Source organism: Orbicella faveolata, unplaced genomic scaffold (assembly GCF_042242905.1).
Source record: "Orbicella faveolata isolate gen_17 unplaced genomic scaffold, um_ofav_v1 contig_27, whole genome shotgun sequence".
Taxonomy (NCBI): domain Eukaryota; kingdom Metazoa; phylum Cnidaria; class Anthozoa; order Scleractinia; family Merulinidae; genus Orbicella; species Orbicella faveolata.
Window position 1 is genome coordinate 536653 of NW_028301555.1, and position 576716 is coordinate 1113368.

The 576716-nt window shown below is 38.9% G+C and overlaps 28 protein-coding genes, 17 long non-coding RNA genes, 1 other non-coding gene and 25 pseudogenes across 66 annotated transcripts; 42 read left to right on the forward strand and 29 right to left on the reverse strand.

Annotated features, from left to right (window-relative positions):
* The first annotated feature begins 13056 nt into the window (after window positions 1-13056).
* Window positions 13057-21339, forward strand: LOC110044588 (uncharacterized). Of its 2 annotated transcripts, XM_089296896.1 has the most exons (6): window positions 13058-13127; window positions 16706-16789; window positions 17323-17378; window positions 18651-18990; window positions 19794-19931; window positions 20416-21339. In XM_089296896.1, exons 4-6 carry the CDS (start codon window positions 18678-18680, stop codon window positions 20886-20888), a joined length of 924 nt encoding a protein of 307 aa, XP_089153022.1. In that variant the 5' UTR covers window positions 13058-13127; window positions 16706-16789; window positions 17323-17378; window positions 18651-18677; the 3' UTR covers window positions 20889-21339. The 2 variants fall into 2 exon arrangements, with proteins under 2 accessions (XP_089153021.1, XP_089153022.1); XM_089296895.1 differs by lacking the exon at window positions 16706-16789 and having other exon boundaries at window positions 13057-13127.
* LOC149107014 (uncharacterized) lies at window positions 13082-117729 on the forward strand. Of its 2 annotated transcripts, XM_089296893.1 has the most exons (5): window positions 108520-108594; window positions 112496-112551; window positions 114342-114681; window positions 116190-116327; window positions 116810-117729. In XM_089296893.1, the coding sequence occupies exons 3-5, from the start codon at window positions 114369-114371 to the stop codon at window positions 117283-117285; spliced, it is 927 nt and encodes a 308-aa protein (XP_089153019.1). In that variant the 5' UTR covers window positions 108520-108594; window positions 112496-112551; window positions 114342-114368; the 3' UTR covers window positions 117286-117729. The 2 variants fall into 2 exon arrangements, with proteins under 2 accessions (XP_089153020.1, XP_089153019.1); XM_089296894.1 differs by lacking the exons at window positions 108520-108594; window positions 112496-112551 and adding an exon at window positions 13082-13127.
* On the forward strand, window positions 35438-36310 carry LOC149107015 (uncharacterized; annotated as a pseudogene).
* LOC149107016 (roquin-1-like) lies at window positions 48101-51120 on the forward strand (annotated as a pseudogene).
* Window positions 53225-57393, forward strand: LOC149107017 (uncharacterized). The gene is made up of 3 exons (XR_016209277.1): window positions 53225-53342; window positions 56340-56394; window positions 57376-57393. It is a non-coding gene; the product is annotated as an uncharacterized LOC149107017 (long non-coding RNA).
* LOC149107018 (uncharacterized) lies at window positions 57403-61082 on the forward strand (annotated as a pseudogene). The gene is made up of 3 exons (XR_016209275.1): window positions 57403-57725; window positions 59781-59918; window positions 60390-61082. The product of XR_016209275.1 is annotated as an uncharacterized LOC149107018 (transcript).
* Window positions 63319-76312, forward strand: LOC149107019 (uncharacterized). Its single transcript, XM_089296427.1, has 4 exons — window positions 63319-63506; window positions 64585-64924; window positions 74382-74519; window positions 75409-76312. Exons 2-4 carry the CDS (start codon window positions 64612-64614, stop codon window positions 75873-75875), a joined length of 918 nt encoding a protein of 305 aa, XP_089152553.1. The 5' UTR covers window positions 63319-63506; window positions 64585-64611; the 3' UTR covers window positions 75876-76312.
* LOC149107020 (uncharacterized) lies at window positions 64968-73862 on the reverse strand. Its single transcript, XR_016209276.1, has 2 exons — window positions 73771-73862; window positions 64968-66705 (listed from the first exon to the last, which is right to left on the reverse strand). It is a non-coding gene; the product is annotated as an uncharacterized LOC149107020 (long non-coding RNA).
* Window positions 76932-83808, reverse strand: LOC149107021 (uncharacterized). The gene is made up of 3 exons (XM_089296428.1): window positions 83678-83808; window positions 82433-83191; window positions 76932-80097 (listed from the first exon to the last, which is right to left on the reverse strand). Exons 2-3 carry the CDS (start codon window positions 83166-83168, stop codon window positions 79982-79984), a joined length of 852 nt encoding a protein of 283 aa, XP_089152554.1. The 5' UTR covers window positions 83169-83191; window positions 83678-83808; the 3' UTR covers window positions 76932-79981.
* On the forward strand, window positions 83897-94487 carry LOC149107022 (roquin-1-like). The gene is made up of 7 exons (XM_089296426.1): window positions 83897-83978; window positions 85513-86370; window positions 87351-87398; window positions 88466-88618; window positions 90802-90934; window positions 91830-91915; window positions 92986-94487. The coding sequence occupies exons 2-7, from the start codon at window positions 85579-85581 to the stop codon at window positions 93094-93096; spliced, it is 1323 nt and encodes a 440-aa protein (XP_089152552.1). The 5' UTR covers window positions 83897-83978; window positions 85513-85578; the 3' UTR covers window positions 93097-94487.
* Window positions 98366-100004, reverse strand: LOC149107023 (arylsulfatase B-like). Its single transcript, XM_089296429.1, has 2 exons — window positions 99495-100004; window positions 98366-99051 (listed from the first exon to the last, which is right to left on the reverse strand). Exons 1-2 carry the CDS (start codon window positions 99570-99572, stop codon window positions 98824-98826), a joined length of 306 nt encoding a protein of 101 aa, XP_089152555.1. The 5' UTR covers window positions 99573-100004; the 3' UTR covers window positions 98366-98823.
* Window positions 101966-105504, forward strand: LOC149107024 (roquin-1-like; annotated as a pseudogene).
* Window positions 105481-107524, reverse strand: LOC149107025 (uncharacterized; annotated as a pseudogene).
* Window positions 117730-123503: 5774 nt separating the features above from the next.
* Window positions 123504-127432, forward strand: LOC149107026 (uncharacterized; annotated as a pseudogene).
* Window positions 127433-132129: 4697 nt separating this feature from the next.
* Window positions 132130-134075, forward strand: LOC149107027 (uncharacterized; annotated as a pseudogene).
* A 10595-nt stretch (window positions 134076-144670) lies between these two features.
* On the forward strand, window positions 144671-148735 carry LOC149107028 (roquin-1-like; annotated as a pseudogene).
* Window positions 148736-149928: 1193 nt separating this feature from the next.
* Window positions 149929-158543, forward strand: LOC149107029 (uncharacterized; annotated as a pseudogene). The gene is made up of 6 exons (XR_016209386.1): window positions 149929-149975; window positions 152972-153026; window positions 154008-154347; window positions 156413-156550; window positions 157022-157497; window positions 157857-158543. The product of XR_016209386.1 is annotated as an uncharacterized LOC149107029 (transcript).
* Window positions 158544-159662: 1119 nt separating this feature from the next.
* Window positions 159663-173011, forward strand: LOC149107030 (uncharacterized). Its single transcript, XM_089296760.1, has 4 exons — window positions 159663-160177; window positions 161256-161595; window positions 171017-171154; window positions 172044-173011. The coding sequence occupies exons 2-4, from the start codon at window positions 161283-161285 to the stop codon at window positions 172508-172510; spliced, it is 918 nt and encodes a 305-aa protein (XP_089152886.1). The 5' UTR covers window positions 159663-160177; window positions 161256-161282; the 3' UTR covers window positions 172511-173011.
* LOC149107031 (uncharacterized) lies at window positions 161831-170497 on the reverse strand. Its single transcript, XR_016209388.1, has 2 exons — window positions 170406-170497; window positions 161831-163377 (listed from the first exon to the last, which is right to left on the reverse strand). It is a non-coding gene; the product is annotated as an uncharacterized LOC149107031 (long non-coding RNA).
* LOC149107032 (uncharacterized) lies at window positions 163334-166062 on the forward strand. The gene is made up of 2 exons (XR_016209387.1): window positions 163334-163410; window positions 164946-166062. It is a non-coding gene; the product is annotated as an uncharacterized LOC149107032 (long non-coding RNA).
* A 569-nt stretch (window positions 173012-173580) lies between the features above and the next one.
* On the reverse strand, window positions 173581-180435 carry LOC149107033 (uncharacterized). The gene is made up of 3 exons (XM_089296761.1): window positions 180319-180435; window positions 179076-179834; window positions 173581-176734 (listed from the first exon to the last, which is right to left on the reverse strand). Exons 2-3 carry the CDS (start codon window positions 179809-179811, stop codon window positions 176619-176621), a joined length of 852 nt encoding a protein of 283 aa, XP_089152887.1. The 5' UTR covers window positions 179812-179834; window positions 180319-180435; the 3' UTR covers window positions 173581-176618.
* A 1471-nt stretch (window positions 180436-181906) lies between these two features.
* Window positions 181907-246802, forward strand: LOC149107034 (roquin-1-like). The gene is made up of 6 exons (XM_089296762.1): window positions 181907-182987; window positions 239427-239474; window positions 240543-240695; window positions 242879-243011; window positions 243897-243982; window positions 245308-246802. The coding sequence occupies exons 1-6, from the start codon at window positions 182196-182198 to the stop codon at window positions 245416-245418; spliced, it is 1323 nt and encodes a 440-aa protein (XP_089152888.1). The 5' UTR covers window positions 181907-182195; the 3' UTR covers window positions 245419-246802.
* LOC149107035 (uncharacterized) lies at window positions 183936-185374 on the reverse strand. Its single transcript, XR_016209402.1, has 2 exons — window positions 184940-185374; window positions 183936-184174 (listed from the first exon to the last, which is right to left on the reverse strand). It is a non-coding gene; the product is annotated as an uncharacterized LOC149107035 (long non-coding RNA).
* LOC149107036 (uncharacterized) lies at window positions 185952-187021 on the reverse strand (annotated as a pseudogene).
* On the reverse strand, window positions 198842-221071 carry LOC110042576 (uncharacterized). 2 transcript variants are annotated; one of them, XR_016209400.1, is made up of 5 exons: window positions 220937-221071; window positions 219093-219165; window positions 218825-218904; window positions 202770-202941; window positions 198842-199830 (listed from the first exon to the last, which is right to left on the reverse strand). It is a non-coding gene; the product is annotated as an uncharacterized LOC110042576 (long non-coding RNA). The 2 variants fall into 2 exon arrangements; XR_016209401.1 differs by lacking the exon at window positions 220937-221071 and adding an exon at window positions 220067-220085.
* Window positions 221141-227347, forward strand: LOC149107037 (uncharacterized). Of its 2 annotated transcripts, XR_016209406.1 has the most exons (3): window positions 221141-221472; window positions 222178-222940; window positions 226772-227347. It is a non-coding gene; the product is annotated as an uncharacterized LOC149107037 (long non-coding RNA). The 2 variants fall into 2 exon arrangements; XR_016209405.1 differs by lacking the exon at window positions 226772-227347 and having other exon boundaries at window positions 221153-221472; window positions 222178-223011.
* Window positions 227387-233095, reverse strand: LOC149107038 (uncharacterized; annotated as a pseudogene).
* A 1531-nt stretch (window positions 246803-248333) lies between the features above and the next one.
* Window positions 248334-249129, reverse strand: LOC149107039 (arylsulfatase B-like). Its single transcript, XM_089297230.1, has 2 exons — window positions 249016-249129; window positions 248334-248572 (listed from the first exon to the last, which is right to left on the reverse strand). Exons 1-2 carry the CDS (start codon window positions 249091-249093, stop codon window positions 248345-248347), a joined length of 306 nt encoding a protein of 101 aa, XP_089153356.1. The 5' UTR covers window positions 249094-249129; the 3' UTR covers window positions 248334-248344.
* A 2612-nt stretch (window positions 249130-251741) lies between these two features.
* Window positions 251742-255284, forward strand: LOC149107040 (roquin-1-like; annotated as a pseudogene).
* LOC149107041 (uncharacterized) lies at window positions 254942-257315 on the reverse strand (annotated as a pseudogene).
* Window positions 257316-263305: 5990 nt separating this feature from the next.
* Window positions 263306-269040, forward strand: LOC149107042 (uncharacterized). The gene is made up of 4 exons (XM_089296812.1): window positions 263306-263853; window positions 265644-265983; window positions 267493-267630; window positions 268113-269040. Exons 2-4 carry the CDS (start codon window positions 265671-265673, stop codon window positions 268586-268588), a joined length of 927 nt encoding a protein of 308 aa, XP_089152938.1. The 5' UTR covers window positions 263306-263853; window positions 265644-265670; the 3' UTR covers window positions 268589-269040.
* Window positions 269041-270145: 1105 nt separating this feature from the next.
* On the reverse strand, window positions 270146-271264 carry LOC149107043 (uncharacterized). Its single transcript, XR_016209502.1, has 2 exons — window positions 270934-271264; window positions 270146-270628 (listed from the first exon to the last, which is right to left on the reverse strand). It is a non-coding gene; the product is annotated as an uncharacterized LOC149107043 (long non-coding RNA).
* Window positions 271265-272946: 1682 nt separating this feature from the next.
* Window positions 272947-277848, forward strand: LOC110044586 (uncharacterized; annotated as a pseudogene). The gene is made up of 4 exons (XR_016209427.1): window positions 272947-273279; window positions 275045-275182; window positions 275249-275254; window positions 276871-277848. The product of XR_016209427.1 is annotated as an uncharacterized LOC110044586 (transcript).
* A 1727-nt stretch (window positions 277849-279575) lies between these two features.
* LOC149107044 (uncharacterized) lies at window positions 279576-282486 on the forward strand (the record flags this gene model as incomplete). The annotated part of the gene is made up of 1 exon (XM_089297105.1): window positions 279576-282486. A coding segment is annotated over one exon (915 nt), but the record flags the coding sequence as incomplete, so codon positions are not given.
* Window positions 282487-296621: 14135 nt separating this feature from the next.
* On the forward strand, window positions 296622-300636 carry LOC149107045 (roquin-1-like; annotated as a pseudogene).
* Window positions 300637-305724: 5088 nt separating this feature from the next.
* LOC149107046 (uncharacterized) lies at window positions 305725-320229 on the forward strand (annotated as a pseudogene). The gene is made up of 6 exons (XR_016209527.1): window positions 305725-305776; window positions 307050-307389; window positions 308193-308330; window positions 308818-309243; window positions 318567-318725; window positions 319615-320229. The product of XR_016209527.1 is annotated as an uncharacterized LOC149107046 (transcript).
* A 5040-nt stretch (window positions 320230-325269) lies between these two features.
* On the forward strand, window positions 325270-327169 carry LOC149107047 (uncharacterized; annotated as a pseudogene).
* A 6054-nt stretch (window positions 327170-333223) lies between these two features.
* LOC149107048 (roquin-1-like) lies at window positions 333224-339301 on the forward strand (annotated as a pseudogene). The gene is made up of 6 exons (XR_016209532.1): window positions 333224-333640; window positions 335177-336024; window positions 336951-336998; window positions 338117-338271; window positions 338677-338687; window positions 339247-339301. The product of XR_016209532.1 is annotated as a roquin-1-like (transcript).
* A 3681-nt stretch (window positions 339302-342982) lies between these two features.
* LOC110044587 (uncharacterized) lies at window positions 342983-348981 on the forward strand (annotated as a pseudogene). The gene is made up of 4 exons (XR_016209374.1): window positions 342983-344003; window positions 345023-345361; window positions 347432-347569; window positions 348049-348981. The product of XR_016209374.1 is annotated as an uncharacterized LOC110044587 (transcript).
* Window positions 348982-349271: 290 nt separating this feature from the next.
* Trnas-uga (transfer RNA serine (anticodon UGA)) lies at window positions 349272-349344 on the reverse strand. The gene has a single exon. It is a non-coding gene; the product is annotated as a tRNA-Ser (tRNA).
* A 1250-nt stretch (window positions 349345-350594) lies between these two features.
* Window positions 350595-363400, forward strand: LOC149107050 (uncharacterized). Of its 2 annotated transcripts, none has more exons than XM_089296727.1 (4): window positions 350595-350611; window positions 352478-352817; window positions 361470-361607; window positions 362497-363400. In XM_089296727.1, exons 2-4 carry the CDS (start codon window positions 352505-352507, stop codon window positions 362961-362963), a joined length of 918 nt encoding a protein of 305 aa, XP_089152853.1. In that variant the 5' UTR covers window positions 350595-350611; window positions 352478-352504; the 3' UTR covers window positions 362964-363400. The 2 variants fall into 2 exon arrangements, with proteins under 2 accessions (XP_089152853.1, XP_089152852.1); XM_089296726.1 differs by lacking the exon at window positions 350595-350611 and adding an exon at window positions 351272-351399.
* LOC149107051 (uncharacterized) lies at window positions 353965-356180 on the forward strand. Its single transcript, XR_016209381.1, has 2 exons — window positions 353965-354639; window positions 355078-356180. It is a non-coding gene; the product is annotated as an uncharacterized LOC149107051 (long non-coding RNA).
* A 722-nt stretch (window positions 363401-364122) lies between the features above and the next one.
* LOC149107052 (uncharacterized) lies at window positions 364123-370270 on the reverse strand. Its single transcript, XM_089296728.1, has 2 exons — window positions 369520-370270; window positions 364123-367182 (listed from the first exon to the last, which is right to left on the reverse strand). Exons 1-2 carry the CDS (start codon window positions 370253-370255, stop codon window positions 367067-367069), a joined length of 852 nt encoding a protein of 283 aa, XP_089152854.1. The 5' UTR covers window positions 370256-370270; the 3' UTR covers window positions 364123-367066.
* Window positions 370271-370898: 628 nt separating this feature from the next.
* On the forward strand, window positions 370899-383167 carry LOC149107053 (roquin-1-like). The gene is made up of 7 exons (XM_089296725.1): window positions 370899-371064; window positions 372602-373445; window positions 374423-374470; window positions 375484-375636; window positions 377580-377712; window positions 378597-378682; window positions 381683-383167. The coding sequence occupies exons 2-7, from the start codon at window positions 372654-372656 to the stop codon at window positions 381791-381793; spliced, it is 1323 nt and encodes a 440-aa protein (XP_089152851.1). The 5' UTR covers window positions 370899-371064; window positions 372602-372653; the 3' UTR covers window positions 381794-383167.
* A 1526-nt stretch (window positions 383168-384693) lies between these two features.
* Window positions 384694-385489, reverse strand: LOC149107054 (arylsulfatase B-like). Its single transcript, XM_089296732.1, has 2 exons — window positions 385376-385489; window positions 384694-384932 (listed from the first exon to the last, which is right to left on the reverse strand). Exons 1-2 carry the CDS (start codon window positions 385451-385453, stop codon window positions 384705-384707), a joined length of 306 nt encoding a protein of 101 aa, XP_089152858.1. The 5' UTR covers window positions 385454-385489; the 3' UTR covers window positions 384694-384704.
* A 2342-nt stretch (window positions 385490-387831) lies between these two features.
* Window positions 387832-391384, forward strand: LOC149107055 (roquin-1-like; annotated as a pseudogene).
* Window positions 391047-393404, reverse strand: LOC149107056 (uncharacterized; annotated as a pseudogene).
* A 995-nt stretch (window positions 393405-394399) lies between these two features.
* Window positions 394400-403618, forward strand: LOC110044590 (uncharacterized). The gene is made up of 5 exons (XM_089296983.1): window positions 394400-394474; window positions 398376-398431; window positions 400222-400561; window positions 402071-402208; window positions 402691-403618. The coding sequence occupies exons 3-5, from the start codon at window positions 400249-400251 to the stop codon at window positions 403164-403166; spliced, it is 927 nt and encodes a 308-aa protein (XP_089153109.1). The 5' UTR covers window positions 394400-394474; window positions 398376-398431; window positions 400222-400248; the 3' UTR covers window positions 403167-403618.
* A 1105-nt stretch (window positions 403619-404723) lies between these two features.
* Window positions 404724-405834, reverse strand: LOC149107057 (uncharacterized). Its single transcript, XR_016209505.1, has 2 exons — window positions 405504-405834; window positions 404724-405206 (listed from the first exon to the last, which is right to left on the reverse strand). It is a non-coding gene; the product is annotated as an uncharacterized LOC149107057 (long non-coding RNA).
* A 1682-nt stretch (window positions 405835-407516) lies between these two features.
* Window positions 407517-411629, forward strand: LOC110044592 (uncharacterized; annotated as a pseudogene). Its single transcript, XR_016209500.1, has 4 exons — window positions 407517-407849; window positions 408827-408964; window positions 409031-409036; window positions 410652-411629. The product of XR_016209500.1 is annotated as an uncharacterized LOC110044592 (transcript).
* A 1578-nt stretch (window positions 411630-413207) lies between these two features.
* Window positions 413208-414693, forward strand: LOC149107058 (uncharacterized; the record flags this gene model as incomplete). Its single annotated transcript, XM_089297106.1, has 1 exon — window positions 413208-414693. A coding segment is annotated over one exon (1005 nt), but the record flags the coding sequence as incomplete, so codon positions are not given.
* Window positions 414694-418107: 3414 nt separating this feature from the next.
* LOC149107059 (uncharacterized) lies at window positions 418108-425036 on the forward strand. The gene is made up of 7 exons (XM_089296808.1): window positions 418108-418947; window positions 419056-420117; window positions 421074-421314; window positions 421608-421704; window positions 422019-422329; window positions 423101-423352; window positions 423871-425036. The coding sequence occupies exons 1-7, from the start codon at window positions 418829-418831 to the stop codon at window positions 424408-424410; spliced, it is 2622 nt and encodes an 873-aa protein (XP_089152934.1). The 5' UTR covers window positions 418108-418828; the 3' UTR covers window positions 424411-425036.
* A 990-nt stretch (window positions 425037-426026) lies between these two features.
* On the reverse strand, window positions 426027-428825 carry LOC149107060 (uncharacterized). Its single transcript, XM_089296807.1, has one exon. The coding sequence runs from the start codon at window positions 428803-428805 to the stop codon at window positions 426112-426114; it is 2694 nt and encodes an 897-aa protein (XP_089152933.1). The 5' UTR covers window positions 428806-428825; the 3' UTR covers window positions 426027-426111.
* A 6227-nt stretch (window positions 428826-435052) lies between these two features.
* On the reverse strand, window positions 435053-448587 carry LOC149107061 (uncharacterized). The gene is made up of 3 exons (XM_089296729.1): window positions 448191-448587; window positions 446950-447709; window positions 435053-436771 (listed from the first exon to the last, which is right to left on the reverse strand). The coding sequence occupies exons 2-3, from the start codon at window positions 447683-447685 to the stop codon at window positions 436704-436706; spliced, it is 804 nt and encodes a 267-aa protein (XP_089152855.1). The 5' UTR covers window positions 447686-447709; window positions 448191-448587; the 3' UTR covers window positions 435053-436703.
* On the reverse strand, window positions 440203-442930 carry LOC149107062 (uncharacterized). Its single transcript, XR_016209377.1, has 2 exons — window positions 442646-442930; window positions 440203-442248 (listed from the first exon to the last, which is right to left on the reverse strand). It is a non-coding gene; the product is annotated as an uncharacterized LOC149107062 (long non-coding RNA).
* Window positions 442929-443764, forward strand: LOC149107063 (uncharacterized). Its single transcript, XR_016209378.1, has 2 exons — window positions 442929-443123; window positions 443548-443764. It is a non-coding gene; the product is annotated as an uncharacterized LOC149107063 (long non-coding RNA).
* A 1533-nt stretch (window positions 448588-450120) lies between the features above and the next one.
* Window positions 450121-450969, forward strand: LOC149107064 (roquin-1 pseudogene; annotated as a pseudogene).
* Window positions 450970-451710: 741 nt separating this feature from the next.
* LOC149107065 (uncharacterized) lies at window positions 451711-453314 on the reverse strand. The gene is made up of 2 exons (XR_016209449.1): window positions 452880-453314; window positions 451711-452113 (listed from the first exon to the last, which is right to left on the reverse strand). It is a non-coding gene; the product is annotated as an uncharacterized LOC149107065 (long non-coding RNA).
* A 567-nt stretch (window positions 453315-453881) lies between these two features.
* Window positions 453882-455696, reverse strand: LOC149107066 (uncharacterized). The gene has a single exon (XM_089296875.1). The coding sequence runs from the start codon at window positions 454956-454958 to the stop codon at window positions 453936-453938; it is 1023 nt and encodes a 340-aa protein (XP_089153001.1). The 5' UTR covers window positions 454959-455696; the 3' UTR covers window positions 453882-453935.
* Window positions 455697-466900: 11204 nt separating this feature from the next.
* Window positions 466901-489119, reverse strand: LOC149107067 (uncharacterized). 2 transcript variants are annotated; one of them, XR_016209375.1, is made up of 5 exons: window positions 488985-489119; window positions 487141-487213; window positions 486873-486952; window positions 470828-470999; window positions 466901-467889 (listed from the first exon to the last, which is right to left on the reverse strand). It is a non-coding gene; the product is annotated as an uncharacterized LOC149107067 (long non-coding RNA). The 2 variants fall into 2 exon arrangements; XR_016209376.1 differs by lacking the exon at window positions 488985-489119 and adding an exon at window positions 488115-488133.
* A 74-nt stretch (window positions 489120-489193) lies between these two features.
* On the forward strand, window positions 489194-495395 carry LOC149107068 (uncharacterized). Of its 2 annotated transcripts, XR_016209380.1 has the most exons (4): window positions 489194-489520; window positions 490226-490375; window positions 490904-490988; window positions 494820-495395. It is a non-coding gene; the product is annotated as an uncharacterized LOC149107068 (long non-coding RNA). The 2 variants fall into 2 exon arrangements; XR_016209379.1 differs by lacking the exon at window positions 494820-495395 and having other exon boundaries at window positions 489200-489520; window positions 490904-491059.
* LOC110044502 (proteasome activator complex subunit 4-like) lies at window positions 494778-499856 on the reverse strand. 3 transcript variants are annotated; one of them, XM_089296734.1, is made up of 6 exons: window positions 499428-499856; window positions 498484-498600; window positions 497440-497484; window positions 495990-496138; window positions 495413-495539; window positions 494778-495072 (listed from the first exon to the last, which is right to left on the reverse strand). In XM_089296734.1, exons 5-6 carry the CDS (start codon window positions 495454-495456, stop codon window positions 494922-494924), a joined length of 195 nt encoding a protein of 64 aa, XP_089152860.1. In that variant the 5' UTR covers window positions 495457-495539; window positions 495990-496138; window positions 497440-497484; window positions 498484-498600; window positions 499428-499856; the 3' UTR covers window positions 494778-494921. The 3 variants fall into 3 exon arrangements, with proteins under 3 accessions (XP_089152860.1, XP_089152861.1, XP_089152862.1); XM_089296735.1 differs by lacking the exon at window positions 497440-497484 and adding an exon at window positions 496233-496312 and having other exon boundaries at window positions 495413-496138; XM_089296736.1 differs by lacking the exon at window positions 497440-497484 and having other exon boundaries at window positions 495413-496138.
* A 62-nt stretch (window positions 499857-499918) lies between these two features.
* LOC149107069 (uncharacterized) lies at window positions 499919-501866 on the reverse strand (annotated as a pseudogene).
* Window positions 501867-504836: 2970 nt separating this feature from the next.
* LOC110058270 (roquin-1-like) lies at window positions 504837-513094 on the forward strand. Its single transcript, XM_089296731.1, has 6 exons — window positions 504837-505212; window positions 505711-505758; window positions 506828-506980; window positions 509168-509300; window positions 510188-510273; window positions 511599-513094. The coding sequence occupies exons 1-6, from the start codon at window positions 505171-505173 to the stop codon at window positions 511707-511709; spliced, it is 573 nt and encodes a 190-aa protein (XP_089152857.1). The 5' UTR covers window positions 504837-505170; the 3' UTR covers window positions 511710-513094.
* Window positions 513022-524311, reverse strand: LOC110045937 (arylsulfatase B-like). Its single transcript, XM_089296724.1, has 7 exons — window positions 524002-524311; window positions 523644-523730; window positions 522621-522832; window positions 518148-518359; window positions 517229-517449; window positions 515298-515563; window positions 513022-514854 (listed from the first exon to the last, which is right to left on the reverse strand). The coding sequence occupies exons 1-7, from the start codon at window positions 524282-524284 to the stop codon at window positions 514627-514629; spliced, it is 1509 nt and encodes a 502-aa protein (XP_089152850.1). The 5' UTR covers window positions 524285-524311; the 3' UTR covers window positions 513022-514626.
* Window positions 524260-538888, forward strand: LOC110045939 (arylsulfatase B-like). Its single transcript, XM_089296730.1, has 6 exons — window positions 524260-524674; window positions 525133-525219; window positions 528536-528747; window positions 532794-533014; window positions 533852-534108; window positions 534657-538888. The coding sequence occupies exons 3-6, from the start codon at window positions 528689-528691 to the stop codon at window positions 534879-534881; spliced, it is 762 nt and encodes a 253-aa protein (XP_089152856.1). The 5' UTR covers window positions 524260-524674; window positions 525133-525219; window positions 528536-528688; the 3' UTR covers window positions 534882-538888.
* Window positions 538889-541088: 2200 nt separating this feature from the next.
* Window positions 541089-546721, reverse strand: LOC110045941 (arylsulfatase J-like). Its single transcript, XM_020751599.2, has 7 exons — window positions 546600-546721; window positions 545798-545884; window positions 544952-545163; window positions 544417-544631; window positions 542877-543097; window positions 541985-542247; window positions 541089-541599 (listed from the first exon to the last, which is right to left on the reverse strand). The coding sequence occupies exons 1-7, from the start codon at window positions 546706-546708 to the stop codon at window positions 541348-541350; spliced, it is 1359 nt and encodes a 452-aa protein (XP_020607258.2). The 5' UTR covers window positions 546709-546721; the 3' UTR covers window positions 541089-541347.
* Window positions 546722-547092: 371 nt separating this feature from the next.
* On the forward strand, window positions 547093-561975 carry LOC110045928 (sialin-like). Of its 3 annotated transcripts, none has more exons than XM_089296721.1 (11): window positions 547093-547145; window positions 547268-547572; window positions 548932-548965; window positions 551864-552063; window positions 552494-552581; window positions 553649-553744; window positions 554535-554671; window positions 555560-555709; window positions 558238-558370; window positions 558949-559193; window positions 559915-561975. In XM_089296721.1, exons 2-11 carry the CDS (start codon window positions 547294-547296, stop codon window positions 560131-560133), a joined length of 1581 nt encoding a protein of 526 aa, XP_089152847.1. In that variant the 5' UTR covers window positions 547093-547145; window positions 547268-547293; the 3' UTR covers window positions 560134-561975. The 3 variants fall into 3 exon arrangements, with proteins under 3 accessions (XP_089152847.1, XP_089152848.1, XP_089152849.1); XM_089296722.1 differs by lacking the exon at window positions 547093-547145 and adding an exon at window positions 549702-549786 and having other exon boundaries at window positions 547467-547572; XM_089296723.1 differs by lacking the exon at window positions 547093-547145 and having other exon boundaries at window positions 547467-547572; window positions 551908-552063.
* A 1310-nt stretch (window positions 561976-563285) lies between these two features.
* Window positions 563286-564422, forward strand: LOC149107070 (uncharacterized; annotated as a pseudogene).
* Window positions 564423-566327: 1905 nt separating this feature from the next.
* LOC149107071 (uncharacterized) lies at window positions 566328-568694 on the forward strand. 3 transcript variants are annotated; one of them, XR_016209492.1, is made up of 4 exons: window positions 566328-566391; window positions 566516-566580; window positions 567652-567700; window positions 568305-568694. It is a non-coding gene; the product is annotated as an uncharacterized LOC149107071 (long non-coding RNA). The 3 variants fall into 3 exon arrangements; XR_016209493.1 differs by lacking the exons at window positions 566328-566391; window positions 566516-566580 and adding an exon at window positions 566587-566722; XR_016209491.1 differs by lacking the exons at window positions 566328-566391; window positions 566516-566580 and having other exon boundaries at window positions 567339-567700.
* A 4784-nt stretch (window positions 568695-573478) lies between these two features.
* LOC149107072 (uncharacterized) lies at window positions 573479-576106 on the reverse strand. Its single transcript, XR_016209557.1, has 3 exons — window positions 576037-576106; window positions 575808-575867; window positions 573479-573822 (listed from the first exon to the last, which is right to left on the reverse strand). It is a non-coding gene; the product is annotated as an uncharacterized LOC149107072 (long non-coding RNA).
* Between the last annotated feature and the right edge of the window lie 610 nt (window positions 576107-576716).

Here is a 576716-nt window from a genome sequence, read left to right on the forward strand (position 1 = left end):
TAAATTTCTCTTTTTTAGTTTAAACAATATCTCTTTATTTCTTATATCTGCTTTTAGTTCGTGCAATTAGTTAATTTTTTCCGATGGGCTTAGCCAGAGATTGAATTTCTAATTTCTGAGCAAATTGTATTTTAAAAGAGGGCAACTTTATCAAAACTGGTTTCCTTCAAGTTTTTTACGGTTTACGTTTGTGGATCTCTTCTTAATTTAGGCTCACAAACTTGAAAAACAAAATTAATGGCCAAAAATTAATTTCAGTCTGAAACACCTCCACAGCCGGTCTACTGTCAACTGAATATTAATTTCGATATGGCTTCCTTTTACACCCAACATTGGGTGACTATGTGTTATATTTTTTTAAAACTGTGGCTACAATACCAAAGTCAAACGGTACCAAATTGTTTCAATGAACTCATATTTGTCACTTTTGTGCTTTCCTCGTGAATTCCCCGACCACTAGTACAGAATAATAACAGTTATAATAAATGATCCCACGTGGTTTGTTTATTTGTTTGTTTGTTTGTTTTTTGAGGATGTAAACAAACTTTTATAACGAGCGTGCAAAGTATTTTTATCCTCATACAACAATTTTTTTAGCAACGTTCTATTCAAGGAAAACTACAAACTCCATCGAAACCGCTTGCTTTCGGCTCTAGTTGCAACTGACTTTTGAGAATTTCATTTTTTATTTGTATAGTCTGTAAGAGTATTGAGGACGGAAGAATATGGTTCTTTTGTTAAAACTAGACATAACTAATCGATGATCAATGACATCAATTGGTAATCAATGAGTAATCGATGAGTAATCAGTTGATTAGTCATTGATTATTGGCGATGATCAATGAGTAATCGATGAGTAATCGAAGCCCAAAAATTTTGTGGCCTATCGATTACTCATCGATGACATCGATTACTCATTGATGTAATTGATTACTCATTGATGTAATTGATTACTCATCAATGACCCATCGATTACTCATCGACTGTTATACTGCGCACGAAAGACACTTGCTTTCTTGTACCATTTCTTTCGTTTGTGATTCTTTTATCTGTGTTAGATGCATTTTTCCTTGTATCTGAAGCTCCTGTTGACGATGTCGAGACGCAAAGTGCTAATCACAAATACAGATGATTCTCAATTGTGCAATATTTCACTTTACCCAACTCTTTATTTAATAACGAAACAACTGAACAGTAACCAACCAGTCTGAAAATGAAACTAACAAGAACGCTGACAAGAATCGACTACGTGGTTATCGACTTTTTTTTGTGGGTGTTTGTCAGCAAAGTAAAACTACTTCGGCTTAGGGAAACATCCGTCATAAGCATTTACATAACCAGCTTGAGTATTGAATATTTGTACAAGTTCCGATTTTTTGGCCTTTGAGATAAACGCGATTCCTTTATCTTTTAAGAGTTGTTTTGGAACCGCTATTGTCATATTTTTCGCAGGTCCCTGTTTCATACGTTCTATTGTTTCATTCTTTTCTTTCTCTTGAGCTTCCTTCAATTTCTTTTGTTGCACCTCCAGTCTCTGTCGGTGGCTCTCGATTTCTGAAAGAATTTTGTCATCGAGTAAAAGAATGCCTTCAGAAGACGGAGTTGCTGGAATCTTTTGGACGAACTGACAAGAGTCCAGGACGGTGTATTTTCGTGAACGGAACATCTCGTTTGAAATCTTTGTAGAATTTTGACAGTCCAAGCTACAAACAAAAGAATTAACCACTAGTCTAATATGGTCCGTTTTCGATATTTTCCAATCAAATAATGGATGGGCATTTTTTCCTCTTGTTGGAATGATTGTCATTCTTTTAATTTACCCAACAAGAAAGTCATGTTTGTTCCACAAGCAGACTACTTCTTTGCGCCTTAGGTTTGGGGAATCAGTGTTCTCCCCACTTGAGAGAAACACCTCGTAGCGTTTATCGTGAGCAACAAAAAAACGATTTTGGCGTCCGGTTGAAGGAATATAAAGCCTCCCTTGCTGCCAGGCTAGAAATTCGGAAATATGGTAGATTTGTCCCTCGTGGCACACATATGAATGAGGACTTCTTTGAAGGTGTTTTGAGCCAGCATTAGCATCCGTCTCTTTTAAGTTTTTAAGTTTTTTTCTTCGCCAAATACGTTTGCAGCCACAAGATGATATTGATGAGTAATGGATGAAATCAATGACTTAGACTAGTCGGTATTTGGATGAAGTCCTTCTCACAAAAATCAAGAAGCATTACTTAGTAAAAGCTGGTAACAAGAGTTTTCTGAAGTAATCTGACGTGCTGAAAACGAAAATGCTTGTTACCAAAGTTCATTTTGTGATCTTCAGTCTGAAAATGACGTCAGAAAATTGACATTTCAAATGATGTCATCGCAATGATAAAAGTGTACAAAACGGGAAACTACTGAGTTAAATGTCACAAATTTGGATTTTCTAGAGCCAGTTCAGTTATAATATGTTACATGCTTCCTATTTTGAAGAATGTAAGACTTGCCTGTCTCGTGGGCCAATGTATGACGTCATTTATGTTTTCAATATATTCTCTCACACAGAGAAACACGTTCTTTTCAACTGGCCGAATTAAAACAGAAAAGTGTGTCATATGCAGTGCTATTTTGGGTTCAACGGGGCTTTTTTTCAATGAAGTTGATGGCTACGCATTTGAATGTGAAAACAGAAACGCCTTCACGGTCGCGCTTACCTAATTTCGCTCTCACTGTCTGAGTCCAGTCCAGTGGTAAGGAAGCCTGGTTACTCATCTTCGTTGTTTAGTATGCTTTCGCTCGATTTCTGGCCAAGTAGAAAGCTGTTCTAAAGCTGTGAAATGTTGGAATGGATCCAGTTGTGACCCTAAAGAGAACTTTGGAAGTTGACTTGAAGCTGTGCATCTTCTGTCAGAAGCGTAATAAGCCAAACTAGGACGATGTAAGAGAAGCTACAAGTTACAGCAAAAATTTTGTTTACGAAGCGACGACTAAACGAAGAAAGTATGGGAACGTAGCAAACAGAGAGGTTATCGATCGTCTGGTTGATTTACTTGGAACAAATGACGATACTTGTATTGTTCTACGTTTGGAAACCATATGAAATGATCAGGCTTGGTCGAAGAATGCATCGAGAGTGGACTGCTTGGGCCAAATGCAACCGAACATGTCATGAATAGAAAATCCTACAAGAGAGCTATGCGTGCCCACAAGATTACTCTGCAGTCATTGTGGCGGCAGCTGATGCTGTTACGCCGCAAAATATAATAATCGCCGCAAAATGTAATACTAACGCAAAATGTAATAACAATCGCCGCAAAATGCAATACTAACGCAAAATGTGATAACATCAACGCAAAATGTAATAAAGTTATCAACGCGAATTGTAATAACTTTCCAACGCAAAATGTAATAACTTTTTAAACGCAAAATGTAATAACGTAAATTGTAATAACTCCTGAATTGCAAGTATGTTTAACTTAGTCAAAAATTAGTAACAGTATCGTGATTCTGACTTTTCGGAACCTAAGTTATAACCTGTATATTAGGTCTACTGGTTTTATTATGAATTCTACACACCCTCGAATCAAAATAAGAAAGATGTTCCTTTGCCATGTTGGTTGAACGAGGAAGGGGTGTGCGTGGGGGAGCAGGAGGACCTTGTTTTGTGTGAAGCTTCATGAAATTATCCGCAAATGCATGTTCTTTTTTCTCATACAAAGGTATGGCTGATTGATTTTGCCATTGATTGATTGCCATGAGATTTTTAAAGAAACTTTGGCTTCCCAGTGAGAGGCTTACCTTAATTTAAATAACACATGATTGAAAGTCAGTGTAATTGCCGTGAATCTCTCTGTAAGCAGTTGGTAAAGGGGTAGATAAAAAGAGAAAAGTCCAAAAGAAAAATTAAAACCCAAAAATGTAAAAAACAAGAATATAATACGCAAATTATAGCGCGTAAAAACACCCGAGGCCTCGTCCTCGACTGAGTATAATACGCAGCACAGCGTAAAAGTATATTATAGTACTCTTGAGCGATCTCATTTCCATTTGGGAAGCCCAAGCTTAAAAATAGCCTTAACAAAGAAATACACTCTAGCTTCCCTTACACCTCATTGGCCCTCTTGCTTCAGGGAGGACCAATAGGAAAGCTACAACTTCGATCCCAACCACAAACTATCCTGATATAAAAAGATCACCAAACAACTATTCGAGCGGAACTGAATTGAGAAACTTCTCTAACTTTCCCTGAGTAACATTGAATTTAAAGTTGTCACGCTCCAAACAGCAGCTGAAGAGATTCGTGAAGAATCGAAACCAAGCGGTCCTGTTGAAGCAACTATGATTTCAGACAACGAATTACTGCTAAGTACATCTGGTGACGAGGATGTCGACTACACAGCCCCCAAAACGCCTTCTTACTGTCCTCCAACGGACACCGAAGAACACATGGCGGAGGATAAACAAAATGATGTTTACGTAAAAGCATCTATACTAAACCTCCGATTATATCATACAAGAGAGACAAATCTCTAAAAGATACGCTCGTTACAGCGAAAATTTAATTGAAGGCTAAAATGCATCGCTATCGCAATTTACGAGGGGAGTCCGTGTAGGCCTGTCATATCTTTTGTTTTGAACATACTTGCAATTCAGGAGTTATTACATTTTGCGTTAAAAAAGTTGTTACATTTTGCGTTGAAAAGTTATTACATTTCGCGTTGATAACTTTATTACATTTTGCGTTGATGTTATTACATTTTGCGTTAGTATTACATTTTGCGGCGATTGTTATTACATTTTGCGTTAGTATTACATTTTGCGGCGTTAATTACATTTTGCAGCGTAACAGATGCCTTTTCTGTTAGAATTCTGCCAGAAATCGTACCCAGATCGCTTCCAAGAAGTATCTGCTCTTGCTTGCTCTCCCGAAAATGCTGCAGCACTGATAACATCCCTGAAGTCACCATGAGTGAAAAAGATGCTCGACGAAATCGTCGCACAAAGATCCGAGGAAAATGTCAACTTCAAGTTTTGGTGGAACTACATGGAAATGGTATCTGTTCTCCTTATGTTCACTCGGGCTCAGAGAGAGGGGATATGGGACCTGTACTTGCACAGTTTCCGCCAGATGTTGCCATATTTTTTACAGATATGACCATCTGAATTATGCAAGATGGGGATCAGTGTACATTGGAGAGATGGAGCAGTTGCCAAAGGAAGTCTTAGAAGAGTTCAAAAAGGGGAACTTCGTTGTCAAATGGAATGAAAGCAAGTTCAACCAGGTCAGTCCCGATCGCAGCCTTGAATAGCTGAACGGGATAGGGAAAAGAGGTAGAGGAATCGTGGGCATAACCAAGACGTCATCAGCATTGAATGGCTGGACGGGATAGGGAAAAAAGGTGGAGGAATCGTGGGCATAACCAAGACGTCATCAGTATTGAGTAGGTGGGCTCTTTGCTATAACGTAAGGTTGCAGATAGCTGAAATACACACACGATGTTTGGATTGCACCAAGAAGACAAGTTTTCTCACAATGAATTTACTCCTGGGAGGAAAGATCGTGACAAGAAGGATGAATGTTCATTGCTCACCATTCTCAAGCAGTTCAAGGTATTTTCACCACCAGAACATCCAACCTGTCTTTATAACATTGCTACTAAAGATCTTGTCACTGATGAAATTCAATTCTCGCTGTTAAATGCTAAAGAGCTTGGTCAGCAACAAATGAAAGAATTCGTGGAGCAAAGGTTGCCAAGCGTCTCTCAACAGCAGCAAGATAGATCATCAAAAGTGGGATTCTGGGACACAATGCATGAGAATAACGCTCCAACTATTGACAAAGAGAAGAACAAACCACAATTTTAAGGGCCGGCCGAAATGTCCTTCAACGCCTTATCATTGCTTATGAAGCGGAACTCAAAGTTGATCTCCACAGTGTGCTAAAATATGAGTTGATGCCTGTACCAGTCGCGTTAGCAGACATGAATGGCAGTCTCAGAACGGGGCAGAAATCTGTCTTGGCAGACTTAATTACAAGTGGAATAAATTGCCCAAGAGAAATAGAGCTTCAAGGCAGCTCAGGTCTATTAATAGATGGTCTGGCGTTAGTTTCTGCAATTGGGAGACCATCTGATGCTCAAACGTTTGGGGGACTTTGCAGAGAGCTTTCAAGCAGCATGCCTTCAAGCTGGATCACGCTATCAGCAAATCCACGTCATATTTGATCGGTATCAAGAAGATTCCATCAAGTCAGGAACGAGAGAAAGACGCACAAAGTTTACTCGCCCTATCCGAGTGCTATTGACGATGGCAGTGTCCCTCTCCCTCACAGTTGGCCAAACTTCCTTGCATTGCCAGATAACAAGTCAGATCTAGCCAGGTTCCTGTCGGAACACTTCATTGTGAACGCACCCCCAGACAAAGTTGTTGTAGCTGCTGGTGGATTTGTAGATGGAAGTGCAATTTGTAGAGGGAAGTGCAATCATCAGAGAGAGCAATCGACCTGTCTGCTCTAAAGGCAACCCACGAGGAAGCAGATACACGTCTGATGGCTCACTGCGTCAACAGCAGTCTTGGCAACGTAGTTGTATCGGCAAGGGATACGGATGTCTTGTTGCTTCTTATTGCACATGTCCCCCACATCCCTTGTCCTAACCTGTACACACACCTGTACATGATGTCTGGAACAGCTACAAAGTGAAAGTATTTCAACATCAGGGCTATCTACGGAAATCTCTCAGCTGGTTCTGTATCCTCTCTTCTGCCTTTTCATGTCTTAACGGGTTGCGACACAACGTCATTCATATGCAACCAGTTAAAGAAATCAGCTTGAAAAGTATTCCTAAAGCAACAGACACTTCTTTCCTCTCTAGGAGAGGGAGAGCTAACCGAAGAAAAGATGAAAGAAGTCGAGGAATTTGGTTTGTAAAATGTACAAATTGGATAGCATTGGATCAGTTGACGAGGCCCGAGCTATTTTGTTCTCGAAGAAAGGAAAGCCAGAGGCACTGCCACCGACAAGTAATGCTTTATTACTAAATGTAAAGCGTGTTTACTATCAGGCAATTGTATGGAAACCAGCGCACTGCTCAGAGCCTCATCTTCCAGATCCTTAAACATTAGGGTGGAAGAAGATCACTGATAACAAACTTGAAGCACTCCTAATGACACAAGATCCGATTCCGAAAGCCCGCCAGGAAATAATCTCATGCTCATGCTCTACTGGATGCACAAATCTCCGCTACAGTTGCAAGAAGGCTAAATTGGTTTGTACCAGTGTTTGTGGGCGCAAATCGAACAATGTCAATATACATTCCTGTAAAAACACCGACACCCAATGAACTCAGTGATGTATTTCACTATAGAACATGATGCGCGTACCTTTGTTGACAACAAAGTCATCAAGTTAAGGTTTGAAAAATAACCCTTTGGAATGAATTTTTCCGATATTTATCCGTAACAGAAGGCATAGTCTTTAAATTGGTGTATGAGGCAAAAACACACGCATTATCATGGGCTAAGTTGTAAGGGATCCTTCTCTGTTTATGTGCGACAGAGTGGAAGTCTTCGTTTACGATTAGCTTTGCTTTAATGGACTTGTGTTTGCCCAGGTACAGGCTTTCTTTGTGCGAATGCAAATAACCGGGTATCTGTGGGGCGCACTGCTATCTTGTTGACCGTGATTTCGGTGGAGGGCCTTTCTGGTTATTTTTGCCTTTACACGTGCGAGTGAAATGACCCTTTTTTGAACACAGGCCACATGTCTTTTCAAAGGCGGGGCAGTTTGATCTTGGCCCTTTGTGGTCTATACCACAGAATTGGCATGCCTTTCCTTTTTTTTTCGTCTTGCGGTGGCTTGGGTTTGTGTTTATCCTTTGGTGTCCGGGTTTTCTTTGGGTGAATTCTGTTAACTCGCTCTTGAACCGGTGCAAGCTTTTGCTCCATATCCTGAACTTAGCGATCGTTATCTTCTTTGTTCGCCGCGTGCTCCAGTAACTGTTGGAATGTATATCTTTTCACCATTGCTTCCCGGCGGAGTTTCTTGTCGCGCATAGTCTGCAGGATTTTGCTTCAAATCACGTCATCCAGGTCCGTGAGCCCACACTTGGCTACTTGAAGCCGTAATCGCACACGATACTGCGCCACTAATTCACCTTCTTTTTGACACATTTTCTCCAACTTGCTACGGACACAGTCGGGGTTGACCATGGGAATTGAATGAAATGGTTGTCGAGCTTGGCGACGATGTGCTCGTATTCATTTTGCAGCTCGGCTGATGACGCTCTCGAGGGATTCAACTTCGCGGAGATGACCACACTCCTGCGCGACCTCACCCATCAAGGAGCTAAATGGCAATGGTCGCAAACCGAGCAGGCAGCATTCGAAAAACTCAAGGCCACACTATCAAGTGACACTGTCTTAGGATACTATGAAACCGATCAGGACACGAAGCTTCTGGTAGACGCCGGACCCAATGGCCTATGGTTGGTTCTCATGCAGAAGAAACCCCAAGGATGGAAAGCCGTTGAGTGTGCTAGCCGTAGCCTGACAGAAGTTGAAAAACGGTACCCCCAGATCGACCGCGAAGTCCTTGCCATCCGTTGGGCTTGCGAACGCTGCTACAAGTACCTGATCGGAAGTTCATTCGTCGTTGAAACTCACCACCAGCCCCTGATTCCTCTCTTCAATAATCCGCACAGCAGCACACCCATGAGAATTGAACGCCGGCTGCTCTACCTGCAACAATTTGACTACCAGCTAAAGTACTGCCCCGGTAAACATAATGCAGCAGATTACCTCTCAAGGCACATGCTTCCCCTCACTGAAAGCGAGATCCAAACAAGCGAAGCAAGAAAGCAGGTCGTTCACAGCATTATCACTGATACAGCACCCCATGCCATCTCTCTGGCCAATATTCAAGCAGCAACGAGGAAGGACAAGGATCTCAGGAAGCTCATTCCGCTTATTCAGGTTGACAATCATCGTGCTTGCAAATCTGATCTAGACCTGGCGAAGTACGCACTGGTGTTTCGTGAGCTCAGTTATATAGAAGGTGTTGTAACCCGTGGTCACCAACTGGTCATTCCAAAAAGCCTACAGGAGCTGGTCATCAGCATCTGCCATGAAGGGCACCTCTGAATTGTAAAAACCAAGCAGCTCCTGCAATCAAGGGTATGGTTTCCAGGAATCGACAAGAGCGTGGAAAGAAAAATCGGTAGCTGCATGCCCTGCCGGGCCAGTGCCAACAGCTCCCAACGTGAACCTCTGAAGATGTCTCCCACACCGAAAGGACCATGGTTACAAGCATCGGCAGACTTCTTTGGCCCGTTTCTCACAGGTGAAACGGTTCTGATCGTTTTAGATGCATATTGGAAGTACCCTGAGGTAGCAATCGTTTCCGTCGTTGCTGCAAAGGACACCATCCCAGCATTAGAGCGTATCTTTGCCACTCATGGGATACCGGAAGTCCTGAAAACCGACAATGGGCCCCCTTTCCAAGGCCACGCATTTCAGTCATTCGCGGAAGATAAAGGTTTCACACATCGAAAAATCACACCCTTGTGGCCGGAGGCTAATGGTCGTGTAGAAGGTTCATGTAAAACCTTGGCAAGGTCGCAAGAACTGCCCACCGTCAAGGAAAAGATTGGAGGAGAGAGCTATATGTCTTTTTAGCCAATTACAGAGCCACAACTCACCCAAATACTAGGAAGAGCCCTTATCAGTGATGCATGAACAGAACTGTCAGGATCAAACTCCCAACCATGGAAACCACTCCTGACACGGAAGCCATGCAGAAGGACAAAGATTCAAAGGCGAAGATGAAAGCCTACGCTGACCAGAAACGACAGGTTAAACCGCACGACCTGAATGCTGAAGATATCACACTGGTGAAACAGAGAAGGCTTAACAAAGCCAGTCCGCATTTCGAACCTGTACCATACACAATCCTGGATGTCAAAGGTTCCATGATCACCGCCAGGCGAGCAACTGATCAGAAAGAAGTAGCCTGCAATAGCTCCCATTTCAAGAAACCACCCAACCTGCCAGGAAGTACCATACCTGACACCGAACCAGTACCCCCGATGAGCAAGTGCCACTCGACTTCGAAGGACCGGAGGTCTGTCAACCCGCCTCAACCTCAGCACCCCAAGAGGAATCTAGTCAGGCACACTTAAGCGAAACTAATGGTAATCAAGACAACGCAACGCTTGCAGCAGCAGATCAACCTGCCCCTTCACCACCCGTATCCTCCCGCAGTGGTAGACTAATCAAGAAACCTGGCTGAACGAAAGACTATGTGATAACTTAAAAAACTCTGCTGATATTAAAACCTTTGTAGCCAAGTTAATATATTTTATATAGCCATTCGTTTTTCATACTGCAGCGGATTGCACGATTCCGTTGTTTTCATCGTTTCGCTGTTAGCATTGTCTTTGTTTTTTCCCACCATGATTTTAATTATTGCTTGTAACTACCCGAGGAGAGATGTAATGTCGATACGTGTAGGTCAGCGGTGTCACATACGGGACTCACATTTTTTAAGTAGTTTTCCGAAGCACATGTTGTTGTTGTTCGGAGCATCATGGTTGCTGATGAATAAAAGTTGTGTTACTGAAACACTGGACTAATCCATTGGCGTAAACATTATAACAGTTGAATGGCCCTTTATATGGAAAACGCTTGGTTCTTTCAATTTCGGATCGTCGTTAATAAGCTGGATCAAATTGTGCTACCGCAACATAGAAAGCTGCCTCCTTAATAACGGATGGGCAAGCAATTACTTCACCCCTGAAAGAGGAGTCAGAGGAAACAGGAGTCATTCTTTGCGCAGAAATATTAGCCAACAACATACGAGAAAACAAAGATATAAAAGGGATCACTGTGCGTGGAAATGAAATCAAGATTAGTCAATATGCTGACAATACTACTATGATTTTAAACGGCTCTCAAAAGTTCTTCACATCTGCCTTACTCGACCTAGAGCTTTTCGGTGCGATATCTGGCTAGCGGCTTAACAACAAGAAAACATAAATTGTCTGGATTGGGGCTGGCGCTGGGCGTCAAGATAAATTATGTCCCGAAAAAGACTTAAAATGGGTTACAGGCAAACTTAAGAGGCTGTCTCTGTAAGAACCGACCACTGATTTTACTTCGAAAATTCGATTTTTCTCATAAGCTGGGATTTCGAAGCTCTTACCTAGTCAATCACTAAAATGGGTTTTGTTTCATTAAAAATTCCAATTGAAGTTTTCTAGGATTGATTGAAGTTCGGTCCGCTCGACACAAGTTTCATGCCCGCCGAAACTGGAAAAATAACACATATTGCTGGCGCTCTAAAAAAATTAATATTCGCTCAAAAGTCTCAATTCTTTTTTTTCAACTATAGATATATCATAGCAGTCTGTTTAGCCATGTTGCAATTATAATTCAATGTTGTTCCTACAACGGTTAAAAGAAGATTTTCTACCCGTTAAATCGAGTTTTGAACCAAACGCGAAAATAGCTCTACTTTGAAGGCACGTTTTAAAAATGTGGCACCTGTTTGAAACTGCTGAACTACCTGAATAGAAAGTATAAGTGGCCCTTAATTTAAAACAATAATAAAATTTGTCTGCCCACTAGGTTTTCAAAACTAACGACCGCTTAATTACTATTTCTAAGTTTTGTCGAGTTTTGAAAGAAGAAATGAAGAAGTGTGTAATGAGAATTACCGCTATAGACTTACGAAAGGTGAACAAAAACATATCCTGAATCAAAACAACAAGATCTCCCGCATTTAGCCGCTGAGCCGTTTATAACTAGTCGTTCAATACGAATCCTTTTCTTCGGCCGTTCGAACGCTTAGCATCATCCGTTTCAAAATGGTTTTTAGCAGTTCGAACGGATGGCATCATCCGTTCGAAATTTTTCGTTAGCCGTTCGAATGGCTGGTATCATCCGTTTAAAATTTCTCCCTTGCCGTTCAAACGTTTACAGCATCCGATCGAAATTTTTCCATGGCCGTTTGAACGATATTTGAAACCGTTTTAAACGGCTGGAACATCCGTTTCTCATCCGTTCGAGCAAGATCAATAAAGACAGGTGGAGTGTTTCCAGTTCTTCTTTTAAAACCGGGAGTCATTCAAATGTCATCCGATTAATAACGAAGTATATATAGATCCCTATTGAAAGCAAATTAAGAGTTAATGTCGATTAGAATCGAAAAAAAAATTTAAAAATGTGGCCTCAAACCAAAAAACTAGTAGTGTCTCAAATCTCCCGATAATTATAACTTGACAAAAGAGACTTCAGGCACAACTCTCCTTGCGCTTTTATTTTTGTGGGATATTATGAATCTCTTTTATAAACGTCGAAGATTTGTTTGCACAAAATTATAACTGTTGCACTTGTGAAATGTACACCATTCTTGTCTAGAGATGGCATCAGAGTTTCTAATCTGTTACTAGGTGCTTTTAAGGGTATTTTAACTCCTACAACAATTTAATAAAGCGTACGTCTCTTTTAAAAAGACTAAAAACAAAAACCTCGTATTTCATTAGCTTAGAAATTATAAAGTAGGACTTTTTTTTAACTTCATTCGAACCAACCGATCTAAAATTACAATCACGTCGCTCGTGCGTGACAAAAATGAGGGCTAAAGAAGGGATTTTTTAATTTATTTCCTTTTCTAAGGTTGGCGTTCCTTTTATTTCAAATTCAGACAAAATGATTTCACCTGCCTTCCTCGAGGAAAAGATATAAATAGAAAAAGCTGTTTATTGTTAAACACAACGGGGAGAAAACGCTTGCTGTGGGAAATGAAAGGTCATTATTGTTCCCTTGGGCTGAATTCCGGTAAATAAAATGTGTGAAAGTAAATTGAAACAGGGCGAGCAAAAGCAGTGAAGGGAGCTGAAGTATTTTCAATTCTCTTGCGAACAATGGAGGTCATGCAAACGTCATCCATTAATTAATATCAAAGTAAATATTGATCCCGATTCAAAGAATATTAAGCGACAGAGAATCGCAGAGCTAATAAGGATGATATGCCTCATGATGAGGACTAAGTACTGACTCCATTAACTTAAGATCACCTTGTCAATATATCTTTCAGAGTCCTACGCAGAGGACCTCGGATTCAGTTCTTTTCAATTCCTGCCCCAGTTAGGGTAAGAAATGTCTCTATCTTGCCACAATTGTACTACTGGTCACTTATAAAAGCTAGGCTTTTTTTAGGTTTTAATTTTCTTCTTGTTACGGATATATATTTATGACGTGTTGGGAAATACAAAATGTATGTGCTAAAAATTATTGGGAATTGCTTCTGGGGTTTCACTATATCACAGTAGCTTGCCACAATTCTACTACCAGTCACTTTTAAATTTTTTCAGGTTTTAATTTTCATCTTGTTAAGGATAGATATTTATGACGTGTTGAGAAATACAAAATGTATGTGCCAAAAATTATTGGGAATTGTCTCTGGAGTTTGACCATACAATAACTCAATGATTGGTGTGACACTGAGAATTTCACGTCCTAAACCGAAGTTTAGTTGATTAAAAAATATTGGTAATAATCAGTAAAAGCTAACTTCTAGCTATATAGCAAGATCTCGATTTTGCTCCACGGCTTTGTCATGGCAGACGTGTCTTTATTTTTTAACATCAAGAAGTTTTAATTATGTCAATTTCCTTTGGTTCCAAAAAACAAGCTAAGAAGTACAACATAAAAACGTATGCGCGCGATCAAAACTACGTCAGTTGAATTGTTTGAGTAAACCGTTGTTTCAGGCTGTAGTACACAGGTGCAATCTATCTGCTTAACAAACCCAAAAGAAAAATGAAACGACTGAAAACAAGTCATCTTTAAAGTGACCCTATTAACACCTTAATATATCCAGACGTTTAATGGAAAAAATGTCTCCTTTAGCATGAAAAGAATGTATCTTTATGCCTGAGAGGTATTTTTCCTAAAACTTTTCGCTTTGACTTTAGCGTAAACAAGGAGATCAATAAAAGCCATCGAAGAAAATTTTTTAAACATGTAAAATACAGCAGACCCGAGACGGTCTTTGAAAAAAAACCTTACTTTTTCAGTCCGTCTAACTTCAGCAGGTTCAAATCTTATTCTTACTGCTCTCAAGAAGTGCAAGATAAGACTGGAGATTTCGCTGGAGTATACGTTTTGTGTTGGCTTTATTTTTTAAAGAATTTTCAGTGTACCTACCGTCTTCGAAAAAAAAAAGATTTGCATATCAAAAGCCATCAATGTTTAATACAAAGCGGAAAAACGGATCCGAATGAGCAAATGTTAATATCGATAAGCGAGAAGAAAAGAGGAAGATCAGTTATAGCACTACGCGATAGCTCTCTTACAATTTTCACCTTATCAGTTAAAGAAGTTTTTTGAAAAAAGAAAAGAAATGTTTACTTTCCAACAATGGGAGAGCCATTGTTGATAAAGGAAAGCATCAACCCTTTATTATTTATTTATTTCTCTTTGGAAAACTCAAACTCAGAATATTACAAATAAATCAATTGACGCGGTATTACGATTTCATAAGTAAAATTTCTGCTGTTTATCAAGTCTCAAACGTAGCGTGTACAGTGGATTTTCTGACGGGGTTTGTGAACTCAAGATTCATAGGAAATAGACTGCATGCAAACGTTTGCAACTTGGCCCTACGAAAAGACAGACAGTACATAACTTTGTATTAAGATAAACTTGGTGTTCTACTCTGAAGAGAGATGTTGGACCATAACAATATTAATGCTCTCTATTGAGTTTTGTCGAAGTGCTTGATCTCTGTAACAAAACTTGCGTTGGAGGTCATGCACACTGCGTCGACGAGTGGTATGCAAAGTTCAGCACGTTTGCGAGGAGACGGACTCGGCTCCGCGATGGAAAACAATTGTTGTGTTTTCTAGTCTGTGAAAAGCTAAGCTATTTCTAAGTTTTGTCGAGTTTTGAAAGAAGAAATGAAGAAGTGTGTAATGAGAATTACCGCTATATATAGACTAACGCAAGGTGAACAAAAACATATCCTGAATCAAAACAACAAGATCTCCCGCATTTAGCCGCTGAGCCGTTTATAACTAGTCGTTCAATACGAATCCTTTTCTTCGGCCGTTCGAACGCTTAGCATCATCCGTTTCAAAATGGTTTTTAGCAGTTCGAACGGATGGCATCATCCGTTCGAAATTTTTCGTTAGCCGTTCGAATGGCTGGTATCATCCGTTTGAAATTTCTCCTTTGCCGTTCGAACGTTTACAGCATCCGATCGAAATTTTTCCATGGCCGTTTGAACGATATTTGAAACCGTTTTAAATGGCTGGAACATCCGTTTCTCATCCGTTCGTTAGCACGGATGTCTGTTACTGTACGTTTTCGCGTGAGAGATCGTACTTTTGTCGAGGACTTTTTAGTTGACTACAGAGTCAGAGTATATCTCGGTGCATTAATGCATCGTTGAGCAGTTCTAATGTCTAAAATAAAAAATGATAAAAAACAGAAAGGAAGAGCAAGATTAATAAAGACAGGTGGAGTGTTTCCAGTTCTTCTTTTAAAACCGGGAGTCATTCAAATGTCATCCGATTAATAACGAAGTATATATAGATCCCTATTGAAAGCAAATTAAGAGTCAATGTCGATTAGAATCGAAAAAAATTCAAAAAATGTGGCCTCAAACCAAAAAACTAGTAGTGTCTCAAATCTCCCGATAATTATAATTTGACAAAAGAGACTTCAGGCACAACTCTCCTTACTTACGCTTTTATTTTTGTGGGATATTATGAATCTCTTTTATAAACCTCGAAGATTTGCACAAAATTACAACTTTCGCACCATGATGTACACCATTCTTGCCCAGAGATAATGACATGAGACTTTCTAATCTGTAACTAGGTGCTTTTAAGGGTATTTTAACTCCTACAACAATTTAATGAAGCGTACCTCTCTTTTAAAAAGACTATAAACAACAATCTTGTAAGTCATTAGCTTAGAAATTGTAAAGTAGGACCTTTTTGAGCTTCGTTCGAACCAACCGATTGACATAAATGAGGGCTAAAGAAGGGACTTTTTTATTTATTTCTTCTTTTAAGGTTCGAGTTCCATTTATTTCAAAACCAGCCAAAAGAATTTCACCTGTCTCCCTCGAGGAAAAGATATAAATAGAAAAAGCTGTTTATTGTTAAACAGAAAGGGGACAAAACTCTTTGGGATGAGTAAATTCTTGCATTAGCGCTAAAAATTATTGGGAATTGCTTCTGGATTTTGACCATATAATAACTCAGTCATTGGTGTCACATTGAGAATTTCATGTCCTAAACCGAAGTTTAGTTGATTGAAAAACAACGACAATAACTAGTAAAAGCTGACTTCTAGCTATATAGCAAGCTCTCGATTTTGCTCCATGGCTATGTCATGCCAGATGTGTCTTTATTCTTTTCACCAAGAATTTTTCAATTATGTCAATTTCCTTTGGTTCCAAAAGTCAAGCTAAGAAGTACAACATAAAAACTTGTAAGCGCGATCAAAATTACGTCGATTGAATTGTCATTTCCAGTAAACCGTTGTTTCAGGCTGTAGTGCACAGGTGCAGTCTACCTGCTTAACAAACCGAAAAGAAAAATAAAACGACTGAAAACAAGCCATCTTTAAATTGACCTTAATACCTTAATATACCCAGCCGTTTAATGGAAAAAGCGTCTCCTTTCAAATGTAAAGAATGTATATTTATGTCTGACAGGTATTTTCACTGAACACTTTTCGCTTGGACTTTGGCGTAACCGACAAGGAGATCAATAGAGTGTGCGTTCCGTTTATTTCAAAGGTTGGAGTTCCGTTTATTGTTAAACACAAAGGGGAGAAAACGCTTTGGAATGAGTAAATTCTAGCATTAGCGAAGGGTAAGATCGGTTATTTCGGCTCTCGACATTTTTGTCAAAGACTTCCTTGGCGACTAAACAGCAGAAATATTTCTCGTGATATCAATCCAGTTAACTCCCGCCCCAATTTCTGGGAGTAAGAGAAGATCTTGCTGTGGTAAATGAAAGCTCATCATTGCCCCGTTCGGCTGAATTTTGGTAAATAGAATTTGTAAAAGTAAATTTTTAAATTTATTTTTTAAGAATTTATAAATGTAAAATGAAACGGAATGCAATGAAGGCAGCTGAAGTATATTCAATTCTCTTGCGAAAAACTAAAGACGTCATGCGAATGTCATCCATTTAATATCAAAGTAAATATTGATCTCGATTCAAAGAAAATTAAATGTCAGAGGAGAGCCACTAAGAATGATCTGCCTCATGAGGGCTAAGTACTGCGTGCAATTCATTAAGATTACATTGTCAATATATTTTTCAGAGTCCAGCGCAGAGGACTTGAGATACCAGTTCTTTCAAATTTCTGGTCTAGGCGAGGTAAGAAATATGTATATCTTGACACAATACTACTACCGGTCCCTTTTAACAGCTATGTATTTCTTATAGTTTTGCGATCTTTTTGTTTTTAAGGAAGTAAATTTATGACGAGCTGAGTAATATGTGCTGTTTTGGGAATCGCTTTCGAAATCGGGTGTTTGATTATGTAATAGCTCGATGATCGGATCCAACATATTGAGCTGAAGTTTTGTCTGATTGAAAAACAATGGCAATAAATGACAATTAAAAGAGAACATTTCGCAAGCTCTCGATTCTGCCCTATATCTTTAATTGTCATCGGGAAAAGTGTCTTTAGTTCTTCTGACAAGACGTGTCAATTATACCAATTTCCTTTGGTTCCAGTAAGACAAGCTAAGAAATAGAATATAAAAACTTATGCGCGAGATAAAACGCGCTTATTACGCAAAATTTTGTCTGTCCCGAAAAAGGCTAACATATGTTTTCTTAAGGGTGCGTTTTTTAAGAAAACCCAAGATTGGATTCTTAAATCTGAAAACGGATTTTGCGTTTCTTTTCTAAACAGGTTGATCCAAGATCTCTGGGATCATGGTGCGTCAAAGGAACCGAAGAATCCACTCTGAGCTGGACAAGGATTCTTCGGTTCCTTTGATGCACTATGCATGATCCGAGTGATCTTGGATTGATCTGTTTAGTAAAGAGCGCAAAATCCGTTTTCCGATTTAAGAATCCAATCTTGGATTTTCTTAAAGAAACGCATTCTTACTGGTCATATATTTTCATGGTCCTAAGTTACTGCTACAAAAAAAGTACTTGTAACATATATTAGTAACACTTGACTGTTTATTGTATTTCAATTGGCCCTACATGTACAGCTGACCAGTTATCATAAGAAATGCGATATTAGAAACAAATCTACGTTTGCACTGCCTCGAAAATTAAGTTACAAACTGACAACTAATTTTCTGTCGATTTTTAGAATCTCCCACCGGTTTACAAACTTTATGTGAGAGTCTTTTCGATACTTCGGATAAGTGCCTCTGTGCTACTCAAGAGGATCAAGCTAAGAAATAAAGATTGTCAAAAGGATATGACAACCTTTGCTACTTCTTCCCGTCTAAATTAAGGAGGTTATTAATTTCTGCCGTGCACAAACGAGGACAGCAATGGTTGGGAACCTCGATCTTTTTAGTGATTAAATTAAACAGACGCTTACAACAAAACTGAATCACAGTATTAGCGTTATTTAGTAGCAATTAAAGGTCATTTTGAACGCTTTTATTTCGCTTGTAGCAAAGTCACCGACGCATTCAATTCAATATGAATCCCAAGTTCTGGCTTTCAGTTGCGTTCCTGATGTCCCGAATCGGTGTATTTCAAGCTGCTCTCCAATGCCAAGCAACGGAATACTCCATTGGAGGAATGTTCCTCAAGGGCCACACGTTTAAAACAAGCAAGGTTGGATGGCCTGTAGGGTGCTATTTGATGTGCGAAGAAGAAGTTACGTGTCAAAGCTACAATTTCGTTATTGGTCATAAAGTTTGCGAACTGAACAATCGAACTAAAGAAGCGAGACCTGAAGATTTTAGGCCGGATCAGACAAGGTTCTACATGAAAAGGGCAAAAAACAGAGGTACACTTCCATTCTCCTTACTTGCATGTTTGTCTCATTTTTTCAATGCAGCCATTTTCAATGCTAGCGTCCGTGGCGAGCGTAATTTTGAGTGCGGTTGCGGATTCTCCTATCGGAGCGGCGAAACCACCAGGAGAAGAGGTGAGATGTCCGTGTACATGGCTTCGGCGCAATGGACGTGCCAAAACTTTTTGCTAACATCCCACAGGGCAGAGGAAGGAATCACGACTGTATGTAAAACATACGAAACATTCCACCCAAACAAACCTCCCATACCTGACCTCTACCTCAGAGAGATGTTAAAGCTTCTCTTAAAAGAAAACTCTTTTCATTTTAGCGGAAACACATGATACCGCAACGACTACAGAAATGGCGGTCTCCTTGGCCAACATTTTCACGGCCGCGGTAGAAACAGAAATCATTAACCGCAGCCATATAAATCCGATCAATGAAAAGATATTTCGATGATGTCCCTTGTCTATGGAACATAAACAATAAGGAAATAAACACGTTTACTATAGAGCTGATGAATAACTATCATGCACATCAGTGACCGTAAAATTCACGCCTGAAATTTCAGATAAAGAAATAATTTTGTTGGATACATGCTTACAGTATACAGGGGAAAAAGATTTAAGAAAGAGCCTATTCTCATCCAATAAAAAGAATAATTTTTCAGCATCGTCTAACGAACATAAGAGGGTTACGAATAAGGTTTATCTGTTATTAGTTCCTCTTGTTTCTAAAATAACTTGAAGCAAAATTACTTACGGGATCTTTTATCTTTTTATTTTATCTCACAGTCCCTCTTGGTTCCATCCAAGAGTTTCCTGCTGAATCGTGCAGTGAGATCAAGGCCAGTGAAGGAAATGAGATGGTTAACGGGAATTACTGGATATACTCTGATGGAAATGCTCAGACAATCCTGGCTCGCTGTGAAGGTACGACCATTTAGTTTATTGATAAAGAAGAAGTTCAACCTCCTAGCACCTGAAAAAAACATTATAAAAATTTGCAAGACACTGGAGTGGCTTAGTCGATTAATCGATCAACCAATAAATTTTGAGGGCAAACAGTCTTTTTGCTTTCGACGGCACAGGTATAAATTAAAGTGTCCAAAAAATTCCAGAGGTGAGTGCTGATTCGCAGAAATATTGAATTTTTGTCCGCCTGTGGGAGCGATCGGTAACGATCTTAACCTTTGTGTTTAAAGAAACTGGTTTTACCTCTGAAAATTTCCCTCAATATACCTAGGAGTTACTGGTAATGAAAAAAAAAATCAAATTGTTTCATGTTACCAGATGACTTTAAAAAAGATTTATAACATTGATCTGATTGGCCCCTGAGCCTTAATATTAAGAGTGTGCCACAGGATCGCAACGTAAGACATGGATGCAAATATTTTTCTCTGAAAATTTATTTTAGAGAACTGGCAGAAATTAAACACAGAACCCGTTTGTTTTGGGGCGCGACAAGGCTCGTATGGTGCCTTTAACATCACAAAGAGTGGATTTCTCAAGACAATGAAGCTCGTCCGCAAGTCGGGTTCGATAAAATGCAACCCAAAAGACAAGGCATCCTACTGGGGCTGCAGAAATGAACTCGTGTATGGCAAAAACGGTTTACTGACTATCATTACCAATGCAAAGAGAGAAGCCATCCTGCCACCTGCTGGAGACCTGAAAGCCGGGTGTAACGACGAAAAAGACTTTTACAGTCTTAATGGAACTAACCACACATCTCCAGAGCTCGTTTTCCCGGACCTTCCTAACAAGCTGCCTGTGTCACGCAATCAGGAGTTGCAGATATGGTACGGACAGGATTGGATCGATTGTAGTGAAGATAACAACAGTAACGCAACATGTGTTGATGTGTATGCGTGGTATGCTTTAACATGAGCCTCTGACTTATCCGAAGCAGTAAGTGTTTATAGACACTGAAAAATTAACGTAAACGCCGCTCATATTTATCTTCTCTTGTATTGAATCTTGTAACTTAGCGCACAAATGCAGGAAGACATTCACGGAATAAAATGCTAAGAATAGTGGAAATATGAAAGTAGCGTCGAGCAATTACCAAGACGACGAAGCATTGTATGTACTATACTATTTTTACCTGGCTGTAAGGGCTAATGTAGTAATTACACATCTAGGCTCTCACGAAAGTTTTTGAAGCTCCACTTCTTCTCCAACAGCAGTCTCATTCCAAACTACAGTACATGTATCAAACATGAAGTATAAATATCAATAGTTATCGGAATGTATATTAATTAGTTTATATATGTGCATTCTTTGTATTAAAATTTACTATTCTTGCTGTTAAAAATATTAAAAAAAGATGTTGAATGTTTATAGTGGTCGACGCGCTTAACTACAACTAGCCACAGTTCTCAGGCATGCCACTTAAGGAGAAGCACATTTTTTCCAAAACTTTCTTTTTTTATCCATAATTCTGTCCAACTGACCTATCTAAGTCTCTAACGAGCAACATTTGGGCCGGTAAATGATCTTATGCATTTTAGCTTAACCATAACAGGCTTAAAAATCCCAACAGGGGGAGGGCACACCAGTTGGCTATTTACAAGCATAACAGAGGAGTTGAACTAGGGTCTGTGGGGAAGCAACTCCAGCTTTAATAGTGGTCAGAGCGAGACTTGAGCCCGCGACCTCCGGATTTCAAGTCCAGCGCCCTACCAACTCGGCCACTCTGCCTCCAGAGCTTTTAACTTTTGTCAGGTCACGCTATGTGACGTGTTACAATCATTTCCGGTAAGATGCCTTGCCTCCAGGTTGAAGTTCATTTTCGTGGACAGGTCTGCTTTCCTGTAATGCATGTACCATAGTTAAAGTTTTTGCATGAGCACTGACTTCGTTTAGGCTCTAATACTGGTCTCCTTCACCATTTGCAAATCTTGATTGGCAGTTCTAAAGGGTTTAACGTAACCCGCCTCCTGGCTCAAGAGCTGGCGAGTGTTAGACAAGGATTTAAATATTCTTATTAAATATCGGCCATTTAGCGATTGAACCGTTGTTGATGTACTGTTCAATAGAAGTACCGTTAACCAGTGTCGTAGGCCCATTAGTAAAACTAATGCAATCAAACTAACTGTAATCACAAGTTGTGATTACAACAAGTAAAACTAATGTAATCAAACTAATTGTAATCACAAGTTGTGATTACAATTTAGCTCTGTATTGACTTGGCAAAAGCATAAACTATATTAAAATACCAACCTTTCTAGAACTTTCTTGGAAACAACATGAAGGCGTGAGTTCACCGTCCTGTAACATCACTTTTCATTCAGTGTTTTCTTTATTTGGAAATTTCACTACGTTGCTGATGCGATTGTCAAGCAGCCGTTACTATACAACCGATCTACACTGTTAACACTAAATTGCAATAGCAATGGGCGGGGGGGGGGGGGGGGCGGAGGGTACTTCCGTATATTAGGAATAGATGCGTGCCGCGAAAAGTTTTACTGAACCCAACCCAAAGCCCTGGCAACGAGGTTGACTAAGCCCTGACCCCCTTTGAGGATGATCAATTGAAAATTGATACCCTATTTAAGGCCCAAACCAAGAGGAAATGCAAACCCGAAACATGGCACCCCGTTCAAGGAAAAAAACAAAAACTAAGAATGGCATGAACAGGTCAACTTTATTTTGTTTTGGTAACATTGGAAGTTAAGTATCGAGAAGAACATCTGTTTTTCGTTTCGCTGGGAATTTACGCACTGGAAGTTTAGTTAATGTAATTTAGGTACACTGTCTAAGGATTAGGCGGAGGGTGGGACATGATTGACATTTCAGACTTCATATCGGACGGCTCTCAGCGAAAACCCTTTGCCGAAGATGGCAGCCCTCTATTCCATGTCAGTGTAACTAAACCGACCGCGGATGAACGGATGAAGAACAGAAACGTGAAGGAAGACTATCTTTCCTGCTGTATTTGAAATTTCGAGGCGACTGGAGCATTTGGAGACCTTTCCCTTCAGTGGACTCGTTAGGCTGGGATCACTCAGTACCCAAACTTTGGAAAGGATATCCAGAGGACAAAATAGTGAAGCTAACTGAAACCATCTAAATGTCAATAACCAATGTCAATGGCCTATAACCGTTAGGTGAGAGAGCTTCCTGTAATGAATATCACTTACTTATTTATTTATTTATTTATTTATTTATTTATTTTTTTATTATTTATAAACCTCCCACGCCAAACAAGGAAACACACCTCAAGTACGGTACGTATATTTTATTTATACTGCTTCGTGTCTTTAAGACTTGAGAATAGAACCGTTTTTCCGGGCAATAAAAATTATTATGTTTCAACTGTTTTGAGACTTCAGTATTACTGCATTGTACGACCGCTCAGTTTGCGAGCTTGGGCTACCTGTGTTTTGGACCGCATGTGAGGCCAAAATCATGATGCGGTGACATCTCGAAGGAAAACGAACGCCTACCTTGGTAAATGCCATGGTTTGTAATCCTTTCGGATAGCTTTCATGTTGAATGTGACGTGGATCTTTTGGTTTTGCCCGTTTTCTCTGACACGGATACTTGAATCACTTTGTTGTACCAGCAACGCGCAACTTTGGGTCTTTTCTGCCTCAAGAATAAACTAATTTTTTTATACTTGACTAGAATAACCAAGGTCTTGGTAAGTGATATCAGCCTCAGCTTTCAGTTTCGGCTGATGAAATAATTGTTTATTATTGGTGGATAGCAGACCACGCAAAATTTGAGATCCTTTTCAGATTTGCGTCAGTTGATTGATTGGCAAAAAAGGAAACGTGAGAAGAATGCTAATAAAAATGATGCAGGAAAAGCAATACATTTCGTGTCTCGTTCGTCAGAAAATAAGGATTCAAAACAGTGAAAATCTTGGATAACACCTCGGCGAAAACCTTTTCATTTCTGCTTCGGAAATTGGTGATAAATGTTATATTAAATTTGAAATTTGTATCTCGGCCATAAGTTGTGGTACGGTCCTATTTCTTAAAATAAGTTTGCCCGCGGTTTTTCAAGAAAAATATGTCACTACCAAAAACTGATTAGAGATGAGTAACCTTTGGCGAGGAAGAAGACAAGGGATGAGGAAGAACGGTTATCTTTATCTATGTCAGAGATTTCTTGGGCGAATAATGATATGAAATATTTCTCGCGATATCAATCGAGTTGACTAACACCCTAATTTAATGGATTAACAGATCCGGCTAAAGCAACATGTTACTTTTGTCTTAGGATGTCGGAATAGTTTAATGCATCTTCGCCTGTAATAATAGAAATTTATTGAGTTAGGGTTTCTTAATATCAAGAATGATCTAGAATAAGTTGAGTTGAAAAATATCGGTAAAAGAAAACTTGAGCTTTTCGTTAGGACAAAGAAACTTGTTAATATCAGCAGGTGGACGCATTAAAGGGTCCAGAGCATAGAGCGAAGGTATGTAATTTGTTACCTTATTTCCAACACGGAAATCTAAAAAAGTGGATGCCCGAGTTCTTCTGCTTTTCAGTCTGAAAGAAATATCAACATAGAGTTCTAAGAAGGTATACTAGAACCTGCCGCAGGCGTGGAACCATTCTATTAGCTTTCCTTTGTTGCCCAATATTCTTTTAGTTCAAATTAATATTTACTTTGATGCTAAATGGATGACATTTACGTGAGTTTCCCTTTGCCAATATAGTTAGAAATACTTAATCTACCTTCACTGTTCTTCCTGTTTCATCTTTTCTTTATATTTTTCATTCACCGCCGGGCATCAATCAATTACGAACTTGTTCGATTATTGATCGAACATGACAGCATCGCTTAAATAGTTTTATGGCCTTGAGTATCTGTCAACAACAAAGCTGCCTTCGCTTCTAGAACTTGTAAGATATAACACACTTGGCTGGAAAAATGAAATATTTACCACACATGTTTAACTGAATGGCAACAAATTTTTGTTGAGAATTTTAAAGTGATGTATTAACGAACACGTCATCACCACCCTTAACGCGCTTGCAAATTTTGTTTGTACGGCAATAATATTATAATTTTAAGAAATGGACAACAACTTTAAGTTTACAGCAAGACATGTTTCGAACGTTCAACGAAAATCTTCAGTTGTGACTTCGTTTACAAGTTCGGTTGAATTAACACAAGCAATGGCGTATAAGTAAAACGTGATACAATTCAAAATTTCGAAAAAATTAGCGTACAATTTTAAGAAGCGCGAGACATGGAACAACACTTGCGCGAGTACTACACTTAATACAAGGGAAAAAATTGTAAAAAATAGAAATAATCACAATGATTATAACACAAAATGTTATCAACAAAAAATATAAAATAAACCGCTACTAAATAAATGTATATAGATAAAGAATAATATCAGAACGAGAGAGTTAAGTCAGCATGTTTCAGCTGCTTATTTAAAGTGGGATTCTCCCATTTGATGTGCATTGCTTCCTTCAACATAAGTTCTAGTTTGCTGGATACACAATCCACGATGGAAAAGCAGTTCTTATAAGCTAAACACCGACATGCCTGGGATTGCTGCAAATGCTGATATACGTGTGAGTTCCTGTCCCTGCTCAGATGCTCACGAACGCGCGTCGAAAGATGTCAGCTACTCTCGCCGATCTAACAGGCGTTACATCCTGCACACGAAAACTTGTAGACAACGCACGAACGGAGATCGAGAGGAACAGGATCCTTAACACTAAACATACTACCAACTTTAAAAGAAGAAAAAGCTAACTTAATTTCGATGTTATTAGGACAATAGCGCTGAACGAGTTTGCGTAGCCTTTTCTATGTTTCTCTGGTGAAGGAGGCTACATAGGGTAACTTTAAATAATAAGTTGAAACGGCTTGCTGAACCTGAGAGCTAGCTGATGGGCGGATTGTAGCTCTACTGACGCGTCTATTGATGACCTTTTCTACAATGTGAACAGGGAAAAGGTTCTTCCGTAGAATAAGGGTAATAATAATATGAAAGCCTAGCCAAGAATTGTTCATTTTGTAAACCCTGTCCACCAGTGTTCTAACAAGACCCATTTTGTAGGAAAATGAAGTGACACTAAAATACTTAGTTAGGAGCCCCGTGAAAGTTTTCTTACGGAAAACAGATGTCTGGAGATTGAGAGGGTTGTTATTGAATTGACCAAGACATCCAAGAAAGCAAACTTATCATCTACTGACTTCCATCTCCATATATAGTAAACCGTATGTTAGGGTGTTGGGAACTGATGTAATTGTAAAAGGAAAAAGCATCTTGTTCCCTCTCAAATACACAGAAAGTGCCATCGACATATCGCCGATAGAACAAAATCTTAGAGCCCTTGTAGTTTTCTATCCAATCCTTCTCATTATGCCCCATGAAAAGGTTAACTAAGACGGGGGCAAGGGGCGAGCCCATAGACACACCATCTACCTGATCATAATAAGAACCTTTAAACAAAAAGTGAGTTTGGGCTGTGGCAAATCGTAAAAGGGTTTTAAGCTCGGTGGCACTTAACTTAATGTCCATATTATCCTCCTTCATGCAGCGAACCGCTAGACCAATGCACTTATTCAAGGGTATGTTGGTAAATTAACTTTCAACGTCGAATGAAACCACAAAATTACCCGATAAAGGTATATCTTGGATTTCATTAACAAAAGAAAAGCTATCCTGAGTGCAATAATTAGTAGGGATGTAGGGTTGTAATAGAGAGCATAGATACTTAGCTAGTTCATAGTTATAGGTCCCAATCGACGAGATTATAATCGAGTGGAACACGTAGTTCTACATGAAAACGAAGTTCGCTTCATTCAATGCCATTGATATTTTATTAGCTGGCAGCAAAGACGGAAGAAAGTACCACAGAGAACCTCTGGCATCAGGCTGTTTTAGACCTCTAAGCGAAGATAAGGTACAAAATGACAGATAATTCTTTATCGATTTTTAGAGTCTTCAAACGTTCCCTTGACCACATACAAGTAGCGAACTGGGACCTTTTCGTTACACTAGTCAATGTCCTGCGTGCGATGGTTTAGAGCTGGAGTCTCTTAGATGCTAACAACAACATGGATCCTCCATGGCAACTAATTAAGATAATTAGCATGTCATTTTGAACGTTTCTATTTCGCATGTAGCAAAGTCACTGCCGCATTCAATTCAATATAAATCCCAAGTTCTGGCTCTCAGTTGCGTTCCTGATGTCCCGGATTGGTGTATTTCAAGCTGCGCAATGCCAAACAGCGGAATACTGAATTGGAGGAATGTTCCTCAAGGGCCACACCTTTAAAACAAGCAAGGTTGGATGGCCTGCAGGCTGTTATTTGATGTGCGAAGCAAAAGTCACGTGTCAAAGCTACAATTTCGTCATTGGCAAAACCTCTGTGAATTGAACAATCGAACCAAGGAGGCCAGACCTGAAGATTTCAAGCCGGATCAGACAAGGTTCTACATGAAAAGGGCAAAAACAGAGGTACACTTCGATTCTCATTTCTTTTGTTGCCCTTTTACAACTCAGTCGCTTTAAATGCTATTGGTTAGCATGTGTAGCTGGCTTGTTTCACCAAGCGGACTCTCCAATGGGAGCGGAGAAGGCGCGAGGAATGATGGGAAGCGGTCAAGCTGAAATGTTTTCTTCGTGGCCTAGGCGCTCTTGTTAGCGAAACAAAGCACTCGTGTACGAAATTCTACGAGCTAAGCAAACATTCGACCTAAATCAATTCAAACAAATTGTTATACCCGTAGTCTAGTAATCAAAAATTATGAGTGCGGTCGACGCCGTTTCTTTAATATATATATACCTTATGATTTCAGTAGCTGACTTTCAACCTCTGTCTATTGCTAAAATCATCATTTTTTTTATCAGCAACCGAACTTTTACAGGCAGATATGTTATAGTGTCAAAATCCATTCCAATGAAGTCAGTGAAGAGGTCCGCTGTGTAAAATACGATGTTCTCACGATAAACATCCCAAAGCCAAGGCGATTCAAAGTCGTGTTCCTGAACATATAAAATAAACTGTAATCACGAGATAGTCTTTAGATATCCAATTGACGATGCTCAGACTTGCTCAGATTCCAACGAAAACCACGAGGTGGGTGGTAGTTTTTTGCGCATATGACGTTTGACGTCGTTCAAAATGGCGCAGAAAATGCAGACCTTCAACGAAAAAAATGTTCAAATAGGTCACCCTCGATACAACAGGACACTCAGGATTATGAACTGCGTTCTGCGAACGCAATAAAAAATGTGCACACACTTTTCCACCAACGTCCAATGTACATAAGATGGTTAAAATGCTTTGCCAGCAATTGCATCCGTACGAGTTTAACAGTTCCTTATTAGGGTGATAAAAAGGACCACAAACTGCAGTCAAAAGTTCTCATTTAGTAAGCAGTATAATGGCTAGGAGCTTCATCGGAGTTAGACAAAGAAGATAAAGTTCATTTCTTGTTAAGTTGCCAGCCGCTGCGTTGACATGACGGAGCGAGGTTAAAACGATCTTTTGGGTAACACTGATTACTTGAAGTAAAATTTCTCGTATCCAACTAACGGTTACCAATAGGTCATATGTGGTCGGGGAAAGCGGCCTCGCACCCATTTCTTCGTCAGAAGTAACATATAACACGAGACAATACTCCATTTTCGCGATAAATCAAAATTAATATTCTAACATGATTCCGAAGCTCTCTGCCCAAAATTGAGATAATTCTAATATTCGTGTTTTTTTGTTTTTGTTTTTTTTAATTTTCAGGTGGCGCTGAACCCTATGTACAGAATTTTTTTAAACTTTGCCAAAAGTTGCGTTTTATGCAGATGCTTATTAAAATTTGACAATATAAAAAGATTTCACCGTGCCGATTTTCAATTATAAGTTGCTATGGTAATCTATTGTGTCACGAAAATGACAACAACGTGTTCACCAAAGATTGGGCAGTTTTTTGATACCATGATTGTAGCATCAAGTGATAAAGAGTGGTCATAACGACCCATCAAAATCTAAGTGCTGGAAACTGTTTTGAGTCACCTTAAGCTCTTCTTGTAAACATTTGAAAAAAAATTACTCTGACAGATCTTTTGTTTTATCACACAGTTCCTCTTGGCTCCATTCAAGAGCTTCCTGCTGAATCGTGCAGTGAGATCAAGACCAGTGAAGGAAATGAGATGGTTAACGGGGATTACTGGATATACTCTGATGGGAATGCTCAGACAATCCTGGCTCGCTGTGAAGATACAGAAGTTAGCTTTAATTCTCAGGTACCCATTTATACACCTGGGTGGAGAGAGGGACTCTGAAAGTAAAGTGTCTCGCCCAAGAACACAGCACAATGTCCCCGGCCAGTGCTTGAGCATGGACCGCTCGATCCGGAGACCAGCGCACTAACCATCAGGCCACAGCGCCTCCACAGTTCGGTCCAGTGACGAAACCAAATTCGAACCAAGCAACAAAATGTCAACCCGCCAGCTCGGTCCAGTTGAGACATCAGCAGTCTAGCGACTACAATGTTTTCAAACAAAGTGTGCATGACCTAACTCTAAAACTAGTGGCAAGAATGTAAGAAAATATTTAAAAACCCATCAATTCAAAGTGTCTGCGCTGAGTTCAAAGTATGTTTAATTGTTGTATTGTCCGTGTGCTTTTCAAGTCAATAAAATTCAAATATGCATTTTTTGTTTGTTCCAACCGGGTATTCACAATGCTCAACCATGATTGGTGAGATTACGAGCAGACTCAGGCCCTTATTGCTCAAACTCGTGCTGTGATTGATTGAACTCTCTCGTTGCTCTGAAATAAGTAGTGCGTAGTCGATCAACCAAACAATCTAGGGGAAAGCAGTCTCTTTCTCCAATGGCATAAGTGGGCTAAATGAGTTAGAAGGGTTTGGAATAGGATCCAAATGTACGACGCGAAACAAACTCCTGATGACCATAAACGTGTCTGTTGGAAAAACTCTAATTGTACGATCTGGCAGTACTTACTCTTTACTGAGATCTTGTTTTGTCTAGTTAGAGTGCTTCTGATTGCCTTGATGTATAATTTGGTCGATTCTAATCACTTTCCATGTTAAATACTTTTTTTACCATTAGTATTGTATATTTTTTAATAATTTTTTTTTAGGAAACTGGCAGAAAATAAACAAAGAATCCGTTTGCTTTGGGGCGCGAGATAACCAGTTCGGCGCCTTTAACATCACAAAGAGTGGACTTCTCAAGACAATGAAGCTCGTCCACAAGTCGGGCTCGATCATATGTAACCGAAATTCCCCATCCTACTGGGGATGTAGTTCAAGCCCCTACTATAGCAAAAACAGCTTAATGACTATCATTACCAATGCAAAGAAAGAAGCCATCGACCCTGCCACCAGCTGGAGACTTAAAAGCTGGCGTAGAAAACAAAAACCACTTTTACAGTCTTAACGGAACTACCCACACATCTCCAGAGCTGATTTTCCGCGATCTTCCCATTCAGGTGTCTGTGTCACGCAATCAGGAGCTGCAGATATGGTTCGGACAGGATTGGACCGATTGGAGTGAAGAGAATAATAGTGGAACAACATGTGTTGATGTGTATGCGTGGTATGCTTAATATCACATGAGCCTCTGACTTATCTGAAACTGTCAAAGCCAAAAAGTTGACTGAAGTTTAATTTCACAGACAATAAAAACGTGAACGTAAACTCAACTCTTATTAATCTTGACTAGAATTAAAATCTTGTTACTTCAGTGCGAAAAAATGTTATAAGTCACTAAAGAATCTTACATAAGAATCTTCGTTCACAAGAGCATATAAAAACAATTCAGACTTTGATTAAGCTACAAAAATATGTTCTGAATATTGAAAGAGCATAGATAAAACACGCAATGTATGTGCTGTCGTTTTTATAAAATGTCGGCCAGCGCTAAGGGTGAACACAAACCAATATTAACTACAGTAGTGCAAGGGTGCTAAGAAAAGTTTGTAAGTGACACATATTTACAAAAAGTACTTATTCAAGTCAAACATAAAGCATAAGTAACTGTAGACACTGGAATGAATTTTAACCGGTTCATCAGTATTCGTCAGAAAAATATATATACTTGTCTCGCTTTTAAGTTTTATCCTGTGTATATCGTGACCTACGTCTTAACGCTTTTCTCCTTTTCTTTTTCTCCTTTTATCTTTTTTGCTGCAGTGGTGGACCTTCTACTGGGCTTGCAACCAGTGGAACAATTCCCGAGAAAGCATCATCGAGACGGGCAATTCTCAATAGCCAAGTGCAGTTGAGGGAAAATTTGCTCAAAGCTTTTCAATCAAATTTCTAAACATTTTCGTGCATACTTAATTGTATTATAATAATTGACCCAATCACTCTGATCTGGGTATCATTGGAAACTGGATCTCTTCCTCCTTCAGAACTTGAGTATAAGTGACGCCGATTTGGACGAAGGTGATGACGTCAGAAGTAGAACAAAGGCCAACGCTCATCACAGCAGGTAACTGCCGATACAGGTGTCAATGGGTCAAGGGAGATAGGGTATCTGTGAAGCCTGTGAAGTAGGTCGTAAAGTGTCCAAAAGAAAAACAAACCTGAATTGGCCTTTTTCCCGTAAAATTACTTTCTGATAGCTTCGAGTACTTCTCACGTAATTCAGTCGTTGGCAAACTCAACTGAACGCAAAAGGCATTTCGACACCTTTTAATTAACACTATTTAATCATATCTTATCTACAATCCTTAAATGTGTTCTTCTTCAGTTCTGATTAACAATCTTTTCTCCGCTTGCTCTTGATATCTTTCTTTAGATTTATTACATGTCAACTTATTTAATTAAATTGCCTTCTTCTAAATCGTGAAAGCTTCGCTTTACGTGCATTTTTTAAACATGCCTCTGCTGAATAAGTATTTAAAACATAATCATTGGATTTGATTTACGGTGATAATAAATGACCCTGATCTTAGTACAACTATATTGATCACTTGAATCATCATTAATTAAAGCTGAAATTAAGGAACAGAAAATATGCACGGTGTTTCTATCGAGTTCTAGTATAAATCTAGATCTACTATCTACTATCGTTCGGAATGCCGTTGTCTGATTGGCTACACTACTCACTATCTGTATTCTGTAATAGATAGTGAGTAGCGTAGCAGTGTGCCGTTGTTGACAAAATGAAGGCCGCTTTTCGGCGTTTTCGAAGTGTCTGTGAAGACGATTTAGATAAAGTTTTGAACCACTAGTAGATTTATATTCAAACAATTAGATTATTCGCTCTCGATTTCTATGCGCATACCTGCCAACTCTCCCGGTTTTGCCGGGAGTCTCGAAGTTTTTCATCAAATCTCCCGGTCTCCCGGTTAGAGCACCAAATCTCCCGGGAAATACGTAACGTGGCTTTTTTCGATTTTTTTTTGTTTTCATCAATTTCGTTATTTTCGAGAATCCAAAAAGGAAAATAAACAAGAAGTGGATTTAGTGCCCTTATTTGAGCTGTTCTCAATCGGAAAACATCGGAAAACGGGAAACAGAGCGATCAAATCGATATATATTTAACGAGAATCGTAATTGGTCAGAAATCAACCAATCCAATCGCACAATACATGGAAGAAAGTTGGCGCGGTTTTCGCACGTTGTTTACAGTCGAAGCGAAGATTGCCAGCATGGATTTCGGTTCGCTGCAAAAAGAATTCTTAGGTGCCCTTCCCTCGGGCTTTGAGGGAGTGAAGAGACTTGCTTCGCAGGAAGTGAAGGAGATTCCTCTAGTTGACGTCCAGCCATCAGTAAACACTCGAGGTAAGCTATTTTTGTGGGTTTTTTGAAAATTCAAGCGCTTTGAAATGTGAGCGGGTCAGAGCTGCAAGTCGCGATGTCAAATAGTTTTAAATTAATAAAACTTCACTTCTGAAAAATTCATGAATTGGAAACTTTAGGCACTAGGCAGAGGATTTGAGGGCCTAATGTTTCCAATTCATGAATCCTGCAGAAGCACAGTTTATGAATATTATTTAAAATCAGATTTCCATATAAACTTTGTTATTTTTAGACCTGTTTTCCTTCTTATTTTTTCCGATGGAAAGTTCAAGAGAATCCAAAGGATTTCAGGAACAGAAACCGACTGCTTGCTGTCTAAGTACGAACGTGTGAAGTTTGTTGTGTCAATGATTTGCTAAATTTGTTCGATCTAGAATTTATAGTGGAGGTAATGCACGGTGAAATTTAATACAAAGAAAACAGGCACACAGGGTTTGCAAAATCTGCCCGTTTGCCGTATAAGGCCAAGTAAAAAAAAAAAAAAGAAATGTTTCTCGTCCGGATTTTTATAGAAAAGCGAGCGGGCGGGCGCTTTTTTTGTTATTTGGTATTTCCACCATCGTCAAATTCTCCACAAGCCAACTTGCAAAATAAATCCTGCAAGGTAATTTAGCTATCCAGTACGGCCCTAGCGTACCAAGGCTTTAAAATTTTGACCTGAGTTTGTGTTAAAACGCAGACAAAAGCCACGTCTTACAAAATTTTAAGTTGTACTTACCTCTGTTGGTTTTTGTTCGTTCCAACTTTTCCAATAAAAAAAGAGAGGCCTATTGAATTCAACGATCAACTTGTATCGCCAAAGATCAGGAAACGTTTTAAAATGCTGTGTGTTTGTTTAAGCTTGGCCACCAAAACATCCCGATCAACCAAGATATCTTTAGTCCGGGCAAATCGACTCTTATATCGGGCGAATCGACTTTTAGTCCGGGTGAATCGACTCTTAGTCCTGGCGAAACGACTCCGGGCTTTCGGGCTTTCGGGCGAAACGACCACAATTCTCTACATGTTGTTTATGTGAAAGGAGGCTGTGAAGAAACAATGTTTGTCTTAAAAATAAAAACTTTCTCTTTCAAAAGGTTTTAAGAATGTGAGGGCAGAAAAGCTCCTCCCAAGTCATGGCCCAAAATGTGTAGAACCGACGCAAACTTGTGGCGATGGAAATTGTCTATATAGGGCCATGTCAAGGATCATATGTGGTAATGAGGACAGACACGTAGAACTGCGCACGAGAACATTTATAGAACTTTGCATGAACAAGGAAAAGTATTTAAACGACGGCTATTTTGAAAGAGTTGACTGGTTTAGATGACTATGTGCAAAACTTACTGGGGAGTAGCTTTGACTTATCGTCCAAAACCAAAGAAAAACCGAATGCTGAACGTCAACGAGAAGGCTTTGAGGCTGGAATTGTCGAAACCATCAAGCCTGGCTCGTATTCAACCATGTGGCATGTTTTTGCACTCAACAACATCCTGGGTTTTCCTATTCAAACCGTTTACCCGGAAGTTAAAGGCTCTCTCATCAATCGAAATTATGTGAATGTCCTTATCACGCCTTCGCAGATACAGCATCCGAACGCAGCATATATAATGTGGACACACACAAGTAATGTCGACCTTCATGGTTGGACCCCAAACCATTTTGTTCCATTGATACCAGTACCACCAGCAGTGGGCGCAGCTCAAGCGAAACCATCAGCTCCTCCCCTTACCTCAGAACCCAAAGCATCAAAGAAAAGAGCTCAAAGTCCACCCTCTGCACCACCTGCTACTCCCAAGAAATCGAAGTACACGGGATGGTTTTTGTATAAAACACACTTCTCCAACACATGAACCCAGCAGTGGCCATGCATTGTTGCAGTACATGGAATGCCAACCAAGTTTCGTTGTACAGCATGCAACCGGACCTTCTCCTGTGCAAAACAAGGGATCAAGGATGTAAAGGATCACTTGGACACCAAGGCACATCAAAATCGCGCAAAACAGCTACAAAAACAACCCACACTGTTCCAGACCTGTGCTTCTACCCAAAATGACATTGACAAGGTATCGCTACACTTATATACGTAATATGTATATGTAGTATCTCATTCACGATTTATGCGCGTTTCTTGTCCCGTTTTACTTTGCCTTTTCATTTTGGTTTAAGGCTAGACAGATCCGCGATGGGACAATAAAACACAGTACCTAGTGTGTGTTAATTATGCTATTTATTAATTAATACTTTTTTATATCCATTTTAGATAGTTTAAGTTAGGTGTCCCCTATTAGCACTAGATGTAATCGGACACAATAATAAAGTCATTATTATTATTATTATTATTATTATTATTATCATTATTATTAACCGACTAAATACATGTTTTTTTCTTTCAAAGGTAACTTCGGCAGAAGTAAAGGTGGCCATGGCAATGGTCAACAATAACATCCCCTTTGCAGCAGCGGATACATTTAACTCCCTGTTCAAAGATATTTTTCCCGACTCTAAAATCGCCAAAGAGGACGCATCAGGAAGGACAAAGACGACATGCATTGTGAACGGGGCGCTGAAGCCATATTTCCGGTAAAAAAAAAAAAAACATTTTCACTTGTGGTTATTACTGTAAGTCACATCATTAGCGCTAAGGGTTCAGTGTATATTTTTCATTATTTTTTTTTCCTACGCAGAAATTCACTGGTGGAGGTTATGAAAAATGCCCCGTATTCGCTGGCGACTGATGGTTCTAACGATAATGGTCTCAAAAAGATGAATCCCCTGACGGTGCAAATACACGATGTGAACCTAAAGCGGGTGAAGACCAGCTTGTTGGACATGTGCTTATCTAGTGGCAGCACGGCTGAGATGCTTTTCCAAGGAATCGATGAGTGTTTAGCCCGCCACAAAATCCTATGGGAAAACTGCGTTGCATTTTCCATGGACAACACTAATGTTAACCTGGGGAAAAACAACTCCATCTTGACGCGCGTCAAGCAGCAGAACCCATCAGTATACTTCAATGGATGCCAGTGCCATGTTGTGCACAATACCTCCTCGGCTGCAGCCAAAGCATTCAATGCTGAGACCGGATTTGACGTGGACGACCTCCTAGTCGACATTTACTTCTGGTTTGTCCATTCTACGAAGCGAAAATGCAAGCTGGCAGAATATGCTGATTTCTGCGATCAAGGATAGCGCAAGATCATCAAACACGTCAGCACGAGATGGCTTAGCTTGGAGAAGGTGATCATGCGAACCCTGCTGCAGTATCAGTCGCTGTAAACTTATTTTCTCTCGGAAGATGTTTCCGCTGCTCGATTCAAGAGGCTCCAGACTGCCTTCAACAACCCCATGACAGAGGTTTATCTGCTATTTCTGCAGTCGGCGTTGCAGATCTTTGTTAATCTCAACCTCTTTCTACAAAACGAGGAACCTCTAATCGGTGCCATCAATTCATCCCTGACGAGGTTTCTAAAGCTTCTTGCCCGCAAGTTCATCTCTCCTGGGATCGTTAAGGCGTCCTCATCCTTTAAGCAGCTCCTTGATGTTGAGCAATATTTGGCTTTGTGACAAGGACTGCACTGAACAACTTTGTCAGTTCCGGTGACATTGGCGCTGAGGATGAGAAGCGGTTCTATGAGGGGCAAGGTCTTTCTTCATAGAAGCTTTCGAGTATGCTGTGAGCCATATGCCAGTAAATGATGAGCTTCTCGTCAATGCTGAGATGGTGTACTTTGAGGAAAGGGAAAAGCTTGAGCCCTCCATGGTGGAGTACTTTGTACAGAGGTACAGTACTAAGGTAAAAGTACTTAAATCGACAAGTGATTGTTTGGAAAAAGTCTATAAAACCCTTAATTCCAGGAGCTCGAAAAATTGTTGGAGTTAAAAATTCCCTAGGGCCAATTGTTTGCAATGGGAATTTACTCGTCTTCATTTTCACCTTGTAGATAAAGCTGTGCGCACTTTGCTCTGCACAGGTGGCACTGCGACTACGGCTGTCTCAGGAAAACAGTTACCAAGCGCTTCTCAATGACTGGTTTCCATTGTAGGTACCCAAACCTTCTGCCGTTTACATCAGCGAAAGATCTGGAAGAACTGACTCAGGAGGTCCACGACTTTGCCACAATGGACGGAGAGGAACTTCCAAAGTCAGTCAGGGAGTTGGCCAATGTCAATGAAGGTGGGAGCCGGCTAACACCCGACATCGTTTGGGGCCATCTGCAAGAGATGACTACCCTGGACGGCCATAAGCGTTTCCCTCGGCTCTCCAAGATTGCTCTGCTTGTCCTTACCATACCGCACTCGAATGCTGGTGAAGAAAGGGTCTTCTCTATGATAAAGAAAAATTTGACGTCTTTAAGATCCTACTTAGATCGAGAGGAAACCCTGGGCAGTATCATGACGAATAAGATGGAGTCCCTTAACAGCCCTGGAAAAATCGAGCTTCCGCCCAATGTACTAAAAGCAGCAAAGAGCGCTACGAGGCTGTACAACAAGGCCAATTCGTGATTATCAACTTTAACTGCTTAGTTTAATACACTTTTTTCGTTCGGGGATGATGTTTTCCCTTTTCGAATCGTGTGTCATTTATCAAATGTACACAATATTTCTTTGTTTCCATATATCTGTCGGTGAGTGGCGAAAACAAAAAAATAAAAGGAAGAATTTACACAAGCATCCCACGTGATTTGAAATGGGAAACCATTACGCCCAAGTGAAAAAGGTCTATTACGATCGCGTTGTTGTTAGCGAAGAATATTCATTGTCGTAAGAAGGTGCGTCTGATAAACGCATTCCAGAAAGTACCGTTGAACACTGATCGATTTTGTTTTCAATGCACGTTTATTACGTCCAAGAGGAAAAGTATATTATGATCGTGTTATAATGATACGAAGGACCCTGTCAGTAAAAACTCTGCTTTAGAGCAGACATTGTAATGCAATAAGTAGACTTTTCAACATAGATCATAACGATAGCACTAAGATGTTGAAAGAAGATATAAAACTTTAGAATCACTGAGCAACTTAACATTTAAGATTATGAAAAATAAATGCTGCTCTAACCGAGAGACGTTGGGAACATCCGGAAGGCACTCGGGCATCGTTGAAAATGACATTATTAGAATGCAAAGATTTCTAGACGTCTCCAGATTTTTGTACCCTGGGGGTTGGCAGGTATGTATGTGTGATAGAATTCTCGAGCTCATATTCTAATGGATTAATAGAAACACGCGTGGAAGCTTGGGACAACGTCAAATGAGTGCGGGAATAGCTTTTTCAAGTTCTCCCAAACTTCCACGAAAGTTGCTACAAAGACGGAAAACATGTTTTCTATTTCGCTCATAAAATTCCTAGATGAAAAAAGAGAAAACTTGTTTACTTTGATCATCAAAACGTAAATTTTCTTCGCTCGCGCCATCATTACGTCAACAGCTCTATTCCTCCATACGGCCGGAACGCCTGAAATCGGAACTGAACAATCAGGATTCAGCAGGAGGGAAAAACTTTTCTGTTCTGACGTCAATGTAAGTTATCAGGAATAGCGTTGAAATCAGGCAACTTTTCTCACTGAAGATGGCATTAAATATTCACGAAAAGGGTTTTACGATTCCCAAAACCATATGAAAAGGCCATATGAAAAATATGAAAAAAAAGTGAGAAAAAAAGTGAAAAGTATGAAACGTTTTGTGTCTCCAAGCTTCCCATTTGGCGCCAAAAATTGGTCGCCGGCGTCCGGCACGGCACCTCGCTCGCAGTTCGTCGAGTGTCGCCAGTTAGGGTAATAGTTGTGTTTTTTTGAACAAAATATGCTGTTCCTCGTCAAATTAAACCCGGAATTCTCAAGTGAAATATTAGAAGAGGCCAAAGCAACTTGAGCATTGCCTTTATTTTTGTTAGCTTTGAATAAAAAGGCTATTATCTTGTCGATTCGGTAGGATAGCTTACTTTTGACTGCCGCTCGTACTGCGGGCGCAGCCACCGTATGCAAGGATGTTACTATCGAGGTAACAAAAGAAAAACGATTTTAAGCCTATCAGCGCACGTATTTTCTATGGGCTATTTTCTAAATGAGTTTAACATTGTCCCACGCTCGTGTCGTGTTGATTAATTCACCTTCACATTTCATTACTGAGCTTAAAATTCACCATCTTTATTAACTTATCACTACTCACGATGAATTCGATAGTGTTGATCCTAGCAGTATGCAGGACACCTGTCATATATGAACTCAGTTAAATGACCTTGCTCTCCATGACTTCTCGTAGCTCAGTGGGTAGAGCGCCCGCCCGGTGTTCGGGAGGTCATGGGTTCGATTCCTGTCGGGGACTCAGAATTTTTCTTTGTCCCACGCTCGTGTCATGTTGATTAATTCACCTTCACATTTCATTATCGAGCTTAAAATTCACCATCTTTATTAACTTATCACTACTCACGATGAATTCGATAGTGTTGATCCTAGCAGTATGCAGGACACCTGTCATATATGAACTCAGTTAAATGACCTTGCTCTCCATGACTTCTCGTAGCTCAGTGGGTAGAGCGCCCGCCCGGTGTTCGGGAGGTCATGGGTTCGATTCCTGTCGGGGACTCAGAATTTTTCTTTGTCCCACGCTCGTGTCATGTTGATTAATTCCCCTTCACATTTCATTACCGAGCTTAAAATTCACCATCTTTATTAGCTTATCTCAACATTGAATATAGTTTATACTTCGGTAGCTCTTTTAACTAACTTTTCTCATTTGTATTACAAAGTGATCGGGTCGAACCTACAAAATTGCCTAAAATTGCCTCATAGTCATGCTGGGCTACAATGTAACGCAAAATGTGAAAAGTTAACCACGGTAAACGGCTATTGTGATATCCAGACTAATTCAAAACGTAGAACTCAAACTTTGTTAAGTAAAACTAAGCTTTAAACTGACTATAAGGGTGTTTAAGGTAATATTTTTACTCATAGATGAAACACTTCCGAGGCTAATGTTTCCAGACGTCTCAAGTTTCATGTAATTCTCGTACGTTTAAACTTTATACTGGCATGGTCTCACAACATTCATCAATCATTATTGACATAGCCAATCATAAAATATTACACCACAAGTAAATCTACACTGTACTTCCTTTAAACATTTCTCCATTTGTGGTGTCGACAATCACAGAAAATGCCACCGGTGTTATTCAAACCCCAAGTTGAAAAATAGTGTCACTTCAGGGGCGTAGCTAGGAGTTGGAGGTGGGGGTTTCCTGGGGTGCCCGTGACCTCACTTTTGTAAGCTTTTTTTAAGCAAACAATTTAAAGCAGGTGGCGAAAACGACATGACAATCTGGTGAGTACCCTCACTTTGACACGGTGAGCCCCCCCCCCCCTCCCTCCCCCTTTGAAAAATCCTGGCTACGCCCGTTCACTTAATCATTATTTTACAATTTCTCAAAGCAAGCAAAACAGTGCTCTGATTTACACAATGTTAAATGTAGCTCCCCTTCGTTCCCCGACCCACTTGACCAAAACAAGAAGCTGTTTTTACTCTGTGAAATTCTAACGCAGTTGAATTCCGAAATCTCTGCAAAAGTTTAATATCATAATTTGCTATGAACCTACTTCTGCACGTTTTCAAAGGAAAATATAACTGTGTATAAACGGTCTCAAAGTGAAAAGCCAAACTATACACATGTTAACAAGTTCCGATGAAAAATTGCTTGCCTTAAAATTCAAGCAGTTTTGTAAATCATGACATAATAATATCATGATGACATGACTATTAAGAAGGAAAACTAGTCTGTACAAAAAGTTACCCTTAAAAAACGATCCGGTCTTTGCTTTTTGTTGTTTTTGTTTTTATAACACCTAAGCTTTGAAGTAAAGTAAGTCTAATGAAGATTTCTCTCAAATTTGAAGGCCGTCTTGTGTATCATAACACATAATATGGTGACATGACTATTTAAAAGGAAACCAACTAATCTTGTTACTTGTTAAGGTAACGACGTAACGGGTAACGCGTGACTGCAGTATCTTTATTATTATTATTTGGATAGCTAGAGTAACACCCCCGTTAGCCTAAATAGCGCTCTGGTTTGACTAAACAGCGTTTCGGTAAGCCTAAAAAGTGCTACTAGATAACTCGGACTCGACCTTAGCTCTCAATATTACGCTGACTATGTCCTTCGTTTGTGTAGTTTCCATTCCCAGGAGAGAAAGGAAAACAGTAACGTGTCAATCGGGTACCTCTTTGAACCATCCACATCTTCATCTCTGTATAGCGAGTCGTTTGAAGGGGAACGTAACCTAGCGTAACCTCCAGATCTTGTTGAGGATGGCATTTCTGCGGATATAAAAGAAACGTACTTTTAAAGCCTGTTTGAACACGACTTATTGAACGGGTATGGTTGTATCAGTGTAAACATTAGATTAATATGTACTAAGTTTCAGGCGGCTTACTGTTGTTCAGGGGTACTGGTATATGGCAAACTTTAATCTGGGTCATAACGTTTTGGCTTTAAAGTGATCGCTTTAATATTCTTTCTTTGGTTATAATTTCGTGGAATTCGGTTTAACTGGGAAAAATAGTAGTAGAGTTTAAGTTGACACTGCTTTTCGGATAAAATCGCTGTCAGTCAGCAATGTTACTGATATCTATGTTTTTTTTTTGTGAAATTTCTGGAGTCAGTTTATTTGTCTTACATGTATATACCCTAACCAAGTTTTAGCAGAATCAGCGTGGCGGAAGTTATAAATTATAAGTCCATCTAAATTCAGCCCTATTGCAACCTTGAACTTCTGCAAGAGAGTTGACCTCTCAATATTTCCTTACTATTGAAATCAGTGTGCCAAGCTGATTGGTGATCATGTGAACCATTAAATAGTCCAGTCCTTGAGCTCTTCCTTTTCCGCTCTGTTTAGAAGTTGAACCCAGCCAGGAGGAGAGAAAGTGCATAATTGTAAGTAGTTTGTAACAATTTAGCTTTGAAATTATGGCACGCCCATGTTCTAAGCCTTCGAACCACGCGAACAAGAACCTTTTCAATGAAGTTCTTTATCTCCACTTGCAGACCCTTAACCTTCCGATGACTGGAACTCGTGCCAGAACGCTTGAAAGGCTTAGGCTGGCCACAAATTCAGAACCGGCGGCCATCCAACGCCGCCCCAGAGATCGCCCTCGATCGGGTCGAGTGCACAAAAACAAACCTACGGCTTCAAATGTACGCGGACGAACGCAGCCCATTGTCCTTACCGAGTAGACCGACGCAGAGACCCACAGTTCCCACAAAGAATGGCAGTCGGATTTCGACTCAGCAGTCGAAGAAATATTCGAGGACTTTGTTCCACAGGTCCTCCAGGATGCGGTGTTTCCGCCAGCTCAGATGTCGGCCATTCAGAAGACCTTTTCGACCTCGGTTGACGAAGCTTTGTGGGTCTTTAACAAAAAGGAGGCTTAAGGTTGTTTTACGGACGATCTTCGCGCTCCCAATCCTAGCACCCTGATTACAGCGACCCCTCTGGGCTTGCATCGTCCTCTGGGAAAAAGCCTCGAAGACTCCGCGCCGGCACCATCGGCGGAGGATTGCCCCAACCAGAAAACCTCGCCGCCAAGCCCTTGTCTGCTTTGACTCGACCAGTACAACAAACCCTCCGGACATTCATTTGCATGGTTGATTGCCATCAAATCCTGGCTACAATGCTGGAAACCTAATGAAAGTCTGCTTGGAACTTCAGAAATGATCGTAAAACGCCAAAATACTAGCGTGTCCTTTGATCTGTTTAAATCCCCTTCGATAAACTATAGTTTATTTCGCTGTGAAAAAGATGAAATGTTCGTAAATCTACGAGCGCGGACTGGATTAGTAAAACTGCATATTTACTTTGAAAGCGTTGGCGTTGACGTGAAAGCCCAACAGTTCGCGTTGTATTTCTCGCCCCAAGGGTGCATGTTCAGTTTCTTATCAACTTTTTAATTTATTACCGACACCGATTATCTCTTAAGTAGATCTCCAACTGATGTTTGGGTTCAAAGTTCGCAGCCTTGATCGGAATTTCCGCAAACAAAAGAAAAGGAATGTGCCCTTGGTTTCAGCAGACGTTCGTGGCGGGGGGGACGGGGGGTTTTTGAGGAGATTGCGCGACGAGCTCAAAGAGTGTCTGCGTAGGAGCGTAGGAGCGTCGCTGCGGCTCAGGCAACCACGCCCAGTTAAACTGCCTTGGTCCCAAGCAGTGTGGAAGCAGCAACAGGTTAGCCAACAGCGTGCATATTGCAGCAAGAAATAAGGTGGAGCAGCGCCATCTGGAGTGCAACCCTACAGTATCCACCCCACTTAATGTAGATAAATTAGTGCCTGTATTAGTTAATCACCCTAATAGCTCTTTTGTTGACGATTTAATCAATCCCCTGCGGTATGGTAGTCGCATTGGTTACCTCGGCCCCATCAAAACACGATTGTCGTGTAACTTCAGTGGCGGATCTGGGGGAGGGGCCCGGGGACCCGCCCCCCTCCTCCCCTATTTTGGTTAAAAAAAGAAGAAATGACAGAAGTGAAGAAAAGCCGGCAGGGCAAGTAAAACACAACCGGGTCCCCCCTTAGCTCAAGGTCTGGATCCGCCACTGAACTTGATAACAGTCTCCCAAAATCCCGACGTCGTTTCTGAAAGCCTAAATAAGGAAGTGCATTTGGGGAGAATCGCGGGTTCCATTCCTTCCTCCCTCTACCTAACTTGGAGTGTCATCCCATGGGTGTAGTCCCTAAAAGGCACTCTGTAGAATTTCCCCAAGGATTCCGCAAAAAGCGCGGGACGTCCGCATGAGAGCCTTATTTAACCCACTGACACCCGGAGATCTTCGGGAAATAAACACTTTTTGGACATTTTGGACATTTTTAGCCTAGATATAAGCTTAATTAGCTCTAATCTACTCAAAAAGGCATTTGTAACAAAACAGCATGCCTTTCTTTCCATGAGTATCGCGTTCTGACATTTTTCCTTAAGCATGAGCAAAAATCAAAATTTCGAGTTTTTGGACGAGAAAGTGATCTACGTCTATTTTGCCTTTCATTTTTCTCCTTTTCCTGTCTTTTTGCTACAGTTGTCGACCTACTACTGGGCTTGCTACCAATCCGGGAAAGCACCATCGAGACGGGAAATTCTTACAACAGAGTAGCCAAGTGTAGTAGAGGAAAATTCTGCTCCGAGTTTTTCACTCAAATTTCTAAGCATTTTCGTGCATATTTCACGCTCAATTGATCCAGTCACTCTGATCTGGGTATCATTGGAAAGATCTTTTCCTCCTGCAGATCTTGACTATAGATGATGCCAATTTTAGTCAAAGGAGATGACGCCAGAAGTGGAACAAAGGCCAACGTTCGTCGCGGGCGGTTACGGGCAGCACGGGTGACAATGGATTATGCGTCACAGCATTCGCATAGGAGCAGCGGCGGCTGCCACAGCTGCGAGCCTACCAGTCTGATTAAGTTAAGTGTTAGGTCGCTGGTCGTCAGCTTCTTAGCAGATTTATATACGCACTCCAGAATCAGTGGTACTTTCTGTCGCTCCAAAAATGGCTGGCGGCTCGGCCAAGTTTCCTTAGTTGTGGCCTTTCTTTGGGGGGGGGGGGGGGGGGGAGTGGAAGCGTGCCTTGCATGCATCTGTGACAGTTACTTCTGCGTAGCGACTTCCCCCAAGCTTTGGCATAGCTTGCGTCTTGCCATCTTATACCCTTCCCTTTATCTTGTCCGATCCAGCCTGTGCTGTGCTGGGGAGATAAGAAAGGCTCTGCCAATACTCTTGTTCTGTTCCCATATTAGTGGGGAATAAGTAAGGCTTTAATTTTGTGCGCCTATCATGAAGTCGCTTCAAACCTGCCACTGGGCTGTGTCCCCTAAGACTAATATAAGCCATATAGTTGCCTTCGTATTTTCTTGTCGTTACCTTTTACCTCATGGTTGCGTTACATCCTACACTTACTTGATTAAGCGAAATAGTGACATTATTCTATATATGCAAAAGGTTTCATCTACATATATATGATGATAAAGAACCTGGAGTGAGGTCTCTCATATTCCTCCAACCTGTCAGGTCCTTGAAAAGTTACGCGAGTGCTAGTCAAGATCATTGTGGGATTATATGAATGTGAAAGGAACATGTTAGAGACGGATCCGGGGGAGGGATTGAGGGGGTTGACACCCCCTCTCCGAGTAGCATTTAATTTGTTATTTGTTCGACTTGATCACAAAATAGTTCTATGTGGTACTGAATGGTGTTATAAAGGTGATTTGTTTCACTTACACCAATTTACTGGTTGTCAAGATAGGAAAAGAAAATGTACCAGTTTGGCAACTAGTACTACACTATTATTTTGGATTTTCTGGGAATTAAAAGGGAAACTCCAGGGGTTATATCATACCTTTACAAACTTTTTTCAAGTGTCAGAGATGCTGAAAATGGTGATTTAAAGGTTAAATCAGAACATTTTTTCCGGACACACGGCCAGGGAACCCCCTATAGAGGCTCGTGCCTGCGGGTGCTTGCCATCCATGCAGTGGTGTCAAAAGGTGAGGTGTACTGAACCCCCTTCCAGGAATTCCCGAATCTGCCCTGGCATGTGTGGCAGTTATTATAAATTTACACCTCTATAAGAAGGGACTATGAATTAAATGATGTGGTCTTTATACCACCCGGCATTGACCCCCTGCATATAAAAACATTACACCCCTAGAAACCTGCTCAAGCATCTTACGGCATAGCTTATGCCTTGGTTAAGACCCCCTGCCAAGTTTAAGACTTTTTCCTCTGAAAACAACATTCATGTTTTTTGTCCTGAGGCCAGATCAAAATGAACATTAATAGGAATTCAGTGTCCTTAAATCGCGTGAAAAGATATTGTTAAGGTGGTCACATGTCTGATGATGTCATAATCTTGGCAATAGAAAGTCCTCAAATGGGGGGATAATGGTTAATAAGCAACATATCAGATATCAATAATTCTTTCAAGAAACTTGTGATCTCTGCATGGAATGGTGAGAGTTTTTATTCTCACAAAAAGGACATTTTCATATTTTTTTTCTCTTTAGAGACAAAATATGTCACAATTGACTTGTTTTACTTAGTTAGAGTAGTTTTCAATTAAGTGCTGTAAAACCAAAACCAAACCAACTACTCACTGATTAAACTACTCAGCCAATCTCAAACCGATTAGTAAAACCAAAACCAAAGTAATTGCCTGATTGCTTTCGACACTCAATTGAAAACCACTCTATCTCTTAAACAATAAACCACTGTCAACCATTCCAGCGGGAGTCATATAAGGGACAACAAGACAATTACCGCACGCCATCATCCTCTTTAAAGATAAAACTTGCCTGCCTCAATTTCGTTAAATTTAGAAAAAAAAAGTCCTAAACACTTTCATCAGTCATTTATCTCCAAACCCGCCACCTTGTCCAAATTCAGCAATTTGTTGTCTCCAAATCCCTCCTTTTCAGCGGACCTGGAGTTTCATCTCAGTTAAAACCCTTTTATACAATACTAACCTTCAATGTTATAGTAGTGTTCACAGTGGACCAGGTTTCCATAAATTCTCTTCCAGAAATGGTAGCGATCCGGCCCGGTGGCAATCACACTGCGGAGATGCTTACCAAAACCCACTGCGTAATTTTTTGTATTTTGCAGAACTTCCTCGTACCCAGACTTCTTTGTAGAACTTCCTCATACCCAGACTACTTTGCAGTACTTCCTCGTATCCAGACTTCTCTCTCTCGTTACCATAGACAAGCTATCAGTATAAACCAAGGCTTATTCTGAGGTAAATATTTCAATTATATTATTGTTTTAGAGTACGACACACGATGCGTAAGAATGATTTGTTATAAGCCACATGTCAAATTGTTTATAAAGATGACTTTGAAATGGAATTTTTCGTTCCGTCGTCCAACTAATGGCGCAATTTGTGCTTTCTAATTAATATTAGCTTTTCGTCTAGCGCGCTTCATTTTCACATGCTAAACTAACCGTTTAGATGTGGTGTAACCATAGCATAACTGTTTTTTTTTTAGAATTTCTTATTTGTCGAGATGTTAAGTTTACTAGGAGAATATATAATTGGTCTCAGACTTACAAACTGTTCAGGAATTTTAATGGAAGATGTAATGCCAAATGGTTAGTTTCTCTTTAGTTAAACAATATTGATTTAAGCTTTACCCTTTCACGCTAAAGCATGAATCAATTGTTGTAAAGTAAACAATTTGACTGACGTCCTATCGTAGGCGAGTTCTAACCCTTTTTCTGTTACAGAAGACATTTATTATCAAGATATGGACTACAAATAACACGTATCGAAAGTTTGACTGCATTTACAATTTAATGATACAATTTATCTTATGGACGGTGCCTACTTTTGTTAGTGCGCATACTTTCTGCACATCGCGCAATGCATGGTTTAAGCGCCATGCGCGCACTGGGGTTGGCATTGACGCAATCAACTACGCTACCAAGTACACGACTAACAGAAAGCAAAATTTTCCTACTGTGACCAAATCAAGTTTAATGAACCTGTACTTAAACCAGGAGAGAATACCAAAATAGCAGCATATCGCTGACCACTAACTGTTAACGTCATCCAGCTGAAAAACTAGCTGTTTCCTGTGGAAAATTATACTGAAATCCAACTGTAAACATGAACCTGCAGATGGCGTAGGGCGCACACAAAACAAGTGCGAAATACGCAAATGTTTTACTTACCGGGGAGGTTACAGGAAAAAATGTAACGGGTACCGTAAAAGTTTCAAAAAAGATCAATAACTTTAAAAAACGCTTGGTTACCCCCACATTTTATGTTATGAAATGGAAGTGGCAAGCCTATTCAACACCTGATTAGTTTCTGGTTGTGAGCAAAAGGTATTTAGACTATATTTCAGCTGAACCAGAAGAAGACTGTCAGAGACGCTAAAAGGGCTGTTGCAACAATTTTGTTATTAAAAACATACGAAAAATGGTTTTTATGCTACCACTTACCATGCAGTTTTAAGATCTTTATAAATGTGTTTGCTTTTCTGTTAGTAAAGGCAAATTCGAAGGAAATCTGTGAAAAATATCCTCTCCTAAATTTTTCAGAAAATGCTGATGTCAGCATTTTTGAGATTCAAGGCTAATTATCTCGAAAAAATGCGTGGCTACCCCAACATTTCTTTGTGGAATCTCCAATAGCCTTTGCAAAGGTCTGCTTTTCCCACATGGTCCTTATCTGGCGCAAAAACCTTTGTATTTAGTATGCACCGTCCTTAAAGAGTGTTCTATTTATTTTTATTATCCCAGGAGACTTGTAGTAATTACATACATATCGAGCGACAAATATCACCTGCAAAATAGCTGAATCTATCAGTCATGGCCATTCAAACTTCACAGTGGACAGAGTTTCTCCTGTGTCCTATATGCAACTACCAATTTGACGACTGCAATCGGCAACCAGTCATCTTGGGATGTGGACACACGCTTTGCATTTCCTGTTTGTCAAAGCTGTCTAAAACACAATGTCCATTTGATCACGTTCATACCGATACGGACATCTCCAAGCTCCCATTTAACTATGCTTTGCTTCAGCTAGCTGGAGTGGAAATACCAGAAGACGAACTCCCCCCACAGAAAGTGTACAATGCTGCTTAATACAGAGCATCCAAACGTTGTATTGAGAAGCTTGCATTGTTGTTAAAGCCCTTCACTGGTGCTGCAAATGAGACAGCTAGTGGAACAAGTAATGGTTGCAATCGGGGCTCTTTTAACAATCTCCTGTCAAGACCAATTCAACAAAAGCTTGTGTCTCTAGTTAACTGTCAGCTCGGGAAAAGGACTGTAACAGAGCTTGTGCTATTGCATCAAAACAAGTCAAAGTTGCCTTCCCACCTCTGGGCTGCTATGCGGGATCGTGGTTGTCAGTTTCTGGGACCAGCAATGCAAGAAGAAGCTTTAAAACTAATTTTGTTGGCTCTTGGGGGTGGAGAGGCTTTGTCTAGGAAAGTTTTAGTTCTGTTTGTGGTCCAGAAGCTGAAATCGCGGTTTCCACAAGCTTCCAAAGCAAGCATTGGTCATGTAGTGCAGTAATGCTGTACAGGGCATCATGCTTTAAGGTATTCATAATCGTAATGAACCAGGATTGGCACTATGTTAAGTTAACTGCTCTCTGAAATTTGTAAAATCTCCTACCACCTCCCTGGAAAATTCCTCAAAATGGTCTATTTTCCGTCTACTCCTGGAAGCTCCTGGAGTTTAAAAAGGCATTTTTTTTAAACATTTATAACACAAAAAGTCTGAGTTCTGGGTCCTGGAATTATTTTTAATTTGGAAAACCTGGAATTCAAACATCATTAAGTTAGAAGTCCAAACCCTGTTGTGCTCCATCACTGAATTAAGTTGAACTCTGCTATTTTGAATGCTTAGAAGAAAATAGTAAAGATGTAGTTACATTGTATGTACTTACTGAAGCTCAGGAATGGATGGAAAATATGATTTGTCCAGAGGTTATGGTTAGAGACCGAGTGCAGAGAGCTCAAGATCTGTGCTTAATGACCAAGAGCCAGATATTTTTGAGTAACATCAAATTACAGGAGAAAAGAGACTGACAGCCGATATTCTCCCAGTATGGTCCTGAACAAGCTTGGTTAATAACTAATTAACAGATTTATTTCATGACTGAAAATTTTAGAAAATCTTTACCGAAGAGTAAATATTGCTGGATCATTCATTTAGTTACAGGACAGTGCTGGTCCTCTATTTAGAGAATATTGGACCAGCAATGCAGCAATGAAGCAATCTGTTTGGTTGATTTTAGCAGTTATTTACTCAAAGAGTATACTCACATCTACCATTCCATGTACATGTGGGCCAGCTATCAGCCCTTGGTTGCTAAAGTTAAAAAATGTTTACCATGACATTAATTTAAAATGTTAATGTTAATGCCTCTTACTGTAAACGTTTTGTTAGTTAAACCTGCGTGAGCTACATTTTGTAATATAAGAATGTATTATTATCGATGTTAATGCTAAGATTTTTCTCAGGTTGAGAGAAAAGACAATGAATCAGCTCTGTTTCAGCTAGACGAGCAGGTACAGTATGAGATTGTTTTTACTTCATTGTGAGATTAAGCCAATCTCAGGACTCGATAAAATCCCCAAAAGGGCAGGGGCTCAGTTATATATGGGGTTGAGACTCTGCACTGAGATTGAAGCCCTTGCGCTTTATCACCCTTTGATGAATCAGCCATTATATTAACTTCTTTTGAACAGCCTAATGGTAGTCTACCATATTGTACTTTGTAGTTCAAATTTGACATGAAATTTGAACCATTTTGAATAGATCCAACCTGAAATGGTACCCTTTTGTGCCAAGACTCACTGCATAGTCCATTGTGGTTAGTAACCATCCCGAGATCAGAGATAATCAAAGCACTCATTACCATTATTCACTGGTTTGGTTTAATGGTTCATGATTTACACGCCTTTCTCCCTTAAGAGATACCAAGATCATATTTTGTGGGTGTGGCTTGAAATGTTTTTCACCCCTAAAAGGTACCAATTATAATGCAACAGATTGCCTCCTTTTTCTTTGGCTCAATACCCTAAAGGGTACCGTAAAAGTTCCTGCAGTGGACCTTTTGAGACTGAACACCCTTAGAGGTACCAAACCGCATTTTCAACCCCTAAAAGTGCGATGAGCATCCATATTCTTTTTATATGAGAGAGCCTTCTCCCCCGCCGCCCTCCCCCCACCAGGCCTTTCTGGTGTTCTCCTGTCATCCCATGTGGGTAAACTCCGAGAAAGTGCAATCTATTAATTAAATAGTACAGCAAAACCAACCAACAGACCAGCAGGTAAATACACTGTTGGCTACACATTGACCATGATCTAATGATTGATGCACTGTACCAGAAGCTGGTCAATCTTTGAAAATGGCTTTTACTTTGCATTTGCGTGATGCTTATAAAATAAGGACTTTTTTGTCGGTACGTTAAATTAAATGGTCAAACAATAGACAGCTCACTCATGATTTCTTAATTGACTTTGACAGTTGGTTCAGAACTTTGATTGCCCACTAAGAAACCTCCAGCTCATTGTCCAATTATTACTTTTCAAATGAATTAAGAAAAATAGTAGCAATTAATAATTTATGTAAAGCCTAATGTCCTCTTTTAAAAATTTATGTTTATTTTGTATCAGTGTCGTACATGTAATGGTTTGCGGAAGACGCATGATGCACAGATAGTAAAAATTGCTACAGAAGCAGGTCTGCACATTTCCCCAGACCAGTGGTCCTCACTGCTGTATATGGTGACCAAGATCACAGGTCTCACATGCAGTCAATTATTGACAAGGTTTGTGAACTATCAACAATTTTGTTGAGAGAATTGTAAATTGCAAACTGGATTTTTTTCTGTTGATTTAAGTATCAGCAAGTTTGAGTAACTATTACTATATAGATTCTAAAATTAAATTTCCTAGTAAACACGGTCAAAATGTACAAACTACTAGTAAATTCTGTTTCTTTGGGGTAATTAAGAACTTTTCCGAGAAGTAAGCAGTTTTCTTGGAGTGGAGCTCAATAAAAACTGTGAGCTTCAAGGAGCAGATATGTCCAAGGACAAATATCTGAGTATATTTTTAAAGTCAAATGGAGGCTATCACTATTGGATGAGAACCTGTGAAAAACCTGTGAAAAACCTACGAATTATCCTGAGAAAAAACCTGTGAAATACTAATTTTCATGTGTTTTTTCAAAGGCTTTTCACAGGTTTTTCACAGGGCGTGAAATTTTGAAAACCTGTGAACAGGGCACTTTTCACAGGGTCAAAACCTGTGACAAAACCTGTGAACAAACCTGTGAAATAAAACCTGTCAAATAAAACCTGTGAAAAAAACCTGTGAAAAAACCTGTGAAAAAGAATCTTGTTCTAGAGCTTTTTCACAGGTTTTTTCACGGGGTCTAAAATCTCAAAACCTGTGAACAGGCACTTTTCACATGGTCACAACCTGTGAAAAAAACCGTGAAAAATGACTGTGTAATAGAACTGTGAAAAAACCTGTGAAAGATAATTTTGGTTTTGAGCTTGTTCATTGCTACATGTACACTTGCACTGTAGTGTCTAAAATTTCAAAACTGTGATTATAATAATCTGTGGGACATTTTCCAAAGTGTTAAAGCCTGTGAAATAGAATTTTGTTTTGGAAGTTTTTCACAGGGACTGAGGAATACATTTCACATGTTAAAAATGCAAATTAACCAACAGTTTATTCACATTTGCTGCACAAGCATAATTTGATCATATGTTAATTTTATACCTATTTTGCAGTGTTATTCCAATAAGAGAGAGACTGTATGCTGCTGTTGAATTTGAGTACAATTAGAACATAAATTACACATTTGGCTTTGATTTACCACAGTTTTGAAATAAAGGCAAACCTACAACTTTCACACAAATTTTCCGTAGATTTGCCCACGAAACCAAAAAAAGATTGGCCTGGATTGTCAAATTTTCCATGAACAATTTGACAACTCACATGCGATTTCCATGCCAACTTGCTGGTGATAACTCAACAGGTTGCTAAGTTAACCACATGCACGGTGCAGTGCAAAACAGATTTCAATCATGCAAAATTCAAAAAGTTTCACATTTTCACGGCCTTTTAAGCGTTAATTTTTGTTTCAGAATTATTTCAAAAAAGTTTTTTTCAAATACGTTTCACTTTTTTTCCAGTGAAACGTCTTGATAGCTTATTCACAGCTTTTTTTTTCACAGGTTTTTTGAACATATTTTCAGTGAAATTTCTTCACAGGTTATTTCACAGGTTTATTCACAGGTTTTAAAAGTGAAATTTCTTCCTATTTTGTTCACATGTTTTTTTCACATGTTTTTTCACAGGTCTTAAAATTCACAGGTTTTTTCACAGGTTCTAGATTTTGTGATTTTTCTACAAAATTTAGCCCTTGCAAAATTCACAGGTTTTTTCACAGGGTGTTTCATTTAACACGACATATGCCTTTACAAAGCTACAGATGAACTCTCTATCGGGGTTTTGATATGTAATAATGTTTGTATTAATTTTGACTTGCATTATATGTCTGCTATACTAGCTGCGTTGGCTTTATTTCAAAGCAAGATAAAACAATTTCACCCGCCTTTTTCTAGGAAAAGATGTAAATAGAAACACAACGAGGTGCTTGCTGTGGCAAATGAAAGGTCATCATTGTTCCGTTGGGCTGAATTCCGGTAAATAAAATGTGTGAAAGTAAATTGAAACAGGACAAGCTAAAGCAGTGAAGGCAGCTGAAGTATCTTCACTTCTCTTGCGAAAAACGAAAGTCAAATGGTAAAATAAAAGAAGACGAGCAAAAGCAATAAAGGCAGGTGAAACATTTCCAAGTTACGCAAATGTCATCCATCAGTATCAAAGTAAATATTTATCTCGATTCAAAGAAAATTAAAATAAAGAGAATCGGAGAGCCAATAAGGATGATATGCGTAATGATGAGGACTAAGTACTGACTACATTAACTTAAGATCACCTTGTCAATATATTTTATATCCTACGCAGAGGACCTCGGATTCAGTTCTTTTCAATTTCTGCTCCAGATAAGGTAAGAAATGTCTGTATCTTGCCACAATTTTACTACCGGTCACTTTTAAAAGCTACGCTTTTTCAGGTTTTAATTTTCTTCTTTTTAAGGACATTATATTTATGGCGTGTTGGGAAATGAATGTGCTACAAGTTATTGGGAATTGCTTCTGGAGTTTGACCACATAATAACTCAATGATTGGTGTCACATTGAGAATTTCATGTCCTAAACCGAAGTTTAGTTGATTGAAAAACAACGGCAATAATTAGTAAAAGCTGACTTCTAGCTATATAGCAAGCTCTCGATTTTGCTCCATGGCTATGTCATGCCACATGTGCCTTTATTTTTTTCATCAACAATTTTTCAATTATGTCAGTTTGCTTTGGTTCCAAAACTCAAGCTAAAAAGTATAACATAAAAACTTGTAAGCGCGATCCAAATTACGTCAATTGAATTGTTCCAGTAAACCGTTGTTTCAGGCTGTAGTGCACAGGTGCAGTCTACCTGCTTAATCAACCGAAAAGAAAAATGAAACGACTGAAAACAAGCCATCTTTAAATTGACCTTAATACCTTAATATACCCAGACGTTTAATGGAAAAAGCGTCTCCTTTCAAATGTAAAGAATGTATATTTATACCTGACCGGTATTTTCACTGAATACTTTTCGCTTTGACTTTGGCGTAAACAAGGAGATCAATAAATGCAATAGAGGGAAATTTTTTGAGCATGTAAAATACAGCAGATCCGTGAAGGTTTTTGAAAAAAAAAAAACACTTTTTTAGTCGTTCTAACTTCAGCAGGTTCAAATCTTATTTTTTCTGCTCTCAAGAAGTGCAAGAAAAGACTGGAGATATCGCTGGAGTATACGTCTTGTGTTGGCTTTATTTTTCAAAGAATTTTCACGGTGTACTTACCGTCTTCAAGAAAAAGATTTGCTTATTAAAAGCAAATTAATGTTTAATACAAAGTGGAAAAACGGTTCCGAATGAGCGATAAGCTCGAGAGGACAAGGGGACGATCATTAATAGCTCTTGACACTAAATTAAACCCACACCACGCGAAATTAAAGTTCGCTTACAATTTTCACCTCAATAGCGATAAAAGGTGTTTAAAAAAGAAACAAAATGTTTCCTTTCCGAATTTACGTTGGATGGGACTGCCATTGTTGATAAAGGAAAGCATCAACCCTCTATTATTTATTTCTTTCTCTTTGGAAAACTCAAACTTAGAATATTACAAATAAATCAATTGACGCGGTATTACGATTTCATAAGTAAAATTTCTGCTGTTTACCAAGCCTCAAACAAAGCGTGTACAGTGGATTTTCTGACGGGGTTTGTCAACTCAAGATTTATAGGAAATAGACTGCATGCAAACGTTTGCAACTTGGCCCTACGAAAAGACAGACAGTACATAATATTAAAATAAACTTGGTGCTCTACTCTGAAGAGAGATGATGAACCATAACAATACTAATGTTTCTTATTGAGTTCTGTCGAAGTGCCTGATCTCTGTAACAAAACTTGCGTCGGAGGTCATGCACACTACGTCGGCGAGTGTTATGCAAAGTTCAGCACGTTTGCGAGGAGACGGACTCGGGTCGGCGATGGAAAACAACTGTTGTGCTTTCTAATCTGTTAAAAGCTGAGCTATTTCTAAGTTTTGTCGAGTTTTGAAAGAAGAAATGAAGAAGTGTGTAATGAGAATTACCGCTATAGACTTACGAAAGGTGAACAAAACACATATCCTGAATCAAAACAACAAGATCTCCCGCATTTAGCCGCTGAGCCGTTTATAACTATAGTCGTTCAATACGAATCCTTTTCTTCGGCCGTTCGAATGCCTAGCATCATCCGTTTCAAAATGGTTTTTAGCAGTTCGAACTGGCATCATCCGTGCGAAATTTTTCGTTAGCCGTTCGAATGGCTTGCATCATCCATTTGAAATTTCTCCTTTGCCGTTTGAACGTTTACAGCATCCGATCGAAATTTTTCCATGGCCGTTCGAACGATATTTGAAACCGTTTTAAACTGCTGGAACATTCGTTTCTCATCCGTTCGTTAGCATGGATATCTGTTAGTGTAAGTTTTTGCGTGAGAGGTCACACTTTTGTCAAAGACTTTTTAGCCGACTACAGAGTGAGTGTATATCTCGGTGCATTTAATTTAATGCATCGTTGAGCAGTTCTGTTGTCTAAAATAATAGTGATAAAAATCAGAAAGGAAGAGCAAGATCAATAAAGACAGGTAGAGTATTTCCAGTTCTTCTTTTAAAAGCGGGAGCCATTCAGATGTCATCCGATTAATGACGAAGTAAATATTCATCCCATTTGGAAGCAAATTAAGAGTGAAAGTCAATAAGAATCGAAGAAAATTTTAAAAAATGTGGCCTCAAACTAAAAAAATAGTAGTGTCTCAAATCTCCCGATAATTTGACAAAAGAGATTTCGGGCACAACTCTCCTTACTTACGCTTTTATTTTTGTGGGATATTATGAATCTCTTTTATAAACCTCGAAGATTTGCATAAAATTACAATTTCCGGACTTCTGAAATGTACACCATTCTTGCCCAGAGATGACATGAGAGTTTCTAGTCTGTCAAAGACTTCCTTGGCGACTAAATAGCAGAAATATTTCTCGTGATATCAATCCAGTTAACTCCCGCCCCAATTTCTGGGAGAAGATCTTGCTGTGGTAAATGAAAGCTCATCATTGCCCCGTTCGGCTGAATTCCGGTAAATAGAATTTGTAAAAGTAAATTTGTAAATTTATTTTTTAAGAATTTATAAAAGTAAAATGAAACGGAATGCAATGAAGGCAGCTGAAGGATATTCAATTCTCTTGGGAAAAACTAAAGGCGTCATGCAAATGTCATCCATTTAATATCAAAGTAAATATTGATCTCGATTCAAAGAACATTAAATGTCAGAGGAGAGCCAATAAGAATAATCTGTCTCATGAGGGCTAAGTACTGAGTACAATTCATTAAGATCACATTGTCAATATCTTTTTCAGAGTCCGGCGCAGAGGACTGGGATACCAGTTCTTTCAAATTTCCGCTCTAGGTGAGGTAAGAAATATGTATATCTTGACACAATACTACTACCGGTCCCTTTTACAGCTAAGTATTTTTTACAGTTTTGTAATGTTTTTGTTTTAAGAAAGTAAATTTATGACGAGCTAAGGAATATGTGCTTTTTTGAGGAATCGCTTCCGAAATCGGGTGTTTGATTATGTAACAGCTGGATGATCGGATCCAACATCTTGAGCTGAAGTTTCTCTGATTGAAAAACGATGGCAATAATTGATAATTAAAAGAGAACATTTCGCAAGCTCTCGATTCTGCCCCATATCTTTGATTGTCATCGGAAAAAATGTCTTTAGTTCTTTTGACAAGACGTGTCAATTATGCCAATTTCCTCTAGTTCCAGTAAGACAAGCTAAGAAATAGAATATAAAACTGGGCAAGGATTCTTCGGTTCCTTTGACGCACGCAAAAGCAAAATCCGTTTTCCGATTCTTACTGGTCATATATTTTCATGGTCCCAAGTTACTGTTACAAAAAAGTACTTGTAAGATATATTAGTTACACTTGACTGTTTATTGTATTTCAATTGGGCCCTAAAGCTGACCAGTTATTATAAGAAATGCGACATTAGAAAGAAATCTACGTTTGCACTGCCTCAAAAATTACGTTATAAAATGACAACTAATTTTCTATCGATTTTTAGAATCTCCCACCGGTTTACAAACTTTATGTGGGAGTCTTTTCGTTACTTCGGTAAAGTCCCTCTATGCTACTCAAGAGGATCAAGCTAAGAAATAAAGATTCTCAAAAAGATGTGACAACCTTCAAGTTTGCTACTTCTTGCCGTCTAAATTAAGGAGTTTATTAATTTCTGCCGTGCACAAACGAGGACAGCAATGGTTGGGAACCTCGGTCTTTTTAGTGATTAAATTAAACAGACGCTTACAACAAAACTGAATCTCAGTACTGGTGTCATTTAGTATCAATTACAGGTCATTTTGAACTTTTTTATTTCGCATGTAGCACAGGCACTCACGTATTCAATTCAATATGAATTCCAAGTTTTGGCTCCCAGTTGCGTCCTGATGTCCCGGGTTGGTGTATTTCAAGCTGCTGTCCAATGTCCAACAGCGGAAAACTCCTTTTGGAGGAATGTTCCTCAGAGGCCACACCTTTAAAACAAGCAAGGTTGGATGGCCTGCAGGGTGTTATTTGATGAGCGAAGAAGTCACGTGTCAAAGCTACAATTTCGTCATTGGTCATAAAGTCTGCGAACTGAACAATCGAACCAAGGAAGCGAGACCTGAAGATTTTAGGCTCGCCGGATCAGACAAGGTTCTACATGAAAAGGGCAAAAACAGAGATACACTTCCGCTCTCCTTACTTGCATGTTTGTCTCATTTTTCCAATGCAGCTATTTTCAATGCTAGTGTGCGTAGCGCGCGTAATTTTGAGCGCGGCCTGAGGATTCTCCGATCGGGGCGGCGAAACCACCAGGAGAAAAGGTGGGATGTCTGCGTACGTGGCTTCGGCGCAATGGACGTTACAAAACTATAAGCTAACATCCCACAGGCCGGAGCAAGGAATAACGACTGTATGTAAAACATACGAAACATTGCACCCAAACAAACCTCCCATACCTACCTCTACCTCAGAGAGATTCTAAAGCTTCCCTTAAAAGAAAAATCCTTTCATCTTAGCGGCAACACATGATACCGCAATGACTACAGAAATGGCGGTCTCCTTGGCCAACATTATCACGCCCGCGGTAGGAACAGAAATCATTAACCGCAGCCATAAAAATCCCCCGGCAGGGTCGTTCGAAAGCCGGTTAACGCTAACCCAGGATTAGAATTTAACCGAACTATTAATTTTGCTTGTCTAAAAATGGTTTTTTATTGCTCACGTTTTGTGTGGCGTAAGCTTAGTCAAGCTCAAAACTGAAGGACAAACATGATAACCAAAAAACCTCACCGAAAAAGATATTTCGATGATGTCATTTCTCTATGGAACATAAATAAAAAGGAAATAAACACGTTTATAAAGCTGGTGAATAACTATTATGTAATTCACGGTTGAAATTTCAGATAAAGATATAATTTTGTTGGATACATACTTACAGTATACAGGGGGAAAAGATTTAAGGTGATTCCCTAGTAAAAGAACCTGCCATAGATTTCCAATGAAACTTGGTATGCTGTTGTTACAGGACAAGGAGATATTAAAAAACGTAATAAAAAGAGGGGGTCACCGTGCTTGTTTTTTCACGCCACAATGCTGACAAATACGGTTACTTAGGTGACTTTTGGTAATCTCCGTGGGCAACAAATAACCTCGATTATTTTTCAAAGCAGCGTTTTATATCACACAGAGTTTGAATTTCTTTGATTGTTTATTCTTCTGCGTCCCAAAAAGCTGTTGGGTCCGTTATGTCTCCCTGTGTAGTATTTATTTCATTTGCCAGAAAAGTAGCCATAAATTTCTGCTATTTTTTTCTCAGTTATTGAGGATATTGTTCTCATTGAAATTATGAACTGAATAAAAACTGGGGGTCACCGTGCTCGTTTAAGAGAAAAAGAGCATTGCTTTCGCTATCGAGCCTAGTTTGAGGGAAATCTCTTACGTTTTGCACGCGCATGCCCTCATGTGCGCGCGCTAATGACAAGAAAATCGTGCGCAGTAGGGATGCGCAATGCAATACCAAGGAATCACCTTAAGAAAGAATCTATTCTCGACGTGCGCGTGCACTTAAAACCGACAGAAACTCTCCAATACACGCACTTCACCTCCTGGCACCCTCGAGGCGTCCGGATCATGGGCTTTTTTAAAGGCGAAGACTTTCGACTTCTGAGAACCAACTCTCTTCAAAAGCTACATTTGAAGAAAACATTACCCAATTCAAACGCAGATTACGCAACAGAGGTTACCCAGTGCAAAATAAACAAAACAGGTCCAAAAGAATTTTGCAGTTTGTGACAGAATTTCGTTGGTAGTTTGACACCTCAGTTTCTCCCACTAATATTACGGCCTCTACTTGCCTAATGTTAAGAAAATATGAGTATATGGCATTTAAAAGAAAATCAGCCCTTGCTAAGAGAGGTCTCTAAAGACCCTTCCCTGCTTTTATACAGAAAAGGGAGATCTTTGAAAACGTTCTTCGTTGAAGCAAAGCTTTAGAGGTCAAAGTTTCTTCTTTTCAATAGGAGTCGTGTTTGGCCTATCAACCATTTGTAGCATCAATCCGAAACAAAGCACTAGCATGTAAAATCCCAAAAGCCACATAAGCGTTTGCCTGAAATTAACTCAACCAATAAAAAGAAGAGGGTTACGAATAAGGTTTATCTGTTATTAGCTCTTCTTGTTCATAAAATTACTTGAAGCAAAATTACTATCTCAAAATTACTTTATCTTTTTATTTTATCTCACAGTCCCGCGTGGTTCCATTCAAGAGCTTCCTGCTGAATCGTGCAGTGAGATCAAGGCTAGTGAAGGAAATGAAATGGTTCACGGGGATTACTGAATATACTCTGACGGGAATGATCAGAAAATCCTGGCTCGCTGTGAAGGTACGCCCTTTTAGTTTATTGATAAAGAAGTTTAACCTTTTAGCACCTCCAAAAAATTTAAATTTGCAAGAAACCGGAGTAGCTCAGTCTGTTGATCGATCAACCAATAAATTTTTGAGGGCAAACAGTCTTTTTGTTTTCAACGGCACAAGTATAAATTAAAGCGTCCAAAACAATCCAGAGGTGAGTGCTGATTGGTAGAAATATTGAATTTTTGTCCGCCTGTGGGAGCGATCGGTAACGATCTTAACCTTTGTGTTTAAAGAAACTGGTTTTGCCTCTGAAAATTTCCCTCAATATACCTAGGAGTTGATGCTAATGAAAATTAAATTGTGTCATGTTAGCAGATGACTTTAAAAAAGATTTATAACATTGATCTGACTGGCACCTGACCCTTAATATTAAGAGTGTGCCACAGGATCGCAACGTAAGACATGGATGCAAATATTTTTCTCTGAAAATTCATGTTAGAGAACTGGCAGAAATTAAACACAGAACCCGTTTGCTTTGGGGCGCGAAATGACCAATACGGCGCCTTTAATACCACAAAGAGTGGACTTCTCAAGACAATGAAGCTCGTCCGCAAGTCGGGCTTGCTCAAATGCAACCCGATAGACCCGGAATCCTTCTGGGGCTGCTCACATGTACCAAGGTATGGCAAGAACAGCTTACAGACTATCTTTACCAATGCAAAGAGAGAAGCCATCCTGCCACCTGATGGAGACCTGAAAGTACATGAGTGTAACAACAAAAAAACACTTTTACAGTCTTTATGGAACTACCCACACATCTCCTGAGCTCATTTTCCCGGACCCTCCTAACAAGCTGCCTGTGTCACGCAATCAGGAGTTGCAGATATGGTACGGACAGGATTGGAGGGATTGTGGTGAAGGTGACAACAGTGGCGCAACATGTGTTGATGTGTATTACCAAGACGACGAAGCATTGTATGTACTATACTTTTTTTACCTGGCTGTAAGGGCTAATGTAGTAATTACACATCTAGGCTGTCACGAATAGTTTTTTAGGCTCGACTTTTTCTTCAACAGCATTCTTATTCCAGACTACAGTAAATGCATATTAATTAGTTTATACATTTGCATTCTTTGTATCAAAATTTACTATTCTTGCTGTTAAAAATATTAAAAAAAGATGTTGAATGTTTATAGTGGTCGATGCGCTTAGCTACAACTAGCTACAGTTCTCAGGCATGCCACTTAAGGAAAAGCACATTTTTTCCAAAACTTTCTTTTTTTTTATCCATAGTTCTGTCCAGCTAACCAATCTAAGTCTCTCACGAGCAACATTTGGGCCGGTGAATGATCTTATGCATTTTAGCTTAACCATAACTGGTTTAAAAATCGCAACAGGCGGGAGGCACTCCAGTTGGCTATTTACAAGCATAACAGAAGAGTTGAACTAGGGTCTTGTGGGGAAACAACTCCAGCTTTAAAAGTGGTCACAGCGAGACTTGAGCCCACGACCTCCGGATTTCAAGTCCGGCGCCCTAACCACTCGGCCACGCTACCTCCACAGATGTTACAATCATTTCCTGTAAGATGCCTTGCCTCCAGGTTGAAGTTCGTTTTCGTGGACAGGTCTGCTATCCTGTAATCACATGTACCATAGTTTTTGCATGAGCACTGACTTCCTTTAGGCTCTAATACTGGTCTCCTTCACCATTTGCAAATCTTGACTGGTAGTTCTATAGGGTTTAACTTTACCCGCCTCCTGGCTCAAGAGCTGCGAGTGTTAGACAAGGATTTAAATGTACTGATTAAATATCGGCCGTTTAGCGATTGAACCGTTGTTGATAAAATGTTTAAGACAGTACCGGTAGTCAGTATTTTAGGTTCGTTAGTAAAATTAGTTACAAGTTGTGATTTAGCTCTGTATTGACGTGGCAAAAGCATAATCTATATTAAAATACCAACCTTTCTAGAACTTTCTTGGAAACAACATGAAGGCGTGAGTTCACCGTGCTGTAACATCACTTTTCATTCAGTGTTTTCTTTATTTGGAAATTTCACTACGTTGCTGATGCGATTGTCAAGCAGCCGTTACTATACAACCGATCTACATTGTTAACACTAAATTGCAATCGCAATGGGCGGGGGGGGGGGGGGGGTACTTATATTTGGAATAGGTGCGTGCCGCGAAAAGTTTTACTGAACCCAAAGCCAAAGAACTGGGAACGAGGTTGACTAAGCCCTGACCCTATTTGAGGATGATCCAATTGAAAGTTGATACCATATTTAAGGCCCAAACCAAGAGGAAATGCTAACCCAAAACATGGCACCCTGTTCAAGGAAAAAAACAAAAACTAAGAATGGCATGAGCAGGTCAACTTTATTTTGTTTGGGTAACATTGGAAGTTAAGTATCAAGTAGATAATGTTTTTTTCGTTTCGCTGGGAATTTACGCACTGGAATTTTAGTTAATACAATTTAGGTACTCTGTTTAAGGATTAGGCGGAGGGTGGGAGATGATTGACATTTTAGGCTTCACATCAAACGGCTCTCAGAGAAAACCCTTTGCCGAAAATGGCAGCCTTTTATTCCATCTCAGTGTAACTAAACCGACCGCAGATGAACGGATGAAGAACAGGAACGTGAAGGAAGACTATCTTCCGTGATGTTGGTGGAATTTCGAGGCGATTGGAGCATTTGGAGCCCTTTCCCTTCAGTGGACTCGATAGGCTGGGATCACTCAGTGCCCAAATTTTGGAAAGGATATCCAGAGGACAAAATAGTGAAGCTAACTGTAACCATCTAAATGTCCACAAATCGGCCCATAACCGGTAGGTGAGAGAGCTTCGTGTACTAAATATTATTATTATTTATTATTTATAAACCTCCCACGCCAAACAAGGAAACACACCTGAAGCACGGTACGTATATTTTATCTATACTCCTTCGTGTCTTTAAGACATAAGAATAGAACCGTTTTTCCCGGCCATGCAAATTATTATATTTCAAGTGTTTTGAGACTTCAGTATTACTGCATTGTACGGACGCTCAGTTTGCGAGCTTGGGATAACTGTGTTTTGACCGCATGTGAGGCCAAAATCATGATGCAGTGATATCTCAAAGGAAAACGAACGCCTACCTCGGTAAATGCCATGGCTTGTGATCCTTTCGAATAGCTTTTATGCTGAATGTGACGTGGCTCTTTTGGTTTTGCCCGGTTTTCTCTGACACTGACACTTGGATCACTTTGTTGTGTCAGCAACGCGCAACTTTGGGTTTCTTCTGCCTCGGGATTAAACTAATTTGTTTATACTTGACTGGAATAAACAAGGTCTTGGTAAATGATATCAGCCTCAGCTTTCAGTTTCGGCTGATGAAATAATTGTTTATTATTGGTGGATAGCAGACCACGCAAAATTTGAGATCCTTTCAGTTTCAGATTTGCGTCAGTTGATTGATTGACAAAAAAACGAAACCTGAGAAGAATGCTAATAAAAATGATGCAGGAAAACTGCGCAATACATTTCGTGTCTCGTTTGTTAGGAAATAAGGATTCAAAACAGTGAAAATCTTGGATAAAACGTCGGCGAAAACCTTTTCATTTCTGCTTCGGAAATTGGTAAGAAATGTTAGATTAATTTTGAAATTCGTATGTCGGCGATAAGTTGTGGTACGGTCCTATTTCTTAAAATAAGTTTGCCCGCGTCTTTTCAGGAAAAATATGTCACTACCAAAAACTGATTAGAAATGAGTAAACTTTGGTGAGGAAGAAGACAAGAGAAGAGGAAGAACGGTTATCTTTATTTATGTCAGAGATTTCTTGGGCGAATAATGATATGAAATATTTCTCGCGATATCAGTCGAGTTGACCAACACCCTAATTTAATGGATTAACAGATCCGACTAAAGCAACATGTTACTTTTGTCTCAGTATGTCGGAATAGTTCAATGCATCTTCGCCTGCAATAATAGAAATTTATTGAGTTACGGTTTTTTAATATGAAGAATGATCTAGAATAAGCTGAATGAGAAATATCAGTAAAACAAAACTTGAGCTTTTCGTTGGGACAAAGAAACTTGTTAATATCAGCAGGTGGCCGCATTAAAGGGTCCAGAGCATAGAGCGAAGGTATGTAATTTGTTACCTTATTTCCAACACGGAAATCTAAAAAAGTGGGCACCCGAGTTCTTCTGCTTTTCAGTCTGAAAGAAATATCAACATAGAGTTCTAAGAAGGTATACTAGAACCTGCCGGAGGCGAGGAAACATTCTATTAGCTTTCCTTTGTTGCCCAATATTCTTTTAGTTCAAATTAATATTTACTTTGATGTTAAATGAATGACATTTACGTGAGTTTTAGGCCTCGTCCGCGAAAATTAGGTGCAAAATGACAGATAATTTTTTACCGATTTTTGGAATCTTCAAACGTTCCCTTGAGCACATACAAGTACGTAGTGAACTGGGACCTTCTCGTTACACTAGTGAATGTGATGCGTGCTATTAAACGGGATCAAGCTGAGAAAAATAGATCCAATCCATTCTGTCTAAATTAAACATGTCAATAATTCCGTTCCCGACAAAGGAGAGCAATTGTGCAGAGCTGCAGTCTTTTAGATGCTAACAACAACATGGATTCTCCATGGCAACTAATTGAGATCACTAACATGTCATTTTGAACGTTTCTATTTCGCTTGTAGCAAAGTCACTGAAGAATTCAATTCAATATGAATCCCAAGTTCTGGCTGTCAGTTGCGTTCCTGATGTCCCGGATTGGTGTATTTCAAGCTGCTGTCCAATGCCAAACAGCGGAATACTCAATTGGAGGAATGTTCCTCAAGGGCCACACCTTTAAAACAGGCAAGGCTGGATGGCCTGCAGGCTGTTATTTCATGTGCGAAGAAGAAGTCACATGTCAAAGCTACAATTTCGTCATTGGTCATAAGGTCTGTGAACTGAACAATCGAACAAAGGAAGCGAGACCTGAAGATTTTAAGCCGGATCAGACAAGGTTCTACATGAAAAGAGCAAAAAACAGAGGTACACTTCCATTCTCCTTATTTCTTTTTTTTTTTTTTTACCCTTTTACAACTCAGTCGCGTTAAATGCTATTGCTTAGCATGTGTAGCTGGTTTTGTTTCAGCAGCACGGACTCTCCAATGAGAGCGGGGAAGCCGCGAGGAATGATGGGAAGCAGTCAAGCTGAAATGCTTTTTTTTCGTGGTTTAGACAATTCAACCAATTTTTATACTCGTAGTAATCAAAAAACATGAGTGCGTTCGACACCGTCTCTTTAATATATATACCTTATGATTTCAGTAGCTGACTTTTAACCTCTGTCTATTGCTAAATTTTACAATAACTGTCTAATTTCTTGCGCGCTGATTGGCTCATTTTTACCATCAATAAGAGTACAGACGGATAAAATTTTAATTTATGCAAGCTTTCAAGTTCAACTTCCAGCTGTCAAACTGTCAACTTTTTAACCAATGAGATTTTGTGGACTTTTTCAAGAAGCCAATCAAAAAGCGAGAAAAGCTATTGACAATGTTCGCGTCATTTTGAATAACATTTACTTATCCCTTTGTTTACGGCAAGTTCACGGCGTTTACGGCGGCCATTTTGGGGTCTTGTTATTGTAAAAAACAAATTGACGTCAGTTTTTTAATTCGTCAGTCCTCTTATTGATGATAAACTTTGTCATTACATTGTCAAAGTTTACTGCGGAAACCACTCGCCTGCGGCTCGTGGTTCCACAGCCACTTTGACAATGTTATGACGCAATTTATCGCATAAAAGACTGACGTTAATTTGTTAAATCAGCATTTTTTATTAGCAACCGAGGTTTTACATGCACGTATATTATAGTGTCAAAATCCATTCCAGTGAAGTCAGTGAAGAGGTCCGCTGTGTAAAATACGATTTGTTGATACGTGCGTGGGCGCCTGTTTCCATAGACTCACAAAAATATTTACAAAAGCCTTCTAATTTCGTGCTAAATATTTTCACGGGTAATGTTTAAGCGTAAAAGCTAATTTGGAAATGTTTACTTTTTACGTACATTATTCTAAGCTGGAAGCACAAATATAAGGAAACTTTTGCAATCGCGAGCAGTCCTTTATCATCAGTTGTAGCAGCAGTATGGTTAGGAACTTCATCTGAGTTAGACAAAGAAGGTAAACTTTTTTTCTTATAAAGTTGTTAGCCGCTACGTTGACATGACGGAGCGAGATTAAAACAATCTTTTATTAAACTGGTAACACTGATTACTTGAGGTAAAATTTCTCGTATCCAACTAACGGTTATCAATACGTCAAATGTGATCGTGAAAAGTAGCCTCGCACCCATTTCTTCGTCAGAAGTAACAAATATTACACGAGACAAGCAAAACATTGGTTGAATCATCACTGCCAGTGTGACGTCACGTTTCGCTTGGATGAAATTCAAAATGGCGCCCAGTGGGTGAAGTACAAGAGGTTGATAAAAATGCGGAATTTCGCTCCGATATTCTGCCCCATTTTCTTAGGTTCGTTAATATGTGGTTTATATTACATTGAGGAATCTTTATTTGGTACTTTTTGGCGGCCAAAATATTCAAAAGGGAGATAATTTGATCGAGAACTTTCTGTTTTGAAGCCAATTTGTCGAGCAAAACTGTTAGCTGGTTGACCTTTCGAGGGCCACTGCATAGCGAAGCAGAGCCACTTTGACCCAAGAATAGGAGGTTCGGCAGAGAGTATACTTGGCTTCTTGTATGTGGAATTTCAGTTCTTCAGTGCTCGTGGTTCGTCTCATCAATCCCTTCAAAGTGCAAAGAGTGGCTGTGTGGAAAGAACAGCCATGTTTCAGATTATGTAAGTTTTCACCTTTGTCGTACTACAGTTTACATTTAGAGCAATATCCGTAATTTGGTTAATAGTTATGGCTTGATTAGTGATTCGGATCTATTTTATTTTGATTTTATTTGGGAAGAGGAGCCTTTTATATGCTAGGTCTGCAGCAAATATTAGAGTTTTATAAACCTGCGAGCCAGCAAGCCATGCGAGCCAAAGGGCGAGCCATGCGAGCCATGCGAGTCATGCGAGTCATGCGAGTCATGCGAGTCATGCGAGCCCTAGTAAAAATGTTAAGATTTTTTATTTGTTTCATTTACACTCACATGAGAACAAGAACAAGAGCAACGGAACAAGATGAATAAGATCGCAATATTAAATTCTTGCAATATTAAATTCTAAGGGAAGGGAGAACCACATGCAGCAGTCAGCCAACCGACAAAGTTTTGGTAACTCTGATTCACTAAAGAGCGAACCTGTTAAAATTACGCGATTCACTCACCATTCTTGACGCCAATACACGGAGTTGCCCTGAAGTACTGTTCTCTTTATTCTTGAATGATTTTCAACGTGGATATCAATGAATGACAGGTGCCAATGGATACCATTCACTTACCCATTCGAGTAGCGGTGGGGCGGTGGAGCCGTACGTTTCTCTCAGAAAATTTCTTTACTTTAGTCCTGAACCTTAATAAATTTTTGACGCATCGTTTTTATTTTTTGCGGATCCTGGGCGATTTGATTACACAAAATTTTCTCCAAACAACAAAAATATGAAACAAAGAAAAAAATTCATCACACTCAGGGTAGCCATTACTATGACGCAAGACTTGGCACGATGTGCAGATGTTTAGAGCATTTTTCATATTTGCCGCACCAGCAATAGTTCCGGTAACCGAAGCGAGATTAGGATTTTCTTTTGGGAATATTTCAATTGTAAGCACTTTTGTAGCTAAATTTTTATTTAAAATTAATTTCCCAGGCCCGAAAAGAGAGAGTACCCTAGGAGCGAGGTTGTACCGTTTATACTCGTCCCCAGGGTCATCTCCACTTTCAAGATGGCGGGCGAGCGGTTTATAGCGATAGTTTAGTGATAGTCGGGCGCGAGATCTATGTTTCTTGGCGAAAAGTCGACGACCTCCCAGACCAGTTGAAGAAAAAAAAATACTCGCATAAATGGCTCGCATGACTCGCATGACTCGCATGACTCGCATGACTCGCATGACTCGCATGACTCGCATGACTCGCATGACTCGCATGACTCGCATGACTCGCATGGCTCACACCGTGGCTCGCAGATTTAGCAGACCCCAAATATTATACCAAGAGACCATATTTTCTCTTGATTATACATAGTTATGTTACATGAAAAACTCAGCTTAGTTCCTTGCCGGCGGCCTAATTGTGACTAACTTTTCCCTGATTTTAGTTTGGAATTTGATATTTTAAAAATTGATAAATGCTGTTAATCCAATAGATCCATCAGAATCTATTGATTTGCAAGGTGATAATCAGCTAATAGTCCCCATTTGTTCATCTAAAAGTTGTAGCCCACTGAAAACAGGTTATTAAAGACACTTCTTGTTTTTTGCAGGGAATGTCACTGGAAGGAACATATCATAATGCACAAATTTCCTTCCAGAATGCCACACCTGGCAGCACTTAGGGATTCTGATGAACATTTTCCCTTTGAAGGCTAATGCCCCCTCCCCCCCTCCCCAGATGATAAACTGGCATGGAGTTTTTAACTCACCTAAGTTTTGATTTTTAAAAATTTCTTTATCACCTGTCAAAACATGCATATGAGAGCTATGATTTGTTTCATATGTTTAATCATGCTGTCAAATTTACAAGTTCCTGCTTTATTTTTGAACCCCCTTAAGCACTTTGCCACACCTCTAGTTAAACTCCCATTGATTGACAGCCCAAGATATTTCCTTTAAAGGCACAGAGTCATACAAAGGCTTACCACAGCTTGATTGTCAGTATAAATCAATTGACAAGTTCAATTTGGAATTAATTTGAGATACCAAATTTACAATAGTTTTAATTAATTGATGTGAAGTTAAAAAAATGTGACTTTTCTGTTATATCAGCAACTAAAATAGATGTCACCAACCTTATTGACTTAAACACCATAATGAAGAAAAAGCTAGGGTGGTGAAATTCAACCATTTTTACACAAGGATAACTGAGCATTGAGCTATGAAGACAAAAAACAGAGCAAAAGACGGGAAATTCTCTGGAGCTAACATCAAGGTTTTCGGCACTGACTGCTATCACACTAACCACATATAAAACCACTAACAGTGGATCAGGCACGACATGTATGGCCATATATGGTCAGAATGAGAGCATAGCTGCTAAGCACACTGGAGGAGAATGAACCTTATGGACCTCCGGAGTCTGAGGGAGAAATTGATTCAGTTAATCAATCATTCTTTTATTTGGTAATGCAGGTTTTATGAAAAGTAGCCTTCATTCAGTGTCCACTCCATGGACATTATCCAAGGACAAATGTGCAGGCAAAAATATTTGATGGATTAAATGGCACATAGAGTCATAATTGAAACTATAGGCTGAAGTGGACCTGTCAAGAGCAGGAGATGATTATAAAAGCAGAATAAATAAAAAGAGCTAATAGGAATAAAACTTGTTAAAATTAAAAAAAATTAATTAAATAGAATAAATGTCTGACTGTCTTTACAGCATTTCAGCATTCTAACACATTTTTTAGCATTTGCTGTCGTTTATTTTGAACGCTATGCAGCAATATCTATTTGGTGACATTTAGTGGAGGGTTGTTTTTTAGTTGGAATATGATGAGAACTTAACTGGCAGTCCCGCTAAAAGCGGTCCACTCGACTTCGGGACCAAAAATAATTTTCCTTCATTTTTTGTCACTGAAAAGGGTTTGACACATATATATTATTATTATTAGCAATTTATTATTTTCCAATTCCTTATTTTTGCTTTGCTACGAGCCAAAATTGAATTTTGGCCGAACTGAGGTTGCCGACCGTGATCAGAAAGGTAAAATTCACCGATTTTGTGAAGCGTGCTACGTCGCCTAAAATGTAGCTCACGGAATTTCGTTTCCGTACGAAATTTAAGGTACATTCATTACTTTGACTGACGAAATATGGAAACTTTTCGAAAAATTCTAACCTTACCAGCGAGGCTGGAAGACACCCTACTCCGAGGCCTTTGATCACCTACTAAAATTTAGCCAAATTTGACGGGGAAAATCTCAAAAGTTGGGTCTAAATGAAGCCTAAAAAGCACAACACAGTAAATTTCATACCTTGATAAACCGTTCTATAAGTTCAAACCGGTGGGTATCTCCTTGGATTGCACGCGAGAACCGATTAAAATCTGCCACAGTCAGTGTGTTTACAGAGCTATCGCTCGTGTTAAAGCTCATTTGCATAACCCTAGCAACCGGTGAAAATACATCTTCTTCCGTTCAGGTTCGTTTGTCGACCTTCTGAGTAGTGGCAAATAGCTTCCTTTAATACTTGTGTACACTCTAGATCCAGTTTTGAGATGAAGGTTGCGTTAAAGTTGATCAATTCTCAAGACTTACGAGACTCCGAAAGTAAATAATGGCGCCGGTCTGCACAAATTAACCGTAGCCGTCGTCCTGACCCTTCCATAAATTCTGCCGCAGAGGTAGCACTAGGAGAAGAAGAAAATCGTAAGTTTTCATTTATCGTTTAATGGCAACTGAATCCTGTACTACTGCCAAGACTACTGGGAGCTTGAGGGCTATGTGTCCGAATTTGAAAAACAACAACAATGAACACTTGCCGGTTGCATCGCTGCGAAATGAACCTGAGTGAACACGACACGCTTGAATGGAACTATGTTTTGCGATGAATGATGGGCTTTACTTCTGTTTTATGCTTGATGCTTGTCTTTTAGTATCTTGCACAGCGCATAAAATAAACTTCGGGATCCGTTTATCGGGTCGTTTATACAACGAAAGCTGCACCGGCTTCGTCAAAATGTCACACAATTTGTAACGTGACCAATTACCCGGGATGGTACAATCGTTGTAACACAAAGTGAGAAATCGGCCTCTCAACATCTGCACGCGCTTTGATATGGACGTTTTTTGGAAGGTTTCTTAGTCCCATCTTTTGATTTTCTTCCATTGTGTTTTCTTTGAAAAACGAACGGCTGATAACGGGAAAGGAAAAGTGAATTTTAGGTCCATGCCTGCTTCCTCCGCCCTCATGTATTAGCAACTCCTTATACTTTCTGAGGAAAGGTAGATAAAAATTGAAAAGGTGCAAAGACTGTCGTCGTTCAGTCATACTGAAAAGATTGCACTAGCCCAAAAAATTAATGGGTGGCTTTTTCATTATCAATCATTTTTGAAATGAGCAAATCTTACCAAATCTGATCATCGACGCGTACGGGTAGGGGATTTGCCCTTGGCCCCTGGTAATTAGCCCAGGGGGGGAGGGGGGTACTTCCAGAAAAGTTGACTGGGGGTGTGCGGCCCACTTCCCAAAACCCTTACCCTCTTTATGACCAAAATCTGCGTTTTTTGCTACCCTATTTATGACCTGACCAAAAATTCGATAACCTATTTATGACCGTTGCGGCTGACACAGTTGCCCTAAATATACGTTATGAAGGGCTTTTGTTGAAGGTCTTATTGATAATGATGAAAAGGTAGCTTCTGCTAAGAAACATACCCAATTCAAGACTAGAGTGCTAAAACCATACCCAATTTATAACCAAAATGGCCAAAATCGATACCCTATTTATGACCCAAACGGCTGGAAGACCCTACCCTTTGGGACCTCACATACAGATACCTATATAGCCCGTATAAGGGAGTACCCCCCTCCTAGGTAATTGGTCACGTTACAACTAACTTGTGTGACATTTTGACGAAGCCGGTGCAGCTTTCGTTGTATAAACGGATCCCGAAGTTTATTTTATGCGCTGTGCAAGATACTAAAAGACAAGCATCAAGCATAAAACAGAAGTAAAGCCCATCATTCATCGCAAAACATAGTTCCATTCAAGCGTGTCGTGTTCATTCAGGTTCATTTCCCAACGATGCAACTGGCAAGTGTTCGTTGTTGTTGTTTTTCAAATTCGGGCACAAAGTCCTCTTTAGCTCCCAGTAGTCTTGGCAGTAGTATAGGATTCAGTTGCCATTAAACGGTAAATGAAAACTTACGATTTTCTTCTTCTCCTAGTGCTACCTCTGCGGCAGAATTTATTGAAGAGTCAGGACGACGGCTACGGTTAATTTGTGCAGACCGGCGCCATTATTTACTTTTGGAGTCTCGCAAGTCTTGAGAATTGATCAACTTTAACGCAACCTTCATCTCAAAACTGGATCTAGAGTGTACACAAGTCTTAAAGGAAGCTATTTGCCACTACTCAGAAGGTCGACAAACGAACCTGAACGGAAGAAAATGTATTTTCACCGGTTGCTAGGGTTATGCAAATGAGCTTTGACACGAGCGGTAGCTATGTAAATGCACTAACTGTGGCAGATTTTAATCTGTTCTCGCGTGCAATCCAAGGAGATACCCACCGGTTTGAACTTATAGAACGGTTTATCAAGGTATGAAATTTACTGTGTTGTGCTTTTCAGGCTTCATTTAGACCCAACTTTTGAGATTTTCCCCGTCAAATTTGGCTAAATTTTAGTAGGTGATCAAAGGCCTCGGAGTAGGGTGTCTTCCAGCCTCGCTGGTAAGGTTAGAATTTTTCGAAAAGTTTCCATATTTCGTCAGTCAAAGTAATGAATGTACCTTAAATTTCGTACGGAAACGAAATTCCGTGAGCTGCATTTTAGGCGACGTAGCACGCTTCACAAAATCGGTGAATTTTACCTTTCTGATCACGGTCGGCAACCTCAGTTCGGCCAAAATTCAATTTTGGCTCGTAGCAAAGCAAAAATAAGGAATTGGAAAATAATAAATTGCTAATAATAATAATATATATGTGTCAAACCCTTTTCAGTGACAAAAAATGAAGGAAAATTATTTTTGGTCCCGAAGTCGAGTGGACCGCTTTTAGCGGGACTGCCACTTAAAGGGATGAAAAGACTACAATGCAGCCTTGAAATTCTTGGAAGCTTAAGAAATAGGAGCCATTACAACATGGCAATGCAGGACAGTTGCAACATCATCAGCCTGTTCCAGGCTCTTGGCCTCTTTCTCTACCAGAACCCGCTCAGCCACGTTTTTCGATTATGCCCACTGACCGAGAACCAGGAACAGGCTACAGCATCATTCAAGATGTGGCATTGTTCAGGAATAAGCCAAGTTATCAGGTTATGACGAAAGATAAATAAATCATACAGCAAAATTGATTTCACCATAACTGTAGTTATGTTTACACCAAAATTGTACACTAAAATGTAAGTGGCAAAAAGAAAACCAAAAACAGCTTACTCACGCTAACTCGAATTTGAACTTTGTTGTGAATATGAAATTACAACACTGAACACCGCAATTGCAGTGGACAGCAATAGGTCAGCAGTTCCAACGAGTCAGAAAAAAAAGCCAACAAACCTTCACAACACAAGCCAACAAAGCTGCTGTATGATTAAAGCCAACAAATTTCACCATACAGCAGGCACAATTAAAACACAAAAGGCAAACGAAGTTGAAACACAAAGAATTGCATTTGAAGGCCTGATAACTACCACCAAAAGTGCTCCAAAACAGACAAAAGCCGATCACATCGCAGGGAAATTTTGGTGGAAATCAAGAAATAAACAACATCTCAACACTCAAACGGATTGATGAGAGGAGCGGCTGGTTCAATCGACACAGAGATACACGCGGATTAAACGTATACTATCGACCCATAAAACCTCCTATTGACAAGACTATTGGTAAGACATTTAAGAGACAAAACGCGAACGTTTTACGTGGACTTCTCTCGTCCCGTTTTCAAGATGGCGGTCCCGCCACTTACCCGCAACAAAATTCAACAAGAATACACGATAACGCGCGCACAAAACTAAAACAGATAATGCACACAGACAAAAAAATAACAAAAAACTGTACACACCTACACTAAGTTAGTAAACAAAAGCGATCTTAGGCCTGTTTTTTGTCTTTCCTAACCTCTGTTGTCCTTCTTCAATGGCGTAATCTGAATAGGCTACTCGAGGCGCTCGCTCGTTGCTATGTGACGTCACACTGGTAGCGATGAGTCTGTCACGAATCAATACCGAAAAACAATAGAGTCACCCCCTCCCTCCTGCAAAATTCTAAAATGATTCCGAAGCTCTCTGCCCAAAATTGAGCCGGATAATTCTAATATTTTTTTCTTTTAATTTTCAGGTGGCTCTGAACCCTATATGCATATTTCTTTAAAACTTTGCCAAAAGTTGCGTCTTATGATGCTTATTAAAATTCGACAATATACAAAAATTTCACCGTGCGGGTTTTGAATTATAAGTTGCTATGGTAATCTGTTATGTCACGAAAATGAAAACAACGTGTTCACCAAAGATTGGGCAGTTTTTTGATACCATGATTGTAGCATCAAGTGATAAAGACTGGTTATAACGACCCATCAAAATTTAAGTACTGGAAATTGTTTTGAGCCACCTTAAGCTCTTCTTGTAAACATTTGAAATAAAATTACTCTGACAGATCTTTTGTTTTATCACACAGTTCCTCTTGGCTCCATTCAAGAGCTTCCTGCTGAATCGTGCGGTGAGATCAAGGCCAGTGAAGGAAATGAGATGGTTAACGGGGATTACTGGATATACTCTGATGGGAATGCTCAGACAATCCTGGCTCGCTGTGAAGGTACAGATGTTAGCTTTAATTCTCAGGTACCCATTAATACACTTGGGTGGAGAGAGGCACTTTGAAAGTAAAGTGTGTCCCCAAGAACACAGCACAATGTCCCCGGCCAGGGCTCGAACCCGGACCGCTCGATCCGGAGACGAGCGCACTAACCATGAGGCCACAGCGACTCCACAGTTCGGTCCAGTGACAAAACCAAATTCGAACCGAGCAACAAAACGTCAACCCGCCAGCTCGGTCCAGTTGAGACATCAGCAGTCTAGCGATTACAGTGTTTTCAGACAAAGTGTGCATGACCTAACTCTAAAACTAGTGGCAAGAATGTAAGAAAATATTTAAAAACCCATCAATTCAGTGTCTGCGCTGAGTTCAAAATATGTTTAATTGTTGTATTGTCTGTGTGCTTTTCAAGTCAATAAAATTCAAATATGCATTTTTTTTGTTTGTTCCAACCGGGTATTCACAATGCTCAACCATGACTGGTGAGATTACGAGCAGACTCAGGCCCTTATTGCTCAAACTCGTGCTGTGATTGATTAAACTCTGTCGTTGCTCTGAAATAAGAAGTGCGTAGTCGATCAACCAAACAATCTAGGGGAAAGCAGTCTCTTTCTCCAGTGGCATAAGTGGGCTAAATGAGCTAGAAGGGTTTGGAATATCATCCAAATGTACGACGCGAAACAAACTACTGATGACCATAAACGTATCTGTTGGAAAAACTCTAATTGTACGATCCAGCAGTACTTACTCTTTACTGAGATCTTGTCTTGTCTAGTTAGAACGCTTCTGATTGCCTTGATGTATAATTTGGTCGATTCTAATCACTTTCCATGTTAAATACTTTTTTCACCATTAGTATTGTATATTTTTTATTAATTTTTTTTTTTAGGAAACTGGCAGAAAATAAACAAAGAATCCGTTTGCTTTGGGGCGCGAAATAACCAGTTCGGCGCCTTTAACATCACAAAGAGTGGACTTCTCAAGACAATGAAGCTCGTCCACAAGTCGGGCTCGATCATATGTAACCGAAATTTCCCGCCATCCTACTGGGGCTGTAGTACAAGCTCCTACTATAGCAAAAACAGCTTAATGACTATCATTACCAATGCAAAGAAAGAAGCCATCCTGCCACCAGCTGGAGACTTAAAAGCTGGCGTCGAAAACAAAAACCACTTTTACAGTCTTAACGGAACTACCCACACATCTCCAGAGCTGATTTTCCGCGATCTTCCCATTCAGGTGTCTGTGTCACGCAATCAGGAGCTGCAGATATGGTTCGGACAGGATTGGACCGATTGGAGTGAAGAGAATAACAGTGGAACAACATGTGTTGATGTGTATGCGTGGTATGCTTAATATCACATGAGCCTCTGACTTATCTGAAACTGTCAAAGCCAAAAAGTTGACTGAAGTTTAATTTAAACAGACAATAAAAACGTGAACGTAAACTCAACTCTTATTAGTCTTGACTAGAATTAAAATCTTGTTACTTCAGTGCGAAAAAAATGTTATGTCACTAAAGAATATTACATAAGAATCTTCGTTTACAAGAGCATATAAAAACAATTCAGACTTTGATCTAGCTACAAAAATATAAGTTCTGAATATTGAAAGAGCATAGATAAAACACGCATTGTATGTGCTGTCGTTTTTATAAAATTTCGGCCAGCGCTAAGGATGAATACAAACCAATATTAACTACAGTAGTGCAAGGGTGCTAAGAAAAGTTTGTAAGTTACACATATTTACAAAAAGTACTTATTCAAGTCAAACATAAAGCATAAGTAACTGTAGACACTGGAATGAATTTTAATCGGTTCATATTTGTCAGAAAATATATATACTTGTCTCGCTTTTCAGTTTTATCCTGTGAATATCGTGACCAACGATCTTAAGGCTTTTCTCCTTTTTATCCTTTTATCTTTTTGCTGCAGTGGTGGACCTTCTACTGGGCTTGCAACCAGTGGAACAATTCCCGAGAAAGCATCATCGAGACGGGCAATTCTCAATAGCCAAATGCAGTTGAGGGAAAATTTGCTCAAAGCTTTTCAATCAAATTTCTAAACATTTTCATGCATATTTAATTGTCTTATAATAACTGACCCAATCACTCTGATCTGGGTATCATTGGAAACTGGATCTCTTCCTCCTTCAGAACTTGAGTATAAGTGACGCCAATTTTGGTCGAAGGTGATGACGTCAGAAGTGTAACAAAGGCCAACGCTCATCACAGCAGGTAACTGCCGACACAGGTGTCAATGGGTCAAGGGAGATAGGGTATCTGTGAAGCCTGTGAAGTAGGTCGTAAAGTGTCCAAAAGAAAAACAAACCTGAATTGGCCTTTTTCCTGTAAAATTTCTTTGTAATAAGTTCGAGTACTTTTCACGTAATTCAGTCGTTGGCAAACTCAACTGAACGTAAAAGGCATTCGACACTTTTTAATTAAAAATATTTAATCATATCTTATTTACAATCCTTAAATGTGTTCTTAGGTCTTCAGTTCTGATTAACAATCTTTTCTCCGCTTGCTCTTGATATCTTTCTTTAGATTTCTTACATGTCAACTTATTTAATTAAACTGCCTTCTTATAAATCGTGAAAGCTTCGCTTTACGTGCATTTTTTAAAACATGCCTCTGCTGAATAAGTATTTAAAACATAATCATTGGATTTGATTTACGGTGATAGTAAATGAGCCTGATCTTAGTGCAACTATATTGATCACTTGAATCATCTTTAATTAAAGCTGAAATTAAGAGATAGAAAACATGCGCGGTGTTTCTATCGAGTTCTAGTATAAATCTAGATCTACTATCTACTATCGTTCGGAATGCCGTTGTCTGATTGGCTACACTACTCACTATCTGTATTCTGTGATAGATAGTGAGTATCGTAGCAGTGTGCCCTTGTTAACAAAATGAAGGCCGCTTATCGGCGTTTTCGAAGTGTCTGTGAAGACGATTTAGATCAAGTTTTGAAACACTAGAAGATTTATACTCAAACAATTAGATTATTCGCTCTCGATTTCTATGCGTGATGAATTCTCGAGCTCATATTCTAATGGATTAATAGAAACACAAGTGGAAGCTTGGGACAACGTGAAATGAGTGCGGGAACAGCTTTTTCAAGTTCTCCCAAACTTCCACGAAAGTTGCTACAAACATGGAGAACATGTTTTCTATTTCGTTCATAAAATTCCTAGACGAAAAAAGAGAAAACTTGTTTACTTTGATCATCAAAACGTAGATTCTCTTCGCTCGCGCCATTATAACGTCAACAGCTCTATCCTTCCATACGGCTGGTACGCCTGAAATCGGAACTGAACAATCAGGATTCAGCAGGAGGGAAAAACTTTTCTGTTCTGACGTCAGTGTAAGTAATCAGGAATAGCGTTGAAATCAGGCAACTTTTCTCACTGGAGATGGCATTAAATATTCACGAAAAGGAATTTACAATTCCCAAAACCATATGGAAAAGCCATATGAAAAATATGAAAAAAAAAAGTGAAAAAAAAAAAGTGAAAAATATGAGACGTTTTGTGTCTCCAAATTAAACTTCCAATTTGGCGCCGGCAGCACCTCGCTCGCAGTTCGAGTGTCGCCAGGTAGGGTAATATTATTGTTGTGTTATTTTGAACAAAATATGCTGTTACTCGTGAAATTCAACCCGGAATTCTCAAGTAAACTATTAGAAGAGGCCAAAGTAACTTTAGCATTGCCTTTATTTTTGTTAGCTGCGAAGAAAAAGGCTATTATCTTGTCCATTCGGTAGGACAGTTAACTTTTGCCTGCCGCTCGTACTGCGGGCGCAGCCGCCGTATGCAAGGATGTTTCTATCGAGGTAACAAAAGAAAAACGATTTTAAGCCAATCAGCGCACGTTTTTTCTATGGGCTATTTTCTAAATGAGTTATAGATTGAATATAGTTTATACATCGGTAGCTCTTTTCACTAACTTTTCTCATTTGTATTACAAAGTGATCGGGCCGAACCTACAAAATTGCCCAAAATTGCCTCACAGTCATGCTGGGCTACAAGGTAATGCAAAATGCGAAAAGTTAACAGCGGTAAACGGCTATTGTGATATCTAGACTAATTCAAAACCTAGAACTCAAACTTTGTTAAGTAAAACTAAACTTTAAACTGACTGTAAGGGTGTTTAAGGTAGTATTTTTCCTCATAGACGAAACACTTCCGAGGCTAATGTGTCCAGACGTCCCAAGTTTCATGTAATTCTGGTACGTTTAAACTTTATACTGGCATGGTCTCACAACATTCATCAATCATTATTTATATGGGCAATCATAAAATATTACACCACAAGTAAATCTACATTGTACTTCCTTTAAACTTTTCTCCATCTGTGGTCTCGACAATCACAGAAAATGCCACCGGTGTTATTCAAACCCCAAGTTACAAAATAGTGTCACTTCAGGGGCGTAGCTAGGAGTTGCGGCGGGGGGGGGGGGTGGTCCTGGGGTGCCCGTGACCCCCCCTTTTGTAAGCCTTTCTTAAGCAAACAATTTACAACAGGTGGCGAAAACAACATGACAATCTAGTTAGTGCCCTCACTTTGACACAGTGTGACGCCCCCTATCCCCCTTTGAAAAATCCTGGCTACGCCCGCGCACTTAATCATTATCTTACAATTTCTCAAAGCAAGCAGAAAAGTGCTCTGATGTACACAATGTTAAAAGCAGCTCCCCTTCGTTCCCCGACCACGTGACCAAAACAAGAAGCTGTCTTTACTCTGTGAAATTCTAATGCAGTTGAATTCCGAAATCCCTACAAAAGTTTAATATCATGTTTTAAAAAATCTATCTGCAATGAACCTACTTCTGCACGTTTTCAAAGGAAAATATAACTGTGTATAAACGGTCTCAAAGTGAAAAGCCAAACCATACACATGTTAACACGTTCCGATGAAAAATTGCTTGCCTTAAAATTCAAGCAGTTTCGTGAATCATGACCAGTAGCCATAATCGGGGACTGTCATGACATAATAATATCATGATGACATGACTATTGAGAAGGAAAACTAGTCTGTACAAAAAGTTACTCTTAAAAACGATCCGGTCTTTGCTTTTCATTGTTGTTGTTTTCATAACACCTAAGCTTTGAAGTAAAGTAAGTCTAATGAAGGTTTCCTTCAAATTGAAAGCCGTCTTGTGTATCATGACACATAATGACTATTTAAAAGGAAACCAACTAATCTTGTTACTTGTTAGGGTAACGACGTAACGGGTAACGCGTGACAGGAGTATCTTTACTATTATTATTATTTCGATAGCTAGAGTAGCACTCCAGTTAGCCTAAATAGCGCTCTGGTTTGACTAAACAGCGTTTCGGTAAGCCTAAAAAGTGCTACTAAATAACACAGACTCGACCTTAGCTCTCAATATTACGCTGACTGTGTCTGTTATTCATTTGTGTAGTTCCCATTCCCAGGAGAGAAAGGAAAACAGTCACGTGTCAATCGGGTACCTCTCTGAACCATCCACATTTTCATCTCTGTATAACGAACCGTTTGAAGGGGAGCGTAACCTAGCGTAACCTCCAGATCTTGTTGAGGATGGCATTTCTGGGAATAAAAAAGAAACGTACTTTTAAAGCCTGTTTGAACAAGACTTATTGAACGGGTTTGGTTGTATCAGTGTAAACATTAGATTAATATGTACTAAGTTTTAGATGGCCTAATGTCAGGGATACTGGTATATGGCAAACTTTAATCTGGGTCATAACGTTTTCGCTTTAAAGTGATCGCTTTAATACTCTTTCTTTGGTTATAATTTCGTGAAATTCAGTTTAACTGAGAAAAATAGTAGTAGAGTTTAAGTTGACACTGCTTTTGGGATAAAATCGCAGTCAGTCAGCAATGTTACTGATATCTATATTTTTTTGTGTGTGTGAAATTTCTGGAGTCAGTTTATTTGTCTTACATGTATATAGCCTAACCAAGGTTTAGCAGAATCAGCATGGCTTTCATAGCATAGTTGCTTTCGTATTTTCTTGGCGTTACCTTTTACCTCATGGATGCGTTACATCCTACACTTAATTGATTAAGCGAAATAGGGACATTATTCTATATGCAAAAGGTTTCATCTACATATATATGATGATAAAGAACCTGGAGTGATGTCTCTCATATTCCTCCAACCTGTCAGGCCCTTGAAAAGTTACGCGAGTGTTAGTTCAGATCATTGCGTGACTATATGAATGTGAAAGGAGCATGTTAGAGACGGATCCGGGGGAGGGGTTTAGGGGGTTGACACCCCCTCCCAGAGTAGCATTTTATTTGTTATTTGTTCCACTTGATCACAAAATAGTTCTATGTGGTACTGAATGGTGTTATAAAGGTGGTTTGTTTCACTTACACCAATTTACTGGTTGTCAAGATAGGAAAAGAAAATGTACCAGTTTGGCAACTAGTACTACACTATTATTTTGGATTTTCTGGTAATTAAAAGGGAAGCTCCAGGGGTTATATCATACCTTCACAAACTTTTTTCAAGTGTCAGAGATGCTGAAAATGGTGATTTAAAGGTTAAATCAGAACTTTTTTTTTTAGACACACAGCCAGGGAGCCCAATATAGAGGCTTGTGCCTGTGGGTGCTTGCCATCCATGCAGTGGTGTCAAAAGGTAAGGTGTACTGAACCCCCTTTCAGGAATTCCTAGATCTGCCCTGGCATGTATCACAGTTATTATCAATTTGTACCTCTGTAAGAAGGGACTATGAATTAAATGATGTGGTCTTTATACCATCCAGCATTGACCCCATGCATATAAAAACATTCCACCCCTAGAAACCTGCTCAAGCATCTTAAGGCATAGCTTATCCCTTGGTTAAGACCCCCTGTGAAGTTTAAGACTTATTCCTTTGAAAACAACATTCATGTTTTTTTTTTTTGCCTTGAGGCCAGATCAAAATGAACATTAAAAGGAATTTAGTGTCCCTAAATCGCATAATAAGATATTGTTAAGGTGGTCACATTTCTGATGATGTCATAATCTTGGCAATAGGAAATCCTCAAATGGGGCGAGAATGGTTAATAAGCAACATATCAGAAATCAATGATTCTTTGAAGAAACTTTAATGATCTGTGCATGGAATGGTGAGAGTTTTTATTCTCATAAAAAGGACATTTTCATATTTTTTTCTCTTTAGAGACAAAATATGTCACAATTGACTTGTTTCACTAGTTAGAGTAGTTTTCAGTTGAGTGCTGTAAAACCAAAACCAAACCAACTTACCAATTAGACTAACTCAGCCAATCTCAAACTGATTAGTAAAACCAGAACCAAAACCCAGGTAATTGCCTGATTGCTTTCGACACTCAATTGAAAACCACTCCATCTCATAAACGATACTGAACCACTGTCAACCATTCCAGCGCAAATCATATAACGGACAACAAGACAATTACCGCACACCATATCGTTTCAATTTACACATATAAAATTTGTTGTATGGCAGCTCGCTTGCCTCAGCCATTTCCAATTTAACTTTAATCCAATCAAACATTGATTACAGGTCAAGAGACCTAACTAATAAACATTAAAACCAACAATGAGTTAACTTTATGTTCTATATTGTTAACCAAGTTTGAAGGTGTTTTGGTAAATTGCTGAAGCTATATGATTGTTTTCAGTTGTTTCCAATATGCCTACATGCTTGAGATGTTTTGGAATGTAACATCTCCTCTTATTCTGGCAATTATTGATTGGATGCGTTTTGAAACTTACATCAACCTGTTCTTTAAGAATCAGCTTCACAAAAGGGGGGAAAGTGAGGGGGGGGGAGGGTGGGGAACTTATTTCAAATTTTGGCCCTGGAAGTACTTATTTGAGAAATTTTGGGAGAATTAAAAAAAAAGAAAACATAAAAGTTATAACAGTGCAAATTGATAGTCTCACCTTGTAGATTAATGCTTCCACCAGCCTCCACGAAATCTCCAAGTAACTTGTCCAGAAGTTTATTTGCCTCAGTCTTTACTACATAAATGAAGTTGATCATGTAGAGAACCATAACAAATACTTTAATGACAACAGTGGCAATGTTGAAATCTGCTTTTCCCTCGTAATGTTGATCGTAGCAGGAGAAGGTCTGGTTGAATCGCACTGGTGTTGGGTCAGTTGAATAAAGTGAACACTTGTACACCAGAGGTGAACTAAATTCATATTTAGACTCTATAAAATTGTACCAAAAACAAAAATATATTGTTGATAGGCCAACACAAAAAAGTTGAACACCCAGGGACAACAGTTGCTTCCTCCTGAACTTGTCTGGTGACCAGTTGAGTGGTGAATTAACTGATTGCTGTGACTCCTCATTCTGAATCATTCGATTGTGCTTGAACTTCCACAAGTACCTTGTATTTTGAATCATGGTAATTATCCAAACGGGAAATAAACCGCCATCCAATGTAAACATAACATAAAATTTTACACCCAGATCTAAAGTGAAGTTGTCATAACAGCGCTGTTCAGTGGAAACATTCCATGTGGGGACACAGCTGAATACTTCTCTGTCATCTGCATTAATGCTTTGTTGAAAACCAAATATTGCGAAGTCGGAGATTACAAGTGCAAGATATGGAATGAGTCCAAGCACTATCTCTGATCGAAGTATCAGTTTAAGTAAGTCCTTCATTGCAGAAAATCACAGCTTCAGATCTAGAGTTAAGAAAGGGAAAATAAGCACTTTAGCTTATCATATCACTCTAGCTAGGCCTGTAGCTAAACCATTTGCAGACCCTTGCATTTCAAATTGAAGCCCCATCAGGGGGTTCCCATATCCCGTTAATTTTTGGCCTAAATATCCCGTACATGTCCCGTTAATTCCAGTTGCAAAAATTAATAAATGATTTTCCTACTCAATATTGCGTTTTATCCCATTTTGCACTCGCAATCTCTTTGCATATTTATGGCTCATAAGCCGGGCCAACTCTTTAAAGTCGAATCATTCTCTTTAAAGTTAAAACTTGCCTGCCTCAATTTCGTTAATTTAGAAATTAAAGTCCTAAACACTTTCATCAGTCAAATATCTCCAAACCCGCCATCTTGTCCAAATTCAGCAATTTGTTGTCTCCAAATCCCTCCTTTTCAGCGGGCCACTCCTGGAGTTTCATCTCAGTTAAAACCCTTTTATGCAATACTAACCTTCAATGTTATAGTAGTATTCACAATGGATCAGGTTTCTATAAATTCTCTTCCAGAAATGGTATCCGGCCCGGAGGCAATCACACTGCGGAAATGCTTACCAAAACCGACTGCGTAATTTTTTGTATTTTGCAGAACGTCCTCGTACCCAGACTTCTTTGCAGTACTTCCTCATACCCAGACTTCTTTGCAGTACTTCCTCGTAACCAGACTTCTTTGTCGAACTTCCTCGTTTCCAGACTTCTCTCTCTCTCTCGTCACCAGAGACCAGCTATCAGCAGAAACCAAGGCTTATTCTGAGGTAAATATTTAAATTATATTATTGATTTAGAGTACGACACACGATGCCTAAGAATAATTTGCCATAAGCCACATGTCAAATTGTTTATAAAGATGACTTTGAAATGGAATTTTTCGTTCCATCGTCTAACTAAGGCCATAATTTGTGCTTTCTAATTAATATTAGCTTTTCGTCTAGCGCGCTTGATTTTCACAGGCTACACTAACCGTTTAGATGTGGTATAACCATAGCATCACTGTTGTGTTTTTTTGAGAATTACTTATTTGTCGACATGTTAAGTTTACTAGGAGAATATATAATTGGTCTCAGACTTGTTCAGGAATTGGTCTCAGGTCTGTTCAGGAATTTCAATGAAAGATGTAATGCCAAATGGTTAGTTTCTCTTTAGTTAAACAATATTGATTTAAGCTTTACCCTTTTACGCTAAAGCATGAATCAATTGTTGTAAAGTAAACAATTTCACTGACGTCCTATGGTAGGCGAGTTCTAACCCTTTTTCTGTTACACAAGACATTTATTACCAGGAGATGGACTACAAATAACACGTATCGAAAGTTTGACTGCATTTACAATTTAATGATACAATTTATCTTAAGGACGGTGCCTACTTTTGTTAGTGTGCATACTTTCTGTACATCGCGCAAGGCATGGTTCAAGAGCCATACGCGCTGGGGTTGGCATTGACGCAGTCAACTACGCTACCAAGTACACGACTAAAAGAAAGCAAAATTTTCCTACTGTGACCAAATCAAGTTTAATGATCCTATACTTAAACCAGGAGAGAATACCAAAATAGCAGCATATCGCTGACCGCTAACTGTTAAAGTCATCCAGCTGAAAAACTAGCTGTTTTCTGTGGAAAATTATACTGAAATCCAACTGTAAACATGTACCTGCAGATGGCGTAGGGCGTGCACAAAACAAGTGCAAAATACGCAAATGTTTTACTTACCGGGGAGGTTACAGGAAAAAATGTAACGGACACCGTAAAAGTTTTCAAAAAAGATCAAATTAACTTTAAAAAATGCATGGTAATACCCCACATTTTATGTTATGAAATGGAAGTGGCAAGCCTATTCAACACGTGATTAGTTTCTGGTTATGAGCAAAAGGTATTTAGACTATATTTCAGCTGAACCAGAGGAAGGCTGTCAGAGATGCTAAAAGGGCTGTTGCAACAATTTTGTTATTAAAAACATAGGAAAAATGATTTTCATGCTACCATTTACCATGCAGTTTTAAGATCTTTATAAATGTGTGCACTTTTCTGTTAGTAAAGGCTAATTCGAAGGAAATCTGTGAAGAAACATCCTCTCCTTCCTTTCTCAGAAAATGCTGATGTCAGCATTTTTTGAGATTCAAGGCTAATTATCTCGAAAAAATGCGTGGCTACCCCAACATTTCTTTGTGGATTCCAATAGCCCTTGCGAAGGTCAGCTGCTTTTCCCACATGGTCCTTTAATCTGGCACAAAAACCTTTGTATTTAGTGCGCACCATCCTTAAAGAGTGTTCTGTTTATTTTTATTATCCCAGGAGACTTGTGGTAATTACATGCATATCCAGCAACAAATATCACCTGCAAAATAGCTGATATCAGTCATGCCCATTCAAACCTCACAGTGGACAGAATTTCTCCTGTGTCCTATATGTAACTATCAATTTGACGACTGCAATCGGCAACCAGTCACCTTGGGATGTGGACACACGCTTTGTATTTCCTGTTTGTCAAAGCTGTCTAAAACACAATGTCCATTTGATCACGTTCATACTGATACTGACATCTCCAAGCTTCCATTTAACTATGCTTTGCTTCAGCTAGTTGGAGTGGAAATAACAGAAGACAAACTCCCCCCCATAGAAAGTATACAACACAATGCAGCTCAATACAGAACATCCAAACATTGTATTGAGAAGCTTGCATTGTTGTTAAAGCCCTTCACTGGTGCTGCAAATGAGACAGCTAGTGGAACAAGTAATCGTTGCAATCAGGGTTCTTCAAACAATCTCCTCTCAAGACCAATTCAGCGAAAGCTTGTGTCTCTAGTTAATTGTCAGCTTGCTGTCCCTGATGGTCGAGTGAGGGCCATTTGTGCTGCCAGAAGCCTCGGGGAAAGGACTGTAACAGAGCTTGTGCTATTGCATCAAAACAAGTCAAAGTTGCCTTCCCACCTCTGGGCTGCTATGCGGGATCGTGGTTGTCAGTTTCTGGGACCAGCAATGCAAGAAGAAGCTTTAAAACTAATTTTGTTGGCTCTTGAGGGTGGAGAGGCTTTGTCTAGGAAAGTTTTAGTTCTGTTTGTGGTCCAGAAGCTGAAATCGCGGTTTCCACAAGCTTCCAAAGCAAGCATTGGTCATGTAGTCCAGTTGCTGTACAGGGCATCATGCTTTAAGGTATTCATAATCTTAATGAACCAGGATTGGCACTATGTTAAGTTAACTGCTCTCTGAAATTTGTAAAATCTCCTACCACTTCCCTGGAAAATTCCTCAAAATGGTCTATTTTCCGTCTACTCCTGGAAACTCCTGGAGTTTAAAAAGGCATTTTTTCTAAAAACATTTATAACACAAAAAGTCTGAGTTCTGGGTCCTGGAATTATTTTTAATTTGGAAAACCTGGAATTCAAACATCATTAAGTTAGAAGTCCAAACCCTGTTGTACTCCATCACTGAATTAAGTTGAACTCTGCTATTTTGAATGCTTACGAGAAAATAGTAAAGATGTAGTTACATTGTATGTACTTACTGAAGCTCAGGAATGGATGGAAAATATGATTTGTCCAGAGGTTATGGTTAGAGACCGAGTGCAGTGAGCTCAAGATCTGTGCTTAATGACCAAGAGCCAGTTATTTTTGAGTAACCTCAAATTACAGGTCAGAGAAAAAATACTGACAGCTGATATTCTCCCAGTACGGTCCTGAACAAGCTTGGCTAATAACTAATTAAGAGATTTATTTCATGACTGAAAATTTTAGAAAATCTTTACTGAAGAGTAAGTACTGCTGGATCATTCATTTATGTACCGCTGAGGACAGTGCTGGTTCTGTATTTAGAGAATATTGGACCAGCAATGCAGCAATGAAGCAATCTGTTTGGTTGATTTTAGTTATTGGCCCTGCTGAACTAACTTAGTCGTGGTAAATGTTAGCAGAGTTATTTACTCAAAGAGTATACTCACATCTACCATTCTGTGTACATGTGGGCCAGCTGAGCCCTTGGCTGCTAAAGTTAAAAAATGTTTATCATGACATTAATTAAAAATTTTAATGTTAATGCCTCTTACTGTAAAAGTTTTGTTAGTTAAATCTGCGTGAGCTACATTTTGTAATATAAGAACGTATTATTATCGATGTTAATGCTAAGACTTTTCTCAGGTTGAGAGAAAAGACAATGAATCAGCTCTGTTTCAGCTAGACGAGCAGGTACAGTATGAGTGTTTTTACTTCATTGTGAGATTAAGCCTTTCTCGGGACTCTTAAGGATAAAATCCCCAAAAGGGCAGGGGCTCAATTGCATGTGGGATTAAGGCTCTGCACTGAGATTCAAGCCCTTGTCCTTTTATCACCCTTTGATGAATCAGCCATTATTTTAACTGAAATTTGAACCATTTTGAATCGATCCAACCTGAAATAGGTACCCTTTTGGGCCAAGACTCAATGCATAGTCCATTGTGGGTTATAGTAACCATCCCAAGATCAGAGATAATCAAAGCACTCATTACCATTATTCACTGGTTTGGTTTAATGGTTCATGAGTTACAAGCCTTTCTCCCCTAAGAGATACCAAGATCCTGGTTTGTGGGTGTGGCTTGAGATGTTTTTCACCCCTAAGAGGTACCAATTATAATGCAACACATTGTCTCCTTGTTTTTACTGGCTCAATACCCTAAAGGGTACTGTGAAAGCTTCTGCAGTGGACCTTTTGAGACTGAACACCCTGAGAGGTACCAAACTGCATTTTCAACCCTTAAAAGTGCGGTGAGCATCCATATTCTTGTTGTATGAGAGAGCCCCCCCTCCCACTGGGCCTTTCTCGTGTTCTCCTGTCATCCCATGTGGGTTAAACTCCGAAAGTGCAGTCTATTAATTAAATGGTACAGCAAAACCAACTAACTGACCAGCAGGTAAATATACTGAGTCTGACATCGTGTTGGCTACACATCATTGACCATGATCTAATGATCTATGCACTGTACGAGAAGCTGGTCAATCTTTGCAAATGGCTTTTACTTTGCATTTGTGCAATGCTTATAAAATAAGGACTTTTTTGTCAGTGGGTTAAATTAAATGCTAAAACAATAGACAGCTCACTCATGGTTTCTTAATTGACTTTGACAGTTGGTTCACGACTTTGATTGCCCACTAAGAAACCTCCAGCTCATTGTCCAATTATTTTAACTTTTCAAATGAATTAAGAAAAATAGTAGCAATTAACAATTTATGTAAAGCATAATGTCCTCTTTTAAAAATTTATGTTTATTTTGTATCAGTGTCGTACATATGATGGTTTGCGGAAGACGCATGATGCACAGATAGTAAAAATTGCTACAGAAGCAGGTCTGCACATCTTCCCAGACCAGTGGTCCTCACTGCTGTATGGTGACCAAGATCACAAGTCTCACATGCAGTCAATTATTGACAAGGTTTGAGAACTAGTAACAATTTTGTTGAGAGAATTGTAAGTGGAGTCATGGCACTGTTTGAAACTCAATTATATCAGAGGAACCAAATCTTTTACAACTATAAATTGCAAACTGGATTTTTTTCTGTTGATTAGTATCAGCAAGTATAATTTGAGTAACTATTACTGTAGATTCTAAAATTAAATTTCCTAGTAAACACAGTCAAAATGTTCAAACTACTAGTAAATTCTGTTTCTTTGGGGTAATTAAGAGCTTTTCTGAGAAGTAAGCAGTTTTCTTGGAGTGAAGCTCAATAAAAACTGTGAGCTTTAAGGAGCAGATATGTCCAAGGACAAATATCTGAGTATATTTTTAAAGTCAAATGGAGGCTATTGCGTTCATTATCCTGCAAATATTAATTTTTTTTAAAATTATTGGGGAATATCACATGGTGGCCTCAAGGTTAGTGAGCTTGCTCCAGATCGAGCGGTCCAAGTTCCAGCCCTGGCTGGGGATTCAAGATTGGGCCAGACACTCCTCTCACAGTGCCTCTCTCCACCCAGCTAGGTGTATAAGTGGGTATGGGTGAATTTAATGCTGGGGGTAACCCTGCGATAGACTAGTGTCCCAACCAGGGGGAAGTAGAAATACTCCTTGTCACTTCCTGCTCACAGAGACAGGGATGAGCTCTCATCTGATGGGCCACTTGGCTGATATGCAGACTTAAACCTTAATTACCTTCATCACTTGGAAAGTTAGGGCACGTTCAGTCATTTGATTTAGACTAATCACATGCGGGCAAAAACATTTGATGGATTAGATAATGTACATGTACCTCTGAGTTCTAAAATGTATTACCAGTAGTTCAGCCGTATCCGTGTCAGTTCTAAATGTATAAGACTTTGACAATCAGAAAAATTTTTATACCTAAATTTACCTAATTTCTGGTATGCTTTGATGACATTTCAGGGGAGTTTGCTTGAGACATGGTTTGTATTTGGGCAAGTTTGGTTGAGCCAAAATTACCATAGCGAGATCAAACAAGCCTGACATGTCTCCAACCCGGGGGGGGGGGGGGGGTGTTTTGGGAATTTCTGGGTGGGGATGTGCTGCTGGGACCCTGGAACCCTTAGCCTATACCAGAGCTAGTTCAGCTGAATTTTGCAAACCTATACTAGAGTGAACTCCCCAAATCCCCCCATCTATCAACACTGTTGAGGCTGATTTGCGTAAATTTAAACTTGCCAATTTGATCTTTTTCATATTTTTGAGCGGCATTTCCTGGTTTCCTTACTCTAGATAAAATCTATCCTAGAGTAAACTGCTTGAAAACCATACCCTTCACAGCGGCTCATACCTATATAGCCCATATATGGCAGTGCCCCCCCCCCGGGCCTCCAAAGCATACCAAAAGGGCCCCCCCCAAGGCCACCAAAGCATACCAAAATTCAGCCTAGAGTGAACTCCCCAAATCCCCCCATCTATCAACACTGTTGAGGCTGATTTGCGTAAATTTAAACTTGCATATTTGATCTTTTTCATATTTTTGAGTGGCATTTCCTGGTTTCCTTACTCTCGATAAAATCTATCCTAGAGTAAACTGCTTGAAAACCATACCCTTCACAGCGGCTCATACCTATATAGCCCATATATGGCAGTGCCCCCCCCCCCCGGGCCTCCAAAGCATACCAAAAGACCCCCGCCAAGGCCACCAAAGCATACCAAAATTCAGCCATCGTGTCAAAAAGCCTTGATATCATGGCCAGTTTGGTTGAGCCAAAATAACCATGACAAGATCAAACAAGCCTGAAGCATACCAAAAAGGTATGGTTAGGTATGTTGTACCTAAATCCAGCCATCATGTCAGGAAGCCTTGCTATTTATTAATCAAATTTACTGTAATTCTATTTTGGCACATCAAAAAAAAAAAATCAAAAAAGAAAATTAAAACTAAAATATCTTGTCAATTAGGCCTTCATTTTGCAGGATATCAGGACAGTAGACACGGTTTCTGATTGGCTAGTTGCAAATTTTGATGGTTTACGATAATAAACAGTTAACACACTTGGGCAGATAATCTGATAACTCTTAACTGGTGACTTGTTGATTTTTTAAAGTCCCTGGATTGCATTCCCAGCAGTTCTATCTCAGTGTTATTTCTAAATTAAACCATGGTTAATCCATTGCATTTCATTCTGTTTTAGCTACAATCACCAGCCTCGTTTTCTGACAGCATTGAGCAGCTCATCATTTCTCTTCAGAGATCTGGGGATCCTGCCAATCTTTGCCAGATGCAAAAGCAGTTTGAATTGCTGTCCCAGATTGATGCCTCTACAGGTTTGACCCTCAACCTTTCCTCTTGCAATTAACAGTGACTAGAGCTAAGTTAAACGATCTTGAAAATATATTTATTGGCAATATTATCTAACGTCCCTGGGAAGGATACTCCCACATAAAAAAGAATAGGGGGGGGGGGGCTCACCCTACCTTTTAAGGGTTAAAAAAGAGGTTTTGGTAGCTCTTAGGGTATTCAGCCTCAAAAGGTCCAAAGCTGGAGCTTTCACAGTACCATTTAGGGTTAGGGGGGAAAAGAATTTCAAGCCACACCCAAAAAAAACAGGATATCGGTACCTCTTGGGGATTCTTCTTCAAATTTTGTATGAGCACCCCCGTCCTTTTTATATGGGATCCCCTCCCCCTCCAGACCAACATCGTTTTTCTTGCAAAGGTATATCAAATAGGGTTAAATCATAGTGAATCATATTTATACCGTTAAAGTCAAGTGCACATATTTAGCATTTTTAAGAGAAAACTAATGTACTGGACAATTCTCTGCTAACTAGAATTAATTCTATAAAATAATTTTAAAATTTGGGTGCTGTTAGCCTCCTCCAGGCAACTGAACACCTGGAATAGACTATGGTGCTGTCAAAATACAACCACTGCTTGTGAGGTAGTGCACTTATTTAGCAATGAGTCAAAATTGGCCCATTTTGTGCCTGTTGAAATTTTAGAATATTGGAACTGAAATATACAGTAGATTCTGAAATATAATTTCTGTTGAAGTACACATAAAATCACTCTGAAGTTAAGGAGAAAACATTTTCTAGGGAGTTATCTGAAAAATTGCCTCCAGATATCCAGAGTGTCACCCACTTAAGCCAGATCAACAACATCTTCAAAAGCTGGCTACACTTCTGATAATGTACCTTTGTTTGGTTGTCTTCTGCAGAAGCAGCATGTCCAGAGTGGAATGAGTTAGAACAAGCTATGAGTTCAGTGTATTCTGTGGTTCAAGGACTTGTTGAGTTTTTAAAGGTTGGTTAATGTTATCAAATGTTTTGACTGTTTGCTTCTGTTTAATATTATGAGCTCAAGATTTCCATGGGGTGATAGTTGACGAGGCTAAGGGCTGAATCAACTGTCACCTCACGGAAATGGATAACAAATAGTCTAATATTATTGTTTTGATAGAATTCTAACTAAAATTCCTTCAAGTAGTGATTTCCAGTTATTATTAGTATTGAACTTCATTTTATATAATAATTAAATGAATACGCGCGCTCTGATTGGTCAATCAGCTATGGTTTATTGTGCCAGTAAACTCATGGAAATTTCGCGTGTCTTCTGAATTATTATAATAAAAGCAATAGACCACAAGTTTTTATGGTATACAGGCTGATAAACCACTTAAGATGGTGGAAGAACACGAGAAGAATTCGTAAATCACTCGCCTGCGGTTCGTGATTTACGAATTCTTCTCGTGTTTTTCCAACATCGCGCGTGGTTTATAAGCCTATTGCTTAAATATCTCGCAGTTACTACGCGCGCTGTGACCGGTCAATTTAGGGGGCCGTATTCTACTCTACGGCCCGCTAATAATTTAAAGCTGTTTCTGTTGCCAAAATGTACTGTGATTTACCGCCAAGTGCTCTTTAATAACATTTACAGCAGGTAAAATTTTAAAACTTTCGTTTACTTTAAATTGTGCTTTAAAACGTGCTAACGACTTAACAACGATTTTAAATTGGCTCGTTTTGATTTCGACGTGCGTGAGAAATTTGAAGCCGTTCCTTGCGAATAGAAATCATTCCAGAACCCGTCTGACACACCGTAGAGATACAGTCAATATCTTAGTAACCTCTTGTTCTCGGTCCGTACAGACTGTAACTTACTGATCCTCATTTTTCCTGTTTGATTTATGGTCTGCGCGCTTCGCGCTTAGTTAACTTATAATCCTGGCATAGCGCTTCGGTTAACTTTAAATCCTAGTTTAGCGTTGACCGGCTTTCGAACAACCAGGCCCAGGTCTGTTAGGTGTGACTTTTATTGTACCTTGACAGAATTTATGTGTCCAGTGTCTTACAGGTACATTTTTTCCTCTTCAGTCTCCCAACAACAGCAGATATAAATCCAGGATGTGTCGGAATCACGCCCGAGGAGGATGTCCCAAGGGACTTCATTGCCCATTTGCACATTCAGAGGAGGAGCTGAAATAATAGGTGTCCTCGCATTACTTTCCATAGTAGAATCTTGTTTCGAGTGGCCGCGCTCTTTTGATTGGCAATCCGGGGGAAATCAGTACATGAGCCAGCATTAGTCACCCCAGCTACTGTTGTTGCGTATGTTCAGAAACCATTATTGAATTGAACGCAGACATACCCAAAAACCGGTTTTAGGATTTCCTAGTCCAGGTTTTTGATTGGCCGTTCGGTAAATAAACGCTGACCGACAACGCGCGGGCTCTGGCAACGGAATTAGACTCTGGATAGTCCTCCGGGCTACGATCCTCAGTTAAAAAAGCGTCTTCATCGATATTTGAGTTCTATTCCAAAAGTTTGCCGAGAAGCGAGCATATTTAAGAACCAACAGACATCTTAAGCGATTATTTTACAATATTCTGGGCTCAATATTAAGTACTTTGTTAGGGATTATATGAAAATGAAATTGAAATCCAAGACCAATAGTTTGGTGAATCAGTGATAATATAATATTCGGTACCGTGATCATTTGATTGATTTTTCGTACAAATGTGCTTTTACTTTTTTCTATTGTAGCACGACGAGGCTAATAAAATACAACAAAAAAAGTTTTAAATCGTTGCAGCTGTAAAAATTACTGTCAAAACAAAATTTAGTTAGATTTCAAGGAAATTCCTTGATTCTTCCAAGAAATATAATACATGTAGTACTCTTAACGCGTACATGAAACGACATGATCTTAAGTTTAAATAAAACATATTCTTTAATAATTATTTGGATATGATCCAGTGATATCGTGGTTCTAATCTAAAAATAAATGCCAACGAGCGAGATTATTAACCGCACCTTTTCATTACTTTGCAAAAAAAAATCCCGCAGTGCATAGACCTTATCATTTTTTGGAAGCCATCTTGACGGGTAGGCAATACGCGTCAGAAATAACAGTGTATGTATGGGAATCCGATGGCAAATAACATTTGGTAACAATCGAATTCTGAACAGTCTATGAATAGCGAAGTCAATGTACGAGGCATAGTATTGCTTTAACTAAATTTGAGGGGTGTAGTTGTGCTAGAAAGCGTTCAGTCACCGTTGTAATTTTTTATACATTATATCTGTTATATTTTTTCCGCTGCGAACTTGTAAGCCGCGTACAAGTTGCCAAGCCGTCACGATCGCTCCCAAACCCGTGATAGTTAAGGTCCATTCAATTTTAGCACCAAACGTTTGTTAACAGAGATCTTGGGTGATTACCTCAACTTATTTTGTGTACAGTATTTAGCAGTTTGTTATCGTTGGCGGAAAAATTTAAATTGAATCCAAAACAAATGGTGTAGTGAATGAAAATAATTTAATATTCCGTACCGTGATCATCTGAAGCTAATAAAGTAAATACAAGATTCCATTTATGTCGAGTATGTCATAATTGTTGCCAATCAAAAACTGGTTAAAATCCAGCTAACATGATCAACAGGTGACGTTTATTCCTGTGCTATGCTAGCAGTAAAGTTCTCTGTGGGGACAGAGGAAAGTGCAGGCGTATTAATTATTGGCGCGCGAGTACACATTTTCGTATTAGACCGCCATCTTGGATTTGGTAACTGGGGGGATTGGGGCGAGGGAAATTTACCGAGGGAGAAGTTGTGAGGTGGATAAATGGGCGAGGGGGAAGGGAAAGGAAAAAAAAAAAGAGAGGTGGCCGTTATGGGGAGGTAGGCGTGTAATATGGGAATCCTTGTTTACAATATTTGCCTCATTAGCATATGGAATCAGTTTCTGATGGAGCTACAAATAAGTCAGTTCTGAATATTAAAAGGTCATAATACGATTAACTCTGCCAATGAATATGAGCCTGATTTATTGCATACTTTTTGTGCAAAACAGGTTTAAAAACTGCAATTTTACAAAGAATGTATGAGCTCATTAGCGCTCTTGCCACCTACTTTAATTTGGAGTTTTTGAAAGACTATCTCCTTGAATACACCCAAGGAGCTTAACATTTCACTATGTATTTTCATACACTCACCAGCTCTTTAGCTGCCTGGAGTCAATTCATATCTAACATGTTTCCTTCTGCGCGCAAAGCCGTATGCTAATGAGCAAATATGTAAAAAAAAATGACGTCAGCATGAATCCCCCTATACCACGCCTTTTTGAGTTATTTTTTTGTAAAAAAAATACCTCTTAGTCGGCGCGTCGGGTATGTTATGGACGGGTCAATGGGTGAGTGAGTGAGTGAGTGAGTGAGTGAGAGATGTATGTATGTCACACCAATCAGATTGGATCTACTATGAACAGCCAATCAGATTTCTTGTTATAAAGGTAAATGGTACGTGAGAAACACAAGGTATGTATAAACGCAAGGACTTTGGTAATTGAAAAATAAAGAGTGACGTGTTTGTTGCCGGTTTGTGATTTTTAGCCCGGTTTGGAGTGGAGTGTGACAGTTACATACGTACATTGGGTTGTTTTAGAGTGCATAATTTTCAGTGTAATGGTGGCTAGTTATGAACGAGATGAGTCTTGAGTTTTGAAGCAGTTCATGAGTTAGTAGGCAAATGGCACGAGATATTTTTATTTTTAATTACAAAGGGTAACTTGATACTTTTGTTTTTCACAAGGAGTTAATTCAATTAGAGGTCACGAATAGTCGGTTCTAGTTCTTAGGACATGTTTTAGAGGAGACGAGACTATTTAGATTTGAAGCAGTTCTAATGTTTACAATAGTAAGTGCAGGTAACGATTGTTTTGTTCTTATTACATGCAAATATAACGAGATATTTTAATTTTTTTAGTTACAATGGGTAATTTGACACTCTTGTTTTTCACAAGGTAGTAAATTCAATTAGAGCTGACGAATCGTCGCGACTTGTTCCCACGAGATGTTTGCTATTTTTAGTTACAAATGGTAACTCGACACTTTTGTTTTTCATATGGGAGTAAATTCAATTAGAGCTTACAAGTTATCGGCTATTGTTCCCAGGATATTAAACAAAAAAGAAGCTTTCCTTTCTAGAGTGTTTTTACGTCTCTGCAGTAGCAGTTTAATATTTTTATTTGATGGGCATTTTATGACATTCTTTTCAGTCCGATATTTTTAAAGGTAAAAAGTATGAAAACTGTTCAAATGTTCTTTGAAGACTGTGTGGCACCAAGTTAAAGTACAATTTAATCAAATCAGACTTTCAACGTGTCAGAGAGGTTTTTTTCTCTTTTAAATTTTCGGTGAAGTAGTGTTGTTGCGTTGTGTTGTGAAAAAAGGGTAAACTTACTACTCGTATAAAATGCGAAAAGTTCTCTTAACTTGAGTATTTTTGAGCAAACATTCCTCTTGGGGGCTGGAAGGGCTCCCGAGGGGGTACTCCCAGAAAAATTGGTTGGGGGTGTGCGGCCCGCTTCCCAAAACCCTTACCCTATTTATGACCAAAATCTGCGATATTCCTTACCCTATTTATGACCTGACCAAAAATTCGAAACCCTATTTACGACCTGACCCTCAAATCAAAACCCTGTTTCAGACCTGCGTTATAATTAGCTCCCTAGTTCAAACCAATGTTAAATTACCGTAAACATATAAATTTGTGAAGGGCTTTTGTTGATTTTCTTTTCGATAATGATGAAAAACTGGCCTCTTCTTAAAGCATACCCATATCAAGGCTAGAGTGCAAAAACCGTACCCTATTTATGACCAAAATGGCGAAAATCAGCTAAAATCGATACCCTATCTATGACCAAAACGGTTGAAAAACCATACTCTTCGGGACCGCACAGACCTATATAGCCCATATAAGGGAGTTCCCCCCCCCCCCCCGGGGGAAGGGCTACGTGATCGGTGAGTGAGGGAGTTATGCATGTGCGCGTGTCAGACCAATCATAGTGTGGGTTGTATCAAAGAACGAATCAAATTGCCGTTAGAAAATAAGATGGTATCGACATTAATCTGGAGACGTGTCAGATTACTGTAGTTTGTTCAGTCAAACATTTTATGGCTTAGGGTCTGTTCGCACTACGCGAAATTTTGTTTGATTTGCCAAAAAATCTGTCAACACGCAGCCATTTCTAGTGCGGACGATATTTTGAACCCACGAAAATTTTTGCAAGCGCAACGAAAGTTCAAAGATTCCGTCGACTAGCTTTGGAGGCTGTAAAAATTTTTGTCAGGCGAGAAAATCCTTTGTTCCTTGACATCCATCCGTCATTGGGTCATCAAACATATGGATTACGAAGCGAACGTGACCGTATGACTTCCCGCCATTTTAATTGAGCTAGATGCATCCGCACAGAAGCAACATCGATCCATGGTACTTCAATTATTATGGCTCGCAATGCTACCAAGATCAAGATCAGGGTAATCAAAGTTATTATGATTCCCAAATCGCTACGCAACAGCAGTACTTCTTACAGTTTCCATCGGAGCCAACTCGAGAGGATTCACAATGCATCCACATCCGCTGAACACAGCATTCACATCAGTAACATCCACTGAAGATCAGACGACTGCTGCAGCTACTGGAAGCACAGAAAACACGAAAAAGGGAACAAACAGAAAAAACCCCAAGTATGAAACCTTCCCCTTTAAGACATGTCACGACATCTTGATAGTCAATTGATCAAATTACTAACTGACATCCGTCACTTAAAAAAAAATTTCGCATCTTCATGTGCGAACAGGATTACGAAAACACAAAATTGGTGATTACAAAATTTTCATTTTTTTTGCAAACGCTAAACTCAAATTTTCGTCTTAGTGCGAACAGGGCCTTACTATTTAGTTACCTTACCATTACCGATGTAACATCGTATGTACATCATAAACTCCCAGTTTCTTTCTTGCTGTACATCGCAACCAAAAAAACTTGTCAAATCAACCAAATCAGTACTGTAAACAGTTCCATGAATGCTCCTATCTCCGAGACTTATAGTTCACAAAAAAATAACTCTTGCACGCCTTGCGTGCCTATGTTTTTTTCAGTCGGGGGTGTAACTATTTTTTTTTTAAAAAGGCCGTATTTTAGCATATAAACACGAAGCACAATCGAGACGCGTTTTAGTGGCCGTTGCCGTTGTGGAGAGGTGGGCATTGTAAACAGTTTAAGATAACAGTAGGGAGTTTAAGTAATCACGACGGCGACGCTGAGGGTAACGTCGATTAAAAAATGAATTTATATTTTACCTAGGAACCTCGTGGTATTCTAAAGTCATTTACTTTGTTTATCAGTGTCAAAACTATCGCGAAACTGAATCTGGGACACAGCGATTAATTTGAAATAGAAATTTTAAACAGCCGTCGTGGTTCACGTTCTCTGCACAACGCAGAATTTGGTCATTTCACGTTGTTGTTTTGCAGAGGACGGCAAAGAAATGTACCAAGAATTATAACGCACGTGCACAGCTATTGTTCTGCACATTAAACGTTTTGCTTAGCGATGTTGCCGTTGCCGTTGCCGTCGCCGTTTTCTTAAACTTTCTAGTGAATGTATGGACTGTCCACCGGGACCAAAAGAAAGAAGCCATTGTGAAGAGGTGGCCGTTAGTGGAGTTGCGATTGTAGCTGATAAGGTAAATTTTAAAATCGCTCAAGCGAGCTGGCGAAGCTGAACACTAGCGGTGTTAGATCTAACCAAACGAACCCACTGCCAACCGAAATACCTTAATAAAGTGGAAATTAAATTTTTTCAAGTCAGGGCATTTTGTGCAGCGGTAAACGAAGAACAAGTCAGTGAATCCCCCCCCACCCCCGCACCACTAACTTCTCCAAGGTGTCCAGCAACCATTTTTCCTTGCAACAACCCAAGCTTCCGGATCCGTCGGTTTGTTTAATGGCGGTACAGCGGTCTGCTTGTAAAACTGTAGCCTCTCTTGCAATTTGTTTACCACATCCGGGAGCTTTTGGCTGAGGTCTGTGTGTTCTGTAGGGTCAGCAGTAATGTTATAAAGGGCAAGTTTTATCAGTCCTCTTGCCTTATGGAAATTCTAAAAAGGAAAAAGACACGAATTATAAGCATAAGTTCTCCGTAACTAAGGAAACAATTATACTAACATCATTCCTTAATAGTTTAAGTACTATTTTCGTTTACAACATGGAAGACTGAAAATAAGTTCTTACATATCATGCCAAGCAGAACCTGGCAATGAAATTAAAAGAATGTTTTCACGTAGGTTTATATTTACCAAACTGTAGGTACGCTTCTCAGCATACACACTCAGCTAACTGGTTTTGTAGATTTCTTATAAAACAGGTCAAAACAATTTCACTTGATGTGTTATGACGCAACGCTTTCTAATCAGAAGCCCATGGGCTACTGTTTCAACTGAAAGTTTGAGCAGACAATAGACAGATCACTGGGCTAACAGGATGCGTTATAACATGGTCCGTTCTACAATATCCGGGCTTATACTTTAATTATTTTACTGACCGTATCCTTGGTACTTATATCCCCCAGTTCAGGCGGTTTGAACCATGTTGAATTAGAACATGACATCAGTAACTTCATGTCGCCCACACGAATTGCCGCGCCCTGGTACAGTGGGTCATCTACTCCATCTCATTATAAAGTTGCTCTTCTGGTGCCAAGTCAATGTTCAGAAGAATCTCAGTTCTTGGAGATGGTTTTCCAATAGAAATTGTGTCCCAGACGTCAAAACCATCCACGGGAACCGAAGAGGTATCAAGTTTGCCTCCTAGGATGGAAAAAATGTGAAATATTTCAGGGGCGGTTGAAGGAACTCTTGATATTGTGGGCTTGGGAAGGATTTCACACTTACATTCAGTTAACACTGATGTGAAGTTTATATGAAATAATTCATATATGAACTGCGGTTGTGGATGAAAGTGAAGAATGATCATCGCAGTTAATTTTCCAATTTAAGCAATTGGAAAGAAGAAGCCTGAAAAAAAAAATTTAAAAAAATCAGGGCTTCAACGGGATTCGGACCCGTGACCTCCGCGATACCGGTGCGATGCTCTACCAACTGAGCTATGAAGCCACACATTGGGAGCGAGGTCAATTAATCGAGTTCATATCTTCCCGTGAGGAGTAAAATGATGTGAAGTTTATATGAAATAATTCATATATGAACTGCGGTTGTGGATGAAAGTGAAGAATGATCATCGCAGTTAATTTTCCAATTTAAGCAATTGGAAAGAAGAAGCCTGAAAAAAAAAAAATCAGGGCTTCAACGGGATTCGAACCCGTGACCTCCGCGATACCGGTGCGATGCTCTACCAACTGAGCTATGAAGCCACCCATATGTGTGGCTTCATATGTGCTATCAGCTATCAGTATAAACCAAGGCTTATTCTGAGGTAAGTATTTCAATTATATTATTGCTTTAGAGTACGACACACGATGCCTAAGAATGATTTGTTATAAGCCACATGTCAAATTGTTTATAAAGATGACTTTGAAATGAAATTTTTCGTTCAGTCGTCCAACTAATGGCGCAATTTGTGTTTTCTAATTAATATTAGCTTTTCGTCTAGCGCGCTTGATTTTCACAGGCTAAACTAACCGTTTAGATGTGGTATAACCATAGCATAACTGTTTTTTTTTTTTAGGATTTCTTATTTGTCGGGATGTTAAGTTTACTAGGAGAATATATAATTGGTCTCAGACTTACAAACTGTTCAGGAATTTTAATGAAAGATGTAAGGCCAAATGGTTAGTTTCTCTTTAGTGAAACAATATTGATTTAAGCTTTACCCTTTCACGCTAAAGCATGAATAAATTATTGTAAAGTAAACAATTTGACTGACGTCCTATCGTAGGCGAGTTCTAACCCTTTTTCTCTTACGGAAGACATTTATTATCAGGAGATGGACTACAAATAACACGTATCGAAAGTTTGACTGCATTTACAATTTAATGATACAAATTATCTTATGGACGGTGCCTACTTTTGTTAGTGCGCATGCTTTCCGCACATCGCGCAAGGCATGGTTTAGGCGCCATGCGTGCGCTGGGGTTGGCATTGACGCAATCAACTACGCTACCAAGTACACGACTAAAAGAAAGCAAAATTTTCCTACTGTGACCAAATCAAATTTAATGAACCTGTACTTAAACCAGGAGAGAATACCAAAATAGCAGGGTATCGCTGACCACTAACTGTTAACGTCATCCAGCTGAAAAACTAGCTGTTTCCTGTGGAAAATTATACTGAAATCCGACTGTAAACATGTACCTGCAGATGGCGTAGGGCGCGCACAAAACAAGTGCAAAATACGCAAATGTTTTACTTACCGGGGAGGTTACAGGAAAAAAATGTAACGGGTACCGTAAAAGTTTAAAAAAGATCAATAACTTTAAAAAACGCTTGGTTACCCCCACATTTTTATGTTATGAAATGGAAGTGGCAAGCCAATTCAACAGCTGATTAGTTTCTGGTTGTGAGCAAAAGGTATTTAGACTATATTTCAGCTGAACCAGAGGAAGGCTGTCAGAGACGCTAAAAGGGCTGTTGCAACAATTTTGTTATTAAAAACATAGGGGAAATGGTTTTTATGCTACCATTTACCATGCAGTTTTAAGATCTTTATAAATGTGTTTGCTTTTCTGTTAGTAAAGGCAAATTCGAAGGAAATCTGTGAAAAATATCCTTTCCTAAATTTTTCAGAAAATGCTGATGTCAGCATTTTTTGAGATTCAAGGCTAATTATCTCGAAAAAATGCGTGGCTACCCCAACATTTCTTTGTGGAATCTCCAATAGCCTTTGCAAAGGTCTGCTTTTCTCATATGGTCCTTATCTGGCGCAACAAACTTTGTATTTAGTATGCACCGTCCTTAAAGAGTGTTCTATTTATTTTTATTATCTCAGGAGATTTGTAGTAATTACATACATATCCAGCGACAAATATCACCTGCAAAATAACTGAATCTATCAGTCATGCCCATTCAAACTTCACAGTGGACAGAATTTCTCTTGTGTCCTAAATGTAACTACCAATTTGACGACTGCAATCGGCAACCAGTCACCTTGGGATGTGGACACACGCTTTGCATTTCCTGTTTCTCAAAGCTGTCTAAAACACAATGTCCATTTGATCTCGTTCATACTGATACGGACCTCTCCAAGCTTCCATTTAACTATGCTTTGCTTCAGCTAGTTGGAGTGGAAATACCAGAAGACGAACTTCCCCCCCACAGAAACTGTACAACACAATGCTGCTCAATACAGAGCATCCAAACGTTGTATTGAGAAGCTTGCATTGTTGTTAAAGCCCTTCACTGGTGCTGCAAATGAGACAGCTAGTGGAACAAGTAATGGTTGCAATCGGGGCTCTTCAAACAATCTCCTCTCAAGACCAATTCAGCGAAAGCTTGTGTCTCTAGTTAACTGTCAGTTTGCTGTCGCTGATGGCCGAGTGAGGGCCATGTGTGCTGCCAGAAGCCTTGGGGAAAGGACTGTAACAGAGCTTGTGCTATTGCATCAAAACAAGTCAAAGTTGCCTTCCCACCTCTGGGCTGCTATGCAGGATCGTGGTTGTCAGTTTCTGGGACCAGCAATGCAAGAAGAAGCTTTAAAACTAATTTTGTTGGCTCTTGAGGATGGAGAGGCTTTGTCTAGGAAAGTTTTAGTTCTGTTTGTGGTCCAGAAGCTGAAATCGCGGTTTCCACAAGCTTCCAAAGCAAGCATTGGTCATGTAGTCCAGTAATGCTGTACAGGGCATCATGCTTTAAGGTATTCATAATCTTAATGAACCAGGATTGGCACTATGTTAAATGAACTGCTCTCTGAAATTTGTAAAATCTCCTACCACTTCCCTGGAAAATTCCTCAAAATGGTCTATTTTCCGTCTACTCCTGGAAGCTCCTGGAGTTTAAAAAGGCATTTTTTCTAAAAACATTTATAACACAAAAAGTCTGAGTTCTGGGTCCTGGAATTATTTTTAATTTGGAAAACCTGGAATTCAAACATCATTAAGTTAGAAGTCCAAACCCTGTTGTACTCCATCACTGAATTAAGTTGAACTCTGCTATTTTGAATGCTTAGGAGAAAATAGTAAAGATATAGTTACATTGTATGTACTTACTGAAGCTCAGGAATGGATGGAAAGTATGATTTGTCCAGAGGTTATGGTTAGAGACCGAGTGCAGAGAGCTCAAGGTCTGTGCTTAATGACCAAGAGCCAGATATTTTTGAGTAACATCAAATTACAGGAGAAAAGAGACTGACAGCCGATATTCTCCCAGTATGGTCCTGAACAAGCTTGGTTAATAACTAATTAAGAGATTTATTTGATGACTGAAAATTTTAGAAAATCTTTACCGAAGAGTAACTATTGCTGGATCATTCATTTATGTACAGGACAGTGCTGGTTCTGTATTTAGAGAACATTGGACCAGCAATGCAGCAATGAAGCAATCTGTTTGGTTGATTTTAGCAGTTATTTATTCAAAGAGTGTACTCACATCTACCATTCCATGTACATGTGGGTCAGCTGTCAGCCCTTTGTTGCTAAAGTTAAAAAATGTTTACCATGACATTAATTTAAAATGTTAATGTTAATGCCTCTTACTGTAAACGTTTTGTTAGTTAAACCTGCGTGAGCTACATTTTGTAATATAAGAATGTATTATTATCGATGTTAATGCTAAGATTTTTCTCAGGTTGAGAGAAAAGACAATGAATCAGCTCTGTTTCAGCTAGACGAGCAGGTACAGTATGAGATTGTTTTTACTTCATTGTGAGACTAAGCCAATCTCAGGACTCGATAAAATACCCAAAAGGGCAGGGGCTCAGTTATATATGGGTTGAGACTCTGCACTGAGATTAAAGCCCTTGCGCCTTGTCACCCTTTGATGAATCAGCCATCATATTAACTTTTTTTGAACAGCCTAATGGTAGTCTACCATATTGTACTTTGTAGTTCAAATTTGACATGAAATTTGAACCATTTTGAATAGATCCAACCTGAAATGGTACCCTTTTGTGCCAAGACTCACTGCATAGTCCATTGTGGGTAATAACTATCCCGAGATCAGAGATAATCAAAGCACTCATTACTATTATTCACTGGTTTGGTTTAATGGTTCATGATTTACAAGCCTTTCTCCCTTAAGAGATACCAAGATCCTGTTTTGTGGGTGTGGCTTGAAATGCTTTTCACCCCTAAGAGGTACCAATTATAATGCAACAGATTGCCTCCTTTTTTGGGCTCAATACCCTAAAGGGTACTGTAAAAGCTCCTGCAGTGGACCTTTTGAGACATAACACCCTTAGAGGTACCAAACCGCATTTTTCAACCCCTAAAAGTGCGATGAGCATCCATATTCTTTTTATATGAGAGAGCCTTCTCCCCCGCCGCCCTCCCCCCACCAGGCCTTTCTGGTGTTCTCCTGTCATCCCATGTGGGTTAAACTCCGAGAAAGTGCAATCTATTAATTAAATAGTACAGCAAAACCAACCAACAGCCCAGCAGGTAAATACACTGTTGGCTACACATTGACCATGATCTAATGATTGATGCAATGTACCAGAAGCTGGTCAATCTTTGAAAATGGCTTTTACTTTGCATTTCCGTGATGCTTATAAAATAAGGACTTTTTTGTCGGTAGGTTAAATTAAATGGTCAAACAATAGACAGCTCACTCATGATTTCTTAATTGACTTTGACAGTTGGTTCGGAACTTTGATTGCCCACTAAGAAACCTCCAGCTCATTGTCCAATTATTACTTTTCAAATGAATTAAGAAGAATAGTAGCAATTAATAATTTATGTAAAGCCTAATGTCCTCTTTTAAAAATTTATGTTTATTTTGTATTAGTGTCGTACATGTAATGGTTTGCGGAAGACGCATGATGCACAGATAATAAAAATTGCTACAGAAGCAGGTCTGCACATTTCCCCAGACCAGTGGTCCTCACTGCTGTATATGGTAACCAAGATCACAGGTCTCACATGCAGTCAATTATTGACAAGGTTTGTGAACTATCAACAATTTTGTTGAGAGAATTATGAATTGCAAACTGGATTTTTTTCTGTTGATTTAAGTATCAGCAAGTTTGAGTAACTATTACTATATAGATTCTAAAATTAAATTTCCTTTTTTTTTTTTTTATTAAATTTTTTTTTTTTTTTATTGCAAAACACAGGGAAAAAAAACAACTTACAGTTCAACTACTTACATTACTTATGGGACAATTACCTACATCACTTACTGGATAATTACTAACAATACAATTACTTACATTACTTACACTACAATAAGTTACATTGTATTAATCAATTAATTAATTAATTAATTAATTAAAAAGACTACTTACTACTTACATACAATACACGTTACTTACAATACTGACAAATGCAACACTTGTTAAGGTTGACCTACAGTACAATAATATCCGTGCACAGTGTTAGCCTTAGGGTTTTCTTCATTTTTTTTTTTTTTTTTATACAGTTGCTTGTTGGTAAATACGTTTAATTATTATTATCACCCACTTAGATTTCTAAAGATTATCATTTGACGCTGCTCCAGTTTTGAGGCTGTTGTAACATGCCAGAAAGACAGAGAAATGTTTCATTTCAGGGGGCAAGTTGCGTGTCCTACACGACCATATATAATATCTCGTCACAAGAAAATTAAAATTAAGTTTCTGTTTATTCTTTGATTTGTCTGGCCTTAGGCCTAAGACTATATTTAAAGAAAGGTTGTATGTTCTCAACGCAAGATTTTGGCTTACAAGAAGCTCCTTAAAGTTTTGCCAGAAGGTAGAGACAACTCTACAGGACCAGAAAAGATGAATTAGGCTTTCCTTCTCAGTTTTGCAGAAACTGCAGAGATCGTTATCTTTTATTCCTACTTTTTTAAGAAAATCATTAGTCGCCAGTCGTCTATGCAGCAATTTGAATTGAAATACAATTAGTTTTATAGATTTTGTACACTGAAAAGCTAGCTGGTACGCCGCACTCCAGTCTATTGGTTCATGGGCTTCAAAGGCATAATCCGTAGCCCATTTTTCTTGACTCTTTGTTTAAGACCAATTATTTTTTTATAGGCCTGTCTGCTTGGTTTACTTGCTTTCATAAATTTCGTATAAAAGCTTTCGTATTGTATATTTATATTATTGTGTAAAGGTATTTTGATTTTTTTTAAAGCGGATAACAGCCCATAAAAAGCAAGATAATTTGTTTCAGTGATACCATACCGATCTTTGAATTCAGAAAAGGATAGGAAGGTGTCTGAATCTTTCATCAAATGCGAAACCCTGTTAATCCCTTTTTGCTGCCATTTTTTGCAGAAGATTGGTCTGTTATCGATTCTTATAAGGGAGTTGTGTCAAAGGCTCTGAGAGCGAAAATGGTCTGTATTATTCTCGTAAGTGATTTCAGTCCAGATATTTAAGATTTCCACAATAAATGGATAGGATAAATTGACATACTTTTCTAGTAAATTTCCTAGTAAACACAGTCAAAATGTACAAACTACTAGTAAATTCTGTTTCTTTAGGGTAATTAAGAACTTTTCCGAGAAGTAAGCAGTTTTCTTGGAGTGGAGCTCAATAAAAACTGTGAGCTTCAAGGAGCAGATATGTCCAAGGACAAATATCTGAGTATATTTTTAAAGTCAAATGGAGGCTATCACTATTGGATGCGAACCTGTGAAAAACCTATGAATTATCCTGTGAAAAAACCTGTGAAATACTAATTTTCATGTGTTTTTTCAAAGGCTTTTCACAGGTTTTTCACAGGGCGTGAAATTTTGAAAACCTGTGAACAGGGCACTTTTCACAAGGTCAAAACCTATGACAAAACCTGTGAACAAACCTGTGAAATAAAACCTGTGAAAAAACCTGTGAAAATACCTGTGAAAAAGAATCTTGCTCTGGAGCTTTTTCACAGGTTTTTTCACAGGGTCTAAAATCTCAAAACCTGTGAACAGGCACTTTTCACATGGTCACAACCTGTGAAAAAACCCGTGAAAAAAAACTGTATAATAGAACTGTGAAAAAACCTGTGAAAGATAATTTTGGTTTTGAGCTTGTTCATTGCTACATGTACACTTGCACTGTAGTGTCTAAAATTTCAAAACTGTGATTATAATAATCTGTGGGACATTTTCCAAAGTGTTAAAGCCTGTGAAATAGAATTTGTTTTGGAGCTTTTTCACAGGGACTGAGGAATACATTTCACATGTTAAAAATGCAAATTAACCAACAGTTTATTCACATTTGCTGCAGAAGCATAATTTGATTATATGTTAATTTTATACCTATTTTGCAGCGCTATTCCAATAAGAGAGAGACTGTATGCTGCTGTTGAATTTGAGTACAATTAGAACATAAATTTCACATTTGGCTTTGATTTACCACAGTTTTGAAATAAAGGCAAATCTACAGCTTTCACACAAATTTTCTGTAGATTTGCCCACCAAACCAAAAAAAGATTGGCCTAGATTGTCAAATTTTCCATGAACAATTTAACAACTCACATACGATTTCCATGCCAACTTGCTGGTGATAACTCAACAGGTTGCTAAGTTAACCACATGTATGGTGCAGTGCAAAACAGATTTCAATCATGCAAAATTCAAAAAATGTTTCACATTTTCACGGCCTTTTAAGTGTTAATTTTTGTTTCAGAATTATTTTAATAAAGTTTTTTTCAAATACGTTCCACTTTTTTTTTGCAGTGAAACGTCTTGATAGCTTATTCACAGCTTTTTCTTCACAGGTTTTTTGAGCATATTTTCAGTGAAATTTCTTCACAGGTTACTTCACACGTTTATTCACAGGTTTTAAAAGTGAAATTTCTTCCTATTTTGTTCACATGTTTTTTTCACATGTTTTTTCACAGGTCTTAAAATTCACAGATTTTTCACAGGTTCTAGATTTTGTGATTTTTCTACAAAATTTAGCCCTTGCAAAATTCACAGGTTTTTTCACAGGGTGTTTCATTTAACACGACACATGCCTTTACAAAGCTACAGATGAGCTCTCTATCGGGGTTTTGATATGTTATAATGTTTGTATTAATTTTGACTTGCATTACATGTCTGCTATACTAGCTGCGTTGGCTTTATTTCAAAGCAAGATAAAAGAATTTTACCCACCTTTTTCTAGGAAAAGATGTAAATAGAAACACAACGAGGTGCTTGCTGTGGTAAATGAAAGGTCATCATTGCTCCGTTGGGCTGAATTCCGGTAAATGAAATGTGTGAAAGTAAATTGAAACAGGACAAGCTAAAGCAGTGAAGGCAGCTGAAGTATCTTCACTTCTCTTGCGAAAAACGGAAGTCAAATGATAAAATAAAAGAAGACGAGCAAAAGCAATAAAGGCAGGTGAAACATTTCCAAGTTACGCAAATGTCATCCATCAATATCCAAGTAAATATTTATCTCGATTCAAAGAAAATTAAAATGAAGAGAATCGGAGAGGCAATAAGGATGATATGCGTAATGATGAGGACTAAGTACTGACTACATTAACTTAAGATCACCTTGTCAATATATTTTCAAGAGTCCTACGCAGAGGACCTCGGATTCAGTTCTTTTCAATTTCTGCTCCAGATAAGGTAAGAAATATCTCTATCTTGCCATAATTTTACTACCGGTCACTTTTAAAAGCTACGCTTTTTCAGGTTTTAATTTTCTTCTTGTTAAGGACATTATATTTATGGCGTGTTGGGAAATACAAAATGAATGTGCTACAAATTATTGGGAAATGCTTCTGGAGTTTGACCATATATAAACTGAAGTCTAGTTGATTGAAAAAAAAACCGGCAATAATCAGTAAAAGCTGACTTCTGGCTATAGAGCAAGCTCTCGATTTTGCTCCATGGCTTTGTCATCCCAGATGTGTCTTTATTTTTTTTATCAAGAAGTTTTAATTATGTCAATTTCCTTTGGTTCCAAAAATCAAGCTAAGAAGTACAACACAAAAACTTGTAACTGCGATCAAAATTGCGTCGATTGAATTGTTTGAGTAAACTGTTGTTTCAGGCTGTAGTGCACAGTTGCACTCTATCTGCTTAACAAACCCAAAAGAAAAATTGACCTTAATACCTTAATATACCCAGACGTTTAATGGAAAAAGTGTCTCCTTTCGCATGTAAAGAATGTATATTTATGCCTGACAGGTATTTTCACTGAATACTTTTCGCTTTGACTTTGGCGTAACTGACAAGCAGATCAATAAATGCAATAAAAGAAAATTTTTTAAACATGTAAAATACAGCAGATCCGAGAAGGTTTGTGGAAAAAAAAAAAACACTTTTTTTAGTCGTTCTAACTTCAGCAGGTTCAAATCTTATTTTTTCTGCTCTAAAGAAGTGCAAGAAAAGACTGGAGATATCGCTGGAGTATACGTTTTGTGTTGGCTTTATTTTTCAAAGAATTTTCACGGTGTACTTAGCGTCTTTAAGAAAAACATTTGCATATCAAAAGCAAATTAATGTTTAATACAAAGCGGAAAAACTGTTCCGAATGAGCGATAAGTTCGAGAGGACAGGGGGGAGATCATTAATAGCTCTTGACACTAAATTAAACCCGCACTACACAAAAGCTCGCTTACAATTTTCACCTTAATAGCGATAAAAGGTATTTCAAAAAAGAAACAAAATGTTTTCTTTCCGCATTTACGTTGGATGGGACTGCCATTGTTGATAAAGGAAAGTATCAACCCTTCATTATTTATTTATTTCTCTTTGGAAAACTCAAACTCAGAATATTACAAATAAATCGATTGACGCGGTATTACGATTTCATAAGTAAAATTTCTGCTGTTTACCAAGTCTCAAACGTAGCGTGTACAGTGGATTTTCTGACGGGGTTTGTGAACTCAAGATTCATAGGAAATAGACTGCATGCAAACGTTTGCAACTTGGCCCTACCAAAAGACAGAGTACATAATATTAAAATAAACTTGGTGCTCTACTCTGAAGAGAGATGATGAAGCATAACAATATTAATGTTTCCTATTAACTTCTGTCGAAGTGCCTGATCTCTGTAACAAAACTTGCGTTGGAGGTCATCCACACTGCGTCGACGAGTGGTATGCAAAGTTCAGCACGTTTGCGAGGAGACGGACTCGGGTCCGCGATGGAAAACAATTCTTTTGTTTTCTAGTCTGTTAAAAGCTAAACTATTTCTAAGTTTTGTCGAGTTTTGAAAGATGAAATGAAGAAGTGTGTAATGAGAATTACCGCTATATATAGACTAACGAAAGGTGAACAAAAACATATCCTGAATCAAAACAACAAGATCTCCCGCATTTAGCCGCTGAGCCGTTTATAACTAGTCGTTCAATACGAATCCTTTTCTTCGGCCGTTCGAACGCTTAGCATCATCCGTTTCAAAATGGTTTTTAGCAGTTCGAACGGATGGCATCATCCATTCGAAACTTTTCGTTAGCCGTTCGAATGGCTGGCATCATCCGTTTAAAATTTCTCCTTTGCCGTTCAAACGTTTACAGCATCCGATCGAAATTTTTCCATGGGCGTTTGAACGATATTTGAAACCGTTTTAAATGGCTGGAACATCCGTTTCTCATCCGTTCGAGCGAGATCAATAAAGACAGGTGGAGTGTTTCCAGTTCTTCTTTTAAAACCGGGAGTCATTCAAATGTCATCCGATTAATAACGAAGTATATATAGATCCCTATTGAAAGCAAATTAAGAGTTAATGTCGATTAGAATCGAAAAAAATTCAAAAAATGTGGCCTCAAACCAAAAAACTAGTAGTGTTTCAAATCTCCCGATAATTATAACTTGACAAAAGAGACTTCAGGCACAACTCTCCTTACTTACGCTTTTATTTTTGTGGGATATTATGAATCTCTTTTATAAACCTCGAAGATTTGCACAAAATTACAACTTCCGCACCATGATGTACACCATTCTTGTCCTGAGATGATGACATGAGAGTTTCTAATCTGTAACTAGGTACTTTTTGGGGTATTCTAACTCCTACAACAATTTAATGAAGCGTACCTTAAGCGTACCGTAAGTCATTAGCTTAGAAATTGTAAAGTAGGACCTTTTTGAGCTTCGTTCGAACCAACCCATTTAAAATTGCAATAAAGTCGCTCGTGAGTGACATAAATGAGGGCTAAAGAAGGCTCTTTTTTATTTATTTCTTCTCTTAAGGTTGGAGTTCAGTTTATTTCAAAACCAGCCAAAAGAATTTCTCCTGTCTCCCTCGAGGAAAAGATATAAATAGAAAAAGCTGTTTGTTGTTAAACACAAAGGGGACAAAACTCTTTTGGATGAGTAAATTCTTGCGTTAGCGCTAAAAATTATTGGGAATTGCTTCTGGATTTTGACCACATAATAACTCAATCATTGGTGTCACAATGAGAATTTCATGTCCTAAACCGAAGTTTAGTTGATTGAAAAACAACGGCAATAACTAGTAAAAGCTGACTTCTAGCTATATAGCAAGCTCTCGATTTTGCTCCATGGCTATGTCATGCCAGATGTGTCTTTATTTTTTTCACCAAGAATTTTTCAATTATGTCAATTTCCTTTGGTTCCAAAAGTCAAGCTAAGAAGTACAACATAAAAACTTGTAAGCGCGATCAAAATTACGTCGATTGAATTGTCATTTCCAGTAAACCGTTGTTTCAGGCTGTAGTGCACAGGTGCAGTCTACCTGCTTAACCAACCGAAAAGAATGAAATGACTGAAAACAAGCCATCTTTAAATTGACCTTAATACCTTAATATACCCAGCCGTTTAATGGAAAAAGCGTCTCCTTTCAGATGTAAAGAATGTATATTTATGTCTGACAGGTATTTTCACTGAACACTTTTCGCTTTGACTTTGGCGTAACCGACAAGGAGATCAATAAGGTTGGCGTTCCGTTTATTTCAAAGGTTGGAGTTCCTTTTAGTTCAAAACCAGCCAAAAGAATTTCATCTGCCTTCCTCGAGGAAAAGATATGAATAGAAAAAGCTGTTTATTGTTAAACACAAAGGGGAGAAAACGCTTTGGGATGAGTAAATTCTAGCATTAGCGAAGGGTAAGATCGGTTATTTCGGCTCTCGACATTTTTGTCAAAGACTTCCTTGGCGACTAAACAGCAGAAATATTTCTCGTGATATCAATCCAGTTAACTCCCGCCCCAATTTCTGGGAGTAAGAGAAGATCTTGCTGTGGTAAATGAAAGCTCATCATTGCCCCGTTCGGCTGCCAGTGGTAAATAGAATTTGTAAAAGTAAATTTTTAAATTTATTTTTTAAGAATTTATAAATGTAAAATGAAACGGAATGCAATGAAGGCAGTTGAAGTATATTCAATTCTCTTGCGAAAAACTAAAGACGTCATGCGAATGTCATCCATTTAATATCAAAGTAAATATTGATCTCGATTCAAAGAAAATTAGATGTCAGAGGAGAGCCAATAAGAATGATCTGCCTCATGAGGGTTTAGTACTGCGTGCAATTCATTAAGATTACATTGTCAATATATTTTTCAGAGTCCAGCGCAGAGGACTTGAGACACCAGTTCTTTCAAATTTCTGCTCTAGGTGAGGTAAGAAATATGTATATCTTGACACAATACTACTACCGGTTCCTTTTAAGAGCTAAGTGCTTTTAATAGTCTTGTAATGTTTTTGTTTTTAGGGAAGTAAATTTATGACGAGCTAAGGAATATGTGCTTTTTGGGAATCGCTTCCGAAATCAGGTGTTTGATTGTGTAATAGCTCGATGATCGGATCCAACATCTTGAGCTGAAGTTTCTCTGATTGAAAGACAATGGCAATAATTGATAATTAAAAGAGAACATTTCGCAAGCTCTCGATTCTGTCCTTACCTTTAATTGTCATCGGAAAAAGTGTCTTTAGTTCTTTTGACGAGACGTGTCAATTATGCCAATTTCCTTTGGTTCCAGTAAGACAAGCTAAGAAATAGAATGTAAAAACTAATGCGCGAGATAAAACGCACTTACTATGGAAAATTTTGTCTGTTCCGAAAAGGCCAACATATGTTTTCTTAAGGGTGCGATTCTTTAAGAAAACCCAAGATTGGATTTTTAAATCCGAAAACGGATTTTGCGTTTCTTTTCTAAACAGATTAATCCAAGATCACTCGGATCATGGTGCGTCAAAGGAACCGAAGATTCCACTCTGGGCAAGGATTCTTCGGTTCTTTCGATGCACCATGATCCGAGTGATCTTGGATTGATCTGTTTAGTAAAGAACGCAAAATCCGTTTTCGTATTTAAGAATCCAATGTTGGATTTTCTTAAAGAAACGCATTCATGCTGGTCATATCTTTTCATGGTCCTAACTTACTGTTACAAAGAAACTACTTGTAAGGCCCCAGTTATATGGTCTCGGGTAACCGAGACAACCCTAGCCCCAAGGCAACTTTAGCGAGCGTTTATATGTGAAAACGTACTCCCTGTAGGCCGAGTCAAAGTTGACCCTGCGTGATTATTCATAACCCTTATTGAATAATCAAATGTGTAAATATCCCTCTTTTTTGGAGTTTCTCTCGATCATTCGATCACAGTGGGTTTTGCTGAGTTAATTTTCACTTCTTTGATATGAATTTCTGCTTTAAATCCTAAATCTAGGCAATACGTGTCACTCGCCACGCCGAGCGATGTCCCGGTTAGGCGAGTCAAAGCGTTGATATGAAGAAAAGTTGTCTCGCTTGCCGGGGTTACCTTACCTGCCGAGGCGAGACAACTCGCCCACCCGAGTTGTCTCGCCCCCCGAGACGGGTTCACGATCCTAATGTAAACGGTTGGTTGAATTTTGCAGAGAAATAAGCTAAAAGTTACCTCGGCCAGGGTAACTCGGGGGAAGGCTTATCTCAGGTACCCGAGACCATATAAATGAGGTCTAAGATATATTAGATACACTTGACTGTTTATTGTATTTCAATTGGGCCCTAAAGCTGACCAGTTATCATAAGAAATGCGATATTAGAAAGAAATCTACGTTTGCACTGCCTCGAAAATTAAGTTACAAAATGACAACTAATTTTCTGTCGATTTTTAGAATCTCCCACCGGTTTACAAACTTTATGTGAGAGTCTTGTCGTTACTTCAGATAAGTCCCTCTGTGCTACTCAAGAGGATCAAGCTAAGAAATAAAGATTCCCAAAAGGATGTGACAACCTTCGCTACTTTTACCGTCTAAATTAAGGAGGTTACTAATTTCTGCCGTGCAGAAACGAGGACAGCAATGGTTGGGAACCTCGATCTTTTTAGTGATAAAATTAAACAGACGCTTACAACAAAACTGAATCTCAGTACTGGTGTTATTTAGTATCAATTACAGGTCATTTTGAACTTTTTTATTTCACATGTAGCACAGGCACTGACGCATTCAATTCAATATGAATCCCAAGTTTTGGCTCTCAGTTGCGTTCCTGATGTCCCGGATCGGTGTATTTCAAGCTGCTGTCCAATGCCAAACAGCGGAATACTCAATTGGAGGAATGTTCCTCAAGGGCCACACCTTTAAAACAAGCAAGGTTGGATGGCCTGGAGGGTGCTATTTGATGTGCGAAGAAGAGGTCACGTGTCAAAGCTACAATTTCGTCATTGGTCATAAAGTCTGCGAACTGAACAATCGAACCAAGGAAGCGAGACCTGAAGATTTTAGGCCGGATCAGACAAGGTTCTACATGAAAAGGGCAAAAAACAGAGGTACACTTCCACTTTCCTTTCTTGCATGTTCGTCTCATTTTTCCAATCAGTACAGCTATTTTCAATGCTAGCGTCCGTGGCGAGCTTAATTTTGAGCGCGGCTGCGGATTCTCCTACCGGAGCGGCGAAACCACCAGGAGAAAAGGTGGGATGTCTCCGTACATGGCTTCGGCGCAATGGACGTTGCAAAACTATATGCTAACATCCCACAGGCCGGAGGAAGGAATCACGACTGTATGTAAAACATACGAAACATTCCACCCAAACAAACCTCCCATACCTAACCTCTACCTCGGCGAGGTGCTAAAGCTTCTCTTAAAAGAAAACTCTTTTCATTTTAGCGGCAACTCACGATACCGCAATGACTACAGAAATGGCGGTCTCCTTGGCCAACATTTTCACGGCCGCGGTAGAAACAGAAATCATTAACCACAGCCATATAAATCCCCGGGCAGGGTTGTTCGAAAGCCGGTTAACGCTAACCCAGGATTAAAAGTTAACCGAACTATTAATTTTGCTTGTCTAAAAATGTTTTTTATTGCTCACGTTTTGTGTGGTTTAAGGTTAGTCAAGCTCAAAACTGAAGGACAAATATAATAACCAGAAAATCTCACCGAAAAAAGATATTTCGATGATGTCATTTCTCTATGGATCATAAACAAAAAGGAAATAAACACGTTTATAAAGCTGGTGAATAACTATTATGCATATCAGTGACCGTAAAATTCACCGCTGAAATTTCAGATAAAGAAAAAATTTTGTTGGATAGACGCTTACAGTATACAGGGGGAAAAGATTTGAGAAAGAATCTATTCTCGACGTGCGAGTGCACTTAAAACCGACAAAAACTCTCCAAGACACGCACTTCATCTCCTGGCACCCTCCAGGCGTCCGGATCATGGGCTTTTTCAAAGGCGAAGACTTACGACTTCTGAGAACCAACTCTCCTCAAAAGCCACATTTGAAGAAACATTACACAATTCAAACGCGGATTACGCAACAGAGGTTACCCACTGCAAAATAAACAAAGAAGACCCAAAAGAATTTTGCAGTTTGTGACAGAATATCGCCATCTTTGCCTAATCTTAAGAAAATATTCTTATGAGTAAATGGCATTTAAAAGAAAATCAGTCCTTGCTAAGAGAGTTCTCTAAAGACCCTTCCGTGCTTTTATACAGAAAAGGGAGATCTTTGAAAAACGTCCTTCTTTAAAGCAAAGCTTTAGAGGTCAAAGTTTCTTCTTTTCAGTAGGAGTCGTATTTGGCCTATCAACCATTTGTAGCATCAATCCGGAACAAAGCACTAGCATGTAAAATCCCAAAACCCCACGTAAGCGTTTGTCTGAAATTAACTCAACCAATAAAAAGAATACTTTCCAACATCGTCTAACGTACATAAGAGGGTTACGAATAAGGTTTATCTGTTATTAGCTCTTCTTGTTTATAAAATTACTTGAAGCAAAATTACTTTATCTCAAAATTACTTTATCTTTTCATTTTATCTCACAGTCCCGCTTGGTTCCATTCAAGAGCTTCCTGCTGAATCGTGCAGTGAGATCAAGGCCAGTGAAGGAAATGAGATGGTTCACGGGGATTACTGGATATACTCTGACGGGAATGATCAGAAAATCCTGGCTCGCTGTGAAGGTACGGCCTTTTAGTTTATTGATAAAGAAGTTTAATTAACCTTTTAGCACCTCCAAAAAATTTAAATTTGCAAGAGACCGGAGTAGCTCAGTCTATTGATCGATCAACCAATAAATTTTGAGGGCAAACAGCCTTTTTGTTTTCAACGGCACAAGTATAAATTAAAGCGTCCAAAACAATCCAGGGGTGAGTGCTGATTGGCAGAAATATTGAATTTTTGTCCGCCTGTGGGAGCGATCGGTAACGATCTTAACCTTTGTGTTTAAAGAAACTGGTTTTACCTCTGAAAATTTCCCTCAATATACCTGGGACTTGATGCTAATGAAAAAAAAAAATTCAAATTGTGTCATGTTAGCAGATGACTTTAAAAAAGATTTATGACATTGATCTGATTGGCCCCTGAGCCTTAATGTTAAGAGTGTGCCACAGGATCGCAACGTAAGACATGGATGCAAATATTTTTCTCTGAAAATTCATTTTAGAGAACTGGCAGAAATTAAACACAGAACCCGTTTGCTTTGGGGCGCTAAATGAGCAGTACGGCGCCTTTAACATCACGAAGAGTGGACTTCTCAAGACGATGAAGCTCGTTCGCAAGTGGGGCTGGGTCAGATGCAACCCGAAAGACACGAAATCCTTCTGGGGCTGCTCAAATGTACTAAGGTATGGCAACAACAGCTTACAGACTATCATTACCAATGCAAAGAGAGAAGCCATCCTGCCACCTGCTGGAGACCTGAAAGTACAAGAGTGTGACAACAAAAAACACTTTTACAGTCTTAATGGAACTACCCACAGATCTCCTGAGCTCATTTTCCCGGACCTTCCTAACAAGCTGCCTGTGTCACGCAATCAGGAGTTGCAGATATGGTACGGACAGGATTGGATCGATTGTGATGAAGGTGACAACAGTGGCGAAACATGTGTTGATGTGTATGCGTGGTATGCTTTAACATGAGCATCTGACTTATTCGAAGCAGTAGGTGTTTATAGACACTGAAAAATTAACGTAAACGCGGCTCATATCTATCTTCTCTTGTATTGAATCTTGTAACTTAGCGCACAAATGCAGGAAGACATTCACGGAATAAAATGCTAAGAATAGTAGAAATATGAAAGTAGCGTCGAGCAATTACCAAGACGACGAAGCATTGTATGTACTATACTTTTTTTTACCTGGCTGTGAGGGCTAATGTAGTAATTACGCATCTAGGCTGTCACGAAAGTTTTTGAAGCTCCACTTTTTCTCCAACAGCAGTCTCATTCCAAACTACAGTACATGTATCAAACATGAAGCATAAATACCAATAGTTATCGGAATGTATATTAATTAGTTTATATATGTGCATTCTTTGTATTAAAATTTACTATTCTTGCTGTTAAAAATATTAAAAAAAAGATGTTGAATGTTTATAGTGATCGATGCGCTTAGCTACAACTAGCCACAGTTTTCAGGCATGCCACTTAAGGAAAAGCACATTTTTTCCAAAACTTTCTTTTTTTATCCATAATTCTGTCCAACTGACCTATCTAAGTCTCTAACGAGCAAAATTTGGGCCGGTAAATGATCTTATGCATTTTAGCTTAACCATAACAGGCTTAAAAATCCCAACAGGCGGAAGGCACTCCAGTTGGCTATTTACAAGCATAACAGAGGAGTTGAACTAGGGTCTGTGGGGAAGCAACTCCAGCTTTAATAGTGATCAGAGCGAGACTTGAGCCCGCGACCTCCGGATTTCAAGTCCAGCGCCCTACCAACTCGGCCACGCTGCCTCCAGAGCTTTTAACTTTTGTCAGGCCACGCTATGTGACGTGTTACAATCATTTCCGGTAAGATGCCTTGTCTCCAGGTTGAAGTTCATTTTCGTGGACAGGTCTGCTTTCCTGTAATGCATGTACCATAGTTAAAGTTTTTGCATGAGCACTGACTTCGTTCAGGCTCTAATACTGGTCTCCTTCACCATTTGCAAATCTTGACTGGCAGTTCTAAAAGGTTTAACATAACCCGCCTCCTGGCTCAAGAGCTGGCGAGTGTTAGAAAAGGATTTAAATATTCTGATTAAATATCGGCCGTTTAGCGATTGAACCGTTGTCGATGTACTGTTCAATAAAAGTACTGGTAACCAGTGTTGTAGGTCCATTAGTAAAACTAATGTAATCAAACTAACTGTAATCACAAGTTGTGATTACAACAAGTAAAACTAATGTAATCAAACTAATTGTAATCACAAGTTGTGATTACAATTTAGCTCTGTATTGACTTGGCAAAAGCATAATCTATATTAAAATACCAACCTTTCTAGAACTTTCTTGGAAACAACATGAAGGCGTGAGTTCACCGTGCTGTAACATCACTTTTCATTCAGTGTTTTCTTTATTTGGAAATTTCACTACGTTGCTGATGCGATTGTCAAGCAGCCGTTACTATACAACCGATCTACATTGTTAACACTAAATTGCAATAGCAATGGGCGGGGGGGGGGGGGGGGGGAGGGAGGGTACTTCCGTATATTTGGAATAGATGCGTGCCGCGAAAAGTTTTACTGAACCCAACCCAAAGCCCTGGGAACGAGGTTGACTAAGCCCTGACCCTCTTTGAGGATGATCAAATGAAAATTGATACCCTATTTAAGGCCCAAACCAAGAGGAAATGCAAACCCGAAACATGACACCCCGTTCAAGGAAAAAAACAAAAACTAAGAATGGCATGAACAGGTCAACTTTATTCTGTTTTGGTAACATTGGAAGTTAAGTATCGAGAAGACTATCTGTTTTTCGTTTCGCTGGGAATTTACGCACTGGAAGTTTAGTTAATGTAATTTAGGTACACTGTCTAAGGATTAGGCGGAGGGTGGGAGATGATTGACATTTCAGACTTCATATCGGACGGCTCTCAGCAAAAACCCTTTGCCGAAGATGGCAGCCCTCTATTCCATGTCAGTGTAACTAAACCGACCAAGGATGAACGGATGAAGAACAGAAACGTGAAGGGAGACTATCTTTCCTGATGTATTTGAAATTTCGAGGCGACTGGAGCATTTGGAGACCTTTCCCTTCAGTGGACTCGTTAGGCTGGGATCACTCAGTACCCAAACTTTGGAAAGGATATCCAGAAGACAAAATAGTGAACCTAACTGAAACCATGTAAATGTCAATAAATCGGCCTATAACCGTTAGGTGAGAGAGCTTCCTGTAATGAATATCACTTATTTATTTATTTATTTATTTGTTTATTATTTATTAACCTCCCACGCCAAACAAGGAAACACACCTCAAGTACGGTACGTATATTTTATTTATACTGCTTCGTGTCTTTAAGACTTAAGAATAGAACCGTTTTTCCGGGCAATACAAATTATTATATTTCAACTGTTTTGAGACTTCAGTATTACTGCATTGTACGGACGCTCAGTTTGCGAGCTTGGGCTACCTGTGTTTTGGACCGCATGTGAGGCCAAAATCATGATGCGGTGACATCTCGAAGGAAAACGAACGCCTACCTTGGTAAATGCCATGGCTTGTAATCCTTTCGGATAGCTTTTATGCTGAATGTGACGTGGATCTTTTGGTTTTGCCCGGTTTTCTCTGACACGGATACTTGAATCACTTTGTTGTGCCAGCAACGCGCAACTTTGGGTCTTTTCTGCCTCAAGAATAAACTAATTTTTTTATACTTGACTAGAATAACCAAGGTCTTGGTAAGTGATATCAGCCTCAGCTTTCAGTTTCGGCTGATGAAATAATTGTTTATTATTGGTGGATAGCAGACCAGGCAAAATTTGAGATCCTTTTCAGATTTGCATCAGTTGATTGATTGGCAAAAAACGAAACGTGAGAAGAATGCTAATAAAAATGATGCAGGTAAAGCAATACATTTCGTGTCTCGTTCGTCAGAAAATAAGGATTCAAAACAGTGAAAATCTTGGATAACACCTCGGCGAAAACCTTTTCATTTCTGCTTCGGGAATTGGTGATAAATGTTATATTAATTTGAAATTCGTATCTCGGCCATAAGTTGTGGTACGGTCCTATTTCTTAAAATAAGTTTGCCCGCGGTTTTTCAAGAAAAATATGTCACTACCAAAAACTGATTAGAGATGAGTAAACTTTGGCGAAGAAGAAGACAAGGGAAGAGGAAGAACGGTTATCTTTATCTATATCAGAGATTTCTTGGGCGAATAATGATATGAAATATTTCTCGCGATATCAATCGAGTTGACTAACACTCTAATTTAATGGATTAACAGATCCGGCTAAAGCAACATGTTACTTTTGTCTTAGGATGTCGAAATAGTTTAATGCATCTTCGCCTGTAATAATAGAAATTTATTGAGTTAGGGTTTCTTAACATCAAGAATGATCTAGAATAAGTTGAGTTGAAAAATATCAGTAAAAGAAAACTTGAGCTTTTCGTTAGGACAAAGAAACTTGTTAATATCAGCAGGTGGACGCATTAAAGGGTCCAGAGCATAGAGCGAAGATATGTAATTTGTTACCTTATTTCCAACACGGAAATCTAAAAAAGTGGATACCCGAGTTCTTCTGCTTTTCAGTCTGAAAGAAATATCAACATAGAGTTCTAAGAAGGTATACTAGAACCTACCGGAGGCGAGGAACCATTCTATTAGCTTTCCTTTGTTGCCCAATATTCTTTTAGTTCAAATTAATATTTACTTTGATGTTAAATGGATGACATTTACGTGAGTTCCCCTTTGCCAATATAGTTAGAAATACTTAATCTACCTTCACTGTTCTTCCTGTTTCATCTTTTCTTTATATTTCTCATTCACCGCCGGGCATCAATCAATTACGAACTTGTTCGATTATTGATCGAACATGACAGCATCGCTTAAATAGTTTTATGGCCTTGAGTATCTGTCAACAACAAAGCTACCTTCGCTTCTAGAACTTGTAAGATATAACACACTTGGCTGGAAAAATGAAATATTTACCACACATGTTTAATTGAATGACAACAAATTTTTGTTGAGAATTTTAAAGTGATGTATTAACGAACACATCATCACCACCCTTAACGCGCTTGCAAATTATGTTTGTAAAACAATAATGTTATAATTTTAAGAAATGGACAACAACTTTAAGTTTACAGCAAGACATGTTTCGAACGTTCAACGATAATCTTCAGTTGTGAATTCGTTTACAAGTTCGGTTGAATTAACACAAGCAATGGCGTATAAGTAAAACGTGATACAATTCAACATTTCGAAAAAATTAGCGTACAATTTTAAGAAGCGCGAGACATGGAATAACACTTGCGCGAGTACTACACTTAATACAAGGGAAAAAATTCTAAAAAGTAGAAATAATTACAGTGATTATAACACAAAATGTTATCAACAAAAAATGTAAAATGAACCGCTACTAAATAAATGTATATAGATAAAGAATAATATCAGAACGAGAGAGTTAAGTCAGCATGTTTCAGCTGCTTATTTAAAGTGGGATTCTCCCATTTGATGTGCATTGCTTCCTTCAACATAAGTTGTAGTTTGCTGTATGCACAATCCACGATGGAAAAGCAGTTCTTATAAGCTAAACACCGACATGCCTGGGATTGCTGCAAATGCTGATATACGTGTGAGTTCCTGTCCCTGCTCAGATGCTCACGAACGCGCGTCGAGAGATGTCAGCTACTCTCGCTGATCTAACAGGCGTTACATCCTGCACACGAAAACTTGTAGACAACGCACGAACGGAGATCGAGAGGAACAGGATCCTTAACACTAAACATACTACCAACTTTAAAAGAAGAAAAAGCTAACTTAATTTCGATGTTATTAGGACAATAGCGCTGAACGAGTTTGCGTAGCCTTTTCTGTTTCTCTGGTGAAGGAGGCTACATAGGGTAACTTAAAATAATAAGTTGAAACGGCTTGCTGAACCTGAGAGCTAGCTGATGGGCGGATTGTAGCTCTACTGACGTGTCTATTGATGACCTTTTCTACAATGTGAACATGGAAAAGGTTCTTCCATAGAATAAGGGTAATAATAATATGAAAGCCTAGCCAAGAATTGTCCATTTTGTAAACCCTGTCCACCAGTGTTCTAACAAGACCCATTTTGTAGGAAAATGAAGTGAAACTAAAATACATAGTTAGGAGCCCCGTGAAAGTTTTCTTACGGAAAACAGATGTCTGGAGATTAAGAGGGTTGTTATTGAATTGACCAAGACATCCAAGAAAGCAAACTTATCATCTACTGACTTCCATCTCCATATATAGTAAACCGTATGTTAGGGTGTTGGGAACTGATGTAATTGTAAAAGGAAAAAGCATCTTGTTCCCTCTCAAATACACAGAAAGTGCCATCGACATATCGCCGATAGAACAAAATCTTAGAGCCCTTGTAGTTTTCTATCCAATCCTTCTCATTATGCCCCATGAAAAGGTTAACTAAGACGGGGGCAAGGGGCGAGCCCATAGACACACCATCTACATGATCATAATAAGAACCTTTAAACAAAAAGTGAGTTTGGGCTGTGGCAAAACGTAAATGGGTTTTAAGCTCGGTGGCACTTAACTTATTGTCCATATTATCCTCCTTTATGCAGCGAACCGCTAGACCAATGCACTTATTCAAGGGTATGTTGGTAAATTAACTTTCAACGTCGAATTAAATCATAAAATTACCCGATAAAGGTATATCTAGGATTTCATTAACAAAAGTAAAGCTATCCTGAGTGCAATAATTAGTAGGGATGTAGGGTTGTAATAGAGAGCATAGATACTTAGCTACTTCATAGTTATAGGTCCCAATCGACGAGATTATAATCGAGTGGAACACGTACATGGAAACGAAGTTCGCTTCATTCAATGTCATTGATATTTTATTAGCTGGCAGCAAAGACGGAAGAAGAAAGTACCAGAGAGAACCTCTGGCATCAGGCTGTTTTAGACCTCTAAGCGAAGATAAGGTACAAAATGACAGATAATTTTTTATCGATTTTTAGAGTCTTCAAACGTTCCCTTGACCACATACAAGTAGCGCACTGGGACCTTTTCGTTACACTAGTCAATGTCCTGCGTACGATTGTTCAGAGCTGGAGTCTCTTAGATGCTAACAACAACATGGATTCTCCATGGCAAGTAATTAAGATCACTAGCGTGTCATTTTGAACGTTTCTATTTCGCATGTAGCAAAGTCACTGCCGCATTCAATTCAATATGAATCCCAAGTTCTGGCTCTCAGTTGCGTTCCTGATGTCCCGGATTGGTGTATTTCAAGCTGCTCAATGCCAAACAGCGGAATACTCAATTGGAGGAATGTACCTCAAGAGCCACACCTTTAAAACAAGCAAGGTTGGATGGCCTGCAGGCTGTTATTTGATGTGCGAAGCAAAAGTCACGTGTCAATGCTACAATTTCGTCATTGGCAAAACCTCTGTGAATTGAACAATCGAACCAAGGAGGCGAGACCTGAATATTTCAAGCCGGATCAGACAAGGTTCTACATGAAAAGGGCAAAAACAGAGGTACACTTCGATTCTCGTTTCTTTTTTTGCCCTTTTACAACTCAGTCGCTTTAAATGCTATTGGTTGGCATGTGTAGCTGGCTTGTTTCACCAAGCGGACTCTCCAATGGGAGCGGGGAAGCCGTGAGGAATGATGGGAAGCGGTCAAGTTGAAATGTTTTCTTCGTGGCCTAGGCGCTCTTGTTAGCGAAACAAAGCACTCGTGTACAAAAATTCTACGAGCTAAGCAAATATTCGACCTAAATCAATTCAAACAAATTGTTATACTCGTAGTAATCAAAAATTATGAGTGCGTTCGACGCCGTTTCTTTAATATATATACCTTATGATTTCAGTAGCTGACTTTCAACCTCTGTCTATTGCTAAAATCATTATTTTTCATCAGCAACCGAGCTTTTACAGGCAGATATGTTATAGTGTCAAAATCCATTCCAATGAAGTCAGTGAAGAGGTCCGCTGTGTAAAATACGATTTGTTGATATGTGCGTGAGCGCCTATTTCCATAGACTCACAAAAATATTTACAAAAGCCTTCTAATTTCGTGCTAAATATTTTTAAATTAACTGGTAATGTTTCAGCGTAAAAGCTAATTTGGAAATGTTTACTTTTTACGTAGGTTATTTTAAGCTGGAACCACAAATATAGCCAAACATTTGCAATCGCGAGCCCGTTTGTCGTAAACATTCGAAGGAGCGATTTTCAGTTAAGAACAAAGCATATAGAAACAACTGAAAAAAAGAAAAAACATTCAAATTAAATGGGACGCAAATGAATGGCCCGGTATCCTGCCAAGTACTTTTCCACCGATTCCAAACAATATTCGAATGGATCTGTCGCGATTGGAACTAATCAACAAATGCAATCAAACTTCAGCCAATGAAATATAGCTGTTCTCACGATAAACATCCCAAAGCCAAGGCGATTCAAAGTCGTGTTCCTGAACATATAAAATAAACTATAATCACGAGATTGTCTTTAGATATCCAATTGACGATGCTCAGACTTGCTCAGATTTCAACGAAAACCACGAGGTGCGTGGTAGTCTTTTGCGCATATGACGTTTGACGTCATTCAAAATGGCGCAGAAAATGCAGACCTTCAACGAAAAAAATGTTCAAATAGGTCACCCTCGAGACCACAAGACACCTAGGATTATGAACTGCGTTCTGCGAACGCAATAAAAAACGTTCACACACTTTTCCACCAACGTCCAATGTACATAAGATGGTTAAAATGCTTTTCCAGCAATTGCATCCGTACGAGTTCAACAGTTCCTTATTAGAGCGATAAAAAGGACCACAAACCGCAGTCAAAAGTTCTCACTTAGTAAACAGTATAATGGCTAGGAACTTCATCGGAGTTAGACAAAGAAGATAAAGTTTATTTCTTGTTAAGTTGTCAGCCGCTGCGTTGACATGACGGAGCGAGGTTAAAACAATCTTTTCGGTAACACAGATTACTTGAGGTAAAATATCTCGTATCCAACTAACGGTTACCAATAGGTCATATGTGATCAAGGAAAGCGGCCTCGCACCCATTTCTTCGTCAGAAGTAACAAATATTACACGAGACAATACTCCATTTTCGCGATAAATCAAAATTAATATTCTAACATGATTCCGAAGCTCTCTGCCCAAAATTGAGATAATTCTAATATTCGTGTTTTTTTTTTTTTAATTTTCAGGTGGCTCTGAACCCTATGTACAGAATTTTTTTTAAACTTTGCCAAATTAAAGTTGCGTTTTATGCAGATTCTTATTAAAATTTGACAATATAAAAAGATTTCACCGTGCCGTTTTTGAATTATAAGTTGCTATGGTAATCTATTGTGTCACGAAAATGACAACAACGTGTTCACCAAAGATTGGGCAGTTTTTTGATACCATGATTGTAGCATCAAGTGATAAAGAGTGGTCATAACGACTCATCAAAACGTGCTGGAAACTGTTTTGAGTCACCTTAAGCTCTTCTTGTAAGCATTTGAAATAAAATTACTCTGACACTGAGATCTTTTGTTTCATCACACAGTTCCTCTTGGCTCCATTCAAGAGCTTCCTGCTGAATCGTGCAGTGAGATCAAGGCCAGTGAAGGAAATGAGATGGTTAACGGGGATTACTGAATATACTCTGATGGGAATGCTCAGACAATCCTGGCTCGCTGTGAAGGTACAGAAGTTAGCTTTAATTCTCAGGTACCCATTTATACACCTGGGTGGAGAGAGGCACTCTGAAAGTAAAGTGTCTCGCCCAAGAACACAGCACAATGTCCCTGGCCAGGGCTTGAACATGGACCGCTCGATCCGGAGACCAGCGCACTAACCATGAGGCCACAGCGCCTCCACAGTTCGGTCCAGTGACGAAACCAAATTCGAACCGAGCAACAAAATGTCAACCCGCCAGCTCGGTCCAGTTGAGGCATTAGCAGTCTAGCGACTACAATGTTTTCAAACAAAGTGTGCATGACCTAACTCTAAAACTAGTGGCAAGAATGTAAGAAAATATTTAAAAACCATCAATTCAAAGTGTCTGCGCTGAGTTCAAATTATGTTTAATTGTTGTATTGTCTCTGTACTTTTCAAGTCAATAAAATTCAAATATGCATTTTTTGTTTGTTCCAACCGGGTATTCACAATGCTCAACCATGATTGGTGAGATTACGAGCAGACTCAGGCCCTTATTGCTCAAACTCGTGCTGTGATTGATTGAACTCTCTCGTTGCTCTGAAATACGAAGTGCGTAGTCGATCAACCAAACAATCTAGGGGAAAGCAGTCTCTTTCTCCAGTGGCATAAGTGGGCTAAATGAGCTAGAAGGGTTTGGAATAGGATCCAAATGTACGACGCGAAACAAACTCCTCATGACCATAAACGTGTCTGTTGGAAAAACTCTAATTGTACGATCCAGCAGTACTTACTCTTTACTGAGATCTTGTTTTGTCTAGTTAGTGCGCTTCTGATTGCCTTGATGTATAATTTGGTCGATTCTAGTCACTTTCCATGTTAAATACTTTTTTTTACCGTTAGTATTGCATATTTTTTAATAATTTTTTTTTTAGGAAACTGGCAGAAAATAAACAAAGAATCCGTTTGCTTTAGGGCGCGAGGTAAGCAGTTCGGCGCCTTCAACATCACAAAGAGTGGACTTCTCAAGACAATGAAGCTCGTCCGCAAGTCGGGCTCGATCATATGTGACCGAAATTCCCCGCCATCCTACTGGGGCTGTTGTACAAGCCCCTACTATAGAAAAAACAGCTTAATGACTATCATTACCAATGCAAAGAAAGAAGCCATCCTGCCACCAGCTGGAGACTTAAAAGCTGGCGTCGAAAACAAAAACCACTATTACCGTCTTAACGGAACTACCCACACATCTCCAGAGCTCATTTTCCGCGATATTCCCATTCAGGTGTCTGTGTCAGGCGATCATCAGCCTGAGATATGTTCGGACAGGATTGGACCGATTGGAGTGAAGAGAATAATAGTGGAACAACATGTGTTGATGTGTATGCGTGGTATGCTTAATATCACATGAGCCTCTGACTTATCTGAAACTGTCAAAGCCAAAAAGTTGACTGAAGTTTAATTTAAACAGACAATAAAAACGTGAACGTAAACTCAACTCTTGTTAATCTTGACTAGAATTAAAATCTTGTTACTTCAGAGCGAAAAAAATGTTATAAGCCACTAAAGAATATGACATAAGAATCTTCCTTTACAAGAGCATATAAAAACAATTCAGACTTTGATTAAGCTACAAAAATATAAGTTCTGAATATTGAAAGAGCATAGATAAAACACGCATTGTATGTGCTGTTGTTTTTTTACAATTTCTGCCAGCGCTAAGGGTGAATACAAACATTATTAACTACAGTAGTGCAAGGGTGCTAAGGAGCAAAGCACCTCGCGAGGTGATATGCTTCTGGTTACACATATTTACAAAAAGTACTTATTCAAGTCAAACATAAAGCATAAGTAACTGTAGACACTGGAATGAATTTTAACCGGTTCATATTTGTCAGAAAAATATATATACTTGTCTCGCTTTTAAGTTTTATCCTGTGTGTATCGTGACCTACGTCTTAACGCTTTTCTCCTTTTTCTCCTTTTATCTTTTGCTGCAGTGGTGGACCTTCTACTGGGTTTGCAACCAGTGGAACAATTCCCGAGAAAGCATCATCGAGACGGGCAATTCTCAATAGCCAAATGCAGTTGAGGGAAAATTTACTCAAAGCTTTTCAATCAAATTTCTAAACATTTTCGTGCATATTTAATTGTCTTATAATAATTGACGCAATCACTCTGATCTGGGTATCATTGGAAACTGGATCTCTTCCTCCTTCAGAACTTGAGTATGAATGACGCCAATTTGGACGAAGGTGATGACGTCAGAAGTGGACCAAAGGCCAACGCTCATCACAGCAGGTAACTGCTGACACAGGTGTCAATGGGTCAAGGGAGATAGGGTATCTGTGAAGCCTGTGAAGTAGGTCGTAAAGTGTCCAGAAGAAAAACAAACCTGAATTGGCCTTTTTCCTGTAAAATTACTTTCTGATAGGTTCGAGTACTTCTCACATAATTCAGTCGTTGGCAAACTCAATTGAACGCAAAAGGCATTTCGACACCTTTTAATTAACACTATTTAATCATATCTTATTTACAATCCTTAAATGTGTTCTTCTTTAGTTCTGATTAACAATCTTTTCTCCGCTTGCTCTTGATATCTTTCTTTAGATTTATTACATGTCAACTTATTTAATTAAATTGCCTTCTTCTAAATCGTGAAAGCTTCGCTTTACGTGCATTTTTTAAACATGCCTCTGCTGAATAAGTATTTAAAACATAATCATTGGATTTGATTTACGGTGATAATAAATGACCCTAATCTTAGCACAACTATATTGATCACTTGAATCATCATTAATTAAAGCTGAAATTAAGGAACAGAAAACATGCACGGTGTTTCTATCGAGTTCTAGTATAAATCTAGATCTACTATCTACTATCGTTCGGAATGCCGTTGTCTGATTGGCTACACTACTCACTATCTATTCTGTGATAGATAGTGAGTAGCGTAGCAGTGTGCCGTTGTTGACAAAATGAAGGCCGCTTTTCGGCGTTTTCGAAGTGTCTGTGAAGACGATTTAGATAAAGTTTTGAGCGACTAGTAGATTTATACTCAAACAGTTAGATTATTCGCTCTCGATTTCTATGCGCATACCTGTCAACTCTCCCGGTTTTGCCGGGAGTCTCGAAGTTTTTCATCAAATCTCCCGGTCTCCCTGTTAGAGCACCAAATCTCCCGGGAAATACGTAACGTGGCTTTTTTCAATTTTTTTTTTGTTTCATCAATTTCGTTATTTTCGAGAATCCAAAAAGGAAAATAAAACAAGAAGTGGTTTTAGTGCTCTTTATTTGAGCTGTTCTCAATCGGAAAACATCGGAAAACGGGAAACAGAGCGATCAAATCGATATATATTAAACGAGAATCGTAATTGGTCAGAAATCAACCAATCCAATCGCGCAATACATGGAAGAAAGTTGACGCGGTTTTCGCACGCTGTTTACACTCGAAGCGAAGATTGCCAGCACGGATTTCGGTTCGCTGCAAAAAGAATTCTTAGGTGCCCTTCCCTCGGGCTTTGAGGGAGTGAAGAGACTTGCTTCGCAGGAAGTGAAGGAGATTCCTCTAGTTGACGTCCAGCCATCAGTAAACACTCGAGGTAAGCTATTTTTGTGGGTTTTTTGAAAATTCAAGCGCTTTGAAATGTGAGCGGGTCAGAGCTGCAAGTCACGATGCCAAATAGTTTTAAATTAATAAAACTTCACTTCTGAAAAATTCATGAATTGGAAACTTTAGGCACTAGGCAAAGGATTTGAGGGCCTAATGTTTCCAATTCATGAATCCTGCAGAAGCACAGTTTATGAATATTATTTAAAATCAGATTCCCATATAAACTTTGTTATTTTTAGACCTGTTTTCCTTCTTATTTTTTCCGATGGAAAGTTAAAGAGAATCCAAAGGATTTCAGGAACACAAACCGACTGCTTGCTGTCTAAGTACGAACGTGTGCAGTTCATTGTGTCAATGATTTGCTAAATTTGTTCGATCTAGGATTTATAGTGGCGGTAATGCACGGTGAAATTTAATACAAAGAAAACAGGCGCACGGGGTTTGCAAAATCTGCCCGTTTGCCGTATAAGGCCAAGTAAAAAAAAAAAAAGAAATGTTTCTCGTCCGGATTTTTATAGAAAAGCGAGCTAGCGGGTGCTTTTTTTTTGTTATTTGGTATTTGCACCATCGTCAAATTCTCCACAAGCCAACTTGCAAAATAAATCCTGCAAGGTAATTTAGCTATCCAGTACGGCCCTAGCGTACCAAGGCTTTAAAATTTTGGCCTGAGTTTGAGTTAAAACGCAGACAAAAGCCACGTCTTACAAAATTTTAAGCTGTACTTACCTCTGTTGGTTTTTGTTCGTTCCAGCTTTTCCAATAAAAAAAGAGAGACCTATTGAATTCAACGATCAACTCGTATCGCCAAAGATCAGGAAACGTTTTAAAACGCTGTGTGTTTGTTTAAGCTTGGCCACCAAAACATCCCGATCAACCAAGATATCTTTAGTCCGGGCAAATCGACTCTTATATCGGGCGAATCGACTTTTAGTCCGGGTGAATCGACTCTTAGTCCTGGCAAAACAACTCCGGGCTTTCGGACTTTCGGGCGAAACGACCACAATTCTTTACATGTTGTTTATGTGAAAGGAGGCTGTGAAGAAACGATGTTTGTCTTAAAAATAAAAACTTTCTCTTTCAAAAGGTTTTAAGGATGTCAGGGCAGAAAAGCTCCTCCCAAGTCATGGCCCAAAATGTGTAGAACCGAAGCAAACTTATGGCGATGGAAATTGTCTATATAGGGCCATGTCAAGGATCATATGTGGTAATGAGGACAGACACGTAGAACTGCGCACGAGAACATTTATAGAACTTTGCATGAACAAGGAAAAGTATTTCAACGACGGCTATTTTGAAAGAGTTGACTGGTTTAGATGACTATGTGCAAAACTTACTGGGGAGTAGCTTTGACTTATCGTCCAAAACCAAGGAAAAACCGAAAGCTGAACGTCAACGAGAAGGCTTTGAGGCTGGAATTGTCGAAACCATCAAGCCTGGCTCGTATTCAAGCATGTGGCATATTTTTGCACTCAGCAACATCCTGGCTATTCAAACCGTTTACCCGGAAGTTAAAGGCTCTCTCATCAATCGGAATTATGTGAATGTCCTTATCACGCCTTCGCAGATACAGCATCCGAACGTAGCATATATAATGTGGACACACATAAGTAATGTCGACCTTGATGGTTGGACCCCAAACCATTTTGTTCCATTGATACCAGTACCACCAGCAGTGGGCGCAGCTCAAGCGAAACCATCAGCTCCTCCCCTTACCTCAGAACCCAAAGCATCAAAGAAAAGAGCTCAAAGTCCACCCTCTGTACCACCTGTTACTCCCAAGAAATCGAATTAAACGGGATCGTTTTTGTTTAAAACACACTTCTCCAACACATGAACCCAGCAGTGGCCATGCATTGTTGCAGTACATGGAATGCCAACCAAGTTTCGTTGTACAGCATGCAACCGGACCTTATCCTGTGCAAAACAAGGGATCAAGGATGTAAAGGACCACTTGGACACCAAGGCACATCAAAATCACGCAAAACAGCTACAAAAACAACCCACTCTGTTCCAGACCTGTGCTTCTACCCAAAATGACATTGACAAGGTATCGCTACACTTATATATGTAATATGTATATGTAGTATCTCATTCACGATTTATGCACGTTTGTTGTCCCGTTTTACTTTGCCTTTTCATTTTGGTTTAAGGCTAGACAGATCCGCGATGGGACAATAAAACACAGTACCTAGTGTGTGTTAATTATGCTATTTATTAATTAATACTTTTTTATATTCATTTTAGATGGCTTAAGTTAGGTGTCCCCTATTAGCACTAGATGTAATCGGACACAATAATAAAGTCATTATTATTATTATTATTAAACGACTAAATACACGTTTTTTTCTTTCAAAGGTAACTTCGGCAGAAGTAAAGGTGGCCATGGCAATGGTCAATAATAACATCCCCTTTGCAGCAGCGGATACATTTAACTCCCTGTTCAAAGATATTTTTCCCGACTCTAAAATCGCCAAAGAGTACGCATCAGGAAGGACAAAGACGACATGCATTGTGAACGGGGCGCTGTGGTTATTACTGTAAGTCACATTATTAGCTCTAAGGGTTCATTGTATATTTTTTATTATTTTTTTTTTCTACACAGAAATTCACTGGTGGAGGTTATGAAAATGCCCCGTATTTTGCTGGCGACTGATGGTTCTAACGATAATGGTCTCAAAAAGATGAATCCCCTGACGGTGCAAATACACGATGTGAACCTAAAGCGGGTGAAAACCAGCTTGTTGGACATGTGCTTATCTAGTGGCAGCACGGCTGAGATGCTTTTCCAAGGAATCGATGAGTGTTTGGCCGGCCACAAAATCCCATGGGAAAACTGCGTTGCATTTTCCATGGACAACACTAATGTTAACGTGGGGAAAAACAACTCCATCTTGACGCGCGTCAAGCAGCAGAACCCATCAGTATACTTCAATGGATGCCAGTGCCATGTTGTGCACAATAACTCCTCGGCTGCAGCCAAAACATTCAATGCTGAGACCGGATTTGACGTGGAAGACCTCCTAGTCGACCTTTACTTCTGGTTTGTCCATTCTACGAAGCGGAAATGCAAGCTGGCAGAACATGCTGATTTCTGCGATCAAGGACACCGCAAGATCATCAAACACGTCAGCACGAGATGGCTTAGCTTGGAGAAGGTGATCATGCGAACCCTGCTGCAGTATCAGTCGCTGTAAACTTATTTTCTCTCGGAAGATGTTTCCGCTGCTCGATTCCAGAGGCTCCAGACTGCCTTCAACAACCCCATGACAGAGGTTTATCTGCTATTTCTGCACTCGGCGTTGGAGATCTTTGTTAATCTCAACCTCTTTCTACAAAACGAGGAACCTCTAATCGGTGCCATCAATTCATCCCTGACGAGGTTTCTAAAGCTTCTTGCCCGCAAGTTCATCTCTCCTGCGATCGTTAAGGCGTCCTCATCCTTTAAGCAGCTCCTTGATGTTGAGCAATATTTGCCAGATATGTTGCGTCTTCTTTCCTTTTCTTAATATTGTTTGACTCACTTAGAGGCCTGTGTGCAGATTAATTTTTTTTTTATTCAGATTCCTTGATCGACATTGGCTTTGTGTCAAGGACTGCACTGAACAACTTTGTCAGTTCCGGTGACATTGGCGCTGAGGATGAGAAGCGGTTCTATGAGGGGACAAGGTCTTTCTTCATAGAAGCTTTCGAGTATGCTGTCAGCCATATGCCAGTAAATGATGAGCTTCTCGTCAATGCTGAGATGGTGTACTTTGAGGAAAGGGAAAAGCTTGAGCCCTCCATGGTGCAGTACTTTGTACAGAGGTACAGTACTAAGGTAAAAGTACTTAAATCGACAAGTGATTGTTTGGAAAAGTCTATAAAACCCTTAATTCCAAGAGCTCGAAAAATTGTTTGAGTTAAAAATTCCCTAGGGCCAATTGTTTGCAATGGGAATTTCCTCGTCTTTATTTTCACCTTGTAGATAAAGCTGTGCGCACTTTGCTCTGTACAGGTGGCACTGCGGCTACGGCTGTCTCAGTAAAACAGTTATCAAGCGCTTCTCAATGACTGGTTTCCATTGTAGGTACCCAAACCTTCTGCCGTTTACATCAGCGAAAGATCTGGAAGAACTGACTCAGGAGGATCACGACATTGCCACAATGGACGAAGAGCAACTTCCAAAGTCAGTCGGGGAGTTGGCCAATGCCAATGAAGGTGGGAGCCGGCTAAGACCCGACATCGTTCGGGGCCATCTGCAAGAGATGACCACCCTGGACGGCCATAAGCGTTTCCCTCGGCTCTCCAAGATTGCTCTGCTTGTCCTTACCATACCGCACTCGAATGCTGGTGAAGAAAGGGTCTTCTCTATGATAAAGAAAAATTTGACGTCTTTAAGATCCTGCTTAGATCAAGAGGAAACCCTGGGCAGCATCATGACGATTAAGATGGAGTCCCTTAACAGCCCTGGAAAAATCGAGCTTCCGCCCAATGTACTAAAAGCAGTAAAGAGCGCTACGAGGCTGTACAACAAGACCCATTCGTGATTATCAACTTTAACTGCTTAGTTTAATACACTTTTTTCGTTCGGGGATGATGTTTTCCCTTTTCGAATCGTGTGTCATTTATCACATGTACACAATATTTCTTTGTTTCCATATATCTGTCGGTGAGTGGCGAAAACAAAAAAATAAAAGGAAGAATTTACACAAGCATCCCACGTGATTTGGAATGGGAAACCACTACGCCCAAGTGAAAAAGGTCTATTATGATCGCACTGTTGTTAGCGAAGAATATTCATTGTCGTAAGAAGGTGCGTCTGATAAACGCATTCCAGAAAGTACCGTTGAACACTGATCGATTTTGTATACAGTACAGCTATTTCAATGCACGTTTATTACGCCCAAGAGGAAAAGTATATTATGATCGTGTTATAATGATACGTAGGACCCCGTTAGTAAAAACCCTGCTTTACAGATATTGTAATGCAATATGTGGACTTTTCAACATAGATCATAACGATAGCACTAAGATGTTGAAAGAAGATGTAAAACTTTAGAATCACTGAACAACTTAACATTTAAGATTATGAAAAATAAATGCTGTTCTAACCGAGAGACGTTGGGAACATCCGGAAGGCATTCGGGCATCGTTGAAAATGACATTCTTACAATGCAAAGATTTCTAGACGTCTCCAGATTTTTGTACCCTGGGGGTTGGCAGGTATGTATGTGTGATAGAATTCTCGAGCTCATATTCTAATGGATTAATAGAAACACGCGTGGAAGCTTGGGACAACGTCAAATGAGTGCGGGAACAGCTTTTTCAAGTTCTTCCAAACTTCTACGAAAGTTGCTACAAAGACGGAAAACATGTTTTCTATTTCGCTCATAAAATTCCTAGATGAAAAAAGAGAAAACTTGTTTACTTTGATCATCAAAACGTAAATTTTCTTCGCTCGCGCCATCATTACGTCAACAGCTCTATTCCTCCATACGGCCGGAACGCCTGAAATCGGAACTGAACAATCAGGATTCAGCAGGAGGGAAAAACTTTTCTGTTCTGACGTCAATGTAAGTTATCAGGAATAGCGTTGAAATCAGGCAACTTTTCTCACTGAAGATGGCATTAAATATTCACGAAAAGGGTTTTACGATTCCCAAAACCATATGAAAAATATGAAAAAAAAAAGTGAGAAAAAAAGTGAAAAGTATGAAACGTTTTGTGTCTCCAAGCTTCCCATTTGGCGCCAAAAATTGGTCGCCGGCGTCCGGCACGGCACCTCGCTCGCAGTTCGTCGAGTGTCGCCAGTTAGGGTAATAGTTGTGTTGTTTTGAACAAAATATGCTGTTCCTCGTCAAATTAAACCCGGAATTCTCAAGTGAAATATTAGAAGAGGCCAAAGCAACTTGAGCATTGCCTTTATTTTTGTTAGCTTTGAATAAAAAGGCTATTATCTTGTCGATTCGGTAGGATAGCTTACTTTTGACTGCCGCTCGTACTGCGGGCGCAGCCACCGTATGCAAGGATGTTACTATCGAGGTAACAAAAGAAAAACGATTTTAAGCCTATCAGCGCACGTATTTTCTATGGGCTATTTTCTAAATGAGTTTAACATTGTCCCACGCTCGTGTCGTGTTGATTAATTCACCTTCACATTTCATTACTGAGCTTAAAATTCACCATCTTTATTAATTTATCACTACTCACGATGAATTCGATAGTGTTGATCCTAGCAGTATGCAGGACACCTGTCATATATGAACTCAGTTAAATGACCTTGCTCTCCATGAGTTCTCGTAGCTCAGTGGGTAGAGCGCCCGCCCGGTGTTCGGGAGGTCATGGGTTCGATTCCTGTCGGGGACTCAGAATTTTTCTTTGTCCCACGCTCGTGTCATGTTGATTAATTCCCCTTCACATTTCATTACCGAGCTTAAAATTCACCATCTTTATTAGCTTATCTCAACATTGAATATAGTTTATACTTCGGTAGCTCTTTTAACTAACTTTTCTCATTTGTATTACAAAGTGATCGGGCCGAACCTACAAAATTGCCCAAAATTGCCTCACAGTCATGCTGGGCTACAATGTAACGCAAAATGTGAAAAGTTAACCACGGTAAACGGCTATTGTGATATCCAGACTAATTCAAAACGTAGAACTCAAACTTTGTTAAGTAAAACTAAGCTTTAAACTGACTATAAGGGTGTTTAAGGTAATATTTTTACTCATAGATGAAACACTTCCGAGGCTAATGTTTCCAGACGTCTCAAGTTTCATGTAATTCTCGTACGTTTAAACTTTATACTGGCATGGTCTCACAACATTCATCAATCATTATTGATATAGCCAATCATAAAATATTACACCACAAGTAAATCTACACTGTACTTCCTTTAAACATTTCTCCATTTGTGGTGTCGACAATCACAGAAAATGCCACCGGTGTTATTCAAACCCCAAGTTGAAAAATAGTGTCACTTCAGGGGCGTAGCTAGGAGTTGGGGGTGGGGGTTTCCTGGGGTGCCCGTGACCTCACTTTTGTAAGCTTTTTTTAAGCAAACAATTTAAAGCAGGTGGCGAAAACGACATGACAATCTGGTGAGTACCCTCACTTTGACACGGTGAGCCCCCCCCCCCCTCCCTCCCCCTTTGAAAAATCCTGGCTACGCCCGTTCACTTAATCATTATTTTACAATTTCTCAAAGCAAGCAAAACAGTGCTCTGATTTACACAATGTTAAATGTAGCTCCCCTTCGTTCCCCGACCTACTTGACCAAAACAAGAAGCTGTTTTTACTCTGTGAAATTCTAACGCAGTTGAATTCCGAAATCTCTGCAAAAGTTTAATATCATAATTTGCTATGAACCTACTTCTGCACGTTTTCAAAGGAAAATATAACTGTGTATAAACGGTCTCAAAGTGAAAAGCCAAACTATACACATGTTAACAAGTTCCGATGAAAAATTGCTTGCCTTAAAATTCAAGCAGTTTTGTAAATCATGACATAATAATATCATGATGACATGACTATTAAGAAGGAAAACTAGTCTGTACAAAAAGTTACCCTTAAAAAACGATCCGGTCTTTGCTTTTTGTTGTTTTTGTTTTTATAACACCTAAGCTTTGAAGTAAAGTAAGTCTAATGAAGATTTCTCTCAAATTTGAAGGCCGTCTTGTGTATCATAACACATAATATGGTGACATGACTATTTAAAAGGAAACCAACTAATCTTGTTACTTGTTAAGGTAACGACGTAACGGGTAACGCGTGACTGCAGTATCTTTATTATTATTATTTGGATAGCTAGAGTAACACCCCCGTTAGCCTAAATAGCGCTCTGGTTTGACTAAACAGCGTTTCGGTAAGCCTAAAAAGTGCTACTAGATAACTCGGACTCGACCTTAGCTCTCAATATTACGCTGACTATGTCCTTCGTTTGTGTAGTTTCCATTCCCAGGAGATAAAGGAAAACAGTAACGTGTCAATCGGGTACCTCTTTGAACCATCCACATCTTCATCTCTGTATAGCGAGTCGTTTGAAGGGGAACGTAACCTAGCGTAACCTCCAGATCTTGTTGAGGATGGCATTTCTGCGGATATAAAAGAAACGTACTTTTAAAGCCTGTTTGAACACGACTTATTGAACGGGTATGGTTGTATCAGTGTAAACATTACATTAATATGTACTAAGTTTCAGGCGGCTTACTGTTGTTCAGGGGTACTGGTATATGGCAAACTTTAATCTGGGTCATAACGTTTTGGCTTTAAAGTGATCGCTTTAATACTCTTTCTTTGGTTATAATTTCGTGGAATTCGGTTTAACTGGGAAAAATAGTAGTAGAGTTTAAGTTGACACTGCTTTTCGGATAAAATCGCTGTCAGTCAGCAATGTTACTGATATCTATGTTTTTTTTTTGTGAAATTTCTGGAGTCAGTTTATTTGTCTTACATGTATATACCCTAACCAAGTTTTAGCAGAATCAGCGTGGCGGAAGTTATAAATTATAAGTCCATCTAAATTCAGCCCTATTGCAACCTTGAACTTCTGCAAGAGAGTTGACCTCTCAATATTTCCTTACTATTGAAATCAGTGTGCCAAGCTGATTGGTGATCATGTGAACCATTAAATAGTCCAGTCCTTGAGCTCTTCCTTTTCCGCTCTGTTTAGAAGTTGAACCCAGCCAGGAGGAGAGAAAGTGCATAATTGTAAGTAGTTTGTAACAATTTAGCTTTGAAATTATGGCACGCCCATGTTCTAAGCCTTCGAACCACGCGAACAAGAACCTTTTCAATGAAGTTCTTTATCTCCACTTGCAGACCCTTAACCTTCCGATGACTGGAACTCGTGCCAGAACGCTTGAAAGGCTTAGGCTGGCCACAAATTCAGAACCGGCGGCCATCCAACGCCGCCCCAGAGATCGCCCTCGATCGGGTCGAGTGCACAAAAACAAACCTACGGCTTCAAATGTACGCGGACGAACGCAGCCCATTGTCCTTACCGAGTAGACCGACGCAGAGACCCACAGTTCCCACAAAGAATGGCAGTCGGATTTCGACTCAGCAGTCGAAGAAATATTCGAGGACTTTGTTCCACAGGTCCTCCAGGATGCGGTGTTTCCGCCCGCTCAGATGTCGGCCATTCAGAAGACCTTTTCGACCTCGGTTGACGAAGCTTTGTGGGTCTTTAACAAAAAGGAGGCTTAAGGTTGTTTTATGGACGATCTTCGCGCTCCCAATCCTAGCACCCTGATTACAGCGACCCCTCTGGGCTTGCATCGTCCTCTGGGAAAAAGCCTCGAAGACTCCGCGCCGGCACCATCGGCGGAGGATTGCCCCAACCAGAAAACCTCGCCGCCAAGCCCTTGTCTGCTTTGACTCGACCAGTACAACAAACCCTCCGGACATTCATTTGCATGGTTGATTGCTATCAAATCCTGGCTACAATGCTGGAAACCTAATGAAAGTCTGCTTGGAACTTCAGAAATGATCGTAAAACGCCAAAATACTAGCGTGTCCTTTGATCTGTTTAAATCCCCTTCGATAAACTATAGTTTATTTCGCTGTGAAAAAGATGAAATGTTCGTAAATCTACGAGCGCGGACTGGATTAGTAAAACTGCATATTTACTTTGAAAGCGTTGGCGTTGACGTGAAAGCCCAACAGTTCGCGTTGTATTTCTCGCCCCAAGGGTGCATGTTCAGTTTCTTATCAACTTTTTAATTTATTACCGACACCGATTATCTCTTAAGTAGACCTCCAACTGATGTTTGGGTCCAAAGTTCGCAGCCTTGATCGGAATTTCCGCAAACAAAAGAAAAGGAATGTGCCCTTGGTTTCAGCAGACGTTCGTGGCGGGGGGGACGGGGGGTTTTTGAGGAGATTGCGCGACGAGCTCAAAGAGTGTCTGCGTAGGAGCGTAGGAGCGTCGCTGCGGCTCAGGCAACCACGCCCAGTTAAACTGCCTTGGTCCCAAGCAGTGTGGAAGCAGCAACAGGCCAGCCAACAGCGTGCATATTGCAGCAAGAAATAAGGTGGAGCAGCGCCATCTGGAGTGCAACCCTACAGTATCCACCCCACTTAATGTAGATAAATTAGTGCCTGTATTAGTTAATCACCCTAATAGCTCTTTTGTTGACGATTTAATCAATCCCCTGCGGTATGGTAGTCGCATTGGTTACCTCGGCCCCATCAAAACACGATTGTCGTGTAACTTCAGTGGCGGATCTGGGGGAGGGGCCCGGGGACCCGCCCCCCTCCTCCCCTATTTTGGTTAAAAAAAGAAGAAATGACAGAAGTGAAGAAAAGCCGGCAGGGCAAGTAAAACACAACCGGGTCCCCCCTTAGCTCAAGGTCTGGATCCACCACTGAACTTGATAACAGCCTCCCAAAATCCCGACGTCGTTTCTGAAAGCCTAAATAAGGAAGTGCATTTGGGGAGAATTGCGGGTTCCATTCGATTCCTTCCTCCCTCTACCTAACTTGGAGTGTCATCCCATGGGTGTAGTCCCTAAAAGGCACTCTGTAGAATTTCCCCAAGGATTCCGCAAAAAGCGCGGGACGTCCGCATGAGAGCCTTATTTAACCCACTGACACCCGGAGATCTTCGGGAAATAAACACTTTTTGGATATTTTGGACATTTTTAGCCTAGATATAAGCTTAATTAGCTCTAATCTACTCAAAAAGGCATTTGTAACAAAACAGCATGCCTTTCTTTCCATGAGTATCGCGTTCTGACATTTTTCCTTAAGCATGAGCAAAAATCAAAATTTCGAGTTTTTGGACGAGAAAGTGACCTATGTCTATTTTGCCTTTCATTTTTCTCCTTTTCCTGTCTTTTTGCTACAGTTGTCGACCTACTACTGGGCTTGCTACCAATCCGGGAAAGCACCATCGAGACGGGAAATTCTTACAACAGAGTAGCCAAGTGTAGTAGAGGAAAATTCTGCTCCGAGTTTTTCACTCGAATTTCTAAGCATTTTCGTACATATTTCACGCTCAATTGATCCAGTCACTCTGATCTGGGTATCATTGGAAAGATCTTTTCCTCCTGCAGATCTTGACTATAGATGATGCCAATTTTAGTCAAAGGAGATGACGCCAGAAGTGGAACAAAGGCCAACGTTCGTCGCGGGCGGTTACGGGCAGCACGGGTGACAATGGGTTATGCGTCACAGCATTCGCATAGGAGCAGCGGCGGCTGCCACAGCTGCGGGCCTACCAGTCTGATTAAGTTAAGTGTTAGGTCGCTGGTCGTCAGCTTCTTAGCAGATTTATATACGCACTCCAGAATCAGTGGTACTTTCTGTCGCTCCAAAAATGGCTGGCGGCTCGGCCAAGTTTCCTTAGTTGTGGCCTTTCTTTGGGGGGGGGGGGGGGGGGTGGAAGCGTGCCTTGCATGCATCTGTGACAGTTACTTCTGCGTAGCGACTTCCCCCAAGCTTTGGCATAGCTTGCGTCTTGCCATCTTATACCCTTCCCTTTATCTTGTCCGATCCAGCCTGTGCTGTGCTGGGGAGATAAGAAAGGCTCTGCCAATACTCTTGTTCTGTTCCCATATTAGTGGGGAATAAGTAAGGCTTTAATTTTGTGCGCCTATCATGAAGTCGCTTCAAACCTGCCACTGGGCTGTGTCCCCTAAGACTAATATAAGCCATATAGTTGCCTTCGTATTTTCTTGTCGTTACCTTTTACCTCATGGTTGCGTTACATCCTACACTTACTTGATTAAGCGAAATAGTGACATTATTCTATATATGCAAAAGGTTTCATCTACATATATATGATGATAAAGAACCTGGAGTGAGGTCTCTCATATTCCTCCAACCTGTCAGGTCCTTGAAAAGTTACGCGAGTGCTAGTCAAGATCATTGTGGGATTATATGAATGTGAAAGGAACATGTTAGAGACGGATCCGGGGGAGGGATTGAGGGGGTTGACACCCCCTCTCCGAGTAGCATTTAATTTGTTATTTGTTCGACTTGATCACAAAATAGTTCTATGTGGTACTGAATGGTGTTATAAAGGTGATTTGTTTCACTTACACCAATTTACTGGTTGTCAAGATAGGAAAAGAAAATGTACCAGTTTGGCAACTAGTACTACACTATTATTTTGGATTTTCTGGGAATTAAAAGGGAAACTCCAGGGGTTATATCATACCTTTACAAACTTTTTTCAAGTGTCAGAGATGCTGAAAATGGTGATTTAAAGGTTAAATCAGAACATTTTTTCCGGACACACGGCCAGGGAACCCCCTATAGAGGCTCGTGCCTGCGGGTGCTTGCCATCCATGCAGTGGTGTCAAAAGGTGAGGTGTACTGAACCCCCTTCCAGGAATTCCCGAATCTGCCCTGGCATGTGTGGCAGTTATTATAAATTTACACCTCTATAAGAAGGGACTATGAATTAAATGATGTGGTCTTTATACCACCCGGCATTGACCCCCTGCATATAAAAACATTACACCCCTAGAAACCTGCTCAAGCATCTTAAGGCATAGCTTATGCCTTGGTTAAGACCCCCTGCCAAGTTTAAGACTTTTTCCTCTGAAAACAACATTCATGTTTTTTGTCCTGAGGCCAGATCAAAATGAACATTAATAGGAATTCAGTGTCCTTAAATCGCGTGAAAAGATATTGTTAAGGTGGTCACATGTCTGATGATGTCATAATCTTGGCAATAGAAAGTCCTCAAATGGGGGGATAATGGTTAATAAGCAACATATCAGATATCAATAATTCTTTCAAGAAACTTGTGATCTCTGCATGGAATGGTGAGAGTTTTTATTCTCACAAAAAGGACATTTTCATATTTTTTTTCTCTTTAGAGACAAAATATGTCACAATTGACTTGTTTTACTTAGTTAGAGTAGTTTTCAATTAAGTGCTGTAAAACCAAAACCAAACCAACTACTCACTGATTAAACTACTCAGCCAATCTCAAACCGATTAGTAAAACCAAAACCAAAGTAATTGCCTGATTGCTTTCGACACTCAATTGAAAACCACTCTATCTCTTAAACAATAAACCACTGTCAACCATTCCAGCGGGAGTCATATAAGGGACAACAAGACAATTACCGCACGCCATCATCCTCTTTAAAGATAAAACTTGCCTGCCTCAATTTCGTTAAATTTAGAAAAAAAAAAAGTCCTAAACACTTTCATCAGTCATTTATCTCCAAACCCGCCACCTTGTCCAAATTCAGCAATTTGTTGTCTCCAAATCCCTCCTTTTCAGCGGACCTGAAGTTTCATCTCAGTTAAAACCCTTTTATACAATACTAACCTTCAATGTTATAGTAGTGTTCACAGTGGACCAGGTTTCCATAAATTCTCTTCCAGAAATGGTAGCGATCCGGCCCGGTGGCAATCACACTGCGGAGATGCTTACCAAAACCCACTGCGTAATTTTTTGTATTTTGCAGAACTTCCTCGTACCCAGACTTCTTTGTAGAACTTCCTCATACCCAGACTACTTTGCAGTACTTCCTCGTATCCAGACTTCTCTCTCTCGTTACCATAGACAAGCTATCAGTATAAACCAAGGCTTATTCTGAGGTAAATATTTCAATTATATTATTGTTTTAGAGTACGACACACGATGCGTAAGAATGATTTGTTATAAGCCACATGTCAAATTGTTTATAAAGATGACTTTGAAATGGAATTTTTCGTTCCGTCGTCCAACTAATGGCGCAATTTGTGCTTTCTAATTAATATTAGCTTTTCGTCTAGCGCGCTTCATTTTCACATGCTAAACTAACCGTTTAGATGTGGTGTAACCATAGCATAACTGTTTTTTTTTTAGAATTTCTTATTTGTCGAGATGTTAAGTTTACTAGGAGAATATATAATTGGTCTCAGACTTACAAACTGTTCAGGAATTTTAATGGAAGATGTAATGCCAAATGGTTAGTTTCTCTTTAGTTAAACAATATTGATTTAAGCTTTACCCTTTCACGCTAAAGCATGAATCAATTGTTGTAAAGTAAACAATTTGACTGACGTCCTATCGTAGGCGAGTTCTAACCCTTTTTCTGTTACAGAAGACATTTATTATCAAGATATGGACTACAAATAACACGTATCGAAAGTTTGACTGCATTTACAATTTAATGATACAATTTATCTTATGGACGGTGCCTACTTCTGTTAGTGCGCATACTTTCTGCACATCGCGCAAGGCATGGTTTAAGCGCCATGCGCGCACTGGGGTTGGCATTGACGCAATCAACTACGCTACCAAGTACATGACTAACAGAAAGCAAAATTTTCCTACTGTGACCAAATCAAGTTTAATGAACCTGTACTTAAACCAGGAGAGAATACCAAAATAGCAGCATATCGCTGACCACTAACTGTTAACGTCATCCAGCTGAAAAACTAGCTGTTTCCTGTGGAAAATTATACTGAAATCCAACTGTAAACATGTACCTGCAGATGGCGTAGGGCGCGCACAAAACAAGTGCGAAATACGCAAATGTTTTACTTACCGGGGAGGTTACAAGAAAAAATGTAACGGGCACCGTAAAAGTTTCAAAAAAGATCAATAACTTTAAAAAACGCTTGGTTACCCCCACATTTTATGTTATGAAATGGAAGTGGCAAGCCTATTCAACACCTGATTAGTTTCTGGTTGTGAGCAAAAGGTATTTACACTATATTTCAGCTGAACCAGAAGAAGACTGTCAGAGACGCTAAAAGGGCTGTTGCAACAATTTTGTCATTAAAAACATACGAAAAATGGTTTTTATGCTACCACTTACCATGCAGTTTTAAGATCTTTATAAATGTGTTTGCTTTTCTGTTAGTAAAGGCAAATTCGAAGGAAATCTGTGAAAAATATCCTCTCCTAAATTTTTCAGAAAATGCTGATGTCAGCATTTTTTGAGATTCAAGGCTAATTATCTCGAAAAAATGTGTGGCTACCCCAACATTTCTTTGTGGAATCTCCAATAGCCTTTGCAAAGGTCTGCTTTTCCCACATGGTCCTTATCTGGCGCAAAAACCTTTGTATTTAGTATGCACCGTCCTTAAAGAGTGTTCTATTTATTTTTATTATCCCAGGAGACTTGTAGTAATCACATACATATCGAGCGACAAATATCACCTGCAAAATAGCTGAATCTATCAGTCATGGCCATTCAAACTTCACAGTGGACAGAATTTCTCCTGTGTCCTATATGTAACTACCAATTTGACGACTGCAATCGGCAACCAGTCATCTTGGGATGTGGACACACGCTTTGCATTTCCTGTTTGTCAAAGCTGTCTAAAACACAATGTCCATTTGATCACGTTCATACCGATACGGACATCTCCAAGCTCCCATTTAACTATGCTTTGCTTCAGCTAGCTGGAGTGGAAATACCAGAAGACGAACTCCCCCCACAGAAAGTGTACAATGCTGCTTAATACAGAGCATCCAAACGTTGTATTGAGAAGCTTGCATTGTTGTTAAAGCCCTTCACTGGTGCTGCAAATGAGACAGCTAGTGGAACAAGTAATGGTTGCAATCGGGGCTCTTTGAATAATCTCCTGTCAAGACCAATTCAACAAAAGCTTGTGTCTCTAGTTAACTGTCAGCTTGCTGTCGCTGATGGCCGAGTGAGGGCCATGTGTGCTGCCAGAAGCCTTGGGAAAAGGACTGTAACAGAGCTTGTGCTATTGCATCAAAACAAGTCAAAGTTGCCTTCCCACCTCTGGGCTGCTATGCGGGATCGTGGTTGTCAGTTTCTGGGACCAGCAATGCAAGAAGAAGCTTTAAAACTAATTTTGTTGGCTCTTGGGGGTGGAGAGGCTTTGTCTAGGAAAGTTTTAGTTCTGTTTGTGGTCCAGAAGCTGAAATCGCGGTTTCCACAAGCTTCCAAAGCAAGCATTGGTCATGTAGTGCAGTAATGCTGTACAGGGCATCATGCTTTAAGGTATTCATAATCGTAATGAACCAGGATTGGCACTATGTTAAGTTAACTGCTCTCTGAAATTTGTAAAATCTCCTACCACCTCCCTGGAAAATTCCTCAAAATGGTCTATTTTCCGTCTACTCCTGGAAGCTCCTGGAGTTTAAAAAGGCATTTTTTTTAAACATTTATAACACAAAAAGTCTGAGTTCTGGGTCCTGGAATTATTTTTAATTTGGAAAACCTGGAATTCAAACATCATTAAGTTAGAAGTCCAAACCCTGTTGTACTCCATCACTGAATTAAGTTGAACTCTGCTATTTTGAATGCTTAGAAGAAAATAGTAAAGATGTAGTTACATTGTATGTACTTACTGAAGCTCAGGAATGGATGGAAAATATGATTTGTCCAGAGGTTATGGTTAGAGACCGAGTGCAGAGAGCTCAAGATCTGTGCTTAATGACCAAGAGCCAGATATTTTTGAGTAACATCAAATTACAGGAGAAAAGAGACTGACAGCCGATATTCTCCCAGTATGGTCCTGAACAAGCTTGGTTAATAACTAATTAACAGATTTATTTCATGACTGAAAATTTTAGAAAATCTTTACCGAAGAGTAACTATTGCTGGATCATTCATTTATGTACAGGACAGTGCTGGTCCTGTATCTAGAGAATATTGGACCAGCAATGCAGCAATGAAGCAATCTGTTTGGTTGATTTTAGCAGTTATTTACTCAAAGAGTATACTCACATCTACCATTCCATGTACATGTGGGCCAGCTGTCAGCCCTTGGTTGCTAAAGTTAAAAAATGTTTACCATGACATTAATTTAAAATGTTAATGTTAATGCCTCTTACTGTAAACGTTTTGTTAGTTAAACCTGCGTGAGCTACATTTTGTAATATAAGAATGTATTATTATCGATGTTAATGCTAAGATTTTTCTCAGGTTGAGAGAAAAGACAATGAATCAGCTCTGTTTCAGCTAGACGAGCAGGTACAGTATGAGATTGTTTTTACTTCATTGTGAGACTAAGCCAATCTCAGGACTCGATAAAATCCCCAAAAGGGCAGGGGCTCAGTTATATATGGGGTTGAGACTCTGCACTGAGATTGAAGCCCTTGCGCTTTATCACCCTTTGATGAATCAGCCATTATATTAACTTCTTTTGAACAGCCTAATGGTAGTCTACCATATTGTACTTTGTAGTTCAAATTTGACATGAAATTTGAACCATTTTGAATAGATCCAACCTGAAATGGTACCCTTTTGTGCCAAGACTCACTGCATAGTCCATTGTGGTTAGTAACCATCCCGAGATCAGAGATAATCAAAGCACTCATTACCATTATTCACTGGTTTGGTTTAATGGTTCATGATTTACAAGCCTTTCTCCCTTAAGAGATACCAAGATCATATTTTGTGGGTGTGGCTTGAAATGTTTTTCACCCCTAAAAGGTACCAATTATAATGCAACAGATTGCCTCCTTTTTTTTTGGCTCAATACCCTAAAGGGTACTGTAAAAGTTCCTGCAGTGGACCTTTTGAGACTGAACACCCTTAGAGGTACCAAACCGCATTTTCAACCCCTAAAAGTGCGATAAGCATCCATATTCTTTTTATATGAGAGAGCCTTCTCCCCCGCCGCCCTCCCCCCACCAGGCCTTTCTGGTGTTCTCCTGTCATCCCATGTGGGTTAAACTCCGAGAAAGTGCAATCTATTAATTAAATAGTACAGCAAAACCAACCAACAGCCCAGCAGGTAAATACACTGTTGGCTACACATTGACCATGATCTAATGATTGATGCACTGTACCAGAAGCTGGTCAATCTTTGAAAATGGCTTTTACTTTGCATTTGTGTGATGCTTATAAAATAAGGACTTTTTTGTCAGTGGGTTAAATTAAATGGTCAAACAATAGACAGCTCACTCATGATTTCTTAATTGACTTTGACAGTTGGTTCGGAACTTTGATTGCCCACTAAGAAACCTCCAGCTCATTGTCCAATTATTACTTTTCAAATGAATTAAGAAAAATAGTAGCAATTAATAATTTATGTAAAGCCTAATGTCCTCTTTTAAAAATTTATGTTTATTTTGTATCAGTGTCGTACATGTAATGGTTTGCGAAAGACGCATGATGCACAGATAGTAAAAATTGCTACAGAAGCAGGTCTGCACATTTCCCCAGACCAGTGGTCCTCACTGCTGTATATGGTAACCAAGATCACAGGTCTCACATGCAGTCAATTATTGACAAGGTTTGTGAACTATCAACAATTTTGTTGAGAGAATTGTAAATTGCAAACTGGATTTTTTTCTGTTGATTTAAGTATCAGCAAGTTTGAGTAACTATTACTATATAGATTCTAAAATTAAATTTCCTAGTAAACACGGTCAAAATGTACAAACTACTAGTAAATTCTGTTTCTTTGGGGTAATTAAGAACTTTTCCGAGAAGTAAGCAGTTTTCTTGGAGTGGAGCTCAATAAAAACTGTGAGCTTCAAGGAGCAGATATGTTCAAGGACAAATATCTGAGTATATTTTTAAAGTCAAATGGAGGCTATCACTATTGGATGAGAACCTGTGAAAAACCTGTGAAAAACCTACGAATTATCCTGGGAAAAAACCTGTGAAATACTAATTTTCATGTGTTTTTTCAAAGGCTTTTCACAGGTTTTTCACAGGGCGTGAAATTTTGAAAACCTGTGAACAGGGCACTTTTCACAGGGTCAAAACCTGTGACAAAACCTGTGAACAAACCTGTCAAATAAAACCTGTCAAATAAAACCTGTGAAAAAAACCTGTGAAAAAACCTGTGAAAAAGAATCTTGTTCTAGAGCTTTTTCACAGGTTTTTTCACGGGGTCTAAAATCTCAAAACCTGTGAACAGGCACTTTTCACATGGTCACAACCTGTGAAAAAACCCGTGAAAAAAGACTGTGTAATAGAACTGTGAAAAAACCTGTGAAAGATAATTTTGGTTTTGAGCTTGTTCATTGCTACATGTACACTTGCACTGTAGTGTCTAAAATTTCAAAACTGTGATTATAATAATCTGTGGGACATTTTCCAAAGTGTTAAAGCCTGTGAAATAGAATTTTGTTTTGGAAGTTTTTCACAGGGACTGAGGAATACATTTCACATGTTAAAAATGCAAATTAACCAACAGTTTATTCACATTTGCTGCAGAAGCATAATTTGATTATATGTTAATTTTATACCTATTTTGCAGTGTTATTCCAATAAGAGAGACTGTATGCTGCTGTTGAATTTGAGTACAATTAGAACATAAATTTCACATTTGGCTTTGATTTACCACAGTTTTGAAATAAAGGCAAACCTACAACTTTCACACAAATTTTCCGTAGATTTGCCCACGAAACCAAAAAAAGATTGGCCTGGATTGTCAAATTTTCCATGAACAATTTGACAACTCACATGCGATTTCCATGCCAACTTGCTGGTGATAACTCAACAGGTTGCTAAGTTAACCACATGCACGGTGCAGTGCAAAACAGATTTCAATCATGCAAAATTCAAAAAGTTTCACATTTTCACGGCCTTTTAAGTGTTAATTTTTGTTTGAGAATTATTTCAAAAACGTTTTTTTCAAATACGTTTCACTTTTTTTTTCAGTGAAACGTCTTGATAGCTTATTCACAGCTTTTTTTTCACAGGTTTTTTGAACATATTTTCAGTGAAATTTCTTCACAGGTTATTTCACAGGTTTATTCACAGGTTTTAAAAGTGAAATTTCTTCCTATTTTGTTCACATGTTTTTTTCACATGTTTTTTTCACATGTTTTTTCACAGGTCTTAAAATTCACAGGTTTTTTCACAGGTTCTGGATTTTGTGATTTTTCTACAAAATTTAGCCCTTGCAAAATTCACAGGTTTTTTCACAGGGTGTTTCATTTAACACGACATATGCCTTTACAAAGCTACAGATGAACTCTCTATCGGGGTTTTGATATGTCATAATGTTTGTATTAATTTTGACTTGCATTATATGTCTGCTATACTAGCTGCGTTGGCTTTATTTCAAAGCAAGATAAAACAATTTCACCCGCCTTTTTCTAGGAAAAGATGTAAATAGAAACACAACGAGGTGCTTGCTGTGGCAAATGAAAGGTCATCATTGTTCCGTTGGGCTGAATTCCGGTAAATAAAATGTGTGAAAGTAAATTGAAACAGGACAAGCTAAAGCAGTGAAGGTAGCTGAAGTATCTTCACTTCTCTTGCGAAAAACGAAAGTCAAATGGTAAAATAAAAGAAGACGAGCAAAAGCAATAAAGGCAGGTGAAACATTTCCAAGTTACGCAAATGTCATCCATCAGTATCAAAGTAAATATTTATCTCGATTCAAAGAAAATTAAAATAAAGAGAATCGGAGAGCCAATAAGGATGATATGCGTAATGATGAGGACTAAGTACTGACTACATTAACTTAAGATCACCTTGTCAATATATTTTTAAGAGTCCTACGCAGAGGACCTCGGATTCAGTTCTTTTCAATTTCTGCTCCAGATAAGGTAAGAAATGTCTGTATCTTGCCACAATTTTACTACCGGTCACTTTTAAAAGCTACGCTTTTTCAGGTTTTAATTTTCTTCTTGTTAAGGACATTATATTTATGGCGTGTTGGGAAATGAATGTGCTACAAGTTATTGGGAATTGCTTCTGGAGTTTGACCACATAATAACTCAATGATTGGTGTCACATTGAGAATTTCATGTCCTAAACCGAAGTTTAGTTGATTGAAAAACAACGGCAATAATTAGTAAAAGCTGACTTCTAGCTATATAGCAAGCTCTCGATTTTGCTCCATGGCTATGTCATGCCACATGTGCCTTTATTTTTTTCATCAAGAATTTTTCAATTATGTCAGTTTGCTTTGGTTCCAAAACTCAAGCTAAAAAGTATAACATAAAAACTTGTAAGCGCGATCCAAATTACGTCAATTGAATTGTTCCAGTAAACCGTTGTTTCAGGCTGTAGTGCACAGGTGCAGTCTACCTGCTTAATCAACCGAAAAGAAAAATGAAACGACTGAAAACAAGCCATCTTTAAATTGACCTTAATACCTTAATATACCCAGACGTTTAATGGAAAAAGCGTCTCCTTTCAAATGTAAAGAATGTATATTTATACCTGACAGGTATTTTCACTGAATACTTTTCGCTTTGACTTTGGCGTAAACAAGGAGATCAATAAATGCAATAGAGGGAAATTTTTTGAGCATGTAAAATACAGCAGATCCGTGAAGGTTTTTGAAAAAAAAAAACACTTTTTTAGTCGTTCTAACTTCAGCAGGTTCAAATCTTATTTTTTCTGCTCTCAAGAAGTGCAAGAAAAGACTGGAGATATCGCTGGAGTATACGTCTTGTGTTGGCTTTATTTTTCAAAGAATTTTCACGGTGTACTTACCGTCTTCAAGAAAAAGATTTGCTTATTAAAAGCAAATTAATGTTTAATACAAAGTTGAAAAACGGTTCCGAATGAGCGATAAGCTCGAGAGGACAAGGGGAAGATCATTAATAGCTCTTGACACTAAATTAAACCCACACCACGCGAAATTAAAGTTCGCTTACAATTTTCACCTCAATAGCGATAAAAGGTATTTAAAAAAGAAACAAAATGTTTCCTTTCCGAATTTACGTTGGATGGGACTGCCATTGTTGATAAAGGAAAGCATCGACCCTCTATTATTTATTTCTTTCTCTTTGGAAAACTCAAACTTAGAATATTACAAATAAATCAATTGACGCGGTATTACGATTTCATAAGTAAAATTTCTGCTGTTTACCAAGCCTCAAACAAAGCGTGTACAGTGGATTTTCTGACGGGGTTTGTCAACTCAAGATTTATAGGAAATAGACTGCATGCAAACGTTTGCAACTTGGCCCTACGAAAAGACAGAGAGTACATAATATTAAAATAAACTTGGTGCTCTACTCTGAAGAGAGATGATGAACCATAACAATACTAATGTTTCTTATTGAGTTCTGTCGAAGTGCCTGATCTCTGTAACAAAACTTGCGTTGGAGGTCATGCACACTGCGTCGGCGAGTGTTATGCAAAGTTCAGCACGTTTGCGAGGAGACGGACTCGGGTCGGCGATGGAAAACAACTGTTGTGCTTTCTAGTCTGTTAAAAGCTGAGCTATTTCTAAGTTTTGTCGAGTTTTGAAAGAAGAAATGAAGAAGTGTGTAATGAGAATTACCGCTATAGACTTACGAAAGGTGAACAAAACACATATCCTGAATCAAAACAACAAGATCTCCCGCATTTAGCCGCTGAGCCGTTTATAACTATAGTCGTTCAATACGAATCCTTTTCTTCGGCCGTTCGAATGCCTAGCATCATCCGTTTCAAAATGGTTTTTAGCAGTTCGAACTGGCATCATCCGTGCGAAATTTTCCGTTAGCCGTTCGAATGGCTTGCATCATCCATTTGAAATTTCTCCTTTGCCGTTTGAACGTTTACAGCATCCGATCGAAATTTTTCCATGGCCGTTCGAACGATATTTGAAACCGTTTTAAACTGCTGGAACATTCGTTTCTCATCCGTTCGTTAGCATGGATATCTGTTAGTGTAAGTTTTTGCGTGAGAGGTCACACTTTTGTCAAAGACTTTTTAGCCGACTACAGAGTGAGTGTATATCTCGGTGCATTTAATTTAATGCATCGTTGAGCAGTTCTGTTGTCTAAAATAATAGTGATAAAAATCAGAAAGGAAGAGCAAGATCAATAAAGACAGGTAGAGTATTTCCAGTTCTTCTTTTAAAAGCGGGAGCCATTCAGATGTCATCCGATTAATGACGAAGTAAATATTCATCCCATTTGGAAGCAAATTAAGAGTGAAAGTCAATAAGAATCGAAGAAAATTTTAAAAAATGTGGCCTCAAACTAAAAAAATAGTAGTGTCTCAAATCTCCCGATAATTTGACAAAAGAGATTTCGGGCACAACTCTCCTTACTTACGCTTTTATTTTTGTGGGATATTATGAATCTCTTTTATAAACCTCGAAGATTTGCATAAAATTACAATTTCCGGACTTCTGAAATGTACACCATTCTTGCCCAGAGATGACATGAGAGTTTCTAGTCTGTCAAAGACTTCCTTGGCGACTAAATAGCAGAAATATTTCTCGTGATATCAATCCAGTTAACTCCCGCCCCAATTTCTGGGAGAAGATCTTGCTGTGGTAAATGAAAGCTCATCATTGCCCCGTTCGGCTGAATTCCGGTAAATAGAATTTGTAAAAGTAAATTTGTAAATTTATTTTTTAAGAATTTATAAAAGTAAAATGAAACGGAATGCAATGAAGGCAGCTGAAGGATATTCAATTCTCTTGGGAAAAACTAAAGGCGTCATGCAAATGTCATCCATTTAATATCAAAGTAAATATTGATCTCGATTCAAAGAACATTAAATGTCAGAGGAGAGCCAATAAGAATAATCTGTCTCATGAGGGCTAAGTACTGAGTACAATTCGTTAAGATCACATTGTCAATATCTTTTTCAGAGTCCGGCGCAGAGGACTGGGATACCAGTTCTTTCAAATTTCCGCTCTAGGTGAGGTAAGAAATATGTATATCTTGACACAATACTACTACCGGTCCCTTTTACAGCTAAGTATTTTTTACAGTTTTGTAATGTTTTTGTTTTAAGAAAGTAAATTTATGACGAGCTAAGGAATATGTGCTTTTTTGAGGAATCGCTTCCGAAATCGGGTGTTTGATTATGTAACAGCTGGATGATCGGATCCAACATCTTGAGCTGAAGTTTCTCTGATTGAAAAACGATGGCAATAATTGATAATTAAAAGAGAACATTTCGCAAGCTCTCGATTCTGCCCTATATCTTTGATTGTCATCGGAAAAAATGTCTTTAGTTCTTTTGACAAGACGTGTCAATTATGCCAATTTCCTCTAGTTCCAGTAAGACAAGCTAAGAAATAGAATATAAAACTGGGCAAGGATTCTTCGGTTCCTTTGACGCACGCAAAAGCAAAATCCGTTTTCCGATTCTTACTGGTCATATATTTTCATGGTCCCAAGTTACTGTTACAAAAAAGTACTTGTAAGATATATTAGTTACACTTGACTGTTTATTGTATTTCAATTGGGCCCTAAAGCTGACCAGTTATTATAAGAAATGCGACATTAGAAAGAAATCTACGTTTGCACTGCCTCAAAAATTACGTTATAAAATGACAACTAATTTTCTATCGATTTTTAGAATCTCCCACCGGTTTACAAACTTTATGTGGGAGTCTTTTCGTTACTTCGGTAAAGTCCCTCTATGCTACTCAAGAGGATCAAGCTAAGAAATAAAGATTCTCAAAAAGATGTGACAACCTTCAAGTTTGCTACTTCTTGCCGTCTAAATTAAGGAGTTTATTAATTTCTGCCGTGCACAAACGAGGACAGCAATGGTTGGGAACCTCGGTCTTTTTAGTGATTAAATTAAACAGACGCTTACAACAAAACTGAATCTCAGTACTGGTGTCATTTAGTATCAATTACAGGTCATTTTGAACTTTTTTATTTCGCATGTAGCACAGGCACTCACGTATTCAATTCAATATGAATTCCAAGTTTTGGCTCCCAGTTGCGTCCTGATGTCCCGGGTTGGTGTATTTCAAGCTGCTGTCCAATGTCCAACAGCGGAAAACTCCTTTTGGAGGAATGTTCCTCAGAGGCCACACCTTTAAAACAAGCAAGGTTGGATGGCCTGCAGGGTGTTATTTGATGAGCGAAGAAGTCACGTGTCAAAGCTACAATTTCGTCATTGGTCATAAAGTCTGCGAACTGAACAATCGAACCAAGGAAGCGAGACCTGAAGATTTTAGGCTCGCCGGATCAGACAAGGTTCTACATGAAAAGGGCAAAAACAGAGGTACACTTCCACTCTCCTTACTTGCATGTTTGTCTCATTTTTCCAATGCAGCTATTTTCAATGCTAGTGTGCGTAGCGCGCGTAATTTTGAGCGCGGCCTGAGGATTCTCCGATCGGGGCGGCGAAACCACCAGGAGAAAAGGTGGGATGTCTGCGTACGTGGCTTCGGCGCAATGGACGTTACAAAACTATAAGCTAACATCCCACAGGCCGGAGCAAGGAATAACGACTGTATGTAAAACATACGAAACATTGCACCCAAACAAACCTCCCATACCTACCTCTACCTCAGAGAGATTCTAAAGCTTCTCTTAAAAGAAAAATCCTTTCATCTTAGCGGCAACACATGATACCGCAATGACTACAGAAATGGCGGTCTCCTTGGCCAACATTATCACGCCCGCGGTAGGAACAGAAATCATTAACCGCAGCCATAAAAATCCCCCGGCAGGGTCGTTCGAAAGCCGGTTAACGCTAACCCAGGATTAGAAGTTAACCGAACTATTAATTTTGCTTGTCTAAAAATGGTTTTTTATTGCTCACGTTTTGTGTGGCGTAAGCTTAGTCAAGCTCAAAACTGAAGGACAAACATGATAACCAAAAAACCTCACCGAAAAAGATATTTCGATGATGTCATTTCTCTATGGAACATAAATAAGAAGGAAATAAACACGTTTATAAAGCTGGTGAATAACTATTATGTAATTCACGGCTGAAATTTCAGATAAAGATATAATTTTGTTGGATACATGCTTACAGTATACAGGGGGAAAAGATTTAAGGTGATTCCCTAGTAAAAGAACCTGCCATAGATTTCCAATGAAACTTGGTATGCTGTTGTTACAGGACAAGGAGATATTAAAAAACGTAATAAAAAGAGGGGGTCACCGTGCTTGTTTTTTCACGCCACAATGCTGACAAATACGGTTACTTAGGTGACTTTTGGTAATCTCCGTGGGCAACAAATAACCTCGATTATTTTTCAAAGCAGCGTTTTATATCACACAGAGTTTGAATTTCTTTGATTGTTTATTCTTCTGCGTCCCAAAAAGCTGTTGGGCCCGTTATGTCTCCCTCTGTAGTATTTATTTCATTTGCCAGAAAAGTAGCCATAAATTTCTGCTATTTTTTTCTCAGTTATTGAGGATATTGTTCTCATTGAAATTATGAACTAAATAAAAACTGGGGGTCACCGTGCTCGTTTAAGAGAAAAAGAGCATTGCTTTCGCTATCGAGCCTAGTTTGAGGGAAATCTCTTACGTTTTGCACGCGCATGCCCTCATGTGCGCGCGCTAATGACAAGAAAATCGTGCGCAGTAGGGATGCGCAATGCAATACCAAGGAATCACCTTAAGAAAGAATCTATTCTCGACGTGCGCGTGCACTTAAAACCGACAGAAACTCTCCAATACACGCACTTCACCTCCTGGCACCCTCGAGGCGTCCGGATCATGGGCTTTTTTAAAGGCGAAGACTTTCGACTTCTGAGAACCAACTCTCTTCAAAAGCTACATTTGAAGAAAACATTACCCAATTCAAACGCAGATTACGCAACAGAGGTTACCCAGTGCAAAATAAACAAAACAGGTCCAAAAGAATTTTGCAGTTTGTGACAGAATTTCGTTGGTAGTTTGACATCTCAGTTTCTCCCACTAATATTACGGCCTCTACTTGCCTAATGTTAAGAAAATATGAGTATATGGCATTTAAAAGAAAATCAGCCCTTGCTAAGAGAGGTCTCTAAAGACCCTTCCCTGCTTTTATACAGAAAAGGGAGATCTTTGAAAACGTTCTTCGTTGAAGCAAAGCTTTAGAGGTCAAAGTTTCTTCTTTTCAATAGGAGTCGTGTTTGGCCTATCAACCATTTGTAGCATCAATCCGAAACAAAGCACTAGCATGTAAAATCCCAAAAGCCACATAAGCGTTTGCCTGAAATTAACTCAACCAATAAAAAGAAGAGGGTTACGAATAAGGTTTATCTGTTATTAGCTCTTCTTGTTCATAAAATTACTTGAAGCAAAATTACTATCTCAAAATTACTTTATCTTTTTATTTTATCTCACAGTCCCGCTTGGTTCCATTCAAGAGCTTCCTGCTGAATCGTGCAGTGAGATCAAGGCTAGTGAAGGAAATGAAATGGTTCACGGGGATTACTGAATATACTCTGACGGGAATGATCAGAAAATCCTGGCTCGCTGTGAAGGTACGCCCTTTTAGTTTATTGATAAAGAAGTTTAACCTTTTAGCACCTCCAAAAAATTTAAATTTGCAAGAAACCGGAGTAGCTCAGTCTATTGATCGATCAACCAATAAATTTTTGAGGGCAAACAGTCTTTTTGTTTTCAACGGCACAAGTATAAATTAAAGCGTCCAAAACAATCCAGAGGTGAGTGCTGATTGGTAGAAATATTGAATTTTTGTCCGCCTGTGGGAGCGATCGGTAACGATCTTAACCTTTGTGTTTAAAGAAACTGGTTTTGCCTCTGAAAATTTCCCTCAATATACCTAGGAGTTGATGCTAATGAAAATTAAATTGTGTCATGTTAGCAGATGACTTTAAAAAAGATTTATAACATTGATCTGACTGGCACCTGACCCTTAATATTAAGAGTGTGCCACAGGATCGCAACGTAAGACATGGATGCAAATATTTTTCTCTGAGAATTCATTTTAGAGAACTGGCAGAAATTAAACACAGAACCCGTTTGCTTTGGGGCGCGAAATGACCAATACGGCGCCTTTAATACCACAAAGAGTGGACTTCTCAAGACAATGAAGCTCGTCCGCAAGTCGGGCTTGCTCAAATGCAACCCGATAGACCCGGAATCCTTCTGGGGCTGCTCACATGTACCAAGGTATGGCAAGAACAGCTTACAGACTATCTTTACCAATGCAAAGAGAGAAGCCATCCTGCCACCTGATGGAGACCTGAAAGTACATGAATGTAACAACAAAAAAACACTTTTACAGTCTTTATGGAACTACCCACACATCTCCTGAGCTCATTTTCCCGGACCCTCCTAACAAGCTGCCTGTGTCACGCAATCAGGAGTTGCAGATATGGTACGGACAGGATTGGAGGGATTGTGGTGAAGGTGACAACAGTGGCGCAACATGTGTTGATGTGTATTACCAAGACGACGAAGCATTGTATGTACTATACTCTTTTTACCTGGCTGTAAGGGCTAATGTAGTAATTACACATCTAGGCTGTCACGAATAGTTTTTTAGGCTCGACTTTTTCTTCAACAGCATTCTTATTCCAGACTACAGTACATGTATCAAACATTAAGTATAAATATCAATAGTTATCGGAATGCATATTAATTAGTTTATACATTTGCATTCTTTGTATCAAAATTTACTATTCTTGCTGTTAAAAATATTAAAAAAAGATGTTGAATGTTTATAGTGGTCGATGCGCTTAGCTACAACTAGCTACAGTTCTCAGGCATGCCACTTAAGGAAAAGCACATTTTTTCCAAAACTTTCTTTTTTTTTATCCATAGTTCTGTCCAGCTGACCAATCTAAGTCTCTCACGAGCAACATTTGGGCCGGTGAATGATCTTATGCATTTTAGCTTAACCATAACTGGTTTAAAAATCGCAACAGGCGGGAGGCACTCCAGTTGGCTATTTACAAGCATAACAGAAGAGTTGAACTAGGGTCTTGTGGGGAAACAACTCCAGCTTTAAAAGTGGTCACAGCGAGACTTGAGCCCACGACCTCCGGATTTCAAGTCCGGCGCCCTAACCACTCGGCCACGCTACCTCCACAGATGTTACAATCATTTCCTGTAAGATGCCTTGCCTCCAGGTTGAAGTTCGTTTTCGTGGACAGGTCTGCTATCCTGTAATCACATGTACCATAGTTTTTGCATGAGCACTGACTTCCTTTAGGCTCTAATACTGGTCTCCTTCACCATTTGCAAATCTTGACTGGTAGTTCTATAGGGTTTAACTTTACCCGCCTCCTGGCTCAAGAGCTGCGAGTGTTAGACAAGGATTTAAATGTACTGATTAAATATCGGCCGTTTAGCGATTGAACCGTTGTTGATAAAATGTTTAAGACAGTACCGGTAGTCAGTATTTTAGGTTCGTTAGTAAAATTAGTTACAAGTTGTGATTTAGCTCTGTATTGACGTGGCAAAAGCATAATCTATATTAAAATACCAACCTTTCTAGAACTTTCTTGGAAACAACATGAAGGCGTGAGTTCACCGTGTTGTAACATCACTTTTCATTCAGTGTTTTCTTTATTTGGAAATTTCACTACGTTGCTGATGCGATTGTCAAGCAGCCGTTACTATACAACCGATCTACATTGTTAACACCAAATTGCAATCGCAATGGGCGGGGGGGGGGGGGGGTACTTATATTTGGAATAGGTGCGTGCCGCGAAAAGTTTTACTGAACCCAAAGCCAAAGAACTGGGAACGAGGTTGACTAAGCCCTGACCCTATTTGAGGATGATCCAATTGAAAGTTGATACCCTATTTAAGGCCCAAACCAAGAGGAAATGCTAACCCAAAACATGGCACCCTGTTCAAGGAAAAAAACAAAAACTAAGAATGGCATGAGCAGGTCAACTTTATTTTGTTTGGGTAACATTGGAAGTTAAGTATCAAGTAGATAATGTTTTTTTCGTTTCGCTGGGAATTTACGCACTGGAATTTTAGTTAATACAATTTAGGTACTCTGTTTAAGGATTAGGCGGAGGGTGGGAGATGATTGACATTTTAGGCTTCACATCAAACGGCTCTCAGAGAAAACCCTTTGCCGAAAATGGCAGCCTTTTATTCCATCTCAGTGTAACTAAACCGACCGCAGATGAACGGATGAAGAACAGGAACGTGAAGGAAGACTATCTTCCGTGATGTTGGTGGAATTTCGAGGCGATTGGAGCATTTGGAGCCCTTTCCCTTCAGTGGACTCGATAGGCTGGGATCACTCAGTGCCCAAATTTTGGAAAGGATATCCAGAGGACAAAATAGTGAAGCTAACTGTAACTATCTAAATGTCCACAAATCGGCCCATAACCGGTAGGTGAGAGAGCTTCGTGTACTAAATATTATTATTATTTATCATTTATAAACCTCCCACGCCAAACAAGGAAACACACCTCAAGCACGGTACGTATATTTTATCTATACTCCTTCGTGTCTTTAAGACATAAGAATAGAACCGTGTTTCCCGGCCATGCAAATTATTATATTTCAACTGTTTTGAGACTTCAGTATTACTGCATTGTACGGACGCTCAGTTTGAGAGCTTGGGATAACTGTGTTTTGACCGCATGTGAGGCCAAAATCATGATGCAGTGATATCTCAAAGGAAAACGAACGCCTACCTCGGTAAATGCCATGGCTTGTGATCCTTTCGAATAGCTTTTATGCTGAATGTGACGTGGATCTTTTGGTTTTGCCCGGTTTTCTCTGACACTGACACTTGGATCACTTTGTTGTGCCAGCAACGCGCAACTTTGGGTTTCTTCTGCCTCGGGATTAAACTAATTTGTTTATACTTGACTGGAATAAACAAGGTCTTGGTAAATGATATCAGCCTCAGCTTTCAGTTTCGGCTGATGAAATAATTCTTTATTATTGGTGGATAGCAGACCACGCAAAATTTGAGATCCTTTCAGTTTCAGATTTGCGTCAGTTGATTGATTGACAAAAAAACGAAACCTGAGAAGAATGCTAATAAAAATGATGCAGGAAAACTGCGCAATACATTTCGTGTCTCGTTTGTTAGGAAATAAGGATTCAAAACAGTGAAAATCTTGGATAAAACGTCGGCGAAAACCTTTTCATTTCTGCTTCGGAAATTGGTAAGAAATGTTAGATTAATTTTGAAATTCGTATGTCGGCGATAAGTTGTGGTACGGTCCTATTTCTTAAAATAAGTTTGCCCGCGTCTTTTCAGGAAAAACATGTCACTACCAAAAACTGATTAGAAATGAGTAAACTTTGGTGAGGAAGAAGACAAGAGAAGAGGAAGAACGGTTATCTTTATTTATGTCAGAGATTTCTTGGGCGAATAATGATATGAAATATTTCTCGCGATATCAGTCGAGTTGACCAACACCCTAATTTAATGGATTAACAGATCCGGCTAAAGCAACATGTTACTTTTGTCTCAGTATCTCGGAATAGTTCAATGCATCTTCGCCTGCAATAATAGAAATTTATTGAGTTACGGTTTTTTAATATGAAGAATGATCTAGAATAAGCTGAATGAGAAATATCAGTAAAACAAAACTTGAGCTTTTCGTTGGGACAAAGAAACTTGTTAATATCAGCAGGTGGCCGCATTAAAGGGTCCAGAGCATAGAGCGAAGGTATGTAATTTGTTACCTTATTTCCAACACGGAAATCTAAAAAAGTGGGCACCCGAGTTCTTCTGCTTTTCAGTCTGAAAGAAATATCAACATAGAGTTCTAAGAAGGTATACTAGAACCTGCCGGAGGCGAGGAACCATTCTATTAGCTTTCCTTTGTTGCCCAATATTCTTTTAGTTCAAATTAATATTTACTTTGATGTTAAATGAATGACATTTACGTGAGTTTTAGGCCCCGTCCGCGAAAATTAGGTGCAAAATGACAGATAATTTTTTATCGATTTTTGGAATCTTCAAACGTTCCCTTGAGCACATACAAGTACGTAGTGAACTGGGACCTTCTCGTTACACTAGTGAATGTGATGCGTGCTATTAAACGGGATCAAGCTGAGAAAAATAGATCCAATCCATTCTGTCTAAATTAAACATGTCAATAATTCCGTTCCCGACAAAGGAGAGCAATTGTGCAGAGCTGCAGTCTTTTAGATGCTAACAACAACATGGATTCTCCATGGCAACTAATTGAGATCACTAACATGTCATTTTGAACGTTTCTATTTCGCTTGTAGCAAAGTCACTGAAGAATTCAATTCAATATGAATCCCAAGTTCTGGCTGTCAGTTGCGTTCCTGATGTCCCGGATTCGTGTATTTCAAGCTGCTGTCCAATGCCAAACAGCGGAATACTCAATTGGAGGAATGTTCCTCAAGGGCCACACCTTTAAAACAGGCAAGGCTGGATGGCCTGCAGGCTGTTATTTCATGTGCGAAGAAGAAGTCACATGTCAAAGCTACAATTTCGTCATTGGTCATAAGGTCTGTGAACTGAACAATCGAACAAAGGAAGCGAGACCTGAAGATTTTAAGCTAGATCAGACAAGGTTCTACATGAAAAGAGCAAAAAACAGAGGTATACTTCGATTCTCCTTATTTCTTTTTTTTTTTTTTTTACCCTTTTACAACTCAGTCGCGTTAAATGCTATTGCTTAGCATGTGTAGCTGGTTTTGTTTCAGCAGCACGGACTCTCCAATGAGAGCGGGGAAGCCGCGAGGAATGATGGGAAGCAGTCAAGCTGAAATGTTTTTTTTTCGTGGTTTAGACAATTCAACCAATTCTTATACTCGTAGTAATCAAAAAACATGAGTGCGTTCGACACCGTCTCTTTAATATATATACCTTATGATTTCAGTAGCTGACTTTTAACCTCTGTCTATTGCTAAATTTTACAATAACTGTCTAATTTCTTGCGCGCTGATTGGCTCATTTTTACCATCAATAAGAGTACAGACGGATAAAATTTTAATTTATGCAAGCTTTCAAGTTCAACTTCCAGCTGTCAAACTGTCAACTTTTTAACCAATGAGATTTTGTGGACTTTTTCAAGAAGCCAATCAAAAAGCGAGAAAAGCTATTGACAATGTTCGCGTCATTTTGAATAACATTTACTTATCCCTTTGTTTACGGCAAGTTCACGGCGTTTACGGCGGCCATTTTGGGGTCTTGTTATTGTAAAAAACAAATTGACGTCAGTTTTTTAATTCGTCAGTCCTCTTATTGATGATAAACTTTGTCATTACATTGTCAAAGTTTACTGCGGAAACCACTCGCCTGCGGCTCGTGGTTCCACAGCCACTTTGACAATGTTATGACGCAATTTATCGCATAAAAGACTGACGTTAATTTGTTAAATCAGCATTTTTTATTAGCAACCGAGGTTTTACATGCACGTATATTATAGTGTCAAAATCCATTCCAGTGAAGTCAGTGAAGAGGTCCGCTGTGTAAAATACGATTTGTTGATACGTGCGTGGGCGCCTGTTTCCATAGACTCACAAAAATATTTACAAAAGCCTTCTAATTTCGTGCTAAATATTTTCACGGGTAATGTTTAAGCGTAAAAGCTAATTTGGAAATGTTTACTTTTTACGTACATTATTCTAAGCTGGAAGCACAAATATAAGGAAACTTTTGCAATCGCGAGCAGTCCTTTATCATCAGTTGTAGCAGCAGTATGGTTAGGAACTTCATCTGAGTTAGACAAAGAAGGTAAACTTTTTTTCTTATAAAGTTGTTAGCCGCTACGTTGACATGACGGAGCGAGATTAAAACAATCTTTTATTAAACTGGTAACACTGATTACTTGAGGTAAAATTTCTCGTATCCAACTAACGGTTATCAATACGTCAAATGTGATCGTGAAAAGCAGCCTCGCACCCATTTCTTCGTCAGAAGTAACAAATATTACACGAGACAAGCAAAACATTGGTTGAATCATCACTGCTAGTGTGACGTCACGTTTCGCTTGGATGAAATTCAAAATGGCGCCCAGTGGGTGAAGTACAAGAGGTTGATAAAAATGCGGAATTTCGCTCCGATATTCTGCCCCATTTTCTTAGGTTCGTTAATATGTGGTTTATATTACATTGAGGAATCTTTATTTGGTACTTTTTGGGGGCCAAAATATTCAAAAGGGAGATAATTTGATCGAGAACTTTCTGTTTTGAAGCCAATTTGTCGAGCAAAACTGTTAGCTGGTTGACCTTTCGAGGGCCACTGCATAGCGAAGCAGAGCCACTTTGACCCAAGAATAGGAGGTTCGGCAGAGAGTATACTTGGCTTCTTGTATGTGGAATTTCAGTTCTTCAGTGCTCGTGGTTCGTCTCATCAATCCCTTCAAAGTGCAAAGAGTGGCTGTGTGGAAAGAACAGCCATGTTTCAGATTATGTAAGTTTTCACCTTTGTCGTACTACAGTTTACATTTAGAGCAATATCCGTAATTTGGTTAATAGTTATGGCTTGATTAGTGATTCGGTTCTATTTTATTTTGATTTTATTTGGGAAGAGGAGCCTTAATTTTCTTTTATATGCTAGGTCTGCAGCAAATATTAGAGTTTTATAAACCTGCGAGCCAGCAAGCCATGCGAGCCAAAGGGCGAGCCATGCGAGCCATGCGAGTCATGCGAGTCATGCGAGTCATGCGAGCCCTAGTAAAAATGTTAAGATTTTTTATTTGTTTCATTTACATTCACATGAGAACAAGAACAAGAGCAACGGAACAAGATGAATAAGATCGCAATATTAAATTCTTGCAATATTAAATTCTAAGGGAAGGGAGAACCACATGCAGCAGTCAGCCAACCGACAAAGTTTTGGTAACTCTGATTCACTAAAGAGCGAACCTGTTAAAATTACGCGATTCACTCACCATTCTTGACGCCAATACACGGAGTTGCCCTGAAGTACTGTTCTCTTTATTCTTGAATGATTTTCAACGTGGATATCAATGAATGACAGGTGCCAATGGATACCATTCACTTACCCATTCGAGTAGCGGTGGGGCGGTGGAGCCGTACGTTTCTCTCAGAAAATTTCTTTACTTTAGTCCTGAACCTTAATAAATTTTTGACGCATCGTTTTTATTTTTTGCGGATCCTGGGCGATTTGAATACACAAAATTTTCTCCAAACAACAAAAATATGAAACAAAGAAAAAAATTCATCACACTCAGGGTAGCCATTACTATGACGCAAGACTTGGCACGATGTGCAGATGTTTAGAGCATTTTTCATATTTGCCGCACCAGCAATAGTTCCGGTAACCGAAGCGAGATTAGGATTTTCTTTTGGGAATATTTCAATTGTAGGCACTTTTGTAGCTAAATTTTTATTTAAAATTAATTTCCCAGGCCCGAAAAGAGAGAGTACCCTAGGAGCGAGGTTGTACCGTTTATACTCGTCCCCAGGGTCATCTCCACTTTCAAGATGGCGGGCGAGCGGTTTATAGCGATAGTTTAGTGATAGTCGGGCGCGAGATCTATGTTTCTTGGCGAAAAGTCGACGACCTCCCAGACCAGTTGAAGAAAAAAAATACTCGCATAAATGGCTCGCATGACTCGCATGACTCGCATGACTCGCATGACTCGCATGGCTCACACCGTGGCTCGCATGGCTCGCTGGCTCGCAGATTTAGCAGACCCCAAATATTATACCAAGAGACCATATTTTCTCTTGATTATACATAGTTATGTTACATGAAAAACTCAGCTTAGTTCCTTGCCGGCGGCCTAATTGTGACTAACTTTTCCCTGATTTTAGTTTGGAATTCGATATTTTAAAAATTGATAAATGCTGTTAATCCAATAGATCCATCAGAATCTATTGATTTGCAAGGTGATAATCAGCTAATAGTCCCCATTTGTTCATCTAAAAGTTGTAGCCCACTGAAAACAGGTTATTAAAGACACTTCTTGTTTTTTGCAGGGAATGTCACTGGAAGGAACATATCATAATGCACAAATTTCCTTCCAGAATGCCACACCTGGCAGCACTTAGGGATTCTGATGAACATTTTCCCTTTGAAGGCTAATGCCCCCTCCCCCCCTCCCCAGATGATAAACTGGCATGGAGTTTTTAACTCACCTAAGTTTAGATTTTTAAAAATTTCTTTATCACCTGTCAAAACATGCATATGAGAGCTATGATTTGTTTCATATGTTTAATCATGCTGTCAAATTTACAAGTTCCTGCTTTATTTTTGCACCCCCTTAAGCACTTTGCCACACCTCTAGTTAAACTCCCATTGATTGACAGCCCAAGATATTTCCTTTAAAGGCACAGAGTCATACAAAGGCTTACCACAGCTTGATTGTCAGCATAAATCAATTGACAAGTTCAATTTGGAATTAATTTGAGATACCAAATTTACAATAGTTTTAATTAATTGATGTGAAGTTAAAAAAATGTGACTTTTCTGTTATATCAGCAACTAAAATAGATGTCACCAACCTTATTGACTTAAACACCATAATGAAGAAAAAGCTAGGGTGGTGAAATTCAACCATTTTTACACAAGGATAACTGAGCATTGAGCTATGAAGACAAAAAACAGAGCAAAAGACGGGAAATTCTCTGGAGCTAACATCAAGGTTTTCGGCACTGACTGCTATCACACTAACCACATATAAAACCACTAACAGTGGATCAGGCACGACATGTATGGCCATATATGGTCAGAATGAGAGCATAGCTGCTAAGCACACTGGAGGAGAATGAACCTTATGGACCTCCGGAGTCTGAGGGAGAAATTGATTCAGTTAATCAATCATTCTTTTATTTGGTAATGCAGGTTTTATGAAAAGTAGCCTTCATTCAGTGTCCACTCCATGGACATTATCCAAGGACAAATGTGCAGGCAAAAATATTTGATGGATTAAATGGCACATAGAGTCATAATTGAAACTATAGGCTGAAGTGGACCTGTCAAGAGCAGGAGATGATTATAAAAGCAGAATAAATAAAAAGAGCTAATAGGAATAAAACTTGTTAAAATTAAAAAAAATTAATTAAATAGAATAAATGTCTGATTGTCTTTACAGCATTTCAGCATTCTAACACATTTTTTAGCATTTGCTGTCGTTTATTTTGAACGCTATGCAGCAATATCTATTTGGTGACATTTAGTGGAGGGTTGTTTTTTAGTTGGAATATGATGAGAACTTAAGTGGCAGTCCCGCTAAAAGCGGTCCACTCGACTTCGGGACCAAAAATAATTTTCCTTCATTTTTTGTCACTGAAAAGGGTTTGACACATATATATTATTATTATTAGCAATTTATTATTTTCCAATTCCTTATTTTTGCTTTGCTACGAGCCAAAATTGAATTTTGGCCGAACTGAGGTTGCCGACCGTGATCAGAAAGGTAAAATTCACCGATTTTGTGAAGCGTGCTACGTCGCCTAAAATGCAGCTCACGGAATTTCGTTTCCGTACGAAATTTAAGGTACATTCATTACTTTGACTGACGAAATATGGAAACTTTTCGAAAAATTCTAACCTTACCAGCGAGGCTGGAAGACACCCTACTCCGAGGCCTTTGATCACCTACTAAAATTTAGCCAAATTTGACGGGGAAAATCTCAAAAGTTGGGTCTAAATGAAGCCTAAAAACCACAACACAGTAAATTTCATACCTTGATAAACCGTTCTATAAGTTCAAACCGGTGGGTATCTCCTTGGATTGCACGCGAGAACCGATTAAAATCTGCCACAGTCAGTGTGTTTACAGAGCTATCGCTCGTGTTAAAGCTCATTTGCATAACCCTAGCAACCGGTGAAAATACATCTTCTTCCGTTCAGGTTCGTTTGTCGACCTTCTGAGTAGTGGCAAATAGCTTCCTTTAATACTTGCGTACACTCCAGATCCAGTTTTGAGGTGAAGGTTGCGTTAAAGTTGATCAATTCTCAAGACTTGCGAGACTCCAAAAGTAAATAATGGCGCCGGTCTGCACAAATTAACCGTAGCCGTCGTCCTGACCCTTCCATAAATTCTGCCGCAGAGGTAGCACTAGGAGAAGAAGAAAATCGTAAGTTTTCATTTACCGTTTAATGGCAACTGAATCCTGTACTACTGCCAAGACTACTGGGAGCTTGAGGGCTATGTGTCCGAATTTGAAAAACAACAACAATGAACACTTGCCGGTTGCATCGCTGCGAAATGAACCTGAGTGAACACGACACGCTTGAATGGAACTATGTTTTGCGATGAATGATGGGCTTTACTTCTGTTTTATGCTTGATGCTTGTCTTTTAGTATCTTGCACAGCGCATAAAATAAACTTCGGGATCCGTTTATCGGGTCGTTTATACAACGAAAGCTGCACCGGCTTCGTCAAAATGTCACACAATTTGTAACGTGACCAATTACCCGGGATGGTACAATCGTTGTAACACAAAGTGAGAAATCGGCCTCTCAACATCTGCACGCGCTTTGATATGGACGTTTTTTGGAAGGTTTCTTAGTCCCATCTTTTGATTTTCTTCCATTGTGTTTTCTTTGAAAAACGAACGGCTGATAACGGGAAAGGAAAAGTGAATTTTAGGTCCATGCCTGCTTCCTCCGCCCTCATGTATTAGCAACTCCTTATACTTTCTGAGGAAAGGTAGATAAAAATTGAAAAGGTGCAAAGACTGTCGTCGTTCAGTCATACTGAAAAGATTGCACTAGCCCAAAAAATTAATGGGTGGCTTTTTCATTATCAATCATTTTTGAAATGAGCAAATCTTACCAAATCTGATCATCGACGCGTACGGGTAGGGGATTTGCCCTTGGCCCCTGGTAATTAGCCCAGGGGGGGAGGGGGGTACTTCCAGAAAAGTTGACTGGGGGTGTGCGGCCCACTTCCCAAAACCCTTACCCTCTTTATGACCAAAATCTGCGTTTTTTGCTACCCTATTTATGACCTGACCAAAAATTCGATAGCCTATTTATGACCGTTGCGGCTGACACAGTTGCCCTAAATATACGTTATGAAGGGCTTTTGTTGAAGGTCTTATTGATAATGATGAAAAGGTAGCTTCTGCTAAGAAACATACCCAATTCAAGACTAGAGTGCTAAAACCATACCCAATTTATAACCAAAATGGCCAAAATCGATACCCTATTTATGACCCAAACGGCTGGAAGACCCTACCCTTTGGGACCTCACATACAGATACCTATATAGCCCGTATAAGGGAGTACCCCCCTCCCAGGTAATTGGTCACGTTACAACTAACTTGTGTGACATTTTGACGAAGCCGGTGCAGCTTTCGTTGTATAAACGGATCCCGAAGTTTATTTTATGCGCTGTGCAAGATACTAAAAGACAAGCATCAAGCATAAAACAGAAGTAAAGCCCATCATTCATCGCAAAACATAGTTCCATTCAAGCGTGTCGTGTTCATTCAGGTTCATTTCCCAACGATGCAACTGGCAAGTGTTCGTTGTTGTTGTTTTTCAAATTCGGGCACAAAGTCCTCTTTAGCTCCCAGTAGTCTTGGCAGTAGTATAGGATTCAGTTGCCATTAAACGGTAAATGAAAACTTACGATTTTCTTCTTCTCCTAGTGCTACCTCTGCGGCAGAATTTATTGAAGAGTCAGGACGACGGCTACGGTTAATTTCTGCAGACCGGCGCCATTATTTACTTTTGGAGTCTCGCAAGTCTTGAGAATTGATCAACTTTAACGCAACCTTCATCTCAAAACTGGATCTAGAGTGTACACAAGTCTTAAAGGAAGCTATTTGCCACTACTCAGAAGGTCGACAAACGAACCTGAACGGAAGAAAATGTATTTTCACCGGTTGCTAGGGTTATGCAAATGAGCTTTGACACGAGCGGTAGCTATGTAAATGCACTGACTGTGGCAGATTTTAATCTGTTCTCGCGTGCAATCCAAGGAGATACCCACCGGTTTGAACTTATAGAACGGTTTATCAAGGTATGAAATTTACTGTGTTGTGGTTTTTAGGCTTCATTTAGACCCAACTTTTGAGATTTTCCCCGTCAAATTTGGCTAAATTTTAGTAGGTGATCAAAGGCCTCGGAGTAGGGTGTCTTCCAGCCTCGCTGGTAAGGCTAGAATTTTTCGAAAAGTTTCCATATTTCGTCAGTCAAAGTAATGAATGTACCTTAAATTTCGTACGGAAACGAAATTCCGTGAGCTGCATTTTAGGCGACGTAGCACGCTTCACAAAATCGGTGAATTTTACCTTTCTGATCACGGTCGGCAACCTCAGTTCGGCCAAAATTCAATTTTGGCTCGTAGCAAAGCAAAAATAAGGAATTGGAAAATAATAAATTGCTAATAATAATAATATATATGTGTCAAACCCTTTTCAGTGACAAAAAATGAAGGAAAATTATTTTTGGTCCCGAAGTCGAGTGGACCGCTTTTAGCGGGACTGCCACTTAAAGGGATGAAAAGACTACAATGCAGCCTTGAAAATTCTTGGAAGCTTAAGAAATAGGAGCCATTACAACATGGCAATGCAGGACAGTTGCAACATCATCAGCCTGTTCCAGGCTCTTGGCCTCTTTCTCTACCAGAACCCGCTCAGCCACGTTTTTCGATTATGCCCACTGACCGAGAACCAGGAACAGGCTACAGCATCATTCAAGATGTGGCATTGTTCAGGAATAAGCCAAGTTATCAGGTTATGACGAAAGATAAATAAATCATACAGCAAAATTGATTTCACCATAACTGTAGTTATGTTTACACCAAAATTGTACACTAAAATGTAAGTGGCAAAAAGAAAACCAAAAACAGCTTACTCACGCTAACTCGAATTTGAACTTTGTTGTGAATATGAAATTACAACACTGAACACCGCAATTGCAGTGGACAGCAATAGGTCAGCAGTTCCAACGAGTCAGGAAAAAAAGCCAACAAACCTTCACAACACAAGCCAACAAAGCTGCTGTATGATTAAAGCCAACAAATTTCACCATACAGCAGGCACAATTAAAACACAAAAGGCAAACGAAGTTGAAACACAAAGAATTGCATTTGAAGGCCTGATAACTACCACCAAAAGTGCTCCAAAACAGACAAAAGCCGATCACATCGCAGGGAAATTTTGGTGGAAATCAAGAAATAAACAACATCTCAACACTCAAACGGATTGATGAGAGGAGCGGCTGGTTCAATCGACACAGAGATACACGCGGATTAAACGTATACTATCGACCCATAAAACCTCCTATTGACAAGACTATTGGTAAGACATTTAAGAGACAAAACGCGAACGTTTTACGTGGACTTCTCTCGTCCCGTTTTCAAGATGGCGGTCCCGCCACTTACCCGCAACAAAATTCAACAAGAATACACGATAACGCGCGCACAAAACTAAAACAGATAATGCACACAGACAAAAAAATAACAAAAAACTGTACACACCTACACTAAGTTAGTAAACAAAAGCGATCTTAGGCCTGTTTTTTGTCTTTCCTAACCTCTGTTGTCCTTCTTCAATGGCGTAATCTGAATAGGCTACTCGAGGCGCTCGCTCGTTGCTATGTGACGTCACACTGGTAGCGATGAGTCTGTCACGAATCAATACCGAAAAACAATAGAGTCACCCCCTCCCTCCTGCAAAATTCTAAAATGATTCCGAAGCTCTCTGCCCAAAATTGAGCCGGATAATTCTAATATTTTTTTCTTTTAATTTTCAGGTGGCTCTGAACGCTATGTGCATATTTCTTTAAAACTTTGCCAAAAGTTGCGTCTTATGATGCTTATTAAAATTCGACAATATAAAAAAATTTCACCGTGCCGGTTTTGAATTATAAGTTGCTATGGTAATCTGTTATGTCACGAAAATGACAACAACGTGTTCACCAAAGATTGGGCAGTTTTTTGATACCATGATTGTAGCATCAAGTGATAAAGACTGGTTATAACGACCCATCAAAATTTAAGTACTGGAAATTGTTTTGAGCCACCTTAAGCTCTTCTTGTAAACATTTGAAATAAAATTACTCTGACAGATCTTTTGTTTTATCACACAGTTCCTCTTGGCTCCATTCAAGAGCTTCCTGCTGAATCGTGCGGTGAGATCAAGGCCAGTGAAGGAAATGAGATGGTTGACGGGGATTACTGGATATACTCTGATGGGAATGCTCAGACAATCCTGGCTCGCTGTGAAGGTACAGAAGTTAGCTTTAATTCTCAGGTACCCATTTATACACCTGGGTGGAGAGAGGCACTCTGAAAGTAAAGTGTCTCCCCAAGAACACAGTACAATGTCCCCGGCCAGGGCTTGAACATGGACCGCTCGATCCGGAGACGAGCGCACTAACAACGACGCCACAGCGACTCCACAGTTCGGTCCAGTGACGAAACCAAATTCGAACCGAGCAACAAAACGTCAACCCGCCAGCTCGGTCCAGTTGAGACATCAGCAGTCTAGCGATTACAGTGTTTTCAGACAAAGTGTGCATGACCTAACTCTAAAACTAGTGGCAAGAATGTAAGAAAATATTTAAAAACCCATCAATTCAAAGTGTCTGCGCTGAGTTCAAAGTATGTTTAATTGTTGTATTGTCTGTGTGCTTTTCAAGTCAATAAAATTCAAATATGCATTTTTTGTTTGTTCCAACCGGGTATTCACAATGCTCAACCATGACTGGTGAGATTACGAGCAGACTCAGGCCCTTATTGCTCAAACTCGTGCTGTGATTGATTAAACTCTGTCGTTGCTCTGAAATAAGAAGTGCGTAGTCGATCAACCAAACAATCTAGGGGAAAGCAGTCTCTTTCTCCAGTGGCATAAGTGGGCTAAATGAGCTAGAAGGGTTTGGAATATCATCCAAATGTACGACGCGAAACAAACTACTGATGACCATAAATGTGTCTGTTGGAAAAACTCTAATTGTACGATCCAGCAGTACTTACTCTTTACTGAGATCTTGTCTTGTCTAGTTAGAGCGCTTCTGATTGCCTTGATGTATAATTTGGTCGATTCTAATCACTTTCCATGTTAAATACTTTTTTCACCATTAGTATTGTATATTTTTTATTAATTTTTTTTTTTAGGAAACTGGCAGAAAATAAACAAAGAATCCGTTTGCTTTGGGGCGCGAAATAACCAGTTCGGCGCCTTTAACATCACAAAGAGTGGACTTCTCAAGACAATGAAGCTCGTCCACAAGTCGGGCTCGATCATATGTAACCGAAAATCCCCGCCATCCTACTGGGGCTGTAGTACAAGCCCCTACTACAGCAAAAACAGCTTAATGACTATCATTACCAATGCAAAGAAAGAAGCCATCCTGCCACCAGCTGGAGACTTAAAAGCTGGCGTTGAAAACAAAAACCACTTTTACAGTCTTAACGGAACTACCCACACATCTCCAGAGCTGATTTTCCGCGATCTTCCCATTCAGGTGTCTGTGTCACGCAATCAGGAGCTGCAGATATGGTTCGGACAGGATTGGACCGATTGGAGTGAAGAGAATAACAGTGGAACAACATGTGTTGATGTGTATGCGTGGTATGCTTAATATCACATGAGCCTCTGACTTATCTGAAACTGTCAAAGCCAAAAAGTTGACTGAAGTTTAATTTAAACAGACAATAAAAACGTGAACGTAAACTCAAACTCTTAGTCTGGACTAGAATTAAAATCTTGTTACTTCAGTGCGAAAAAAATGTTAAGTCACTAAAGAATATTACATAAGAATCTTCGTTTACAAGAGCATATAAAAACAATTCAGACTTTGATCTAGCTACAAAAATATAAGTTCTGAATATTGAAAGAGCATAGATAAAACACGCATTGTATGTGCTGTCGTTTTTATAAAATTTCGGCCAGCGCTAAGGATGAATACAAACCAATATTAACTACAGTAGTGCAAGGGTGCTAAGAAAAGTTTGTAAGTTACACATATTTACAAAAAGTACTTATTCAAGTCAAACATAAAGCATAAGTAACTGTAGACACTGGAATGAATTTTAATCGGTTCATATTTGTCAGAAAATATATATACTTGTCTCGCTTTTCAGTTTTATCCTGTGAATATCGTGACCAACGATCTTAAGGCTTTTCTCCTTTTCTTTTTATCCTTTTATCTTTTTGCTGCAGTGGTGGACCTTCTACTGGGCTTGCAACCAGTGGAACAATTCCCGAGAAAGCATCATCGAGACGGGCAATTCTCAATAGCCAAATGCAGTTGAGGGAAAATTTGCTCAAAGCTTTTCAATCAAATTTCTAAACATTTTCATGCATATTTAATTGTCTTATAATAACTGACCCAATCACTCTGATCTGGGTATCATTGGAAACTGGATCTTTTCCTCCTTCAGAACTTGAGTATAAGTGATGCCAATTTTGGTCGAAGGTGATGACGTCAGAAGTGTAACAAAGGCCAACGCTCATCACAGCAGGTAACTGCCGACACAGGTGTCAATGGGTCAAGGGAGATAGGGTATCTGTGAAGCCTGTGAAGTAGGTCGTAAAGTGTCCAAAAGAAAAACAAACCTGAATTGGCCTTTTTCCTGTAAAATTACTTTGTAATAAGTTCGAGTACTTTTCACGTAATTCAGTCGTTGGCAAACTCAACTGAACGCAAAAGGCATTTCGACACCTTTTAATTAACACTATTTAATCATATCTTATTTACAATCCTTAAATGTGTTCTTCTTTAGTTCTGATTAACAATCTTTTCTCCGCTTGCTCTTGATATCTTTCTTTAGATTTCTTACATGTCAACTTATTTAATTAAACTGCCTTCTTATAAATCGTGAAAGCTTCGCTTTACGTGCATTTTTTAAACATGCCTCTGCTGAATAAGTATTTAAAACATAATCGTTGGATTTGATTTACGGTGATAGTAAATGACCCTGATCTTAGTACAACTATATTGATCACTTGAATCATCTTTAATTAAAGCTGAAGTTAAGAAAGAAAATATGCACGGTGTTTCTATCGAGTTCTAGTATAAATCTAGATCTACTATCTACTATCGTTCGGAATGCCGTTGTCTGATTGGCTACACTACTCACTATCTATTCTGTGATAGATAGTGAGTAGCGTAGCAGTGTGCCCTTGTTAACAAAATGAAAGCCGCTTTTCGGCGTTTTCGAAGTGTCTGTGAAGACGATTTAGATAAGTTTTGAACGACTAGTAGATTTATTCTCAAACAATTAGATTATTCGCTCTCGATTTCTATGCGTGATAGAATTCTCGAGCTCATATTCTAATGGATTAATAGAAACACGCGTGGAAGCTTGGGACAACGTCAAATGAGTGCGGGAATAGCTTTTTCAAGTTGTCCCAAACTTCCAGGAAAGTTGCTACAAACGCGGAGAACATGTTTTCTATTTCGCTCATAAAATTCCTAGACGAAAAAAGAGAAAACTTGTTTACTTTGATCATCAAAACGTAAATTCTCTTCGCTCGCGCCATCATTACGTTAACAGCTCTATCCTTCCATACGGCTGGCACGCCTGAAATCGGATCCAGGATTCAGCAGGAGGGAAAAACTTTTCTGTCCTGACGTCAATGTAAGTTATCAGGAATAGTGTTGAATTCAGGTAACTTTTCTCACTGGAGATGGCATTAAATATTCACGAAAAGGGATTTACGATTTCCAAAACCATATGAAAAAGCGATATGAAAAATATAAAAAAAAAAGTGAAAAAAAAAATGTGAAAAATATGAAACGTTTTGCGTGTCCAAGCTTCCAATTTGGCGCCAAAAATGGGTCGCATGCGTCCGGCATGGCACCTCGCTCGCAGCTCGTCGAGTGTCGCCAGGTAGGGTAATAGCTGTGTTATTTTGAACAAAATATGCTGTTCCTTGTCAAATTAAACCCGGAATTCTCAAGTAAACTATTAGAAGAGGCCAAAGCAACTTTAGCATTACCTTTATTTTTGTTAGCTGCGAAGAAAAACGCTATTGTCGATTCGGTAGGACAGCTAACTTTTGACTGCCGCTCGTACTGCGGGCGCAGCCGCTGTATGCAAGGATGTTTCTATCGAGGTAACAAAAGAAAAACGATTTTAAGGCAATCAGCGCACGTATTTTCTATGGGCTATTTTCTAAATGAGTTTAACATTGAATATAGTTTATACATCGGTAGCTCTTTTAACTAACTTTTCTCATTTGTATTACAAAGTGATCGGGCCGAACCTACAAAATTGCCCAAAATTGCCTCACAGTCATGCTGGGCTACAATGTAACGGAAAATGGGAAAAGTTAACCGCGGTAAACGGCTATTGTGATATCTAGACTAATTCAAAACCTAGAACTCAAACTTTGTTAAGTAAAACTAAACTTTAAACTGACTGTAAGGGTGTTTAAGGTAGTATTTTTACTCATAGATGAAACACTTCCGAGGCTAATGTGTCCAGACGTCCCAAGTTTCATGTAATTCTCGTACGTTTAAACTTTATACTGGCATGGTCTCACAACATTCATCAATCATTATTTATACGGGCAATCATAAAATATTACACCACAAGTAAATCTACATTGTACTTCCTTTAAACATTTCTCCATCTGTGGTCTCGACAATCACAGAAAATGCCACCGGTGTTATTCAAACCCCAAGTTACAAAATAGTGTCACTTCAGGGGCGTAGCTAGGAGTTGCGGCGGGGGGGGGGGTCCTGGGGTGCTCGTGACCCCCCCTTTTGTAAGCCTTTCTTAAGCAAACAATTTACAACAGGTGGCGAAAACAACATGACAATCTAGTTAGTGCCCTCACTTTGACACAGTGTGACGCCCCCTATCCCCCTTTGAAAAATCCTGGCTACGCCCGCGCACTTAATCATTATCTTACAATTTCTCAAAGCAAGCAGAACAGTGTCTGATGTACACAATGTTAAAAGTAGCTCCCCTTCGTTCCCCGACCACGTGACCAAAACAAGAAGCTGTCTTTACTCTGTGAAATTCTAATGCAGTTGAATTCCGAAATCCCTACAAAAGTTTAATATCATGTTTTAAAAAATCTGTCTGCAATGAACCTACTTCTGCACGTTTTCAAAGGAAAATATAACTGTGTATAAACGGTCTCAAAGTGAAAAGCCAAACCATACACATGTTAACACGTTCCGATGAAAAATTGCTTGCCTTAAAATTCAAGCAGTTTTGTAAATCATGACCAATAGCCATAATCGGGGACTGTCATGACATAACAATATCATGATGACATGACTATTGAGAAGGAAAACTAGTCTGTACAAAAAGTTACTCTTAAAAACGATCCGGTATTTGCTTTTTGTTGTTGTTGTTTTCATAACACCTAAGCTTTGAAGTAAAGTAAGTCTAATGAAGGTTTCCTTCAAACTGAAAGCCGTCTTGTGTATCATGACATATAATATGGTGACATGACTATTTAAAAGGAAACCAACTAATCTTGTTACTTGTTAGGGTAACGACGTAACGGGTAACGCGTGACAGGAGTATCTTTACTATTATTATTATTTCGATAGCTGGAGTAGCACTCCCGTTAGCCTAAATAGCGCTCTGGTTTGACTAAACAGCGTTTCGGTAAGCCTAAAAAGTGCTACTAAATAACACAGACTCGACCTTAGCTCTCAATATTACGCTGACTGTGTCTGTTATTCATTTGTGTGGTTCCCATTCCCAGGAGAGAAAGGAAAACAGTCACGTGTCAATTGGGTACCTCTCTGAACCATCCACATTTTCATCTCTGTATAACGAACCGTTTGAAGGGGAGCGTAACCTAGCGTAACCTCCAGATCTTGTTGAGGATGGCATTTCTGGGAATAAAAAAGAAACGTACTTTTAAAGCCTGTTTGAACAAGACTTATTGAACGGGTTTGGTTGTATCAGTGTAAACATTAGATTAATATGTACTAAGTTTTAGATGGCCTAATGTCAGGGATACTCGTATATGGCAAACTTTAATCTGGGTCATAACGTTTTCGCTTTAAAGTGATCGCTTTAATACTCTTTCTTTGGTTATAATTTCGTGAAATTCAGTTTAACTGAGAAAAATAGTAGTAGAGTTTAAGTTGACACTGCTTTTGGGATAAAATCGCAGTCAGTCAGCAATGTTACTGATATCTATATTTTTTTGTGTGTGTGAAATTTCTGGAGTCAGTTTATTTGTCTTACATGTATATAGCCTAACCAAGGTTTAGCAGAATCAGCGTGGCTTTCATAGCATAGTTGCTTTCGTATTTTCTTGGCGTTACCTTTTACCTCATGGATGCGTTACATCCTACACTTAATTGATTAAGCGAAATAGTGACATTATTCTATATGCAAAAGGTTTCATCTACATATATATGATGATAAAGAACCTGGAGTGAGGTCTCTCATATTCCTCCAACCTGTCAGGCTCTTGAAAAGTTACGCGAGTGCTAGTCCAGATCATTGTGGGATTATATGAATGTGAAAGGAGCATGTTAGAGACGGATCCGGGGGAGGGGTTTAGGGGGTTGACACCCCCTCCCAGAGTAGCATTTTATTTGTTATTTGTTCCACTTGATCACAAAATAGTTCAATGTGGTACTGAATGGTGTTATAAAGGTGGTTTGTTTCACTTACACCAATTTACTGGTTGTCAAGATAGGAAAAGAAAATGTACCAGTTTGGCAACTAGTACTACACTATTATTTTGGATTTTCTGGTAATTAAAAGGGAAGCTCCAGGGGTTATATCATACCTTCACAAACTTTTTTCAAGTGTCAGAGATGCTGAAAATGGTGATTTAAAGGTTAAATCAGAACTTTTTTTTTTAGACACACGGCCAGGGAGCCCAATATAGAGGCTTGTGCCTGTGGGTGCTTACCATCCATGCAGTGGTGTCAAAAGGTAAGGTGTACTGAACCCCCTTTCAGGAATTCCTAGATCTGCCCTGGCAAGTATCACAGTTATTATCAATTTGTACCTCTGTAAGAAGGGACTATGAATTAAATGATGTGGTCTTTATACCATCCAGCATTGACCCCCTGCATATAAAAACATTCCACCCCTAGAAACCTGCTCAAGCATCTTAAGGCAATATTAGGTTATCCCTTGGTTAAGACCCCCTGCGAAGTTTAAGACTTATTCCTTTGAAAACAACATTCATGTTTTTTTTTTTTGCCTTGAGGCCAGATCAAAATGAACATTAATAGGAATTTAGTGTCCCTAAATCGCATAATAAGATATTGTTAAGGTGGTCACATTTCTGATGATGTCATAATCTTGGCAATAGGAAACCCTCAAATGGGGCGAGAATGTTAATAAGCAACATATCAGAAATCAATGATTCTTTGAAGAAACTTTAATGATCTTTGCATGGAATGGTGAGAGTTTTTATTCTCATAAAAAGGACATTTTCATATTTTTTTCTCTTTAGAGACAAAATATGTCACAATTGACTTGTTTTACTAGTTAGAGTAGTTTTCAATTGAGTGCTGTAAAACCGAAACCAAACCAACTACTTACCAATTAGATTAACTCAGCCAATCTCAAACCAATTAGTAAAACCAGAACCAAAACCCAGGTAATTGCCTGATTGCTTTCGACACTCAATTGAAAACCACTCCATCTCTTAAACGATACTGAACCACTGTCAACCATTCCAGCGCAAATCACATAAGGGACAACAAGACAATTACCGCACGCCATATCGTTTCAATTTACACATATAAAATTTGTTGTATGGCAGCTCGCTTGCCTCGGCCATTTCCAATTTAACTTTAATCCAATCAAACATTGATTACAGGTCAAGAGACCTAACTAATAAACACTTAAAACCAACAATGAGTTAACTTTATGTTCTATATTGTTAACCAAGTTTGAAGGTGTTTTGATAAATTGCTGAAGCTATATGATTGTTTTCAGTTGTTTCCAATATGCCTACATGCTTGAGATGTTTTGGAATGTAACATCTCCTCTTATTCTGGCAATTATTGATTGGATGCGTTTTGAAACTTACATCAACCTGTTCTTTAAGAATCAGCTTCACAAAAGGGGGGAAAGTGAGGAGGGGGGGAGGGTGGGGAACTTATTTCAGATTTTGGCCCTGGAAGTACTTATTTGAGAAATTTTGGGAGAATTAAAAAAAAAAAACATAAAAGTTATAACAGTGCAAATCGATAGTCTCACCTTGTAGATTAATGCTTCCACCCGCCTCCATGAAATCTCCAAGTAACTTGTCCAGAAGTTTATTTGCCTCAGTCTTTACTACGTAAATGAAGTTGATCATGTAGAGAACCATAACAAATAATTTAATGACAGCAGTGGCAATGTTGAAATCTGCTTTTCCCTCGTAATGTTGATCGTAGCAGGAGAAGGTCTGGTTGAATCGCACTGGTGTTGGGTCAGTTGAATAAAGTGAACACTTGTACACCAGAGGTGAACTAAATTCATATTTAGACTCTATAAAATTGTACTGAAAACAGAAATATATTGTTGATAGGCCAACACAAAAAAGTTGAACACCCAGGGACAACAGTCGCATCCTCCTGAACTTGTCTGGTGACCAGTTGAGTGGTGAATTAACTGATTGCTGTGACTCCTCATTCTGAATCATTCGATAGTGCTTGAACTTCCACAAGTACCTTGTATTTTGAATCATGGTAATTATCTGAACGGGAAAGAAAAAGCCATCCAATGTAAACATAACATAAAATTTTACACCCAGATCTAAAGTGAAGTTGTCATAACAGCGTTGTTCAGTGGAAACATTCCATCTGGGGACACAGCTGAATACTTCTCTGTCATCTGCATTAATGCTTTGTTGAAAACCAAATATTGCGAAGTCCGAGATTACAAGCGCAAGATATGGAATGAGTCCAAGCACTATCTCTGATCGAAGTATCAGTTTAAGTAAGTCCTTCATTGCAGAAAATCACAGCTTCAGATCTAGAGTTAAGAAAGGGAAAATAAGCACTTTAGCTTATCATATCACTCTAGCTAGGCCTGTAGCTAAACCATTTGCAGACCCTTGCATTTCAAATTGAAACCCCATCAGGGGTTCCCATATCCCGTTAATTTTTGGCCTAAATATCCCGTACATGTCCCGTTAATTCCAGTTGCAAAAATTAATAAACGATTTTCCTACTCAATATTGCGTTTTATCCCATTTTGCACTCACAATCTCTTTGCATATTTGTGGCTCATAAGCCGGGCAAACTCTTTAAAGTCGAATCATCCTCTTTAAAGTTAAAACTTGCCTGCCTCAATTTCGTTAATTTAGAAATTAAAGTCCTAAACACTTTCATCAGTCAAATATCTCCAAACCCGCCATCTTGTCCAAATTCAGCAATTTGTTGTCTCCAAATCCCTCGTTTTCAGCGGGCCACTCCTGGAGTTTCGTCTCAGTTAAAACCTTTTATGCAATACTAACCTTCAATGTTATAGTAGTATTCACAATGGATCAGGTTTCTATAAATTCTCTTCCAGAAATGGTATCCGGCCCGGAGGCAATCACACTGCGGAAATGCTTACCAAAACCGACTCCGTAATTTTTTGTATTTTGCAGAACTTCCTCGTACCCAGACTTCTTTGCAGTACTTCCTCGTAACCAAACTTCTTTGTCGAACTTCCTCGTATCCAGACTTCTCTCTCTCTCTCTCTCGTCACCAGAGACCAGCTATCAGTAGAAACCAAGGCTTATTCTGAGGTAAATATTTCAATTATATTATTGATTTAGAGTACGACACACGATGCCTAAGAATAATTTGCCATAAGCCACATGTCAAATTGTTTATAAAGATGACTTTGAAATGGAATTTTTCGTTCCGTCATCTAACTAAGGGCATAATTTGTGCTTTCTAATTAATATTAGCTTTTCGTCTAGCGCGCTTGATTTTCACAGGCTACACTAACCGTTTAGATGTGGTATAACCATAGCATCACTGTTGTGTTTTTTTGAGAATTACTTATTTGTCGACATGTTAAGTTTACTAGGAGAATATATAATTGGTCTCAGACTTGTTCAGGAATTGGTCTCAGGTCTGTTCAGGAATTTCAATGAAAGATGTAATGCCAAATGGTTAGTTTCTCTTTAGTTAAACAATATTGATTTAAGCTTTACCCTTTTACGCTAAAGCATGAATCAATTGTTGTAAAGTAAACAATTTCACTGACGTCCTATGGTAGGCGAGTTCTAACCCTTTTTCTGTTACACAAGACATTTATTACCAGGACATGGACTACAAATAACACGTATCGAAAGTTTGACTGCATTTACAATTTAATGATACAATTTATCTTAAGGACGGTGCCTACTTTTGTTAGTGTGCATACTTTCTGCACATCGCGCAAGGCATGGTTCAAGCGCCATGCGCGCTGGGGTTGGCATTGACGCAGTCAACTACGCTACCAAGTACACGACTAAAAGAAAGCAAAATTTTCCTACTGTGACCAAATCAAGTTTAATGATCCTATACTTAAACCAGGAGAGAATACCAAAATAGCAGCATATCGCTGACCGCTAACTGTTAAAGTCATCCAGCTGAAAAACTAGCTGTTTTCTGTGGAAAATTATACTGAAATCCAACTGTAAACATGTACCTGCAGATGGCGTAGGGCGTGCACAAAACAAGTGCAAAATACGCAAATGTTTTACTTACCGGGGAGGTTACAGGAAAAAATGTAACGGACACCGTAAAAGTTTTCCAAAAAGATCAAATTAACTTTAAAAAATGCATGGTAATACCCCCACATTTTATGTTATGAAATGGAAGTGGCAAGCCTATTCAACACGTGATTAGTTTCTGGTTATGAGCAAAAGGTATTTAGACTATATTTCAGCTGAACCAGAGGAAGGCTGTCAGAGACGCTAAAAGGGCTGTTGCAACAATTTTGTTATTAAAAACATAGGAAAAATGATTTTCATGCTACCATTTACCATGCAGTTTTAAGATCTTTATAAATGTGTGAGCTTTTCTGTTAGTAAAGGCTAATTCGAAGGAAATCTGTGAAGAAACATCCTTTCCTTCCTTTCTCAGAAAATGCTGATGTCAGCATTTTTTGAGATTCAAGGCTAATTATCTCGAAAAAATGCGTGGCTACCCCAACATTTCTTTGTGGATTCCAATAGCCCTTGCAAAGGTCAGCTGCTTTTCCCACATGGTCCTTTAATCTGGCACAAAAACCTTTGTATTTAGTGCACACCATCCTTAAAGAGTGTTCTGTTTATTTTTATTATCCCTGGAGACTTGTGGTAATTACATGCATATCCAGCGACAAATATCACCTGCAAAATAGCTGATATCAGTCATGCCCATTCAAACCTCACAGTGGACAGAATTTCTCCTGTGTCCTATATGTAACTATCAATTTGACGACTGCAATCGGCAACCAGTCACCTTGGGATGTGGACACACGCTTTGCATTTCCTGTTTGTCAAAGCTGTCTAAAACACAATGTCCATTTGATCACGTTCATACTGATACTGACATCTCCAAGCTTCCATTTAACTATGCTTTGCTTCAGCTAGTTGGAGTGGAAATAACAGAAGACAAACTCCCCCCCATAGAAAGTATACAACACAATGCAGCTCAATACAGAACATCCAAACGTTGTATTGAGAAGCTTGCATTGTTGTTAAAGCCCTTCACTGGTGCTGCAAATGAGACAGCTAGTGGAACAAGTAATCGTTGCAATCAGGGTTCTTCAAACAATCTCCTCTCAAGACCAATTCAGCGAAAGCTTGTGTCTCTAGTTAATTGTCAGCTTGCTGTCCCTGATGGTCGAGTGAGGGCCATTTGTGCTGCCAGAAGCCTTGGGGAAAGGACTGTAACAGAGCTTGTGCTATTGCATCAAAACAAGTCAAAGTTGCCTTCCCACCTCTGGGCTGCTATGCGGGATCGTGGTTGTCAGTTTCTGGGACCAGCAATGCAAGAAGAAGCTTTAAAACTAATTTTGTTGGCTCTTGAGGGTGGAGAGGCTTTGTCTAGGAAAGTTTTAGTTCTGTTTGTGGTCCAGAAGCTGAAATCGCGGTTTCCACAGGCTTCCAAAGCAAGCATTGGTCATGTAGTCCAGTTGCTGTACAGGGCATCATGCTTTAAGGTATTCATAATCTTAATGAACCAGGATTGGCACTATGTTAAGTTAACTGCTCTCTGAAATTTGTAAAATCTCCTACCACTTCCCTGGAAAATTCCTCAAAATGGTCTATTTTCCGTCTACTCCTGGAAACTCCTGGAGTTTAAAAAGGCATTTTTTCTAAAAACATTTATAACACAAAAAGTCTGTCAGTTCTGGGTCCTGGAATTATTTTTAATTTGGAAAACCTGGAATTCGAACATCATTAAGTTAGAAGTCCAAACCCTGTTGTACTCCATCACTGAATTAAGTTGAACTCTGCTATTTTGAATGCTTAGGAGAAAATAGTAAAGATGTAGTTACACTGTATGTACTTACTGAAGCTCACCCTTGTGAGATGACTTTAAGAATTCCTAGGAATTCCTAGGAATTTCCTAAGAATTCCTAGGAAAAAATTCCTAGGAATTCCTAGGAATCTAAGGTGTGAATTTTCACGGTAATTCGGACTCGGAATTCCTAGGAATTCCAAGGAATTCCAAGTTTACATAGAGCTGACTTGGAATTCCTAGGAATTCCTAGGAATTCCAACTGAAATATACTCACCTTGAAAATTCCTTAAAATTCCCAAAAATTCCTAGGAATTTCTGAGAATAACTTGGAATTTGTAGGATTTTTTGAGAATAGGTTGGAATTTTTGGGAAAATCTGAGAAAAACTGGGAATTTTGTATCATTTGTAGGCCAGACAAAATTTTGATGATAAATGCCTAGCATTAAAATAACAAATAAAGTCACTGATATCACATCAAACAGGTTTTAAATGAATGGTTTATTACATTGGCTCTCATGAATTTAAACATAAGAATAATCATCCTGTTTCTTTTTCATTACATCAAGAATCAAAAGTAAAACTGAAAACAGATATGAAGGTCAAACTTTTACATGTTTGATAAAAAGAGAACTTTTTCAAATAATTTACTTTTTTAGTTTACAAATCCAACAATTTTCCATACACAAGATTTTACCTTAAATTATTGTTATTGTGTGGAACATATCTGGATTTTCATGATTGTAAGGAATCAATGATAAGAACAAAACTGAGACATTCCTTAAAATTAAAAAAAGGCTGAGTTTGGGCAAACTTAGCTGCTGTTCAGTTATTTCTGTTGATTCTGCAGCTAGCCTCTTCATCTTCATCTTTGTTGTATGACACCTAAAACAAAATTTAAAAAAATACATTACACTGCGATATATATGAGGTACTGTAAGACTAAGATCCAAATATTTATGTGCTCACAGTTTAATACATGCAGCTAATTAAGGCCTGACTGTAAGCTGGTTGAAATGTTAAAAGAGAAGACTTGATAATTGTGAAGGTGCTTGTATACTATTGATAAATATGTTACATAAATCTTGAGCTTACAGTAGACTAAATCAAGGTTTTCCTTCTTCTATAAGTGTATCAACAACACTCGAATTGGAGGATATATATCACGGTTTTTAGCCAAATTTAGACATTAGAAATATTAAAAAAGACACTTAAAACATTAAAGGAACATTGAAATAATAGAGTAAACGCAAAAGAATATACGGATGGACAAAATTGAAGATCAACACGGATTGCCATACAGTCAGGCTGAAACACACAGGAGACATATCAAACTCATGCAGACTGTGGCTGCCTCGTTGGAGTTTTTGTCAAGAACTTTGACTGGGATCAGCGAGAACTGCTATATTTGTTTCGTTTGAACAAGTGTGGCGAGAGAAACGACTTGTTATTCGCAAATCAAATTGTTTAGGCATGCCCTCTGGGCAACCTAAATTGTTTCAACCTTGCTTTAGCCAGAATTCATTTCATGCCATGACTGAGTGACCCACTCGTGTATGATTCGTGATGACAAAGTTCATTCAAAAGCTTTTGTCGAAATAAAAGAAGTTACTTTGTATAATATAGGGTTACTTGAATTTGATTACTCACCAAATAATTTTGTATACAGCTAATCTGCCCTTTGAATTTTTCCCTGTTGAAACATCCACAGTAAGACTTTCTTTTAGCTCCAAATCTTCGCCAAGAATAACATGTTTCTCATTAATGACACTCACGCTGTTTTCTTATAGTCACAGGACCGCAGAAAAAACCATTTTGATATAATTTTGGAAGTGAAATCTACTAATACGCACGAGCGATCAACTGTTAACGCTAAATTCAAAGATGGGCGCCAAAAGAGAATGACTAACGCGATCTTTGTCACGCTCAGTCACGAGGATAGTCACGTGAAAATTCGCGTGCTGTGATTGGTTCAGTTGATCAGTTGAGGAGAGAATGGAAACTGGAGAAGAAGGAGAGAGAGACTGGCAACAAGGTTGCCAGACCAGTAGCTTTCGATAGTAACTCTGCTTCCCTTTCCACGCTGTGTTGGTGGTCCTTTGAAAGATGGGTCTTGCTTCAAAAGGAAAAAACTACACAAACTTTTTACGAAGAAATCGAGGAAACTGGAACGTAGTTTAACTAGTTGATCTGTTCCCGACGGTTGTCAAGATAACAAAGGATCGTGAGGCACTTAAATCAAGTTCACTGCAAAGGTAAGGAATCCAATTTTATAGGGATTTTCTGTTATGATAAGCTATAATTCTAAATGAATCAAACTAAGCAATCCATGCATGGCTTAACTGCAGAATACCCTGCCACTTCAAAGCTAACCCCCAAAATTGACTGGATACGCGGATACGCGGATACGAGGATGGAAAGAAGAGAGACCCTGGGGACGAAGCTTTGAGCAATAGGAGTGGATACGCGGATACGCGGATACGCGGATATGAACTTCGCGGATTAAAAAACAGAACACTACTCTAATAGTTCTGTCGGAAATACTATTTTACCATTACACTTATCCTTTAGTCACAAATTCTAGTTCAACGGTTATAAAACAAAAGATTACTCTGATCGTTCTGTCAGAAATACAATTTTACCATTACGCTTATCGTTTAGTCAGAAATACTATCAGAAATACTAGTTCAAAGCAAACTTTCGTGTCCAACTATTCTAATTTGTAAACACGTGCAACATCCTTCAGAAATACGATAAACAAATCTTTTCCACGGTTAACATACCGCCAAATAAATTCGGCCAGATATGACGAATAATGTTCTTTCTTCCTTCCATGCGTAGGAAGGTTCACTTTCATCTGCCTCCAGTGTCCTTCCTGTTTATTTGTGTCATAACCCTCAGGACTAACGAACTCTACAGAGTGGTTTACAGTTTTGTGAATGTATCCGTACTTATCTAGGTTCACATACGCTTTCCAGCAGTCGCTCACTATGGTGGTGCCTGGTTCAATCCATTCTTGTACATGCTTCAATAATGTCCTTCAGTCCTGTCTTCCACGCATACAATGAAGCACTTTCTCGATTCCTCTTCGATTCCGCCGAAAACCCACTGTCCCTCCACTACATGCCCGCGATGATACTTTCTCTTTCCAATCTTCGATTCGTCTATTTGTACAACTTTTCCAGGTCCTCCAAGTTTCTCTCGGTTTTCAAACAGTGTCACTTCACAAAGTTCGCGACAAAACATGTCCCAGTCCACTGCAGTGTGGGAGCCAAGGCCAAGTTGCTGTTTAATTTGCCATTGCTCTAATCCTTGGCTCCACCAGTACGTAAATTTTATAACCTCTTCTATGGACAGGTTGGACTGTTCAAACCAGCTTCCTTCTCTGATGCTCTTTTCTGTTCTGTGCCTTTTTCGCCCAATTTGCCTCCTGCATTCCCAAACATAACCATCAGAACGGTCACTGCACTCTCGAAGCTTCATTTCGGAACAGCAAATGTCACATATACGATTTGTCGCAAGAAGCTTTTCTTTTTTTAACCATTCAATGGTGTAGTCTTTCGTCCAAAGGTGATTTCGAAGCAGTTCATCATACGTCAAGAAACCAGTTTCGTTATTACGCCTTCCATAACTTCCTATAGAATGTGAACATTGTACACCTATTTCTTTACGCTCAACGGCCGCGCACCCAACTTGTATTCCTATTTTTCTTTTATGAGTCACAGAGTACATTTTCTTCCAATTTTCTCTTTACGCTTCTGATAAACGTGCAACGCATTACAAAATGTCCTTACCCTGTTTTCCGAATGCAAATTGACAACAAATGACCATTAATATTTCCATTCGCTTTCTGTTTCTTACACCGACAATAACTTCACACGCTTTGTTATAAGACATCTGATAAACGTATAGCGCATTAAAAGATGTCCTTATCCTATTTTTCATATGCAAAATTTACAACAAATGATCAATAATATTCCTTCCGCTTTCTGTTTATTACACCTACAATATCTTCGCACGCTTTGTCATAAGAGAAGACATTTGTTACAGCTTCTATTATTCTTCATCAACAAACAATACCACCAATCCCACTGGGCACAGGCAAAACCCAAACAATAACTTTGCGCTGTAACAATAATTGAAATCAGCCCAGTCAAACAACCAAAGACAATATTTTATGGTTTAGATAGCTTTCCTTTTGTTATATTCATTTACCCCCACACGAACTCACGGTAATATTATTAAACGTACGTTCTTATACAATTCAACTTTCTCTTTAACTTTATCGCACCTCGGTAATTCAATAGCACGGAAACCTCCTACAAATAAAACATATAAATATGACCTTGTTTCCATACCTTTTTACTCTAATTCCTCTTTATGTTTTCAAATTCATTATCTGTAATTATCAACAATTTTTCATTTTTGGTGTCAAAAAAAAAAAAAATGACATGTTTCGCACATTTATGACACAATAAGCCCCTATAGCGTTTCAACAATAGAAACAACAAAGCAAATGATACGCTAACATGCCGACAAATAAATCCTACACAACGTTCTCTCGCCCATAGTCAAGCTGCACTGGCAATACTAACAACTACTTGATCTTGTAAAGATGTCTTCTTCTCGTCTTGCGAAGTTGCGAAAACAACCAGACAGCACCTGGGCACTACTTCAAAAATAAACAACAACAATAGAAACAACAAAGCAAATGATACGCTAACATGCCGACAAATAAATCCTACACAACGTTCTCTCGCCCATAGTCAAGCTGCACTGGCAATACTAACAACTACTTGATCTTGTAAAGATGTCTTCTTCTCGTCTTGCGAAGTTGCGAAAACAACCAGACAGCACCTGGGCACTACTTCAAAAACGTTTAATCGCGCTCCCGGATCCGTTCGAAAAACTTTCTCTGCCTAATGTTTGGAACTTCATCGTCAACAAGTCTCATTCCTTGAGCACTAATCCAGGATACGTATCCACAAGTCTTATCACCACGACAACTTTCATTGCTGGATCAGCAAGTACACTTGTCACTGGCACACAAGAGATGCCTCTAAACATCTATTCAATCTTCGTTGGTCCACCGACGACAGGGAAATCACAAGCCATTAAAGAATGTGCTGTTTTTCCGATGGTTGCAGTGGTCAGGGAAACAGATTCCTCATCTCCAGTAATTCAAAAGTGCACATCCTCAGGACTTATAAAGACAATCGCTGACAACAAAAAGGGATTCCTCTTGTCCGGTGAGATTTACGATGTCTTATTTAAATTACTGAAGTCCGACGAAGAGAACGCCACTGGAGACGTGCAAGTTCTGTGTCAGCTATTTTCTGGAGAGGAAGCTTCATACAGGTACGCCACAGAAAGAACGCGCGAGATTGCATCAAACACGCCTTTTTCCATACTTGGTGCTACACAAGTTCCGTTTGCCGCCCGCCTTGTCACGCTATTAGACCAGGGACACGGTCTTATTGACCGATTTTTAATAACATTTCCAAAATGCCTCAGGCCATCCCCACAAGAAACGAACCAAGCAGTGGAAGCATTAAAGGAAAGTGCCCTTTCAAATTGTGAAGATATATTCATAGAAATCGCTAGATTGCATACATCGCGCTCAAGCTACACACTGACGCAAGAGGCAAATGACACTGTCAACGGTCTCAATGAAGAGTTCATTGCAGAAGTCAATGAAGCCATTACAGAAGGCAGGACCCCGCCAAAGACAAAAAAGATCGACGTAATTCTGCGCGTAGCTGCCGCACTCCATGTCTTCAACCATGTCGCTTCGCAACTTCTCGAGCATACACAACCCACACCGCCAGCAGACAAGATTGAAAGATCAACACTCCTCAGTGCCATTGATTACGTTACTTGGGCCGAATCACAGAAAGAAATTTTTGTTGAGGTAAGCATTGTACATAGTATTTCACTTCCCCTCATCCTATCTCTCTGAGATACAAAACATGTAAACAAAACACAGGTCTTCCTTTATAATACAACGTGATAACATCCAAAAACGCGCAGCCGAATAGCCATAGTCACGTAAGTAGCGAAGTGTCAATTTCTCGTTCTAAAAACGTGAAAAAAGAAAGTAATACACAAACTGTGTAGTCGCGTAGCAAGGCTTAAAGATTTGTTTATAGTTCGAGTGGCCGGGTATTCTGCAATTTCTCCCCCACGTACATACCCTGCCATACACACGAATTTCCACGAGACCGCTTACGCCGTACCCAGTCGGTAACTAATTTGAAATGCACGTAATTTTAAATAATGTCACAATGGCGTACCTATGCATTGTGCTTGCTACACCGTACGCAGTGTTGTCTTTTAACGACTACTTTACCAACGGAAAATAATAACCCGTAACATGGAGAGTACAGTCTACGTTCTTTTAAGAGTCAGAGCCCAACAGAGCTAAACAGAATGTATGTTTTCCGTTTTAAAAATGATAGTTTACGTAAAATAAGCTAAAATAGCACATTTCACAAAGAATTTCCAACCGATGTTGTGCTTCGAAAAAAATTACCCTAAGATCACACAGCGAAGAACCTAAGAGCGCGCCTAGCAATAAAAAATGTGAATACAAATCATTCGTTCTTTAAAACAACGACCACGCTTTCCAATTCATACGAGTATAATAGCGCACATCTGTATTTTTTTGACCACAAAAACAAACATGTCCCCCTTTTTTATGTGATATTTTTAGTTCCTGGGCGAGTTGATAACACCAACACTGGACGACGAAAAACCGCAGCCGACAGCATTAGCAGTGAAGACCGCCTGCATCCTATTCTCCGGACCTGTCTTCACCTTCAGGGCATTCAAGCAGAGCGCCACTCGAAAGTTGCGTGGGATTGCGGAAGCAGAATTTCGAGATGCCATAGTCAGTTTGGAAAACTCTGGAATGGGAAAAATCTTTTCCTTCAGGATCCCGCGAACCACAAACCCTGTCACAGTTTTTGTGAAGAATAACCCAGATTCAATAACATGGCCGAGTGATCTGTGCTCACAAACAGAGTTTCGGCAAAGATACCAGTTACCAACGCATCGCAGTGTCACTCCTGCCATCAAGAGAGGGTTAGAATCAAGAGGCCATGTACCCTCAGGCTTTTTCAGTGATTAACGACGATCATACGAACTATGTACAACACATTCCCATATCTTTTTGAACTAATTTTTGTCGTAAATGATATTCTGGTTCCATCGGTTAAGAACATTTTCCAATCAATATAAACTATGTAAAATATTTTCACATGTAGTTTTCGAAAAAGTTTTCATTAGTTAATGTGATTATTACATTTCAGATTGGCGTGCTACAGTCAAAATGGTTTTAAATATTAAAACATTTTACACTTCATGGATCAAAGTATCTTCGTCCATTAATACTTCGAATCTTGGATTATTTCTAAGGGAGGGCTGGTGTTCGCCACCACGTATCCACGTATCCGCGTATCCACTTCAATATACACTTGGATTATTTCTAGGGGAGGGGTGCTCTTCCTAACCACGTATCCACGTATCCGCGTATCCACTTCAATATACACTTGGATCATTTCTAGGGGAGGGGTGGTCTTCGCCACCACGTATACACGTATCCGCGTATCCACTTCCATATACACTTGGATTATATTTAGGAGAGGGGTGGTGTTCGCCACTACGTATCCATGTATCCGCAGTCTTCAAGGAAGCAGCTTTGAAATGGCAGGGTATTCTGCAGTTACTCCAGTTCTTCAATGGTTCTCACAGATTCAGTTCGCTTGTTTCGGTTCGACAAAATCAACCATCGTTTACGTCTTTGTTGCACCATTAGCCGATCATCGTCAGTTAATTGTACAGTATATCTTTCTTTAAATCTGGAATATTGCTGCAACAGCCGATAGCACCTCTGGAAGGCGTTTCTGCGCACTTTTCGAATGTGTATTGCACCATCCTGAAGGAAATGAGAGGACGTGAGATATCCAACCTTCCTGGGTAGACGTCACAAGAGCCGCTAGACCCATTCTCCTCAAACTCGGTCGTGAAACAAAATGACGGTGTTTTGGAGCTATTTTCGAGATTTCGTCGGGGCACAGAAAATCGAGGATTTAACGGAATCCAAAAATTTTTTCGCAGAACTATTTCAAATAACAAGGAGATTCGTTTTAGCGAAAAAAAATTTTTGGGGTTAGGTGCACTTTAAACTTATCAATCTGAACATAATATAGTAGTAGCAAAAAAATATTGCAATTGCATTGATTGACTGTTCACGGATGGGACGTGTTTCTATAGTGGGACCCAGGTTGACTGAATTTACAACCAAACAGACTGGTGGGGTCGAGTTGATGTGGTTGGGTACCTAACAAACTAGAGATGTCTGGGGTCATGTTTCCCCGGGGACATTTAAAATTATAATAACTTCAGAGAGGTTCTAGGCTTTCTGGTAGAATATTATGAACCCATTATGGATGCTGTCAGTGTACTTTATGTTAATTATTAGCGCGCGCTCCATAAACGCCATAGTCTTTGGCTGACCTTCTTTGAAACCATATCTTTTAGCATGCACCCTTTTCAAGTTCCTACCGCCCCCTATCTCATAAAAAATAATCGTTCCCTTTATGCCCAAAATTTAAAGAAATTATAAGAATTTGCCAGGGTGTCATTGACGATATTCCTTTGTTGATGATCTTGCTTATTCTTATCACCTGAATTCATCCCGGAACTAAAGAGTTCTCAGTAATTTTCACCCAGGTTCATTGCCAGCGAGATCCAGGCTGGGTGACCAGACTCATTATAGCAATCAACAGCTTCGAGGCGCACAAAAGAATACTGGAGCTGTGAGAGGAATGGGCAGTTTTTTCCGCCTCTCCCTCTACCCCCAAATGAGCTAATAAATATGCGAATTAACTTTTTAGGAAGCGTCACAAAGTTTGACCGCTGCAGCTTTAATACTGTTTAATTTGAAAGTTTGACATCGACGAGGGCACGCACTAGGAGTCCCCCTCCCCCCTCCCCCGCCCCCTCACCCACTCCACCGGCTAAACAGGGTTAAGAGAAACGAGATGTCCATCAGTTTACGGAACTAAAGAGTTCTTAGTGATTTTCACCTACATTCATTCCAAGCGAGATCAAATCCATACCTTCGAGGCGAATAAAAGGCTACTGGAGCCGTGAGAGGAATGGACGGTTTTTTCCTGCCTCTCCCTCCACCCCTCAAGTTAGCTAACAAAAATGCGAATTAGCTAACAAATGTAGAACATGTGTTCTAGTAAACTGAAAAACTTCTCGATTGCCGACAGTGTGGCTAGTAAGGACCTAGTAAGCCACACAAAAATAAGGGCAATATGATCGAATGCTTATTTTCTATACCGGACTGGCATCTAAAAATTCTGCATTAAGGTGGTTCACTGAACAGAGAATTTAAATGGTTACAATACAGTTCATTGGACAGAAAATGTATATTTGTATTCACACTTGTCAAAACAGAATAGGAAAAGTAAAACTTGTCCGAAAGTGCATGCCTTCCTTCCGGTGATCATGTGGTATCCTTTCAAGCAACGCGTGAATATAAATTTTAAATTGTCTCTAAGCTTAGCTCAGAAAGTATTGTACACTTTAGAGCGGTTTTCATCTAACTGTCGAAAAGTAGTTGAATTGCTTTTCCGTTACTACGCTATGCGATGGGCTCAAAAAACTTGTCAAAACAGAATAGAAAAAGGCGCCCTTTCTTAAATATAACTCAACGAAAAGTTAAACCAAAATCAATGGTGACTCACTCGCACGCGTTTTCCCGCGCTTCACGTCAGCTACAAGTATTCAGGTCGAGTGTTGATTGGTTCACTGTATTGTCCGTAATCCTTGTGAATGGCTTGAGTGATAACTTTGGTTTTATAGTTTTAGGAAAACCGCTGTAAATGGAAAAATAACAACTTAACATGATATTAGAGATTCAAAAATATTGTTTTCCTGTTCTGGAATCATGATGTTAAAAAGCTATAAAAAGAACGAATTATTGTACTCAGAGCGCAATTTAAAATCTTAAAAAGTGGGATATTTCGTTCGGATCTACTGAACTTCGTCAGCCACAATACAATTTGAATGTTAAGAAGAGTTCATGACGGTCTCGAGGGAACTAACATGGTGTCATAGATGCTGGCTAATTCGAAGCCATTGTCTCTGTTCTAAGAGGGCTTACGTAATCGGACTCGATTGCCTCCTTTACGCGGCATTTGAACGTGTTGCTTTCCGAGGCAAGAACTTCTGTTTTGCTAGAATCCGACTGAATGTCCTGTGAACTGGCAATGTTCATGAACAGCTGACGAATTCCTCGAAAGATGTTCCTTTACTCGAGTTTCTAATAAACAAGAAGTTTCGCCAACATATTCTTTGTCACATTGTTCGCAATGAGTGTGATAGACTGTTCCACTCTTTTTAAGGTTTCCTCTTTTATCCTTAATAAAAACTAGTTGAGATCTTAAGGAATTGAAAGGCTTGTGGACAAGTGTGACATCGTGTGATTTAAATGATCTTTGTAGGCGTTGTGAAGCGCCCTTGATGTATGGTACTGCAGCATATATTCTCTTCTTGTTAACAGTTTCCTCGGACTCTTTCAAACCAGATCCAGTGTTCGGTATTGTTAGCATCCAAGCAGGATAGTTTTTTTTAAAAAAACATGATACTATTTTAATAATAAATAATAATAATAATAATAATAATATTGACATTGACAATGACAATGACAACGATAACGATAATGATAACGATGACTATAATGATAATGATAATGATAATAATGTCAGGATATTATTTACAATGAAAAAGAAGAAAATGGTGCAGTTCAGTACACTTTAGGAGTTTTATAAAAACAAATTACAAGCGCAACTAATTGCATTTCTCTTTTTGAGATATTTTCAATTTTTTAGATCAAAGACGTGAAAGCCAAATGTAAAATTTAGAAAAGAAAACAGACAAAACCCAAAAAATTAAGATTAATCAATCTTTCAATAAACCCGCTTGTTTACAGAAAAAATTTCTTGTACGAGTTTTATAGTTCACAACTAAATTTTCTCTTATTCTTATTGAATTAAATTAATCACTTGACACTACAGTGTGCACCGCCGGAGAAACACTATCTGTCCGTAATGCCTGTCCGAGGAAAATACCCGGATTGATGGCATTCGTGCAGGAAATTTTTTTTTAGAAGCGGGCTTATAGGAAAAAATTGACAGACGTAATTTAACCTGCGATAAGGCGTTCTTTTTAAGCGATGACGTAGTCGTCGCTTATAGCTGGCAAGCTTCATTCCTTTGGATAAGTGACTTCGCACTTTTTTCGGGTTCCGCTTATGTCGCGCACGATTTGCCCCTCTGTGAAAGCGAAATGCGCTCTGGGAGCTAGTAAATAAGACACACCTTTGCGGCCGACCTTTGGAGTTTGTAGGATCCGCGGAGTGCCTTTATTTTCAGTTTTAAAACGGAGATTTTGAGTGTGGATTGTGATCGAGTATCCGAAAAATTTGCGCTCACGAACACACTCAAAATAAGAACATATTGTCCATTTATACAACTTTAGATCGACAAGCAAGTCGCACACGCGATAGGTCAAAGGTCCACATTAAATTTACGTATTGGTGAGCGTTGTTTAGGGCAGACCCAGGGCCACACCTCTGCCTGTCTTGAGTTGAATTGAATGAGGACTGTCAGAGCACTGTATGAGCACTGAAATATCTGATTCAAACTTATGTGTGTGGCACACGCGACAGATTAAGGGTCCACGTTAAATTTACGTATTGGCGAGCGTTGTTTAGGCCTGAACTAAACTTATCTGTGGACTGAAATATTGGTGAAATTGAACTTGAATTGAAGAATAGCATTGAAGAAGTTCCTGTGAAACCAGTTAAGATAGCAGAAAGCAATGGAGAATAGTGTAACGAAAAGGTGAGCTACCTGAAGGTTTTGTCTTGATCAGAACTGGTTATGTAGCTTAGATCATGGTCTCTTTAATGTCTTTAATGCAATACAGAGCGGCGGTTGGGTTAGGGTAACCCGAAAACACCGACCCCCCGGTCCGCGGACCCCCACAACGGACCGGGTCCACGGACCAGCCTACGGACCGGTCCATGGACTACCCCTACGGACCCCCTCTACGGACCACCCTAAAATAGTGGGAAAATAATAAATAAAGATTTCACTTATGGGTTTTCTAATAGATTCAGGCTCGTGTCGGTGATTTTTCGAGTGTTACACTGTGCAAATGTAACAGACTTGGGTTTTTAACACCCCACCCCCCTCCCAAAAAAGAGATGCCTAAAAGCTGTTTTCAGCGTAAGGAGATGCCGATGGTAAGAAGGAAAGTTCTTACCTTCCATTCGTGGCTCAATCTGGCTATGGAAGATGTATATTTTAGGCCGTTTATTCATGTTTGTATCTGTTATTCCGCTGAGCAAATTGTGAAGCCTGGAACGAGGTCACGAACCCACGGGAGAATGGGCTGAAAAAATGGCAGAGGTGAAAGAACACAAATTTCGAGGCTTCCCGGAGGCTTCCCCGTACGTGTCTTTCGTATACTTAATGGCCACACCAAAGGAAATGGCAGTGTGTAATGATATAAATTGCACCCGAGCCTGAATCCAGGTCTGTTACATTTGCACAATGTAACGTTCGAAATTTCGCCGTCACGAGTAATCTATTAGACAACCCGTGACTGAAATATTTATTTATTATTTTTATTATACTTTGTGGGGTGGTCCGTAGGGGGGAGTCCGTGGACCGATCCATAGGTAGCCCGCGGACTCGGTCCGTAGTGGGGGTCCGGGGACCTGGGCTCGGTGTTTTCGGGTTACCCTTTGGGTTACACAACATTGATTTGAAAGCCAAAGAATACTCAAGTCATGTAACAGATGTAAGAGGGAAGTTCTGGTCTATGCTATTGTTTATGTTTTACCTGGGGGCAATATATCTTCCAACTTTAAAAAAAGTAATTCGCTCGTGGCAAATGAGTTATTGTGCAAGGTTTGGGTTCACTCAAATGTGTGTGTAGGCATATTGTAAAACGGCATATTGTAAAACATGGACTGGAGTGGACTGAACTGGATTTGTAAAACATGGAGTGGATTTGTAAAAGGTGGATTTGTAAAAGGTGGATTTGTAAAACATGGATTTGTAAAAGGTAGATTTGTAAAACATGGATTTGTAAAAGGTGGATTTGTAAAACATGGATTTGTAAAACATGGATTTGTAAAACATGGATTTGTAAAAGGTGGATTCGTAAAACATAGATTTGTAAAAGGTGGATTTGTAAAACAGATTTGTAAAACATGGATTTGTAAAACATGGATTTGTCAAACATGGATTTGTAAAACATGGATTTTTAAAACATGGATTCGTAAAACATGGATTTGTAAAAGGTGGATTCGTAAAACATAGATTTGTAAAAGGTGGATTTGTAAAACATGGATTTGTAAAAAATGATGATTTAAAATTAAAGCGCGCGATGAGAACAGTACGGATTTTTTTTTCGCGCAGATCAAATCGAGAGTGATAACAATGGGGTGGCAGGCCTACACAGCTCCTATCCACGTGTAATAGCCGCTTTGAAAGTTTTGCACGAAATGGTATATCTTTAAGGATCTGCCCCTTTTGTATGGTACGACAGGGGGATCTTTGAATACTTCGCTAAGCAATAATCTTGTGCTTTTAGGAGGACATTTCACCAGAGTAGAGCCGTAAGAGGTCATAGGTCACCGTCTGTGTGGTTTCCGCTGTAATTGACACCCGTGATAAGAAGCAGCATAACTTGCAACAGTTAATCAAACAGCCCGACCCGGCGTAATAATACAAAATGCAAGTAACCAACATGTTCACAGAATATTTCAAACTTTGTCCCTCCAGAGCTAATATTTAGAGAGCTTAAAACACATCTTGCAACACAAATGAGCCAAAAAAAAAAAAAAAAAACCCTAGCGCGTGGCAAAAAAACAGAGATGTTAAACTCTACAATTTACACGTAGATAACAGCGGAAACCACACAGACCCATGACCTTTAACGGCTCTACTCTGGTGAAATGTCCTCCTAAAAGCACAAGATTATTGTTTAGCGAAGTATTCAAAGATCCCCCTCTCGTACTATACAAAAGGGGCAGATCAAAGCGGCTATTACACGTGGATAGGAGTTGTGTAGCCTGTCACCCCATTGTTATCACAAGGATCTGCAAACAAAATAAAGTTTAATGTTTTACGTTTGTTTTACAATTTTTTTACAAATCCACCTTTTGCACAAACTAAAAATGCAAAGATTTACGGAATTAAATAACATTGGATTTTGTTAGCCGCTTGAACAAACTTCTGGTTAATTATATTGTAGGATAACATCCGGTTTTCTTTCAATACTGTTACCTTCTTGCCGCTTATTGTCCCATGGGTGCCACAATCTTTAGCTTTTATTGCACGGTTTCCGATTTGATCTGCGCGAAAAAAAAAATCCGTACTGTTCTCGACGTGCGCTTTAATCTTAAATCATCGTTTTTTTACAAATCCACGTTTTACAAATCCATGTTTTACAAATCCACCTTTTACAAATCCATGTTTTACAAATCCACCTTCACAAATCCATGTTTTACAGATCCACCTTCTACAAATCCATGTTTTACAAATCCACCTTTTGCAAAATCCACCTTTTGCAAAATCCACCTTTTACAAATCCACCTTTTGCAAATCCATGTTTTACAAATCCACCTTTTACAAATCCATGTTTTACAAATCCACCCTTTACAAATCCACCTTTTGCAAATCCACTCCATGTTTTACAAATCCAGTCCACTCCACTCCAGTCCACTCCTAACCCTAAACCCTATTTGAGAGAAAGTGAACTATAAGACAGCCAATTTTTAAATTTCTTTTTCGAATTTTTACGCTTTCTTTCATATATTCTGTCTAGGACATTTCTGACGGTGTATACAAACTGAATAATCCTGAACTCGCGAGATTCGTAGGTTGAATATTAAGTCGTTTGTTAATCGACGTTGTCTTTGGCGTTGTTGCCGTTGCTACTTAAACTGCTTTCTGCTACTTGGACAACGAGCGTCTGCCTGCACTTTTGATCATCTGTTTTTTCGGTTGCCTAGCTTGCGTTTGAGCGTTTGTTTTCTTTGTACTCGTTTGTCTAAACATTTCTCTGCCGGTCATTCAGTTGTTATTGTTTGTGCAGGGGACATCCGTTTCTTATTTAAACTGCTATTTAAGTTTCGAAATGTATTACCGAGAGCCCAAGCTCCCTTGCTTGTTATCAAAATATCAAAGAAGAAATCCCTACAGCGTTGGAGGTTTTCCTTTGTTTTGAAACGAAACGAAACGAAACGAAATGACATAAACAGATCCTCCACGAAAACATCCACTCAACGCGCGAGTAATATCCGCGTAAGAACTGGGTACAACTTAAAATAAATTAAGAGGGATGACCTTGGATGTAAGGCCTACAGGGGGTATTCACTCTCTTACCTTGATAATCTCTTGCCAGAATCTGAATGCCTGCAGCGAATTGACTTCAAACGGACTACAAACTCTCAAACAAGACTCTACTTCCAGACTAAGTTTATTCCAAACCGGCATAGCTTGATTACAAATGTGAATTAGCGAATGTAAAACAAAGTTACATTGAACTGAGGCTCTTTATTGTTATGTGAACATCAGCTATTCTCTAGAATACCGTGCAGTAAAAAAAACCTTTGCAGTACAAGGTAGTATATGTGTGTTTTTACAAGCTACAATCCTCGCCACAAGTCTTGTCAAGTCTTCGCTTTCAACGTGTACAATAGCAGTTGACTTCTGTTAACTAGAACCGTCAAAACAAATGTTAAAACTTTTAAGTATTGTTAGAAATGACAGAAATGGCTAAAAATTAGCAGGGAAACAATGTTTTACGCACATTTTTGATTAGTCTTCAAACAATGTATTTAGTTAGGGTCATTACGAATACAAACTTAAAAACGAAATGATATTTTGCTAACAAAATGGGACAAAAGATCGTAAAAGAGTACTGTTCTGCACTTAAGCAAAGGGGTTCGAGTACAATTACAGTAAATGTAACGGGCTAATCCAGGGGAATCAATTTTGGTGCGAGTTAGGGCGAGATTCGAGTTAGCGATAGTTCGACTAACAAGGAGTCAACTGTAATTCAAATCCCTTCCCCTCCCCCGCCCCTTAAAATGTTGTCCCTGTGGGCGTCAGTTGACTCGACCCAAGTCCGAATATTGTTTTGGAACAGATGGCGTAGAAAGTAGTAAAAAAATGATCATTTACTGGTAATAAAGTTGACCCACGTGAAAGTAAGTGTTTTAAGTCTTTTGGCCAGGATTGTAGGGTGACTTCTTTGTGATCCATATGTTTATGTTATCTCGGTTTAGAAACATATCTACTTTTGAGACACTCATTTGCCTATGAATTCCAGTTTACAGTCAGACCTATTCATAAGACACTCAGACAACAACACAAAAATCTATCACAGTCGTCAATGGTAATGCACCCCATCAAATACTGATAACTACGGAAGCAAGACAACAAAACCTGCAAAATATTGAGAAGAAAGTTTAGAGACATTACGGTTAATAACTGAGCAAAAATGGATCAGCCGTTAGAGAAGTCTCTTTAAGATACATTTTAAAGACCCTCTCAATTGTCTGAATGGCAGCTTTTCTATCCCTGTATTCTATGTCATAACTCGTGAAATCCCCACGTACCCTTTTGTATATCTCCAGTAACCTGAATAAGGTACCGTTACGCCGCAAAATGTAACACCTAGGGAAAATATAACATTGACGCGAAATGCAACAACCTTTAAATAACTGCCACAGCTCTTGACCCAGAATAAAACAATTTATTTTATTCTTTAACAAGAGATGTAACAACGCAAAATGTAACAACCTTCTCGATATATTATAAATTACTAGTAAAGCTTAGGGACGTTCGCGCGAAAATTTCCTGTCAATAGATTTTTTTAAAATTTTTACTGCAGTCAGATAATGAGTTACTTGTGTCAGAAATGCAAAAAAAAAAAAAAAAAAAAAAAAAAAAAATAGACGGTCACCACTTCGTTTTGGAGATAAAGCGTGTGGGAACATACCTTGAGTTTGAAAAATTGGCGCACGTAATTCAGCATGGTCTACGGGGGTTTATAATTCAAAATATCGAGGGTGATTCAACGGAGGCAAACGATCTTTGTCATATTTTGTAGAGGTGGGTCTGTTGCGTAAATAATTCCAAATTTTCCAACGTTTTCACAAAACTTAACCATTCAAGAGGCATTTGAAACCGCCGAAAAGATAAACGAGGAGCTAAAAAGGACGGAATTTTGCAAAAAAATTCAAACTTCTAGTTGATTGATTTTCTTCATTTTTTCACTAAACGTAGAAAATTGGTAGAGAAAATGATCCATCAAAAGAAGAACAGGGGTCACCAAACGTCCAAGATCGTTAAAAGCAGACAAAGCTATCATCTGCCTCATCATTGTTCATTTTATTACTTAGCGCGCGCTCTCATGTATAACGTGGCGTGTGAATTTGCGTGCGCAGTAAGGATCCGCAGAAACAATTAGCGCGAATGTCCTTAATTTCCAATCACCCTGCAAGCATTTCCTCCTTATTCACTGTGTTTGGGTGGCTACACTTGGTCACAGCAACCTTCAGCACAGCTTTAGCTATTATCCTATGATGGTCGAAACCTCATAAACTTTAAAAACCGCTGTTTATGTTACTGTCAATACCAATAGAGGTAAAGTGGGAAAGAGGAGCAAAGGGTCACAATAGTTGTTACATTGTAGAAATAATTGTTCACCTTTCTCAGTGCTATAGTTTACCCAGTCAATATACTAGCCCATCAGTTTTTTTTCGAATAACGAAGACATTGAGCAGGGCTCCAAGGTTCCTTCTTCTACGGTGTGTGATAACAGAAATAAAAGCAATTTGCTAACATCATAACGTGACTTCTAACGTCTCTAACTGTGACTGATAGGTGTTAGTAATTATTCTTGCCTTCGGACATGTTGTGTTGTTGTTTATCGTTAGAGGATACCAAGTTGTCGTTCATCCTTAGAGCACGGACGGACGGACACACACTTGACATGACAAACACGAACAATTCTTCTAAAACTACTAGAGTATGTGCACGTGACGTCATCAAATTCTCAAATCCAAAACTAAAGAGCCCCTAAAGGTTCTATCCTCATCAGGCATAAGAGGTACAAAATTTATATCCGTTAACAACTTTCCAAATCAATGGTGTGCTTCGTTTGGAAACCAGCGCATTTTGAATTTCAGAGTTATGGCGGCCAATGACATGAAGCTAAGATCGCGTATGTCGAAAAATATACATTTATCTCCTGATTTTTAGCTAATTTAGGAGTTAAAGTATTAGGAAAAGTGCCAATGTAAACGTTTTTTGGTTCGGTTCAGATAATCAGTTGACTAGATAGCCAAAGTAAGTTCCAGATGTTTACACGGCTATTTTCCGGCCGCCATATTGGAGGACTAAGGAGGTCCTCCAACATGGCGGCTCCATATTAGACTTTATAATTTTGCGCGGAACATTTCGACGAATATCTCAATTTTGGGACAACGCACACACCTTAAACTGGGAGAACTGTCTTCTTTATTTATCGTCTATAATATCACAATTTCTTGACTTTATCCACTGAATGGTTTTTGATTATATTTTTTATTGCGTGACAATGGACACACTCTATTCAACGAGAGGAAATTTTGAGCTGGTCATGTGACCAGTGACTAGTAAGTTTATATACTTTGACTGGCGATAGGCGATGTTAAGCTTGACAAGAAGACTAATATGTCTAAATCTCCTTTATATACTAAGATCAGAGTTGTTACATTTTCCGTGGTTACATTACGCGTTAAAGAGGTTGTTACATTTTGCGTCAAAATTCGTTACAATTCGAGTGATAGATTTTTTTTACATTTTTCGTTAGTTGTTACATTTCGCGGCGTAAGGGCCCCTTTTTCTACGGAGCATTCATCCGGTGGAGTACTCCCACAGGCTTAAAACCCTACTTTCGCCGATGAGGTAAACTACTGTGTTTGATATAAAAGTCAAACGTCTGGTTCAGATAAGTGGGTTAACCAGGCTTGTGAATCAGGAGCACGTGCGTGACTTATGGCGTGACTACGTGACTAGGTGAAAATTCACTCTTATCAATATTAATGGACGATTAAAGAAGCTGAAACAAAGGTAACAAGACATTGATGAAAGCTCAACACTGGATTGAAATTTTGAAGGTTTTCTCTTCTTTATGGATGGAAATCGGAAAGTTTCCAGAGGGGTAAAAGTCTGTATGCGAGCCAAGTGGCCCATCAGGCCGGAACTTATCCCGGTTTCCGTAACATGAAGCGACTAGGAGCATTTCTACTCCCCCCTGGATGGGAAAGGAAAACCCACTAACTAGAAGACAAAACCAAGAAGAAAATAAACCGCGATTATTTATGTTTAGTTCCTACCTTTTTCTAGCAGCCACAGCTTCAACCACAGCAACCTGTAATACAGCTGAAGAATTCGAAGCAAGTTGATATGAACTTCATACATTCCCAAAGGAAACCACAGCACGCTATGAAATCGTCCGTGCGATTATCAGCTCCTGAGATGCCGGCAGGTGCTACTCTCGTCATTTTGCTGAAAGTGTCAAAAATTAAAGACCGTAAGCAGAGAAAGTGTTTTTGACGGAGCTGGGCAATTAAGAAAAAGCACTCTAGAGCTAGAGGACAACTGCAGTGTGCGTCATTCCTCTGGAACAGACCCTTCCCTGAGAATTTTGTCAGTCTTAGCCTATTCTCTTCAAGAAAATTGAATTCAAAACAAAACAAAAACACAAAAACCGGCGCTTCCCGTACTCGTTTAGGAGAGGCAGCAGCTTGTATATTCGCAATAATTCCATAATAGTTCCGTGATCATTAATACATATTTGTACGATTTCTTCCTACGTTCACGTATTCAGAGCCTGTTTCTTATTCTGCAGTGGGAATTGCTCTGTATCAAGAGATCATCAAGGTAAGCGAGTGAATCCCACATATAGGCCTTCTACCCGAGGTAATCCCTCTTAAGTTATTTTTAGACATGGTACCCAGTTTTTTCGCGGATCGATGCTACTCGCGCGTTGCGTGGATGTTTTCGTGAAGGATCTGTTTATGTTTCGCTTCGTTTCGTTTGAAAGCGAAGGAAAACCTCCCATGTTCTGGGGAATATCTTCTTTGATATGTTATCTACAAGCAAAGGAGCTTCGGCCCTCGCTATGTTATAATACCTTTGGAAACTTTAACAGGAGTTTCAATAAGAGACAGATGTCTTCCCTGCACAAACAGTAACAACTGAATGAATGGTAACAACTGAATGAACGGCAGAGACGAGTGCAAACCAAAACAAACGCCAAAACAAAACTAGTGGGATCATAAAACATTCCTTTGAGAATGGAATTTTTCACTACTGCATTTCCTAAGTGAACAATTATTATCTTCTCGCTTTTTACAACAAGTTAGAAAAGATAGAAAGCAACTGCACTCCTTAAAGATCACTGCAAAATTTCTATTATCTCACAGGCAAATCGATCCCTTCTTCAGTTTCCTAAACCTCCGCACTGAAAGAAATCCAACCCAAAGTTAAACAGAATCAAAAAAAGATCCATGATTCAAAAAGGTTCTTCCATTATTGCCTATAGCTGAAGGCCTATGCAAGCGCTTGCAACATTCTGAGGCCGAAATTTGTAGCGTCGTTATATGTTGCTGCTTTAAATTTGGAATGCTTCAAACAAGTCCCAACATCTCCTTTGTTGCGTAATCATTGAGGCGTAGCTCAAAAATGTGGCGCGCGTTCCCGACAGTGTTAGATTCGTTTACGTACACATCGATCACACTTTGTCCTTGGTAAACGTAGCCGTGGAGAATTTGATGTCAGCATTTTGCATTTAATTGTAATTGCACCATCTAAGGTGTTTTTGAACAATTCTTTAGTTAAACGCAAAACTCATCTTATGTTAGAAAGGCCTCGCCCTTATTAACAAAACGGGAAAAAATTGTTGCCTATTCAAAATGAATACGAAACACTTTATCTCAAGCAATGGAAAGTTTCATACTGGGCTTGATTTATTGGAAACGGGCAAAACACCGAGTATGGCTTCAAGTATTTCTATTTATGACCACTTTGCCTTCCTGGTCACTGATTCCCCTGACCTTCGTTGTGAAATCGAAGTTAAAAACTCTCTTTCCCTCACTGTAAACAGAAATAGCGAAAAACTTTGGCTTTACAGCTAAAAGGTAAAGGGTTACTTGGCGACAAACAGCTTAGACGTCGCATAATCCAAACGAATGATTAACTACATTAAGAAAAGCTCATTAGAAAGGATACAAAAACCAGGGTCGTTGAGCAAAAGTAACGAAGTCCATCGTTGATTGGCCCTTAATGGCGTTAACTTACTGAATCTAATACTCATCTTGTGCATTTGTTCAATTAACAAAAGTCTGACAAGGGTAAAGTAGTGATAGGTTTCGTTTACTATAAAATATGTGCATTATTATGCAATTAATCATAACAATTACAATTTCCTCAAATGTAATTGGTGCATAAACTGCTGTATTTTGCTCTAATTAATCTGCAAAGCTGTAATCGGACAGTGTAATCGGACAGTTGGCTGTAATCGGACACCTGTTACATGAGCCAATCATTTTAAGTCCTCTCCACTAAATCCACCAATCACAACATTGATTACAACTACTATGGTAACCAATTCAAGAGACTGACTTTGTAAAATTGTGGAGGTTTAGTCTCTGGTGACTGTTTTGAAAGAAACTTAACAGCCATTTTGCAAACTGTTCTCCATATTTTTAATTATAATATTTAAAAATGACTATTAAACGCTCTTTTTCAAATGAATTTTTGCTTTTGTGGGAAATTGTAATTGTTATGATTAATTGGTAACAAATCGTGATTAACAAATCGTGATTAACAAATCGGACTCCCGCTACGCGGTCGTCCGATTTTGTTAATCACTCGTGTGATTACAGACCAAATTGGACTCCACTCAGTCCTGTTACCATTATTAATGGATAAATACAATACTTCCGCGTTTCTCGGAGGTTGTCGATCAGTAACCGCACAGACATTACTGTTAGCTATAGAAAATAATACTTAGTATTAGGATGCAAAGTCATACGCTTAAAAGAATGAAGTATTCAGTCGAAAATCTGCACGATAATCAGCAGAACAGGGTCAGAACAGGAAACCAACAAAAGAGCTCCAGAATTACTCAATGCACTGCTCAATCCCTTATTCACATCTTATGTTCTTTTATATTTCAAATAGTTTTGTGGAGGTTACAGACTTAACCCCGTCTCTTCCATCTTCCATGCCAATTCGACGCCTCCTTTTCGCTCTTCTTTAACATTTAACAGGACTTCAGACGTAAATACAGATGCTTAATCCGTTGGAATACTCCCCAGTGTCTAAGTTCACTAGCTCCCTCGTGGTGTAAGTATTCAGTCAGAGTTTATTTTTATCGATGGAAAAAAACGTTTCATATACTCGACAGGTAAAAGGCGTAAAAGTTTATTAAGTTTCAAATACAATGGGCCATCGATCGATCAACGGACTTTGTATTCTACGCGCGTAATCAATCAAATTATTTTTCCTGGTTAGTATGGTTTGCACGAATTGAAAGCCTATATCAATTTGTTCAGTAATTTCCCAAAACTTGCGAGCACCCAGCTAGTACGTAGCAAAATATGATTCTTTTCACGAGTACTGAAAGATGGAGGGAAGTGCGGGCTCATTTTCGGAACAGCGGCTAATGTAGTTGCTTTGGCCGAGGAGCTCTGGGTACTCAAGTCCGTTAAAATTACAAGTTTCATGCTCAGAAGTTACACGTCTATTGAACCAAATCAAAGCTCGCTTCTTTTATGGTAGGAGTAGCCTTAAACGAAATCTTCTTACCACGATCTCAGATCGGTACGGCTTTTTCTGCCCAGATCTCGAGTTTCGTACGGTGAACAGAGTGAACCCATTGACTCGCGTGAATCTGCATCAAACAAGGCATAACTAGCTGTGCTGCTGGGATTGGCTGAACCGCGATAAGATCTTATTATGTGGGTGTCTCAAAAACTAAGACCTAAGACCTAAGACCTAAGACTCCCTCTGAATCTCAGAAACTAAGACCCAAGACTCCCTCTGAATCTCAGAAACTAAGACCTTTGAAAAATTCACAAGGTGTCAATTTTATTTAAGTTAACCTTTTGCAGAGCCAAAAGAATGAAACAACAACCATGATGACTTTATTTCTAATTTATAAGCAATATCAGAAGTTGCTTTGAGGTGGATATAACCAATTAGAAAGCGGAGGCAGTCAAATATCCGAGGCTGCTATGTACTGGAGGACAGTGTCTTTCATTTCTAGTACTATGAATTTCGTGTAATCTACAATTAATAGCTAATTGATGAAGCACTTGAAATCTTCTTAGGCAATGTTTTTTACATATTTGTTACACTAAAGGTGGCTTACAAAAGTTTCAAGTATGTGTCAATGCTTCGCCAATTCTTCTTTGAAAAAAAAATGAAACTGCCATTTTTTCTGTTTTTTTTTTTTAGATGATCGAGTCAGGAAAAAAAATAGAAACGGATTGAAAACATGTAAGGCAGCCAGTTGTGGACTACTGAGGCTTGAGAGAACGAGCAGCTTGAACGCCGCCATTCTTTGCCTCTGCACAAACTTCGCCAAAATTTCCCGCGCTAACTTAAAGAAAAATGATTGACATGGTCTTGTTTTCATAAGAGCGGACCTCTGAGGAAAAAACATAAAGTTCAAAAGGTCAGTCTGCGAGAGGCGATTAGTGGATTTCGATCTTTTTTTAGGCCGTAAAAAGCAATCATGAAAACCATCAATGACGCTTAGGGCCAACGACGAACTGCAAAAATGACCTTCGCCCTCTGTCTTCACTGTTTGTACCGTGCTAGAGTGAAAATACTCGTATTGGTGGTGAATAAAGGAGATGTTTTTCTTCGGATTTTTGCACTGTCTGATTTGGTTAACGATTAAGAGTCCCTGTCCATAAATATGGAAAATAACTCGGCAAGGGTCGAAAATCCGATTTCGCTCATATTCCTATGGTAGATAGGCTAGGGCATGACAAAAACTACTGGATAGTCTTTTTGACAAAATATCCTTTTATTTCAAAAAAATATGCAAATTACCAAAGTCCGTTAAAATCGTCATTGGACGCACTATTTTATTAAACAAGTTTGAGAGCCTCGCATGCAAAACCACATCATTCTTCCGTCTTTAAAACACTCAAATATTTTTGTGCAATGTTCAATTGTGTGCTGGGTTGATTTTAAGGAATGTTGCGGTTTTTGTTGGGTGCAAAATAATTAAATTTCGAAGACATGTATTTCATTCACTTAAAAGTACTTCGTAAAAATAATTGATTTTCACCATGTTCGAAACCTTCAAATGGATTAAGCTTCTAGTGGTTGAATCGCAGAAGGATGGTCTACAGATTCCTGTAAAAATTTCTTTGGGCAAATGATTGTGAGCGACGCGAGAGCTTTTCAAAGTACGTTAAAAATGCAGATATTTGACCAATCCGTCGTCAAATTTCAATCTACGGGTTAGACATATATTTTAGCAAGCGCCACATGTCTTGAGCTATATTAAGTTGAAATAGACACAGAGCTGATAATTTCGAAATGTTCTAACCTTATTTGCTGTAAAAGGCAGGTCCAAAAGCCGATTTGACGTGTTTCTGTCACCATTCGTCGCACATAAAGCAGAAGTTTGCTTTTGTTTACACAACGTCCGATGTACATCGCCAACTGTCAACTTATCTAATGGTCGAATACCATGAATCTCTGACCCTCTTTCGACACATATGATCACCACTGCATCTAAGTCAAAAACGGTTAAGTGATTTGTAGATAGTTGCTTGCCTTGCACTACACCAAAATATTACGTTTGATCATCGTTTGATCTCTTGCTGCTTGAATCCTTGCTTACAGCGGTTCCTTATTTGTTCGTCACGCAATGCTGTCATCCCATTTTAGGGGGTAGGGGTAGGACAATTTCTAACCTAATACGTAAGGCTCCGTAAGGCTCGGAACCAAAGGAAGCACACAATCTTGTTGAGTAGGAAGAGAGTAAATTAAGCAATGAAAAGAATGAATAGTTAACCATTACCCGTGTTGTTATCTTTTACTAGACAACCGCCACCTACCCGCCCTGCGTAAACACTGTAACGCTAAACTCGTACCTAGGTCTTTTCGCGCTGTGCAATTATTTTTGGTTTACATATAATACAGTGGGCTACCCTCGGGGAAATGGGAGGTGGCCGCTTAATAGGGGTTGGCCGCTTAATAGAGGTTGGTGTGCCTTGAATATTTTTTCACCATCGGGCTATAAATTTAGCTAAATTTCTTAGTAAACATGGAGTCAATTCAAGACAATCATGATAGCCGTCATTCTCGGAGACCGAGGGGCAGTTAGTGGGGACAGGGAAAAAGTGTAAACGGGTCTTCTCATCCGTTTAGACTTTTCCCCGCTCCCAATAACTGGCCCTGCGTCTCCGAGGATGACGTCTAGTAGTGGTGCGTCCAATGACGATTTTAACGGACTTTGGTAATTTGCATATTTCTTTGAAATAAAAGGATATTTTGTCAAAAAAACTATCCAGTAGTTTTTGTCATGCCCTAGCCTATGTACCATAGGAATATGAGCGAAATCGAATTTTCGACCCTTGCCGCGAAATTAAGAATTTGTCTGATTTTTACAGGCAGGCACTCTTAAGCGGAAACTGAACACAAGATCAAAAGTGATCACTGAGATAATTTTTGCCGTTTCCGTCTACCGTAAACGTCATGCTGAACCTGTCTATGCTTGGAGTAAATTTTAATGGCTTCAGTGGCATAAAACGAAATAGAGCAAATGTAAGTACTAATGTATTAACTAACATTTCACTTTTTTTCCCAAAGCGGATGAAATTCACGTCGGTTGATGTGCGTGATTCGCGTTATTTTTAGCGCAGCTATCCGAACGGGAACTACTGAAAGCCCATTCACCAAAACCAAACAATTTGTTTGGTTTCCAAAATAACACCGTTGCCGATTCAAAGAAAACTAGTTTTTGAGATTTAGGAGATATGTCCAGAAATGCAGATAGTAACGAAAATGGCAGATTTGACGAAATTCAAAGGGGTCGTGGGTCTTAGTTTTTTGAGATTCAGAGGGGGTCTTAGGTCTTAGTTTTTGAGATCAAGAGGGGGTCTTAGGTCTTAGTTTTTGAGATTCAGAGGGGGTCTTCGGTCTTAGGTCTTAGTTTTTGAGACACCCCTTAACATGTTGCTTAACTTTGAGCATATTGTCCAGTTTTGAAATGTCAGCCAGATTGGCGCAAAACAACGTTTCTTTTTAATGAAAGAGAGATTCCAGCTAGCGGAAAATCTACGAAGTGCTCGCTCGCAAGACAAATTTGATCACTGCTTGTGCTCGCAAAAAGAAATGTACTGCTCGCAAAAACCATTCGATACCCGTAAATTTATCTTCAGTTGTAAGGGTCTGTCAGGTTTGTGTCCTGTCGATGTATGATCATATTTTGCACTTCTGAAAACCAGATCGATAAAAAATCTCCTATTTTGTAAATGACATTGACAAAATAAATGAAATTGACTTGGTAAATAGAATGTTTCTTTAGCTAACAATTCGAGACACGCTTTTAACATACTCCGGCAACAAAGTTCAACAACTGAAAATAGCAGTTTTAAATATAAACGTGCGAGTTATCGAATCTCCTAACGTGTTCACAATGATGGCTTAGAAATTCAGTCAAGCACAAGACATACCGTAATCTAATTTGATAATAAAAGCTTAACTTGAACCTGGTAGACATCGATCTAGAATTTCCATTCACTAAATTTAGCATCCTATCACAACACAAATCGATTTTCATTATCTTTTCTCCCGTTACTGTTATTTTTGATTTGATTTTCACTGTTTTATGTGGTTTTTGTTAAAAAGGAAAACAAAATGCTGTGTAATGAATTGAAATTCTTCTGGTCGGCGATAATGTATAGGACTGGTATAGATTTCTCATTTGAAGAATGTTGATTTAAGAGCAAATGCACAGAAAAATAGAGCAAAATGCAAAAATTGCGGCCACGGTCAAAAATGAAACCAATCTTAATTTTCAATTTGTAATGAGGTATTAACGAGTTTTCAAAGGTTTCGGTGTTTCTTTCTCAAAATACGGCCGGATTTTCGAATTATTTGAGAAAATCGATTTTCGCACTCCCACTGGCGAAAAATAGCAGAATAATTACCATAAATTGACATTCGTGTAAATGTCTTTTCGTAAGTAGTAAAGTCTATATCATCAGGAAGAAAGAAACTGATTTAAAAGGAGAAGTATCTGACACTTAATTTATGCCTGCTTTTTTGTTCTAGATGATGCTTCTTGCCACGAGAAAACACATTCTTTGATAAGGCTCCACCGCAGTCTCAGCAAATCGAGTTTCACTTCATAATTACAAACCGACTATTCGATACGTGGCCATCGTTCAATCGGGCTCGTTTTTTGGCTATAACGTGTCTAAGTGTTCTCCTTACACATCATATAAAAATCAGGTTTTAAATGAAACTATGGCGCTAAACTCTGCTTCACAGCTTATAAAGGATGACTTACTTTTACATGCCGTACAGCTATTCTCCATTTTATGCTGCGGTCCAGATTTTGTTGAGGAAAGCAACTTAACGGTAGTTCATTCGGTCAAGGGTCACGGCTTTAAAGTCACGGTAACGTCAGTCAGTAGGGACTTTAAGCAGCGGGAACGCGGACGGCAACGGGGACGCCGAAACCTGTGAGAAGGCTGGGGAGAGAAGGCCGTTGTGGCAGGAATTCACAAACATTAAGCAGTACCGTCCGAAACCGCGGTTTCCGCACTGTCAAGCTTATTGACATTATTCGTCCTCTGTTTATCAGGATGAACTAGGATGACTTCATTGAAAGAAGTTCGCAATCAACTCTTGATAATCACGATGAAGGTGTGTTAAACGATGACGAACTTCTACTCTTGTACGATTTAAACCGGTCGAATGATCTCGACCAACCTTATGATTCCTTTCCTGATTTTAACTTCGATGGTTTGAAGACGATTGCCGGTCCGAATTTCGCTTCCACAAACGCAACTTGCCCCTTCTCGCTGAGCTGTACAATGAAGTAAATGAACTTATTATCAGCAGATGTTTAATCAGACTGGCGCGACAGATCAGTGTGCGGACTGATAAAGATCTAGGTAAACCACTGATCTTACGACTGAAAATGGAAACAGCTACGCAAGTTTTAATGGTGTCTACCCTTTTAAATTTGTTAGAATTTCACCATAATGAGCCATTTGACATTTGAGTACTTCTTGAAAGGAAAAATTTCGATTGAAATTCGTGTAAGTTGTCTTTATTTACATAAGCTTTCAAAAAGATATTTCACGGTACTCACATGTTCGCCGACCGGCTTGAGTTGAATTCAGATTTCTCAACGTTTCTTTAAAATGAAATATGTCACATAACAAGAGAAGACAAGCATTAAAGTTCCTCGAAATTAGTAACACGGGTTATTTAGCGTTGACACAGCAGAGGAAACGAAAGCGAAAACTCACGTTTTCAGACAACGCGAAATGTGCTTCACTCACGTCGGGCCCGAACGCAGAACGTCAACTTGTTTCCCGCCAGTCATGCGCAGTGGACCTTTTGGCTTTTCCCTGATCTCATGGCGTTCCCGTCGCCGTCCGCGTTTTCTTTGCTTAAAGTCCCTAGTGACGCTCCTTCACAAACGGCTGTAACGCACACCGATGGAAATGAAATTTTCAAGATCTGGAAATGCATTCTAATACCACAACAAATTTATTTCATCTATTCTTACAATTTGTGGCCACGCGGGAAGCTCAGATTAAACAGTTGGATTTGATGTGTTTTTTTCTGTACTTATTCGATGGCGGCTATTTCAATGGTGGCCATTAATGTGTGGGACATAAGTTAATACAGGATCATAATTTCTTGGCAGGATTATAATCTCTTGGTTAATGTCGTTAAGTTGGGAGGGAAGGGCTTAAATATAACCGGATCCCGGGAGCTTTTTAAGGTCGAAAGGGGGGGGGGGGGGGTGGTGGAGCTTCTCAATGGCAGTTTACCGTACCCTTTCTATGTTATTTGTATCTTGCGGTCTCAGTGTGACCGCGTCATCTTTATGCTCCAAAAATTCTTCACATGATACCATTTCCACATTACAAAGTGAGAAAGTACTTTATGGTGGATAGCAGCTACACTTCTTCAAAAAATCTTCAATTCGACAAAGGTAGGTGTCGAAATATCTCGATTACAGCTAAGCAAAGGAACCACTTCTACTGACTCCGGCAGTGATATCTCACGTATCGGAACAGCAATGGCCGCCAACAATGGTGAGAAACGAACACGCCTCGCTTCTAAGACGGACTGTTCAATTACGCCAAAATAGACCCTTGATCAAAAGTTGTTGATTTCACCTCTCTTTTTCCATGCCAGGAGCGTCACGCATTGTAATGACAGCGCATAAACAATTCACTAGATTAGAAACTTTGGAAATAGCATTATTTTCAGATTCAGGAAATGGGTACCTGTCTAATAGGAGAATATTTATATTCAGCACATAATTATTATCAGCGTTTTCCTTTCTGAGCAAGATCACTATTAGACACCGAGGCGAACGTGGAGCAAGGACGATCCACTCCCCCACCCTTAATGGTGCTTTTTTTCGTTCCTTCCAAAACATCTGTTCTGTCGGAAAACATCAGAAATTCAAGTGATTATTGTATAGAGGCCAAACTCTTTTCTGTCACTTCTGTTTGCTCCGTGTTGGACAATTTATCGAACAAGTTTGTATGTCGATTGTAAAATTTCATGATAGTTTCCGGGAAAATTAAAGCTAATTTGATTTCATAATTCAATTTGAATGTTTATACAGGCGTAATGGTGCACTACTGATTCTCTGAGATAAAAGTATATTTGGGCTGTGGATTTCTTGCCTTGTGCCTTTTTTCAACCCGGATTCAAAGTTCAGTAATCGGCTAGTTTTCATTATTGTAAACTTCCGAAAGTAACGACACTCGTTACTTTCGACTTTTGGGGCTCGTTACTTCGGAGAGCAAAAAAGTTATATGAAGTTGGCACGACTGAGCTCTGTTTTACGAAATAAAAGATAAATTTCGTTAAAACAGTTGTTAAACATGAAATCATATTCTTCGTTGCAGTTTGAAGCTATGTTTCTGCCACATGGGTAAGCTGCTTCATACCTAGACCGCGTTGTCAGTGGTCGGCAGGAAAGCTAGTCAGATACTGTAAACTGTTTCAACAATATCTCAGTGCGTTGGCCGAGTTTTCAAACGTTCCTTTTACTGAATAGTATACGCACCTGTTGAAATGATACAGAGTTGTCAATATCAATTTAAAGAAAAGTTCTTGTTAGTATACGTTCCTGTTACTTGATGAGAATTCTACGGTTTTTGTGTTAGCACGGCGCAACATAAACTGACGAAGCACAAATTGACATTTCACAACGCTTCGTGGCATAAGCGATACTTTCTCTTGTTGTAGCGTGCCTATGATCACACGGTAACTTTCACCTGACTATTGATTAGCAAAAAAAATATACCACTAAACCTTAAACTCACTGTTTTCGGCGGGGGAGGTGGGGGGTGGGGTGGGTGGGGTGCTTTATGGGTGGGCTCGCTACTTTAGGGATTTATTAGCGGTCACAAATTTTCGACGTTACTTTCAGGGGCCTCGCTGATTTCGGGAGGTTGTTACTTTGGGACGTTTACGGTAACCAAAAAGTGCAACCATGTCTGTATAGTGCAAACGGGCTTATAGGCATATTTCGGGAAACCTGGTCACAAACTAAGGCCACCGCGAAATGTTTCGCTTCCCATCACCCAACCGACGACAGCCTTTTTTTTTTTGGACGAATAAAGAAAATTTAGGCTCATTGCCTTCTCCCTTTTTTCTGGCGTTTCCATGTTTAGTACCTTTCATAAACATCTGCAAGTGACTCTGACATCTAAACGACGTCTTCGAACACCTATGAAAGTGAGAGTGGCGAAATGGAATTCATGGCCGTGAAGATATAATCAAGGTTCGCCTGGAATAATTTATTTGTTAATTTTTCTTGTTAAAATTGTCTCAGGGTAATTGCATGTCATTCCGTGCATCAGCTAACAAACACTTTACACGTGGGAAAATGGTGATAGTATATCATTGAACCCGACATGCATTACAGGCTGAATCTAGTAACATAATGGAAAGGTCGTGACACTGGCCGTACAGTTGTTGTTTCTAAGAGGTGTATGGATATACTCAGGAACTTTATACAATTAATAGTTTCATGGAAGAACATTTATCTCAGGTTCAAGGGATGATTTATCATAGTTCATAAAATATTCTATTCAGTAATAAAGAATACGCCATCACCTGGTGACCTTTGTAGAGTCTCAGTGATTAGTGATGAAACGTAATCCTAATCCAGTTTGTATCGGGAATTTTTGGGACGGATTTGTTCACCGATTTGCCCCCATCCCCACAGCAGGGACAAATTTACACCATGGGCACATGCACGCAGTCATGTATTCGCCGTATAGATTCGAAGTATGTATGATTTCTGCAAAGCTGCATGTATTTTGACCCGCTAGCCTTCGAAAACAAGTAACTAAACCCTGCGTCATGTTTTGTGGCTCGGCGACTGCAAATGGCTATGAGTTGTAGCAAGAAAACAAATCATCCATGTAGCTCGCAAATGGCCGTGATGACCTCAGATCTGTGTACAGAGACTAAATTTTCCGATTTGTATCTCGGCAAATTCGTTGTGCTCATAATTGGTTGAAAGAAAACAAACTTTCCGTCCTGTGTAACTCGCCTAAAGGCCGTGTTTTGTGGCCAGAATGGTTAATTCACCTTTTTCATTTGTGAAAACAAGATTTATATTCGAGTAATGTAAACAAATACTAACAATGAAAAAATTTAAAAACATCTGGCGACGCACTGTCTTGCAGGCTCGCTGGTCAAAGCTTTATTTTCTCAATTAAGAAATGTTTGTTACAAGTGTTGGCGATCTGAAATTGAATTCTAAGTGTCGCCAACAGTTCAAATGCCTTTCCTGGAAAATATTTTGTCCAGTACAAGTTAATACTTAATTAATTAAAAACACTTTTACCGCAGGCTTCAACTTCACGTGCAAATCGTTATCTGTCATTCGATCAAACTTAGTTTTCTATCGAGCCATTTGAACGCCACCAAAGTAGACCAAACATGCAAAGTACTCGCGTGAACGCACTGCTCTAATCTTTGATTACTACTACTTTTATATAATATAGTCCTTTGTGACTACATCCATCGCAGCATCAGATTAAGAGAATTAAAAACCTTAAATCAATTGCTATTGGAAGCGGATTGTTTGAAGCAACAGTTTAAACCGCTTCAGTGTTTCGTTACCGTGACAATATACAAATTAGTTGGAATTTCAAAAAAAATTCTCAGATTTTGGTAGCGTTTTTCAAAGCGCCCGCTGAAAAACCCAAGCAAATGCTTATATCTCGTGCAAGAAGAGTATTTCAACATCTTAGAGCCATAAAATGAGCTCGATTCGAGCTCTGCCACATAACGAAAAGTCTTTTTGCAATTGTAGACTAATACTTGCTTTACAACGGCTATTGTCACATCATCAAAGGATATGTTTTTCACAGTGACAGCTGTCATCTGCAACCGAAGGACAGACAAATATAGAGTGCCAAAAACTTCTTCTTTTAATAGTAGTATCTAATTCCCGAAGATATAATTTTAACTATTAACGCGAGGACGTTTTTGCAACGCTATATTTTACCAATTTATTCGGCCATTTTTTGGCCAGAGAGAGTGCAAAATCCATTTTCCCAAGTATTCCTGAAAGTAGGCCGTATTTAGAAAAATGAGCCCCAAAACTTTCGAAAACTCATAAATACCTCTCTATAAACTCGAAACAAAGGTAAGTTAAGTTTTGACCGTGGCCACGCTTTGCTCGATATTTCTGTGCATTTGCTCTTAATTGCTACCCTTGCTAACTTTGTGTTTCACACTGTATTTACAATTAATTTACTTATTTTCGTTTTGTTCAGTGCCTTACAGTAATCAGATCTAATCTCTCCTTACAACAACAGAGCAAAATTAAGCGAGCAGGTCGGCTGAAATAAGGAATTGCCAATGACGCAATTATTTTGTTACTGAAACAAATTCTCTCAGTTCGCACTATAAGAAAAACCATATACACCAGTAAGGAGAATTTGTGTCACATTAGGACAGAACGAAAACCAAGTAACTACAAACGTTCGTACTTCTATCTGTTTTTTTTTTTTTGTTGTTGTTGTTTTGTTTTTTACTTAAAGACTTGGAGAGCAAGTTACAATGCCAGAGTTTTCTTCGCCGGTTTGTTTGTTTCGAGAAATCACCAAAATGTGAGTGACAAAGTCTATTGCCGCTTAGGAAAAAGTGCGAAGTCCGCAACAGGCAAAGCTTACACTGAATGAGCAATTTTATCAGACGGCTCTCTTTCCGAATCGGAAATCAATTTTCTGTACCGCAAATTTGAGGATTCAAAGCCTTCGGGAATTTTTCGTTCTGTTTGAAGAGACTGACACGAGATCTTTCGAGTTCGTATACACACTTGAATTGTTTTAACATAAAGATGCGCTAAGCGAAAGTTAATTAATTTTCAATGATAGCGAGACGAGTAACTTGTACGTACTGTACTTACAGTTCTCCTTTATGGCGGAATCTAAGACCATCCAAGAAATTCTAAATTTCACTTCGTTATTTGGGTAATGCCGTGAATCGAAATTGTAAAGCAAACGAGATTAAAAATTAGAATGGTCTCTGCGAAGCGTTATTTGAGGACGTGATCTGTCCACATTCCGAAGTGTCTACAATTTGAATGACTTGTCATCTTAGAATGCTTAAATCAACAAAAAGGTCAACACACGAAGTGATGACCAAAGTTTTAGAACGTTCCATCACTATACAAATACTATTTAGCAGCCCTCCATTTTGACCTTCCTTCCTATTTAAGCCAAAAACTGTCTATTTAAAAAAATAATGATTTGTTTTTCACTGCTTTATCAAGGTATGCATTATGTTCTTATTAATTACTGGACTGTAAAAGAAAAAGAAGGCTTTAAGAAAAGCAAAAACTAAAACACGGTCTTTAGTAAAGCGCTCGGTTTATCATTGTGGCAACTGCTTCAGTCTTCACCTTAGAGGCAGATCAGCATCTTATTTCTCACGACGTATCTCAACAAAGTCCAGTGAACAGGTCTAAAGAATTCTTAAACTGATCACCCATGCCAAGAACCATAAGAACTCATCGGAGAAGTGCAAGAGAGATAATTTGTATGTTTTCATGTTGGTAATCAAAGGACAATGTGCACGTCAGTGATTGCATGACTGCCTGAGTAATGTTACCACGAAATCCGAAAAAAAAAAAAAAACTTTTGATGGTTTTAAACGAGACCTTGGAAAGCGATAGTCAATAAAGTTCACTGATTCAATAATGGACACGTTCCAAGTTTTTAATCGCGACGATTTAACTGCATAAGGAGATTGTTTTATTAGTTGTTTTTTTTTTCTTTTACAGTGACCTTTGTACGACAAACATCCACTTTCGTAGTTTTCCAGTTGCCTAGCTATCATGACTAGAGAGAAAACCTTGTTTGGAACAAACTCGTTTGGATTGCGGCTATTCGCTTTATCGTGAAGTTCGGCCGCAAGGCATTCGCGGCCAGAAAGTGTATTGCCGGTTTTTATGTACATGCGATGTCATATTCCAAAATAAGAAATTACATATCCTTCTGAGGTTTTAGTTCATCAGATATATATCCTCTAAAAACTTCATGTTTCACAATTGCGTTCAGTGCCTTACGGTGATCAGATCTAACTTCTCCTCACAACAACAACGCAAAATTAAGCGCGTAGGTCGGATGAAATAAGGAATTGCCATCAAGACACATCAACACATTCTTTTGTCACTAAAAGGAATTCCCACAGTTCGTAGAAATAGATATACACCAGTAAGGAGAATTTGTGTGTCACATCAGGACCTTATCAAAACCAACCAATTACAACCATTAGCACTTCTACCTGTTGTTCTTTGACTGAAAAACTTGGTGAGCAAGTTATATGATGGCGGAGGTTTCTTCGCCGGTTTGTTTGCTGCGGAAAATTACCAACTAAAATATGCGCGACAAAGTTCATTGCATAATAGTACAGTGGGAACTGAAACACAGAGAATTTTAATCCAAAAAAAGCAAACCAGATTAAAAGATGTGCAATTTTGTAAGATGATAGATTGATTGTTTTCGTGCTGTGGGGCGATCAAGGCCAAAAAATGAATATCTTTTGAAATTAAAGCCAGTGAGACTTGAGAGCGCGAAAGCAAAGTAGTAGGATTAAAATGCCTCTGAACAACAAATGTGCAAAATACCTGGAACAGACTCAGCTGTCGCAACTGTTTAATTGGTTTTGCTGATCTGTTCTCCTGTTGTTTCTTCAAATGATCAAAATCTGCAATAACAATCCAATGAACACTGACGTTAACACAACCTTCGTAAACGACACTTTGGAGAAGTAGAATTTTCCTTAGACTTCTTACAGTGTTAACAACAAACATCAGACGAACTATTTAATTAGGCAATCGAACCCTGAAACGTGAATCTATCACCACATTGTTAAACAAATGATGAAGTTTCTACCTGCTGATGTTTCTGCTCCAATCAGCACCCTAAAGGAATCGCCACTTCCTCCTTTCTCTTCTTTACCAAACACCTGTGAAAAAATCAGGAAGCTTCAACGTCGGATCGAAGGAAACGGAAAGTGCTGATGAAGTAATATTTAACTGAGAGGACACACTCTTCATATTACAATCTTGGTCAGAATAAAATAAAAAAATAAAACCATCCCTCTCCCCGAATCAAAAAATCAACGATGAAGCGGAGCTAAACCTAAAATGCGCCATTTTTTTGTCATTGAAATGGGGAAAGGGGTGGTCTTAATTTCTCATTGAAATTGTCCACGATTGTTTATTTTCCCCCTAGTAACGCTGTGACAATCGTTTGTCTGTTGTGTTTATAGAGAAAAGTGATTCGCCGCAGTGATTACCTTACGTGTCTCAAACACTTACAGTGTATCATTCGGTGCAATTGAACTTCCTGAAACCAATTTATCTTCAATTTTAAGTTTGTGTTCTGTCGCTGTGCATGCAGGCTCGATTACCAGCCGCTTTTCGAGGAACATAGACCGACTCGAGAAATAGCGGCGGCAATAGCGCTTACTCTATTAGCATAGCTTGAACACCACACTGTAAATTACATCGACGAAATGAAATTGACTCAGAAAATGGAATGTTTCAGTAGGTAGAGACAATTCTAAACACACCTTTTTACATACTCTTACATACTATAGGTTCAACAATAGAAACTAGACTGAAGTAGACTTCTACAATTTCCCTTCACTAAATTTAACATTCCGTCACAACAAGAATCGATTTCCCTCATATTTTCTCCCCTTTCTGTTATTTTTGATTTCATTTTCATTGCTTCATGTGGCTTTTGTTAATACGACCCCCTCCCGCCAAAAAAGCAACAACATTTGAATAGTGTCAATTTCCAGCCCTAGCTTCATAAGAATTGTAAACTTTCTGTTTCGCACTTACTTACAATTAATTTACCTATTTTCGTTTTGTTCAGTGCCTTACAGTAATCAGATCTAATCTCCCTTTACAACAACACTGCAAAATTAAGTGAGCAGGTCGGCTGAAATAAGGAATTGTCATTGACGCAATTATTTTGTTACTGAAACAGATTCTCTCAGTTCGTACTGTAAGATATACATATACACCAGTAAGGAGAATTTGCGTGCGCGTCAGGGCAGAACCAGAACTAACTAATTACAAACATTCGTACGTACTTTAATCCATTGCTTTTTGACTATATGGTTAGCAAGTTATAATGCCGGAGTTTCTCCGCCGGTTTGTTTGCTACGGGAAATCATCAAATGTACATTGCACAATAGTGGAAAAGTACGAGCTTTCATAATGAGAAGTTTCGCAGCGACTAAAACCTACAACTGGCCATTTTCTTAGACAGACCTTTTTCGACAGAGAACTTGATCTTCTGTACGGTACTGAGAATTCAAAGACTTCGCCGGAATTTCTCGTTTTGATTGCAAAGATCAGACACGCGAGATCTCTCGAGTTCGTATCCTTGATAAGTTTGCCTCTATTCGTATTTTTTTAGACCTAAATATGCTAAGAACACGTAGTCAAGAGGGCACTAGAGTGGAACCCACAGGGGAAGCGAAAGAGAGGGAGACCCCAAAACAGCTGGAGGCGCACGAGAATGGCAGAGTTGGCGGCGAAGCATGTTACGTGGAATGAGGCAAAAGGCACTGCACAAAATAGGGTTAGGTGGCGCGCGCTAGTTGAGGACCTATGTTCCACTTAGGAACGAAGAGGATTAAGTAAGTAAGTAAATATGCTAAGAAAAACGCAATTTATGCAATCAGGATAAGGAGACATGTATGTATATACTGTACTTACAATTGTCCTGTATGGCGGAATCTAAGACCGTCCCAGAAATTCTGAAGTTCACTTCGTTCTTTGGGTGATGCCGTGGATCCAAATTGTGAAGCTAACGAGATTGTGAAGCGCTATTTGATCTGCCCACTTTCCGAAGTCTTAAAAAAAAAATGAGTTGTCATCCCATAATGATGCTCGGATTAACAAAAAGGTTAACATATGAAGTGATCATCACTATAATTAGCTTTCATATCATGACTTCCCTTCCTCATGTTTAAGCCAAAGAAATAATGACTTGTTTTTCACTGCTTTATCAGTGTTTCTAAAAGTTACTGGCAGCAAAAAAGTAGAGTTGAAGAAAAAAGTAAAAACGAAAACACGGTCTTTAGTAAACCGCTCGATGCATCCGTTGCGACAACTACTTCAGTCTTCACCTTATAGTCAGATCAACATCTTATTTCTCACGACATATATCGGAGAAGGGAATAACAGTGATGGCAAAGAAAGCCTAAAACGGCAGAGATCACCAAAAATCACAACGGACACACAGGAAATGAGTAAGTTTTATAAGTCTTGCGTGTAAAATGTTCATATTTCGGAATATTTAGCGTTCTAAATCGACCGTATTACGTTCCCCATACTTTCCCTTGTAAAGCGTTCAAATTTGTCACGGCTCCTCACGTAACCTAACACCGCGTCAGTTCAGACTCGACTCGGGAAGAAGTTTCTCAAGTGCTTCTTTTCGCCGAATGTTTACTTGTAATGACCCGTAATCGATAGGAAGATGCTTAGCTAGATATTTGTTGTTGATTTTGAGTTGGGTTGAGACAGAGAAATGGCGTTAGTGTTTTAGTGGATGTTCATGAAATGGCCATAAATCGTAACGTTCTATGTAAACAATACGCCAGCACAGAAAAAATAATTGCTCTCACTATCCATGTTAGAATAATATGCAGGAATTACATTAGGGACAAATGGCCATTTTTGCAGGGGGTCCCCTTAACTTGAAGGGAATAAAATATTTTGACCCACTTTTCTGTGCCCAATCATTCACTCCCCAAACCCAACATTTGTGCCAAGTTTGAGCGAAATCGGTGAATTGAGCTGTGTCACCTCCTGCCTGGTTCCCCTGGTTTTGTCGTGACACCACCCTTAATAAATGCAGTTTACGATAAAAAATCTAATTTGCGAGTTTTTCCACAGGCAACTTTTTGAGATTGCTAATGGGAGGTAACCTTAATTTATATTTCGCTTTTCTCGAGACGTGAGCTTGGCACTCCCGTGATGTGAGGCAGAGGGGAGAGAGCCTGGGAACGAGGATGTATCCCATCATACACTAAAAGCACAATCTAAGATCACGTGTTCAAAAGTATGATTCCTTCGAAAAGATGGCGGGTATTGTGTCTTCCAGGGTAAGACATTTTGGCGTTTTTTCTGTTTTTATTTGCTCTCTCTGTGGCTTGTTCTTATACTATCATTAGCAAAATTTACTCCTTTATACTGAAAACTAACTTGCAGCGTAAGGAAGCGTTTTTAGAGGGTAAATTCGAGCACATGGCAATAACATTAACACTACGTACCACAGTCAGTACATAAGCTACTAGATCATTAGGCTGGTCTTCAGAGCAAATAGTGTCCAAGAGCAAATAGTTGTGTATATTTTTTAACGCTAAATTTTAGCACAGTGTTTTAAAGATAGATTCTGTCGATAAAATAATTTGTGTTAGTGTTTACAGTGGACCATTTTCCAGATTGGGGAATACGACTTAATTTTGTAAGTGATGTATAAGCTGCCTTATGTAAGGAACTAGGGAAACTGCAAACCGAAAATTATAGGACATTGTACTCAATGCAAAGACAACTCAACTCAGGATTTTTTGCTGAAATGTTTAGAATTATTTTGTTTTCTTTATTTTTCTTTCTTTAAAATTCATTATCAGGGGTTTCAATAAGATTTTTAGCTGGTGGACATTAGACTATGACAGCCAGGCAGAAAAAATGTAAGGCCCGATGGGCCTTGCAAAGGTAGGGAGCAGAAAATTTTGAAATTCTAGGCTTGCACAGATGCTTGCAAGAATTTTTAAATTCTCTGTTTTTTTTTTTTTAAATACAGTGAATGGTGAAAAATGTACCGTTAGCAAACCATGCGAACAGCGTTCTGGATTGACTTTTGTGATGTACGAGTTTCCTTCTTTCCATCATTTTAAAAGCGAATTAATAACTCAGAATAAAGGTTTCAATGTCCAGGAGAAAGATGAACCTGAGCGTGATACTATTCTTTATTTGGTGCAAACAGGTTATATTTTTTGTCTGCTGTTTATAGAAAAATGAAACTTGAGACTCGAACTTGGTCATGTGCTGGGAAACCAGTGAAAACACCAAACCAATTGAGATGACTATCAATAATTTTGTCGCTTAATTTCTAGCCTTTCACACTTTATAGACAGAAAAAAAGAACATTTTCAAGTATATTTTCGAAATTATAGAGCATTTTCACGTGACATCATCAAATTCTTAAATCCAAAACTAAAGAGCCACCAAAGTTTTTCTCATCAAGCATAAGAGGTATTAAAGTTATATCTGTTTACAACTTTCCAGCTGAATAGCGCCCTTCATTTGGAGACCAGCGCATTTTGAATTTCAAAGTTACATGTATGGCGGTGCGTGACATAAAGTTTGTCGAAAAATATGTATTTATCTCGTGATTTTTAGCTATTTAAGACATTGTCGTATTTGGAAAAGTACTTGTTTAACTGTTTATTTGTTCAGTGCAGATAATCATTGTAAGTTAACCAAAGAAAGTTCCAGATGTTAACACTATTTTCTGGCCGTCATATTGGTGTACCACAGAGGAACACCAACATGGTGGCTCCATACTAGGCTCTGTAAATTTGTGCAGAACGTTTCCACGAATAAAGTATCTCAACTTTGGGACAACGCACACACCTTAAACTTGGAGAAATGTCTTTATTTATTTTCTGTAATATGACAATTTCTTGACGTTATCCACTGCATGGTTTTTTATTTTATTTTTTACTGCGTGACAATGAAAACGCTCTATTATGTTAATTTCGCTTTAAATCTAAATAGCAACGAACCATGAACTGGCAAGTTTCGCAGTAATTGGATTTCACGGTTAATTTCAAACCATTAACTCTTGCAGGGAAATGTGGAAGTACATTTAATATTTTATTGTGCAAGTAAAAGGTTTTGAACAAGAAGACTGTACTAATCAAAACAGGCTCCTAGGTTGAAGTTTCCTGTTAATGTAAATGAATATGTAAATAATTCACTTCTCCTAAGCAAGATTATCCACGAAAAACTTTTTACTTCTCACTTCACAGTGCTACTTTGACACAAAGTAAATAACACCCTTTCAATGTGTCGCGCCCCAACGTTTATTTTGCATGAAACTCCACCTACTTCTGGACCTTTTCTTTGCGGGAGCAGAAAATTATTGAGTTATTTGCCGCATAATTTTGACACTTTTCAAGTGGGTTTTTGTGCATAACATGTTTCTGCAAAGCATCATTGGGCGAAATTGCAGGCCAATTTGAAGATACAACAGAGATAATGTGTACTTTTACCGGCAAAATCGTGTTTTGTATGACTTGAAATAAGCTTATTTTTTTAGATGACTGTTAGTCTCGGGGAAACAGCATAGGGCAACAACATTACTATATAAATTATCGGTGAAGTAGCCGGGCAAAGTTCTCTTCACAGTGGGTCAATTTGTCTGGTACCCGGCCCTTAATGTAACCGCTGTTCATTATCATTTTGCAAAACAAAGGAAAACCATGAGATGATAAATATTATGCCTCTATGTGAAATAAATCATACACACGACAAGAATCTTTGGAACTACACGTACATGTGTACAAAAACTACTGTATTTACGGAGGGTAACGATTGCCTCAGTTGGTCTTCATTGTAGTTCTGAGAATTTGGTAGCACATCAAGAAAATATCTCCTAGTCGATTTTGTTTATCGTTCTCGCTATACTTCTCTGCTTTTCCCTTTTTGAAACACCTTTTGTAAACCAGATATTGATCTTAGAAATGTAAACTTTCAATATCTAGAGAATAAACAACCGCTGATCTGTTGTTAAGGTGGCACTTGAAAAAATTGAGAGTTGTGTAGTATGTTCAATAACCTGAAGATATTTAACGTAAGTAACGCTTCGATTTACAGCGAAAGATGACTATCTCCGAGATCACATGATTTTGGAATGCAGTTTGTAATCTTTGAACTTTTAGCCTTCCGAATTAACAAAACTTTCGTTACCTTTGGGAAATCTTCGGAAGTCTTCGCAGATCTTCGAGTGATCTCCAGAGTTTTATCGTCGGCCATCTTTGGAATACCTCGGAATCTTCGTATTTCTTTAGAAATCTGCGTTGTTATTTGCAAACGACGTTTTTGGCGAGAGTCTTGATACTCGTTTTAGAGTGTGTTTCAGATTGTTGAACATGTTTGCAGATAATTTCATGATATAATCGTGTGTTCATGTGATTAATGCAGATGACCATCCGTACTCCTTTCAAAAGTAATTTTCATTGTCCTGGCATTTTTCTGCTTTATTGAATTATGTGTTTGAAGCTTTATTCGATGAGAATTTAATGTTTGAAGATAATTTGAATTCTGGCAAGACAATTTATTTAATTGTTGTAGAGAGAAGTTCGTTGTCGTACCGGCCATTTAAATCGCATTTTGCCTTAAAACAACCCACCCAGAGATAAAACTGTCGCGTTTTGACCACAAAGATTTAGATGGTGTTGCCAAATATAGTGCCACCGTAAAAACTCAACGTTGTTTATTCACTTAAAATATTTCCCGAAATCATTTCGACCAAAATGGTGGCTACCAGAATCGAGATCTCAGATTAATTACGGTCGAAGGTTAGCTATTGAATTATATGTATCAGTCGTTCGAAACAAATAAATACTACGACTTTTTCTGCTAGAAAAAAAAAGCCTCGTCAAGCAATCCTTACAACAATATATTGCCACCATTTTAATCGAAAGTTATGAAATTAAAATTCTTATCTCGTTGCCATCTCCATTGTTGAATAACATTAACTCCTCGTGTATTTCAGTCTCTTCTTTCGTTCGGCGGGTCATCCTCGCCGTTAAGCCATTTCTTCTGCTTAAAAAGAAGAAAATAAAGAGAAAAATAATTTTTTTCTCGAGACAAATGTATTTCCAAGTTACACTGTTGCTACCAGGGCCCGAAGGAGCGACCAAAGCTCGTATGACCTGAGAGCAACGGGTAACGAGAAGAACAGGAAATAGCAAACAAATTCAGCACAAACATCTTACGAACTAATCGCGCAAAATTATTTCTTAATCCTTCTCTGAAACTTTCCATCGTAGAGATTACGGCAAAACTACGACTCTTTGGTTTATGAACGAAGGTGTTTACAACACAGCAAAGAGAATATTATTGCGAGCGAAAGGAAGAACTTAACTTTAGGAAGGTAGAAATTGTTCCGTTGGCGAAGGGCAACAAGATTAAATTATATACTCACCATTAATGTTTTAATTCATCCATCTCGTCCTGCTGTACATGGAGGAGGCCCTTACTATCTTGAAACTTTCGAGCAAAATGAAAAATTGTTCAAGTTGGTGGATCAGGTAACAAACCATCACTTACACATGTAAGGATGCAACCTTAAACAATAATTAGAGAGAAATTGCATTACTACGGTGCAATGTTTAATAGCTTTTTACCATAGTATGTGAAACATCAGACTTAAAAGACCTCGGTCACAGTTTTTCACTATGGACCTCTCAGCCGAAAAAATAACATATAGTCCTCTCACAAACCACAAGCTTGACCTGCTGATCTCAATTATTTCAGATATCTACACTCACCAAAGCCTTCCTAAAGTCATTAGGGTCGATTCCAGGGAGCACCAGCTGTAGCAATGGTAGAACATGGCTGTGGCCAGCCGGGTATGACTCATCTGCCCTGACAAGTGCTTCCACTCTTATTAAACACTGCTAGCATGATGGCAGGCTTGAAGCACTCTACAAATGCTGTCAGGTCATCATCCTTCAGCTTAGATTCTTCTGGAATGGGGGTCTCCCAAGAAGTCTTTGGAAATCTCCCTCTAATGAAAAAAGAAATTAAACAATTTATGGTGGTACATGTAAGTTTAACATAGTCAAATGTAAGTAAAACTCTTATATACATGCATATGTACATACATACATACTGTATACTGTATTTAATACTTCATTACCTCTCAAATTTTTAAGTAGCTAAAATACGTAAAATAAGCTAATACACGTACATGTACATGTAGCTTTCGCAAGGTGAAATTCAGATACAGTGGCCATATAGTCATGTAAATCATCAACATGTACATGTGGTTGTAATGTGCAAACAAGTACGTGTAGTGTGATGTCTGAATAAAATTCCATCAAAACTGAACATTGGATACAATGTACCTTAATTTTTGTACTTCCAGAGTTTTAACAGGATTAATGGTCATTGGATATCAGCCATTTAAATACACACCAACTCAACTGGGGGTAGCTGGGTCTTTATTGCCCAAGACCATACGTGATGCTCCCCCTAACGGGGATGTAAATAGAAGAACAAAAAAAATTACAGATTTGCACTAAATTCTAATAACGTTGATTGCTCACTGATCGCAAAGGGAATGCTTACTAATATGGCAACTGTTCACTTATACTTGCCGGGCGTGGCATGGAATTTCTGCTGCAGTATTCAATTGTGACGAACAAGTCTATCACTCACATAACATGCACAACAAACATGGTGAACAAAATCTGTCTTGTACATGAACACGTATGTGTCAAGTCTTCATGCGGTCATATTAATCACAGAATTTAGCAGGTGAAACCTTTCGAACTGAACTTCTTTATAAGAAAACTTTACCTAGTAGATTGTCAAACCAGGTAAGCAAAATCTTCCTCACAGCCAGTTAATTTGTGCAGTGCCCGGCCCTTAATGAAACCCCTGATGTCGGCATTTATGATCAATAAACAAATTACTACCTACTTGAACCCACTGTTGTGCTTTTCAGGCAAGAGTGTTGTTGGCAAAAACAGAGAAAAGTAAAACATTGCTTTGCTAAATGTAACATCATAATGACGCATCAACAACTCCACTCATCGAGCATCTCTTGGGTGGAGTCTTCTGAAAAATACCTGAAAACAAGACAGGCAGGTTCAATGTTGTTCTGATCCAGTACATAAGAAGAGCACTGCCATTTCACTCTGGTTTTGGTAATATGCAGTTCACCTGGGAAAATAGTCCACTTTAAAGTTAACCAAGGCTGCTGAATAACAAGACTAAAGATGTATCTGTACAGTTGTCTCCATCTGAAGTGAAATATTTGTAAATATGGGTGAGAGCATGAACTAAGGGCAACTCTGCATGTTGTTTCATCTTACACTTCATCACCTTGGTGCTGGTATTTTGTGGATAATTCACTTCAGATTGAGGGATCTATGTCACTATGTCACGGTTTGCACATTGAAAAGTTAAACCTAGATTTTTCAAGTTCGTCGTTTGAAATTTGTGTCAATCCCTTCCTTACAGTATTTCTTTATTGTTTATTATTACATGTAGCTCTTTGGTGTTTTTCTATATTTTAGCTAATAAACTATTATTTTCAGGTTTTCTTCAGTTTAAAGGTAATAAATTTTGTACATGGCCAAAGACACTAACACAGTACATATACCTGTACAGATGATGTTGCACATGACCCTTTTTATTCAGCAGTCTCAATTAACTCAAAACTGGACTATTGCCGCAATACAGACACGCTCTCAACTTGAACTGGGATGCTACCCTATTGTATCTAATCCCCTGCAATTCTTATGGTTGTCTTCAGCAGACAGTGCACTCTCGTAAACCTAAATCAAACTCTTGAATAAGTGACGTTAGTGCTTAAACTCAGACTGTCTAGTAATTGATTTAATATTTGAAGTATGGGTCAAGTAAAGGGTAGTTTAAAATCCCTGTTTCTTGAAACAGTTTTGTAGTAAACTAAATGTACATGTTGATTAGACAGAATTTGTGTGCATGTAAAATCGTCCCATAGTAACATGGTACATGTACAAATGCTACATTCTGTAGATAGGTACATTTACACAGTGCGCCATACTATTTAAAAATATACCCAATCAGAATAGAGTAAAGGTGTTGTATACTCGACAGTAATACATCTAACTTTCCCAGCATGTGCCGAGTTAATTGTGTTTGCCACTGTATTTCCTATGGCATGGTATTAAAATAATAGTTACATGCAACATGTTCTTTGGTATACCTGTACTACATGTATGAAATATCCTACTTGGCACTTGTATGATCTTCTTGGTATACAAACTCACCAAAAAATCTTGTGTGTAAACCAAGGAAATGCAAGTGACTCATGGGATATTCCATGGTAAACCCTTCAAAAAACACTGCATAACTAGTATACTGTACATTTTGTACAACTTACACTCTTGAAACACGGACCACATGTTTCACTGTCTCTTTAAGTTCTCTGGTAGATAATAGAAAATAATAAATAAAAAAGTTTGTTATTATTCACGTGTCATACACATAACACTTAAAACAATACAGACTGTAAAGGTGTGAGACTGGAGGACGACGTTCTTTTGCTTTATCAGCAGCAAGACTTTGGAGTAATGTGCCTCTAAATACCAGAAAATCAGACTCTGATAAGTCCTTGAAAACTCATTTATTTAAAACGATCTTTGCAGCGCAGCAACATTTAGACAATTTTAGGATTTAGCTTTTGTATCTATTTATATCTATATTAAACGGAAGTTTCTAATATTATTGTTATTCAACTATTCGCATCTCCCATAACTTTAGGTTTTTCATCTTTGTTATATTATATATTTGTATTCATAGTATTGTTCATTTTTCAGTATGTTTTTTTTTATTTTCCGAGGGCCACAAGTTTATTAGACTTTGGCTATTAACTGTTAACCCTCCTTAAACAACGTCTTCATTATTATTATCATTATTAGTAATTATTATTATTATTATCATTATAAGTAATTATTATCATTATTATTATTATTATTCTAACTATTAAAAGGGCCTCCAGGTGAGTTGTTAACCAAGTACATGTAATGTTCACTTTTATTACTATCATTATAATAAGAAATTTTAATATTTTTGCTTGAACTTTCAGTTGTGTAATCAAGTATAAAATGTACATGTATAGTATTTAACATACTGTAGGCAAGAAAATCAAATGTTCTTGGGTCATGGCCCAAGCCACACTTCATTGCCCACTGAACCCTGTGGCATGATATTATACATGTGGGGATCGAAATTTGTAAAAGTTGAGCTTAAATCTTTAACTTGTATTGGAAATCCACTCTATAAAAATTTCACACACAGGAAGTGTTGAAAGTCTTATATTAAACAATTAGTTTATGAGCTTGAGATTTCTATCATGTGATAGCGGACGAGGGCGCAAATTGTCTTGAATTGCACAAGAAAAGCATCAAAAGGTCTCAAAACTTACATGGGATGTTTCTTCAGTCCAGCCACTTCATATTTTGAATGAAATGTAAAGTCCACCAGGTCATAAAGAGATCGTCATGGCAGAAGAAGGTCATCTCTTGATATAAGTTCTCACTTCCTAAAGGGAATTGATAGAAAGTAGAGAAGTTACATGATGTACTTAATAAGACTAGGTACATGCATGTACATGTATACCTTCACAAATGTTTTGAATTTATTGTCGCTTGGCTTTGAATTTATTATACACAATGTAAGTGAGAACCAACCAAGTAAGAGACACGATGTGAATCTCAGTAATCAATAGCATCATGCAACGCCTGTGAACATTCAGCTACAGTATGTAGTGGCCAGTGCGGCCAACACTTACACCATAACTCTGTGTCTGTTGCATGAAATGAATAGGAGTATTTCTCTTCCCTTCTGGATAGAATGCTATTGAAAATAGATGTACATGCACCTACGGTTATCAAGGCTGTGATCAAAGGAAATGAAATCCTGGGTGCACAGCACTTAAGCTTATTTGAAAAAAGTAAGTTTTTCCAGTTGCCCAAAGGCCAACGTTAGTGGCCTGTGGGACCCGGGCACCTCTAGAGCACAGCCCTGGAACTTATGGTGCTAATCTTATTTTATTTTATCCTCCGTGTGCAATGAAATGAATTTATACCCTTACTTGAGGGAAGGCATCGGCATCCTACCTGAGGCCTGTCTAAATTACAAACGTGTATACTGGGACTCAGTCAGCCTCATTGCACAACGATTTTGTAATCGAAATTTCACCGCATGTACCTATATCTGTACACGTACCTAAGTTCGATAGATACTTAATCACTGGCTGCTGGTAAAAGTGCAATCACACTAGTATATTCAGCGTGCATTATACTCTTAGTATTCACTGTATGCAATAGCCAGCAATCGCAAGCACTATTGGCATTTTGGCAGTTTTACCGATTCGTTGTGATCCTCGAACGCTCCTTGATAACAAGTATGGCAGACCAGAAAGAAGAGGACAAACGAATCATTACATGCGCGGCATGCAAGATTCCCCACAGCATCCACATTTGTGGTCTGCCTGGACCTCACTGCCCGGGTACGCAAGGCCTCCCAGCTACCGAGGCGTCAACCAGCTCTGAAAATTTTGCAGGAGTCATCAGGCGCGGAAAACGAACTCACCAGCGCAGCAGCCGATCAAGCCCATGTTGCAAGCGACATTACCGTCGATGAGGAAGCTATGCTACAGGCGAAACTAAAGCAACTCCGGCTTAACTGCAGAATACCCTGCCACTTCAAAGCTAACCCCCAAAATTGACTGGATACGCGGATACGCGGATACGCGGATACGAGGATGGAAAGAAGAGAGACCTTGGGGACGAAGCTATGAGCAATAGGAGTGGATACGCGGATACGCGGATACGCGGATATGAACTTCGCGGATTAAAAAACAGAACACTACTCTAATAGTTCTGTCGGAAATACTATTTTACCATTACACTTATCCTTTAGTCACAAATTCTAGTTCAACGGTTATAAAACAAAAGATTACTCTGATCGTTCTGTCAGAAATACAATTTTACCATTACACTTATCGTTTAGTCAGAAATACTATCAGAAATACTAGTTCAAAGCAAACTTTCGTGTCCAACTATTCTAATTTGTAAACACGTGCAACATCCTTCAGAAATACGATAAACAAATCTTTTCCACGGTTAACATACCGCCAAATAAATTCGGCCAGATATGACGAATAATGTTCTTTCTTCCTTCCATGCGTAGGAAGGTTCACTTTCATCTGCCTCCAGTGTCCTTCCTGTTTATTTGTGTCATAACCCTCAGGACTAACGAACTCTACAGAGTGGTTTACAGTTTTGTGAATGTATCCGTACTTATCTAGGTTCACATACGCTTTCCAGCAGTCGCTCACTATGGTGGTGCCTGGTTCAATCCATTCTTGTACATGCTTCAATAATGTCCTTCAGTCCTGTCTTCCACACATACAATGAAGCACTTTCTCGATTCCTCTTCGATTCCGCCGAAAACCCACTGTCCCTCCACTACATGCCCGCGATGATACTTTCTCTTTCCAATCTTCGATTCGTCTATTTGTACAACTTTTCCAGGTCCTCCAAGTTTCTCTCGGTTTTCAAACAGTGTCACTTCACAAAGTTCGCGACAAAACATGTCCCAGTCCACTGCAGTGTGGGAGCCAAGGCCAAGTTGCTGTTTAATTTGCCATTGCTCTAATCCTTGGCTCCACCAGTACGTAAATTTTATAACCTCTTCTATGGACAGGTTGGACTGTTCAAACCAGCTTCCTTCTCTGATGCTCTTTTCTGTTCTGTGCCTTTTTCGTCCAATTTGCCTCCTGCATTCCCAAACATAACCATCAGAACGGTCACTGCACTCTCGAAGCTTCATTTCGGAACAGCAAATGTCACATATACGATTTGTCGCAAGAAGCTTTTCTTTTTTTAACCATTCAATGGTGTAGTCTTTCGTCCAAAGGTGATTTCGAAGCAGTTCATCATACGTCAAGAAACCAGTTTCGTTATTACGCCTTCCATAACTTCCTATAGAATGTGAACATTGTACACCTATTTCTTTACGCTCAACGGCCGCGCACCCAACTTGTATTCCTATTTTTCTTTTATGAGTCACAGAGTACATTTTCTTCCAATTTTCTCTTTACGCTTCTGATAAACGTGCAACGCATTACAAAATGTCCTTACCCTGTTTTCCGAATGCAAATTGACAACAAATGACCATTAATATTTCCATTCGCTTTCTGTTTCTTACACCGACAATAACTTCACACGCTTTGTTATAAAACATCTGATAAACGTATAGCGCATTAAAAGATGTCCTTATCCTATTTTTCATATGCAAAATTTACAACAAATGATCAATAATATTCCTTCCGCTTTCTGTTTATTACACCTACAATATCTTCGCACGCTTTGTCATAAGAGAAGACATTTGTTACAGCTTCTATTATTCTTCATCAACAAACAATACCACCAATCCCACTGGGCACAGGCAAAACCCAAACAATAACTTTGCGCTGTAACAATAATTGAAATCAGCCCAGTCAAACAACCAAAGACAATATTTTATGGTTTAGATAGCTTTCCTTTTGTTATATTCATTTACCCCCACACGAACTCACGGTAATATTATTAAACGTACGTTCTTATACAATTCAACTTTCTCTTTGACTTTATCGCACCTCGGTAATTCAATAGCACGGAAACCTCCTACAAATAAAACATATAAATATGACCTTGTTTCCATACCTTTTTACTCTAATTCCTCTTTATGTTTTCAAATTCATTATCTGTAATTATCAACAATTTTTCATTTTTGGTGTCAAAAAAAAAAAAAAATGACATGTTTCGCACATTTATGACACAATAAGCCCCTATAGCGTTTCAACAATAGAAACAACAAAGCAAATGATACGCTAACATGCCGACAAATAAATCCTACACAACGTTCTCTCGCCCATAGTCAAGCTGCACTGGCAATACTAACAACTACTTGATCTTGTAAAGATGTCTTCTTCTCGTCTTGCGAAGTTGCGAAAACAACCAGACAGCACCTGGGCACTACTTCAAAAACGTTTAATCGCGCTCCCGGATCCGTTCGAAAAACTTTCTCTGCCTAATGTTTGGAACTTCATCGTCAACAAGTCTCATTCCTTGAGCACTAATCCAGGATACGTATCCACAAGTCTTATCACCACGACAACTTTCATTGCTGGATCAGCAAGTACACTTGTCACTGGCACACAAGAGATGCCTCTAAACATCTATTCAATCTTCGTTGGTCCACCGACGACAGGGAAATCACAAGCCATTAAAGAATGTGCTGTTTTTCCGATGGTTGCAGTGGTCAGGGAAACAGATTCCTCATCTCCAGTAATTCAAAAGTGCACATCCTCAGGACTTATAAAGACAATCGCTGACAACAAAAAGGGATTCCTCTTGTCCGGTGAGATTTACGATGTCTTATTTAAATTACTGAAGTCCGACGAAGAGAACGCCACTGGAGACGTGCAAGTTCTGTGTCAGCTATTTTCTGGAGAGGAAGCTTCATACAGGTACGCCACAGAAAGAACGCGCGAGATTGCATCAAACACGCCTTTTTCCATACTTGGTGCTACACAAGTTCCGTTTGCCGCCCGCCTTGTCACGCTATTAGACCAGGGACACGGTCTTATTGACCGATTTTTAATAACATTTCCAAAATGCCTCAGGCCATCCCCACAAGAAACGAACCAAGCAGTGGAAGCATTAAAGGAAAGTGCCCTTTCAAATTGTGAAGATATATTCATAGAAATCGCTAGATTGCATACATCGCGCTCAAGCTACACACTGACGCAAGAGGCAAATGACACTGTCAACGGTCTCAATGAAGAGTTCATTGCAGAAGTCAATGAAGCCATTACAGAAGGCAGGACCCCGCCAAAGACAAAAAAGATCGACGTAATTCTGCGCGTAGCTGCCGCACTCCATGTCTTCAACCATGTCGCTTCGCAACTTCTCGAGCATACACAACCCACACCGCCAGCAGACAAGATTGAAAGATCAACACTCCTCAGTGCCATTGATTACGTTACTTGGGCCGAATCACAGAAAGAAATTTTTGTTGAGGTAAGCATTGTACATAGTATTTCACTTCCCCTCATCATATCTCTCTGAGATACAAAACATGTAAACAAAACACAGGTCTTCCTTTATAATACAACGTGATAACATCCAAAAACGCGCAGCCGAATAGCCATAGTCACGTAAGTAGCGAAGTGTCAATTTCTCGTTCTAAAAACGTGAAAAAAGAAAGTAATACACAAACTGTGTAGTCGCGTAGCAAGGCTTAAAGATTTGTTTATAGTTCGAGTGGCCGGGTATTCTGCAATTTCTCCCCCACGTACATACCCTGCCATACACACGAATTTCCACGAGACCGCTTACGCCGTACCCAGTCGGTAACTAATTTGAAATGCACGTAATTTTAAATAATGTCACAATGGCGTACCTATGCATTGTGCTTGCTACACCGTACGCAGTGTTGTCTTTTAACGACTACTTTACCAACGGAAAATAATAACCCGTAACATGGAGAGTACAGTCTACGTTCTTTTAAGAGTCAGAGCCCAACAGAGCTAAACAGAATGTATGTTTTCCGTTTTAAAAATGATAGTTTACGTAAAATAAGCTAAAATAGCACATTTCACAAAGAATTTCCAACCGATGTTGTGCTTCGAAAAAAATTACCCTAAGATCACACAGCGAAGAACCTAAGAGCGCGCCTAGCAATAAAAAATGTGAATACAAATCATTCGTTCTTTAAAACAACGACCACGCTTTCCAATTCATACGAGTATAATAGCGCACATCTGTATTTTTTTGACCACAAAAACAAACATGTCCCCCTTTTTTATGTGATATTTTTAGTTCCTGGGCGAGTTGATAACACCAACACTGGACGACGAAAAACCGCAGCCGACAGCATTAGCAGTGAAGACCGCCTGCATCCTATTCTCCGGACCTGTCTTCACCTTCAGGGCATTCAAGCAGAGCGCCACTCGAAAGTTGCGTGGGATTGCGGAAGCAGAATTTCGAGATGCCATAGTCAGTTTGGAAAACTCTGGAATGGGAAAAATCTTTTCCTTCAGGATCCCGCGAACCACAAACCCTGTCACAGTTTTTGTGAAGAATAACCCAGATTCAATAACATGGCCGAGTGATCTGTGCTCACAAACAGAGTTTCGGCAAAGATACCAGTTACCAACGCATCGCAGTGTCACTCCTGCCATCAAGAGAGGGTTAGAATCAAGAGGCCATGTACCCTCAGGCTTTTTCAGTGATTAACGACGATCATACGAACTATGTACAACACATTCCCATATCTTTTTGAACTAATTTTTGTCGTAAATGATATTCTGGTTCCATCGGTTAAGAACATTTTCCAATCAATATAAACTATGTAAAATATTTTCACATGTAGTTTTCGAAAAAGTTTTCATTAGTTAATGTGATTATTACATTTCAGATTGGCGTGCTACAGTCAAAATGGTTTTAAATATTAAAACATTTTACACTTCATGGATCAAAGTATCTTCGTCCATTAATACTTCGAACCTTGGATTATTTCTAAGGGAGGGCTGGTGTTCGCCACCACGTATCCACGTATCCGCGTATCCACTTCAATATACACTTGGATTATTTCTAGGGGAGGGGTGCTCTTCCCAACCACGTATCCACGTATCCGCGTATCCACTTCAATATACACTTGGATCATTTCTAGGGGAGGGGTGGTCTTCGCCACCACGTATACACGTATCCGCGTATCCACTTCCATATACACTTGGATTATATTTAGGAGAGGGGTGGTGTTCGCCACTACGTATCCATGTATCCGCAGTCTTCAAGGAAGCAGCTTTGAAATGGCAGGGTATTCTGCAGTTACTCCCAATGCATTGTGTGCTCTTTAAAAACCCCAAAAGCCGAAATTCACCTAAAAGGTTTCAGATCGACCTGAGAAAACGAGATAAATTCTGCAAAATAAGCTTAAGCTTGTTGTAAGTGCACCAAATCTATTTTGAGAGCCCACGTGTTTCAACACCCAGTCAGCACGATGCAGCAAGTAGAAATTTGCAATGCTTATCATTTTTTCCTTTGAATTATTTATAAGGATTAACATTATATGAGATCTATAGTCTTTTCAATACATCAAGATGTAGGTTTTTTTTATTTGTCATTTATTTATGTCAGTTATTTATTTGTTTCCCACTGACTCATAATCTTTTTTATTCTTTTGATTTTGTTGTGTCATGAATTAAAGTGACCGCGAGGACAAGGAAATACAAGAAACATATTGATGATCCCACTATACCCATACCAAAATCTACAAGATTTGACCACATAAATTGCTTAAAGCAGTCTTCCCAGGCCAGTTGATGTCATCTCTCTCTCTTGCATCACTTTTTCCTGGAGATCATTTCCAGCACCATGAACAGAACACCTCAGAGTTTTCGGCTCGCCTGAGTGAGATGGCTATTGACAGAAATGTTGTGGATGACTTTGATGGACTATGGAGTCAACCTTTATGCAAGAATTGAAGCTTCACAGAAGCATTTGATGAAATTGAGTTGCCTATACACTGTACCTGAAAAGACTACAGAAATACCAATTGATGTAATACACACAACAACTCAGATTTGTCCACAGACAGTGATTCAGATAATGATGTTGAAGTTTCTAGTTCTGACTCCTCTGAAGAAATTGAGAACTCTGACACTGACGGCCATTCACTGGACTCCCCTGATGAAAGTGAAACTAATTGTTCACAAGAAAAGAACATTTTCTGCCAAAGAATATGCCTGTATGGCTATTCTGGCCTTAATTTCAAGACATTGTATGACAATGAGAGGCTACTAAAGATATCCTTGTTTTAATGAAACTACGGGTAATTTATCCAGAGAATGTCACAGTACAGTTTTGTACAGCAAGCGTGTGGAAACTGTGAGCTTTTCATTTCTGACATCTGTGAGAGATGTCTTCCTCTTTTTCCTAAAGTCATAAAGGATCAAGTCAAAAATTGTTCAACAGTGGGCTGTGATGGGTATGTGTGTGAATCTACAATTATATTAAATATATACATGCATATATATACTTTTGGTTTTATTGGAATTGTAAATAATATATATACATTTATGCTGACAGGAATTTTTTGCCTAATCTATTTATCAGATCTGAGAGCATCCACTTTTCTATCAGTTATACTCTGGGTGTTTGATTTAAGGGTCCATACGGGCACATATACACTAACAAATCAGGTTGGATCTAAAAAGCAATGTTATGAGTGCTATAGTTTTATGTTGAGTTGTCAGACTTAAACTGGAATTAATGTAGTAACATTTGTTTGGAAATAATTACCTTGGAGCTTGACAACAATAAAAAGGTATGGAACTCCAGGGAAATGATCCTGTTGATTTTTACTAATTCACAGAAACTGATTCATGCACTGAGTTCATCTTTAATTTTGACATTTTGGGAAATTTATAGAAATTTCAAACACAATATTTCATGTGTTTTAGCTGTTCCCAAAAATTCCCAGTCATACTTTTCACTATTCCCAAATATTCCCAGAAATTCCAAGGTCTTGGATTAAGCATAATTTGCATGGCTTGGAATAACTTGGAATTCCTAGGAATTCCCAATAATTCCCAGTCATACTTCCACTATTCCCAAATATTCCCAGAAATTCCAAGGTCTTGGATAAAGCATAATTTGCATGTCTTGCAATAACTTGGAATTCCTAAGAATTCCTAGGAATTCCTAGGAATTCCCAGACTACTGGGAATTTATTTCGCAGGGGCGAGGAATGGATGGAAAATATGATTTGTCCAGAGGTTATGGTTAGAGACCGAGTGCAGTGAGCTCAAGATCTGTGCTTAATGACCAAGAGCCAGATATTTTTGAGTAACCTCAAATCACAGGTCAGAGAAAAAAGACTGACAGCTGATATTCTCCCAGTATGGTCCTGAACAAGCTTGGCTAATAACTAATTAAGAGATTTATTTCATGACTGAAAATTTTAGAAAATCTTTACTGAAGAGTAAATATTGCTGGATCATTCATTTATGTACAGGACAGTGCTGGTTCTGTATTTAGAGAATATTGGACCAGCAATGCAGCAATGAAGCAATCTGTTTGGTTGATTTTAGTTATTGGCCCTGCTGAACTAACTTAATCATGGTAAATGTTACCAGAGTTATTTACTCAAAGAGTATACTCACATCTACCATTTTGTGTACATGTGGGCGAGCTGAGCCCTAATGGCTGCTAAAGTTAAAAAATGTTTATCATGACATTAATTAAAAGTTTTAATGTTAATGCCTCTTACTGTAAAAGTTTTGTTAGTTAAATCTGCGTGAGCTACATTTTGTAATATAAGAACGTATTATTATCGATGTTAATGCTAAGACTTTTCTCAGGTTGAGAGAAAAGACAATGAATCAGCTCTGTTTCAGCTAGACGAGCAGGTACAGTATGAGTGTTTTTACTTCATTGTGAGATTAAGCCTTTCTCGGGACTCTTAAGGATAAAATCCCCAAAAGGGCAGGGGCTCAGTTGCATGTGGGATTAAGGCTCTGCACTGAGATTCAAGCCCTTGTCCTTTTATCACCCTTTGATGAATCAGCCATTATATTAACTGAAATTTGAACCATTTTGAATAGATCCAACCTGAAATAGGTACCTTTTGGGCCAAGACTCAATGCATAGTCCATTGTGGGTTATAGTAACCATCCCAAGATCAGAGATAATCAAAGCACTCATTACCATTATTCACTGGTTTGGTTTAATGGTTCATGAGTTACAAGCCTTTCTCCCCTAAGAGATACCAAGATCCTGGTTTGTGGGTGTGGCTTGAGATGTTTTTCACCCCTAAGAGGTACCAATTATAATGCAACACATTGTCTCCTTGTTTTTTCTAGCACAATACCCTAAAGGGTACTGTGAAAGCTTCTGCAGTGGACCTTTTGAGACTGAACACCCTGAGAGGTACCAAACTGCATTTTCAACCCTTAAAAGTGCGGTGAGCATCCCCATTCTTGTTGTATGAGAGAGCTCCCCCTCCCACTGGGCCTTTCTCGTGTTCTCCTGTCATCCCATGTGGGTTAAACTCCGAGAAAGTGCAGTCTATTAATTAAATGGTACAGCAAAACCAACTAACAGACCAGCAGGTAAATACACTGAGTCTGACATCGTGTTGGCTACACATCATTGACCATGATCTAATGATCAATGCACTGTACGAGAAGCTGGTCAATCTTTGCAAATGGCTTTTACTTTGCGTTTGTGCGATGCTTATAAAATAAGGACTTTTTTGTCAGTGGGTTAAATTAAATGCTAAAACAATAGACAGCTCACTCATGGTTTCTTAATGGACTTTGACAGTTGGTTCACGACTTTGATTGCCCACTAAGAAACCTCCAGCTCATTGTCCAATTATTTTAACTTTTCAAATGAATTAAGAAAAATAGTAGCAATTAACAATTTATGTAAAGCATAATGTCCTCTTTTAAAAATTTATGTTTATTTTGTATCAGTGTCGTACATATGATGGTTTGCGGAAGACGCATGATGCACAGATAGTAAAAATTGCTACAGAAGCAGGTCTGCACATCTTCCCAGACCAGTGGTCCTCACTGCTGTATGGTGACCAAGATCACAAGTCTCACATGCAGTCAATTATTGACAAGGTTTGAGAACTAGTAACAATTTTGTTGAGAGAATTGTAAGTGGAGTCATGGCACTGTTTGAAACTCAATTATATCAGAGGAACCAAATCTTTTACAACTATAAATTGCAAACTGGATTTTTTTCTGTTGATTAGTATCAGCAAGTATAATTTGAGTAACTATTACTGTAGATTCTAAAATTAAATTTCCTAGTAAACACAGTCAAAATGTTCAAACTACTAGTAAATTCTGTTTCTTTGGGGTAATTAAGAGCTTTTCTGAGAAGTAAGCAGTTTTCTTGGAGTGAAGCTCAATAAAAACTGTGAGCTTTAAGGAGCAGATATGTCCAAGGACAAATATCTGAGTATATTTTTAAAGTCAAATGGAGGCTATTGCGTTCATTATCCTGCAAATATTAATTTTTTAAAAATTATTGGGGAATATCACATGGTGGCCTCAAGGTTAGTGAGCTTGCTCCGAATCGAGCGGTCCAAGTTCGAGCCCTGGCTGGGGATTCAAGATTGGGCCAGACACTCCTCTCACAGTGCCTCTCTCCACCCAGCTAGGTGTATAAGTGGGTATGGGTGAATTTAATGCTGGGGGTAACCCTGCGATAGACTAGTGTCCTAACCAGGGGGAAGTAGAAATACTCCTAGTCACTTCCTGCTCACAGAAACAGGGATGAGCTCTCATCTGATGGGCCACTTGGCTGGTATGCAGACTTAAACCTTAATTACCTTCATCACTTGGAAAGTTGGGGCACGTTCAGTCATTTGATTTAGACTAATCACATTCGGGCAAAAACATTTGATGGATTAGATAATGTACATGTACCTCTGAGTTGTAAAATGTATTACCAGTAGTTCAGCCGTATCCATGTCAGTTCTAAATGTATAAGACTTTGACAATCAGAAAAATTTTTATACCTAAATTTACCTAATTTCTGGTATGCTTTGATGACATTTCAGGGGAGTTTGCTTGAGACATGGTTTGTATTTGGGCAAGTTCGGTTGAGCCAAAATTACCATAGCGAGATCAAACAAGCCTGACATGTCTCCAACCCGGGGGGGGGGGGGGTTGTTTTGGGAATTTCTGGGTGGGGATGTGCTGCTGGGACCCTGGAACCCTTAGCCTATACCAGAGCTAGTTCAGCTGAATTTTGCAAACCTATACTAGAGTGAACTCCCCAAATCCCCCCATCTATCAACACTGTTGAGGCTGATTTGCGTAAATTTAAACTTGCCAATTTGGTCTTTTTCATATTTTTGAGCGGCATTTCCTGGTTTCCTTACTCTAGATAAAATCTATCCTAGAGTAAACTGCTTGAAAACCATACCCTTCACAGCGGCTCATACCTATATAGCCCATATATGGCAGTGCCCCCCCCCCGGGCCTCCAAAGCATACCAAAAGGCCCCCCCCCCCAAGGCCACCAAAGCATACCAAAATTCAGCCTAGAGTGAACTCCCCAAATCCCCCCATCTATCAACACTGTTGAGGCTGATTTGCGTAAATTTAAACTTGCATATTTGATTTTTTTCATATTTTTGAGTGGCATTTCCTGGTTTCCTTACTCTAGATAAAATCTATCCTAGAGTAAACTGCTTGAAAACCATACCCTTCACAGCGGCTCATACCTATATAGCCCATATATGGCAGTGCCCCCCCCCCGGGCCTCCAAAGCATACCAAAAGACCCCCGCCAAGGCCACCAAAGCATACCAAAATTCAGCCATCGTGTCAAAAAGCCTTGATATCATGGCCAGTTTGGTTGAGCCAAAATAACCATGACAAGATCAAACAAGCCTGAAGCACACCAAAAAGGTATGGTTAGGTATGTTGTACCTAAATCCAGCCATCGTGTCAGGAAGCCTTGCTATTTATTAATCAAATGTACTGTAATTCTATTTTGGCACATCAAAAAAAAAAAAAATCAAAAAAGAAAATTAAAACTAAAATATCTTGTCAATTAGGCCTTCATTTTGCAGGATATCAGGACAGTAGACACGGTTTCTGATTGGCTAGTTGCAAATTTTGATGGTTTACGATAATAAACAGTTAACACACTTGGGCAGATAATCTGATAACTCTTAACTGGTGACTTGTTGATTTTTTAAAGTCCCTGGATTGCATTCCCAGCAGTTCTATCTCAGTGTTATTTCTAAATTAAACCATGGTTAATCCATTGCATTTCATTCTGTTTTAGCTACAATCACCAGCCTCGTTTTCTGACAGCATTGAGCAGCTCATCATTTCTCTTCAGAGATCTGGGGATCCTGCCAATCTTTGCCAGATGCAAAAGCAGTTTGAATTGCTGTCCCAGATTGATGCCTCTACAGGTTTGACCCTCAACCTTTCCTCTTGCAATTAACAGTGACTAGAGCTAAGTTAAACGATCTTGAAAATATATTTATTGGCAATATTATCTAATGTCCCTGGGAAGGATACTCCCACATAAAAAAGAATGGGGGGGGGGGCTCACCCTACCTTTTAAGGGTTAAAAAAGAGGTTTTGGTAGCTCTTAGGGTATTCAGCCTCAAAAGGTCCAAAGCTGGAGCTTTCACAGTACCATTTAGGGTTAGGGGGGAAAAGAATTTCAAGCCACACCCAAAAAAACAGGATATCGGTACCTCTTGGGGATTCTTCTTCAAATTTTGTATGAGCACCCCCGTCCTTTTTATATGGGATCCCCTCCCCCTCCAGACCAACATCGTTTTTCTTGCAAAGGTATATCAAATAGGGTTAAATCATAGTGAATCATATTTATACCGTTAAAGTCAAGTGCACATATTTAGCATTTTTAAGAGAAAACTAATGTACTGGACAATTCTCTGCTAACTAGAATTAATTCTATAAAATAATTTTAAAATTTGGGTGCTGTTAGCCTCCTCCAGGCAACTGAACACCTGGAATAGACTATTGTGCTGTCAAAATACAACCACTGCTTGTGAGGTAGTGCACTTATTTAGCAATGAGTCAAAATTGGCCCATTTTGTGCCTGTTAAAAATTTAAAATATTGGAACTGAAACATAGATTCTGAAATATAAGTACTGTTGAAGTACACATAAAATCACTCTGAAGTTAAGGAGAACGCATTTTCTAGGGTGTTATCTGAAAAATTGCCTCCAGAAATCCAGAGTGTCGCCTACTAGCCAGATCAACAACGTCTTCAAAAGCTGGCTACACTTCTGATAATATACCTTTGTTTGGTTGTCTTCTGCAGAAGCAGCATGTCCAGAGTGGAATGAGTTAGAACAAGCTATGAGTTCAGTGTATTCTGTGGTTCAAGGACTTGTTGATTTTTTAAAGGTTGGTTACTGTTATCAAATGTTTTGACTGTTTGCTTCTGTTTAATATTATGAGCTCAAGATTTCCATGGGGTGATAGTTGACGAGGCTAAGGGCTGAATCAACGGTCACCTCACGGAAATGGATAACAAATAGTCTAATATTATATTTTTGATAGAATTCTAACTAAAATTCCTTCAAATAGTGATTTCCAGTTATTATTAGTTGTTAAGAGACTAATAGTTGCGTGACCGTGACATGTTGTGTTACCCGAGTTACCAGTTGACATGTAATACGAGATTTTGTATTTTGAGCCTTTTGTTTTGTTCTGTCGTATTATCGAGATCGTGTTGTAAGAAAATATTCGCATACCGTCATCGCGAGGAGAATAAACGTACAAGTTGGACCCGTTTCAGTTACTTCGTTGTTTGTTTCGTCATTTTACGATTGGTACCGTCAACCGATTACAACATTAGTATTATTATTCATTTTATATAATAATTAAATGAATGCGCGTGCTCTGATTGGTCAATCAGCTATGGTTCATTGTGCCAGTAAACTCATGGAAATTTCGCGTGTCTTCTGAATTATTATTAATAATAAAAGGAATAGACCACAAGTTTTTATGGTTTACAGACTGATAAACCACTTAAGATGGTGGAAGAACACGAGAAGAATTCGTAAATCACTCGCCTGCGGCTCGTGATTTACGAATTCTTCTCGTGTTTTTCCAACATCGCGCGTGGTTTATCAGCCTATTGCTTAAATATCTCGCAGTTACTACGCGCGCTGTGACCGGTCAATTTAGGGGGGCGTATTCTACTCTACGGCCCGCTAATAATTTAAAGCTGTTTCTGTTGCCAAAATGTACTGTGATTTACCGCCAAGTGCTCTTTAATAACATTTACAGCAGGTAAAATTTTAAAAATTTCGTTTACTTTAAATTGTGCTTTAAAACGTGCTAACGACTTAACAACGATTTTAAATTGGCTCGTTTTGATTTCGACGTGCGTGAGAAATTTGAAGCCGTTCCTTGCGAATAGAAATCATTCCAGAACCCGTCTGACACACCGTAGAGATACAGTCAATATCTTAGTAACCTCTTGTTCTCGGTCCGTACAGACTGTAACTTACTGATCCTCATTTTTCCTGTTTGATTTATGGTCTGCGCGCTTCGCGCTTAGTTAACTTATAATCCTGACATAGCGCTTCGGTTAACTTTAAATCCTAGTTTAGCGTTGACCGGCTTTCGAACAACCAGGCCCAGGTCTGTTAGGTGTGACTTTTATTGTACCTTGACAGAATTTATGTGTCCAGTGTCTTACAGGTACATTTTTTCCTCTTCAGTCTCCCAACAACAGCAGATATAAATCCAGGATGTGTCGGAATCACGCCCGAGGAGGATGTCCCAAGGGACTTCATTGCCCATTTGCACATTCAGAGGAGGAGCTGAAATAATAGGTGTCCTCGCATTACTTTCCATAGTAGAATCTTGTTTCGAGTGGCCGCGCTCTTTTGATTGGCAATCCGGGGGAAATCAGTACATGAGCCAGCATTAGTCACCCCAGCTACTGTTGTTGCGTATGTTCAGAAACCATTATTGAATTGAACGCAGACATACCCAAAAACCGGTTTTAGGATTTCCTAGTCCAGGTTTTTGATTGGGCGTTCGGTAAATAAACGCTGACCGACAACGCGCGGGCTCTGGCAACGGAATTAGACTCTGGATAGTCCTCCGGGCTACGATCCTCAGTTAAAAAAGCGTCTTCATCGATATTTCAGTTCTATTCCAAAAGTTTGCCGAGAAGCGAGCATATTTAAGAACCAACAGACATCTTAAGCGATTATTTTACAATATTCTGGGCTCAATATTAAGTAGTTTGTTATGGATTATATGAAAATGAAATTGAAATCCAAGACCAATAGTTTGGTGAATCAGTGATAATATAATATTCGGTACCGTGATCATTTGATTGATTTTTCGTACAAATGTGCTTTTACTTTTTTCTATTGTAGCACGACAAAGCGAATAAAATACAAAAAAAATGTTTTAAATCGTTGCAGCTGTAAAAATTACTGTCAAAACAAAATTTAGTTAGATTTCAAGGAAATTCCTTGATTCTTCCACGAAATGTAATACATGTAGTACTCTTAACGCGCACATGAACAAGATGATCTTAAGTTTAAATAAAACGTATTCTTTAATAATTATTTGGATATGATCCAGTGATATCGTGGTTCTAATCTAAAAATAAATGCCAAGGAGCGAGATTATTAACCGCACCTTTTCATTACTTTGCAACAAAAAATCCCGCAGTGCATAGACCTTATCATTTTTGGAAGCCATCTTGACGGGTAGGCAATACGCGTCAGAAATAACAGTGTATGTATGGGAATCCGATGGCAAATAACATTTGGTAACAATCGAATTCTGAACAGTCTATGAATAGCGAAGTCTATGTACGAGGCATAGTATTGCTTTAACTAAATTTGAGGGCTGTAGTTGTGCTAGAAAGCGTTCAGTCACCGTTGTAATTTTTTATACATTATATCTGTTATATTTTTTCCGCTGCGAACTTGTAAGCCGCGTACAAGTTGCCAAGCCGTCACGATCGCTCCCAAACCCGTGATAGTTAAGGTCCATTCAATTTTAGCACCAAACGTTTGTTAACAGAGATCTTGGGTGATTACCTCAACTTATTTTGTGTACAGTATTTAGCAGTTTGTTATCGTTGGCGGAAAAATTTAAATTGAATCCAAAACAAATGGTGTAGTGAATGAAAATAATTTAATATTCCGTACCGTGATCATCTGAAGCTAATAAAGTAAATACAAGATGCCATTTATGTCGAGTATGTCATAATTGTTGCCAATCAAAAACTGGTTAAAATCCAGCTAACATGATCAACAGGTGACATTTATTCCTGTGCTATGCTAGTAGTAAAGTTCTCTGTGGGGACAGAGGAAAGTGCAGGCGTATTAATTATTGGCGCGCGAGTGCACATTTTCGTATTAGACCGCCAACTTGGATTTGGTAACTGGGGGGATTGGGGCGAGGGAAATTTACCGAGGGAGAAGTTGTGAGGTGGATAAATGGGTGAGGGGGAAGGGAAAGGAAAAAAAAAAAGAGAGGTGGCCGTTATGGGGAGGTAGGCGTGTAATATGGGAATCCTTGTTTACAATATTTGCCTCATTAGCATAAGGAATTCAGTTTCTGATGGAGCTACAAATAAGTCAGTTCTGAATATTAAAAGGTCATAATGCGATTAACTCTGCCAATGAATATGAGCCTGATTTATTGCATACTTTTTGTGCAAAACAGGTTTAAAAACTGCAATTTTACAAAGAATGTATGAGCTCATTAGCGCTCTTGCCACCTACTTTAATTTGGAGTTTTTGAAAGACTATCTCCTTGAATACACCCAAGGAGCTTAACATTTCACTATGTATTTTCATACACTCACCAGCTCTTTAGCTGCCTGGAGTCAATTCATATCTAACATGTTTCCTTCTGCGCGCAAAGCCGTATGCTAATGAGCAAATATGTAAAAAAAAAAATGACGTCAGCATGAATCCCCCTATACCACGCCTTTTTTTTTCAGTCGGGGGTGTAACTATTTTTTTTTAAAAAAGGCCGTATTTTAGCATATAAACACGAAGCACAATCGAGACGCGTTTTAGTGGCCGTTGCCGTTGTGGACAGGTGGGCATTGTAAACAGTTTAAGATAACAGTAGGGAGTTTAAGTAATCACGACAGCGACGCTGAGGGTAACGTCGATTAAAAAATGAATTTATATTTTACCTAGGAACCTCGTGGTATTCTAAAGTCATTTACTTTGTTTATCAGTGTCAAAACTATCGCGAAACTGAGTCTGGGACACAGCGATTAATTTGAAATAGAAATTTTAAACAGCCGTCGTGGTTCACGTTCTCTGCACAACGCAGAATTTGGTCATTTCACGTTGTTGTTTTGCAGAGGACGGCAAAGAAATGTACCAAGAATTATAACGCACGTGCACAGCTATTGTTCTGCACATTAAACGTTTTGCTTAGCGATGTTGCCGTTGCCGTTGCCGTCGCCGTTTTCTTAAACTTTCTAGTGAATGTATGGACTGTCCACCGGGACCAAAAGAAAGAAGCCATTGTGAAGAGGTGGCCGTTAGTGGAGTTGCGATTGTAGCTGATAAGGTAAATTTTAAAATCGCTCAAGCGAGCTGGCGAAGCTGAACACTAGCTGTGTTAGATCTAACCAAACGAACCCACTGCCAACCGAAATACCTTAATAAAGTGGAAATTAAATTTTTTCAAGTCAGGGCATTTTGTGCAGCGGTAAACGAAGAACAAGTCAGTGAATCCCCCCCCCCCCCCCCCACCCCCGCACCACTAACTTCTCCAAGGTGTCCAGCAACCATTTTTCCTTGCAACAACCCAAGCTTCCGGATCCGTCGGTTTGTTTAATGGCGGTACAGCGGTCTGCTTGTAAAACTGTAGCCTCTCTTGCAATTTGTTTACCACATCCGGGAGCTTTTGGCTGAGGTCTGTGTGTTCTGTAGGGTCAGCAGTAATGTTATAAAGGGCAAGTTTTATCAGTCCTCTTGCCTTATGGAAATTCTAAAAAGGAAAAAGACACGAATTATAAGCATAAGTTCTCCGTAACTAAAGAAACAATTATACTAACATCATTCCTTAATAGTTTTAGTACTATTTTCGTTTACAACATGGAAGACTGAAAATTAGTTCTTACATATCATGCCAAGCAGAACCTGGCAATGAAATTAAAAGAATGTTTTCACGTAGGTTTATATTTACCAAACTGTAGGTACGCTTCTCAGCATACACACTCAGCTAACTGGTTTTGTAGATTTCTTATAAAACAGGTCAAAACAATTTCACTTGATGTGTTATGACGCAACGCTTTCTAATCAGAAGCCCATGGGCTACTGTTTCAACTGAAAGTTTGAGCAGACAATAGACAGATCACTGGGCTAACAGGATGCGTTATAACATGGTCCGTTCTACAATATCCGGGCTTATACTTAAATTATTTTACTGACCGTATCCTTGGTACTTATATCCCCCAGTTCAGGCGGTTTGAACCATGTTGAATTAGAACATGACATCAGTAACTTCATGTCGCCCACACGAATTGCCGCGCCCTGGTACAGTGGGTCATCTACTCCATCTCATTATAAAGTTGCTCTTCTGGTGCCAAGTCAATGTTCAGAAGAATCTCAGTTCTTGGAGATGGTTTGCCAATAGAAATTGTGTCCCAGACGTCAAAACCATCCACGGGAACCGAAGAGGTATCAAGTTTGCCTCCTAGGATGGAAAAAATGTGAAATATTTCAGGGGCGGTTGAAGGAACTCTTGATATTGTGGGCTTGGGAAGGATTTCACACTTACATTCAGTTAACACTGATGTGAAGTTTATATGAAATAATTCATATATGAACTGCGGTTGTGGATGAAAGTGAAGAATGATCATCGCAGTTAATTTTCCAATTTAAGCAATTGGAAAGAAGAAGCCTGAAAAAAAAAATTTAAAAAAATCAGGGCTTCAACGGGATTCGGACCCGTGACCTCCGCGATACCGGTGCGATGCTCTACCAACTGAGCTATGAAGCCACACATTGGGAGCGAGGTCAATTAATCGAGTTCATATCTTCCCGTGAGGAGTAAAATGATGTGAAGTTTATATGAAATAATTCATATATGAACTGCGGTTGTGGATGAAAGTGAAGAATGATCATCGCAGTTAATTTTCCAATTTAAGCAATTGGAAAGAAGAAGCCTGAAAAAAAAAAATCAGGGCTTCAACGGGATTCGAACCCGTGACCTCCGCGATACCGGTGCGATGCTCTACCAACTGAGCTATGAAGCCACACATTGGGAGCGAGGTCAATTAATCGAGTTCATATCTTCCCGTGAGGAGTAAAATGATGTGAAGTTTATATGAAATAATTCATATATGAACTGCGGTTGTGGATGAAAGTGAAGAATGATCATCGCAGTTAATTTTCCAATTTAAGCAATTGGAAAGAAGAAGCCTGAAAAAAAAAAATCAGGGCTTCAACGGGATTCGAACCCGTGACCTCCGCGATACCGGTGCGATGCTCTACCAACTGAGCTATGAAGCCACCCATATGTGTGGCTTCATATGTGCTATCAGCTATCAGTATAAACCAAGGCTTATTCTGAGGTAAGTATTTCAATTATATTATTGCTTTAGAGTACGACACACGATGCCTAAGAATGATTTGTTATAAGCCACATGTCAAATTGTTTATAAAGATGACTTTGAAATGGAATTTTTCGTTCAGTCGTCCAACTAATGGCGCAATTTGTGTTTTCTAATTAATATTAGCTTTTCGTCTAGCGCGCTTGATTTTCACAGGCTAAACTAACCGTTTAGATGTGGTATAACCATAGCATAACTGTTTTTTTTTTTTAGGATTTCTTATTTGTCGGGATGTTAAGTTTACTAGGAGAATATATAATTGGTCTCAGACTTACAAACTGTTCAGGAATTTTAATGAAAGATGTAAGGCCAAATGGTTAGTTTCTCTTTAGTGAAACAATATTGATTTAAGCTTTACCCTTTCACGCTAAAGCATGAATAAATTATTGTAAAGTAAACAATTTCACTGACGTCCTATCGTAGGCGAGTTCTAACCCTTTTTCTCTTACGGAAGACATTTATTATCAGGAGATGGACTACAAATAACACGTATCGAAAGTTTGACTGCATTTACAATTTAATGATACAAATTATCTTATGGACGGTGCCTACTTTTGTTAGTGCGCATGCTTTCCGCACATCGCGCAAGGCATGGTTTAGGCGCCATGCGTGCGCTGGGGTTGGCATTGACGCAATCAACTACGCTACCAAGTACACGACTAAAAGAAAGCAAAATTTTCCTACTGTGACCAAATCAAATTTAATGAACCTGTACTTAAACCAGGAGAGAATACCAAAATAGCAGGGTATCGCTGACCACTAACTGTTAACGTCATCCAGCTGAAAAACTAGCTGTTTCCTGTGGAAAATTATACTGAAATCCGACCGTAAACATGTACCTGCAGATGGCGTAGGGCGCGCACAAAACAAGTGTAAAATACGCAAATGTTTTACTTACCGGGGAGGTTACAGGAAAAAAATGTAACGGGCACCGTAAAAGTTTAAAAAAGATCAATAACTTTAAAAAACGCTTGGTTACCCCCACATTTTTATGTTATGAAATGGAAGTGGCAAGCCAATTCAACACCTGATTAGTTTCTGGTTGTGAGCAAAAGGTATTTAGACTATATTTCAGCTGAACCAGAGGAAGGCTGTCAGAGACGCTAAAAGGGCTGTTGCAACAATTTTGTTATTAAAAACATAGGAAAAATGGTTTTTATGCTACCATTTACCATGCAGTGTTAAGATCTTTATAAATGTGTTTGCTTCTCTGTTAGTAAAGGCAAATTCGAAGGAAATCTGTGAAAAATATCCTTTCCTAAATTTTTCAGAAAATGCTGATGTCAGCATTTTTTGAGATTCAAGGCTAATTATCTCGAAAAAATGCGTGGCTACCCCAACATTTCTTTGTGGAATCTCCAATAGCCTTTGCAAAGGTCTGCTTTTCTCATATGGTCCTTATCTGGCGCAACAAACTTTGTATTTAGTATGCACCGTCCTTAAAGAGTGTTCTATTTATTTTTATTATCTCAGGAGATTTGTAGTAATTACATACATATCCAGCGACAAATATCACCTGCAAAATAACTGAATCTATCAGTCATGCCCATTCAAACTTCACAGTGGACAGAATTTCTCTTGTGTCCTAAATGTAACTACCAATTTGACGACTGCAATCGGCAACCAGTCACCTTGGGATGTGGACACACGCTTTGCATTTCCTGTTTCTCAAAGCTGTCTAAAACACAATGTCCATTTGATCTCGTTCATACTGATACGGACCTCTCCAAGCTTCCATTTAACTATGCTTTGCTTCAGCTAGTTGGAGTGGAAATACCAGAAGACGAACTTCCCCCCCACAGAAACTGTACAACACAATGCTGCTCAATACAGAGCATCCAAACGTTGTATTGAGAAGCTTGCATTGTTGTTAAAGCCCTTCACTGGTGCTGCAAATGAGACAGCTAGTGGAACAAGTAATGGTTGCAATCGGGGCTCTTTGAATAATCTCCTGTCAAGACCAATTCAGCGAAAGCTTGTGTCTCTAGTTAACTGTCAGTTTGCTGTCGCTGATGGCCGAGTGAGGGCCATGTGTGCTGCCAGAAGCCTTGGGGAAAGGACTGTAACAGAGCTTGTGCTATTGCATCAAAACAAGTCAAAGTTGCCTTCCCACCTCTGGGCTGCTATGCGGGATCGTGGTTGTCAGTTTCTGGGACCAGCAATGCAAGAAGAAGCTTTAAAACTAATTTTGTTGGCTCTTGAGGGTGGAGAGGCTTTGTCTAGGAAAGTTTTAGTTCTGTTTGTGGTCCAGAAGCTGAAATCGCGGTTTCCACAAGCTTCCAAAGCAAGCATTGGTCATGTAGTCCAGTAACGCTGTACAGGGCATCATGCTTTAAGGTATTCATAATCTTAATGAACCAGGATTGGCACTATGTTAAATGAACTGCTCTCTGAAATTTGTAAAATCTCCTACCACTTCCCTGGAAAATTCCTCAAAATTGTCTATTTTCCGTCTACTCCTGGAAGCTCCTGGAGTTTAAAAAGGCATTTTTTCTAAAAACATTTATAACACAAAAAGTCTGAGTTCTGGGTCCTGGAATTATTTTTAATTTGGAAAACCTGGAATTCAAACATCATTAAGTTAGAAGTCCAAACCCTGTTGTACTCCATCACTGAATTAAGTTGAACTCTGCTATTTTGAATGCTTAGGAGAAAATAGTAAAGATGTAGTTACATTGTATGTACTTACTGAAGCTCAGGAATGGATGGAAAGTATGATTTGTCCAGAGGTTATGGTTAGAGACCGAGTGCAGAGAGCTCAAGGTCTGTGCTTAATGACCAAGAGCCAGATATTTTTGAGTAACATCAAATTACAGGAGAAAAGAGACTGACAGCCGATATTCTCCCAGTATGGTCCTGAACAAGCTTGGTTAATAACTAATTAAGAGATTTATTTGATGACTGAAAATTTTAGAAAATCTTTACCGAAGAGTAACTATTGCTGGATCATTCATTTATGTACAGGACAGTGCTGGTTCTGTATTTAGAGAACATTGGACCAGCAATGCAGCAATGAAGCAATCTGTTTGGTTGATTTTAGTAGTTATTTATTCAAAGAGTGTACTCACATCTACCATTCCATGTACATGTGGGTCAGCTGTCAGCCCTTTGTTGCTAAAGTTAAAAAATGTTTACCATGACATTAATTTAAAATGTTAATGTTAATGCCTCTTACTGTAAACGTTTTGTTAGTTAAACCTGCGTGAGCTACATTTTGTAATATAAGAATGTATTATTATCGATGTTAATGCTAAGATTTTTCTCAGGTTGAGAGAAAAGACAATGAATCAGCTCTGTTTCAGCTAGACGAGCAGGTACAGTATGAGATTGTTTTTACTTCATTGTGAGACTAAGCCAATCTCAGGACTCGATAAAATACCCAAAAGGGCAGGGGCTCAGTTATATATGGGTTGAGACTCTGCACTGAGATTAAAGCCCTTGCGCCTTATCACCCTTTGATGAATCAGCCATCATATTAACTTCTTTTGAACAGCCTAATGGTAGTCTACCATATTGTACTTTGTAGTTCAAATTTGACATGAAATTTGAACCATTTTGAATAGATCCAACCTGAAATGGTACCCTTTTGTGCCAAGACTCACTGCATAGTCCATTGTGGGTAATAACTATCCCGAGATCAGAGATAATCAAAGCACTCATTACTATTATTCACTGGTTTGGTTTAATGGTTCATGATTTACAAGCCTTTCTCCCTTACGAGAGACCAAGATCCTGTTTTGTGGGTGTGGCTTGAAATGCTTTTCACCCCTAAGAGGTACCAATTATAATGCAACAGATTGCCTCCTTTTTTTGGCTCAATACCCTAAAGGGTACTGTAAAAGCTCCTGCAGTGGACCTTTTGAGACATAACACCCTTAGAGGTACCAAACCGCATTTTTCAACCCCTAAAAGTGCGATGAGCATCCATATTCTTTTTATATGAGAGAGCCTTCTCCCCCGCCGCCCTCCCCCCACCAGGCCTTTCTGGTGTTCTCCTGTCATCCCATGTGGGTTAAACTCCGAGAAAGTGCAATCTATTAATTAAATAGTACAGCAAAACCAACCAACAGCCCAGCAGGTAAATACACTGTTGGCTACACATTGACCATGATCTAATGATTGATGCAATGTACCAGAAGCTGGTCAATCTTTGAAAATGGCTTTTACTTTGCATTTCCGTGATGCTTATAAAATAAGGACTTTTTTGTCGGTAGGTTAAATTAAATGGTCAAACAATAGACAGCTCACTCATGATTTCTTAACTGACTTTGACAGTTGGTTCGGAACTTTGATTGCCCACTAAGAAACCTCCAGCTCATTGTCCAATTATTACTTTTCAAATGAATTAAGAAGAATAGTAGCAATTAATAATTTATGTAAAGCCTAATGTCCTCTTTTAAAAATTTATGTTTATTTTGTATTAGTGTCGTACATGTAATGGTTTGCGGAAGACGCATGATGCACAGATAATAAAAATTGCTACAGAAGCAGGTCTGCACATTTCCCCAGACCAGTGGTCCTCACTGCTGTATATGGTAACCAAGATCACAGGTCTCACATGCAGTCAATTATTGACAAGGTTTGTGAACTATCAACAATTTTGTTGAGAGAATTATGAATTGCAAACTGGATTTTTTTCTGTTGATTTAAGTATCAGCAAGTTTGAGTAACTATTACTATATAGATTCTAAAATTAAATTTCCTTTTTTTTTTTTTTATTAAATTTTTTTTTTTTTTATTGCAAAACACAGGGAAAAAAAACAACTTACAGTTCAACTACTTACATTACTTATGGGACAATTACCTACATCACTTACTGGATAATTACTAACAATACAATTACTTACATTACTTACACTACAATAAGTTACATTGTATTAATCAATTAATTAATTAATTAATTAATTAAAAAGACTACTTACTATTTACATACAATACACGTTACTTACAATACTGACAAGTGCAACACTTGTTAAGGTTGACCTACAGTACAATAATATCCGTGCACAGTGTTAGCCTTAGGGTTTTCTTCATTTTTTTTTTTTTTTTTTTTTTATACAGTTGCTTGTTGGTAAATACGTTTAATTATTATTATCACCCACTTAGATTTCTAAAGATTATCATTTGACGCTGCTCCAGTTTTGAGGCTGTTGTAACATGCCAGAAAGACAGAGAAATGTTTCATTTCAGGGGGCAAGTTGCGTGTCCTACACGACCATATATAATATCTCGCCACAAGAAAATTAAAATTAAGTTTCTGTTTATTCTTTGATTTGTCTGGCCTTAGGCCTAAGACTATATTTAAAGAAAGGTTGTATGTTCTCAACGCAAGATTTTGGCTTACAAGAAGCTCCTTAAAGTTTTGCCAGAAGGTAGAGACAACTCTACAGGACCAGAAAAGATGAATTAGGCTTTCCTTCTCAGTTTTGCAGAAACTGCAGAGATCGTTATCTTTTATTCCTACTTTTTTAAGAAAATCATTAGTCGCCAGTCGTCTATGCAGCAATTTGAATTGAAATACAATTAGTTTTATAGATTTTGTACACTGAAAAGATAGCTGGTACGCCGCACTCCAGTCTATTGGTTCATGGGCTTCAAAGGCATAATCCGTAGCCCATTTTTCTTGACTCTTTGTTTAAGACCAATTATTTTTTTATAGGCCTGTCTGCTTGGTTTACTTGCTTTCATAAATTTCGTATAAAAGCTTTCGTATTGTATATTTATATTATTGTGTAAAGGTATTTTGATTTTTTTTAAAGCGGATAACAGCCCATAAAAAGCAAGATAATTTGTTTCAGTGATACCATACCGATCTTTGAATTCAGAAAAGGATAGGAAGGTGTCTGAATCTTTCATCAAATGCGAAACCCTGTTAATCCCTTTTTGCTGCCATTTTTTGCAGAAGATTGGTCTGTTATCGATTCTTATAAGGGAGTTGTGCCAAAGGCTCTGAGAGCGAAAATGGTCTGTATTATTCTCGTAAGTGATTTCAGTCCAGATATTTAAGATTTCCACAATGAATGGATAGGATAAATTGACATACTTTTCTAGTAAATTTCCTAGTAAACACAGTCAAAATGTACAAACTACTAGTAAATTCTGTTTCTTTAGGGTAATTAAGAACTTTTCCGAGAAGTAAGCAGTTTTCTTGGAGTGGAGCTCAATAAAAACTGTGAGCTTCAAGGAGCAGATATGTCCAAGGACAAATATCTGAGTATATTTTTAAAGTCAAATGGAGGCTATCACTATTGGATGCGAACCTGTGAAAAACCTGTGAAAAACCTATGAATTATCCTGTGAAAAAACCTGTGAAATACTAATTTTCATGTGTTTTTTCAAAGGCTTTTCACAGGTTTTTCACAGGGCGTGAAATTTTGAAAACCTGTGAACAGGGCACTTTTCACAAGGTCAAAACCTATGACAAAACCTGTGAACAAACCTGTGAAATAAAACCTGTGAAAAAACCTGTGAAAATACCTGTGAAAAAGAATCTTGCTCTGGAGCTTTTTCACAGGTTTTTTCACAGGGTCTAAAATCTCAAAACCTGTGAACAGGCACTTTTCACATGGTCACAACCTGTGAAAAAACCCGTGAAAAAAAACTGTATAATAGAACTGTGAAAAAACCTGTGAAAGATAATTTTGGTTTTGAGCTTGTTCATTGCTACATGTACACTTGCACTGTAGTGTCTAAAATTTCAAAACTGTGATTATAATAATCTGTGGGACATTTTCCAAAGTGTTAAAGCCTGTGAAATAGAATTTGTTTTGGAGCTTTTTCACAGGGACTGAGGAATACATTTCACATGTTAAAAATGCAAATTAACCAACAGTTTATTCACATTTGCTGCAGAAGCATAATTTGATTATATGTTAATTTTATACCTATTTTGCAGCGCTATTCCAATAAGAGAGAGACTGTATGCTGCTGTTGAATTTGAGTACAATTAGAACATAAATTTCACATTTGGCTTTGATTTACCACAGTTTTGAAATAAAGGCAAATCTACAGCTTTCACACAAATTTTCTGTAGATTTGCCCACCAAACCAAAAAAAGATTGGCCTAGATTGTCAAATTTTCCATGAACAATTTAACAACTCACATACGATTTCCATGCCAACTTGCTGGTGATAACTCAACAGGTTGCTAAGTTAACCACATGCATGGTGCAGTGCAAAACAGATTTCAATCATGCAAAATTCAAAAAATGTTTCACATTTTCACGGCCTTTTAAGTGTTAATTTTTGTTTCAGAATTATTTTAAAAAAGTTTTTTTCAAATACGTTCCACTTTTTTTTTGCAGTGAAACGTCTTGATAGCTTATTCACAGCTTTTTCTTCACAGGTTTTTTGAGCATATTTTCAGTGAAATTTCTTCACAGGTTACTTCACACGTTTATTCACAGGTTTTAAAAGTGAAATTTCTTCCTATTTTGTTCACATGTTTTTTTCACATGTTTTTTCACAGGTCTTAAAATTCACAGATTTTTCACAGGTTCTAGATTTTGTGATTTTTCTACAAAATTTAGCCCTTGCAAAATTCACAGGTTTTTTCACAGGGTGTTTCATTTAACACGACACATGCCTTTACAAAGCTACAGATGAGCTCTCTATCGGGGTTTTGATATGTTATAATGTTTGTATTAATTTTGACTTGCATTACATGTCTGCTATACTAGCTGCGTTGGCTTTATTTCAAAGCAAGATAAAAGAATTTTACCCACCTTTTTCTAGGAAAAGATGTAAATAGAAACACAACGAGGTGCTTGCTGTGGTAAATGAAAGGTCATCATTGCTCCGTTGGGCTGAATTCCGGTAAATGAAATGTGTGAAAGTAAATTGAAACAGGACAAGCTAAAGCAGTGAAGGCAGCTGAAGTATCTTCACTTCTCTTGCGAAAAACGGAAGTCAAATGATAAAATAAAAGAAGACGAGCAAAAGCAATAAAGGCAGGTGAAACATTTCCAAGTTACGCAAATGTCATCCATCAATATCCAAGTAAATATTTATCTCGATTCAAAGAAAATTAAAATGAAGAGAATCGGAGAGGCAATAAGGATGATATGCGTAATGATGAGGACTAAGTACTGACTACATTAACTTAAGATCACCTTGTCAATATATTTTCAAGAGTCCTACGCAGAGGACCTCGGATTCAGTTCTTTTCAATTTCTGCTCCAGATAAGGTAAGAAATATCTCTATCTTGCCATAATTTTACTACCGGTCACTTTTAAAAGCTACGCTTTTTCAGGTTTTAATTTTCTTCTTGTTAAGGACATTATATTTATGGCGTGTTGGGAAATACAAAATGAATGTGCTACAAATTATTGGGAAATGCTTCTGGAGTTTGACCATATATAAACCGAAGTCTAGTTGATTGAAAAAAAAACCGGCAATAATCAGTAAAAGCTGACTTCTGGCTATAGAGCAAGCTCTCGATTTTGCTCCATGGCTTTGTCATCCCAGATGTGTCTTTATTTTTTTTATCAAGAAGTTTTAATTATGTCAATTTCCTTTGGTTCCAAAAATCAAGCTAAGAAGTACAACACAAAAACTTGTAACCGCGATCAAAATTGCGTCGATTGAATTGTTTGAGTAAACTGTTGTTTCAGGCCGGCGTCGACAAAACCTGGATCGGATCGGACCGGATCACGGATCGGATCACGGACCGGATCACGGATCGGATCACGGATCGGATCACGGATCGGATCACGGATCGGATCACGGATCGGATCACGGATCGGATCAAGGAAAAAAAATTCAAAATTCAAGATTCAAAATTCAAAATTTTGTTGAGCAAATTACATTAGAGTGACTACTGTAAGCAGAACGTTTTGTTCAATTCAGGTGTGATATTCCTTTATTCTTTTATAATATCAAGCCAACTGGGAGCTGGTCACAGATGAATTTTTTCAGGCTGTTGGGTTTTGATTGCGATGATCAATCATGTCTTCATATCTTTCTCCGCAGTTCAGATAAATGATATTTCGTATATTCCCTTGCATCAAAGGTAAACTGTCATAAAACGCGGTGGTAATAATAGGACGAACGTACATGTATGAATCGAAACACAAAAACTAAAAACACTAATAATATTAAACACCTGATGCTTTCAAACAATTTCCGTTTCTGAGACAAGTCTATACTTTTACAAGATGTGAGTTTGGAATACGATATTTCGTACTGGAATAATACGAAACAGACCATTTGTATTTCAAGGAAATACAGCTGTTTTACAAAAAAATATAGGAATAACATTGATAGTGTGAACGATAACGCAACCCGAGAATAGACAACATTTTAGGAGTTACGTCACGATTTTTAAAGTCTTTTTAGGGTCGTAAAGAGTTGCCTTTATATGGAATAAAACCTTAAAATGATCGTGTTCTAGGATAGAAAGCACTTAAGAGGCAAGAACAAATCAAAACAGAATGAGGATCGTTAAGGATGGTAAAGATTAACGAGGACTGCAAATGACGAACTTGAAAAACTAGGCTAGTTTTTTCAAGATGCGCAAATCGTGACGTAGCTCCTTTAAAGCAAGTCATGTCCTTAAGCGTTCGTACGTAAGCTTTCTCATTAACTGTAACGCTAACTGTAACGCTCACATCTGACACGAAAAAGTAGCCGAGAATTAGCTACTGATACTAACAACAATTTCAAAAACGAGAATGGGAGGTTCACGCAAGCTTCAAGCCAACTAACGTTCAAATATAACTACATCTGCCTGTTCATTACAATTTAAATAGTAGGCGCTTCTGTGGCTTTTTAAATGACCTCTTGTCATTCTCTGTAATTAACATGTCATTGCGTCAAATTCGAGATTCTTATTTTTATTTAACATATTTTAGTTTTCCACTTTTATTTTTTATTATCTTATACACGATTTGATTTTTTTTTTTTGCTTTAAAACGTTTTTTTTTTCTGTGATCCGATCCGTGATCCGATCCGCGATCCGATCCGCGATCCGATCCGTGATCCGATCCGTGATCCGATCCGTGATCCGATCCGTGATCCGATCCGTGATCCGGTCCGTGATCCGATCCGTGATCCGGTCCAGTCCGGTCCGGTCCGATCCTGGTTTTGTCGACGCCGGTTTCAGGCTGTAGTGCACAGTCGCACTCTATCTGCTTAACAAACCCAAAAGAAAAATTGACCTTAATACCTTAATATACCCAGACGTTTAATGGAAAAAGTGTCTCCTTTCGCATGTAAAGAATGTATATATATGCCTGACAGGTATTTTCACTGAATACTTTTCGCTTTGACTTTGGCGTAACTGACAAGCAGATCAATAAATGCAATAAAAGAAAATTTTTTAAACATGTAAAATACAGCAGATCCGAGAAGGTTTGTGGAAAAAAAAACACTTTTTTTAGTCGTTCTAACTTCAGCAGGTTCAAATCTTATTTTTTCTGCTCTAAAGAAGTGCAAGAAAAGACTGGAGATATCGCTGGAGTATACGTTTTGTGTTGGCTTTATTTTTCAAAGAATTTTCACGGTGTACTTAGCGTCTTTAAGAAAAACATTTGCATATCAAAAGCAAATTAATGTTTAATACAAAGCGGAAAAACTGTTCCGAATGAGCGATAAGCTCGAGAGGACAGGGGGAAGATCATTAATAGCTCTTGACACTAAATTAAACCCGCACTACACAAAAGCTCGCTTACAATTTTCACCTTAATAGCGATAAAAGGTATTTCAAAAAAGAAACAAAATGTTTTCTTTCCGCATTTACGTTGGATGGGACTGCCATTGTTGATAAAGGAAAGTATCAACCCTTCATTATTTATTTATTTCTCTTTGGAAAACTCAAACTCAGAATATTACAAATAAATCGATTGACGCGGTATTACGATTTCATAAGTAAAATTTCTGCTGTTTACCAAGTCTCAAACGTAGCGTGTACAGTGGATTTTCTGACGGGGTTTGTGAACTCAAGATTCATAGGAAATAGACTGCATGCAAACGTTTGCAACTTGGCCCTACCAAAAGACAGAGTACATAATATTAAAATAAACTTGGTGCTCTACTCTGAAGAGAGATGATGAAGCATAACAATATTAATGTTTCCTATTAACTTCTGTCGAAGTGCCTGATCTCTGTAACAAAACTTGCGTTGGAGGTCATCCACACTGCGTCGACGAGTGGTATGCAAAGTTCAGCACGTTTGCGAGGAGACGGACTCGGGTCCGCGATGGAAAACAATTCTTTTGTTTTCTAGTCTGTTAAAAGCTAAACTATTTCTAAGTTTTGTCGAGTTTTGAAAGATGAAATGAAGAAGTGTGTAATGAGAATTACCGCTATATATAGACTAACGAAAGGTGAACAAAAACATATCCTGAATCAAAACAACAAGATCTCCCGCATTTAGCCGCTGAGCCGTTTATAACTAGTCGTTCAATACGAATCCTTTTCTTCGGCCGTTCGAACGTTTAGCATCATCCATTTCAAAATGGTTTTTAGCAGTTCGAACGGATGGCATCATCCATTCGAAATTTTTCGTTAGCCGTTCGAATGGCTGGCATCATCCGTTTAAAATTTCTCCTTTGCCGTTCAAACGTTTACAGCATCCGATCGAAATTTTTCCATGGCCGTTTGAACGATATTTGAAACCGTTTTAAATGGCTGGAACATCCGTTTCTCATCCGTTCGAGCGAGATCAATAAAGACAGGTGGAGCGTTTCCAGTTCTTCTTTTAAAACCGGGAGTCATTCAAATGTCATCCGATTAATAACGAAGTATATATAGATCCCTATTGAAAGCAAATTAAGAGTTAATGTCGATTAGAATCGAAAAAAATTCACAAAATGTGGCCTCAAACCAAAAAACTAGTAGTGTTTCAAATCTCCCGATAATTATAATTTGACAAAAGAGACTTCAGGCACAACTCTCCTTACTTACGCTTTTATTTTTGTGGGATATTATGAATCTCTTTTATAAACCTCGAAGATTTGCACAAAATTACAACTTCCGCACCATGATGTACACCATTCTTGTCCTGAGATGATGACATGAGAGTTTCTAATCTGTAACTAGGTACTTTTTGGGGTATTTTAACTCCTACAACAATTTAATGAAGCGTACCTCTCTTTTGAAAAGACTATAAACAACAATCTTGTAAGTCATTAGCTTAGAAATTGTAAAGTAGGACCTTTTTGAGCTTCGTTCGAACCAACCCATTTAAAATTGCAATAAAGTCGCTCGTGAGTGACATAAATGAGGGCTAAAGAAGGCTCTTTTTTATTTATTTCTTCTCTTAAGGTTGGAGTTCAGTTTATTTCAAAACCAGCCAAAAGAATTTCTCCTGTCTCCCTCGAGGAAAAGATATAAATAGAAAAAGCTGTTTGTTGTTAAACACAAAGGAGACAAAACTCTTTTGGATGAGTAAATTCTTGCATTAGCGCTAAAAATTATTGGGAATTGCTTCTGGATTTTGACCACATAATAACTCAATCATTGGTGTCACATTGAGAATTTCATGTCCTAAACCGAAGTTTAGTTGATTGAAAAACAACGGCAATAACTAGTAAAAGCTGACTTATAGCTATGTAGCAAGCTCTCGATTTTGCTCCATGGCTATGTCATGCTAGATGTGTCTTTATTTTTTTCACCAAGAATTTTTCAATTATGTCAATTTCCTTTGGTTCCAAAAGTCAAGCTAAGAAGTACAACATAAAAACTTGTAAGCGCGATCAAAATTACGTCGATTGAATTGTCATTTCCAGTAAACCGTTGTTTCAGGCTGTAGTGCACAGGTGCAGTCTACCTGCTTAACCAACCGAAAAGAAAAATGAAACGACTGAAAACAAGCCATCTTTAAATTGACCTTAATACCTTAATATACCCAGCCGTTTAATGGAAAAAGCGTCTCCTTTCAAATGTAAAGAATGTATATTTATGTCTGACAGGTATTTTCACTGAACACTTTTCGCTTGGACTTTGGCGTAACCGACAAGGAGATCAATAAGGTTGGCGTTCCGTTTATTTCAAAGGTTGGAGTTCTTTTTATTTCAAAACCAGCCAAAAGAATTTCATCTGCCTTCCTCGAGGAAAAGATATGAATAGAAAAAGCTGTTTATTGTTAAACACAAAGGGGAGAAAATGCTTTGGGATGAGTAAATTCTAGCATTAGCGAAGGGTAAGTTCGGTTATTTCGGCTCTCGACATTTTTGTCAAAGACTTCCTTGGCGACTAAACAGCAGAAATATTTCTCGTGATATCAATCCAGTTAACTCCCGCCCCAATTTCTGGGAGTAAGAGAAGATCTTGCTGTGGTAAATGAAAGGTCATCATTGCCCCGTTCGGCTGCCAGTGGTAAATAGAATTTGTAAAAGTAAATTTGTAAATTTATTTTTGAAGAATTTATAAATGTAAAATGAAACGGAATCCAATGAAGGCAGCTGAAGTATATTCAATTCTCTTGCGAAAAACTAAAGACGTCATGCGAATGTCATCCATTTAATATCAAAGTAAATATTGATCTCGATTCAAAGAAAATTAAATGTCAGAGGAGAGCCAATAAGAATGATCTGCCTCATGAGGGCTAAGTACTGCGTGCAATTCATTAAGATTACATTGTCAATATATTTTTCAGAGTCCAGCGCAGAGGACTTGAGATACCAGTTCTTTCAAATTTCTGCTCTAGGTGAGGTAAGAAATATGTATATCTTGACACAATACTACTACCGGTTCCTTTTAACAGCTAAGTCCTTTTAATAGTCTTGTAATGTTTTTGTTTTTAGGGAAGTAAATTTATGACGAGCTAAGGAATATGTGCTTTTTGGGAATCGCTTCCGAAATCAGGTGTTTGATTGTGTAATAGCTCGATGATCGGATCCAACATCTTGAGCTGAAGTTTCTCTGATTGAAAGACAATGGCAATAATTGATAATTAAAAGAGAACATTTCGCAAGCTCTCGATTCTGCCCTTATCTTTAATTGTCATCGGAAAAAGTGTCTTTAGTTCTTTTGACGAGACGTGTCAATTATGCCAATTTCCTTTGGTTCCAGTAAGACAAGCTAAGAAATAGAATGTAAAAACTAATGCGTGAGATAAAACGCACTTACTACGGAAGATTTTGTCTGTCCCGAAAAGGCCAACATATGTTTTCTTAAGGGTGCGATTCTTTAAGAAAACCCAAGATTGGATTCTTAAATCCGCAAACGGATTTTGCGTTTCTTTTCTAAACAGATTAATCCAAGATCACTCGGATCATGGTGCGTCAAAGGAACCGAAGATTCCACTCTGGGCAAGGATTCTTCGGTTCTTTTGATGCACCATGATCCGAGTGATCTTGGATTGATCTGTTTAGTAGAGAACGCAAAATCCGTTTTCGTATTTAAGAATCCAATGTGGGATTTTCTTAAAGAAACGCATTCTTGCTGGTCATATCTTTTCATAGTCCTAACTTACTGTTACAAAGAAACTACTTGTAAGGCCCCAGTTATATCGTCTCGGGTAACCGAGACAACCCTAGCCCCAAGGCAACTTTAGCGAGCGTTTATATGTGAAAACGTACTCCCTGTAGGCCGAGTCAAAGTTGACCCTGCGTGATTATTCATAGCCCTTATTGAATAATCAAATGTGCAAATATCCCTCTTTTTTTGAGTTTCTCTCGGTCATTCGATCACAGTGGGTTTTGCTGAGTTAATTTTCTCTTCTTTGATATGAATTTCTGCTTTAAATCCTAAATCTAGGCAATACGTGTCACTCGCCACGCCGAGTGATGTCCCGGTTAGGCGAGCCAAAGCGTTGATATGAAGAAAAGTTGTCTCGCTTGCCGGGGTTACCTTACCTGCCGAGGCGAGACAACTCGCCCACCCGAGTTGTCTCGCCCCCCGAGACGGGTTCACGATCCTAATGTAAACGGTTGGTTGAATTTTGCAAAGAAACAAGCTAAAAGTTACCTCGGCCAGGGTAACTCGGGGGAAGGCTTGTCTCAGGTACCCGAGACCATATAAATGAGGTCTAAGATATATTAGATACACTTGACTGTTTATTGTATTTCAATTGGGCCCTAAAGCTGACCAGTTATCATAAGAAATGCGATATTAGAAAGAAATCTACGTTTGCACTGCCTCGAAAATTAAGTTACAAAATGACAACTAATTTTCTGTCGATTTTTAGAATCTCCCACCGGTTTACAAACTTTATGTGAGAGTCTTGTCGTTACTTCAGATAAGTCCCTCTGTGCTACTCACGAGGATCAAGCTAAGAAATAAAGATTCCCAAAAGGATGTGACAACCTTCGCTACTTTTACCGTCTAAATTAAGGAAGTTACTAATTTCTGCCGTGCAGAAACGAGGACAGCAATGGTTGGGAACCTCGATCTTTTTAGTGATAAAATTAAACAGACGCTTACAACAAAACTGAATCTCAGTACTGGTGTTATTTAGTATCAATTACAGGTCATTTTGAACTTTTTTATTTCACATGTAGCACAGGCACTGACGCATTCAATTCAATATGAATCCCAAGTTTTGGCTCTCAGTTGCGTTCCTGATGTCCCGGATCGGTGTATTTCAAGCTGCTGTCCAATGCCAAACAGCGGAATACTCAATTGGAGGAATGTTCCTCAAGGGCCACACCTTTAAAACAAGCAAGGTTGGATGGCCTGGAGGGTGCTATTTGATGTGCGAAGAAGAGGTCACGTGTCAAAGCTACAATTTCGTCATTGGTCATAAAGTCTGCGAACTGAACAATCGAACCAAGGAAGCGAGACCTGAAGATTTTAGGCCGGATCAGACAAGGTTCTACATGAAAAGGGCAAAAAACAGAGGTACACTTCCACTTTCCTTTCTTGCATGTTCGTCTCATTTTTCCAATCAGTACAGCTATTTTCAATGCTAGCGTCCGTGGCGAGCTTAATTTTGAGCGCGGCTGCGGATTCTCCTACCGGAGCGGCGAAACCACCAGGAGAAAAGGTGGGATGTCTCCGTACATGGCTTCGGCGCAATGGACGTTGCAAAACTATATGCTAACATCCCACAGGCCGGAGGAAGGAATCACGACTGTATGTAAAACATACGAAACATTCCACCCAAACAAACCTCCCATACCTAACCTCTACCTCAGCGAGGTGCTAAAGCTTCTCTTAAAAGAAAACTCTTTTCATTTTTAACGGCAACTCATGATACGGCAATGACTACAGAAATGGCGGTCTCCTTGGTCAACATTTTCACGGCCGCGGTAGAAACAAAAATCATTAACCACAGCCATATAAATCCCCGGGCAGGGTTGTTCGAAAGCCGGTTAACGCTAACCCAGGATTAAAAGTTAATCGAACTATTAATTTTGCTTGTCTAAAAATGTTTTTTATTGCTCACGTTTTGTGTGGTTTAAGCTTAGTCAAGCTCAAAACTGAAGGACAAATATAATAACCAGAAAATCTCACCGAAAAAAGATATTTCGATGATGTCATTTCTCTATGGATCAAAAACAAAAAGGAAGTAAACACGTTTATAAAGCTGGTGAATAACTATTATGCATACCAGCGACCGTAAAATTCACCGCTGAAATTTCAGATAAAGAAATAATTTTGTTGGATAGATGCTTACAGTATACAGGGGGGAAAGATTTGAGAAAGAGTCTATTCTCGACGTGCGAGTGCACTTAAAACCGACAAAAACTCTCCAAGACACGCACTTCATCTCCTGGCACCCTCCAGGCGTCCGGATCATGGGATTTTTCAAAGGCGAAGACTTACGACTTCTGAGAACCAACTCTTCTCAAAAGCTACATTTGAAGAAACATTACACAATTCAAACGCGGATTACGCAACAGAGGTTGCCCACTGCAAAATAAACAAAGAAGACCCAAAAGAATTTTGCAGTTTGTGACAGAATATCGCCCATCTTTGCCTAATCTTAAGAAAATATTCTTATGAGTAAATGGCATTTAAAAGAAAATCAGCCCTTGCTAAGAGAGTTCTCTAAAGACCCTTCCCTGCTTTTATACAGAAAAGGGAGATCTTTGAAAAACGTCCTTCTTTAAAGCAAAGCTTTAGAGGTCAAAGTTTCTTCTTTTCAGTAGGAGTCGTGTTTGGCCTATCAACCATTTGTAGCATCAATCCGGAACAAAGCACTAGCATGTAAAATCCCAAAAAACACGTAAGCGTTTGCCTGAAATTAACTCAACCAATAAAAAGAATACTTTCCAACATCGTCTAACGTACATAAGAGGGTTACGAATAAGGTTTATCTGTTATTAGCTCTTCTTGTTTATAAAATTACTTGAAGCAAAATTACTTTATCTCAAAGTTACTTTATCTTTTCATTTTATCTCACAGTCCCGCTTGGTTCCATTCAAGAGCTTCCTGCTGAATCATGCAGTGAGATCAAGGCCAGTGAAGGAAATGAGATGGTTCACGGGGATTACTGGATATACTCTGACGAGAATGATCAGAAAATCCTGGCTCGCTGTGAAGGTACGGCCTTTTAGTTTATTGATAAAGAAGTTTAATTAACCTTTTAGCACCTCCAAAAAATTTAAATTTGCAAGAGACCGGAGTAGCTCAGTCTATTGATCGATCAACCAATAAATTTTGAGGGCAAACAGCCTTTTTGTTTTCAACGGCACAAGTATAAATTAAAGCGTCCAAAACAATCCAGAGGTGAGTGCTGATTGGCAGAAATATTGAATTTTTGTCCGCCTGTGGGAGCGATCGGTAACGATCTTAACCTTTGTGTTTAAAGAAACTGGTTTTACCTCTGAAAATTTCCCTCAATATACCTGGGACTTGATGCTAATGAAAAAAAAAAATTCAAATTGTGTCATGTTAGCAGATGACTTTAAAAAAGATTTATAACATTGATCTGATTGGCCCCTGAGCCTTAATGTTAAGAGTGTGCCACAGGATCGCAACGTAAGACATGGATGCAAATATTTTTCTCTGAAAATTCATTTTAGAGAACTGGCAGAAATTAAACACAGAACCCGTTTGCTTTGGGGCGCTAAATGACCAGTACGGCGCCTTTAACATCACGAAGAGTGGACTTCTCAAGACGATGAAGCTCATCCGCAAGTCGGGCTCGGTCAGATGCAACCCGAGATACCCGGAATCCTTCTGGGGCTGCCCAAATGTACCATGGTATGGCAAGAACAGCTTACAGACTATCATTACCAATGCAAAGAAAGAAGCCATCCTGCCACCTGCTGGAGACCTGAAATTACACGGGTGTAACAACAAAACACATTTTTACAGTCTTAATGGAACTACCCACACATCTCCTGAGCTCATTTTCCCGGACCTTCCTAACAAGCTGCCTGTGTCACGCAATCAGGAGTTGCAGATATGGTACGGACAGGATTGGAGGGATTGTAGTGAAGATAACAACGATGGCGCAACGTGTGTTGATGTGTATGCGTGGTACGCTTTAACATGAGTATCTGACTTATCCGAAGCAGTAAGTGCTTATAGCCACTGAAAAATTAACGTAAACGCTGCTCATATTTATCTTCTCTTGTATTGAACCTTGTAACTTAGCGCATAAATGCAGGAAGACATTCACGGAATGGAATGCTAAGAATTGTAGAAATATGAAAGTAGCGTCGAGCAATTACCAAGACGACGAAGCATTGTATGAACTATACTTTTTTTACCTGGCTGTAAGGGCTAATGTAGTAATTACACATCTAGGCTGTCACGAATAGTTTTTGAAGCTCTACTCTTTCTTCAACAGCATTCTCATTCCAAACTACAGTACATGTATCAAACATTAAGTATAAATAGCAATAGTTATCGGAATGTGTGTTAATTAGTTTATACATTTGCATTCTTTGTATCAAAATTTACTATTCTTGCTGTTAAAAATATTAAAAAAAGATGTTGAATGTTTGTAGTGCTCGATGCGCTTAGCTACAACTACCTACAGTTCTCAGGCATGCCACTTAAGGAAAAGCACATTTTTTTCCAAAACTTTCTTTTTTATCCATAAATCTGTTCAACTGACTTAAGTCTCTAACGAGCAACATTTGGGCCGGTAAATGATCTTATGCATTTTAGCTTAACCATAACAGGCTTAAAAATCCCAACAGGTGGGAGGCACTCCATTTGGCTATTTACAAGCATAACAGAGGAGTTGAACTAGGGTCTGTCGGAAAGCAACTCTAGCTTTAATAGTGGTCAGAGCGAGACTTGAGCCCGCGACCTCCGGATTTCAAGTCCGGCGCCCTAACCACTCGGCCACGCTACCTCCACAGATGTTACAAGATGCCTTGTCTCCAGGTTGAAGTTCATTTTCGTGGACAGGTCTGCTATCCTGTAATGCATGTACCATAGTTTTTCCAGAGCACTGACTTCGTTCAGGCTCTAATACTGGTCTCCTTCACCATGTGCAAATCTTGACTGGTAACCCGCCTCCTGGCTGAAGAGCTGGCGAGTGCTAGACAAGGATTTAAATTTACTGATTAAATATCGGCCGTTTAGCGATTGAACCGTTGTTGATGTAATGTTTAAGAAAGTACCTGTAGTCAATATTTTAGGTTCGTTAGTAAAACTAGTTACAAGTTGTGATTTAGCTCTGTATTGACGTGGCAAAAGCATAATCTATATTGAAAGACCAACCTTTCTAGAACTTTCTTGGAAAAAACATGAAGGCGTGAGTTCACCGCGCTGTAACATCACTTTTCATTGAGTGTTTTCTTTATTTGGAAATTTCACTACGTGTTTAGCTGATGCGATTGACAAGCAGCCGTTACTATACAACAACGCAATAACAATGGGCGAGGGAGGAGGGTACTTCCGTATATTTGGAGTAGGTGCCGCGAAAAGTTTTACTGAACCTCAACCCAAAGCCCTAAGAACGAGGTTGACTAAACCCCGACCCTATTTGAAGACGATCCAATTGAAAATTGATACCCTATTTAAGGCCCAAACCAAGAGGAAATGCAAACCCAAAACATGGCACCCTGTTCAAACAAAAAAACAAAAACTAAGAATGGCCTGAACAGGTCAACTTTATTTTGTTTTGGTAACATTGGAAGTTAAGTATCAAGCAGATAATTTGTTTTTCGTTTCGCTGGAAATTTACGCACTGGAATTTTAGTTAATATAAATTATACCCTGTCTAAGGATTAGGCGGAAGGTGGGAGATGATTGACAGTTAAGGCTTCACATCGGACGGCTCTCAGTGAAAAGCCTTTCCCGAAGATGGCAGCTTTCTATTCCATGTCAGTGTAACTAAACCGACCGCGGATGAACGGATGAAGAATAGGAACGTGAAGGAAGACTATCTTCCGTGATGTATGTGGAATTTCGAGGCGATTAGAGCATTTGGAGACCTTTCCCTTCAGTGGACTCGTTAGGCTGGGATCACTCAGTACCCAAACTTTGGAAAGGATATCCAGAGGACAAAATAGTGAAGCTGACTGAAACCATCTAAACGTCCATAAATTGACCCATAACCGGTAGGTGAGAGAGCTTCCTGTAATAAAAATTATTATTTATTTATTTATTTATTTATTATTTACAAACCTTCCACGCCAAACAAGGAAACATGCCTCAAGCACGGTACGTATATTTTATTTATACTCCTTCCTGTCTCTAAGACTTAAGAATAGGACCGTTTTTCCTGGCCATACAAATTATTATATTTCAACTGTTTTGAGACTTCAGTATTACTGCATTGTACGGACGCTCAGTTTGCGAGCTTGGGATAACTGTGTTTTGGACCGCATGTGAGGCGAACATTGTGATGCGGTGATATCTCGAAGAAAAACGAAGGCCTACCTCGGTAAATGCCATGGCTTGTAATTCTTTCGAATAGCTTTTATGCTGAATGTGACGTGGATCTTTTGGTTTTGCCCGGTTTTCTCTGACACTGATACTTGAATCACTTTGTTGTGCCAGCAACGCGCAACTTTGGGTTTCTTCTGCCTCGGGAATAAACTAATTTGTTTATACTTGACTAGAATAACCAAGGTCTTGGTAAGTGATATCAGCTTCAGCTTTCAGTTTCGGCTGATGAAATAATTGTTTGTTATTGGTGGATAGCAGACCACGCAAAATTTGAGATCCTTTCAGTTTCAGATTTGCGTCAATTGATTAATTGACGAAAACACAAAACGTGAGAAGAATCCTAATAAAAATGATGCAGGAAAACTGAGCAATACATTTCGTGTCTCGTTTGTCAGAAAATAAGGATTCAAAACAGTGAAAATCTTGGATAAAACGTCGGCGAAAACCTTTTCATTTCTGCTTCGGAAATTGGTGAGAAATGTTAGATTAATTTTGAAATTCGTATGTCGGCCATAAGTTGTGGTACGGTCCTATTTCTTAGAATAAGTTTGCCCGCGTTTTTTCAGGAAAAATATGTCACTACCAAAAACTGATTAGAGATGAGTAAACTTTGGTGAGGAAGAAGACAAGGGAAGAGGAAGAACGGTTATCTTTATCTATGTCAGAGATTTCTTGGGCGAATAATGATATGAAATATTTCTCGCGATATCAATCGAGTTTACCAACACCCTAAATTAATGGATTAACAGATCCGGCTAAAGCAACATGTAACTTTTGTCTTAGGATGTCGGGATAGTTTAATGCATCTTCGCCTGTAATAATAGAAGTTTATTGAGTTAGGGTTTCTTAATATCAAGAATGATCGAGAACAAGTTGAGTTGAAAAATATCAGAAAAAGAAAACTTGAGCTTTTCGTTGAGATAAAGAAACTTGTTAACATCAGCAGGTGGCCGCATTAAAGGGTCCAGAGCGTAGAGCACACGGGAATCTAAAAAAGTGGGTACCCGAGTTCTTCTACTTTTCAGTCTGAAAGAAATATCAACATAGAGTTCTAAGAAGGTATACTAGAACCTGCCGGATGCGAGGAACCATTCTATTAGCTTTCCTTTGTTGCCCAATATTCTTTTCGGTTCAAATTGATATTTACTTTGATGTTAAATGGATGACATTTACGTGAGTTCCCCTTTGCCAATATAGTTAGAAATACTTACTCTGCCTTCACTGTTCTTCCTGTTTCATCTTTTCTTTATATTTTTCATTCACCGGGCATCAATCAATTACGAACTTGTTCGATTATTGATCGAACATGAAAGCATCGCTTAAATAGTTTTATGGCCTTGAGTATCTGTCAACAACAAAGCTGCCTTCACTTCTAGAACGTGTCAGATGTAATACACTTGGCTGGAAAAATGAAATATTTACAACACATGTTTAAAGAATGACAACAGATTTTGTTGAGAATTTTAAAGTGATGTGTTAACGAAGACGTCATCACCACCCTTGACGCGCTTGCAAATTGTGTTTGTAAAACAATGTTATAATTGAGTGGATTACGTACACGAGAACGAAGTTCGCTTCATTCAATGTCACTGATATTTTAGTAGCTAGCAGCAAAGACGGAAGAAGAAAGTACCACAGAGAACCTCTGGCATCAGGCTGTTTGAAGCACCTCCGCAAAAATAAGGTACAAAATGACACATAATTTTTTATCGATTTTTGCAATCTTCAAACGTTCCCTTGAGCACATACAAGTAGCGAATTGGGACCTTCTCGTTACAGTAGTGAATGTGATGCGTGCTATTAAACGGGATCAAGCTAAGAAAAATAGATTCAATCCATTCTGTCTAAATTAATCATGTCATTAATTTCGTTCCCGACAAAGGAGAGCGATGGTTCAGAGCTGCAGTCTTTTAGATGCTAACAAGAACATGGATTCTCCATGGCAACTAATTAAGATCACTAACATGTCATTTTGAACGTTTCTATTTCGCTTGTAGCAAAGTCACTGAGGCATTCAATTCAATATGAATACCAAGTTCTGGCTCTCAGTTGCGTTCCTGATGTCCTGGATTGGTGTATTTCAAGCTGCTCTCCAATGCCAAACAGCGGAATACTCAATTGGAGGAATGTTCCTCAAGGGCCATACCTTTAAAACTAGCAAGGTTGGATGGCCTGCAGGTTGTTATTTCATGTGCGAAGCAGAAGTCACATGTCAAAGCTACAATTTCGTCATTGGTAAAAACCTCTGTGAATTGAACAATCGAACCCAGGAGGCGAGACCTGAAGATTTCAAGCTAGATCAGACAAGGTTCTACATGAAAAGAGCAAAAAACAGAGGTATACTTCGATTCTCCTTATTTCTTTTTTTACCCTTTTACAACTCAGTCGCGTTAAATGCTATTGCTTAGCATGTGTAGCTGGCTTTGTTTCAGCAGCGCGGACTCTCCAATGGGAGCGGGGAAGCCGCGAGGAATGATGGGAAGCAGTCAAGCTGAAATGTTTTTTTCGTGGCTTAGGCAATTCAACAAATTGTTATACTCGTAGTAATTAAAAAATATGAGTGCGTTCGACCCCGTCTCTTTAATATATATACCTTATGATTTCAGTAGCTGACTTTTAACCTCTGTCTATTGCTAAATTTTACAAAACTGTCTAATTTCTTGCGCGCTGATTGGCTCATTTTTACCATCAATAAGAGTACAGACGGATAAAATTTTAATTTATGCAAGCTTTCAAGTTCAACTTCCAGCTGTCAAACTGTTAACTTTTTAACCAATGACATTTTATGGACTTTTTCAAGTAACCAATCAAAAAGGGAGAAAAGCTATTGACAATGCTCGCGTCATTTTGAATAACATTCACTTATCGCTTTGTTTACGGCAAATTTACGGCGTTTAGAGCGGCCATTTTGGGGTCTTGTTATTGTAAAAAACAAATTGACGTTAGTTTTTTATGCGTCAGTCCTCTTATTGATGATAAATTTCGTCATTACATTGTCAAAGTTTACTGCGGAACCACTCGCCTGCGGCTCGTGGTTCCACAGCCACTTTGACAATGTTATGACGCAATTTATCGCATAAAAAACTGACGTCAATTTGTTAAATCAACATTTTTCATCAGCAACCGAGGTTTTACATGCAGATATATTATAGTGTTAAAATCCATTCCAATGAAGTCAGTGAAGAGGTCCGCTGTGTAAAATACGATTTGTTGATACGTGCGTGGGCGCCTGTTTCCATAGACTCACAAAAATATTTACAAAAGCCTTCTAATTTCGTGCTAAATATTTTCACGGGTAATGTTTAAGCGTAAAAGCTAATTTGGAAATGTTTACTTTTTACGTACATTATTCTAAGCTGGAAGCACAAATATAAGGAAACTTTTGCAATCGCGAGCAGTCGTTTATCATCAGTCGTAGCAGCATTATGGTTAGGAACTTCATCTGAGTTAGACAAAGAAGATAAAGTTTTCTTCTTATAAAGTTGTTAGCCGCTACGTTGATATGACGGAGCGAGGTTAAAACAATCTTTTATTAAACTGGTAACACTGATTACTTGAGGTAAAATTTCTCGTATCCAACTAACGGTTACCAATACGTCATATGTGATCATGAAAAGCAGCCTCGCACCCATTTCTTCGTCGGAAGTAACAAATATTACACGAGACAATACTCCATTTTCGTGATAAATCAAAATTCTAACATGATTCCGAAGCTCTCTGCCCAAAATTCAGATAATTCTAATATTTGATTTTTTTAATTTTCAGGTGGCTCTGATCCCTATGTAAATATTTTTTTCAAACTTTGCCAAAAGTTGCGTCTTATCATGCTTATTAAAATTTGACAATATAAAAAAATTTCACCATGCCGTTTTTTAATTATAAGTTGCTATGGTAATCTATTTTGTCACGAAAATGACAACAACGTGTTCACTAAAGATAGGGCAGTTTTTTGATACCATGATTGTAGCATCAAGTGATAAAGATTGGTTATAACGACCCATCAAAATCTAAGTGCTGGAAATTGTTTCGAGCCACCTTAAGCTCTTCTTGTAAACATTTGAAATAAAATTACTCCTGATAGATCTTTTGTTGTATCACACAGTTCCTCTTGGCTCCATTCAAGAGCTTCCTGCTGAATCGTGCAGTGAGATCAAGGCCAGTGAAGGAAATGAGATAGTTTAAGGGGATTACTGGATATATTCTGATGGGAATGCTCAGACAATCCTGGCTCGCTGTGAAGGTACAGATTGTAGCTTTAATTCGCCGGTACTCATTAGTACACCTGGGTAGAGAGAGGCACGCTGAGAGTTAAGTGTCTCGTCCAAGAATGCAGTACAAGGTCCTCGGCCAGGGCTCGAACACGGACCACTCGATCCAGAGACGAGCGCACTAGTCATGAGGCCACAGCGCCTCCACAATTCGGTCCAGCGACAAAACCAAATTCGAACCGAGCAACAAAATGTCAATCCGCCAGCTCGTAGCCTGCGAGCAGGCTCACCTTTGAGTCACACGCGCGAGCGGCGAAGAGCAAAGCGAACCGATGGAGTCTGGTGAAGAGGCGCCAAGAAAGTGAGCCTGTCCTGATCTCTGTAAGTTTTTCATTTCTGCTTCGTCTGAGCGAAGTGAAATACCATTGGTCGAAAAGCGGGAAAGGCGAGAAAACTGTCAATTTGTTATGTTTGATCAGGAGCGATTAAATCCCCATGGAGTCGCTAATTTACCGCACAATAAAAAACAAGTCTTCCACATTTGGAGTCAGTATTTCTGGTTAAATTTCAAACTAAAGAGGGAGCAGGATATAGCAGTTGAAAGTATGTTAATGAATCAAGACGTACTTGTCCTGTTGCCGACTGCATATGGGAAGAGTTAAATATTACAAACGCATGTGATTGCAATCGGACAACGAAACAACACGAAGGCGTTTGCCCGTTTACCAGCATCGTCAAAGATCAGATTGCCAAAGCAAGATCATTTGGAATCAAGTGTGTTTCCTTAGTAGACATAAACTTTGACAGTTTTTCTTCGGCAAAACTTTATCAACAACGGATATCGCGCCCACCCGTTGCTTTGAAAAAAATTTACAATTTTCCCGAGAAATCTGAGCTGCCAAAGGTCATACTTCCGGTGAAAATTAATTGACGTATTCTTTTCTGCGGTTTCCGGGATGGATTTAAAAATTTGCAGAGATCAGAGCAGGCTCACTTTCTCGCCTCGCGGCTACCCCGCGCGCGCTTGTACTCCAACGTGAGCCTGCTCGCAGGCTAGCCAGCTCGGTTCAGTTGAGACATCAGCGGTCTAGCGACTACAATGTTTTCAAACAAAGTGTGCATGACCTAACTCTAAAACTAGTGGCAAGAATGTAAGAATGTGTTTAAAAACCTATCAATGCAGAGTGTCTGCGCTGAGTTCAAATTAATATGTTTAATTGTAGTATTGTTTGTGTGCTTTTTAAGTCAGCAAAATTCAAATGTATTTTTTGTTTGTTCCAACCGGGTATTCACAATGCTCAACCATGATTGGTGAGGTTACGAGCAGACTCAGGCCCTTATTGCTCAAACTCGTGCTGTGATTGATTGAACTCTTTCGTTGCTCTGAAATAAGAAGTGCGTAGTCGATCAACCAAACAATCTAGGGGCAAGCAGTATCTTTGTTCTCCAGTGGCATAACTGGGTTAAATGAGCTAAAAGGGTTTGGAATAGGATCCAGATGTACGACGCAAAACAAACTCCTGATGACCATGAACGTGTCTGTTGGAAAACCTCTAATTGAACGATCCAGCAGTACTTACTCTTTACTGAGCTCTTGTTTTGCCTAGTTAGAGCGCCTCTGATTGCCTTGATATATAATTTGGTCGATTCTAATCACTTTCCATGTTAAATACTTTTTTTACCATTAGTATTGTATATTTTTTAATAATTTTTTTTTTAGGAAACTGGCAGAAAATAAACAAAGAGTCCGTTTGCTTTGGGGCGCGAGATAACCAGTTCGGCGCCTTTAACATCACAAAGAGTGGACTTCTCAAGACAGTGAAGCTCGTCCACAAGTCGGGCTCGATCATATGTAACCGAAATTTCCCTCCATCCTACTGGGGCTGCAGTACAAGCCCCTACTATAGCAAAAACAGCTTAATGACTATCATTACCAGTGCAAAGAAAGAAGCCATCCTGCCACCAGCTGGAGACTTAAAAGCTGGCGTTGAAAACAAAAACCACTTTTACAGTCTTAATGGAACTACCCACACATCTCCAGAGCTCATTTTCCGCGATCTTCCCATTCAGGTGTCTGTGTCACGCAATCAGGAGCTGCAGATATGGTATGGACAGGATTGGACCGATTGGAGTGAAGAGAACAATAGTGGAACAACATGTGTTGATGTGTATGCGTGGTATGCTTAAAATCACATGAGCCGCTGACTTATCTGAAACTGTCAAAGCTAAAAAGTTAACTGAAGTTTAATTTAAACACACAATAAAAACGTGAACGTAAACTCGACTCCTATTAATCTTGACTAGAATTAAAATCTTGTTACTTTGGGAAAAAAATGTTTTAAGTCACTAAAAAATATTACATAAGAATCTTCGTTTACAATAGCATATAAAAACAATTCAGACTTTGATTAAGCTGCAAAAATATAAGTTCTGAATGTTGAAAGGGCATAGATAAAACACGCATTGTATGTGCTGTCGTTTTTATAAAATTTCGGCCAGCGCTAAGGGTGAATACAAACCAATATTAACTACAGTAGTGCAAGGGTGCTAAGAAAAGTTTGTAAGTTACACATATTTACAAAAAGTACTTAGCTTATTCAAGTCAAACATAAAGCATAAGTAACTGTAGACACTGGAATGAATTTTAAGCGGCTCGTATTTGTTAGAAAAATATACATTACTTGTCTCGCTTTTCAGTTGTACCTGTGTACATCGTGACCTACGTCTTAAGGCTTTTCGCCTTTTCTTTTTATCCTTTTCTGATCTTTTTGCTGCAGTGGTGGACCTTCTTCTGGGCTTGCAACCAGTGGAACAATTCCCGAGAAAGCATCATCGAGACGGGCAATTCTCACAACGGAATAGCCAAGTGCAGTTGAGGGAAAATTTGCTCAAGCTTTCAATGAAATTTCTAAACTTTTTCGTACATATTTAATTGTCTTATAATAATTGACCCAATCACTCTGATCTGGGTATCATTGGAAACTGGATCTTTTCCTCCTTCAGAACTTGAGTATAAGTGATGCCAATTTTGGTTGAAGGTGATGACGTCAGAAGTGGAACAAAGGCCAACGCTCACCACAGCCGGTAACTGCCGACACAGGTGTCAATGGGTCAAGGGAGATGGGTATCCCTTTCTTGTCCCTATAGCCCTTTTCACGTTTCTTAGCCGGCGGGTTTTGGCAAGAGAAATGAAGGGCCCTTCGTTTCGCATGCTAAGGCCCTGCCTGCTAAGAGACGCGAAAAGGGCTATGGGGACGAAAATAGGATATTCCAGAATGTGGACAACCTGTGAAGCAGTCCAAAAGAAAAACAAACCTGAATTGGCCCTTTTCCTGTAAAATTACTTTCTAATAATAAAATCTTAAAAAGGTTGTTGTCACTGACTTAAAAATCTTAAAATAGACGTTTCGGCTAAAATACTATAACCTTCTTCAGTGATGAAATGAATGTTATCGGCGTCTAAATGTAAATGAGATGTTTATAAGAATGTGAGGAACTCGCGAGGGATCAATTTAGCATTTTGTAAATGTCTGGAATATGCGCGTGGTCATTAATTTAGTTCGGTTCGCGGGTGGAATGCCACGCTTCCAAGAACAATCTACGCGACCACAAGGGACAGCGGTCTATGACCTTGACATTACTAAAATCAAATTCGTGGTTGTTTTTCATACAGTGTTGCGCCAAAAGAGAGTTCTTGTCACATGTGAGGACGCTCTTTTATGTTTTTTTGTTCTGGATCTCAGTGCTCTGGATGTTTGACCGATGTAAAGTTTTTCCACAGTTTTTACAATTGATTTTATACACGCCACCAGTTGACAGGTCTTGATCGAATTTGTCCTCCGGTTTCTTCAGGATCGAACCAACCGTCTTGACGGGTTTATCGACGCATGAGATCATGGTGTCTTTTGATGTTGTATCGCTTTTCACATCTATCCCCACGGCACTGGCACTCGAGGTGACTAAGGCCAGACTTGAGTCCGATTCGACCATCCCCGAAAGAACCAATAGCGAACTTAAGCAGCGACGTTTTTGAGACGCGGACGGCAACCGGAAGAGGAGTAGAGCTAATTCTGGCGCGCTTCTGACCTGTGGGATCAACTGGAAAGTTGTCGTGTTTGTATTTTACACCAAACTTTCCTGACCAAAAAGCTGTAGTGAACACCTGGAACGAGAACTTTTAATTTCTGGTTAGCGTCCGCGTCGCAAAAGCGTCACTGCTTAAGTTCGCTAATACGTCCGTGGACAACATCATGAATTTGTTTGAATTCGTACTTGACAACAACTACTTTGTCTTTGGTGGTGTTTTCTACAAACAAATATTCGGCTGTCCCATGGGTTCACCTGTAAGCGCTATCTTGGCAAATTTGGTGATGGAACACGTCGAAGAGAGAGCGTTAAGTACTGCATACCCCCCCCCCCCCCCCCCGCAAGTGGTGGTACAGATATGTCGACGATAGCCATGTTTGCCTCGCCAGTGAGCATCTCACTGAATTTCACTCCCATCTTAACTCGATCAACCAGCACATCAAATTCACAGTCGAAGAAGAGAGTGATAGATCCATCGCATTCCTCGACACGAAGACAACTAGAAATACTGATGGATCAATTAAAACCAGTGTTTACAGAAAAGCAACCCATACCGACAAGTATCTCCATTTCAACTCTCACCACCCTTTACAACACAAACGCTCAGTGGCCAGAACCCTTCTTGACAGAGCAAAGAATATTCCGTCGACTGACGAAGACAAAAAGTCCGAAGTACAACACGTGGTGGACGCACTCAAAACCAATGGTTACACGGACCAATTTTTAAAAAGCTGCCAAAGAACCAAACCACCTAAAGCATTAAATCAGCCCCAAAATAATCAGCTACAAAGCCACAGAGGCTTTGTTACTTTGCCATATTTTCAAGGAATCTCTGAAAAAATTGCAAGAACTTTGGGAAAATTCGACGTAAATGTTGCTCATAAACCCGTCAAAACGGTTGGTTCGATCCTGAAGAAACCGGAGGACAAATTCGATCAAGACCTGTCAACTGGTGTTGTGTATAAAATCAATTGTAAAAACTGTGAAAAACTTTACATCGGTCAAACATCCAGAGCACTGAGATCCAGAACAAAAGAACATAAAAGAGCCGTCCTCACATATGACAAGAACTCTCTTTTGGCGCAACACTGTATGAAAAACAACCACGAATTTGATTTTAATAATGTCAAGGTCATAGACCGCTGTCCCTTGTGGTCGCGTAGATTGTTCTTCGAAGCGTGGCAGTCCATTCGCGAACCGAATTCAATTAATGACCACGCGCATATTCCAGACATTTACAAAATGCTAAATTGATCCCTCGCGAGTTCCTCACATTCTTATAAACATCTCATTTACATTTAGACGCCGATAACACTCATTTCATCACTGAAGAAGGTTATAGTATTTTAGCCGAAACGTCTATTTTAAGATTTTTAAGTCAGTGACAACAACCTTTTTAAGATTTTATTACTATGCCTGACTACAACTACAGTATTTTTAAATACTTTCTAATAAGTTCGAGTACTTCTCACGTAATTCAGTCGTTGGCAAACTCAACTGAACGCAAAAGGCATTCGACACTTTTTAATTAACAATATTTAATCATATCTTATTTACAATCCTTAAATGTGTTCTTAGGTCTTCAGTTCTGATTAACAATCTTTTCTTCGCTTGCTCTTGATATCTTTCTTTAGATTTCTTATATGTCAACTTATTTAATTAAACTTCCTTCTTATAAATCGTGAAAGCTTCGCTTTACGTGCATTCTTTAAACATGCCTCTGCTGAATAAGTATTTAACACATAATCATTGGATTTAATTTACGGTGATAATAAATGACCCAGATCTTAGTACAACTATATTGATCACTTGAATCATCATTAATTAAAGCTGAAATTAAGAAATAGAAAACATGCACGGTGCTTCTATCGAGTTCTAGTATAAATCTAGATCTACTATCTACTATTGTTCGGAATGCCGTTCTCTGATTGGCTACACTACTCACTATCTATTCTGCGATAGATAGTGACTAGCGTAGCAGTGTGCCCTTGTTAACAAAATGAAGGCCGCTTTTCGGCGTTTTCGAAGTGTCTGTGAAGACGATTTAGATAAGGTTTTGAACGACTAGTAGATTTATACTCAAACAATTAGATTATTCGCTCTCGATTTCTATGCGTGATACAATTCTCGAGCTCGTATTCTAATGAATTAATAGAAACACGAGTGGAAGCTTGGGACAACGTGAAATGACACCGCGGAAATACTTTTTTGGGGGCGCGATACAGTATTTTGCTGGTCAGCGGTACACCTTAACAAAACTACAAAATGTCTGCAACTTTTACATTGTTTTCACAGCGAGTCTTGTCGACAGTCAAAAAGATACAAAACTTAGAGCGCACACTGTAAACTTAGCTTTTAAACTCCGCTCATTTGTTGGATAGTTCTCAGTTAATATTATATATTGTGCCAAAGACAAACTGAACTTGCACACGGTGTGAAATTGTTGTTGTTTCGTGAGAGTACATGCTCGCAAGTGGCGAGCCAGTGGCAATTTACGTTACGATGTGCGCTAAGGCTAAAACTAGGCAGCTTTTATGTTGCTGTAGCGGTATTCTGAGGACATCAACTTCTCAAGTTTGTTGAATTGATGGGCTTTAACCGTATGAATCGGTATGTAAACGGCATTTCGATCAAATTCGTCGGGAAGACATGCTCGTGTTCGATTGGGGGCACTCGCGTAAGTAAACACGGTCATCCTGTCCTCACTCGATATCACCGAATTATAGACCAAGTTGGCCGAAATCGAAGCAGTACTTCGTATAAATCTTAGACACGTTGGTGTAACAAGTGTAGGACTGAATCCCCAAAAGGGTTCAAAATTTGGCCTCAACTCGAGGAAGAATTCACCAAGGTATGTTTCATCATAAAATATCCAATTTTAATCATACTGTACTTCAGGAAGCTTGAGGCTGACGAAAATAAAATTTTAAATTTTCATGTTTATTATTGTTTCTTTGTTTCTTGTCATAATTTCGAATTGTTGCAGTTCTGTATTTTGCTTATAGCGCCTCTAAAGTGTGAAAATTATTTTAAACTAGTTGCATAGCTATTAGAGTTTAGAAAAAAAAGCTATTTAGCTATTAGAAAAAACCACAAGAAGTACATGACATCTGATTATCTTAAGATGGCAGAAGACATGGAATACAAAGCTGTTTAAAGGATAATTAAAAATACATGCATATGTTATTGTAAGACAATAAAAATACCATAAAATCTGGGTAATGACAACTTCCAGTTAAAACTCAATAAATGAATTTCATTTTTAGTTATAAATAGGCTATCCCCCCTGTATTCACACAACAATCTTCTGATTATAAGGCCACCCAGACAATTTCTGACCACATTACCTTAGAGCCTGAGACTCTGTATAACTTTCTAAAATTAACATTTGTTTACATATTACTATTATCTGGATTTCCCAATAGAAAACTTCTTCTATTGTACATTTTTTTCTATTCTGGCTCAGCAAAAGTCCTTTTAGATACTGTCCATGGATGATTTCCACAACATCAATGCTGTAAAAACACCAACTGAGAGAACACTGACCACTGCTCTCCATATGGCAACTCCTCTCCTGACCATTCAGCCATCTGTTGATGGTGGGGAGAGGCAGGGGGCAGGAATCCGGAGAGAAATGCAAAATGCTAATTTGTCATTCATTAAGGCTTCAAATATTTTCAAAAACAAGAACTGAAAATGTTACTTGACTTTCATTTAGTGTCTTTAGAGACTTCTAGGCCGACGGGCAAAGAAAAATTCACCCTTGGGCTCAAAATGAGGCTCAAAATGAAACCCTTTGACAGTGGTTACGTCATAGCTGGTCATTCACTTGAAAGACGTGGGTAAGAGTAGCAAGGCTGAAAATGAAGGAAAAAAAGAAAAGGAAATGCCTAAGGACTGTGCAGCTAAATGACTAGGATGTGTTTTGAGTCTCTTAATTTACAGGGGACAGGAGCAGGACGAACAAGGGTGGGAGTCAAGAGATAGAGGTATGGAAAGTGGGAGAACAGGGTATGGGAAGTGGGAGGTTCTGACTCCACTGTCCCTTCCCCCACTTGATGCAGTACCTTGTCCCTAAGTAAAAGGTAAAGTCTGCATAGAGCCAAGTGACCCATCAGGCCAGGCTTATCTTGGTTTCTGTAGCATGAACCGACTAGGAGTATTTCTACTACCCCCTGGATAGGATGCTAGTTGATCACAGAGTTACTCCCAGGATTAAATTCACCCGTACCCATATGTACACCTTTGTGGAGAGAGGCACCGTGAGAGTAAAAGTGTCTTGCCCAAAAACACAACACAATGTCCTTGACCAGGGCTCAAACACGAACCGCTCGATCCATTGCTGAGCGCACTAACCACAAGGCCACCGCACCTCCCACCTTGTCCCTTAGGCCTAACCTTAACCCTAAACCTAAAAAAAAGGAGTCTGTAGATTTCACTCAACTTTACCTCTTTTATCACTTGTGTATTTGAGACAATTTCTAATTTCCTCGCTTTCTGCCATTCAGTTTACTGTACCAAAGCCTGATTTTAAGTGATTCGCAACTACTGACGGAACTTGTTTTTGCAACTTACAACTTCAGACTTTGCACAAAATTTCTCACTGGAGAAAAGCAATGTTGTAGAACTTAAGTGATGAACTAAATGTAATAAATATTAATTTGTAAGAAATGTATCTGTTCTTTAATACATGCTTTTGTGTCTAGTATCTGAGTTAGATGCAGCGAAGATATATTACCAATGGTTTGTAGAAGACAGTAAGCCAATTCGGAGACACAGTGGCATAAACAAACCCACTTGTTAGCCAATTTATCACAGGAAAAAAAATAAATACATATAATTACATATATATAATTTATTGCCATCAGGTACTATAATGTCTTGTAATAAAGTGGTTACAAGTTAAGTAAGAATCTTACAGAAGGGAGGATGATACAATATTATTACTAAGGGGATCATAATTAATTTCATATTGATTCAAAGCATGTGATATGTACATGTTGATTGCAATGTAAAAATTATTTTGTAGTGATTGAGCAAAGCTCATCTGAATTAAATTAAATGAAAGGAAAAACAATAACAGTCAAATATATATAATGTAGGCTTAAACAATCTTTAATGATACAGAAATATCTTGTGAATGAAATGAACAAATGTAACAAATGTTTTATTCTGACAGCAAACGACAGGTACAAAAAATTTACTTCACCCGTTCCAAAAGGCGCAGAAAGTCAGAAAGGTGATAGAAACGCCAAAACGCCAGTCTTTAAAGACAAATTCTTATCAAAGTTTCTTGGACGCGTTCCGAAATATAATCTCAATGAACAAGCGCCACACGTCGGCGCAAAGTGAGTGTGAATAAAACGGTCCCGACTTACATGTAGTACCTTAACCATTTCGCGCAAATTACACTTTAAATCCAACCAGTCTTCAAAATCCTTGCAAAACCTGCATACAGGACCAATCTTCTGCTTTGCTGGATACCCATCGTTGATTTTGACAATTCTGAGGCGAGGGCGGCTGAAGCAACGCGATCCACATTCTCGTCCCCAGTGCTACTCGTCTTAAAATGTCGTTGACGACATACGCCGTTTCTCCGACCACGTGACCAAAAGAAACGGAGGCTCTGGGGACGAGAATGCGCGATCCACGCTTCGTCCGCTCGAGCTGGCTCGAGTCAGCAAACTACACATTACTCCACACAAAATGACTCCCCTGTACCACTATTCTTTACGAACATTGCTTGAGTATTAAAAACCCATTTAAGGGCGTCAAGCTCACCAATAACGAGAAGTATCAAGGATATTTTCAACCTTAAAACGAAGCAAAACACCGATCTCAGAGAACTGATCGATCGCAGGACAACACAGCCCGATGGTGATGACCACTGACCAGTTACTGTGACGTCAAAAAACGTATTTCCGCGGTGTCACGTGAAATCAGTGCGGGAATAGTTTTTTCAAGTTGTCCCAAACTTCCACGAAAGTTGCTACAAACACGGAGAACATGTTTCCTATTTTGTTCATAAAATTGCTAGACGAAAAAAGAGAAAACTTGCTTACTTTGATCATCAAAACGTAAATTCTCTTTGCTCGCGCCATAATTACGTCAACAGTTCTATCCTTCCATACGGCTGGCACGCCTGAAATCGGAACTGAACAATCAGGATTCAGCAGGAGGGAAAAACTTTTCTGTTCTGACGTCAATGTAAGTAATCAGGAATAGTGTTGAAATCAGGCAACTTTTCTCACTGGAGATGGCATTAAATATTCACGAAAAGGGATTTACAATTCCCAAAACCATATGAAAAAGCCATATGAAAAATATGAAAAAAAAAGTGAAAAAAAAAAAGTGAAAAATATGAAACGTTTTGTGTCTCCAAGCTTCCAATTCAGCGCCAAAAATTGATCGCCAGCGTTCGGCATAGCAACTCGCTCGCAGTTCGTCGAGTGTCGCCAGGTAGGGTAATAGTTGTGTTATTTTGAACAAAATATGCTGTTCCTCGTCAAATTAAACCCGGAATTCTCAAGTGAACTATTAGAAGAGGCCAAAGCAACTTTAGCATTGCCTTTATTTTTGTTAGCTGCGAAGAAAAAGGCTATTATCTTGTCGATTCGGTAGGACAGCTAACTTTTGACTGCCGCTCGTACTGCGGGCGCAGCCGCCGTATGCAAGGATGTTTCTATCGAGGTAGCAAAAGAAAAACGATTTTAAGCCAATCAGGGCACGTATTTTCTATGGGCTATTTTCTAAATGAGTTTAACCAGGAGCCATAATCGGGGACGGAGACCGTAAGTCTTGGGATCCGCGCGCACCTATGATATGGGACAATTTTTCTATTTTTAGAACAAATTGCGCCATCCTGACGTCATATATCCGCGCGGATCTACGCACGTGTCGGGGCCTCTCGCGTGGATGTTCTCACGTTGCGTGATCAAATGGTGAGAATTGCGAGATTCTCTTGCAGATTTTTCACAGCGATGGCGGGGAATAAGGCAGGGAATAAGGCGGGGAATAAGGCAGGGAATATGAACCAGGTCTCTTATATGTAGTTTTATGCCCTGAGCTAACGGAAAAGGTGGGTTTTTCAGGGTCGAAAACAAGACTTCAATCTCGCGCTGGGAATGAATAATAAGATCTGCTCGCGCTAGTTGTAAGCTTACGCGTATATGCTTTTGCGTTTGTTTTGACTTAAGAATATAGCAAGAAAACTCTCTACTCTGGTATCGAGTTAATTTGTGAGTTTCTCAGACAATGCTTAATCATAACCAAAACCTGATTTTCATGGTTTCTTATTGTTTCTGCTTGTTTGGCGAGTTTGCCAAAGTCTTTGAAAGGGAAGTCTGACGCGTACAACTAGCTCTTTACATAGATAGTGCAGCTCGTGCACTTTCAAGTCCGAGTGGGTGTTTTCAATTGTCAAAAAATCTTGAGAAAGATTTGTTTCGTTATCTTTTGTGCTGAGATGCTGCAACAAATTTCACGAACGCAAAACGGCCACTATCATCATGTGTGTTTCTTCAACAGAGTGAAATTTTACATTGCGAAAATGAAAATAGACAAGGAGTTTTGATAACTCGATCAACAAAATCGAAATCGTTATTCTAAGTTGATTAAAGAAAGCGTCATCGTAACTTTGTTGATTATTTCTGCTTTATTCACATATTTTCAGCTTAGCTTTATGTTCTCAAACATTTATCAATCTTAAACACGTTTAAAAACTATGGAGTTATTGTTTGAGTTCGATGTACGTTTTCACATGAAAGTGCGGCGGAAGTACAATTTGTCATGTTTAGTGACTGTACAAAACACGCATCGGTGGGCGTTCTCATTCGTCGACAAAAGACAATTTACTAGATTTTTACACAAATAAAACTGAGCAGTATCTACGGACGTAAAGTTATTGGGCCTTGATGAAACATCAAGCGTTGCTTACAATTCAGGCGAAACTCAAACTAGCAATTGTTTTGTTTTACTTTTCGGTCGCGATAGACTGGCAAATTCCTCGCAAGCGTGTGGTAAGAGGAGCTAAGAAACTATGAAGTCCTGAAACTCTGCTATATCTAAATATATCCAGCTAGTGTTTTGTTGTGTCATGGAAAAGCTGTTAATCTTCAACATATGTGAAATTTACAGTGGAGTAATGTACAGCTCATGTAAAAGAAGCATCGGAACACAACTTGGTCAGCGATATATATAAGCTTAAAGCGGAACATACCTAAATTCGACACTGTCTTACTTCACTCCAACTGGAGCAGCTTACGACGAAAATATTTAAGCAAAATTCCAACAGACGTAAACGCGTTGAGTTGTGGGCCAAAAACATGAAAAAGTTCGGGAATTTCGGACGCCATTTCCCCCGCGCGACATCCGCAAAAATCCTCGCAGCATGTACGCGCGTGTGCCGCAGGCGATGGCGCAATTTGTTCTAAAAATAGAAAAATTGTCCCATATCATGGGGACAGCCCCAATACTAGAAATGGCGCGCGCTTACGGTCCCCGTCCCCGATTATGGCTCCTGGTTTAACACTGAATATAGTTTATCCATCGGTAGCTCTTTTAACTAACTTTTCTCATTTGTATTACAAAGTGATCGGGCCGAACCAACAAAATTGCCCAAAATTGCCTCTCATTCATGCTGGGCTACAATGTAACGCAAAATGCGAAAAGTTAACCGCGGTAAACGGCTATTGTGATACCCAGACTAATTCAAAACGTAGAACTCAAACTTTGTTAAGTAAAATTAAGCTTTAAACTGACTATAAGGGTGTTTAAGGTAACATTTTTCCTCATAGACGAAACACTTCCGAGGCTAATGTGTCCCGACGTCCCAAGTTTCATGTAATTCCGGTACGTTTAAACTTTATACTGGCATGGTCTCACAACATTCATTAATCATTATTTATATGCCGGGCAATCATAAAATATTACACCACAAGTAAATCTACATTGTACTGACTTCCTTTAAACATTTCTCCAGTTGTGGGGTGGACAATCACAGAAAATACCACGGTGTTATTCAAACCCCAAGTTACAAAATAGTTTCCTTTAGGGGCGTAGCCAAGAGTTGGGGGGGGGGGGGGGAGGTCCTGGGGTGCCCGTGACCCCCTGTTGTAAGCCTTTTTTAAGCAAACAATTTACAGCAGGTGGCGAAAACGACATGACAATCTAGTTAGTGCCCTCACTTTGACACAGTGTGACGCCCCCTATCCCCGTTTGAAAAATCCTGGCTACGCCCGTGCACTTAATCATTTATCTTACAATTTCTCAAAGCAAGCAGAACAGTGCTCTGATGTACACAATATTAAAAGTAGCTCCCCTTCGTTCCCCGACCACGTGACCAAAACAATAAGCTGTTTTTACTCTGTGAAATTCTAACGCAGTTGAATTCCGAAATCTCTACAAAAGTTTAATATCATGTTTTAAAAAATCTATCTGCTACGAACCTACTCCTGCACGTTTTCAAAGGAAAATATAACTGTATATAAACGGTCTCAAAGTGAAAAGCCAAACTATTCACATGTTAACACGTTCCGACGAAAAATTGCTTGCCTAATACCCAAGCTTTGAGATGAAGTAGGTCTTGCAGGTTTCCTTAAAATTCAAAGCAGTTTTGTAAATCATGACATAATAATATCATGATCACATCACTACTGAGAAGGAACACTAGTCTCCGCAAAAAGTTACCCTTAAAAACGATCCGATCTTTGTTCTTTTTTTGTTTTGTTTTTAAAACACCAAAGCATTGAAGTAAAGTTAGTCTAATAAAGGTTTCCTTCAAATTGAAAGCCGTCTTGTGTATCATGACACATAATATGGTGACATGACTGTGTAAAAGGAAAACTAATCTATAAAAAACGTTACTTGTTAGGGTAACGACGTAACGGGTAACGCGTGACAGGAGTATCTGTTTTATTATTATTTGGATAGCTAGAGTAACACCGCCGTTGGCCCAAATAGCGCTCTGGTTTGACTAAACAGCGTTTCGGTAAGCCTAAAAAGTGCTACTAATTATAAATAACAAAGACTCGACCTTAGCTCTCAGTATTACTCCGTTACCCATTATGTGTTTTACTAAGAACACAAGAATTCTACTCTATCCGATAGTTCATATGTCAAGGCAGATAAAAATACTGCTGACTCTGTCTGTCATTTATTTGTGTATTTTCCATTCCCAGGAGAGAAAGGAAAACAGTCACGTGTCAACCTGGTACCTCCATGAGAAAATAACGTCGGCTGCAGATCTTGTTGAGGATGGCATTTCTGGGAAGAAAAAAGGAATGTACATTAAAAGCCTGTTTCAACAAGACTTATTGAAAGGGTGTGGTTGTATCAGTGTTAACATTAGATTAATATATGCCAAGTTTTAGGTGGCCTACTGTTGTTCAGGGGGACTGAACAAACTTTAATTTGGGTCTTTAAAGTGATCGCTTTAATAGTTTGGTTATATAATTTTATGGAAATCGGTTTAACTGGGAAAAATAGTATAAGAGTTTAAATTGACACTGATTTTGGGATAAAATCGCAGTCAGTCAGCCATGTTACTGATATCTACGTATTTTTTGTTAAATTTCTCGAATCAGTTTACATTGCCTTACATGTATATACCCTAACCAAGTTTTAGCAGAAACAGCGTGGCGGAAGTTATAAATTATAAGTCCATCTAAATTCAGCCCTATTGCACCCTCGAACTTCTGCGAGAGGGTTGACCTCTCAATATTTCCTTATTATTGAAATCAGTGTGCGAAGCTGATTGGTGATCTTGTGAACGATCAAATAGTCCAGTCGTTGAGCTCTTCCTTTCCCGCTCTGTATAGAGGTTGAACCCAGGCAGGAGAAGAGAAAGTGCAGGATTGTAAGTAGTTTGTAACAATTTAGCTTTGAAATTATGGCACGCCCATGTTCTGAGCCTTCGTAACCACACGAACAAGAACCTTTTCAATGAAGTTCTTCACCTCCGCTTGCAAAATCTTAACCGCCGCCCCAGAGATCGCCCTCGAGTTGGTCGTGTGCACAAAAACAAACCTACGGCTTCAAATGTACGCGGACATACGAAGCCCATTGTCCTTACCGAGCAGGCCGACGCGGAGACCCACAGTTCCAATAAAGAAAGGCAGTCGGGTTTCGACTCAGCAGTCGAAGAAATACTCGAGGACTTCGTTTCACAAGTCCTCCAGCATGTGGTGTTTTCGCCAGCTCAGATGTCGGCCATTCAGGAGACCGTTTCGACCTCCGTTAACGAAGCTTTGTGGGTCTTTGACAAAAAGGAGGCTTAAAGTTGTTTTACGGACGATCTTCGCGCTCCCAATCCTAGCACCCTGATTACAGCGACCCCTCTGGGTTTGCATCGTCCTCTGGGAAAAAGCCTTGAAGACTCCGCGCCGGTACCATCGGCGGAGGATTGCCTCAACCAGAAAACCTCGCCGCCAAGCCCTTGTCTGCTTTGACTCGGCCAGTACAACAAACCCTCCGGACATTTGTTTGCATGGCTCATTTCTATCAAATCCTGGCTAGAATGCTAGAAACCTCATGAAAGTCTGCTTGGAACTTGAAAAATGATCGTAAAACGCTAAAATACTAGCGTTTCCTTTCATCTGTTTAAATCCCCTTCGATAAACTATAGTTTATTTCGCTGTGAAAAAGACGAAGTGTTCGTAAATCTACGAGCGCGGACTGTATTGGTAAAACTGCATACTTACTTTGAAAGCGTTGGCGTTGACGTGAAAGCCCAACAGTTTGCGATGTACTTCTCGCCCCAAGGGTGATTGTTCAGTTTATTATCAGCTTTTTAATTTATTACCGACATCTCCAACTGATCTTTGGGTCCAAAAAGTTCGCAGCCTAGATCGGAATTTCCGCAAACAAAAGAAAAGGAATGTGCCCTTGATTTCAGCAGAGGTTTGTGGCGGGGGGGGAGGAGGTTGACGAGATTGCGCGACGAGCCCAAAGAAGGTCTGCGTAGGAGCGTAGGAGCATAGGAGTGTCGCTGCGGCTCAGGCAACCACGCCCAGTTAAACTGCCTTGGTCCCAAGCAGTGTGGAAGCAGCAACAGGCCAGTCAACAGCATGCATATTGCAGCAAGAAATAAGGTGGAGTAGCGCCATCTGAAGTGCAACCCTACAGTATCCACCCAACTTAATGCGGATAAATTAGTGCTTGTATTAGTTAATCACCCTAGTAGCTCTTTTGTTACCGAGTTAATCAATACCCTGTGGTATGGTAGTCGCATTGGTTACCTCAGCCCCATCAAAACACGGGTGTCGTGTAACTTCAGTGGCGGATCTAGGGGAGGGGCCCTGGCGCCTGCCCCCCCCCCTTATTTTGGGTAGAAAAGAAGAAATGACAGAAGGAAAAGAAGCCGGCAGCGCAAGTAAAACACAACCGCCCCCACCCCCCCCCCCCCACCCTTAGCTCAAGGTCTGGATCCGCCACTGAACTTAATATCAGCCGCCCAACATCTCGACGTCGTTTCTGAGAGCCTAAATAAGGAAGTGCATTTGGGGAGAATTGTGGGTTCCATTCCTCCCTCCCCTCTACCTAACTTGGTGTGTCACCCCATGGGTGTAGTCCCTAAAAAGCACTCTGTATAATTTCCCCGAGGATTCCGCAAGAAGCGCGGGACGCCCGCATGAGAGCCTTATTTAACCCACTGACACCCGGAGATTTTCGAAAAAAAAAACACATTTTGGACACTTTTAGCCTAGATATGAGCTAAATTAGCTCTAATCTACTCAAAAAGGCATTTGCAACAAAACAGCATGCCTTTCTTTCCATGACCATCGCGTTCTGACATTTTTGCTCGGGCATGAGCAGAAATCAAAATTTCGAGTTTTTGGACGAGAAAGTGACCTACGTCTATTTTGCCTTTCATTTTTCTCCTTTTCCTGTCTTTTTGCTACAGTTTTCGACCTACTACTGGGCTTGCTACCAATTCAAGAATTCCGGGAAAGCACCATCGAGACGGGAAATCCTTACAACAGAGTAGCCAAGTGTAGTAGAGGAAAATTTTGCTCCGAGTTTTTCACTCAAATTTCTAAGCATTTTCGTGCATATTTCACGCTCAATTGATCCAGTCACTCTGATCTGGGTATCATTGGAAAGATCTTTTCCTCCTGCAGAACTTGAGTATAGATGATGCGAATTTTAGTCCAAGGAGATGACGCCAGAAGTGGAACAAAGGCCAACGTTCGTCACGGGCGGTTACGGGCAGCACGGGTGACAATGGGTTATGGGTCACAGCATTCGCATAGGAGCAGCGGCGGCTGCCACAGCTGCGGGCCTACCAGTCTGATTAAGTTAAGTGTTAGGTCGCTGGTCGTCAGCTTGTTACCAGATTTATATACGCACTCCAGAATCAGTGGTACTTTCTGTCGCTCCGAAAATGGCTGGCGGCTCGGGCAATTTTCTTTAGTTGCGGCCTTGCTTTGGGGGGGGGGGGGTGGGGGTGGAAGCGTGCCTTGCATGCATCTGTGACATTTACTTCTGCGTAGTGACTTCCCCCAAGTTTTGGCATAGCTTGCGTCTTGCCATCTTATACCCTGCCCTTTATCTTGTCCGATCCAGCCCGTGCTGTGCTGGGGAGATAAGAAAGGCTCTGCCAATAGTCTTGTTCTGTTCCCATATTAGTGGGGAATAAGTAAGGCTTTAATTTTGTGTGCCTATCATAAAGTCGCTTCAAACCTGCCACTGGGCTGTGTCCCCTAAGACTAATATAAGCCATATAGTTGCTTTCGTATTTTCTTGTCGTTACCTTTTACCTCATGGTTGCGTTACATCCTACACTTACTTGATTAAGCGAAATAGTGACATTATTCTATATGCAAAAGGTTTCATATAACAAACGGTAAACGCCATAGCGTGCTTTATTGAGTTATGGATGCACGCGGGAGGTTCTTAAGCACGAGAGAAGCGTAAGAGTCGCACGAGGCGATAGCCGAGTACGACTCTAGCTTCTTGAGTGCTTAGCAAACCTCCCAAGTGCATCCATAACTCAATAGTGCACGCCATGGCGTTTACCATTTGTTTTATAACATAACATTGAGACATTGGAACAACAGAAGTCCTTTTATTGAGCTATATCACAAAAAAATGTTCGTGTAGTCTTACATGACAAGAGAAAACAAGCGCGCGAAAATTCATCCATGATAACCGACTGCACACCAGTAACTCGATAAAGTTTCATCTTCAGACAACTGTGAAGACAGTTTCGCATTTCTGGCAGAAGGACGTCGGTCATTACTTTGGAAACAATGTCTGTCAAAAGATTTGCTTTGTAAACATTAGCACACACGTCAGCAGCGTACACCCATGGGCAAATAGTAGACGCTGAATTAACCAATCAGAGCGCGCGCTTTGCTTTAGTTATGTTATAACTACATATATATGATGATAAAGAACCTGGAGTGAGGTCTCTCATATTCCTCCAACCTGTCAGGCCCTTGAAAAGTTACGCGAGTGCTAGTCCAGATCATTGTGGGATTATATGAATGTGAAAGGAGCATGTTAGAGACGGATCCGGGGGAGGGATTTAGGGGGTTGACACCCCCTCCCCGAGTAGCATTTAAGTTGTTATTTGTTCCACTTATACCCTCTATAAGAAGGGACTATGAATTACATGATGTGGTCTTTATACCACCCAGCATTGACCCCCTGCATATAAAAACATTCCACCCCTAGAAACCTGCTCAAGCATCTTAAGGCATAGCTTGTCCCTTGGTTAAGACACCCTGCTAAGTTTAAGACTTTTTCCTGTGAAAACAACATTCATGTTTTTTGCCCTGAGGCCAGATCAAAATGAACATTAATAGGAATTCAGTGTCCTTAAATCGCGTAATAAGACATTGTTAAGGTGGTCACATGTCTGATGATGTCATAATCTTGGCAATAGGAAGTTCTCAAATGGGGAGGAGAATGGTTAATAAGCAACATATCAGATATCAATAATTCTTTCAAGAAACGTGTGATCTCTGTATGGAATGGTGAGAATTTTTATTCTCACAAAAAGGACATTTTCATATTTCTTTTTTCTCTTTAGAGACAAAATATGTCACAATTGACTTGTTTTACTTAGTTAGAGTAGTTTTCAATTAAGTGCTGTAAAACCAAAACCGAACCAACCACTCACTGATTAGACTACTCAGCCAATCTCAAACCGATTAGTAAAACCAAAACCAAAACCAAAGTAATTGCCTGATTGCTTTCGACACTCAATTGAAAACCACTCTATCTCTTAAACAATAAACCACTGTCAACCACTCCAGCGGGAATCATGTAAGGGACAACAGAACAATTACCGCACGCCATCATCCTCTTTAAAGATAAAACTTGCCTGCCTCAATTTCGTTAAATTTAGAAAAAAAAAAGTCCTAAACACTTTCATCAGTCAAATATCTCCAAACCCGCCATCTTGTCCAAATTCAGCAATTTGTTGTCTCCAAATCCCTCCTTTTCAGCGGACCTGGAGTTTCATCTCAGTTAAAACCCTTTTATACAATACTAACCTTCAATGTTATAGTAGTATTCACAGTGGACCAGGTTTCCATAAATTCTCTTCCAGAAATGGTAGCGATCCGGCCCGGTGGCAATCACGCTGCGGAGATGCTTACCAAAACCCACTGCGTAATTTTTTGTATTTTGCAGAACTTCCTCGTACCCAGACTTCTTTGTAGAACTTCCTCATACCCAGACAACTTTGCAGTACTTCCTCGTAACCAGAATTCTTTGCCGAACTTCCTCGTATCCAGACTTCTCTCTCTCTCGTCACCATAGACCAGCTATCAGTATAAACCAAGGCTTATTCTGAGGTAAATATTTCAGTTATATATATTGTTGCTTTAGAGTACGACACACGATGCCTAAGAATGATTTGTTATAAGCCACATGTCAAATTGTTTATAAAGATGACTTTGAGATGGAATTTTTCGTTCAGTCGTCCAGCTAATGGCGCAATTTGTGCTTTCTAATTAATATTAGCTTTTCGTCTAGCGCGCTTGATTTTCACAGGCTAAACTAACCGTTTAGATGTGGTATAACCATAGTATAACTGGTTTTTTTTTTAGAATTTCTTATTTGTCGGGATGTTAAGTTTACTAGGAGAATATATAATTGGTCTCAGACTTACAAACTGTTCAGGAATTTTAATGAAAGATGTAAGGCCAAATGCTTAGTTTCTCTTTAGTTAAACAATATTGATTTAAGCTTTACCCTTTCACGCTAAAGCATGAATCAATTGTTGTAAAGTAAACAATTTCACTGACGTCCTATCGTAGGCGAGTTCTAACCCTTTTTCTGTTACAGAAGACATTTATTATCAGGAGATGGACTACACATAACACGTATCGAAAGTTTGACTGCATTTACAATTTAATGATACAATTTATCTTATGGACGGTGCCTACTTTTGTTAGTGCGCATACTTTCTGCACATCGCGCAAGGCATGGTTTAAGCGCTATGCGCGCGCTGGGTTGGCATTGACGCAATCAACTACGCTACCAAGTACACGACTAAAAGAAAGCAAAATTTTCCTACTGTGACCAAATCAAGTTTAATGAACCTGTACTTAAAGCAGGAGAGAATACCAAAATAGCAGCATATCGCTGACCACTAACTGTTAACGTCATCCAGCTGAAAAACTAGCTGTTTCCTGTGGAAAATTATACTGAAATGCGACTGTAAACATGTACCTGCAGATGGCGTAGGGCGCGCACAAAACAAGTGCAAACTACACAAATGTTGTACTTACCGGGGAGGTTACGAGAAAAAATGTAACGGGCACCGTAAAAGTTTAAAAAAGATCAATAACTTTAACAAACGCTTGGTTACCGCCACACTTTATGTTATGAAATGGAAGTGGCAAGCCTATTCAACACCTGATTAGTTTCTGGTTGTGAGCAAAAGGTATTTAGACTATATTTCAGCTGAACCAGAGGAAGGCTGTCAGAGACGCTAAAAGGGCTGTTGCAACAATTTTGTTATTAAAAACATACGAAAAATGGTTTTTATGCTACCATTTACCATGCAGTTTTAAGATCTTTATAAATGTGTGTGCTTTTCTGTTAGTAAAGGCAAATTCGAAGGAAATCTGTGAAAAATATCCTTTCCTAAATTTTTCAGAAAATGCTGATGTCAGCATTTTTTTGAGATTCAAGGCTAATTATCTCGAAAAAATGCGTGGCTACCCCAACATTTCTTTGTGGAATCTCCAATAGCCTTTGCAAAGGTCTGCTTTTCCCACTTGGTCCTTACCTGGCACAAAAACCTTTGTATTTAGTATGCACCGTCCTTAAAGAGTGTTCTATTTATTTTTATTATCTCAGGAGACTTGTAGTAATTACATACATATCCAGCGACAAATATCACCTGCAAAATAGCTGAATCTATCAGTCATGCCCATTCAAACTTCACAGTGGACAGAATTTCTCCTGTGTCCTAAATGTAACTACCAATTTGACGACTGCAATCGGCAACCAGTCACCTTGGGATGTGGACACACGCTTTGCATTTCCTGTTTCTCAAAGCTGTCTAAAACACAATGTCCATTTGATCACGTTCATACTGATACGGACATCTCCAAGCTTCCATTTAACTATGCTTTGCTTCAGCTAGTTGGAGTGGAAATACCAGAAGACGAACTTCCCCCCACAGAAAGTGTACAACAAAATGCTGCTCAATACACTGGTGCTGCAAATGAGACAGCTAGTGGAACAAGTAATGGTTGCAATCGGGGCTCTTTGAACAATCTCCTGTCAAGACCAATTCAGCGAAAGCTTGTGTCTCTAGTTAACTGTCAGCTTGCTGTCGCTGATGGCCGAGTGAGGGCCATTTGTGCTGCAAGAAGCCTTGGGGAAAGGACTGTAACAGAGCTTGTGCTATTGCATCAAAACAAGTCAAAGTTGCCTTCCCACCTCTGGGCTGCTATGCGGGATCGTGGTTGTCAGTTTCTGGGACCAGCAATGCAAGGAGAAGCTTTAAAACTAATTTTGTTGGCTCTTGAGGGTGGAGAGGCTTTGTCAAGGAAAGTTTTAGTTCTGTTTGTGGCCCAGAAGCTGAAATCGCGATTTCCACAAGCTTCCAAAGCAAGCATTGGTCATGTAGTCCAGTAATGCTGTACAGGGCATCATGCTTTAAGGTATTCATAATCGTAATGAACCAGGATTGGCACTATGTTAAATTAACTCCTCTCTGAAATTTGTAAAATCTCCTACCACTTCCCTGGAAAATTCCTCAAAATGGTCTATTTCCCGTCTACTCCTGGAAGCTCCTGGAGTGTACAAAGGCATTTTTTTTTTTTAACATTTATAACACAAAAAGTCTGAGTTCTGGGTCCTGGAATTATTTTTAATTTGGAAAACCTGGAATTCAAACATCATTAAGTTAGAAGTCCAAACCCTGTTGTACTCCATCACTGAATTAAGTTGAACTCTGCTATTTTGAATGCTTAGGAGAAAATAGTAAAGATGTAGTTACATTGTATGTACTTACTGGAGCTCAGGAATGGATGGAAAATATGATTTGTCCAGAGGTTATGGTTAGAGACCGAGTGCAGAGAGCTCAAGGTCTGTGCTTAATGACCAAGAGCCAGATATTTTTGAGTAACATCAAATTACAGGAGAAAAGAGACTGACAGCCGATATTCTCCCAGTATGGTCCTAAACAAGCTTGGTTAATAACTAATTAAGAGGTTTATTTCATGACTGAAAATTTTAGAAAATCTTTACCGAAGAGTAAATATTGCTGGATCATTCATTTATGTACAGGACAGTGCTGGTTCTGTATTTAGAGAATATTGGACCAGCAATGCAGCAATGAAGCAATCTGTTTGGTTGATTTTAGCAGTTATTTACTCAAAGAGTGTACTCACATCTACCATTTCATGTACATGAGGGCCAGCTGTCAGCCCTTGGTTGCTAAAGTTAAAAAAATGTTTACCATGACATTAATTTAAAATGTTAATGTTAATGCCTCTTACTGTAAACGTTTTGTTAGTTAAACCTGCGTGAGCTACATTTTGTAATATAAGAATGTATTATTATCGATGTTAATGCTAAGATTTTTCTCGGGTTGAGAGAAAAGACAATGAATCAACTCTGTTTCAGCTAGACGAGCAGGTATAGTATAAGAGTGTTTTTACTTCATTGTGAGATTAAGCCAATCTCAGGCCTCGATAAAATACCCAAAAGGGCAGGGGCTCAGTTATATATGGGGTTGAGACGGCATTGAGATTCAAGCCCTTGCGCTTTATCACCCTTTGATGAATCAGCCATTATATTAACTTCTTTTGAACAGCCAAATGGTAGTCTACCATATTGTACTTTGTAGTTCAAATTTGACATGAAATTTGAACCATTTTGAATAGATTCAACTTGAAATGGTACCCTTTTGTGCCAAGACTCACTGCATAGTCCATTGTGGGTAGTAACCATCCCGAGATCAGAGATAATCAAAGCACTCATTACCATTATTCACTGGTTTGGTTTAATGGTTCATGATTTACAAGCCTTTCCCCCTTAAGAGATACCAAGATCCTGTTTTGTGGGTGTGGCTTGAAATGCTTTTCACCCCTAAGAGGTACCAATTATAATGCAACAGATTGCCTCCTTTTTTTGGCTCAATACCCTAAAGGGTACTGTAAAAGTTCCTGCAGTGGACCTTTTGAGACTGAACACCCTTAGAGGTACCAAACCGCATTTTCAACCCCTAAAAGTGCAATAAGCATCCATATTCTTTTTATATGAGAGAGCCTTCTCCCCCGCCCCCTCCCCCCCCCCCCCCCAACTGGGCCTTTCTGGTGTTCTCCTGTCATCCCATGTGGGTTAAACTCCGAGAAAGTGCAATCTATTAATTAAATAGTACAGCAAAACCAACCAACAGCCCAGCAGGTAAATACACTGTTGGCTACACATTGACCATGATCTAATGATTGATGCCCTTTTCCAGAAGCTGGTCAATCTTTGAAAATGGCTTTTACTTTGCATTTGTGTGATACTTATAAAATAAGGACTTTTTTGTCAGTGGGTTAAATTAAATGGTAAAACAATAGACAGCTCACTCATGATTTCTTAATTGACTTTGACAGTTGGTTCGGAACTTTGATTGCCCACTAAGAAACCTCCAGCTCATTGTCCAATTATTACTTTTCAAATGAATTAAGAAAAATAGTAGCAATTAATAATTTATGTAAAGCCTAATGTCCTCTTTTAAAAATTTATGTTTATTTTGTATCAGTGTCGTACATGTAATGATTTGCGGAAGAGGCATGATGCACAGATAGTAAAAATTGCTACAGAAGCAGGTCTGCACATTTCCCCAGACCAGTGGTCCTCACTGCTGTATATGGTGACCAACATCACAGGTCTCACATGCAGTCAATTATTGACAAGGCTTGTGAACTATCAACAGTTTTGTTGAGAGAATTGTAAATTGCAAACTGGATTTTTTTCTGTTGATTTAAGTATCAGCAAGTTTGAGTAACTATTACTATATAGATTCTAAAATTAAATTTCCTAGTAAACACAGTCAAAATGTACAAACAACTAGTAAATTCTGTTTCTTTGGGGTAATTAAGAACTTTTCCGAGAAGTAAGCAGTTTTCTTGGAGTGGAGCTCAATAAAAACTGTGAGCTGTAAGGAGCAGATATGTCCAAGGACAAATATCTGAGTATATTTTTAAATTCAAATGGAGGCTATCACTATCGGATGAGAACCTGTGAAAAAGCTGTGAAAAACCTATGAATTATACTGTGAAAAAACCTGTGAAATACTAATTTTCATGTGTTTTTTCAAAGGTTTTTCACAGGTTTTTCACAGGGCGTGAAATTTTGAAAACCTGTGAACAGGGCACTTTTCACAAGGTCAAAACCTGTGACAAAACCTGTGAACAAACCTGTGAAATAAAACCTGTGAAATAAACCTGTGAAAAAACCTGTGAAAAAGAACATGATCTTGTTCTGGAGCTTTTTCACAGGTTTTTTCACAGGGTCTAAAATCTCAAAACCTGTGAACAGGCACTTTTCACATGGTCACAACCTGTGAAAAAACCCGTGAAAAAAAACTGTGTAATAGAACTGTGAAAAAACCGGTGAAAGATAATTTTGGTTTTGAGCTTGTTCATTGCCACATGTACACTTGCACTGTAGTGTCTAAAATTTCAAAACTGTGATTATAATAATCTGTGGGACATTTTCCAAAGTGTTAAAGCCTGTGAAATAGAATTTTGTTTTGCAGCTTTTTCACAGGGACTGAGGAATACATTTCACATGTTAAAAATGCAAATTAACCAACAGTTTATTCGCATTTGCTGCAGAAGCATAATTTGATTATATGTTAATTTTATACCTATTTTGCAGTGCTATTCCAATAAGAGAGAGACTGTATGCTGCTGTTGAATTCGAGTACAATTAGAACATAAATTTCACATTTGGCTTTGATTTACCACAGTTTTGAAATAAAGGCAAACCTACAACTTTCACACAAAGTTTCTGTAGATTTGCCCACCAAACCAAAAAAAGATTGGCCTGGATTGTCAAATTTTCCATGAACAATTTAACAACTCACATGCGATTTCCATGCCAACTTGCTGGTGATAACTCAACAGGTTGCTAAGTTAACCACATGCATGGTGCAGTGCAAAACAGATTTCAATCATGCAAAATTCAAAAAATGTTTCACATTTTCACGGCCTTTTAAGTGTTAATTTTGTTTCAGAATTATTTTAAAAAAGTTTTTTTCAAATACGTTTCACTTTTTTTTTCAGTGAAACGTCTTGATAGCTTATTCGTAGCTTTTTTTTCACAGGTTTTTTGAGCATATTTTCAGTGAAATTTCTTCACAGGTTATTTCACAGGTTTATTCACAGGTTTTAGAAGTGAAATTTCTTCCTATTTTGTTCACATGTTTTTTCACAGGTCTTAAAATTCACAGATTTTTCACAGGTTCTAGATTTTGTGATTTTTCTACAAAACTTAGCCCTTGCAAAATTCACAGGTTTTTTCACAGGGTGTTTCATTTAACACGACATATGCCTTTACAAAGCTACAGATGAGCTCTCTATCGGGGTTTTGATATGTTATAATGTTCGTATTAATTTTTACTTGCATTACATGTCTGCTATACTAGCTGCGTTGGCTTTATTTCAAAGCAAGATAAAAGAATTTCACCCGCCTTTTTCTAGGAAAAGATGTAAATAGAAACACAACGAGGTGCTTGCTGTGGCAAATGAAAGGTCGTCATTGTTCCGTTGGGTGGAATTCCGGTAAATAAAATGTGTGAAAGTAAATTGAAACAGCACAAGCTAAAGCAGTGAAGGCAGCTGAAGTATCTTCACTTCTCTTGCGAAAAACGGAAATCAAATGGTAAAATAAAAGAAGACGAGCAAAAGCAATAAAGGAAGGTGAAACATTTCCAAGTTACGCAAATGTCATCCATCAATATCAAAGTAAATATTTATCTCGATTCAAAGAAAATTAAAATAAAGAGAATCGGAGAGCCAATAAGGATGATATGCGTAATGATGAGGACTAAGTACTGACTACATTAACTTAAGATCACCTTGTCAATATATTTTTAAGAGTCCTACGAAGAGGACCTCGGATTCAGTTCATTTCAATTTCTGCTCCAGATAAGGTAAGAAATGTCTCTATCTTGCCACAATTTTACTACCGGTCACTTTTAAAAGCTACGCTTTTTCAGGTTTTAATTTTCTTCTTGTTAAGGACATTATATTTATGGCGTGTTGGGAAATACAAAATGAATGTGCTACAAATTATTGGGAAATGCTTTTGGAGTTTGACCATATATAAACCGAAGTCTAGTTGATTGAAAAAAAACCCGGCAATAATCAGTAAAAGCTGACTTCTAGCTATATAGCAAGCTCTCGATTTTGCTCCATGGCTTTGTCATCCCAGATGTGTCTTTATTTTTTTCATCAAGAAGTTTTAATTATGTCAATTTCCTTTGGTTCCAAAAATCAAGCTAAGAAGTACAACATAAAAACTTGTAACCGCGATCAAAATTGCGTCGATTGAATTGTTTGAGTAAATTGTTGTTCCAGGCTGTAGTGCACAGTTGCACTCTATCTGCTTAACAAACCCAAAAGAAAAATTGACCTTAATACCTTAATATACCCAGACGTTTAATGGAAAAAGTGTCTCCTTTCGCATGTAAAGAATGTATATTTATGCCTGACAGGTATTTTCACTGAATACTTTTCGCTTTGACTTTGGCGTAACTGACAAGCAGATCAATAAATGCAATAAAAGAAAATTTCTTAAACATGTAAAATACAGCAGATCCGAGGTTTTTGGAAAAAAAACACTTTTTTTAGTCGTTCTAACTTCAGCAGGTTCAAATCTTCGTTTTTTCTGCTCTAAAGAAGTGCAAGAAAACACTGGAGATATCGCTGGAGTATACGTTTTGTGTTGGCTTTATTTTTCAAAGAATTTTCACGGTGTACTTACCGTCTTCAAGAAAAACATTTCCATATCAAAAGCAAATTAATGTTTAATACAAAGCGGAAAAACGGTTCCGAATGAACGATAAGTTCGAGAGGACAGGGGGAAGATCATTAATAGCTCTTGACACTAAATTAAACCCGCACTACGCAAAAGCTCGCTTTCAATTTTCACCTTAATAGCGATAAAAGGTATTTCAAAAGAGAAACAAAATGTTTTCTTTCCGCATTTACGTTGGATGGGACTGCCATTGTTAATAAAGGAAAGTATCAACCCTTCATTATTTATTTCTTTCTCTTTGGAAAACTCAAACTCAGAATATTACAAATAAATCGATTGACGCGGTATTACGATTTCATAAGTAAAATTTCTGCTGTTTACGGCCAAGTCTCAAACGTAGCGTGTACAGTGAATTTTCTGACGGGATTTGTGAACTCAAGATTCATAGGAAATAGACTGCATGCAAACGTTTGCAACTTGGCCCTACCAAAAGACAGAGTACATAATATTAAAATAAACTTGGTGCTCTACTCTGAAGAGAGATGATGAAGCATAACAATATTAATGTTTCCTATTAAGTTCTGCCGAAGTGCCTGATCTCTGTAACAAAACTTGCGTTGGAGGTCATGTACACTGCGTCGACGAGTGGTATGCAAAGTTCAGCACGTTTACGAGGAGACGGACTCGGGTCCGCGATGGAAAGCAATTGTTGTGTTGTCTAGTCTGTTAAAAGCTAAGCTATTTCTAAGTTTTGTCGAGCTTTGAAAGAAGAAATGAAGAAGTGTGTAATGAGAATTACCGCTATATATAGACTTAAGAAAGGTGAACAAAAACATATCCTGAATCAAAACAACAAGATCTCCCGCATTTAGCCGCTGAGCCGTTTATAACTAGTCGTTCAATACGAATCCTTTTCTTCGGCCGTTCGAACGCCTAGCATCATCCGTTTCAAAATGGCTTTTAGCAGTTCGAACGGATGGCATCATCCGTTCGAAATTTTTCGTTAGCCGTTCGAATGGCTGGCATCATCCGTTTGAAATTTCTCCTTTGCCGTTCGAACGTTTACAGCATCCGATCGAAATTTTTCCATGGCCGTTTGAACGATATTTGAAACCGTTTTAAACGGCTGGAACATCCGTTTCTCATCCGTTCGAGCAAGATCAATAAAGACAGGTGCAGTGTTTCCAGTTCTTCTTTTAAAACCGGGAGTCATTCAAATGTCATCCGATTAATAACGAAGCATATATAGATCCCTATTGAAAGCAAATTAAGAGTTAATGTCGATTAGAATCGAAAAAAATTCAAAAAATGTGGCCTCAAACCAAAAAACTAGTAGTGTCTCAAATCTCCCGATAATTATAACTTGACAAAAGAGACTTCAGGCACAACTCTCCTTACTTACGCTTTTATTTTTGTGGGATATTATGAATCTCTTTTATAAACCTCGAAGATTTGCACAAAATTACAACTTCCGCACCATGATGTACACCATTCCTGCCCAGAGATGATGACATGAGAGTTTCTAATCTGTAACTAGGTGCTTTTTGGGGTATTTTAACTCCTACAACAATTTAATGAAGCGTACCTCTCTTTTAAAAAGACTATAAACAACAATCTTGTAAGTCATTAGCTTAGAAATTGTTAAGTAGGACCTTTTTGAGCTTCGTTCGAACCAACCGATTTAAAATTGCAATTAAGTCGCTCGTGAGTGACATAAATGAGGGCTAAAGAAGGGACTTTTTTATTTATTTCTTCTCTTAAGGTTGGAGTTCCGTTTATTTCAAAACCAGCCAAAAGAATTTCACCTGTCTCCCTCGAGGAAAAGATATAAATAGAAAAAGCTGTTTATTGTTAAACACAAAGGGGGCAAAACTCTTTGAGATGAGTAAATTCTTGCATTAGCGCTAAAAATTATTGGGAATTGCTTCTGGATTTTGACCACATAATAACTCAATCAGTGGTGTCACATTGAGAATTTCATGTCCTAAACCGAAGTTTAGTTGATTGAAAAACAACGGCAATAACTAGTAAAAGCTGACTTCTAGCTATATAGCAAGCTCTCGATTTTGCTCCATGGCTATGTCATGCCAGATGTGTCTTTATTTTTTCATCAAGAATTTTTCAATTATGTCAATTTCCTTTGGTTCCAAAAGTCAAGCTAAGAAGTACAACATAAAAACTTGTAAGCGCGATCAAAATTACGTCGATTGAATTGTCATTTCCAGTAAACCGTTGTTTCAGGCTGTAGTGCACAGGTGCAGTCTACCTGCTTAACAAACCGAAAAGAAAAATGAAACGAATGAAAACAAGCCATCTTTAAATTGACCTTAATACCTTAATATACCCAGCCGTTTAATGGAAAAAGCGTCTCCTTTCAAATGTAAAGAATGTATATTTATGTCTGACAGGTATTTTCACTGAACACTTTTCGCTTTGACTTTGGCGCAACCGACAAGGAGATCAATAAGGTTGGCGTTCCGTTTATTTCAAAACCAGCCAAAAGAATTTCATCTGCCTTCCTCGAGGAAAAGATATGAATAGAAAAAGCTGTTTATTGTTAAACACAAAGGGGAGAAAACGCTTTGGGATGAGTAAATTCTAGCACTAGCGAAGGGTCGGTTATTTCGGCTCTCGACATTTTTGTCAAAGACTTCCTTGGCGACTAAACAGCAGAAATATTTCTCGTGATATCAATCCAGTTAACTCCCGCCCCAATTTCTGGGAGTAAGAGAAGATCTTGCTGCGGCTGAATTTTGGTAAATAGAATTTGTAAAAGTAAATTTTTAAATTTATTTTTTAAGAATTTATAAATGTAAAATGAAACGGAATGCAATGAAGGCAGCTGAAGTATATTCAATTCTCTAGCGAAAAACTAAAGACGTCATGCGAATGTCATCCATTTAATATCAAAGTAAATATTGATCTCGATTCAAAGAAAATTAAATGTCAGAGGAGAGCCAATAAGAATTATCTGCCTCATGAGGGCTAAGTACTGCGTACAATTCATTAAGATTACATTGTCAATATATTTTTCAGAGTCCAGCGCAGAGGACTTGAGATACCAGTTCTTTCAAATTTCTGCTCTAGGTGAGGTAAGAAATATGTATATCTTGACACAATACTACTACCGGTCCCTTTTAGCAGCTATGTATTTCTTATAGTTTTGCGACCTTTTTGTTTTTAAGGAAGTAAATTTATGACGAGCTGAGTAATATGTGCTGTTTTGGGAATCGCTTTCGAAATCGGGTGTTTGATTATGTAATAGCTCGACGATCAGATCCAACATATTGAGCTGAAGTTTTGTCTGATTGAAAAACAATGGCAATAATTGACAATTAAAAGAGGACATTTCGCAAGCTCTCGATTCTGCCCTATATCTTTAATTGTCATCGGGAAAACTGTCTTTAGTTCTTCTGACAAGACGTGTCAATTATACCAATTTTCTTTGTTTCCAGTAAGACAAGCTAAGAAATAGAATATAAAAACTTATGGGCGAGATAAAACGCGCTTATTACGCAAAATTTTGTCTGTCCCGAAAAAGGCTAACATATGTTTTCTTAAGGGTGCGTCTCTTTAAGAAAACCCAAGATTGGATTCTTAAATCTGAAAACGGATTTTGCGTTTCTTTTCTAAACAGGTTGATCCAAGATCTCTGGGATCATGGTGCGTCAAAGGAACCGAAGAATCCACTCTGAGCTGGACAAGGATTCTTCGGTTCCTTTGATGCACTATGCATGATCCGAGTGATCTTGGATTGATCTGTTTAGTAAAGAGCGCAAAATCCGTTTTCCGATTTAAGAATCCAATCTTGGATTTTCTTAAAGAAACGCATTCTTACTGGTCATATATTTTCATGGTCCTAAGTTACTGCTACAAAAAAAGTACTTGTAACATATATTAGTAACACTTGACTGTTTATTGTATTTCAATTGGCCCTACATGTACAGCTGACCAGTTATCATAAGAAATGCGATATTAGAAACAAATCTACGTTTGCACTGCCTCGAAAATTAAGTTACAAACTGACAACTAATTTTCTGTCGATTTTTAGAATCTCCCACCGGTTTACAAACTTTATGTGAGAGTCTTTTCGATACTTCGGATAAGTGCCTCTGTGCTACTCAAGAGGATCAAGCTAAGAAATAAAGATTGTCAAAAGGATATGACAACCTTTGCTACTTCTTCCCGTCTAAATTAAGGAGGTTATTAATTTCTGCCGTGCACAAACGAGGACAGCAATGGTTGGGAACCTCGATCTTTTTAGTGATTAAATTAAACAGACGCTTACAACAAAACTGAATCACAGTATTAGCGTTATTTAGTAGCAATTAAAGGTCATTTTGAACGCTTTTATTTTGCTTGTAGCAAAGTCACCGACGCATTCAATTCAATATGAATCCCAAGTTCTGGCTCTCAGTTGCGTTCCTGATGTCCCGAATCGGTGTATTTCAAGCTGCTCTCCAATGCCAAGCAACGGAATACTCCATTGGAGGAATGTTCCTCAAGGGCCACACGTTTAAAACAAGCAAGGTTGGATGGCCTGCAGGGTGCTATTTGATGTGCGAAGAAGAAGTTACGTGTCAAAGCTACAATTTCGTTATTGGTCATAAAGTTTGCGAACTGAACAATCGAACTAAAGAAGCGAGACCTGAAGATTTTAGGCCGGATCAGACAAGGTTCTACATGAAAAGGGCAAAAAACAGAGGTACACTTCCATTCTCCTTACTTGCATGTTTGTCTCATTTTTCCAATGCAGCCATTTTCAATGCTAGCGTCCGTGGCGAGCGTAATTTTGAGTGCGGTTGCGGATTCTCCTATCGGAGCGGCGAAACCACCAGGAGAAGAGGTGGGATGTCTCCGTACGTGGCTTCGGCGCAATGGACGTGCCAAAACTATATGCTAACATCCCACAGGCCAGAGGAAGGAATCACGACTGTATGTAAAACATACGAAACATTCCACCCAAACAAACCTCCCATACCTGACCTCTACCTCAGAGAGATGCTAAAGCTTCTCTTAAAAGAAAACTCTTTTCATTTTAGCGGAAACACATGATACCGCAATGACTACAGAAATGGCGGTCTCCTTGGCCAACATTTTCACGGCCGCGGTAGAAACAGAAATCATTAACCGCAGCCATATAAATCCGATCAATGAAAACATATTTCGATGATGTCCCTTGTCTAAGGAACATAAACAATAAGGAAATAAACACGTTTACTATAGAGCTGACGAATAACTATCATGCACATCAGTGACCGTAAAATTCACGCCTGAAATTTCAGATAAAGAAATAATTTTGTTGGATACATGCTTACAGTATACAGGGGAAAAAGATTTAAGAAAGAGCCTATTCTCATCCAATAAAAAGAATAATTTTCCAGCATCGTCTAACGAACATAAGAGGGTTACGAATAAGGTTTATCTGTTATTAGTTCCTCTTGTTTCTAAAATAACTTGAAGCAAAATTACTTACGGGATCTTTTATTTTTTTATTTTATCTCACAGTCCCTCTTGGTTCCATCCAAGAGTTTCCTGCTGAATCGTGCAGTGAGATCAAGGCCAGTGAAGGAAATGAGATGGTTAACGGGAATTACTGGATATACTCTGATGGAAATGCTCAGACAATCCTGGCTCGCTGTGAAGGTACGACCATTTAGTTTATTGATAAAGAAGAAGTTCAACCTCCTAGCACCTGAAAAAAACATTATAAAAATTTGCAAGACACTGGAGTGGCTTAGTCGATTAATCGATCAACCAATAAATTTTGAGGGCAAACAGTCTTTTTGCTTTCGACGGCACAGGTATAAATTAAAGTGTCCAAAAAATTCCAGAGGTGAGTGCTGATTCGCAGAAATATTGAATTTTTGTCCGCCTGTGGGAGCGATCGGTAACGATCTTAACCTTTGTGTTTAAAGAAACTGGTTTTACCTCTGAAAATTTCCCTAAATATACCTAGGAGTTGATGCTAATGAAAAAAAAAAAATTAAAATTGTTTCATGTTACCAGATGACTTTAAAAAAGATTTATAACATTGATCTGATTGGCCCTTGAGCCTTAATATTAAGAGTGTGCCACAGGATCGCAACGTAAGACATGGATGCAAATATTTTTCTCTGAAAATTTATTTTAGAGAACTGGCAGAAATTAAACACAGAACCCGTTTGTTTTGGGGCGCGAGAAGGCTCGTATGGTGCCTTTAACATCACAAAGAGTGGATTTCTCAAGACAATGAAGCTCGTCCGCAAGTCGGGCTCGATCAAATGCAACCCAATAGACAAGGCATCCTACTGGGGCTGCAGATATGAACCCCTATATGGCAAAAACGGTTTACTGACTATCATTACCAATGCAAAGAGAGAAGCCATCCTGCCACCTGCTGGAGACCTGAAAGCCGGGTGTAACGACGAAAAACACTTTTACAGTCTTAATGGAACTAACCACACATCTCCAGAGCTCGTTTTCCCGGACCTTCCTAACAAGCTGCCTGTGTCACGCAATCAGGAGTTGCAGATATGGTACGGACAGGATTGGATCGATTGTAGTGAAGATGGCAACAGTAACGCAACATGTGTTGATGTGTATGCGTGGTATGCTTTAACATGAGCCTCTGACTTATCCGAAGCAGTAAGTGTTTATAGACACTGAAAAATTAACGTAAACGCCGCTCATATTTATCTTCTCTTGTATTGAATCTTGTAACTTAGCGCACAAATGCAGGAAGACATTCACGGAATAAAATGCTAAGAATAGTGGAAATATGAAAGTAGCGTCGAGCAATTACCAAGACGACGAAGCATTGTATGTACTATACTATTTTTACCTGGCTGTAAGGGCTAATGTAGTAATTACACATCTAGGCTCTCACGGAAGTTTTTGAAGCTCCACTTCTTCTCCAACAGCAGTCTCATTCCAAACTACAGTACATGTATCAAACATGAAGTATAAATATCAATAGTTATCGGAATGTATATTAATTAGTTTATATATGTGCATTCTTTGTATTAAAATTTACTATTCTTGCTGTTAAAAATATTAAAAAAAGATGTTGAATGTTTATAGTGGTCGACGCGCTTAACTACAACTAGCCACAGTTCTCAGGCATGCCACTTAAGGAGAAGCACATTTTTTCCAAAACTTTCTTTTTTTATCCATAATTCTGTCCAACTGACCTATCTAAGTCTCTAACGAGCAACATTTGGGCCGGTAAATGATCTTATGCATTTTAGCTTAACCATAACAGGCTTAAAAATCCCAACAGGCGGAAGGCACTCCCGTTGGCTATTTACAAGCATAACAGAGGAGTTGAACTAGGGTCTGTGGGGAAGCAACTCCAGCTTTAATAGTGGTCAGAGTGAAGTCCAGCGTCCTACCAACTCGGCCACGCTGCCTCCAGAGCTTTTAACCTTTGTCAGGTCACGCTATGTGACGTGTTACAATCATTTCCGGTAAGATGCCTTGCCTCCAGGTTGAAGTTCATTTTCGTGGACAGGTCTGCTTTCCTGTAATGCATGTACCATAGTTAAAGTTTTTGCATGAGCACTGACTTCGTTCAGGCTCTAATACTGGTCTCCTTCACCATTTGCAAATCTTGACTGGCAGTTCTAAAGGGTTTAACATAACCCGCCTCCTAGCTCAAGAGCTGGCGAGTGTTAGACAAGGATTTAAATATTCTGATTAAATATCGCTAGTTTAGCGATTGAGCCGTTGTCTGTGTACTGTTCAATAGAGGTACCGGTAACCGGTAAGTGTTGTAGGTTCGTTAGTGAAACTAGTTACAAGTTGTGATTGCAATTTAGCTCTGTATCGACATGGCAAAAGCATATTCTATATTGCAATACCAACCTTTTTAGCCCATTCTTGGAAAAAACAAGAAGGCGTGAGTTCACCGCGCTGTAACATCACTTTTCATTCAGTGTTTTCTTTATTTGTAAGTTTCACTACGTGTTTAGCTGATGCAATTGTCAAGCAGCCATTAGAAAACAACCGATCGGTATTGTTAACACTAAATTGCAATAGCAGTGGTGGGGGGGAGGGTACTCCAGTAAATTTAGAATAGGTGTGGGCCGCAAAATGTTCTACTAAACCCCATCCCAAAGCCCTGGGAACGGGGTTGACTTGTCCAAACCCAAAACATGGCGCCCTTTTCAAGGAAAAAACAAAAACTAAGAATGGCATGAACAGGTCAACTTGATTTTGTTTTGGTAACATTGGAAGTTAAGCATCAAGCATATAATTTGTTTTTCGTTTCGCTGGGAATTTACGCACAGGAATTTTAGTTAATACAATTTAGGTGCCCTATCCAGGGATTAGGCTGAGGGTGGGAGATGATTGACACCTTAGCCTTCACATCGGACGGCTCTCAGCGAAAACCCTTTGCCGAAGATGGCAGCCCCTATTGCATGTGAGTGTAACTAAACCGACCGCGGATGAACGGATGAAGAACAGAAACGTGAAGGAAGACTATCTATCCTGATGTATTTGAAATTTCGAGGCGATTGGAGCGTTTGGAGACCTTTCCCTTCAGTGGACTCCTTAGGCTGGGATCACTCAGTACCCAAACTTTGGAAAGGATATCCAGAGGACAAAATAGTGAAGCTAACTGAAACCATCTAAATGTCAATAAATCCGCCTATAACCGGTAGATGAGAGAGCCTCTTGTAATAAATATTATTTATTTATCTATTTATTTATTTATTATTTATAAACCTCCCACGCCAAACAAGGAAACACACCTCAAGTACGGTACGTATATTTTATTTATACTGCTTCGCGTCTTTAAGACTTAAGAATAGAACCGTTTTTCCGGGCCATACAAATTATTATATTTCAACTGTTTTGAGACTTCAGTATTACTGCATTGTACGACCGCTCAGTTTGCGAGCTTGGGCTACCTGTGTTTTGGACCGCATGTGAGGCCAAAATCATGATGCGGTGACATCTCGAAGGAAAACGAACGCCTACCTTGGTAAATGCCATGGCTTGTAATCCTTTCGAATAACTTTTATGCTGAATGTGACGTGGATCTTTTGGTTTTGCCCGGTTTTCTCTGACACGGATACTTGAATCACTTTGTTGTGCCAGCAACGCGCAACTTTGGGTCTTTTCTGCCTCAGCAATAAACTAATTTTTTTATACTTGACTAGAATGACCAAGGTCTTGGGAAGTGATATCAGCCTCAGCTTTCAGTTTCGGCTGATGAAATAATTGTTTATTATTGGTGGATAGCAGACCACGCAAAATTTGAGATCCTTTTCAGATTTGCGTTAGTTGATTGATTGGCAAAAAACGAAACGTGAGAAGAATGCTAATAAAAATGATGCAGGAAAAGCAATACATTTCGTGTCTCGTTCGTCAGAAATAAGGATTCAAAACAGTGAAAATCTTGGATAACACCTCGGCGAAAACCTTTTCATTTCTGCTTCCGAAATTGGTGATAAATGTTATATTAAATTTGAAATTCGTATGTCGACCATAAGTTGTGGTACGGTCCTATTTCTTAAAATAAGTTTCCCCGCGTTTTTTCAATAAAAATTTGTCACTACCAAAAACTGATTAGAGATGAGTAAACTTTGGTGAGGAAGAAGACAAGGGAAGAGGAAGAACGGTTATCTTTATCTATGTCAGAGATTTCTTGGGCGAATAATGATATGAAATATTTCTCGCGATATCAATCGAGTTGACTAACACCCTAATTTAATGGATTAACTGATCCGGCTAAAGCAACATTTAACTTTTGTCTTAAGATGTCGGAATAGTTTAATGCATCTTCACCTGTAATAATAGAAATTTATTGAGTTAGGGTTTCTTAATATCAAGAATGATCTAGAATAAGTTGAGTTGAAAAATATCAGCAAAAGAAAACTCGAGCTTTTCGTTAGGCCAAAGAAACTTGTTAATATCCGCGGCAGGTGGACGCATTAAAGGGTCCAGAGCATAGAGCGAAGATATGTAATTTGTTACCTTATTTCCAACACGGAAATCTAAAAAAGTGGATACCCGAGCTCTTCTGCTTTTCAGTCTGAAAGAAATATCAACATAGAGTTCTAAGAAGGTATACTAGAACCTGCCGGAGGCGAGGAACCATTCTATTAGCTTTCCTTTGTTGCCCAATATTCTTTTAGTTCAAATTAATATTTACTTTGATGTTAAATGGATGACATTTACGTGAGTTCCCCTTTGCCAATATAGTTAGAAATACTTAATCTACCTTCACTGTTCTTCCTGTTTCATCTTTTCTTTATATTTTTCATTCACCGCCGGGCATCAATCAATTACGAACTTGTTCGATTATTGATCGAACATGACAGCATCGCTTCAATAGTTTTATGGCCTTGAGTATCTGTCAACAACAAAGCTGCCTTCGCTTCTAGAGCTTGTAAGATATAACACACTTGGCTGGAAAAATGAAATATTTACCACACATGTTTAACTGCAACAAATTTTGTTGAGAATTTTAAAGTGATGTATTAACGAACACGTCATCACCACCCTTAACGAGCTTGCAAATTATGTTTGTAAAACAATAATGTTATAATTTTAAGAAATGGACAACAACTTTAAGTTTACAGCAAGACATGTTTCGAACGTTCAACGATAATCTTCAGTTGTGACTTCGTTTACAAGTTCGGTTGAATTAACACAAGCAATGGCGTATAAGTAAAACGTAATACAATTCAAAATTTCGAAAAAATTAGCGTACAATTTTAAGAAGCGCGAGACATGGAATAACACTTGCGCGAGTACTACACTTAATACAAGGAAGAAAATTGTAAAAAATAGAAATAATTACAATGATTATAACACAAAATGTTATCCAAAAAAATATATATAAAATAAAGCGCTACTAAATAAATGTATATACATAAAGAATAATATCAGAACGAGAGAGTTAAGTCAGTATGTTTCAGCTGCTTATTTAAAGTGGGATTCTCCCATTTGATCTGCATTGCTTCCTTCAACATGAGTTGTAGTTTGCTGGATGCACAATTCACGATGGAAAAGCAGTTCTTATAAGCTAAACACCGACATGCCTGGGATTGCTGCAAATGCTGATATACGTGTGAGTTCCTGTCCCTGCTCAGATGCTCACGAACGCACGTCGAGAGATGTCAGCTACTCTCGCCGATGTAACAGGCGTTACATCCTGCACACGAAAACTTGTTGACAACGCACGAACGGAGATCGAGAGGAACAGGATCCTTAACACTAAACATACTACCAACTTTAAAATAAGAAAAAGCTAACTTAATTTCGATGTTATTAGGACAATAGCGCTGAACGAGTTTGAGTAGCCTTTTCTATGTTTCTCTGGTGAAGGAGGCTACATAGGGTAACTTAAAATAATAAGTTGAAACGGCTTGCTGAACCTGAGAGCTAGCTGATGGGCGGATTGTAGCTCTACTGACGCGTCTATTGATGACCTTTTCTACAATGTGAACAGGGAAAAGGTTCTTCCGTAGAATAAGGGTAATAATAATATGAAAGCCTAGCCAAGAATTGTTCATTTTGTAAACCCTGTCCACCAGTGTTCTAACAAGACCCATTTTGTAGGAAAATGAAGTGAAACTAAAATACTTAGTTAGTAGCCCCGTGAAAGTTTTCTTACGGAAAACAGATGTCTGGAGATTAAGAGGGTTGTTATTGAATTGACCAAGACATCCAATAAAGCTAACTTATCATCTACTGACTTCCATCTCCATATATAGTAAACCGTATGTTAGAGTGTTGGGAACTGATGTAATTGTAAAAGGAAAAAGCATCTTGTTCCCTCTCAAATACACAGAAAGTGCCATCGACATATCGCCGATAGAACAAAATCTTAGAGCCCTTGTAGTTTTCTATCCAATCCTTCTCATTATGCCCCATGAAAAGGTTAACTAAGACGGGGGCAAGGGGCGAGCCCATAGACACACTATCTACCTGATCATAATAAGAACCTTTAAACAAAAAGTGAGTTTGGGCTGTGGCAAAACGTAAAAGGGTTTTAAGCTCGGTGGCACTTAACTTAATGTCCATATTATCCTCCTTTATGCAGCGAACCGCTAGACCAATGCACTTATTCAAGGGCATGTTGGTAAATTAACTTTCAACGTCGAATTAAACCATAAAATTACCCGATAAAGGTATATCTTGGATTTCATTAACAAAAGTAAAGCTATCCTGAGTGCAATAATTAGTAGGGATGTAGGGTTGTAATAGAGAGAATAGATACTTAGCTAGTTCATAGTTATAGGTCCCAAGTCGACGAGATTATAATCGAAGATTTCAAGCCGGATCAGACAAGGTTCTACATGAAAAGGGCAAAAACAGAGGTACACTTCGATTCTCATTTCTTTTTTTTGCCCTTTTACAACTCAGTCGCTTTAAATCCTATTGGTTAGCATGTGTAGCTGGCTTGTTTCACCAAGCGGACTCTCCAATGGGAGCGGGGAAGCTGCGAGGAATGATGGGAAGCGGTCAAGCTGAAATGTTTTCTTCGTGGCCTAGGCGCTCTTGTTAGCGAAACAAAGCACTCGTGTACAAAATTCTACGAACTAAGCAAACATTCGACCTAAATCAATTCAAACAAATTGTTATACTCGTAGTAATCAAAAATTATGAGTGCGTTCGACGCCGTTTCTTTAATATATATACCTTATGATTTCAGTAGCTGACTTTCAACCTCTGTCTATTGCTAAAATCATTATTTTTCATCAGCAACCGAGCCTTTGTAGGCAGATATGTTATAGTGTCAAAATCCATTCCAATGAAGTCAGTGAAGAAGTCCGCTGTGTAAAATACGATTTGTTGATTCGAGCGTGAGCTCCTGTTTCCATAGACTCAGAAAAATATCTACAAAAGCCTTCTAATTTCGTGCTAAATATTTTTACATTAACTGGTAATGTTTCAGCGTAAAAGCTAATTTGGAAATGTTTACTTTTTACGTACGTTTTTCTAAGCTGGAAGCACAATTATAACCAAACATTTGCAATCGCGAGCCCATTTGTCGTAAACATTCGAAGGAGCGATTTTCACTTAAGAACGAAGCATATAGAAACAACTGAAAAAACGAAAAAACATTCAAGTTAAATGAGACGCAAATGAATGGCCCGGTATCCTGCCAAGTACTTTTCCACCGATTCCAAACAATATTCGAATGGATCTGTCGCGATTGGAACTAATCAACAAATGCAATCAAACTTCAGCCAATGAAATATAGCTGTTCTCACGATAAACATCCCAAAGCCAAGGCGATTCAAAGTCGTGTTCCTGAACATATAAAATAAACTATGATCACGAGATAGTCTTAAGATATCCAATTGACGATGCTCAGACTTGCTCAGATTCCAACGAAAACCACGAGGTGCGTGGTAGTCTTTTGCGCATATGACGTTTGACGTCATTCAAAATGGCGCAGAAAATGCAGACCTTCAACGAAAAAAATGTTCAAATAGGTCACCCTCGAAACCACAAGACACCCAGGATTATGAACTGCGTTCTGCGAACGCAATAAAAAACGTGCACACACTTTTCCACCAACGTCCAATGTACATAAGATGGTTAAAATGCTTTGCCAGCAATTGCATCCGTACGAGTTTAACAGTTCCTTATTAGAGCGATAAAAAGGACCACAAACCGCAGTCAAAAGTTCTCACTTAGTAAGCAGTAGAATGGCTAGGAACTTCATCGGAGTTAGACAAAGATAGCCTGCAGTGCAGGCGTCTTATTGGGGCGAGTTAGCGTTACAACCTTGCGACCGCCTTTTTACACCGCCATGTTAGACGGTGGGGGATGGGGGAGGGGAAAAATGAGAAGACGCCTGCCCGAAAAGCCCGTTAAAATGCGAAACACCTCCTGATTAGTTGCGCTTCACTGCATTTCCGAAAATGAGCGGGTAACCAATCAAAATGAGGTTTTCTCGACACCGGAAGTCTCACAAGGGTACACACCACGAGAAGTTTGTGCTAAGCCGCAGGATGTCTTGCATTCTCACAGACGTACGTGTTGCGCTAACGACTTCAGACGTACAGAGTATTTTAGAAATACCGGCAACTGATGAGATCCACATGGAGGATCGAAACCATGGTCTTGCCTGAACTAAGCCGAACAATGGCATATAAAACACGCAAAACAGTTAACGGGACTTGCGCGTAAACAGCTACAATTGAATCATGTGGTGCCAGAACAACCAAAGGAGGAATAAACCTATACATCGAGCAAGAGAAACATAAGCTCGATCAGATAGCTGCAAGAAACATAAGAATGTCTCTAGACAAACGTATAGCTTTCTCAAAGTAAAGCTACAGCGTCTCCGAAGTAAATCGTACGAGAACAAATATGATATCCGTGATAAGGATCTACCTACTGTGCTTGTAAACAGTTCTAGTCACAGCCGGGCCCGGTGTCACAATATAGAATGCAAGTAAGCAACATGTTCACGGTAAATTTCATATTTTGTCCTTCAAAAGCAAATTCATGGAGACTTAAAAGCATATCTTGCAATAGAAATGAGCCTAAACAATGCATAAACACATGGCAAATTACAGAGGTGTCAAACTCAACGAGTCGACATGCAGATAACAGCGCAAACCATGCAGACCTTTGACTTATAAAACTTTGCCATAGCACGATCTAACGGCTCAACTCCGCTTAAAATTCCTCCTTATTACGCAACATGAAAGAAAGGTCGAGTGACCGAACAGAGAACGGCAAATGTGCAAATGTCACGAACCGTAGAAGTCGTGTAGGCTAGTCAACCCCATTTTACGTAAATATTAAGCTTTTCCCAAAGCCAGTGGGTAGCACTGCCAACAGATCTTTTCCGGATACCAGTGTTGAAATTGCGTCTTTTTGCTCCGTTCGTAATTCGCGAGACATTCCAAGTTCACATAAACGCTTGAGAGATTCCTCGAGAGCGGAATCGAAACTAACAACATCACTTTCGACAGAGTTTGCCATGTTTCTTACCCGCACGAACGAAACGAAACTGACTGATAGACAATTGACAGGCAGGGTCAAGCCGCACCAATTAGAAACTCCGTTCGTGGGCGAACGGAGTTTCCTAAAAGAACAATGACCTCGGGCAGGCGAGATTTTCTTCGCTCCACCCCTCCCCTATCCTTCCTCTTGCCTATCATTCACCCCCTTGGTAAAACTTTCTTTCTCTCCCCAGTCTTCCACTGCATGAAAAATTCAAGATGGCGGCTAAACTTTTTACGATGTGAGCGCTCGCTCGAAAAAATCTCGCCTGCCCTGCAGGCTAAGACAAAGAAGATAAAGTTCATTTCTTGTTAAGTTGTCAGCCGCTGCGTTGACATGACGGAGCGAGGTTAAAACAATCGTTTCGGTAACACTGATTACTTGAGGTAAAATTTCTCGTATCCAACTAACGGTTACCAATAGGTCATATGTGATCAAGGAAAGAAGCCTCGTCGCACCCATTTCTTCGTCAGAAGTAGCACATATTACACGAGACAATACTCCATTTTCGCAATAAATCAAAATCAATAATCTAACATGATTCCGAAGCTCTCTGCCCAATATTGAGATAATTCTAATATTCGTGTTTTTTTTTTCAATTTTCAGGTGGCTCTGAACCCTATGTACAGAATATTTTGTAAACTTTGCCAAAAGTTGCGTTTTATGCAGATGCTTATTAAAATTTGACAATATAAAAAGATTTCACCGTGCCGTTTTTGAATTATAAGTTGCTATGGTAATCTATTGTGTCACGAAAATGACAACAACGTGTTCACCAAAGATTGAGCAGTTTTTTGATACCATGATTGTAGCATCAAGTGATAAAGAGTGGTCATAACGACCCATCAAAAAGTGCTGGAAACTGTTTTGAGTCACCTTAAGCTCTTCTTGTAAACATTTGAAATAAAATTACTCTGACAGATCTTTTGTTTTATCACACAGTTCCTCTTGGCTCCATTCAAGAGCTTCCTGCTGAATCGTGCAGTGAGATCAAGGCTAGTGAAGGAAATGAGATGGTTAACGGGGATTACTGGATATACTCTGATGGGAATGCTCAGACAATCCTGGCTCGCTGTGAAGGTACAGAAGTTAGCTTTAATTCTCAGGTACCCATTTATACACCTGAGTGGAGAGAGACACTCTGAAAGTAAAGTGTCTCGCCCAAGAACACAGCACAATGTCCCCGGCCAGGGCTTGAACATGGACCGCTCGATCCGGAGACCAGCGCACTAACCATGAGGCCACAGCGCCTCCACAGTTCGGTCCAGTGACGAAACCAAATTCGAACCGAGCAACAAAACGTCAACCCGCCAGCTCGGTCCAGTTGAGACATCAGCATTCTAGCGACTAGAATGTTTTCAAACAAAGTGTGCATGACCTAACTCTAAAACTAGTGGCAAGAATGTAAGAAAATATTTAAAAACCCATCAATTCAAAGTGTCTGCGCTGAGTTCAAATTATGTTTAATTGTTGTATTGTCTCTGTACTTTTCAAGTCAATAAAATTCAAATATGCATTTTTTGTTTGTTCCAACCGGGTATTCACAATGCTCAACCATGATTGGTGAGATTACGAGCAGACTCAGGCCCTTATTGCTCAAACTCGGGCTGTGATTGATTGAACTCTCTCCTTGTTTTGAAATACGAAGTGCGTAGTCGATCAACCAAACAATCTAGGGGAAAGCAGTCTCTTTCTCCAGTGGCATAAGTGGGCTAAATGAGCTAGAAGGGTTTGAAATAGGATCCAAATGTACGACGCGAAACAAACTCCTGATGACCATAAACGTGTCTGTTGGAAAAACTGTAATTGTACGATCCAGCACTACTTACTCTTTACTGAGATCTTGTTTTGTCTAGTTGGAGCGCTTCTTATTGCCTTGATGTATAATTTGGTCGATTCTAATCACTTTCCATGTTAAATACTTTTTTTACCGTTAGTATTGTATATTTTTTAATAATTTTTTTTTTAGGAAACTGGCAGAAAATAAACAGAGAATCCGTTTGCTTTGGGGCGCGAGATAACCAGTTCGGCGCCTTTAACATCACAAAGAGTGGACTTCTCAAGACAATGAAGTTCGTCCACAAGTCGGGCTCGATCTTATGTAACCGAAATTCCCCGCCATCCTACTGGGGCTGTAGTACAAGCCCCTACTACAGCAAAAACAGCTTAATGACTATCATTACCAATGCAAAGAAAGAAGCCATCCTGCCACCAGCTGGAGACTTAAAAGCCGGCGTTGAAAACAAAAACCACTTTTACAGTCTTAACGGAACTACCCACACATCTCCAGAGCTCATTTTCGCGATCTTCCCGTTCAGGTGTCTGTGTCAGGCGATCATGAGCTGCAGATATGGTTCGAACAGGATTGGACCGATTGGAGTGAAGAGAATAATAGTGGAACAACATGTGTTGATGTGTATGCGTGGTATGCTTAATATCACATGAGCCTCTGACTTATCTGAAACTGTCAAAGCCAAAAAGTTGACTGAAGTTTAATTTAAACAGACAATAAAAACGTGAACGTAAACTCAACTCTTATTAATCTTGACTAGAATTAAAATCTTGTTACTTCAGTGCGAAAAAAGTGTCATAAGTCACTAAAGAATCTTACATAAGAATCTTCGTTTAAAAGAGCATATAAAAACAATTCAGACTTTGATTAAGCTACAAAAATATAAGTTCTGAATATTGAAAGAGCATAGATAAAACACGCATTGTATGTGCTGTCGTTTTTATAAAATTTCTGCCAGCGCTAAGGGTGAATACACACATTATTAACTACAGTAGTACAAGGGTGCTAAGAAAAGTTTGTAAGTTACACCAGGAGCATATCACCTCGGGAGGTAATATGCTTCTGGTTACACATAGTTACAAAAAGTACTTATTCAAGTCAAACATAAAGCATAAGTAACTGTAGACACTGGAATGAATTTTAACCGGTTCATATTTGTCAGAAAAATATATATACTTGTTTCGCTTTTAAGTTTTATCCTGTGTATATCGTGACCTACGTCTTAAGACTTTTCTCCTTTTTCTCCTTTTATCTTTTTGCTGCAGTAGTGGACCTTCTACTGGGTTTGCAACCAGTGAAACAATTCCCGAGAAAGCATCATCGAGACGGGCAATTCTCAATAGCCAAATGCAGTTGAGGGAAAATTTGCTCAAAGCTTTTCAATCAAATTTCTAAACATTTTCGTGCATATTTAATTGTCTTATAATAATTGACGCAATCACTCTGATCTGGGTATCATTGGAAACTGGATCTCTTCCTCCTTCAGAACTTGAGTATGAGTGACGCCAATTTGGACGAAGGTGATGACGTCAGAAGTGGAACAAAGGCCAACGCTCATCACAGCAGGTAACTGCCGACACAGGTGTCAATGGGTCAAGGGAGATAGGGTATCTGTGAAGCCTGTGAAGTAGGTCGTAAAGTGTCTAAAAGAAAAACAAACCTGAATTGGCCTTTTTCCTGTAAAATTAAGGTTCGGGTACTTCTCACATAATTCAGTCGTTGGCAAACTCAATTGAACGCAAAAGGCATTTCGACACCTTTTAATTAACACTATTCAATCATATCTTATTTACAATCCTTAAATGTGTTCTTCTTCAGTTCTGATTAACAATCTTTTCTCCGCTTGCTCTTGATATCTTTCCTTAGATTTATTGCATGTCAACTTATTTAATTAAATTGCCTTCTTCTAAATCGGGAAAGCTTCGCTTTACGTGCATTTTTTAAACATGCCTCTGCTGAATAAGTATTTAAAACATAATCATTGGATTTGATTTACGGTGATAATAAATGACCTTAATCTTAGTACAACTATATTGATCACTTGAATCATCATTAATTAAAGCTGAAATTAAGGAACAGAAAACATGCACGGTGTTTCTATCGAGTTCTAGTGTAAATCTAGATCTACTATCTACTATCGTTCGGAATGCCGTTGTCTGATTGGCTACACTACTCACTATCTATTCTGTGATAGATAGTGAGTAGCGTAGCAGTGTGCCGTTGTTGACAAAATGAAGGCCGCTTTTCGGCGTTTTCGAAGTGTCTGTGAAGACGATTTAGATAAAGTTTTGAGCGACTAGTAGATTTATACTCAAACAGTTAGATTATTCGCTCTCGATTTCTATGCGCATACCTGTCAACTTTGCCGGTTTTGCCGGGGGTCTCGAAGTTTTTCATCAAATCTCTCGGTCTCCCGGTTAGACCACCAAATCTCCCGGGAAATACGTAACGTGGCTTTTTTCAATTTTTTTTTTCATCAATTTCGTTATTTTCGAGAATCCAAAAAGGAAAATAAAACAAGAAGTGGATTTAGTGCTCTTATTTGAGCTGTTCTCAATCGGAAAACATGGGATATAATTCATGGTAGGCCACCCATATAGTCTCCCTGCAGTTTTCTTCTATTTACTGCCATTTGCTTGCGGTTAGCATTTAAATATTGTGTTTACTTGCAGTTGGCATTTATTTACTACTGTTTGCTTGCGGTTAACATTTAATTACTGCTGTTTGCTTGCGGTTAGCATTTAAGGAGTAAAGGAGAAGGCGATTATATGTGGCCTACCATGAATTATCCGCCGAAAACATCGGAAAACGGGAAACAGAGCGATCAAATCGATATATATTTAACGAGAATCGTAATTGGTCAGAAATCAACCAATCCAATCGCGCAATACATGGAAGAAAGTTGACGCGCTTTTCGCACGCTGTTTACACTCGAAGCGAAGATTGCCAGCACGGATTTCGCTTCCCTGCAAAAAGAATTCTTAGGTGCCCTTCCCTCGGGCTTTGAGGGAGTGAAGAGACTTGCTTCGCAGGAAGTGAAGGAGATTCCTCTAGTTGACGTCCAGCCATCAGTAAACACTCGAGGTAAGCTATTTTTGTGGGTTTTTTGAAAATTCAAGCGCTTTGAAATGTGAGCGGGTCAGAGCTGCAAGTCACGATGTCAAATAGTTTTAAATTAATAAAACTTCACTTCTGAAAAATTCATGAATTGGAAACTTTAGGCACTAGGCAAAGGATTTGAGGGCCTAATGTTTCCAATTCATGAATCCTGCAGAAGCACAGTTTATAAATATTATTTAAAATCAGATTTCCATATAAACTTTGTTATTTTTAGACCTGTTTTCCTTCTTAATTTTTCCGATGGAAAGTTAAAGAGAATCCAAAGGATTTCAGGAACACAAACCGACTGCTTGCTGTCTAAGTACGAACGTGTGAAGTTCATTGTGTCAATGATTTGCTAAATTTGTTCGATCTAGGATTTATAGTGGCGGTAATGCACGGTGAAATTTAATACAAAGAAAACAGGCGCACGGGGTTTGCAAAATCTGCCCGTTTGCCGTATAAAGCCAAGTAAAAAAAAAAAAAAAGAAATGTTTCTCGTCCGGATTTTTATAGAAAAGCGAGCGGGCGGGCGCTTTTTTTGTTATTTGGTATTTCCACCATCGTCAAATTCTCCACAAGCCAACTTGCAAAATATATCCTGCAAGGTAATTTAGCTATCCAGTACGGCCCTAGCGTACCAAGGCTTTAAAATTTTGGCCTGAGTTTGAGTTAAAACGCAGACAAAAGCCACGTCTTACAAAATTTTAAGTTGTACTTACCTCTGTTGGTTTTTGTTCGTTCCAACTTTTCCAATAAAAAAAGAGAGACCTATTGAATTCAACGATCAACTCGTATCGCCAAAGATCAGGAAACGTTTTAAAATGCTGTGTGCTTGTTTAAGCTTGGCCACCAAAACATCCCGATCAACCAAGATATCTTTAGTCCGGGCAAATCGACTCTTATATCGGGCGAATCGACTTTTAGTCCGGGTGAATCGACTCTTAGTCCTGGCGAAACGACTCCGGGCTTTCGGGCTTTCGGGCTTTCGGGCGAAACGACCACAATTCTTTACATGTTGTTTATGTGAAAGGAGGCTGTGAAGAAACGATGTTTGTCTTAAAAATAAAAACTTTCTCTTTCGAAAGGTTTTAAGGATGTGAGGGCAGAAAAGCTCCTCCCAAGTCATGGCCCAAAATGTGTAGAACCGAAGCAAACTTATGGCGATGGAAATTGTCTAAATAGGGCCATGTCAAGGATCATATGTGGTAATGAGGACAGACACGTAGAACTGCGCACGAGAACATTTATAGAACTTTGCATGAATAAGGAAAAGTATTTAAACGACGGCTATTTTGAAAGAGTTGACTGGTTTAGATGACTATGTGCAAAACTTACTGGGGAATAGCTTTGACTTATCGTCCAAAACCAAGGAAAAACCGAATGCTGAACGTCAACGAGAAGGCTTTGAGGCTGGAATTGTCGAAGCCATCAAGCCTGGCTCGTATTCAAGCATGTGGCATATTTTTGCACTCAGCAACATCCTGGGTTTTCCTATTCAAACCGTTTACCCGGAAGTTAAAGGCTCTCTCATCAATCGGAATTATGTGAATGTCCTTATCACGCCTTCGCAGATACAGCATCCGAACGTAGCATATATAATGTGGATACACACAAGTAATGTCGACCTTCATGGTTGGACCCCAAACCATTTTGTTCCATTGATACCAGTACCACCAGCAGTGGGCGCAGCTCAAGCGAAACCATCAGCTCCTCCCCTTACCTCAGAACCCAAAGCATCAAAGAAAAGAGCTCAAAGTCCACCCTCTGTACCACCTGCTACTCCCAAGAAATCGAAGTACACGGGATCGTTTTTGTATAAAACACACTTCTCCAACACATGAACCCAGCAGTGGCCATGCATTGTTGCAGTACATGGAATGCCAACCAAGTTTCGTTGTACAGCATGCAACCGGGCCTTATCCTGTGCAAAACAAGGGATCAAGGATGTAAAGGACCACTTGGACACCAAGGCACATCAAAATCACGCAAAACAGCTACAAAAACAACCCACACTGTTCCAGACCTGTGCTTCTACCCAAAATGACATTGACAAGGTATCGCTACACTTATATATGTAATATGTATATGTAGTATCTCATTCACGATTTATGCGCGTTTGTTGTCCCGTTTTACTTTGCCTTTTCATTTTGGTTTAAGGCTAGACAGATCCGCGATGGGACAATAAAACGCAGTACCTAGTGTGTGTTAATTATGCTATTTATTAATTAATACTTTTTTATATTCATTTTAGACAGTTTAAGTTAGGTGTCCCCTATTAGCAGTAGATGTAATCGGACACAATAATAAAGTCTAATCAACAATGATTTAGATAAACATATACAGGCAAAAACTAACGATAGACAAATCCGACGTTTCGGCGACATCTTGGCGCCATTGTCGCCGAAACGTCGGATTTGTCTATCGTTAGTTTTTGCCTGTATATATAATAATAAAGTCATTATTATTATTATTATTATTATTATTATTTAACGACTAAATACATGTTTTTTTCTTTCAAAGGTAACTTCGGCAGAAGTAAAGGTGGCCATGGCAATGGTCAACAATAACATCCCCTTTGCAGCAGCGGATACATTTAACTCCCTGTTCAAAGATATTTTTCCCGACTCTAAAATCGCCAAAGAGTACGCATCAGGAAGGACAAAGACGACATGCATTGTGAACGGGGCGCTGAAGCCATATTTCCGGTAAAAAAAAAAAAAAAACATTTTCACTTGTGGTTATTACTGTAAGTCACATCATTAGCGCTAAGGGTTCAGTGTATATTTTTTATTATTTTTTTTTTCTGGGCAGAAATTCACTGGTGGAGGTTATGAAAAATGCCCCGTATTCGCTGGCGACTGATGGTTCTAACGACAATGGTCTCAAAAAGATGAATCCCCTGACGGTGCAAATACACGATGTGAACCTAAAGCGGGTGAAGACCAGCTTGTTGGACATGTGCTTATCTAGTGGCAGCACGGCTGAGATGCTTTTCCAAGGAATCGATGAGTGTTTAGCCCGCCACAAAATCCCGTGGGAAAACTGCGTTGCATTTTCCATGGACAACACTAATGTTAACGTGGGGAAAAACAACTCCATCTTGACGCGCGTCAAGCAGCAGAACCCATCAGTATACTTCAATGGATGCCAGTGCCATGTTGTGCGCAATACCTCCTCGGCTGCAGCCAAAGCATTCAATGCTGAGACCGGATTTGACGTGGAAGACTTCCTAGTCGACATTTAATTCTGGTTTGTCCATTCTACGAAGCGAAAATGCAAGCTGGCAGAATATGCTGATTTCTGCGATCAAGGATACCGCAAGATCATCAAACACGTCAGCACGAGATGGCTTAGCTTGGAGAAGGTGATCATGCGAACCCTGCTGCAGTATCAGTCGCTGTAAACTTATTTTCTCTCGGAAGATGTTTCCGCTGCTCGATTCAAGAGGCTCCAGACTGCCTTCAACAACTCCATGACAGAGGTTTATCTGCTATTTCTGCAGTCGGCGTTGCAGATCTTTGTTAATCTCAACCTCTTTCTACAAAAAGAGGAACCTCTAATCGGTGCCATCAATTCATCCCTGACGAGGTTTCTAAAGCTTCTTGCCCGCAAGTTCATCTCTCCTGGGATCGTTAAGGCGTCCTCATCCTTTAAACAGCTCCTTGATGTTGAGCAATATTTGGCTTTGTGACAAGGACTGTACTGAACAACTTTGTCAGTTCCGGTGACATTGGCGCTGAGGATGAGAAGCGGTTCTATGAGGGGCAAGGTCTTTCTTCATAGAAGCTTTCGAGTATGCTGTGAGCCATATGCCAGTAAATGATGAGCTTCTCGTCAATGCTGAGATGGTGTACTTTGAGGAAAAGGAAAAGCTTAAGCCCTCCATGGTGCAGTACTTTGTACAGAGGTACAGTACTAAGGTAAAAGTACTTAAATCGACAAGTGATTGTTTGGAAAAAGTCTATAAAATCCTTAATTCCAGGAGCTCGAAAACTTGTTTGAGTTAAAAATTTCCTAGGGCCAATTGTTTGCAATGGGAATTTCCTCGTCTTCATTTTCACCTTGTAGATAAAGCTGTGCGCACTTTGCTCTGCACAAGTGGCACTGCGGCTACGGCTGCCTCAGTAAAACAGTTATCAAGCGCTTCTCAATGACTGGTTTCCATTGTAGGTACCCAAACCTTCTGCCGTTTACATCAGCGAAAGATCTGGAAGAACTGACTCAGGAGGATCACGACATTGCCACAATGGACGAAGAGCAACTTCCAAAGTCAGTCGGGGAGTTGGCCAATGCCAATGAAGGTGGGAGCCGGTTAACACCCGACATCGTTTGGGGCCATCTGCAAGAGATGACCACCCTGGACGGCCATAAGCGTTTCCCTCGGCTCTCCAAGATTGCTCTGCTTGTCCTTACCATACCGCACTCGAATGCTGGTGAAGAAAGGGTCTTCTCTATGATAAAGAAAAATTTGACGTCTTTAAGATCCTGCTTAGATCAAGAGGAAACCCTGGGCAGCATCATGACGATTAAGATGGAGTCCCTTAACAGCCCTGGAAAAATCGAGCTTCCGCCCAATGTACTAAAAGCAGCAAAGAGCGCTACGAGGCTGTACAACAAGACCCATTCGTGATTATGAACTTTAACTGCTTAGTTAAATACACTTTTTTCGTTGGGGGATGATGTTTTCCCTTTTCGAATCGTGTGTCATTTATCACATGTACACAATATTTCTTTGTTTCCATATATCTGTCGGTGAGTGGCGAAAACAAAAAAATAAAAGGAAGAATTTACACAAGCATCCCACGTGATTTGGAATGGGAAACCACTACGCCCAAGTGAAAAAGGTCTATTATGATCGCGCTGTTGTTAGCGAAGAATATTCATTGTCGTAAGAAGGTGTGTCTGATAAACGCATTCCAGAAAGTACCGTTGAACACTGATCGATTTTGTATACAGTACAGCTATTTCAATGCACGTTTATTACGCCCAAGAGGAAAAGTATATTATGATCGTGTTATAATGATACGTAGGACCCCGTTAGTAAAAACCCTGCTTTACAGATATTGTAATGCAATATGTGGACTTTTCAACATAGATCATAACGATAGCACTAAGATGTTGAAAGATGTAAAACTTTAGAATCACTGAGCAACTTAACATTTAAGATTATGAAAAATAAATGCTGTTCTAACCGAGAGACGTTGGGAACATCCGGAAGGCATTCGGGCATCGTTGAAAATGACATTCTTACAATGCAAAGATTTCTAGACGTCTCCAGATTTTTGTACCCTGGGGGTTGGCAGGTATGTATGCGTGATAGAATTCTCGAGCTCATATTCTAATGGATTAATAGAAATACGCGTGGAAGCTTGGGACAACGTGAAATGAGTGCGGGAATAGCTTTTTCAAGTTCTCCCAAACTTCTACGAAAGTTGCTACAAAGACGGAGAACATGTTTTCTATTTCGCTCATAAAATTCCTAGACGAAAAAAGAGAAAACTTGTTTACTTTGATCATCAAAACGTAAATTCTCTTCGCTCGCGCCATCATTACGTCAACAGCTCTATCCCTCCATACGGCCGGAACGCCTGAAATCGGAACTGAACAATCAGGATTCAGCAAGAGGGAAAAACTTTTCTGTTCTGACGTCAATGTAAGTTATCAGGAATAGCGTTGAAATCAGGCAACTTTTCTCACTGGAGATGGCATTAAATATTCACGAAAAGGGATTTACAATTTCCAAAACCATATGGCAAAGCCATATGAAAAATGTGAAAAAAAAAGTGAAAAATATGAGACGTTTTGTGTCTCCAAGCTTCCAATTTGGCGCCGGCATGGCACCTCACTCGCAGTTTGAGTGTTGCCAGGTAGGGTAATATTATTGTTGTGATATTTTGAACAAAATATGCTGTTCCTCGTCAAATTAATTAAACTCGGAATTCTCAAGTGAACTATTAGAAGAGGCCAAAGCAACTTTAGCATTGCCTTTGTTTTTGTTAGCTTTGAAGAAAAAGGCTACTGTCGTGTCGTTTCGGTAGGACAGCTAACTTTTGACTGCCGCTCGTACTGCGGGCGCAGCCGCCGTATGCAAGGATGTTTCTATCGTGGTAACAAAAGAAAAACGATTTTAAGCCAATCAGCGCACGTATTTTCTATGGGCTATTTTCTAAATGAGTTTAACATTGAATATAGTTTATACATCGGTAGCTCTTTTAACTCACTTTTCTAATATGTATTACAAAGTGATCGGGCCGAACCTACAAAATTGCCTCACATTCATGCTGGGCTACAATGTAACGCAAACTGCGAAAAGTTAACCGCGGTAAACGACTATTGTGATATCCAGACTAATTCAAAACCTAGAACTCAAACTTTGTTAAGTAAAACTAAACTTTAAACTGACTGTAAGGGTGTTTAAGGTAGTGTTTTTCCTCATAGACGAAACACTCCCGAGGCTAATGTGTCCAGACGTCCCAAGTTTCATGTAATTCTGGTACGTTTAAACTTTATACTGGCATGGTCTCACAACATTCATCAATCATTATTTACATGGGCAATCATAAAATATTACACCACAAGTAAATCTACATTGTACTTCCTTTAAACATTTCTCCATTTGTGATGTCGACAATCACAGAAAATGCCACCGGTGTTATTCAAACCCCAAGTTACAAAATAGTGTCACTTCAGGGGCGTAGCTAGGAGTTATGGGGGGAGGCGGGTCCTGGGGTGCCCGTGACCCCCCTTTTGTAAGCCTTTTTTAAGTAAACAATTTACAACAGGTGGCGAAAACGACATGACAATCTGGTGATTACCCTCATTTTGACACAGCGTGAGGCCCCCCCCCCCTTTTAAAAAATCCTGGCTACGCCCGTGTGCACTTAATCATTATTTTACAATTTCTCAAAGCAAGCAGAACAGTGCTCTGATGTACACAATGTTAAAAGTAGCTCCCCTTCGTTCCCCGACCACTTGACCAAAACGAGAAGCTGTTTTCACTCTGTGAAATTCTAACGCAGTTGAATTCCGAAATCCCTACAAAAGTTTAATATCATGTTTTAAAAAATCTATCTGCTATGAACCTACTCCTGCACGTTTTCAAAGTAAAATATAACTGTATATAAACGGTCTCAAAGTGAAAAGCCAAACTATACACATATTCACACGTTCCGACAAAAAATTGCTTGCCTAATACCGAAGCTTTGAGATGAAGTAGGCCTTGCAGGTTCCCTTAAACTTCAAAGCAGTTTTGTAAATCATGACATAATAATATCATGATGACATGACTATTGAGAAGGAAAACTAGTCTCTGCAAAAAGTTACCCTTAAAAACGATCCGATCTTTGCTCTTTTTTTTGTTTTCTTTTTAAAACACCTAAGCTTTGAAGTAAAGTAAGTCTAATAAAGTTTTCCTTCAAATTGAAAGCCGTCTTGTGTATCATGACACATAATATGGTGACATGACTGTGTAAAAGGAAAATAATTTGTACAAAACGTTACTTGTTAGGGTAACGACGTGACGGGTAACGCGTGACAGGAGTATCTGTTTTATTATTATTTGGATAGCTAGAGTAACACTCACGTTAGCCTAAATAGCACTCTGGTTTGACTAAACAGCGTTTCGGTAAGCCTAAAAAGTGCTACTAATTACAAATAACAAAGACTCGACCTTAGCTCTCAGTATTACTCCGTTACCCATTATGTGTTTTACTAAGAACACAAAAATTCTACTCTATCTGATAGTTCATATGTCAAGGTAGATAAAAGTACTGCTGACTCTGTCTGCCATTTATTTGTGTATTTTCCATTCCCAGGAGAGAAAGGAAAACAGTCACGTGTCAACCTGGTACCTCCATGAGAAAATAACGTCGGCTCCATATCTTGTTCAGGATGGCATTTCTGGGAAGAAAAAAGGAATGTACATTAAAAGCCTGTTTCAACAAGACTTATTGAAAGGGTGTGGTTGTATCAGTGTAAACATTAGATTAATATATGCCAAGTTTTAGGTGGCCTACTGTTGTTCAGGGGCACTGAACAAACTTTAATTTGGGTCTTTAAAGTGATCGCTTTAATAGTTTGGTTATATAATTTTATGGAAATCGGTTTAACTGAGAAAAATAGTATAAGAGTTTAAGTTGACACTGATTTTGGGATAAAATCGCAGTCAGTCAGCCATGTTACTGATATCTACGTATTTTTTGTTAAATTTCTCGAATCAGTTTACATTGCCTTACATGTATATACCCTAACCAAGTTTTAGCAGAAACAGCGTGGCGGAAGTTATAAATTAAGTCCATCTAAATTCAGCCCTATTGCACCCTCGAACTTCTGCGAGAGGGTTGACCTCTCAATATTTCCTTATTGTTGAAATCAGTGTGCGAAGCTGATTGGTGATCTTGTGAATGATCAAATAGTCCCGTCGTTGAGCTCTTCCTTTCCCGCTCTGTATAGAGGTTGAAACCAGGCAGGAGAAGAGAAAGTGCAGGATTGTAACTAGTTTGTAACAATTTAGCTTTGAAATTATGGCACGCCCATGTTCTGAGCCTTCGAAACCACACGAACAAGAACCTTTTCAATGAAGTTCTTCACCTCCGCTTGCAAAATCTTAACCTTCCGATGACTGGAACTCGTGCCAAAACGCTTGAAAGGCTTAGGCTGGCCACAAGTTCAGCACCGGCCGCCATCCACCGCCGCCCCAGAGATCGCCCTTGAGTTGGTCGTGTGCACAAAAACAAACCTACGGCTTCAAATGTACGCGGACATACGAAGCCCATTGTCCTTACCGAGCAGGCCGACGCGGAGACCCACAGTTCCCACAAAGAAAGGCAGTCGGGTTTCGACTCAGCAGTCGAAGAAATACTCGAGGACTTCGTTTCACAAGTCCTCCAGGATGTGGTGTTTTCGCCAGCTCAGATGTCGGCCATTCAGGAGACCGTTTCCACCTCCGTTAACGAAGCTTTGTGGGTCTTTAACAAAAAGGAGGCTTAAGGTTGTTTTACGGACGATCTTCGCGCTCCCAATCCTAGCACCCTGATTACAGCGACCCCTCTGGGCTTGCATCGTCCTCTGGGAAAAAGCCTCGAAGACTCCGCGCCGGTACCATGGCGGAGCATTGCCCCAACCAGAAAACCTCGCCGCCAAGCCCTTGTCTGCTTTGACTCGGCCAGTACAACAAACCCTCCGGACATTCGTTTGCATGGCTCATTTCTATCAAATCCTGGTTACGATGCTGGAAACGTAATGAAAATCTGCTTGGAACTTGAGAAATGATCGTAAAACGCTAAAATACTAGCGTTTTCTTTCATCTGTTTAAATCCCCTTCGATAAACTATAGTTTATTTCGCTGTGAAAAGGACGAAGTGTTCGTAAATCTACGAGCGCGGACTGGATTAGTAAAACTGCATATTTACTTTGAAAGCGTTGGCGTTGACGTGAAAGCCCAACAGTTCGCGATGTACTTCTCGCCTCAAGGGTGATTGTTCAGTTTATTATCAGCTTTTTAATTTATTGCCGACATCTCCAACTGATGTTTGGGTCCAAAAAGTTCGCAGCCTAGATCGGAATTTCCGCAAACAAAAGAAAAGGAATGTGCCCTTGATTTCAGCAGACGTTCGTGGCAGGGGGGGGGGGGGGGGAAGAGGAGGTTGACGAGATTGCGCGACCAGCCTAAAGAAGGTCTGCGTAGGAGCGTAGGAGCGTAGGAGTGTCGCTGCGGCTCAGGCAACCACGCCCAGTTAAACTGCCTTGGTCCCAAGCAGTGTGGAAGCAGCAACAGGCCCGCCAACAGCATGCATATTGCAGCAAGAAATAAGGTGGAGCAGCGCCATCTGAAGTGCAACCCTACAGTATCCACCCCACTTAATGTGGATAAATTAGTGCTTGTATTAGTTAATCACCCTAAAAAAAACACGGGTGTCGTGTAACTTCAGTGGCGGATCTAGGGGAGGGGCCCTGGCGCCCGCCCCCCCTTATTTTGGGTAAAAAAGAAGAAATGACAGAAGGAAAACAAGCCGGCACTCAAATTTCTAAGCATTTTCGTGCATATTTCACGCTCAATTGATCTAGTCACTCTGATCTGGGTATCATTGGAAAGATCTTTACCTCCTACCTTTCATCTGCATCAATGCTTTGTTGAAAACCAAATATTGCAAAGTCTGAGATTACAAGCGCAAGATATGGAATGAGTCCAAGCACTGTCCCTGATCGAAGTATCAGTTTAAGTAAGTCCTTCATTGCACAAAAATCACTGCTTCAGATCTAGAGTTAAGAAAGGGAAAATAAGCTCTTTTGCTTATCATATCACTCTAGCTAGGCCTGTAGCTAAACCATTTGCGGACCCTTGCATTTCAAATTGAAGTCCCATCAGGGGGTTCCCATATCCCGTTATTTTTTGGCCTAAATATCCCGTACATATCCCGTTAATTCCAGTTGCAAAAATTAATGATTTTCTTACTCAATATCGCGTTTTATCCCATTTTTCACTCGCAATCTCTTTGCATATTTATGGCTGATAAGCCGGGCCAACTCTTTAAAGTCGAATCATCCTCTTTAAAGTTAAAACTTGCCTGCCTCAATTTCGTTAAATTTAGAAAGTAAAGTCTTAAACACTTTCATCAGTCAGATATCTCCAAACCCGCCATCTTGTCCAAATTCAGCAATTTGTTGTCTCCAAATCCCTCCTTTTCAGCGGGCCACTCCTGGAGTTTCATCTCAGTTAAAACCCTTTTATGCAATACTAACCTTCAATGTTATAGTAGTATTCACAATGGATCAGGTTTCTATAAATTGTCTTCCAGAAATGGTAGCGATCCGCCCCGGAGGCAATCACAGTGCGGAAATGCTTACCAAAACCGACCGCGTAATCTTTTGTATTTTGCAGAACTTCCTCGTACCCAGACTTCTTTGCAGAACGTCCTCATACTCAGACTTCTTTGCAGTACCTCCTCATAACCAGACTTCTTCGCAGTACCTCCTCGTAACCAGACTTCTTTGCAGTACTTCCTCGTAACCAGACTTCTTTGCCGAACTTCCTCGTATCCAGACTTCTCTCTCTCTCGTCACCAGAGACCAGCTATCAGTAGAAACCAAGGCTTATTCTGAGGTAAATATTTAAATTATATTATTGATTTAGAGTACGACACACGATGCCTAAGAATAATTTGCCATAAGCCACATGTCAAATTGTTTATAAAGATGACTTTGAAACGGAATTTTAGTTCCGTCGTCTAACTAATGGCATAATTTGTGCTTTCTAATTAATATTAGCTTTTCGTCTAGCGCGCTTGATTTTCACAGGCTAAACTAACCGTTTACATGTGGTATAACCATAGCATCACTGTTTTTTTTTTTTTTTGAGAATTACTTATTTGTCGACATGTTAAGTTTACTAGGAGAATATATAATTGGTCTCAGACTTGTTCAGGAATTGGTCTCAGGTCTGTTCAGGAATTTCAATGAAAGATGTAATGCCAAATGGTTAGTTTCTCTTTAGTTAAACAATATTGATTTAAGCTTTACCCTTTTACGCTAAAGCATGAATCAATTGCTGTAAAGTAAACAATTTCACTGACGTTCTATGGTAGGCGAGTTCTAACCCTTTTTCTGTTACACAAGACATTTATTACCAGGAGATGGACTACAAATAACACGTATCGAAAGTTTGACTGCATTTACAATTTAATGATACAATTTACCTTAAGGACGGTGCCTACTTTTGTTCGTGTGCATACTTTCTGCACATCGCGCAAGGCATGGTTCAAGCGCCATGCGCGCTGGGGTTGGCATTGACGCAGTCAACTACGCTACCAAGTACACGACTAAAAGAAAGCAACATTTTCCTACTGTGACCAAATCAAGTTTAATGATCTTATACTTAAACCAGGAGAGAATACCAAAATAGCAGCATATCGCTGACCACTAACTGTTAAAGTCATCCAGCTGAAAAACTAGCTGTTTTCTGTGGAAAATTATACTGAAATCCAACTGTAAACATGTACCTGCAGATGGCGTAAGGCGTGCACAAAACAAGTGCAAAATACGCAAATGTTTTACTTACCGGGGAGGTTAGAGGAAAAAATGTAACGGGCACCGTAAAAGTTTTCAAAAAAGATCAAATTAACTTAAAAACATGCATGGTAATACCCCCACATTTTATGTTATGAAATGGAGGTGGCAAGCCTATTCAACACGTGATTAGTTTCTGGTTATGAGCAAAAGGTATTTAGACTATATTTCAGCTGAACCAGAGGAAGGCTGTCAGAGACGCTAAAAGGGCTGTTGCAACAATTTTGTTATTAAAAACATACGAAAAATGGTTTTTATGCTACCATTTACCATGCAGTTTTAAGATCTTTATAAATGTGTGTGCTTTTCTGTTAGTAAAGGCGAATTCGAAGGAAATCTGTGAAGAGACATCCTTTCCTTCCTTTTTCAGAAAATGCTGATGTCAGCATTTTTTGAGATTCAAGGCTAATTATCTCGAAAAAATGCGTGGCTACCCAACATTTCTTTGTGGATTCCAATAGCCCTTGCAAAGGTCAGCTGCTTTTCCCACATGGTCCTTTAATCTGGCACAAAAACCTTTGTATTTAGTGCGCACCATCCTTAAAGAGTGTTCTGTTTATTTTTATTATCCCAGGAGACTTGTGGCAATTACATGCATATCCAGCGACAAATAGCTGATATCAGTCATGCCCATTCAAACCTCACAGTGGACAGAATTTCTCCTGTGTCCTATATGTAACTATCAATTTGACGACTGCAATCGGCAACCAGTCACCTTGGGATGTAGACACACGCTTTCCATTTCCTGTTTGTCAAAGCTGTCTAAAACACAATGTCCATTTGCTCACGTTCATACTGATACAGACATCTCCAAGCTTCCATTTAACTATGCTTTGCTTCAGCTAGTTGGAGGGGAAATAACAGAAGACGAACTTCCCCCCCCACAGAAAGTGTACAACACAATGCTGCTCAATACAGAACATCCAAACGTTGTATTGAGAAGCTTGCATTGTTGTTAAAGCCCTTCACTGGTGCTGCAAATGAGACAGCTAGTGGAACAAGTAATCGTTGCAATCAGGGTTCTTCAAACAATCTCCTCTCAAGACCAATTCAGCGAAAGCTTGTGTCTCTGGTTAACTGTCAGCTTGCTGTCCCTGATGGTCGAGTGAGGGCCATTTGTGCTGCCAAAAGCCTCGGGGAAAGGACTGTAACAGAGCTTGTGCTATTGCATCAAAACAAGTCAAAGTTGCCTTCCCACCTCTGGGCTGCTATGCGGGATCGTGGTTGTCAGTTTCTGGGACCAGCAATGCAAGAAGAAGCTTTAAAACTAATTTTGTTGGCTCTTGAGGGTGGAGAGGCTTTGTCTAGGAAGGTTTTAGTTCTGTTTGTGGTCCAGAAGCTGAAATCGCGGTTTCCACAAGCTTCCAAAGCAAGCATTGGTCATGTAGTGCAGTAATGCTGTACAGGGCATCATGCTTTAAGGTATTCATAATCGTAATGAACCAGGATTGGCACTATGTTGAATTAACTGCTCTCTGAAATTTGTAAAATCTCCTACCACTTCCCTGGAAAATTCCTCAAAATTGTCTATTTTCCGTCTACTCCTGGAAGCTCCTGGAGTTTAAAACGGCATTTTTTTTAAACATTTAAAACACAAAAAGTCTGAGTTCTGGGTCCTGGAATTATTTTTAATTTGGAAAACCTGGAATTCAAACATCATTAAGTTAGAAGTCCAAACCCTGTTGTACTCCATCACTGAATTAAGTTGAACTCTGCTATTTTGAATGCTTAGGAGAAAATAGTAAAGATGTAGTTACATTGCATGTACTTACTGAAGCTCAGGAATGGATGGAAAATATGATTTGTCCAGAGGTTATGGTTAGAGACCGAGTGCAGAGAGCTCAAGGTCTGTGCTTAATGACCAAGAGCCAGATATTTTTGAGTAACATCAAATTACAGGAGTAAAGAGACTGACAGTCGATATTCTCCCAGTATGGTCCTGAACAAGCTTGGTTAATAACTAATTAAGAGATTTATTTGATGACTGAAAATTTTAGAAAATCTTTACTGAAGAGTAAATATTGCTGGATCATTCAGTTATTTACAGGACAGTGCTGGTCCTGTATTTAGAGAATATTGGACCAGCAATGCAGCAATGAACAATCTGTTTCGTTGATTTTAGCAGTTATTTATTCAAAGAGTGTACTCACATCTACCATTCCATGTACATGTGGGTCAGCTGTCAGTCCTTGGTTGCTAAAGTTAAAAAATGTTTACCATGACATTAATTTAAAATGTTAATGTTAATGCCTCTTACTGTAAAAGTTTTGTTAGTTAAACCTGCGTGAGCTTCATTTTGTAATATGAGAACGTATTATTATCGATGTTAATGCTAAGATTTTTCTCAGGTTGAGAGAAAAGACAATGAATCAGCTCTGTTTCAGCTAGACGAGCAGGTACAGTATGAGATTGTTTTTACTTCATTGTGAGATTAAGCCAATCTCAGGACTCGATAAAATCCCCAAAAGGGCAGGGGCTCAGTTATATATGGGGTTGAGACTCTGCACTGAGATTCAAGCCCTTGCGCTTTATCACCCTTTGATGAATCAGCCATTATATTAACTTCTTTTGAACAGCCTAATGGTAGTCTACCATATTGTACTTTGTAGTTCAAATTTGACATGAAATTTGAACCATTTTGAATAGATCCAACCTGAAATGGTACCCTTTTGTGCCAAGACTCACTGCATAGTCCATTGTGGTTAGTAACCATCCCGAGATCAGAGATAATCAAAGCACTCATTACCATTATTCACTGGTTTGGTTTAATGGTTCATGATTTACAAGCCTTTCTCCCTTAAGAGATACCAAGATCATATTTTGTGGGTGTGGCTTGAAATGTTTTTCACCCCTAAAAGGTACCAATTATAATGCAATAGATTGCCTCCTTTTTTTTTTTGGCTCAATACCCTAAAGGGTACCGTAAAAGTTCCTGCAGTGGACCTTTTGAGACTGAACACCCTTAGAGGTACCAAACCGCATTTTCAACCCCTAAAAGTGCGATAAGCATCCATATTCTTTTTATATGAGAGAGCCTTCTCCACCACCCCCCCCCCCCCCCCCACCGGGCCTTTCTGGTGTTCTCCTGTCATCCCATGTGGGTTAAATTCCGAGAAAGTGCAATCTATTAATTAAATAGTACAGCAAAACCAACCAACAGCCCAGCAGGTAAATACACTGTTGGCTACACATTGACCATGATCTAATGATTGATGCACTGTACCAGAAGCTGGTCAATCTGTGAAAATGGCTTTTACTGTGCATTTGTGTGATGCTTATAAAATAAGGACTTTTTTGTCAGTGGGTTAAATTAAATGGTCAAACAATAGACAGCTCACTCATGATTTCTTAATTGACTTTGACAGTTGGTTCGGAACTTTGATTGCCCACTAAGAAACCTCCAGCTCATTGTCCAATTATTACTTTTCAAATGAATTAAGAAAAATAGTAGCAATTATTAATCTATGTAAAGCCTAATGTCCTCTTTTAAAAATTTATGTTTATTTTGTATCAGTGTCGTACATGTAATGGTTTGCGGAAGACGCATGATGCACAGATAGTAAAAATTGCTACAGAAGCAGGTCTGCACATTTCCCCAGACCAGTGGTCCTCACTGCTGTATATGGTGACCAAGATCACAGGTCTCACATGCAGTCAATTATTGACAAGGTTTGTGAACTATCAACAATTTTTTTGAGAGAATTGTAAATTGCAAACTGGATTTTTTTCTGTTGATTTAAGTATCAGCAAGTTTGAGTAACTATTACTATATAGATTCTAAAATTAAATTTCCTAGTAAACACAGTCAAAATGTACAAACTACTAGTAAATTCTGTTTCTTTGGGGTAATTAAGAACTTTTCCGAGAAGTAAGCAATTTTCTTGGAGTGGAGCTCAATAAAAACTGTGAGCTTCAAGGAGCAGATATGTCCAAGGACAAATATCTGAGTATATTTTTAAAGTCAAATGGAGGCTATCACTATTGGATGAGAACCTGTGAAAAACCTGTGAAAAACCTACGAATTATCCTGGGAAAAAACCTGTGAAATACTAATTTTCATATGTTTTTTCAAAGGCTTTTCACAGGTTTTTCACAGGGCGTGAAATTTTGAAAACCTGTGAACAGGGCACTTTTCACAGGGTCAAAACCTGTGACAAAACCTGTGAACAAACCTGTGAAATAAAACCTGTCAAATAAAACCTTTGAAAAAAACCTGTGAAAAAACCTGTGAAAAAGAATCTTGTTCTGGAGCTTTTTCACAGGTTTTTTCACGGGGTCTAAAATCTCAAAACCTGTGAACAGGCACTTTTCACATGGTCACAACCTGTGAAAAAACCCGTGAAAAAAGACTGTGTAATAGAACTGTGAAAAAACCTGTGAAAGATAATTTTGGTTTTGAGCTTGTTCATTGCTACATGTACACTTGCACTGTAGTGTCTAAAATTTCAAAACTGTGATTATAATAATCTGTGGGACATTTTCCAAAGTGTTAAAGCCTGTGAAATAGAATTTTGTTTTGGAAGTTTTTCACAGGGACTGAGGAATACATTTCGCATGTTAAAAATGCAAATTAACCAACAGTTTATTCACATTTGCTGCAGAAGCATAATTTGATTATATGTTAATTTTATACCTATTTTGCAGTGCTATTCCAATAAGAGAGAGACTGTATGCTGCTGTTGAATTTGAGTACAATTAGAACATAAATTTCACATTTGGCTTTGATTTACCACAGTTTTGAAATAAAGGCAAATCTACAGCTTTCACACAAATTTTCTGTAGATTTGCCCACCAAACCAAAAAAAGATTGGCCTGGATTGTCAAATTTTCCATGAACAATTTGACAACTCACATGCGATTTCGATGCTAACTTGCTGGTGATAACTCAACAGGTTGCTAAGTTAACCACATGCACGGTGCAGTGCAAAACAGATTTCAATCATGCAAAATTCAAAAAGTTTCACATTTTCACGGCCTTTTAAGTGTTAATTTTTGTTTCAGAATTATTTTAAAAAAGTTTTTTCAAATACGTTTCAGTTTTTTTTTCAGTGAAACGTCTTGATAGCTTATTCACAGCTTTTTCTTTTTACAGGTTTTTTGAGCATATTTTCAGTGAAATTTCTTCACAGGTTATTTCACAGGTTTATTCACAGGTTTTAAAAGTGAAATTTCTTCCTATTTTGTTCACATGTTTTTTTCACATGTTTTTTCACAGGTCTTAAAATTCACAGGTTTTTTCACAGGTTCTAGATTTTGTGATTTTTCTACAAAATTTAGCCCTTGCAAAATTCACAGGTTTTTTCACAGGGTGTTTCATTTAACACGACATATGCCTTTACAAAGCTACAGATGAACTCTCTATCGGGGTTTTGATATGTCATAATGTTTGTATTAATTTTGACTTGCATTATATGTCTGCTATACTAGCTGCGTTGGCTTTATTTCAAAGCAAGATAAAACAATTTCACCCGCTTTTTTCTAGGAAAAGATGTAAATAGAAACACAACGAGGTGCTTGTTGTGGCAAATGAAAGGTCATCATTGTTCCGTTGGGCTGAATTCCGGTAAATAAAATGTGTGAAAGTAAATTGAAACAGGACAAGCTAAAGCAGTGAAGGCAGCTGAAGTATCTTCACTTCTCTTGCGAAAAACGAAAGTCAAATGGTAAAATAAAAGAAGACGAGCAAAAGCAATAAAGGCAGGTGAAACATTTCCAAGTTACGCAAATGTAATCCATCAGTATCAAAGTAAATATTTATCTCGATTCAAAGAAAATTAAAATAAAGAGAATCGGAGAGGCAATAAGGATGATATGCGTAATGATGAGGACTAAGTACTGACTACATTAACTTAAGATCACCTTGTCAATATATTTTATATCCTACGCAGAGGACCTCGGATTCAGTTCTTTTCAATTTCTGCTCCAGATAAGGTAAGAAATGTCTGTATCTTGCCACAATTTTACTACCGGTCACTTTTAAAAGCTACGCTTTTTCAGGTTTTAATTTTCTTCTTGTTAAGGACATTATGGCGTGTTGGGAAATACAAAATGAATGTGCTACAAGTTATTGGGAATTGCTTCTGGAGTTTGACCATATAATAACTCAATGATTGGTGTCACATTGAGAATTTCATGTCCTAAACCGAAGTTTAGTTGATTGAAAAACAACGGCAATAATTAGTAAAAGCTGACTTCTAGCTATATAGCAAGCTCTCGATTTTGCTCCATGGCTATGTCATGCCAGATGTGTCTTTATTTTTTTCATCAAGAATTTTTCAATTATGTCAGTTTCCTTTGGTTCCAAAACTCAAGCTAAAAAGTATAACATAAAAACTTGTAAGCGCGATCCAAATTACGTCAATTGAATTGTTCCAGTAAACCGTTGTTTCAGGCTGTAGTGCACAGGTGCAGTCTACCTGCTTAATCAACCGAAAAGAAAAATGAAACGACTGAAAACAAGCCATCTTTAAATTGACCTTAATACCTTAATATACCCAGACGTTTAATGGAAAAAGCGTCTCCTTTCAAATGTAAAGAATGTATATTTATACCTGACCGGTATTTTCACTGAATACTTTTCGCTTTGATTTTGGCGTAAACAAGGAGATCAATAAATGCAATACAGGGAAATTTTTTGAACATGTAAAATACAGCAGATCCGTGAAGTTTTTTGAAAAAAAAAAAACCACTTTTTTAGTCGTTCTAACTTCAGCAGGTTCAAATCTTATTTTTTCTGCTCTCAAGAAGTGCAAGAAAAGACTGGAGATATCGCTGGAGTATACGTCTTGTGTTGGCTTTATTTTTCAAAGAATTTTCACGGTGTACTTACTGTCTTCAAGAAAAAGATTTGCTTATCAAAAGCAAATTAATGTTTAATACAAAGTGGAAAAACGGTTCCGAATGAGCGATAAGCTCGAGAGGACAAGGGGAAGATCATTAATAGCTCTTGACACTAAATTAAACCCACACCACGCGAAATTAAAGTTCGCTTACAATTTTCACCTCAATAGCGATAAAAGGTATTTAAAAAAGAAACAAAATGTTTCCTTTCCGAATTTACGTTGGATGGGACTGCCATTGTTGATAAAGGAAAGCATCAACCCTCTATTATTTATTTATTTCTCTTTGGAAAACTCAAACTTAGAATATTACAAATAAATCAATTGACGCGGTATTACGATTTCATAAGTAAAATTTCTGCTGTTTACCAAGCCTCAAACGAAGCGTGTACAGTGGATTTTCTGACGGGGTTTGTCAACTCAAGATTCATAGGAAATAGACTGCATGCAAACGTTTGCAACTTGGCCCTACGAAAAGACAGACAGTACATAATATTAAAATAAACTTGGTGCTCTACTCTGAAGAGAGATGATGAACCATAACAATACTAATGTTTCTTATTGAGTTCTGTCGAAGTGCCTGATCTCTGTAACAAAACTTGCGTTGGAGGTCATGCACACTGCGTCGACGAGTGTTATGCAAAGTTCAGCACGTTTGCGAGGAGACGGACTCGGGTCCGCGATGGAAAACAACTGTTGTGCTTTCTAGTCTGTTAAAAGCTGAGCTATTTCTAAGTTTTGTCGAGTTTTGAAAGAAGAAATGAAGAAGTGTGTAATGAGAATTACCGCTATATATAGACTAACGAAAGGTGAACAAAAACATATCCTGAATCAAAACAACAAGATCTCCCGCATTTAGCCGCTGAGCCGTTTATAACTAGTCGTTCAATACTAATCCTTTTCTTCGGCCGTTCGAACGCTTAGCATCATCCGTTTCAAAATGGTTTTTAGCAGTTCGAACGGATGGCATCATCCATTCGAAATTTTTCGTTAGCCGTTCGAATGGCTTGCATCATCCATTTGAAATTTCTCCTTTGCCGTTTGAACGTTTACAGCATCCGATCGAAATTTTTCCATGGCCGTTCGAACGATATTTGAAACCGTTTTAAACTGCTGGAACATTCGTTTCTCATCCGTTCGTTAGCACGGATATCTGTTAGTGTAAGTTTTTGCGTGAGAGGTCATACTTTTGTCGAAGACTTTTTAGCCGACTACAGAGTGAGTGTATCTCTCGGTGCATTTAATTTAATGCATCGTTGAGCAGTTCTGTTGTCTAAAATAATAGTGATAAAAATCAGAAAGGAAGAGCAAGATCAATAAAGACAGGTAGAGTATTTCCAGTTCTTCTTTTAAAAGCGGGAGCCATTCAGATGTCATCCGATTAATGACGAAGTAAATATTCATCCCTATTGGAAGCAAATTAAGAGTGAAAGTCAATAAGAATCGAAGAAAATTTAAAAAAATGTGGCCCCAAACTAAAAAAAAATAGTAGTGTCTCAAATCTCCCGATAATTTGACAAAAGAGATTTCGGGCACAACTCTCCTTACTTACGCTTTTATTTTTGTGGGATCTTATGAATCTCTGTTATAAACGTGGAAGATTTGCATAAAATTACAGTTTCCGCACTTCTGAAATGTACACCATTCTTGCCCAGAGATGACATGAGAGTTTCTAGTCTGTAACTACGTGCTTTTTGGGGTATTTTAACTCCTACAACAATTTAATGAAGCGTACCTCTCTTTTAAAAAGATTATAAACAACAACCTTGTAAGTCATTAACTTAGAAATTGTGGAGTAGGACTTTTTTTTAGCTTCGTTCGAACCAACCGGTTTAAAATTGCAATTATGTTGCTCGTTCGTGACATAAATGGGGGCTAAAGAGGAGATTTTTTATTTATTTCTTTTTTTAAGGTTGCCGTTCCGTTTATTTCAAAACCAGCCAGCAGAATTTCATCTGCCTTAATCGAGGAAAAGATGTAAATAGAAAAAGCTGTTTATTATACACAAAAGGGAGAAAACGCTTTGGGACGAGTAAATTCTAGCATTAGCGATGGGTAAGATCGGTTATTTCGGCTCTCGACGTTTTTGTCAAAGACTTCCTTGGCGACTAAATAGCAGAAATATTTCTCGTGATATCAATCCAGTTAACTCCCGCCCCAATTTCTGGGAGAAGATCTTGCTGTGGTAAATGAAAGGTCATCATTGCCCCGTTCGGCTGAATTCCGGTAAATAGAATTTGTAAAAGTAAATTTGTAAATTTATTTTTTAAGAATTTATAAAAGTAAAATGAAACGGAATGCAATGAAGGCAGCTGAAGGATATTCAATTCCCTTGCGAAAAACTAAAGGCGTCATGCAAATGTCATCCATTTAATATCAAAGTAAATATTGATCTCGATTCAAAGAAAATTAAATGTCTGAGGAGAGCCAGTAAGAATAATCTGTCTCATGAGGGCTAAGTACTGAGTACAATTCATTAAGATCACATTGTCAATATATTTTTCAGAGTCCGGCGCAGAGGACTTGGGATACCAGTTCTTTCAAATTTCCGCTCTAGGTGAGGTAAGAAATATGTATATCTTGACACAATACTACTACCGGTCCCTTTTACAGCTAAGTATTTTTTATAGTTTTGTAATGTTTTTTGTTTTAAGAAAGTAAGTTTATGACGAGCTAAGGAATATGTGCTTTTTTGAGGAATCGCTTCCGAAATCGGGTGTTTGATTATGTAACAGCTGGATGATCGGATCCAACATCTTGAGCTGAAGTTTCTCTGATTGAAAAACAATGGCAATAATTGATAATTAAAAGAGAACATTTCGCAAGCTCTCGATTCTGCCCTATATCTTTGATTGTCATCGGAAAAAATGTCTTTAGTTCTTTTGACAAGACGTGTCAGTTATGCCAATTTCCTCTAGTTCCAGTAAGACAAGCTAAGAAATAGAATATAAAAACTGGGCAGGGATTCTTCGGTTCCTTTGACGCACCATGATCCGAGTGATCTTGGATTGATCTGTTTAGTAAAGAACGCAAAATCCGTTTTCCGATTCTTACTGGTCATATATTTTCATGGTCCCAAGTTACTGTTACAAAAAAGTGCTTGTAAGATATATTAGTTACACTTGACTGTTTATTGTATTTCAATTGGGCCCTAAAGCTGACCAGTTATTATAAGAAATGCGACATTAGAAAGAAATCTACGTTTGCACTGCCTCAAAAATTACGTTATAAAATGACAACTAATTTTCTATCGATTTTTAGAATCTCCCACCGGTTTACAAACTTTATGTGGGAGTCTTTTCGTTACTTCGGTTAAGTCCCTCTATGCTACTCAAGAGGATCAAGCTAAGAAATAAAGATTCTCAAAAAGATGTGACAACCTTCAAGTTTGCTACTTCTTGCCGTGTAAATTAAGGAGTTTATTAATTTCTGCCGTGCACAAATGAGGACAGCAATGGTTGGGAACCTCGATCTTTTTAGTGATTAAATTAAACAGACGCTTACAACAAAACTGAATCTCAGTAGTGGTGTTATTTAGTATCAATTACAGGTCATTTTGAACTTTTTTATTTCGCATGTAGCACAGGCACTCACGTAGTCAATTCAATATGAATCCCAAGTTTTGGCTCCCAGTTGCGTCCTGATGTCCCGGGTTGGTGTATTTCAAGCTGCTGTCCAATGTCCAACAGCGGAAAACTCCTTTGGAGGAATGTTCCTCAGAGGCCACACCTTTAAAACAAGCAAGGTTGGATGGCCTGCAGGGTGTTATTTGATGAGCGAAGAAGTCACGTGTCAAAGCTACAATTTCGTCATTGGTCATAAAGTCTGCGAGCTGAACAATCGAACCAAGGAAGCGAGACCTGAAGATTTTAGGCTCGCCGGATCAGACAAGGTTCTACATGAAAAGGGCAAAAACAGAGGTACACTTCCGCTCTCCTTACTTGCATGTTTGTCTCATTTTTCCAATGCAGCTATTTTCAATGCTAGTGTGCGTAGCGCGCGTAATTTTGAGCGCGGCCTGAGGATTCTCCGATCGGGGCGGCGAAACCACCAGGAGAAAAGGTGGGATGTCTGCGTACGTGGCTTCGGCGCAATGGACGTTACAAAACTATAAGCTAACATCCCACAGGCCGGAGCAAGGAATAACGACTGTATGTAAAACATACGAAACATTGCACCCAAACAAACCTCCCATACCTACCTCTACCTCAGAGAGATTCTAAAGCTTCTCTTAAAAGAAAAATCCTTTCATCTTAGCGGCAACACATGATACCGCAATGACTACAGAAATGGCGGTCTCCTTGGCCAACATTATCACGCCCGCGGTAGGAACAGAAATCATTAACCGCAGCCATAAAAATCCCCCGGCAGGGTCGTTCGAAAGCCGGTTAACGCTAACCCAGGATTAGAAGTTAACCGAACTATTAATTTTACTTGTCTAAAAATGGTTTTTTATTGCTCACGTTTTGTGTGGCGTAAGCTTAGTCAAGCTCAAAACTGAAGGACAAACATGATAACCAAAAAACCTCACCGAAAAAGATATTTCGATGAGGTCATTTCTCTATGGAAAATAAATAAAAAGGAAATAAACACGTTTATAAAGCTGGTGAATAACTATTATGTATATCAGTGACCGTAAAATTCACGGCTGAAATTTCAGATAAAGATATAATTTTGTTAGATACATGCTTACAGTATACAGGGGGAAAAGATTTAAGGTGATTCCCTAGTAAAAGAACCTGCCATAGATTTCCAATGAAACTTGGTATGCTGTTGTTACAGGACAAGGAGATATTAAAAAACGTAATAAAAAGAGGGGGTCACCGTGCTTGTTTTCACGCCACAATGCTGACAAATACGGTTACTTAGGTGACTTTTGGTAATCTCCGTGGGCAACAAATAACCTCAATTATTTTTCAAAGCAGCGTTTTATATCACACAGAGTTTGAATTTCTTTGATTATTTATTCTTCTGCGTCCCAAAAAGCTGTTGGGCCCGTTATGTCTCCCTCTGTAGTATTTATTTCATTTGCCAAAAAAGTAGCCATAAATTTCTGCTATTTTTTTCTCAGTTATTGAGGATATTGAAATTATGAACTGAATAAAAACTGGGGGTCACCGTGCTCGTTTAAGAGAAAAAGAGCATTGCTTTCGCTATCGAGCCTAGTTTGAGGGAAATCTCTTACGTTTTGCACGCGTATGCCCTCATGTGCGCGCGCTAATGACAAGAATATCGTGCGCAGTAGGGATGCGCAATGCAATACCAAGGAATCACCTTAAGAAAGAATCTATTCTCGACGTGCGCGTGCACTTAAAACCGACAGAAACTCTCCAATACACGCACTTCACCTCCTGGCACCCTCGAGGCGTCCGGATCATGGGCTTTTTTAAAGGCGAAGACTTTCGACTTCTGAGAACCAACTCTCTTCAAAAGCTACATTTGAAGAAAACATTACCCAATTCAAACGCAGATTACGCAACAGAGGTTACCCAGTGCAAAATAAACAAAACAGGCCCAAAAGAATTTTGCAGTTTGTGACAGAATTTCGTTGGTAGTTTGACATCTCAGTTTCTCCCACTAATATTACGGCCTCTACTTGCCTAATGTTAAGAAAATATGAGTATATGGCATTTAAAAGAAAATCAGCCCTTGCTAAGAGAGGTCTCTAAAGACCCTTCCCTGCTTTTATACAGAAAAGGGAGATCTTTGAAAACGTTCTTCGTTGAAGCAAAGCTTTAGAGGTCAAAGTTTCTTCTTTTCAATAGAAGTCGTGTTTGGCCTATCAACCATTTGTAGCATCAATCCGAAACAAAGCACTAGCATGTAAAATCCCAAAAGCCACATAAGCGTTTGCCTGAATTTAACTCAACCAATAAAAAGAAGAGGGTTACGAATAAGGTTTATCTGTTATTAGCTCTTCTTGTTCATAAAATTACTTGAAGCAAAATTACTATCTCAAAATTAGTTTATCTTTTTATTTTATCTCACAGTCCCGCTTGGTTCCATTCAAGAGCTTCCTGCTGAATCGTGCAGTGAGATCAAGGCTAGTGAAGGAAATGAAATGGTTCACGGGGATTACTGAATATACTCTGACGGGAATGATCAGAAAATCCTGGCTCGCTGTGAAGGTACGCCCTTTTAGTTTATTGATAAAGAAGTTTAACCTTTTAGCACCTCCAAAAAATTTAAATTTGCAAGAAACCGGAGTAGCTCAGTCTATTGATCGATCAACCAATAAATTTTTGAGGGCAAACAGTCTTTTTGTTTTCAACGGCACAAGTATAAATTAAAGCGTCCAAAACAATCCAGAGGTGAGTGCTGATTGGCAGAAATATTGAAATTTTGTCCGCCTGTGGGAGCGATCGGTAACGATCTTAACCTTTGTGTTTAAAGAAACTGGTTTTGCCTCTGAAAATTTCCCTCAATATACCTAGGAGTTGATGCTAATGAAAAAAGAAAAATTAAATTGTGTCATGTTAGCAGATGACTTTAAAAAAGATTTATAACATTGATCTGATTGGCACCTGACCCTTAATATTAAGAGTGTGCCACAGGATCGCAACGTAAGACATGGATGCAAATATTTTTCTCTGAAAATTCATTTTAGAGAACTGGCAGAAATTAAACACAGAACCCGTTTGCTTTGGGGCGCGAAATGACCAATACGGCGCCTTTAATACCACAAAGAGTGGACTTCTCAAGACAATGAAGCTCGTCCGCAAGTCGGGCTTGCTCAAATGCAACCCGATAGACCCGGAATCCTTCTGGGGCTGCTCACATGTACCAAGGTATGGCAAGAACAGCTTACAGACTATCTTTACCAGTGCAAAGAGAGAAGCCATCCTGCCACCTGATGGAGACCTGAAAGTACATGAGTGTAACAACAAAAAAACACTTTTACAGTCTTTATGGAACTACCCACACATCTCCTGAGCTCATTTTCCCGGACCCTCCTAACAAGCTGCCTGTGTCACGCAATCAGGAGTTGCAGATATGGTACGGACAGGATTGGAGGGATCGTGGTGAAGGTGACAACAGTGGCGCAACATGTGTTGATGTGTATGCGTGGTATGCTTAAAGTAACATGAGCCTCTGACTTATCCGAAGTAGTAAGTGTTTATAGACACTGAAAAATTAACGTAAACGCGGCTCATATTTATCTTCTCTTGTATTGAATCTTGTATCTTAGCGCACAAATGCAGGAAGACATTCACGGAATAAAATGCTAAGAATTGTAGAAATATGGAAGTAGCGTCGAGCAATTACCAAGACGACGAAGCATTGTATGTACTCTACTTTTTTTACCTGGCTGTCAGGGCTAATGTAGTAATTACACATCTAGGCTGTCACGAATAGTTTTTTAGGCTCGACTTTTTCTTCAACAACATTCTTATTCCAGACTACAGTACATGTATCAAACATTAAGTATAAATATCAATAGTTATCGGAATGCATATTAATTAGTTTATACATCTGCATTCTTTGTATCAAAATTTACTATTCTTGCTGTTAAAAATATTAAAAAAAGATGTTGAATGTTTATAGTGGTCGATGCGCTTAGCTACAACTAGCTACAGTTCTCAGGCATGCCACTTAAGGAAAAGCACATTTTTTCCAAAACTTTCTTTTTTTTATCCATAGTTCTGTCCAGCTGACCAATCTAAGTCTCTCACGAGCAACATTTGGGCCGGTGAATGATCTTATGCATTTTAGCTTAACCATAACAGGTTTAAAAATCCCAACAGGCGGGAGGCACTCCAGTTGGCTATTTACAAGCATAACAGAAGAGTTGAACTAGGGTCTGTGGGGAAACAACTCCAGCTTTAAAAGTGGTAACAGCGAGACTTGAGCCCACGACCTCCGGATTTCAAGTCCGGCGCCCTAACCACTCGGCCACGCTACCTCCACAGATGTTACAATCATTTCCAGTAAGATGCCTTGCCTCCAGGTTGAAGTTCGTTTTCGTGGACAGGTCTGCTATCCTGTAATCACATGTACCATAGTTTTTGCATGAGCACTGACTTCCTTTAGGCTCTAATACTGGTCTCCTTCACCATTTGCAAATCTTGACTGCTAGTTCTATAGGGTTTAACTTTACCCGCCTCCTGGCTCAAGAGCTGCGAGTGTTAGACAAGGATTTAAATGTACTGATTAAATATCGGCCGTTTAGCGATTGAACCGTTGTTGATAAAATGTTTAAGACAGTACCGGTAGTCAGTATTTTAGGTTCGTTAGTAAAATTAGTTACAAGTTGTGATTTAGCTCTGTATTGACGTGGCAAAAGCATAATCTATATTAAAATACCAACCTTTCTAGAACTTTCTTGGAAACAACATGAAGGCGTGAGTTCACCGTGCTGTAACATCACTTTTCATTCAGTGTTTTCTTTATTTGGAAATTTCACTACGTTGCTGATGCGATTGTCAAGCAGCCGTTACTATACAACCGATCTACATTGTTAACACTAAATTGCAATCGCAATGGGCGGGGGGGGGGGGGTACTTATATTTGGAATAGGTGCGTGCCGCGAAAAGTTTTACTGAACCCAAAGCCAAAGAACTGGGAACGAGGTTGACTAAGCCCTGACCCTATTTGAGGATGATCCAATTGAAAGTTGATACCATATTTGAGGCCCAAACCAAGAGGAAATTCAAACCCAAAACATGGCACCCTGTTCAAGGAAAAAACAAAAACTAAGAATGGCATGAACAGGTCAACTTTATTTTGTTTGGGTAACATTGGAAGTTAAGTATCAAGTAGATAATCTTTTTTTCGTTTCGCTGGGAATTTACGCACTGGAATTTTAGTTAATACAATTTAGGCACTCTGTTTAAGGATTAGGCGGAGGGTGGGAGATGATTGACATTTTAGGCTTCACATCAAACGGCTCTCAGAGAAAACCCTTTGCCGAAAATGGCAGCCTTTTATTCCATCTCAGTGTAACTAAACCGACCGCAGATGAACGGATGAAGAACAGGAACGTGAAGGAAGACTATCGTCCGTGATGTTGGTGGAATTTCGAGGCGATTGGAGCATTTGGAGCCCTTTCCCTTCAGTGGACTCGATAGGCTGGGATCACTCAGTGCCCAAATTTTGGAAAGGATATCCAGAGGACAAAATAGTGAAACTAACTGAAACCATCTAAATGTCCACAAATCGGCCCATAACCGGTAGGTGAGAGAGGTTCGTGTACTAAATATTATTATTATTTATTATTTATAAACCTCCCACGCCAAACAAGGAAACACACCTCAAGCACGGTACGTATATTTTATTTATACTCCTTCGCGTCTTTAAGACATAAGAATAGAACCGTTTTTCCCGGCCATGCAAATTATTATATTTCAACTGTTTTGAGACTTCAGTATTACTGCATTGTACGGACGCTCAGTTTGCGAGCTTGAGATAACTGTGTTTTGACCGCATGTGAGGCCAAAATCATGATGCGGTGATATCTCAAAGGAAAACGAACGTCTACCTCGGTAAATGCCATGGCTTGTGATCCTTTCGAATAGTTTTTATGCTGAATGTGACGTGGCTCTTTTGGTTTTGCCCGGTTTTCTCTGACACTGACACTTGGATCACTTTGTTGTGCCAGCAACGCGCAACTTTGGGTTTCTTCTGCCTCGGGATTAAACTAATTTGTTTATACTTGACTGGAATAAACAAGGTCTTGGTAAATGATATCAGCCTCAGCTTTCAGTTTCGGCTGATGAAATAATTGTTTATTATTGGTGGATAGCAGACCACGCAAAATTTGAGATCCTTTCAGTTTCAGATTTGCGTCAGTTGATTGATTGACAAAAAAACGAAACCTGAGAAGAATGCTAATAAAAATGATGCAGGAAAACTGCGCAATACATTTCGTGTCTCGTTTGTTAGGAAATAAGGATTCAAAACAGTGAAAATCTTGGATAAAACGTCGGCGAAAACCTTTTCATTTCTGCTTCGGAAATTGGTAAGAAATGTTAGATTAATTTTGAAATTCGTATGTCGGCGATAAGTTGTGGTACGGTCCTATTTCTTAAAATAAGTTTGCCCGCGTCTTTTCAGGAAAAATATGTCACTACCAAAAACTGATTAGAAATGAGTAAACTTTGGTGAGGAAGAAGACAAGAGAAGAGGAAGAACGGTTATCTTTATTTATGTCAGAGATTTCTTGGGCGAATAATGATATGAAATATTTCTCGCGATATCAGTCGAGTTGACCAACACCCTAATTTAATGGATTAACAGATCCGGCTAAAGCAACATGTTACTTTTGTCTCAGTATGTCGGAATAGTTCAATGCATCTTCGCCTGTAATAATAGAAATTTATTGAGTTACGGTTTGTTAATATGAAGAATGATCTAGAATAAGTTGAATGAGAAATATCAGTAAAACAAAACTTGAGCTTTTCGTTGGGACAAAGAAACCTGTTAATATCAGCAGGTGGCCGCATTAAAGGGTCCAGAGCATAGAGCGAAGGTATGTAATTTGTTACCTTATTTCCAACACGGAAATCTAAAAAAGTGGGCACCCGAGTTCTTCTGCTTTTCAGTCTGAAAGAAATATCAACATAGAGTTCTAAGAAGGTATACTAGAACCTGCCGTAGGCGAGGAACCATTCTATTAGCTTTCCTTTGTTGCCCAATATTCTTTTAGTTCAAATTAATATTTACTTTGATGTTAAATGAATGACATTTACGTGAGTTTTAGGCCCCGTCCGCGAAAATTAGGTGCAAAATGACAGATAATTTTTTATCGATTTTTGGAATCTTCAAACGTTCCCTTGAGCACATACAAGTACGTAGTGAACTGGGACCTTCTCGTTACACTAGTGAATGTGATGCGTGCTATTAAACGGGATCAAGCTGAGAAAAATAGATCCAATCCATTCTGTCTAAATTAATCATGTCAATAATTCCGTTCCCGACAAAGGAGAGCAATTGTGCAGAGCTGCAGTCTTTTAGATGCTAACAACAACATGGATTCTCCATGGCAACTAATTGAGATCACTAACATGTCATTTTGAACGTTTCTATTTCGCTTGTAGCAAAGTCACTGAAGCATTCAATTCAATATGAATCCCAAGTTCTGGCTGTCAGTTGCGTTCCTGATGTCCCGGATTGGTGTATTTCAAGCTGCTGTCCAATGCCAAACAGCGGAATACTCAATTGGAGGAATGTTCCTCAAGGGCCACACCTTTAAAACAAGCAAGGCTGGATGGCCTGCAGGCTGTTATTTCATGTGCGAAGAAGAAGTCACATGTCAAAGCTACAATTTCGTCATTGGTCATAAGGTCTGTGAACTGAACAATCGAACAAAGGAAGCGAGACCTGAAGATTTCAAGCCGGATCAGACGAGGTTCTACATGAAAAGAGCAAAAAACAGAGGTACACTTCCATTCTCCTTATTTCTTTCTTTTTTTTTTTTTTACCCTTTTACAACTCAGTCGCGTTAAATGCTATTGCTTAGCATGTGTAGCTGGTTTTGTTTCAGCAGCACGGAATCTCCAATGAGAGCGGGGAAGCCGCGAGGAATGATGGGAAGCAGTCAAGCTGAAATGTTTTTTTTTTCGTGGCTTAGACAATTCAACCAATTTTTATACTCGTAGTAACCAAAAAACATGAGTGCGTTCGACACCGTCTCTTTAATATATATACCTTATGATTTCAGTAGCTGACTTTTAACCTCTGTCTATTGCTAAATTTTACAATAACTATCTAATTTCTTGCGCGCTGATTGGCTCATTTTTACCATCAATAAGAGTACAGACGGATAAAAGTTTAATTTATGCAAGCTTTCAAGTTCAACTTCCAGCTGTCAAACTGTCAACTTTTTAACGAATGAGATTTTGTGGACTTTTTCAAGAAGCCAATCAAAAAGCGAGAAAAGCTATTGACAATGTTCGCGTCATTTTGAATAAAATTTACTTATCCCTTTGTTTACGGCAAGTTTACGGCGTTTACGGCGGCCATTTTGGGGTCTTGTTATTGTAAAAAACAAATTGACGTCAGTTTTTTATTCGTCAGTCCTCTTATTGATGATAAACTTCGTCATTACATTGTCAAAGTTTACTGCGGAAACCACTCGCCTGCGGCTCGTGGTTCCACAGCCACTTTGACAATGTTATGACGCAATTTATCGCATAAAAGACTGACGTTAATTTGTTAAATCAGCATTTTTTATCAGCAACCGAGGTTTTACAAGCACGTATATTATAGTGTCAAAATCAATTCCAGTGAAGTCAGTGAAGAGGTCCGCTGTGTAAAATACGATTTTTTGATACGTGCGTGGGCGCCTGTTTCCATAGACTCACAAAAATATTTACAAAAGCCTTCTAATTTCGTGCTAAATATTTTCACGGGTAATGTTTAAGCGTAAAAGCTAATTTGGAAATGTTTACTTTTTACGTACATTATTCTAAGCTGGAAGCACAAATATAAGGAAACTTTTGCAATCGCGAGCAGTCCTTTATCATCAGTCGTAGCAGCAGTATGGTTAGGAACTTCATCTGAGTTAGACAAAGAAGGTAAACTTTTTTTCTTATAAAGTTGTTAGCCGCTACGTTGACATGACGGAGCGAGGTTAAAACAATCTTTTATTAAACTGGTAACACTGATTACTTGAGGTAAAATTTCTCGTATCCAACTAACGGTTATCAATACGTCATATGTGATCGTGAAAAGCAGCCTCGCACCCATTTCTTCGTCAGAAGTAACAAATATTACACGAGACAAGCAAAACATTGGTTGTATCATCACTGCCAGTGTGACGTCACGTTTCGCTTGGATGAAATTCAAAATGGCGCCCAGTGGGTGAAGTACAAGAGGTTGATAAAAATGCGGAATTTCGCTCCGATATTCTGCCCCATTTTCTTAGGTTCGTTGATATGTGGTTTATATTACATTGAGGAATCTTTATTTGGTACTTTTTGGTGGCCAAAATATTCAAAAGGCAGATAATTTGATCGAGAACTTTCTGTTTTGAAGCCAATTTGTCGAGCAAAACTGTTATCTGGTTGACCTTTCGAGGGCCACTGCATAGCGAAGCAGAGCCATATGATTTTGACCCAAGAATAGGAGGTTCGACAGAGGGTATACTTGGCTTCTTGTATGTGGAATTTCAGTTCTTCAGTGCTCGTGGTTCGTCTCATCAATCCCTACAAAATGCAAAGAGTGGCTGTGTGGAAAGAACAACCATGTTTCAGATTAGGTAAGTTTTCACCTTTGTCGTACTACAGTTTACATTTAGAGCAATATCCGTAATTTGGTTAATAGTTATGGCTTGATTAGTGATTCGGTTCTATTTTATTTTGATTTTATTTGGGAAGAGGAGCCTTAATTTTCTTTTATATGCTAGGTCTACTGCAAATATTATACCAAGAGACCATATTTTCTCTTGATTATACATAGTTATGTTACATGAAAAACTCAGCTTAGTTCCTTGCCGGCGGCCTAATTGTGACTAACTTTTCCCTGATTTTAGTTTGGAATTCGATATTTTAAAAATTGATAAATGCTGTTAATCCAATAGATCTATCAGAATCTATTGATTTGCAAGGTCATAATCAGCTAATAGTCCCCATTTGTTCATCTAAAAGTTGTAGCCCACTGAAAACAGGTTATTAAAGACACTTCTTGTTTTTTGCAGGGAATGTCACTGGAAGGAACATATCATAATGCACAAATTTCCTTCCAGAATGCCACACCTGGCAGCACTTAGGGATTCTGATGAACATTTTCCCTTTGAAGGCTAATGCCCCCTCCCCCCCTCCCCAGATGATAAACTGGCATGGAGTTTTTAACTCACCTAAGCTTAGATTTTTAAAAATTTCTTTATCACCTGTCAAAACATGCATATGAGAGCTACGATTTGTTTCATATGTTTAATCATGCTGTCAAATTTACAATTTTCATTTTTGCACCCCCTTAAGCACTTTGCCACACCTCTAGTTAAACTCCCATTGATTGACAGCCCAAGATATTTCCTTTAAAGGCACAGAGTCATAGAAAGGCTTACCACAGCTTGATTGTCAGTATAAATCAATTGACAAGTTCAATTTGGAATTAATTTGAGATACCAAATTTACGATAGTTTTAATTAATTGATGTGAAGTTAAAAAAATGTGACTTTTCTGTTATATCAGCAACTAAAATAGATGTCACCAACCTTATTGACTTAAACACCATAATGAAGAAAAAGCTAGGGTGGTGAAATTCAACCATTTTTGCACAAGGATAACTGAACATTGAGCTATGAAGACGAAAAAACAGAGCAAAAGAGGAGAAATTCTCTGGAGCTAACATCAAGGTTTTCAGCACTGACTGCTATCACACTAACCACGTATAAAACCACTAACAGTGGATCAGGCACGACATGTATGGCCATATATGGTCAGAATGAGAGCATAGCTGCTAAGCACACTGGAGGAGAATGAAGCTTCTGGACCTCCGGAGTCTGAGGGAGAAATTGATTCAGTTAATCAATCATTCCTTTATTTGGTAATGCAGGTTTTATGAAAAGTAGCCTTCATTCGGTGTCCACTCCATGGACATTATCCATTCCGAGAAGATAGGAACAGATAATGTCCAAAGACAAATGTGCAAGCAAAAATCTTTGATGGATTAAATGGCACATAGAGTCATAATTGAAACTATAGGCTGATGTGGACCTGTGAAGAGCAGGAGATGATTATAAAAGCAGAATAAATAAAAAGAGCTAATAGGAATAAAACTTGTTAAAATTAAAAAAAATTAATTAAATAGAATAAATGTCTGATTATCTTTACAGCATTTCAGCATTCTAACACATTTTTTAGCATTTGCAGCATAATGCAGGTTTTATGAAAAGTAGCCTTCATTCGGTGTCCACTCCATGGACATTATCCAAGGACAAATGTGCAGGCAAAAATATTTGATGGATTAAATGGCACATAGAGTCATAATTGAAACTATAGGCTGATGTGGACCTGTCAAGAGCACGAGATGATTATAAAAGCAGAATAAATAAAAAGAGCTAATAGGAATAAAACTTGTTAAAATTAAAAAAAATTAATTAAATAGAATAAATGTCTGATTGTCTTTACAGCATTTCAGCATTCTAACACATCTTTTAGCATTTGCTGTCGTTTATTTTGAACGCCATGCAGCAATATCTATTTGGTGACATTTAGTGGAGGGTTGTTTTTTAGTTGGAATATGATGAGAACTTAAGTGGCAGTCCCGCTAAAAGCGGTCCACTCGACTTCGGGACCAAAAATAATTTTCCTTCATTTTTTGTCACTGAAAAGGGTTTGACACATATATATTATTATTATTAGCAATTTATTATTTTCCAATTCCTTATTTTTGCTTTGCTACGAGCCAAAATTGAATTTTGGCCGAACTGAGGTTGCCGACCGTGATCAGAAAGGTAAAATTCACCGATTTTGTGAAGCGTGCTACGTCGCCTAAAATGCAGCTCACGGAATTTCGTTTCCGTACGAAATTTAAGGTACATTCATTACTTTGACTGACGAAATATGGAAACTTTTCGAAAAATTCTAACCTTACCAGCGAGGCTGGAAGACACCCTACTCCGAGGCCTTTGATCACCTACTAAAATTTAGCCAAATTTGACGGGGAAAATCTCAAAAGTTGGGTCTAAATAAAGCCTAAAAAGCACAACACAGTAAATTTCATACCTTGATAAACCGTTCTATAAGTTCAAACCGGTGGGTATCTCCTTGGATTGCACGCGAGAACCGATTAAAATCTGCCACAGTCAGTGTGTTTACAGAGCTATCGCTCGTGTTAAAGCTCATTTGCATAACCCTAGCAACCGGTGAAAATACATCTTCTTCCGTTCAGGTTCGTTTGTCGACCTTCTGAGTAGTGGCAAATAGCTTCCTTTAATACTTGTGTACACTCCAGATCCAGTTTTGAGGTGAAGGTTACGTTAAAGTTGATCAATTCTCAAGACTTGCGAGACTCCAAAAGTAAATAATGGCGCCGGTCTGCACAAATTAACCGTAGCCGTCGTCCTGACCCTTCCATAAATTCTGCCGCAGAGGTAGCACTAGGAGAAGAAGAAAATCGTAAGTTTTCATTTACCGTTTAATGGCAACTGAATCCTGTACTACTGCCAAGACTACTGGGAGCTTGAGGGCTATGTGCCCGAATTTGAAAAACAACAACAATCAACACTTGCCGGTTGCATCGCTGCGAAATGAACCTGAGTGAACACGACACGCTTGAATGGAACTATGTTTTGCGATGAATGATGGGCTTTACTTCTGTTTTATGCTTGATGCTTGTCTTTTAGTATCTTGCACAGCGCATAAAATAAACTTCGGGATCCGTTTATCGGGTCGTTTATACAACGAAAGCTGCACCGGCTTCGTCAAAATGTCACACAATTTGTAACGTGACCAATTACCCGGGATGGTACAATCGTTGAAACACAAAGTGAGAAATCGGCCTCTCAACATCTGCACGCGCTTTGATATGGACGTTTTTTGGAAGGTTTCTTAGTCCGATCTTTTGATTTTCTTCCATTGTGTTTTCTTTGAAAAACGAACGGCTGATAACGGGAAAGGAAAAGTGAATTTTAGGTCCATGCCTGCTTCCTCCGCCCTCATGTATTAGCAACTCCTTATACTTTCTGAGGAAAGGTAGATAAAAATTGAAAAGGTGCAAAGACTGTCGTCGTTCAGTCATACTGAAAAGATTGCACTAGCCCAAAAAATTAATGGGTGGCTGTTTCATTATCAATCATTTTTGAAATGAGCAAATCTTACCAAATCTGATCATCGACGCGTACGGGTAGGGGATTTGCCCTTGGCCCCTGGTAATTAGCCCAGGGGGGGAGGGGGGTACTTCCAGAAAAGTTGATTGGGGGTGCGCGGCCCACTTCCCAAAACCCTTACCCTCTTTATGACCAAAATCTGCGTTTTTTGCTACCCTATTTATGACCTGACCAAAAATTCGATAGCCTATTTATGACCGTTGCGGCTGACACAGTTGCCCTAAATATACGTTATGAAGGGCTTTTGTTGAAGGTCTTATTGATAATGATGAAAAGGTAGCTTCTGCTAAGAAACATACCCAATTCAAGACTAGAGTTCTAAAACCATACCCAATTTATAACCAAAATGGCCAAAATCGATACCCTATTTATGACCCAAACGGCTGGAAGACCCTACCCTTTGGGACCTCACATACAGATACCTATATAGCCCATATAAGGGAGTACCCCCCTCCCAGGTAATTGATCACGTTACAACTAACTTGTGTGACATTTTGACGAAGCCGGTGCAGCTTTCGTTGTATAAACGGATCCCGAAGTTTATTTTATGCGCTGTGCAAGATACTAAAAGACAAGCATCAAGCATAAAACAGAAGTAAAGCCCATCATTCATCGCAAAACATAGTTCCATTCAAGCGTGTCGTGTTCATTCAGGTTCATTTCCCAAGATGCAACTGGCAAGTGTTCGTTGTTGTTGTTCTTCAAATTCGGGCACAAAGCCCTCTTTAGCTCCCAGTAGTCTTGGCAGTAGTACAGGATTCAGTTGCCATTAAACGGTAAATGAAAACTTACGATTTTCTTCTTCTCCTAGTGCTACCTCTGCGGCAGAATTTATTGAAGAGTCAGGACGACGGCTACGGTTAATTTGTGCAGACCGGCGCCATTATTTACTTTTGGAGTCTCGCAAGTCTTGAGAATTGATCAACTTTAACGCAACCTTCATCTCAAAACTGGATCTAGAGTGTACACAAGTCTTAAAGGAAGCTATTTGCCACTACTCAGAAGGTCGACAAACGAACCTGAACGGAAGAAGATGTATTTTCACCGGTTGCTAGGGTTATGCAAATGAGCTTTGACACGAGCGGTAGCTATGTAAATGCACTGACTGTGGCAGATTTTAATCTGTTCTCGCGTGCAATCCAAGGAGATACCCACCGGTTTGAACTTATAGAACGGTTTATCAAGGTATGAAATTTACTGTGATGTGCTTTTTAGGCTTCATTTAGACCCAACTTTTGAGATTTTCCCCGTCAAATTTGGCTAAATTTTAGTAGGTGATCAAAGGCCTCGGAGTAGGGTGTCTTCCAGCCTCGCTGGTAAGGTTAGAATTTTTCGAAAAGTTTCCATATTTCGTCAGTCAAAGTAATGAATGTACCTTAAATTTCGTACGGAAACGAAATTCCGTGAGCTGCATTTTAGGCGACGTAGCACGCTTCACAAAATCGGTGAATTTTACCTTTCTGATCACGGTCGGCAACCTCAGTTCGGCCAAAATTCAATTTTGGCTCGTAGCAAAGCAAAAATAAGGAATTGGAAAATAATAAATTGCTAATAATAATAATATATATGTGTCAAACCCTTTTCAGTGACAAAAAATGAAGGAAAATTATTTTTGGTCCCGAAGTCGAGTGGACCGCTTTTAGCGGGACTGCCACTTAAAGGAATGAAAAGACTACAATGCAGCCTTGAAATTCTTGGAAGCTTAAGAAATAGGAGCCATTTCAACATGGCAATGCAGGACGGTTGTAATATCATCAGCCTGTTCCAGGCTCTTGGCCTCTTTCTCTACCAGGACCCGCTCAGCCACGTTTTTCGATTATGCCCACTGACTGAGAACCAGGAACAGGCTACAGCATCATTCAAGATGTGGCATTGTTCAGGAATAAGCCAAGTTATCAGGTTATGACGAAAGATAAATAAATCATACAGCAAAATTGATTTCACCATAACTGTAGTTATGTGTACACCGAAATTGTACACTAAAATGTAAGTGGCAAAAAGAAAACCAAAAACAGCTTACTCAGGCTAACTCGAATTTGAACTTTGTTGTGAATATGAAATTACAACACTGAACACCGCAATTGCAGTGGACAGCAATAGGTCCGCAGTTCCAACGAGTCAGGCAAAAAAGCCAACAAACCTTCACAACACAAGCCAACAAAGCTGCTGTATGATTAAAGCCAACAAATTTCACCATACAGCAGGCACAATTAAAACACAAAAGGCAAACGAAGTTGAAACACAAAGAATTGCATTTAAAGGCCTGATAACTACCACCAAAAGTGCTCCAAAACAGACAAAAGCCGATCACATCGCAGGGAAATTTTGGTGGAAATCAAGAAATAAACAACATCTCAACACTCAAACGGATTGATGAGAGGAGCGGCTGGTTCAATCGACACAGAGATACACGCGGATTAAACGTATACTATCGACCCATAAAACCTCCTATTGACAAGACTATTGGTAAGACATTTAAGAGACAAAACGCGAACGTTTTACGTGGACTTCTCTCGTCCCGTTTTCAAGATGGCGGTCCCGCCACTTACCCGCAACAAAATTCAACAAGAATACACGATAACGCGCGCACAAAACTAAAACAGATAATGCACACAGACAAAAAAATAACAAAAAACTGTACACACCTACACTAAGTTAGTAAACAAAAGCGATATTAGGCCTGTTTTTTTGTCTTTCCTAACCTCTGTTGTCCTTCTTCAATGGCGTAATCTGAATAGGCTACTCGAGGCGCTCGCTCGTTGCTATGTGACGTCACACTGGTAGCGATGAGTCTGTCACGAATCAATACCGAAAAACAATAGAGTCACCCCCTCCCTCCTGCAAAATTCTAAAATGATTCCGAAGCTCTCTGCCCAAAATTGAGCCGGATAATTCTAATATTTTTTTCTTTTAATTTTCAGGTGGCTCTGAACGCTATGTGCATATTTCTTTAAAACTTTGCCAAAAGTTGCGTCTTATGATGCTTATTAAAATTCGACAATATAAAAAAATTTCACCGTGCGGGTTTTGAATTATAAGTTGGTATGGTAATCTGTTATGTCACGAAAATGAAAACAACGTGTTCACCAAAGATTGGGCAGTTTTTTGATACCATGATTGTAGCATCAAGTGATAAAGACTGGTTATAACGACCCATCAAAATTTAAGTACTGGAAATTGTTTTGAGCCACCTTAAGCTCTTCTTGTAAACATTTGAAATAAAATTACTCTGACAGATCTTTTGTTTTATCACACAGTTCCTCTTGGCTCCATTCAAGAGCTTCCTGCTGAATCGTGCGGTGAGATCAAGGCCAGTGAAGGAAATGAGATGGTTAACGGGGATTACTGGATATACTCTGATGGGAATGCTCAGACAATCCTGGCTCGCTGTGAAGGTACAGATGTTAGCTTTAATTCTCAGGTACCCATTTATACACTTGGGTGGAGAGAGGCACTCTGAAAGTAAAGTGTGTCCCCAAGAACACAGCACAATGTCCCCGGCCAGGGCTCGAACCCGGACCGCTCGATCCGGAGACGAGCGCACTAACCATGAGGCCACAGCGACTCCACAGTTCGGTCCAGTGACAAAACCAAATTCGAACCGAGCAACAAAACGTCAACCCGCCAGCCCGGTCCAGTTGAGACATCAGCAGTCTAGCGATTACAGTGTTTTCAGACAAAGTGTGCATGACCTAACTCTAAAACTAGTGGCAAGAATGTAAGAAAATATTTAAAAACCCATCAATTCAAAGTGTCTGCGCTGAGTTCAAAGTATGTTTAATTGTTGTATTGTCTGTGTGCTTTTCAAGTCAATAAAATTCAAATATGCATTTTTTGTTTGTTCCAACCGGGTATTCACAATGCTCAACCATGACTGGTGAGATTACGAACAGACTCAGGCCCTTATTGCTCAAACTCGTGCTGTGATTGATTAAACTCTGTCGTTGCTCTGAAATAAGAAGTGCGTAGTCGATCAACCAAACAATCTAGGGGAAAGCAGTCTCTTTCTCCAGTGGCATAAGTGGGCTAAATGAGCTAGAAGGGTTTGGAATAGGATCCAAATGTACGACGCGAAACAAACTACTGATGACCATAAACGTATCTGTTGGAAAAACTCTAATTGTACGATCCAGCAGTACTTACTCTTTACTGAGATCTTGTCTTGTCTAGTTAGAGCGCTTCTGATTGCCTTGATGTATAATTTGGTCGATTCTAATCACTTTCCATGTTAAATACTTTTTTCACCATTAGTATTGTATATTTTTTATTAATTTTTTTTTTTAGGAAACTGGCAGAAAATAAACAAAGAATCCGTTTGCTTTGGGGCGCGAAATAACCAGTTCGGCGCCTTTAACATCACAAAGAGTGGACTTCTCAAGACAATGAAGCTCGTCCACAAGTCGGGCTCGATCATATGTAACCGAAAATCCCCGCCCTCCTACTGGGGCTGTAGTACAAGCTCCTACTATAGCAAAAACAGCTTAATGACTATCATTACCAATGCAAAGAAAGAAGCCATCCTGCCACCAGCTGGAGACTTAAAAGCTGGCGTTGAAAACAAAAACCACTTTTACAGTCTTAACGGAACTACCCACACATCTCCAGAGCTGATTTTCCGCGATCTTCCCATTCAGGTGTCTGTGTCACGCAATCAGGAGCTGCAGATATGGTTCGGACAGGATTGGACCGATTGGAGTGAAGAGAATAACAGTGGAACAACATGTGTTGATGTGTATGCGTGGTATGCTTAATATCACATGAGCCTCTGACTTATCTGAAACTGTCAAAGCCAAAAAGTTGACTGAAGTTTAATTTAAACAGACAATAAAAACGTGAACGTAAACTCAACTCTTATTAGTCTTGACCAGAATTAAAATCTTGTTACTTCAGTGCGAAAAAAATGTTATGTCACTAAAGAATATTACATAAGAATCTTCGTTTACAAGAGCATATAAAAACAATTCAGACTTTGATCTAGCTACAAAAATATAAGTTCTGAATATTGAAAGAGCATAGATAAAACACGCATTGTGTGTGCTGTCGTTTTTATAAAATTTCGGCCAGCGCTAAGGATGAATACAAACCAATATTAACTACAGTAGTGCAAGGGTGCTAAGAAAAGTTTGTAAGTTACACATATTTACAAAAAGTACTTATTCAAGTCAAACATAAAGCATAAGTAACTGTAGACACTGGAATGAATTTTAATCGGTTCATATTTGTCAGAAAATATATATACTTGTCTCGCTTTTCAGTTTTATCCTGTGAATATCGTGACCAACGATCTTAAGGCTTTTCTCCTTTTTCTCCTTTTATCTTTTTGCTGCAGTGGTGGACCTTCTACTGGGCTTGCAACCAGTGGAACAATTCCCGAGAAAGCATCATCGAGACGGGCAATTCTCAATAGCCAAATGCAGTTGAGGGAAAATTTGCTCAAAGCTTTTCAATCAAATTTCTAAACATTTTCATGCATATTTAATTGTCTTATAATAACTGACCCAATCACTCTGATCTGGGTATCATTGGAAACTGGATCTCTTCCTCCTTCAGAACTTGAGTATAAGTGACGCCAATTTTGGTCGAAGGTGATGACGTCAGAAGTGTAACAAAGGCCAACGCTCATCACAGCAGGTAACTGCCGACACAGGTGTCAATGGGTCAAGGGAGATAGGGTATCTGTGAAGCCTGTGAAGTAGGTCGTAAAGTGTCCAAAAGAAAAACAAACCTGAATTGGCCTTTTTCCTGTAAAATTTCTTTGTAATAAGTTCGAGTACTTTTCACGTAATTCAGTCGTTGGCAAACTCAACTGAACGTAAAAGGCATTCGACACTTTTTAATTAACAATATTTAATCATATCTTATTTACAATCCTTAAATGTGTTCTTAGGTCTTCAGTTCTGATTAACAATCTTTTCTCCGCTTGCTCTTGATATCTTTCTTTAGATTTCTTACATGTCAACTTATTTAATTAAACTGCCTTCTTATAAATCGTGAAAGCTTCGCTTTACGTGCATTTTTTAAAACATGCCTCTGCTGAATAAGTATTTAAAACATAATCATTGGATTTGATTTACGGTGATAGTAAATGAGCCTGATCTTAGTGCAACTATATTGATCACTTGAATCATCTTTAATTAAAGCTGAAATTAAGAGATAGAAAACATGCGCGGTGTTTCTATCGAGTTCTAGTATAAATCTAGATCTACTATCTACTATCGTTCGGAATGCCGTTGTCTGATTGGCTACACTACTCACTATCTGTATTCTGTGATAGATAGTGAGTAGCGTAGCAGTGTGCCCTTGTTAACAAAATGAAGGCCGCTTATCGGCGTTTTCGAAGTGTCTGTGAAGACGATTTAGATCAAGTTTTGAAACACTAGAAGATTTATACTCAAACAATTAGATTATTCGCTCTCGATTTCTATGCGTGATGAATTCTCGAGCTCATATTCTAATGGATTAATAGAAACACAAGTGGAAGCTTGGGACAACGTGAAATGAGTGCGGGAACAGCTTTTTCAAGTTCTCCCAAACTTCCACGAAAGTTGCTACAAACATGGAGAACATGTTTTCTATTTCGTTCATAAAATTCCTAGACGAAAAAAGAGAAAACTTGTTTACTTTGATCATCAAAACGTAGATTCTCTTCGCTCGCGCCATTATAACGTCAACAGCTCTATCCTTCCATACGGCTGGTACGCCTGAAATCGGAACTGAACAATCAGGATTCAGCAGGAGGGAAAAACTTTTCTGTTCTGACGTCAGTGTAAGTAATCAGGAATAGCGTTGAAATCAGGCAACTTTTCTCACTGGAGATGGCATTAAATATTCACGAAAAGGAATTTACAATTCCCAAAACCATATGGAAAAGCCATATGAAAAATATGAAAAAAAAAAGTGAAAAAAAAAAGTGAAAAATATGAGACGTTTTGTGTCTCCAAATTAAACTTCCAATTTGGCGCCGGCAGCACCTCGCTCGCAGTTCGAGTGTCGCCAGGTAGGGTAATATTATTGTTGTGTTATTTTGAACAAAATATGCTGTTACTCGTGAAATTCAACCCGGAATTCTCAAGTAAACTATTAGAAGAGGCCAAAGTAACTTTAGCATTGCCTTTATTTTTGTTAGCTGCGAAGAAAAAGGCTATTATCTTGTCCATTCGGTAGGACAGTTAACTTTTGACTGCCGCTCGTACTGCGGGCGCAGCCGCCGTATGTAAGGATGTTTCTATCGAGGTAACAAAAGAAAAACGATTTTAAGCCAATCAGCGCACGTTTTTTCTATGGGCTATTTTCTAAATGAGTTATAGATTGAATATAGTTTATACATCGGTAGCTCTTTTCACTAACTTTTCTCATTTGTATTACAAAGTGATCGGGCCGAACCTACAAAATTGCCCAAAATTGCCTCACAGTCATGCTGGGCTACAAGGTAATGCAAAATGCGAAAAGTTAACAGCGGTAAACGGCTATTGTGATATCTAGACTAATTCAAAACCTAGAACTCAAACTTTGTTAAGTAAAACTAAACTTTAAACTGACTGTAAGGGTGTTTAAGGTAGTATTTTTCCTCATAGACGAAACACTTCCAAGGCTAATGTGTCCAGACGTCCCAAGTTTCATGTAATTCTGGTACGTTTAAACTTTATACTGGCATGGTCTCACAACATTCATCAATCATTATTTATATGGGCAATCATAAAATATTACACCACAAGTAAATCTACATTGTACTTCCTTTAAACTTTTCTCCATCTGTGGTCTCGACAATCACAGAAAATGCCACCGGTGTTATTCAAACCCCAAGTTACAAAATAGTGTCACTTCAGGGGCGTAGCTAGGAGTTGCGGCGGGGGGGGGGTGGTCCTGGGGTGCCCGTGACCCCCCCTTTTGTAAGCCTTTCTTAAGCAAACAATTTACAACAGGTGGCGAAAACAACATGACAATCTAGTTAGTGCCCTCACTTTGACACAGTGTGACGCCCCCTATCCCCCTTTGAAAAATCCTGGCTACGCCCGCGCACTTAATCATTATCTTACAATTTCTCAAAGCAAGCAGAAAAGTGCTCTGATGTACACAATGTTAAAAGCAGCTCCCCTTCGTTCCCCGACCACGTGACCAAAACAAGAAGCTGTCTTTACTCTGTGAAATTCTAATGCAGTTGAATTCCGAAATCCCTACAAAAGTTTAATATCATGTTTTAAAAAATCTGTCTGCAATGAACCTACTTCTGCACGTTTTCAAAGGAAAATATAACTGTGTATAAACGGTCTCAAAGTGAAAAGCCAAACCATACACATGTTAACACGTTCCGATGAAAAATTGCTTGCCTTAAAATTCAAGCAGTTTCGTGAATCATGACCAGTAGCCATAATCGGGGACTGTCATGACATAATAATATCATGATGACATGACTATTGAGAAGGAAAACTAGTCTGTACAAAAAGTTACTCTTAAAAACGATCCGGTCTTTGCTTTTCATTGTTGTTGTTTTCATAACACCTAAGCTTTGAAGTAAAGTAAGTCTAATGAAGGTTTCCTTCAAATTGAAAGCCGTCTTGTGTATCATGACACATAATGACTATTTAAAAGGAAACCAACTAATCTTGTTACTTGTTAGGGTAACGACGTAACGGGTAACGCGTGACAGGAGTATCTTTACTATTATTATTATTTCGATAGCTAGAGTAGCACTCCAGTTAGCCTAAATAGCGCTCTGGTTTGACTAAACAGCGTTTCGGTAAGCCTAAAAAGTGCTACTAAATAACACAGACTCGACCTTAGCTCTCAATATTACGCTGACTGTGTCTGTTATTCATTTGTGTAGTTCCCATTCCCAGGAGAGAAAGGAAAACAGTCACGTGTCAATCGGGTACCTCTCTGAACCATCCACATTTTCATCTCTGTATAACGAACCGTTTGAAGGGGAGCGTAACCTAGCGTAACCTCCAGATCTTGTTGAGGATGGCATTTCTGGGAATAAAAAAGAAACGTACTTTTAAAGCCTGTTTGAACAAGACTTATTGAACGGGTTTGGTTGTATCAGTGTAAACATTAGATTAATATGTACTAAGTTTTAGATGGCCTAATGTCAGGGATACTGGTATATGGCAAACTTTAATCTGGGTCATAACGTTTTCGCTTTAAAGTGATCGCTTTAATACTCTTTCTTTGGTTATAATTTCGTGAAATTCAGTTTAACTGAGAAAAATAGTAGTAGAGTTTAAGTTGACACTGCTTTTGGGATAAAATCGCAGTCAGTCAGCAATGTTACTGATATCTATATTTTTTTGTGTGTGTGAAATTTCTGGAGTCAGTTTATTTGTCTTATATGTATATAGCCTAACCAAGGTTTAGCAGAATCAGCATGGCTTTCATAGCATAGTTGCTTTCGTATTTTCTTGGCGTTACCTTTTACCTCATGGATGCGTTACATCCTACACTTAATTGATTAAGCGAAATAGGGACATTATTCTATATGCAAAAGGTTTCATCTACATATATATGATGATAAAGAACCTGGAGTGATGTCTCTCATATTCCTCCAACCTGTCAGGCCCTTGAAAAGTTACGCGAGTGTTAGTCCAGATCATTGTGTGACTATATGAATGTGAAAGGAGCATGTTAGAGACGGATCCGGGGGAGGGGTTTAGGGGGTTGACACCCCCTCCCAGAGTAGCATTTTATTTGTTATTTGTTCCACTTGATCACAAAATAGTTCTATGTGGTACTGAATGGTGTTATAAAGGTGGTTTGTTTCACTTACACCAATTTACTGGTTGTCAAGATAGGAAAAGAAAATGTACCAGTTTGGCAACTAGTACTACACTATTATTTTGGATTTTCTGGTAATTAAAAGGGAAGCTCCAGGGGTTATATCATACCTTCACAAACTTTTTTCAAGTGTCAGAGATGCTGAAAATGGTGATTTAAAGGTTAAATCAGAACTTTTTTTTTTAGACACACAGCCAGGGAGCCCAATATAGAGGCTTGTGCCTGTGGGTGCTTGCCATCCATGCAGTGGTGTCAAAAGGTAAGGTGTACTGAACCCCCTTTCAGGAATTCCTAGATCTGCCCTGGCATGTATCACAGTTATTATCAATTTGTACCTCTGTAAGAAGGGACTATGAATTAAATGATGTGGTCTTTATACCATCCAGCATTGACCCCATGCATATAAAAACATTCCACCCCTAGAAACCTGCTCAAGCATCTTAAGGCATAGCTTATCCCTTGGTTAAGACCCCCTGTGAAGTTTAAGACTTATTCCTTTGAAAACAACATTCATGTTTTTTTTTTTTGCCTTGAGGCCAGATCAAAATGAACATTAAAAGGAATTTAGTGTCCCTAAATCGCATAATAAGATATTGTTAAGGTGGTCACATTTCTGATGATGTCATAATCTTGGCAATAGGAAATCCTCAAATGGGGCGAGAATGGTTAATAAGCAACATATCAGAAATCAATGATTCTTTGAAGAAACTTTAATGATCTGTGCATGGAATGGTGAGAGTTTTTATTCTCATAAAAAGGACATTTTCATATTTTTTTCTCTTTAGAGACAAAATATGTCACAATTGACTTGTTTCACTAGTTAGAGTAGTTTTCAGTTGAGTGCTGTAAAACCAAAACCAAACCAACTTACCAATTAGACTAACTCAGCCAATCTCAAACTGATTAGTAAAACCAGAACCAAAACCCAGGTAATTGCCTGATTGCTTTCGACACTCAATTGAAAACCACTCCATCTCATAAACGATACTGAACCACTGTCAACCATTCCAGCGCAAATCATATAACGGACAACAAGACAATTACCGCACACCATATCGTTTCAATTTACACATATAAAATTTGTTGTATGGCAGCTCGCTTGCCTCAGCCATTTCCAATTTAACTTTAATCCAATCAAACATTGATTACAGGTCAAGAGACCTAACTAATAAACATTAAAACCAACAATGAGTTAACTTTATGTTCTATATTGTTAACCAAGTTTGAAGGTGTTTTGGTAAATTGCTGAAGCTATATGATTGTTTTCAGTTGTTTCCAATATGCCTACATGCTTGAGATGTTTTGGAATGTAACATCTCCTCTTATTCTGGCAATTATTGATTGGATGCGTTTTGAAACTTACATCAACCTGTTCTTTAAGAATCAGCTTCACAAAAGGGGGGAAAGTGAGGGGGGGGGGGAGGGTGGGGAACTTATTTCAAATTTTGGCCCTGGAAGTACTTATTTGAGAAATTTTGGGAGAATTAAAAAAAAAGAAAACATAAAAGTTATAACAGTACAAATTGATAGTCTCACCTTGTAGATTAATGCTTCCACCAGCCTCCACGAAATCTCCAAGTAACTTGTCCAGAAGTTTATTTGCTTCAGTCTTTACTACGTAAATGAAGTTGATCATGTAGAGAACCATAACAAATAATTTAATGACAACAGTGGCAATGTTGAAATCTGCTTTTCCCTCGTAATGTTGATCGTAGCAGGAGAAGGTCTGGTTGAATCGCACTGGTGTTGGGTCAGTTGAATAAAGTGAACACTTGTACACCAGAGGTGAACTAAATTCATATTTAGACTCTATAAAATTGTACTGAAAACAGAAATATATTGTTGATAGGCCAACACAAAAAAGTTGACCACCCAGGGACGACAGTTGCTTCCTCCTGAACTTGTCTGGTGACCAGTTGAGTGGTGAATTAACTGATTGCTGTGACTCCTCATTCTGAATCATTCGATTGTGCTTGAACTTCCACAAGTACCTTGTATTTTGAATCATGGTAATTATCCAAACGGGAAATAAACCACCATCCAATGTAAACATAACATAAAATTTTACACCCAGATCTAAAGTGAAGTTGTCATAACAGCGTTGTTCAGTGGAAACATTCCATCTGGGGACACAGCTGAATACTTCTCTGTCATCTACATTAATGCTTTGTTGAAAACCAAATATTGCGAAGTCCGAGATTACAAGCGCAAGATATGGAATGAGTCCAAGCACTATCTCTGATTGAAGTATCAGTTTAAGTAAGTCCTTCATTGCAGAAAATCACAGCTTCAGATCTAGAGTTAAGAAAGGGAAAATAAGCACTTTAGCTTATCATATCACTCTAGCTAGGCCTGTAGCTAAACCATTTGCAGACCCTTGCATTTTAAATTGAAGCCCCATCAGGGGGTTCCCATATCCCGTTAATTTTTGGCCTAAAAATCCCGTACATGTCCCGTTAATTCCAGTTGCAAAAATTAATAAATGATTTTCCTACTCAATATTGCGTTTTATCCCATTTTGCACTCGCAATCTCTTTGCATATTTATGGCTCATAAGCCCGCCAACTCTTTAAAGTCGAATCATCCTCTTTAAAGTTAAAACTTGCCTGCCTCAATTTCGTTAATTTAGAAATTAAAGTCCTAAACACTTTCATCAGCCAAATATCTCCAAACCCGCCATCTTGTCCAAATTCAGCAATTTGTTGTCTCCAAATCCCTCCTTTTCAGCGGGCCACTCCTGGAGTTTCATCTCAGTGAAAACCCTTTTATGCAATACTAACCTTCAATGTTATAGTAGTATCCACAATGGATCAGGTTTCTATAAATTCTCTTCCAGAAATGGTATCCGGCCCGGAGGCAATCACAGTGCGGAAATGCTTACCAAAACCGACTGCGTAATTTTTTGTATTTTGCAGAACGTCCTCGTACCCAGACTTCTTTGCAGAACTTCCTCATACCCAGACTTCTTTGCAGTACTTCCTCGTAACCAGACTTCTTTGTCGAACTTCCTCGTATCCAGACTTCTCTCTCTCTCTCGTCACCAGAGACCAGCTATCAGTAGAAACCAAGGCTTATTCTGAGGTAAATATTTAAATTATATTATTGATTCAGAGTACGACACACGATGCCTAAGAATAATTTGCCATAAGCCACATGTCAAATTGTTTATAAAGATGACTTTGAAATGGAATTTTTCGTTCCGTCGTCTAACTAAGGGCATAATTTGTGCTTTCTAATTAATATTAGCTTTTCGTCTAGCGCGCTTGATTTTCACAGGCTAAACTAACCGTTTAGATGTGGTATAACCATAGCATCACTGTTGTGTTTTTTTTGAGAATTACTTATTTGTCGACATGTTAAGTTTACTAGGAGAATATATAATTGGTCTCAGACTTGTTCAGGAATTGGTCTCAGGTCTGTTCAGGAATTTCAATGAAAGATGTAATGCCAAATGGTTAGTTTCTCTTTTGTTAAACAATATTGATTTAAGCTTTACCCTTTTACGCTAAAGCATGAATCAATTGTTGTAAAGTAAACAATTTCACTGACGTCCTATGGTAGGCGAGTTCTAACCCTTTTTCTTTTACACAAGACATTTATTACTAGGAGATGGACTACAAATAACACGTATCGAAAGTTTGACTGCATTTACAATTTAATGATACAATTTATCTTAAGGACGGTGCCTACTTTTGTTAGTGTGCATACTTTCTGCACATCGCGCAAGGTATGGTTCAAGCGCCATGCGCGCTGGGGTTGGCATTGACGCAGTCAACTACGCTACCAAGTACACGACTAAAAGAAAGCAAAATTTTCCTACTGTGACCAAATCAAGTTTAATGATCCTATACTTAAACCAGGAGAGAATACCAAAATAGCAGCATATTGCTGACCACTAACTGTTAAAGTCATCCAGCTGAAAAACTAGCTGTTTTCTGTGGAAAATTATACTGAAATCCAACTGTAAACATGTACCTGCAGATGGCGTAGGGCGTGCACAAAACAAGTGCAAAATACGCAAATGTTTTACTTACCGGGGAGGTTACAGGAAAAAATGTAACGGGCACCGTAAAAGTTTTCAAAAAAGATCAAATTAACTTTAAAAAATGCATGGTAATACCCCCACATTTTATGTTATGAAATGGAAGTGGCAAGCCTATTCAACACGTGATTAGTTTCTGGTTATGAGCAAAAGGTATTTAGACTATATTTCAGCTGAACCAGAGGAAGGCTGTCAGAGATGCTAAAAGGGCTGTTGCAACAATTTTGTTATGAAAAACATAGGAAAAATGATTTTTATGCTACCATTTACCATGCAGTTTTAAGATCTTTAAAAATGTGTGAGCTTTTCTGTTAGTAAAGGTGAATTCGAAGGAAATCTGTGAAGAAACATCCTTTCCTTCCTTTCTCAGAAAATGCTGATGTCAGCATTTTTTGAGATTCAAGGCTAATTATCTCGAAAAAAATGCGTGGCTACCCCAACATTTCTTTGTGGATTCCAATAGCCCTTGCAAAGGTCAGCTGCTTTTCCCACATGGTCCTTTAATCTGGCACAAAAACCTTTGTATTTAGTGCGCACCATCCTTAAAGAGTGTTCTGTTTATTTTTATTATCCCAGGAGACTTGTGGCAATTACATGCATATCCAGCGACAAATAGCTGATATCAGTCATGCCCATTCAAACCTCACAGTGGACAGAATTTCTCCTGTGTCGTATATGTAACTATCAATTTGACGACTGCAATCGGCAACCAGTCACCTTGGGATGTGGACACACGCTTTGCATTTCCTGTTTGTCAAAGCTGTCTAAAACACAATGTCCATTTGATCACGTTCATACTGATACTGACCTCTCCAAGCTTCCATTTAACTATGCTTTGCTTCAGCTAGTTGGAGTGGAAATAACAGAAGACGAACTTCCCCCCATAGAAAGTGTACAACACAATGCAGCTCAATACAGAACATCCAAACGTTGTATTGAGAAGCTTGCATTGTTGTTAAAGCCCTTCACTGGTGCTGCAAATGAGACAGCTAGTAGAACAAGTAATCGTTGCAATCAGGGTTCTTCAAACAATCTCCTCTCAAGACCAATTCAGCGAAAGCTTGTGTCTCTAGTTAATTGTCAGCTTGCTGTCCCTGATGGTCGAGTGAGGGCCATTTGTGCTGCCAGAAGCCTCGGGGAAAGGACTGTAACAGAGCTTGTGTTATTGCATCAAAACAAGTCAAAGTTGCCTTCCCACCTCTGGGCTGCTATGCGGGATCGTGGTTGTCAGTTTCTGGGACCAGCAATGCAAGAAGAAGCTTTAAAACTAATTTTGTTGGCTCTTGAGGGTGGAGAGGCTTTGTCTAGGAAGGTTTTAGTTCTGTTTGTGGTCCAGAAGCTGAAATCGCGGTTTCCACAAGCTTCCAAAGCAAGCATTGGTCATGTAGTCCAGTTGCTGTACAGGGCATCATGCTTTAAGGTATTCATAATCTTAATGAACCAGGATTGGCACTATGTTAAGTTAACTGCTCTCTGAAATTTGTAAAATCTCCTACCACTTCCCTGGAAAATTCCTCAAAATGGTCTATTTTCCGTCTACTCCTGGAAACTCCTGGAGTTTAAAAAGGCATTTTTTCTAAAAGCACTTATAACACAAAAAGTCTGAGTTCTGGGTCCTGGAATTATTTTTAATTTGGAAAACCTGGAATTCGAACATCATTAAGTTAGAAGTCCAAACCCTGTGTTACTCCATCACTGAATTAAGTTGAACTCTGCTATTTTGAATGCTTAGGAGAAAATAGTAAAGATGTAGTTACACTGTATGTACTTACTGAAGCTCAGGAATGGATGGAAAATATGATTTGTCCAGAGGTTATGGTTAGAGACCGAGTGCAGTGAGCTCAAGATCTGTGCTTAATGACCAAGAGCCAGATATTTTTGAGTAACCTCAAATTACAGGTCAGAGAAAAAAGACTGACAGCTGATATTCTCCCAGTATGGTCCTGAACAAGCTTGGCTAATAACTAATTAAGAGATTTATTTGATGACTGAAAATTTTAGAAAATCTTTACTGAAGAGTAAGTACTGCTGGATCATTCATTTATGTACAGGACAGTGCTGGTTCTGTATTTAGAGAATATTGGACCAGCAATGCAGCAATGAAGCAATCTGTTTGGTTGATTTTAGTTATTGGCCCTGCTGAACTAACTTAGTCATGTGGTAAATGTTAGCAGAGTTATTTACTCAAAGAGTATACTCACATCTACTATTCCGTGTACATGTGGGCCAGCTGAGCCCTTGGCTGCTAAAGTTAAAAAATGTTTATCATGACATTAATTTAAAATTTTAATGTTAATGCCTCTTACTGTAAAAGTTTTGTTAGTTAAATCTGCGTGAGCTACATTTTGTAATATAAGAACGTATTATTATCGATGTTAATGCTAAGACTTTTCTCAGGTTGAGAGAAAAGACAATGAATCAGCTCTGTTTCAGCTAGACGAGCAGGTACAGTATGAGTGTTTTTACTTCATTGTGAGATTAAGCCTTTCTCGGGACTCTTAAGGATAAAATCCCCGAAAGGGCAGGGGCTCAGTTGCATGTGGGATTAAGGCTCTGCACTGAGTTTTCATTTTGAATAGATCCAACCTGAAATAGGTACCCTTTTGGGCCAAGACTCAATGCATAGTCCATTGTGGGTTATAGTAACCATCCCAAGATCAGAGATAATTAAAGCACTCATTACCATTATTCACTGGTTTGGTTTAATGGTTCATGAGTTACAAGCCTTTCTCCCCTAAGAGATACCAAGATCCTGTTTTGTGGGTGTGGCTTGAAATGTTTTTCACCCCTAAGAGGTACCAATTATAATGAAACAGATTGCCTCCTTTTTTTTTTTTTGGCTCAATACCCTAAAGGGTACTGTGAAAGCTCCTGTTGTGGACGTTTTGAGACTGAACACCCTGAGAGGTACCAAACCGCATTTTCAACCCCTAAAAGTGCGATGAGCATCCCCATTCTTGTTGTATGAGAGAGCCCCCCCCCTCCCACTGGGCCTTTCTCGTGTTCTCCTGTCATCCCATGTGGGTTAAACTCCGAGAAAGTGCAGTCTATTAATTAAATGGTACAGCAAAACCAACTAACTGACCAGCAGGTAAATACACTGAGTCTGACATCGTGTTGGCTACACATCATTGACCATGATCTAATGATCTATGCACTGTACGAGAAGCTGGTCAATCTTTGCAAATGGCTTTTACTTTGCATTTGTGCAATTCTTATAAAATAAGGACTTTTTTGTCAGTGGGTTAAATTAAATGCTAAAACAATAGACAGCTCACTCATGGTTTCTTAATTGACTTTGACAGTTGGTTCACGACTTTGATTGCCCACTAAGAAACCTCCAGCCCATTGTCCAATTATTTTAACTTTTCAAATGAATTAAGAAAAAATAGTAGCAATTAACAATTTATGTAAAGCATAATGTCCTCTTTTAAAAATTTATGTTTATTTTGTATCAGTGTCGTACATATGATGGTTTGCGGAAGACGCATGATGCACAGATAGTAAAAATTGCTACAGAAGCAGGTCTGCACATCTTCCCAGACCAGTGGTCCTCACTGCTGTATGGTGACCAAGATCACAAGTCTCACATGCAGTCAATTATTGACAAGGTTTGAGAACTAGTAACAATTTTGTTGAGAGAATTGTAAATGGAGTCATGGCACTGTTTGAAACTCAATTATATCAGAGGAACCAAATCTTTTACAACTATAAATTGCAAACTGGATTTTTTTCTGTTGATTAGTATCAGCAAGTATAATTTGAGTAACTATTACTATAGATTCTAAAATTAAATTTCCTAGTAAACACAGTCAAAATGTTCAAACTACTAGTAAATTCTGTTTCTTTGGGGTAATTAAGAGCTTTTCTGAGAAGTAAGCAGTTTTCTTGGAGTGAAGCTCAATAAAAACTGTGAGCTTTAAGGAGCAGATATGTCCAAGGACAAATATCTGAGTATATTTTTAAAGTCAAATGGAGGCTATTGCATGCGTTCATTATCCTGCAAATATTAATTTTTTTAAAATTATTGGGGAATATCACTTGGTGGCCTCAAGGTTAGTGAGCTTGCTCCGGATCGAGCGGTCCAAGTTCGAGCCCTGGCTGGGGATTCAAGATTGGGCCAGACACTCCTCTCACAGTGCCTCTCTCCACCCAGCTAGGTGTATAAGTGGGTATGGGTGAATTTAATGCTGGGGGTAACCCTGGGATAGACTAGCGTCCCAACCAGGGGGAAGTAGAAATACTCCTAGTCACTTCCTGCTCACAGAAACAGGGATAAGCTCTCATCTGATGGGCCACTTGGCTGGTATGCAGACTTAAACCTTAATTACCTTCATCACTTGGAAAGTTGGGGCACGTTCAGTCATTTGATTTAGACTAATCACATTCGGGCAAAAACATTTGATGGATTAGATAATGTACATGTGCCTCTGAGTTCTAAAATGCATTACCAGTAGTTCAGCCATATCCGTGTCAGTTCTAAATGTATAAGACTTTGACAATCAGAAAAATTTTTATACCTAAATTTACCTAATTTCTGGTAATTGCTTTGATGACATTTCAGGGGAGTTTGCTTGAGACATGGTTTGTATTTGAGCAAGTTTGGTTGAGCCAAAATTACCATAGCGGGATCAAACAAGCCTGACATGTCTCCAACCCGGGGGGGGGGGGTGTTTTGGGAATTTCTGGGTGGTGATGTGCTGCTGGGACCCTGGAACCCTTAGCCTATACCAGAGCTAGTTCAGCTGAATTTTGCAAACCTATACTAGAGTGAACTCCCCAAATCCCCCCATCTATCAACACTGTTGAGGCTGATTTGTGTAAATTTAAACTTGCCAATTTGATCTTTTTCATATTTTTGAGCGGCGTTTCCTGGTTTCCTTACTCTAGATAAAATCTATCCTAGAGTAAACTGCTTGAAAACCATACCCTTCACAGCGGCTCATACCTATATAGCCCATATATGGCAGTGCCCCCCCCAGGCCTCCAAAGCATACCAAAAGGCCCCCCCCCCCCCCAAGGCCACCAAAGCATACCAAAATTCAGCCATCGTGTCAAAAAGCCTTGATATCATGGCCAGTTTGGTAGAGCCAAAATAACCATGACAAGATCAAACAAGCCTGAAGCATACCAAAAAGGTATGGTTAGGTATGTTGTACCTAAATCCAGCCATCGTGTCAGGAAGCCTTGATATCGTGGTCAGTTTGGCTGAGCCAAAATTAATTTTTGCTATTTATTAATCAAATGTACTGTAATTCTATTTTGGCACATCAAAAAAAAAAATCAAAAAAGAAAATTAAAACTAAAATATCTTGTCAATTAGGCCTTCATTTTGCAGGATATCAGGACAGTAGACACGGTTTCTCATTGGCTAGTTGCAAATTTTGATGGTTTACGATAATAAACAGTTAACACACTTGGGCAGATAATCTGATAACTCTTAACTGGTGACTTGTTGATTTTTTATAGTCCCTGGATTGCATTCCCAGCAGTTCTATCTCAGTGTTATTTCTAAGTAACCATGGTTAATCCATTGCATTTCATTCTGTTTTAGCTACAATCACCAGCCTCGTTTTCTGACAGCATTGAGCAGCTCATCATTTCTCTTCAGAGATCTGGGGATCCTGCCAATCTTTGCCAGATGCAAAAGCAGTTTGAATTGCTGTCCCAGATTGATGCCTCTACAGGTTTGACCCTCAACCTTTCCTCTTGCAATTAACAGTGACTAGAGCTAAGTTAAACGATCTTGAAAATACATTTATTGGCATTATTATCTAACGTCCCTGGGAAGGATACTCTCACATAAAAAAGAATAGGGGGGCTCACCCTACCTTTTAAGGGTTAAAAAAAAGAGGTTTTGGTAGCTCTTAGGGTGTTCAGCCTCAAAAGGTCCAAAGCTGGAGCTTTCACGGTACCTTTTAGGGTTAGGAGTGAAAAGAATTTCAAGCCACACCCAAAAAACCAGGATATTGGTACCTCTCAGGGATTCTTGTTCAAATTTTGTACGAGCACCCCCGTCCTTTTTATATGGGATCCCCTCCCCCTCCAGACCAACATCGTTTTTCTTGCAAAGGTATATCAAATAGGGTTAAATCATTGTGAATCATATTTATACCATTAAAGTTAAGCGCACATATTTAGCATTTTTAAGAGAAAACTAGTGTACTGGACAATTCTCTGCTAACTAGAATTAATTCTATAAAATAATGTTAAAATTTGGGTGCTGTTAGCCTCCTCCAGGCAAGTGAACACCTGGAATGGACTATGGTGCTGTCAATATACAACCACTGCTTGTGAGGTAGTGCACTTATTTAGCAATGAGTCAAAATTGGCCCATTTTGTGCCTGTTGAAATTTTAAAATATTGGAACTGAAATATAGATTCTGAAATATAAGTACTGTTGAAATACACATAACATCACTCTGAAGTTAAGGAGAAAACATTTTCTAGGGTGTTATCTGAAAAATTTGCCTCCAGACATCCAGAGTGTCGCCCACTAGCCAGATCAACAACTTTACAAAAAGCTGGCTGTGCTCCTGATAATGTACCTTTGTTTGGTTGTCTACTGCAGAAGCAACGTGCCCAGAGTGGAATGAGTTAGAACAAGCTATGAGTTCAGTGTATTCTGTGATTCAAGGACTTGTTGATTTTTTAAAGGTGGGTTAATGTTATCGAATGTTTTGACTGTTTGCTTCTGTTTAATATTATGAGCTCAAGATTTCCATGAGGTGATAGTTGACGAGGCTAACCCTCACAAAGGGCTGAATCAACTGTAACCTCACAGAAATGGATAACAAATAGTCTAATTGTTTTGGTAGAATTCTAACTAAAACTCCGGAAAATTCCTTCAATTAGTGATTTCCAATTATTATTAGTATTAAACTTCATTATATCTCTCAGTTACTACGCGCGCTGTGATTGGTCAATTTAGCGGGCCGTATTCTATTGTACGGCCCGCTAAAATTTAAAGCTGTTTCTGTTACCAAAATGTACAGTGATTTACCGCCAAGTGCTCTTTAATAACATTTACAGCAAGTAAAATTTTAAAACTTTCTTTTACTTTAAATTGTGCTTTAAAACGTGTTAACGACTGAACAACGAATTTAAATTGGCTCGTTTTGCTTTCGACGTGCGTGAGAAATTTGAAGCCGTTCCTTGTGAATAGAAATAATTCCAGAACCCGTCAGACACACAGTAGAGATATACTCAATATCTTAGTAACCTCTTGTTCTCGGTCCGCAGACTGTAACTTACGGATTGTTCTGCGGCATTTTGTAATAACTACGCATTTTGTAATAAAGTTGCAGCATTTTGTAATTACCTGCAGTATTTTGTATTAAATGAAAACGACGTATTTTGTAATAAGAGTTCCAGCATTTTGTAATAAACGTTAGTCTACGCAATTTGTAATAACGTTGGTGACGCAAATTGTAATAAGTCTCTTCACACGATAATTTCACGAAGCATACAGATTGGCTGGATTCCCTTCAACACCAACCTGATGGAAAATCGGTTATTATATCAATGTAGGATTTTTTAAAACTGAATATGAGTACAGTATCTGCATGGGTATTTGTACAGTAGATGCACGCGAAAGTGGATAAATTACATTACAATGCTAACACTTTGAACAGGAGCTTTATTTCTATTTATTTTACATTATCATATTTAATTAACTCAATAATTAATCATTACATTTTACATGAAAATTATCTTGACGATCACTTATGATGTGAGACTCCTTTGTCAATGAATAAACTAGAACTTGAATGTACACATTTGCTGTGTGGCAAAATTTAACAACGACACTAGCGACAACAACGACAGCAGTCCATGATCATGTCTTTCCATGTCTTACTTTCGCCAGAAAATTTTCTTAATTCGAAACCAGCCCAAACCTAGGGCATATAGCACAAGCCAAGCATTGTGCCAACGATTGCTATTGAAGAAAGCTTTCACCTCTAATACCAGTCCACTTGAGGGGCCAGACGATCTGGTGGTCCATGTTCTTCATATATCTGTTGCAGATTCCTTGCAATGCAACAACTTGACTTCGTTTCCAGTGGTGCGAGCCTCAGATAACGACTAAACACGTCCATCGCAGAAAGGACATAGCGGAAAGTCTTACCAGCAAACTCGACGAGTTGAGTTGCTTGGTCAAGTCTATCAAATCAATTTGGTGCTGTGAGTGTACATGTTTAGCTCTAACAGCTTTCGGTAAGACTTTGTTCTTAAATACCGCGTTGTAAATACGATACTTGATGTTGTTCGAAGTAACATGTCGTATCTGCCGTTCAGTAAGCCCCGCATAGCTATCTGCGGCTCTATGTTTTAGCTTTTTATATCCCCCCGACTTAGTTTCTTTGAATGTTTTACCAACAATTCTAGATACATCGGATGTTTTCACAGCTTTCTTTCCATTAAAGTATAAGGTAGGACTCTCTTCAGGACCAAGAGCAAAGAGGTCTCTCCTTCTCCAGAACCGCACGACAGTACTCTTCTGTAACCGTGTCCGTTGGTTCACCGGGACGTTAAACTTTCCCTGGACAAGCAGTAGTAGAGTTTCGTAGGTTTCATCATCCATCGCATACGTGAAAGCTTCTCGCGCCCTTTTTTACTTTTCTCCAGCTTGAACCAACTGGAAACTACAGCAAAGCCAGAGGAGATAAACGCCATATAAAACCATTTTGAGCGGTCTGCTATGAGGAATGCCAGGAGTTACGCTTGCTCGATTCTGCCATTTCATGCAGTGACAGGGTTTCCGCGGCAGGGGTGCCAGTAACGCACTCTCCACATAGCTCTCTTTATTAAAAGAAGATGTTGAACTTCTTGAATGGTATCAAATCGTGCAACAAAAACATTTTTAGAACTGATCGATTTTTTAGATTAGTTCTTTTTCCTCATTTTTGTCCGATTCTTGGAATCAAGTTAGGTTCACGAAAAAGAAAGTAATAAAATGTCAACATTTGCGTGACAATGGGTGGAACTATTTCACCTGGTGGTATTCCATTCTCCATTCTAAAGATTTAGGAAATTTTTAAGGAATTAAGAATTTTATTTTGCAAAAATTTATACACCTTTCGGGTTAAAATTATGCCACATGCTTGTTGAAAATATAGATTTACATAGAAGTATGTGGGTCGTTTAGCTCCCGATATCTGCTTAAAAAAAGCATTTGACAAGCTATATTGTTGAAGGGAATCCCGCCAATCTGTATGCTTCGTGACATTATCGCGCGAAGAGACTTATTACAATTTGCGTCACCGCGTTATTACAAATTGCGTAGACTAACGTTCATTACAAAATGCTGCAACACTTAATACAAAATGCGTCGTTTGTATTTAAAACAAAATACTGCAGGTAATTACAAAATGCTGCAACTTTTATTACAAAATGCGTAAGGTATTACAAAATGCGTAGTTATTACAAAATGCCGCAGAACACGGATCCACGTTTTTCCCCTTTGATTTACGGCTTGCGCGCTTCGCGCTTGGTTGACTTATAATCCCGGCGTAGCGCTTCGGTTAACTTTAAATCTTGGTTTAGCGTTGACCGGCTTTCGAACAACCAGGCCCAGGTCGGTTAGGTGTGACTTTTGTTGTGTCTTGACAGAATTTACGAGTCCAATGTCTCACAGGTACATTCTTTCCTCTTCAGTCTCGCAACCACAGCAGATATAAATCCAGAATGTGTCGGAATCACGCCAGAGGAGGATGCCCCAAGGGACATCATTGCCCATTTGCACATTCAGAGGAGGAGCTGAAATAATGGGTGTCCTCGCATTACTTTCAATAGCAGAATCTTGTTTCGAGAGCCCGCGATCTTTTGATTAGCAATCCGGGGGAAATCAGTACGTGCGCCAGCATTAGTCACAGCGGCTACTCTTATTGCGCATGTTCAGAAACCATTATTGAATTGAACGCAGACATACTCAAACCGGTTTTAGGATTTCCTAGTCTTTGATTGGGCGTTCGGTAAATAAACGCTGACCGACAACGCGCGGGCTCTGGCAACGGGATTAGACTGTGGATAGTCCACTGGGCTACGATCCTCATTTAAAAAAGCGTCTTCATCGATATTTCAGTTCTATTCCAAAAGTTTGCCGAGAAGCGAGCATATTTAAGAACCAACAGACATCTTAAGCGATTATTTTACAATATTCTGGGCTCAATATTAAGCAGTTTGTTAGGGATTATATGAAAATGAAATTGAAATTCAAGACCAATAGTTTGGTGAATCAGTGATAATATAATATTCGGTACCGTGATCATTTGATTTTTCGTACAAGTGTGCTTTTACTTTTTTCTATTGTAGCACGACGAAGCTAATAAAATACAAAAAAAAAAAAGTTTTAAATCGTTGCAGCTGTAAAAATTACTGTCAAAACAAAATTTAGTTCGATTTCAAGGAAATTCCTTGATTCTTCCAAGAAATATAATACATGTAGTACTCTTAACGCGCACATGAACAAGATGATCTTAAGTTTAAATAAAACATATTCTTTAATAATTATTTGGATATGATCCAGTGATATCGTGGTTCTAATCTAAAACAAAATGCCAAGGAGCGAGATTATTAACCGCACTTTTTCATTACTTTGCAACAAAAAATCCCGCAGTGCATAAACCTTATCATTTTTGGAAGCCATCTTGACGGGTAGGCAATACGCGTCAGAAATAACAGTGCATGTATGGGAATCCGATGGCGAATAACATTTGGTAACAATCGAATTCTGAGCAGTCTATGAATAGCGAAGTCTATGTACGAGGCATAGTATTGCTTTAACTAAATTTGAGGGGTGTAGTTGTGCTAGAAAGCGTTCAGTCACCGTTGTAATTTTTCATACATTATATCTATTATATTTTTTCCGCGAACTTGTAAGCCGCGTACAAGTTGCCAAGCCGTCACGATCGCCCCCAAACCCGTGATACTTAAGGTCCATTCGATTTTATTAGCACCAAACGTTTGTTAACAGAGATCTTGGGTGATTACCTCAACTTATTTTGTGTACAGTATTTAGCAGTTTGTTATCGTTGGCGGAAAATTTAAATTGAATCCAAAACAAATGGTGTAGTGAATGAAAATAATTTAATATTCCGTACCGTGATCATCTGAAGCTAATAAAGTAAATACAAGATGCCATTTATGTCGAGTATGTCATAATTGTTGCCAATCAAAAACTGGTTAAAATCCAGCTAACATGATCAACAGGTGACGTTTATTCCTGTGCTATGCTAGCAGTAAAGTTCTCTGTGGGGACAGAGGAAAGTGCAGGCGTATTAATTATTGGCGCGCGAGTACACATTTTCGTATTAGACCGCCATCTTGGATTTGGTAACTGGGGGGATTGGGGCGAGGGAAATTTACTGAGGGAGAAGTTGTGAGGTGGATAAATGGGCGAGGGGGAAGGGAAAGGAAAAAAAAAAAGAGAGGTGGCCGTTATGGGGAGGTAGGCGTGTAATATGGGAATCCTTGTTTACAATATTTGCCTCATTAGCATATGGAATCAGTTTCTGATGGAGCTACAAATAAGTCAGTTCTGAATATTAAAAGGTCATAATACGATTAACTCTGCCAATGAATATGAGCCTGATTTATTGCATACTTTTTGTGCAAAACAGGTTTAAAAACTGCAATTTTACAAAGAATGTATGAGCTCATTAGCGCTCTTGCCACCTACTTTAATTTGGAGTTTTTGAAAGACTATCTCCTTGAATACACCCAAGGAGCTTAACATTTCACTATGTATTTTCATACACTCACCAGCTCTTTAGCTGCCTGGAGTCAATTCATATCTAACATGTTTCCTTCTGCGCGCAAAGCCGTATGCTAATGAGCAAATATGTAAAAAAAAATGACGTCAGCATGAATCCCCCTATACCACGCCTTTTTTTTTCAGTCGGGGGTGTAACTATTTTTTTTTAAAAAAGGCCGTATTTTAGCATATAAACACGAAGCACAATCGAGACGCGTTTTAGTGGCCGTTGCCGTTGTGGAGAGGTGGGCATTGTAAACAGTTTAAGATAACAGTAGGGAGTTTAAGTAATCACGACGGCGACGCTGAGGGTAACGTCGATTAAAAAATGAATTTATATTTTACCTAGGAACCTCGTGGTATTCTAAAGTCATTTACTTTGTTTATCAGTGTCAAAACTATCGCGAAACTGAATCTGGGACACAGCGATTAATTTGAAATAGAAATTTTAAACAGCCGTCGTGGTTCACGTTCTCTGCACAACGCAGAATTTGGTCATTTCACGTTGTTGTTTTGCAGAGGACGGCAAAGAAATGTACCAAGAATTATAACGCACGTGCACAGCTATTGTTCTGCACATTAAACGTTTTGCTTAGCGATGTTGCCGTTGCCGTTGCCGTCGCCGTTTTCTTAAACTTTCTAGTGAATGTATGGACTGTCCACCGGGACCAAAAGAAAGAAGCCATTGTGAAGAGGTGGCCGTTAGTGGAGTTGCGATTGTAGCTGATAAGGTAAATTTTAAAATCGCTCAAGCGAGCTGGCGAAGCTGAACACTAGCGGTGTTAGATCTAACCAAACGAACCCACTGCCAACCGAAATACCTTAATAAAGTGGAAATTAAATTTTTTCAAGTCAGGGCATTTTGTGCAGCGGTAAACGAAGAACAAGTCAGTGAATCCCCCCCCCCCCCCCACCCCCGCACCACTAACTTCTCCAAGGTGTCCAGCAACCATTTTTCCTTGCAACAACCCAAGCTTCCGGATCCGTCGGTTTGTTTAATGGCGGTACAGCGGTCTGCTTGTAAAACTGTAGCCTCTCTTGCAATTTGTTTACCACATCCGGGAGCTTTTGGCTGAGGTCTGTGTGTTCTGTAGGGTCAGCAGTAATGTTATAAAGGGCAAGTTTTATCAGTCCTCTTGCCTTATGGAAATTCTAAAAAGGAAAAAGACACGAATTATAAGCATAAGTTCTCCGTAACTAAGGAAACAATTATACTAACATCATTCCTTAATAGTTTAAGTACTATTTTCGTTTACAACATGGAAGACTGAAAATTAGTTCTTACATATCATGCCAAGCAGAACCTGGCAATGAAATTAAAAGAATGTTTTCACGTAGGTTTATATTTACCAAACTGTAGGTACGCTTCTCAGCATACACACTCAGCTAACTGGTTTTGTAGATTTCTTATAAAACAGGTCAAAACAATTTCACTTGATGTGTTATGACGCAACGCTTTCTAATCAGAAGCCCATGGGCTACTGTTTCAACTGAAAGTTTGAGCAGACAATAGACAGATCACTGGGCTAACAGGATGCGTTATAACATGGTCCGTTCTACAATATCCGGGCTTATACTTTAATTATTTTACTGACCGTATCCTTGGTACTTATATCCCCCAGTTCAGGCGGTTTGAACCATGTTGAATTAGAACATGACATCAGTAACTTCATGTCGCCCACACGAATTGCCGCGCCCTGGTACAGTGGGTCATCTACTCCATCTCATTATAAAGTTGCTCTTCTGGTGCCAAGTCAATGTTCAGAAGAATCTCAGTTCTTGGAGATGGTTTTCCAATAGAAATTGTGTCCCAGACGTCAAAACCATCCACGGGAACCGAAGAGGTATCAAGTTTGCCTCCTAGGATGGAAAAAATGTGAAATATTTCAGGGGCGGTTGAAGGAACTCTTGATATTGTGGGCTTGGGAAGGATTTCACACTTACATTCAGTTAACACTGATGTGAAGTTTATATGAAATAATTCATATATGAACTGCGGTTGTGGATGAAAGTGAAGAATGATCATCGCAGTTAATTTTCCAATTTAAGCAATTGGAAAGAAGAAGCCTGAAAAAAAAAATTTAAAAAAATCAGGGCTTCAACGGGATTCGGACCCGTGACCTCCGCGATACCGGTGCGATGCTCTACCAACTGAGCTATGAAGCCACACATTGGGAGCGAGGTCAATTAATCGAGTTCATATCTTCCCGTGAGGAGTAAAATGATGTGAAGTTTATATGAAATAATTCATATATGAACTGCGGTTGTGGATGAAAGTGAAGAATGATCATCGCAGTTAATTTTCCAATTTAAGCAATTGGAAAGAAGAAGCCTGAAAAAAAAAAAATCAGGGCTTCAACGGGATTCGAACCCGTGACCTCCGCGATACCGGTGCGATGCTCTACCAACTGAGCTATGAAGCCACCCATATGTGTGGCTTCATATGTGCTATCAGCTATCAGTATAAACCAAGGCTTATTCTGAGGTAAGTATTTCAATTATATTATTGCTTTAGAGTACGACACACGATGCCTAAGAATGATTTGTTATAAGCCACATGTCAAATTGTTTATAAAGATGACTTTGAAATGAAATTTTTCGTTCAGTCGTCCAATTAATGGCGCAATTTGTGTTTTCTAATTAATATTAGCTTTTCGTCTAGCGCGCTTGATTTTCACAGGCTAAACTAACCGTTTAGATGTGGTATAACCATAGCATAACTGTTTTTTTTTTTTAGGATTTCTTATTTGTCGGGATGTTAAGTTTACTAGGAGAATATATAATTGGTCTCAGACTTACAAACTGTTCAGGAATTTTAATGAAAGATGTAAGGCCAAATGGTTAGTTTCTCTTTAGTGAAACAATATTGATTTAAGCTTTACCCTTTCACGCTAAAGCATGAATAAATTATTGTAAAGTAAACAATTTCACTGACGTCCTATCGTAGGCGAGTTCTAACCCTTTTTCTCTTACGGAAGACATTTATTATCAGGAGATGGACTACAAATAACACGTATCGAAAGTTTGACTGCATTTACAATTTAATGATACAAATTATCTTATGGACGGTGCCTACTTTTGTTAGTGCGCATGCTTTCCGCACATCGCGCAAGGCATGGTTTAGGCGCCATGCGTGCGCTGGGGTTGGCATTGACGCAATCAACTACGCTACCAAGTACACGACTAAAAGAAAGCAAAATTTTCCTACTGTGACCAAATCAAATTTAATGAACCTGTATTTAAACCAGGAGAGAATACCAAAATAGCAGGGTATCGCTGACCACTAACTGTTAACGTCATCCAGCTGAAAAACTAGCTGTTTCCTGTGGAAAATTATACTGAAATCCGACTGTAAACATGTACCTGCAGATGGCGTAGGGCGCGCACAAAACAAGTGCAAAATACGCAAATGTTTTACTTACCGGGGAGGTTACAGGAGAAAAATGTAACGGGCACCGTAAAAGTTTAAAAAAGATCAATAACTTTAAAAAACGCTTGGTTACCCCCACATTTTTATGTTATGAAATGGAAGTGGCAAGCCAATTCAACAGCTGATTAGTTTCTGGTTGTGAGCAAAAGGTATTTAGACTATATTTCAGCTGAACCAGAGGAAGGCTGTCAGAGACGCTAAAAGGGCTGTTGCAACAATTTTGTTATTAAAAACATAGGAAAAATGGTTTTTATGCTACCATTTACCATGCAGTTTTAAGATCTTTATAAATGTGTTTGCTTTTCTGTTAGTAAAGGCAAATTCGAAGGAAATCTGTGAAAAATATCCTTTCCTAAATTTTTCAGAAAATGCTGATGTCAGCATTTTTTGAGATTCAAGGCTAATTATCTCGAAAAAATGCGTGGCTACCCCAACATTTCTTTGTGGAATCTCCAATAGCCTTTGCAAAGGTCTGCTTTTCTCATATGGTCCTTATCTGGCGCAACAAACTTTGTATTTAGTATGCACCGTCCTTAAAGAGTGTTCTATTTATTTTTATTATCTCAGGAGATTTGTAGTAATTACATACATATCCAGCGACAAATATCACCTGCAAAATAACTGAATCTATCAGTCATGCCCATTCAAACTTCACAGTGGACAGAATTTCTCTTGTGTCCTAAATGTAACTACCAATTTGACGACTGCAATCGGCAACCAGTCACCTTGGGATGTGGACACACGCTTTGCATTTCCTGTTTCTCAAAGCTGTCTAAAACACAATGTCCATTTGATCTCGTTCATACTGATACGGACCTCTCCAAGCTTCCATTTAACTATGCTTTGCTTCAGCTAGTTGGAGTGGAAATACCAGAAGACGAACTTCCCCCCCCACAGAAACTGTACAACACAATGCTGCTCAATACAGAGCATCCAAACGTTGTATTGAGAAGCTTGCATTGTTGTTAAAGCCCTTCACTGGTGCTGCAAATGAGACAGCTAGTAGAACAAGTAATGGTTGCAATCGGGGCTCTTCAAACAATCTCCTCTCAAGACCAATTCAGCGAAAGCTTGTGTCTCTAGTTAACTGTCAGTTTGCTGTCGCTGATGGCCGAGTGAGGGCCATGTGTGCTGCCAGAAGCCTTGGGGAAAGGACTGTAACAGAGCTTGTGCTATTGCATCAAAACAAGTCAAAGTTGCCTTCCCACCTCTGGGCTGCTATGCGGGATCGTGGTTGTCAGTTTCTGGGACCAGCAATGCAAGAAGAAGCTTTAAAACTAATTTTGTTGGCTCTTGAGGGTGGAGAGGCTTTGTCTAGGAAAGTTTTAGTTCTGTTTGTGGTCCAGAAGCTGAAATCGCGGTTTCCACAAGCTTCCAAAGCAAGCATTGGTCATGTAGTCCAGTAATGCTGTACAGGGCATCATGCTTTAAGGTATTCATAATCTTAATGAACCAGGATTGGCACTATGTTAAATGAACTGCTCTCTGAAATTTGTAAAATCTCCTACCACTTCCCTGGAAAATTCCTCAAAATTGTCTATTTTCCGTCTACTCCTGGAAGCTCCTGGAGTTTAAAAAGGCATTTTTTCTAAAAACATTTATAACACAAAAAGTCTGAGTTCTGGGTCCTGGAATTATTTTTAATTTGGAAAACCTGGAATTCAAACATCATTAAGTTAGAAGTCCAAACCCTGTTGTACTCCATCACTGAATTAAGTTGAACTCTGCTATTTTGAATGCTTAGGAGAAAATAGTAAAGATGTAGTTACATTGTATGTACTTACTGAAGCTCAGGAATGGATGGAAAGTATGATTTGTCCAGAGGTTATGGTTAGAGACCGAGTGCAGAGAGCTCAAGATCTGTGCTTAATGACCAAGAGCCAGATATTTTTGAGTAACATCAAATTACAGGAGAAAAGAGACTGACAGCCGATATTCTCCCAGTATGGCCTGAACAAGCTTGGTTAATAACTAATTAAGAGATTTATTTGATGACTGAAAATTTTAGAAAATCTTTACCGAAGAGTAACTATTGCTGGATCATTCATTTATGTACAGGACAGTGCTGGTTCTGTATTTAGAGAATATTGGACCAGCAATGCAGCAATGAAGCAATCTGTTTGGTTGATTTTAGCAGTTATTTATTCAAAGAGTGTACTCACATCTACCATTCCATGTACATGTGGGTCAGCTGTCAGCCCTTTGTTGCTAAAGTTAAAAAATGTTTACCATGACATTAATTTAAAATGTTAATGTTAATGCCTCTTACTGTAAACGTTTTGTTAGTTAAACCTGCGTGAGCTACATTTTGTAATATAAGAATGTATTATTATCGATGTTAATGCTAAGATTTTTCTCAGGTTGAGAGAAAAGACAATGAATCAGCTCTGTTTCAGCTAGACGAGCAGGTACAGTATGAGATTGTTTTTACTTCATTGTGAGACTAAGCCAATCTCAGGACTCGATAAAATACCCAAAAGGGCAGGGGCTCAGTTATATATGGGTTGAGACTCTGCACTGAGATTAAAGCCCTTGCGCCTTGTCACCCTTTGATGAATCAGCCATCATATTAACTTTTTTTGAACAGCCTAATGGTAGTCTACCATATTGTACTTTGTAGTTCAAATTTGACATGAAATTTGAACCATTTTGAATAGATCCAACCTGAAATGGTACCCTTTTGTGCCAAGACTCACTGCATAGTCCATTGTGGGTAATAACTATCCCGAGATCAGAGATAATCAAAGCACTCATTACTATTATTCACTGGTTTGGTTTAATGGTTCATGATTTACAAGCCTTTCTCCCTTACGAGAGACCAAGATCCTGTTTTGTGGGTGTGGCTTGAAATGCTTTTCACGCCTAAGAGGTACCAATTATAATGCAACAGATTGCCTCCTTTTTTGGGCTCAATACCCTAAAGGGTACTGTAAAAGCTCCTGCAGTGGACCTTTTGAGACATAACACCCTTAGAGGTACCAAACCGCATTTTTCAACCCCTAAAAGTGCGATGAGCATCCATATTCTTTTTATATGAGAGAGCCTTCTCCCCCGCCGCCCTCCCCCCACCAGGCCTTTCTGGTGTTCTCCTGTCATCCCATGTGGGTTAAACTCCGAGAAAGTGCAATCTATTAATTAAATAGTACAGCAAAACCAACCAACAGCCCAGCAGGTAAATACACTGTTGGCTACACATTGACCATGATCTAATGATTGATGCAATGTACCAGAAGCTGGTCAATCTTTGAAAATGGCTTTTACTTTGCATTTCCGTGATGCTTATAAAATAAGGACTTTTTTGTCGGTAGGTTAAATTAAATGGTCAAACAATAGACAGCTCACTCATGATTTCTTAATTGACTTTGACAGTTGGTTCGGAACTTTGATTGCCCACTAAGAAACCTCCAGCTCATTGTCCAATTATTACTTTTCAAATGAATTAAGAAGAATAGTAGCAATTAATAATTTATGTAAAGCCTAATGTCCTCTTTTAAAAATTTATGTTTATTTTGTATTAGTGGCGTACATGTAATGGTTTGCGGAAGACGCATGATGCACAGATAATAAAAATTGCTACAGAAGCAGGTCTGCACATTTCCCCAGACCAGTGGTCCTCACTGCTGTATATGGTAACCAAGATCACAGGTCTCACATGCAGTCAATTATTGACAAGGTTTGTGAACTATCAACAATTTTGTTGAGAGAATTATGAATTGCAAACTGGATTTTTTTCTGTTGATTTAAGTATCAGCAAGTTTGAGTAACTATTACTATATAGATTCTAAAATTAAATTTCCTTTTTTTTTTTTTTATTAAATTTTTTTTTTTTTTATTGCAAAACACAGGGAAAAAAAACAACTTACAGTTCAACTACTTACATTACTTATGGGACAATTACCTACATCACTTACTGGATAATTACTAACAATACAATTACTTACATTACTTACACTACAATAAGTTACATTGTATTAATCAATTAATTAATTAATTAATTAATTAAAAAGACTACTTACTACTTACATACAATACACGTTACTTACAATACTGACAAGTGCAACACTTGTTAAGGTTGACCTACAGTACAATAATATCCGTGCACAGTGTTAGCCTTAGGGTTTTCTTCATTTTTTTTTTTTTTTTTATACAGTTGCTTGTTGGTAAATACGTTTAATTATTATTATCACCCACTTAGATTTCTAAAGATTATCATTTGACGCTGCTCCAGTTTTGAGGCTGTTGTAACATGCCAGAAAGACAGAGAAATGTTTCATTTCAGGGGGCAAGTTGCGTGTCCTACACGACCATATATAATATCTCGCCACAAGAAAATTAAAATTAAGTTTCTGTTTATTCTTTGATTTGTCTGGCCTTAGGCCTAAGACTATATTTAAAGAAAGGTTGTATGTTCTCAACGCAAGATTTTGGCTTACAAGAAGCTCCTTAAAGTTTTGCCAGAAGGTAGAGACAACTCTACAGGACCAGAAAAGATGAATTAGGCTTTCCTTCTCAGTTTTGCAGAAACTGCAGAGATCGTTATCTTTTATTCCTACTTTTTTAAGAAAATCATTAGTCGCCAGTCGTCTATGCAGCAATTTGAATTGAAATACAATTAGTTTTATAGATTTTGTACACTGAAAAGCTAGCTGGTACGCCGCACTCCAGTCTATTGGTTCATGGGCTTCAAAGGCATAATCCGTAGCCCATTTTTCTTGACTCTTTGTTTAAGACCAATTATTTTTTTATAGGCCTGTCTGCTTGGTTTACTTGCTTTCATAAATTTCGTATAAAAGCTTTCGTATTGTATATTTATATTATTGTGTAAAGGTATTTTGATTTTTTTTAAAGCGGATAACAGCCCATAAAAAGCAAGATAATTTGTTTCAGTGATACCATACCGATCTTTGAATTCAGAAAAGGATAGGAAGGTGTCTGAATCTTTCATCAAATGCGAAACCCTGTTAATCCCTTTTTGCTGCCATTTTTTGCAGAAGATTGGTCTGTTATCGATTCTTATAAGGGAGTTGTGTCAAAGGCTCTGAGAGCGAAAATGGTCTGTATTATTCTCGTAAGTGATTTCAGTCCAGATATTTAAGATTTCCACAATAAATGGATAGGATAAATTGACATACTTTTCTAGTAAATTTCCTAGTAAACACAGTCAAAATGTACAAACTACTAGTAAATTCTGTTTCTTTAGGGTAATTAAGAACTTTTCCGAGAAGTAAGCAGTTTTCTTGGAGTGGAGCTCAATAAAAACTGTGAGCTTCAAGGAGCAGATATGTCCAAGGACAAATATCTGAGTATATTTTTAAAGTCAAATGGAGGCTATCACTATTGGATGCGAACCTGTGAAAAACCTATGAATTATCCTGTGAAAAAACCTGTGAAATACTAATTTTCATGTGTTTTTTCAAAGGCTTTTCACAGGTTTTTCACAGGGCGTGAAATTTTGAAAACCTGTGAACAGGGCACTTTTCACAAGGTCAAAACCTATGACAAAACCTGTGAACAAACCTGTGAAATAAAACCTGTGAAAAAACCTGTGAAAATACCTGTGAAAAAGAATCTTGCTCTGGAGCTTTTTCACAGGTTTTTTCACAGGGTCTAAAATCTCAAAACCTGTGAACAGGCACTTTTCACATGGTCACAACCTGTGAAAAAACCCGTGAAAAAAAACTGTATAATAGAACTGTGAAAAAACCTGTGAAAGATAATTTTGGTTTTGAGCTTGTTCATTGCTACATGTACACTTGCACTGTAGTGTCTAAAATTTCAAAACTGTGATTATAATAATCTGTGGGACATTTTCCAAAGTGTTAAAGCCTGTGAAATAGAATTTGTTTTGGAGCTTTTTCACAGGGACTGAGAAATACATTTCACATGTTAAAAATGCAAATTAACCAACAGTTTATTCACATTTGCTGCAGAAGCATAATTTGATTATATGTTAATTTTATACCTATTTTGCAGCGCTATTCCAATAAGAGAGAGACTGTATGCTGCTGTTGAATTTGAGTACAATTAGAACATAAATTTCACATTTGGCTTTGATTTACCACAGTTTTGAAATAAAGGCAAATCTACAGCTTTCACACAAATTTTCTGTAGATTTGCCCACCAAACCAAAAAAAGATTGGCCTAGATTGTCAAATTTTCCATGAACAATTTAACAACTCACATACGATTTCCATGCCAACTTGCTGGTGGTAACTCAACAGGTTGCTAAGTTAACCACATGCATGGTGCAGTGCAAAACAGATTTCAATCATGCAAAATTCAAAAAATGTTTCACATTTTCACGGCCTTTTAAGTGTTAATTTTTGTTTCAGAATTATTTTAAAAAAGTTTTTTTCAAATACGTTCCACTTTTTTTTTGCAGTGAAACGTCTTGATAGCTTATTCACAGCTTTTTCTTCACAGGTTTTTTGAGCATATTTTCAGTGAAATTTCTTCACAGGTTACTTCACACGTTTATTCACAGGTTTTAAAAGTGAAATTTCTTCCTATTTTGTTCACATGTTTTTTTCACATGTTTTTTCACAGGTCTTAAAATTCACAGATTTTTCACAGGTTCTAGATTTTGTGATTTTTCTACAAAATTTAGCCCTTGCAAAATTCACAGGTTTTTTCACAGGGTGTTTCATTTAACACGACACATGCCTTTACAAAGCTACAGATGAGCTCTCTATCGGGGTTTTGATATGTTATAATGTTTGTATTAATTTTGACTTGCATTACATGTCTGCTATACTAGCTGCGTTGGCTTTATTTCAAAGCAAGATAAAAGAATTTTACCCACCTTTTTCTAGGAAAAGATGTAAATAGAAACACAACGAGGTGCTTGCTGTGGTAAATGAAAGGTCATCATTGCTCCGTTGGGCTGAATTCCGGTAAATGAAATGTGTGAAAGTAAATTGAAACAGGACAAGCTAAAGCAGTGAAGGCAGCTGAAGTATCTTCACTTCTCTTGCGAAAAACGGAAGTCAAATGATAAAATAAAAGAAGACGAGCAAAAGCAATAAAGGCAGGTGAAACATTTCCAAGTTACGCAAATGTCATCCATCAATATCCAAGTAAATATTTATCTCGATTCAAAGAAAATTAAAATGAAGAGAATCGGAGAGGCAATAAGGATGATATGCGTAATGATGAGGACTAAGTACTGACTACATTAACTTAAGATCACCTTGTCAATATATTTTCAAGAGTCCTACGCAGAGGACCTCGGATTCAGTTCTTTTCAATTTCTGCTCCAGATAAGGTAAGAAATATCTCTATCTTGCCATAATTTTACTACCGGTCACTTTTAAAAGCTACGCTTTTTCAGGTTTTAATTTTCTTCTTGTTAAGGACATTATATTTATGGCGTGTTGGGAAATACAAAATGAATGTGCTACAAATTATTGGGAAATGCTTCTGGAGTTTGACCATATATAAACCGAAGTCTAGTTGATTGAAAAAAAAACCGGCAATAATCAGTAAAAGCTGACTTCTGGCTATAGAGCAAGCTCTCGATTTTGCTCCATGGCTTTGTCATCCCAGATGTGTCTTTATTTTTTTTATCAAGAAGTTTTAATTATGTCAATTTCCTTTGGTTCCAAAAATCAAGCTAAGAAGTACAACACAAAAACTTGTAACCGCGATCAAAATTGCGTCGATTGAATTGTTTGAGTAAACTGTTGTTTCAGGCTGTAGTGCACAGTTGCACTCTATCTGCTTAACAAACCCAAAAGAAAAATTGACCTTAATACCTTAATATACCCAGACGTTTAATGGAAAAAGTGTCTCCTTTCGCATGTAAAGAATGTATATTTATGCCTGACAGGTATTTTCACTGAATACTTTTCGCTTTGACTTTGGCGTAACTGACAAGCAGATCAATAAATGCAATAAAAGAAAATTTTTTAAACATGTAAAATACAGCAGATCCGAGAAGGTTTGTGGAAAAAAAAAAAACACTTTTTTTAGTCGTTCTAACTTCAGCAGGTTCAAATCTTATTTTTTCTGCTCTAAAGAAGTGCAAGAAAAGACTGGAGATATCGCTGGAGTATACGTTTTGTGTTGGCTTTATTTTTCAAAGAATTTTCACGGTGTACTTAGCGTCTTTAAGAAAAACATTTGCATATCAAAAGCAAATTAATGTTTAATACAAAGCGGAAAAACTGTTCCGAATGAGCGATAAGTTCGAGAGGACAGGGGGGAGATCATTAATAGCTCTTGACACTAAATTAAACCCGCACTACACAAAAGCTCGCTTACAATTTTCACCTTAATAGCGATAAAAGGTATTTCAAAAAAGAAACAAAATGTTTTCTTTCCGCATTTACGTTGGATGGGACTGCCATTGTTGATAAAGGAAAGTATCAACCCTTCATTATTTATTTATTTCTCTTTGGAAAACTCAAACTCAGAATATTACAAATAAATCGATTGACGCGGTATTACGATTTCATAAGTAAAATTTCTGCTGTTTACCAAGTCTCAAACGTAGCGTGTACAGTGGATTTTCTGACGGGGTTTGTGAACTCAAGATTCATAGGAAATAGACTGCATGCAAACGTTTGCAACTTGGCCCTACCAAAAGACAGAGTACATAATATTAAAATAAACTTGGTGCTCTACTCTGAAGAGAGATGATGAAGCATAACAATATTAATGTTTCCTATTAACTTCTGTCGAAGTGCCTGATCTCTGTAACAAAACTTGCGTTGGAGGTCATCCACACTGCGTCGACGAGTGGTATGCAAAGTTCAGCACGTTTGCGAGGAGACGGACTCGGGTCCGCGATGGAAAACAATTCTTTTGTTTTCTAGTCTGTTAAAAGCTAAACTATTTCTAAGTTTTGTCGAGTTTTGAAAGATGAAATGAAGAAGTGTGTAATGAGAATTACCGCTATATATAGACTAACGAAAGGTGAACAAAAACATATCCTGAATCAAAACAACAAGATCTCCCGCATTTAGCCGCTGAGCCGTTTATAACTAGTCGTTCAATACGAATCCTTTTCTTCGGCCGTTCGAACGCTTAGCATCATCCGTTTCAAAATGGTTTTTAGCAGTTCGAACGGATGGCATCATCCATTCGAAACTTTTCGTTAGCCGTTCGAATGGCTGGCATCATCCGTTTAAAATTTCTCCTTTGCCGTTCAAACGTTTACAGCATCCGATCGAAATTTTTCCATGGGCGTTTGAACGATATTTGAAACCGTTTTAAATGGCTGGAACATCCGTTTCTCATCCGTTCGAGCGAGATCAATAAAGACAGGTGGAGTGTTTCCAGTTCTTCTTTTAAAACCGGGAGTCATTCAAATGTCATCCGATTAATAACGAAGTATATATAGATCCCTATTGAAAGCAAATTAAGAGTTAATGTCGATTAGAATCGAAAAAAATTCAAAAAATGTGGCCTCAAACCAAAAAACTAGTAGTGTTTCAAATCTCCCGATAATTATAACTTGACAAAAGAGACTTCAGGGACAACTCTCCTTACTTACGCTTTTATTTTTGTGGGATATTATGAATCTCTTTTATAAACCTCGAAGATTTGCACAAAATTACAACTTCCGCACCATGATGTACACCATTCTTGTCCTGAGATGATGACATGAGAGTTTCTAATCTGTAACTAGGTACTTTTTGGGGTATTCTAACTCCTACAACAATTTAATGAAGCGTACCTTAAGCGTACCGTAAGTCATTAGCTTAGAAATTGTAAAGTAGGACCTTTTTGAGCTTCGTTCGAACCAACCCATTTAAAATTGCAATAAAGTCGCTCGTGAGTGACATAAATGAGGGCTAAAGAAGGCTCTTTTTTATTTATTTCTTCTCTTAAGGTTGGAGTTCAGTTTATTTCAAAACCAGCCAAAAGAATTTCTCCTGTCTCCCTCGAGGAAAAGATATAAATAGAAAAAGCTGTTTGTTGTTAAACACAAAGGGGACAAAACTCTTTTGGATGAGTAAATTCTTGCGTTAGCGCTAAAAATTATTGGGAATTGCTTCTGGATTTTGACCACATAATAACTCAATCATTGGTGTCACAATGAGAATTTCATGTCCTAAACCGAAGTTTAGTTGATTGAAAAACAACGGCAATAACTAGTAAAAGCTGACTTCTAGCTATATAGCAAGCTCTCGATTTTGCTCCATGGCTATGTCATGCCAGATGTGTCTTTATTTTTTTCACCAAGAATTTTTCAATTATGTCAATTTCCTTTGGTTCCAAAAGTCAAGCTAAGAAGTACAACATAAAAACTTGTAAGCGCGATCAAAATTACGTCGATTGAATTGTCATTTCCAGTAAACCGTTGTTTCAGGCTGTAGTGCACAGGTGCAGTCTACCTGCTTAACCAACCGAAAAGAATGAAATGACTGAAAACAAGCCATCTTTAAATTGACCTTAATACCTTAATATACCCAGCCGTTTAATGGAAAAAGCGTCTCCTTTCAGATGTAAAGAATGTATATTTATGTCTGACAGGTATTTTCACTGAACACTTTTCGCTTTGACTTTGGCGTAACCGACAAGGAGATCAATAAGGTTGGCGTTCCGTTTATTTCAAAGGTTGGAGTTCCTTTTAGTTCAAAACCAGCCAAAAGAATTTCATCTGCCTTCCTCGAGGAAAAGATATGAATAGAAAAAGCTGTTTATTGTTAAACACAAAGGGGAGAAAACGCTTTGGGATGAGTAAATTCTAGCATTAGCGAAGGGTAAGATCGGTTATTTCGGCTCTCGACATTTTTGTCAAAGACTTCCTTGGCGACTAAACAGCAGAAATATTTCTCGTGATATCAATCCAGTTAACTCTCGCCCCAATTTCTGGGAGTAAGAGAAGATCTTGCTGTGGTAAATGAAAGCTCATCATTGCCCCGTTCGGCTGCCAGTGGTAAATAGAATTTGTAAAAGTAAATTTTTAAATTTATTTTTTAAGAATTTATAAATGTAAAATGAAACGGAATGCAATGAAGGCAGTTGAAGTATATTCAATTCTCTTGCGAAAAACTAAAGACGTCATGCGAATGTCATCCATTTAATATCAAAGTAAATATTGATCTCGATTCAAAGAAAATTAGATGTCAGAGGAGAGCCAATAAGAATGATCTGCCTCATGAGGGCTAAGTACTGCGTGCAATTCATTAAGATTACATTGTCAATATATTTTTCAGAGTCCAGCGCAGAGGACTTGAGACACCAGTTCTTTCAAATTTCTGCTCTAGGTGAGGTAAGAAATATGTATATCTTGACACAATACTACTACCGGTTCCTTTTAAGAGCTAAGTGCTTTTAATAGTCTTGTAATGTTTTTGTTTTTAGGGAAGTAAATTTATGACGAGCTAAGGAATATGTGCTTTTTGGGAATCGCTTCCGAAATCAGGTGTTTGATTGTGTAATAGCTCGATGATCGGATCCAACATCTTGAGCTGAAGTTTCTCTGATTGAAAGACAATGGCAATAATTGATAATTAAAAGAGAACATTTCGCAAGCTCTCGATTCTGTCCTTACCTTTAATTGTCATCGGAAAAAGTGTCTTTAGTTCTTTTGACGAGACGTGTCAATTATGCCAATTTCCTTTGGTTCCAGTAAGACAAGCTAAGAAATAGAATGTAAAAACTAATGCGCGAGATAAAACGCACTTACTATGGAAAATTTTGTCTGTTCCGAAAAGGCCAACATATGTTTTCTTAAGGGTGCGATTCTTTAAGAAAACCCAAGATTGGATTCTTAAATCCGAAAACGGATTTTGCGTTTCTTTTCTAAACAGATTAATCCAAGATCACTCGGATCATGGTGCGTCAAAGGAACCGAAGATTCCACTCTGGGCAAGGATTCTTCGGTTCTTTCGATGCACCATGATCCGAGTGATCTTGGATTGATCTGTTTAGTAAAGAACGCAAAATCCGTTTTCGTATTTAAGAATCCAATGTTGGATTTTCTTAAAGAAACGCATTCATGCTGGTCATATCTTTTCATGGTCCTAACTTACTGTTACAAAGAAACTACTTGTAAGGCCCCAGTTATATGGTCTCGGGTAACCGAGACAACCCTAGCCCCAAGGCAACTTTAGCGAGCGTTTATATGTGAAAACGTACTCCCTGTAGGCCGAGTCAAAGTTGACCCTGCGTGATTATTCATAACCCTTATTGAATAATCAAATGTGCAAATATCCCTCTTTTTTGGAGTTTCTCTCGATCATTCGATCACAGTGGGTTTTGCTGAGTTAATTTTCACTTCTTTGATATGAATTTCTGCTTTAAATCCTAAATCTAGGCAATACGTGTCACTCGCCACGCCGAGCGATGTCCCGGTTAGGCGAGTCAAAGCGTTGATATGAAGAAAAGTTGTCTCGCTTGCCGGGGTTACCTTACCTGCCGAGGCGAGACAACTCGCCCACCCGAGTTGTCTCGCCCCCCGAGACGGGTTCACGATCCTAATGTAAACGGTTGGTTGAATTTTGCAAAGAAATAAGCTAAAAGTTACCTCGGCCAGGGTAACTCGGGGGAAGGCTTATCTCAGGTACCCGAGACCATATAAATGAGGTCTAAGATATATTAGATACACTTGACTGTTTATTGTATTTCAATTGGGCCCTAAAGCTGACCAGTTATCATAAGAAATGCGATATTAGAAAGAAATCTACGTTTGCACTGCCTCGAAAATTAAGTTACAAAATGACAACTAATTTTCTGTCGATTTTTAGAATCTCCCACCGGTTTACAAACTTTATGTGAGAGTCTTGTCGTTACTTCAGATAAGTCCCTCTGTGCTACTCAAGAGGATCAAGCTAAGAAATAAAGATTCCCAAAAGGATGTGACAACCTTCGCTACTTTTACCGTCTAAATTAAGGAGGTTACTAATTTCTGCCGTGCAGAAACGAGGACAGCAATGGTTGGGAACCTCGATCTTTTTAGTGATAAAATTAAACAGACGCTTACAACAAAACTGAATCTCAGTACTGGTGTTATTTAGTATCAATTACAGGTCATTTTGAACTTTTTTATTTCACATGTAGCACAGGCACTGACGCATTCAATTCAATATGAATCCCAAGTTTTGGCTCTCAGTTGCGTTCCTGATGTCCCGGATCGGTGTATTTCAAGCTGCTGTCCAATGCCAAACAGCGGAATACTCAATTGGAGGAATGTTCCTCAAGGGCCACACCTTTAAAACAAGCAAGGTTGGATGGCCTGGAGGGTGCTATTTGATGTGCGAAGAAGAGGTCACGTGTCAAAGCTACAATTTCGTCATTGGTCATAAAGTCTGCGAACTGAACAATCGAACCAAGGAAGCGAGACCTGAAGATTTTAGGCCGGATCAGACAAGGTTCTACATGAAAAGGGCAAAAAACAGAGGTACACTTCCACTTTCCTTTCTTGCATGTTCGTCTCATTTTTCCAATCAGTACAGCTATTTTCAATGCTAGCGTCCGTGGCGAGCTTAATTTTGAGCGCGGCTGCGGATTCTCCTACCGGAGCGGCGAAACCACCAGGAGAAAAGGTGGGATGTCTCCGTACATGGCTTCGGCGCAATGGACGTTGCAAAACTATATGCTAACATCCCACAGGCCGGAGGAAGGAATCACGACTGTATGTAAAACATACGAAACATTCCACCCAAACAAACCTCCCATACCTAACCTCTACCTCAGCGAGGTGCTAAAGCTTCTCTTAAAAGAAAACTCTTTTCATTTTTAACGGCAACTCATGATACGGCAATGACTACAGAAATGGCGGTCTCCTTGGTCAACATTTTCACGGCCGCGGTAGAAACAGAAATCATTAACCACAGCCATATAAATCCCCGGGCAGGGTTGTTCGAAAGCCGGTTAACGCTAACCCAGGATTAAAAGTTAATCGAACTATTAATTTTGCTTGTCTAAAAATGTTTTTTATTGCTCACGTTTTGTGTGGTTTAAGCTTAGTCAAGCTCAAAACTGAAGGACAAATATAATAACCAGAAAATCTCACCGAAAAAAGATATTTCGATGATGTCATTTCTCTATGGATCAAAAACAAAAAGGAAGTAAACACGGTTATAAAGCTGGTGAATAACTATTATGCATACCAGCGACCGTAAAATTCACCGCTGAAATTTCAGATAAAGAAATAATTTTGTTGGATAGATGCTTACAGTATACAGGGGGGAAAGATTTGAGAAAGAGTCTATTCTCGACGTGCGAGTGCACTTAAAACCGACAAAAACTCTCCAAGACACGCACTTCATCTCCTGGCACCCTCCAGGCGTCCGGATCATGGGATTTTTCAAAGGCGAAGACTTACGACTTCTGAGAACCAACTCTTCTCAAAAGCTACATTTGAAGAAACATTACACAATTCAAACGCGGATTACGCAACAGAGGTTGCCCACTGCAAAATAAACAAAGAAGACCCAAAAGAATTTTGCAGTTTGTGACAGAATATCGCCCATCTTTGCCTAATCTTAAGAAAATATTCTTATGAGTAAATGGCATTTAAAAGAAAATCAGCCCTTGCTAAGAGAGTTCTCTAAAGACCCTTCCCTGCTTTTATACAGAAAAGGGAGATCTTTGAAAAACGTCCTTCTTTAAAGCAAAGCTTTAGAGGTCAAAGTTTCTTCTTTTCAGTAGGAGTCGTGTTTGGCCTATCAACCATTTGTAGCATCAATCCGGAACAAAGCACTAGCATGTAAAATCCCAAAAAACACGTAAGCGTTTGCCTGAAATTAACTCAACCAATAAAAAGAATACTTTCCAACATCGTCTAACGTACATAAGAGGGTTACGAATAAGGTTTATCTGTTATTAGCTCTTCTTGTTTATAAAATTACTTGAAGCAAAATTACTTTATCTCAAAGTTACTTTATCTTTTCATTTTATCTCACAGTCCCGCTTGGTTCCATTCAAGAGCTTCCTGCTGAATCATGCAGTGAGATCAAGGCCAGTGAAGGAAATGAGATGGTTCACGGGGATTACTGGATATACTCTGACGAGAATGATCAGAAAATCCTGGCTCGCTGTGAAGGTACGGCCTTTTAGTTTATTGATAAAGAAGTTTAATTAACCTTTTAGCACCTCCAAAAAATTTAAATTTGCAAGAGACCGGAGTAGCTCAGTCTATTGATCGATCAACCAATAAATTTTGAGGGCAAACAGCCTTTTTGTTTTCAACGGCACAAGTATAAATTAAAGCGTCCAAAACAATCCAGAGGTGAGTGCTGATTGGCAGAAATATTGAATTTTTGTCCGCCTGTGGGAGCGATCGGTAACGATCTTAACCTTTGTGTTTAAAGAAACTGGTTTTACCTCTGAAAATTTCCCTCAATATACCTGGGACTTGATGCTAATGAAAAAAAAAAATTCAAATTGTGTCATGTTAGCAGATGACTTTAAAAAAGATTTATAACATTGATCTGATTGGCCCCTGAGCCTTAATGTTAAGAGTGTGCCACAGGATCGCAACGTAAGACATGGATGCAAATATTTTTCTCTGAAAATTCATTTTAGAGAACTGGCAGAAATTAAACACAGAACCCGTTTGCTTTGGGGCGCTAAATGACCAGTACGGCGCCTTTAACATCACGAAGAGTGGACTTCTCAAGACGATGAAGCTCATCCGCAAGTCGGGCTCGGTCAGATGCAACCCGAGATACCCGGAATCCTTCTGGGGCTGCTCAAATGTACCATGGTATGGCAAGAACAGCTTACAGACTATCATTACCAATGCAAAGAAAGAAGCCATCCTGCCACCTGCTGGAGACCTGAAATTACACGGGTGTAACAACAAAACACATTTTTACAGTCTTAATGGAACTACCCACACATCTCCTGAGCTCATTTTCCCGGACCTTCCTAACAAGCTGCCTGTGTCACGCAATCAGGAGTTGCAGATATGGTACGGACAGGATTGGAGGGATTGTAGTGAAGATAACAACGATGGCGCAACGTGTGTTGATGTGTATGCGTGGTACGCTTTAACATGAGTATCTGACTTATCCGAAGCAGTAAGTGCTTATAGCCACTGAAAAATTAACGTAAACGCTGCTCATATTTATCTTCTCTTGTATTGAACCTTGTAACTTAGCGCATAAATGCAGGAAGACATTCACGGAATGGAATGCTAAGAATTGTAGAAATATGAAAGTAGCGTCGAGCAATTACCAAGACGACGAAGCATTGTATGAACTATACTTTTTTTACCTGGCTGTAAGGGCTAATGTAGTAATTACACATCTAGGCTGTCACGAATAGTTTTTGAAGCTCTACTCTTTCTTCAACAGCATTCTCATTCCAAACTACAGCACATGTATCAAACATTAAGTATAAATAGCAATAGTTATCGGAATGTATGTTAATTAGTTTATACATTTGCATTCTTTGTATCAAAATTTACTATTCTTGCTGTTAAAAATATTAAAAAAAGATGTTGAATGTTTGTAGTGCTCGATGCGCTTAGCTACAACTACCTACAGTTCTCAGGCATGCCACTTAAGGAAAAGCACATTTTTTTCCAAAACTTTCTTTTTTATCCATAAATCTGTTCAACTGACTTAAGTCTCTAACGAGCAACATTTGGGCCGGTAAATGATCTTATGCATTTTAGCTTAACCATAACAGGCTTAAAAATCCCAACAGGTGGGAGGCACTCCATTTGGCTATTTACAAGCATAACAGAGGAGTTGAACTAGGGTCTGTCGGAAAGCAACTCCAGCTTTAATAGTGGTCAGAGCGAGACTTGAGCCCGCGACCTCCGGATTTCAAGTCCGGCGCCCTAACCACTCGGCCACGCTACCTCCACAGATGTTACAAGATGCCTTGTCTCCAGGTTGAAGTTCATTTTCGTGGACAGGTCTGCTATCCTGTAATGCATGTACCATAGTTTTTCCAGAGCACTGACTTCGTTCAGGCTCTAATACTGGTCTCCTTCACCATGTGCAAATCTTGACTGGTAACCCGCCTCCTGGCTGAAGAGCTGGCGAGTGCTAGACAAGGATTTAAATTTACTGATTAAATATCGGCCGTTTAGCGATTGAACCGTTGTTGATGTAATGTTTAAGAAAGTACCTGTAGTCAATATTTTAGGTTCGTTAGTAAAACTAGTTACAAGTTGTGATTTAGCTCTGTATTGACGTGGCAAAAGCATAATCTATATTGAAAGACCAACCTTTCTAGAACTTTCTTGGAAAAAACATGAAGGCGTGAGTTCACCGCGCTGTAACATCACTTTTCATTGAGTGTTTTCTTTATTTGGAAATTTCACTACGTGTTTAGTTGATGCGATTGACAAGCAGCCGTTACTATACAACAACGCAATAACAATGGGCGAGGGAGGAGGGTACTTCCGTATATTTGGAGTAGGTGCCGCGAAAAGTTTTACTGAACCTCAACCCAAAGCCCTAAGAACGAGGTTGACTAAACCCCGACCCTATTTGAAGACGATCCAATTGAAAATTGATACCCTATTTAAGGCCCAAACCAAGAGGAAATGCAAACCCAAAACATGGCACCCTGTTCAAACAAAAAAACAAAAACTAAGAATGGCCTGAACAGGTCAACTTTATTTTGTTTTGGTAACATTGGAAGTTAAGTATCAAGCAGATAATTTGTTTTTCGTTTCGCTGGAAATTTACGCACTGGAATTTTAGTTAATATAAATTATACCCTGTCTAAGGATTAGGCGGAAGGTGGGAGATGATTGACAGTTAAGGCTTCACATCGGACGGCTCTCAGTGAAAAGCCTTTCCCGAAGATGGCAGCTTTCTATTCCATGTCAGTGTAACTAAACCGACCGCGGATGAACGGATGAAGAATAGGAACGTGAAGGAAGACTATCTTCCGTGATGTATGTGGAATTTCGAGGCGATTAGAGCATTTGGAGACCTTTCCCTTCAGTGGACTCGTTAGGCTGGGATCACTCAGTACCCAAACTTTGGAAAGGATATCCAGAGGACAAAATAGTGAAGCTGACTGAAACCATCTAAACGTCCATAAATTGACCCATAACCGGTAGGTGAGAGAGCTTCCTGTAATAAAAATTATTATTTATTTATTTATTATTTACAAACCTTCCACGCCAAACAAGGAAACATGCCTCAAGCACGGTACGTATATTTTATTTATACTCCTTCCTGTCTCTAAGACTTAAGAATAGGACCGTTTTTCCTGGCCATACAAATTATTATCTTTCAACTGTTTTGAGACTTCAGTATTACTGCATTGTACGGACGCTCAGTTTGCGAGCTTGGGATAACTGTGTTTTGGACCGCATGTGAGGCGAACATTGTGATGCGGTGATATCTCGAAGAAAAACGAAGGCCTACCTCGGTAAATGCCATGGCTTGTAATTCTTTCGAATAGCTTTTATGCTGAATGTGACGTGGATCTTTTGGTTTTGCCCGGTTTTCTCTGACACTGATACTTGAATCACTTTGTTGTGCCAGCAACGCGCAACTTTGGGTTTCTTCTGCCTCGGGAATAAACTAATTTGTTTATACTTGACTAGAATAACCAAGGTCTTGGTAAGTGATATCAGCTTCAGCTTTCAGTTTCGGCTGATGAAATAATTGTTTGTTATTGGTGGATAGCAGACCACGCAAAATTTGAGATCCTTTCAGTTTCAGATTTGCGTCAATTGATTAATTGACGAAAACACAAAACGTGAGAAGAATCCTAATAAAAATGATGCAGGAAAACTGAGCAATACATTTCGTGTCTCGTTTGTCAGAAAATAAGGATTCAAAACAGTGAAAATCTTGGATAAAACGTCGGCGAAAACCTTTTCATTTCTGCTTCGGAAATTGGTGAGAAATGTTAGATTAATTTTGAAATTCGTATGTCGGCCATAAGTTGTGGTACGGTCCTATTTCTTAGAATAAGTTTGCCCGCGTTTTTTCAGGAAAAATATGTCACTACCAAAAACTGATTAGAGATGAGTAAACTTTGGTGAGGAAGAAGACAAGGGAAGAGGAAGAACGGTTATCTTTATCTATGTCAGAGATTTCTTGGGCGAATAATGATATGAAATATTTCTCGCGATATCAATCGAGTTTACCAACACCCTAAATTAATGGATTAACAGATCCGGCTAAAGCAACATGTAACTTTTGTCTTAGGATGTCGGAATAGTTTAATGCATCTTCGCCTGTAATAATAGAAGTTTATTGAGTTAGGGTTTCTTAATATCAAGAATGATCTAGAACAAGTTGAGTTGAAAAATATCAGAAAAAGAAAACTTGAACTTTTCGTTGAGACAAAGAAACTTGTTAACATCAGCAGGTGGCCGCATTAAAGGGTCCAGAGCGTAGAGCACACGGGAATCTAAAAAAGTGGGTACCCGAGTTCTTCTACTTTTCAGTCTGAAAGAAATATCAACATAGAGTTCTAAGAAGGTATACTAGAACCTGCCGGATGCGAGGAACCATTCTATTAGCTTTCCTTTGTTGCCCAATATTCTTTTCGGTTCAAATTGATATTTACTTTGATGTTAAATGGATGACATTTACGTGAGTTCCCCTTTGCCAATATAGTTAGAAATACTTACTCTGCCTTCACTGTTCTTCCTGTTTCATCTTTTCTTTATATTTTTCATTCACCGGGCATCAATCAATTACGAACTTGTTCGATTATTGATCGAACATGAAAGCATCGCTTAAATAGTTTTATGGCCTTGAGTATCTGTCAACAACAAAGCTGCCTTCACTTCTAGAACGTGTCAGATGTAATACACTTGGCTGGAAAAATGAAATATTTACAACACATGTTTAAAGAATGACAACAGATTTTGTTGAGAATTTTAAAGTGATGTGTTAACGAAGACGTCATCACCACCCTTGACGCGCTTGCAAATTGTGTTTGTAAAACAATGTTATAATTGAGTGGATTACGTACAAGAGAACGAAGTTCGCTTCATTCAATGTCACTGATATTTTAGTAGTTAGCAGCAAAGACGGAAGAAGAAAGTACCACAGAGAACCTCTGGCATCAGGCTGTTTGAAGCACCTCCGCAAAAATAAGGTACAAAATGACACATAATTTTTTATCGATTTTTGCAATCTTCAAACGTTCCCTTGAGCACATACAAGTAGCGAATTGGGACCTTCTCGTTACAGTAGTGAATGTGATGCGTGCTATTAAACGGGATCAAGCTAAGAAAAATAGATTCAATCCATTCTGTCTAAATTAATCATGTCATTAATTTCGTTCCCGACAAAGGAGAGCGATGGTTCAGAGCTGCAGTCTTTTAGATGCTAACAAGAACATGGATTCTCCATGGCAACTAATTAAGATCACTAACATGTCATTTTGAACGTTTCTATTTCGCTTGTAGCAAAGTCACTGAGGCATTCAATTCAATATGAATACCAAGTTCTGGCTCTCAGTTGCGTTCCTGATGTCCTGGATTGGTGTATTTCAAGCTGCTCTCCAATGCCAAACAGCGGAATACTCAATTGGAGGAATGTTCCTCAAGGGCCATACCTTTAAAACTAGCAAGGTTGGATGGCCTGCAGGTTGTTATTTCATGTGCGAAGCAGAAGTCACATGTCAAAGCTACAATTTCGTCATTGGTAAAAACCTCTGTGAATTGAACAATCGAACCAAGGAGGCGAGACCTGAAGATTTCAAGCTAGATCAGACAAGGTTCTACATGAAAAGAGCAAAAAACAGAGGTATACTTCGATTCTCCTTATTTCTTTTTTTACCCTTTTACAACTCAGTCGCGTTAAATGCTATTGCTTAGCATGTGTAGCTGGCTTTGTTTCAGCAGCGCGGACTCTCCAATGGGAGCGGGGAAGCCGCGAGGAATGATGGGAAGCAGTCAAGCTGAAATGTTTTTTTCGTGGCTTAGGCAATTCAACAAATTGTTATACTCGTAGTAATTAAAAAATATGAGTGCGTTCGACCCCGCACAAATATAAGGAAACTTTTGCAATCGCGAGCAGTCGTTTATCATCAGTCGTAGCAGCATTATGGTTAGGAACTTCATCTGAGTTAGACAAAGAAGATAAAGTTTTCTTCTTATAAAGTTGTTAGCCGCTACGTTGACATGACGGAGCGAGGTTAAAACAATCTTTTATTAAACTGGTAACACTGATTACTTGAGGTAAAATTTCTCGTATCCAACTAACGGTTACCAATACGTCATATGTGATCATGAAAAGCAGCCTCGCACCCATTTCTTCGTCGGAAGTAACAAATATTACACGAGACAATACTCCATTTTCGTGATAAATCAAAATTCTAACATGATTCCGAAGCTCTCTGCCCAAAATTCAGATAATTCTAATATTTGATTTTTGTAATTTTCAGGTGGCTCTGATCCCTATGTAAATATTTTATTCAAACTTTGCCAAAAGTTGCGTCTTATCATGCTTATTAAAATTTGACAATATAAAAAAATTTCACCATGCCGTTTTTTAATTATAAGTTGCTATGGTAATCTATTTTGTCACGAAAATGACAACAACGTGTTCACTAAAGATAGGGCAGTTTTTTGATACCATGATTGTAGCATCAAGTGATAAAGATTGGTTATAACGACCCATCAAAATCTAAGTGCTGGAAATTGTTTCGAGCCACCTTAAGCTCTTCTTGTAAACATTTGAAATAAAATTACTCCTGATAGATCTTTTGTTGTATCACACAGTTCCTCTTGGCTCCATTCAAGAGCTTCCTGCTGAATCGTGCAGTGAGATCAAGGCCAGTGAAGGAAATGAGATAGTTTAAGGGGATTACTGGATATATTCTGATGGGAATGCTCAGACAATCCTGGCTCGCTGTGAAGGTACAGATTGTAGCTTTAATTCGCCGGTACTCATTAGTACACCTGGGTAGAGAGAGGCACGCTGAGAGTTAAGTGTCTCGTCCAAGAATGCAGTACAAGGTCCTCGGCCAGGGCTCGAACACGGACCACTCGATCCAGAGACGAGCGCACTAGTCATGAGGCCACAGCGCCTCCACAATTCGGTCCAGCGACAAAACCAAATTCGAACCGAGCAACAAAATGTCAATCCGCCAGCTCGTAGCCTGCGAGAGGCTCACCTTTGAGTCACACGCGCGAGCGGCGAAGAGCAAAGCGAACCGATGGAGTCTGGTGAAGAGGCGCCAAGAAAGTGAGCCTGTCCTGATCTCTGTAAGTTTTTCATTTCTGCTTCGTCTGAGCGAAGTGAAATACCATTGGTCGAAAAGCGGGAAAGGCGAGAAAACTGTCAATTTGTTATGTTTGATCAGGAGCGATTAAATCCCCATGGAGTCGCTAATTTACCGCACAATAAAAAACAAGTCTTCCACATTTGGAGTCAGTATTTCTGGTTAAATTTCAAACTAAAGAGGGAGCAGGATATAGCAGTTGAAAGTATGTTAATGAATCAAGACGTACTTGTCCTGTTGCCGACTGCATATGGGAAGAGTTAAATATTACAAACGCATGTGATTGCAATCGGACAACGAAACAACACGAAGGCGTTTGCCCGTTTACCAGCATCGTCAAAGATCAGATTGCCAAAGCAAAATCATTTGGAATCAAGTGTGTTTCCTTAGTAGACATAAACTTTGACAGTTTTTCTTCGGCAAAACTTTATCAACAACGGATATCGCGCCCATCCGTTGCTTTGAAAAAAATTTACAATTTTCCCGAGAAATCTGAGCTGCCAAAGGTCATACTTCCGGTGAAAATTAATTGACGTATTCTTTTCTGCGGTTTCCGGGATGGATTTAAAAATTTGCAGAGATCAGAGCAGGCTCACTTTCTCGCCTCGCGGCTACCCCGCGCGCGCTTGTACTCCAACGTGAGCCTGCTCGCAGGCTAGCCAGCTCGGTTCAGTTGAGACATCAGCGGTCTAGCGACTACAATGTTTTCAAACAAAGTGTGCATGACCTAACTCTAAAACTAGTGGCAAGAATGTAAGAATGTGTTTAAAAACCTATCAATGCAGAGTGTCTGCGCTGAGTTCAAATTAATATGTTTAATTGTAGTATTGTTTGTGTGCTTTTTAAGTCAGCAAAATTCAAATGTATTTTTTGTTTGTTCCAACCGGGTATTCACAATGCTCAACCATGATTGGTGAGATTACGAGCAGACTCAGGCCCTTATTGCTCAAACTCGTGCTGTGATTGATTGAACTCTCTCGTTGCTCTGAAATAAGAAGTGCGTAGTCGATCAACCAAACAATCTAGGGGCAAGCAGTATCTTTGTTCTCCAGTGGCATAACTGGGTTAAATGAGCTAAAAGGGTTTGGAATAGGATCCAGATGTACGACGCAAAACAAACTCCTGATGACCATGAACGTGTCTGTTGGAAAACCTCTAATTGAACGATCCAGCAGTACTTACTCTTTACTGAGCTCTTGTTTTGCCTAGTTAGAGCGCCTCTGATTGCCTTGATGTATAATTTGGTCGATTCTAATCACTTTCCATGTTAAATACTTTTTTTACCATTAGTATTGTATATTTTTTATTAATTTTTTTTTTAGGAAACTGGCAGAAAATAAACAAAGAGTCCGTTTGCTTTGGGGCGCGAGATAACCAGTTCGGCGCCTTTAACATCACAAAGAGTGGACTTCTCAAGACAGTGAAGCTCGTCCACAAGTCGGGCTCGATCATATGTAACCGAAATTTCCCTCCATCCTACTGGGGCTGCAGTACAAGCCCCTACTATAGCAAAAACAGCTTAATGACTATCATTACCAGTGCAAAGAAAGAAGCCATCCTGCCACCAGCTGGAGACTTAAAAGCTGGCGTTGAAAACAAAAACCACTTTTACAGTCTTAATGGAACTACCCACACATCTCCAGAGCTCATTTTCCGCGATCTTCCCATTCAGGTGTCTGTGTCACGCAATCAGGAGCTGCAGATATGGTACGGACAGGATTGGACCGATTGGAGTGAAGAGAATAATAGTGGAACAACATGTGTTGATGTGTATGCGTGGTATGCTTAAAATCACATGAGCCGCTGACTTATCTGAAACTGTCAAAGCTAAAAAGTTAACTGAAGTTTAATTTAAACACACAATAAAAACGTGAACGTAAACTCGACTCCTATTAATCTTGACTAGAATTAAAATCTTGTTACTTTGGGAAAAAAATGTTTTAAGTCACTAAAAAATATTACATAAGAATCTTCGTTTACAATAGCATATAAAAACAATTCAGACTTTGATTAAGCTGCAAAAATATAAGTTCTGAATGTTGAAAGGGCATAGATAAAACACGCATTGTATGTGCTGTCGTTTTTATAAAATTTCGGCCAGCGCTAAGGGTGAATACAAACCAATATTAACTACAGTAGTGCAAGGGTGCTAAGAAAAGTTTGTAAGTTACACATATTTACAAAAAGTACTTAGCTTATTCAAGTCAAACATAAAGCATAAGTAACTGTAGACACTGGAATGAATTTTAAGCGGCTCGTATTTGTTAGAAAAATATACATTACTTGTCTCGCTTTTCAGTTGTACCTGTGTACATCGTGACCTACGTCTTAAGGCTTTTCGCCTTTTCTTTTTATCCTTTTCTGATCTTTTTGCTGCAGTGGTGGACCTTCTTCTGGGCTTGCAACCAGTGGAACAATTCCCGAGAAAGCATCATCGAGACGGGCAATTCTCACAACGGAATAGCCAAGTGCAGTTGAGGGAAAATTTGCTCAAGCTTTCAATGAAATTTCTAAACATTTTCGTACATATTTAATTGTCTTATAATAATTGACCCAATCACTCTGATCTGGGTATCATTGGAAACTGGATCTTTTCCTCCTTCAGAACTTGAGTATAAGTGATGCCAATTTTGGTTGAAGGTGATGACGTCAGAAGTGGAACAAAGGCCAACGCTCACCACAGCCGGTAACTGCCGACACAGGTGTCAATGGGTCAAGGGAGATGGGTATCCCTTTCTTGTCCCTATAGCCCTTTTCACGTTTCTTAGCCGGCGGGTTTTGGCAAGAGAAATGAAGGGCCCTTCGTTTCGCATGCTAAGGCCCTGCCTGCTAAGAGACGCGAAAAGGGCTATGGGGACGAAAATAGGATATTCCAGAATGTGGACAACCTGTGAAGCAGTCCAAAAGAAAAACAAACCTGAATTGGCCCTTTTCCTGTAAAATTACTTTCTAATAATAAAATCTTAAAAAGGTTGTTGTCACTGACTTAAAAATCTTAAAATAGACGTTTCGGCTAAAATACTATAACCTTCTTCAGTGATGAAATGAATGTTATCGGCGTCTAAATGTAAATGAGATGTTTATAAGAATGTGAGGAACTCGCGAGGGATCAATTTAGCATTTTGTAAATGTCTGGAATATGCGCGTGGTCATTAATTTAGTTCGGTTCGCGGGTGGAATGCCACGCTTCCAAGAACAATCTACGCGACCACAAGGGACAGCGGTCTATGACCTTGACATTATTAAAATCAAATTCGTGGTTGTTTTTCATACAGTGTTGCGCCAAAAGAGAGTTCTTGTCACATGTGAGGACGCTCTTTTATGTTTTTTTGTTCTGGATCTCAGTGCTCTGGATGTTTGACCGATGTAAAGTTTTTCCACAGTTTTTACAATTGATTTTATACACGCCACCAGTTGACAGGTCTTGATCGAATTTGTCCTCCGGTTTCTTCAGGATCGAACCAACCGTCTTGACGGGTTTATCGACGCATGAGATCATGGTGTCTTTTGATGTTGTATCGCTTTTCACATCTATCCCCACGGCACTGGCACTCGAGGTGACTAAGGCCAGACTTGAGTCCGATTCGACCATCCCCGAAAGAACCAATAGCGAACTTAAGCAGCGACGTTTTTGAGACGCGGACGGCAACCGGAAGAGGAGTGGAGCTAATTCTGGCGCGCTTCTGACCTGTGGGATCAACTGGAAAGTTGTCGTGTTTGTATTTTACACCAAACTTTCCTGACCAAAAAGCTGTAGTGAACACCTGGAACGAGAACTTTTAATTTCTGGTTAGCGTCCGCGTCGCAAAAGCGTCACTGCTTAAGTTCGCTAATACGTCCGTGGACAACATCATGAATTTGTTTGAATTCGTACTTGACAACAACTACTTTGTCTTTGGTGGTGTTTTCTACAAACAAATATTCGGCTGTCCCATGGGTTCACCTGTAAGCGCTATCTTGGCAAATTTGGTGATGGAACACGTCGAAGAGAGAGCGTTAAGTACTGCATACCCCCCCGCAAGTGGTGGTACAGATATGTCGACGATAGCCATGTTTGCCTCGCCAGTGAGCATCTCACTGAATTTCACTCCCATCTTAACTCGATCAACCAGCACATCAAATTCACAGTCGAAGAAGAGAGTGATAGATCCATCGCATTCCTCGACACGAAGACAACTAGAAATACTGATGGATCAATTAAAACCAGTGTTTACAGAAAAGCAACCCATACCGACAAGTATCTCCATTTCAACTCTCACCACCCTTTGCAACACAAACGCTCAGTGGCCAGAACCCTTCTTGACAGAGCAAAGAATATTCCGTCGACTGACGAAGACAAAAAGTCCGAAGTACAACACGTGGTGGACGCACTCAAAACCAATGGTTACACGGACCAATTTTTAAAAAGCTGCCAAAGAACCAAACCACCTAAAGCATTAAATCAGCCCCAAAATAATCAGCTACAAAGCCACAGAGGCTTTGTTACTTTGCCATATTTTCAAGGAATCTCTGAAAAAATTGCAAGAACTTTGGGAAAATTCGACGTAAATGTTGCTCATAAACCCGTCAAAACGGTTGGTTCGATCCTGAAGAAACCGGAGGACAAATTCGATCAAGACCTGTCAACTGGTGTCGTGTATAAAATCAATTGTAAAAACTGTGAAAAACTTTACATCGGTCAAACATCCAGAGCACTGAGATCCAGAACAAAAGAACATAAAAGAGCCGTCCTCACATATGACAAGAACTCTCTTTTGGCGCAACACTGTATGAAAAACAACCACGAATTTGATTTTAATAATGTCAAGGTCATAGACCGCTGTCCCTTGTGGTCGCGTAGATTGTTCTTCGAAGCGTGGCAGTCCATTCGCGAACCGAACTAAATTAATGACCACGCGCATATTCCAGACATTTACAAAATGCTAAATTGATCCCTCGCGAGTTCCTCACATTCTTATAAACATCTCATTTACATTTAGACGCCGATAACACTCATTTCATCACTGAAGAAGGTTATAGTATTTTAGCCGAAACGTCTATTTTAAGATTTTTAAGTCAGTGACAACAACCTTTTTAAGATTTTATTACTATGCCTGACTACAACTACAGTATTTTTAAATACTTTCTAATAAGTTCGAGTACTTCTCACGTAATTCAGTCGTTGGCAAACTCAACTGAACGCAAAAGGCATTCGACACTTTTTAATTAACAATATTTAATCATATCTTATTTACAATCCTTAAATGTGTTCTTAGGTCTTCAGTTCTGATTAACAATCTTTTCTTCGCTTGCTCTTGATATCTTTCTTTAGATTTCTTATATGTCAACTTATTTAATTAAACTTCCTTCTTATAAATCGTGAAAGCTTCGCTTTACGTGCATTCTTTAAACATGCCTCTGCTGAATAAGTATTTAACACATAATCATTGGATTTAATTTACGGTGATAATAAATGACCCAAATCTTAGTACAACTATATTGATCACTTGAATCATCATTAATTAAAGCTGAAATTAAGAAATAGAAAACATGCACGGTGCTTCTATCGAGTTCTAGTATAAATCTAGATCTACTATCTACTATTGTTCGGAATGCCGTTCTCTGATTGGCTACACTACTCACTATCTATTCTGCGATAGATAGTGACTAGCGTAGCAGTGTGCCCTTGTTAACAAAATGAAGGCCGCTTTTCGGCGTTTTCGAAGTGTCTGTGAAGACGATTTAGATAAGGTTTTGAACGACTAGTAGATTTATACTCAAACAATTAGATTATTCGCTCTCGATTTCTATGCGTGATACAATTCTCGAGCTCGTATTCTAATGAATTAATAGAAACACGAGTGGAAGCTTGGGACAACGTGAAATGACACCGTGGAAATACTTTTTTGGGGGCGCGATACAGTATTTTGCTGGTCAGCGGTACACCTTAACAAAACTACAAAATGTCTGCAACTTTTACATTGTTTTCACAGCGAGTCTTGTCGACAGTCAAAAAGATACAAAACTTAGAGCGCACACTGTAAACTTAGCTTTTAAACTCCGCTCATTTGTTGGATAGTTCTCAGTTAATATTATATATTGTGCCAAAGACAAACTGAACTTGCACACGGTGTGAAATTGTTGTTGTTTCGTGAGAGTACATGCTCGCAAGTGGCGAGCCAGTGGCAATTTACGTTACGATGTGCGCTAAGGCTAAAACTAGGCAGCTTTTATGTTGCTGTAGCGGTATTCTGAGGACATCAACTTCTCAAGTTTGTTGAATTGATGGGCTTTAACCGTATGAATCGGTATGTAAACGGCATTTCGATCAAATTCGTCGGGAAGACATGCTCGTGTTCGATTGGGGGCACTCGCGTAAGTAAACACGGTCATCCTGTCCTCACTCGATATCACCGAATTATAGACCAAGTTGGCCGAAATCGAAGCAGTACTTCGTATAAATCTTAGACACGTTGGTGTAACAAGTGTAGGACTGAATCCCCAAAAGGGTTCAAAATTTGGCCTCAACTCGAGGAAGAATTCACCAAGGTATGTTTCATCATAAAATATCCAATTTTAATCATACTGTACTTCAGGAAGCTTGAGGCTGACGAAAATAAAATTTTAAATTTTCATGTTTATTATTGTTTCTTTGTTTCTTGTCATAATTTCGAATTGTTGCAGTTCTGTATTTTGCTTATAGCGCCTCTAAAGTGTGAAAATTATTTTAAACTAGTTGCATAGCTATTAGAGTTTAGAAAAAAAAGCTATTTAGCTATTAGAAAAAACCACAAGAAGTACATGACATCTGATTATCTTAAGATGGCAGAAGACATGGAATACAAAGCTGTTTAAAGGATAATTAAAAATACATGCATATGTTATTGTAAGACAATAAAAATACCATAAAATCTGGGTAATGACAACTTCCAGTTAAAACTCAATAAATGAATTTCATTTTTAGTTATAAATAGGCTATCCCCCCTGTATTCACACAACAATCTTCTGATTATAAGGCCACCCAGACAATTTCTGACCACATTACCTTAGAGCCTGAGACTCTGTATAACTTTCTAAAATTAACATTTGTTTACATATTACTATTATCTGGATTTCCCAATAGAAAACTTCTTCTATTGTACATTTTTTTCTATTCTGGCTCAGCAAAAGTCCTTTTAGATACTGTCCATGGATGATTTCCACAACATCAATGCTGTAAAAACACCAACTGAGAGAACACTGACCACTGCTCTCCATATGGCAACTCCTCTCCTGACCATTCAGCCATCTGTTGATGGTGGGGAGAGGCAGGGGGCAGGAATCCGGAGAGAAATGCAAAATGCTAATTTGTCATTCATTAAGGCTTCAAATATTTTCAAAAACAAGAACTGAAAATGTTACTTGACTTTCATTTAGTGTCTTTAGAGACTTCTAGGCCGACGGGCAAAGAAAAATTCACCCTTGGGCTCAAAATGAGGCTCAAAATGAAACCCTTTGACAGTGGTTACGTCATAGCTGGTCATTCACTTGAAAGACGTGGGTAAGAGTAGCAAGGCTGAAAATGAAGGAAAAAAAGAAAAGGAAATGCCTAAGGACTGTGCAGCTAAATGACTAGGATGTGTTTTGAGTCTCTTAATTTACAGGGGACAGGAGCAGGACGAACAAGGGTGGGAGTCAAGAGATAGAGGTATGGAAAGTGGGAGAACCGGGTATGGGAAGTGGGAGGTTCTGACTCCACTGTCCCTTCCCCCACTTGATGCAGTACCTTGTCCCTAAGTAAAAGGTAAAGTCTGCATAGAGCCAAGTGGCCCATCAGGCCAGGCTTATCTTGGTTTCTGTAGCATGAACCGACTAGGAGTATTTCTACTACCCCCTGGATAGGATGCTAGTTGATCACAGAGTTACTCCCAGGATTAAATTCACCCGTACCCATATGTACACCTTTGTGGAGAGAGGCACCGTGAGAGTAAAAGTGTCTTGCCCAAAAACACAACACAATGTCCTTGACCAGGGCTCAAACACGAACCGCTCGATCCATTGCTGAGCGCACTAACCACAAGGCCACCGCACCTCCCACCTTGTCCCTTAGGCCTAACCTTAACCCTAAACCTAAAAAAAAGGAGTCTGTAGATTTCACTCAACTTTACCTCTTTTATCACTTGTGTATTTGAGACAATTTCTAATTTCCTCGCTTTCTGCCATTCAGTTTACTGTACCAAAGCCTGATTTTAAGTGATTCGCAACTACTGAAGGAACTTGTTTTTGCAACTTACAACTTCAGACTTTGCACAAAATTTCTCACTGGAGAAAAGCAATGTTGTAGAACTTAAGTGATGAACTAAATGTAATAAATATTAATTTGTAAGAAATGTATCTGTTCTTTAATACATGCTTTTGTGTCTAGTATCTGAGTTAGATGCAGCGAAGATATATTACCAATGGTTTGTAGACGACAGTAAGCCAATTCAGAGACACAGTGGCATAAACAAACCCACTTGTTAGCCAATTTATCACAGGAAAAAAAATAAATACATATAATTACATATATATAATTTATTGCCATCAGGTGCTATAATGTCTTGTAATAAAGTGGTTACAAGTTAAGTAAGAATCTTACAGAAGGGAGGATGATACAATATTATTACTAAGGGGATCATAATTAATTTCATATTGATTCAAAGCATGTGATATGTACATGTTGATTGCAATGTAAAAATTATTTTGTAGTGATTGAGCAAAGCTCATCTGAATTAAATTAAATGAAAGGAAAAACAATAACAGTCAAATATATATAATGTAGGCTTAAACAATCTTTAATGATACAGAAATATCTTGTGAATGAAATGAACAAATGTAACAAATGTTTTATTCTGACAGCAAACGACAGGTACAAAAAATTTATTTCACCCGTTCCAAAAGGCGCAGAAAGTCAGAAAGGTGATAGAAACGCCAAAACGCCAGTCTTTAAAGACAAATTCTTATCAAAGTTTCTTGGACGCGTTCCGAAATATAATCTCAATGAACAAGCGCCACACGTCGGCGCAAAGTGAGTGTGAATAAAACGGTCCCGACTTACATGTAGTACCTTAACCATTTCGCGCAAATTACACTTTAAATCCAACCAGTCTTCAAAATCCTTGCAAAACCTGCATACAGGACCAATCTTCTGCTTTGCCACAGGGAGCCCTCACATCCGTTTAGAACATGAATAAAAGATGAACCTACCTTTATCGCGCGTGTTTTGTGTTTTGTGGCGGCCATTTTGAATTTTTAATATGCGCGCGGTGTGCTAGTCCGAGGTCTGGAGCCGAAATTACGGAAGTCTGGGACGGGCGGGAAAATTCGCAAATTCTCGGAGGTAGCCGATCGCTCACCGAGGATAATAAAGTGACAAGGGATGAAACTTCTGACTAGCTTTCGTCGTATGTCTCTGCCAGTTGGGGGAAACGGAAATAGGATGTGAAAGAGAGACCGGAAGTCAAAATGCGGGTTTCGTGACGTGCGTGCAAAGTGTTGCAACATGGCGGACCAATGGCCTCCTCTTAATGTTGCAAATGTTTTGAAAAATAATTCAGCCAGCGCTGTGGAATGTGAAGGAATCAACATTGAGTCGAGAAACAAACTTAAAATAACGGAATGGTGAGTACAAAAGTTCAAGAGGCTTAGTTCGCTACTCGAATTTTAATGAAGATCGATGGTGTACGCGTCAGTCAGGTAGTGAAAAAATTTTTTCTCGACTTAAACTAGGCTGGTTGAAAACTACAGTGAGGCGAATGAAAGAAATTATGTGCCCTGTGCGGAGTTGTACGAAAGATATTTGGCGACTGGTTGGCAGGCGAAAGAAAACTGCCCGGATTTGAAGCCAGTAGATGCGAGTGCATTTGGTCGTGTAATTAGAAAGGTCTTCCCAAATGTCACGAAAACCAAACGAAGAACTGAACGAGGGAAGCCAGCTTCTCATGTCTATCTTGGGCTAAAGAAGAATAATTATCCCCTTGTCTGCGACTCTTGTCCACCTGACATTCCATCGTGGTCTTCATTTGCCCTCAACTACAGTCACCCTGAGTGGTTAAAATCAAATGTCAGTGCGAATGCAGTAGAGTTCATTAGAGTTGTTCCTTTACTATGTAATGACCGTAAAGTTCTGCAAGAAGTTGCTATTTTTAAAGATTGGTCCATCGAACTGAAAGTTGTGGGAAAGATAGTTTCCAAAGAGAATATCGACAACATTGTATCAGAGCTTTCAAAGAAGAGTTCTCTCGATATTCTTTTTTCTGTGCTTTCTAAAGTAGACATTTGTAAAGGATTTCCTTGCTCGAATGGGGAAATTCTTAAGAGAAGTTCTGTAGAACTAGTAACTGAGAAGTGGATCTTGGACAACAGGGAGATTGTGGAGTTTAGGGTGAGGTCTCCAGAATGCAGCCTTGTCTATGCTCCAACATCCAAATGTGCAATGTGTGAAAAATGCTATGGTTTAAAAAGATCAACTAGGGCAGCTGCTAAGGAGCAAAGTCATGGTCAAGTAGAGAAGGAAAAGAGCAGGAAACCTGAGACCCTTATGTCAAGGGAAGAACTAATTGAAAAACTCCACGACGAGAAGAAAAAACGTGTCAACTTGGAAAGGAGAGAGAAGTATCGTAGAATTGAATTAGAAATGAAAGAATTTGAAGAGTCTGACCACGAGGACTTTGTTTCCTTGTTTAACAATGTAGTAAAAGAAGAGTTACCTGAGGGAATGCGCATATTTTGGGAAGCGCAAGCTGATGCTCTGCACAACAAAGGCCCGACAGGTCACCGATGGCATCCAAAGTAAGTCTGAAATATGTAAAGTCTGAGATATTGTAAATAAATAAATAAATAAATAAATAAATAAATAAATAAATAAGTAAATAAATACAACAGTTTTCAATTGAGGGTTGTGAAATCAAAACCAAAATAATTACTTACTGATTAGAATAAACAATGAATATCAAACTGTAGTAAAACCAAAACCACAAACAGAATAATTACCTGATTACTTTTGACACTCAATTAAAAACTGCTCAAAATAATCAATTAAATAATTTACTACATAAACAGATTTATTATACGAGTGAGAAAATTACTTCATATATTTGTGATTGGCTGAGAGCAGACCAATTTATTGTTAATTTTCAATTTGTACTGCAGTGCAAATTAATGCTCTGATACAATCAAAATTTTGTTAGTTATGAAAGCTAAAGCAATTAATAAGTAATTTTATTACACTACTTGTGATATTTGGAATTTTTCCAAATTGCAGCCATAGTGTGATGACCAAAATTAATCGAAACATCTTAATTGAGCACTTATCTCCAATGGGGCTTTTCAGGAGATGTTTCAATTTTGCAAATTTAAATTGAACTGGCAGCTAAGAATTCTGAAACCCTGAACATGCACATTGTAAAAGTACCAAATAATGTGTTAGAAATATTGCATTCCGCATTGAGCATGTACATAGAGGATTAAGTCACAACTCATGTGACAGAGCTAAAGAAAGCTGCTTCTGGTTGCCTGATCCATTCCCTTGACTTCTAGAAAGCAGTGAAACATCCATTTTCTCATAATTATTTCCTTGGAAATTTTATAAGAATAATTTTTCTATTCCTCTGAGTTTATTTAATCAATCTATTATTTTGACCCATCCATCTTAACAAAACTGTAACAAGCAAGGTTTGACTGTAAACTCACCCTAGATGTAGCTCAATATAATTTGGCAAATAGCAAACCGTTACTCTTTCTTGCAGAGTCATCAGTTTGTGTCTCTCAATATGGCGCAGAAGTCCCAAAGCCTATGAAGAACTCCAAAGAAGTGGAATGTTGAAGCTTCCTTCTGGAAGGCTGTTGCAGTACCACAAAAATATAACCAGTCAAGAACCTGGTTGTAATGAAGATGTTCTCCAGTGGATGGTTCATGAGGCAGAGAAGAAAAATATTGGCGCAGCAGGGAAAACCGGAGGTGTTATACTAGATGAAATGGCAATACAGGTGCTATTTCCTGGCAGTTTTTGCAATTATCGTGATCACAGTTATATTGTTTCTGATGTTACTGAAATGTTCTTTACTAACCATGATTTATTGGCAATAAATAAGTAATAAAAGTGGTTTTCAATTGAGTGTCGTAAAACCAAAACCAAACCACCAAGTATGTATTAATTTGTCTGATTATACTTTCAAAACTCAATTAAGAATATTGTTCTTAAGTGCTAATTGAAGTTATGAATAAGTAAACAAAGGTATTGTTATTAAGTTTTAAGCATTTCATATTCTGTTGTCATTAGGAGGACCTTCAGATGAAGTCTTTTAATGGCAAGTGGCAGTTGGTTGGGCTTGTTGAGCTTGGATCTGAATATGATGACATGAACTTGATTCAAACAGGTAAGAAATTTAATAGCCCTTTTCACAGAACTTTATTGTTGCTCATTTGCATTAAGCCAATAAAATTTAGCATGTATGTGAAGCAATTTCGCTCTATTCACTGAACATAATTTCAGAGCTATGCATGTTCCTACATGTATCCCAATATAATTTAATTCAAGTACAGCAGACAGCTATTAAAGTGAAAATTGATTCAGAATTATACGTCACAAAATTTCTACATTTCTTATACTTCTAATTTATCAACGAATGGGAAACATTGTAATGATGCATTAATTATTGTGTGTTAATTGGTAGTACTATGTCTATTGCAGGTGAGACTAAAGTGCAAACAGCAACACATGTTCTCCAATTTGTTTACCTGGGAAACACTGGTTTTCGTTTCCCTATTGTTCATTATCCAACTTGTGAAGTTGACCCATCAACTCTTTACATCAAATTCTGGGAGACTGTTGGGTGGTTGGAAATGGCAGGATTTAGTGTCATCTATGGCTGCTGTGATGGAGGTCAGGCAAACCGTTCATTCATACAAATGCACTTCAAAGGAAAGGATGCTGTAAAGGAGAAATACACCACAACAAATATCCACACTGGACAACCTCTTGTATTTTTTCTAGATTCTTCAGTAAGTTTAACAAAATGTTTTAACAACAGTAACAATTCTTTGCACTAAGCAGTGCTCTAATTTGTGAAGTGTGTACAATTGCAATAATAAAATTATCTTCAATTATATACTACAGTATGTACTTCACAGCTTTGAAAAAGGACATAATGAAAGTTATAAGAACCTCTGCATTCAAGAGTGTTTAATGTTCTTTATTTGCTTATTACTCAATATTTAATAGAGACAAGTTCATAAATTCCAAATTATTAATTAAATTACTTTCCTTTGCCATAGTATTTCAAATCAATTTTTTACGAAATGTCAAAACAACTTGAATGTCCTGCCCCAAAGGGTAGGGTTTTTGAGCCCTTTTAGGCTTAAATAGGGCATGGCTTTTGCAATCTAGTCTTGATATCGGACGTATGTTTTTAAAAAGAAGCTACCTTTTCATCATTATCGGAAAGACCATCAACAAAGGCCTTTACAAATTATCTTTAACATTGGTCTGAACTAGGGAACTAAGTATATTAAAAAGGTCTGAAACAGGGTATTGATTAGTAAGGGTCAGGTAACAAACAGGGTATCAGATTTTTTATCAGGTCATAAATAGGGGAGGGAAAATTGCTGATTTAGGTCATCAATAGGGTAAGGGTTTTGGGAAGTGTGCTGCACACCCTCACCCAATTTTTCTGGGTGCCTCACCCCCTCTCCCCCCCCCCCCCCCCCTGGGTATGAAGCATAAAGTTAAGTCATTATAACTTTTTAATGAAGACTACTTGTCTCCTACAATAGCACAACTTCAAGAAATTACGAAATAACATTGAGAAGAGCTCCACAAGTGGGACATCACGAAATTTGTTGCTCCATGGAAAGCCGGTGTACTGGTCTCATCTCAAGGAAGCCTACAAATGGGACCAGAATAACCCGTCCCTTAAAATCCATGAGAAACTTAATGAAGATCACTTCACGTTGGGTTATGCAACCCGAATGCGCAATCACTTGGCTGAAAATGTGCTGAATGATAAAATGTTAGAACTACTTCAGGTACGGTCCCAATAGTATCAGATATCATTACATATAGTTGAATTTTCCAAGTGTTTATTCCTCAGCCAATATTAAGCTCTTTCATTTTCTTCTTATTAAAACTATTTCTTACTGTTGGGTTGTTGAGGGGATGACTAACAATACATGACTGAGCAAAAGGTTGCATTAATATTTGAGAATTTGCAGTGATGAAACTGTGGGCCACATTAACAATACTCTCGGGTGAAATTCTTGTAAGGTAATGATATCAAAGCTTTTCAATCTCCCACAAGCATCCAATTACTACACACTAGTACATCAGGCTTTAATAGATAACCACAGAAGATAATTCTAATTAAAGTTAATTTTTTTTTGGATCGAAATACTCCTATTGAACTAGATAACTGTTTCTGATTTTGCAAATTTGTGATCATGAAAACTAATAGAGTAGAAGAATGCACTCCCATATTAATTTTCATGGATGAAATGTAGTTCCATAGAATGGTGAGAGTACTTAAGCTTGATGTCCTCTCTAATAGGCACATCAGAATGATCTCAAGAGGCACAAAAAAGAGTCAACACACCTGGACTCGACTGTGGAACTCCTGCAAATGACCAGCATTTTAGTAAAAAATTTCACAAGTCCACTGCCATATGCAAGCACCGAAGATGAAAGATTCATCGAAAACAGGAGAGTTTTGAAGTGGATTGAAGATTGGGAGGTAGAAGTCAGTGGAAGGGTTGACCTAAATGCATCAGAAAGGAACAAATTAATTTTTTCTGATAAGCTTTTATTTGATTTGAAGTCCATGATTATTGGCTTTGAACAAATTTGCCTCATTTCATTTCAGCTGAACCCTGGTTGCACTATTAAGTCCATGTTTGTAAACAGTGACCTGGTAGAAAACATTTTTCGCCAGATTAGGGGAGGCAATGGGCAAAATAGCAACCCTACCTACTGTCAGTATGGACCAACCATGAACAGCATTCTTCTGGGACAAACATGCTCCACTTCCAAGTCCAACACTGGTAAAACTTCCAGCTTTTCATTTTCTAAGCCAAAAAGGATCAAGTACTGAAACTGAATTATATTTGCTAGACACTAATTTTGGAACCATTTATTTGCGAAAATTCTTAGGCTACAATAATTTTATCCGGTTCCAGGCTCACGTCAGTGGGAACTATCGAAAAAGCGAGCATGCGACGAGCTGGGTCTGGGAGTGAATCAAAGTGGCTATGAGTCAGTCAACTTGGAAAATGGAGCGTCTGTTAACAGTGACAATTTTGATGCCACTGACCTGAGGTTTCAATCCGTAGCTTAAGTAAAATTTAAGGCCCACTGGCAAAAAGCAATTTCACGATAACTGCAGAAATTCTCGCGCGCTCATTGGCTAAATTTTATTGTCAGTAATGGACAGACATGAATTTATAGTTTATGTGATGCGTCAACGAGCGAGAGCGGACAACTGGACAATTTGTTAAATTGCGTCTGTCCTGTTATTGACAATGATTTCGTCATAACATCGTCAAAGTAGTCTGCGGATATCGCCTCGTGGATCCACAGCTACTTTGACAATCTTATGACGAAATTCATGATCAATAACAGGACAGACGCATGAAAAACTGACGTCCATTTGTTAAAGGTAAGAGAACACACGAGGAGATGTAACACCGTTGAAAACATTCATGAAGTTATTGCCGACTATATTAGTGTCTATATTAGTACGGCTTCTTGTCCAATCTGAAAAGCAAATATAATTGGATTCTCATTTTTCATTCCTATTTTTTTTCGTTCTTTATTTTCTCAGGCGATATCAGATTTCTTTGTCTTTCTTTGTTACCTTTTAAGAGACCTTAGAAATTAAAATATATATATGTCCGACGTAGAGTCATAATACCACAAGGAGAGCATCGCGTCTCGACCGCTCAACAAAGGTAACTCCCTGTTCGGCGGGTCCTGCTTGGATGGGTTAGGAAATACGAATACCCCGTGTTGTAACAACTTCTCTTTTTTTCCTTTTTCCTTTTTCCTTTTTTTCTTCCCTTTCCAAGGCGATTTTAGTGGCTGCTGAACTCCCAGTCTTGTGTAATGTCTTTTTTTTTCTATTTATCACATATTTTGTTTAGATCATTTGGCCATGTCCGTGTTCATCTTTGAAGTGTTATAACTAATAGTTCTAATTCTCCTCAGTTCTCTTGTCTGTTGATCATCCAAAACTTTTAATCCAGGCTTGAATCATAATTTGAAAATTCATTCAGCTCGTCAATTTCGTGCCGTGAGCTTGGAACAGCCTACAATAATTGCGTTCACTAAGTGTAACGCAGTCCTAACCCAGTCTGCATCGAGAATCTATCGGACGAATTTGTTCGCCAATTCCCCCCCCCCCCCCATCCCCCCGCCCCCTCCTCCACACAAGGGACAAGTTACGGTGGCCGATCTCTTGTGTGAGATGTTAATAATTTGTACATAGTTTTTCCCCAGCTGACCGGCGCGTTTTCGGACGGATCACCTCTTCGGAGGTGGGACAGGGTCAGCTGGGGTATACTCCCCTCACCAAGCACACGTCAACGCACACGCAATGTTGTACAAAGCCTACTTGTCTCCCTCGTATCCCCTCCACGTAAAACGCACACACTAACAACGTTAAAAGTTTGGGCGTCCTCCACTAGGGAGTGACACACGTCCCGCCTGTAAATTTTAAGAAGAAATAATTTTTATTAGTTCCTATCCTAGCTTTACCTAGTTATTCCGTGTTCTCATGTTCCAGTACACGAGAAAGTCAGCCCAGTGCTGGTATGTTCGGAATAAAATCATGTTTCATTATTTCAGCAATGAGAATCTCGTTGAGTCTTGCTTTCGTAAAACTGCTGCGGAAAATAATACCGTACGCCGCGAAGAAGGGTGCAAGTTCATTTTTACTGTACAGTCGACTCTCAAATACTTTAGGGTGTTTTGTGCAAAGTGCCTGCAGCTGCCTGTGCGTTACAACCTTGCCTTCCGACTTGTCTTCTTTAACTTCTTGGATTGTGATTTTGGACTTCTTAGCATCATCTTTCTTTGCTTTTTCTGCCACTCGTTTTCTATGTGCCTCCGTGCGTTGTATTTGATTGTCGCGTCTAAAATCGCGCAGAAATTGGCCTGCACCCATCTTAAAATATCTTTCCACTACGTCATCAAAGATATCCTTTCTGAGGTCTGCAGTCAACGCCTGTGTTGTGTCTTCGTCGCACGATACACTAAGGCAACCGTTCCATGTTTCGAGCAGTCTGCTGTCGGCTTGTGCGATATTCATCGCAGATGATACCAAGTTTGACTTACAAAGTTTGAGTCGCTCGCTGTTCATGAGTTGAATTCTTTTTTCTTCCAAAGCCAAGAAAAACTTGTGGGCAGAATCAGTGATATGTGTAAGTCCTCCTTTACTGTATTGCCTCCGGTCGGTAATTGTTAAAGTTTCTGGAAACGCAGAAGAACTGTGTATCGATGATGATGGTGATGACAGACTATCAACTGCTTTCTTTTTCACATAGCACTCCTTCACTCTTCCTTGCAAGGATTCTTTACTGGAAAACAAATTTTCTTTGATGTACCTTCGGAAATTATCACGCGTTTTCGCCAGCGCCCAACCTCCACAGTATCTAATTTTCCCTTGCATTTCGACGGGCAAACTATTTACATCAACAAAAACTGGCGCCTGGGTAGGAATGTGATCTGATGTTGCCTTGGAGGCTTCGTGAATGATCGCAGCATTGATGGCGAAGGCGATGTCCGTCAAACATGACCAATGTTCCTTCTTTTTTTGGCTTTGAGGAATTCCAAAAATAGTAAGAAATTCTTTCTCCAGTTCAGAACTCAAAATTAAAAGATGCACGTCGGAAAAGTGCGCTCTAAAGTACTTTCTTTTTAAAGTCTCGTTTCTGTGTGGCTCTAAAGCTTTCCTAATGCAGTTATGTAGTCGATTCCAGAGAATTTTGACAAAGCACTCTCCAGCATCAATGCAGTCGGGCGTTAGCATTGCATCAAATAGAGTGTTTTTGCGATATGCAAGCGAATGCGGTTGGTTTGCAAGGAAGCTAGTGTTTTTAAGAGCAGATATAAACGAAAGGAAGTAGAAAGTTTCTGGTGGCTTACTTAGCTCTTCTTCGAAACTTAAATTTTCAAGTACCTCACGAAGGTCTACTTCTTCCTCGGTGCCACGTTGCTCTATCTCTTGATCAAAAAATCCATTCACAATTTGATCCAACTCCCGGATATCCTCCTCTGAAAATACGTCATCACAAAGGTCATCAACGTCATCCAACAGGGTTTCCTCATTGTTGGAATACATCAAATTTATTGTTTCCTCCTGGCAACAGGCGAGATTGTTTACCTCAAGGTGTGTGCCATTGTCTAAAGCTAAAAGGCGGGTCGAAAAGTCTTTAACGCACTGCGGAAGTGCAATTATCTTGCTCTTACGGAAGCCCACGACTTGAATCGCTTCTCGGCACCTTACCCTGGATAGGGCCACATAAAGATGTCCCGGAGCGAAAATACCCGAGACATTTACCTTGACAGCATCAAGGGTCATACCCTGAGCTTTGTGCACTGTGAAGGCCCACGCCGACTTCAGCGGCACTTGGTACCTTTCGGCCTTCACCTTCGTAAAGTCATCCTTGTCATATAGCTTCCACACAACTTTCTCGACCTTTTGCGTTAGACCTACTTCCGGAAAATTGACAATAGGAAGGCCGTCCTCAGCCGCAAACTTAATTATCTCTCCAATTTCGCCATTTGTTAACGATTCGTTTATGTTACAAATTAACATTACACGGGCACCCACTTTAAGCGGCAGGGTGTGTGTAGCCTGAACTTGCTTATCTAGCAGACATTTACTTCCAGTATCTTGCGAAACGAACACACGAACTTGATTCTCAATCTTGTTGAGGTACTGGGTGTTGACGAAGTCAACGTCCTCATTATGAGAATAAACTTCGGGAATATGCCCAGTTACACCTAACTTCTCTTTGTCAATGGGTCGGCTTAATTCTTTGATAAACGCTTCAGTTGCAGCGCAACATTCTCCTTCTGCTATTTCATTCAGCATATCGAGATACTTAATGTCTGTTTGCCTCATGACTCTGTCAAGATAGACAAGATGGGGAAAGCATTTCTCCCAGATGAGACTTTCGAAACAGTATCGACCAGGATCGATACTACTGGAGACAGGTGGTAACTGCTTGAAGTCCCCACTCGCAACTATTTGTACACCCCCGAAAGCCTGCTTTGATTTTCTAACTCCTTGAGCAATGAAATGAATTATCTCAAAGGTTCGCAAGCTTAGCATCGAAACTTCGTCTATTATGAGAATTTCCGTATCGCGCCACCTCTTGACTATTCTCTCACTTCTTAGGACTTTTTCCAAGATCACCTGAGTAATGATAAAAGTTAAAATAACCATTAAAACGTTTACGAACCCTCTGTGCAAACGAATCACCATCCAAAAGGGTTATTTGAGACGTCGACAACACTCCGACAATTAAATAAAGTGTGGATAAAGTGATATGGCCTGGCACACGCTACTGGTGATCACAAACGTAGTACATTTAGCTAAATTTGGCTGCAAACTGCTCTAGAAAAATTTTTCAAAATCTGATCGGATAAAATCTGGTCATAAGTTTAGAAGATCCTGTGGAAGGATTTTTATTACTTTGCAGCCGGTGTAATTGAGAGCAAGTGCTGAGACCTGTCGAAACAAGGGCTGAAGTGTATTCTGACTTTTTCTCAGGCTAGGACTGCATGACTGGAAGGCAATCGTAGATGTTTCGAAGTTGAGCGATGTACTGTATTTTCAAGCAGAGCGCGGAACTTATAATTACACGTTTTTGCCTTTTGTGGACCGAAATAACCACAGCGTTCGCGATAAAAATATTTTTTTCGTATAATCAGTTCAACTACTTGTGTTTTAGTTCTTTTTGAATGATCTTTTTAGGACTCTAAACACTTTCGGAATTCTTTGTTTTTTCATTAACTGATCAATCTCGATTCACATTCGCATTTGCGATGTCGCGTCTTCTACTATTCATGGTGCCACTCTAGGAAAACAAAAGAGACTGCTTACAGTCTATTTTCGGCAGCGAGAGCCGATGACAATACTGCAACGCAGGAGTTGTCACGTAAACGAATTTCCGTGGAACCGGCATCTAGGAGCTCTCTCTACTTCTGAACATGGTGAACTAAAAGTATTTTGAAAAAAGCAGTGCCTTTTCCGGTGAAGATCTACTAAGACACTGTGGTTTGCCTCGAACATTAAATGTGACCAAGGTATGATGTCACGAACTCGTGGCTTTTCCTCCAGTGCGCTTTGTATTCCATGCCCAGTGTTAACAACGAGAGATGTGAGATCCACAGGTAGCTTAGCACTTCTCAATCGGCATATCGTGGTTTTTAATGGCAAAGTTGTTTTGATTTACAAAAATTAAAATTAAAACAATTTGTACTCCCGGTCATAAATATTAGTTGACCTTGTATGTTCTACGGCCGCGGTGACCTTGACCTCAGGTCACGGGTTAGTATTCAGCGTAAAAAGAGGGTTGTGTTTTAGATCTACATGTACATGTTTATAGCACTCGTGAATCACCTAACAGATTTATATCGACATATCGTAATTTGGACTGGCTTCACAAGCATTTAAATAGAAATCGGACTAAGAGAAGAGTGGAATAAAGAGCCATTCACCCGCATGTCCGATGATTTGGCGCGCGGTACAGTGAAAAAAAAAAAAAATGATTCGGATTTACTCCAGTAAAAGAAAATTGCACAGAAAAGTCGGCCCAATCTAGTTAATCCAAGGAAAAATGGAATAAAACGGGTTTTGTGTGAAAGAGCGAACGATTTATCGCTTGTAATGAATGTATTTGTGAATGTTTAATCTTTTTTCAAGGCCCCGTGGAACCACCGGCCACTTTTAAACGATCAACATTTTCATCCGTCATCCTCGGCAGTTGAAGTCACTAAAGCAAGAAGCTGAATGAAAATGTTTGAGTTAAAAATTCTACACTAAATGTGTATTGCAAAAAAGAAGCTTTGATGGTTTAGCGGGTTTCATCCATCATGACGTGCACATTGTATGAAAATGTTTGATCATTGGGAAAGCCGACAGACCGGCTTAAGATTCCTCCTTAACTTCAAATGTTTGAATGATCTGTTTTCAGAGCCCATATTCAGCCGGATAATTTGTGATCAATTTAACTTTAGATATTGTGCTTCAATGACATAACAAAACTAAGGAATAATTTTGCAGCAAATGCGAAAGTGACCCCAACTATAACAGCCGCACACAAACAATTAAAAGCGACGCGCTGTTTTTCAGCATAAAAACACAGTAGGATTTCAGCCTAGCCTTTTGATCAGGACAATTTACCAGGCTCTTTTCTCTTTTCACCAATTATACTTCATAAAAAAATTGTTGAAATTCTACAATAATACGAATTTCGTGCATTGCATTGTTACGTTCGTGTACCAGCAGCGTGCAGCCATATATTCAAACATATCAGTTATTTCTCTGAAACCAAAAACAAACAAACAAACAAACAAAAAAACCAGCCAGATAAACATGAAACACACAACATACCTCTTTAGGTTCGTGGCAGTCACCAATTCCCGCAAATGAATGGATTGTTTTGGCTTTGTTTTTTAAAACCTTCGCTGCACGTCCAGTCGTGCTTGTTACGCAAACCGTTTTCTCTGTACGCTCACAAATTTGCTTCATGAGGAAGGACTTCCCACTACCGGCGGCCCCAGCAATAAAAGTATTGTGGCCAGCCAAAACGACATCCAGCACTTTCTTTTGACAGTCAGTCAAACCGCTAGAGGCAAACGAACAGCAACATAATTTTTAAGCTGATCTGAATCGCAGTACCGAAAAGGTCGCCAATTAACGTGAATCTCGCCGTCTCAAATCACAAAATTACCTTAGAGTTGATTGACATTGGCAAAACCTTCTCCTACTATTAATACTTACCTCATGTCGTCAGGTGGAAGAAATTTCCTAACATAACAGTCATGAAATTCCTGAATTCTTCCAAATAAATGAGAACTCTTTCGAACTCTTCCCGCCAGTGTGGCGTCATAAATCGGGAATATCTGGCCTTGGCCTTGTAGCAGCATCTATTTCCGGAATAAAATCATCCAACTTCCGGAATTAGAACTGACCAATCAGAACAAGCGACACTATCACTTCCGCTTCGATTCTGTCAATCAACGTTTCGCATTTCTCACTTCCGTGGCCCCCAACTGGCAGAAACATAGTGCGAAAGCGAGTTGTTTAAAACAACGCCAAAATATCGCAGACCTTCTAGATATTTGGGCTAAATGAGCGTAGATATATTTAGTTTAATGCTTCTTCTTCCCACAGAGTAATTTTCGTTAAATTACGAAGTAAATTTCTCCTCGAACTAATGCAAATTTAGAACGCTATCATTTCAGTTTCATCCCTTGTCATTTTCTTAGAGCTCCGATCAGGCTCCGAGCGATTTTCCGTAATTTCGGTTCCAGACCTCGCACTAGCACACCGCGCGCGTATTAAAAATTCAAAATGGCCGCCACAAAACACAAAACACGCGCGATAAAGGTAGGTTCATCTTTTATTCATGCTCTAAACGGATGTGAGGGCTCCCTGTGCTTTGCTGGATACCCATCGTTGATTTTGACAATTCTGAGGCGAGGGCGGCTGAAGCAACGCGATCCACATTCTCGTCCCCAGTGCTACTCGTCTTAAAATGTCGTTGACGACATACGCCGTTTCTCCGACCACGTGACCAAAAGAAACGGAGGCTCTGGGGACGAGAATGCGCGATCCACGCTTCGTCCGCTCGAGCTGGCTCGAGTCAGCAAACTACACATTACTCCACACAAAATGACTCCCCTGTACCACTATTCTTTACGAACATTGCTTGAGTATTAAAAACCCATTTAAGGGCGTCAAGCTCACCAATAACGAGAAGTATCAAGGATATTTTCAACCTTAAAACGAAGCAAAACACCGATCTCAGAGAACTGATCGATCGCAGGACAACACAGCCCGATGGTGATGACCACTGACCAGTTACTGTGACGTCAAAAAACGTATTTCCGCGGTGTCACGTGAAATCAGTGCGGGAATAGTTTTTTCAAGTTGTCCCAAACTTCCACGAAAGTTGCTACAAACACGGAGAACATGTTTCCTATTTTGTTCATAAAATTGCTAGACGAAAAAAGAGAAAACTTGCTTACTTTGATCATCAAAACGTAAATTCTCTTTGCTCGCGCCATAATTACGTCAACAGTTCTATCCTTCCATACGGCTGGCACGCCTGAAATCGGAACTGAACAATCAGGATTCAGCGGGAGGGAAAAACTTTTCTGTTCTGACGTCAATGTAAGTAATCAGGAATAGTGTTGAAATCAGGCAACTTTTCTCACTGGAGACGGCATTAAATATTCACGAAAAGGGATTTACAATTCCCAAAACCATATGAAAAAGCCATATGAAAAATATGAAAAAAAAAGTGAAAAAAAAAAAGTGAAAAATATGAAACGTTTTGTGTCTCCAAGCTTCCAATTCAGCGCCAAAAATTGATCGCCGGCGTTCGGCATAGCAACTCGCTCGCAGTTCGTCGAGTGTCGCCAGGTAGGGTAATAGTTGTGTTATTTTGAACAAAATATGCTGTTCCTCGTCAAATTAAACCCGGAATTCTCAAGTGAACTATTAGAAGAGGCCAAAGCAACTTTAGCATTGCCTTTATTTTTGTTAGCTGCGAAGAAAAAGGCTATTATCTTGTCGATTCGGTAGGACAGCTAACTTTTGACTGCCGCTCGTACTGCGGGCGCAGCCGCCGTATGCAAGGATGTTTCTATCGAGGTAGCAAAAGAAAAACGATTTTAAGCCAATCAGGGCACGTATTTTCTATGGGCTATTTTCTAAATGAGTTTAACCAGGAGCCATAATCGGGGACGGAGACCGTAAGTCTTGGGATCCGCGCGCACCTATGATATGGGACAATTTTTCTATTTTTAGAACAAATTGCGCCATCCTGACGTCATATATCCGCGCGGATCTACGCACGTGTCGGGGCCTCTCGCGTGGATGTTCTCACGTTGCGTGATCAAATGGTGAGAATTGCGAGATTCTCTTGCAGATTTTTCACAGCGATGGCGGGGAATAAGGCAGGGAATAAGGCGGGGAATAAGGCAGGGAATATGAACCAGGTCTCTTATATGTAGTTTTATGCCCTGAGCTAACGGAAAAGGTGGGTTTTTCAGGGTCGAAAACAAGACTTCAATCTCGCGCTGGGAATGAATAATAAGATCTGCTCGCGCTAGTTGTAAGCTTACGCGTATATGCTTTTGCGTTTGTTTTGACTTAAGAATATAGCAAGAAAACTCTCTACTCTGGTATCGAGTTAATTTGTGAGTTTCTCAGACAATGCTTAATCATAACCAAAACCTGATTTTCATGGTTTCTTATTGTTTCTGCTTGTTTGGCGAGTTTGCCAAAGTCTTTGAAAGGGAAGTCTGACGCGTACAACTAGCTCTTTACATAGATAGTGCAGCTCGTGCACTTTCAAGTCCGAGTGGGTGTTTTCAATTGTCAAAAAATCTTGAGAAAGATTTGTTTCGTTATCTTTTGTGCTGAGATGCTGCAACAAATTTCACGAACGCAAAACGGCCACTATCATCATGTGTGTTTCTTCAACAGAGTGAAATTTTACATTGCGAAAATGAAAATAGACAAGGAGTTTTGATAACTCGATCAAGAAAATCGAAATCGTTATTCGAAGTTGATTAAAGAAAGCGTCATCGTAACTTTGTTGATTATTTCTGCTTTATTCACATATTTTCAGCTTAGCTTTATGTTCTCAAACATTTATCAATCTTAAACACGTTTAAAAACTATGGAGTTATTGTTTGAGTTCGATGTACGTTTTCACATGAAAGTGCGGCGGAAGTACAATTTGTCATGTTTAGTGACTGTACAAAACACGCATCGGTGGGCGTTCTCATTCGTCGACAAAAGACAATTTACTAGATTTTTACACAAATAAAACTGAGCAGTATCTACGGACGTAAAGTTATTGGGCCTTGATGAAACATCAAGCGTTGCTTACAATTCAGGCGAAACTCAAACTAGCAATTGTTTTGTTTTACTTTTCGGTCGCGATAGACTGGCAAATTCCTCGCAAGCGTGTGGTAAGAGGAGCTAAGAAACTATGAAGTCCTGAAACTCTGCTATATCTAAATATATCCAGCTAGTGTTTTGTTGTGTCATGGAAAAGCTGTTAATCTTCAACATATGTGAAATTTACAGTGGAGTAATGTACAGCTCATGTAAAAGAAGCATCGGAACACAACTTGGTCAGCGATATATATAAGCTTAAAGCGGAACATACCTAAATTCGACACTGTCTTACTTCACTCCAACTGGAGCAGCTTACGACGAAAATATTTAAGCAAAATTCCAACAGACGTAAACGCGTTGAGTTGTGGGCCAAAAACATGAAAAAGTTCGGGAATTTCGGACGCCATTTCCCCCGCGCGACATCCGCAAAAATCCTCGCAGCATGTACGCGCGTGTGCCGCAGGCGATGGCGCAATTTGTTCTAAAAATAGAAAAATTGTCCCATATCATGGGGACAGCCCCAATACTAGAAATGGCGCGCGCTTACGGTCCCCGTCCCCGATTATGGCTCCTGGTTTAACACTGAATATAGTTTATCCATCGGTAGCTCTTTTAACTAACTTTTCTCATTTGTATTACAAAGTGATCGGGCCGAACCAACAAAATTGCCCAAAATTGCCTCTCATTCATGCTGGGCTACAATGTAACGCAAAATGCGAAAAGTTAACCGCGGTAAACGGCTATTGTGATACCCAGACTAATTCAAAACGTAGAACTCAAACTTTGTTAAGTAAAATTAAGCTTTAAACTGACTATAAGGGTGTTTAAGGTAACATTTTTCCTCATAGACGAAACACTTCCGAGGCTAATGTGTCCCGACGTCCCAAGTTTCATGTAATTCCGGTACGTTTAAACTTTATACTGGCATGGTCTCGCAACATTCATTAATCATTATTTATATGGGCAATCATAAAATATTACACCACAAGTAAATCTACATTGTACTGACTTCCTTTAAACATTTCTCCAGTTGTGGGGTGGACAATCACAGAAAATACCACGGTGTTATTCAAACCCCAAGTTACAAAATAGTTTCCTTTAGGGGCGTAGCCAAGAGTTGGGGGGGGGGAGGTCCTGGGGTGCCCGTGACCCCCTGTTGTAAGCCTTTTTTAAGCAAACAATTTACAACAGGTGGCGAAAACGACATGACAATCTAGTTAGTGCCCTCACTTTGACACAGTGTGACGCCCCCTATCCCCCTTTGAAAAATCCTGGCTACGCCCGTGCACTTAATCATTTATCTTACAATTTCTCAAAGCAAGCAGAACAGTGCTCTGATGTACACAATGTTAAAAGTAGCTCCCCTTCGTTCCCCGACCACGTGACCAAAACAATAAGCTGTTTTTACTCTGTGAAATTCTAACGCAGTTGAATTCCGAAATCTCTACAAAAGTTTAATATCATGTTTTAAAAAATCTATCTGCTACGAACCTACTCCTGCACGTTTTCAAAGGAAAATATAACTGTATATAAACGGTCTCAAAGTGAAAAGCCAAACTATTCACATGTTAACACGTTCCGACGAAAAATTGCTTGCCTAATACCCAAGCTTTGAGATGAAGTAGGTCTTGCAGGTTTCCTTAAAATTCAAAGCAGTTTTGTAAATCATGACATAATAATATCATGATCACATCACTACTGAGAAGGAACACTAGTCTCCGCAAAAAGTTACCCTTAAAAACGATCCGATCTTTGTTCTTTTTTTGTTTTGTTTTTAAAACACCAAAGCATTGAAGTAAAGTTAGTCTAATAAAGGTTTCCTTCAAATTGAAAGCCGTCTTGTGTATCATGACACATAATATGGTGACATGACTGTGTAAAAGGAAAACTAATCTATAAAAAACGTTACTTGTTAGGGTAACGACGTAACGGGTAACGCGTGACAGGAGTATCTGTTTTATTATTATTTGGATAGCTAGAGTAACACCGCCGTTGGCCCAAATAGCGCTCTGGTTTGACTAAACAGCGTTTCGGTAAGCCTAAAAAGTGCTACTAATTATAAATAACAAAGACTCGACCTTAGCTCTCAGTATTACTCCGTTACCCATTATGTGTTTTACTAAGAACACAAGAATTCTACTCTATCCGATAGTTCATATGTCAAGGCAGATAAAAATACTGCTGACTCTGTCTGTCATTTATTTGTGTATTTTCCATTCCCAGGAGAGAAAGGAAAACAGTCACGTGTCAACCTGGTACCTCCATGAGAAAATAACGTCGGCTGCAGATCTTGTTGAGGATGGCATTTCTGGGAAGAAAAAAGGAATGTACATTAAAAGCCTGTTTCAACAAGACTTATTGAAAGGGTGTGGTTGTATCAGTGTAAACATTAGATTAATATATGCCAAGTTTTAGGTGGCCTACTGTTGTTCAGGGGGACTGAACAAACTTTAATTTGGGTCTTTAAAGTGATCGCTTTAATAGTTTGGTTATATAATTTTATGGAAATCGGTTTAACTGGGAAAAATAGTATAAGAGTTTAAATTGACACTGATTTTGGGATAAAATCGCAGTCAGTCAGCCATGTTACTGATATCTACGTATTTTTTGTTAAATTTCTCGAATCAGTTTACATTGCCTTACATGTATATACCCTAACCAAGTTTTAGCAGAAACAGCGTGGCGGAAGTTATAAATTATAAGTCCATCTAAATTCAGCCCTATTGCACCCTCGAACTTCTGCGAGAGGGTTGACCTCTCAATATTTCCTTATTATTGAAATCAGTGTGCGAAGCTGATTGGTGATCTTGTGAACGATCAAATAGTCCAGTCGTTGAGCTCTTCCTTTCCCGCTCTGTATAGAGGTTGAACCCAGGCAGGAGAAGAGAAAGTGCAGGATTGTAAGTAGTTTGTAACAATTTAGCTTTGAAATTATGGCACGCCCATGTTCTGAGCCTTCGTAACCACACGAACAAGAACCTTTTCAATGAAGTTCTTCACCTCCGCTTGCAAAATCTTAACCGCCGCCCCAGAGATCGCCCTCGAGTTGGTCGTGTGCACAAAAACAAACCTACGGCTTCAAATGTACGCGGACATACGAAGCCCATTGTCCTTACCGAGCAGGCCGACGCGGAGACCCACAGTTCCAATAAAGAAAGGCAGTCGGGTTTCGACTCAGCAGTCGAAGAAATACTCGAGGACTTCGTTTCACAAGTCCTCCAGCATGTGGTGTTTTCGCCAGCTCAGATGTCGGCCATTCAGGAGACCGTTTCGACCTCCGTTAACGAAGCTTTGTGGGTCTTTGACAAAAAGGAGGCTTAAAGTTGTTTTACGGACGATCTTCGCGCTCCCAATCCTAGCACCCTGATTACAGCGACCCCTCTGGGTTTGCATCGTCCTCTGGGAAAAAGCCTTGAAGACTCCGCGCCGGTACCATCGGCGGAGGATTGCCTCAACCAGAAAACCTCGCCGCCAAGCCCTTGTCTGCTTTGACTCGGCCAGTACAACAAACCCTCCGGACATTTGTTTGCATGGCTCATTTCTATCAAATCCTGGCTAGAATGCTAGAAACCTCATGAAAGTCTGCTTGGAACTTGAAAAATGATCGTAAAACGCTAAAATACTAGCGTTTCCTTTCATCTGTTTAAATCCCCTTCGATAAACTATAGTTTATTTCGCTGTGAAAAAGACGAAGTGTTCGTAAATCTACGAGCGCGGACTGTATTGGTAAAACTGCATACTTACTTTGAAAGCGTTGGCGTTGACGTGAAAGCCCAACAGTTCGCGATGTACTTCTCGCCCCAAGGGTGATTGTTCAGTTTATTATCAGCTTTTTAATTTATTACCGACATCTCCAACTGATCTTTGGGTCCAAAAAGTTCGCAGCCTAGATCGGAATTTCCGCAAACAAAAGAAAAGGAATGTGCCCTTGATTTCAGCAGAGGTTTGTGGCGGGGGGGGGGGGGGGGGGGGGGAGGAGGTTGACGAGATTGCGCGACGAGCCCAAAGAAGGTCTGCGTAGGAGCGTAGGAGCGTAGGAGTGTCGCTGCGGCTCAGGCAACCACGCCCAGTTAAACTGGCTTGGTCCCAAGCAGTGTGGAAGCAGCAACAGGCCCGCCAACAGCATGCATATTGCAGCAAGAAATAAGGTGGAGTAGCGCCATCTGAAGTGCAACCCTACAGTATCCACCCCACTTAATGTGGATAAATTAGTGCTTGTATTAGTTAATCACCCTAATAGCTCTTTTGTTACCGATTTAATCAATCCCCTGTGGTATGGTAGTCGCATTGGTTACCTCGGCCCCATCAAAACACGATTGTCGTGTAACTTCAGTGGCGGATCTAGGGGAGGGGCCCTGGCGCCCGCTCCCACCCCCTTATTTTGGGCAAAAAAGAAGAAATGACAGAAGGAAGAGAAGCCGGCAGGTCAAGTAAAACACAACCGCCCCCCCCCCCCCCCCCCCCCCCACCGGATCCGCCACTGAACTTAATATCAGCCTCCCAACATCTCGACGTCGTTTCTGAGAGCCTAAATAAGGAAGTGCATTTGGGGAGAATTGCGGGTTCCTTTCCTCCCTCCCCTCTACCTAACTTGGAGTGTCACCTCATGGGCGTAGTCCCTAAAAAGCACTCTATATAATTTCCCCAAGGATTCCGCAAGAAGCGCGGGACGCCCGCATGAGAGCCTTATTTAACCCACTGACACCCGGAGATTTTCGAAAAAAAAAAACGCTTTTTGGACATTTTGGACATTTTTAGCCTAGATATGAGCTAAATTAGCTCTAATCTACTCAAAAAGGCATTTGCAACAAAACAGCATGCAACGCCTTCCAAACTAAAATGTGGCGTTCCAATTTGATAAAATTCAGAGTAAATACTGAGAACCACTTCAAAATGGCTACTTTTTCGGTGTAAAATAGAAACCTGTCTCGGAGAAAAGTTATTTTTACGTTGCAGGCTTGGAAGTTTCGTTGGAAATGAGTGCAAAATTGGCCTAAAGTGAAACGTAGAGCTTAGACGGAAATCTATGATTGCCATTTAATTCCAAAGACGATATCTGCAATATACTAAGAATCTTAAACTGGTGTTAAAACTCAGAGGAAAAGTTTCCCTGTTTGCAAGGAATGAAAAAATTCTTCCGAGCAATTTCCTATTCTTTATTTGAACTGAAATGTAATGTTTAAGTCACGCATAAGAAACCAAATGAGTTTTTTGAATTTCTTGTCTCGAGAGGTACCTCCATAGAAAACAATTCAAAATTTCTGATCCCCCAAACAACACAAGAGAGGATTCAAAATTTCCGATCCCCCAAAGAACACTAGAAAGGGTTCAGAATTTCTGATCTCCCAAAGAACATTAGAAAAGGTTCAGAATTTCTGATCCCCCAAAGAACACTAGAAAGGGTTCAGAATTTCTGATCCCCCAAAGAACACTAGAAAGGGTTCAGAATTTCTGATCCCCCAAAGAACTCTAGAAAGGGTTCAGAATTTCTGATCTCCCAAAGAACACAGGAGAAGATTCAGAATTTCTGATCCCCTGCAAAGCCAGTGTTACATCCAATGTAGCCACATTAAATCATAACACTGAAGACAGGGTTTAGATCTTGCTGCCTGCCTGAACAATGTCTAATCAAAATATTTTTTCTTCATAACAATATTCAATTAGAAATTTTATACAAATATAGCATAATTCTTAACAGATTCCATACACTCAGATTATACTGAGAGTGATGAAGAACAATTTTCTTCACAGCAGTCTATTAATATAAGTAACTGTAAACATCACACATTGTATTACAATGATCTATGCACTTCAAAATTACAGTAGCTGTAAGTTTAAAAAAACAATATCAAACAGTACCTAAGAGGATAGGAAAGTTCAGAATTGATCAAAACAGTAAGATTACTCAAACTGCACAACTGTAGGCATAAATGCAGACTCCACTTTCTCTGTCAGAATTTGCCCACCTTATGTGAAAGAAAAATTTCTAACAATTTCTGTTTAACTTGGAAATAAGGCACCTCACTGTTATAAAACAAAAAGAGCGTTCAGGAACACTACAGTACATTACAGGGATGACAATTAAAGACTGCAATATACATGAACATTTAAATTTGCAGTTGATACATTTAAGTGGGTCAATGTACTCTACATACATGTATACAGTGTCCTCCAAAAACCTGTTGTCATATAGCAGAGGCCATGGACTTTAGCTTTGCCCAACACGTTTTTACATCTTCAATCTAACTTTTTGAGTGGGCTACCAGTTCATTCACACTTCAGTTACGCAACCAGTTTAACCATGCTCAAAGGAGAAGAGTGTGGGTAAAATTGTTTTTATAAAGACCTGACAGATATGGATGCAAGTATTGTAGCTAATGCTACAAGCAATTCTATTCTTTCTTTTTTAATTTGGCATACTCATCTTGGAGATGTCTCCTGGTAGCTGGCAATAGTTTGCTGTCCTCAGTTAAAGAAGCCCTCCCAAAAACAATCATATCTTATTACTAGTTCATTACTAACTTCATGCTACTTGCAACTATCTCATTCCTGGTTGAGGGATGCAAATCTCTATTCTTTTTTCTATCCAAGAGGTTTTGTAGATAGAGGATAGCAATCTTTGACATGGCTTAAAGCTAACTAATATCTATCTATCAGATAGTTAGGAAACAGATTGACTAGCTAAAAACTAGCTTCCTGTGTAGATAGTCAACAGATACTTAGATGGCCTATCTATCTACTAACTTGTCTATCCAAAAACCACCACTAATGTAGTAAGCCAAAACCTAGGCTTTCTGAAGACTAGTCCTTACATTGAACAATAAAACACTATCCTATCTAGTAAAAAGATAGCCTATCTGAAAACTACCCATCACTCATATCGCACTGTGATAACCTACCCAAAACCCAGAGATAGTAAAAAGATAGCAGCCAATCTAAAAAATTATCCATCACTCATGTACATGCAGCACTTTAATATTTACCTAACCAAAAGCTTTCTTAGTCACAGGTGGTGAAACTATAGCTAACTATTGAAAACTCTTCATTATTCATTTTATATGGATCTTTGATAACTGTTCTTCAAATCCTAAACCTAAGTGAAATCTCTGTATTTACATAGGAAAATGTATAAATAACTAATAGTTTTATTTAAACCTGCTACAGTTGTACATTAAAATTTAATACCAAAAACCAGGCACATCCAGATGCAAAAGGAGGACAAAATCTGGCTGGAAATGAGTTTCCATTATGTTGCGACTTATCACAAAACTTACTTAAATTTAACATATATCTTTCTAAAATCCTGTTTGAAACACTTCTCAGCTACTTAAATTGGAGTCTAGTAAATGTTTACATTCTTCAGTAAATTTTCATGAAATGTAAACAGATTTCATGACCGGAAAAGCACAAAATATTCTTGACATGAATTTCAAATTTCAATTACAGTAATTTCTTCATGAAAGTATTTTTTTCAATTAATTTTATCCATGAATCATGGGTTTTTCAAATTATGGCAAGACTTATGTACAAAGGTCTGGAAGTGGTTAAAAGTAATTTTCCATAACCTAGCTGTGAATTATATCTGCTGTTCTAAATAACCTCTATTTGCATAAAGAAATGCCAAATTATAAAGGACCTTTGGAACACTGCCCAATTAAAGAGAACTTCAACCACCCTAATGAAAATAACATCAGTCTTTTGCAACTCAAGTAATAAGTGGCAAACAAATGGTCTTGATAATGTAATGTGCACATCTAACATAACCTCAAGAGCACCACCATCAACCTGAAAATCAAAAAGGTGAAGGATGTTGCTTTTTGATATCTTGTGTTTTAGGTGTTGTATACTACATATGTATGCCCAGTTGATCCTAGACAAGATATACACTAGATATATAAGAAGTATATGTAAACTACATGAGAGAGCTCACATTTATTGCACTTATTGTACTTTTACAATGAATGATTTTCCCAACACGAAATTGTTCGTATATTGTTGCGTTGAATACAGTTGCTTTCATAACTCCTTTAGGAAATGAACATTTGTATTCACGAAATCAACAAGACTTAACAGTGTGTTAAAGTATCTGCATCTTCTGTAATCTTCCACGATCAATTTAACCGGCCAGAACGTTTCCAGTATTTTAAGAACCGTCACAAATTATGCAAGAAAATCAGTTTACCTTGGAAAGCTGCAGGAACCATAACCTTTCTGTAAACCTGACGAGTGTAAGAGAAACCGCCAGCTGCTGGCAAATAGTTTGATTGCCACACTGTTTTGCCGACGAAACTTCATGCTTTTCCACCTTTACTGGGATTTGACTCAACTGGAATAACCACGGACATCTGTAAACAATTTGTGACTGCTTTCCAACGTAGAGCAAGGCTATATAATAACAGAGAGCTTTGTTATCGAATCCTAACAACATTGACCACGATCTTTGCCCGCCATTTGGATGTTTCCGTTCGATCCCATAATCCTTCGGTCAATCTGATAAATGAATAATTTTGACCAGCAGATTCCCTTTCCAAAGGAGTCGGTTATTTGCGCGCAATTTCGAATCCAACATTGTCAATAGCAGCAAGAAGCATGGAATGATTTGTCCAAGTTCAAATGAGTATCTTGGTTGCTTCGGTGAAAGAAAGGCAAGTCGCAGAAAAGTAAGTATATCATAATTGTTGCTCAACATTAGAGTTAGCTGCTCAATCTTTGAATCGAAATCAATGTTGTGGCTGAAGAAATTTCGTTGTTATATTTATTTCGCGATTACTGAAACACAAGAAAAACGTTTGTTCTCCTGATTTTATTAGCACCCGTAACGAAGAAATTATTCACACGCATTTCCTATGTATGAAATGCTTGCATAATAGCTTGTTAGTGTGCTTTTTGAAGAGGTAACTTAAAGTTTACACTGAATTGATTTGAAGCTACAGATCACGCTCGATACACTTCACTACCGCATTGCCTACATACTGCTCACTATTCTTTACAAAAGAATACACTCCCGATCAATTGATTAATGAAAAACAATGTTAATTCTATCGCTATTTATAAGAATACTTAGCTTCAATTGCTTCATTGCAGAGCAGAGGGGAAAAAAAAGGCAAGAATAGCGGCCCTCAATCCGAAACGAACACATTAAAGCAGAAAACGGAGGTGGCGCAGACGGCAGCTGAGTCCTGATTAAAATTCTTGTTATCATTGATGTGGACTTTAAACAACAGCTCGTAATTCTGGAGCCTAAATTCATATCTTTTTGAATTGAAAATAAAACCTCTCACTGTCCGAAATGAAACTGCAATTTTTGTCTCGATCCTTTGGCGTGGTTTCAAATCGTTATTAATAATGACCTAGCTGTGAATATTTCATTTGTGTACTTTTCTGATGCCCTTTACTCTGTGATCCTTTTGTCTGTAATGTGTTTAAAGTTACTATCCAATCGTTACTTTTTAGCTATCAGACATCTAGTTAATTTCTTGTGAATTATAAATAGACGGCCATTTCTGTCCTGTCACCTGACAAGGGGGATCAGAAATTCTGAATCCTTTTAAGAATTATGGGTAGATGACCGTTTTGTTCTGATAAGTTATGCACTGGGGGATCAGAATTTTTGAATCCCTTTAAGTCATGTGGGATCAGAAATGCTGAAATGTTGTAGAATTATAAATCGACAGCTCTTTCTATCATGTTAGCAGATTTGGTGGGGGAGGGGGATCAGAAATTCGCAATACTTTTAGAACCATGAACAGATAGCCGTTTTTGTCCCGTGAGGTGATGGGGATCAGAAATTCTGAATGCATTTAGAATTATAAATAGATGACTGTTTTGCTCTGACGGGTTGTGGACTGGGGATCAGTTTTTTGAAACTATTAAAGTCTTGGGGGATCAGAAATTCTGAATCCTTTTAGAATCATAGATGGATGACCGTTTTATTCTGATAAGTTGTGGGCCGGGAGATCAGAAAATCTGAATCTCTCAAAAAAGGAAAGCGCGATGGGTGCACGATCTTTTTTACATTCACGATCTTTTTTACATTAAATTGTACATTTTGGTGAAATTGGATGTATTGTCCCTGGCGGACTCAACTGAACACTTCTTTTTCTCCTTCCAATAAGCCAAAACCTTTCCGAAACACAAACTTTTTCGGCATCAAATACCAGTACCCTTCGGAATTTTTCCAAATTGGAATGCCACATTTTAGTTTGGAAGGCGTTATGCCTTTCTTTCCATGAGTATCGCGTTCTGACATTTTTGCTCGGGCATGAGCAGAAATCAAAATTTCGAGTTTTTGGACGAGAAAGTGACCTACGTCTATTTTGCCTTTCATTTTTCTCCTTTTCCTGTCTTTTTGCTACAGTTATCGACCTACTACTGGGCTTGCTATCAATTCAAGAATTCCCGGGAGAGCACCATCGAGACGGGAAATTCTTACAACAGAGTAGCCAAGTGTAGTAGAGGAAAATTCTGCTCCGAGTTTTTCACTCAAATTTCTAAGCATTTTCGTGCATATTTCACGCTCAATTGATCTAGTCACTCTGATCTGGGTATCATTGGAAAGATCTTTTCCTCCTGCAGAACTTGAGTATAGATGATCCCAATTTTAGTCAAAGGAGATGACGTCAGAAGTGGAACAAAGGCCAACGTTCGTCACGGGCGGTTACGGGCAGCACGGGTGTCAATGGGTTAAGGGTCACAGCATTCGCATAGGAGCAGCCGCGGCTGCCACAGCTGCGGGCCTACCAGTCTGATTAAGTTAAGTGTTTGGTCGCTGGTCGTCAGCTTGTTACCAGATTTATATACGCACTCCAGAATCAGTGGTACTTTCTGTCGCTCCAAAAATGGCTGGCGGCTCGGGCAATTTTTTTTAGTTGTGACCTTGCTTTGGGGGGCAAAGCGTGCCTTGCATGCATCTGTGGCAGTTACTTCTGCGTAGCAACTTCCTCCAAGCTTTGGCATAGCTTGCGTCTTACCATCTTATACCCTGCCCTTTATCTTGTCCGATCCAGCCTGTCCTGTGCTGGGGAAGATAAGAAAGGCTCTGCCAATACTCTTGTTCCGTTCCCATATTAGTGGGGAATAAGTCAAGCTTTAATTTTGTGCGCTTATCATGAAGTCGCTTCAAACCTGCCACAGGGCTGTTTCCCCTAAGACTAAGCCATATAGTTGCTTTCGTATTTTCTTGTCGTTACCTTTTACCTTATGGCTGCGTTACATCCTACACTTACTTGATTAAGCGGAATAGTGACATTATTCTATATGCAAAAGGTTTCATCTACATATATATGATGATAAAGAACCTGGAGTGAGGTCTCTCATATTCCTCCAACCTGTCAGGCCCTTAAAAAGTTACACGAGTGATAGTCCAGATCATTGCGTGACTATATGAATGTGAAAGGAGCATGTTAGAGACAGATCCGGGGGACGGGTTAGGGGGTTGACACCCGCTCCCCGAGTAGCATTTTATTTGTTATTTGTTCGACTCAATCACAAAATAGTTTTATGCGGTACTGAATGACGTTATAAAGGTGGTTTGTTTCACTTCCACTAATTTACTGGTTGTCAAGATAGGAAAAGAAGATGTACCAGTTTGGCAACTAGTACTACTCTATTATTTTTGATTTTCTGGTAATTAAAAGGGAAACTCCAGGGGTTATATCATACCTTCACAAACTTTTTTCAAGTGTCAGAGATGCTGAAAATGGTGATTTAAAGGTTAAATCAGAACTTTTTTTCTCAGACACACAGCCAGGGAACCCCCTATAGAGGCTTGTGCCTGCGGGTGCTTGCCATCCATGCAGTGGTGTCAAAAGGTAAGGTGTACTGAACCCCCTATCAGGAATTCCTGGATCTGCCCTGGCATGTGTCGCAGTTATTATCACTTTACACCTCTATAAAGAAGGGACTATGAATTAAATGATGTGGTCTTTATACCACCCAGCATTGATCCCCTGAATTCCACCCCTAGAAACCTGCTCAAGCATCTTAAGGCAATATTAGGTTATCCCTTGGTTAAGACCCCCTGCCAAGTTAAGACTTTTTCCTTTGAAAACAACATTCATGTTTTTTTGCCCTGAGGCCAGATCAAAATGAACATTAATAGGAATTTAGTGTCCTTAAATCGCATAATAAGATATTGTTAAGGTGGTCACATGTCTGATGATGTCATAACCTTGGCAATAGGAAATCCTCAAATGGGGCGAGAATGGTTCATAAGCAACATATCAGATATCAATAATTCTTTGAAGAAACTTATGATCTGTGCATAGAACGGTGAGAGTTTTTATTCTCACAAAAAGGACATTTTCATATTTTTTTTCTCTTTAGAGACAAAATATCTCACAATTGACTTGTTTAACTAGTTAAGGTAGTTTTCAATTGAGTGCTGTAAAACCAAAACCAAACCAACTATATGCTTATTTGAGAAAGTTTGGGTGGATTAAAAAAAAAATACATAACAGTTATAACAATGCAAATTGATACTCTCACCTTGTAGATTAATGCTTCCACCCTCCTCCATGAAATCTCCAAGTAACTTGTCCAGAAGTTTATTTGCCTGAGTCTTTACTATGTAAATGAAGTTGATCACGTAGAGAACCATAACAAATAATTTAATGACAACAGTGGCAATGTTGAAATGTGTTTTTCCTTTGTGATGTTGATCATAGCAGGAGAAGGTCTGGTTGAATCGCACTGGTGGTGGGTCAGTTGAATACAGTGAACAATTGTACACCAGAGGTGAACTTAAATCATAAGACTCTGCAAAATTGTACTGAAAACGGTAGAAATATATTGTTGATAGGCCAACAGCAAAAAGGTGAACACCCAGAGTCAACAGTTTGTACCTCCTGAACTTGTCTGGCGACAAGTTGAGTGGTGAATTGACTGATTGCTGTGACTCCTCATTCTGAATCATTTGATTGTGCTTGATCTTCCACAAGTACCTTGTATTTCCAACCATGGTAATTATCCAAAAGGGAAACAAAATGCCGTCCATCATAAACATTAAATAAAATTTTGCACCCAGATCTGAAGTGAAGTTGTCATAACAGCGTTGTTCCGTGGAAACATTCCATCTGGGGACACAGCTGAATACTTCTCTGTCATCTGCATTAATGCTTCGTTGAAAACCAAATATTGCAAAGTCCGAGATTACAAGCGCAAGACGTGGAATGAGTCCAAACACTATCTCTGATCGAAGTACCAGTTTAAGTAAGTCCTTCATTGCAGAAAAATCACAGCTTCAGATCTAGAGTTAAGTAAGGGAAAATAAGCACTTAAGCTTATCATATCACTCTAGCTAGGGCTGTAGCTAAACCATTTGCAGACCCTTGCATTTCAAATTGAAGCCCCATCAGGGGGTTCCCATATCCCGTTAATTTTTGGCCTAAATATCCCGTACATATCCCGTTAATTCCAGTTGCAAAAATTAATCATTTTCCTACTCAATATCGCGTTTTATCCCATTTTTCACTCGCAATCTCTTTGCATATTTATGGCTCATAACCCGGGCCAACTCTTTTTGATCGAATCATCCTCTTTAAAGTTAAAACTTGCTTGCCTCAATTTCGTTAAATTTAGAAATAAGTCCTAAACACTTTCATCAGTCAAATATCTCCAAACCCGCCGTCTTCTCCAAATTCAGCAATTTGTTGTCTCCAAATCCCTCCTTTTCAGCGGGCCACTTCTGGAGTTTCATCTCAGTTAAAACCCTTTTATGCAATACTAACCTTCAATGTTATAGTGGTATTCACAATGGATCAGGTTTCTATAAATTCTCTTCCAGAAATGGTATCCGGCCCGGTGGCAATCACACTGCGGAAATGCTTACCAAAACCGACTGCGTAATTTTTTGTATCTTGCAGAACTTCCTCGTACCCAGACTTCTTTGTAAAACTTCCTCATACCCAGACTTCTTTGCAGTACTTCCGCGTAACCAGACTTCTTCGCAGTACTTCCTCGTAACCAGGCTTCTTTGCCGAACTTCCTAGTATCCAGACTTCTCTCTCTCTCGTCACCAGAGACCAGCTATCAGTATAAACCAAGGCTTATTCTGAGGTAAATATTTCAATTATATTATTGATTTAGAGTACGACACACGATGCCTAAGAATAATTTGCCATAAGCCACATGTCAAATTGTTTATAAAGATGACTTTGAAATGGAATTTTTCGTTCCGTCGTCTAACTAATGGCATAATTTGTGCTTTCTAATTAATATTAGCTTTTCGTCTAGCGCGCTTGATTTTCACAGGCTAAACTAACCGTTTAGATGTGGTATAACCATAGCATCACTGTTGTTTTTTTTTGAGAATTACTTATTTGTCGACATGTTAAGTTTACTAGGAGAATATATAATTGGTCTCAGACTTGTTCAGGAATTGGTCTCAGGTCTGTTCAGGAATTTCAATGAAAGATGTAATGCCAAATGGTTAGTTTCTCTTTAGTTAAACAATATTGATTTAAGCTTTACCCTTTTACGCTAACGCATGAATCAATTGTTGTAAAGTAAACAATTTCACTGACGTCCTATGGTAGGCGAGTTCTAACCCTTTTTCTGTTACACAAGACATTTATTACCAGGACATGGACTACAAATAACACGTATCGAAAGTTTGACTGCATTTACAATTTAATGATACAATTTATCTTAAGGACGGTGCCTACTTTTGTTAGTGTGCATACTTTCTGCACATCGCGCAAGGCATGGTTCAAGCGCCATGCGCGCTGGGGTTGGCATTGACGCAGTCAACTACGCTACCAAGTACACGACTAAAAGAAAGCAAAATTTTCCTACTGTGACCAAATCAAGTTTAATGATCCTATACTTAAACCAGGAGAGAATACCAAAATAGCAGCATATCGCTGACCGCTAACTGTTAAAGTCATCCAGCTGAAAAACTAGCTGTTTTCTGTGGAAAATTATACTGAAATCCAACTGTAAACATGTACCTGCAGATGGCGTAGGGCGTGCACAAAACAAGTGCAAAATACGCAAATGTTTTACTTACCGGGGAGGTTACAGGAAAAAATGTAACGGACACCGTAAAAGTTTTCCAAAAAGATCAAATTAACTTTAAAAAATGCATGGTAATACCCCCCACATTTTATGTTATGAAATGGAAGTGGCAAGCCTATTCAACACGTGATTAGTTTCTGGTTATGAGCAAAAGGTATTTAGACTATATTTCAGCTGAACCAGAGGAAGGCTGTCAGAGACGCTAAAAGGGCTGTTGCAACAATTTTGTTATTAAAAACATAGGAAAAATGATTTTCATGCTACCATTTACCATGCAGTTTTAAGATCTTTATAAATGTGTGAGCTTTTCTGTTAGTAAAGGCTAATTTGAAGGAAATCTGTGAAGAAACATCCTTTCCTTCCTTTCTCAGAAAATGCTGATGTCAGCATTTTTTGAGATTCAAGGCTAATTATCTCGAAAAAATGCGTGGCTACCCCAACATTTCTTTGTGGATTCCAATAGCCCTTGCAAAGGTCAGCTGCTTTTCCCACATGGTCCTTTAATCTGGCACAAAAACCTTTGTATTTAGTGCACACCATCCTTAAAGAGTGTTCTGTTTATTTTTATTATCCCTGGAGACTTGTGGTAATTACATGCATATCCAGCGACAAATATCACCTGCAAAATAGCTGATATCAGTCATGCCCATTCAAACCTCACAGTGGACAGAATTTCTCCTGTGTCCTATATGTAACTATCAATTTGACGACTGCAATCGGCAACCAGTCACCTTGGGATGTGGACACACGCTTTGCATTTCCTGTTTGTCAAAGCTGTCTAAAACACAATGTCCATTTGATTACGTTCATACTGATACTGACATCTCCAAGCTTCCATTTAACTATGCTTTGCTTCAGCTAGTTGGAGTGGAAATAACAGAAGACAAACTCCCCCCCATAGAAAGTATACAACACAATGCAGCTCAATACAGAACATCCAAACGTTGTATTGAGAAGCTTGCATTGTTGTTAAAGCCCTTCACTGGTGCTGCAAATGAGACAGCTAGTGGAACAAGTAATCGTTGCAATCAGGGTTCTTCAAACAATCTCCTCTCAAGACCAATTCAGCGAAAGCTTGTGTCTCTAGTTAATTGTCAGCTTGCTGTCCCTGATGGTCGAGTGAGGGCCATTTGTGCTGCCAGAAGCCTCGGGGAAAGGACTGTAACAGAGCTTGTGTTATTGCATCAAAACAAGTCAAAGTTGCCTTCCCACCTCTGGGCTGCTATGCGGGATCGTGGTTGTCAGTTTCTGGGACCAGCAATGCAAGAAGAAGCTTTAAAACTAATTTTGTTGGCTCTTGAGGGTGGAGAGGCTTTGTCTAGGAAAGTTTTAGTTCTGTTTGTGGTCCAGAAGCTGAAATCGCGGTTTCCACAAGCTTCCAAAGCAAGCATTGGTCATGTAGTCCAGTTGCTGTACAGGGCATCATGCTTTAAGGTATTCATAATCTTAATGAACCAGGATTGGCACTATGTTAAGTTAACTGCTCTCTGAAATTTGTAAAATCTCCTACCACTTCCCTGGAAAATTCCTCAAAATGGTCTATTTTCCGTCTACTCCTGGAAACTCCTGGAGTTTAAAAAGACATTTTTTCTAAAAACATTTATAACACAAAAAGTCTGTCAGTTCTGGGTCCTGGAATTATTTTTAATTTGGAAAACCTGGAATTCGAACATCATTAAGTTAGAAGTCCAAACCCTGTTGTACTCCATCACTGAATTAAGTTGAACTCTGCTATTTTGAATGCTTAGGAGAAAATAGTAAAGATGTAGTTACACTGTATGTACTTACTGAAGCTCACCCTTGTGAGATGACTTTAAGAATTCCTAGGAATTCCTAGGAATTTCCTAAGAATTCCTAGGAAAAAATTCCTAGGAAAAAATTCCTAGGAATTCCTAGGAATCTAAGGTGTGAATTTTCACGGTAATTCGGACTCGGAATTCCTAGGAATTCCAAGGAATTCCAAGTTTACATAGAGCTGACTTGGAATTCCTAGGAATTCCTAGGAATTCCAACTGAAATATACTCACCTTGAAAATTCCTTAAAATTCCCAAAAATTCCTAGGAATTTCTGAGAATAACTTGGAATTTGTAGGATTTTTTGAGAATAGGTTGGAATTTTTGGGAAAATCTGAGAAAAACTGGGAATTTTGTATCATTTGTAGGCCAGACAAAATTTTGATGATAAATGCCTAGCATTAAAATAACAAATAAAGTCACTGATATCACATCAAACAGGTTTTAAATGAATGGTTTATTACATTGGCTCTCATGAATTTAAACATAAGAATAATCATCCTGTTTCTTTTTCATTACATCAAGAATCAAAAGTAAAACTGAAAACAGATATGAAGGTCAAACTTTTACATGTTTGATAAAAAGAGAACTTTTTCAGATAATTTACTTTTTTAGTTTACAAATCCAACAATTTTCCATACACAAGATTTTACCTTAAATTATTGTTATTGTGTGGAACATATCTGGATTTTCATGATTGTAAGGAATCAATGATAAGAACAAAACTGAGACATTCCTTAAAATTAAAAAAAGGCTGAGTTTGGGCAAACTTAGCTGCTGTTCAGTTATTTCTGTTGATTCTGCAGCTAGCCTCTTCATCTTCATCTTTGTTGTATGACACCTAAAACAAAATTTAAAAAAATACATTACACTGCGATATATATGAGGTACTGTAAGACTAAGATCCAAATATTTATGTGCTCACAGTTTAATACATGCAGCTAATTAAGGCCTGACTGTAAGCTGGTTGAAATGTTAAAAGAGAAGACTTGATAATTGTGAAGGTGCTTGTATACTATTGATAAATATGTTACATAAATCTTGAGCTTACAGTAGACTAAATCAAGGTTTTCCTTCTTCTATAAGTGTATCAACAACACTCGAATTGGAGGATATATATCACGGTTTTTAGCCAAATTTAGACGTTAGAAATATTAAAAAAAGACACTTAAAACATTAAAGGAACATTGAAATAATAGAGTAAACGCAAAAGAATATACGGGTGGACAAAATTGAAGATCAACACGGATTGCCATACAGTCAGGCTGAAACACACAGGAGACATATCAAACTCATGCAGACTGTGGCTGCCTCGTTGGAGTTTTTGTCAAGAACTTTGACTGGGATCAGCGAGAACTGCTATATTTGTTTCGTTTGAACAAGTGTGGCGAGAGAAACGACTTGTTATTCGCAAATCAAATTGTTTAGGCATGCCCTCTGGGCAACCTAAATTGTTTCAACCTTGCTTTAGCCAGAATTCATTTCATGCCATGACTGAGTGACCCACTCGTGTATGATTCGTGATGACAAAGTTCATTCAAAAGCTTTTGTCGAAATAAAAGAAGTTACTTTGTATAATATAGGGTTACTTGAATTTGATTACTCACCAAATAATTTTGTATACAGCTAATCTGCCCTTTGAATTTTTCCCTGTTGAAACATCCACAGTAAGACTTTCTTTTAGCTCCAAATCTTCGCCAAGAATAACATGTTTCTCATTAATGACACTCACGCTGTTTTCTTATAGTCACAGGACCGCAGAAAAAACCATTTTGATATAATTTTGGAAGTGAAATCTACTAATACGCACGAGCGATCAACTGTTAACGCTAAATTCAAAGATGGGCGCCAAAAGAGAATGACTAACGCGATCTTTGTCACGCTCAGTCACGAGGATAGTCACGTGAAAATTCGCGTGCTGTGATTGGTTCAGTTGATCAGTTGAGGAGAGAATGGAAACTGGAGAAGAAGGAGAGAGAGACTGGCAACAAGGTTGCCAGACCAGTAGCTTTCGATAGTAACTCTGCTTCCCTTTCCACGCTGTGTTGGTGGTCCTTTGAAAGATGGGTCTTGCTTCAAAAGGAAAAAACTACACAAACTTTTTACGAAGAAATCGAGGAAACTGGAACGTAGTTTAACTAGTTGATCTGTTCCCGACGGTTGTCAAGATAACAAAGGATCGTGAGGCACTTAAATCAAGTTCACTGCAAAGGTAAGGAATCCAATTTTATAGGGATTTTCTGTTATGATAAGCTATAATTCTAAATGAATCAAACTAAGCAATGCATGGCTTAACTGCAGAATACCCTGCCACTTCAAAGCTAACCCCCAAAATTGACTGGATACGCGGATACGCGGATACGAGGATGGAAAGAAGAGAGACCCTGGGGACGAAGCTATGAGCAATAGGAGTGGATACGCGGATACGCGGATACGCGGATATGAACTTCGCGGATTAAAAAACAGAACACTACTCTAATAGTTCTGTCGGAAATACTATTTTACCATTACACTTATCCTTTAGTCACAAATTCTAGTTCAACGGTTATAAAACAAAAGATTACTCTGATCGTTCTGTCAGAAATACAATTTTACCATTACGCTTATCGTTTAGTCAGAAATACTATCAGAAATACTAGTTCAAAGCAAACTTTCGTGTCCAACTATTCTAATTTGTAAACACGTGCAACATCCTTCAGAAATACGATAAACAAATCTTTTCCACGGTTAACATACCGCCAAATAAATTCGGCCAGATATGACGAATAATGTTCTTTCTTCCTTCCATGCGTAGGAAGGTTCACTTTCATCTGCCTCCAGTGTCCTTCCTGTTTATTTGTGTCATAACCCTCAGGACTAACGAACTCTACAGAGTGGTTTACAGTTTTGTGAATGTATCCGTACTTATCTAGGTTCACATACGCTTTCCAGCAGTCGCTCACTATGGTGGTGCCTGGTTCAATCCATTCTTGTACATGCTTCAATAATGTCCCTTCAGTCCTGTCTTCCACGCATACAATGAAGCACTTTCTCGATTCCTCTTCGATTCCGCCGAAAACCCACTGTCCCTCCACTACATGCCCGCGATGATACTTTCTCTTTCCAATCTTCGATTCGTCTATTTGTACAACTTTTCCAGGTCCTCCAAGTTTCTCTCGGTTTTCAAACAGTGTCACTTCACAAAGTTCGCGACAAAACATGTCCCAGTCCACTGCAGTGTGGGAGCCAAGGCCAAGTTGCTGTTTAATTTGCCATTGCTCTAATCCTTGGCTCCACCAGTACGTAAATTTTATAACCTCTTCTATGGACAGGTTGGACTGTTCAAACCAGCTTCCTTCTCTGATGCTCTTTTCTGTTCTGTGCCTTTTTCGTCCAATTTGCCTCCTGCATTCCCAAACATAACCATCAGAACGGTCACTGCACTCTCGAAGCTTCATTTCGGAACAGCAAATGTCACATATACGATTTGTCGCAAGAAGCTTTTCTTTTTTTAACCATTCAATGGTGTAGTCTTTCGTCCAAAGGTGATTTCGAAGCAGTTCATCATACGTCAAGAAACCAGTTTCGTTATTACGCCTTCCATAACTTCCTATAGAATGTGAACATTGTACACCTATTTCTTTACGCTCAACGGCCGCGCACCCAACTTGTATTCCTATTTTTCTTTTATGAGTCACAGAGTACATTTTCTTCCAATTTTCTCTTTACGCTTCTGATAAACGTGCAACGCATTACAAAATGTCCTTACCCTGTTTTCCGAATGCAAATTGACAACAAATGACCATTAATATTTCCATTCGCTTTCTGTTTCTTACACCGACAATAACTTCACACGCTTTGTTATAAGACATCTGATAAACGTATAGCGCATTAAAAGATGTCCTTATCCTATTTTTCATATGCAAAATTTACAACAAATGATCAATAATATTCCTTCCGCTTTCTGTTTATTACACCTACAATATCTTCGCACGCTTTGTCATAAGAGAAGACATTTGTTACAGCTTCTATTATTCTTCATCAACAAACAATACCACCAATCCCACTGGGCACAGGCAAAACCCAAACAATAACTTTGCGCTGTAACAATAATTGAAATCAGCCCAGTCAAACAACCAAAGACAATATTTTATGGTTTAGATAGCTTTCCTTTTGTTATATTCATTTACCCCCACACGAACTCACGGTAATATTATTAAACGTACGTTCTTATACAATTCAACTTTCTCTTTAACTTTATCGCACCTCGGTAATTCAATAGCACGGAAACCTCCTACAAATAAAACATATAAATATGACCTTGTTTCCATACCTTTTTACTCTAATTCCTCTTTATGTTTTCAAATTCATTATCTGTAATTATCAACAATTTTTCATTTTTGGTGTCAAAAAAAAAAAAAATGACATGTTTCGCACATTTATGACACAATAAAGCCCCTATAGCGTTTCAACAATAGAAACAACAAAGCAAATGATACGCTAACATGCCGACAAATAAATCCTACACAACGTTCTCTCGCCCATAGTCAAGCTGCACTGGCAATACTAACAACTACTTGATCTTGTAAAGATGTCTTCTTCTCGTCTTGCGAAGTTGCGAAAACAACCAGACAGCACCTGGGCACTACTTCAAAAACGTTTAATCGCGCTCCCGGATCCGTTCGAAAAACTTTCTCTGCCTAATGTTTGGAACTTCATCGTCAACAAGTCTCATTCCTTGAGCACTAATCCAGGATACGTATCCACAAGTCTTATCACCACGACAACTTTCATTGCTGGATCAGCAAGTACACTTGTCACTGGCACACAAGAGATGCCTCTAAACATCTATTCAATCTTCGTTGGTCCACCGACGACAGGGAAATCACAAGCCATTAAAGAATGTACTGTTTTTCCGATGGTTGCAGTGGTCAGGGAAACAGATTCCTCATCTCCAGTAATTCAAAAGTGCACATCCTCAGGACTTATAAAGACAATCGCTGACAACAAAAAGGGATTCCTCTTGTCCGGTGAGATTTACGATGTCTTATTTAAATTACTGAAGTCCGACGAAGAGAACGCCACTGGAGACGTGCAAGTTCTGTGTCAGCTATTTTCTGGAGAGGAAGCTTCATACAGGTACGCCACAGAAAGAACGCGCGAGATTGCATCAAACACGCCTTTTTCCATACTTGGTGCTACACAAGTTCCGTTTGCCGCCCGCCTTGTCACGCTATTAGACCAGGGACACGGTCTTATTGACCGATTTTTAATAACATTTCCAAAATGCCTCAGGCCATCCCCACAAGAAACGAACCAAGCAGTGGAAGCATTAAAGGAAAGTGCCCTTTCAAATTGTGAAGATATATTCATAGAAATCGCTAGATTGCATACATCGCGCTCAAGCTACACACTGACGCAAGAGGCAAATGACACTGTCAACGGTCTCAATGAAGAGTTCATTGCAGAAGTCAATGAAGCCATTACAGAAGGCAGGACCCCGCCAAAGACAAAAAAGATCGACGTAATTCTGCGCGTAGCTGCCGCACTCCATGTCTTCAACCATGTCGCTTCGCAACTTCTCGAGCATACACAACCCACACCGCCAGCAGACAAGATTGAAAGATCAACACTCCTCAGTGCCATTGATTACGTTACTTGGGCCGAATCACAGAAAGAAATTTTTGTTGAGGTAAGCATTGTACATAGTATTTCACTTCCCCTCATCATATCTCTCTGAGATACAAAACATGTAAACAAAACACAGGTCTTCCTTTATAATACAACGTGATAACATCCAAAAACGCGCAGCCGAATAGCCATAGTCACGTAAGTAGCGAAGTGTCAATTTCTCGTTCTAAAAACGTGAAAAAAGAAAGTAATACACAAACTGTGTAGTCGCGTAGCAAGGCTTAAAGATTTGTTTATAGTTCGAGTGGCCGGGTATTCTGCAATTTCTCCCCCACGTACATACCCTGCCATACACACGAATTTCCACGAGACCGCTTACGCCGTACCCAGTCGGTAACTAATTTGAAATGCACGTAATTTTAAATAATGTCACAATGGCGTACCTATGCATTGTGCTTGCTACACCGTACGCAGTGTTGTCTTTTAACGACTACTTTACCAACGGAAAATAATAACCCGTAACATGGAGAGTACAGTCTACGTTCTTTTAAGAGTCAGAGCCCAACAGAGCTAAACAGAATGTATGTTTTCCGTTTTAAAAATGATAGTTTACGTAAAATAAGCTAAAATAGCACATTTCACAAAGAATTTCCAACCGATGTTGTGCTTCGAAAAAAATTACCCTAAGATCACACAGCGAAGAACCTAAGAGCGCGCCTAGCAATAAAAAATGTGAATACAAATCATTCGTTCTTTAAAACAACGACCACGCTTTCCAATTCATACGAGTATAATAGCGCACATCTGTATTTTTTTGACCACAAAAACAAACATGTCCCCCTTTTTTATGTGATATTTTTAGTTCCTGGGCGAGTTGATAACACCAACACTGGACGACGAAAAACCGCAGCCGACAGCATTAGCAGTGAAGACCGCCTGCATCCTATTCTCCGGACCTGTCTTCACCTTCAGGGCATTCAAGCAGAGTGCCACTCGAAAGTTGCGTGGGATTGCGGAAGCAGAATTTCGAGATGCCATAGTCAGTTTGGAAAACTCTGGAATGGGAAAAATCTTTTCCTTCAGGATCCCGCGAACCACAAACCCTGTCACAGTTTTTGTGAAGAATAACCCAGATTCAATAACATGGCCGAGTGATCTGTGCTCACAAACAGAGTTTCGGCAAAGATACCAGTTACCAACGCATCGCAGTGTCACTCCTGCCATCAAGAGAGGGTTAGAATCAAGAGGCCATGTACCCTCAGGCTTTTTCAGTGATTAACGACGATCATACGAACTATGTACAACACATTCCCATATCTTTTTGAACTAATTTTTGTCGTAAATGATATTCTGGTTCCATCGGTTAAGAACATTTTCCAATCAATATAAACTATGTAAAATATTTTCACATGTAGTTTTCGAAAAAGTTTTCATTAGTTAATGTGATTATTACATTTCAGATTGGCGTGCTACAGTCAAAATGGTTTTAAATATTAAAACATTTTACACTTCATGGATCAAAGTATCTTCGTCCATTAATACTTCGAATCTTGGATTATTTCTAAGGGAGGGCTGGTGTTCGCCACCACGTATCCACGTATCCGCGTATCCACTTCAATATACACTTGGATTATTTCTAGGGGAGGGGTGCTCTTCCCAACCACGTATCCACGTATCCGCGTATCCACTTCAATATACACTTGGATCATTTCTAGGGGAGGGGTGGTCTTCGCCACCACGTATACACGTATCCGCGTATCCACTTCCATATACACTTGGATTATATTTAGGAGAGGGGTGGTGTTCGCCACTACGTATCCATGTATCCGCAGTCTTCAAGGAAGCAGCTTTGAAATGGCAGGGTATTCTGCAGTTACTCCAGTTCTTCAATGGTTCTCACAGATTCAGTTCGCTTGTTTCGGTTCGACAAAATCAACCATCGTTTACGTCTTTGTTGCACCATTAGCCGATCATCGTCAGTTAATTGTACAGTATATCTTTCTTTAAATCTGGAATATTGCTGCAACAGCCGATAGCACCTCTGGAAGGCGTTTCTGCGCACTTTTCGAATGTGTATTGCACCATCCTGAAGGAAATGAGAGGACGTGAGATATCCAACCTTCCTGGGTAGACGTCACAAGAGCCGCTAGACCCATTCTCCTCAAACTCGGTCGTGAAACAAAATGGCGGTGTTTTGGAGCTATTTTCGAGATTTCGTCGGGGCACAGAAAATCGAGGATTTAACGGAATCCAAAAATTTTTTCGCAGAACTATTTCAAATAACAAGGAGATTCGTTTTAGCGAAAAAAAATTTTTGGGGTTAGGTGCACTTTAAACTTATCAATCTGAACATAATATAGTAGTAGCAAAAAAATATTGCAATTGCATTGATTGACTGTTCACGGATGGGACGTGTTTCTATAGTGGGGCCCAGGTTGACTGAATTTACAACCAAACAGACTGGTGGGGTCGAGTTGATGTGGTTGGGTACCTAACAAACTAGAGATGTCTGGGGTCATGTTTCCCCGGGGACATTTAAAATTATAATAACTTCAGAGAGGTTCTAGGCTTTCTGGTAGAATATTATGAACCCATTATGGATGCTGTCAGTGTACTTTATGTTAATTATTAGCGCGCGCTCCATAAACGCCATAGTCTTTGGCTGACCTTCTTTGAAACCATATCTTTTAGCATGTACCCTTTTCAAGTTCCTACCGCCCCCTATCTCATAAAAAATAATCGTTCCCTTTATGCCCAAAATTTAAAGAAATTATAAGAATTTGCCAGGGTGTCATTGACGATATTCCTTTGTTGATGATCTTGCTTATTCTTATCACCTGAATTCATCCCGGAACTAAAGAGTTCTCAGTAATTTTCACCCAGATTCATTGCCAGCGAGATCCAGGCTGGGTGACCAGACTCATTATAGCAATCAACAGCTTCGAGGCGCACAAAAGAATACTGGAGCTGTGAGAGGAATGGGCAGTTTTTTCCGCCTCTCCCTCTACCCCCAAATGAGCTAATAAATATGCGAATTAACTTTTTAGGAAGCGTCACAAAGTTTGACCGCTGCAGCTTTAATACTGTTTAATTTGAAAGTTTGACATCGACGAGGGCACGCACTAGGAGTCCCCCTCCCCCCTCCCCCGCCCCCTCACCCACTCCACCGGCTAAACAGGGTTAAGAGAAACGAGATGTCCATCAGTTTACGGAACTAAAGAGTTCTTAGTGATTTTCACCTACATTCATTCCAAGCGAGATCAAATCCATACCTTCGAGGCGAATAAAAGGCTACTGGAGCCGTGAGAGGAATGGACGGTTTTTTCCTGCCTCTCCCTCCACCCCTCAAGTTAGCTAACAAAAATGCGAATTAGCTAACAAATGTAGAACATGTGTTCTAGTAAACTGAAAAACTTCTCGATTGCCGACAGTGTGGCTAGTAAGGACCTAGTAAGCCACACAAAAATAAGGGCAATATGATCGAATGCTTATTTTCTATACCGGACTGGCATCTAAAAATTCTGCATTAAGGTGGTTCACTGAACAGAGAATTTAAATGGTTACAATACAGTTCATTGGACAGAAAATGTATATTTGTATTCACACTTGTCAAAACAGAATAGGAAAAGTAAAACTTGTCCGAAAGTGCATGCCTTCCTTCCGGTGATCATGTGGTATCCTTTCAAGCAACGCGTGAATATAAATTTTAAATTGTCTCTAAGCTTAGCTCAGAAAGTATTGTACACTTTAGAGCGGTTTTCATCTAACTGTCGAAAAGTAGTTGAATTGCTTTTCCGTTACTACGCTATGCGATGGGCTCAAAAAACTTGTCAAAACAGAATAGAAAAAGGCGCCCTTTCTTAAATATAACTCAACGAAAAGTTAAACCAAAATCAATGGTGACTCACTCGCACGCGTTTTCCCGCGCTTCACGTCAGCTACAAGTATTCAGGTCGAGTTTTGATTGGTTCACTGTATTGTCCGTAATCCTTGTGAATGGCTTGAGTGATAACTTTGGTTTTATAGTTTTAGGAAAACCGCTGTAAATGGAAAAATAACAACTTAACATGATATTAGAGATTCAAAAATATTGTTTTCCTGTTCTGGAATCATGATGTTAAAAAGCTATAAAAAGAACGAATTATTGTACTCAGAGCGCAATTTAAAATCTTAAAAAGTGGGATATTTCGTTCGGATCTACTGAACTTCGTCAGCCACAATACAATTTGAATGTTAAGAAGAGTTCATGACGGTCTCGAGGGAACTAACATGGTGTCATAGATGCTGGCTAATTCGAAGCCATTGTCTCTGTTCTAAGAGGACTTACGTAATCGGACTCGATTGCTTCCTTTACGCGGCATTTGAACGTGTTGCTTTCCGAGGCAAGAACTTCTGTTTTGCTAGAATCCGACTGAATGTCCTGTGAACTGGCAATGTTCATGAACAGCTGACGAATTCCTCGAAAGATGTTCCTTTACTCGAGTTTCTAATAAACAAGAAGTTTCGCCAACATATTCTTTGTCACATTGTTCGCAATGAGTGTGATAGACTGTTCCACTCTTTTTAAGGTTTCCTCTTTTATCCTTAATAAAAACTAGTTGAGATCTTAAGGAATTGAAAGGCTTGTGGACAAGTGTGACATCGTGTGATTTAAATGATCTTTGTAGGCGTTGTGAAGCGCCCTTGATGTATGGTACTGCAGCATATATTCTCTTCTTGTTAACAGTTTCCTCGGACTCTTTCAAACCAGATCCAGTGTTCGGTATTGTTAGCATCCAAGCAGGATAGTTTTTTTTAAAAAAACATGATACTATTTTAATAATAAATAATAATAATAATAATAATAATAATAATAATAATAATAATAATATTGACATTGACAATGACAATGACAACGATAACGATAATGATAACGATGACTATAATGATAATGATAATGATAATAATGTCAGGATATTATTTACAATGAAAAAGAAGAAAATGGTGCAGTTCAGTACACTTTAGGAGTTTTATAAAAACAAATTACAAGCGCAACTAATTGCATTTCTCTTTTTGAGATATTTTCAATTTTTTAGATCAAAGACGTGAAAGCCAAATGTAAAATTTAGAAAAGAAAACAGACAAAACCCAAAAAATTAAGATTAATCAATCTTTCAATAAACCCGCTTGTTTACAGAAAAAATTTCTTGTACGAGTTTTATAGTTCACAACTAAATTTTCTCTTATTCTTATTGAATTAAATTAATCACTTGACACTACAGTGTGCACCGCCGGAGAAACACTATCTGTCCGTAATGCCTGTCCGAGGAAAATACCCGGATTGATGGCATTCGTGCAGGAAATTTTTTTTTAGAAGCGGGCTTATAGGAAAAAATTGACAGACGTAATTTAACCTGCGATAAGGCGTTCTTTTTAAGCGATGACGTAGTCGTCGCTTATAGCTGGCAAGCTTCATTCCTTTGGATAAGTGACTTCGCACTTTTTTCGGGTTCCGCTTATGTCGCGCACGATTTGCCCCTCTGTGAAAGCGAAATGCGCTCTGGGAGCTAGTAAATAAGACACACCTTTGCGGCCGACCTTTGGAGTTTGTAGGATCCGCGGAGTGCCTTTATTTTCAGTTTTAAAACGGAGATTTTGAGTGTGGATTGTGATCGAGTATCCGAAAAATTTGCGCTCACGAACACACTCAAAATAAGAACATATTGTCCATTTATACAACTTTAGATCGACAAGCAAGTCGCACACGCGATAGGTCAAAGGTCCACATTAAATTTACGTATTGGTGAGCGTTGTTTAGGGCAGACCCAGGGCCACACCTCTGCCTGTCTTGAGTTGAATTGAATGAGGACTGTCAGAGCACTGTATGAGCACTGAAATATCTGATTCAAACTTATGTGTGTGGCACACGCGACAGATTAAGGGTCCACGTTAAATTTACGTATTGGCGAGCGTTGTTTAGGCCTGAACTAAACTTATCTGTGGACTGAAATATTGGTGAAATTGAACTTGAATTGAAGAATAGCATTGAAGAAGTTCCTGTGAAACCAGTTAAGATAGCAGAAAGCAATGGAGAATAGTGTAACGAAAAGGTGAGCTACCTGAAGGTTTTGTCTTGATCAGAACTGGTTATGTAGCTTAGATCATGGTCTCTTTAATGTCTTTAATGCAATACAGGGCGGCGGTTGGGTTAGGGTAACCCGAAAACACCGACCCCCCGGTCCGCGGACCCCCACAACGGACCGGGTCCACGGACCAGCCTACGGACCGGTCCATGGACTACCCCTACGGACCCCCTCTACGGACCACCCTAAAATAGTGGAAAAATAATAAATAAAGATTTCACTTATGGGTTTTCTAATAGATTCAGGCTCGTGTCGGTGATTTTTCGAGTGTTACACTGTGCAAATGTAACAGACTTGGGTTTTTAACACCCCACCCCCCTCCCAAAAAAGAGATGCCTAAAAGCTGTTTTCAGCGTAAGGAGATGCCGATGGTAAGAAGGAAAGTTCTTACCTTCCATTCGTGGCTCAATCTGGCTATGGAAGATGTATATTTTAGGCCGTTTATTCATGTTTGTATCTGTTATTCCGCTGAGCAAATTGTGAAGCCTGGAACGAGGTCACGAACCCACGGGAGAATGGGCTGAAAAAATGGCAGAGGTGAAAGAACACAAATTTCGAGGCTTCCCGGAGGCTTCCCCGTACGTGTCTTTCGTATACTTAATGGCCACACCAAAGGAAATGGCAGTGTGTAATGATATAAATTGCACCCGAGCCTGAATCCAGGTCTGTTACATTTGCACAATGTAACGTTCGAAATTTCGCCGTCACGAGTAATCTATTAGACAACCCGTGACTGAAATATTTATTTATTATTTTTATTATACTTTGTGGGGTGGTCCGTAGGGGGGAGTCCGTGGACCGATCCATAGGTAGCCCGCGGACTCGGTCCGTAGTGGGGGTCCGGGGACCTGGGCTCGGTGTTTTCGGGTTACCCTTTGGGTTACACAACATTGATTTGAAAGCCAAAGAATACTCAAGTCATGTAACAGATGTAAGAGGGAAGTTCTGGTCTATGCTATTGTTTATGTTTTACCTGGAGGCAATATATCTTCCAACTTTAAAAAAAGTAATTCGCTCGTGGCAAATGAGTTATTGTGCAAGGTTTGGGTTCACTCAAATGTGTGTGTAGGCATATTGTAAAACGGCATATTGTAAAACATGGACTGGAGTGGACTGAACTGGATTTGTAAAACATGGAGTGGATTTGTAAAAGGTGGATTTGTAAAAGGTGGATTTGTAAAACATGGATTTGTAAAAGGTAGATTTGTAAAACATGGATTTGTAAAAGGTGGATTTGTAAAACATGGATTTGTAAAACATGGATTTGTAAAAGGTGGATTCGTAAAACATAGATTTGTAAAAGGTGGATTTGTAAAACAGATTTGTAAAACATGGATTTGTAAAACATGGATTTGTCAAACATGGATTTGTAAAACATGGATTTTTAAAACATGGATTCGTAAAACATGGATTTGTAAAAGGTGGATTCGTAAAACATAGATTTGTAAAAGGTGGATTTGTAAAAGGTGGATTTGTAAAACATGGATTTGTAAAAGGTAGATTTGTAAAACATGGATTTGTAAAAGGTGGATTTGTAAAACATGGATTTGTAAAACATGGATTTGTAAAAGGTGGATTCGTAAAACATAGATTTGTAAAAGGTGGATTTGTAAAACAGATTTGTAAAACATGGATTTGTAAAACATGGATTTGTCAAACATGGATTTGTAAAACATGGATTTTTAAAACATGGATTCGTAAAACATGGATTTGTAAAAGGTGGATTCGTAAAACATAGATTTGTAAAAGGTGGATTTGTAAAACATGGATTTGTAAAAAATGATGATTTAAAATTAAAGCGCGCGATGAGAACAGTACGGATTTTTTTTTCGCGCAGATCAAATCGAGAGTGATAACAATGGGGTGGCAGGCCTACACAGCTCCTATCCACGTGTAATAGCCGCTTTGAAAGTTTTGCACGAAATGGTATATCTTTAAGGATCTGCCCCTTTTGTATGGTACGACAGGGGGATCTTTGAATACTTCGCTAAGCAATAATCTTGTGCTTTTAGGAGGACATTTCACCAGAGTAGAGCCGTTAGAGGTCATAGGTCACCGTCTGTGTGGTTTCCGCTGTAATTGACACCCGTGATAAGAAGCAGCATAACTTGCAACAGTTAATCAAACAGCCCGACCCGGCGTAATAATACAAAATGCAAGTAACCAACATGTTCACAGAATATTTCAAACTTTGTCCCTCCAGAGCTAATATTTAGAGAGCTTAAAACACATCTTGCAACACAAATGAGCCAAAAAAAAAAAAAAAAACCCTAGCGCGTGGCAAAAAACAGAGATGTTAAACTCTACAATTTACACGTAGATAACAGCGGAAACCACACAGACCCATGACCTTTAACGGCTCTACTCTGGTGAAATGTCCTCCTAAAAGCACAAGATTATTGTTTAGCGAAGTATTCAAAGATCCCCCTCTCGTACTATACAAAAGGGGCAGATCAAAGCGGCTATTACACGTGGATAGGAGTTGTGTAGCCTGTCACCCCATTGTTATCACAAGGATCTGCAAACAAAATAAAGTTTAATGTTTTACGTTTGTTTTACAATTTTTTTACAAATCCACCTTTTGCACAAACTAAAAATGCAAAGATTTACGGAATTAAATAACATTGGATTTTGTTAGCCGCTTGAACAAACTTCTGGTTAATTATATTGTAGGATAACATCCGGTTTTCTTTCAATACTGTTACCTTCTTGCCGCTTATTGTCCCATGGGTGCCACAATCTTTAGCTTTTATTGCACGGTTTCCGATTTGATCTGCGCGAAAAAAAAAATCCGTACTGTTCTCGACGTGCGCTTTAATCTTAAATCATCGTTTTTTTACAAATCCACGTTTTACAAATCCACCTTCTCCAAATCCACCTTTTACAAATCCATGTTTTACAAATCCACCTTTTACAAATCCATGTTTTACAAATCCACCTTCACAAATCCATGTTTTACAGATCCACCTTCTACAAATCCATGTTTTACAAATCCACCTTTTGCAAAATCCACCTTTTACAAATCCACCTTTTGCAAATCCATGTTTTACAAATCCACCTTTTACAAATCCATGTTTTACAAATCCACCTTTTACAAATCCACCTTTTGCAAATCCACTCCATGTTTTACAAATCCAGTCCACTCCACTCCAGTCCACTCCTAACCCTAAACCCTATTTGAGAGAACGTGAACTATAAGACAGCCAATTTTTAAATTTCTTTTTCGAATTTTTACGCTTTCTTTCATATATTCTGTCTAGGACATTTCTGACGGTGTATACAAACTGAATAATCCTGAACTCGCGAGATTCGTAGGTTGAATATTAAGTCGTTTGTTAATCGACGTTGTCTTTGGCGTTGTTGCCGTTGCTACTTAAACTGCTTTCTGCTACTTGGACAGCGAGCGTCTGCCTGCACTTTTGATCATCTGTTTTTTCGGTTGCCTAGCTTGCGTTTGAGCGTTTGTTTTCTTTGTACTCGTTTGTCTAAACATTTCTCTGCCGGTCATTCAGTTGTTATTGTTTGTGCAGGGGACATCCGTTTCTTATTTAAACTGCTATTTAAGTTTCGAAATGTATTACCGAGAGCCCAAGCTCCCTTGCTTGTTATCAAAATATCAAAGAAGAAATCCCTACAGCGTTGGAGGTTTTCCTTTGTTTTGAAACGAAACGAAACGAAACGAAATGACATAAACAGATCCTCCACGAAAACATCCACTCAACGCGCGAGTAATATCCGCGTAAGAACTGGGTACAACTTAAAATAAATTAAGAGGGATGACCTTGGATGTAAGGCCTACAGGGGGTATTCACTCTCTTACCTTGATAATCTCTTGCCAGAATCTGAATGTCTGCAGCGAATTGACTTCAAACGGACTACAAACTCTCAAACAAGACTCTACTTCCAGACTAAGTTTATTCCAAACCGGCATAGCTTGATTACAAATGTGAATTAGCGAATGTAAAACAAAGTTACATTGAACTGAGGCTCTTTATTGTTATGTGAACATCAGCTATTCTCTAGAATACCGTGCAGTAAAAAAAACCTTTGCAGTACAAGGTAGTATATGTGTGTTTTTACAAGCTACAATCCTCGCCACAAGTCTTGTCAAGTCTTCGCTTTCAACGTGTACAATAGCAGTTGACTTCTGTTAACTAGAACCGTCAAAACAAATGTTAAAACTTTTAAGTATTGTTAGAAATGACAGAAATGGCTAAAAATTAGCAGGGAAACAATGTTTTACGCACATTTTTGATTAGTCTTCAAACAATGTATTTAGTTAGGGTCATTACGAATACAAACTTAAAAACGAAATGATATTTTGCTAACAAAATGGGACAAAAGATCGTAAAAGAGTACTGTTCTGCACTTAAGCAAAGGGGTTCGAGTACAATTACAGTAAATGTAACGGGCTAATCCAGGGGAATCAATTTTGGTGCGAGTTAGGGCGAGATTCGAGTTAGCGATAGTTCGACTAACAAGGAGTCAACTGTAATTCAAATCCCTTCCCCTCCCCCGCCCCTTAAAATGTTGTCCCTGTGGGCGTCAGTTGACTCGACCCAAGTCCGAATATTGTTTTGGAACAGATGGCATAGAAAGTAGTAAAAAAATGATCATTTACTGGTAATAAAGTTGACCCACGTGAAAGTAAGTGTTTTAAGTCTTTTGGCCAGGATTGTAGGGTGACTTCTTTGTGATCCATATGTTTATGTTATCTCGGTTTAGAAACATATCTACTTTTGAGACACTCATTTGCCTATGAATTCCAGTTTACAGTCAGACCTATTCATAAGACACTCAGACAACAACACAAAAATCTATCACAGTCGTCAATGGTAATGCACCCCATCAAATACTGATAACTACGGAAGCAAGACAACAAAACCTGCAAAATATTGAGAAGAAAGTTTAGAGACATTACGGTTAATAACTGAGCAAAAATGGATCAGCCGTTAGAGAAGTCTCTTTAAGATACATTTTAAAGACCCTCTCAATTGTCTGAATGGCAGCTTTTCTATCCCTGTATTCTATGTCATAACTCGTGAAATCCCCACGTACCCTTTTGTATATCTCCAGTAACCTGAATAAGGTACCGTTACGCCGCAAAATGTAACACCTAGGGAAAATATAACATTGACGCGAAATGCAACAACCTTTAAATAACTGCCACAGCTCTTGACCCAGAATAAAACAATTTATTTTATTCTTTAACAAGAGATGTAACAACGCAAAATGTAACAACCTTCTCGATATAGTATAAATTACTAGTAAAGCTTAGGGACGTTCGCGCGAAAATTTCCTGTCAATAGATTTTTTTAAAATTTTTACTGCAGTCAGATAATGAGTTACTTGTGTCAGAAATGCAAAAAAAAAAAAAAAAAAAAAAAAAAAAATAGACGGTCACCACTTCGTTTTGGAGATAAAGCGTGTGGGAACATACCTTGAGTTTGAAAAATTGGCGCACGTAATTCAGCATGGTCTACGGGGGTTTATAATTCAAAATATCGAGGGTGATTCAACGGAGGCAAACGATCTTTGTCATATTTTGTAGAGGTGGGTCTGTTGCGTAAATAATTCCAAATTTTCCAACGTTTTCACAAAACTTAACCATTCAAGAGGCATTTGAAACCGCCGAAAAGATAAACGAGGAGCTAAAAAGGACGGAATTTTGCAAAAAAATTCAAACTTCTAGTTGATTGATTTTCTTCATTTTTTCACTAAACGTAGAAAATTGGTAGAGAAAATGATCCATCAAAAGAAGAACAGGGGTCACCAAACGTCCAAGATCGTTAAAAGCAGACAAAGCTATCATCTGCCTCATCATTGTTCATTTTATTACTTAGCGCGCGCTCTCATGTATAACGTGGCGTGTGAATTTGCGTGCGCAGTAAGGATCCGCAGAAACAATTAGCGCGAATGTCCTTAATTTCCAATCACCCTGCAAGCATTTCCTCCTTATTCACTGTGTTTGGGTGGCTACACTTGGTCACAGCAACCTTCAGCACAGCTTTAGCTATTATCCTATGATGGTCGAAACCTCATAAACTTTAAAAACCGCTGTTTATGTTACTGTCAATACCAATAGAGGTAAAGTGGGAAAGAGGAGCAAAGGGTCACAATAGTTGTTACATTGTAGAAATAATTGTTCACCTTTCTCAGTGCTATAGTTTACCCAGTCAATATACTAGCCCATCAGTTTTTTTTCGAATAACGAAGACATTGAGCAGGGCTCCAAGGTTCCTTCTTCTACGGTGTGTGATAACAGAAATAAAAGCAATTTGCTAACATCATAACGTGACTTCTAACGTCTCTAACTGTGACTGATAGGTGTTAGTAATTATTCTTGCCTTCGGACATGTTGTGTTGTTGTTTATCGTTAGAGGATACCAAGTTGTCGTTCATCCTTAGAGCACGGACGGACGGACACACACTTGACATGACAAACACGAACAATTCTTCTAAAACTACTAGAGTATGTGCACGTGACGTCATCAAATTCTCAAATCCAAAACTAAAGAGCCCCTAAAGGTTCTATCCTCATCAGGCATAAGAGGTACAAAATTTATATCCGTTAACAACTTTCCAAATCAATGGTGTGCTTCGTTTGGAAACCAGCGCATTTTGAATTTCAGAGTTATGGCGGCCAATGACATGAAGCTAAGATCGCGTATGTCGAAAAATATACATTTATCTCCTGATTTTTAGCTAATTTAGGAGTTAAAGTATTAGGAAAAGTGCTAATGTAAACGTTTTTTGGTTCGGTTCAGATAATCAGTTGACTAGATAGCCAAAGTAAGTTCCAGATGTTTACACGGCTATTTTCCGGCCGCCATATTGGAGGACTAAGGAGGTCCTCCAACATGGCGGCTCCATATTAGACTTTATAATTTTGCGCGGAACATTTCGACGAATATCTCAATTTTGGGACAACGCACACACCTTAAACTGGGAGAACTGTCTTCTTTATTTATCGTCTATAATATCACAATTTCTTGACTTTATCCACTGAATGGTTTTTGATTATATTTTTTATTGCGTGACAATGGACACACTCTATTCAACGAGAGGAAATTTTGAGCTGGTCATGTGACCAGTGACTAGTAAGTTTATATACTTTGACTGGCGATAGGCGATGTTAAGCTTGACAAGAAGACTAATATGTCTAAATCTCCTTTATATACTAAGATCAGAGTTGTTACATTTTCCGTGGTTACATTACGCGTTAAAGAGGTTGTTACATTTTGCGTCAAAATTCGTTACAATTCGAGTGATAGATTTTTTTTACATTTTTCGTTAGTTGTTACATTTCGCGGCGTAAGGGCCCCTTTTTCTACGGAGCATTCATCCGGTGGAGTACTCCCACAGGCTTAAAACCCTACTTTCGCCGATGAGGTAAACTACTGTGTTTGATATAAAAGTCAAACGTCTGGTTCAGATAAGTGGGTTAACCAGGCTTGTGAATCAGGAGCACGTGCGTGACTTATGGCGTGACTACGTGACTAGGTGAAAATTCACTCTTATCAATATTAATGGACGATTAAAGAAGCTGAAACAAAGGTAACAAGACATTGATGAAAGCTCAACACTGGATTGAAATTTTGAAGGTTTTCTCTTCTTTATGGATGGAAATCGGAAAGTTTCCAGAGGGGTAAAAGTCTGTATGCGAGCCAAGTGGCCCATCAGGCCGGAACTTATCCCGGTTTCCGTAACATGAAGCGACTAGGAGCATTTCTACTCCCCCCTGGATGGGAAAGGAAAACCCACTAACTAGAAGACAAAACCAAGAAGAAAATAAACCGCGATTATTTATGTTTAGTTCCTACCTTTTTCTAGCAGCCACAGCTTCAACCACAGCAACCTGTAATACAGCTGAAGAATTCGAAGCAAGTTGATATGAACTTCATACATTCCCAAAGGAAACCACAGCACGCTATGAAATCGTCCGTGCGATTATCAGCTCCTGAGATGCCGGCAGGTGCTACTCTCGTCATTTTGCTGAAAGTGTCAAAAATTAAAGACCGTAAGCAGAGAAAGTGTTTTTGACGGAGCTGGGCAATTAAGAAAAAGCACTCTAGAGCTAGAGGACAACTGCAGTGTGCGTCATTCCTCTGGAACAGACCCTTCCCTGAGAATTTTGTCAGTCTTAGCCTATTCTCTTCAAGAAAATTGAATTCAAAACAAAACAAAAACACAAAAACCGGCGCTTCCCGTACTCGTTTAGGAGAGGCAGCAGCTTGTATATTCGCAATAATTCCATAATAGTTCCGTGATCATTAATACATATTTGTACGATTTCTTCCTACGTTCACGTATTCAGAGCCTGTTTCTTATTCTGCAGTGGGAATTGCTCTGTATCAAGAGATCATCAAGGTAAGCGAGTGAATCCCACATATAGGCCTTCTACCCGAGGTAATCCCTCTTAAGTTATTTTTAGACATGGTACCCAGTTTTTTCGCGGATCGATGCTACTCGCGCGTTGCGTGGATGTTTTCGTGAAGGATCTGTTTATGTTTCGCTTCGTTTCGTTTGAAAGCGAAGGAAAACCTCCCACGTTCTGGGGAATATCTTCTTTGATATGTTATCTACAAGCAAAGGAGCTTCGGCCCTCGCTATGTTATAATACCTTTGGAAACTTTAACAGGAGTTTCAATAAGAGACAGATGTCTTCCCTGCACAAACAGTAACAACTGAATGAATGGTAACAACTGAATGAACGGCAGAGACGAGTGCAAACCAAAACAAACGCCAAAACAAAACTAGTGGGATCATAAAACATTCCTTTGAGAATGGAATTTTTCACTACTGCATTTCCTAAGTGAACAATTATTATCTTCTCGCTTTTTACAACAAGTTAGAAAAGATAGAAAGCAACTGCACTCCTTAAAGATCACTGCAAAATTTCTATTATCTCACAGGCAAATCGATCCCTTCTTCAGTTTCCTAAACCTCCGCACTGAAAGAAATCCAACCCAAAGTTAAACAGAATCAAAAAAAGATCCATGATTCAAAAAGGTTCTTCCATTATTGCCTATAGCTGAAGGCCTATGCAAGCGCTTGCAACATTCTGAGGCCGAAATTTGTAGCGTCGTTATATGTTGCTGCTTTAAATTTGGAATGCTTCAAACAAGTCCCAACATCTCCTTTGTTGCGTAATCATTGAGGCGTAGCTCAAAAATGTGGCGCGCGTTCCCGACAGTGTTAGATTCGTTTACGTACACATCGATCACACTTTGTCCTTGGTAAACGTAGCCGTGGAGAATTTGATGTCAGCATTTTGCATTTAATTGTAATTGCACCATCTAAGGTGTTTTTGAACAATTCTTTAGTTAAACGCAAAACTCATCTTATGTTAGAAAGGCCTCGCCCTTATTAACAAAACGGGAAAAAATTGTTGCCTATTCAAAATGAATACGAAACACTTTATCTCAAGCAATGGAAAGTTTCATACTGGGCTTGATTTATTGGAAACGGGCAAAACACCGAGTATGGCTTCAAGTATTTCTATTTATGACCACTTTGCCTTCCTGGTCACTGATTCCCCTGACCTTCGTTGTGAAATCGAAGTTAAAAACTCTCTTTCCCTCACTGTAAACAGAAATAGCGAAAAACTTTGGCTTTACAGCTAAAAGGTAAAGGGTTACTTGGCGACAAACAGCTTAGACGTCGCATAATCCAAACGAATGATTAACTACATTAAGAAAAGCTCATTAGAAAGGATACAAAAACCAGGGTCGTTGAGCAAAAGTAACGAAGTCCATCGTTGATTGGCCCTTAATGGCGTTAACTTACTGAATCTAATACTCATCTTGTGCATTTGTTCAATTAACAAAAGTCTGACAAGGGTAAAGTAGTGATAGGTTTCGTTTACTATAAAATATGTGCATTATTATGCAATTAATCATAACAATTACAATTTCCTCAAATGTAATTGGTGCATAAACTGCTGTATTTTGCTCTAATTAATCTGCAAAGCTGTAATCGGACAGTGTAATCGGACAGTTGGCTGTAATCGGACACCTGTTACATGAGCCAATCATTTTAAGTCCTCTCCACTAAATCCACCAATCACAACATTGATTACAACTACTATGGTAACCAATTCAAGAGACTGACTTTGTAAAATTGTGGAGGTTTAGTCTCTGGTGACTGTTTTGAAAGAAACTTAACAGCCATTTTGCAAACTGTTCTCCATATTTTTAATTATAATATTTAAAAATGACTATTAAACGCTCTTTTTCAAATGAATTTTTGCTTTTGTGGGAAATTGTAATTGTTATGATTAATTGGTAACAAATCGTGATTAACAAATCGTGATTAACAAATCGGACTCCCGCTACGCGGTCGTCCGATTTTGTTAATCACTCGTGTGATTACAGACCAAATTGGACTCCACTCAGTCCTGTTACCATTATTAATGGATAAATACAATACTTCCGCGTTTCTCGGAGGTTGTCGATCAGTAACCGCACAGACATTACTGTTAGCTATAGAAAATAATACTTAGTATTAGGATGCAAAGTCATACGCTTAAAAGAATGAAGTATTCAGTCGAAAATCTGCACGATAATCAGCAGAACAGGGTCAGAACAGGAAACCAACAAAAGAGCTCCAGAATTACTCAATGCACTGCTCAATCCCTTATTCACATCTTATGTTCTTTTATATTTCAAATAGTTTTGTGGAGGTTACAGACTTAACCCCGTCTCTTCCATCTTCCATGCCAATTCGACGCCTCCTTTTCGCTCTTCTTTAACATTTAACAGGACTTCAGACGTAAATACAGATGCTTAATCCGTTGGAATACTCCCCAGTGTCTAAGTTCACTAGCTCCCTCGTGGTGTAAGTATTCAGTCAGAGTTTATTTTTATCGATGGAAAAAAACGTTTCATATACTCGACAGGTAAAAGGCGTAAAAGTTTATTAAGTTTCAAATACAATGGGCCATCGATCGATCAACGGACTTTGTATTCTACGCGCGTAATCAATCAAATTATTTTTCCTGGTTAGTATGGTTTGCACGAATTGAAAGCCTATATCAATTTGTTCAGTAATTTCCCAAAACTTGCGAGCACCCAGCTAGTACGTAGCAAAATATGATTCTTTTCACGAGTACTGAAAGATGGAGGGAAGTGCGGGCTCATTTTCGGAACAGCGGCTAATGTAGTTGCTTTGGCCGAGGAGCTCTGGGTACTCAAGTCCGTTAAAATTACAAGTTTCATGCTCAGAAGTTACACGTCTATTGAACCAAATCAAAGCTCGCTTCTTTTATGGTAGGAGTAGCCTTAAACGAAATCTTCTTACCACGATCTCAGATCGGTACGGCTTTTTCTGCCCAGATCTCGAGTTTCGTACGGTGAACAGAGTGAACCCATTGACTCGCGTGAATCTGCATCAAACAAGGCATAACTAGCTGTGCTGCTGGGATTGGCTGAACCGCGATAAGATCTTATTATGTGGGTGTCTCAAAAACTAAGACCTAAGACCTAAGACCTAAGACTCCCTCTGAATCTCAAAAACTAAGACCTAAGACTCCCTCTGAATCTCAGAAACTAAGACCTTTGAAAAATTCACAAGGTGTCAATTTTATTTAAGTTAACCTTTTGCAGAGCCAAAAGGATGAAACAACAACCATGATGACTTTATTTCTAATTTATAAGCAATATCAGAAGTTGCTTTGAGGTGGATATAACCAATTAGAAAGCGGAGGCAGTCAAATATCCGAGGCTGCTATGTACTGGAGGACAGTGTCTTTCATTTCTAGTACTATGAATTTCGTGTAATCTACAATTAATAGCTAATTGATGAAGCACTTGAAATCTTCTTAGGCAATGTTTTTTACATATTTGTTACACTAAAGGTAGCTTACAAAAGTTTCAAGTATGTGTCAATGCTTCGCCAATTCTTCTTTGAAAAAAAAATGAAACTGCCATTTTTTCTGTTTTTTTTTTTAGATGATCGAGTCAGGAAAAAAAATAGAAACGGATTGAAAACATGTAAGGCAGCCAGTTGTGGACTACTGAGGCTTGAGAGAACGAGCAGCTTGAACGCCGCCATTCTTTGCCTCTGCACAAACTTCGCCAAAATTTCCCGCGCTAACTTAAAGAAAAATGATTGACATGGTCTTGTTTTCATAAGAGCGGACCTCTGAGGAAAAAACATAAAGTTCAAAAGGTCAGTCTGCGAGAGGCGATTAGTGGATTTCGATCTTTTTTTAGGCCGTAAAAAGCAATCATGAAAACCATCAATGACGCTTAGGGCCAACGACGAACTGCAAAAATGACCTTCGCCCTCTGTCTTCACTGTTTGTACCGTGCTAGAGTGAAAATACTCGTATTGGTGGTGAATAAAGGAGATGTTTTTCTTCGGATTTTTGCACTGTCTGATTTGGTTAACGATTAAGAGTCCCTGTCCATAAATATGGAAAATAACTCGGCAAGGGTCGAAAATCCGATTTCGCTCATATTCCTATGGTAGATAGGCTAGGGCATGACAAAAACTACTGGATAGTCTTTTTGACAAAATATCCTTTTATTTCAAAAAAATATGCAAATTACCAAAGTCCGTTAAAATCGTCATTGGACGCACTATTTTATTAAACAAGTTTGAGAGCCTCGCATGCAAAACCACATCATTCTTCCGTCTTTAAAACACTCAAATATTTTTGTGCAATGTTCAATTGTGTGCTGGGTTGATTTTAAGGAATGTTGCGGTTTTTGTTGGGTGCAAAATAATTAAATTTCGAAGACATGTATTTCATTCACTTAAAAGTACTTCGTAAAAATAATTGATTTTCACCATGTTCGAAACCTTCAAATGGATTAAGCTTCTAGTGGTTGAATCGCAGAAGGATGGTCTACAGATTCCTGTAAAAATTTCTTTGGGCAAATGATTGTGAGCGACGCGAGAGCTTTTCAAAGTACGTTAAAAATGCAGATATTTGACCAATCCGTCGTCAAATTTCAATCTACGGGTTAGACATATATTTTAGCAAGCGCCACATGTCTTGAGCTATATTAAGTTGAAATAGACACAGAGCTGATAATTTCGAAATGTTCTAACCTTATTTGCTGTAAAAGGCAGGTCCAAAAGCCGATTTGACGTGTTTCTGTCACCATTCGTCGCACATAAAGCAGAAGTTTGCTTTTGTTTACACAACGTCCGATGTACATCGCCAACTGTCAACTTATCTAATGGTCGAATACCATGAATCTCTGACCCTCTTTCGACACATATGATCACCACTGCATCTAAGTCAAAAACGGTTAAGTGATTTGTAGATAGTTGCTTGCCTTGCACTACACCAAAATATTACGTTTGATCATCGTTTGATCTCTTGCTGCTTGAATCCTTGCTTACAGCGGTTCCTTATTTGTTCGTCACGCAATGCTGTCATCCCATTTTAGGGGGTAGGGGTAGGACAATTTCTAACCTAATACGTAAGGCTCCGTAAGGCTCGGAACCAAAGGAAGCACACAATCTTGTTGAGTAGGAAGAGAGTAAATTAAGCAATGAAAAGAATGAATAGTTAACCATTACCCGTGTTGTTATCTTTTACTAGACAACCGCCACCTACCCGCCCTGCGTAAACACTGTAACGCTAAACTCGTACCTAGGTCTTTTCGCGCTGTGCAATTATTTTTGGTTTACATATAATACAGTGGGCTACCCTCGGGGAAATGGGAGGTGGCCGCTTAATAGGGGTTGGCCGCTTAATAGAGGTTGGTGTGCCTTGAATATTTTTTCACCATCGGGCTATAAATTTAGCTAAATTTCTTAGTAAACATGGAGTCAATTCAAGACAATCATGATAGCCGTCATTCTCGGAGACCGAGGGGCAGTTAGTGGGGACAGGGAAAAAGTGTAAACGGGTCTTCTCATCCGTTTAGACTTTTCCCCGCTCCCAATAACTGGCCCTGCGTCTCCGAGGATGACGTCTAGTAGTGGTGCGTCCAATGACGATTTTAACGGACTTTGGTAATTTGCATATTTCTTTGAAATAAAAGGATATTTTGTCAAAAAAACTATCCAGTAGTTTTTGTCATGCCCTAGCCTATGTACCATAGGAATATGAGCGAAATCGAATTTTCGACCCTTGCCGCGAAATTAAGAATTTGTCTGATTTTTACAGGCAGGCACTCTTAAGCGGAAACTGAACACAAGATCAAAAGTGATCACTGAGATAATTTTTGCCGTTTCCGTCTACCGTAAACGTCATGCTGAACCTGTCTATGCTTGGAGTAAATTTTAATGGCTTCAGTGGCATAAAACGAAATAGAGCAAATGTAAGTACTAATGTATTAACTAACATTTCACTTTTTTTCCCAAAGCGGATGAAATTCACGTCGGTTGATGTGCGTGATTCGCGTTATTTTTAGCGCAGCTATCCGAACGGGAACTACTGAAAGCCCATTCACCAAAACCAAACAATTTGTTTGGTTTCCAAAATAACACCGTTGCCGATTCAAAGAAAACTAGTTTTTGAGATTTAGGAGATATGTCCAGAAATGCAGATAGTAACGAAAATGGCAGATTTGACGAAATTCAAAGGGGTCGTGGGTCTTAGTTTTTTGAGATTCAGAGGGGGTCTTAGGTCTTAGTTTTTGAGATCAAGAGGGGGTCTTAGGTCTTAGTTTTTGAGATTCAGAGGGGGTCTTCGGTCTTAGGTCTTAGTTTTTGAGACACCCCTTAACATGTTGCTTAACTTTGAGCATATTGTCCAGTTTTGAAATGTCAGCCAGATTGGCGCAAAACAACGTTTCTTTTTAATGAAAGAGAGATTCCAGCTAGCGGAAAATCTACGAAGTGCTCGCTCGCAAGACAAATTTGATCACTGCTTGTGCTCGCAAAAAGAAATGTACTGCTCGCAAAAACCATTCGATACCCGTAAATTTATCTTCAGTTGTAAGGGTCTGTCAGGTTTGTGTCCTGTCGATGTATGATCATATTTTGCACTTCTGAAAACCAGATCGATAAAAAATCTCCTATTTTGTAAATGACATTGACAAAATAAATGAAATTGACTTGGTAAATAGAATGTTTCTTTAGCTAACAATTCGAGACACGCTTTTAACATACTCCGGCAACAAAGTTCAACAACTGAAAATAGCAGTTTTAAATATAAACGTGCGAGTTATCGAATCTCCTAACGTGTTCACAATGATGGCTTAGAAATTCAGTCAAGCACAAGACATACCGTAATCTAATTTGATAATAAAAGCTTAACTTGAACCTGGTAGACATCGATCTAGAATTTCCATTCACTAAATTTAGCATCCTATCACAACACAAATCGATTTTCATTATCTTTTCTCCCGTTACTGTTATTTTTGATTTGATTTTCACTGTTTTATGTGGTTTTTGTTAAAAAGGAAAACAAAATGCTGTGTAATGAATTGAAATTCTTCTGGTCGGCGATAATGTATAGGACTGGTATAGATTTCTCATTTGAAGAATGTTGATTTAAGAGCAAATGCACAGAAAAATAGAGCAAAATGCAAAAATTGCGGCCACGGTCAAAAATGAAACCAATCTTAATTTTCAATTTGTAATGAGGTATTAACGAGTTTTCAAAGGTTTCGGTGTTTCTTTCTCAAAATACGGCCGGATTTTCGAATTATTTGAGAAAATCGATTTTCGCACTCCCACTGGCGAAAAATAGCAGAATAATTACCATAAATTGACATTCGTGTAAATGTCTTTTCGTAAGTAGTAAAGTCTATATCATCAGGAAGAAAGAAACTGATTTAAAAGGAGAAGTATCTGACACTTAATTTATGCCTGCTTTTTTGTTCTAGATGATGCTTCTTGCCACGAGAAAACACATTCTTTGATAAGGCTCCACCGCAGTCTCAGCAAATCGAGTTTCACTTCATAATTACAAACCGACTATTCGATACGTGGCCATCGTTCAATCGGGCTCGTTTTTTGGCTATAACGTGTCTAAGTGTTCTCCTTACACATCATATAAAAATCAGGTTTTAAATGAAACTATGGCGCTAAACTCTGCTTCACAGCTTATAAAGGATGACTTACTTTTACATGCCGTACAGCTATTCTCCATTTTATGCTGCGGTCCAGATTTTGTTGAGGAAAGCAACTTAACGGTAGTTCATTCGGTCAAGGGTCACGGCTTTAAAGTCACGGTAACGTCAGTCAGTAGGGACTTTAAGCAGCGGGAACGCGGACGGCAACGGGGACGCCGAAACCTGTGAGAAGGCTGGGGAGAGAAGGCCGTTGTGGCAGGAATTCACAAACATTAAGCAGCACCGTCCGAAACCGCGGTTTCCGCACTGTCAAGCTTATTGACATTATTCGTCCTCTGTTTATCAGGATGAACTAGGATGACTTCATTGAAAGAAGTTCGCAATCAACTCTTGATAATCACGATGAAGGTGTGTTAAACGATGACGAACTTCTACTCTTGTACGATTTAAACCGGTCGAATGATCTCGACCAACCTTATGATTCCTTTCCTGATTTTAACTTCGATGGTTTGAAGACGATTGCCGGTCCGAATTTCGCTTCCACAAACGCAACTTGCCCCTTCTCGCTGAGCTGTACAATGAAGTAAATGAACTTATTATCAGCAGATGTTTAATCAGACTGGCGCGACAGATCAGTGTGCGGACTGATAAAGATCTAGGTAAACCACTGATCTTACGACTGAAAATGGAAACAGCTACGCAAGTTTTAATGGTGTCTACCCTTTTAAATTTGTTAGAATTTCACCATAATGAGCCATTTGACATTTGAGTACTTCTTGAAAGGAAAAATTTCGATTGAAATTCGTGTAAGTTGTCTTTATTTACATAAGCTTTCAAAAAGATATTTCACGGTACTCACATGTTCGCCGACCGGCTTGAGTTGAATTCAGATTTCTCAACGTTTCTTTAAAATGAAATATGTCACATAACAAGAGAAGACAAGCATTAAAGTTCCTCGAAATTAGTAACACGGGTTATTTAGCGTTGACACAGCAGAGGAAACGAAAGCGAAAACTCACGTTTTCAGACAACGCGAAATGTGCTTCACTCACGTCGGGCCCGAACGCAGAACGTCAACTTGTTTCCCGCCAGTCATGCGCAGTGGACCTTTTGGCTTTTCCCTGATCTCATGGCGTTCCCGTCGCCGTCCGCGTTGTCTTTGCTTAAAGTCCCTAGTGACGCTCCTTCACAAACGGCTGTAACGCACACCGATGGAAATGAAATTTTCAAGATCTGGAAATGCATTCTAATACCACAACAAATTTATTTCATCTATTCTTACAATTTGTGGCCACGCGGGAAGCTCAGATTAAACAGTTGGATTTGATGTGTTTTTTTCTGTACTTATTCGATGGCGGCTATTTCAATGGTGGCCATTAATGTGTGGGACATAAGTTAATACAGGATCATAATTTCTTGGCAGGATTATAATCTCTTGGTTAATGTCGTTAAGTTGGGAGGGAAGGGCTTAAATATAACCGGATCCCGGGAGCTTTTTAAGGTCGAAAGGGGGGGGGGGGTGGTGGAGCTTCTCAATGGCAGTTTACCGTACCCTTTCTATGTTATTTGTATCTTGCGGTCTCAGTGTGACCGCGTCATCTTTATGCTCCAAAAATTCTTCACATGATACCATTTCCACATTACAAAGTGAGAAAGTATTTTATGGTGGATAGCAGCTACACTTCTTCAAAAAATCTTCAATTCGACAAAGGTAGGTGTCGAAATATCTCGATTACAGCTAAGCAAAGGAACCACTTCTACTGACTCCGGCAGTGATATCTCACGTATCGGAACAGCAATGGCCGCCAACAATGGTGAGAAACGAACACGCCTCGCTTCTAAGACGGACTGTTCAATTACGCCAAAATAGACCCTTGATCAAAAGTTGTTGATTTCACCTCTCTTTTTCCATGCCAGGAGCGTCACGCATTGTAATGACAGCGCATAAACAATTCACTAGATTAGAAACTTTGGAAATAGCATTATTTTCAGATTCAGGAAATGGGTACCTGTCTAATAGGAGAATATTTATATTCAGCACATAATTATTATCAGCGTTTTCCTTTCTGAGCAAGATCACTATTAGACACCGAGGCGAACGTGGAGCAAGGACGATCCACTCCCCCACCCTTAATGGTGCTTTTTTTCGTTCCTTCCAAAACATCTGTTCTGTCGGAAAACATCAGAAATTCAAGTGATTATTGTATAGAGGCCAAACTCTTTTCTGTCACTTCTGTTTGCTCCGTGTTGGACAATTTATCGAACAAGTTTGTATGTCGATTGTAAAATTTCATGATAGTTTCCGGGAAAATTAAAGCTAATTTGATTTCATAATTCAATTTGAATGTTTATACAGGCGTAATGGTGCACTACTGATTCTCTGAGATAAAAGTATATTTGGGCTGTGGATTTCTTGCCTTGTGCCTTTTTTCAACCCGGATTCAAAGTTCAGTAATCGGCTAGTTTTCATTATTGTAAACTTCCGAAAGTAACGACACTCGTTACTTTCGACTTTTGGGGCTCGTTACTTCGGAGAGCAAAAAAGTTATATGAAGTTGGCACGACTGAGCTCTGTTTTACGAAATAAAAGATAAATTTCGTTAAAACAGTTGTTAAACATGAAATCATATTCTTCGTTGCAGTTTGAAGCTATGTTTCTGCCACATGGGTAAGCTGCTTCATACCTAGACCGCGTTGTCAGTGGTCGGCAGGAAAGCTAGTCAGATACTGTAAACTGTTTCAACAATATCTCAGTGCGTTGGCCGAGTTTTCAAACGTTCCTTTTACTGAATAGTATACGCACCTGTTGAAATGATACAGAGTTGTCAATATCAATTTAAAGAAAAGTTCTTGTTAGTATACGTTCCTGTTACTTGATGAGAATTCTACGGTTTTTGTGTTAGCACGGCGCAACATAAACTGACGAAGCACAAATTGACATTTCACAACGCTTCGTGGCATAAGCGATACTTTCTCTTGTTGTAGCGTGCCTATGATCACACGGTAACTTTCACCTGACTATTGATTAGCAAAAAAAATATACCACTAAACCTTAAACTCACTGTTTTCGGCGGGGGAGGTGGGGGGTGGGGTGGGTGGGGTGCTTTATGGGTGGGCTCGCTACTTTAGGGATTTATTAGCGGTCACAAATTTTCGACGTTACTTTCAGGGGCCTCGCTGATTTCGGGAGGTTGTTACTTTGGGACGTTTACGGTAACCAAAAAGTGCAACCATGTCTGTATAGTGCAAACGGGCTTATAGGCATATTTCGGGAAACCTGGTCACAAACTAAGGCCACCGCGAAATGTTTCGCTTCCCATCACCCAACCGACGACAGCCTTTTTTTTTTTGGACGAATAAAGAAAATTTAGGCTCATTGCCTTCTCCCTTTTTTCTGGCGTTTCCATGTTTAGTACCTTTCATAAACATCTGCAAGTGACTCTTACATCTAAACGACGTCTTCGAACACCTATGAAAGTGAGAGTGGCGAAATGGAATTCATGGCCGTGAAGATATAATCAAGGTTCGCCTGGAATAATTTATTTGTTAATTTTTCTTGTTAAAATTGTCTCAGGGTAATTGCATGTCATTCCGTGCATCAGCTAACAAACACTTTACACGTGGGAAAATGGTGATAGTATATCATTGAACCCGACATGCATTACAGGCTGAATCTAGTAACATAATGGAAAGGTCGTGACACTGGCCGTACAGTTGTTGTTTCTAAGAGGTGTATGGATATACTCAGGAACTTTATACAATTAATAGTTTCATGGAAGAACATTTATCTCAGGTTCAAGGGATGATTTATCATAGTTCATAAAATATTCTATTCAGTAATAAAGAATACGCCATCACCTGGTGACCTTTGTAGAGTCTCAGTGATTAGTGATGAAACGTAATCCTAATCCAGTTTGTATCGGGAATTTTTGGGACGGATTTGTTCACCGATTTGCCCCCATCCCCACAGCAGGGACAAATTTACACCATGGGCACATGCACGCAGTCATGTATTCGCCGTATAGATTCGAAGTATGTATGATTTCTGCAAAGCTGCATGTATTTTGACCCGCTAGCCTTCGAAAACAAGTAACTAAACCCTGCGTCATGTTTTGTGGCTCGGCGACTGCAAATGGCTATGAGTTGTAGCAAGAAAACAAATCATCCATGTAGCTCGCAAATGGCCGTGATGACCTCAGATCTGTGTACAGAGACTAAATTTTCCGATTTGTATCTCGGCAAATTCGTTGTGCTCATAATTGGTTGAAAGAAAACAAACTTTCCGTCCTGTGTAACTCGCCTAAAGGCCGTGTTTTGTGGCCAGAATGGTTAATTCACCTTTTTCATTTGTGAAAACAAGATTTATATTCGAGTAATGTAAACAAATACTAACAATGAAAAAATTTAAAAACATCTGGCGACGCACTGTCTTGCAGGCTCGCTGGTCAAAGCTTTATTTTCTCAATTAAGAAATGTTTGTTACAAGTGTTGGCGATCTGAAATTGAATTCTAAGTGTCGCCAACAGTTCAAATGCCTTTCCTGGAAAATATTTTGTCCAGTACAAGTTAATACTTAATTAATTAAAAACACTTTTACCGCAGGCTTCAACTTCACGTGCAAATCGTTATCTGTCATTCGGTCAAACTTAGTTTTCTATCGAGCCATTTGAACGCCACCAAAGTAGACCAAACATGCAAAGTACTCGCGTGAACGCACTGCTCTAATCTTTGATTACTACTACTTTTATATAATATAGTCCTTTGTGACTACATCCATCGCAGCATCAGATTAAGAGAATTAAAAACCTTAAATCAATTGCTATTGGAAGCGGATTGTTTGAAGCAACAGTTTAAACCGCTTCAGTGTTTCGTTACCGTGACAATATACAAATTAGTTGGAATTTCAAAAAAAATTCTCAGATTTTGGTAGCGTTTTTCAAAGCGCCCGCTGAAAAACCCAAGCAAATGCTTATATCTCGTGCAAGAAGAGTATTTCAACATCTTAGAGCCATAAAATGAGCTCGATTCGAGCTCTGCCACATAACGAAAAGTCTTTTTGCAATTGTAGACTAATACTTGCTTTACAACGGCTATTGTCACATCATCAAAGGATATGTTTTTCACAGTGACAGCTGTCATCTGCAACCGAAGGACAGACAAATATAGAGTGCCAAAAACTTCTTCTTTTAATAGTAGTATCTAATTCCCGAAGATATAATTTTAACTATTAACGCGAGGACGTTTTTGCAACGCTATATTTTGCCAATTTATTCGGCCATTTTTTGGCCAGAGAGAGTGCAAAATCCATTTTCCCAAGTATTCCTGAAAGTAGGCCGTATTTAGAAAAATGAGCCCCAAAACTTTCGAAAACTCATAAATACCTCTCTATAAACTCGAAACAAAGGTAAGTTAAGTTTTGACCGTGGCCACGCTTTGCTCGATATTTCTGTGCATTTGCTCTTAATTGCTACCCTTGCTAACTTTGTGTTTCACACTGTATTTACAATTAATTTACTTATTTTCGTTTTGTTCAGTGCCTTACAGTAATCAGATCTAATCTCTCCTTACAACAACAGAGCAAAATTAAGCGAACAGGTCGGCTGAAATAAGGAATTGCCAATGACGCAATTATTTTGTTACTGAAACAAATTCTCTCAGTTCGCACTATAAGAAAAACCATATACACCAGTAAGGAGAATTTGTGTCACATTAGGACAGAACAAAAACCAAGTAACTACAACCGTTCGTACTTCTATCTGTTTTTTTTTTTGTTGTTGTTTTGTTTTTTACTTAAAGACTTGGAGAGCAAGTTACAATGCCAGAGTTTTCTTCGCCGGTTTGTTTGTTTCGAGAAATCACCAAAATGTGAGTGACAAAGTCTATTGCCGCTTAGGAAAAAGTGCGAAGTCCGCAACAGGCAAAGCTTACACTGAATGAGCAATTTTATCAGACGGCTCTCTTTCCGAATCGGAAATCAATTTTCTGTACCGCAAATTTGAGGATTCAAAGCCTTCGGGAATTTTTCGTTCTGTTTGAAGAGACTGACACGAGATCTTTCGAGTTCGTATACACACTTGAATTGTTTTAACATAAAGATGCGCTAAGCGAAAGTTAATTAATTTTCAATGATAGCGAGACGAGTAACTTGTACGTACTGTACTTACAGTTCTCCTTTATGGCGGAATCTAAGACCATCCAAGAAATTCTAAATTTCACTTCGTTATTTGGGTAATGCCGTGAATCGAAATTGTAAAGCAAACGAGATTAAAAATTAGAATGGTCTCTGCGAAGCGTTATTTGAGGACGTGATCTGTCCACATTCCGAAGTGTCTACAATTTGAATGACTTGTCATCTTAGAATGCTTAAATCAACAAAAAGGTCAACACACGAAGTGATGACCAAAGTTTTAGAACGTTCCATCACTATACAAATACTATTTAGCAGCCCTCCATTTTGACCTTCCTTCCTATTTAAGCCAAAAACTGTCTATTTAAAAAAATAATGATTTGTTTTTCACTGCTTTATCAAGGTATGCATTATGTTCTTATTAATTACTGGACTGTAAAAGAAAAAGAAGGCTTTAAGAAAAGCAAAAACTAAAACACGGTCTTTAGTAAAGCGCTCGGTTTATCATTGTGGCAACTGCTTCAGTCTTCACCTTAGAGGCAGATCAGCATCTTATTTCTCACGACGTATCTCAACAAAGTCCAGTGAACAGGTCTAAAGAATTCTTAAACTGATCACCCATGCCAAGAACCATAAGAACTCATCGGAGAAGTGCAAGAGAGATAATTTGTATGTTTTCATGTTGGTAATCAAAGGACAATGTGCACGTCAGTGATTGCATGACTGCCTGAGTAATGTTACCACGAAATCCGAAAAAAAAAAAAAACTTTTGATGGTTTTAAACGAGACCTTGGAAAGCGATAGTCAATAAAGTTCACTGATTCAATAATGGACACGTTCCAAGTTTTTAATCGCGACGATTTAACTGCATAAGGAGATTGTTTTATTAGTTGTTTTTTTTTTCTTTTACAGTGACCTTTGTACGACAAACATCCACTTTCGTAGTTTTCCAGTTGCCTAGCTATCATGACTAGAGAGAAAACCTTGTTTGGAACAAACTCGTTTGGATTGCGGCTATTCGCTTTATCGTGAAGTTCGGCCGCAAGGCATTCGCGGCCAGAAAGTGTATTGCCGGTTTTTATGTACATGCGATGTCATATTCCAAAATAAGAAATTACATATCCTTCTGAGGTTTTAGTTCATCAGATATATATCCTCTAAAAACTTCATGTTTCACAATTGCGTTCAGTGCCTTACGGTGATCAGATCTAACTTCTCCTCACAACAACAACGCAAAATTAAGCGCGTAGGTCGGATGAAATAAGGAATTGCCATCAAGACACATCAACACATTCTTTTGTCACTAAAAGGAATTCCCACAGGTCGTAGAAATAGATATACACCAGTAAGGAGAATTTGTGTGTCACATCAGGACCTTATCAAAACCAACCAATTACAACCATTAGCACTTCTACCTGTTGTTCTTTGACTGAAAAACTTGGTGAGCAAGTTATATGATGGCGGAGGTTTCTTCGCCGGTTTGTTTGCTGCGGAAAATTACCAACTAAAATATGCGCGACAAAGTTCATTGCATAATAGTACAGTGGGAACTGAAACACAGAGAATTTTAATCCAAAAAAAGCAAACCAGATTAAAAGATGTGCAATTTTGTAAGATGATAGATTGATTGTTTTCGTGCTGTGGGGCGATCAAGGCCAAAAAATGAATATCTTTTGAAATTAAAGCCAGTGAGACTTGAGAGCGCGAAAGCAAAGTAGTAGGATTAAAATGCCTCTGAACAACAAATGTGCAAAATACCTGGAACAGACTCAGCTGTCGCAACTGTTTAATTGGTTTTGCTGATCTGTTCTCCTGTTGTTTCTTCAAATGATCAAAATCTGCAATAACAATCCAATGAACACTGACGTTAACACAACCTTCGTAAACGACACTTTGGAGAAGTAGAATTTTCCTTAGACTTCTTACAGTGTTAACAACAAACATCAGACGAACTATTTAATTAGGCAGTCGAACCCTGAAACGTGAATCTATCACCACATTGTTAAACAAATGATGAAGTTTCTACCTGCTGATGTTTCTGCTCCAATCAGCACCCTAAAGGAATCGCCACTTCCTCCTTTCTCTTCTTTACCAAACACCTGTGAAAAAATCAGGAAGCTTCAACGTCAGATCGAAGGAAACGGAAAGTGCTGATGAAGTAATATTTAACTGAGAGGACACACTCTTCATATTACAATCTTGGTCAGAATAAAATAAAAAAATAAAACCATCCCTCTCCCCGAATCAAAAAATCAACGATGAAGCGGAGCTAAACCTAAAATGCGCCATTTTTTTGTCATTGAAATGGGGAAAGGGGTGGTCTTAATTTCTCATTGAAATTGTCCACGATTGTTTATTTTCCCCCTAGTAACGCTGTGACAATCGTTTGTCTGTTGTGTTTATAGAGAAAAGTGATTCGCCGCAGTGATTACCTTACGTGTCTCAAACACTTACAGTGTATCATTCGGTGCAATTGAACTTCCTGAAACCAATTTATCTTCAATTTTAAGTTTGTGTTCTGTCGCTGTGCATGCAGGCTCGATTACCAGCCGCTTTTCGAGGAACATAGACCGACTCGAGAAATAGCGGCGGCAATAGCGCTTACTCTATTAGCATAGCTTGAACACCACACTGTAAATTACATCGACGAAATGAAATTGACTCAGAAAATGGAATGTTTCAGTAGGTAGAGACAATTCTAAACACACCTTTTTACATACTCTTACATACTATAGGTTCAACAATAGAAACTAGACTGAAGTAGACTTCTACAATTTCCCTTCACTAAATTTAACATTCCGTCACAACAAGAATCGATTTCCCTCATATTTTCTCCCCTTTCTGTTATTTTTGATTTCATTTTCATTGCTTCATGTGGCTTTTGTTAATACGACCCCCTCCCGCCAAAAAAGCAACAACATTTGAATAGTGTCAATTTCCAGCCCTAGCTTCATAAGAATTGTAAACTTTCTGTTTCGCACTTACTTACAATTAATTTACCTATTTTCGTTTTGTTCAGTGCCTTACAGTAATCAGATCTAATCTCCCTTTACAACAACACTGCAAAATTAAGTGAGCAGGTCGGCTGAAATAAAGAATTGTCATTGACGCAATTATTTTGTTACTGAAACAGATTCTCTCAGTTCGTACTGTAAGATATACATATACACCAGTAAGGAGAATTTGCGTGCGCGTCAGGGCAGAACCAGAACTAACTAATTACAAACATTCGTACGTACTTTAATCCATTGCTTTTTGACTATATGGTTAGCAAGTTATAATGCCGGAGTTTCTCCGCCGGTTTGTTTGCTACGGGAAATCATCAAATGTACATTGCACAATAGTGGAAAAGTACGAGCTTTCATAATGAGAAGTTTCGCAGCGACTAAAACCTACAACTGGCCATTTTCTTAGACAGACCTTTTTCGACAGAGAACTTGATCTTCTGTACGGTACTGAGAATTCAAAGACTTCGCCGGAATTTCTCGTTTTGATTGCAAAGATCAGACACGCGAGATCTCTCGAGTTCGTATCCTTGATAAGTTTGCCTCTATTCGTATTTTTTTAGACCTAAATATGCTAAGAACACGTAGTCAAGAGGGCACTAGAGTGGAACCCACAGGGGAAGCGAAAGAGAGGGAGACCCCAAAACAGCTGGAGGCGCACGAGAATGGCAGAGTTGGCGGCGAAGCATGTTACGTGGAATGAGGCAAAAGGCACTGCACAAAATAGGGTTAGGTGGCGCGCGCTAGTTGAGGACCTATGTTCCACTTAGGAACGAAGAGGATTAAGTAAGTAAGTAAATGTGCTAAGAAAAACGCAATTTATGCAATCAGGATAAGGAGACATGTATGTATATACTGTACTTACAATTGTCCTGTATGGCGGAATCTAAGACCGTCCCAGAAATTCTGAAGTTCACTTCGTTCTTTGGGTGATGCCGTGGATCCAAATTGTGAAGCTAACGAGATTGTGAAGCGCTATTTGATCTGCCCACTTTCCGAAGTCTTAAAAAAAAAATGAGTTGTCATCCCATAATGATGCTCGGATTAACAAAAAGGTTAACATATGAAGTGATCATCACTATAATTAGCTTTCATATCATGACTTCCCTTCCTCATGTTTAAGCCAAAGAAATAATGACTTGTTTTTCACTGCTTTATCAGTGTTTCTAAAAGTTACTGGCAGCAAAAAAGTAGAGTTGAAGAAAAAAGTAAAAACGAAAACACGGTCTTTAGTAAACCGCTCGATGCATCCGTTGCGACAACTACTTCAGTCTTCACCTTATAGTCAGATCAACATCTTATTTCTCACGACATATATCGGAGAAGGGAATAACAGTGATGGCAAAGAAAGCCTAAAACGGCAGAGATCACCAAAAATCACAACGGACACACAGGAAATGAGTAAGTTTTATAAGTCTTGCGTGTAAAATGTTCATATTTCGGAATATTTAGCGTTCTAAATCGACCGTATTACGTTCCCCATACTTTCCCTTGTAAAGCGTTCAAATTTGTCACGGCTCCTCACGTAACCTAACACCGCGTCAGTTCAGACTCGACTCGGGAAGAAGTTTCTCAAGTGCTTCTTTTCGCCGAATGTTTACTTGTAATGACCCGTAATCGATAGGAAGATGCTTAGCTAGATATTTGTTGTTGATTTTGAGTTGGGTTGAGACAGAGAAATGGCGTTAGTGTTTTAGTGGATGTTCATGAAATGGCCATAAATCGTAACGTTCTATGTAAACAATACGCCAGCACAGAAAAAATAATTGCTCTCACTATCCATGTTAGAATAATATGCAGGAATTACATTAGGGACAAATGGCCATTTTTGCAGGGGGTCCCCTTAACTTGAAGGGAATAAAATATTTTGACCCACTTTTCTGTGCCCAATCATTCACTCCCCAAACCCAACATTTGTGCCAAGTTTGAGCGAAATCGGTGAATTGAGCTGTGTCACCTCCTGCCTGGTTCCCCTGGTTTTGTCGTGACACCACCCTTAATAAATGCAGTTTACGATAAAAAATCTAATTTGCGAGTTTTTCCACAGGCAACTTTTTGAGATTGCTAATGGGAGGTAACCTTAATTTATATTTCGCTTTTCTCGAGACGTGAGCTTGGCACTCCCGTGATGTGAGGCAGAGGGGAGAGAGCCTGGGAACGAGGATGTATCCCATCATACACTAAAAGCACAATCTAAGATCACGTGTTCAAAAGTATGATTCCTTCGAAAAGATGGCGGGTATTGTGTCTTCCAGGGTAAGACATTTTGGCGTTTTTTCTGTTTTTATTTGCTCTCTCTGTGGCTTGTTCTTATACTATCATTAGCAAAATTTACTCCTTTATACTGAAAACTAACTTGCAGCGTAAGGAAGCGTTTTTAGAGGGTAAATTCGAGCACATGGCAATAACATTAACACTACGTACCACAGTCAGTACATAAGCTACTAGATCATTAGGCTGGTCTTCAGAGCAAATAGTGTCCAAGAGCAAATAGTTGTGTATATTTTTTAACGCTAAATTTTAGCACAGTGTTTTAAAGATAGATTCTGTCGATAAAATAATTTGTGTTAGTGTTTACAGTGGACCATTTTCCAGATTGGGGAATACGACTTAATTTTGTAAGTGATGTATAAGCTGCCTTATGTCAGGAACTAGGGAAACTGCAAACCGAAAATTATAGGACATTGTACTCAATGCAAAGACAACTCAACTCAGGATTTTTTGCTGAAATGTTTAGAATTATTTTGTTTTCTTTATTTTTCTTTCTTTAAAATTCATTATCAGGGGTTTCAATAAGATTTTTAGCTGGTGGACATTAGACTATGACAGCCAGGCAGAAAAAATGTAAGGCCCGATGGGCCTTGCAAAGGTAGGGAGCAGAAAATTTTGAAATTCTAGGCTTGCACAGATGCTTGCAAGAATTTTTAAATTCTCTGTTTTTTTTTTTTTAAATACAGTGAATGGTGAAAAATGTACCGTTAGCAAACCATGCGAACAGCGTTCTGGATTGACTTTTGTGATGTACGAGTTTCCTTCTTTCCATCATTTTAAAAGCGAATTAATAACTCAGAATAAAGGTTTCAATGTCCAGGAGAAAGATGAACCTGAGCGTGATACTATTCTTTATTTGGTGCAAACAGGTTATATTTTTTGTCTGCTGTTTATAGAAAAATGAAACTTGAGACTCGAACTTGGTCATGTGCTGGGAAACCAGTGAAAACACCAAACCAATTGAGATGACTATCAATAATTTTGTCGCTTAATTTCTAGCCTTTCACACTTTATAGACAGAAAAAAAGAACATTTTCAAGTATATTTTCGAAATTATAGAGCATTTTCACGTGACATCATCAAATTCTTAAATCCAAAACTAAAGAGCCACCAAAGTTTTTCTCATCAAGCATAAGAGGTATTAAAGTTATATCTGTTTACAACTTTCCAGCTGAATAGCGCCCTTCATTTGGAGACCAGCGCATTTTGAATTTCAAAGTTACATGTATGGCGGTGCGTGACATAAAGTTTGTCGAAAAATATGTATTTATCTCGTGATTTTTAGCTATTTAAGACATTGTCGTATTTGGAAAAGTACTTGTTTAACTGTTTATTTGTTCAGTGCAGATAATCATTGTAAGTTAACCAAAGAAAGTTCCAGATGTTAACACTATTTTCTGGCCGTCATATTGGTGTACCACAGAGGAACACCAACATGGTGGCTCCATACTAGGCTCTGTAAATTTGTGCAGAACGTTTCCACGAATAAAGTATCTCAACTTTGGGACAACGCACACACCTTAAACTTGGAGAAATGTCTTTATTTATTTTCTGTAATATGACAATTTCTTGACGTTATCCACTGCATGGTTTTTTATTTTATTTTTTACTGCGTGACAATGAAAACGCTCTATTATGTTAATTTCGCTTTAAATCTAAATAGCAACGAACCATGAACTGGCAAGTTTCGCAGTAATTGGATTTCACGGTTAATTTCAAACCATTAACTCTTGCAGGGAAATGTGGAAGTACATTTAATATTTTATTGTGCAAGTAAAAGGTTTTGAACAAGAAGACTGTACTAATCAAAACAGGCTCCTAGGTTGAAGTTTCCTGTTAATGTAAATGAATATGTAAATAATTCACTTCTCCTAAGCAAGATTATCTACGAAAAACTTTTTACTTCTCACTTCACAGTGCTACTTTGACACAAAGTAAATAACACCCTTTCAATGTGTCGCGCCCCAACGTTTATTTTGCATGAAACTCCACCTACTTCTGGACCTTTTCTTTGCGGGAGCAGAAAATTATTGAGTTATTTGCCGCATAATTTTGACACTTTTCAAGTGGGTTTTTGTGCATAACATGTTTCTGCAAAGCATCATTGGGCGAAATTGCAGGCCAATTTGAAGATACAACAGAGATAATGTGTACTTTTACCGGCAAAATCGTGTTTTGTATGACTTGAAATAAGCTTATTTTTTTAGATGACTGTTAGTCTCGGGGAAACAGCATAGGGCAACAACATTACTATATAAATTATCGGTGAAGTAGCCGGGCAAAGTTCTCTTCACAGTGGGTCAATTTGTCTGGTACCCGGCCCTTAATGTAACCGCTGTTCATTATCATTTTGCAAAACAAAGGAAAACCATGAGATGATAAATATTATGCCTCTATGTGAAATAAATCATACACACGACAAGAATCTTTGGAACTACACGTACATGTGTACAAAAACTACTGTATTTACGGAGGGTAACGATTGCCTCAGTTGGTCTTCATTGTAGTTCTGAGAATTTGGTAGCACATCAAGAAAATATCTCCTAGTCGATTTTGTTTATCGTTCTCGCTATACTTCTCTGCTTTTCCCTTTTTGAAACACCTTTTGTAAACCAGATATTGATCTTAGAAATGTAAACTTTCAATATCTAGAGAATAAACAACCGCTGATCTGTTGTTAAGGTGGCACTTGAAAAAATTGAGAGTTGTGTAGTATGTTCAATAACCTGAAGATATTTAACGTAAGTAACGCTTCGATTTACAGCGAAAGATGACTATCTCCGAGATCACATGATTTTGGAATGCAGTTTGTAATCTTTGAACTTTTAGCCTTCCGAATTAACAAAACTTTCGTTACCTTTGGGAAATCTTCGGAAGTCTTCGCAGATCTTCGAGTGATCTCCAGAGTTTTATCGTCGGCCATCTTTGGAATACCTCGGAATCTTCGTATTTCTTTAGAAATCTGCGTTGTTATTTGCAAACGACGTTTTTGGCGAGAGTCTTGATACTCGTTTTAGAGTGTGTTTCAGATTGTTGAACATGTTTGCAGATAATTTCATGATATAATCGTGTGTTCATGTGATTAATTCAGATGACCATCCGTACTCCTTTCAAAAGTAATTTTCATTGTCCTGGCATTTTTCTGCTTTATTGAATTATGTGTTTGAAGCTTTATTCGATGAGAATTTAATGTTTGAAGATAATTTGAATTCTGGCAAGACAATTTATTTAATTGTTGTAGAGAGAAGTTCGTTGTCGTACCGGCCATTTAAATCGCATTTTGCCTTAAAACAACCCACCCAGAGATAAAACTGTCGCGTTTTGACCACAAAGATTTAGATGGTGTTGCCAAATATAGTGCCACCGTAAAAACTCAACGTTGTTTATTCACTTAAAATATTTCCCGAAATCATTTCGACCAAAATGGTGGCTACCAGAATCGAGATCTCAGATTAATTACGGTCGAAGGTTAGCTATTGAATTATATGTATCAGTCGTTCGAAACAAATAAATACTACGACTTTTTCTGCTAGAAAAAAAAAGCCTCGTCAAGCAATCCTTACAACAATATATTGCCACCATTTTAATCGAAAGTTATGAAATTAAAATTCTTATCTCGTTGCCATCTCCATTGTTGAATAACATTAACTCCTCGTGTATTTCAGTCTTTTCTTTCGTTCGGCGGGTCATCCTCGCCGTTAAGCCATTTCTTCTGCTTAAAAAGAAGAAAATAAAGAGAAAAATAATTTTTTTCTCGAGACAAATGTATTTCCAAGTTACACTGTTGCTACCAGGGCCCGAAGGAGCGACCAAAGCTCGTATGACCTGAGAGCAACGGGTAACGAGAAGAACAGGAAATAGCAAACAAATTCAGCACAAACATCTTACGAACTAATCGCGCAAAATTATTTCTTAATCCTTCTCTGAAACTTTCCATCGTAGAGATTACGGCAAAACTACGACTCTTTGGTTTATGAACGAAGGTGTTTACAACACAGCAAAGAGAATATTATTGCGAGCGAAAGGAAGAACTTAACTTTAGGAAGGTAGAAATTGTTCCGTTGGCGAAGGGCAACAAGATTAAATTATATACTCACCATTAATGTTTTAATTCATCCATCTCGTCCTGCTGTACATGGAGGAGGCCCTTACTATCTTGAAACTTTCGAGCAAAATGAAAAATTGTTCAAGTTGGTGGATCAGGTAACAAACCATCACTTACACATGTAAGGATGCAACCTTAAACAATAATTAGAGAGAAATTGCATTACTACGGTGCAATGTTTAATAGCTTTTTACCATAGTATGTGAAACATCAGACTTAAAAGACCTCGGTCACAGTTTTTCACTATGGACCTCTCAGCCGAAAAAATAACATATAGTCCTCTCACAAACCACAAGCTTGACCTGCTGATCTCAATTATTTCAGATATCTACACTCACCAAAGCCTTCCTAAAGTCATTAGGGTCGATTCCAGGGAGCACCAGCTGTAGCAATGGTAGAACATGGCTGTGGCCAGCCGGGTATGACTCATCTGCCCTGACAAGTGCTTCCACTCTTATTAAACACTGCTAGCATGATGGCAGGCTTGAAGCACTCTACAAATGCTGTCAGGTCATCATCCTTCAGCTTAGATTCTTCTGGAATGGGGGTCTCCCAAGAAGTCTTTGGAAATCTCCCTCTAATGAAAAAAGAAATTAAACAATTTATGGTGGTACATGTAAGTTTAACATAGTCAAATGTAAGTAAAACTCTTATATACATGCATATGTACATACATACATACTGTATACTGTATTTAATACTTCATTACCTCTCAAATTTTTAAGTAGCTAAAATACGTAAAATAAGCTAATACACGTACATGTACATGTAGCTTTCGCAAGGTGAAATTCAGATACAGTGGCCATATAGTCATGTAAATCATCAACATGTACATGTGGTTGTAATGTGCAAACAAGTACGTGTAGTGTGATGTCTGAATAAAATTCCATCAAAACTGAACATTGGATACAATGTACCTTAATTTTTGTACTTCCAGAGTTTTAACAGGATTAATGGTCATTGGATATCAGCCATTTAAATACACACCAACTCAACTGGGGGTAGCTGGGTCTTTATTGCCCAAGACCATACGTGATGCTCCCCCTAACGGGGATGTAAATAGAAGAACAAAAAAAATTACAGATTTGCACTAAATTCTAATAACGTTGATTGCTCACTGATCGCAAAGGGAATGCTTACTAATATGGCAACTGTTCACTTATACTTGCCGGGCGTGGCATGGAATTTCTGCTGCAGTATTCAATTGTGACGAACAAGTCTATCACTCACATAACATGCACAACAAACATGGTGAACAAAATCTGTCTTGTACATGAACACGTATGTGTCAAGTCTTCATGCGGTCATATTAATCACAGAATTTAGCAGGTGAAACCTTTCGAACTGAACTTCTTTATAAGAAAACTTTACCTAGTAGATTGTCAAACCAGGTAAGCAAAATCTTCCTCACAGCCAGTTAATTTGTGCAGTGCCCGGCCCTTAATGAAACCCCTGATGTCGGCATTTATGATCAATAAACAAATTACTACCTACTTGAACCCACTGTTGTGCTTTTCAGGCAAGAGTGTTGTTGGCAAAAACAGAGAAAAGTAAAACATTGCTTTGCTAAATGTAACATCATAATGACGCATCAACAACTCCACTCATCGAGCATCTCTTGGGTGGAGTCTTCTGAAAAATACCTGAAAACAAGACAGGCAGGTTCAATGTTGTTCTGATCCAGTACATAAGAAGAGCACTACCATTTCACTCTGGTTTTGGTAATATGCAGTTCACCTGGGAAAATAGTCCACTTTAAAGTTAACCAAGGCTGCTGAATAACAAGACTAAAGATGTATCTGTACAGTTGTCTCCATCTGAAGTGAAATATTTGTAAATATGGGTGAGAGCATGAACTAAGGGCAACTCTGCATGTTGTTTCATCTTACACTTCATCACCTTGGTGCTGGTATTTTGTGGATAATTCACTTCAGATTGAGGGATCTATGTCACTATGTCACGGTTTGCACATTGAAAAGTTAAACCTAAATTTTTCAAGTTCGTCGTTTGAAATTTGTGTCAATCCCTTCCTTACAGTATTTCTTTATTGTTTATTATTACATGTAGCTCTTTGGTGTTTTTCTATATTTTAGCTAATAAACTATTATTTTCAGGTTTTCTTCAGTTTAAAGGTAATAAATTTTGTACATGGCCAAAGACACTAACACAGTACATATACCTGTACAGATGATGTTGCACATGACCCTTTTTATTCAGCAGTCTCAATTAACTCAAAACTGGACTATTGCCGCAATACAGACACGCTCTCAACTTGAACTGGGATGCTACCCTATTGTATCTAATCCCCTGCAATTCTTATGGTTGTCTTCAGCAGACAGTGCACTCTCGTAAACCTAAATCAAACTCTTGAATAAGTGACGTTAGTGCTTAAACTCAGACTGTCTAGTAATTGATTTAATATTTGAAGTATGGGTCAAGTAAAGGGTAGTTTAAAATCCCTGTTTCTTGAAACAGTTTTGTAGTAAACTAAATGTACATGTTGATTAGACAGAATTTGTGTGCATGTAAAATCGTCCCATAGTAACATGGTACATGTACAAATGCTACATTCTGTAGATAGGTACATTTACACAGTGCGCCATACTATTTAAAAATATACCCAATCAGAATAGAGTAAAGGTGTTGTATACTCGACAGTAATACATCTAACTTTCCCAGCATGTGCCGAGTTAATTGTGTTTGCCACTGTATTTCCTATGGCATGGTATTAAAATAATAGTTACATGCAACATGTTCTTTGGTATACCTGTACTACATGTATGAAATATCCTACTTGGCACTTGTATGATCTTCTTGGTATACAAACTCACCAAAAAATCTTGTGTGTAAACCAAGGAAATGCAAGTGACTCATGGGATATTCCATGGTAAACCCTTCAAAAAACACTGCATAACTAGTATACTGTACATTTTGTACAACTTACACTCTTGAAACACGGACCACATGTTTCACTGTCTCTTTAAGTTCTCTGGTAGATAATAGAAAATAATAAATAAAAAAGTTTGTTATTATTCACGTGTCATACACATAACACTTAAAACAATACAGACTGTAAAGGTGTGAGACTGGAGGACGACGTTCTTTTACTTTATCAGCAGCAAGACTTTGGAGTAATGTGCCTCTAAATACCAGAAAATCAGACTCTGATAAGTCCTTGAAAACTCATTTATTTAAAACGATCTTTGCAGCGCAGCAACATTTAGACAATTTTAGGATTTAGCTTTTGTATCTATTTATATCTATATTAAACGGAAGTTTCTAATATTATTATTATTCAACTATTCGCATCTCCCATAACTTTAGGTTTTTCATCTTTGTTATATTATATATTTGTATTCATAGTATTGTTCATTTTTCAGTATGTTTTTTTTTATTTTCCGAGGGCCACAAGTTTATTAGACTTTGGCTATTAACTGTTAACCCTCCTTAAACAACGTCTTCATTATTATTATCATTATTAGTAATTATTATTATTATTATCATTATAAGTAATTATTATCATTATTATTATTATTATTCTAACTATTAAAAGGGCCTCCAGGTGAGTTGTTAACCAAGTACATGTAATGTTCACTTTTATTACTATCATTATAATAAGAAATTTTAATATTTTTGCTTGAACTTTCAGTTGTGTAATCAAGTATAAAATGTACAGGTATAGTATTTAACATACTGTAGGCAAGAAAATCAAATGTTCTTGGGTCATGGCCCAAGCCACACTTCATTGCCCACTGAACCCTGTGGCATGATATTATACATGTGGGGATCGAAATTTGTAAAAGTTGAGCTTAAATCTTTAACTTGTATTGGAAATCCACTCTATAAAAATTTCACACACAGGAAGTGTTGAAAGTCTTATATTAAACAATTAGTTTATGAGCTTGAGATTTCTATCATGTGATAGCGGACGAGGGCGCAAATTGTCTTGAATTGCACAAGAAAAGCATCAAAAGGTCTCAAAACTTACATGGGATGTTTCTTCAGTCCAGCCACTTCATATTTTGAATGAAATGTAAAGTCCACCAGGTCATAAAGAGATCGTCATGGCAGAAGAAGGTCATCTCTTGATATAAGTTCTCACTTCCTAAAGGGAATTGATAGAAAGTAGAGAAGTTACATGATGTACTTAATAAGACTAGGTACATGCATGTACATGTATACCTTCACAAATGTTTTGAATTTATTGTCGCTTGGCTTTGAATTTATTATACACAATGTAAGTGAGAACCAACCAAGTAAGAGACACGATGTGAATCTCAGTAATCAATAGCATCATGCAACGCCTGTGAACATTCAGCTACAGTATGTAGTGGCCAGTGCGGCCAACACTTACACCATAACTCTGTGTCTGTTGCATGAAATGAATAGGAGTATTTCTCTTCCCTTCTGGATAGAATGCTATTGAAAATAGATGTACATGCACCTACGGTTATCAAGGCTGTGATCAAAGGAAATGAAATCCTGGGTGCACAGCACTTAAGCTTATTTGAAAAAAGTAAGTTTTTCCAGTTGCCCAAAGGCCAACGTTAGTGGCCTGTGGGACCCGGGCACCTCTAGAGCACAGCCCTGGAACTTATGGTGCTAATCTTATTTTATTTTATCCTCCGTGTGCAATGAAATGAATTTATACCCTTACTTGAGGGAAGGCATCGGCATCCTACCTGAGGCCTGTCTAAATTACAAACGTGTATACTGGGACTCAGTCAGCCTCATTGCACAACGATTTTGTAATCGAAATTTCACCGCATGTACCTATATCTGTACACGTACCTAAGTTCGATAGATACTTAATCACTGGCTGCTGGTAAAAGTGCAATCACACTAGTATATTCAGCGTGCATTATACTCTTAGTATTCACTGTATGCAATAGCCAGCAATCGCAAGCACTATTGGCATTTTGGCAGTTTTACCGATTCGTTGTGATCCTCGAACGCTCCTTGATAACAAGTATGGCAGACCAGAAAGAAGAGGACAAACGAATCATTACATGCGCGGCATGCAAGATTCCCCACAGCATCCACATTTGTGGTCTGCCTGGACCTCACTGCCCGGGTACGCAAGGCCTCCCAGCTACCGAGGCGTCAACCAGCTCTGAAAATTTTGCAGGAGTCATCAGGCGCGGAAAACGAACTCACCAGCGCAGCAGCCGATCAAGCCCATGTTGCAAGCGACATTACCGTCGATGAGGAAGCTATGCTACAGGCGAAACTAAAGCAACTCCGGCTTAACTGCAGAATACCCTGCCACTTCAAAGCTAACCCCCAAAATTGACTGGATACGCGGATACGCGGATACGCGGATACGAGGATGGAAAGAAGAGAGACCCTGGGGACGAAGCTATGAGCAATAGGAGTGGATACGCGGATATGAACTTCGCGGATTAAAAAACAGAACACTACTCTAATAGTTCTGTCAGAAATACTATTTTACCATTACACTTATCCTTTAGTCACAAATTCTAGTTCAACGGTTATAAAACAAAAGATTACTCTGATCGTTCTGTCAGAAATACAATTTTACCATTACACTTATCGTTTAGTCAGAAATACTATCAGAAATACTAGTTCAAAGCAAACTTTCGTGTCCAACTATTCTAATTTGTAAACACGTGCAACATCCTTCAGAAATACGATAAACAAATCTTTTCCACGGTTAACATACCGCCAAATAAATTCGGCCAGATATGACGAATAATGTTCTTTCTTCCTTCCATGCGTAGGAAGGTTCACTTTCATCTGCCTCCAGTGTCCTTCCTGTTTATTTGTGTCATAACCCTCAGGACTAACGAACTCTACAGAGTGGTTTACAGTTTTGTGAATGTATCCGTACTTATCTAGGTTCACATACGCTTTCCAGCAGTCGCTCACTATGGTGGTGCCTGGTTCAATCCATTCTTGTACATGCTTCAATAATGTCCTTCAGTCCTGTCTTCCACGCATACAATGAAGCACTTTCTCGATTCCTCTTCGATTCCGCCGAAAACCCACTGTCCCTCCACTACATGCCCGCGATGATACTTTCTCTTTCCAATCTTCGATTCGTCTATTTGTACAACTTTTCCAGGTCCTCCAAGTTTCTCTCGGTTTTCAAACAGTGTCACTTCACAAAGTTCGCGACAAAACATGTCCCAGTCCACTGCAGTGTGGGAGCCAAGGCCAAGTTGCTGTTTAATTTGCCATTGCTCTAATCCTTGGCTCCACCAGTACGTAAATTTTATAACCTCTTCTATGGACAGGTTGGACTGTTCAAACCAGCTTCCTTCTCTGATGCTCTTTTCTGTTCTGTGCCTTTTTCGTCCAATTTGCCTCCTGCATTCCCAAACATAACCATCAGAACGGTCACTGCACTCTCGAAGCTTCATTTCGGAACAGCAAATGTCACATATACGATTTGTCGCAAGAAGCTTTTCTTTTTTTAACCATTCAATGGTGTAGTCTTTCGTCCAAAGGTGATTTCGAAGCAGTTCATCATACGTCAAGAAACCAGTTTCGTTATTACGCCTTCCATAACTTCCTATAGAATGTGAACATTGTACACCTATTTCTTTACGCTCAACGGCCGCGCACCCAACTTGTATTCCTATTTTTCTTTTATGAGTCACAGAGTACATTTTCTTCCAATTTTCTCTTTACGCTTCTGATAAACGTGCAACGCATTACAAAATGTCCTTACCCTGTTTTCCGAATGCAAATTGACAACAAATGACCATTAATATTTCCATTCGCTTTCTGTTTCTTACACCGACAATAACTTCACACGCTTTGTTATAAGACATCTGATAAACGTATAGCGCATTAAAAGATGTCCTTATCCTATTTTTCATATGCAAAATTTACAACAAATGATCAATAATATTCCTTCCGCTTTCTGTTTATTACACCTACAATATCTTCGCACGCTTTGTCATAAGAGAAGACATTTGTTACAGCTTCTATTATTCTTCATCAACAAACAATACCACCAATCCCACTGGGCACAGGCAAAACCCAAACAATAACTTTGCGCTGTAACAATAATTGAAATCAGCCCAGTCAAACAACCAAAGACAATATTTTATGGTTTAGATAGCTTTCCTTTTGTTATATTCATTTACCCCCACACGAACTCACGGTAATATTATTAAACGTACGTTCTTATACAATTCAACTTTCTCTTTAACTTTATCGCACCTCGGTAATTCAATAGCACGGAAACCTCCTACAAATAAAACATATAAATATGACCTTGTTTCCATACCTTTTTACTCTAATTCCTCTTTATGTTTTCAAATTCATTATCTGTAATTATCAACAATTTTTCATTTTTGGTGTCAAAAAAAAAAAAAATGACATGTTTCGCACATTTATGACACAATAAAGCCCCTATAGCGTTTCAACAATAGAAACAACAAAGCAAATGATACGCTAACATGCCGACAAATAAATCCTACACAACGTTCTCTCGCCCATAGTCAAGCTGCACTGGCAATACTAACAACTACTTGATCTTGTAAAGATGTCTTCTTCTCGTCTTGCGAAGTTGCGAAAACAACCAGACAGCACCTGGGCACTACTTCAAAAACGTTTAATCGCGCTCCCGGATCCGTTCGAAAAACTTTCTCTGCCTAATGTTTGGAACTTCATCGTCAACAAGTCTCATTCCTTGAGCACTAATCCAGGATACGTATCCACAAGTCTTATCACCACGACAACTTTCATTGCTGGATCAGCAAGTACACTTGTCACTGGCACACAAGAGATGCCTCTAAACATCTATTCAATCTTCGTTGGTCCACCGACGACAGGGAAATCACAAGCCATTAAAGAATGTGCTGTTTTTCCGATGGTTGCAGTGGTCAGGGAAACAGATTCCTCATCTCCAGTAATTCAAAAGTGCACATCCTCAGGACTTATAAAGACAATCGCTGACAACAAAAAGGGATTCCTCTTGTCCGGTGAGATTTACGATGTCTTATTTAAATTACTGAAGTCCGACGAAGAGAACGCCACTGGAGACGTGCAAGTTCTGTGTCAGCTATTTTCTGGAGAGGAAGCTTCATACAGGTACGCCACAGAAAGAACGCGCGAGATTGCATCAAACACGCCTTTTTCCATACTTGGTGCTACACAAGTTCCGTTTGCCGCCCGCCTTGTCACGCTATTAGACCAGGGACACGGTCTTATTGACCGATTTTTAATAACATTTCCAAAATGCCTCAGGCCATCCCCACAAGAAACGAACCAAGCAGTGGAAGCATTAAAGGAAAGTGCCCTTTCAAATTGTGAAGATATATTCATAGAAATCGCTAGATTGCATACATCGCGCTCAAGCTACACACTGACGCAAGAGGCAAATGACACTGTCAACGGTCTCAATGAAGAGTTCATTGCAGAAGTCAATGAAGCCATTACAGAAGGCAGGACCCCGCCAAAGACAAAAAAGATCGACGTAATTCTGCGCGTAGCTGCCGCACTCCATGTCTTCAACCATGTCGCTTCGCAACTTCTCGAGCATACACAACCCACACCGCCAGCAGACAAGATTGAAAGATCAACACTCCTCAGTGCCATTGATTACGTTACTTGGGCCGAATCACAGAAAGAAATTTTTGTTGAGGTAAGCATTGTACATAGTATTTCACTTCCCCTCATCCTATCTCTCTGAGATACAAAACATGTAAACAAAACACAGGTCTTCCTTTATAATACAACGTGATAACATCCAAAAACGCGCAGCCGAATAGCCATAGTCACGTAAGTAGCGAAGTGTCAATTTCTCGTTCTTAAGCTTGTTGTAAGTGCACCAAATCTATTTTGAGAGCCCACGTGTTTCAACACCCAGTCAGCACGATGCAGCAAGTAGAAATTTGCAATGCTTATCATTTTTTCCTTTGAATTATTTATAAGGATTAACATTATATGAGATCTATAGTCTTTTCAATACATCAAGATGTAGGTTTTTTTTTATTTGTCATTTATTTATGTCAGTTATTTATTTGTTTCCCACTGACTCATAATCTTTTTTATTCTTTTGATTTTGTTGTGTCATGAATTAAAGTGACCGCGAGGACAAGGAAATACAAGAAACATATTGATGATCCCACTATACCCATACCAAAATCTACAAGATTTGACCACATAAATTGCTTAAAGCAGTCTTCCCAGGCCAGTTGATGTCATCTCTCTCTCTCTTGCATCACTTTTTCCTGGAGATCATTTCCAGCACCATGAACAGAACACCTCAGAGTTTTCGGCTCGCCTGAGTGAGATGGCTATTGACAGAAATGTTGTGGATGACTTTGATGGACTATGGAGTCAACCTTTATGCAAGAATTGAAGCTTCACAGAAGCATTTGATGAAATTGAGTTGCCTATACACTGTACCTGAAAAGACTACAGAAATACCAATTGATGTAATACACACAACAACTCAGATTTGTCCACAGACAGTGATTCAGATAATGATGTTGAAGTTTCTAGTTCTGACTCCTCTGAAGAAATTGAGAACTCTGACACTGACGGCCATTCACTGGACTCCCCTGATGAAAGTGAAACTAATTGTTCACAAGAAAAGAACATTTTCTGCCAAAGAATATGCCTGTATGGCTATTCTGGCCTTAATTTCAAGACATTGTATGACAATGAGAGGCTACTAAAGATATCCTTGTTTTAATGAAACTACGGGTAATTTATCCAGAGAATGTCACAGTACAGTTTTGTACAGCAAGCGTGTGGAAACTGTGAGCTTTTCATTTCTGACATCTGTGAGAGATGTCTTCCTCTTTTTCCTAAAGTCATAAAGGATCAAGTCAAAAATTGTTCAACAGTGGGCTGTGATGGGTATGTGTGTGAATCTACAATTATATTAAATATATACATGCATATATATACTTTTGGTTTTATTGGAATTGTAAATAATATATATACATTTATGCTGACAGGAATTTTTTGCCTAATCTATTTATCAGATCTGAGAGCATCCACTTTTCTATCAGTTAAACTCTGGGTGTTTGATTTAAGGGTCCATACGGGCACATATACATTAACAAATCAGGTTGGATCTAAAAAGCAATGTTATGAGTGCTATAGTTTTATGTTGAGTTGTCAGACTTAAACTGGAATTAATGTAGTAACATTTGTTTGGAAATAATTACCTTGGAGCTTGACAACAATAAAAAGGTATGGAACTCCAGGGAAATGATCCTGTTGATTTTTACTAATTCACAGAAACTGATTCATGCACTGAGTTCATCTTTAATTTTGACATTTTGGGAAATTTATAGAAATTTCAAACACAATATTTCATGTGTTTTAGCTGTTCCCAAAAATTCCCAGTCATACTTTTCACTATTCCCAAATATTCCCAGAAATTCCAAGGTCTTGGATTAAGCATAATTTGCATGGCTTGGAATAACTTGGAATTCCTAGGAATTCCCAATAATTCCCAGTCATACTTCCACTATTCCCAAATATTCCCAGAAATTCCAAGGTCTTGGATAAAGCATAATTTGCATGTCTTGCAATAACTTGGAATTCCTAAGAATTCCTAGGAATTCCTAGGAATTCCCAGACTACTGGGAATTTATTTCGCAGGGGCGAGGAATGGATGGAAAATATGATTTGTCCAGAGGTTATGGTTAGAGACCGAGTGCAGTGAGCTCAAGATCTGTGCTTAATGACCAAGAGCCAGATATTTTTGAGTAACCTCAAATCACAGGTCAGAGAAAAAAGACTGACAGCTGATATTCTCCCAGTATGGTCCTGAACAAGCTTGGCTAATAACTAATTAAGAGATTTATTTCATGACTGAAAATTTTAGAAAATCTTTACTGAAGAGTAAATATTGCTGGATCATTCATTTATGTACAGGACAGTGCTGGTTCTGTATTTAGAGAATATTGGACCAGCAATGCAGCAATGAAGCAATCTGTTTGGTTGATTTTAGTTATTGGCCCTGCTGAACTAACTTAATCATGGTAAATGTTACCAGAGTTATTTACTCAAAGAGTATACTCACATCTACCATTTTGTGTACATGTGGGCGAGCTGAGCCCTAATGGCTGCTAAAGTTAAAAAATGTTTATCATGACATTAATTAAAAGTTTTAATGTTAATGCCTCTTACTGTAAAAGTTTTGTTAGTTAAATCTGCGTGAGCTACATTTTGTAATATAAGAACGTATTATTATCGATGTTAATGCTAAGACTTTTCTCAGGTTGAGAGAAAAGACAATGAATCAGCTCTGTTTCAGCTAGACGAGCAGGTACAGTATGAGTGTTTTTACTTCATTGTGAGATTAAGCCTTTCTCGGGACTCTTAAGGATAAAATCCCCAAAAGGGCAGGGGCTCAGTTGCATGTGGGATTAAGGCTCTGCACTGAGATTCAAGCCCTTGTCCTTTTATCACCCTTTGATGAATCAGCCATTATATTAACTGAAATTTGAACCATTTTGAATAGATCCAACCTGAAATAGGTACCCTTTTGGGCCAAGACTCAATGCATAGTCCATTGTGGGTTATAGTAACCATCCCAAGATCAGAGATAATCAAAGCACTCATTACCATTATTCACTGGTTTGGTTTAATGGTTCATGAGTTACAAGCCTTTCTCCCCTAAGAGATACCAAGATCCTGGTTTGTGGGTGTGGCTTGAGATGTTTTTCACCCCTAAGAGGTACCAATTATAATGCAACACATTGTCTCCTTGTTTTTTCTGGCTCAATACCCTAAAGGGTACTGTGAAAGCTTCTGCAGTGGACCTTTTGAGACTGAACACCCTGAGAGGTACCAAACTGCATTTTCAACCCTTAAAAGTGCGGTGAGCATCCCCATTCTTGTTGTATGAGAGAGCTCCCCCTCCCACTGGGCCTTTCTCGTGTTCTCCTGTCATCCCATGTGGGTTAAACTCCGAGAAAGTGCAGTCTATTAATTAAATGGTACAGCAAAACCAACTAACAGACCAGCAGGTAAATACACTGAGTCTGACATCGTGTTGGCTACACATCATTGACCATGATCTAATGATCAATGCACTGTACGAGAAGCTGGTCAATCTTTGCAAATGGCTTTTACTTTGCGTTTGTGCGATGCTTATAAAATAAGGACTTTTTTGTCAGTGGGTTAAATTAAATGCTAAAACAATAGACAGCTCACTCATGGTTTCTTAATTGACTTTGACAGTTGGTTCACGACTTTGATTGCCCACTAAGAAACCTCCAGCTCATTGTCCAATTATTTTAACTTTTCAAATGAATTAAGAAAAATAGTAGCAATTAACAATTTATGTAAAGCATAATGTCCTCTTTTAAAAATTTATGTTTATTTTGTATCAGTGTCGTACATATGATGGTTTGCGGAAGACGCATGATGCACAGATAGTAAAAATTGCTACAGAAGCAGGTCTGCACATCTTCCCAGACCAGTGGTCCTCACTGCTGTATGGTGACCAAGATCACAAGTCTCACATGCAGTCAATTATTGACAAGGTTTGAGAACTAGTAACAATTTTGTTGAGAGAATTGTAAGTGGAGTCATGGCACTGTTTGAAACTCAATTATATCAGAGGAACCAAATCTTTTACAACTATAAATTGCAAACTGGATTTTTTTCTGTTGATTAGTATCAGCAAGTATAATTTGAGTAACTATTACTGTAGATTCTAAAATTAAATTTCCTAGTAAACACAGTCAAAATGTTCAAACTACTAGTAAATTCTGTTTCTTTGGGGTAATTAAGAGCTTTTCTGAGAAGTAAGCAGTTTTCTTGGAGTGAAGCTCAATAAAAACTGTGAGCTTTAAGGAGCAGATATGTCCAAGGACAAATATCTGAGTATATTTTTAAAGTCAAATGGAGGCTATTGCGTTCATTATCCTGCAAATATTAATTTTTTAAAAATTATTGGGGAATATCACATGGTGGCCTCAAGGTTAGTGAGCTTGCTCCGGATCGAGCGGTCCAAGTTCGAGCCCTGGCTGGGGATTCAAGATTGGGCCAGACACTCCTCTCACAGTGCCTCTCTCCACCCAGCTAGGTGTATAAGTGGGTATGGGTGAATTTAATGCTGGGGGTAACCCTGCGATAGACTAGTGTCCTAACCAGGGGGAAGTAGAAATACTCCTAGTCACTTCCTGCTCACAGAAACAGGGATGAGCTCTCATCTGATGGGCCACTTGGCTGGTATGCAGACTTAAACCTTAATTACCTTCATCACTTGGAAAGTTGGGGCACGTTCAGTCATTTGATTTAGACTAATCACATTCGGGCAAAAACATTTGATGGATTAGATAATGTACATGTACCTCTGAGTTCTAAAATGTATTACCAGTAGTTCAGCCGTATCCATGTCAGTTCTAAATGTATAAGACTTTGACAATCAGAAAAATTTTTATACCTAAATTTACCTAATTTCTGGTATGCTTTGATGACATTTCAGGGGAGTTTGCTTGAGACATGGTTTGTATTTGGGCAAGTTTGGTTGAGCCAAAATTACCATAGCGAGATCAAACAAGCCTGACATGTCTCCAACCCGGGGGGGGGGGGGGGGGGTTGTTTTGGGAATTTCTGGGTGGGGATGTGCTGCTGGGACCCTGGAACCCTTAGCCTATACCAGAGCTAGTTCAGCTGAATTTTGCAAACCTATACTAGAGTGAACTCCCCAAATCCCCCCATCTATCAACACTGTTGAGGCTGATTTGCGTAAATTTAAACTTGCCAATTTGGTCTTTTTCATATTTTTGAGCGGCATTTCCTGGTTTCCTTACTCTAGATAAAATCTATCCTAGAGTAAACTGCTTGAAAACCATACCCTTCACAGCGGCTCATACCTATATAGCCCATATATGGCAGTGCCCCCCCCCCGGGCCTCCAAAGCATACCAAAAGGCCCCCCCCAAGGCCACCAAAGCATACCAAAATTCAGCCTAGAGTGAACTCCCCAAATCCCCCCATCTATCAACACTGTTGAGGCTGATTTGCGTAAATTTAAACTTGCATATTTGATTTTTTTCATATTTTTGAGTGGCATTTCCTGGTTTCCTTACTCTAGATAAAATCTATCCTAGAGTAAACTGCTTGAAAACCATACCCTTCACAGCGGCTCATACCTATATAGCCCATATATGGCAGTGCCCCCCCCCCCCCCGGGCCTCCAAAGCATACCAAAAGACCCCCGCCAAGGCCACCAAAGCATACCAAAATTCAGCCATCGTGTCAAAAAGCCTTGATATCATGGCCAGTTTGGTTGAGCCAAAATAACCATGACAAGATCAAACAAGCCTGAAGCACACCAAAAAGGTATGGTTAGGTATGTTGTACCTAAATCCAGCCATCGTGTCAGGAAGCCTTGCTATTTATTAATCAAATGTACTGTAATTCTATTTTGGCACATCAAAAAAAAAAAAATCAAAAAAGAAAATTAAAACTAAAATATCTTGTCAATTAGGCCTTCATTTTGCAGGATATCAGGACAGTAAACACGGTTTCTGATTGGCTAGTTGCAAATTTTGATGGTTTACGATAATAAACAGTTAACACACTTGGGCAGATAATCTGATAACTCTTAACTGGTGACTTGTTGATTTTTTAAAGTCCCTGGATTGCATTCCCAGCAGTTCTATCTCAGTGTTATTTCTAAATTAAACCATGGTTAATCCATTGCATTTCATTCTGTTTTAGCTACAATCACCAGCCTCGTTTTCTGACAGCATTGAGCAGCTCATCATTTCTCTTCAGAGATCTGGGGATCCTGCCAATCTTTGCCAGATGCAAAAGCAGTTTGAATTGCTGTCCCAGATTGATGCCTCTACAGGTTTGACCCTCAACCTTTCCTCTTGCAATTAACAGTGACTAGAGCTAAGTTAAACGATCTTGAAAATATATTTATTGGCAATATTATCTAATGTCCCTGGGAAGGATACTCCCACATAAAAAAGAATGGGGGGGGGGGGACTCACCCTACCTTTTAAGGGTTAAAAAAGAGGTTTTGGTAGCTCTTAGGGTATTCAGCCTCAAAAGGTCCAAAGCTGGAGCTTTCACAGTACCATTTAGGGTTAGGGGGGAAAAGAATTTCAAGCCACACCCAAAAAAACAGGATATCGGTACCTCTTGGGGATTCTTCTTCAAATTTTGTATGAGCACCCCCGTCCTTTTTATATGGGATCCCCTCCCCCTCCAGACCAACATCGTTTTTCTTGCAAAGGTATATCAAATAGGGTTAAATCATAGTGAATCATATTTATACCGTTAAAGTCAAGTGCACATATTTAGCATTTTTAAGAGAAAACTAATGTACTGGACAATTCTCTGCTAACTAGAATTAATTCTATAAAATAATTTTAAAATTTGGGTGCTGTTAGCCTCCTCCAGGCAACTGAACACCTGGAATAGACTATGGTGCTGTCAAAATACAACCACTGCTTGTGAGGTAGTGCACTTATTTAGCAATGAGTCAAAATTGGCCCATTTTGTGCCTGTTAAAAATTTAAAATATTGGAACTGAAACATAGATTCTGAAATATAAGTACTGTTGAAGTACACATAAAATCACTCTGAAGTTAAGGAGAACGCATTTTCTAGGGTGTTATCTGAAAAATTGCCTCCAGACATCCAGAGTGTCGCCTACTAGCCAGATCAACAACGTCTTCAAAAGCTGGCTACACTTCTGATAATATACCTTTGTTTGGTTGTCTTCTGCAGAAGCAGCATGTCCAGAGTGGAATGAGTTAGAACAAGCTATGAGTTCAGTGTATTCTGTGGTTCAAGGACTTGTTGATTTTTTAAAGGTTGGTTAATGTTATCAAATGTTTTGACTGTTTGCTTCTGTTTAATATTATGAGCTCAAGATTTCCATGGGGTGATAGTTGACGAGGCTAAGGGCTGAATCAACGGTCACCTCACGGAAATGGATAACAAATAGTCTAATATTATATTTTTGATAGAATTCTAACTAAAATTCCTTCAAATAGTGATTTCCAGTTATTATTAGTTGTTAAGAGACTAATAGTTGCGTGACCGTGACATGTTGTGTTACCCGAGTTACCAGTTGACATGTAATACGAGATTTTGTATTTTGAGCCTTTTGTTTTGTTCTGTCGTATTATCGAGATCGTGTTGTAAGAAAATATTCGCATACCGTCATCGCGAGGAGAATAAACGTACAAGTTGGACCCGTTTCAGTTACTTCGTTGTTTGTTTCGTCATTTTACGATTGGTACCGTCAACCGATTACAACATTAGTATTATTATTCATTTTATATAATAATTAAATGAATGCGCGTGCTCTGATTGGTCAATCAGCTATGGTTCATTGTGCCAGTAAACTCATGGAAATTTCGCGTGTCTTCTGAATTATTATTAATAATAAAAGGAATAGACCACAAGTTTTTATGGTTTACAGACTGATAAACCACTTAAGATGGTGGAAGAACACGAGAAGAATTCGTAAATCACTCGCCTGCGGCTCGTGATTTACGAATTCTTCTCGTGTTTTTCCAACATCGCGCGTGGTTTATCAGCCTATTGCTTAAATATCTCGCAGTTACTACGCGCGCTGTGACCGGTCAATTTAGGGGGGCGTATTCTACTCTACGGCCCGCTAATAATTTAAAGCTGTTTCTGTTGCCAAAATGTACTGTGATTTACCGCCAAGTGCTCTTTAATAACATTTACAGCAGGTAAAATTTTAAAAATTTCGTTTACTTTAAATTGTGCTTTAAAACGTGCTAACGACTTAACAACGATTTTAAATTGGCTCGTTTTGATTTCGACGTGCGTGAGAAATTTGAAGCCGTTCCTTGCGAATAGAAATCATTCCAGAACCCGTCTGACACACCGTAGAGATACAGTCAATATCTTAGTAACCTCTTGTTCTCGGTCCGTACAGACTGTAACTTACTGATCCTCATTTTTCCTGTTTGATTTATGGTCTGCGCGCTTCGCGCTTAGTTAACTTATAATCCTGACATAGCGCTTCGGTTAACTTTAAATCCTAGTTTAGCGTTGACCGGCTTTCGAACAACCAGGCCCAGGTCTGTTAGGTGTGACTTTTATTGTACCTTGACAGAATTTATGTGTCCAGTGTCTTACAGGTACATTTTTTCCTCTTCAGTCTCCCAACAACAGCAGATATAAATCCAGGATGTGTCGGAATCACGCCCGAGGAGGATGTCCCAAGGGACTTCATTGCCCATTTGCACATTCAGAGGAGGAGCTGAAATAATGGGTGTCCTCGCATTACTTTCCATAGTAGAATCTTGTTTCGAGTGGCCGCGCTCTTTTGATTGGCAATCCGGGGGAAATCAGTACATGAGCCAGCATTAGTCACCCCAGCTACTGTTGTTGCGTATGTTCAGAAACCATTATTGAATTGAACGCAGACATACCCAAAAACCGGTTTTAGGATTTCCTAGTCCAGGTTTTTGATTGGGCGTTCGGTAAATAAACGCTGACCGACAACGCGCGGGCTCTGGCAACGGAATTAGACTCTGGATAGTCCTCCGGGCTACGATCCTCAGTTAAAAAAGCGTCTTCATCGATATTTCTGTTCTATTCCAAAAGTTTGCCGAGAAGCGAGCATATTTAAGAACCAACAGACATCTTAAGCGATTATTTTACAATATTCTGGGCTCAATATTAAGTAGTTTGTTATGGATTATATGAAAATGAAATTGAAATCCAAGACCAATAGTTTGGTGAATCAGTGATAATATAATATTCGGTACCGTGATCATTTGATTGATTTTTCGTACAAATGTGCTTTTACTTTTTTCTATTGTAGCACGACAAAGCGAATAAAATACAAAAAAAATGTTTTAAATCGTTGCAGCTGTAAAAATTACTGTCAAAACAAAATTTAGTTAGATTTCAAGGAAATTCCTTGATTCTTCCACGAAATATAATACATGTAGTACTCTTAACGCGTACATGAAACAAGATGATCTTAAGTTTAAATAAAACGTATTCTTTAATAATTATTTGGATATGATCCAGTGATATCGTGGTTCTAATCTAAAAATAAATGCCAAGGAGCGAGATTATTAACCGCACCTTTTCATTACTTTGCAACAAAAAATCCCGCAGTGCATAGACCTTATCATTTTTGGAAGCCATCTTGACGGGTAGGCAATACGCGTCAGAAATAACAGTGTATGTATGGGAATCCGATGGCAAATAACATTTGGTAACAATTGAATTCTGAACAGTCTATGAATAGCGAAGTCTATGTACGAGGCATAGTATTGCTTTAACTAAATTTGAGGGGTGTAGTTGTGCTAGAAAGCGTTCAGTCACCGTTGTAATTTTTTATACATTATATCTGTTATATTTTTTCCGCTGCGAACTTGTAAGCCGCGTACAAGTTGCCAAGCCGTCACGATCGCTCCCAAACCCGTGATAGTTAAGGTCCATTCAATTTTAGCACCAAACGTTTGTTAACAGAGATCTTGGGTGATTACCTCAACTTATTTTGTGTACAGTATTTAGCAGTTTGTTATCGTTGGCGGAAAAATTTAAATTGAATCCAAAACAAATGGTGTAGTGAATGAAAATAATTTAATATTCCGTACCGTGATCATCTGAAGCTAATAAAGTAAATACAAGATGCCATTTATGTCGAGTATGTCATAATTGTTGCCAATCAAAAACTGGTTAAAATCCAGCTAACATGATCAACAGGTGACATTTATTCCTGTGCTATGCTAGCAGTAAAGTTCTCTGTGGGGACAGAGGAAAGTGCAGGCGTATTAATTATTGGCGCGCGAGTGCACATTTTCGTATTAGACCGCCATCTTGGATTTGGTAACTGGAGGGATTGGGGCGAGGGAAATTTACCGAGGGAGAAGTTGCGAGGTGGATAAATGGGCGAGGGGGAAGGGAAAGGAAAAAAAAAAAGAGAGGTGGCCGTTATGGGGAGGTAGGCGTGTAATATGGGAATCCTTGTTTACAATATTTGCCTCATTAGCATATGGAATTCAGTTTCTGATGGAGCTACAAATAAGTCAGTTCTGAATATTAAAAGGTCATAATACGATTAACTCTGCCAATGAATATGAGCCTGATTTATTGCATACTTCTTGTGCAAAACAGGTTTAAAAACTGCAATTTTACAAAGAATGTATGAGCTCATTAGCGCTCTTGCCACCTACTTTAATTTGGAGTTTTTGAAAGACTATCTCCTTGAATACACCCAAGGAGCTTAACATTTCACTATGTATTTTCATACACTCACCAGCTCTTTAGCTGCCTGGAGTCAATTCATATCTAACATGTTTCCTTCTGCGCGCAAAGCCGTATGCTAATGAGCAAATATGTAAAAAAAAATGACGTCAGCATGAATCCCCCTATACCACGCCTTTTTTTTTCAGTCGGGGGTGTAACTATTTTTTTTTAAAAAAAGGCCGTATTTTAACATATAAACACGAAGCACAATCGAGACGCGTTTTAGTGGCCGTTGCCGTTGTGGAGAGGTGGGCATTGTAAACAGTTTAAGATAACAGTAGGGAGTTTAAGTAATCACGACGGCGACGCTGAGGGTAACGTCGATTAAAAAATGAATTTATATTTTACCTAGGATCCTCGTGGTACTCTAAAGTCATCTACTTTGTTTATCAGTGTCAAAACTATCGCGAAACTGAATCTGGGACACAGCGATTCATTTGAAATAGAAATTTTAAACATTAGCCGTCGTGGTTCACGTTCTCTGCACAACGCAGAATTTGGTCATTTCACGTTGTTGTTTTGCAGAGGACGGCAAAGAAATGTACCAAGAATTATAACGCACGTGCACAGCTATTGTTCTGCACATTAAACGTTTTGTTTAGCGATGTTGCCGTTGCCGTTGCCGTCGCCGTTTTCTTAAACTTTCTAGTGAATGTATGGACTGTCCACCGGGACCAAAGGAAAGAGGCCATTGTGAAGAGGTGGCCGTTAGTGGAGTTGCGATTGTAGCTGATAAAGTAAATTATAAAATCGCTCAAGCGAGCTGGCGAAGCTGAACACTAGCGGTGTTAGATCTAACCAAACGAACCCACTGCCAACCGAAATACCTTAATAAAGTGGAAATTAAATTTTTTCAAGTCAGGGCATTTTGTGCAGCGGTAAACGAAGAATAAGTCAGTGAATCCCCCACCCCCGCACCACTAACTTCTCCAAGGTGTCCAGCAACCATTTTTCCTTGCAACAACCCAAGCTTCCGGATCCGTCGGTTTGTTTAATGGCGGTACAGCGGTCTGCTTGTAAAACTGTAGCCTCTCTTGCAATTTGTTTACCACATCCGGGAGCTTTTGGCTGAGGTCTGTGTGTTCTGTAGGGTCAGCAGTAATGTTATAAAGGGCAAGTTTTATCAGTCCTCTTGCCTTATGGAAATTCTAAAAAGGAAAAAGACACGAATTATAAGCATAAGTTCTCCGTAACTAAAGAAACAATTATACTAACATCATTCCTGAATAGTTTTAGTACTATTTTCGTTTACAACATGGAAGACTGAAAATTAGTTCTTACATATCATGCCAAACAGAACCTGGCAATGAAATTAAAAGAATGTTTTCACGTAGGTTTATATTTACCAAACTGTAGGTACGCTTCTCAGCATACACACTCAGCTAACTGGTTTTGTAGATTTCTTATAAAACAGGTCAAAACAATTTCACTTGATGTGTTATGACGCAACGCTTTCTAATCACAAGCCCATGGGCTCCTGTTTCAACTGAAAGTTTGAGCAGACAATAGACAGATCACTGGGCTAACAGGATGCGTTATAACATGGTCCGTTCTACAATATCCGGGCTTATACTTAAATTATTTTACTGACCGTATCCTTGGTACTTATATCCCCCAGTTCAGGCGGTTTGAACCATGTTGAATTAGAACATGACATCAGTAACTTCATGTCGCCCACACGAATTGCCGCGCCCTGGTACAGTGGGTCATCGTACTCCATCTCATTATAAAGTTGCTCTTCTGGTGCCAAGTCAATGTTCAGAAGAATCTCAGTTCTTGGAGATGGTTTTCCAATAGAAATTGTGTCCCAGACGTCAAAACCATCCACGGGAACCGAAGAGGTATCGGGTTTGCCTCCTAGGATGGAAAAAATGTGAAATATTTCAGGGGCGGTTGAAGGAAATCTTGATATTGTGGGCTCGGGAAGGATTTCACACTTGCATTCAGTTAACACTGTTGAAACAGGACTGTAACTCCTACCCTCGCATCCGTTTTCACGCGAACTTCTATTTAAAAATGGCAATAGCAACGAGGAGAAATCTGGAGCGAGTTTCATCGCGCAATTGCTTGTGGAGTGAAGCCTACATTGGGGACAAAACAAAAGATCAGAAGCCATATTGTGCCCTGTAACGATCCCACAAGCGATTGCGGGATGAGACCCGTCACAGATTCCTTCACGTTTTTAAAGTGGCGAAATACATAAATTCTACTAATGAAAAAGGTCGCAGGTTTGAAACAATTACTTCTTGCATTTGGCGATAATTTCGCTGTTTATGTCACCGATAGTGAATTTCAAAAACCCCAAGTCAGAAGGAGGTTTCGTTTCGCAGTTAGCTATAGCTCACCTATCCTTGTTGCAAACGACTACTGAGCCGCTACAAAGCACAAGGGACTCTACTGTTATGCCCTTAAGCAAGTCTTAAAAATCTCCATTTTTGATGATTCACTGAATAACTTTACTCACATGATAAAAACAAGAAAGAGCTACATTTTTTGTTAAGAAGGTCCTCATAATTTTTGCCAGCAAGAACATCATACTACTCGTAAATTTATGTTTCGAGTCGTAGCAACTTTGCCCAAAATCCCACATGCGCACGCGTCTTTGCAGAGAACCAGCAAGAATGCAAAAAGGGTGCCACACAAAAATAGTTACGTTATGGGAAAGATACTCTTCACAGATCGCCTTACGCTTGAGAATTAATCTTCTTTCCTTGCGAGTCTATAGAGTGTTGGCAAGGATGAGTACGTTTACCTGATCATCTAATGAAGCTCCTTTCATTGCTGATAGTCGTAATCAAGATCGTCTTTGGCCCCGTGCACACCACGCCGCAGAAATGTGACAGCGATGCTTTTTTTTCCCTACGATTAGGCCTACCGTCCACACTGATCCGTCACAAAAACGGAGCTTTTCGAAAACGCTCTTCAAACTGGATCATTTGAAAACGCCGGCTTTGCGTTTTAGTGTGGGGGAAAAACACTTTGAAAACGAAGTTTTTGAAAACCGTGACGATGACGTTACTATAAACATGTTATTTCCCTGTGCCACGTTTCCTCAAACACAAATCTAAAATGACTGGTGATTGTTGCGTTTTCAAATTTCTCTGGCGTAGTGTGGACAGAAAACATTTGATGCCTTTACAGAGTTAAAACGCCGTTTTCAAATTTCTCCGGCGTAGTGTGGACCGGGCCTGAAAAAAAAACCATGATAACGAAAGCTTCTAAAAACACGTGGTGTTCAAAGCGCCTTACCTCAAAAACGAGCACGATGATCAAGAGTCGTTCCCCCCCCCCCCCCCCCCCCCTTTTTGCCTTTTTGGCAAAAGTTGATGTTTTAACCTAACTGCATGGCCAGTTTTAAAAAATTGTAGGAGAGGGGGGGGGGTGGGGACAGTTTGGGCGTAAACGTCTTTAACCGCGTTCTTATATAATTAGTTTTTTTGGAGGCTAATTAATTTTTGGTATTTTCACGTGATGTTGGTTTGCTTCGATCCGAAGGTGATTTTATTATGTTTGCAGTCTTACCTGCGAGTTTGACTAGTGTAGGATACCAGTCTGTTGAGTGAAGCAATTCTCTGCTTTTAACACCTTTTCGTTGTAACATCTTTCCATGGACAAAAGCTACCCCTCTCACCCCTCCCTCCCAGAGAGTTTTCTTCTGACCGCGCAGTGGCCAGTTGTATCCACCAGAGCCTGGAAGTCCTCCATTATCGGTTGTGAAGATCAATAACGTGTTTTCCCAAAGACTGCAAAAAAGAAACAAACGTGCCATTGAGCAGTTATTGACTGGTCTTTGGGATAATAAACAGTTATTTTTTTTTTATAGATCCCGCTTCTCGTACATAATCATATTGCATCCCGAAAAGATGCATTTTAATGTAACCGATGTCACGTGACCGAGAAACGAAGATTAGGTCAAACGCAACTGCAGCAAACCTAGCGCAATATCGTCAAGAGATTGTGGTATGTGCAACAACTTTCTGGCTTTTTCTTGTTGGCTGTCTCCTAAATCGTATGCTGAATATGTATATTCTAAAGTACTGAGAACTAAAACAGGGCACAGGTGTATCTAAGTTTTCATTCTAGCAGCTAATATAGTAATCGAATGAATGATAGAGCGGTTTGAAACTGAGTTTCGTAATACCAAAGCCAAAGTAATCATTATGGCCAGTCACAAAGGACACTGACAATCCAGTGAACCAATCAAAACTCAAAGCAAATCCACGTAGCTGACGCGAAGCGCGGGAAAATGTGTGCGAGCGAGTCACGATTGGTTTTGGTTTTCCTTCTGATTGGATGACAAAGTGGCGCGAAATTTTTAAGCCAATCGCTTTGCGTAGTAATGCAAAACGTAATGAAACGAGATTTACTTTCGACACTCAAGTGATAAATGAGAAAAGAATGCAGTCATAGTCAGTTCAATAAAGTTGAAGTTATGTCTTACCCCGCTTTTTCTAAACTATTTGTCACGTTGCCAATAGCCTCATCTACAATGTCCAACATGGCGGCATACGTCTTCCTCGTTGTATCGTTAATGAAGCCATATTTGTCAATGTATCGTTGCGGTGCTTGGACAGGAAAGTGAACATTTTGGAATGGCAGGTAGAGGAAGAGAGGTCTTGAGGAGTCGTGCTTCTCTATGACTTTCTGTGCTTGCTGTGTACAAGATTAAGTAACGCAATCAACTTAAACATATTTGTCACGCAATTTTTTTATTTCATGAGACGGAAGACTGCGTGACAATTAAAAGAAATACATTACTTGCAAAAAGTAAAATTTCAGACGTTTTATTTCGGGCGTTTAATTTTCAGTCACTTATTGCATTTCGGACAAATTTCGAGCAAAAATTTACTGAACCATCAAGGTTTTGCAGACACACCGACGAGAAAATATCACAAATTCTTACGTGGAAACTAAGAGCTTTGGAGCTACTTTAAAGTCTTAGACTGTACTGTAAATATTTCGGACGCTTAAAATTTCGAACGCTTAAAAATTTCGGATGGTTGTATTTTCGGACACTTTTCTCGTCCGAAATTATTTGCAAGTAATATAAATGCACGTTAGTGCCGCAAACACTCTTTCAGTGTATATTCCTAGAATAAATTTTTTATTAACCAGGAGGACAGTGTTACAATACTGCGTTAAAGGAGTTATGCCACGGTTTGTGCAGCTTGAAAAGTTTAGCCTAAATTTTTCAAATTCGTCGTTTGTAATCCGCGAATGGTCTTTCACAAAGCAAACAATTCGTTTTACAATTCAACAGCACATATATAAGCAACATCAGCGCAGAGTTTCTACAGTTTGGTGACCAAAGCGCCCTAATCAAATGCCAGCTGTAGGTTAGTTCACAGCCCTGTCGCCGGCGTCAAAGTGGGAAGCTTTTTGTTTCCTTCTTTTAATATCTACGATGTTTTGCGCCGCTGGCGTTCCTAAACAGCACAAAAACAAAAGAATATCTAGACATAAGTATTGTTAATGCGTATAAATCTATACATAAATCAGATAGTTTGTACCGTGAGAAAGATTCAACAGTTCAGTGTAATTAAATTGAGCCATGACAGTCAAAATAAAGAAATTAAATCTGAAATTTCACCTCCTTAGCAACGCGCGCTCGCGCGCGTTGCTAAGGAGGTGAAATTTCACTTCCGGTTACTTACGTCAGCCTGAGCGAAGAAAATAAAAATAACTCAATAACTTCCAAATTCGCTCACATGTTAGATGTTTTTCTTTGTGTTTCACAAAATGCAAAATAAAAAAAATACAAGCGAAGACAAAATAAGAGAAAGACAGAAAAACAAGAGCAATAGAAAGAGAAAAACTAACTCCGTGTGGCTTTGTTTGATCTTACCGAAGTGTGCTGGTAGTGTCAATTACGCACGCGCTGATAGGGTAACTTCCAATATAAATCGGGCGCACTTCCGGTTTCTTTAAATGCTAAAGGAAACGCGGTTTTCCCTTAAATCCGGCCTTTTTTTAAAGCCAACGTTGGAAACATAGCTATGCATTCCTTTTTCGAAATCATGCTTTTTTCAGAAAATTACGAAATTTTTAATATTTTGAAATTCTCTCAAAATCTGACCTTTTAGAGATGAAACAAAATCTATGCATAGCATAATGAGGATTTAAATTAAAAAATTAAATCAATGAAAAAAATTCCGATAAAGTAATTTGCCTGGGAGCTTTTGCGTTTTTTCAGTATTAGTCACATGACCATGGGCGTGGCCTGATGACGTCATCACTAGTGTTATTAATCATGAAAAAGTTAAAACACATGAAAATAACTCTGAACTAACTAAAAATGACGAGGTTATATGAGATTAGATTTTCCTTAGCAACGGCTCGAAAAGATCGGTTAATGGACCCTTAAGGTGGTATGGTACCCTCAATATGGACCAAAAAGTTTGTTTAAATATGGTGAAGAAAGATCAATTGTGTGCTATTGCACTCAAGAAAAGAAATTAAATTTCTAGAGTTTTACTCAAAATGGTTGCTATGGAAACCAGCCACAGCCTTTTGAAGAGTGTTTTATAGTATTGACGCCAACACTTCCTGCTCTTTTACAAAACAAGAATTGACTGTCAAATAAGCATATCATGTAAGTTTCTGTTTTGTTCTGTGATATGAACCTAAGTTTTGACAGTTAACTCTTATTTTCAGTGCTTTTTACAGCTTTATTTGGAAATAACCTTATTTTTTACCACACCCAGTGGACAAATCATCTCATGTCACGTGACAGACCTTAAAATGTTACGATCTTTTTGGTTTATATCATCACGACACTATTGGTCTTTGATGAACCCAAGTTTCAGAAATTCTACTTAAAACCCTTGCAAAGTAGAAATGTTGGTGCAGAGTCAGTCAGTACAAAAGTAAACTTTTGAGAAAAATGCACTTTAAGTTTCCTACACGAAGTATTAAGCATTTAACGAGCCACAAATAGTGGGGGGGGGTGCAGATTGGATCTCGGGGGAGGGGGTGCAATGGTTGTTCTATTTTGTAAAAAGTTACCGCAGTTGTGGGAAATATTCCTTGTCATAAGGGAAATGAATGAGCCTGTGATGGCAATTCGAGGCAAAGCTTTTCACAAATAATTATACCAATCGAGTTGTGCATGTCTTAAAAGTTTTTTCTAAATAGTTTCGTTCATATAAGTTAAAAATAATCTATATTTTTGGTCACGTTCTTATAGTAAACAGTCGTTGCTATGGCCGTTGCCAAGTGAAAAAACTTATACCACTGTGTACTTTCCTTAAATTTCACACTCATCTGGAAGGAAATTCGGCAAGATCGTTTCAAAATGTTTTTGACAAGTCCTCAAGGGTCTTAAGTCTTGTATTTCCAAGAAATTGAATTTTTCATGAACATCGCCATATTTTAGGGTACCATACCCCCTTAAGACGATCTTAGCGTTCGACTATCAGCAATGAAAGAAGCTAATGAAAGCTGGTTAAATTAGATCAGGTAAACGATTTAATTCAACACAACTAAGTATATAAGTGAACTTTTGCAGCTGATATCGTTCCTTGAGGTATAATAGGCCTGGAAAAAGAATACTTGTTAGCCTTGCCCGTCCTCATTTGAACAAAACTTCGGTTGCACCAGAGCAGAAGAGGCAAAATATTTGCAGCTTCTCACGTACATTTTTTGCCTGTTTTTTGTTAAAATGGAGAAAATCAGTAGAGAAAGTGATCTATGCAAAAAAAAAAACAAAAAACAAAAAGAGGGAGACACCAACAATTTTAGGAAGTAAATTGCAGGCGAAGTTAGCGCATCCGGTACCAAGCCCTTACTTATATATACTTATACTTGTTTCTATTTCTTCCTTAGCGCGTGCGCTTGATGTATGACGTGGAGTAACCTCGCGACGTAAATTACGTGTTCGTGCTCAGTAGGGATGCGCAGTAACAATGGGGCTGAAATTCTTTGATATATTCATAAATCACTTAGTCTCCTCCGCAGCCATTTTTTGGGATGTCACGCAACGCTCCCCCAAAGAAATGGCTGCTCACATCCGAACAACATTCCTCTCACGAAATTAGCCAATCAGCACTTCCGTTCCATTTTTAAGAACGTTTTCGCTTCAAATTCGCCCTTTGAAAGTTGTCCAATCAGAGAATGTTTTTTATCTTTGTATCCCGTCGTGGGAGATGTCACAAACGAACATACAGATTTCCGGCTTTTGCTTAGGGACATCAAAAAACACCGGCGACGCTTGAACGAGCTTTCTATGTAGCTGAAGACTCTTCAAAGTTCAAGCTAATTATTAGAAGCTTTCAACTCAAAAAATTATTGTCGAGAAGGAAGAGTTCTATTTTAACTTAACAAAGGAACTGGAAAATCAAGTAGTTTTGCTCGATTTGTTGACAGCGAGTTCTGAATGCCGCTCTTTCCTCCTGATTTCAATCTGTAGGAAGCGTTTAGCCCCTGATTGACGCTTACAATTTGACATTTCCAGAAAATATATGTTCTCTCATTAGCTGAACATAGCGATGAGCACATGAAGCACTTGCACTTAGGCTTTTCATTTGCATTTTCTTTTCGTCCGTCATGATCGTAACCCGCGAACACCGCCTATTTTTGGAGACGTTGGGCGTGAAACAAAAGCCAGAAATCCCTCGCATGTTCGCACCGCAGGCCTTTTTGCGTGAAAGCTTACGTCATTGACACTTTGCTATTATGTGATTGGTCTGTTCAACAGAGCGCAAACAAACCACAAACACAAAAGGAAAAGAATGTGGTTCAGATGTGAGCAACCGTTTCTTTGGGGGAGCGTTGTGTGACATCCCAAAAAAGGGCTGCGAAGGAGACTATAAATCACTCTGATCCGCTCAACCTAGATTTTCTCATTAACAGTCAACAACCTAAAACACCTTTTGAACGAGTTCCAAAGGATGGATTGTTCGCACATTTTTCTTACCTTTGTGAAAAGGTTTGCGGAGTATGTCCCGTTCATATCCCGCACTGGGGAGGTATTATCCCGAAGATCTAGAATTCCGAGGCGTTCATGTTTGTAATGATCCCCACATCCCGTGTAAAACCCGTAATGCGAGTCGAACCCCCGGTAAGTCGGAGTGTATTTCCATTCAAAGAAGCCAAGATGCCATTTACCAACCATATGAGTGGCGTATCCTGGGAAAACAGAAACAAGTAACAGATCAAAACAGGACATATAACTGCTGGTTAAAATGACGGGGGATAGGCTTCTTGCTGTTGTTATTGTTGTTGTTGTTTTCCCATGTCATCCCCACTCCACTCTCACTTTTCAGGCATGCCAGCACTAGCAAGGGGAGTGTGAGGGAAAGAAGCGCAGAATTTTTTCCTCCTCCCTGATGCTTGCTATTTTGCCCCCAGCCCTCCACCCTCCAATTCCGTCTACTCTCGGGTAAAAAGATGAACATGCACCGTGGAAACTCCCATGTACCCATGAACAGTTGCCCTCATCGTGTTTTCCAGGTCTCAGGACCTTAAATAGCGCCTTAAAATACAGTGTCTGTATATGCTAAATTCTGTGTGTGCAGTGTCTGCAACAGCTGGTGTTCGCCTTTGGTATTTGCAGGGGTATAAGCAGCCATTGTTTCCCTTAAGAATCGAACTATACAGCAAAAATTGAGTATATCAACTTTTGCCAACGTTCAACGTAGGAACAGGAGGTCACACTAGTTTTACTGCTAACAGTCAATAATTCTGATAATCTAATTTGTGTTTTAGACCCAAAGCCACAGCGGATTCGTTTTCTTTGTGGATTCATAGCTTTTTCGCTTCCTGCTTCGGGTCAACAAGCATCTCTGTATGATGAATAAGCACCAGGTCCTTTAGCGGAGGTCTAACGTTCATCTGTATATCAATATTATCACTCCAAGGTACACGCAAGCTTCACGCACTGAAAACCCTGAGCCGGTTCTAAAAATAGAAACAGGGCACGAGTACACTACAATCTTACCAGCCTCTTTTAACTTCTGCGGCAGGGTTGTTAAGTTCAGCGGCATTCCATAAGGTTCAGGAGGTTCAATCACAAAGTGCTGTAAACCTGTGCAAGTAAAACAGAACTCTTTAGTCACAGACAATTCTCAAACTAGCCTGGTTTAGGCTTAGCCCAGGCAGGCTGTTTTGGCAGGCTACTCTTTGAATACCGACACCTCCTGACGTTGCGTGACACAAGTTGAACAGTTATGTCACGCAGCGGTCGAGTTCCTGTTATCATTCAGTTCGCATTGCGTGACAGAGAGGGCCAGAACTGGACGAGATTTATAGATACACTCCTGTTGATAGAAGAGGAATATTCATTATTTCACCTATACCTGTGTGTATGGGATACCTTCCTGTCATGAGGGTACTTCGTGTTGGCGTACACAACGGCTGAACGTAGTAGTTTTCCAGGATCACTCCTTCAGTCGCGAGCCTGTTGATATTTGGAGTATGAATAACAGAACCTTGAAATCCGACATCGCTCCATCCTAAATCATCGATTACAACTAGGACTATATGTGGGGCTTTGGAACTACTAGCGAAATGCAAAGCGACCGAGAGTGAAAAGGCTACAAAAGCGAAAGAACACATAGCTGCTGGCTTTGATCGAGGCATGACGTAGCATGTGATTTTCTTTTGAAAAGTATTTCAATAGCCCCAGTCCCCCTCAAGGTGACTTGACCAAGTGTACCGTCACACAAGCACGCAAATAGATGTTGAAAAATGGGGTTGAAATGTTAGCCTATGTTCCTGTCACTGTGCACATGTTTGTTGACATTTGTACTTTAGGTTGGCGGTCGTCCTTTGCACATTCTGTTGGTGGTTGTGAATGATTTTGGATGGAGTGATGTGAGATTTCATGGCTCAAAAATCCAAAAATCAACACCCCAAACATGGACAAGCTGGCGGCGGAAGGAGTCATTCTGGATAATTGCTCTGTACAACTGATTTGTTGTTCTCCAACGAGAAGTGCCCTTCTCTCCGGCAGATATCCAATACACACAGGTTTGCTTAACACGCTTAATTTGCTGTTTTTGTGACTCAAAAAGGTTTGCATGATTCTCTAGTGTGTCACCCTCGCGCACAAGGCAATATGCATAAGCTTATTTATTATAAGGCTAGCTCCGTGCAGTTAAACTTTCCATTATATAAGCTTAATAACATGGAAACTGTCATGATTTTGTGACCTAAGTTATTGTGGGTATAGCTCAGGAAGGAACTTGTGGCACTTAAATTATATCTTCAAGTCTGTCCTTTCTTGATAGCCTACGTGTGGCTGTACCCACCCCCAGAGGAAAAACGTTTCTCCTCGGGGGGTGGGTACGGCTACACGTAGGTTACTCTCTTGAGTACAGGGATCCAGGTTCATCCAGAACTCCTACCTGGTGCATAGTCATCAGACATTACTGTGGAAAGGAGTCACAGTTACGATATCTCATATTTATTTATATTTGTCTTATTAGGTATGCAGCATTCAATTATACAAACTGAAGAGCCCTTTGGACTGCCACTTAACTTAAAAATCTTGCCTCAGGCACTCAAGAAAGCTGGTAAAGCAAAAATTCCTTTCAGCTTTATGTTAAGTTAAGTGTAGTTAAATAATTATAGCGGAGCTCCAGCTGGGCCACCAGGGGGAGCCCATAACTATAGGAACGGAACCACATGTATGCATAGAAATAGAAAACCATGCAACTCTTTTTTCATGGTCAATGTGGCTAGTCGCATGGATCACGGGGGCATGCGCCCTACGAAAAATGATGTCATGCAATGTGGTGGCGATACTCCAGTTAATAGGTCAAGGGAGGCATGTAGCCTTACTTTACAGCATACACATTTGATATTGGACATCCATATTATGGTCAACTGACACCTGTCAAAACAACGTATCTGCTTACCAGGATCACACAACTGTATAGCATGCTCAAGTTTAGAGCTCATTGAGGTCACGTGTTGTTTTAAAGCTGACCGCTGATCAAGTGCTGGTTTTCAGTTGGATTGCAGGCTCATGTCAGGTTAATTTGTTGGAATCAGGGCTGGGTTGTTTGGAGGCCAGTTTACGCTAACCCAGGATTGAAAGCTAATTAACCAAAGTATAAATTTTGCTTGTATACAAATGTTTTTACTGCTTTTGTTTTGGGTAGATTGAGATTATTCCAACTTAAAACAGAACACCAAACAATATAGCCAACTCTTGCCTTGCGGACACCCCGCTATTATGGACACCCACTATTATGGACAAAATCCGGATCCCCTGTGAAAGCTATAGAGGTTTGACTGGAAATGACTCCTGCTATTACCAACCCTCACTATTACAGAACTACGGACACTTTTGCGGTACCAAGATGACAATTTTATTGTTTTGACTCTCGATAAAGTGGACACAATGTACTTCTCATATAACATAATTATGTACAAATTACAGTCTGCTGTTCATCATTTGTCAAAATACACTTCAAAAGACTTATGAATGTTTATTTTCACATCAGTTCTTTTTCTTGTCTGCACAATAGTCCTTGCTTCACAGACATTGTCTACGTTATTTATTGCGTGTTAAAGGCACCATTTATCTCACACCGCGCTATTATGGACTCTTGCTATTACGGACACTAAGTGACCTCCCTGAGCGTGTCCACTATAACAAGAGTTGTCTGTAAACAGGAAACCTCATTGCAAAGTCACAAAACTCAAATCAAAATTCTCTCTTATCCTGGGTTAGCTTTATCGGGCTCTGAACAACCGGGCCCAGGAGCTCTGCTTTTAGGCTTGGCTCTAAAATCTATATATTAATGTTTTATTAGTCACACTGGTCACTTTGTCTGATGCAAACTTTAGCTTAATATACATACTTGAGTTTGGGAGAGCCCCTTACTTTATAGGAGAGTACAAGATTAAGGTTTTTGCCATTGATTATTATAAAACATAATGATCTTGTGTAGAAGTAGAGCAACCCATTGCTGTCTTCCAACTTTGGAAGATTTCTACATTGACAAATTGAATCCATCAAATGAATCTCTTTTGAACCCCCGTGAATTATGAGAAATATATAAATAAATATATATAGTCATGATACTCGATCAGCATCAAATATTTTTATTGATTACAGCAGGATGAACTATGGAAAATTTTCATTAAAATATAGCTAGGGGGGCACAAATTTGGAATAATCTGCCTAATAATTTGAAAATATCAAAAACATATCACTCTTTTAAGAAAAGCGCAAAAGTTTGATAATATGTACAAAATCAAAGTATTTTACATTGTTGCAATAGTCATGAATGTTAATTACTTCTAGGACAAAACCTCTATAACTATTGCAGTTAGTCTGATTATCCATCTGCTGTTTTCAATAGATTGTAAATTGTAGATAGGGGGTCTTCCTATAAAAGCTTGATTAGAGCTTGCTAAGATCTCCTGCCATTATATGTGTTTTGTTGGCAGATAATTAATTCTAGAGAAATCATTACAAAATGTAGTATAATGGACAAATAAAAAAAAATACTACAGTCAAACTAAGTGAAGCATACCCCTCAAGATTACAGTAATGAATTGATTATTTGAATATTGAACCCGCTAATCGTTTCAAGAATGCAATAATGAATTGATCATTTGAAAATTGAACTCACTAGTCATTTCAAAAGTCAATATTAAATTGAGTTTTTTGAACATTAAACCCATTAGCTGTATTCTTGGAATGACTAGTGGTTGCTAATTTCCACTTCCATTAAACTAAAAATTTGTAGCAATTTTTCTTGCATGTACCATTACGAACAGTGCCCGAGCTAGTTTATAAAGTCCTTTTTGATCTTTCATTCCCAAACTTTTTGTTCATCAACTCTAACCAAAGGAAATCACCACTAGCAAAGATTTATGTTTCAATTTTTGAACTGCATTTTCTCCTTAGTTTCCAACTTTGAGTTGAGAAGATTATGAAACACTGAGGACAGTGTTTGACCACTTTTCCAAACAACATTAAAAGTTCATTAAAATTCTCCACTATAAGTCATATTTTCAACTGTCTTTTCAATGTTTGGAAATGAGCCCAAACAAGGTCTTGAATGTTTGATATAATTCTTACAATAGTGCCTTACATCAGATGGTGCACCAGTTAACTGACATTGTAGACACATTTTTTTGTGGCAAATTAACAATTAAAAGGCAAAAAACACATGTCTGTTATAAATGGTTTACATCATTTAGAATCCCTTTTCTTGAATTTTATCGAGGTCCCTAGAGGAAAAATTATGGTGTAGTGGCTTAATACCTTTCTTCAGGGGACATATGTCATCAAGACAGTTAACTGTACTATTTTTTCCTGCTAAGACAAATGGTAGAGGCGAGGAGCCACAAGCCATACATGTACTTGCCAGGAGGTGAATATCATACTCAAAAAAACAGACTAGCACTTGATAGGTTTAGAGATTTGCACACACCCAATGCCTCTAAGACTTGCATGGGGTAGCCAGCAAGTGTTGATTGCCAATGCTATAAATGTCCCATTTCTCAGTTAGTAGTTTGTCAACCATCTGGTCATTCTGTTATGATACAAACTGAAACTTCCCAGCATCACCACAGTATGTTGCCAATATAATCTGTATCAAAATGTCCTAGACAAAATTAGTTCATTCAGGTGATCTCTGTTCCATGAAACATTAAGGACCAGTAGTAGTTTTGAGTGGCCTGTTGGCCTGATGGTAACTTCTTGAACTATGGTTTGGTGTCTGGTGGTTGAAACATTCTTTCTGAATGTGATTAGTTGTCTCGTGAATAATATAATATAATATAATATAATATAATATAATATCTTGTGATTATGGATACATACACTGTATTAATTGCATAGCATTTGACTTTTTCTTCTCTCTATAGCAAGCAGAAAATGTCATCCTGATGCATAATGTTTCCTCACCCTTATTTCTGTATCTGCCATTTCAATGTATGCATAGACCAACAGAAGCTCCTGAGGAATATGTGGACAAGTACCATTTCATTAAGGACGTGAAAAGGCGACAGTAAGCAGCCATGGTTGACATAGTAGATGAAGCAATAGGGAATGTAACTCAAGCTATGCAGCAAGCTGGGTGAGTGAGTGGACTACATAGCTTAATCATCACTGACAGCAGGAGTTTGTGCCAGGCTTACTTTCACTATGTGTTCTCTTCCCTGGGCATTAGACATTTATATGAGTGTTAAACCCTTGCAGGCCCCCTCTTGAGTCACAAGTGTACAGTAAATGGGTACTGGTAAGCCATCAAACTCTGTTACTAATGGCAACCTGTGATGAACCATCATCTCCCTGAGGAGATAATGTAGCTATACCCCTGGGTGCTTTATGCTATGGCAACTGGGGTAAACTGCAGCAGTGTCAGCAGTTTGAGAAGAGCTTGACTGTCCTTTATTACCATGTCAAGTTACGTTTACTTCTTCTTGGTTAAGATGGAACAGTGATATTGAATCTGTGCTGCCATCATTCAGTAGTCATAGCCTTTAAACCATGACCAATTTTTGAAAATCCCTCCACTCATACTTCCAAAAAATAAACTTTATGCTTGGGTATGTGTCACTGTAGGATGTTCCAGGCTCTCGGTCAGTGGGGACAATCAAAAAAGCAGAAAGACAATAAGTCGGGTCTCACTTGCCACCCACCCACTTTGCAATTGTCCCTTCTGACCGAGAGGCTGAGGTAGGCACTGTATCACTGTGAAGGATATGGTTCTCAAGCGGTTTAGCCAGAATCAAAGAATTTCAGTCATTAATTTGTAAACATTTTAAACTGATCAGAATTTACATGTAGTCTGGGCTACAAATTGACATTACCAAGCCTGCAAATAATTTTTGTCTATAGGCAGTTCATTTGTCAGGACAAGGACCAGTTTTGGGCTGTGCGTGCTGATTAAGGGGCAGTATAATTTTATTTAAGGGCCTTATGCAAAATTGAAAAAAAATTGTGTCTCTTCTGGCATGCAGACCAGCTATTCAAATCAGTATTGGGGTAAAAAGAGAGAGAATTTTAATTGATTTCATCCAGTTTCATGGTTTTTGCATAAACTCTTCATTTAATTACTTTAATGACATTTTTCTGTCAAATTGTTTGCTTGTTTGCTAGTTGAAAAGTTTAACACTGTAAAAAGCCTGTTATTTGATGAAGTTGGCTACTGGCTTATTAAGACATGCAACGCAAATTAGAATTTTTGCTATAAAAGCTAAGCAGGTTTTACTTTCATGTAGCTTTTGTGACCACCATCCAGGTCATTTATCAGAATCTTATTTTTAAGAGCAATACATTGCGAGTGGTATTAACTGGACAAAATGATACACCGTTTTCTAAGAAAGATAGGCTGAATGTTCTTGTTGGGTGGGTGATTGTGCGCCTCTCAAATAGATATTTTTAAATAATATTCCCTTAAAGGGTCAAGTGAAAGAACTTTCTTGCTAAACCATGTATGGTTATAATTTGTTTGTTAGAGTGGGAAAACACAGTTAAAATTACCCTCGTATTTTATGTGAATAATTGTACATCTGTAGATAGTAAACAGTGCTACACAATTTTAAATAAATCTTATTTTTAGAATTAGCAATACCTCTTGTTTTTGCTGTTTTGACTGGGAAAGGGAATGAGCTTTAGTCCCCTGAACATTGGTAGCCAGCAGGTCGTGGGACTGTAGAAAGATCAAAAGAATCTCGAACACGGGATGGGAGTGAGCGAACAATGCCGGCCGATGCGCATTGAAAAACACCCGAATACACCGTCCCAGGAAATGCAAGAAAACGCGAGGAAAACGTTGGAATTCGTGCAATTTTCCACCCATTAACTGAACGGTAAACGCCAGGGAACAAGCGTTTTCTTGAATTCACCGCAACTCACTGTCCCAGAAAATATAAGAAAATTCCTGCGAACACAGGAAGACACGATATTTTCCAAAAGTTCATCGAACGGTGAACATTGGAAAACAAGCGTTTTCTTGAGTTCACGCGCGTTTGCCATCAGGGAAAATGCGAGAAAAGCACAAGAAAACTTCTGAAAACGCAGGAACACGCAATAATTTCCGTGCGTTTACCGAACGGTGAACGCTGGAAAACATGCGTTTTCTTGAATTCCCTTGAATTCGCCGTCTCGGAAAATACAAGAAAACAGGAGAAAACTTCTGTGAACGCGGGAATGCACTATGCTTTCCGTACGTTAACCGAGCAGTGAGTTCTGGTAAACAGTGTGTTTTCCGAAATTTCACGGCATTTGCCGTTCCGGAAAACAAGGGAAAACGCCGGTTTTGAATTGTTAACCACGGGATGAACGTGAAGTTTTACACCGGGAAAACATCTGTTAACACAGGCAAACAAGACATTCGCCAAGTGTTAACAGACCGGTAAATTCCAGAAAACAGGCGTTTTCCGGCGTTCACCGTAATGGTAAACTACCGGATAATGGAACGAATACTCAAATTCCCCGACAGCAAAACAACTGGAAAATCTTGGATTTTCCGATTGGTGAATACCAGTAAATGTAAGCAAATGCCACGTTTTGCGTAAATTCACCGCGCGTTTTCTAAAAGGTAAACGCCACTTTTTTTGCCGTGCCAGTCTGGTCGGACAAAAAAAATTGGTTGTCGTTAGAAATCAAAAAGACACATTTGAGACATTTTGGTATTTTAGTGTAGACACTTCGCCAAAATATTGGTTGTAAATTCGAAAAGTTTATAAGTCAACTGAGTGTGAAATTGCTACTAGCACCAGCAAGGGGACCTTTACATTACTTCTGGTGTTATTTTACCTGTTGAAAATTCACAAATTTACAAACGTTTATACCCCTAGTCACAAAAGCGTTTCCAACGTAACAAGTTTCCCAAGACGTCTAAGGAAAACGGGAAAAGCGATGAAACAATCTCCCGCGTGGACATTCAGAGACTTGAAAATTGGCTGAAATGAATTCTTCGACTTTTTCTGAAAGCAAGTTTCCCCTGGATGTTTTTGGGGTCAATTGAATAAAAAAATTGCGTAATTATTTAAAATGTGGAATTGGAGGTGGTCGTGACTGTATAGCGTGACTAATCTGTACATTCACGCTTTTCACAAAAACATTTCTATGGTACGGAAACTATATTTCAACCACACTGACAGACGTAAAAAAAAATATAAGAGTTAAAAATTAAACTGATTTTTGATCATACGGACTAGAACAACATTTGGTTACGTTTTAGAGGTTTTAAAGTTTTTGAAAGCGATTGCATTCAGATAAACGAAACGTGAGTATTTGGGCCGTGTATTCAATTTCCATACTATTATAATCGGGTCAATGTATTACGACTGAAAATTAATTCCACAGCACTTGGTAGCAACAAACAACGAGTAATTACATAAGACCTCAGTTTTTAGTAGTTTTTCAGATGAACGTAATTCAGACTAAATGGGGCTTCACGATCTTGCACAACGCCACCGCAAAATGCGTAAATTAACATGTAGGGGTTGCGCTAATGTGATGTGTTTACATTTCGGCATAATTATAATATTTGAGACGACGTACTGCGCGTGATCAAATTCTTAGAATTGGAATAAAAACAAAACCGATAACAAAGCTTTTTCGCGTAGTATTGTGTGGCAGTATAACAAAATAACTTGTCCCATATTCGGCCACAAATTTCCAGTTAAAATATTTTTCATTTTAGCAGAAATACCCGGTCAGAGTGTCCGACCAAGCTAAGCTTTTACCTGTCAAAACCTCAAATTTACCGGACAATTTTCCGATGACCGACTGTTATTTGTAGGCTTGCATTAGTATGGCAACTTTTATCGAAATGACTGAAGTACTGTCAGTGGTGATAGATAATTCTAGTATATTTATTATCCTGTAAGAGGGCCACTAGTTTATTAGTATGTACATACTATTTTGTGTTACCCTCGTTAAATAAAGACTTAAGCACTACAGGGAATGGTTTTTGGTGTACACACGAGTTAGGATAAGGTTGCAGCATAAAATTCAGCTGTACATGGTCTACGTCACATGGGATGAGGATTTCCGAGTTCTAGTGGAATAACCCTTCCTAAAAAGTCACAGGTTATTAAGTTCCCTAGGAACATAGCCAAAGCAGTGGTACTGAATGAAGTGTTCCTTGTACTTGATCTTCTCTCGTAGTCTGTGGGAAGACACCTTAATGATTTTCACCACAGATAATGGTGGTATTCCAGTCCACGGTGGATATAACTGGCCCCTCCGTGGACACAAAGGCAGCCTTTGGGAGGGAGGGCTCAGGGCAATAGGCTTTGTTCATGGAAAAATGCCACAGAAGACTGGAATCAAGTGCACAGAACTACTTCATGTGACAGACTGGTACCCAACTCTTCTCCACATAGCAGGTAAGCTTTCAGTCAAAGAGTATATAATTACCCTAGATTGTTTTACAGACTTTCCTGCCACTTAGTGTTTTTTGCTATTGCATTCGCGGAGGTCACGGGTTCGAATCCCGTCGAAGCCCTGATTCTTTCAGGCTTCTTCTTTCCAATTGCTTAAATTGGAAAATTTACTGCGATGATCATTCTTCACTTTCATCTACAACCGCAGTTCAAATATGAATTATTTCATATATTCTTCACATCATTTCACTCCTCACGGGAAGATATGAACTCGACTAATTGACCTCGCTCCCAATGTGTGGCTTCATAGCTCAGTTGGTAGAGCATCACACCGGTATCGGGGAGGTCACGGGTTCGAATCCCGTTGAAGCCCTGATATTTTTCAGGCTTCTTCTTTCCAATTGCTTAAATTGGAAAATTTACTGCGATGATCATTCTTCACTTTTAATAAACAAGTGTATCATCAAAGAGTTACTGACTCTTACTGTGCCAGTCAAAAACCCGTGAACACTGTGATTTGATTCTGACAGGTCAATTGTGCACGTCTTATTCACAATAAAGTTCAAGACACGCAAGCAAACTTACAAACCACACACCACATTACCGTTTAGTCAGGTTTAGTTTTCTCATTCCTAATTGGCTTTTGCCTTGCTACACAATAACATTTCATAAATATTGCTGGTATTCCCAGTTTTCTGAGTTTCGCAGTACATTCTACGAGTGCTCGATAACAACTACAGGGACATTGAAAATCATCATTGAGCACCATTAAGTTGCAAGATATTGATATTGCGTTTCTTTGGAGTAATTTAACCACTAGAACACTTCCACATTTTAAAGCGATTACTGAGAAAAACTCTTCTGTTCCTCCACTGGATGGTTTCAACATATGGCGCACCATATCTGAAGGTGCTCCTTCGCCAAGAACAGAAATTCTGCACATTGATGTAGCACCAAGCTCTGGCAAACACTATAGGCCTAACAGCTATGAGGGGATTGCAATTCGTGTCAATGACATGAAGCTGTTAATGAGCATACCTAATCTAACATGGTATAAGCCCCCGGAAATGTTTCCTGAATACCGGCAGCAGGATCAGGTATAATTTTCATGCTCCCTCTATTCCATACAAAATTACCTTTAAATGCATGGTAGGAAACCTGAAAATAACAGTTTAATAAGATAGAAAAACACCAAAGAGATAATGATAAACCATAAAGGAACAAGGAGGCTAGGGATGGAGAAGGTTAGCACGGATTACAAACGACGAATTTGAAAAATTGAGGCTAAACTTTTCAATGTGCGCAAAACGTGACTGAGCTCCTTTAAACTATGATCAGTTCTTTTCTATGATTGCTTTCATATATTTTACATATTACAGGTAGATAACTGATATAACAACCCTTGCACGTGTGGACCATAAATCCCTGCCTCTCATTATAAACAACATACCCCTGGATAATATGGAAGGAAAAATTGAAATTACAGTACAACGGTGTCTGAGTACATTTTTTGACTTTTTTTTCCTGTACAATCTTCTCCAGAATTGAGACTTTGGCTCGTTTATGGTACCTTGAACTTTGAGATTGCTCTAGATTATCATTCTTGATCAACCAACCAGTATTTCTTGTGTAACTTTATTGGCAGGATGTGGGTGACAGTTCCAGAATAAAAGTTGCACTTTACAACATTACTGCTGATCCAAATGAACATGTAGACCGGAGAGCAAAGTTCCCGGATGTGGTGAAGAAATTGCAAGATAGAGTGCAGTATTACTTCAAGGGGATGGTTCCTATCTTGAACGAACCTTCGGATCCGAAGGCAATGAAAGTGGCAAAAGAGAGAGGGTACTGGGGCCCATGGAGAGGCTAAAGTGGAACCGTAGAGAGTTTGTCATTACACCGTTATCTGATTGCATTTCATCGGATTGCAGTTCAAGAATTTCACGGAAGATCTTGGAAAAGATTTATATACCCTCTTTGAATGTAATCCATAGTTTGAAACATACCAAGCCGAAACATGTGATGTTTACACTATAAATTAGAGCACTCCAGAATCGCCGTAATTATGCGCGAAAAGCTGCTCCCGTGGCAGCTAACTTCTCCAGCAACAGGTGAGGGTTTTCTCCACCCAATCCGATTTTCCTCCCTCCTGAAAACGAACATTTCTTACCAACGACTGCTGTCTCTTGGCTTACTACCACTAACTTATGACAGGGAAATCCGAGATCTTTTTTTTACTTTATAATTATTTCTTGAGCTACTGAAGTAAACCTTAATCGGATTGTTACTTTTGTTATGCATGGCGGTTCTCACACTCTGGACCCTACCGACCCTACCCTTGTGTTAAACCCTGTTTGCTTAAAACCCCTTCTTTTCAGGATTCGTTAACAGAATTGTAAAACCCTGGAAGTATTTGCAAACTAGCCTCTCCTGAAATATTCTTGAGACTGAGTATCTTTAAGAAATCTCTGCGTGCTACCTATTTTACCCTACTGGACACAACTTTTGATGTAGACATGCCATGCACCTGGTTCCTTTCTCGTAACTGCTCGTGCCACCAAGCCTGCAAATAATTTTTGTCTGTAAGCAGGTCATTTGTCAGGCCAAAGACAAGTTTTGACCAGACAAAAAGCCAGTCTGGTCGGATAATTTTTTTTCTGTTGTTAGAAATTAAAAATAAGAGACATTTGAGACATTTTGGTATGTCAGTGTAGACCCTTCGTCAAAATGTTGGTTGCAAATTCGAATTGCTTAAAAGCAAAGTCAATTGAGTGTAAAATTGATACTAGCAACAGAAAGGGGACCTTTACATTAAGTCAGGTATTATTTTACCGTTAAAAATTGACAAATTTACAAACGTTTGTACCCCTATTTTGCCTTCACTCACGTGACCACACGTGTATTCCGTAGTTTTCCGCGTATCAAGTTTCCCAGAAAACCACGGGAAAATCCCGCGTAGACAGCTTGTCAGTATAAAAACTCACAATAGCATTCAGAGACTTGAAAATTGGCTGAAATGAATTCTACGACTTTTTCTGAAGGCAAGTTTCCCCTGAAAAGTTTCGGGGTCAATTGAATAAAAAATTTGCGCAATTAGATGAAATTCGAATTGGAAGTGGTCGTGACTGGTGACTAGTCTACAAAGCGTGACTGATTTGTGCATTTGCACGCTTTTCACAAAAACATGTCTACGGCACGGAAACTAATTCAAACTACATTGAATCACAGACTTAAAAACACCTATAAAGAGCTATAACTGATTTTGGATCATACGGACTAGAAAACATTTGGTTACGTTTTAGAGGTTTTGAAGTTTTTGAAAGCGATTGCATTCAGATAAAAGAAACTTGAGAACTTGGGCTGTGTATTCAATTTGCATAATGTTTCAATCGGGTCAAATTACGACTAGAAATTAATTCCACAACACTTGCAGATAACAAACTATAAGTAACAACATAAGAACTCAGATTTTAGTAGTTTTTCAGACAAATGTAATTCAGACTAAATGGGGCTTCACGATCTGTCACGACACCAGTGCAAACTGCGTACATTGACACGAAGCTTGAATGGTAGCGCTGATGTGGCATGTTTACAATTCGACGTGACATTTGAAACGATGCACTGCGCGCGATAGAGTTATTTCTCAGAAATGGAATAAAAACGACACTGTGATAACAAAGCTTTTTTCCGTAGTATCGTGTGGCAATATAATAAAATAACTTGCTTCATATTCGGTCACAAATTTCCAGTTAAAATATTTTTCGTTTAGCAGAAAAGCCCGGTCAGACTGTCCGACCAGACTAAGCTTTTACCTGTCAAAACCTCAAATTTACCGGACAATTGTCCGATGACCGACTGTTATTTGCAGGCTTGTGCCACTATTTGTAATTTTTTTGTAATTTTATTGGGATCTTTGGGATTGTAACTTTATTGGATTTCACATGGTCGGAGATTGCCCCTCGCTTGGGTAACATGCTCCCTTCATGCTAACCCCTTTGGTCTTTGCTTAATATATATTTATTGTAATTTATTGTAATGTTGAAATAATATTCCAACTCGACCTGAATAGAGGACCCACATGGAAATCAGCTGGGGCTGATGTGGCAACCTTGCTAAATGTGTAAGTTTATTTATTTAAATATTGATTCATTCATTTATTCATTCATTCATTCGTATATTTGTGTATCAATTTATGTTTTTATATATTTACGAATATTTATAGATTTTGAGTTTGCAATAATTTCATTTTGTGTTCTGCCATTGTGTTGAGTATAAGTTAAAATAAAGCTGTTTTGAAATACTGTTTTACATCTTACATTCTCCTACGGTTTAAGCGAAAGTTATTGTAGAATTTAGGTCAAAATAAACATCAAGGCAAAGTCCTCCAAACGTTTTTCTATTTTGATCCATTACGCCCACGCTCGTAAGCATCTAACCGTCTTCGTGCATCTGTACTCTGAGGCTGAGGAGCAACTGAGTCCATCCTCCCTTTAAAAGAGACCAAGGCTAATTTAGATGAAAATCTGACTTTCTCTTAGTTACTAGACGGATTTTGTTCTTCATCCAGCGTTGGTGGCCGCTATGTATCTTATTAGTACTAATTTTTGTAGCCATGGATTAGAATAGAGCTATGTGTACCATTGGCATAAAGTTCTTGGGCCTCTAATCAATTTCTAGGGCGAGCTCGATGTCAGTGAACGGGTCTTCTGGAGGGAGATCCGTTTGTCCATCTAAGAGGCCAGAGATCCTGGCTTTCTTCCATCCTTTCGCGATGTGTCGTACACCAACAGGACTACTCAGGTGGCTGCAAAGGTCCACCAACTAGACTGCATGAAGTGGTTTTAGGACTGTTAGTCGCGGATCCACATTAATATCAGTGCTGTCGCCTCCCGATTCTATCTGCTGCTTTACTTGACTGTTAAACTACTGTTTATCATCTGTAGGCATGCCATAGAGCTTCTACACATTATACACAATACGCAGACATGTGTTTCTTCATTCAATTGAGAAAACAAGAAATATAGGAGGTTATTAAAGTTTGCTGGAATTTTGTTGTCGCTTTAAGTTCGCGATTTTTTAATAGCGAAAATCGCGAAATTAAAACGACGCCAAAATAAGTACCAACAAGGTAACACGGTATCTGTGGGATTGATTCCTGGTCGCAGCATTGGAAACAAACTAGCGAGCATGTGATTCAAATCAAGGAGTACATTATTAACAATTATTCACCGAAGTGGAGGTGAATGTGCTGCCTTTCTGCTGTGTGCAGAAAGGCAGCACTTTGGACTCTTTACGCCCAAGGTAATTTAATTCGGTCCTTTCAATGCGTCAGGAACCGTTCAGAGGCTCGTAGAATTAGTCCTTTCCAGGCTTGGCCCAAATTTAAACTGACCGGTTACGACCCAGTGCTACAATTGTAGTTTCCTGCCTTGGTCTTGTCATCTCAGTCGAGATGTCAGCATGGACTCTAACAAATGCAGTTGTCAAGCAGTAGCCAGAAGCTTATAGGTAACTCGTAGCTTGGGAGCCTCTTGGATATACTCCTACCCAAAGATATTCACTTAGAACATTGCGGAGACAAAAATTTCCCAAGGAAATAGTAGCAGTATAACTCATATAATATAAGGACAAGAATAGGCGATCTAATCGCCACAGAAAAAGTCTTTTGCTGTAAAAAAGGTTTTCTCAACAATAGGAATTGAACAAATCTGTTGATACACTTCTGTATCTTCTACACCACAGTTAGATCTTGCCCTTCTACTGAAGAAAATAAAAAAGTACACGTACGAGCCACGATAAGGGATAGTGATGATTTCAGGCTCCTCAATCGATGAACATTTCCTACAATAAAGTAAGACTTGGTTTAAAAATGGAAAAGGTTCAGGATCATCCTCTTCCTTTCATGGTTGAAAAGGTGTGGTGCTCACTCTTTTTTTTTTTTTTTTTTTTTTTTTTCAATGTTAATGTTATTTAAGGGTCGATCCTCCTAAGCCTCACGTCGGGTAAAATACCAAAACTTCGGGAGCTTTCAGCCATGATAGCAAATAATTCATACCAATTTCTAGCAGCCTTTGCTAACCTGTTGCAAAGAGGTTTTTCATCCACCTCAATTTTTTTCGTAAGTGAATGACTCCACTTGCATTGAAAATCCACAGAAACGTTCTTTGAAAAGAATTAGAAAAGTATAGACGAGTGCAGTTAGGCTCTTTCTTCATGGCATTTTCCGCAATAGTCCATGACTGCGGGTCAACTAATATACGTTTTTCAGCAGAGTGTCAGGAACAAGGGAGCCCCCTAGAAATGGCGGAATGCTCCTTTATGTGACTCAAGTGGGTTAACTTTAAAATAGAGGGGGTAAGTTTCTAAAGAAACTGTGGTACTGCGTCGGTGGGGAGTATAACAAGATAATTTGGTTTTATCGACTGGGTTGATAATGTGAATTGGCCACCGTAAAGAGATTCGAAAGCTGACGTTTCGAGCGTTAGCCCTTCGTCAGAGCGAAATTAGTGTAACAATGCGGTTCATTCGCTCCGACGAAGGGCTAACGCTCGAAACGTCAGCTCTCGAATCTCTTTACGGTGGCCGATTCACATTATCAACCCAGCTGATAAAACCAAATTATCTTGGTAACCTTAAAATAGTCATGTATGAGCAAAACGGGAACTACAGAGCAGTTAGAGATGTCTGTCAGTGGAATTAACTGCTAAAAGTACGAGAAAACGGGCCTGGACACGGCATTAGGCTGATTTCGCAACAGGACGGGAACGTCGGATGACGACTACAGGTCGCGCGAAATAACCTGGATTCTGTTCTAATTTGACCATATTTGGGTATTTGTACTGCGCGCGCGGTCGTCAAGTGAAGTTCCCGTTCTCTTGCTAAATCAGGCAATTGAAAGCTCATGGACCCAAAAAGGAGAAGTAAATGTACATCTAAGAGTAATCACAGTTGTAACACACGTATTAACTTACCAGAAGAAACATGTCACAAGGGGCTGTAGAGTCTCCTAAAATGTCTAATACAGGAACGTCAGGCTGCACGCGCGAGGAAACGCGCCTAGCAAAACTTACTGCTTAGGAAAGAGTATTAATTATTAACTATTATAAAATAACCGAGCTACTACGCGCGCTCTCATTGGTCGATAGGTGTGTTTAGATGAAAGTACGTAAACACGGTTGTGGTGTTTTAGATTCGCGCGTATTTTTGAGAATTACTTTATGAAAGCAATAGAGCATGTTGACATAGCCCCATCTAAACACTCGAGTGGGGGGGGAGGGGGAGGGGGAGGAGGCTGGGAGAGATCTCCACCCTCCCCGTGTTTAGATGAGGCTATGTAAAATGGTGGCTTTTTTCTAGAATGATTTCTATTGCACAATAGAAAATTATCGGCCAAAAACGTGAGTTTAGTAAGCACTCCTGAAAGATATATTAGGATAATAATAAGGAATTGCGGGTATATTCAGGGTCTACCTACTCCTAAACAAATACCGGGACCCCCTTTTTCATTTCCCAATTTCATTCCCTAAGCATAAATAGTCAGCAGTGAGAGTTTGAATGAAAATCTATTGTGAATTCTTTTACGATGATGTCCTTAACTGGGAACCACCCGCAAAAACGGCTAGGAAATGGGGCACGATCGCACTTGTGACAAAAGGAATTAACGGACAAAGAAAGGCTGCGAAAGAAGCTCAAAGGAGTCCCTGTTCACCCAATTCCCTCCTCGTTCTTTCCCAAATTTGCATAATGCTAACTTTTCTAGTCAGGATCAAAAGCCGACTGCTGGTAGTCTTGCCTTGCTTTGTTATAAACCGGACGTACAAAGTGACGTCCTACCCTTCCCCTTAGGAAAGGAGGCTTGCCGCAGTGCAGTAAGAGGTACCTGAGGGGGAGAAAAAGGCCATGTCCATGGGATAGTATGTATTTTGTGCAAGAGTGGAGGAGCCGGCAGCAACAGCCAGAATGTACTGCGCCTCCTTCTTTATAATAAGATTATTCATTTCGACCGTAAAATACTTTTAAAATATTATACGTGTTCACAGGTGAGTAAGTATCCAAGACAAAAGAATTAACAAGCGTATTGTTCAGCTCATTATTTGTGTTTTAATGGCTGACTACAAAATCTCACAAAACGAAATGACACAGTGATGGAACTTTGCATAACGGACCTGCCTCATTTACAGAGTAGTCTGTAAAAGCGAAATTTCTAAACCCAACGTTTTTCCTTGTGAGTTTAGAGGACTGGTGCAGTTTGCTATGGAACTCGATATCACATACCACTTCCTCTAAATCTTCAGGAGCTTTCTTGCAGTAATGTCTGAGAAATGTGAACAGAATAATCACGACTTTCGCCACATCACAGTGCTTTCGTTTCTCCAAGGGCCCCAGTATCCTTTTTCTTGTGCAACTTCCATCGCCTTGGGATCCGGGGGTTTCTTTAAAGGAGGCACCAGCGCCTTCATGTAATATTGCACTCTATCTTGCAATTTCTTCACCACATCCGGGAGCTTCGCACTGAGGTCAACGTGCTCAGTTGGGTCAGCGGTAATGTTAAAAAGCACAACTTTTATTGTGGAATCAACACTCAGATTCTGTCAAGAAAATTACAAAATAAAAAGAGGGTAATCATGCATTGCTCTCCAGCAATACTGACAGAAGCATATGCAATCACAAACAAGCCAAAATGTCAATTTTTAAAGTGGATTATTACTGGTGAAAACAATACAGATACACAATAACTGTTTTAAAATTTCACATCCTTTGGTTCTAATCAAGTAATAGGATGTAGGGCCCACATGACTTCATATTCAAAGACGTTGGTAGTTTATTTGCTGTCCATCAAAAACATATTATATTTGCATCATATCCAATGCATGTAAATGAAATGGACGAAAGACATTTTGGTCAATTCTTGACTGATAAAACCTAGAATATTAAAAAAAAAAAGACTTAATATTAAAAACATGACCATTGTACCTGATCCAACCACTGGTATTCAGGAGATAATTCTGGAGGCTTATACCATGTCAAATTGGGCACACTCATCAAGAGCTTCATGTCATCAACACGAATTGCAATCCCCTCATAATTGTCAGTTAATTCATTGTCCACACCAGAGCTTGGTGCTAAATCAATGTTGTGCAGAATCTCTGTTCTTGGCGAAGGAGCACCTTCAGATATGGTGTGCCATATGTTGAAACCATCCAGTGGAGGAACAGAAGAGTCTTTCTCTGTAATCCCTTCAAAAGTTGAGAAAATTGTTGAAATAAAATCATGCTATTTTTCACAATACTAATAACATCAAATTGCAAAACCATCCATGCGTTACTTAAATATAGTGTTGTAAATAAATTGCTTTCTTCAGCATATCTGCACAGAATTCTATCTTGAGAAAGTTAAGTGAATGAAAATTCTTAAGAAAATTATGATTTGGTGATCAAGATGCACTAAGTAGCTCAACTGGCCAAGATACATTCCCTGCGTAGTCTCCTCTTGTCGACACCATCTTGAATTTTGCACACGAGATTGAACTGGTCTGCCAGATGTTTTCAAACTTGAAATTGAAAGCTCACACATGCACAACCTATAACAGTGTCCCTTTAGCATAATACATTTGTGGGTTATAAATTTTTTGTTGGGTGAAAATCAAATGAAAATCCCCTTAACTTGTGCCACAAAAAACCTTTGAAAAACCACTAAAAATCCAGTGAAATGACAATGAAAAAAATCAGTTAGATCTCCATGGCTTTTCATTTGACAGTGCAATTATAACCCTTAAAAAAACTTTTTTCACTAGGTGAATATAAGCCCATGACTTATTATCAGAAAAATAGGCTGAAATCTTCCATATTAGGTAATTATTGCTTACCAGTGAGGTAGAGGAGAGTTGGGTACCAGTCTGTTACATGAAGTAGTTCTTTACACTTGACTCCAGTGTTCTGCAGCATTTTTCCGTGCACAAAGCCCACCCCTCTGAGTCCTCCCTCCCAAAGGCTGCCTTTGTGTCCACGGAGGGGCCAGTTATATCCTCCAGCATGGGGAATACCACCATTATCAGTAGTGACAATCATTAAGGTGTCTTCCCATAGACTGGAGGAAAGAGCCAAGCACAAAAAATAGTACATTACAAAGAATTAGTATAACTGCTATGGCTGAATAATTTAGTAGCCAGAGAATGGTTACTTGTGGCTGAAGAGCTGCCTGAGCTTACAAAAAGTCCAAATCTTGGAGATTGTTGGTAATTCATCTGAGAGTACCTCAGTTTCAATCAGCAACTTTCGATATATTAAAACTCAGCTTGATAGTGAGGCCTAGAGGACACAGACAAAAGAAATGAATAAACATGGCCGTTCAATTTCCTTTGTTTGTCTCCTCTAAGCCTTGCCGCCAAGCTGAATTTTAATATTATTATCGAAAGTGGTCTATTCCCTCAAACAAAACTTGAAAAGCTAATGCAGATCAATACTATAATCATAATACTCGATGGTTCATTTGAAATCCTCTCCCACAATTGACTGGTCACACTTGACCAATATTAAAATAATCTATTAATAATTACATTCTTTATTGAGCAACTTTCTTCATTTCAAGGGCCTTGACACTTTTAAGAACCAGTCCACAAGACAAGGAGGCTTGTGTATTTACTCTCTCACCACAACACTCAGATTACCTGCACAAGTTTTTAGGTATAGGAGGATCTAGTGAAGCAAAAGTGAAGCAAAAGTGAAGCAAAGCCTGAACTTCACTTTCAGTAGTCAGGACTGTCATTGAGGGTCGTAACCCATAACACCTGTTACAGCTGGAATATGCTTGATGGGACCTTGATGCTACAGGTGAACTTGCCTGTTGTTGATGCAATTCACCCATAATGTAGCAACTTTGTTACGGTTTTGAAGATCAAGGCTACAAGTGAATCAAAGCTTAATGCCTGCCCTGCTAGTGAAGGCAAGCCATATCAATTCAGCTACAACACTGAGCTACTGTTGTCTGAGATAAATTAGCTGTGTTTTAATCAACACCAGGGGAGGTACTCCCAGAAAAATTGGGTGGGGGTGTGCAGCCCACTTCCCAAAACCCTTACCCTATTATTTGACCAAGATCTGAGATTTTATCTTTCCTATTTATGACCTGACCAAAAATATGATACCTACTGATGACTGTTGCAGCCGGCACAGTTGCCCTAAACATAGTTTATGACGGCTTAATTCATGATGGTCTTATCGATCATGAAAAAGTGGCTTCCTCTGAAAAACATACTGAATTTAAGACTATTTATGACCAAAATGACCAAAATCAATACCCTATTTATGACCAAAATGGCTGAAAAACCCTATCCTTTGGGGCCGCATATACCTATATACAAAGCCCATATAAGGGGGTACCCACCCCCAGGTAGTCAACTCACTCACCCAGCTCGCTGCATAGCTTGAGTTACATTTCCTATCACTTCATCTACTATGTCAACCATTGCTGCATAATCCCGTCGTGTTTTGTCTTCAATGAATCGGTACTTGTCAACATATTCCTCAGGAGCTTGTGTTGGTCCGTGCACATTTTGAAATGGTAAATACAGAAACAGGGGAGAAGTTGAGGCATTGTGGGATAAGATGACACTCTGTGCTTGCTGATGAAGTGAGAAAGCAAAACCCCAATGTGATTAATTTGCAAGCGTGTATTCACAACCTATACCACTGCCAGTTTTGTAATCCCGACCCCTCCTTTCCCTGACTCTAACCTGTACAAATCTGTTTAACACGAGTTTGCAAAGCATAAGCCAACATCTCCATTTCTCCCTGAAAGCTTTAAGCCAGGATATTCCAGATACACATGTACAGTTCCATGATTCCAGTTAGAACTTAGAACAAATAATTGAAATTAGTGCTCAGCCAGTTTGTAAGAAAACCAGTTTGATTATCATGCGCTAAATATTTTAAAATGGCTAACCTTAGCGTAAAGCCTGGCTGAATAAAATCCTCCTTTATCTTGAACTGGCTCTTTGTTTTCATGCAGATCAAGAATACCATTCCTTTCATGATTAAAGTGATCTTCAGCTCCTGTGTAAAAGCCATAAAATGAATCAAAGCCACGATACGTTGGGGTGTAAGGCCATTCATAAAAACCAAGATGCCACTTTCCAACCATATGTGTTGCATACCCTGCAAAGAAATTAAATTATTTTTTGTAAGTATTAAAATTAGCCGGGCAATTCACCTTGTTTTTGAGTAAGCAATTCAAAAGAATTTTTACTCTCAAATGAGATTAGTTGGGCTAATTTAAATGCATACAAAAGAATTTTAAATTAGCAGCCATTTATGAATAGGCTCTATACTGAATCCCTGTCAATTGAATCTGGGTGCCTTTTTATCATGAAACATACATCAAATTGCTCCTTGACATTGATGAAATAAATCTATTGTAATAACATTATTGTGTAACTCGCTAAACTTTCTCCCTATTTTTCTGCTCTCACAAAGCATTAAATAATTGGTACAAAAATAAACATTTCTGAAAGCAGATCATTCAAGGAATTATGGGGTTTATTGAAGATCCTTCAGCCCCTAAATAAATACTGGGACCCCCCCCCCCCCCTTTTTTTCCAAATTTAAGTTCTCTTGATATACATGTAAGCGGCCAACAGACAAAGTTTGAAAGAAAATCTATTGTGATTTCTATTTTGATGGAATATTACCTTAATCCTCTCAGGTCACTAATCACCAAGGAAACCTCCATACCTATGTGCACATGTACTCTCCTACAGGAGGTAACATAATAAGTATAGGGATTCTTTACCTGCTTTCTTGAGTGCCTGTTGTAAGGTTGTGAAGTCAAGTGGCAGTCCATAGGGCTCATCAGGACGTATTACTCCATGTTGTAAACCTGATAATTACAAAGAAGACAGTTTTAAAACTGTGGATAAAAATTCTCTATGGTAATTCACCATGATGCCCCAAGACTCTTCCCAAGATCATCTGGGGATAATACAGAATTCACTGTTCAGAATGTCATTGTTTCAGGTTGTTTTTTAACTTCAATTAACATACCGGTATTTTATTGCATTTTACCGTGCGTGACATTTTTAACTATTTTTTACTGTTAGAAACATATTTATGTTAATTTTTTTTACTTTTTTACATGCACTTAAAATTGGCCTCGGGAAGGTCAGGATCAAAACATCATGACATTTCATCGTTAGTTTTTTTTTATTACAAAATCAATTTATAAGAAATAACTTATTAATTTGAAGCTTATTGAACTAAACCTATTTACATGTCATTACGAGATGCTCCAATTCAAGGGCTAAAAAGAAGTCGATTTCAGACACTATGCAGTATGTATTACCTAAAAACGTGAGAATTAATTCAGTAGTATTTTTAAGAGCACTGCTGATTTTCATGCAAATTGGCATAGCATATGATCGGGTAGCCAATCACAGTACAGGATTTGATTCATCTGGCCCGCTCAACGGAGCTAGCCATATAATAAATAAGCTTATGCATATTGCCTTGTGGGTGGAACACTAGAGAATCATGCAAACTTTTTGAGTCACAAAAACAGCAAATTAAGCGTGTTAAGCAAAGCCTTAAAAGCACACCTGTGTGTATTGGATATCTGCCCGAGAGAAGGGCACTTCTCGTTGGAGAGCAAATCGGTTGTACATAGTAATTATCCAGAATGACTCCTTCCGCCGCCAGCTTGTCCATGTTTGGGGTGTTGATTTTTCAGCCATGAAATCCCACATCACTCCATCCAAAATCATCCACAACTACCAACAGAATGTGCAATGGACGACCGCCAACCTGGAGTACAAATGTCAACAAACATGTGCACAGTGACAGGAACATAGGAACAATTTTGAATCTCATACTTCAGGCGTCTTAGCTTCGTAAGATCCGTCCGGAACAAGGTATAAAACAAAACAGCCAAAGAGTCACAAGCTTTTCATGTGACCATTGTTAATGACCAGCTTACCCAATCATCGCAGACAATATCAAACTGAAAGTAATAATACCCTAACAACACATTGGGCAGTCAAAAACAAAGACGCTGACATACGACATTTGTGTTCACACTCGGATACATACAGCCCGTGAGCCATTCTTTTGCTGTCTATTTTCTCCTGTAGCCGTTCAGTTTAATAGTAAGTAGCTCCAATTCTTGTCGTATAAGCTTTCGTGCAGGTTGTAACCATGCTTCTGAAAAATAATAATTCGACACGAATCAAAAATCCCCGCGTGGCTTAGCGTCCTCCCCATAAATTAGTTTCCAGCTTTTACCGCATCTCCTTCATGGAGGAGGATTCACCGGACTCACCCGACGATTCATCAGATCATGATGCCCTCAGCCCTGAGCCGTTTCGCCGTGAGAGTCAGACAGGAAGATGTTATCTGCCTTGTCGATATGCCCTGACGATTTTGTCTGCTTCGGGTTTCTGTGTTTTGTTTCTGATGAGGGTGAATTTGAGTGTTGCTATAGTGGCGATGGTTAACTCTACATACGCTGATGCAAATGCTTCGGCTAATAACCCTGAATGCCAAAGAGATAAAGTGAAAACCACCAGGGTAAAGGTGAGTTTGTTAGTCCTTGGTTTGACTTTGTTGAAAAAGGTGATTCCACAGGGAGTCTTCCTTGTACGAAGTATGAATGTTATCAACGGTCCCGGAAGAGAGGACCGTGGTTGGCTTGAATTGGGGGGGGATTCATTGATCCACCATGATCGAGGTGATCTTGCATCAATGATCCTGATTCAGATCACCCCAAAGGAATACATCCTTAATTTGTCACCCATGATATTTAAAGGTAATCAGATGGTATACTTCTCAAATTAAGATTGAAATAATTTCACTTGCGTTTTGTCAAGATTCCAATACTTTTTCTCACCTTAAGCCATGCAAAATGGTTATAATTTTGACAAAATGTGCATGATATTATTTCCTAATTTTACTTGTCACCATTTTATTTCCCATACTTATTTCATAAGACAAAGAAAGGAGAGAGGAAGAGATGTCTTATTCTCATCTAAATGTTTCAAGAATTCAGATATAATCTGCTTAAGATCTATACATCCAAAGATGTGATATTCCCTATTCCCAATGGCTTCAGTAAAATGTAAAATGTGACAAACTTTGCAATCAATCAATACCAATTGAAACCTAAGCTAGGCCATTGATTGTCATTGGAAATCAATGACAATCAATGAAAGGTCACACACATAGCACCACCAGGAGAACAAGGGGTTTTCTGAAACAAATACCATGAAAATAGCTTTGTGATGTCATCAAACAAGTACCATAGGTGTAACACATTTTACATATTGCACACAGTTTTTACGTACCCCACTCCACCTCCTTCTCTGCAAGGCTAATTAAGTAATTATATGAAATTTATTAATTAATTAATTAAACGTTTACACCGTAGCACATAATTGCAATAAATATTTGCCATAGTGGAGGTCAACCCCTCAAACCAACCCAATAGTGTGCTCTCTAATGCATTAAAAACCAGTATATGATCAAACTGTAATGTCAGCTCATTTCAAAATGTTTGTTTTATTCTGCTTATACATGTAAGCCCCCTAGGATATAAGCCCCTCCATTTATAAGTCCATCAAAAACGCCTTATAAAATGTAGCTGTATATATAAGCCCAGGACAATTTAAGCAGCAGTTTACAGTATTACAGTTTACAGTGCATATTTCTCACAGATAAGCTTACCATTTTTTGGCATTTGTTTTATACCAGTTCCAATTCACCATCTTACGTAGCTAGACAGGGCACAGACTAATGTATTTGTAAGCTGTTGTTGTTGTTGTTGTTTGGGAAATAGGCCTTATCTGTGTAAATGAAGTTGTTAAATGTACCATAATTGCAAATAAGTTATAGTTGACACATGCATACAATCACAAATATTAATCGTCCACCTTCTAGGATGGAGAGTTTAACTGGGATCAAGAAACTCAAGGTTAGTAACTTTGGTAATTTTGATCTATAAATATGTAATGTGGTTCAATTTTTGACTCTGCTTTTAATTTTTCAAACCTGAGTCTTATCATCACTTTTTCAGGGGTTCTTAAAATGAATAACATGCACACCACCTTCCCTCCCTTAATCCCTAAACCTACCCTACCCCCCTCAGTCCTTAACCCTACCCTACCCTACCCCAAATCCCCCCATGGTCAATGTTTACCATGCTACTCCAGCCCATACTACCGCAAGAATTTTTTGTTAACGGCGTGGCCATGGACCGAGCACGGTTCATGTTCTACCCGGGGTTTATTTTTTATTTTTTTAAATTTTTTTTGGTTTTGTCACTGACCAGACCCAAACTTGCTCTTGGCCAAATTTTAAATCACACAACCTGTGATGTTTTTTCCCCAAGACCTGTTGAAACATTAATACACGGACAATCTTACAGATATTGTTTTCTTTATTGTGTGTAAAATATATTTTCTTTTGGTTTTATCAAAGCGTTGGATCCAAAGGGAATAATAAATAGGCTAAAAAAAGGTATTACGTCAGCCATGGAATGCGCTGATGTTGCAGCTTTCACTTTCACTACGTGACAAGTAAGATCGTGTTTACTTTGCACGTTGATTTCACCAGAAGCAATGGTCAATAAATTTATTTACAATTTTGCAAGTATTTCTTTTGGGTAAATTGAGGCAAATGAAATGAATTCTTTGGCTGTTTCATCACAGCAAGTTCTGTCGAGGTCAGAAGGAAAATTAAATATTTGCAAGCCAAGCAAAGAACGTGTCAGAACATGCGAGGATTACGTCATTGGTAGGGAAATAATCACCTTAAGTTACTAAAGATAGCCTGGATAATGTAGTTCTTGAATTATGTGACTCGTGTGACTACTTTGCTAACCCTTTACTCATGGAAAAAACAAGTAAATTCAATCATGACTTTTAAGAAAGCAAGCTCTTGTTAATAGTGTTATTATCGTATCGTTCATGCCTATACATATCTCGAAGAAAGTTCCAAATTAAGATCATTATGTCATCAGAGATTTCACAACGGCTATACAACTGAAGGTGCAATAATACAGTTTCTGTTGATCAAGTGATGTGGTGTCTACAGTAATTAATAATCATCAAGGACTGCTTTGGAATGTGTACTGCATTGCAACGATGGTGCTAAGAAGACAGTTAAATTTTAAACGTGCGGTTATAAGTTCTAAAAAACCTTCTTGTTTATTTTGTACTCACCTACACCCTGTAGATTCGAACTGACTCAATCTCTTACTTTGTCTGTTAAATCATCTCCACTAGGCCTTGCATAATGGCTCTTTGTCTTCGTGCAAAACCTTTCATATGAAATTGAGTGTGATTTGCATGAAAATGAACCTGTAGGTGGAACACATTTCCATATTAAATGGTCTTGCACAAAGACTCATTTTGGTGCAGAGGCAAAAGGCAACTCAGAAGTGGCCTATTAATTGCTACAAATGTGCTTGCATAACAGAAATCAAATCGCATGAATTTACACTATGAGGAGCAGGGTATATAGTTGTTTTGTATATAATAACTCAATAGACCATTTTACAGTTGTCTGCTCAGTGACCTGGCCTTTGTATGGCAGCGAGGCTAGAGTTGACCTTGTTTTGATACAGACCTCACTGCTTTTGTTGTGTAAAACAAGTTGTTCTGATGCTAACTAGGTGCATTTACATGACAAAAGCAGTGAGGTCTGTATCAAAACAAGGTCAACTCTAGCCTCGCTGCCATACAAAGGACAGGTCACTGAGCAGACAACTGTAAAATGGTCTATTAAGATATTTACTAGACAGTCACACTTTGTGTATTCAATGCATGCAGCTGTATATGTAAATACATGTAAATACTACAAGTTGTACTACATTGAATTTTGACATACCATAAATCCTTAAATTAGCCCCCCTCGAATAAGCACCCCTTTCGAATCAGCACCCCTCCTATTGGCCAAAATTTAAAATAAGCCCCCCCCCTCAAATGAGCGCCCCTCTCCCCTCCCCCCCATTTTGTTAACAAGTAACAAATGACGTATAGTTTTTGTTGTGTACTATTAAATTTGTGCATTGTTTTAGTTTGTGTACTCGTTAAGTTTGCAAAAAAATTACAAGTACTAACGGTGCTGTGATTTAAACTTTAGGATTAACCTTTTATGTCGATAAACAGCTTATGTTGTTGTTTACGTGCAGATGATGTATTATAAAAATGATCATGTCAGGCCACGATGTGGGAAAAATTAAATAAGCATCCCCCATACAATACAGCTCATGTACTACACTTTATGAGAGAGCTCAGTCGTAATCAGTAGCTTATTATAAGGATTGGCTCACTGGACTCGTGGATTGAGTACTCTGGGTCAAGGCACTTGTCTGAGTCTCAGGTGTACAAAAAAAGCTTAACTAGTCTACATACGAGCCAAGTGGCCTGTCAGACTGGTGTTTATCTCTAGCTTCTGTAGCATGAATCAACTAGGACTACTTCTACTCTCCCCCCCCCCCCCCCCCCCAGGATGGAATGCTAGTCTATCACAGTGTTACTCTAGCATTAAATTTGCCAGTACCCACTTATACACCTGAGCTGGGTGGAGAGTTTCAGGAGAGAGGCACTGTGAGAGTAAAGTGTCTTGCCCAAGAACACAACACTAGCAATGTCCTCAGCCAGGGCTTGAACTTGGACCACTCAATCCAGAGGCACTAACCAAGAGGCCACAGTGCATCCGCTATTAATATTGATGAGTACTAAATGGCAAATTGTTAGTCAACTAAAAACTGCAGGAAAGAATCCTGCAGTAGATTTGGACACTGTTCTTACGATGTTTCCACACGTTTCCGCTGAATTACTTACATGTATTAATACTCTCTACCCAGGGCTTATCTTAGGTTCATTCTATTATGGTTATATCGTCACACAGCCTCCAGGTGGTTGGTTAGGGTCACAGTTTGGCGGAAAGTACTTGTTTGGTTTTGGAGTACTTTTGACATCTGTGGTGACAATGTTTACTCCAGCCGCTGCACACCACAGTGTTGGAATGTTACTTCTGGTTAGAGTAGTGGAGGGTTTTGGACAGGTAAATGTTGTTGTGATCTTCTTTCAGTCTTGGTAATCAGTCCCATAAATCAAGAGTGTAATTAATCTTTCCCTGTTCAATCATTAGAGATGTGATCCACCTCAAAATTTTTTCCAAACAGGTGATACATTTCTCATCTGCAGAGATCTTAAGGTAACATGAAGTTCAGGGTCTACCAGTTCTTATTCAAAATTTCTGATGATCATCCTAAAAATAAACTGTCATTGTACATAATATTGTCACTTCCCGGGGCTCGCATTTCCACTCTATGCCTCTCTAAATATATACAACCTCTGATAGCAAAATCTTTGCTCTACATTTCACCAAATAGTAGAGTTTTCACATTTAGATACTTTCCACTGTAAAATATATAAATATTGCTTGTAGCAATGATTTACTTTTTAGTTAGTAACAGAATTGCTCCCTCTAGGGAGTTGCATTTCCAGCCATGCATGCCATGTGGAGCAGCTGGGCTCCACCTTTAGAGAGAAGTAAACTTTGCACCCTTTCTTACGCAGGTAATGTGGTGCATACAGTTTGTTCAGTCAATAGTTTATTTGAAGTAATGCAAATTTCTTTTGAACTCATGGGGTAGTTTTCCCGTGTTTTGAGGTTTATAATTATTAAAAAATTAAAGACATTGATGAGTTTAACAGTCAAATCAATGACTGAGATCTATAACTTTTTGCACCATAAAATGCAATGACTGCCAAGCGAAATGAATGGTAAATCATAATATATGTTGAATTGTGACAGGAAGGTCTGGGGCCCATTAAATTGTTTAATGAACCTGATAACTTGACAAAAGTCAAACATCACACTTGTATTTGGGTGTACATGCATTTGGTGCCATTTTTAGTGTATATATATAGAGAGAGAGAGCTCAGGGGGTACCCTACAAAGTTTTATTTGTGGCGGCTCAGCCCCGAGGTCCAACCCCTTATACCCTTTGGTATACCATTTTGGCCAGAAAGGTAGCCCTTTCGTATACCTATAACTGAAAAAAGGTGCTCCTTTTACATACTTTTATAACTGGCCTGTATTATGAATAAATTGCCAAAAAAGAAAATGTTCTGACTTGTCATTTCGTTTACACAGCCGTAAGGTGGGTCTTTTCGGAATAGTTTATAAATAATTGAAAATAACTAAATGACAGATTTCCCTACAGTTTCATAAACCTAAACTTGTGAAATCTCTAACCTTTCATATACCTGAAGCCTGTTCAAAAGGTCCCCCTTTCAAGCAGAGCCTCACCATATAGGCTATTATTAGGGAATAACCCCAGGGATATTTATTCAAAGAACCTCAAAGCTCACAAACAGGTAACTCTCAATCCAGCAATTCAACAATCCAGATGTAAAAATGGAAATCCTCTAAAAAAAATGGCTATTAAATATCTGCACTCTGACCCACATCTAACTTGCAGTGCAGATGGAATATTTCCCCATAATACACATGTAGTAGTAACTAGCAGTATGTTGTCAACGTCTGCGATGCAGGCTAACCCAGATCACACTCTGAAAAATGCTATTTTATAATATTATTATTTATAGTTACTTCCCTTCTGTTTGCTTTTCCTTCTAAGGCCTTATTATAGGTACAATACTTGGAATGCCAATTGCTGGTTTGCTGTGTGCCTCAGACATTTGGGGAGGGTGGCCATCTGTATTTTATATTTTTGGTAAGTACATTTCTACAATTTTTAAACAAATGTCTAGCAGACTATCATTGATAGCTGTTTGAATATTAAATCCATAAAAATATTGACTAAATGATCAGTTTCTAGAGAAGCACTGGCTAGTCAAAACAGCAGGCTCAAGTACGCTCCTAGCATGAACTGAAAAGTCATGCAAAAGTATTATATAACTAATTTATTATAATTTACTTTTACCTTTCTAGTAGTTGCCTACTCGTAAGACTAGAATATGTTAACCCAATTATGGAATAACACTGCACTAGCCATGAACCCACAAGTACGCATTGCAGACCGTTTATTTGGAACGTTGTCTCAGTTCCTTGTCTCAGGACTGTCAAGGCTGTAGCTAGAGAGGGAGCATGGGGTTAGGGAGTGGTCTACATTTTCCATTTTGCTGGCACTGTAAGATAAAATTGAAAAAAGTCTTAGTTTGTAATCCCCTGATAATCTTAGCTTGGTGTTTTGACCTTTTCCAAAACTGATTTTTTTTTTTAGGAAATATTTTAAAGAGAATGCATAAAATAACATTTCAGAACATCTGAATGAAACATTTTTTTAATCAACATTTTCTGGGGGAGCATGCCCCCAGACCTCCTACATGTAGATTTGAATGAGTGTAAACCATCTCTTTCGTGAAACAAGCCCTCTGCTCCCTGAATTAATGAGAACTCTGCCAGACCGCACAATTTGAATTTAACATACTAATAAAACAATTTGGTCAGCACTCTTGTCATATACTAAAATTATTTAGTTTAGTCACATTTCATCTTCCCAGGGGCTGTAGGTATCCTCTGGACTATTATGTGGATGACATTAACGTATGATAAACCAGAAAATCACCTCCGAATATCGATCAAGGAGAAAGAGTACATTCAATCAAGTATAGGTTCAGGACAAGATGTTACCATAAGAGTAAGACTGCATTTTCTTTTCAACTTTTGTGTGTCCAATAATATATTTTTTTCAGTCAAATGTCAAGGTGTTTGTTCAAAATTTGGCCTTGTAGACTTGATCTATGTTGAAGTGAACCCAGCATTTTCAGTATATCAATTAGAGCCTGGTGTTGTTTATCAAATGAAGAAACAATCAAGACATATGATATTTAACACGTTAAGTTCAGTGAGTCAAAAGGAAAGTTCAATTAAAACATCACCAAATTAAAGTAGATTTTACTCACTTTATCTCTAGTCCATTAAGTATAAGAGAAGTCTTGTGTAGAATTTGATATTCAGTGGAGTATAGAGTGTTTTACTGCAGCTTTCTTTTCATTGTTGTCAAATGTCTTTAGACCCCCTCAAGATTGTAGAAGTTTTCAGAAAGCAACATACCCTAAGCAAGGCAACATAAAAATTAAAGTTTTGTTGTTCCGTTCTAATTGAAGATGAAATTCATGCTCCCTGTTTGATTGTGCTCTGTGCCCCCCTGACTTTGACTTGCAGGCAAATGTAGGTACAAAAAAGTGTTGAACACTCCAATAAATACTGGTACTGACAGTAACTCAAGTAAACACAATTTACATGTTGACAAAAACATCATGCCATTGATATTGATTGATCCATTGGATACAGTAGCAAATACAAATAAACCTGCATGTAAAAGTCATTGAGTAAGGGCTTATAAATTCTTTTGATTATGGTATACAAGGTGGTTTTAAATTTAAAATCTTTTGATGAAACCTTAGTTTGTGACCATTCAGATGAAAGCTATTGAGCAGTTCTTTCATGTTTACTTGCACTGTTGATCTGCCTTCATGTAAAAGTTCATGAACAAGAGGCTAAATGTTTTATTGTTTGGTTTCAGAAATGTAACACTCCATGGCCCAAGATTTTGAGATCTCCAGCGGTCTGGGCCATAATCATTGCCAACTTTTGTGACAACTGGGGATATTTCACTTTTGCCGCTTGCTTGCCATCTTATTTTAAAGAAGTTCTCAATTTTTCAATCTCTGAGGTGTGTATTGGATATTACACATAATTAATGACTAACTTTGAAAAAAGTCATCATCTATACCATCCAAATCTCGTGCCTTAATTGTGCATAGATATCATGTCTTCACGTCCAAAACGTCTATCTCATGCTTAGGCTTGCGTCTAATGTAGCTATAAAAAAAACTGAGCTACAGCTTCAATCGACCCACTTTTGAAAACTATGGATTCAAACCAATGCAAAATTCCATGTGCAATGTAGGTAATGGTGCATCCTTATTCAATTCTCTAATTTTAAAAGGGAAAATTATAGTACAGGGACATTATGTTTGGAACATGTTTGGAAATCTTCTGGGGAGTCTTCTTAGAGAATTTTATTTGCATCCTGTGAATAAAAACGGTTATTCTCAGTCAATCTAATAAAGATCGTTCTGGAGCTAAATTGTCAGCATGGAATTCTGATTTGAATCTCTTGAGCAGTGGATAATAATAATAATAATAATAATAATAATAATAATAATAATAATAAAAAATAATAACAAGAACTTTATTGAAATCTCCTTAGAAAACCTATTTACAAATCTTCACACATTCCACTATAATAATAAAATTAATGACAACAATAATAATAATAATAATAATAATAATAATAAATTGAGTGCGTAGAAACACATCCGTTTACTTAGATTAAGAAAATACTGCCTTTGCTGTATTCAAACCAACAACACTGGATTGTGGGCCATTCCACCCAATTTTATTTTAGCACATCAGTATCGTGTGTTTCACAATAGTGCTATATTATTACCTTACCAATACTTAATCCACTTTTTCCCTTGTGGAACACAGGTTTAGAAAATATAATGAACTAGTACTGTTTTGTGCAGTACCTTTTGCCACATGCCATGTAACCATTTCTCCTCCAACTCTTCCATTCTTGAGTACCTCCAGGTGTGATGGGGTCTCCCCCTCTCTTGCTCTTCACCTGTGGGTTACCCTCTAACACCCACTTTGCTACTTGTCTGTCTGGTGCCCTCAGCGTGGGGCCAACCAACCCAAGCTCATTTTCTCATATCCTCCTCTATCAGGCACTGCATGCTCTGCTTTTTTCTCATTATGGTTTCTTGTAGGCCACCAAGTCTGCAGGGTGTTCCTCGAGCTCTTGTTGATAAACAACTGCAACTTCTGCTTCAGTGCCTTGGTCAGCCTTCAAGTATCAGAACCATACAGGAGCACAGCCTTCACATTTGATCCAAAGACTCTTAACGTGATCTTAGTTGTCAGTACTGTAGACGCCATATTGATCTCGGCATTGCAGGTCTCGCCTTCCCTCCTAATGTGCCTGGTTTATCCCCGTCAGTTCCTCCCTTCTTACTCACAATGCTGCCGAGGTACGTGAACTCATCCACCTCTTCAATTGACCCACTCCTCTGCGAACAACACACCACTGCCTCGTTTGGTGCCGATACACTGGCATCAGCTTTGTCTTTGTGGCGTTGATCTTCGGGCGTACCTTTGTACCTTATTCGTCCAAGCTAAGGCCAGTGTCTAATCCCTCATGTTCTGTATTCTGTACGACAGTAGGGTCAGATCTTGAAGAACTACTGGATACTTCTACCCCCGGCGAAAACCGTCCCCATCATCCAATCCAGGGTGATCAGAAACAACAAGAGGGATAGCAGCCAGCCTTGTCTGTACTGTCCCTCATAAAGAGCTCTGATGATGGTGTGACTATCGTCATGGGCAACTCTCTGCTGAAGCTATCAAAGTCCTATTCAAAATCTCTAAAGGAGAACTGCCACCCAATGCTCTGTTCTACGATAACCCTCAGTGTCCCTATCTGGTTCATACAACTTCGTCCAGCTTGGGACGCCACCTATTCCTCTTTCAGCCTCTCGTCCAGTGCCATCTTGATGAACTCCAAGATCATTTAGCAGAACACTTACTTGCCATGTTCAGCACCATGATGCCATGCCAGTTTTACAGTGCCTAAGTAGACCTATGATGGTATGTTGTCACAGGCTGCTACCTTCCTACTCTTCTTTTTCTTTATAGCATTCTTGATCTCGACACATTCGATGCGACCTGTTGTGACATTTAGCTCGTTGCCTGACTGTACCTCCGGCAGGTTGGACAGCTCCTCATGGCTAAACACTCTTTCAAAGTGCTCTCTCCACTAGTGCATCTCCTCCTCCGCTGTCCTGAGCAGCACACCTGCCTCATCTTTCACCGGCTTACACGTACTCTCGAATCTCCCGCTCAGCTTCCTGATGATCTGGTACAAAGTCCTCACCTCGCTCCTCTTCCAAGCCTCCTCAGCCCTTTAGGCCGCTGACTCCACATACACTCTCTTTTCTCTCCTACAGCCTCTCTTCACCTCCAGCTCCAGCTGGATAAATTTCTGGAACAATGCAATCAGTTAATACAAAGAGGTAATGAAGGCAACCTTGACACTACCCAACTTCCAAGGCACCTGTCATACTGAGAAACTCAGTGGAAAGTCACCCATTTTCCATCTAATTTTATTTCAAGGGAAATGTTTTTTATATGTTTCAGAATGGCTTTCTTTCTGCCGTTCCTTTCATATTGTGTTACATATTTGGTGTCGGCGGTAGCTTTGTGGCAGACTGGCTACGTTACCATAGGATATTACCTACTGGAGAAGTCAGAAAAGTTTTTAGCACAGCAGGTGAGTTAGGAGAATCACTTCCCTCAACTGACTCCAGAACATTTCTTGTAATTAATTCTAAGTTGAAAGTACACTTAGTAATGTGCACTAAGATTAGATTTCGTGATGTATACAGAACGATATTACAGTCCAAAAAATTGTTTTCCTGCTCTGGAAACATAGTTAAAATATAAAATAATTTCCTGCACTCCGAGCGCAATAAAAGTTCAAAAGTGGACTATCTCGTTCGACCTCAACCGAACTTCATCAGCCACAATAAAAGTGTAAATGTTAAGAAGGGTTACATCATATTCATTAGGGTCTCAAGGGAGATGAAATAGTCATGAATTTCCTTAGTCAGTCTCCTCCAGAATAATCAAGGTCTGAGCTCGAAGTAGCAAGTATTGGACCTTGATTTCTGAAGAAGATGACAGAGTAAAGTAAATTCAGCCCGTTAAGCAAGCCTTGAAAGCCAACAACTATCCAGATTGGATGCTAACAATAGCGGACACTGGATCTGGTTTGAGTCGGAAGAATTGTTCAGCATTATTTCCTTCTATCTCAAGACGAACTTCTAACACTGATTTTCATGGTGGCAGGTTTCCTTGTCCCCGCATGCCTCTTGGTTTCAACGAGCTATGTTGGGTGTGATTATACAAGCCTAGCTGTCACCCTATTCTCACTGGCTATCGGTATACAAGGTCTCAACGGATCTTCTTATATTGTCAATCATTTGGATATCGCACCCAGATTTGCTGGTATTCTTATGGGGATAAGTAATTCAATTGGAACAATTTCTGGGATCATTGGGCCTTATGTGGTTGGCTTTTTAACAAATAATCAGGTAATTTAAATACTATTTTGATATCATTAATGTTTTGCAGGAGTTGGTTTAGAAATCCTTCTCATCAAACTTTCATTACACTTATTTGTGTTGCATTTCTTAGCCATCCTTTGCTTGTGATAGCAATGTATAGAAATGATCAATATTGAAAGGGTCTTTACTGTACCTAAATGACAGTTTTCCTTACACTTTTCTAGTCTTCAGCTTGTGAAATCCCTGCCCTCTAAAATACCGTACCTCCAACCTGATAAAAAGATACCCCAACGGAAAGTCTCCCCGGCAAAGTTCATCACAAAGAATACTCCACCCCTTGACATTATATTAAACATAAGTCCCTTTAGGCCCATTGCAATAAATCTTTAAAAACCGATGACGACACTTGATGTTAAATGAAGTAATATTCCTATTCTAAAGTTGTAGCTTATTTTAATGTGAGAAACGTGTATAGAAAAAGTCACCCTGGACTGCTCAGCCTCGTTTTCATGTGTTTTACAAACGTATGTTGCCATAATATCCCATTAGATAGAAATATAGTTTTTATTCGCTATACGGATATTCTTTCTAAATGTTCCACTTGATAGGGTGGTAGGAAAGGGGGGGGGGGGGGGGGATGGAATTAATGGAAGCCATTTTTGAAATGGTAGATCGCTGATACCATTTTGTTTAATTTCACCCAAGAACCAAATCTTTGATTCGTTCTGTTTCATTTTTTCCTTTCCAGCCAACAAGGGCTCAGTGGCAGAAAGTTTTTTACATATCAGCTGGTGTGTATGTATTTGGTTGGTTAGTCTATTTACTGTTGGGAAGTGGAAGAGAACACTCGTGGAACACACCAGATGAGGCTGGTAATATTCCCAACGAACATACGCCTGTCATGCCAAACATTCTTTCAGTTAACAATGCAGACAACGATCGTAAGGATTCATCACACTCTAGCTGAGTGTTGACGACATTCAGTCAGTAAACACTTGTACTTCCAGGGTTAATCTTTAGTTATTTTTAAATAGGATTTTTAATTTGTAAAAAGATGGCTCTAAATTTTAGACCTGTTTAAATGAAAGCCATTGAGCAGTACTTAATTTATGTGGTACTGTTTATTACAGGTGTTACTATGCGGTACAAGGTCGTTATAACTTTTAAATTTGATAATTAAGCCTTATGTGTGTGAGAATGAGATTATATGCTAACATATCATAGCACTCTATTTAAACATGGAAGTATGGACTTTTACAGTTCTAGCCTTTCAAAGAACAGCTAATTTTCCGTGTAAAAATAAATATTAAACTAAGAAACGAAAGATGCTATGCATCAACAACAACATTATACATGTCACCTTAACTGTTTAAAAAAAGTTTTAAAAAATGTATTTGAAATGGAAATAATCTGGTTAAAACTATTTACATATACTTTACTACAATTCTATCTTCCGCAATAGTGGTAAAAAAGTTGGGGGTTTTTTATGGGGAGAGAGGAATGCCCTTATTCCTTTCGTTATATTTTACATGGAGTTTGGATGGGTTGAAAAGTTGTGGTTTTTTTTGGTTCGAATATACCACACGGGTATTTTGGGGTGTTAAGACACGGATATAAGCGGGGATCCTCATCGGTTTTACCTTCAAATATCCGTAGGAATTTTCATAATGGAACCATTTTCGTATATATCTGCCGGTTTGTTATTTATCAATTGAATGGAAATCACGTGAGTTAAAATTTGGGAGTATTTGCTCTTTGAATGTAAGCAAATCAGACAAACATGTAATGAAATGTTTATCGTCTAGGGGAATCTTTGTTTTCAATATTTTCCTCATTAGCGTGAGCGATTCCGTTTCTGCTCAATCTACAAAAATATCAGTTCTGATTAATAAAATGGCATAGCACGATTAACTGTCCCAAGGAATTTGAGGGCGATGTATTGAATACTTTTTGTACAACACAGGTTTATAAATCTCCCAATTTTATAAAAAATGTGTCGAAATGTATGAGCTCGTTAGCACTTTTGCCACCTAGAAATTTTTCAGCTTTTGAAATCCGAATTCTCCTTAAATATTACACCCAACGAGCCAAAAATTTCACCAATTACTAACTTTTACAAGCTTTTTAAATGTTTGGAGTCAATTCGTAGCTAACATAATACCTTCTCTGCGTAAGCCCGTAAGTTAATGAGGAAAATGTCAACAATGACGTCAGCAACCAACGCTCTATTTATCTTACTGCTAAGTGACGAAAAAAGATGCAGTATACATTTATTAATAAAATAACAATACTGACAAAAGTTCAGTTGAGGCCAGAAACTACTGTTAAAAGTGATGTTTAAAATTCTTAAAAATCCAAACATTTTTAAGGATTTTTTAAAAACATGAATTTTAACAGTACTTTCAGGCCTCACTGTATTTTTGAAAATGAAAATGCTACTGAAGGACAAAAAGATTATTATTTATAGAATAATACGTTTAATAGTGCAGTTCAATGTAACGTAAAGTTTAAAACGTGTTGCCTATTTAATGTAAGTGTGGCAATTTTGTAGAGCAAGTTTTACTACTGTAAGTAGCAAAAGGTAACTGTTTTTTAAGTGATATATTGTCGTGGCGTGCTAATTAGCCTAAAAGAATACTTATTTGGTAGTGTTCTGAAACAGAAGCATATCACCTAGATAGGTGATATGCTTCTGTCTGAAATTGTAAGTGTTTGAAGCAGTATGTAGTAAAATAAGTAAATTGTGTGCTTTTATATTGTACCGGTACTTCAGGCAATCAATTATTAAAAAAAAAGAAAATAGTATAAACACTAATTATATACATGAAAAAATTACTCCATTCTGACTGGCTGCGAGCAGTGCAATGCAAGTGTAACAACAGTGCAAAATGTATAACACCAGTGCAAATTCTGGATTCTGATTATGATTGGCTGAAGGACAACAGGAAATTTTCTAAGCCAATGACATCACGTAAAATGATGACGAAACTTTTGTACGGAAACTTTGCAAAAGGTTTTCTCGAATTAGAAAAAATGGCTTCAAGGAAGACCTTCCGGCACTTCCTCCACGCGAATTTTTTTAATGTTTTTCAAAAAGCTAAAATTGCACAAGCCGAGAGTTCAATTCCAAATTGAACTCGAAACCACATACATATACAAAATACAACCCACAATCCCACACTTTGCTCTAAACAAGGGCTATCGCTCGAAACGTCAACTTCACAACCTCGCTTCGGCGGTTAATTTACCTGAATCATAATAGCTAAGTGTTTGCTCGTATTTGGAGTGTTTTCGCATGACGTCACGGCAGCCATATTGGTGTCCCGAAACAATGAAATGGCGGCAATGTTGATGTACCAAGCCAATCCTGTGGGAGTTGAACTTTTACTCTAATGTAAACACTTTCTTTGTTCCAGTACATTTGTCAATTTTACAAAACCGATCGGATAAATTTATTGAGCAAGACAATATTTTAAATCCAGAACAGTTTGGGTTCAGACCAAACACTAGAACCACGGATAGTTTATTTATTCTCCGCCAACTACTCCATAAAAAACACCAAACAACACAAAAAGCTTTATGTTGGTTTTATTGATTACGAAAAAGCTTTTTATAGTGTATGGCAATACGGTATGATCCATAAATTATACAAATACGGAATTCAAGGAAAATTCTTGAATGTCATAAAGTCCCTGTATTCTTCAATAAAGAGTTGTGTTAATATTGACCAGAACACACTTACAGACCTATTTCCATGTAACAAGGGGATGATGCAAGGTGATGGTTTAAGTCCAGTTTTATTTTCTTTATTTATGAATGATTTACCGCGATATTTTGTACAGAACAAATGCCCAGGCGTGGTGTTAGGAAATCGATCTCTAAACTGCTTAATGTATGCAGACTGATGATTTGCTAGTAATAGGCCATTCTCGAGAAGGGTTGCTACAATTGCTTGATGTAATTCATAAACATGCTCAAGATTGAAAGCTCAAGGTTAACACCAAAAAGTCAAACATAATTATATTCAGTGGTAACGGACAAAACAAGAATAAGGTAAATTTTAAATATGACAGTGAAACTTTACAAATTGTTGAGAAACAAACCTATTTAAGTATAGAAATGACGTCATCTGGTCGTTACACCTATGCAAGAGAAATTCTTAGCAAAAAAGCCATCAAAGTTCTCTCGATAATAAATCGATCTTTCTCTAACACGGATGATACAGCAACAATTACGATTAAGAACAAACTCTTTAATGCCCTGGTTAAACCCGTGTTACTTTACGCATGCGAAATTTGGGGACCGGAACTATCATCATACAAAACACCTTTTGATAAAAGTACAATTGAACAAGTTCGTATAAAGTTTTGTAAACAGTCATTAAACGTTCCATGGTATACAGAAAATATTGCTTGCAGAGCATAGCTTGGCGGTACCCTTTAAGCACGACATTAAAGCATCAATCTTCAGCTACTGGCAAAGATTGAAGCATTCCACCAACAACGTTTTGTTACCATAAGCATTTCGATATGTAACAAAACATACAACTTTATTTGACATTCAACAGAATGAAGAAATCAGTAAAAGGTGTGAAGTAAAAGAACCAGCAGCACGTCAAGAATGCACGATTAGTTATAAAGAAAACCCTCAGGTATCAATATTTACAGAACTGGCTTGAAACCCAGAATATGTCATCAACAAGTTCAAGAGAGAAATTTACACAAAAGGAAGTGACATTAATTACAAAGCCAGCACACAGAATTAGCCTGACAAAGCTTAGATCAGGATGTCATGCATTACGAATACAAACTGGAAAATATGAAAATAGAGGAGCATTAATCCCAGTACAAGAGCGAACATGTTTAGTATGCAAAGAAAATTGCATAGAACATGAACAGCATTTCTTGATGTATTGTCGGGGGTATACCACATTAAGACGTGAGCTGCACTCACATATTTCAAACGCTGACACCCATCACCCCAGTTTAAGTGATAACGAGAAGACAAGTATTTACTTATAGCAGAAAACACAGTTACATCTAAAATAATAGGTAAATATATCCATTTAATGTTTCAAAAAAGAAAAGAGATTCTCGATTCACAAAAGTAATTAGCACTATGAATTTCCCAATTTATTGTATACGGATATGGTAAATATTATTTTGTATTGTTATTAGTTAACGTTGAAACCTTTATTGTAACTAGACCAATACCTCCCTTTGGAGAGTAAGGCGCAATAAAGATATACTATTATAACTATTACTCACTCACTCACGCACGCACGCACGCACGCACTCACACTCACTCACTCACTCACTCACTCACTCATTTTCTACATGACGATGGTGTAATATGTTGGTGGAGGACTCCTTGTCACGATATAAAATAAAACGGGCAGACGTTCAGGACAAGAAACAGTCTTGGACTCAGTCCTGTTCAACAGAAGAGACATCACGTTATGTTTATAAATGTAAAATTACTCTCCCTCTTGCATTTATATTCACAATTAACAAGAACTTCCTCTTCTCAATTCGGAGAATTGTTTTCTTAATTGCCCGGTAGTTTTGAGAATTCGTGAACGATTTACATGCTCAAAGTTTAAAAAGGTTGCCCAGGGAATTTTTTAAAGTGCGTCAAGCGCAGTTTTCTTCTCAACCCCAAACATCCAGCGACTGAATTTCTAAAACACTGGAAGAAATTATTGGAAAATTCTCCCGATCTTTTCTGTCCGAACAAGTTTTTCGCTTTGCTTTATTACATAAACGCTTCAGGAATAACCTCTTTTTCTATCTACTCAGCTTGTTTATTTTTCTTACTATTTTGAGTAGTTTTTTTTTTTCCTAATTAAGTTCATTGTTTTAATCTTCTTTTTCTTTTTGTGAATCTGGCAAAGTATAATGGTTGGTTGGTTGGATTTTTATAAGTTTGTTTTGATTCCATAAGCAAACCACTCTCTCTGAGATAAAGGTCGTCCTTCAATTGACTACCCTGCACACTGCCAATTTTCTTGTTTCATCCATGGGTTCAAAAACCGCCAATACAAGACTAAGACCTCTGCAATCTCCTTTTATAATACGCTAAAATAATGTGGAAATTAGGTGAAAAGGAAAATTATTTCAGCACATTTTAATTTGTGAAAAAAATTATCAGTTTACTTCTAACATTATGCTCTGATTACCTTGCTCGTGGACTGCGCATCCTCGCTTCGCAAGATTTCAGCGTACGTAGCACACATAAGAAACTGGAAACTTTATCTTTGAGGTTAGCTTGCCAGACAGGTCTTTTTTTTGTTTCGGTCAATTCTTTTAAGGTGGCCTAACAATAGCTTTTTTCTTTGCTAGTCTAGTGATCATGAACATAGGCCAAGATAAAGTACCACCCGAAACCTGAACTAAGCCAGTACTCGAGAAAATACAATTTTGGCCTTGAGAACGTTTCTTTCCTCTTTCTTGACTTCTCTAGGAAAGAGCGAAGAGTCGACTCTGCTAGCAGGAACACATCTCCTTCGCAGAGAATGTGGCCCATTGGTTGTATTCAACAACTCATGTAAACGTTTGCCCCTCGTGTGGACAACTCGAATTGGAACGTTTTTCAAAATGGCTAGCTGAAGAAATCAGTCTATTGCGACCTGTAAAAACATAAATATTGCGCTGTTCGCAGTCGCTATACTGAGTTGGAGCGAGCTGAAGTGTGTCACGAACCATATATCAATTATATGTTCTGTTGACGTTTTTGGCTAACTGGGTTTAAGTGAAATTCGACAATGGCAGCTTTTATCACAGTTTCCCATGCAAGAGTTGAAAAACGTTCTGTTGTTGCTTTTGGCTAATTGATTTTTTAAGTCAGATGTCAAAAGGCTTGAGAAAGCATCGTCAGACACAGTTTAAGTCGCAACAGGTGCAGATTTTCCCAGTATGTAAATCGCTTCAACGTACCTTGCTCCTTCCATTTCGAAATGGACGTTTGCAATAGTAACGTTCAGTTCTCTTAAGCCATTTTCTATGGATGTCAATGTATTTCTCCCCTTTTTGACTCGATCTGTTAATGCTAATCTGCTTTGACTACTAACTTAATCATTTTTAAGAAAAGTGTTTTAAACTAGTGTTGACTTTCCACTTTCGCCTAAGTGGTTTTTAATAAAGATAAACAAGAACTACTTAGGGTAGTTTTGGTTTTACTACAACACATGTCGGCGTGTCCTCTTAAATGTTCATCAAAAACTCAGGTTCACACTGTTTTTTAACACTGTTGTTGTATCGAAACAATTTTCTTAGTCTATTTTCTGGCGGTAAAATATAGAGTTAACTGTCTGTCTGTCTGTCTGTCTGTCTGTCTGTCTGTCTCATCAGTGACTAACCCACAGCAGGGAGCGCTTTGCAAACAAGTTTGTTTTCAGCTGCATGGAACTACCAAGGTGAGAGATCCACACGTTATTGTAGAGAGTATTTAAAGCGAAGATCGTGGTTCATTGTTTTATCAGCCACCGGCGCAAGATTTTACAGAGCAGGTCGTACGATTTCTAGACTTGGAGCATCATTGCCTCAGGCAAGTGTAACGTTAGAATTAACTGATTCATAAATCACGCCTTAATATTTCAGGCGATGCTTCATCTCAACTTAAACAAAATGGTTAGGAACTGAAACTCTCCCCCTGTTTCAGATATTTAACTGTGTTCCCTTTGGTCTGTGCTCAGCATCGAAACCAAAAATGTTTTGTTAAACATTTTGGTGAATTTTGATAAAATATATATTGACTATTTTCATTGATTTCGAAGAAAAGGAACGAAATTCAGTATGTTGGGAAAAGAATTTTTTTAAATTATCTTTTATCTTTTATTATCTTTTAAAATAAGGTTCCATGGTTTACGCGGGGTAGCTTTGGCTTATTCAGATTTGAGGAAAGAAGGCCCAGAACGTGATATATGAAATACGTGAGACCGAGTTCGACCACATGTCCATACGGAGAGAAAAGAGTTAAAAATACGATGCACAGTAGAGAATTTGAGCATGGAAATGCGATAAAACACTACTATCAATCTCGAGTGTTTGATTAATCGTCTCAATCAAAACTTAAACTAAGGAGAAAACAAAGAAATAAAATCGTAAAAATCTATACTGATTAAGATCAAATATCTAAACATTGGCAAGGTTGTGATTTGATTTCTTTTAACTTGATGAGTTATTAATGAGTTTGAAGAAGATTGTTTGCAATGAAGCAAGACACGTAAGAAGCATTATACTATGTAAATAGATCATTTGAATTTAAATCTGAGAAAACGTAGAATTATTTGGCTGCCTAACACACCCCAGCGAAATAGTTTGGCTAAAATATTATGAGGAGTGGGACCCATTTGAGGTCGATTTGACAAGTCGCCAGCTCAGAATAAGGAAAAGTTGGAGTAGCTTGAAAGGCCAATGGGATGTATTTTTCACAGTGTAGATTTGCCTTATCTAGCTGGTAATATTTTACTGATTATTTCTTAAAGGCGTTTTGTTGAGAACAGATAGCTTACAGAAGGTGAAGACAAAATGAAGGTTAGTACATTCAATAGGAATTTTTGATTGTGCTTGATGCAGTTGTCCTCTTATACCTAAACAAGAGACCACCCTTTGTAACGCGCTGCTTAAACAACGGTAAAAGCAGTAAATTTCCTTCATGTTTAGATTTGACAAAAATTGTAGGGAGTTAAAGTTAACACCCATATTAGACAGGAGACAATGGTTGTTGACCATTCACCCAAAAATTTCGGAATTTTCGATCAGAAAGTAAATGGTGAGACAATTTTGGCTCGAACGATCGAAAAATTTCAGAAAAAAAAAAACGAACGTCTTGAAAGGAAGTCCAAAATTTCCAACCGAAATCCGAATGGAAAATTTGCTTGCATTTGCAATTCTTCACCACCATCGTGGAATTATGATCAGTTCGAACCCGTCCTACTCAGGCTCTTTCGGTAAATTGAGGATTGTGAAGTAACTGGTAAGTCGCCAAACTGAACGGAACATACCATCAGGGATTTTTGCTTACCATTTTCAACAACCGTTGACGAACCGGTTCCCCCGTGTAAATGGTAAACAACCACTTTTCATGCACTACCTTCTTTTTATAAAAGATCACCTATTTCTTTTCAGCTTCTTTTAGCCTACGTTTATTGTTTTTCTCCTGGTGATGGTCGTCTTTCTGACTGTGGTCACCGAAACAGATAGCAAGCCTGTAAATGAGTACGATTACGTAGAAGGAGCTAAGGCTGTTTACATGAAGAAAGTACAAGATGCCTCGCGTTCGTTGGACCAGGCTCTGAAGAGAGAGCCCTGGGAATGTTGTTGTGCCAGATGTTATCCCTGGTGTGTCTGCTGTTGCCCAAAGCCTGAAGTTTAAAAAAGTTAACCTCCAAATAAAAGCAGCTATAGAAATTATAATTAAACCAAAACTGTCATCAACCAAAAGGCCAGTTAGTTAGTTTTTCGAATGCTTGTTGATTGTATGACTGAGAATGATGGTAACACCAAAATTAAAACAGGAAAGATCGAATACTTTGCTTGTGTACCACTGAGTTGCGTAATAAGTAACTCGGACGTCTCTCAGCCTTCACCCCTCCCCCCTCCCCCACCTCCCAGTTTATGGTCTGCTGACCATGTAGCACGTTTAAAATAGTACGTTTTCGTTGTTTAATTAGTATCCATGTCGATTAGGTAACAGCGAAGTGTATTATCGCCTCAACAACAGTGATGGAAAATTAGGGGAAAAATTTATTATAACTTATTAGAAGCTGAATCATTGGATAATGCAATTTCAATAGTTTTCATTGGCTTAGCCATCACGGTATATTTAATAATCATTCCACGAGCGAGGGTTGGATATATAAACAATAGCCTCCATTTGGGGTGAAAATATGCTTGGATATTTGTCCACGGACATAATCTGTTTCGAGAAGCGAACAGTTTTCCGAGAGCGTAGCTCCAGGAAAACTGTTAGCTTTGAGGAACGGATAAATATCCCAGCATATTTTTGCCCCAAACGGAGGCTATTGTGTTTATTATCCTTCTAATAATACACATGAAAAAATTACTCGATTCTGATTGGCTAAGAGCAGTGCAGTTCAAGTGTAACACCAGTGCAAAAAGTGTAACATCAGTGCAAAAAGTGTAACACCAGTGCAAATTACACATCGAAATTCTGGATTGTGATTGACTGAAAGAAAATAGGAACTTTTCTAAGAAAATGATATCACATAAAATGATGACAAAAAGTTTCTGCTGAAACTTTGAAAAGAGTTTTCTCAAATGAGAAAAAATGGCTTCAAGAAAGATCTTCCGGCACTTCCTCCGCGCGAATTTTTTCATGTTTATATTATTAATAAATAATCATACGGTTTTTCTCGTTCAATTTGGAGATAATTTGCACTTGTGAGTTTTTCAAAAAGCTGAAATTGCACGAGCCGCTTCGAGTCGTGCAAATTAATTCCAAATTGAACTCGAAACCGTATGATTACCTATACAAATATTTTTCGCAAGCACGCGCGGATTTGAAAATTGGGGAATATCCTCGGATATTCTATTAGCTGGGGAATATTCGCTCACGTGACGCGTTTGGCCCAATCGCGCGCGAGCGAAAATATTTGATGGATTATAATGCTTATTTCAACACAACGAGGAAAGGCCAGAAAGACCAAGTCCGAGAACTCTGTTGTAAGCATAATTTTCCACAGACTTAAAAGAGGTTTTTCAGCCTTTTATAGAATTTGAAAACGTTTAGCAGACTTCTTTAATTTGACAACGCAACCTTGTCTATGCATAGCTTGTATAACTTGTAATTTTTAATAAAACTGGACAAGTATTTCCAGGTTTCCTTTAATGGAATTTTTTTTTCAGGGCTTTGAATTGTTAACGTCATGCTCTTGACAGTGCCCCTTTAACTCCATCCTGAATCCAGTCAGAAGCTCTGATTAATCAACTGGCTTAACTGAATGATATAGTGTAAACAAGTTTTTAAATTGTACACACTGTATAATTCAAACACTTTATTACAACTTTGTTAAAGCACTTCATTGCAACTGAATGAATTCAAAGTTTTGTAGCAGTTTATTTCATTTATCTAAGCCTTCCCTATGTTTTTTCCTTTGTTGTTGTCAAACTAAGTTCATTCCTTGTCGGTCAGTATGAACTGAGTTGGGACTTGAACCTGTACTTTCGTCGCCCCACCATGGCATACTTCTCTGTTAATTGGGCTTTTTCGCTTAGTGTTAGGCAACTAACCAAGCGATCACACAACGTACTGAAATATCATAATATCTCAAAAGAAACACAGAATAGCCATTAAGAAACATAGATGGGCAAAACTGGAGAAGGCTAAAACGGACTTCATTTGGGTAAACTTGAAAAATGGCGACCCGACTTCAATCAATCTCCCATCAATTTGCCGGAAAGCTGCGGTCATTTTTAATGTTCGGAAATCATCCTTGTTTGTTATGTGTCTGTTGTTTAGCCAGAGTGCTTCTCTACCAATTCAAATCTCATATTCAACGAAACTAAACAGAATTGCCATAAATGTTGTGACCTGGTCTTTTTGATATCATTCGATCCAATCCACGGGGCGCCTTCTAGATGGGAAAAGACTCCACCAGTCAGTTCGAATCTGCCTTGTCCCATCCAAAGTTATTGGTGGGAAATTGAAGCTATAATTTTGTGTGCATAACCTCAAGTCGCTGAATTACCGTTGTCGTACGTAATTGCAACCACGTCCTTGTGCACAAAAAAGAAGATCGCTTCCTCGAGCTGTCAGAGAAAATGTCAGAGGGAATGTCAGAGAGTGATTTAAATACGAAATCAAACTTAATGATTGAATGATAAAACAATTATTGAACTCGGTTATTGCCAAATTTCGTGTCTCGCAGATCAATTATTTGCCTCAGCCCTCGGTAAATACTCGATCTGCTTGCCACTGACAAATCACGATATTTTGCTCAACCTCGATCAATAACTGTTAATTGCTTGGTTATGTTATGGTACTAAAGACCTACATGGTTTTCATTTCACAGGTGTAATCTATTTGGCACCACGAAACAGCAGCAGAAAATAGAAAGATCCATGGAAATATTCTCTAAGTACTCTAAGAATTGGAGCGGGCACTGTCCCGAATGTTCCTACACGATCGCTCTTGAAGATTTTCTAGTAGTTTTATGGGGGCGTGTTTAAAACACGAAATGGCGAAATGACGAAATGACGAAATGGCGAAAAGGCGAAATGGTACTGAAGTTAAGAACCAAAGTTGTAAGATATTATCGCTCCACTGAAATCTTCAGCTGTTTCCGAATTTATTCTGTAGATTAATCCAGACAAATAAAAGAAACATCTACAATTACAAATTAGCCGTCACGGACCTTTGGGTAATTTGGATTCCAGTCTCTCTCTGTTAACAGGGTGCGGTTTGAGACGCCTAGAACGTTCTTGATCAAAATGGCGGCGTTTAGTTTTGAACATGCAGCTAAATACAGGAATTGCACCCCATTAAAGAGCTGACCATTCCCAAGTCAGCGCAAACTTAAGCTAACCGAAACGCTACTCAGGCTAACCGGAGTGCTGTTCAGGCTGACCAAAGTGGTATTTAGGCTAACCGGAGTACATTTTTGTCTGGTGCAATTCCTGTCTTTAGTCGCAAATAGTTTTGACATCTGAAGAAAACGATTTGTTTATCTCATACTTACCATCGAGCAGCCGCTATGACGTTATGCTTTGAGTTCCAGCAATCACATGGAATGGATTATCAAAACCGAACCCACTTTGCGATGACCTTTATACACGATATTTGGCAAACATGTACTTTGGGCACTTTGCACAGAAACGGAGTGATGTTTGTTGGATGTTTATATCAAATAGATACAAGGCAAAATTTGTAAACAAAACAATTACAAGTACCAATGCAGAAAAAAACAATTCTTCCTCGGAAGAAAGTGACCACACTCCCACCCCTCTCCTCCTGAACTCAAAAATTTAATGCTCCGTCCCGAAACAGAATAAATCGGGCAACAATAATTGCAACTTTTATTGAAGTGGTTATATCTTATAACTTTGGCTCTTATCTTTAGCACCATTTCGCCATTTCGCCGTTTCGTCTTTTCGCTATTTCGCCATTTCGTGTTTTAAACACGCCCGTTTTATGGCTTACGTTTCTGACAGAACTTGCTTTTACATAAAATATTCCGACTCCCAATCAAAATTCCGCCCTTGTTGGCAATTTTTTTTAAGGTGATTCCCTAGTAAAAGAACCCGCCATAGATTTCCGATGAAACTTGGTATGTTGTTGTTACAGGGCAGAGAGATATTAAAAAGGTAGTAAAAAGAGGGGGTCACCGTGCTTGTTTTCACGCCACAGTCATGGCAAATACAGTTATTTAGGTGACTTTTGGTAATCTCCGTGCGCAACAAATAAGCTCGATTATTTTTCAATGCAGCGTGTTATGTCACGCAGAGTTTGACTTCCTTTGATTGTTTATTCATCTACTTCCCAGAAAAAATGTCTTCAAATACCCTGCATTTTTTTATCCTTTAAAGGAAACATAATTTAGACATGCGCTGTTGGGCCCGTTATGTCTCCCTCTGTAGTATTTATTTCATTTGCCAAAAAAGTAGCCATAGATCTCTGCTAATTTTTTTCTCAGTTATTGAGGATTTTGTTCTCATTAAAATTATGAAATAAAAATGTGGGGGGCACCGTGCTCGTTTAAGAGAAAAGGAGCATTTATTTCGCTATCGAGCTCAGTTTGAGGGAAATCTCTTACGTTTTGTACGTCTTGTTAACCAAGCTTGCTCGGAACCGCACAGGGGAAATATCTGTCCTCGGTCTTTTCTGTGCGTCAAGACCTCGGCCGATATTGCCAGAATTAAAACCTAGGAAACGAAAAAGAGAGATTATTTTGAAATCAGGTAGTAAACCATTTCAAGGATCTTCATGACAGTTTGGATGAGATGCTAATATCACTGGCAAGCGTACAGTGGAACATTTTTATCATATTTGTCTTCAAATCTACTTGGGAACTGTTACATGTGGACGAAGAAAAATCTGCAAGACTCAACTGACATCTCTGAGAATTGATCACTGAGATATACTACCTGGTATCGTTAATTTGTCGTGTTGCAAATGATTTCAGAGACCCGACGTTTTTGTAGAGATTATAAATTACAGTTTACTCCAATCAAGAGATTATCAAGGTAATCTCCAAAATGGAAATTAAAGGGGTTTTTTTCCCAAGATTTTGAACAAAACTTTAACTGTTCTAGATATCTGAACGTTAGCAATGAATTTCAAGTAAACCCTGATATTATGATACTCATTTTATTTTCCTTCTGTTACTTTACATCACAGTGGTTGGCTTTCAGTAATCTTATGCACAGCAACAGCTGCACGAATCGAGACAATCCGGACAGCAACAGAATTGACGTCCCGTGTCTGGGGCATCCGTGTCTGGGCCATCGTCATCAACCTCATCAACATCATCGACCTCATCATCTTCCTGTAAGGAACGCGAGGCGCGTAGGAGCTTCTTCATATACACAGGCTTGGCTCCTTCCACGTATTTGTATTCATTTGCAGCTTTGCAATCTGTCTCGGTGACCATAATCAGAAAGGCGACCATTACCAGGACACCCACAATAACCAAAGGCTAAAAGGAGAAAAGGAGTTAGTTGTTCCTCATCAACGATGGGAAGGATCAGATGTAGATTGGCAGTACTCTAAATATAGTTTGCGAACAATATTTTCTTTGTATGTATAGTGACAAGAGAGCATCAAGGGTCAGAAAAAAACCTCAATATAGGACTTACTCTCAAGGTAATCCCTCTTAAGTTATTTTGAGACTTCCTCTGGTTTGTAAATCCTAAAGGCTGGTTTCACTAGCTACGGAGTCGTAGTCGGAGTCGTAAGAGCGCTTACGACCTAGTGAAAATCGAAAATCGAGTCGTAAGGGGAGTCATAAGCTCGACGGAATCGGAGTCGGAAGAATCAGTACGTTTCCATTTCTTCCGATTCCGTTTACGACTCCGTAATTTATGATCCATTAACTCGGAGTTCGAAGCAGAGTCAGAAAAACCAACCAATCGCCAGGCCCGGAATCGAACATCGTGATTTGTTTATTCTTCCGCTTCTGCTTGCGACTCCGACAATGCAGTTTTCAGTAGATCGTAAGCGACGGAGTTATAAGCGGAATCGATGTTCTGCTTCTGACTATGTCGGTTTGATTCTCACTAGATCGAATCACTTTAGGCTTCTGATTACGACTGCGACTACGACTCCGTCGCTAGTGAAATACAGCCTTAGGAGGGTTTGGAAAAAGCCGACCCCATGACGTGTATTTAACTTTTGTTGAAAGGCCAAGTGGCTTTACGCACATTGTCATCCTCCCAAAAACATCCAATCAACGCGCGTGGAATATTATCCGCGGAGGAACTGGGTACATGTCTCAAAATAACTTTTGAGGATTACCTTAGGTATAAGGCCTGTATGGGATCGAGATGAACTCTCCTACCCTTCCCCCTCTGTCAACAGTGTCTATCAATAGTCATACCCATCAATCAGCAAAAGAAATACTGAAAAAAGTGGTGCGCATTTAGTACAAAAAAACTGTTAACGATTAGCTTGCTTCCAGACTACTGTTCTCTCAAAAATCAGACAGGGAATATGGAGGGAGGGTTTTAAGACGAGAAGGTTTCGCCTCAACCTCTTCTCGCACAGAAAGTCCTTTTTGTGTTTGTGTTCATGGCAGTAAACCCTTGTCGGACCCTGACAGAAAGAGGCTAACTTCAAGCAGTGTACTCAAAACCAGGAACAGCAACGCCAAACAATCAGCAGTCAAGATTTAAGATACAAGATGTAAATAGAACTTGGTATCGAAGAAGGAGTCTTGGCTGTGAAGACGTAAGCAGACATGGCCATAAAGCTGTAAATTAGTGTGTATACTGGTGAACTTAGGAAGGTTGACTTGGTTCCCAGCGATCGCGCAGCAATAGATGCAGGCAAGACTGCTCAACACAGTACAGTGCACTTAAGTCTAGCTCAGGCAAATGAGTTAGCAGAATTTGAGAATTGTTTCTTAGTACATGCCGCTCGATCGACTTATATACTCTTTTCCCTATTAAGGATTCCTTGGCGCATATGAACTCACTAATTGCATCGAGCAGTCACATTAAAGCATATCAAAGATGCAACCAACCACCCTCCAAAGTGAGTATCATAAGGAATACTCAACGAAGAAATCACATCGACTCAGAAAAAATTCCGAGTTCCAGATGAGATTTGCACCCACAAGCCTCCGTGATCTAGCCGGACGCTCTAACCACTGAGCTACTGGAGACTCTATGGTGAGCAAAAGTGAAATGTGAGCCTTTGACTAGAACTGTTAAGTTAGCGCATATGAACTCACTAACTGCATCACGCAGTCACATTAAAGATGTAACCAACGATGTCAAAGATGCAACCAACCACCCTCCAAAGTGAGCATTACAAGGAAGACTGAGTTTTTAAGTTATAATTTTGTTTAACTGACTATAAAAAAAAGATTCGTAGGTTTCCCTTAAAGACAATTTCGCTCTTTTTTCCGGTTACTAAATGTTAAAGTACAGGTGGATTTCAAAATGGTTTAAATGTACCTACCTTCATTTTGACTTCACTGGCTGTAAACTGAGTACTGATCTCAAAAATAGACCTGATCCCCTTAAAGAAAAAGAAACAAAGAAGCCTTACGAACCAGCGCACCAAAAAGAGACTTCTTGAAAACTACATGAACAATATGCGCAGCATTGCGTGCACTGTGAATGGTTAGGTATGTCCCTTTTCTCTTACTAACAAAGACATTTCAAAAAGAAAACTACGATTTCCTAACCTGGCAGATAAGATGTATAATTCGTCTTGTTCTTTTTCTTCTTGTTCTCGCTGCTTTCGACAAATAAACTACTGACGTTGAAAATGACAGCTATATATAGCTGTTGATATATTATCCTTATTATATCTAATTGATATCAATGTGTCATAGTAACCAATAGCGTTGAGGACTAAAGTTATCGACCAATTACAACTCCATCCCTAACGCACGTCATCCTTCCATCTCTCAGTATAATCCTCTTCCGTGTGTTTTTACAGTTAATAATATTCCAGCAAGTAATATTGTAACCTCATAACGACCTTCTATTTAGCAGTGTACGACTTTGCTAATTACGTATGTAGTCAAAATATCACAACACGATATTAAGCCACAGATTGCATAAATATTATAGGCGTCGTCAGGACGACTACTGGGTTTCCAAAATATCCCGCGTTCCCTGTTTTAACTCAAACTATAAACAATTTATAGTGCAATTTTACTTACATTTATGTAAATGCTGCAATCTGATTGGCTGAGCTATCGTGTACCGGAGATCATCTACAAAATGATGGGGTTTTCTTGTTTTTCCTCAATCTCGGTGGAAGGTTTAGAAAGATCAACTTATAATTTTATTCCCAGCGAGACTTTAAAAAGTACATTTACACTTACTCGACCTTAAAACTGAACATTCTTAAAACAAA

Coding starts and splice junctions, on each gene's coding strand:
- LOC110044588 (XM_089296895.1), top strand. CDS start 18,678: ATGAATCCCAAGTTCTGGCTTTCAGTTGCGTTCCTGATGTCCCGAATC. Junction 18,991..19,793: donor GAAAAGGGCAAAAAACAGAG/GTACACTTCCAT, acceptor TTTATCTCACAG/TCCCTCTTGGTTCCATCCAA. Junction 19,932..20,415: donor AATCCTGGCTCGCTGTGAAG/GTACGACCATTT, acceptor AATTTATTTTAG/AGAACTGGCAGAAATTAAAC.
- LOC149107019 (XM_089296427.1), top strand. CDS start 64,612: ATGAATCCCAAGTTCTGGCTGTCAGTTGCGTTCCTGATGTCCCGGATT. Junction 64,925..74,381: donor GAAAAGAGCAAAAAACAGAG/GTACACTTCCAT, acceptor TTTATCACACAG/TTCCTCTTGGCTCCATTCAA. Junction 74,520..75,408: donor AATCCTGGCTCGCTGTGAAG/GTACAGATGTTA, acceptor TTTTTTTTTTAG/GAAACTGGCAGAAAATAAAC.
- LOC149107021 (XM_089296428.1), bottom strand. CDS start 83,168: ATGAAGGACTTACTTAAACTGATACTTCGATCAGAGATAGTGCTTGGA. Junction 80,098..82,432: donor TGGAAGCATTAATCTACAAG/GTGAGACTATCA, acceptor TTTTATTCCCAG/AAATGCCATCCTCAACAAGA.
- LOC149107022 (XM_089296426.1), top strand. CDS start 85,579: ATGCCCATTCAAACCTCACAGTGGACAGAATTTCTCCTGTGTCCTATA. Junction 90,935..91,829: donor CCAGATTGATGCCTCTACAG/GTTTGACCCTCA, acceptor TGTCTTCTGCAG/AAGCAGCATGTCCAGAGTGG. Junction 91,916..92,985: donor GACTTGTTGAGTTTTTAAAG/GTTGGTTAATGT, acceptor TTTCCTCTTCAG/TCTCCCAACAACAGCAGATA.
- LOC149107023 (XM_089296429.1), bottom strand. CDS start 99,572: ATGAAGTTACTGATGTCATGTTCTAATTCAACATGGTTCAAACCGCCT. Junction 99,052..99,494: donor ATATAAGTACCAAGGATACG/GTCAGTAAAATA, acceptor TTTCCTTTTTAG/AATTTCCATAAGGCAAGAGG.
- LOC149107014 (XM_089296894.1), top strand. CDS start 114,369: ATGAATCCCAAGTTTTGGCTCTCAGTTGCGTTCCTGATGTCCCGGATC. Junction 114,682..116,189: donor GAAAAGGGCAAAAAACAGAG/GTACACTTCCAC, acceptor TTTATCTCACAG/TCCCGCTTGGTTCCATTCAA. Junction 116,328..116,809: donor AATCCTGGCTCGCTGTGAAG/GTACGGCCTTTT, acceptor AATTCATTTTAG/AGAACTGGCAGAAATTAAAC.
- LOC149107030 (XM_089296760.1), top strand. CDS start 161,283: ATGAATCCCAAGTTCTGGCTGTCAGTTGCGTTCCTGATGTCCCGGATT. Junction 161,596..171,016: donor GAAAAGAGCAAAAAACAGAG/GTATACTTCGAT, acceptor TTTATCACACAG/TTCCTCTTGGCTCCATTCAA. Junction 171,155..172,043: donor AATCCTGGCTCGCTGTGAAG/GTACAGAAGTTA, acceptor TTTTTTTTTTAG/GAAACTGGCAGAAAATAAAC.
- LOC149107033 (XM_089296761.1), bottom strand. CDS start 179,811: ATGAAGGACTTACTTAAACTGATACTTCGATCAGAGATAGTGCTTGGA. Junction 176,735..179,075: donor TGGAAGCATTAATCTACAAG/GTGAGACTATCG, acceptor TTTTATTCCCAG/AAATGCCATCCTCAACAAGA.
- LOC149107034 (XM_089296762.1), top strand. CDS start 182,196: ATGCCCATTCAAACCTCACAGTGGACAGAATTTCTCCTGTGTCCTATA. Junction 240,696..242,878: donor TGCAGTCAATTATTGACAAG/GTTTGAGAACTA, acceptor ATTCTGTTTTAG/CTACAATCACCAGCCTCGTT. Junction 243,012..243,896: donor CCAGATTGATGCCTCTACAG/GTTTGACCCTCA, acceptor TGTCTTCTGCAG/AAGCAGCATGTCCAGAGTGG.
- LOC149107039 (XM_089297230.1), bottom strand. CDS start 249,093: ATGAAGTTACTGATGTCATGTTCTAATTCAACATGGTTCAAACCGCCT. Junction 248,573..249,015: donor ATATAAGTACCAAGGATACG/GTCAGTAAAATA, acceptor TTTCCTTTTTAG/AATTTCCATAAGGCAAGAGG.
- LOC149107042 (XM_089296812.1), top strand. CDS start 265,671: ATGAATCCCAAGTTTTGGCTCTCAGTTGCGTTCCTGATGTCCCGGATC. Junction 265,984..267,492: donor GAAAAGGGCAAAAAACAGAG/GTACACTTCCAC, acceptor TTTATCTCACAG/TCCCGCTTGGTTCCATTCAA. Junction 267,631..268,112: donor AATCCTGGCTCGCTGTGAAG/GTACGGCCTTTT, acceptor AATTCATTTTAG/AGAACTGGCAGAAATTAAAC.
- LOC149107050 (XM_089296727.1), top strand. CDS start 352,505: ATGAATCCCAAGTTCTGGCTGTCAGTTGCGTTCCTGATGTCCCGGATT. Junction 352,818..361,469: donor GAAAAGAGCAAAAAACAGAG/GTACACTTCCAT, acceptor TTTATCACACAG/TTCCTCTTGGCTCCATTCAA. Junction 361,608..362,496: donor AATCCTGGCTCGCTGTGAAG/GTACAGATGTTA, acceptor TTTTTTTTTTAG/GAAACTGGCAGAAAATAAAC.
- LOC149107052 (XM_089296728.1), bottom strand. CDS start 370,255: ATGAAGGACTTACTTAAACTGATACTTCAATCAGAGATAGTGCTTGGA. Junction 367,183..369,519: donor TGGAAGCATTAATCTACAAG/GTGAGACTATCA, acceptor TTTTATTCCCAG/AAATGCCATCCTCAACAAGA.
- LOC149107053 (XM_089296725.1), top strand. CDS start 372,654: ATGCCCATTCAAACCTCACAGTGGACAGAATTTCTCCTGTGTCGTATA. Junction 375,637..377,579: donor TGCAGTCAATTATTGACAAG/GTTTGAGAACTA, acceptor ATTCTGTTTTAG/CTACAATCACCAGCCTCGTT. Junction 377,713..378,596: donor CCAGATTGATGCCTCTACAG/GTTTGACCCTCA, acceptor TGTCTACTGCAG/AAGCAACGTGCCCAGAGTGG.
- LOC149107054 (XM_089296732.1), bottom strand. CDS start 385,453: ATGAAGTTACTGATGTCATGTTCTAATTCAACATGGTTCAAACCGCCT. Junction 384,933..385,375: donor ATATAAGTACCAAGGATACG/GTCAGTAAAATA, acceptor TTTCCTTTTTAG/AATTTCCATAAGGCAAGAGG.
- LOC110044590 (XM_089296983.1), top strand. CDS start 400,249: ATGAATCCCAAGTTTTGGCTCTCAGTTGCGTTCCTGATGTCCCGGATC. Junction 400,562..402,070: donor GAAAAGGGCAAAAAACAGAG/GTACACTTCCAC, acceptor TTTATCTCACAG/TCCCGCTTGGTTCCATTCAA. Junction 402,209..402,690: donor AATCCTGGCTCGCTGTGAAG/GTACGGCCTTTT, acceptor AATTCATTTTAG/AGAACTGGCAGAAATTAAAC.
- LOC149107059 (XM_089296808.1), top strand. CDS start 418,829: ATGGCGGACCAATGGCCTCCTCTTAATGTTGCAAATGTTTTGAAAAAT. Junction 422,330..423,100: donor TATTTTTTCTAGATTCTTCA/GTAAGTTTAACA, acceptor CTCCTACAATAG/CACAACTTCAAGAAATTACG. Junction 423,353..423,870: donor AAATGTTAGAACTACTTCAG/GTACGGTCCCAA, acceptor CCTCTCTAATAG/GCACATCAGAATGATCTCAA.
- LOC149107060 (XM_089296807.1), bottom strand. CDS start 428,805: ATGGTGATTCGTTTGCACAGAGGGTTCGTAAACGTTTTAATGGTTATT.
- LOC149107061 (XM_089296729.1), bottom strand. CDS start 447,685: ATGAAGGACTTACTTAAACTGGTACTTCGATCAGAGATAGTGTTTGGA. Junction 436,772..446,949: donor TGGAAGCATTAATCTACAAG/GTGAGAGTATCA, acceptor TTTTCTTCCCAG/AAATGCCATCCTCAACAAGA.
- LOC149107066 (XM_089296875.1), bottom strand. CDS start 454,958: ATGTACTCTGTGACTCATAAAAGAAAAATAGGAATACAAGTTGGGTGC.
- LOC110044502 (XM_089296736.1), bottom strand. CDS start 495,456: ATGACCATTAATCCTGTTAAAACTCTGGAAGTACAAAAATTAAG. Junction 495,073..495,412: donor CTGGAAGTACAAAAATTAAG/GTACATTGTATC, acceptor TTTTTTCATTAG/AGGGAGATTTCCAAAGACTT.
- LOC110058270 (XM_089296731.1), top strand. CDS start 505,171: ATGACCAAGAGCCAGATATTTTTGAGTAACCTCAAATCACAG. Junction 505,759..506,827: donor TGTTTCAGCTAGACGAGCAG/GTACAGTATGAG, acceptor ATTTTGTATCAG/TGTCGTACATATGATGGTTT. Junction 509,301..510,187: donor CCAGATTGATGCCTCTACAG/GTTTGACCCTCA, acceptor TGTCTTCTGCAG/AAGCAGCATGTCCAGAGTGG.
- LOC110045937 (XM_089296724.1), bottom strand. CDS start 524,284: ATGCCTCGATCAAAGCCAGCAGCTATGTGTTCTTTCGCTTTTGTAGCC. Junction 522,833..523,643: donor GCAGAAGTTAAAAGAGGCTG/GTAAGATTGTAG, acceptor CTGTTTTCCCAG/GATACGCCACTCATATGGTT. Junction 515,564..517,228: donor TACACTAGTCAAACTCGCAG/GTAAGACTGCAA, acceptor TTTCCATCCTAG/GAGGCAAACCCGATACCTCT.
- LOC110045939 (XM_089296730.1), top strand. CDS start 528,689: ATGGTTGACATAGTAGATGAAGCAATAGGGAATGTAACTCAAGCTATG. Junction 528,748..532,793: donor CAAGCTATGCAGCAAGCTGG/GTGAGTGAGTGG, acceptor CTTCTCTCGTAG/TCTGTGGGAAGACACCTTAA. Junction 534,109..534,656: donor AATACCGGCAGCAGGATCAG/GTATAATTTTCA, acceptor CTTTATTGGCAG/GATGTGGGTGACAGTTCCAG.
- LOC110045941 (XM_020751599.2), bottom strand. CDS start 546,708: ATGGACAAGCTGGCGGCGGAAGGAGTCATTCTGGATAATTACTATGTA. Junction 545,885..546,599: donor CAGATATCCAATACACACAG/GTGTGCTTTTAA, acceptor TGTAATTATCAG/GTTTACAACATGGAGTAATA. Junction 541,600..541,984: donor AATACCAGTGGTTGGATCAG/GTACAATGGTCA, acceptor TTTTCTTGACAG/AATCTGAGTGTTGATTCCAC.
- LOC110045928 (XM_089296721.1), top strand. CDS start 547,294: ATGGAGGAGGATTCACCGGACTCACCCGACGATTCATCAGATCATGAT. Junction 553,745..554,534: donor ATCTGTATTTTATATTTTTG/GTAAGTACATTT, acceptor TCATCTTCCCAG/GGGCTGTAGGTATCCTCTGG. Junction 555,710..558,237: donor TCAATTTTTCAATCTCTGAG/GTGTGTATTGGA, acceptor TATATGTTTCAG/AATGGCTTTCTTTCTGCCGT.